This window comes from Tauraco erythrolophus, chromosome 23 (assembly GCF_009769465.1).
Source record: "Tauraco erythrolophus isolate bTauEry1 chromosome 23, bTauEry1.pri, whole genome shotgun sequence".
In the NCBI taxonomy this organism is placed as follows: domain Eukaryota; kingdom Metazoa; phylum Chordata; class Aves; order Musophagiformes; family Musophagidae; genus Tauraco; species Tauraco erythrolophus.
In genome coordinates, this window is record NC_141487.1 from 8654396 (window position 1) to 9207744 (window position 553349).

The window sequence follows — 553349 nt, forward strand, 5'->3', positions numbered from 1 at the left end:
CACCAGGCTCCCTGGGGAATTCACGGGAGTTTATACAGAGCAGTGGTTTTCCCTGGTGTTGCTGTTGCACAGCCTTGGCCAGCCGGTCACCACAGGCTCTGGCAGCACCACCAGCCATGCCCGGCACCGGAGCAGAGACCATACACCAAAAATTCATAGTGTAACCATCCCTCCATGTGTTGTTGGTTAATTGATAATGAAATTACATTCCAGGACATAATTACCCAGCAGAGTGCCAGGCCGCACAACAGGCTGGCACAGTTGGCACCGGGTTTTCGCCAGCCTCGAGGCCGCGTGATGGGCTGGTGGCACCCACGCAGCCCCACGCTCCAAGCGCTCAGCCAAGGGGCTCGTGTAGGAGCCTTCCTTCACCCTGCAATTCGGCACCACAAGTTAATCAGCTTCAGTAACAGCCAGAGTGGCAGGTCTGCCTCTCCTGGAAAAGTTGTCTTCAACTTTCCTCCAACAGCCTCACCAGTTCTGCAGACTGGGCAGAGCCGCACGCCTCGGTGCCCACCGGCTGCTCGCAGCCGGGTGCATTGCACGCGCATCAGCGAGCGAGAGCCGTGTGCCGCGGCGGCCGGCAGCGTTCAATGGCAGCGCAGCTGCCGAGCCACTGGCTCAGCTCCAGCCCCCACGTCGGCGTCCCCTGCCCGCCGGCACACCGCTTACCAAGAGCTTCCACCTCCCACGGGAAAAACCACCACCACACTCTGCCAGTTCTGTGCAGCAAGTTTAATTGATCTGGGATGAGTAAAAAGTATTAAAAAACCCAGAAAACTGGTTCAATGTGTGCAAAACTCAGCGTAGAATATAAAATACTTTAAAAATATTCTGCAGAATCGGCTCTGCAAACTTTTTGAGTTAAAAAAAGATTACAACACACCTAAAATATAGTATCGCTTAACAAAAATAAAGACATCCTGCGTGGTAGCAAACACATTCGCCCTCCCTGATTTGAGCAGACGGAGCTGTGCGGCACCACCGGCGCTCATGGCAAGGCCAGGGATCCTGGCAGCCAGTGAGACCTCCCGGCTTGGTGAGGTGACTACGAGGGGACCGTGCTCACCACCCCCCCATCCGCAAACAACACGGCCAAGAAGGATCCAGAGAAAACATGGAGACGAGAGACACGGCATCCCCAAGGTGGCACTGCCGGATGGCGCCCAGACCGGCTGCTTTGCCATGGCGGGCGGGCAGCCTCACTGGTAGAGCACCTTCACGCAGAAGGTCTCCTCGTTCTTGTCCTCGTGATCGTTGATGTGAATCAGGATCTCCTCCTCTCCCGCGCCCTGGCCGGGAGCGAAGCGCAAGCCGATGGTGTACACCTCCCCGCCGGCGACCTGCGCGAGAACGGGCCGGAGGAGAGGCGGTAGGATCCGGCAAAGGACCCCCGACGCGCCCACCCTTCCCAGGCTCACACGGCCCCCCCGCAGCACCCCACACGCAGAACACCGTGGCGCAGCCGGGCGAGGGCAGGGGTCTGGTGAGGGGGAGCGGCGGCGGGCGGGCGTACCTCGAAGGAGTCCTCCTTGAACTGGAGGAGGTCAGGCCGGTTGGTGCCCAGAAAGTAGAGCCTGGGCGAGGGGTAGGGGTTGGTGTAGGTGATGCGCTTGTTGCAGCCCCTCCCACCTCCGATGGGCAGCGAGATCTCGAACGCCTGCGGGCCAAGCATGAGCCGTGGCAGCGGCGGCACGGACCGCGGGGTGGGCAGAGGGAGCGACGGGCACTCCCCCAGACCAACTGCTGCGTTTTTCCATACCTTGGAGATGAGGGGCTGCCGGCAGGCCAGGCAGAGCAGCCACGAGGACACCAGCTGATGGGACTCCACATCCACCAGGTTGAGGTACATGAACCTGCTGCCGGCCCGCCGAGGCCTCACGCCCACGCGCAGCTCCTGGAGGCCGTTGGCCGGGAGAAGGAAGGCACCGCTTGGGTCCACCTGCGGAAACCAACAGTGGGAGCTGTGGCCACCGCGCCGACCAGCTTTGGGCATGAGCCAGACCCAACTGCTCTTTGAGACCTGTGCCGCTCCACCACCGCTACCAAATCCTGCATACATGGACACGCCGGGACCGGCTCCACATCCGGAAAGCCAAGAGCCGCGCGGGGAGAGGCTGCTCCTCCCAGCCCGGGGATCCCTCCCTCGCAGGCTTCCCCCGGGAGACCTCCGCTTTTGTTCAGGGGACAGCGGCGGAGTTTTTGTGCCTTTCATTCTCCGCACTCGCAATTAGGGCCGAACGAATTCTAAAGGAATTGTTAGTCTTCAGACGGTCTCATTAACGCGGATAATTTGCCCTCCGGGGTTTCGTGCCGACGATCCTACACATGACAGCTCTAATCAAAAGATAATTATCGCGAACGCTTTACGGCAGTAAATCGTTCATAATTCCGCGCGGGCTGCCTTCGTCTTTCCCTTTCCGGAAGGGATCACACCGGGCCAGCCCCAGCCCACCGCGGGGGGTTACCTCCAGCTCCTGGGGGTGGGAGGTGAAGGCCCGCACCCTCCGCGGGGCCGGGGTGCCGCGCAGCAGCAGGGAGAGGCGGGCGCGCTGCCCGGCCGTGCAGCTGACATCCAGGCGCTGCAGCGAGTGCAGGTAGAACTGCCAGATCTGGACGGGCGCCGCCAGCCACGCATCCCTGCGGCACGGACAGACGCACGGGGCTCGCCGGCGGCACCGTGGGCTCAGAGCGAGCTGCCGAGCGCCAGGTGGGGAGCCCAAACCACAGGTGAGCATCTTCTAAGGAACCCGCGTCAGTCCCACCCATTCCTAAAGCACCCTTGGATGCCGAGACGGCCCAGCTGGCACAGAACGTGCCCGCTCGCGGGCCAGGGACACTCCAGCCAGGGGTTATTTGGAGGAAAAGTGAGCGATGGGGAAGCAAACACTTTGGGATGCCTCCCGCCTGGCTTTGTGCTGCTCAGCGAAGCCGGCCGGGCGCGGGGGGCTGCAAGCTCGAGGTCCTGCTACTCACATATAGATAGCGACAAAAAACTTTTTGATCTGCGGGCTCGGTCCTCCGGCTACTTTCAGGAAGATGTCCTGCGGCTCCCCGGGCCCCTGCGTGCAGAAATCAGAGCGTGGTCCCAACAGTGAACCTCAGGATCCAACCGGCTAACGAGGGCTCCAGGGTTTCCTTCCCATTAAGGGAAAAACCCGCCACCGAAAGCAGATGCTTTCAGCATCTCGTTAAACTACGTTATTAAGTTATTATAGAGCTTGGCTGAGCTCTTCCAGTATTTTTAATTACAAAAGAGGACACAAACGACTATCGCATTCCAGGTCTGCATCTGTAATCAAATTTTGGCAAATTTTCCCCAAGTTTTCTAACAAGCCCTAATCCAATTACCATGTTAACGCGTTTCCGCAGCGGCAATTAGCACCTACCCTTCGCCGCCATCTGCACGGACGCGCCTGAGATCGTTTTCCCTTTCTACCTCCCGCGTTGGCAGAGCGAGGCCAGGAAACCTCTGCCCAGTGCCACGGAGCGAGGGCCACGCTCGGGGCGGGACACAGCCTGGCATGGCCCTCCTGCCACCCAGCAGCACCCGGTGGAGACGCCGTGCCGTGTGCTTGCAGGACACACCACCATCCCCCTGCCGGCACGGCTCTGGCGGCTGCAGGTACCCCAACCCAGGGAAAGGTCCATCTCAGCCCTCAGCCTTTCCCTGGCACCTTAATCGGTGGGTGTTCGCCCAAAGGAACGATGAGTACAGGCTGCTGTGCCGCACGCTACGGTGCGACGTTCAGCTCCGACCGCAAAAACCACGCAGCACCTTTTCATCGGGAATAAAGGGCAATTCTGGCTCCGCCACTGCCAGCGCTCCGCCATCGCGGGCGACAAACGGGGCCGCTCTGTGGGCACGGGGCGTTTCTCTGCCAACGGAACCCACCCACAGCAGAAGGACGCGAAGGACAGACCGACGCCGAAGCGGAACCGTTACCATATTTTTGGTTTCGCAGATGATGTCAGGGTCGCTGCAGCGAACAAACATCTCAGGCTCCCCCCCCGGCATCCCCACCGGCGCGCCTGCGGAGAGAGACCGAGGTGGAACTGCGTTCAGCGTTTTCTCCATCTGTGCTTGCTACCCCGCACCCCTCACAGCTGCAGACCAGAACCCCCTACCCCGGGCTACTGGCGAACCACCGGGCACACCGGTGCGGGGAATTAAGCAGAAAATTAAGGCAGGCAGGCGGACGAGGAGCAAGCGGGAGCCCAAGGCTTTGAAGGGGCGAGGAGGCAGAGGTGCGCTCTGGATGGGACCTGCTCCTCCAGGAACGCCCCTACGAACCGCAGATGCTGACTAATGAGGAAGACCCCGAGCCCCCGCCGGGCGTGCCATGGGCTCACCAGGGAGGGTGTGCCAGGGGGGCAGCCGGATGGTCTTCTTCAGGAAGGTGAGCTCCGGGTGGTAGAAGCGGAAGGTCTGGTCCACCACATGGGGCTGCGGCTCCACCTTCACACGCAGCAGCGCAATGGGCTTCCCCCCGCTCACCCGGAACAAGACCTGTCCCGGCACACCAGCGGGAGAGGGACGGCGTTTTGCAGGAGAGGGGCTTCTCCTCCCGCCCAGCCCCTCCAGTGGCACACGCACCTGGCTCCCTCACCTCGATGTGCTGTGCCCGCCCAGACCCGCTCTTCCCCAGGGAGAAGGAGGACGCGTCGGCACTGGTGCCCAGCCCCATCGGCCCCTACGGGGTGCAAGAGCAGGTTGCCCAGGGACATGGTACCACGACGGCTGCACGGTGCTCCTCACGGCCATCCCACACTGTCCCACGCCGGGAAACATGGCCAAAGGCAACGCTTCCTACCAGGAATAGCTCCAAACGGAGGCCCGGGCGTACCTGCACCGCGACGACTGCGGGGTCCGCAGAGAAGGTCTGGTATTTGAAGGGGATGCGGATGGTCTCGTTGGGGCGCAGGTAAACCTGAGGCCTGAGGTCATCGCAGAGGTGGAACATCTCCTCCTCCACCGGCGTAACGCTCTCGGTCAGCTCCTTGAAGTGCCGCCACTCCCTCACGTCCAGTATGACGCTGCAGCAGGGAGCGACAGAGCAAGCGGTGGAGATGCTGGTGAGGACCAGTGGGGAGACGATGCCTCTCCCCATCTGCCCCACCCCTGTGAGCCCACGCGCGCCAGGGAGATCCTGCTGTAGCCCCCACCTGAGCTCGGGGTGGTCAACCTCGATGGTCACAGTGTGCTGGACGCCGTAGGGGTTCTTCAGGGCGAACTCAAAGAACTCGGCCGTCCCCAGCACAGCATGCACGGTGCGGGTGGCGGTGATGGCCTGGCCCAGCATCCGGGAGATGCTCTCGCCCTTGGTGTGCTCCCGGTAGGTGTCGACGACCTGCAGGTCCCGCATGTGCTCCTGCCAGCCCTGCCAGGAGGGAGGGCACCGTAAACCCGGAGCCACCGTGGCATCCCCGGCCCCCAGAGCCCCTCTCCTCACCGAGAGCTGGGGCGTCCTCCCGCCGCCAGCATCCTCCTGCTGCCGCACCAGTGCCATGCGCCGCAGCTTGCGCCGGTGGGCATCTGCGGCCTCACCGGGGACGGCCGGCGGGGTCAGCCTCGGCTCCGGCCGGCGGCTGCACAGCGCAGCTGCCAGCTCCCCGTCCACCTCGGCCAGCCTCCGCACCCGCGACACCCGCCCGCCTGTGGGGAGAGCGCACCGTGGCACCCACGAGGGACCCCCATTAGCGACACTGCGGGGCCGGGGAGCACTGGAGGGGGCAGCTTCCCCGTGGCCGGGGCAAAGCACCGGCGCTGCGGCAGCGGAAAGCAGCAGTGACCCTGCCAACCCGAACCCATTCCAGGGGACGGGCCGAGCCCCAGCCCAGCAGGACTCACCGCCAGCAGCGTGCAGGGAGAACCAGGCGCCAGCTGGGACGCTGCCAGCGCCGTCCGGTGCGGGCACAACACAGGAGCAGGACGGCAGCGGGGCCGGTGGCTGCCCTGGGGTCTCCTCACACAGGTGGCCTGCCGGGAGCAGAGACAGGGGGTGAGTGGAAACCATCCAGTTTCATCGCTATAAAATCTACTGCGGGTTTTTATCCTCGCCACAGCTCTTTACAGACTGTTTAAAGGAGCAGAAGCCATCCACGATCCTGCAAAGGTTGTGCCAAGCGGAGCCGGACGGGGCTCTAAACCCTCCAGCTATTTCCCCAGCCCTTTTCCCATCTGTCCTTCGTGCAGGGGCACCAAGCTGTTCAACACTGTTTTTAGCAATGGCATTTTGAAATATTATTTTTTTTTTTAAAAAAAAAGAGGACAGGGAAAAAAAGGCCATGCAAGGGCAGCTGCTGTCCTGGTGCAGTCTCTGCCTCCCCTCTGCCTCTTCTCCTCCAGGGTGGGAGTTAAACCTCTCCCCGGGTTGTGAATCTCAGATTCTCCTTCCCAGGAGCTTATCGTCCCTTCGCAGGCAGCGTACGGAAAGGACCATTTAAGATATCCCATAACGGAGCTAATCTCGCTTGGGAAGATAAGATTTTAAAACCTGGAGTCACCACACGTTTATAGGACAGGGAATTAAACACAGAAAATAAAAGCAGCCGGCAGGTTCTGGGGAGAATAATGTTCTGCCAAGCGTGGTTTTCTTGGGGTACAGCCCCTGTGTGCCACCCCTTCCTGCAGCAGCCCCGTGCTGTTTGCCAGCACCTAACGGCACGCGCTGGCCCCGCACCGCCGGCCTCCCCACCACCCCGCGCCGGCACTTCCAGCAGGAGGGACCGCGAGCGCGACCCGGGAGCCGTGCGCCTCTGCCCATGGCTGCTCTTACCGACGTTGGCCAGGCAGAGGTGGAGGCGGCCCCGCACCGCCACGCGCACGCCGAGAGGCTGCAGGGCGCCATGCCGCAGCGCTTCCTGGCCCAGCACCGTCGCCTCCGGCTCGTACTCGATCGTGGCCACCTCCAGCTCGTGGTGGGTCCTGACGGCCGCCCGGCCCTGGCGCAGCAGGGGCTGGGGACAAGGTGACAGGTGACCAGGGAAGTCCGGCCAGGGGATTCAGGGTCAGGGTAAGGAGGTCTCTGGCTGTCCGAGGGCTGGGGGGATTCACCCTTGGATATGCAGCAGTTCCAAGGAAGCAGAAGAAAGTTAACATTTTGCCAATGCTTCCAAGGAGAAGAGGACAAGTGCCACAATCAGGGGGCCGTCGGGCCAACCTCGGTCCCAGTTACCCAGAGGGGTTGACAGCGAGTCGGATGCTCAAGGCATGAAGGTGACGCGACAGCGTCTCAACAGGGACCAACAGAAGAGTCAGGCCCTTCCTTAGCGCTCCTGCACGCTAAGCCGGGTGTCTGCTCCGCCATCAGCCGTCCCAACGGCTCAGGAGAAGGGACCTCACCATAACCAATACCTCCAGTTTGACAGCAGTGGAGCCAACGAGGAGCAGGGAGTCTCCATCCCAGACGTCGATGTGGAGGCTATGCTCGGCCAGGTACTGCACAAACCAGCGCGGCTCCCTGGGGCGTAGGAACGCCGGATCCACCATGTACTTCAGCTGCCAGCCCGGCGGTCCTGCGAGACACAGGGCATCGCCGCGGAAAATGGAGCTTCCACAGGCACCGACACAGCAGCCAGGATGCTCCTCTGCTCCAGAGGAACCTGCCTGTCTGCATGCCCACACTCCGCCGCTTAACGAGCCCACAGGTCAATTAGTGAGGTCCAAGTTCCCCTGGGATCAGCACCCTCCTACTGAAATGCTCGCTCTGTACGAACCCCTCTCTCGTTTCCATTAACAGCTCCGCACGGAGAAGGGGCTTTATCAGCCCAGAGCACTTGGTGTCTCTTGGGATCAGAATTTAATAAGACACCAAAAGAAATAAAGAAAAGCCCTGAGCCAGGAGGGCCAGAGTCACTTGCGCCGAGCACGGCGCAAGTCGGCAGCCTCCACATCCGAATCCCATCACCGGCACCTACTGGTGTTTCACTCCGAACGTTGGACATTTTGAATGTTTTTCACAAAGCGAAAGGTGGGCGAGCAAAGCAGACACCGGCCCAGCCCTCGGCCCGGAGGCGAGCCCAAGTCTGACCGACGGAAGAGGAGCGGGTGCACAAGGATGCACACCCGGAGCTTACCGGTGCCAAGGGTCCCGTCCTTGTTCACCCGGACGAGTAGCTGCGTCGGCACTGCCGGCCCCCCAGCCATGCTGACCAGCTGCAGCCGTGGCGTGGTGACTGGCGGGAAGCGGTAGAACTGGAAGGTGAGGAAGATGGTCCTTGGCCACGTGCCCTCTGTGCCGTCCCCGGCATCCCTTGAAGGGAGAGCGAGGGGTTTGGGTGAGCTGTTGGCATGGTGCTGCCTCCCTGTCATGAGCTCCTTGTGTGGTTGGCACATGTCAAGAGGCAGGAGAAAAAGAGAAGACCGGCAGCATCGGAAGCATTTGGACTTCGTGGAAGACAGCGGCATACGGTTTGCCTCAGCTTCCCAAAAAGCTTCGTGATTCCCACCGCCTCCCGCCACACGCTGTGCCGGAGGAGCCCAGTAAAGGGCATTTCACTGTCACGCAGCACACCGCTCGTCCCAGAAAAAACACCAGTGGGGCCTTATCCAGCCACAGCTGCCGCTCCCCCGGGAGCCAACTGCCTCAAATCCCCATGCGTCTATGGAGAAATTCCGCAGTAACCAGCTTTTACATCACACTGCAGCTAATGGCTACAATAAAAAAAAAAAATTGGGAGTGTGACGTAAGAGTGCCCAGAAGGACGAGAGCATCATCGTAAAATTTGCCTGCACGGCAGGTGCTGAAGGAAGCGGCACCTTTGTGAGGACTTGTCCTCTCCCACTCAGGCAGGGAAGCGGGTTGGGGGGGATTTGGGGAGAGGATTCACCCCCGGAGGCCCCTGGGACCTGCCCGCAGAAGGCACCACGAGGGGCTGCCGTCCCACCTGCCGAAAGCCAGGAACTGCAGGATTATCTCATTGCCTTGCAGAGGGTCGGCTTCCTCCAGCCGCGCACTGAAACTCCCCGGGTCCGCCGGCTCTGAGATTTCCACCGGCTCCTGGTTGCGGTCCAGGATCTCCGGGAAGCCAGCAGCATGCAGGCGCGCCAGGGAGGCACGGGAGAGCGGCACGTGGGAACTGACGGAGAAACGGGGGTGAGCCGCACGGCAGCGGCCACGGGGGACCCTGGTGTGCCGGGTGAGGGGCTGCGGGGCGCAGGAGCGCGGGGAAGGGCAGCCGAGCATCACCTGCCTGCTGGCAGCCCCACGGCCGCCACGGGCACCTGCAGCGGGGCGAAGGGCAGCGTCCGCAGCTGGTCGCCAGCGCGGGGCTCCGGGTCTGGTGAGCCAAGGTCAGCCTCCAGGTGAGTGATCCCCCCGTCCTGCCGAGAGCCGCGGCCATGGGGCGCCGGAACCGACAACTGGGACACCGACAGCTGGTGGGAGGGCAGCGAATGTGAGCGCCAGCGAGCAGCACCCCGAGGCAGCCCGTCCTGCCAGAAATCCTCGCGGCGAGGGGGGCGGCGGCCACTCCGTGCCGCAGCAGCTCAGCCGCCGTGCGCTCCGGCATCGCCGCTCCGCCGAGGAACGGCACCGCTCAGCCGCTCGAGGGTTCGCGCCTCTGCTTCCGATTTAGCTGCTGCGCTTTCCCTGGCGAGGGGAGGGATGAGAAAGCGCAGCAAGAAGATCAAACCGCTTACTGCGGCCTTACGATGCGTTTCATTTCAGCAAGAAAATATTTGCGTGCATCGATCCCTGCATCAAGATATAAAAAAGCCAAAAGACGGATCTCGGTATTCATCGCTCTCCCTAAATCCCAGTAGCTCCGCACGAGGGAACTGTGCATCACTGTCGGCACGTACCGGGGACAATAGCACCCCGCAAATCTGGGCTGTCAAAAACCAGAACTGCCCTTAAAAATACATCTGGGGTGTGAAAAAAGCCCAGGGAACCTTGCCTGGCACGTTACAGGCAGAATCCATTTTGCTCTCCCAGAGGAGGTGGTTTTGAGTGAGACACTCGGTGCCTCTTGGCCGCAGCAGCCAGGAAAAACAGACAGGACCGGGAGCACATCCTCAGCGCACGGGCCATGCCCGGAACGATGCTCCCCACCACCCGCATCCGCTGGCGCGCGGCACTTACCGCCGGTCCCCGTGGGGAGCCTGCTGTTCGCAGCGGGGCCGGCGGACCTGTGGAGAGGGACGGGAGATGCTGCAGCGGAACCGTTGCCCCAGGCCCTGCCACCGCAGCTGCGCCCTCCGCCACCGAGCCCCCACCTGCCCTATTCAATTTGGGGGTGATGCCCGCTCAGCGAGGCGGCTCACTGCCACTCAGCCGCTTATCTGACTTACTCTTCCAATAAGAGCATTGCCTGGGGGCAGGGAACGTAGTGCAGCTCCACACGCATCCGTTATTTTGCCGGGAATTAGGCTAACTCTGCTGCAAAAGGCAGCTCCTGCGTCCCCAGACAGCACCACAGTTCCCTACGGCCACGCGGCGCTGCCGAAGTGGGATGCTTAATGAGACGTGAAAGTTTTAGGATACTTAAGGTTTTCGTCGCTGCTCCGTTATTTCTTGTCGCTCCCTTCGTCTGTTTGTGCATTCGTGCCCCGAAACCACAGGAGCTTTATCGTGTTTATATTTGGCTGCTCGGCTCGCATGCCAGCACGGCTGAGCTCACCGCGCTGCTGAGCCGCAGCTCCTTCGGAGAGACCAGGGGCACGGATGCTCTATCTTCTCATCCACGTGATGCCAAGACCTTATTTTGCTTTCCCCACCGCCTATGTTCCAGCTGTTCCATGCCAACTGCTCCCAAGGAAAGCGCCCCGTCTCCCTTACACCTAAAGCACCATTTTCTGTCAGGAGGGCTCCGGCCGGTGGCCAAGGGACCATGGGCAGGGCCACCAGCACCACCAGCAGCTGAGCCGACAGAAGACGCACTCAGCCTCCCCTGGCCAAAGGGACCAGACAGCGGCACGTTTTCCAACAGAGCACCACAGAAAGTTAACCAAACGCCGGCTGAACTGCCACCATGCCTCCTGAGCTCTCCCTGGTGCCACCAGCCCCCCAAATCAGGGAAACACCTCGCAGCTCAGCCCCCAGAGTTGCCCTGCTCACCAGGGGGTCATTCCAGTGTGCTCCCCCCAAGCCGGTGCCGGGCCGGAAGCCCACCGTCACTGCATGCCCGCTTCCCCCTTCACTGCGCTGCAACTCCCTCAACGCCCCGGCTGCCGCCAGCTGAAAACCAGGAAAACCTCCCAAGCAGCACCAGGAAGGTACAAGCAGTGATGCCAGGCAGAGCCAAATGCACCACACCCCCCACACCGTCAGACCTCTCCATTTTGCCCCTGAAGATCTCTGCTCTGAAGCCCCTCACATCCGCCAATCCGGCTGCTCACTGGCAGAAAGCCAGGACCTGCCGCGGCAAAGCCGCGGTGCCACTGCCATCTCATCACGGTGCCACTGCCATCTCGTGGAAGGCACAGCGGTGCCAAAGCCAGCACCAGAACGGGCATCCACTGCTCAGGCATCACTGCGACCCGCCAGCAGGCAGCTATCGGCTCGCCGGAGGAGCTGGGTAAGCTCATAAAATGTATTTAAAGGCCATCGGGTATCGGGAGCACCGCACCAACACCTGCTCGGGATCTGGAGCAGAGGAAAGGGCAGCGTGTGCCCCACCACTGACGAAAGCGGAGAGGATCTCCCAGAGCCCGGGGCAGTGACTCAGCTCCGCACCCAAACCCAGGCCAGCAGTCGTTGCCTTTCCGCCTCCGACACACGCAGCAGACGGGCGCTGAAAGCCCAACCACCTGCCGCCCCTGCACGACGGATGGACAGACGGACGGACGCGTACGTGCACACACGCAGCCTGGCGCTCTCTGGCTACGCACTGGCACAGCCCGCGCACGCCGACCAAACACATGCAACTCCCTGGGCAGCAGTGCAGCGAGACATTATTTTTTTTCCTCAGCCTATAATTGACACCTCTCCTGTCCTCACGTCTGGAGGGATTCAGCATCCATGGAGACAAGCAGCAGCAGGGGCAGGGAGCACTGTGCCGCCGGTGAGCCCGTCCGGCTGCGCCGGGTGTCAAGCATGAGAGCCCAAATGTCATCAGAGCGACCCGAAACGGGAGCGGGCTGATGCCGTGCTGGAAATCCCTGGGGGTTTTGCACGTGGCTCAGCGCTACTATCACCAGGAGAATTGTGCAAGTTAAGAAGTAAGAGCTGAATTCAGCTCGATGGGAACTCGGTTCACTCCGGTAATTCATAAACCGGCGCATTGCAACTCGGCAAAGTCGTGTTTTCTCTCCCGAGCAGACACCAGTGCCACACTCTATATTTTAAATGTCAGCGATCTGGAAAACACTCACTCAGCGCCGGCGTGGGAGGCTTCTCCGACTCGTCCCTGTCTTTACGTGGGATCTCTGCTGCTGTTACAAGATGTTCTTCCGAATGGGTGGAAACACGGAATTGGACGGTCCCAGACTCCACGTGCTTCCCCTGAAGTCGGACAGGAACGGCTCTCAGACAGTGTGCCACACGAGGCCTCCCTCCGACCTCCCAGCCCGAGCCCTCGCCCTGCCGCCGCAGGAACGGTGCTGCGAGCGCGGGCAGAGCTCACAAGGGCTGGGGCTTTAATAACGCGATAAATCCCTCTGTCCTTGGGGGGACACACGCAGGCACCGGCCAACTCCACCACCGCCCGGTGTGCAGTTTGACCGAGCAAGTTCTGCAGGCACCCGCCCCTCTCTCCATCCCTCCCGCCCTCCCCGTGGCGGGGAGCAAGCCGTGCAGCTCAGCCCCACGGCTTATTTTGGCCGCAGCTCTTTCGGGTGATAAATAACGTTGGAGTGAGGGCTTTATCTTCCGCGTGCACATCGCTCGGAAGGAGCCAGCTCAGGTCACGGTGGCCTCCGAGGAGCACCACGATGACCAACTACACGACGGCTCAGCCCGCACGTTTGCGGCGACCAAAGCCGAGTGGCGGCGGCCACCGAGCGCGCTGTCAGTGGAGACGCTGGCGGGCAGGGGCTGGGGGCTGTCGCCCTCCTCTCCCCACGCTTCTTCCTTCGCCCATGGGTTTGCAGAGAGCTTTGCCAACGCCTGGGCACTTCCAAAGGCTTTGGCAAAGAGCCCCCCAACAGCAAGCCTGTTCAAGCACCGGCAGCATCCCCGTGTATCACAGCGCAGGAGCAAGCCCTTACCTGGTGGCAGCTCCTGCCGCTCGGTGGGGTCTGGTAGACCAAGGCTTGGCAGGGGCCGCGGTGGGCGCCGCCGCGCAGGGGCAGGACCACCTCCGCCTCGCCGGCGTCCAGGACGGGGCTCCAGACAGCCCAGCGCACCGAGCGCATGTCGGCCGCCTCGCCGCAGGCGCTGCCAGACAGGGCCTGGGGGGGAGCAGGGGGGAGCGTGGTGAGCAGTAGGCACCCCCCCTCACCACCGGGACAGGGGAGCGGGCACCGCCGGACAGACACCAGCTCTGATCTCCTGCCACATCTTCCCACGCCTGGCTCCGGCAGCACAGAAACCGCTCCCCTCCGACCCGTTCCAGAGACGTTCTGCTTTCCAGCACCTTATTTCTTATTTTGCACCCGTTATCCCCCCACCCCACTGCACCTTTCTGCTCCCACCCCTTTGCAGGCTCTGAGGAGCACCAGAACGCTGCTCTGACTGAGAGGGACACATCGGTCCCAGGGAGGGGACCCAGAGACCCCGCAGTGAAAGGGCACTGAGTCGGCCTGCGCGGTTCCGAGGTCCATACGATGGATCAGCACAACATAACGCTGATATAAACGCCAAGCACGATGTAACAAGAGGGTTTTCACCCCGTGTATACATTTAGCACACGCAGCCACGGGGCTGCGGAACCCCCTCCCTCGAGCATTAAGGGATCCATGTCTGATCCCCACCCGGCAGACGGGAAAGGCAGCGGAAAGGCTTCCACTTACCGGGCGCATCCACAGCCTCGGACCGAAGGAGAGGCGCAGAAGCAAACCCAGAGGTCCCTACCGGCGCCGCCACCGCCCTCGCAGCCTGCTAATTATGGCACCGCGGGCGCAGCGATCAGCTCACCGAGCGGCTTTGGGATTAACGCTCCGTCCGAGGGCTGTGCTGCAGGAACCAGCTCCGCTGCCGCCCCAGCCAGCGCTCCCCGCACCCAGCACTGCCCAACAAACTGATCTGCGTCCAGAGCCCCGCAGCTCCACGGGTCCTTGGGTTTCAGCTTTTCCAAGGAGTTGAATCCAACGCCTAGTTTCCGACAGCACGGCTCAGCTTCTCCTCCCCCTGTCAGTACAAAGCCCCTTTGCCCAGCACGCGTGTCTCACTTGAAATACAAACACCCCTTTTCCCCCAGTTTTGCCCTGGACAGCTCTAAGGCGAGGGGACACTGGCTGCATCTTTCAACCACGTGTAATCCAAACGATTCCATAAGCCCACGTGCAGGATGTTTCACGCAGCGCTGCGGAAAGCGCCTGGACGCCATGCAATGAGGAGCCACTGCGGGACAGCGGAACAGGGGCGGAGGACGGAGACACGCGGCAGCGCTCACTCCGCCAGCGGAGATGAGGGGCCCGCCCAGCCCTACCTTCCCACCGGCTCTCTCCGACGCGCAGAAGACGTACTCCAGCTGGAAGCAGACCCCGAACGCGGGGTGAGGGACCATTTCGCTCAGGTGGATGCGGCTCCTCAGCACCAGGGCTTGACCCGCATCCCTGCGCCGGGATGGAGAAGTGGCTGTGGGCAGCGCCCAAGGCAGGAGGGAAGCAGTGCCGGTGGCACCGGAGGGTCTCCCCCTTACCTGGCTTTGGAGCTGGGCACCCCTGGGCAGCCACCCCGCGCTGCCTCCGCCTCCGGCACCAGCACAGCCACCTGTGGCGCCTGGACGAAGCGCAGGCCGTTGTGGACGCCAATGTGCAGCCGCCGCTCCCGCACCGCCACCCCGGCACCGTCTGGTGCGGCATTAGCCTGTGACAGGCAAGTTTTCCATCTCAGGCAGCGAGGCGGCACGGGGTGGCTCAGCATCCCTCCCTGTGCCGCCCGCAGCCAGGAAAATTCAGGCGATCTATCAGAAACTCAAAAAAAAAAAAGTGGGATCTACTCCCCAGCAGCTGATGGATATTAAAATCTTTCATCTTTATGGCAGAGTTGGTGCAAATCTGGCAAACGAAGAAGGACTTGGCCAGCAGTCCTTACTGCGCACCGAGCGCTGCCGCTGCTAAAGAGACGCGCTACGACGAGCGCTGTGTCTTATGTTTGCGTGTTCCATAGCAGAGCAAACCCAAACCCTGCTTATTAGCGTCTGGATGTTTGAAACAAACCCAACGCGGAGCAGCCCTGTGCTAATCCAGCAGTATCGCCAAAGGCTTCCACAGCCGAAAAATAAAAATCAGGGACTCCAAGCAAAACAAATACACGAGGGCCATTTATCCAAACCTTTGCGCTCTGCCCGAAAACAAAGTGCTGGCATCACCGTCCACGCACCGCGCTTTCCCGGAACTGCGTCGGCACTACCTTAAGTAAGCGATCGCTGTTCAGCAAGTCCAGCAGTTCTTCCTCGAACTCCTCCAAGGACGGGTACAGGCGGACGGACAGCCTCTCCAGATAGCAGGTGACCGGCTTCATCAGCCGGGGCTTCTGCAAGCAGTCACCTGAAAGGACAAGGTGGTGGCCACAGGTCACGCTGCAGCCAGGGGGGATGTCGCCGGGACTGCAGGGGCACCCACAGCCACACCTGAGCTGAAAGCAGCACTGGGGAGAGGTCGTGGTTGTGCATGAAACCCCCAGCTTCCCCGGCACATACAGCCCTCTACCCAACACCTTCAGTGCCCGTGGATGCCAGCGGCACTGTGGTGCCGAGATGCCCAGCGGTGCAAGGCGCCAACTCTCCCCAGCTCTGCTTTTGCGCAGTGGTCTCAGCAGCACCGAGGACTCGGCTGCTCTGGAGACCTCGCTCGGCATTAACGCTAACAGTTACGACCCCAAAAACTGTTAGCAGTAGGGTTCTCCAGGCAAACTGGGTTCTCCAGGGTTCTTCAGCAAACTGAAGAATTCAGCTGCAGAACCAAGGGTGCTTTTTACCCTCTGAACCTGCAGATCACCCAACTTTAGTCGCAGCAGCTCCAACAGCAAGGCTGCTATCCGCAGGGAAAGATTACCGAGGGCTGAGCATGCAAGAGCTTGTCGCCCCAAACCTGCCAGACCCCAGCAATCCCAACCCCACCACCAAGGAGGACGGCTTTAAACAAGCTCCAAGGGCTTCCAAGGCTCCACTGAACAACTGTAATTAAACCAACCATCATTTATCCCTAGCAGCTTCCCAGGAGCGAAGCAATTAACGGAAGGAGAACAGACAAAGCCGTTTTGACATCTTTCAGGATGAGCTATGCATGCAGGGGCTGCGGCCCCACCAGCCCGTGCAGGGTAGAGGCTTTTGCCAAGGGGCAGCGAGAACCATCAGAGCGCCCAGAAACCCCAGGCCAGCACCCTGCCCGCAGCCTCTCCGGGACCTGCTGCCTTCAGCAGGAGCGGTGCAGGCAGCAGGGGAAGGGAAGGAGCCCTTACTCGCATCTCCGCGCGCCGGCAGCAAGCCGGGAACGTTCTGCAGTCCAGACATCAGCAGGTTTTCAGGAAGGAGGTGAAATATTGTCTCCAGGGGCTGGTGGGGCTTCAGGGTGTACTGCAGGCAGCTCTTCTCCATCACCGTCAGGTATTTGTTCTCTGAGAAGCAAAAACATCCCGAAATGACCAAAACTGGGGAGACAGCCACATGGCGCACGTGTTGGGAACAAAGCAAAACGTGGGTTTGCCTGGTCAGGCCCTTCCCGGCTGGCAGTAGGTACGAGGGCGCGGACCACCTATCACATCAGACACACACGATACTCGTTGGATAAGAAAGGTTGCCGAGAGAGGCGTGAGACACGATGTCTCGCCACTGCTTACTTTCCACGGGGTCCTGGAAGCGTGGATGCAGCAGGGCACGCGGCGTCCCATGGTACAGCTTCAGCCTGAAAGCAAAGAGCACACCTGAGCACTCAGAAAATCCACCCTGAAGCACGTCTTCATCTCCCACAACGCCTCTGCTCAACAGCAAGAGACCACCTTCCTACTCTGTACCCACCATAAATGTGCTGTCCTTTAGGGAAAGGATGGGCATTCCTTACAAACCCATTGCAGACTCCCCTGCAGTGCAGAATTCCAGGTTTCTAAAGGCTGGCTTTGTTTCTGCAGCCCCAAGACCGCTTCCCCCAACCCCAGCAGCCGTGCATGCTGCCAGTCCAATTCCTGGCATGCCCCATCCTGCAGCGGTGGGGACCTACGTTCTGTCCTCGGCAGCTGAGTCCATCGCCTCCGACGCGCTGCCAAAGAGGGGGATGAGCCCAAAGCCGCAGGAGAGATGCTGAGAGCCCCCATCCCCTTTCCCAGCCGTCACCACCACTTCCACGACGGCGGCGATGGCGGGGTGGTTCAGGGAGGTGTGGAAGTACACAGTCTGTGATGGGAAAGGAGAGAGAAAGGGCATTTCAGAGCTGGTGGTGGCAGCTGCCAGGAGAGCAATACCAGTTGCATCTGGACGGCCAGCAGCACAATCACGACATCCATCAAAACTTCCAGGCAGCAGCTCATGACAAATGACCTCCAGCACCGCTCGGAAGTCTCGACCTCCTTAAATTTCGAACATCATTAAGTGTTTGCTTTTTTGTTGTTGTTAACACCCATTTTCCAGAGTAACTCACAGGCTGCAGACCTAGTAAGAGCAGGGCTTCAACGTGTCCCCAACCTACAGAATCGCAGTGAGCCCCGCATCGGGAAAGCCAAAGGAGCTGGAAACCCCGGTGCTGCAGAGAGGTGAGCTGGGGGCGGCCCAGACCTGTGCACCAGAGGGGATAGGACACAGGTCACCTCCCCAGGACAGGATTTAAAGCTAGGTTAATCTTTCTATTAAAAACTCATTACCACAGCATCACAGGGAAAACGTTTGCTGTAATCACAGGCTGTCAGGAAGGGATAACGGAGAGAGACATTACCGCGTCAGCCCAGGGAAATAAATCGTTATTCTATTATCTTTTATTGCAGAACATTGAAATAACGACCGCTGGCTGCAGACCGATGCCTCGCCTTGCAAAGACACAGAGCCCTTACAGGGATCCCTCCTACAACCCGGCTCGCCGTTCCCTCCCCCAGCACCGACAGCGGGTTGCGACAGCGTCCTCCTCTCCCCTAAACCCGGTGAGGGCGACACGGGGCGAATCCTGATGGCGGGATCACCGTGACTCGCCACACGCAGACCCCGTCCCTGTGCCTTCCTCCTCTGGCACTAAACCAGCAGCTCCTCCCGCACGAGCAGCGGTGCCTTTCCATCACGTCTGTATCTGAACCCTTTGCCACTAAACCGTGGAACAGCACGAAGTTAAAAGATCCCAGTGCTCAGCTGCCACGTGCTACGCTGCATCCGTGGCACAGAGCACTGGAGGAGGTGGAAACAAAAGTTTAATGAGAAAACGTGACGTCTCAACTGTCACCCACACTACAGGGCAGCGGGATCTCCCAGTAAGAGGGCACTCCGGTTTGCCGGTATCAGCAGCGGACAGACCCAGAGACGGACTGGGAGAGCTTGGCTCCCAGTAAGGAGAGAAGAGTGCTGAGCCGGAGGGCAGGTGGCTGCTCCCTCCCTTCCTTCCCACTTGTGAAGGAACACTGCTCTCTGCCGCCGGCTCGCAATACAGCAGATGGCACACCGCTGCCCACGCCATCACCCAGCGCCGGGGGCAACCCAAACCCCTAATTTCCCCATTCCAACAAACTGCACATAAAAGCTTAATAATTGCGCGGTGTCCGGGATGCAGCCTGGGCGAAGACTCGGGAAGTACCTGGAGGGAAAAGGGTTTGCTGGTGCTGTCTGCCGGCGTGCGGGAGAACGCACCGCCGCACAGGAGGCTCAGCAGCACGGACCGACCACGGGCCGGAGCCCACGCACGCGTAGGGCTCGCTGCTTCAAAGAGCTCATGGCTACAGCGCGCTGGTCCCGGGCCCCAGAGCTCTCTGAGCATCACTCCCACCAGACAGACAGAAAAAACTGGCACCAAAGAAGAGCGGCTCCAGGCCAGACTCGAGCAATGACAGCTTTTCCCTTCGTGCATTAAAACCCTCCCTCCTCAGACTCGGCTCCTGCAGCTCCAGCCGTCTCCCCGCGGGATCACTGCCCCATCCCACGGCTGCTCCCCTGCCCACCCACAGCCCCAGCACCCTACCTCGTTGAAAGCCACCCTGGCCGGGCGCGGCGGGGCGGCGCGGGCAGCTCGCCGGCTGCTCCTCCACGTCCTCCCGAAGAAGTGGTGGTAAGTGGCATCAAAAAGGGAGAGGCGCAGCTGGTACTCGGCTCCCTGCAAGGCACGACAGGACAGGAGGTGCCGGCACTGTGGTCCGCTCTGGGACACACCAGCCAAGTGGCCCCCAAAGCTGCAGAAAACACGCTTCAGTAAGAGAGGACAGGTAATTCCTGTTTTTTAAGTGATGCCCAAATCGGGCACGTGGCCACGCACAGCTTCGCATGCTGCTGGAGAACCTGCCCAAAAGCCAGAGGTTGGCCAAGGGAAGCAAAGGTGGGAAAACTGCACATGAAGCACCTAACGAAGGGCTGGCAGACTTGTAAAGCGCTACCCGGAGATCTTAATTTTAAAATGCTTACCTGAATTAAAAATGAATTAAATGCTAACTCAGATTTGCGAGCAAAAACGCAGGGGATTGAGACGTGGCTCCCATTTCGCTTTCCAGGAGGTTTACAGTTCGTTCCCCCAAAACAAGTAACCCGGCTTCCAAAACCGCCGCCTCTGCGAGCTCCGGCCCGCGAACACGGCGCAGCCCGGCGGCACCGCGGAGCGGCGGCGAGCAGCCGGCGAGGGCTCAGCAAGGCAACGCCGCTGGCTCTGCCCCGCCGAGCCCCGCGCCCCTACCTGGGTCAGGGCGGCCCCTTCCAGGTGCTTCAGGACGCAGCGGAAAGCGGCGGAGGGCAGCGGGCGAGCCCGTCGCCGCTGGCAGTGCGGCGGCAGGGCCCGGTTCTGCAGGAACACCCGCTCCCACTCGCTCATCGCGCTGCTCCGAGGGCCGCCTCTCCCTCCCGGCACCGGCTAGGGCGAGCGCTCGGCTGGGAGACAGCGGGAAAAGCTCCGGGAACACGCTCCGAGCCGCGGGGCCGCGTCCGACGGGGCTCCCGCGCCTTGCGGGGCGGCCCGGAGGGCCCTCGGGCCACGGAGCGCCGGGGGCACGGACCCCCGGACGGCCGGCCCTGCCGTGGGACGGGGCCCACGTACACACGGGCACACGTGCGCGGAGCCCCACGCGGACACACCGGGGCCGCCCGCCCGCCCCGGTACCCCCCGGCACGGAGGCGCGGTAAAGCCCCGGAGCCGCGTGGCGGAGCGCGCGGGCCCCACCGCCCGCCCGCTCCGAGCCCCCCCCCGCGCACTCACCGCGCCCAGACGCCATCTTCTCGGGCCCGACCAACCTCGCGCCGGGCCGGGGGGGTGACACACACGGACGCGCCGCCGCGGCTCACCGCCGCACCGCCCGCGCTCCACATCACCCCGCCGGCAGACAGCGGTGAGGGGCGGCGGCGGCGAGATGCCGGAGCGGGGCGGGGCGCGGCGCAGGCGGCGGAAGCGGCGGCGGCGGCGGCGGTCGTCCCCCCCCGCGCGGGTGGTCGCGCCCGGCTCAGCATCGGGTTACTAGGGCGATGGTGCCGCACCGCGGGGGGCGGTGCCGCGCCGGTGGGCCCGACCGGCGCTGCAGCCAATGGGGGCGGCGCGGGGCGCGCGTCATTGGCAGGCGGCGGGAGAGGCGGGCGGCGCGGCCAATGGGCGGCGGGCGGGGCGGGGCGGGGCCTGCCCCCCACGAGGGCGCCGCGGCGGAGCGGCGGGGAGCGGCGGACGCCGGGCAGGTGCGGGGACCGCGGGGACGCGGGGGGATGATGGCGATGGGGGCGGTGATGGGGGCGGTGGAGCCGGGAATCGGCCGCGGGCAGAGCTGCGGTAAGGCCGTGCCGCCGCGCGCCCGTGCCCGGCGCCGGGCGGGCGCTCCGGTAACATCTGGCCCGTAGCCCGGGAGCGTCGGGGTGCGGGGGTGCGGGGGGAACTGCGCGAGGCGGCCGGTGCCCCTTCCCGCCGAGGGTCGGCTGCGATCGCCGGTTGCGCCCCGGGCACCGTCGCAGCGGTGCCGGGATTCTCGGGGGGCGGCCGGCGCAGGCGCGCTCTCGGCGGCGCTCCGCGGGAACGGAGGAAGATGCTCGGGGCGCCGGACCCCGCGCGCAGCCCCGGCCCGGCCCCGGGGACAGCCGGCCGCCCCTGGCCGCCCGCTGCCCGGGCCCCGCTTCTCCCGGAAAGCCGTGGGTTTGTCCTGGGGCTCGGATTTTCTCCTTGTCCCGGTTGCCGGTGGCCCCTCGGCATCGCACCGGGGCGAGGCAGGCGCCGGGACCCCGCTGACGCGACGTGCTGCCCGACCCGCGGGACAACGTCAGCGCTGGTTGGTTTTTCCCAAAACGTCTTCCCCGGTTTTGTCATCAGAGCCGCTTTGCGCGCAGCGGAGACAGGCGCGTGGCGCTCGCTGCAGAAGATGGTGGCTTCGCTCACCGGAGTGACGCGTGGGGTCGTCGGAAAGCCGGACCCCGCTCCGGCCTCCACCCTTTCAGGCTGTTTTCCTTGTGGCGGGGCAGCCCTGTTGGCCCCGTGCCTGCTCGCCCAGCAGCTGGGACACCGCGCCGCTGTGGTTAACGTGGGCACCCCGAGCTCTCGTCCCGGTGAGAGCGTCTCGGTGGAAGAGCAGAGCCGCGCTCCATGACACTGGCAGGCGAGACCGGGTCGCCGCTGGCTTCATGCAGGCAGGGCGTCAAGCCAGCTTTCCAAAAACCGCAGGTTTCTTCCAAAAGTGTCACCGGGAGCCATGGTGCCGTGTCGTGGGTGAGTGCTGGAGCAGGCAGGCTGGGCAATACATCTCCACTATATATGGCACATACGTACGCTTCGCACGTACGCGGTGGTTCTGCTGCCGGCCAACAAGAAACGCCTCTGCCCGCAGCCGCCAAGGGAGGATACGCGAGAGCTGCTTTTCTAATTATTTCTTATTATTGTTTTTATGAGAAGGGCAGTGGGGCCGGCCGGTGCCTCCCTGCTCTTGGCATGCAGGTCTGTGGGTCGGATGCGTGGCGGAGCGAGGGCAGAAAACCTCAGCGTGCTGTTTCCAGCGTCGGCTGGAGAAACAAAGCCGCTGCCGGGCCGGCGCTGGGGAGCGCTCCCCGAACGGGACAGGGCTTATGGCCTTCCCGGCCGCTAGCGGAGCGGCCGCACGGGGAAGGCGGGCAGCCTGCTGGCAGTGCCGAGTGGGTCCCAACCGGTGCTGGGGCAGTTCAGAGTGGGCAGTGTGCTTGCTGGTCCCGTCAGTGGCAGGACCACACTGGGAGGGCAGAGGAAGCAGCAGGCTGCTGCAGTGAAGCTAAGCGGGACTCAGCTGATGGAGAGGGACTGCTTTTTCCTAATTTATACATTAAAAAAGCACTGCTGTGTGCTTCCAAAACTCCGACCCCTTTTTACTGGCTTGACATCCAGTTTTCACATTAAATCCAGCCACTGGCCAGACCAGTGCTGTTACCGCCCCAGCATTACGATGCCATGCTGCCACCAGGGACCAGTGTGCTCCCATTACTGGGGTGTCTCCGAACCGTGCGCCCTGGGGTGGATTTTTTTGCCCAAGGTGGCCAAAAAGCAAAAGCCACTGGGAAGGCGCAGTTGGCGCGTGCCGAGGAGGACGAGTGGTTGCCTGGCAGGACGTGGCGAGTGGGCCAGCCCTGTGGCTGCCCTTCCTTGAAAAACACCTGGCATGACTTAAATGCATCCGGTGATGGAAACATCCGGCTCCAGACTCCCTGCAGCCGCTGGATGAGCCTCCTCTCGCCTGAACTGCTCGGGGTGGCCGGCAGCAGGCGGCAGCTGCTCGCTCGCCCACACGTGCTGCCGGTGCCGGGCTGCGGCGCCGACATGGTTAAGGCACCGTCAGGATCGAGGAGCGGGGCTGCACGCCACGCCACGGCTGCACGCCACGGCTGCACGCCACCGGGAGCCAAAGTTGCCGAGTCAGGATGTGAGAGTGGCAGGGACGGCTCTGCAGCATCGCGGGGTGCTGCTGCGTCCCGGGGTGCCGGGAGCTCGGCATCCCCACCTCGGCCAGACCCCTTTCCCAGGAACAGAGCGGGCATGGGGTAGGAACCGGCACCTGCCGTGTTTGCCTCTGGCTGTCACGGCTGCTCAGCACCGGCACTGCTTCCCAAGACCCGCAGAGCCGCCAGCTCTGCGCCAGCAGCTGGGGGGGGTATTTCATTTTTTTTTGCTTCCTGACCGCGCATCTCCATTAGAGCACCAGAGCCAGGTAGGTGCCGTGCTGGGGTGGTGCCGTGGTGGTTGCTCGGCCATGCCCGGCCAGCAGCCGCAGCGCGTCGGGGCTGGCTCACTGGGGAAGGGGCGGCACGCTGACGGACCCCGTTTGCTTTTGTGCCGGTGCACACAAAGGCCAAGCAGGGTTAATCCTGTCTGATGCGTCGCTGGTGGTTTTGGGCTGTGTCATTGACTCAGGTGCCGGATGCTTGTGCTTCGGCGTGCGCAGCGCCAGCACGGGCACCTTCACGTGCCGCGGCTAAATCCCCAGCGCTTGCCGCCTTCCTTGTCTCATTGACTGGCTGGTAAACATGCCGGAGCCCCGGCCCCGCTCGGTGGGAGCCCGCGCTGCGCTGCAGCAGAGGCTCCCTGGGCAGGGGGAAGGGGCAGGGCTGCCGCTCTGCGGATCCCTGCAGCGCCGGGGCTGCAGGCGGGGGGTTGCACGGGCCCCAGCACCGGCGTGAACAGGGGGGTGCCGGCAGGAGCTGCCAGCTCGGAGGCCGTTTGCAAGCCAGAGCAGGGCAGCGTCAGTAATTGTGCTAAAGTCACCTTTCCCGCAGCATGCTGGGGGGGGGCATTTGCCAAGGGGGCTGTTTGCAGCCTTGAGCAGCGGGAAGGATGCTGGGGTGCCGGGACGGGGGTCCTGCAGCTCCCCCTGCCCCAGTGCCTCACCCACGGGGCTCAGGCCCCAGCGGGTTGGAGGCTTCGTCCCCATACTCAAATTAATGCCGTGCGCAGTTTCACCTCCTCTTGCTCCGACGGCAGCGTGTTTGAGAGGCTGCGCTCCGCAGAGCATCCCCCAGGCTGGACATGGCTCCCGGGGGCTTCCTGGCCATAAGTCCTCCCAGTGCCTGTGGTCTCGTGCCCCGTCGTGCCAGCCAGGGATGGGGATAGAGGCCAGTGGGAGCAGGCACTTTCGGGGCACCCTTGCACCCATGTCCTGGAGGCATCCCGCAGAAGAAAACACTTTTCTTTCCTTCCCGTGCGTCACCCTGCAGAAACTCCCGCAAATGCGGCTGCACAGATGAGTTTTGCCGTGAGGAAGCTGAAGGTGCAGAGGGGTTCTCAGGGAAGCACCAAACTGCTGGCGTGGAGGGGACCGGGCTCTTGGCTCAGAGGACCCGGAGGGGCAGGTTGGCCCCAGGGGCTGGGATGTTCCGGCTCCTCAGGACGCGGAGTCCTGCCCGGTATGCCGGCGATCCAGCCGCGCTTCTCGGCAAAGTCCCTCCAACGCCACTGGAGACTTGCCGGCCGCTGCGCTCGCTCCCCCCAGCATTGCCACCAGGTAACGGACAAGGGGTGTTGGGTCAGGCTGAAAATCGCAGAGCCGAGCTCGTTGCACCGCAGATCCCCGGGATGCGTAACCAGAGCCAGTCCCACACCCTGGTTTGCGGCAACGCAGGCAAGGAAGCCCCATGGCTGCCCTCACCGCGGCCAGGACAGGGGGTCTGGCCAACCCTGCTGCCGGCATCTCGCCAGCTTGCTGCGGCTTCGTTATACTGCCGCTAATTAGGTGACGCTGAGCGGGCACGAAGCGGGTGGCAGGAGCATGCGAGGCAGTGCCCAAGCCAGTGGCAGCTGCCAGCTGCCAGGCGAGGGCTGCCGGGAGCAGCAGAGGTGCCGCGAGCAGCCCCCCGGGAGAAGCTGGAGGGTCGTGATGGCTTTAGGGGCTCAACAGGGCCCCGGCTGCAGGGGAGCAGCTCCCTCCTGCCCTCTCGAAAATAAACCCGGCTTTACCGAGCTGCCTCATCGCCAGCCCCGGCGCGGCTGCGGCCAAAGGGAGCCGCGTCTCTGCAGCGCTTGGGGAGGGGGAAGACGGGGGGCTGCACCGGGGGAGCACCGGGGCTGCAGCGGGGCTGGGGGCTGCGGTGGGCGGGCAGGCGGCTCCGGGGGACGGGCTCGGCTGCCGCAGCCGCTGCCATTGGGCCGCGTGGGCTGCAGGGGCTGCGCCGGGATGCAGCGTGCAGGGCCGGGATGCGGGAGGGATGCAGGATGCGGGAGGGATGCGGGATGCAGGCACACCGTGCCAGGATGCAGGCAGGATGCAAGCCAGGACACAGGCACGCTGTGCCCGGGGCAGCTGGCGATGGAGCCCGGGAATCTCTCAGTCCCCATCCAGGGGGAAAAGCAGCCCCTGACCTTTGGCGTAAGGACGGCATTTCACGGGCCTGACGAGCCGGGTTATGCCTCCGAATGAGCCCCGGCTTGACAGGCGAGCATTGTGGTTTTTGGCTCCCCAGCGAGTCACGCTGGATGCCCCCCCGGCATGAGGCGGGTCAGGAAAGGTCGGAGTGCCAGGGGGGTGAGCCCCCCTTTCCCTCAGAGTTCCCGCAGCCCCGCGCACACACTCACGTGCTGGAAAAGCCGAGGCGTTCTCCGTTCCTTGGTTCGACCCGCGCAGAGGGACCCTCTGGGGGCTGCGTCACTGGGAAACACCAGCAAAATGGCCAATTCTTCAGGCCCCGTTTTTCTTCACCGTAGGACCTTTGCAGCAGCTGGGTTGGCCCATGGTGTGCCCTGCTCACCTCCAGCGGGCAGCGCGGTGGGCATCACGGCGGGCAGCATCCAGCCCTGCTCTGCCCTCCCCAGGAGCCCCAGAAGCTGGGGGAGAGCAACGGAGTTGGAGAGCCATCGGCTCAGGGCAGGGGCCGGGTGGGTTTGGGCTCAGCAGCGGGTCAGGGTGGGGGATCTGGGCTGGCAGGGCTGCCATGCCCGTCCTGCCACTGCCCGCACCGCTGCCCGCACCGCACGCCCATCCGGCTCGCGGGCTCCTGCCACAGGAAGCGTCGTCATGCGCGTGCCCCAAAAACGCCCATTTCTTCCTCTTTTTCTCTTCCCCTGCGGCAGGGGTGAGGCAGCGAGCGGCTCCGGGGAGCCCAGGCTGGCTCCATGTATCCCGAATCCACCACTGACTCCCCAGCGCGACTCTCGCTGCGGCAGACGGGCTCCCCAGGGATGATTTACAGGTAAGGGCACGGGGCGGTGCCAGGGGGGCTTCAAACCCACAGCCACGGCACCCCAAAACTGCCCTGGCATGCTTCATGCAAAAACTTCCAGGACTGCAAAAAGCCAAGCAGCAGTTTTGGGTCCTGACGCCCGTTGCGGGAAGAGCGGGGACTTTCGGGGAGCGCGCCGGTGCCCGCTGCACGGCGTCCCCCACGGCCGCCGGCTCTGCCGCTCGGTCCCCCTCCACCTGTCTAACGGGGTTTGTGGCATCTTTCTTCTCTCTCCCCTTTGCTGTCGGAAGCGCGAGGTACGGGAGCCCCAAGCGCCAGCTCCAGTTCTACAGGTAACCCAGCCCTTCCCCCTCCCCAAACCCCTCCGGTGAGCAGACACGGCCGAAGACGTGCCCAGGGCACTGCTGGCACGGGTGCTGCCAGCGCAGCGCTGTCCTGCCGCGGGCAGGGGTCCCTCCGTGTGGGGTGGGCATCACCGGCGTGGCGCCATGTCTTTGCCTACTCGTGGGTTTGGCAGCGCAACGCGGGAACCCCGCGCATGAGGCTGGGTAGGTGGGGGCTGCCCTCACCGAGTGTCCCGAGCAGCAGAGCGTGGCCGGAGTGTGGCCAGATTGTAGCCAGAGGGCTACTGGGGGCAGCCTCCACGGGGGCGCGGCACTGGCCTCGGCGCGGCTCTGGGGGAGCATCCTGCGCCGATGCTGCGCCGGGAAGAGCCCGCTGGCTTCTCCCAAGGGCAGCCCCAGGAACGCAGCCAGGCGCTCCACGGCTCCTTCCATTAAGAGAAGCGTCATTAAGTGGTACCGGAGGCCACACTTCCCCCCATCCTTTTACCGTCTGAAACGAAGGTGGCACTTTTCCCCGCACGCCGTGCCAGCAGCCGCTTTGGTGCTGCACCAGGTCCGGCCCAGCTGCGATGGGTTGGGGGACAGGGGGCTGTCCCCAAAAGCGCCATGGCCTCCCTGCTCCGTCCCCGCACGCGGTGGGAGGAGGAGAGGGTAGCCGGCACCAGGGTGGCTCGGCGGCACTGCAAGTGTGCCTGTCCCGGTGGTGTGCCGCTGCCAGCACTGCTGAGCCCGCGTGGCGGGTGGGTTCTGGCTACCAAACAGGCTGGGCGCAGCGTGCACCTGAACCGCTGGACACATCAGGTGCGAGAGGCCACACGGTGATGGCGCGGGCCTTGTCGCGGCAGGGCGGTGGTCGGCCGCGGGCGGAGGCGGCAATGCCAGCGTTGGTAAAGCAGCGGCACATCCCTGGGCTTTTAGCGAAGCAGCCATGAATAATTTAGCCGCCCTTCGCGAGGAAGAAAATCCCCTAATAGGGCTAATGGAGCGCGGTGAGAGCGCCGGGCGCTGGGGGGGCCGCCGCCGCCGCCAAGTGCTGCAGCCGCCAAGTGCCGACACTCCCCTCAAGCAAAAAATCCCGGCGGCCGCGCGTCTCTTATAGCTGCCGGGGCAGCCCGGCCGCCCAGAGCTTTGCTGCCCGGCAGCGGCGTCCCCGGCGCGCGGGTGAGTTGGGGCCGGTGGCGCGGGCGGTGAGCGGGGACGGGTGCAGGCGGTGGCAGCCGGCCGCCCGCCACAGGGAGGGTTTGCTGTGCGGGTGACTCAGGATTTGGTGGCTCGTGGGGGGTCTCCTCTGGGGTTTGGGGTCCTTTCAGCTTTAGGCAGGCTGTTGGTCACCAGTGGGTTCCCAGCTTGGCATGCCAGGCCAGCCGGATGCCTTCCTGAGCGGCCACCCCACACCCCCAGCTGCCGCCCACTTGTTGTGCCCATCGCACGCTAACTGCTGCCGTCACCCCGCAGAGCCTACGCCCCGTCCCCATCCCCATTCCCGCAAAACAGCCTCTCCCGCTTGGGCAGGGCACCGCCCCGGCTGCGGCAGCTCCTGCTGCAGCCGTGGAGAAGGGCCGGTGCCAGCGGCACCAGCTCCGTTCTCCGGCTTCGAGGTGCGGCAGAAGGGGAGGCTGGTGGCCAGGGTTCCGTTCAGCTTCGCCGCAGGAGAGGGGTCCCCTCCCCACATCTCCCCGCGCTCCGAGCCCTCGCTGCGGCACAGGAGGATCCCCGGCGGCGCTGGGTGTCCCTTACGGCTGCTGCTCGCCGTCCTCTGCGTTTGCTCCTTCTCTTTTCTCGAGGTCTCACCTCAACGGGGAAGTGCACTTTGCTTTTGGCTCCGTAAATTTGAGCTTCGCAAGGAAAGAAAAACACACCGGTGGGAGCCCGGCTGGAGCCTGATGCCGGCACAGCTCCGGCACAGGGCACTCCCAGCGGCTGCTTCGGCACCAGTGCCGCGGTTTTGGCTCGGGTCCCCGCTCCTTCTCTCAGATGTGGAGCACGAGGGACGCTGTGGAGAGTGGCAGGGAAATCGAGATCCCAGCCGTAGGGGTGGTGGGCACCACCGGCGCCCGAGGAGCCCACTCTGCGGCAGGCTGTTTTCGGCAGCCCACGCCGGCTGGCAGGTCGCTGCCGCAGCTGCGGGGAAGGCATTGGCTGGCGGCACGGTTGCGGCAGCCTGCTGCAGGCACGGCAGCCCCCAGCCAGCACCTGGCACCCATGGCCCCTCTGCCATGCCCACCCTCCCTGGGGAGCCCCATGGCGCTGCCTTTCCCGTCCTGACCTTTCCCGCGTGCCAGATCCTCACCGCTCACCCCACCCGGCTCATGGGGCCACCACGTCCCTCAGGTGGAGGCATACCGGTGGCAGCCCAGCTGGCGCGAGCTGGGAGGCAGCACAGCCATGCCGGGCACCTGCTGCGGCCCCGGCTGCCCGTTGTCATCGAGCTGTGAGCAACGCCATGTGCCTTCCCTGCCGCTGCCGCCCTCTCCTTTGTGCTTTGGCATCCCCACCAAGGCTGTGCTCTGCTGAAGCGACTGGCTTGGCCAGGGTCCCTGCTCTGCCCTCCCCATGCCACAGACCCGCTGTAGGGCCTCGCAGGGGTGGGTGCTGCCGGGGCCGCAGCGGCGCGGGCACGGCTCTCCCGTGAGCGGCGGCAGAGCCCAGCGTCGTGGCGGGGCGCTTTCCCAGCTCTCTCCGTAGCATCACTGAGCGGGCAGCAGTGGGGCCGGGCTGCAGAGCCCACGCCGGGGCGGCAGGATGCTCTCCATGACGTACAGCGAGAGCCTGCGCAGCGTGGCCAGCCGGCACCCCCCTGAGTGGGGGCTGCCGCCGGCCCCCCGGCCGGCCGACGGGCTGGAGCTGCGGCGGCTGCGGGACGTGCGGGCGGCAGCGCGAGCGAAGACGCTGGAGGAGTTCCTGCGGACGCACGGGCTCTCGCTGGCCGACAGCACCGCCCGCGTCACTGGCATGAAGTACAGGTAAGGCCACACCGGTGCCCGCCGGGGCGGCGAATGCGGCGAGGGCCGAGCGCGCCTGGCCCGAGGTGCAGGGACGGAGCAGGGGATGCCACTTAGCGCTGGTTTCACCCCTCACCGGGGAGGGCCAGGCCTGCAGGCTCTCACCGGTCCGTCTCTGTGCCGTGCCGAGGTCGGGAGGAGCCGGTGTCCTTGGCATGGAAGGCGGTTTCGCGGAGCAGCGCCGCTGCCTCTCGCTTGGTTCTCCGTTTTGCCGTCGGGAAGTTGGCGCGAACATGCTCGGCGCGTTCAAAGATGAGGAGCGAGAGCCAAGAGCTGCAGGAACGCTGTGTCCATCCATGGACCCATCACCGCAGAGCTGCTGCTCCGTTAACGGCGCGCGCAGGGCCGGGGCGCAGCACCAGGCGTCCCAGGGCTCCGGCCAACTTTTGTCCTTCCCGTGTCCGGGCAGCCGGAGCCGTGGGCTGCGGCTCCTCCGAGGGCATGTGGCTGGTTTTCCCAGCACGGTGGCCCTTCCCGTTCTCCCCCGGCATCGCAGGTGGGGCGATGGGCCGGCGGCACCGATAACCTCAGTGGGGTCTGGGCCAGGGGCACCGGGGCTGGGGCCAGCGGCTGTTCCCTGCTGTGAAAACAAAGTGCCCCTGCTGCGGCGAAGCCCCCGGGCGACGGCAGCTCTGCCGGCTCCTGCTGTGCCATGCCACACTGTGCCGCGCCGTGGGTCAGGTTCCCCTCTGCTCACCATGACAGAGGTAACATTTACACGGCGGCGAGAGCCCATCTAATATTCATGGGGCGGTTATTAATTGATGGGCAGAGGCTGGCGCAGCCCCCCTCGGTGCTCCTCCGGGCGCGTGCCCGCTGCGGGCTGGGGGCCATGGGGACAAACCCCCAAAAGCTCTGGAGTTTCTCCTCCTGAGCTCCCCAATTGCTGCCAGGTCCCCTCTCCCCGGTGCCAGCAGCAGGGCTGGCAGGATTACCCAGCTAAGGAGCTTTGCGGCCGAGGGGAGCGGAGGGGATTACAGGATCTCTTGTTCGGTTGGGGCCCAACGTGTGGGATTCCCCCCGCTCCCTGCTCCTCTCCCGGGGGAGCACAGCCGGGGTGGCCAAGGGGGGCAACCGGCCCCGCTTCAGCAAAGTGCCAGCGGCATTGCCGTCGCCTGCGCTCTCGCCCCAGAATTGTGTTTGGTGACGTGCCAGGAGATTTTTGTTTCCGACTCGCGTCCACCCGAGCGGACGGACGGGGGGAAGCCGCCCCTTCGCCCCCGCAGCCTCAGCCCCCCCGCTGCGCCCCGAACCGCGGCCAGTGGGGCGCGGGGGTGCCGGCGGGGGCCCCTGCCCGCCCAAGTGCCGCTCGCTCGCTCGGCGAGCTCATCAAATATTGAGGGCAGGAGGGCTGACGGGAGCCGCCGCGCGCCTGCCGCCTCGCAGCCCCCCGCCGTCACGTTGGCGGAGCGGCGGTGCGCGGGCGCGCGGGAGGAGCTCCCGCCTCGCCCGGGGCACCGGCTAAATTTAGGCAGCCGGGGCGGCCGCCCGCCGGAGCAGCATGCAGGTCTCCTTTGTGTGCTCCGAGCACAGCATCAAGAGCCGGAGCGCCGAGGACCGGCTGAACCGCCAGAATGCTGGCAGCCCCAGCCTCGGCACCCGCGGCAAGTTCCGGGCGGTGGCCATGGTGGCCCGCAGCCTGGGCCAGCTCTCGGTGCAGAACGCGCCCTCCTCCAGCGAGTCCAGCGTCAAGCAGCCGGGGATGAAGTACCGGTAGGAGACGGGTGCTGCTCAGCTGCTCCCCCTGGTCCTCAGCGGCGGGGGGGGGCTGGGGGGGCCGGGGGTGCTCCCTCCCCTAACCGCACTCGGGTCCCGCGCCGTAGGGTTCTGGGTGCTAAAAGTGCTGACCGTGCACCTCTGTCGCCTGCCGCACCGTTTGCGCCGCTCCCCTCTTGGCGTGGCTTTGATCCGGCCTCACCTAAAACCGGGATGGGGGTGGGAAGGGACCCCATAATCCGGGCAAAGATCAGCGGGATCCCCAATCTGTGACTGCCGAGCTGGGGGGGTCCGAGAGCCACGGCGCACGCTAATCCCCCAGCTGCCATGGCTTCCTTACGGCGCTGCCGGAGACTCACTGCCCTGCGAAGCGTGCGCGGAGCCGTAAGCCGGGATTCAGCCTCCGGCTGCCCGCGGTGGGCTGGAAACGAGGGGTGGTGGGAGTGTGCGGTGCCCCCAGCCAGACCCCGCCACGTCCTTGGCACCGTGGCAGTGCCAAGACTTCCCCCTTCCCCCAGGGAGGAGCGGGCACGCCGTGGTCTGGCTGACAGCTGCTGCGTGCCCAGATGCGAGTGGCATGGGGCCGCGGCGCGCGCCAGGCCAGCAGAGTGCCGGGCTGAGTCCAGCCGTCACCCACCGTCGCTGTCCAGATCAGCCGAGTCCCCTCACCCGGGTGCTGGGGAGGGATCCGGGGAGCTCCGTCCAGTTCTCCAACACCGAACCCCCGCAGTGGCGGTGCTGGGGCCACCCCCAAGCTCTGCTGGCACCCCCAGGCGACCAGGCAAGAGGCTTCGGGGCAGGAAAGCCCCGCGGCCGCCGAACGCTCTAAAAATAACGCGGGGCCGGGGGGAGCGCCCGCGCCTCCAGATGTTGGGCAATAACGCAGCGGCGCGGAAGGAAGATGCTCCAACTGGGCTCAGCCCGCGATCCACCGCCGCCATCGGACCACAGCTGCTCCGTGCCCGGCTCCCTGTGCCCGTGCCGGCGATGCCGGCGCCTCCCGGTTGCTACGCGACACCGGCGCTGGCGGGCGGCGAGCTGCCACGGCTCACCTACACTTTATTTATTTTAACACCCGTCGCTCGAGCCTTTGTCATTTTCAACGAGAAAGCGGCTCCGTCACCGCGGCGAAGGCGTCTGCCAGCCCGGCCCCCCCTTCCCGACAGCTGTTCTCCGGCTCCTTGCACCGGGCGAGTTTTCAGGGGTGCTCCGTTGCTCCGGGACCCCGCCGCTCGCTGCCCGTGCGAGCCCCGCGCTCCCTTCTGCCACGCCGCAGAGAACGGGCACAGCTCGTGCCACGTGTGGCACGCTCCGCTCCTGACCACTGGTGTGCCACCTCCCCCTCCTCCTGCCCCATCCCCCCGCACCAGCAGTGCTGTTGGCAGAGCCGGACACCCCGGCCTCGTCACGGGGAGCCACTTTAACCAGGTCACTGCCCGCTGCCGCTCTCGATTACCTCGCCGGGCACAGCAATTATTTTGCGTGCGGGAAACAGCATCGCGGCAGCAGTGCTGGCCGTGCCGCCGGCGAGCCACGGCTTGCCTGGCCTGGCCTGGCTTTTTCGTCGGTCGCTGGCGACCATTCCAGACGGGGATGGGGACGGGGATGGGGACTGGCACGGGGGACTGCGACTCACTGGCACGCGGATGCACGAGACAGCGTTGTGGGGCTTTCCGGCGGCTTTCCTAACGGCGCTCTGTCTTCCAGGAACCTCGGGAAGTCAGGGCTGCGTGTGTCCTGCCTGGGCCTGGGTAAGTGCCGGGGTTCTCCGTGGCCCCTTGCCAGCTCCTCCGTCCCGCGGCTCCTGCCGGTGCTCCCCGGCGAGGGTGGCACTCACCTGCTCCGGTGACGCTTCACGGAGGGAAGGAAAGGGTTTTCCTCTGGCCCGGTGGCTGTTTTGAGACACAGCCCAGAAGTTGTCAAATTATTTTCTCTTTTTCTCCTCGGACGTGATTGGAAGCGACCGGGCCATGCTGGGAGCACCGTGCCACACGCCGCAGGGCCAACCGCAGCCGCCATGTGACGGGGCTGTGCCAGGGGAGCCGGGGCGGGTGGCCAGAGGCTCGGGGCAGTGGCGGGCGGTGCTCACCGCGCTCACCGTGCGTGCCCCCTCTCTCCTCCGCAGGGACATGGGTGACTTTCGGAGGGCAGATCACAGATGAGGTGAGGATGGTGCTGGTCTCGGTGCACGCGGTGTGCCAGAGCTCGCCAGCGCACACCTCCGCGCTCCGGCTCTCGGCCACCCCCGTTGCCGACCCACCCTGCTCTCCCCTCGCAGATGGCGGAGCAGCTGATGACTTTAGCCTACGACAACGGCATCAATCTCTTCGACACGGCAGAAGTCTACGCCGCCGGCAAGTAGGTACCTGCTGCAGCGGCAGCGCGAGGGGCCTCATCCTGCACCCCGGCTGCTGGCACCTCCGAGCGGCAGCGGCACCGGGAGTCTCCCGGGCTTGCCGGCTGCACATAGTGAGCTCGTGCGTCAGGGAGCCGCTCGGCTCGGGGCGCTGCAGCCGGAGGGGGAAACGGCGTCCCCGCGGCCACCACGTCTGCCTCTGGGTCGCCGGGGCGCTGGTGGCTGACGGCTCCTTCTCTCGCAGGGCCGAGGTGGTGTTGGGGAACATCATCAAGAAGAAAGGGTGGAGGTAAGGTGGGCTTCATTCCTGCACGACAAATCCGGTCACCGCGGTGCCGATGGCTGGGGAGAGGTGGCGGAGCCACCCAGGCGTGAACGTGAGCAGGAAGGGAGCAGGCAGGGCATGGGCAGGGAGCGGGCAGGGCGCGTGGGGCTTCGCGGGTGCCACCACCAGTGACTCTCTTTCTCCCTGCAGACGGTCCAGCCTGGTGATCACCACCAAAATCTTCTGGGGAGGAAAGTAGGTAACACACCCGCCCCGCGGCAGAGCGGCTGGAGCACGCCGGGCTCTCACCCACCTTTCCTTTTCCAGGGCCGAGACGGAGAGGGGCCTGTCCCGAAAGCACATCATAGAAGGTAGGGACGCTCGCCGGGCACTGCTGGCCTCGGCGCCAGGCTGTGCCTGCACCGGCTGCCTTGTGGGTGGTGCCTGACGGTCCCGCCGGTGTGGCAGGTCTGAAGGCGTCGCTGGAGCGGCTGCAGCTGGAGTACGTGGACGTGGTGTTTGCCAACCGGCCCGACCCCAACACGCCGATGGAAGGTGGGTGCCATGCTGCGGTGCCATGCTCCTCCCCACTGCCTTCTGTTGCCATCGCGGTTCGTTTGCGCCAGGCTTTTATCCAAAGAGCGTTTTCCCTTCCCGAGCAGAAACCGCTTCACCGCTGCCACGGTCAGCCCATGCCGCGGTTAAGCCTCTGCCACCCCCAGCCCGGCACCGGGACCCACCTCGGGCCGTGGCGGGGTGGGTTGGCAGCGCAGCGGAGGGTCCCGGTGAGCCGCTCGCCCTGCTCTGCCGGCAGCGGCCGACTCCACTCTCTCTAAATCTCTCTTTTATCACCAGGGGACCCATTTAGTTCCTCCAAGTCCAGGACTTTCATCGTAGAAGGTACTCCCTGCCCGCACTGCCCGCCGGCCGCTGCCTGCGTCCCGGCGGTGCTTCCCAGGGCAGAACCCCCCCCTCCTCCGTGATTTCCATCCCCGGCCCCCTGCCGCAAGCAGACCCTGCCACGAATCGCACGGGCAGCGGCTGCACAACAACCCCCCTGCCCCCTCCCACCGCCGAGCGGCACCCGGGGACAGCGGCAGGGTCCCTCCTTGCCGGGGCAGCTCCGAGCATGCCGGGGCCCATGCTCCGGCACTGGCGAGGCGAGCTTCGTGCCCACCGCTCTCCCCGCCACCCGCCTTTGGCTGCAGGAGCGCCTTGGCTTGGCCCCGGCCCGCATGGCTCAGGGCCGGCTCCCCCCGAGACCCCCGTGCCCCTCGCCCGGGGTCTGGGGTCCCCTCCCTCCCTCCCTCCCCTGGGTCTCGGCATGCGGGCCATGCTTCGGGTCTCTCCCCCAGCAGCAGTGCCAAGTGCACCACCGGCGCTGGTACCCCATGGGGCATGGGGCCAGTGCCAGGAGCTGAGCAGCTGCTCTCTGTGCCAGGAGAGCCCCAGCATCGCCAGCAGCATGTCAGGGTCGGCCATGGTCCCCGGCATGTCCCAAGCAGCTGCTCCCTCGGTCCCCATCCTGCTCCTTCTCCGAAAGCGTCCTCCGGACACAACCTGGCTCCCGCCTCTGTGTTGGGCAGGGAGACACTCGCCAGCCGTTGGCACAAGCCCCCTCCTGCCGGCACAGCACCATGCTAACCCCCACCTGCCGCTCTCCCCTTCCATCCTGGCAGAGACGGTGCGAGCCATGACCCACGTCATCAACCAGGGGATGGCCATGTACTGGGGCACCTCGCGCTGGAGCTCCATGGAGATCATGGTAGGGGTGCGGGGGGGCCGCGGCGGAGCAGCCCCGGCGCTGCCGGTGACGCTGATTTAATTAGACAGCAGCTGTCGGGCCAAGTGCTCCAGATGCGCTTGAGCCTTAATTATTTTCCAGGGCAGCTCTCAGCGCTCGGCTGGGGGGATTGGCGGGAGGCTCGAGGAGGGCGGTGGGCACTGAGGGTCCGGCTCTTCGGCAGGAGGCGTACTCCGTGGCCCGGCAGTTCAACCTGATCCCGCCGATCTGCGAGCAGGCTGAGTACCACATGTTCCAGCGGGAGAAGGTGGAGGTGCAGCTCCCCGAGCTCTTCCACAAGATCGGTATGGCGGCAGGGGTCCCACTGCGGGCAGCCCCTGCACAGTGCTCCCCAAAGCCCGGCGCTGCCACGGGCTGGCACAGCACAGCACATGTCCCCGGGGCCAACCAGCCCCCATGCCGTGGTCCCTGGGGGAGCTGGGGGGCAGCAGCATCACCCCCTGCTCTCTGTGCCCCCAGGCGTCGGAGCCATGACCTGGTCCCCGCTGGCCTGCGGCATCGTCTCGGGGAAGTACGACGGGGGGATCCCCCCCTACTCCCGCGCCTCGCTGAAGGTGAGCCCGGATGGGGCCAGGGGGAGCGTGGTGGCACAGGCAGAGACACCCCCTGTGCCCCGGGGAGCCTGGGGACACCGCGCCCATGCAAGGTCCCGGTACGCCCCGATCCCACCACGACACCCCCTCCCACCCTCCAGGGATACCAGTGGCTGAAGGACAAGATCCTGAGCGAGGAGGGCCGGCGGCAGCAGGCGAAGCTGAAGGAGCTGCAGGCCATCGCTGAGCGCCTGGGCTGCACCCTGCCCCAGCTCGCCATCGGTAAGGGGCTGGGGGGACGCCGGGGGGACGCCGGGGGCGGCTGAGCTGCGCTCAGGCTCCGCTCTTCCTCCTGCTCCAGCCTGGTGCCTGCGCAACGAGGGCGTCAGCTCTGTCTTGCTGGGCGCCTCCAACGCCGACCAGCTGATGGAGAACATCGGAGCAATACAGGTCAGTGCTTGCTGGCACACTGGCACGCCGGCACTGCGCCAGGGAGAACTGTGCAGCAGAGAGGCGGCTCTGCTGGGCTGAGGCGGCGGGGGACGAGCCTGACCTAGGCTTGCCATAACTGGGTCACAGCCGGCGAGCCGGGGCTCGCAGCGTCAAGGTGGCGGGGAGGAGGCGGTGAGCATGGCACGGCCGTGTGCTGCCAGCACCCACTTCCTCCCACATGCCCCAGCGGCACGATCCTGACCCCCAACGGCATCCTCTGTCCCCCGCAGGTCCTTCCAAAGCTGTCGTCTTCCATTGTCCACGAGATCGATAGCATCCTGGGCAACAAACCCTACAGCAAGAAGGACTACAGATCCTAAGCACGCGCCCAAGCGCGCCACCCGCCGCGCAGCCCTCACCGCCCGTTCGCTTGCTTACGCTTCGTTGGAGCAAAGTGGAGAGTGTGGTTTGCACCGCAAGCCCGAGGCGCCACAAGCGCCAAGAGCCAGCGCTCCCGCCTGCGCCGCAGCCCTGGACCGTCATACCACTCCCGCTCGGTGCAGCTCCGGAGCACAGGGATGGCTGCCGGCGGGGAGTGTGCCAGGGACAGCCACAAGCTGCCCGGCCGCCCTGCCCGCAGCCGAAGTCGCCAGGGTGCCGCTGGTGCGGCGCAGGGACCCGTTGCATGCGTCGCTCCCGCCTCCTGCGTTGCCGGAGGCAGCGGGCACGAAGGCGGGGGGCGCGGGGGCGCGAGCGGGTGCTGTACGCCCAACGAGGCCAACAACACGAAGCTGTTCCCCAGCCTGCGCCCAGCCCCTCGCCTCTGCCCTGCCTGCGTCGTGGTGGCGCCGGCGCCACGGGGGCTGCAGTCCTGCGGGTGTACCCGCTCCCGGGGCAGGGTGGGGATGGGGGTACCCAGGGTGTCCCCGCCTGGGCTGAGCAGGGGCCTGGGCTCTGCTGCGGGAGGGGCTGGGGGGCGAGAGTGTGCGTGTGTGAGTGTGTGTGTGCCCAGACGCGCACGTATACACGTATGGATACAGACGCAGCTCCACAGGCACACACGTGTACATGCACCCATACACCTCCAGCTCCATATGTAGCTGCAGATCTATCTCTGGCTGTAGCCATATAGATAAACTGATCTTCCTGCAGATATCAACACCCATTTTGACATATAGATGTATGTATGTAGCTGTATGTGCACACGTCTATAAAAATTACATATATAATATGTATACAAATGCAGAAATGTAGACATGTGTATTTGTGACATACATATATATCTATGTAGCTACAGGCATATATCCATATATGTAGATGTATAGACGTGTACATATCCATGTAAATATATTGATACAGCTACATATATATTTGTATGTATATATGCACATGAACATTACACAGATATATACATAAATGTCTGTATGTACAGATATATGTGCAGATACATCTATATCAATACCTAGCTGTGTAACTATATACTCATACCTATAGAAACATATGCCTATATATACAGACATATACGTCTTTGTACGTTTGTACACGTACAGATGTGGATAGGTTATGCGGGTGCACGTATGTACGTGTCTGTGTACATGCAACCATATCAAAAGAACTGTATGTATCTACCTACATACACACACAGTCTGTGCATGTCCGTGTCCGTGTGTGTCCATGTGTGCACAAACCAGGAATGCGTGCAAGAGCTGGGGCTGGGGGGACAGCTCCATGGCCACCAGCCAGGGATGGGCCCTGTGTGTGCGTGCACGTGTGGGTGCGTGTACACACGTGTGCGTGCGCAGGACAGTACGGGGGCCGTGCCCACAGCCAGGACACCCCCCAGGGTCACACCATCACCGCCGGCACAGCCACCTTCACCCCCCGCAGCAGGACCCCCGCCCTCGCGCCCCCAGCTGCCAGGCTCCCGCTCCATCCTTCCCAAAGGATTTATTAAAACACAGAGAACAGAAACCGGGACACACGGAGCACAACATGAATGCGGGGGTGTTGCTTACAGCTGCCGTCAGCCTCCGGCCAGAAGCCGCCACTGCGGTGCAGCCGGTGTCACCACGCTCGCGGGTGGTCCTGTCCCGGCTCCGGCCATCCCCTCCCTCCCACCCACATTGCTTCCACCCGCGTACCCCAAGACCAGCACGCCTGGATCCCCAGCCTTGCCACGGCCCCACTGCCGGGACAGTGCCGGGGACTGCCCGCTGCGGTGCTGGCACACACCGAGGGTCCCGCCGGGGCTGGGCAGGCAGGCCCTGGCAGCGGGGCTGGCGGCAGCTGTGCATTTGCTCAAACACCACAAGGACGCAAAAATGGACCATACAGGGAAGCGCGGGAGCCGGCTCAGCCCTGGACAGGCACCCCGGAGCCACCGGCTGGGCAGCAGGGCACCTGCTGGCTGCCCTTGCGCCCACCCGTGCCAATAAAACCAGACATGAACACCGGGACGCCCTCCGGAACGCCCTCTGCTCTCAGCTCAGCCCACCGCGCCCACACAAACTCTTCAAGTCTTCAATAAGAAAGTGCAAAAAATGTACACGGAAACGAACCCCCCGGCCCGGCCGCTCCGGCGCCGGCAGGGGGCTGCGTCGGTCGAAGCACACTCGAAGCGGGAGCAGGAAAGTCCGGCAGCGCCGGCGGCAGCTCATCTTCCACACGGGCAACGCCGCCACGCTTCCCCTGCCTTTCCTCCGGCGACGGGGCGGCTGTCGGCCGGGGCCAGCGCTGCTGCGAGGAGAGGGGCGAGAGCCGCCTGTCAGCCGCGCTCTGTACCCTCCCGGCGCCGTGCCAGGGGTGAGGGCACAGATCCTGCCCCTGCTCCCACCACCGCGGCCGGCATCCACTGCGGTCACTCGCGCCAGAGCGGAGCCCTGGTGCAGCCTCCCGTCCCCGTGCCCGTGTTCCCACGAGCCCCCTGCAAACGGGACGCGGAGCGCGGCACGCTCAGCCTTACCTCGGCTGGGAACGGGAGCTGCGGAGGCAAACGGCGGGAAGGGCTAAATATCTGTGCGGAGAGAGGAAACACCTTGCTTGCCCGCCGGCCTTCGCCGCGGCTCCCGGCCCCTCACATCCACCCCTCGGAATTTCTCTGCCCTGGAGCGCCCGCTCGACGCCCCGACCTACCGGTCACGTACGGTCCCAGAGGCATCTGGCTGTAGTTGACGATCCCGCCCGGCCCGGGACCGCGGAAATTGGGCCCGAAGTTGTTGCTGTAGATCTGGGAAGTGCCGAAGGAGCCCTGCGGAGACACGGAGGGCGAAGAGGCGCTGAGCCGCAGCGCCGGCCCCGCCGGCACGCCCCGGTGAGCGTCCCCGGCCCTGCTGACCTGCTGGGCAGTGGGCTCCCCGCCGCGGGTGGCCAGGCGGCTCAGGATGCTCCGCTCCGACATCTGCAGCCGGGCGGCCACGGGTGGGATGCGGGACAGCATGGAGGGCAGGCGCGTCACGTCGGCCTTCATGTCGCTCAGCAGCTCCTCGAGCTGGTTCAGCACTGCAGGCACAGCCAGGCGGCACTCAGGATGGGGGCACACCCGCCGGACCCTCGGCAGAGGCGGGAGCACCCCCGGGGAGCGGTGAGCTCCGGCAGCCAGGAGCTGACGGCAAAGAACACCACGGACCCACGCCACCGCTGGCTGCAGCCACGGCGTGCCACTTCCCGGTGCCGTCGGCGGCAAAGCGAGCCGGGGAGAAGCAGGCAGCTCCTGGCCGAGGGAACGCGAGACAGGAGCAACCTCCTGGCTGGATTTCCCCACGGTCAGGGTGGCAAACCCACCCCGGCCCCCCGGCAAAGGCTCCCACCCACTGTCTGCCAGCACGCACCTTTGTGCAGGACGGCGTTCGCGGGCTTGTTCCCAGCAAGGGACTCTTTGGAGAGATGCTGGTGGCTCTCGGCAAGGCACTCCACCTCTGCCAGCCGGGCGTTCAGCGCCATGGCCGGGTGATTGGGGTCTTGGGTCATGTTGAGGTACGCAGCCCTCCGCAGCTGCTCCTCGATCACCAGCGCCTGCTCCAGCAACTGGGAGGTACAGGAGGGGAAGAATTCAGGACCAGAGTCTGCATCGCTCTGCAGGCTCCAGCTGGCCACACGGTTCGCACCAGCAGAGCCTCTGCCCTGCCGTGCCCCTGCCAGCCTCACCCCAAAAGCTCCCAGGGGGACAGGCGCAGCCCTCGTGTTCTCTTATCCCAAACGTGGGCCCGTTCGGATGCTGAGCATCCCAGAAAGGGACCCGGGTAGCGCTTCCGTGGCGTCGCACACAGCAGGAGCGGGCAGAGCACCGCGCCAGCCCACTCACAGGGAGGAGCCCAGGGCAGCCAGCCCGGTCCCGCGCACCGCACCGCCTGCGAGCTCCCCGCAACCGAGCCCCGGCTGCCAGGTGCCTGCTCTCCTCCGGCAACCACGAGCCCCTCGCAAAGCTCGCCACTGCTCCCTGCTCCACTCTGCTCCCAGAAGGCGCCGGTGGGCTCCCCCTGGCTTTGGGGCACCGCTCCGCTCCCCCCGCCAGTAAGAACTCACCAGCCCTGGACCTGCAACTCGCCTTGAAGCGCCGGGCAAGGAACTTGTTCTTCATCTCAAGGTAGTTCCCCTTGTGTATCTCCGACTTGAACGGCTCGTTCAGGATGACGTAGCGCGGGTCGTTCTGGATGTCCTGCCAGCGGGCGTAGCCGTGGCTGCGGTGGCAGGAGCGTCAAGGGAAGAACCAGCCAGCCAACGGCACGCCCACCGCCCCGCAGCGACACCACGTCGCCAAACCCCTGCCCTGCTCGTCACCGCACGTGGCCCCAGCTCCCACGCCCCAATGGCGGGAGGCAGGCTCCCACCGCAGCAAAGGGTACGTGACAATTCCTGCCAAGAGCCAGTAGTCGTGCCGGCGGTGCCAGATGTCGTAGATCTTGCCGGAGGAGACGGCAGCCCTTTCCTCGTTCTGCCACAGCGTGTGCAGCTCTGCAAAAGCCAAAGTGAGACAGCCCGGTCAGGCCACGGGGCTGCCGAGGACACCACGCAGCGCAGCAGATCGGGCGAGTGGCGGCGTTTCCCGCGTGGCCATGGGCACACGGCAAAACCGAGTCCCCTTGCTGCTTCGTAAACGGTTCACGTTTCTCGTGCAGGAGTGGCCAATGGCTCATCTCCTGCTCCTACCCGTGAAGCCACCGTCAGCGATGTTGAACATGAATCGGAAGTTGATGTTTCTGTCCTCCTTCTTTCCATCCTCCTCCTCCTCTTTGTCCCCGTTCTGCTGAGCCTCACTCTGCTCCTTCTCCTCCGCCTTGGCGTCCTCTGCTTGGCAAACACCAGAAACGGCGCCTGCCTGACCCCACTCCACCCAAAGACCGACTGCTGTCATCCTCGCTCTGCCAGAGCCCCTGCTGGAGAAGTCACCAGCCCACTCTCCTCTCCCCAGCAGCTGACCAGCTGCCTCCTCCAGCACATCCTTCTGATGCCAACGGCTGTCCTTGCCACCGCCCCGCGCCCTCGCCTCTGCCCAGGCACCCACCTGGCTTCGGAGACCCTTGGCACCACTGCTTGCCCCAAAGCCTCCTCATGCCTCACCTGCTTTGACTTCTTTGTCCTCCCCTTTGCTGGGGCTGCTGTTCAGCTCTGGCTTCTCCAAAAGCTTCTCTTTCTCTGGAACCCCCTCATCTGCAGAAGGAAACGGGACTATGAGAAAAGCTTGGGGTGAAAAACGCTCTTCAGGGAACAGCAACTTATTGTCCGGACGGACTTTCCCTAGTAGAGTAAAGCGTTCCTGTTGTACACACCTTCGAGGGATTCAAAAAACTTCTCACAGAATATGCTGCATTTTATCAAGGAAACATTACTGTTTTCCCTCTTTCTCGAGACATATGGAGGAACATACATAGGAAAAGAAAACGCCCCCAAAGTGAGCACTTTCATAACATGCACCTGGAATTGTTTTGTTGGGTTTTTTTCCAGGAATTGCTACAGGACCATGTGACATTCAGGTTTCCCACTGTGATATGGAGAAGAGAAAGACCCAAGCAAGGTGCAGGTGCCTGAGCCTCCCACCGGAGAGAAAGACGGTGCATCAGGAGCACCAGCACATCCATGGCTGCGAGGGCGCGTGCCCTGCTCCCCACACGACTTCGGCCGTAGAACTCCTCCAGCACCAGTCGGTGTCACCGCTGGGTGCCACAGCCCCATGGACGTCCCAGCCACGGCTGAGAGGGGAGCCAGCACACGGGGATCATCTTCATCCAAGCCACGAAGACTCACCTTTCGCCACGGGCTCGGGAGAAGACTCGGCCCTTTCGCTCTCCTCTTGCTTCTCTTCCCTCGGTTTCTCCTTGCTCTCACAGCTTTCTGGGTGCTCTTCACCTTCCACCTTCTCGGCGCTCACAGACACCTTAACGTAAGTGCCAACGCCAGATCAGCCATCTCGCCACTCCCTCAGGGAGCGCTCCGAGTTGTGGGGCAGGCCACAAGAAGGCTTCCTGGAGGAGATGCCAAAAGAAGCCACCCTACCTGGCTCTCAGACACCTTCCTGGACTTCTGCTCCACTTGGTCCTTTTCCTCCTGGAACCCAAGCTGTGTTTCTGTTTTGTCTGCAGCAACAGCAAAGCAAGGGAGCTACAGAACTATGGAACTCTATATATGGAACTATGGGCTCTATAAGGGTCTGTAGGGCTGCTATAAGGGCCTGTAAGAAGGAAGGGTCTGTCAGAGGAGAGAAGAAAGGGTGGGTCTCTAAGAGGTGAGAAGGAAGGGTGGGTCTCTAAGAGGTGAGAAGGAAGGGTGGGTCTCTAAGAGGTGAGAAGGAAGGGTGGGTCTCTAAGAGGTGAGAAGGATGGGTGGGTCTAAGAGGTGAGAAGGAAGGGTGGGTCTCTAAGAGGTGAGAAGGATGGGTGGGTCTAAGAGGTGAGAAGGAAGGGTGGGTGTGTAAGAAGAGAAGGAAGGGTAGAGTTCTATGCCTCTATGGAACTCTATAGGGCTCTATAGGGCTCAGGGCCCGCGAGGGCCGTGTGCACTGCCGCAGCAGGCAGGCATCTGCAAGACCTTCCGGTGTCTTGGCCCAACTCCCTTGCCGAGGCAGCCGGAAGCCGCGGTGCCCCGCAGCCCGCAGGCACACCCACCTGCCAGTGCCACCGCTCCCGCGTGCACGTGTGCTGGGCTGGCTGGGACAGGCGTGGTGGGATCCGACGACACGACCTCGCTGGGCTTCTTGCTCTCCGCGCCCTCGAGAATCAGATCCGGGGTGCTGTACTTCCCGTTGACGTGCTCGAACTCCTGCACCTGGGGCAGACGCGCACCGAGTCAAAAGCAGCAGAGCCGCTTCCAGCCGGTGCTGTGGAGCCGGCGCGCTCAGATCCACGCCGTGGCAGGATCGCTGCCCGCCCTGCCAGGGACGGCCGACACTACGGCTCCGAGAGCCAGTCGGTTTCTCTTTTTTGCCAGCCGGGCTATGGAATACCCGCCCGTCCTACGCCCCTCCCAGGGAAAGACGCGGCAGGTTCGAAAGGCAGTTCGCACTACGGCCACCCACGCGGTTACGGCACAAACGGCCGCGCGCTGACCCGGGAGGCTCGGCGAGAGGCATTCAGCAGCCAGAAACCCACAGCCCCCAGAACGCCCCTGACACGGCACATCTCCAATTTTACTCACCCACCTTCTTCCTCACGAGTGACATGACTCCTATCCGAGTCAGCACATGCTGGCGGGACAGCCCTTCCCGGGGAACGCCGTCCGCAAAGGTTTCGGCACCGTCCGCTCCAGGCTCGCACAAATGTCTCATGAAGAGAGAGACGTACGCCCTGCGGGAGGCACGGCAGCCCCGGTCAGCTCGGCCCATAGACCCCCGCTGAGCCACGCACCCTCTTTCGCCCACGGGCACAGGCAGAGCCATAAAGAGAAGCACAGCAGCCCTCCCAAACGAGAACAGGTGCTGCCTCCCCAAAAATAAACCACGGTGGGGCTGTGCTGCCCAGCTGGCATTGTCACGGCGCAGCATCTGCCTTGCCCTGGGGGAGTGCGGCAGAAACAGGGTGATCAGTTCGTCCCCAGCGCGTGAGCGAAGGGCTCACCGCAGCCACCCGGAGCCCAGGACGGAGCTCGCCCCGCCTGCCCGGCACCCCCCGTACCTGAACTCCTTCTCGCTCTTCCCGCGCAGGTCCCGCACCAGCCAGTGGGAGTTGAAGGCGTCCTGGGGCGGCATGCCCCAGCGCATGATGGCGTTGAGGAAAGCCTTGCGCTGGCGGGCGTTGAAGCCCAGAACCTGCAGCGAGCAGAAGCACTGCTGTGATCACGACGCAGCCTCGGAAGCACGCGGCATGTCGGAGCCTCGCAGCCGAGCTGCACCAGGACTGATGCGCGGGCGACCAGCCCACGAGCCCAGGGCAGCCCCAGCACAACCGCACCGGCTCTGGCTGAGGCTCACCTCGATGTTCCCCCCAACTCTTGCCAGCAAAGGAGGAGAGGCTTGTCCCGGTCACTCTTCAGCTGCCTGCGGGATTGTCTTCTGCACCTGGAGCCAAGCAGCCTCAGTGACGGACGGGCCCAGGCAGCAAGGAAGGATGGCCAACACGCTTGCGTGCCCCAAGCTTCCCTCACCCCTTTCCGACAGGAGCGGAACCCAGGCAGAGCGGCAGCCCGGGCTGCAGAGCCCCTTCCGCCCACCCCACCGGCCTCCCCGAGCCGGGGCACCCTCCTGCCCCTCCAGGCAAGGGGGTCCCGGCTCTGCTCCTCCTGCGGTCCCCCCAGCCTTCCACCACGAGGACCAGAACAAGGTCCCACAGCAGCCAGTGAAGGAAAGAGCCGGCTGCCATCCCTGCCCCAGGAATCTCCTCACCTGGCAGGCCAGTGAAGACACCTGCCCCCGAACGGAGGCCCAGAAGCACATCAGTCCCTCCAACCCAGATGTTTCCACTGCGCCTGAGTGCCAGGGCCTCCCGCAGAGCCAAATCCCATGGAGCATCAAACACATTAACTCACTCTGACCTTCTGGCCGCTCTTCAAAGTCTTCATCCTCGTCCTCGGAGCCAATGGAGTACTCCGACTGGTTGTCAGAGAGCTCGTCCTGCCACTCTGCAGACCACAGGAGAGGCGGGTTAGCAGAGTGCCGGAGCAGCGGGACCTGCCCCAGGGGGCCAGGCAGGACAGGCAAGAGTCTGCCTGCAGCTGCCATGGGCATCACCACGGGCAGTGAAGGAGAACAGGACAAGCAGGAAATCACATTCCGAGGTTATCCAAGATTAGCATTCTCCTATATAGAAACAACTCAGTTCCGAGGTATTTTGCCCACAGACATGTTTTTCCTAAATTCTTCTGGCAAAACTAGAGTTTACAGACCAAAAAAGAAAAAGAAAAATATCTATGAAGAATTTCTACCCTGGCAAGTTTAGGAATGCGGGAAGCACAGAGCCATGCAGCGGAAGGCCAAGCAACCCATGCCACAGCCGGTATGTCCGCCAGAGAACCTGCCTGTGCCGTGTCCAGAGCCCGCCCGCAGGAGCTGCCGCCCACCCCCGCCCGGCCAGGGGCCGAGCGGCCGCAGCCGTACCTTGGTCCTCCTGCGAGGTGTCGTTGTAGTTGACCTGCTTGCGGATTCTCTTCCCTTTCCCCAAGTTCCTGGCCAGATCTTCCTGCTGCTGCTCGTAGTGGTGCCGCAGCAGCTTCTCCCAGTAGTCGGGGTCCACATTCTCCTCTTGCTTGATGATCTCACGTTCCACCTCCTCCTGCAAAGCAAGAGACCGGAGGCTCGAGACAGGGCAGCCACCAACCTTGCCCGCATCGCCCTGCTGCCTGCCCTCCACAGCACCCAGGAAAGTGGGAGGTGGAACACCCAGCCACTGGCTGGAATCTGGCTCCCGGGTCTTTGCCCAAACGCACTGACCTTGGCGTAAGGTTGTCAAAGGGCCGAGGAACCTCCCACCCAGAAGGAGCTCCTCCGAACACGGCCACCCATCCCACCCTGCAGCGCCCACGCCCGTCGAGGGAAAAACTCCAGATCTGCAGAGCTCCCCCAGAACAGCAGCCTGCCATCAGCTTCATCGACTCGGGACCCGGGTCTGGAACAAGCCGTAGGCAGGGAGGAGCCCGGCCCCACACCGAAACACCGCAAGAAGAGGAGAGGGAGGGGAAGAAGCACAAACAGCGGGAGGTACGACGAGGTGCGACTGTAAGACATGATACTGATCACATTACCACACCGTCCTCTTCTCTCACAACATACTGGGCCACTTTAAAGGAGCTGAGATACTCGTTCATGTTCTGCAGCTCCGTGTCATCGGTCGCGTCCTGGTTGCGGTCCAGAAGCTTCGAGATGGCAGCGTCGTCGTAGTGGATCACGCTGCTGTCATCCACGTCCTTATTGTCACCTGGAGGGTGAAGCGAGGGGAACGGAAGCACGAACCGCCGTGTCGGGACGGCCCGCTCCCAGAGCCAGGGGGACTCAGGCCGGGCACAGGGCCAGGCAGGGGGACAGGCGGCCCCTACAAGGGGGGCTACACACCTGGCGGGGTCCCACCATGCTTTTTTTTCACACCGGGAGTCACTGCACCCCCTTTGGTGGACAGCGTGTCAGAGAAAGGGGTGACGGCATCCGGCATGGCGATCCGCTGTCCCTGAGACACCATGCCTGCAGGTGTAGGAAGAGGAGAACAAGCCCAGCTGCTGAGACAGGGCCCCACCTTGATCGGAGCAGCCCCAGCACCTTCCCAGCCTCACCTTCCACATCATCCTTGAAGAGCTCCTCTGTCCCAAACTTGAGGATGTCGTCCAGCTCTTGCTTGGTCATGGAGCCAGACTTGGAGCCGAGCCCCGGGCGGACGACCAGATGGGTGAGCATCATCTTCCTCTTGGCCACCTGGGTGATGCGCTCTTCAACGGAGGCTCTGGTCACAAAGCGGTAGATCATCACCTTCTTGTTCTGCCCGATGCGGTGAGCTCTGCTGAATGCCTGCGGGCAGAGGACGAAGCTGCCGAGGGCAGTACTGTGCTGCGCCAGCCAGGGCTCCGGGTCCTTCATCCCTCCGAGGGTGCACGAAGGCACCGCGAGGGCTGCTACGGGGCGGTGGAGCAAGAGGGGCTCCTCAGAGACAACCAGAATGCACCCGGCCCCACCGTGCTGACTGCGGACAAGCCGGCTTCCCGACACGGGTCACCGGCGGGAAGGGGCTGTGGGCTGCGGCGAGGACGCGCTCCCCAGGAACCCTGCTGCAGGTTCACCAGCCCACGCTGCTCCTCCACCACCCTGCGCCGGCACAGCCGCCCTCCTGGGACCCAGGGAAAGGAAACGCTGCCACAAACGGATGGCAACGGTGGATGTGGCTTTGGAGAGGACCTCCTCCTGGCTGGAGAACATGGGAGGGATACATGTTTCCCTTCTCTTCCCATTATTTTCAGAGGCATTGGCTACTCGCCCACTCCAGCTGCCATTTCCCGTTGGTGCTCAGTCCTTAGCTCGGGTCTGCCCCGGGCTTTTGGAAACGCAAGTGGAAGCTCCCCAAAAATAAGGGGGCACCCGGTTGCAAACAAGCAGCAGGAGAAAGTGAGAAGCCCACAGAAGAGAGCTGGTTTTATGTGCCAGGCCTCTCCCGTGCCACAGACGGGCCAGGGCAGGCCAGTGGACACAGGAAGGGGGCTGCGGCGCAGAAACGCACCCCACAAATACAGCAGAAAGTGTTGGGAGCTCTCGAGAGAAGAGACCGACGTCCCTGTGCAGGGCGTGCGAACAGAGGGCAGAGCCACGGAGGTACTTACTAAACAGGAAGGAAAAGGAAAAGCAAGAAACCTGGATGTCATTGTGGGGGTTCCAGTCAGAATCATAAATAATGACTGTGTCGGCCGTTGCAAGGTTTATGCCCAGACCGCCGGCGCGGGTAGAGAGGAGAAAGCAGAACTGCTGAGCACCAGGAGCTGGGAAAGACAAAGCCACAGTGGCAAAGGGTGAGACAGAAAGCAGCGTGGCCCACGCGGGAAGGTGCAGCGCCGCGCTCTGGGGATGAAACGGCAGGAACCGTGGGTGTGAGCCAACAAGCACGGGGCAAACAAGCCAACTTCCCAACGGGGAAAGCAAGGAGCGAAAACACATCGCTCCTGGGAACCAGTCAGCAGAGAAATGCAGCTCCAGAGCCAAAGGGGAAGCTCTGTCGCCTACCAAGACCTCGAAGGGAAAGCAGGAGTCCCCCAGCCCAACTGGCCGGCCGCCAGCACGCTCAGGGGTCACCGCGGGATGCAACTCGAGGGCTCGACGACACGGTGCAAGCAGCCCACGCCGTGCCTCGGGATGCGGGACCTTCAAGCACGGCACAAACCGATGCGCAGGCGGCCCTCCGCCGCCTGCTCCATGCCGGCCCTCCGCCGCCTGCTCCATGCCGGCCCTCCGCCGCCTGCTCCATGCCGGCCCCGCTGCCAGCTGCGTGCTGCAATTCCCCCCGCGCCCCCTCCGCGGCGAGGCAGGCAGGCGCGTACCGTTAAACCTGTCGATGGCCTCCTGGCGCAGGCCACCGGTGATGCCCCCGTCTATCCGCTCGTACTTGTAGCCTTCGTACTCCAGGAAATCCTCCAGCAAGTCCAGCATCTTCGTCATCTGTGGAGCAAGGCAACCCTGGCACCAGCAGTCTGCACAGCCTGGCTCCCTGCCACCCCCAGGGACCTGCCTGCAGCCCAGAGGCCACGGTGGTGGCAGTACCATCAATGGCAGAGTACAGCTGACTGGCAGCTGCCAGAGGAGTGACACTCACATCTCATCTTCTACAGGCAGCTTTGCCAGCACGAGGGAACCGTGCCTGAACTGCCCTCCCAGAAGAGGAGCACTATTACTGTTATCTCCTCTTTATCCGTAGATAAAAGAGGTTTTAAACAGTACAGGCGCTCCCTCGGGAGAGAGCTGGGAGGCAGACCATCCATCGTGACTGCACAGTGCCACGCTATCTAGGGGATAAGCTGTCACCAGCTCTTCCGCCTATCTCTACAAAATTCTCATACGGAATAAAAAGAATCCTTTAAAATATATTTATTATTAATCCTTCCCTACACTCACCTGAGAGAAGATCAGAACTCTGTGACCCCCATCCCGTAACTTCTTCAGCATCTTTTGGAGCAGCATCAGTTTCCCAGAAGATTTCACCAAAGAATTCCCATCGTAGGATCCGTTGGGCAGAACCGGGGCCTCCTGTGAAGGCACCCTGGTTAGCCTCTCCCAGGACACCACGCGTTAGCTTTGCGGAGAAATTCACACGCGTTTCAAAGACAAAATTCTTGTACAAAGCCACTCACATGGAAACCCACACCATTAACCGAAGCAAGGTCACAGAAACGGCCCCACCGACAGCCCACCACGGAGCAAACACAGCTGACGTACCACGGCGGCCACTGGGAAGAGGTACGGGTGATTACAGCACTTCTTCAGGTCCATCATGATGTTGAGCAGCGAGACCTGGTTCCCACCACCTTTCGAATTCAGGGCTTCGAAATTCCTCGTCAGTATGAATTTGTAGTACTTCCTGCAGCAACGGGGAAGGGACAGATGCCCTCGTTAATTCGGTCGGAGGCGGGACCGGCGCAAGCAGGACAGCACCCAATTAAACGCCACTCGCGGCACTTCCGAAGGGACATTTGGATGTTTTCAAACGCGCTGGTTCGGCACCCTCAGCCTGGGGACGGGTTTATTCCATTGCTCCACAGACACCACAGCCCCTGTAAGCGGGATGGCCTCGGGAGCACAGCAGCCAGGAACGCCCCCCGCCCCTGGGCACAAACTGCGCCTCACCCCACCGTGCCAGGAAGAAGCAACATGCCCTTCCCTTCGAGTCAGCCCAAAACCAAGGGAGCTGAGCAAGCATCCACCACGGCAGCAGTTGTGCTCGGACTGATGCCAGGCGAGCTGGCGCCCCAGTGCAGAGACCAGGAGAAGGAGGAGGGGGTTCAGGTTCTGCACTCTCAGAACCAGCAGCACCACGCCGACAGGCTGCCACCATCCAACGCTTCCCACAGAGCAGCCAGCACTGCACGGAGCCCAAACTAACTGGGCTGAACGCGCTCCCCGGTGAGCCAGAGCGTGCCCTGGGCTCTCCCCACAGCAGGCCTGAGCACAGCAGGGTCTCTCCGGCTGCTGAACCCCAGGATGCCCCGCTGAGCTGCGGATGGGGCGGGCGAGGGAAGCCAGCCGCCCCGGGGAGTCACGCTGGAACGACTCACTTCTGCATCTGGCTCAGCTCCACTCTCACGATCAGCTCCGTCTTGGCCGGCATGTTCTTGAACACGTCCGCCTTGAGTCGCCGCAGCATGTGGGGACCCAGCAGATCGTGGAGCTTTTTGATCTGGTCCTCCTTGGAGATGTCTGCAAACTCCTCCAGGAACCCCTCCAGGTTACTGTGAAAGCAGCCGGAACCACACAGCGCTGAGCAATAACGGGACACGCGAGAGCAAAGATACCCGTTTCTTTCTGACTTCAGAACGGGCAGAGCTCTCGGGGCACGTGATGCGGAAACGCTCCCGTGGCTGCATCCCAGCAGAGCAACAGCTGGACCGAGGAGCCGCACTGACGGCTGAGGAAAGTTGCACTAAATGTGCTAAGGAGACGTCTGAACAAGCTCCCCAAAGTACCTCTGTCTCCTCGGAGAGAGGGAGGAGAAGGCAGGTTTCAGCCCCTCACTCCTCAACCTGAGCGACAGCGAGGCAACAGCTACACCCAGGACCCAAAAAGCAGCAGCCCACGGGAATAATCAGGGGTTACACAAGACGTGCGTGTGGCTGCTGTGACAAACCACGGGGGCGACGCGTTTTGCCATCTGCCGGCCGGCACACACTGGTGGCACTGGCACAGCGGTAACCGGAGCCAGGCACCCCCGCACAGACAGGAGCCCCAGAAGCCGGAAAAACTCTGCTGAGCCACCTCGCCGGCCGGCAAGAGCCCAGGTCCCGGCTGCTTCTCCCGTTTCAGGGGCCGGGGGAACTGACGCGACTTACTTAAACCTCTCGGGGGTGAGGAAATTGAGGAGGTGGAAGAGCTCTTCCAAGTTGTTCTGGAGCGGAGTCCCAGTGAGCAGCAGCTTGTAATCGATCTTGTAGCTATTAACACTCTGAAGAACTGGGAAAAGAAAAGAGGTTGGGTTCAGAGCTCAGGGGAGCCCATGAGTCTCTGGGGGCCCTGCAGACTGCGCACGCGGAGACTCGGCAGCGACCTCCCGCCGCGCCAGCATGCGGAGCAGACCACAGCTTGCGTGTCCCGCTCCGGGCCATCCCCATGGAGCGCAGGGAGCATCCTGAACGGCCTCGGGTCACCAGACCCTCCTCCTGCGCTGGGGATGTGTGAGGTCCCAGGGGCCAGAGACCGCGTTTAGCCTCAGGTAAAGAGGAGAAGAAGGAGAGGGATCGGTTCCCTTGGCGACAGCCCATCGGAAGCCTGTCGGGCCGCCAGGCAGCAGCCAGGCCGCCGCCTCCTCCCCTGCTGAAGGATTTTTAATGCCAGAGGACGTTAAAGAGAGCAAATCCACCAAAACGCAGGTCCCAGGCAGAGCCCACGCAAGGTGAGGACATCTTTCTCCTCCCAGGGAGGAAAGCACAGGGCAGCAGACCACCACTGCTGGGGTGATGTATTATGTGGCACTGGCTGCACCGCAAAAATCGCTCCCTAACGTCTGCTACCTACTTTGGACTGGTTGTTCTTCAGCCTGTGTGCTTCATCCACCACCAGACAGGCCCACTCGATGGAGCCCAGCACCGCCTGGTCAATAGTGATCAGCTCGTAGGAGGTGAGCAGGACATGGAACTTGATCTGGGCTTCCTTCTGGAGGAGCAAAGGGAGAGAAAAGCCAGGATAAGAGAGCAGGGAATAGGACAGCCTCAACCTTCGCTGCTGCTGTAAGGGACCCAAGGAGAAAAGGAGGCGCTGCCTGCACCACACTGCACCGTGCCTGCAGCAGGGCCGAGGCACGAGTCGGGCCGGCAGAAAATCCATACCCGTCTGAACATGAGAACTGAGTAGGGGACTACAGAAACAGAAAAGAGTCTGGCAGAAAACCTTCAAAGCTTATCACAAATCTCCTGCATTTGCAAACAGTGCCAGCTTCCCTCTTTGGGAAACCAGCCTCCCTCTCCAGGTCCAATTCTGCTCTCTCCCCTTCTCACTGATGGTTAAAGGACTGGGTAGGGCACAGACCCAGCTCCCACCTTCATCCGGAAGACCTTCTTTCCACTCCGGATGGCGTTGTCTTCAAAAGAAAACTCATTTTCCCGGATGACCGACCGGCTTTCTTTGTCCCCTGTGTAGGTGACGACGTAGAAGTCAGGAGCCCACATCTCAAACTCGCGCTCCCAGTTGATGATGGTGGAGAGAGGGGCGCTGACCAGGTACGGCCCTTTCGAGTGGCCCTGCTCGGGGAGACAAAGCCCAAGCTGTTCGCCCCGTACCAAGCCGCGCTCAGCCACCTCGGGGACTGCTGGATCCTCCACTCACCTCCTTGTACAGGGAATACAAGAACACAATAGTCTGCACGGTCTTCCCCAGCCCCATCTCGTCGGCCAGGATCGTATCCGTCCTTGGGCCCAGGAAAATCTCAGCCAGTTCAGTCCTTCCAGCTGGTAAGGATGGAGCGTGCCTCCCGTGGCGTCGATGTACCACGGCTGCTTGTCAAACTTCACCGTAGGCTGAAAAGAGAGAGAGGCGATGCGAAGCAGTAAGAACCAACTCCCCTTCCTTTCCCTGCGGCTGAGCCTGTCCCTCTTCAGCCTCGTGACACGGAACAGCCCCAAAAGAGAGGGAGACACGGCCCCCAGCACAGACCAGCCCCCAGGCTCCTCACCGCAACGCCACCCCGGAGCTCTGAATGCGAAAACCAGAGGGGCCAGACCTCCCTCCCTACTCACATCCACGAGAGGTGTTTCCGGAGGCTTTTCCAGCTTCTCCTCTTTCAGCTTTTTCCCCTTCTTGTTCAGCTTCTTCAGAGGGCGTGTGTCCTCCCCCAGCATCAGCTCCCTGCAACAGCCAGCGTGCATTGGGAAAAGGCAGGTGGGCATTCCTCGCCCGGTCCCCAAGCCGAGGGACAAAAACGCCTCTCCATCTCCACTACCTCTCGCCCCACGGGAGCGTTCCTGGCCCCGTTAGCACAGGCACCCACGGAGTGTTAATCTTCCCCTCCCAACATCATCCAGAATGAAGAATAGCAATCTCATCAGAACATGGGTGGTTTCCCCAAGCAGACAGGCAGCAGCACCACGGAGCTGCCCTGAAGTGCAGTGAGACCGTGAATATCTCGGCAGTGTAAACACGGAGGAGGGGGAACACAGGCTGGAAAACAACAGGCAGGGAGGAATTCCCAGCCATTTCAGGAGGCTCAGCTTTCCTGAAGTGCTCAGCCACCACTATCAAGAGAGGTCCCTGCGAGCGGTGCCAATGTGTTCAGAAGGGGGACACCCACGAGTCCCTGGTCACGCCAAACGCCTGCGCAGGGTGCCCGGCTCTGCCTGGCTCCCCCCGGCTGTGGCGGCCTGGCCGTGGTCCCACTGTCCAGCTGGCTCCTACCTGTGGTTCCAGTAGAGGTGTTTGAGGTTCTCGTAGTACGGGATGTCTATCTCGTCAATCTCCCAGGTGCATTGGTCATACGGCAAGTCCTTCCACTTGATCAGGTAATGGATGTCTCCCTTTTTATCAAAGCTGTAATGCAGGGCACGAAAGCCCAAAAAGCCCATCAGTGGGATGGCACTCGGCCCCCAGGAAGCAGCTAGCCATGACCCGCTTCCACAAACTGGGATGCTTCACTCTCTGCTTTCACCTACAGACCACGACAACCGAGCAGAGGTAGAAGAACGCACAGAAAGCATCAGTGCTCACTGGCAGAAACGTGTTAAATCATTCAGCCTCAAAGGCTGCTCTTCCGTTCCACTGAACAGCCTCGCTCCCCTGTTTTACCAGGACTGGATGAACACCAGAGCTCACCCTCTTTCTCCCTTGCAGCATTCACTGCTCTGTGAATTGCTTTTTGCTTATGCTGAAAAATGAACAAACACACTACTGAGTCTGATTACACGCCTACGAGGAAAAACCCGGCCCTATTAGCAGACAACGTAAAGCTCGCACGAAAATTAGCCGGGCAGCTTTGTTTATTTTCTGCCAAGCAGCCTTCAAGCAGAGTTGCCACTTGAAATTTCAAGTTGCCACTTTGACGTGAGCGCAGAGGGGCCACGTGGCTTCGGAGAGGAACAAATGACCTACACGGAACGGGGCTGCTGTTCCGAAGCAGCTCAGGTGAGTGGCCACACGGCACAATCGATGGCTGCAGTAGCAATTTACGGAATGACTAAGAGGGACCCAAACAATACGCCTGGGAAGACTGGCACAACTCTCTCCATCTGCCTTCGGGAAGATTTACCACCTCTGTTTTCACATGCAACGTAGCTGAATGACAAAAGGGCATCAATTCACTTCTGATTTGGCTTCACTGCTGGAGCAAGCCTCCAAGGTGACAGAGCCCTCGAAACAAGCCAGCAGCTGAAATTCCATCAGCTGAAATTTTGGGCAAGTCCCAGGAGCGCGGCAGGGCTCACCCTTGCCGTTTCCCTCCCTGAGAAAGCAACGGCATCGCTCAGCGCCAGCGCTACCAGGGCTCAGGCACCCCGGCAACGCGTCTTTCTCCTTCCGCAGCCCATTTGTGCGCCCACCCGCATGCGGCTCCTCACCTGTGGTTCAGGATGCGGTGGATCATCATCCACTCGGGCTTGATGCCGTAGCGGTAGAACCGCTCCTCCATCTTGGCGTACTGCGGGTCCTTGTTCTTCCGCTTCTCCCTCTGGCTGTCCTCGTCCCCAGAGCCATAGTCAAAGGCCGGTGGCTCGTCCATGTCATTCTTCCGTTGGTAGTTGCGGTACATTACGGTGTGGTACAGCTCCAGCTGCGGCAGGAGGAGCCACGGTCAGCCCTTGGGCCAAGCAAGGGCAGGGACAGGACAATGCCGCCGCACTGGCTCACCTGCAGCTCCTTGACCCAGGAGCAGTGCCAGTAGGAGAGGCCGGCCCACTTCACGAAGAACTCGCGCTCCGGGATCCCCTCCAGCACCTTCGGTGGGGGGAGAGCCAGCTCTGCGTCCGGGGCGGGCAGCACAGGCGGGAGCGGGGCGGCTGGCGGCTCTCTCCAGGCCCAGTGCAGGATGCGTTGGACTTTGCCCTTCAAGGGAGGACACTGGGGACAGAAGAGCAGACAGGCAAGAGCACGGAGGTTACGGTGAGCCCTGTCCGGGGCTGCAGGGAGGAGGGTGGACACAGGGGCAGAAAGGATCACACGAAGCCGAGCAGTCGGCAGCTGTCCTGGTGTGGCGGGGAGAGCACGGCCAGGGCTCCGGGGAGCATGCCGGCACAGCCTGCGCCAAAAGCTGCTGCCAGAGGGAAAGCCCAGGGCAGAAAGCGCCTGGGAATTCGCCTCCGGCCACAGGGAGCCAGGCGTGGCAAACCTGAATCATCCCAGACCCTGGCTGCATCCATCTCACCCCGCAAACACCACCGCCGCCCCGGGCACGAGCGAAGCGCTGCCCAGGGCAGAGCGGCTCCTCCGCTGTTTCTGACGGGGCGGACGGAGAGGCGGCGGTGAGGGTGCGCGGGGCAGGCGGAGGCTGGTGGCACAGGTGTGCCGTAGAAGCGTCCATGACACTGCTGCATCCCCCGTGGGGACGGGTCTTGCCACCAGGCAGGAAAGGCCCCTCTGCACTGGCCGTGCATCAAGCGGGGGCTCAACATCCCACCTAAAAGCCGGCAGAGAAGCCACCAGGCAGCAATCCCCGGAGGGAAGGCACGCAGCTGGCAGAGCCACCCAGGGCCACCCAGGGCCCTTGGATACGTGCAACCGGCAGCGATGCTCCTGCAGGGAGGGGGTGTGCGGCAGCGGGCAGGACGCCAGCGCTGCAGCGGGGCATGGGGAGAGCACACGGGGGCAGCAGTGGCTGGGAGACCTGCTCCCAGGCCGGGCGGGTGCAGGATCTGGGATGGGGTGAGGAATGCTGGTAACACTCACTGTACAGCGAGGGCAGAGCCATTCACCGTTTGGTATTTCTGGCAGCGGCGGGTTCAGGCAGTGGAGGTGGTAGGAGGACGGGCAGGTGTCGCAGCACAGCAGCTCCCCTCCGTCCTTACAGACCCGGCAGAACTCCATGTGGTCATCCTCCTCCTCCTCGCCGCCCTCCTCTTCCTCTTCATCCTCCTCCTTCGGCTCCCACTGGATGCCCTCCTTTTCCTGGGGAGGCACAGCCAGTGTAACACCGAGGGCTCCCCGCCGGCCACCTGCCCACCCCCGCGGGTCCCCGACCCCACTCACGCAGTGGGGGCAGCTCCACTTGCCCTCGGGGGCCTTCTCCAGCTCGGGGTCCAGGCAGACAAGGTGGTAGGCACGGGGACAGGTGTCGCAGAGGATGATCTCCCCTCCCTGCTGGCACACCTCACAGTAGTCCTGGTGGTCTGTCTCGTACCCATCCCCTTCTTCAACTGCAAGCAAGGGACAGGCGTCCGGTCAGAGGGATGGCAGAGCCGCCGGCTCTCCCGGGAGGGAACGGGACGCGTGCTCCTCTATGACACGGTTAAGGACAGAAGGAAAGTGTTTCGCCTCGGACCCCTCCTGCCACGTCCCCCTACCTCTCTGTCCCTCAGCACCACAGTCCGCCTCTGCACACAGCATCATCTCACCTCTGTCTCTCTTTCTCTCTCCACACTGTATCATCCTTTGGTTCCTTCAGGCTCTCAATGGAGAATGCCAGAACCTGGAGAGGTTGCAAGGGAGGCCAGTCAGAGAAACCTCCCCAGGTACCGCCACCACCAGCTGCAAACGTGCCATGCAAGGGCGACACGGCCGAGGAGGACGACTCCTCTCCTGGGACTACTCTGCTCGCCCTGGGTGCTCGCTGGCACAGAGGCAGGATCTCCCACAGCTCAGCGCGGATGCAAAGGGGACAGGAGGGACAACGCCTTGCAAGCACCGGAACGGCTCATCTCGATTCCCAGCTCTGCCACAAGCTCCCAACTCAGACCACCGACCTTCCGCTCCTCCAGCACGTGGCAGGAGCTGCCCAGCTCCGGCACAAGGACCCTCATGCGGCAACCAGCCACGAGGAGAAGCGATTCCCTTCACACGGGAGCCGTGAAGCCAGCCGGCCAGCCCTGCCTCCTCGACCGATGGGAGGCTGGCGGGCATCACGCCCTGACCATCTCCCAGCCCAGAAGCCGCCCTTCCATTCCTCGGAAGCAAAAGCCCATCGGCAAAGCTAAGAAGCCAAAGGATGCGCCTGGATGTGAAGATCTCAGCCTGAAGGAGGACGCGAGGCAGAACGGCACGGGAGGCAGAGACGGTGCGGGCAGCTGGGCAGGGCGGCACTGAGCCCTGAGGGTCCCTGCCGGCGCCTGGAGCCGGAGCAGGGCTTGGGAAGCTCAGCTCTCAACAGCAGCACGGCGACGGAGGTGCCGTCGCGCAGAATCCACCCGCAGCTCTCCGCAAGGGAAGGGACGCAGGAATACACGCACAGACCATGGCCACGCAGCCGCTGGGAGACCCCGACAGTCGCCTTCCACCGCTGTCCGCGTGCCTCCCTCTTCCTGCGTCACCACCACAGACCTACTGCCCGCTGCTGCCCCACTGCACGCCTCTCGCAGACAAAGTCCCTCGTCTTAACGCGTTCTCGCCCGCAGCTTGCCCTGCTCCGTCGCAGCCTGCCACAAGCCATGTCTCTCCAGGGGCTGCTCCTCCGAAAATCACTTCCCTGGAAGTCCCACAAATTCTGGAACTTTGCTGCTAGAGGGTAAATCCTGGCAGGATCACAGGTGCAGGCAGGGTGCCAGCGGCCCACACTGCCCATGACACACGCTGGTGCCCAAGTGGAGCACCAGAGCACCGCAACCACGCTCTCCTGAAGCCTCTCCGAGTGGTGAAAAGGAGCTGGCTCGGGGGCAGACGAGCCCCAGGTGGTGGCTGACGGCGGGAGAGAGGCCCGAGGGACAGCTGACCGCAGACTGGCAGAAAAGCCCTGCCACCAGGCTGCTCTGCTGCCACCGGCACCACGGGGCTGAGCCGCTGCCCGCAGCAGGGTCCGCTCTTTGCCTTCTTGCGGACAGGAGCCCAGATGCCAGGAAAGCCCCTTGCACCCCCCACACACAGACAGGCACGAGCACGTCTGCTCACACCGAGCCGGTGCCGGACACGGCCTGGAGCTGCCAAGGCCAGGAAAGCACCACCTGAAAAGAGAAATCCCACCAGAACAGGAACAGAGTACAAAGGAATGGCCTACTCCGCTTTTTCTTTCTCCTCCTCTTCCCTCGCTTCCCAGGCCGGCCGAGCACTCGGAGCGCACTGAGGAGCTGTTGATGCTGGCACTGTCAAAGTCGGATTCCTCCGTTCCTCCTCTTCGCTCTGCAGAAGGGAAAACCAAAGCACACAGTCCGAAGGCTGGCACCCCCGCGGTCGCTGCCAGAGCGCACCGCTCCGCCGTGCGACAGACCTCCAAAGACCCACGGAAACCCCGGGGGATCATCGACCAGCGGCCGAGCTCCCTGGGGCACCGTCCTCCCCGCAGGGATCACCCAGCCGGAGCAGCAGGGACGGCGGCAGGGCGAGCGCGCTCCTGGCACCGACGGACGGGCTCCGCAGGAGCGCGGCATGAGGTGGGCTGGGGTCTCCCCTGCAGCCCGCCGTCCCCGGTTCGCACCCGATCACCCGGCTGCCCAGCGCTCCAGCTGCGGGAGCGAGGCCGAGCTCTCTGTAACTCCGAGAAAGGCGAGCGCGCAGATCCGGCGCACCCGCAGACAGGACGGAATTGTCGTGACGCGCGGCTGGACAAAGCGCGGCAGCGAGCGGCTGCCCCGCACCGCTCCTTCGCTTCAGCCCCTGCCGCACCGGGGCACGAACACGCGGGCCGCGTTCTGCGGGCGAGAGCTGCAGAGTCAGCGAGCTCCAGGAAGGGTGAACTAACAGGATCTCCATCAGCAATATGATCAGGATCTACAAGAGTTCTGTCCCTACTCACTAGTTATTTTAAGAGATTTATTCTTTAAAACGCTCTGCTACTCTTCAAAAGGTGCCTGATGCTCGTGTGCCAGCCAGAGCACAGCGCACCAGCTGCCCAGAGCCCTGCTGCTGCGCTCGTGCTGGGAAGCTGTGGCACCCCTGGGCTACGCTTCGGGATCCCGGGTGCCCGGAGGCAGGCTATGCCAACGTAACTAAAGCATTCCACAATTCTCTTCGACGAATGGTTCAGCTGAAGGATTCCTTTGCAAACGAAATCGGAAACGATGGTGTTGCCAACCTCACCACTGAAAGCAAATGTGGCCGTAGGATTTTAGCAGAAATGGTGCCCAGACACGACGTCTTTACAAACCCGAGCCCGGACACAGCTCCCTACCAAAGGGATGTGGGAACGTGCCGATCGGAGCCTGGCCCCTTGCAGAGGGGCACAAACGAGGCTGTGACACCCCCACGTGAGGGAGGGCTTGTCCTGGCATTTCCCTGCCGCGCCCCCCGGCACCCAAGGCCCCGCGCAGGAGGCGGCGGTGCGCACTTACAGAGGAGCCCTTTTTCCTTTTGCTGGGGATTCCTCCAAACCGGAATTTCAAGCCCGCCATCTTTTTCCCTTTCCCCTTTTTCTTCCCGTCTTTGGAGCCCTTGATTTTCTTCCGCACACCTGGACCTGGAGAAACAGAAGGCTTGTTTGGTACTCTGTGCAAACAGCTGTCCCCCAGGTCGCCCCCACCCCAACCCCAGGATTTACAGGAAGATGAGAGAGCACCAGGGACCACTGGGAGCAGGGCAGCAGTCCACGTGGTCGCACCGCCCACGGAGTGCGTCCTTTGGGGCACAAGGCTGCGCGCCCAGACCCAGCGCTTGCCAGGAACCAGGGGAGGAAAGCATCCACCCTGGGATGCAGGAGAGGGAAAGCATCTGCCCTGGGATGCAGGCGAAGGACCACGGCCCACGGAGCACAGGGCTGCGAATATCGACCAGGGCCTCGGGGCTCTGCCAGGCACGGAGCACACGGACACGGCGCCGGCGAGGCAGGAACGCTGCGCGGAGCCCACCGCGCGGGAAGGCTGCTGCAAGCTGCACCCTCGGTCAGCCGCCAGCTCTGAGCTGCTTGTCCAAAACCTCTGGAGGCATCGAGAACTGACAATGGCACCAGCAGAACAGCAACCTTCCCGAGGAGGAACACGGCGCAAACAGAGGGAGATCCCTCCCTTCCCCACCACCGCCCAGCTTCGATCCGCACAGCCCTCCCCGAGCGTGGGGAAAGCAGCACCAACCCGCGGTCAGGAACAGGGAAACACGTACTGCAAGAGGCCCCTTTCCACACAAACCAGACCACTTCCAGAGGAGCTACTGCAGGTTCCTACGGCTGGCTCTCTCCTTGCAAGTGGGCTTAGAAGACAGTCCCTCCCACCCAGCTGCCAGGAGAATACACCTTCCACGCCGAGAACGGGCTGCAGCCTTACTGCCAGCGCCCTTCAGGCACTGAACCTCTCGCCATCGCAGACACAAACCGTTCAGCTCAACCACCGAGTGGTGCCCGCTCATCTGCCGGACCACACCTGCTCGGCCAACGCACCTCTGCCCGGCCTTGCTAACCTACAAACCCTCTTCGGCCTCATCGGACTCTGAGCATACTGCTGGTTCCTGGAGGGCTTTACAACCCTGCAGAATCCCTCGTGATAGAAGACGGCAGAGAAATAAGTGCAATCGCTTATTTAAGTCGTAAGAACGAAGTTGAGTATTAACTGCCCCCATCTGCCAAAAGCCCAGCAGGTCCCGAGGCTGCCAGGGTGATCTGCCGTGGGTCACAAAGCACGGTGCCCTCCAGGACTTCTGCCCGGGACACGGGAGCTGCGACACACCTCTGGCACTCCCTTTGCCTTCCCGCTTTGCTGAAGCGTGACTCCTGCCTGGAGATGCTTTCCCAGCTTTGCCAGCCTGACAATGCGGCTGACTAGCTCGGCAGGCAGGCTGCACGCCACCGGTGAGAGCGGCCCCTCCGCTCGGCCCACCACAGCTGGCACCTACCCTTGCCCTCCTTGGTCTTTGCCTTCCTGATGACGGTGGGCAAGGAGGGCTGCTGGGGGCTGGCGGCGAGCGGCGGGGCGACGGTGACGGTCTCCACAGCTGCAGCAACCGCTGCTGCCGCCGCCGCTGCCGAGCTGCCCTTGAACGGGTTGTTGGCACTGAACTCTCGCCACTTGGCACCGAGCACGGTCATCATCTTGGACATGGGGATCTTGGGGTTCTTCTTGGCGATCAGAGGCCTGCAGGGCAGGGGAGAGGGAAAACCACGTGTCAACGGGAACGCTTCACGGCACATCTGCTCCTGCTCGCGGTGTGCTGGTACTTCAGCCCAAGAAAGACACCAGCAGCACGTGCCTCGCAGCGGCAGGCTGCTGTGCCCGCGGGTACCAGCTCTGCTGGAAAGGCAGCGGCAGCCAGAGCTTTCTTGAACAAGTACATACGCATAAAGGAGCACATGGCCTTCCCCAGAGACCACCTTTCCCTGAAACACCTGTCGGGTTTTGAACAGCTCACAGTATGAACGAAAATTTGTTATTGTTACTCAATTTTTCTCATCAAACTTCCCAAATAAGCACGCACAAAAAATGGGATTTTGGAGAGAGGGAGAAGTTAGAGAAACACTTCAGCTGTTTTCCAGGCAGTCCTGCGATTAAAACGGAGCCCCGAGGACCACTCCGAGGCAGGCAGGAGAAGCAACGAGGAGCTCACAATGCGGAATTTGCTTCACAACTTCACCCGCTTGACCGAGCAATGCCCAAATCTCAACCACCCCACGAGGCCCCGTCCAGACCCCCAGGTTCCTACCTGAGGAACTGGCTGAAAGCCTTGTAATTAGTCAGAGTATGATAGTCTTCTTCAGAGAAAACATAATCTACGTCATCGAGGCCCCACTCCTCCATCAGCTGGGCTGAGCTCTTGGGCTCCTGCAGATGTACAGACAGACATCAGGAACGTAAACGGCCTCCGACCTCCAAGTAAAACACACTGGCTTCGTCGCCACAAACGGCACCGTGAGGACTTGTGATGGCACATCGCCACGTGGCTCATCCCCCCGCCGGGGAGGGCTCTGCTTATGCTGCCGTAACACCGAGGGAACTCCTCCACCAGCACCAGGGCACGGCCAGAACACACGGCTTGACTCCCAGCGAGTAACTCGCAGGGATCTGGCCACACCCCGAGCTCTCATGCTCCAGCATCAGTGCAGGGTAAGGGAATCTTTGGTACCTTTAGACCTCCGTCGTCATTGTCATCCTCCTCTTCATCCTTCTTCTTCCGTTTTGGCTTTTTCTCCTTCTTGTCTTTCAGTTTTTTCTTCTTCTTTTTGTTGGGGGAATAGTCGCTCCCTTCACTCTCAGATTTCTCCTCGATCTCCTCTTCGTTGTCTGACATTTCATCATTGCTCCCCTAAAACAGAGAGTGACAGTGGAGAAAGAGCAGGGCCTGCACCCTCTGCTCTGCCCCAACAAACCCTCCCAGCCAGCACGAAGCAACTGCTGCCTCCAGCCAAAGCCAATCCTCCCTCCAAGAATCTGCCCCATCCCTGGCAGTGTTCAAGGCCAGGCTGGATGAGGCGTTGAGCAACCTGGTGTAGTGGAAGGTGTCCCTGCCCATGGAAGGGGGGATGGAACTGGATGATCTTTGAGGCCCCTTCCAACCCAAACCATTCCATGATTCTATGATTCAAAGTCACATTCTTCTACCACAGTGCAAACGACTATGAAACCCAAGGAAAGGAAGAGAAGATTTCTTCAGTCACGTGCAATCCTTGAGCTCACCGGACAGACAGACACCGTGCCCGGGTTTTGCTTTGCTGCCGTGTTCTTTTCCTGCCCAGCTGTGTTCTATGTGCCGCAGCGGCGCTGCGTGACTGCAGGAGGATCTCAGCTGCCCCTGGACAGAACCGCCCTGGTGGGTGCACAGTCGTGAACGGGGCACGAGAGCAGCGTGCAGTGAGCCCCGGGAACCGCTGCACTCCCACACAAACCCTCCCATCTCCAGCGGAGCCCTGGGCACACGCGGCTTCGGCAGCGAGACGAGCCAGCCACTCCAGCAAGGCCAGGGCCGCCGGACAGCTGGCGGCCGCGTTCTGCTCCCCCCCAGGCTCCAACGGCTACGCTGGGCTGGGAGAGCTACAGCGGGCACCGCTCAGGCAGGATTCTGGTTTCCTTCTGGGAGGGAGACCGTGACCCACCGCGCCGCTCCGACGGCAGCCACATTACCGCCCTAACGGACACCGGCGGAGCGCTCGCGCCCCAGGGGAGCCCGCGAGAGGATGCGAGCACAGGGCGTCCCTCCATCCCTGCTGGAGCCCCATGGCTGAGCCCCTGTCGGTTACGAACAACGCGAGCCTTTCCTCCAGCAGGGTTATAAACAGCTGTAATTTGGCAGGGAATAATTGGTTGCCATGGTAACTGCTGCAGTACAGGTTGAAATCCCCCCCTTCCACTCCCTCCTCTGACAAGGACCTTCATCTCCATGCGCTGAGGTTCCAGCCGCAGCCCGGGTATTTTATGCAGATTTTTCCAGGGGTTTGCAGCGTCGATCGCTGCACCGGGGCTTCCGTCGCGTCGCCGCAGAGCGAGTCCCGCTCCCGTGCGAGCACAGCGCGGCCGCGCTCCTGCCCCGCGCCATGGGGCCAAAACCCCGGGGCGCAACACGGGGTCCATCGCTCACGGTTTATGCGCCGGCCCCGCGCACGCCATGGGCTCGCACCACGCTCCCACCTTCCCCTAGCCGGGGGGAAAGTCCGCTTACCCCACAAAACTCTGGAGGAGGAGTTCAGGAGAAGGAAGCCCTGCTTGAGGCCTCCCTATCTTTTATCTCCTCATCCCAAAATGTGGCGTTAACCAAAAAAACCACACGTGCTCATGGCTCAGCCCGTTATCCTCTCCCCACCCCAGCGAGGCAGCGGTCGGACTCGGCACAAGCCGCGCACATCACTGCCGGGCACAGGGAGGACAGCGTTGACAGAGAATGAAAATACCAGGGGGTTTCATTTCATTCCCCACCCGCCCCCCACAAAAAGCAGCACAGGAAAATAATGCATCTACTGATGGAAGAGGCACAGGGGGGCAGAGGGCCCAGGCCAGCTCTGGGTGGCATCTGCAGCATGAGGAGAACATCGCCCTGGCCATGAATCAGGAGAAAACCTCCTCGGGGCTGCGACTTCTGCAAAGGCTGGCAGGCAGCGCCGCGCCGCGCAGGACGGAACCAGCTTGCTTTAAATCAGCAGCTCGCCGGGCTCCCATCGGCAGCAGCAGCGCTCGAACGCGCCGCCTCGTCCAGCCGATCTGTTTTCACGAATCCCACGGGGAGCGGCTGGAGGAGATCAGCACCGTCTGGCGCCGGTTCGGCAAGGGAAGGGGTGGGGATGCGTCTGGTCGTGCCAGGTGAGGGCTTCATCCCAGCATCACTGGGGAGGGACGGGGACCGCAGAACCCTCCCTTCCCAGCAGCTATCTGCGTTCAGGCACCGAAAGCGCTGGCACACGAGATGCCTGCTCCTGTCCTCGCGTCCAGCGCTGCCCAGGGACGGGAGAGCGAGCGGCGAAGCCCGCACGGCGCAACGCAGCGGTGTGCCCTGCTCTGGGACCAGACCGTGCCCAAGCCGCGTGCCCCGGCAGAGCGCAGACAGTGCCCGTCAGCCTTCCCGACCAGAGCGCAGACCCCAGCGCAGCCCTGGGAAGGTCTGATCCTCGGGGACACGCCGCCTCATCTTTGTTTTCCTACGGAAGGCCCAACAGCCCTTCCACGTGCCACATCCCAGAACCCCCACGCTGCCTCACTTGCAAAACGCCCTGGACGAGCGCGGCCGACACCGACGGCTGCAGGAACCTCCAAGCCCTGCCCTGCACACCCCCAGCGCGGTGGTTTGCCTCTCCCTCCTCAGAGCCACGAGCCCCAGACACCGCGGTGGTACAGGACATGCCAGAAAGATTTACTGTCTGCCCCCAGAGACAACGGCGAGGAGGTGCCGCACAGGCAGGAGGGCTTCGGCAAACGGAGACGGACAGTGGCATCGCACGTGCCAACGTACGCACCGCAGCCGAGTCCCTCCCGAGGGGTGGGCAGCTGCATCGCTGCTGGAAGGCGTGGTGGCCACTTCCACCCCCAGCCACTCTCCAGAGACCACTCGCAGGGCAGATTTGCACCCGAGCTCATGGGCTGCTCTCGCCCTGGCTCTGGGTCACCTCCCAGGGATAGGAGGGTGCTGCTCAGCGAGGGAACACCCTGATAACGCCCCCCCTTTCCATCCACAGACACCTGAGCAGTGCTTGCTAGCAGTGCCCTGAGCAGCCTGTCTGCACCAGCCTGGCATGAGAGCATGCAGCGTTACCTCCTTCTTCCTCCTCTTGATTTTGGCAGCCTTGCCGTCTTTCAGCTTTTTAGATTTCTTTTTTTTCTGCACGGCCACTTGCTCTTCTGCAAAAAACTCATCCAGTCCTTCCAGCATCCCATCATCTTCTTCTGGGGACAAAAGGGACAGCTCATGCAGACGGATCGCGCGGGCATGCAGGACACCACGTTCATGTTTACCCTCTCAGAGGAGCACACCCGAGCGGTGGCATCAAGCCGCACGACACGGAGCTCCGTGGCCTCTCCCGCAGACCCCCACACTGATCTGCCGCTGCCCCTCGAGGGAGCCCTGGCAGAGTCCTGCCCAGGAGCGCCAGCACAGGCACTTCCCGTGCCCAGCTCCGCGCTGCCGCTCGCACACAAACACCCCAGGTTCTGCTCTTGGGAGACAGGAGCACGGGGACGGCCCTGCGTGCTGCCTGCTCGCACCGACCTGGGGCCGCAGGTCATTAGGCAGCATTAATTAGGCTTTCACCTTTTGGATCTCCAAGTAGAGCCCAGTAAAACAGATTCAACGGTACGCAAACGAGGAAGAGGAAGGCCTCACATGGAAGATGCATGCCACGGCTGCAGGGAGGTCAGTCCACCTGCCACAGCTCCACGCTCCGGGCACGCCACGGGTGCCAGCCAGGCTGCGTGTGCCAGCCCAGGGACCCCAGCACTGGTCCCAACACGTGCTCTCACCTTCCGTCACCACCGCCTCCCCAGACCCAGCACCACCAGCGAGTCCCAGCGCCCCGTCTAGTCTTTGCATTTCTTTAAAGCCCACGTCAGTGTTTTTATTGTTAATTCCTGAACTCGTACAGCAATAACGCTCCGGAGTCGTCGGACGGATTCTGGTTTGACTTCGAGCCGCGCAGCTTTAGGCTCCGGCACGGCACGTGCCTGAGCTCCACCGAATCCGGCGGGAAGGGCGGGAGCCGGGCAGTGCCCGAGCCCGGCGGTACCGGGAGCCCGGCCCCGGTGGGACCTGCCCACCTGCTCCCCGCGCACCGCACGGAGCCCCCGGCGAAGCGGGGCTGGAAGAGCCCTTCGGCCGGGCCGGGCCCTGTCGTCCGCTGCGGGCGTCTCCCGGGGCTGCGGGGGGCTGGCACCCGCGGAAGGACGGACGGCAGCCCGACGCTCCGGCCGGAGCCAGAGCCGCCCTCGGGCGGTCCCGGCGCGGGGACGAGCCCAGGCCCCGGAGAGCGGCCAGCTCCGGCGCCGCGCCCGGGCACACCCCTCGCGGGGGCGGCCGCGAAGGCACCGCCGCCGTTCGCGATGCGCAGCGACACCGGGGCTGAGCCGGCGGAGCGGCGCCCACCGGAGACCGCCCCGGGCCGGGCGGGCGGGGCCGGCTGCCCCCGGCCGGGCCCCGCCTCGGCGGACACCGGCCCCCCCCCCCCCCGCCCGCCCCCGCTCCCGCCGCCTACCCGAGAGCTCCTCCTCGTTCTCCGCGTCGTCCAGCAGCTCCCGGCCGCCCGCCGGGCCCCGCATGCCGGGCGGCGGCAGCGGCCCCGCCGAGCGCCGGGGCCGAGCGGCGGGCGCGGCCGCTCCGCGCCAAGATGGCAGCTGCCGCGCCCCGCCCCCCGTGACGCGCTTCGGCCCCGCCCCCCCGCCCAGGCCCCGCCCCCTGGTCCCGCCCCCCGGCCCCGCCGCTCCCCGAGAAGCCCCGGACCCCCCGGCGCCCCCCCGGGACGCGGAGCGCAGCGCGGGGTATCAACAACTCTCCCGCCGTTTATTCCAGGAAAGCAAAACTGTACAAAATGGCTGCCGGGCGGCGGGCCGGCTCAGTCTTCCTCCTCCTCCTCCTCCTCGTCCTGGTTGATCTGGAAGTAGCGCAGCTCGTAGCTCTCCTTGCTGTTGGCCACCACGCGCAGCCAGTCGCGCAGGTTGTTCTTCTTCAGGTACTTCTTGGTCAGGTACTTCAGGTACCTGCGGGAGAAGCGCGGCTCACAGCGGCTCTGCGCCCCGGCCCGGCGGCATTCCGCCCGCAGCTCCTCCGCGCCCCTTCCCGTGGGCTTCCACCAGCACGCCTCCCGGCAAAGGCTCCATGGGGAAACACCACCACCCGGGCAATCGCACCAGCACCCCCGCGACACAGGGCCTGGGACCCCCCTCCGCCCCTGGTTTCTATGCCACGGCTCCCACACACCACAGCAATCTCTGCTCCGGTGGCAGCTGACCGTGCCGGCTCCCGCAGTGGCTGCTGGGACGTGCCAGATGCGGCACCAACACGGAGAAACTGCATCGGCTGAGAAGCGGATGCTGACAGAGCCGGGCGCTGCCCCACCACCACATGTGATTTTCCTCTTCCCGCCGTTTTACGCCTCCAGCTGCCTCACCGTGCCATCTCCACCATGGCAAGAACTACGTATTCCCAAGTCAGACCAAGTGCCAGGCAGCGGGCAGAGCCCGGCAGGACAAGCAGAAGAGCCTGGCTGCCAATCAAGCCCTGAACTCCACACCTGGCACCCTTTTGGCTGCACATCCTCCTCGGCCACCCACCCGCCCTCACCCACCTTCCCAGCAGGAACATCGACCGCAAAACTCTCTCAAAGATCATTTGGGAATGGGCAGCCACCACACTGAGTGTCACGCGGCATCTTGGCACGGCTCCTGCACCAAGACACCTCCTCACTCCCGCACCCTCCTGCCAGCCAGGCTCCCATCTGAACACCGGCAACGCCTCACCGAGGGCCGACCACTGCCGGCAGTGACCGACTGCAGCTCCGGGCACCAGCAGCAGCCGCGTGACAGTGACCAGCGCCGCCGGGACGTGGGGCTGCCCCACCGCCTCACCTCTTGGAGAATGGGACCTCTGACGTGACTGTTATCTTGCTCTTGCTCCTCTCGATAGTCACCACGCCCCCGCCCAGGTTTCCTGCTTTGCCATTCACCTTGATCCTCTCCTGTAGGAACTGCTCCTGCAAGAGAGGAACGCTGCCGCTCAGCCAGGTCGCCAGCTCCCACCGGCCAAGGCCTCCGCAGCTCGCCTGCGCCCAGCACTCCAGCTTTTTGGTGGGGATGGGGAAGAGCGAGACGAGCCGTCATGCCCAAGGGAAGCAGAGGAAAAGCCGCCTTCCCGCAGGCTGAGGCTCCGAGCCTGCCAGCGACTTCCGGGACTAATCCGAGCACCCAATTCAGACCTGCGTGTGAATGAGCTTCTCACGCCCAAACGCATCGGATCGTGAGACAGGGACGTGTTTCCTGCCTCCCGAGCGGGAAGCCAGCGGAGTGATGGCTGGGTTCGGATTCTCCGAGGACACCTCGGACACAGCCTGTGCTTCGAGCCCGTCCTCGAGCAGAGTTTGAACGAAAACGGGTTCCTCAGGCAGCGCTGGGATGCTGCACTCCCTGCGCTTGCCGTTCCTCACGGCGCCATGGGAAACGCACCCCCGAGGGATGAGCAGGAACAGCGTTCCGCAGGCAGGGAAAGCGCGTGCACTGTAGCTACAAAGCGTTTAAAACCAGCGCACGCCTCGGCCTCCAGCACCACCCAGGCTTCCTTTGTCTGCGGGTGCTGCCCAGCACTACGCCACAGTGAGGAGCGGGAACAGAGTGCGGGGCGGCGGGGGCTGCCGGGGCTGCGCTGCCAGCTCGCCGCTGGGCAGGGATCCGGCAGCCCCCCGGAAAGGCCCGGGGGGGCAGCGGGGAGGCCCCGCACTCACAAAGTTGGCGGCGTCCATGATGCCATCCTCCACGGGGTGGGTGCAATCCAGGGTGAACTTCAACACCTGCTTCTTTTTTTTGCCACCTTTCGCTGCGGGCTTCTTCTACGAGGGCAGATTTAGGTTAGATATAAGAAAGAAATTCTTTACATTGAGGGTGGTGAGGCACTGGAACAGGTTGCCCAGAGAAGTTGTGGCTGCCCCATCCCTGGCAGTGTTCCAGGCCAGGCTGGATGGGGCTTTGGGCAACCTGGTGTAGGGGAGGGTGTCCCTGCCCATGGCCGGGGGGTTGGAACTAGACGATCTTTGAGGTCCCTTCCAACCCAAACCATTCCATGATTCTATGGTTCTACAGCGTGGGGAGAGAGACCCATGAGGGATCGGCCGCGGGCAACGGGCCCGGGGCGGCGGGAGGGGGCCGGGCCGAGCTGGGGGCTGCAGGGGAGGGGAGCGGGCCGGGCTGCAGGCTGAGGGGAGAGGGAATGGCGGGGCTCCGGGCCAGGATCCGGGACGAGAGCACCAGGGAGAGGGACGGGCCTCCCATGCCGCACGCCCGGCGGGCCGCGCCCCGCAGAGGCCCGGGCCCGGGCGCAGCCCCGCGCCCCGGAGGAACGGGCCGGAGCAGACGGCCCGGGGGAACAAGGGCCGCGCAGGCCGGGGGAACAAGGGCCGGCAGCCCGGGGCCACCGGCAGAGACTCACCACGGGCGCCATGGCGGCTGCAGCGAACGGGCAAAAAGGGAGCGCCGCGCCGCGCGCACGCGCGGAAACACCCTCGGGCGGCCACGGCGCATGCGCCGTCCGCCGCGCCGCTTGCGCCCACGCCGCCGCCAGGCCGCGCGCAGGCCGCCGCGCGCCGTGCGCCGCGCGCAGGCCGCCCCAGCCGAACGACGAGAGCGTCGATGGCTTCCGGCCCCTCCCGCGCGCGCCTCCGACTGCCCCGCGAGCGCATAGTGCTGCCTGGCTGGGCGGGGCCCGGTGGATGAGGGCGGGGCTTCAAGCTGTGGGCGGGGAGGTGGGCGTGGCTTGAGTCTGGGGGCGTGTCCGGGAGAAGTGGGCGGGGCGGGCGGCAGCGTCCGGCGGGGGCACCGGGCACCGGGCACCGGGGCGGCGGGCACCGGGCACCGGGCGCGGGGCCGGTCTGGAGCGCAGGGCGCGCCCCGGGCTGCCCCGCTGCCCCACGGTCGCTGCCCGCGGGCCGCCCCCCGCCCGTCCCGGGCCACCCGGGCGCCCACGTCCCCACGCCCCGGGGGCCGTCCGTGCCGCACGGGGCTATTTTTGGGCCGCGGCGCGGCAGCCGCCCGGTCGTGCCAGGGGCCCCGCGTCACGGGGGCAGCCCGGCCCCGCCGCCGGCAGCGCACTCATTCCAGCCGGCGCACCGGGAGCGGCGGCGCGGCGCGGCTCGGCTCGGTTCGGCACGGCCGATCCCCCCCGGCTTACAGATAGGGAGAGGTAAAGCCTTCGCCCGGCCACCGTGCCCCCCCGGGACGGGGACGGGGGCTCCCCGGTGCGCGGGGCAGCTGGCTGCCATCGTAGGGGCCATCCCAGGGCAGGGGACGCCCCATCACGAGGATGCTCCCCCTGGGGGACACCCAGTCCTGGGGCGTCCCCCACCCCTGTTCCGGGGGACCCTGCTGCAGGGGACACCCTACCCCGGGGTGACACCCCCTCCCAAGGGATGTGCCTGCTCTGGGGATGCCCACCCTGGGGGACACCCTGCTGAGGGGGGTTACCCCACCCAGCCCTGCTGCCCCCAGCCCTGGCTGCTGGGGGGGAAGGGGCGCATTTGGGGCAGCCTCGTGCCATGCTGCTCATAACCTAAAAATAGGTGGCAGCTCACAGGGCCTGGGGGACAGCGTTTGGCCTTTCCGCGGTGGCCACAGCACTCGCTCAAAGCAGTGCCGCGTGGAGCCCCCTGGGCACAGAGGGCAAAGCGGGGCGCGGAGGGGGCCGCTCTCTGCCCCACAGATGGCCGGCGGCATCTTCTCCCCACTGGGGAGCTGCTCGGAGCTGGAGAAGGCCAACTGCCACCCGCTGGTCTGCCTGCTCTGCCACGAGCCCTACCAGCACCCCTGCCTGCTCGACTGCTACCACAACTTCTGTGCCAGCTGCCTGCGGGGCCGCGCCAGCGACGGCCGCCTGCACTGCCCGCTCTGCGGGTAAGGGACCAACCCTGCCCAGGGGGACGCAGGGACTGGGGCAGGATGCACAGCACGTGGCTGGCAGCCTCTCATGGCACTGCTCCCACAGTTCCCGAAGCTGCCCTGGGCACGTGTCCCCCTCCCCATCCTCATCCCCATCCCGTCCCATCGCCATCCCTGCAGGCACCCCTCGGTGGTGAGGGGGGGCACGGGCCTGCCCCCCGTGGACCGGCTCCTGCAGTTCCTGGTGGACAGCTCGGCCGATGGCGAGGAGGACGTGCAGTGCGCCAACTGCGACCGGCGCTGCACCAAGGCGGTGAGGGCGGTGGGATGGGCAGGCAGGGGACCCCACACCGGGCCCGTGCCCACCACCATCCACCCCCTGCCCATGCAGGAGCTGGACACCATGTACTTCTGCAACACCTGCGGGCAGCCACTCTGTGCCCCGTGCCGCGAGGAGACCCACCGCGCCAAGATGTTCGCCCGCCACGAGATCGTCTCCCTCTCCAAGCGCACCAAGGACATCCACAAGAAGTGCCGTGAGTGTTGTGCCATGCTGCACTGTGCCACGACGCACCGTGCCAGGCTGCCCGACACCCCCGTCCCTTGCAGCGCTGCACGAGGAGCCCTACATCATGTTCTCCACTGAGAAGAAGTCCATGCTCTGCATCAACTGCTTCAGGGACATGCAGGGGTGAGCAGCCACAGCCCCACGCCTGCCCCGTGCCCCGTCCCATCCCGTGCCCTGACACCCGTGCCCGCAGGGAGAGCCGGGCGCACTGCATCGACATCGAGACAGCATACATGCAGGGCTGCCAGCGGCTGGACCAGGCGGTGATGGTGGGCAGGCGCCGGCGGGTCTTGGGGGGGGGTGTAGGGCTGCGGTGCTGCCGCAGCACCCGCAGCCGCCCCACCGCCCCGGGCAGGCTGTGAAGGAGCTGCAGACCTCGACGCGCGAGGCCATCGTCCTCCTGAAGGCCATGATCGAGGAGGTGCACAACAGTGCCAGCGAGGAGGAAGCGGCCATCAACTCCCTCTTCGGTCGCATGCAGGTGCAGGGCAACCACCCGCACGGCATTGCCCTGATGCACGGGCACGGCCGAGCCGGGGTGGCCATGGGACACGGGGTGGCAGCCGCGGGACTCAAGGCAGCCATGCCATTCGCAGGAGCAGCTCTCCGAGAGGAAGAAGACACTCCTGAAAGCCGTGCAGAGGTGAGGGGCCACGGGCTGAGCCCTCTCCCAGGGGCGTCCCCCCCCATCCCAGGGTGCGTTGGAGCACCCGGGCACCAGCCGGCTCCCTGGCACCCGCAAAGGCTGTGCCTTGCCCCGCTCCACTGCAGCCAGCATGAGGAGAAGGAGAAGGCGTTCAAGGAGCAGCTCGCCCACCTCGCCTCCCTGCTGCCCACCCTGCAGGTAGGGCCCCAGCTGGGCAAGGGCCAGGCTGCTGTGGCCCCAAGGGGCACCGGCGGTGACACCCCCCCGTGCACGTAGGTCCATCTGGTGACCTGCTCAGCCTTCCTGAGCTCCGCCAACAAAGCCGAGTTCCTGGACCTGGGCTACGTGAGTGATGCCAGAGCTGCAGGGCAGCCAGAGCATCCCACGGCGGTGCCGTGGGGTGGCGGTGCCGGGCTCATGGGCAGGGTGCCGGTAACTGCTCACCGCTGCCTTTCAGCAACTGATGGAGAGGCTGCAGAGGATCGTCAAGCTGCCGCACCGCCTGCGGCCAGCCCAGACCAGCAAGGTAGAGCCCTGTCGCCCACCCAGCTGCCCAGGGCCAAGCCCCTGCCCGCAGCACCCAGCGGGCAGCTCCGGCGGCCAGCTCAGCCCCAGCCACGTTCAGCCCCGGCCCCAGCCCCACTCGTCCTCATCTTGCCCCCCAGATCAACAGCGAGTACCGGGCAGAGTTTGCCCGCTGCCTGGAGCCCCTGCTGATGCTGAGCCCCCGCCGCTCCGTAGTGGGCAGTGCCGGCGGCATCGGTCCCAGCATTGCCGGCGCGAACATGTGAGGTGCTGGGATGGCACACAGGGTCGGGGCACATGGTGCTGCACATCCCCCTTGGCACCCCGCCCTGCCGAGTTTGCCCCCGCTGCTGCCCTTGAGCCCGTCACCTCGGCAGTGGCATGGGCACAGCACGGGGCACAGCTGCGCTGGCAAACGTCAGGCACAAGGGCTTCAAGTGACACTTCTGGGAAGCGGGCAGGAGAGTGCCCGGGTGAGCCGGCACCCCGCTCCCCAGCCTGGCCTCACCACGGTCCCTGACGGCTGCGCCAGGGCCAGCGCCTGCTCGCCCGCACACCGGCGGCACCGCAGCCTCTTCGCCCGCCACTATTTTTAACAGAATTTCAGGGAAGTGCCCGGCCGTTCCTCACCCGGGATATATTTAGGCCCATTGATGTCACGGCAGCGCTGGCCCTGCCAGGCGCTCCCGGCCAGAGAGGACAAACAGGCACTGCCGCCCCATGGGGACCGCTCCTCGTCAGCAGCACGGCTGAGCTCCCCGGGGCTGCCAGCCCCAGCGTGGGCAGGGGGATCGCGGCGCTGCACGGTAGGACCTATGGCGGCGGGGCAGCATTGCCGGGGCAGTGGGCGGCGTGATGGGGGGAGACACAGGGGCAGCGGTGCCCACCAAGGCACCAGGGCATGCCGGCGGCGAGGGAGCGAGCTGCATCCTTCCCTTTTGAAACTGGAGCATGCCAAGCTCAGCTCCTGCCATCTCCCTGCTGCAGCCAGTCGCAAAGCCACGGGCATCGGGAGAGCAGCCGTCAGAAATCTGAGTTTCAGGGCAGCGTAAGGCGCCTCCAGCTGACCCTGTGTTCTCGGGCAAGGGAAGGGATGCACAGGCTGGCACGTCCCAGGCACCGCAGGGGCAAGGGGTGGTGGGGCTGAGCCGGCAGCATTGCCCCTGGCACCTCGCCCCTGCCGCCGCTCGCCTGCAGCACACCACTGTTGCCCTCTCTGCACAGGCTCCCTGGTGGCCAATGCTCCAAGACCCTGATGGTGCCCGGCTGCCCCGCTGCCGGTGATAAAATGTCTGCCGGCCCCATGGTGCGGAAGCCGACGATGCACCGGTACATCAGCACCAAGGTCCTGCTGGCCGAGGGGCGCGAGACCCCCTTCGCCGAGCACTGCCGCAACTACGAGAACACCTACCGGGTAGGGCGCGCAGGCGGGAAGGGGCGGGACGGCACCGGGCAGGAGGGTGCTGCTCACGCGGCGGCTGCCCCCGGCACCCGCAGATGCTGCAGACGGAGATCCAGGGCCTGAAGGACCAGGTGCAGGAGCTGCACCGCGACCTCACCAAGCACCACTCGCTCATCAAGACGGAGATCATGAGCGAGATCCTGCAGAAGTCCCTGCAGATGGACGTGCAGATCGCGGCTCACTACTCCGCCGTGGAGATGATGCGCAGCGTCTTCGAGGAGGTACGGATGGCACATCCTGGCAGCGCAGCATCCCACCATGCCACGCCATGGCATGAGGTCCCTCTGTGCCGCACCACAGAGCGCTGCCTGGCTTCCTCTCCCCCTTCCAGGTCTGGGAGGAGACGTACCAGCGGGTAGCAAACGAGCAGGAGATCTATGAAGGTACGGGTGACCCTGCTCCCCTGGCCCCAAACCCCCTGTGCCCACTCCAGGCGGGCAGCTGTGGCCCCAGCCTGCCCCTCTCGCCCCCAGCCCAGCTCCACGACCTGCTGCAGCTGCGGCAGGAGAACAGCTGCCTGACCACCATCACCAAGCAGATTGCGCCCTATGTCCGCTCCATCGCCAAGGTGAAGGAGCGGCTGGAGCCCAGGTGAGGGGTGCGGGGGGCACTTTCGGGACCGGGGGGGCCTGTCCATGGCTCACACCCTTCCCGCCACAGGCTGCAGGAGCCCCGGGAGCTCAAGGAGGAACCGGCGCAGATGCTGCTCAAGATCTGCAATGACAGTGAAGCAGCACCAAGGTAGGCGACAGCGACAATCCGGATGCTGAATCCCCCCAGTGCTTTTCCCAGACGCTGACCCTGCCCAGGCACCTTCCCCTCCCCAGGGACGCCTCACCCGGCGGCGAGGAGGGGGCTCTGGCCAGCCCTGGGGAGGGCTGCGTGCCCGGCAGCATCCCTGGAGACCCCTCCCCGAAAAGCAAAGACTGCTGCAAGGGACAGCAGAAAAGTGGGGCTGAGAGCGCTGCCCGGAAAGAGCTTGCACCGTAGAGCCTGACGCCGAGCGGGTACGGAGCCGCTTGGCATTTGCTGCATGAAAGCCGTGTCCCGGCTGTCAACCGGCTCCTCTCACCTTGTGCCATGAGCGAAGGAAGGAAAACGCAGCCCGGGCACATGGTGTCTGCCACCAAACACCTGCCTGGGGGCGACTTTGTTCGTCTGAAAAACCAGTTGTCTTTATGCTTTCCCTCTCGTGTGTTAGGAGTGAAATAAAAGGGCGGAAGCGTACGTGTCCGCGTGGTTCTGTGGCTCTGGACAAGAGGGGCCTGCCAGCTCGGGCGTCCAGCTGCTCTGAAAACCAAAGTTTGCAAACACGGGGAAAAAAAACCCAAAAGCCCCTGGTGCAGGGTGGAGCCAGGAGCTCACCGTGGGGGCTGAGCGTCCTGCGAAGCGCCAACCGGCAGCGGATGCAAATGTGCAGGCAGGGTGCCAGAGAGGCACTCTGCCCCTGGCACACCAAAAAGCTTGCCGGCTGCTCCGGCGCAGGAGGGCAGGTGTGACGGCTCGCTCCAGCTCTTCGCTAAAGACTCAGACACCTTCCCTGCACCTGTTGAGCTCCTTCGCCGAGCTGCCAGTCACAGGATTTGGGAAAATAAAAGGTTAAGAGCAGCTGCTGGCCTCAAAAGCACCGAGAGGCTCCAAAGAGTTTGCCTTGGGTGAAGTTTATCCCTTTCTTTCGGTGCCAAAGCATCCCGCCTTGGACAGGCCCGGCAGCACACAGCTAGGACCAGGGTCGGGGCTGGCACTGGCCCTGGCACACTCCCGCAAATTGGGATCGAGGTGCATTTGCTACAAAAAACAACTCAGGAATAAAACTTGGTTTCCGTCACATCAAACCCAAGTGACAATTGCGTTGTGGTTTGTTTCAAAGCGCACTTGTGCCAGTGCACCCTAGAAACGTTAATGCCTGAAATAAAACCAGTTTAAAATTAGCCTGCCCGAGGCATGCTGGCTACCCCAGCAGGCTGCAGCTTCGTGGGGACGCGCGTCGGAAGCACGGAAAAGCCAGAGCAGGTGCCAACGAGTGGCCACGCAGAGAAATCCGTGCTGCCCAGCTGGTGGATTTTCACCTTTGCTCTGTTCTCCAAAGCTCGCTAAAAGACGAGTTACCAGCAGAGGCTGCTGCTGCGTGCAGACACGCTCTGGAGGACACGGCAAACCTGGCAGAGGACGGACTCTGCATTGGATAAGCGAGGTGAGACGGAGAATTTGCCCTGGCTCTGCAGCCGCACAGCCCCCGAGTTACCACGAGCCGTGATGGTGCTCCAGCGCAGCACCGGAGTGCTCAGAAAACCCACCGGGAACAGTCCGAGCAAGGATTCCAGTTTGGGAGATGGGACCGACACCTCAAGAGATCTCCAAATAACCACCAGACAGAAGTCAGAAATATTTTTTCTTGTTTTTTTTATAAAAGAAAACCAAAAACCCAAAGCAGTTTCCATCAGCGCCCCCTTTCCTGAGCCGCAGCACGGCACCTTCGCCGAGGAACACCGCAGGCCCAAAGCGCGACGAGCAACTCGCTTCCGTCCCAGCGAGGAAGACGAATACAGAACTCAAGAAAACGGTGCACCTCTTTGGTATGTAACGACAGAATAAGTTCTACCACAAAGCTCAAGTAGGAACCATTTCCAAAATGGTAATGTGTAAAATAGCGTTAGCTAGCCAAACTTTTTCCCCGTTTGGAGAATATCCCTAGAAGCACCTCCCAGTCCTGCCGACATCCCAGGCTTCGCTCAAAAGAGCGGGGAAGGCTCTGGAGCGCTAAGGCCCTCAGCAAGCCCGGCAGCTGCCGTTCCTTCCCAACCCAGAACCCTGGGATCTCGGCAGGACGGAGGCGGCCTGGCAGGATAGGAAGCAGCGTGATTTGGAAGCAGAAGAGGGAACAGAGGTGGCGGCAGGGAGGCTCGGGAAGGCGGCGGCTCCCGAATTCAAGGCAGCAGCCGAGGGAGGAGGGAGTGGAAAAGGCTCCCTGTGAACGTTAACGCTGGGAGGAGAAGGGACCGGTGCCACGCTGCTGGCTCTCTGGCAGGCAGCCCCTCTGCCCGAAGGGAGGCGAGCCGGGAGCTGCTCCCGGAGCCGCCCCGGTGCCAGCCGGCAGAGTCAGCCCTGAGGAGATCCAAGCCGCTCTGCCTGGCTCGCTAGGTCAAGAGCTTTAAAATCAAGTTAATTAGGCCACAGGAACGATCCGCCAACCCGCGCCTTTCCTGTGTGGGGGCGGGAGTGCAGAGCTGTTCTCCGGGAGAATCGCTCCGGAGGCGCTTCAGTCCAGTTCAGCTGCGGCAGGCAGGAGGGGGTGATTCTCTTTAGGGTCGCTACAGGCTAAGTAATCTGGAAGATCCCTGAATGTGCAGCGAAGGACTTATCTCAAGGAGGACAAACGAGCTTCTGATCTGCTAGTGACCCGGCCAGCCGTCCAGCTCCGCAGCCCTTCGCCAGCTCCTCCTCGGCAGCTGGGAAATACCAGCAGGCTCCTCCCAGCACCGGCACCATGCGTCGTCCCTCGCCCCGCGGCGCCTGGAGCTGGGCATTCGCTCAGCCAGTCCAGTTTCCACCCGCGTTACAGTTCCACTTTGACTCCTTTAATAAAAGGGAGACCCGACGGCACCTTCCTTTTGTACTCCAGGTACTCTTCTCCAAAGAAGTGAATGAGCGTGATCTCCTCCTCCTCGATGCGCTCCCTGAAGAAGCGCCAGGATGCCAGCGCGTAGCCCACCACGCAGATGGGATTGCAGAGCATCACCTGCGAACAGACACGGGCGGTGAGCGGCCCCTCGCCTCCCCAGGAAACCCAGGCTGCCCCCCGCCCTCTGTTCAGTTCACCAAGGGATCTGAACGCTCCCCAAAGAAAATAAGAGATCCCGGCGCCTCTTGTGGCGTTTCATTCCAGGGGGAAGTTAGTGCTTGGGAAGGAGGTGGCCCGCAGGCAGCCGCGTCCTGCCGGGCCAGCCCTAGAGAGCCCACGCGTGGCTGCGCTGCTCCGCGTGCGATCTTTACCAGCAGAGAAATAAAACCCACCGCCAGCCACACGAAGAGCACGACTAAGGCAGCGCTGAGCCACAGCTCCACCGCATCCAGTGTACCCTCTGGCTGGGGCCCTGGGCACTCTGAGAGGGAGCACTTTTTGCCACCGGCACAGGACTGGTATTTGGCAGGAGTGAGGTTGAATCCAACTGCTTATGGAGGACGTTTGGACGTAGGGATACAAGGAAGTTCTGGATGCCAGCTTTAGGCTAGCAGCAGCTGGCACCCTGAGGCTCTGAGGGTGTTCCAGCTCAAACCCCGGCCCTGCCGCCCCTGCTTATTCCACACAGAAAATTAAGGTGATGGGGAACTTCTCAAAGATCAGGCAAGGGAGAGCACTCAGGGTTTCCTGACCCACCATATGCCCGTGGGAGGCAGGAGGCATCAAAATCCGCACCCAGGCCACCCCTGCCGCTGACTGCCAGTGGCTGGCATCCCGTTACAGTGCGGGGCAGCGTTAAGAAAGACCCAGGTTATAAGATGAAAGTATCCGAGCGCGTTGTATACGGTACCTGTGTTCCAATACTCCAGTAAAACCATCCCACGTACGACGGGTGCCGGAACCACCCATACACCCCACTTGTCACCAAAGTATGAGTATCCGATTTCTCGTTCTGAACAATATGGTTGAAGTTGGAGCCAGCTGTGAGCATGGCCGCTTTCCTCAGGCAGTCCCCAAAGATCACCATCACCAACCCTACGGTACTCAGCCAGGTGATCTGCTTCAGCTCTGCAAGTGAAGAAGGACGGGTCACAACAGGTCCTACCGGCATGCTCGCGGCGTGGTGCGGGGACTGGGGGGCTTTTCCCCTCCGTCTCAAATGGGTAAAACACAGCCAGCATTCCACGCGGCGCCATCCCACCACCAAAACAAACAAAAGCGCGTGCCCTGCCGCAGAGGCAGCCCCGACACGGAGTCTGCTCAGCCCTGTGGCAGGTCGCCCCACGGGGAACCGGCACGGAGGCAGAGCAAAGCCGACGGAACGCACAGCCCTCTGGGGTGAGATGCAGGTTGCTCCGCAGCCTGTGCTGTCTTACGGAACAGGGAAGGAGAACCTCTCCCCTCTCCCAAAAAAAAAGCAGCACCCCAGACTGGGCAACAGTTTTTTGCTTATTTGGTTTTACTCCAGGTCAAAAGATGACACCCAGCCAAAACCAGCATCGTTCTTTGTGCCACCAGAGCGGCTTCAGGGGTGCAGCCAGACAAGGGCTGATACCCGCTGTGTGGCAGGAGAGCCTGGCACGTCAGAGCAAGGGGAGCCCAAACCGAGGGGCTCTGAGCACAGAGGGACTACGGCCGTGGCAAAGCCGCCGCCGGCACAGGCCAGCCGAGTGGGGCTCACGGCGCTTTGCTACCGGGCAGGTGGGCCCGCGCAAGCCCCGTGCGGCCGGGCAGAGCGGGGCCGGTGGGCAGCAGGGAGGGGCAGAGCGGCCGACCTGGGAAGAGGAGCTTCTCCAGCGTGAACTCCACCCAGGAGGAGAGGGCGGCCAGGTTGTACTCGAAGCTGTGGTTGAGCAGGAAGGAGTCCAGCGAGAGGCTGCGCGGGTTGTTGATGGCCGTCACCAGGTACTCCGAGTAGTGGAAGAGGGAGAGGGAGCACATGTACCTGCGGCGGGAGGAACGGGACGCTCGGCAGCACCGGGGGCCGCCGCACCCGCCCGGCCCCCCCGGCCCCGCCCTTACCAGCCGAAATGGCGCCAGGCGGAGCGGCCGGTGCTGAGCAGCAGCCCGCAGCCGAAGGCGAAGCCCAGGAAGCACGCCCGGACGGCGATCTGCGGGCACAGGAGGGGAGAGAGCGCTGCCGCCGCCGCCGCCCCCCGGGCCCGCGCCCTGCCGGGGCCTTCCCCCGGGCCCGGCGTCTCCGGACCGACGGCCCCCCCCGCCCCGCAGCCCCCCGGGCCCCCCTTGCACCCCGCTACCGCGGGGACGCCCCCCCCCGTCCCCGCACCTTGTAGAGCGGCCGCGGGTAGAGCAGCAGCAGCGCCGCGTTGACGGCCGCCACGTGCAGGGCGAGCGCCAGGCGGCCGCGCAGGCCGGGGGCGGCCAGCAGGGCGGAGGGGGAGCCCAGCGCCACCGGCAGCGCCGCCACCGAGGCGCCCAGCAGGAAGGCGGCCAGGCTGGCGCGCGCCTCCCGGCCCAGCCGCCCCCGCCGCGGATCCGCCGCCGCCGCCATTATGGCGGCGCCCGCCCCGCCCGCGTCGCCCGGGAAACCGCCGCGCCGCTCTCGCGAGAGCTCCGCCCCGCGCAGGCGCGGTAGCCCCGGGAGCGGCGCCGCTCTCGCGAGAGTTGCGCCGCGCAGGCGCACTGGCTGCCGCCGGTGGGACCGGGGGCGGTCCCGGCGCCCGGCCCGGCCCCGCGCGTCAGCCCGGCCCGGGGCCGGCGTTGCCCCTGGCTGTTGTTTCAGATCGCGAACTGGAACGCTGAGCGGCCCCGCCGGGCCGCCGTCCCCTCCCCACCCGGTCCCCGGGCTCTCTCCGGCGCCCGCCCCGCGCCTGGGAGGGCGCGAGAAACGCGGGGTACCCCGAGCGAGGGCGCCGGGGGGGTGTCGTGATCCAGCGGGTGGCTGCCGAGGTGCGGGAGCTGCTCTGGGATTCCCGTTAAAAGAGGCAGGCTGCCTTAAACACAAGAGCGGGAGCCCCTTGCGCAGCACCGGGACACCGGGGAAGGGAAGGAGGGGGGAATAAAGCTCCTGAGCCACAATCGCTGCTGCTCGGGACCAAAACCAAAAAGCGACACCCGTTTTATTTCAGTCAACAACAACAGACTTTAATTATGCCACAGGATTCCTTAAATAACTTAGATGTGCACAGAGAAACTACCTACAGATGTCAACGAAATGGCCCAAGACATTCGGCATGACACCGGGCCGTTTCTCACGGCGAGTGTCACACGTAAGCTTTGGTGTGCAGTTTTAGGACATACCGGCCACTTTTAACACAGCATCACAAAGACTTGTGGCCTCACGCGTCCCTCGTGCCGCCACGCGCCGCTGCCCTGCTCCGGCACGGCAGGGAGCTTCGCTTATGGGATTAAACGGTGAAAGCGGGGCTCGGGGGGTGAATGGCGAGCGACCGGGATGGCTCCCGGAGGCTTTCAGGGCGCCTAAGCCACCTAAAGCACAAGGTCTATGGCTCTAAACCGATCAGCAGCGAAGCAACCGCACCGCCGTGGCAGCTCTGGCAGCAGGCTGGGGCGGGCGAAGGCGCGAGGCCTGGCACGGACCGGACACGACACTAACTGGAACCTGGACGTTGGCGGGCGAAGGCTGTGGGAGCGCGGGGGGGTCACTGCTGGGCAGCCTGCTGCATCTGTGCCTGCCGCTTGGCTTTGGTCTGGAGGTACCGGCCCTTCCCCTCCTCAAAGCGCCGCTTCTCATCCTCTGTCTCTGTCTGCCGGCGACAGGAAGAGAGCGAAGCCGCCGGCGTTAGCCACCACAGGGCAACGCGGCGCTCCCATGCTGCACGCATGGCGGGAGGGAAACACCTCCCCGTGTAGGAAACGTAAAGCGGAACGTGTGCTCCATGAAACACCTGTTTTGACAGCTGATGTCTGACTAGCCAACAAAACACTGGGAAACAGGGGGAGACCCACGCGGGATAAGATATGGATCGAGAAACAGCCCTCGGTCAGCGGCACTGCGCTTTGTGTCAGCAAAGCCATGCCGGGATCAGGAGAGCTAAAAACAGGCAGAAGGGCTGGAGTGGGGATGCGGCGGGGAGCAGGGGTGGGGAAAACAGGGGCCTCCGTCACCGCTCAGGGTCCCCCCTCGTGCGTCTCCAGCGCGGGCAGGAGGGGAAGCTGCGGAGCCCACACGCAGCTGGTCCTGAGCCACCAGAAAGGAAAAAACCCCAATCTCCACATTGGAGATTTTCAGAAGATATTTGAAAAAAAAAAAAACCCTAAAGCCTGCTACGGAAAGGCTCGTTCATGCTCCTATTTTTCTGCAGAATAATTCAACGGAAGAGGATTTGTTGGACAAACCCAAAGCCAGATGGGGTCTGCCCGGGGAGGAGCAGGAGAGGGGCTGGCTCAGCAGGGAGCGCACTCACCAGCAGCTGCGGGACAGGCAGGGGCTTCCCCTCCTTGCTCAGGGAGACGTAGGTGAAGAAGGCGCTGACGGCACGGTACCGCTCCCGGGGCTCGTCCACGAATGGGTCGGCATCCACAAAGACTTCGATTTCCATGGATTTATTGCTCGTGAAGGTCATGCGCCCCGAAACGGTGATGACGCTGCCTGCGAAGCAGCGAGGGGCCGGGTAAGCGGGTGGCCCCTGCTTCTGTGCAGAGGAGGGGAGCGCGGGGTCCCGCGTGCTTTGTGCTTAAGCCGTGTCTTAAGCAGAGCTGCTCGGCACAGGACGAGCCTAACAGGGACTCGATTTCTCTGCCAGGTTCTGAGCACACCCCCAAGGGAGCCAGGACGTGGCACCACGGGAGAGTGAGGTGCCCGCCACCACCCCCGGTACCTTTTTTGATCTTCTCGTGGAAGTTGATGGCGTCCACCGAGGCAGTGACGATGTTGGTCTTGCAGTGGCGGGCAGCCACAATCCCAGCAACCTCGTCCATGAGCTTCATGGTGACACCTGGGGGGAGGAAGCAGAGGGTCCCGTCTCAGGGAAGCCAGTGGGATTTGGGAAAAAAACATGTGTAGCTTGTTAAGGCCTTTGAACAAACAAAGCTATGCTGAGGAGTTGTACTGGAGAGTGAATCCCAACAGCAGGAAACCCCAGTACCAGCACAAAGACTCCTGTCGAGAGCACCATCGGGGCAACATCCTCGCAGACCTGGGCTTAGGATTCAGGCCAGCTCTGCGTTTGCTGAATTTCTCTGGGCAAACCTCAGCCTTGCAAGGCAAGATCAGTCCCACAGTCCTCCTGCCTGGAAAATGCTGAGTCACATTGGTTTGGGGTTTTTTACGGATGCAATTAGATGAAGAGCAGCATCCAGCGTTGTCCCAGCCCTCGGCAAATGCGCCTTTCCCCGGGCTCACGTCGCGCATGACCACCCTGGCCTGGCCTGCCCTGTCCTGCCCTGCCTGCCCAGCAGGTGACGGGCACTGCCAGCCAAGAGGACTTTACACCAGCAAACTGCAGTCATTGTACGCTGCAGGTATTTAATCCAAGATTTGGGAGTTGAGAGACAATGGCAAAACTGTAGGATTTACAGTTTGAGTATGTCAGTTTTCAGGGCCTTTTCTGAGCATAGAAAAAAGACGAAGCTTTTCTCTCAGCTGAAGCAACGCTGAACCTTACGGATGGTGGAAATGGGCCTCTGCGCCTTCAGAGGCAGAGCCCACCTCCCAAAACCACCGAGACGTGCGAGTCGCTCTCAAATCACGCTTCTGCTCGGGGGAAGAACCAAGGCAGCCGTCGCCCAAGGCAGCGCTCGCTCACCTCCATGCACGAAGCCCAGCAGTGTGCAGTCTGATGGTCCCACCAGGTGGATCAGGCTGGACTGGCTGTAGCCAACAGTGTGCGGCTCTGGTTAGAGGGAGAGGGCAAAGCGGCGGTCAGAGCTGCCCGGCCAGCACCCGCATGCCGCTGTACACCCCTGTGTTAGACCATCGGAAGGAAGAAACCGTGGGGCTGGGTTGTGCACAGCTGAGTGTGCTCAAACCAGCGTTTAAATCAGCCCCAAGAAGTCCTGAGAGCAGAGGCTCCTCGCCGCCTGACAGGCCGCCACCTCCCCCTGATGCTCACCCATCAGTTTTATTGCAGCTCAGCTTATTTCTTCTCTTAAAGCTTTCAAAAAGCCTGGAAGCAAACAGGAGTGAACCGGACGCACGTGTGGCCGTATGCCTTCCCTCCTCAGGCCACCAGCCGCAGCCACATCTCCCCGAAACTGCCGCTTAGCGGCGTCTCCAAAGAGCCACGCTTCCCCCTCGGCCCCGTGTCCCCCAGCCCCGGCACACGCTGCTGACATCTGACTCGCCACGAAATCCAGGCGACAGAAATCGCACGCTCCGACTGCCGGCACAGGAAAACCGCGCTCGGGGAGCTGCGTTTTCCGTCTAACGAGAGATGCTAAAGTCGCTCAGCGCAGGGAAAACCGGCCGAGCCCCGTCCGCTCGGCATCGCCCCCTCGGGAGGACGGCAGCGCCCGGAGAGCCTTACCTTTCGTCTGCCTGTCTGTGAGCAGGGAGAACAGAGGGGAAAAAAAGCATTTGAGCAACTTGCATCCCACATCTCCCCTGCAACGATCCCGTGCACCACCTCTCCGCCTCTGCCCGCGGCCCACAGCTGGTCCTGGAGGCCACCGGCCGCTCATGCCTTTGGCTCTCCATCAGCACCACCACCGGGTGTGTTTCCAGAAGCCAGGGGAACACTTTTGGTAGGAAAGGGATTCCCAGCGATCCCCCAGGGAGTGGTGACCCCCAGCTCCTCCCCATAGCTCATCCTCCCCTTCAAACACCGGCCGATGAGCTTGCTAAAAACTGACTTCCAGAGAGGAGCTGTGTCAGGGTTTCACGCGCTCTGCAGCTGGAACACCTCCGTTTACCCAACGCTGAGCAGAACTACCTCCCGCTGCCCAGGAGCGCACGAGGGGTGCAAGCAGTGGTGGCAGGAACCTTGTTTGGGCAGAGGGCATCCCACCCACCAGCCCCAGTGCACGATAACGAGTGCTGAGCCAGCTCCCCCTCCGCTCACACACCGTGGCTCTAAAATCCTATCCCCAGCGCAGTGTTTCGGAGCGTGTGCTCGCAGCCACAGGTGCCCGGGAACGGCCGGAGTTGCCTCGGGGACCGGTTTGGCCTCGCAGCGCCGCCAGGACGTTTCCATGTGCCACCCGCGTTACCTGGGTTGATGACAGGGAAGATCATGTCGCCGTTTCTCTGCTTGGTTTCCAGCCGATCCAGCTTTTGCTCCTCGTAACGCTTCCTCCCCTCGTCCTCCTGCTCCTTTCTCGCATACTGAAGGAAAGGCAGTAACAACGGGATCGGCAAAGCCTCCGGCGCAGCCGGGGGTGCCGACAGGGCCAGGTTAGCACCTTTTCCCTGGAGAGGGTGTGAGCTCTGGTTTTTGGGGAGCGAAGCGAGCCATCCTACCTCGATGGGGGGAACCTCAAGGACCTTGTTCACATTCTTCAGGGACAGCGGCACATACCACAGCGTCGCCTTGTTCGTCACCTTCTTTGCCCCTGGAGGAGTGGGGGGCAGAGGGTGACCGCGCCGATGCCAGCAGCATTTCACCTGCCACCGGCACCGCGGCGGCCCGGGGCTGGCTGTGTGTGGGCAATGCTGCTGGCACCAGACATCCCCATGCCCTGTGGGCTCCTGGTGGGCTTTGGCTGGAGCAGATGTGACAACGAGCTTTTGGGAAGGCGTCCCGGCAAGCGGAGCTGGTTGCCACAGCAACAGCAGGAAAAGGGCCTTTTTCAGGCAGAAGGCAGCCGCAGGCAGCAAATTAGGCAGGAGGAGCTAAGGGCGGATTTTTCCATTCTTCACTAAAAACGATCAATGGAGCCGTAATCCCCAGGGAGCCGGCTTGGTTCCCTTCCCAGCACCGCCCCGCCCCCCCAGCACTCTCAACGAAAAGACACGGTCTCCCCTCTGCCCGATGCTGCTGGTGACGGCGGACAGAGGACAAAGTCACCACCGCAAGCTCTCGGCTCGTCACGGTTCTTCCTGGAGTTTTGGGACAGAACCGCCAGCAGCGACCCACCTGTTAAAATGTTTTCGGACATGACGTTGACCTGGACCTCCACGGAGTGCCGGGAGGTGTAGGTGATCTCAGCGCTGACGTTGGCCACCTCGCCGATGCACACCGGGGAGAGGAAGTCCGTCCGCTCCACCCGCGCCAGCGCGGCCACGCAGGGCTCCTGGGGGCGGCAAGACAGCAAGGGTGGCAGCCCCAGCCACGCCGTGCGGCACCACGGCTGGCGGCTCCCCGGGGCTGGCCCATGCTGCTCGTGGCTCTGGCACTTCAACCTCCACCTTATCAGCCAGTGGCTGCGCTTCCTTCCCCACCCATAACCGACGCCGGGGCCACCTCTGACTCCCCCTTCACGGGAGTGAAAACGTTAACAGCAGCATAGTAACGTTTCCGCTCGTAAAACACAATTTCAGCAGGATGCTTCTGGCTACCGGAGCCATGCTCTGGCGGCAGCTGGAGCCACCGGTGGTTTGCACACAGGTGCAGGTGCTTCCGGTGCGGGGGGACAACCACGCAGGGCCCTAGGGATGCCCCGCGGTGCCAGGGGACCCCCTGCTCCCAGCAGTCCCCTGAGGCGCAGCGGGGCGGTTGGAGAGTTGCCGAGCCACAGCCCAGTGGGCCCTCCAGCTCCTACTGACCCCGGCCTGGGAGTTGCAGTGGCGGGTGCTGATGATGGCTCCCGCCTCCTCGATCATCTTCAGGATGGTTCCCCCGTGGACATTTCCTGCGACGTTCGCGTCATCCGGGCGCATAATCCTGTTGGGGAAAGGACACAGAAGCTTCCACCCCACTGCCGTGCCCTCAGCTTGTGGTCCTGGTGCAGCCGCCCAGAGGCACCACCATCTCCCTACCGGATGAGCTGCTGGGCCATCTCGCCACACCAATGCCAGCAACGTCACTGGCGCTGCCTGCACGCGGCTTCCTGCGAGCGGTAGCGGCAACCGCCCTAAATTACCAATGGGAGTGGAAGGAGGCATCGCTCCGTGCCGGGGCGGCCGGGACGACATCTCACCCGCACCCCACCGCGGCACCGAGCACGTGCCACTGCTTGACCCAGCTTCACGGCAGCAGCGGTGGCTTTCGCTGCAGCGGCAAATAACCGGCCAGAGGAGGGAAGGCGAGGCACGGTGGTGATGGGGCAACGGGCGTGTGCTGGCCCGGAGAGGAGCTGCGCTTCGGCAAGGCGGCCACGCCGCGGAGCTGCGGCGGGCACCAGCAGGAAAACCGGGCCGTGCCTTGCTCGCTCACACCCACCGGAGCCAGGTGCGGGCAGCGTCACCAGCGCAGGCAGCGTCGCTGGTGCCGGCAGCGTGTGCGGTGCAGGCGGCGCTGCCAGTGCCAGCAGCAGTGCAGGCAGCACCGCCGGTAGCATCCCGGTCGCAGGCCGGTCCCGGCGCCCGCCCGCAGTCCCGCACCCCGCCTGCCCGGCCGTGCCCTCGCCTGCCCGGCCGTGCCCTCCCCTGCCCAGCCCTCTCCCGGCTCCCCGGCAGCGGGCGGCGCGGCGGGGCCGTACCTGGAGACCTGGATAGCGGCCGGCCCCGGGCCCGCTGCCCCCCGCTCCGACATGGCGGCACCGGCGCCCCGCCCGCAACGGCGCTGCGGCACCGGCACGCCTCGTCACGCCACGCCCCCCGCCGGCGGGCACGCCCCCCGCTCCGCCCCATTGGCGGGCAGCGCCTCGCCACGCCCCCCGCGCCGGCAAGGGGGCGGGGCCGGCGCTCGGCCGGCCGGCGCCGCGCGAGGGCGCGGCGGGGAGCTGGTGCCCCGATGCCCGGGGGGCGGAGCTCCGGTGGTGCCCGGGGGGCGGAGCTCCGGTGGTGCCCGGGAGGCGGAGCTCCGGTGGTGCCCGGGGGGCGGAGCTCCGGTGCTGCCCGCGGGGCTGTGCGTGCCCCACCGGAACAGGGGCCTCTGCGCACGCCGGTGCCTCCACACCCGCTGCTCCGTGCCATGAGGTGCCAAAACTGCCCCCGTGGCACAGCAAGGTGCTATGGGCACGGGGTCATGCCCAGGCCCACGCCCAGGACCCACCGTGGCCGGAGGATGCCCGTGACGGCGTTTTCCTGGCGGGAGGTTTCTGGCACACCCCTGTTTTCCTGGCCGTGCTTTCTTTCCCACGCTTAGGTGACGTGGCACTGCCAGCCTGCAGTGCCACGAGCTGCATCTGGCACCCGGCAAGTGCCAAATTAAAGTGTTTCTGCACCGGCAGCCCCTGTGGGTGGTCGTGCCGGTGTATGGTGTGCCTGGGCAGCTCTCCCGGCCCTGCCGCCCTGCACATGCCAGCAGCACCGCAGCGAGTGGCCGGGAAAGGTCACGGCTCCCTCTTCCCCGGTGCTGACAGCTTTCTCCAGTTGGTGAAGGGCTCCGTAGGGTGCCCGGGGTTTGTGGGGCAGGTGGCGGCGGCAGCCTCGAGCAGGCGGTGATGGATCGCTGCCGAGCATAGGCAGGGGTCGGGATGGGGACAGGGATGGACGGAGGGAATGGGGTGGTACGGGCCAGGACCGGGCGGACAGGGATGGCCAGGGTGGGCCAGGATGACTGGAGGGGCGCGGGCCAGGGCTGGGGGAGCCAAGGCCGGAGGGGGCCGCGGCACTCACGTCCTTACCGAACAACGGCAGGAGCGTTTGGAGCTGGTCGAGGCTCTCTCTGCCGGGAGCCGGGTCAGTGAGCGCGGGGGTCCGGCGGGACCGGGGTGCCGGGGCTCCCACCTGGCACAGCTCGATGGCGGGAGGGGGGCGCGGGGGCTGCGGAGAGCTGCGGTGCGGTGCCCGGCGGGGACATGGCGCTCCGGTACCGGTACCGGTACCGCCGCCTTTCCGGCGGTGCGAGCGGGGCGGCCGAGCCGCTGTCCGCGGTGCTGAACACGCGCCGCCGCCGCTGTCCGCGGTGCTGACGGCGCGGCTGCCCCGGCCCGCCCGCCCCGCCCGTGCCCGTGCCCGGGGCCACCGCCGCCGCCGCCGCCCGCGCTGCCCACGGGTCCCGCCGTCGGTTCCCGCGGTGCCGCCCCCCCGCGCTGCCCGTCCCGCCCGTCCCGCGGCAGGAGGAGACAGGGCAGCCAGCCCAGCATCCCCCCCACCGGCTGCTGCCGGGACCGACAGGCGCACGTCGGGGCTGCCGGAGGAGCCCGTCGCCGCCGCGCCTCTCGCGCTGGCGAGCGGCGTGCGGGGGAACGGGACAGCCGTGGGGCAGGCGGGGGGGCAGCCGTCCAGGGCCGCGGATGGCAGCGCCGGCAACCGGGCGCGGGCCGCTCCGGGGGTCCCCCGCGCCCGCCCCGGGCCGGCCGCAGCCCGGCAAAGCCCGGCTGTCCAGGCGCGGTCCGGGAGGAGCGACGCGGGGGTCTCGGCAGCGGCCGCGGGCAGCGGGCAGCCGCCGCGCCGTCGGGCGGGGCGGGCGGAGGGGCGGCCCCGGGGGAGGAGGAGGAGGAGCCGGCGGAGCCGGGGGGCAGCGGGGCGGGAGCGCCACGCAGTGCCAAGCGGCGGCCGGGGCCGCCGCCGGGGCCGCCGCCGGGGCCGGGATGGCGCTGGAGCGGGCGCTGCTGGCGGCGCGGCAGGGCGACGTGGAGGCGCTGCGGGGGCTGCGGGCAGCCGGGCTGCTGCGGCCGGGGCTGCGGGACGCCCTGGGCGCCTCCCCCGCGCACCACGCCGCCCGCGCCGGCCGCCTCGCCTGCCTCCGCTACCTGGCGGCCGAGGCCGCGCTCCGCGGGGACGCGCGGGCGCGCAACGGGGCCACACCGGCCCACGACGCCGCCGCCACCGGCAACCTCGCCTGTCTCCAGTGGCTGCTCACGCAGGGGGGCTGCGGCGTGCAGGTGCGAGCGAGGGCGCGGAGGGGCGGGGGGAGGGCAAGACCCCCGTGGGCTTTGCCCGGCCCCGCGTGGGTGGCGGCGGCCGCGGGGGAGCAGGTCGCGCACGGACCCTCCGGCTCTGGCGCCGGCGAGCCGCGGTCCCGGCCAGCCCGGGCAGGACGCCACCGTGCAGAGCGGGAGGCAGCCGGGGGCAGCCGGGCATCCCGGCGGGGCTCTGCCCCGAGGGGCGCACACACCCTCCGGGGCCGTGCCCGGGGCTGCCGGCCCCTCCCGGGGTTACACAACGGCAGAGCGGGGCGGTAAGCGGCTTGCCCGGGGCCGGCCGAGGGCTAACGACATGTGACGGGCCGGAGGAAGAGGAGGCGGCGGAGGGGCTGGGAGCGGGGATTAAGCGGGAAGGACGGGGTCAGCACGCTTCGGTGCCCTCCTGGCCGGGGGCCAGCTCTGCCCGCGCCCCGGCACAGCAGGACTCCACGGCGAGCCCCACGGGCAGGGACTGCCTGCTGCCGGCGGGACAAGGGGGGCTTTGTGCAGCCCTCGCAGGGTGCCGACCAGGCCCCACCGGAGAGCAGCCGCGCTTGTCCCATGGCCCCTCCGACGGCCCGTCCCTTGCTTCCGGCCATGCACTGCGCAGACGGGACCCCCGCCCTGGCCAGCCCACCCTCCCCGGGGCCAGCTCTTGGATGGGGGGTGCCCCGTGGCAACCCGCGGTCCCCAGCTCCACACATGCTCCCCGGTGCCGACAGCCACCCCGCTTCCTCTCGCAGGACACAGACAACTCCGGTGCCACCATCCTACACCTGGCAGCCCGCTTCGGTCACCACGAGGTGATCGACTGGCTCCTCCGCTTCGGGGGCAGCGACCCCACGGCAGCCACCGACACGGGAGCACTGCCTGTCCACTATGCCGCGGCCAAAGGGGATTTTCCGTCCCTGCGACTCCTCTTGGGACACTGCCCAAGGTAACGGCTCCTGCTGCCGGCGGGCGAGACGGGCTCCGTGCCGGGGGCTCACCACCTGCCAGCGGGAGAGGGGCTGGCAGGGGAGCAGTGCCACCCCCCATCCCTCTCTTCAGCCACCGGGCAAGGCGCCAGCGCTGGGGACAGATGCCGCAGCCACCCTCATCCCCCAGCTCCAAGGGCAACGCGGCCGCGTTATCAGGCCGTGCAGCCAGCCGCACCTTCTTTATGGCCCGGAGAGAAAGGGCGAGGAGGAGACCGGCGAGCACTGGCAGAAATATTGCCACCGGGCGCCGGGTTGGCTCCCTGGGCTCCTGGTGTGGGGCGATAACACAGCCGCCTTTGTCTGCCCGCCGTTACGTAAATGGATTAGGCTGCCCGCCGAGGAGAGGCTGCTCTCCGCACTGGAGGCCACATTTCTGCCCGCCCAGGGCCGCGGCCATCGCTGGACACTGCAGCCCCGCGTGGCCGGCACCGTCCTCTCTTCATCTCCTGAGCAGTACCGGGGCCCGGCTGGGTACGCGGCACGGCAGGCCCCCCAGGCACACGGTGCCAAGCCTCGCCACAGGGCTGTGGTGGGTGATTAGGCAGCCCCTAATCTGATTTCCCGCGGTGGGCAGAGGCCGCTAGAAATAACCCACGGCCCTGGCCGAGGTGGAGGCCGGGGGGAGCACCATTGCCCCACGCTGTGCCCAGTGGGCTCAGGGGCTGTGATGTGAGGGGGCGCACAGCTGCCCTGCGTCCAGGAGCGTCCCGAGGCAGTGGAGGTGACCCAAGGCTCAGCACCCCTCTGTCCCTGGGTGCCATTGCCCCACACCACCCCCCAGCCTTCCTGCAGGCCACAGCCCCGGCCCTTTATCCCCTCGCTCCAGGTGTGCTGGCTCAGCCCCGGGCACCTGTGGGCATTGACCCTCCACGGCCCAGAGCCCAGCCCCGGCCCAGCCCTGGCTCCCGCTTGGTGCCTGCGGTGTCGGTCCTGGTGTGGCGCGGCGCTGGCAGCAGCTCTCCCGCGTGGGCTTTCACACTTTTTGCCGGGGTTGTGCTGCTGCTGTCGCCGCCTTCCCCCTGAATTATTTAGGGCTGGCCTCGCTCCCGGCCCCGCGCCCATCCGGAGGCTCCGTTACAGCCACGAAATCCAATCCCCGGCTGCCGCCGCGGGACGCTGGTGCTCCCGACCCACCTTCGCACCAGCCTGTGGGGTCCCTGGCAGCCGGTGGCCTGGCGTGGGCTTGCGGCCATCTGGCAAAGCAGTTTACCGACACTTGCCCAAGTGGCTTAACCCCTTCCCAACTAGTGGGAAACAGCAATTGGGGCAGACCGTGTCCCCGTGCCCACACCACCCCCCTGCACCCCAGCCCAGCCCCAGCCCCTGCTCCGGCATACCGGCCCGGTGCTGCGGCACCACGGGGCAGGCACCCTGCGGCATGGCGCGGCGGGAAGCCAGCACTGGCTGTGGCCCGTCTCACAGTTACAGGGATCAATTATTAAGGGCCCGCGATCGCTGCGATAACAGAGCAGAGTATTTGTTGCTCTTCCTTTTTGAAATATTCAACAGAGGTTTTTATGGAGCCCTTAATAAAACAGCTTCCTGCGCAGCAGGGATGCGGGATGCGGGACGTGGGGCTGCACGATGCAAGATGCAGGGATACGGATTTGGGATGCGGGATGTGTGATTCAGGACAAGGGATGTGGGGGTGCCAGGGCCTGCCGTGGCAGCAGAGGGATGCCTGTGCCCAGCAGCGGGCCTGGCAGGGGGAACAGTGGGGCTGGGCTGCGCCATGGGGTGGGTGGGCCTTTCCCTGCCGGCTCCCCCGGCCGGTGCTGCCTAAGCTGCTTATTTAAAAATGCTGCTAAATTGCAGTGTCCAAAAACAGCCGGAGGAAGGAGCTTAGCCTAAGCAGGCTGATTAACTTAGTGACCGCCCGCCACAGCCACCGCCCCGGCGAGGAGCCGCGGGGCACACGGGTCCCAGCCCCCACTGCCCACGCTGCCCATGCTGCCCACGCTGCCCATGCTGCCCACACTGCCCCCAGCCAGCCTGTCCCCTGTGCCCCTGCACCCTGTACTCCCCGTCCTGGCATGCTGCCGGTGGCAGTGGCTGTGGGTGACGGGCACGGTGCCCCGTTTGCAGCACGCTGAGTGCCCAGACGAAGACAGGGGCCACCCCGCTGTACCTCGCCTGCCAGGAGGGCCACCTGGAGATCATCCAGTACCTGGTGCAGGACTGCGGAGCCGACCCCCACGCGCGCGCTCACGATGGCATGACGCCGCTGCACGCCGCCGCCCAGATGGGCCACAACACCGTCATCGTCTGGCTGGTGAGTGCCGGATGGGCATGGCCCGCAGTGAGCTGGCCCGGCGTGGCAGCCCAGCGTGGGGCTGGTGGCATCGGCACTCAGCCCACCCGCCTGCCTGCCCGCCGGCACAGATGAGCTTCACCACGGTGAGCCTGTCAGAGCGGGACGCTGAGGGGGCGACGGCCATGCACTTCGCCGCCAGCCGCGGCCACTCCAAGGTGCTGAGCTGGCTGCTGCTGCACGGCGGGGAGATCACTGCCGACGGCTGGGGCGGCACGCCACTGCACGACGCTGCCGAGAACGGCGAGCTGGAGGTGGGCACCGCAGCTGGCGGGGCGCTGGGGTCGGGGCTTGGCTGCCCTCCAGCCCTGCCACACACCCCCTTCTCCCCAGTGCTGCCAGATCCTGGTGGTGAATGGTGCCGACCTCAGTGTCCGCGACCAGGACGGCTACACGGCGGCCGACCTTGCCGACTACAATGGCCACGGCCACTGCGCCCAGTACCTGCGCACTGTGGAGAACATGGTACGGCAGCGCCCCGGGGCTGACAGCATGTGGGGCCCACTGCTCCTGCCCCATTGCCTGACCGCGCGGCTGTGCCGGCAGAGCGTGGAGCACCGTGTGCTGTCGCGAGACCCCTCAGCAGACGGAGAGTGCCGGCAGCCCGACTCGGGCATGTCATCGCCCAACACCACGGCATCGGCGCCGCAAGCGCGCTTTGAGGTGGGCTCCCCTGCCAGCACCCTCTCCAACTACGACTCCTGCCACTCCAGCCAGTCCAGCACCGGGGAGAAGAGGGGCGGCCCCCCGGGGACTCCTGCCGCCCGTGAGTGCAGGGCTGGGGGGCACGGGGCAGAGGGCACAGCACCAGCCCCCCCTGACCCGCTTTCTTGCACAGGGGTGCCCGAGCCGGCACTGGCGGACATGCAAGCCTACATGGACATGCTGGATCCTGAGACGCGGCCGCGGGGCCGGGGGCCAGTGGGAGAGAGCCCCCCTCCACCGCCGCCCCCCGCCTTCCCCCCGCCACCACCCCCGCCGCCCGCCACCCGGCCGCCCCCACCACCCCCCGGCTACCCAGCGCCCGCGCCCCCCACCGCCCCCCACACTGCCGACATCTACGTGCGGGCCAAGAACAACCTGCGGCACGTAGAGAGCCGGGCGCTGCACCGAGAGGTACGGCCCGGGTGCCGCACCCAGCACCCTGTGCCCTATGCACCCTGTGCCGCACGCGCCGTTCCCCGTGCCCCCTGCACACCTGCTCCTGGCCACACGGCTCAGGGGACATGCCACCCAGGGGGGATGTGCCGCCGGGCACCGATCCTCCACGGTGGATCTTGACAGCACCAGGGTGGGACAGCCCTGGCTCGAGGCTGCGTGCCCATGGCACCAGCATGCACCGTGGGGCCGGGATGCAACCGGTGGCAGGGGCACAGCACGCCAGGGCCAGCAATGCTCTGATGGCCCCGTGGCATTGGGGACCCTCCTCCACCACCGCACTGGCTGGGGCCCCCGTGGCACCGTGCAGGCTGGTGTGCGTGACCCGCCATCACAGCCATGCCCATATGGCGCCAGCAGTGCCAACAGCACCACGCCGAGCTGGGCGTGGGCAGCTGCGCAGGCTGTAACCCGAGCGCCCGGCTCCAGTGTCACCTGCGCCACGGGTGTCGGGTGGCACAGCCGGTGCTGCCAGGAGCTGAGAGGGCTCAGCCAGGCGCCCACAGGTAAGAGGGGTGCAGCCCCCTGAGGGGGTGGGGGGCACGGGGACGCAGTGGGCACCTGCCATGGCTCTCACCACCCCACGGGGGACGGGAGCCTGGTGCACGGCTGTGGCTGGAGCACTGGCAGAGCCCAGTGCCATGGGGGACAGAGGCACGGGGGACGAGGATCTCGGCAGAGCAGTGAGCGCCAGGCTGGTGCGGGGCTCAGGACCCCATTGTGGTCGTTGGGCCCAGCCTTGGCTCATTGGCGCTTACCGGGGTAATGGGTGGCCCTGCCCAGGGCTGCAGAGCCAGGCTGCCTTGGGGAGGTAGAGACACGTGCCAGCCAGGTGCGGGAACGCTGCAGACCCCCGTGCCACGGGGCTGAGTGGCATGGACTCTTGTGCTGGGCTGGGGCTGGGTCTGCAGAGCTGGAGCCGGGCTTGGCACAGCGCCCGTAGCAGCTGGAGCAGGAAGTACTGCGCCAGTGCGTGTTGACTCAGCTGGGGCTGGTGGCGGGCGGCGAGCACCGGGCTCGTTGTGCCAACGCCGTGGGCAGAGGTGGTGCACAGGGAAATGCAAATACGGGAGCCCCTGGCATGGGGAGCGGGGACGTGCCACCACGGCACCCCACGCCTGGGGAGTGGGCATGGCCCTGTGCAGTGCTGGCGCTTGGCAGCACGACCCACAAAGCCGCTGTGGTATGTGCCGGGGTGAGCCGAGGCTGCGCTGCCTGAGAGCCCCGTTCAGAGGGAGGTTTGGAGCTGGGCTCCAGCCCCGCGGGGGATAAGCTCCCGGTAATCCGCGGGGCTGGGGCTCGGCACTCCTGTTCCCAGGGGGTTATCCCAGGGGAGGCTCGGCCGGGTTCCTGGGCACGGGCTACGGGGTCACAGCACCAGGCGCCGATGGCATGTGCCGCCACCTCGGCACGCGGGCTCGGGTGCAGCTTCGTGCCAAGCAGACCCCTGGGGCACCCGCCTGCCGCCCCCCAGCTGGGCATCTGCCCCACGGCTGCTGCTGGCCTGGTTGGAGCCGGGCACGGCCACGCTGAGCTGCTCTCCCCGTTGCAGCTGGCATCGCGTGAGAGCAGCCCCGAGGGCCTGCGCCGGGCCGACTCCACCAGGCGCTCGAGGAACTTCGGCAAGCAGCCGAGTACCGGCGACTACTACAAGCACCTGGGCCACGGCGCAGCCGAGCAGCCTGGCCCACGGCGGATGGCGCACAGCGAGGAGGTGAGCCCCTGGCCCCATGCCGCCAGCCTGCACCCGGCTTGGTGCCACCAGTGACGCTTGCCATGCCCTCTTTCCAGGCATCGCCTATCTCAGCGGACACCATGCGCAACGGGGAGAGCAAGAGCGATGCCGAGCTGCCGCCACCACCGCCGCCCCCACCGCTGCCTGATGCCACCTGCCCGCCACCTCCGCCACCACCCCCACTGGCTGAGACGCCCACCGGCCCCCGCCGCTCCTCCTCCTCCACGGGAAGTAAGTGGCGGGGTGCCAGGCGGGCGCGGGGAGCGATCCCTGGCACCGTCGCGTTGGCTGCGCCGCGGCGCGTCTCCTCCTGCGTCGCTGTGGCCGCGCGGCTCCTGACGGCCTCTCTGTCCTTCTCTCCTCCGGTGTCGGCGCGGGGGCCCCCACGCCCGCCCGCCCCCGCCTGCTCTCACTGCTGGCCGCTTCTCTTCTCTCTTGTCTCGCGGTGGCCAAATCCTTCCTCTGCCGCGCGCCCTGCGCCGCCTCTCTGCTTCTCCCCCTAGGAGGAAAGGCGCTGAGGCAGATGAAGAGTAAGTACCGCGGTGCCGCGCTCCTCCCTGCTCAGGGGCTGCCCCGGTGCAGGGCACAGCCAGGGGGAACCGACCCGGAGCCGCGAGGCGTCCCGCGCGAGCCACTGTCCCGCGCCGGAGCCGCGAGGCGTCAATGGCCACTGGGGCCGGCGGCCGCCCGCAGCCCTCCTGCCCACCCAGCCCTCGCTGCCTCGTCGCTGGGCCGGTGTGCCACGTGGGCGCCCCACGCGCCGGCACGGGGCTGCCGATGCCACCAGGCAAGGCCGGGCAGGCAGCGGGGCCCCCCGCCCCCCGTGGCCTCCCCGGCCCCGCCGCCGGCGCAGTGCACAGAGAGCCTTTGTTCGGGCTCAGCCGGCTGGCGTGACCCCGCCACGTGAGCGCACCGGCCGCTCCCCCACCGCGGATTGCAGCCGACGGGCTTGGCTGCCGCTCGGCACCCGCTTTATTAGCGCCAGCTCCCGGGGCTGAGGAGTCTCAGCCGGCGCTGGATGGCAGCGCGTGCGCCCCGCTGGGCCCTCTGCACCCGCAGCCCTCCAGCCCCGGCGCGGCGCGGCCGAGCGGGGCGCACTGCAGGCGCCGGCGGCAGGGAGGGGGCTCTGCCTTGGCACGGCACCATGGGCCATTAGGGACGCGCACATGGCTGGCATGGACGGTGGGTGCTCGCGGGGCAGGTGGTATGAGCAGCGGCACGGGCATCCCCGGGGACATGGCTGTGCCCTGGTGCCGGTGCCGTGCGGCCCTCGGGGCTCAGGGCAGGTGGTGGGGCTGGCTCAGGCTGCCGGTGCGCCACTGCTGGGTGCGGCGGGGACGTGTAGGAGGGCTGGGCACGGGGCTGTCCTGCTGTGCTGGGGCTGCCAGCAGCTGTGGAGCCGTCCTTCCACAGGCAGGTCGGTGCTGCCGCAGCACGATGCCATGGGGTGGGTGGCACTCGGAGCTGGGGCTGTGCTGGGACCCCAGGAGCTGGGTGCTGGGGTGCTGCTCCAGAGGGGTCCCATGGACCTGGGCGCTGCGGTGCTGTTCCTATGGACCTGGTGAGCTGGGTGCCGCGGCGCTGATCTGGCAGGGTCCGGTGGAGCCAGGGGACTGGGTGCCAGGGTGCTGGTCCCATGGACCCGGGGAGCTGGGTGCTGCAGTGCCGGGATGCTGCTTCGATGGAGGAGCAGGGGCTCCCAGGCGTGGGGGACAGTCAGGTGGCCACCCTGCCACCCCTGCACTCCGCGAGCTGGCAGGGGAGCTGGGGTGGGGGGCTGCCGGCGGCAGGGCCCTTACTGCCCGCCCTGCTTCCCCAGGCACCAAGTCCTTCAACATGATGTCCCCCACCGGTGACAACTCGGAGCTGCTGGCCGAGATCAAGGCCGGGAAGAGCCTCAAGCCGACACCGCAGAGCAAAGGCTTCACCACCGTCTTCTCCGGCAGCGGCCAGGCAGGGGCCAACGTAGGTGGTGGCAGGGGGACGTGGGAGCCGGTGGCGCGGCGCAGCATGGCGGATGTCTACCCACCCTCCCTTCCTCATTCCTTTCTCCGCAGGCAGAGTCACCGGCATCCTCCCCGTCGCCCACGAGGACGCCCACCCCGCCGGCCACCCCTGAGGCTGTCGGGCCACCGCGCTGCCTGGTGGGGGTCCCCCCAGAGCTGGTGCTGAACGGGAGCTCGCCAGTGCCAGCGGCGGGTGCCGGGGCAGCGGTGGAGGCGGAGGTACTGGTGCCGAGCCACGACGAGCAGGGCCGGCCCATCCCCGAGTGGAAGCGGCAGGTGATGGTGCGCAAGCTGCAGCTCCGCATGCAGGAGGAAGAGGAGCAGCGGCGCAAGGTAGGGGGGTCCGGTGCGCTGCGGCAGCGAGCGTGGTGCAGGTGCAGCTCAGCGGCTCAGGACTCGGCAAGACGGCACGCATGGCGTCGCCTCTGGCTCCCGGCCGCACCGGGAGGCCACCGCACCTGCACGCGGGGGCGTCACGCCCCGGGGGTGTCGCAGGCGGTGGTGGCACGAGGTGCGCGCAGCGCAGCCTCAGGAGCCCCTTTGCCCTCTTTCCCGCTGCAGCCCGGGAGCCGCTCACCACCTCCGTGCCAGCGTGGGCTGCCCACCCGCGAGGGCACGCTGGGACCTGCCGGGCAGCCGGTGCGGGAGGAGGACGTGTGTCCCCTGGAGAGGCAGCTGGGGAGCCTGCGGGTGACCCACGAGGCGCAGCTGGCACCAAGGCTGCCGGAGGAGGAGCTGCTGCCGCTCCCACTGCTGCCCACTGCCCCGGTGCCCTGGTGCTGCGCCCCTGACCGCGAGGACCCATCTGTCTGCGGCAGCCAGACCCCTGCGCTGCCAGAGAGCGCGGCTGTGCCACCGGCCACCCTGGGAGGCTGGGAGGGCCACGGGGTGCAGGAGGCAGGGGGTGGCCCCGGCGCCCAGCACGATGCCCGGCGCGAGATCCTGGGCTGCGGTGTCTCCGTCCGCAGCCTCAAAGCCAACTACGAGGGGCCGGGGGGGGGCTCCGCACCCCTCCCCAGGGTCACCGAGTGCAAGCGGGTGCAGCCCCCCGGCAGTGCCCGCCGGCCCGTCCTGGAGGAGGAATACGGGGACGGGGCGCCGCAGCAGAGCCGGCAGGCAGCGCCGGAACCGAGCGGCCAGTGGGAGCGCGCCGAGGCGCACAAGGAACGTGCCGTCTTCCTCTTCCTGGAGCACTGGAAGAAGCGGGCGCTGGTGGTGGCAGCCGGGGAGGAGCGGCCACAGCGGCTGGGGAGGCGGCGACTGGCGGCCGGGCGGCTGCTGGCCCGCTGGAGGAGCATCGCCAGCCGGGTGCCGAGGCGGCAGATCCGTCGGCTGAGCCGTGCCACATTGCTGTACTGGCCCCAGCACTTCCTGCCCCACGTTGGTGGCGCGCCCGTGCCCCACGACAGCCTCCCACTCGACCTCTTCATGCTGGGCTACTTCCAGCTGCTGGAGATGCCGCTCAGCCCCGAGGAGCGTCGCTTCCGCCACCTCCTCTGCTACGAGATGTTTGACCGCCTGGGCAGCCACAGCTGGCACCGCGTCCGCCGCTTCCACCGCGCCGCGCTGGAGCGGGTCGAGGCCGGCCACCGCCACTGGCTTGATGGCTTTGAGGACCTGGTGCAGGAGTTTTTTGGAGACAGCCCCACTGCGGTGGCAGAGAGTCCACCAGAGCCCCTCACCGCAGCCCCAGGAGGGGAGGGTGCGGTGGTGCCAGTGCCAGTGCCAGTGCTGGAGCTGGGCGAGTTCAGCGAGGAGGATGTCTGCCGCTTCATCGACCGCAGCTTCTCCTTCTGGAAGGAGAAGGAGGCAGAAATGTCTGACACCTGAGCCCGGCAGCAGTGCGGCACGGGGCTGGCAAGGAGCAGGTGCCAGGGGCGGCCGGGGACAGCAGGACCCGGTGCCCGTGCGCTCTGCGGCTGCGGCAGTGCCGGGGCTTGGCTCGGCAGAGGGCCGCGTGTGTGTCGGTCGGCGCGGCCCGGGGCCGAGGTTGCGGTGTGCTGCTTGCCGTGGCTGTGTGTTGTGCGGGGAGCGTGGCGCTGGGGCCGCGCTCCCCTCTGGCGTGGCGTTTGCGGTGCCGGGGCGGCGTGGGCCCCCGCGTGTCGGTGCAATAAAGCTGTGGTGTGCTGCGAAGGGCTGGCCACGCCGCGCACTCCTTCCTCCTCCCCGCGCCGGCAGAAGGCGGGCGGCAAGGGGCGACGCCGGCGAGCCACGTGCCGGGAGCGCGGCTTAGCCTGGCCGCTGGCGGGACGCGGTGCCACGCGGTGCCACTGCCCTGCGGTGCCGGTAACACAGCTGTCTGTTGCAGGAGAAGGAGGAGGAGGCCCGCCTGGCCAGCATGCCGGCCTGGAGGAGGGACATCCTGCGCAAGAAGCTGGAGGAGGAGAGGTGAGCCAGGGCCGGGGCTGCCGCGCCGGCCGGCCGCCCCTACCGCTGCGCTAACCCCGCTCTCCCCTTTGCCTTCGCAGGGAGCAGAAACGGTGAGTGCCGCGGGCCCCTTCCCCGGGCGGGCGGGCGGGCACGGCGGCTCCGGCAGCTCCGGTGACCGCGGCGCCCCGTGCCCTCCGCTGCCGAGCAGGAAAGAGCAGGAGAAGCTGAAGCGGGAGGAGGAGGAGAAGGAGAAGGAGCAGTCGGAAAAGCTAAGGACTCTCGGGTACGATGAGACAAAGCTGGCGCCCTGGCAGCGGCAGATCATCCTCAAGAAGGGGGACATAGCCAAGCACTAGCCATGCCACGCCGCGTCCCGGCTCTTCGCAGCGGGAGGAGGCCAGCAGGTCCCACCGCAGACCAGGACACCCTCCTCTCGCCGCGGACGGCCCGTAGCCCACCCCGGAGGAGCCTCCTCCGCTGCCCTGGGCACCCGTAGCCCCCATCCCACTGCGCCGGCCCGCTGCCACCCCGCGCTGCCCTTTACGAAGGAAGCTGCCACGGCGCGGGGCACCCGGCTCCTCGCGCGCCGCCCGGCTCCACTGCTGCGGCTGGGCTGGGCTGGCCACAGCGCCCGGCTGCCCGGGCTCCCCGCTGGCACCACTCACTGTTGTGGCTGTGGCGCGCTCACCTCTGCCCCTGCCCCTCCCGCCTCCGGAGCTGCTCGAGGCCGGCTCCCGGCTTGCCGCCGCCCCGGACCACCCGCCTTTCCAGCCATTAAAACGATAAACCCCGCCAGCAGTGCCCCGCGCCTTCCTGGGGCTGCCCACGCCACCCCCCTGCCCACACCGCGCTGCACCCGCTGCAGTGCCCCATCGCCTGTACCAACTCCAGCACCACTGTGACCTGCATCGCCGCCATCGCCTCCATCACCTGCGGCGGCCGCATCACCGGGGACAATCCTGGTGCCAGTGGTGCCCCGGTGCCCGGCAGGGCCAGTTGAGCCCTGGGAAGAAGGGTCGGGGGCTGTCAGATGGAGAACGTGCCACTTTATTGGGGTGGGGGACAGCGCACCCGGCAGCGGGCGGCCTCGAGAACTATCCCATGGGTTCAGGGTGGGCTTGGCACCTGCTCGTCCTGCGAGCGGCCAGGCAGCTGGGGTGCAGGGGCACGGGGTGCCCCCAGCCCTGGGAGCAGGGGGCATAAATAGGGGGACGGGGGGGACGTAAAACTGACATAAAATGTCTACACGGCGTAAGTAACAATACTTAGGGGTACAGCTTGGCCCGGGCACCCGTCGAGGTGCCGGGAATCCCCTCTGCTGGCGCGGCAGTGCCAGGGGTCAGGGGCCTGCCAGCAGGCTGCGGCGCAGTGCCTCGGCGCAGCCGGCCAGCTCCATGCGCTCCAGGGCAGCGAGAACGCGGTCAAGTGTGGCGCTGGTCTGCTGGCACCAGCGCTTCAGCATCTCATACTGCTGGTCACGGATGTGTGCCACCTCCAGCTCCACCAGCTCGATCTCCGCCTCCCGCAGCTCCAGCACCCGCATGAACTCCTTCCAGCGCCGCACTGGCACCGCGTCGATGACGGCGTAGAGCTGGCTGCCCTGCAGCAGGGTGCCACGGGGCTCCACAGGGGTGGGGGGCTCCGCCTCGCCGCCCGGCTGTGCCACGCCACCAGGCTGCTCCCGCAGCAGGGCCCGGTGCTCGGGGCTCCACCTTGCTGTGCCCGCGGCATGTGTCACCACCTTGGGGGAGCACAGCCCGGTCCTACACAGGCTGTCGCACCCCTGGGCACTGACTTGCCACCACGGTGCAGCCACAGCCCCGGCCGCAGGGGTGGCTGCCCGTGCCACAGGGACAGGGCTGCCTGCTGAGGCTTCGTGCTGGAGTCGCTTCCTCTTGTGGTAGATGGCGAGGGCTCCCAGGAAGAGGGGCCCGGTGAGCGCCAGCAGGACATACTCCAGCCCTGAGCCTGCAAGGAGGCGTGGGAGCGTCGCGTCAGCCGGCTGGCACGGCATCCCCCATGCCCCCGCCCCAGCTGCGCCGCCCCCGCACCTCGGCCACCACCGCAGACCCGCTGGCACTCCTGGCCGCATGTCTCCGGGGTGCTCCTGCAAGGAGATGGGAGCCGTGGGCGCCGTGCCGCACCATGCCACGGGCCCTACACATGCCCCTGGCCAGGGCACAGGGAGGGTCAGTGCTTACATGTGGCACGGCTGGCACTCGCTGCCCTCGGCATAGAAGTCGGGCTTACAGCTGCCGCAGAGCGTGTCCTGCGCCTCCGAGCCTGGGGAGAGGGTGAGCGTCAGGCCGGGTGGCACAGCTGGCAGCACAGCCGGTGGGACACGGCCGGCAGGACACAGCCGGCAGCACTCACAGGGCCGCTGGATGAGCCGCCCGGCACAGGGCTGGCACTGTCGGCAGACGAAGTCGCTGCAGCGGTCATCAAGGCACTCGCGGAAGTGGCCAGGCTCGCAGCCGCAGGCGACGTTGCGGGTGGCCGAGCAGTTGCTCAGCACGCTCTGGGACGCTGCGGGGGACAGGCGGTGAGCGGCGTGGCACAGCGCCGCGCGGCATGGCACGGCCCGGTTTGGCACACTGCCAGCTCACCATGGCGGTCGCACTCGTAGCAAGCCTGGCACTCGGGGAAGGTGTTGGGCTGGGCGCGGAAGGTGCCAGCGGGACAGTCGGCGCAGACGCTGTCGTTGCCGTGGCTCGAGCAGGCGTTGAACAAGAAGGTCCCTGGGGGGACAGGGGGGTGACGGAGAGGGCGGCCACCCAGGGTGACGCACCCAGTGTGCCGCAGTGTGCTGTGCCGCACTGTGCCGTGCTGGCCAGGTGGCTCTCACCTGCGGGACACCAAGCACAGCACCGGTGAGCCTTCTCAATCCAGTTCATGCCAGCAGGGCAGGGGTGTCTGGTGATGTGCCTCCCCAGGCGGGTGCGCGGCCGCACCAGCACCTGCTGCCCCTGCGGCGTGGTGCAGTCCTGGCACCCCGGGGACTGTGATTCCCTTGCTGCCAGGCACAGTGCTGCCAGGATCACCTGTGGGCAGGGAGAGGACAGGGATGTGGGCAGCCATGGCACTCCGGGAGCCGTGCACCCATGGGGGCAGCCCTCGTGCTGGGCTCCCCACCCTCTCAGCTGCACATGCTGGGCTACTGGAGCTGAGCCTGGCCCAGCGCCACATGGGCACCAGTGCCTGTACTGGGCAGGATGACTGGAGCCGCAGCCTCATGCCCTGGCACAAGTGTGGGGCCTCAGGACCGGGAATGCCCCCCCTTTCCCTGCTGTACCCACACAAGCAGCTCCCTGCTGTTGCTGCAGGGCACACAGGCCGTGGGTGCCACTGTGCCACTCCCGTGCCCGGGGCCCTCCATCGTGAGCAGTGCTGCCAGCCTGGTGGGGGGTGCTGGGCCACCTGCCCTCACCGCGTCAGGGCACTCAGGGTGCCGGTGGTGCCAGTGCTCCTGCCCACGGGATCGCCAGCCCAGGAAGGTGCTGGCAGCCGGGTGCGGGAGGGTTAACGGTGCCGGCGTTGACTTTCCGGGGGTTTATCTGCCTCGAAGAGGAGGCGATTTCCTCCCCGAGAGGAAGCCGGGCGGCTCACGCTCCCCCCGATGCTATCGTGCCGCGTACGTCCCAAACTGGGTCACCGCTCCCCACCCTGGGGCGCCAGGCACTGCACCCGGGGGAGCCCCGCTGCCGGATGGCCCCAGCGGGGGCGGTAAGGGGGTGCCCGCACCAGTACCCTCCGCCCCGGGGAGGGCCGCGGCACCGGCGGTGCGGGCAGGGAGCCAGGGGATTCCTTGTCGGGGGCTGGATTTCCCAGCCGCGATGGCCCCGATTGCAGCAGCTGAATCATTTCTATTAAAACCGCCGCCGCCGGCGGACTGGAAACTGCGCACGGAGCACCGACGGCAGAGCGGGGCAGCCGCTCGGCCCTGGCAGCGAGCGGCACGTCTGACTCACTGCCCAGGCACGACCTTCCCGTGGCGACTCCGCGTGCCCGCCCTGCCTGCCACCACATGGCTGCCCCTCCACCAGCACGTGCAGCAGGTGCCCCCGGGAGCCACTAGCACAGGTGCCGTCCCACTAACGGCTATGTGGTGGGAGAGCCACCGCTTCCTGTGCCGCGCAAGGGCCACCCCTGCCCGTAACGCTGCCCTAGTGCAGCCTCCACTCCCCATGCCAGGACACCCACCCACCCGGTGCCGAGATGGCCCCTAGCAGCTGCCGCCACTGGCAGCCCTGACTTGTGCCCACAGGCTGTTGGCACAGCTGGCACACGGGGGACCGTGCTCTGCCTGCAGCCCCACAGCTCAGCCCATGCTTCCCCCAGCTGCTTCGTGGCTGTGCCTGCAGTTGTCGTGGCCGTGCCAAGCCTGTCATCCCTGTGCCCGCTGTTCCCACGGCCACGCTGCAGGCGCTTTGGCAAGGCAGACCCTGGTCCCAGCTGTTCAGCCGGGGTGGGGGTGGCATTTTTGGCTCCCTTGGCACTGGTCTTACCCCCCACCCCTGCTCCAGACCCTCCGTGTCCACAGGGGCAACCTGCAATGGGTGCCAGCAGCTGCAGGACCCAGGACCCCGGTGCTGCCACACTCACCCAAGCTGCCCCCAGGCAGCAGCGCTTCATCCTTGTGGCCAGAGCGGCTGGGTCATGCCGGGGCGGTGAGGGGACCAGGGCGGTGGGCGCGGAGGGGTGTCGGGGCAGTTCAGTGCCCAGGCAGGGCGCCCCGGCACCCCATCGCCACCGGCAGCGTGTGACGCGTGGTGAAGTGAGCGCCCGCCCTCCCCACGCCAGCTTTTACGCTCGCCTGTGGCAGGAGGAAATGCTTTTTTGGAAATGAGTCCAAGGGGTGCGAAATGACATAACGGGAGTGCCAGGCGTGGGAGGGACCTGCACCGCCTCGCCGCAGGCCACCGCCCTCCTGGTCCTGCTGGCACAGATGCACCGTGGCCAGAGGGACTGGGGAGCACAGGGAGAAGCACTGACCCCCCCCACTCCCCAGGGCTCCATCCCCACCCCAAGCCCCAGGGCACGAGGATGGAGCTGTCGCAGTCTCGCCACGGTGTCTGCCCTGGCAAGGCTCCCTTCGCTGTGCTGCGTGCCCACCCTCGCGCTGCCCACCGTTGCGTGCTGCCGCGGCAGAAGGAGAGGCGAGGCGGGTGCGAGTGTGCACCAGCGGGGTTTATTGCTTGGCCGGGACGCGGAGCACAGCCCGGCACGGGATGGCAGCCAGTGCTCCGGCCACTGCCACGTCCCCCGGCGGCTCTCATGCTCCAGCCCCAGGCACTGCTGGCCCCTGCAGCCCATCCTACCCCACCCCATGGGGCAAACCCTGTCCAGCCCGACCCCTGGGCACCATCTGCCCCAGCCTGGCACCATGCAATTCTGCAACCCACCCCAGCCTCCTGCCCGCGCTGCCTGCAGCACCCTGCCGCTGGTGCCGCGCCCCTCTCACCACCTTCCCCGCTCACCACCACCAACGTCACCATCCCTTCCTCACTCACTGGAGCTGCCCCGTGGTCCCCGCAGCCCCCTGGCCACCTGCCCAACGCACTGTAGGATGGCTGTGCCCCAACCGACAACCCTCGTCTCCGCAGACAAGGGTTTGGCATGAGCCACGTCTACATCCACCTCTGCTCTGGGGAGAAGCAGGCAGCCCCATGCCACATCCTCGCCAAGGGCACCGGCCCGCAACCCCAACCCCACCAGCGCGGCCTCCCAGCGCCCACTCTGCCTGGCCCCGGCATTACGCTACGGTTAGAAGCAGGAGCGGCTCCTTGGTGCGGCCACGCGTCCATCCTTACTGCCGCGGCAGCTCTCAGACCTCCCTGCAGGGCACAGAGCGGGGAGAGATGCCCTCAGCGCCGGGCCCCGGCGAGCGGCGTCCGGGAGCACGAGGGCAGGAGAAGCACAAGGGCAGGAGTGGCGCTTACGAGGCGGTCAGCGTGGAGTTGAGCAGCAGCGTGGTCCGGATGCGGTAGAGTTGCGTCAGCGTCAGCTTGCGGTGCTGTGCCGACTGCGGGTCCGAGAGCGTCCGGCGGGCAGCAGGTGGGGGGTCGCGGCTGAGCTCCCCCCTCGGGAGGGACGCCGGGCTCTCTGCCGGCTCCTCCGGCTCTGAGAGCTCAGAGGTGGAGCTGCCGCTGCTGCCGGGGGCGGCTGGCGGGCCGGGGGCTCGGCTAGTCCGGGGGGGACCAGTGTAGAGGTCGGAGAGGCTGCGGCTCTGGCTGCGGGGGGCCGGGGGGCCAGGGGGGCAGCAGCTGGGGCAGGCTGGCCTCCGACTTGGACTTGAGCACCCTGGCTGGGCAGGGCAGGAGCTGCACGGGCGTCCGGCGGCGCAGCCGGGGCGAGGGGGGCCGCGGGGCTGGGGGGGGCTCCTGCCCCTCCTCAGCTGCCCCCTCCGGCTGCCGCCCGAAGTCCCGCAGGGAGGCGGGGGGAGAGCGTGCCGTAGGCGCTGTCGATGGAGGACGAGCGGCAGCTGCCGGCCGGGGCAACCACACCGTGGGGCAGGGGCACGGGCAGGGTGCCCATGGGCAGCGCCTGGGTAGGGGTCTCGGCAGAGGTGGGGGTGTCGGCAGAGGTGCCGGTGTCGATGGAGGAGCCGTCCGACGTTGAGCCGAAGGGCCCCGCATCCCAGTCCGGCGAGGAGAGCTCGTCGCCGCCATCTTCCACCACCACAGCGAGGGTCTCGGTGGAGCCGTCGGAGGGGCTGTGGGGGCAGCGGGGTGAGGGGGGGCTGCGCCAGCCCAGGGCTGAGTGGGGCCCCCCCCCCTGCTCCGTACCGCCGCTGCGAGTCGGGGCTGGCGCTGCTGCGGCTCAGCACGGTGGGCGAGCTGGCAGCCGAGGTGCCGCTCTCGCCGTCCTCCTCCTCCAGGCACCGGTGCTGCCGCAGCTGCTGCAGCTGGTTCTGGGGAGGGGGAGGCATCGGGGAGGTGTGGGAGAGGCCCAGAATGCCCGCGGGACCCCCGCCCACCCCCCTGCCCCTCACCTGGGCGTTGCGCACCGCCTCGACCCAGCTGCGGCACAGCGACTGCCCGCCCGCCTGGAAGGTGTAGGCGGCCACGGCGCTGCCCAGCTCATTCAGGTAGATGAGGAGGAAGGAGCCTGTGGGCAGTGGCCGTCAGTAGTGCCCAGGACCCCCCTGTGCCCCCCGGCCCCCTGTGCCGCTCACCCGGGTCCCTGAGCTCGCGGCAGACGACCTTGTCCATCAGCAGGGGCTGCCGCACCACCTTGGTGCGCTCGGCCCTCTTGAGGGGTTTGGTGATGAGGAAGAGGTCAGTGAAGAGGAAGCAGTAGACATCCATCTGGGGCGAGAGCGGGGCCGTGGGCACCAGCCGAGGTGGCGTGCGGGCAGGGGCTCCCCACCCCCCGCGCTCCTCACCCCCCGCGCTCCTCACCTTGCTGTCTTTACCTTCCCGCATCCGCAGGCTGCCCTCGAGGAGCAGCTGCCGCGTGTCCTCCGGGGAGGTGCCAGGGATGGGCGCTGTCAGGTCCAGCCGCAGGAACTCCTTCAGCAGCTGCCGGGAGCCCCTGGCATCAGTGCTGGGCACGGCACGGGGTGGCAAGGTGTGGCATATGGTGCATGGGTAGCGTGGCACGGGGTAGCATAGCATGGGTTGGCTTTGCTTGGCATGACATGACAGGGGGTGGCATAGCACGGTATGGCATAGGGCGGTACGTCACGGCACAAGGTAGCATGGCATAGGGTAGCATCGGGTGGCATGGCATGGCATGGCAAGACATAGGGCAGCACATCATGGCAGCTCCGCCAAGCCCAGCCTACCTTATCTACCTCGTCCGTGCTGCCCTCCACCACCTCGTAGGCGTCGATGCGGCTGAGGATGGCAGCCAGGCGCTGCCGCTCCTGCCGCTGGCGCATCCGCGAGTTGACGTGGTTGATGAAGCGCTCCACCGAGCCAATCTGTGGCCGGGGCAGTGGGTGCGAGGGGCCAAGGGTGACCACCTCGCCTCACATCCCGCCAGCCCATGCCCCTGGCTCCTTACCATGGTGGTGACGGCGTCACGGGCACGCGGGTCGTCCGTCTTCTTCAGCACGGACTTGAGGAGCAGTGGGTACTTGGTGAGGCGCTGGTGGGGCTTCACCAGCATGTCGCTCAGCTTCAGGCGGCTGCACTGCTCGTGCTTCTCAGCCCACTGTGGCACCCAGGTGTCAGCCACGCCACCGGCCCTGGCACCGGCCCCAGCACCAGTCCTCTCCCCTTACCGTCACGTAGGCGCGGAAAAGCTCGCTGTCCCGCAGCAGTGCCCGCATGTACTCCATGCAGCCCTCCTCCTCCATGCAGTACCGCACGTAGGGCTTGAAGAGGAGGCCAAACTGGGGGGCGCAGGGGGGTCACCACAGGGTGCGGCACGGGACGGCCCCCCGCCACGGCATGGGGTCCCCACTCACCATCTTGAAGCCGTCGAGGAAGTCGACGGGGTCGAGCAGCGCCCCGGTCCGGCGCGCCTTGGCCAGCACTGGGGCCATGACGCTGTGCCACAGCTCGCGGTGCAGCCGGATGATCTCCCCGATGTTGCTGAAGAGCCGCTCAGCGTCCACCTGCGGGGACGAGGCAGGCGGCTGCACGGGGACGGCACCCTCGTCCTGCCGGCGCGGCTCGACTGAGGTGCTGTCGCCGCCCCCAGGGGTCCTGGCGCCGCAGCCCCCGCGCTCACCTCGCAGAGCAGCCCCGACTCCTGCAGGTTCAGCAGGCAGCAGAGGAAGAGCTGTGGGGACAGAGCGGGAGCCGGTGGGGTGCAGCTGTGGCCCCCGGCCCCCTGCCACGGCGCGGCACAGCGCGGCACGGCTGCTGCCAGCACTCACGTCTGTGATGACTTTGAGCTTGCGGATGTAGGTGGCCTCGGTGTGCAGCAGCTCCCAGATGGCTTCCTGCTGGTGGCACTGCCGGCGCGACAGGGCCTGCCAGGCAGAGCGTCAGCACCGCGCCACCGCCCGCGCCGAGCTGCCACGGTCCCCTGGCCCCTGACCGTACCTCCGCGCCCCGGATGATCTGCTGCCAGCTGTCCTCCAGCACTAGCCCGGCCTCGTCCCCGTCCTCCTCCCAGGAGTCGCGGTCGAAGCGGAGCTGGGGCGGCAGCTTGGGCAGCCCGAAGGTGCCGTAGGCGTGCAGCCGGCCCGCCAGCTGCTCCAGCTTCTCCGTCTCCTGGCCAAAAGCGGGGAGCAGAGTGGCCGGGCAGGGGTCCGGCGGGGACATGCCGTGGACCCTCTTGCCCTGTCCACAGAGCTGCTGGGGCTGGAGCCCCGGGGAGCCCAGCCCAGCCGCCCTGCACTGCCACCAGCAGCTCCCGCACCCCCTCCCTGTGCACGCGTCCCACCTACCCGCCCAAAGGAGCCGGTGCCAGAGCTGGAGCCGAAGAAGCCGCTAAAACGGCTGGCAGCGCGGTTCTTCCAGGTGTCGGTGCCATTGGTGGGCACAGAGCCACCGCCATGGGGGGCTGCCTCGGGGCCCGGGATGCTGCTATCCCCCAGGAACTCCGTCATGTTTTTCCTCCGCCGGCCCGGAGCCTGCAGCAGGGACAGCCGGTGCCCCCTGGGTCAGCACCCAGCACCGTGTGCCTGGTGCAGCCGTGCCACCGTCACGGGGACAGCGGCACGGCACAGTGCGGCACTGCAGCAGGGCTGACCACAAGCACCCGTGGGATGGACAGACACCCAGCTGGCACCTCGGGGCTGCGGGGTGCCCCTGGCCATGCTCCCCTGCCCACACTGACCTGCCTACCTGCATCCCACGGCCCCAGGTGCTGCCCAGCTGAGCCCGGCCAGTCACGGACAAGTGGCCCCGGTGGCACAGGGGCTCAGGGCATCCCGTGGGGTGCAGCACCCCAGCCAAGCTGCCTGCCCAGGCACACTCCCAGCTCGGACGGCAGAGCCAGCGCTGGGCAGGCTGTGGCCGGGCTCCTCCGAAACAAAAGGAGGTGGGGCCAGCGCCGAAAACCCAATTTCCCTCCTCACCAGAGAAGCTGACCGGAGCCCAACAATCCTCCAGCGGAGATCAAAGGCCGCCGGCCGGCCACAGGAGCTGGGTCACGGCCAAGCGGCTCCTGCTGGCCCAGCCACTGCTGCACCAGCTGCCTCCCCGCGTATCCCCAGGCCATGCCGGGACGCGGCTCCTACCATCTCCTTGCCCCGGCACAAAGGGCAGCAGGGCCAAGGCTCCCCGCCTGCCACTGAGTCACGGCACGTGGCAAGCTGCTGCCACTGCACAGCCCCGTGCCCTGCAATGTCCTCGGCCCCAGGTGGGGAGGGGCGCCGCGGGCCCCGTCCCCATTGCTCACAGTGCCACCACGTCCCCAGGCGCCCTGGTGCAGCTCGGCTCCTGCCTGCCCCCAGGAAGGCAGTCGGGACCGAGACCCCCACGGGGGCGGCTGGGTGCCCACTGGCCCCCATCCCTCCGGGACCGTGCCAGTCCCACAGCCAGGTGTCGTAGCACTGGGCACAGGCGGCCACCAGCCCTAGCCACGTGGCCAGCTTGCCACCTTTGAGGGCCACCGGTGTGGGGCTGAGCACCGCGTCCCCCTTGCCAGCCCCTCCGGAGCTGCTCCCCCTGAGCGCTGAGCGCGGCAGCCAGTCCAGCCCCATGCCTTATCTGGGGCCAGGGACACGGGCAGGACCAAGCTGTGCTCAGCAGCTGCCAGGCACTGCAGCGAGACCAGGGCCAGCGCCAGGGTGAGCCTTGGAGCCGGAGTGGCACCAACAGGGCCCCTGGGGATCCTGTTTGCATTTGCACTGGTGCCAGCCCGTACACCAGTGCCATTGGCTGAGCTGTCACACCTGGCACAGGGTGCTGCCTAGGCATCGCCACCATGGCACAGCTAGCATAGCACAGCCAGGAGCTGGACTGGCTCGGTGACTCCACACCATACAAGGCCATCCCGGAGACACTGTGCCACTGCCCCGTGTCCCCAGCTTCCTAGCAAGGACAGCTACAGGGGGACTCCACACCGCGCCACCCCCTCCCCAGCTTACCCCAGGGCTGGCACCATCACTCACCAGGCTGTCGGTGCCCTCCCGGTATCCTGGCTCCGGCGCTGGCCCGAGGAGTGTGGCGGTGCTGGCAGGGTGCAGGATAGGCAGGCTGGCCGACCTGGCATCCCGCACCGCCTGCTCCACCTTCAGCTCGTCCCCAGGCTTGGCTGCGGGAACACGGGGCAGTCAGAGCCTCCCGGGAGCGCGGGGTGGCTGAGCCTCCCCCTGGGCCCCCACCGCACCTTTCACCCGCAAGTAGTGCCCCCCGAAGCGGTACGCCTCAAACTGGAGGGACAGTGGCGTGTGGGACTGGTCCAGGTAGACGTCCACCCTGCCCGGCTCGATCGCTTTCCTCTCGAAGACCGGCAGCAGCACCTCCCTGCGGGGACACGCACCCCACGTCCATCTCTGTGCCCGTCCCTGCGCCCCCGCGCCCGTCCCTGGCACGCTCACCCCAAGGACTTCTTCTTCGCTGCCGGCACGATCTCTGCCTCGATGTCAACGCTGAGGTCGAACTTCAGGGTGAAGCACTCCTTGCTGGGGTCCTGGGGGGAGGCGGCAGCCGCTTGCCCAGGGGTCCCTCTTGCCCTCCGGGGCCACGCCGTGGCCCCGCCGCGCGCCCCGGGGAGGGGTTGGTGCCTTACGTCCGTGTGCCTGCGCCGAGCCTTCTTCTTGGGCAGCTTCAGCGCCGAGCTCCTCCGCTCCCTGCGGCACAGGGTGGGCAGGGTGACGGGGACGCCGCGGGCTGGGGACATGGGGGACATGCATGGGGCTGGGAGCTCACCCTCTGCCATCCACCGCTCCCTCCTCCTCCTCCTCCACATCGGAGATGGAGCTGGTGCGCGGGGGGCACGAGCGTGTCGACATGTTGCGGGCCAGGATGGAGCCTGCAAACGAGCACCGAGCTGGGCTGCGCTGGACCTCCAGCCCCACGCTGGCTCCGGTAGCATCCCGTTCCCAACCCCCGGCACACCAGCACCGAGCTCCTGCCACCGCCGAGCCGCCAGGAGCAGTGGTGCTGGCCGTGTCCAGCCTGGCTCACCTGGTGGGGGCAGGTCAAAGCGGATGTGGCTGTCAAAGTGCATGGTGCCATGGAGGTGCCCGTCGCAGAGCTCACACAAGCTGAGGGGGCCGCTGTGGTTCAGCTGCCGGCACTCCGCGTGGTGGCATACCTGCAGGCACGCGTGTCAGCCTGGCACGGGATGACTGGGGGCTGCTGGCCACGGTGTGCCAGTGAGAGGGACGGGCAGCACCAGGAGCAGTGGGGAATCCCCTTCCCGTGCCAAACTGGTGCTGGTGTACTGCTCGTGGGCAACATCGAGGCCAGAGCAGGTAGAGGGAAAGCAGAGTGAGAAGGACACGTGCCCGAGGAACGTTCTGCACTGCAGAGTCCCCTCCCCGCTCTGCTGCACGTGCCTGGGCACAGACGGGGAGCTGGGGCACAGCCACCTGTGCCCACGCCACCCACACCTCGCCGGGCGCTGGGGAGGCTGTGCTCCCGCACCACAGCCCCTTCGTGCTGGTGAGCGCAGCGCCCGCGCAGCGGGACGGAGGAAGCGAGTGTCTGCAGCGAAACAATGCTCCAAGCCGGCGCGTTTCCTCCGATTGTGCACCGGCCGCGGCCGCGGCCCCGGCCCCACCGGGCATTCACAGCGAGTTATTTTTAACCCCCCGGCTGGGCCCCCGGTGCAGCGCACAGCCTCTGACTGGCACCCGCCTTGCCAGGGCTCCAGCTGGCCCGTGAACCCTGCCGCACCACCGGCACGTCCCCGTCCCTGTCCCCGCAGAGGACCCCCACGGCCGCCCCACACGCAGAGGGGTGCGAGGAGCTGCCGAGGGGTGAGCCCTGCCCGGGCTTGCCGGCAGCGCTCTGTGCTGCTGCGGGGAGGGAAGCGCCCCTGCGGCTCCCGCCACCCCCGCTTCCTGCCCTCCTTCCTCCCGGCACTGCTGAGGTCAGAGCTGACGTGCTCCCACCACCCGCGCAATCCCCGCGGGGCCGCCAGCCCTTCCGCGGCACCCACTGCTGTCCTGCCCCAGGCCGAGGCAGCCCCAGCCCTGCCCAGGATGCCCCGTGGCCCTGGCCCCGGCCCTCCTCTTCTCCCACCGTGAGTCCCAGCCCAACACCGTTGTGGCCATCGTGGCACCTGAGACGGAGAGCACGGCCACAGGCTCCAGGCAGCAACCGCAGCCAGTGCTCGCTCAGTGGGCACCTCTGGGACCCTTGGCAGGGCTCCCTGCCCACCCTGTACCAGCAGCTCAGCCCCAAGCTCGTCCCCGCAGCAGAGCCCAGGCAAGATGCCCAAACCCGTCTGCCCACCCCAGGGATCGGCTCCTGGCCCCAGCGCCCTCCTGACACGTGGCGGTTTCACCCTCAGCAGCTGCCCCACGAAGTGAGAGGGGACACGATGCAGCTCCGTGCCATGGCAGGACGAGCCTCCCACCTGGCCAGGACCCCCTGCCCCACGCTACCTCCTGGGTGCTGTCGGGGGTCTCTGGTGACAGCAGCAGGGCAGCCTGGTGGGTTCCTCCCGGTGCACCCGGCTGCGCCCTGGGGCAGCTGCAGCCCAGCGCCACGTGTGTCCCTGCTGGCACCCGCCCTGCCACCCCAGCCGTGCAAACAAAGCGCGGCGGCACACCTCCCGGTGCAGCCGGGCTGCCGTCCTACCTGCCATGCCACAAAGACACCACCCGCGTCCCAGCGTGGGAGCCCCAGGGACTCACCGGGAGCCAGTGCGCAGAACCAGCCAGCTCTGCGTCCGGCTGGTCGGTGGGAGAGAAGGGACCCCAAATCCACTCTGGTGTCACGTTAGCAAGTGAGGGGACAGATGGGCCAGAGCGGATTAGCCCAGATCACACCAGTTACGGGAAACTGGCAAGCCGCCACCACCGCACCACTAAACGCTGGCAGGACCACGACACCACCAGGGAACGCGCGCCCAGCGTGGGCTGGGGGCACATAGCTGATGGGGGCTGCTGGCTATGCCAGGGGGGCTTTGGGGAGCCACAGATCGGGCAGAGCCGCCCGCTGCCCCTTCTCACCCATGAGACCGACGCCAGGCACCGGCAGAGGGCAGCTGCCCAGTGCTGCCCACCACCCTGCAGGACCCACCTTGGCCGCCCTTCTCTCGTCGGTGCAGTCAGGGTTCTGGCAGCGCAGCACCGTCTCCTCTGGCGGGCACGGCTCGGCTGCGGGAGAGAGAGAGAAGCAGTGCTGGGGTGCTGCGGTGAGCCCCCTCCCCGGCCCCCTCTCAGCCCTGCTCGTGCAGGGGTGCTGCGCCGAGGCTCCGGCACTGCAAACCACCCAGGGGGTGAGACCCCGTGCCCGAGGGCCACCGCTGCATCCCCACTGGGAAAAGGCACCGTGCATCCCGCAGCATCAGGATCTGGCACCCCAAGCTGCAGGATGAGGGCACAGACCTGCCCCAGCTCCCCGGGGCCGGCGCGGAGCGGGGCTGCTGCAGGAACGCCAAGTCTGCCGCTTGCCGGCCCCCAAAGGGGCTTAGGAGCCACTTTAAGCTTTGACAGTTAAATCGGCCTTGGGGACAAATCCTATTTCGAGGCTTTTGTGATGTGTCGGGTCTAATCGCGTAAAAATAACAGACTCCCGGTGGCTTGCGGCAAGCGAGCGGCAAGAACACGCACCGGCATGGCAGCCCTGCCGCGGGGCAGGGACGCTCCGATGGGAAGCTGCCCTGCTGGGCACAGAGCCAGCACAGGGAATGTGGAGAGGCCGGCCGGCACGGCCGCACCGGCCCCAGCAGCGGGACAGCTGGCACAGGAGCTTCCCCCACCATGCTGCTCCCCTCCCGTATCCCTCCTGCCAACAAAAACAGCGCCCGCACCGGCCCAAGCAGGACCACGGCCAGGGCCGGGGTTAGACTCAGGCTGCAGCAAAAACTGTCTTTTGGGGCAGCGCTGGAAGAGCTGCTGCTTCTGCCCGGAGAAGACGATGCAATCCGGAGTGGCGCTGGCTGCCCCAGCTCCCGGCCCGGCAGCGATGCCGGGCACCGGTAGGGGCTGCGGTGGGTGCCGCCGGACGACGGCGCAGGAGCAGCTGGCCAGGGCCTGGCTCGCCATCCCTGGGAGAGGGCTGGGAGCCGGGGCTGCCGCGCTGCCCCCGCGGCGGAGGACAATGAGGGCTCTGTCCCCGCGGCCGCCCCGCAGCGCCCGCCGGCTGCGCCGGCCCCCCGCCCCCCGCCGCTGCCGTTTCACTTGACCTATCGGGAATAATAACGGAAACAAATAAGAAATTCTTTCACGCACCCAAGGGAAAGTTTTCCAAACTCACCGAAAACTCGAGGCAGCCAGAGCGGCCAGTGGCGTCGGGGACCAGCCGCACGCCGCAGCCACTGGCACAGCCAAAGCCGCACGGCTTTTCCCAAGCGCTGACCCCGGCAGTGGGTCACGCGCGCTCTAGGGCCTTACACGTGCCAGGTGGGAGCTCCTCGGCGCGGGGCGCGCAGAGGGACCCCCGGTTTCTGGTGGAGGCAGGAGGGTGTCCGGGTCCCCACCAGACACGTCGGGGGCCAGAGGAGGGATCCTGTCCCCCACCAGCTCCTCTCCCCAGCCAGCCGCCTCCTCCCGCTGCTGCCGGCTGCGTTATCCCGCCCAGCGCTCCCGGTGACGGCAAACGAGTTTGAAACCGGACCGTGCATGCACCAGCGCGCGCCACGGCAGCTGGCTGCTTCCAACACCGTCTGAGCTGGGAGGGAGCGCTGCCAGAGGCACGGGGTGGTTTACTTGGTGCTCCCCAGCTGCACCTGCAGCATCCGCATCGTGTTCCCCGGCGCGTTCCCGCTGCGGCCAGAGCTTCTCCCAGCCCCTTGCCCTCGTTGCCAGAGCTGGAGGTTTCTGGCCAAGCAATGCTGCCTGCAGCCTGCAGGTCCCCCGCACACCCCCAGCCACCTACCCCCAAGCTCCTCGCTGATGTCCAGGCTGGAGCTCCAGGAGAAGCGCTCCACTGCCCCGTACTCCAGCCCGGCCAGCCCGGCAGGCAAAGCCTCCAGCTCATAGGCGCCCCGCTTCCTCCAGTACAGAAACATCCTGGGGTCGCAGCCGGGGCCCCCCGGAGCCGTGCCGACCCCACTGGGGCCACTGGTAGGACTAGCCGGTGGAGCCTGGCTCCAGTTTTAAGAGCAGGTCCCGGTCTCCGGACAAGCGGCGCATTCACACCGGCAGCCGGGAGCCGCGGGGCGGCAGAGGGTGCCGCTGGAGGCTGCCCAGCGCCCGCGCGGGGGGCACACAAAGGGCCTTTCTTCAGCCTCCTACAGACATTGCACAAATTTCACTTTCCGCCGTCTATGAAAGACATTCGGCTGCGGAGACAAGACGCGCTTGTGATTAAAATAATCGGCATGAAGAGGGGGCTGTGCGGCGGCTCTGCCGTCGGACGGGCTTTGGGGGGGCAGGAATGCGCCGCCTCGAGCGCCGGCTGCGCCCCTGCACCCGTGGGCACGCCGAGGGCCCCAGCCCACGCGGGGAAAGCCAAGGTTCTTCAGGGGGTTTTTCCCCCCTGCTAATTCCGAGTAAAAGGGAAAGCACCAGATAGGGCTTAAAACCTGCAACGGCAGCAAAGGGCAGCGCTGCTGTCCCGCCTCAGGAAACTCTCCCTGCAACGGGGGGAAAAGCAAAACTCCCCCTGAAACGGGGGGAAAAGCAAAACACGGCACGGGCCGCTCTGCCGGGCTTAGACCATCCCGGCCCCCAAACCCATCGGCATCAACAGCATCTTCTCCCAAAGGCACCACACCCCCCCCACAGTTCTACGTGCCCTTTGCCAGAAATCAAAAGTAAAAAGAAAAAATCATTGCTGCAAAGGTGAGAGATGCCAACCTATTACAAAACCCACGTCCTGGCGTTTTAAGCACCAAATAACTGATTTCCTACCGATCACGGCACCGAGTGCCCCCACCCTCGCTGGCAGGACGCTGCGCCAAGGCTCACGCTCCGAAGCCCCCGGCCACCCAGTTGCCGCTCTCCCCCTCAGGGCAGACCCACGGCAAGTGCCAGGAGCCAGTGTGGTCCCCCCATCCGAGGCTGCAGCATTCACCTCCAGGCCCTGGCAGGCACCGGCAGCTCAGTGTTACCCCCCGGCCCCGAAAGGTCTGAATCCAGACACCTGAGGCTCAGCATAGGTACATGGGTGCACCCGCTCCGAGGGGGAGACCCCCAGCCCAGCTGGCGCAGGGTCTGTCCCCCTCCGCTGGGCCAGGCGGGTGCTGGGGCCAGCGACAGCGCCGAGGGGGTGCTCAGCGCCAAGGGTTTCACTGCTCACCATTCTCGGTGCCGTTCCCACCTGCTCCCCCATGCCCTCAGCCCCCGCCTCGCCTGGGATTCTCCCCCGGCTGCACGACAGCTCCCATATTTATTTTAGCCACTGTTCAGGCCAGGTTGCCGGCCAAGTCCTTGCCTCCATGCCAGACCCAGCCAGATGGGGACAATTAGGCCAGGATTAGGATAAAGCTTTAACTCTTTAAAGGCAGCGCTGCCGCACGGTCCCTCGCAGCTCCTCTCCTGCCCCGTCCCCCCCAGCAGTTGTCCCGTTTCATCAGTTCATTTACAGGTACGCTTTGGGAGCGCTAGGAAATCCCGCAAAGTGGATAAAAACATTTTTTGCAGATTTTTGCTCATGCCCACAGGAGCTGCCAGATCCTGCACAGAGCGATGCAGGAGAGACCCACCTGGCCCCAGGGGAACAGGACAGGAACCTGCCACAGGGGGCTGCGGACCCCAGGGCCAGACTGTCTCCCTGCTCCAGGACATGGGCAGAGCCGTGCCACATTAGCGGGAACCCTGGTTAGAAGCCAGGTTGTCTTTGCAGTCAAGGATCTGTTAAACGCCCAACGCACCAGTATTACCCATTCCGCAGTGGTTTTCCCAAAAAGGTCCTCAACTCAGCCTGCCGCTCGCTCACCTCTTGCGACTCCCACCAACCTCATCTTCTCTCAGGAGCAAATCGCTGCATCAGTGAAGAGCTGAAAAAAAACAAATAAATAAATAAACAGCCCGTCCCAGTGGGGCAAGAGACAGCAAGGAGAGTCGGGTGCAACCAAGGCCCCGGTGCACCATCCTCCCCGTTGCTCCCAGCTCAGCCTCTGCGCCTGTCCCACCACCTGTTCCGACAGAGCCGGGTGACGCGTTCCAGTGAGACCCAGAGCTCTTCCTAGAGCCGCGCTCACGGCACGGAGCTCAAACCACAGCAGCCGGGTGCGCGGCCAGAGCCGGCCGCCAAGAGGAACGAGCGGCGAGTGGCTGCCTCCCTCCAGCGGCCGCATCCACCGTCACCCAGGAGAGGAGGAGGACTTTCCAACTTGCTCCTTCCTCCCGTCTCCTCGACACGTGGAACAGCCGAAGACACAAGCCAGTCGCAGTGCCCAGGAGCAAACTACTGGCACGAGCTCTTCCCCAAACCGCCAGCAGCCCGGGGTTACAGCTACCGTGAAGTTATGCTCACGCCACCACGGATCGCTCCCCGAAACTCAGAGCTAAGCGGAAGCCAGGCTTCAAACGGAGAACCGCTCCCGATCCACGGCAGCGCTCTCGATAACGACCCCCAGCTTTTATCGGCCGTGTCCGAGTCAACGCAGGCTGAGAAAAAAATTCAAGCCAAACCATCATTTTTCAGATATTTATTACAAATACAAACTGAAAATATAAAACATTATCAAAAACCAGATATGCTGTAGTATCTACACCGACAGCTGCCCAGGGTCTCCAAGAGCTCTGGGAGCACATCTGGCTCCCACCAGTCTCCATATAAAACACATCCCACGGTCCCAGGCCCCAAAGGCTTTAGGCATAATCGCACTCGAACGCGTATTCCCTCCTCTTGAAATGCTTCTTCTTTTTCAGCTTCCCAGACCCCAAGATGCTGTAGTTATAGTCGGATGTGACATAGGGGATCTCTCCCTCGACTCCCTGCTGAAAAGAGTAAAAAAAAAACAGAAAGAACTCCTGTCTTCAACGGAACAGGAAGCACTTTCCTCCACAGACTGACAGAGCTGACTGGTGGAGAGGAGCAAGCTGTCACTGAACAAACCCCACTCTGGTATCTGGAACACTGGAATAATGTTCTCCTCTCCCTCGTTTCTACACGTTCAGGACAATCTCCTCGTGAGATAACCATCTGCAAAGGCCCAGACATCTCTGGGCACGCATAAGCCTCAGAAATAAGAAAACGGAAAACCTGCCAGCCCGCCTAAGCTCTGTCAGCTTCCACCCTCTTCCCGTGCCACTCCTACCTGGCCCACAAGAACACAGTTTGGGATAGCAATGTTTCCAAGGAGCAGACAATTCACTAGTCTCAGGTTCTCTGGAGGCACCGGCGTCAGAATGTGGTAAAGCTTCTTCTCCATCTCAACTCCTCGGACAATTCCTGAAAAACAAGTCCAGTCTTTGCTCCACCCGACCATTTCGGGCTGTGTAATTAGATGCAGCCGAAGCTCTTTTCAGTAAATGACTTTTCTAGAACCACGAGAAGGATTTGAGACATGTCTTGAGAAAAACCTGCCTGGCTGTATCCCACTTCTCCTGTGTCTCAGGACACACACGAACAGCTGACCTCCCAAACTGTTGATCCCTGTTCACTGGCATGTTCCTACAGAAACTCCAGGAGCTCAGTATCAAACTCCAAGTCAGAACTGCAATATTAAATGGAGCTGGAGGAGGAAACTGACAGGAAGCTGAAGGAATTTTGCGCAAGCCAGGTGTTTCAGAACACAAATCCAGAACCAAGTTATTTGTCAAGCTACAAAAGCTATAGAAGAGTGAAACAAGCTACAAAAGGTGCCACTCACGGACATTCCCCACAGCTGTTAGCACAAGTTAACAAAAACCAAGGGACCTGAGGCACAGCTTGTAACAGAAGAGAATACATGATGTTTTTTTTTTAATCTCATCCCACTTTTTCAGCTGTTTTTGAAAGAGCAGGCAATTCTGCCACTCTGCACCCTGTCACAGCACGACAGGTGAGAGCGCAGCTCAAGGCCTCCCGGGCCGGCTCACCGAAGCCGAGGCAATCGCAGACCGGTGTCTGCGTCAGCAAGACCGGCCCGTCGGTCTGGCATCTGACTTCATCGGGTATCCTGCAGAGCCCGACCCAGCTGGCGTTCACTGCATACATGATGTTGGTTGGAGCAACGTCGGTGTGAACAACCCTGAGCGCGACAGCGTTGAAAGGTACCTGAGGGGGTAAAAAAAGAGGGAAAAAAAAAAAACGTATCATCAGCTCAACATCAACTGAGTTTGCGTTCAGAGATAACGCTGTGTACACAAAACCCTGAGAGCTCCCAGCTCGGACAGACGTTATCTCTGTGGCAAACACAACAGTTTCAATGACTGAACACACAGAAAACACGTGTCACACCAACACCTCAACAAAGACCTCACTTCTAGATACACCGAACAAAGTCGTTATCTTTTTGCAGATTGGAGCAGTTTCCCCTCTTCCGAAAAGCGTCTGCAGCACAAGCAGCACTGCCAGTTACTATGACCTGGGCTCTCTGCAACATCTCCGCTCGTTTACCTGATACGGCACCAGACTGTGCAGCGGAAGCACTGTGCCCACGTCGGGAGACTGCAGCTGGCCCAGGTAGCCCAGTATGGACATGTCACGCAGGATGCCACTGTGCACTCGCCTGCAAAAACAACGGCAGCACATCAAGGTGAGGCAGCACGCCCGCGCGCAGCGGCTCACACCCGACACCCCACGAGTGCACCACGCAGTGCTAGCCAGTGTTTCACACGTTTAGCTTTTAAAACTTCCACCACTGAAGAACATGCAGAGCTATGCTTTTGTTATCTCTTAGGGATCGCACGATTTAGGGCATCGTTTGAACTTTAAAAGGCATTAATTAGCAAGGGTGGTGTTTAGCTTATTTATTTTTTTTTTAACAAAGTCTGTTATTAAACAATGGGCAAGGAAACTTCCAATTAGGGAAAAAAGCAGACGTAATATTCCAAGTGGACGAATGCCCAGTGTAAAAGTAAGTAACTGACAGTAGTCACTGGAAGCAGAGTAGGGAGGAACCACTCCCACCCCAACCTGAAAAAAAACAGCCCTTCACAAACCTCCCTCCAAACACCACTACCTCCCCAAACAAAACAGCCACAAAACCCAAACAAACACTATCCAAACATAATCCCCTAGTAAGTACAGCAGTAAGTTCTGACCAATTTGACGGAGCTCTTGAGGCCGCAGCAAAGCAAGAACCTTTGCTGTCAGGACTACACACGATTTTGTTACGCCCACTAACCACCACGTAGCATTAAACCTTCCACTTACGCTTCACCCGCAATCCCTGCTCGAGGGAACTCTGGATGGACATAGAGCAACTTGTACTCAGGAGTCGATGCACCTCCCGCCCCTTCGGAGGACCTCCAGTCATCTGCTCCACTCGTACTCATCTTCTTGCGCTTGGCTTGCTGTTTGTCTCTGGTGTACAGGCCAGGAGTGACATGAACGTACTCCGGGGTGAGTGGAGCCATGGCTTTCCAGTCGTACACATCCATCTGAACGATGTGACTGGGTGACAGCAGTCGAATGATATCCATCAGAAGCAGCAAGCCCTCACCTTTAGAGAGCAGAGAAAACACAACTGCTGCCGCTGCACCAACAGGATGGAACACTGTTATGGAAGACCAGTACTAGCTCGAGGCGGGGTACGCTGCGCTTTCTGGTTCCGGTCCGCCTAGAAAGCGTGGTGGCGTACTGCTACAATTACCACCTCTGCTCCACACCACCTCCTGAGATCAGATTTATCCTGCCTACCTTTCACCCAGCCCATGGTGTTGATGATTAAAGGCACCTCCTTCTTGTAGGAGCTGAACACGTACTTCACGACATCAAGGTATCTTTCTGTGTCCTGCTCACAACTCGTCTGTCCATAATACACCATCTTACGTGGCGTTTGTTGATGAGTGAACGGTGGACCTGAAAAAGCAAGCAGCAAACCTCCAGTGGTTTCAGCAAGTCACATCAAAAAACTCCCATCCCTGCAGCACCTACATGCAATCCCTTCCAAAATAATCCGTCCTCTCCTCACATGCTAACAACCTTTTCTGTCGCTTGCAAGACTCCACGCTAGGAGTTTTGTTTGTTTGGGGTTTTTCCTTGTTTGTTTGTTTCAAATCACTGGTTACACACTTGTGAATTGTAACCCCACAGTTTCTATGACAGGCTATCCAAAAAGTCAATTAGTCTGACCGGACCCTTTTTAGTCAGTGACCCAAATTCACGAGCCCACAAATACCAGCAATTTCTCTGGCTCTAGTGTTTTTATGCTCCTAACAACAGCCCCCAAGCTATGTGAATCCACTTTCTATGCCTCAAGCTAGTTCTATCCATGGCTACTGAAAACTGGGAAAGATTTTCCCAAAGAGACCTTTCCAATCTGAAAGGCTGAAAACACACCTTTGAGATGGCACAGCTTGTACCACCCCCTTATAAACAACTACGTTCTCTCTTTAAAAACAGAAAAAGCAAGAAATAGCAGAAATACCTCCTGTTGCTTACTGAGATTTTCACATGGAGCTTAGATGCCCCCTAGCAAGAAAACTTTTAACAGCCTTTGTTTTATTTTCTATATGCACCTCCGACAGATGTGGCAGCTTCACCTAAAGTACAGCCTCTACTCAGAGAGCACCTTCTGGAAACGAAAGGGGTTTCCAGCAACTGTAGAAAACGTCAAAACACATACCAAGAATGGGCTCCGTTATGGTACTTAAAGATACACATCCAGGCGGTGTGAATTCGGTCTGACCTATGTCACATTCCATGTACTCGACCAAGGGAAGGCTGCAGCGAGAGAAGCCTGTATATTAGCGTCCGCTAAAAAAAAAAACAGGACACGGCCTGGAACACATCAGAAGCACAATCTGGTTTTGTTCCAGGTTGTCAAAATCAAATTCTTGTATACAACCAAAAGGCTTCTATACAAGCCTCTCCTTCCCTTGAGAATCAAGCGAGAACGTTAAAGGCTCACCTACAGTTAAACACTGTAGCACGATAGCTCCGTATCCACCCAGCGCTGAGAGAAGCAGCTAGAACAATAATCGGAGGTGGCACTGATGAGTGCACCGCCTCTCCCACATTAACTGGTCACCCTGAGAGCAGCCGTTTGAGATTTACAGACTTTATAATCTCCAACTTAAGCATGCAGCGCTCAGGAGAGTAAGCTTCTACACTGCTCTCTGCCAAGAATCTTCAAAGACACTAACAGACTATAACTATTGCACGTTTTTAAACGTTGTAACTCCACTTCCTTACTGAACCCTAATTGCTGGTGCCCAATTAGTTCACATACTCCAAGACATCAATTTAGTAGTATCTCAATAGAAATGTCAACTCTTCTGAAAGGAACGCAAGACAAGAATGCCTGTTTTTCTGAATTTTACTTTCTTTTGTTTTTAAAAGATATCCATCTTCCGGTTCTAACTGCTTTCCTGAGAATCTTGGCAGGTAGCATTTTTCCTTCTCCTAAATCCCATGCAGTACTTAAAAACTTACAGACCATGAAAAGACTCACCGATTCAGTAACAGATTGATTAGGTATCTGTTAAACGTCGATTTACCAGTGTTTTTTGGGCCACACACCAGAACCACAGGGACACCTTCATCTTCCGCTGGAAAAACAAACATACGCTGAAAGGGACCAGCGCTGTCAGTTATTCTGATGTGCTCTGTCTACGTAAATTTGTTTTTTTAAAAAAAAAAGCCCGAAAAAACCTACAGACTCTGTGGTCTGATTAGGATATACTTTAATTAAATGGGAAAAAATCCGTTGAAGAGAAGCATGTAGAATACCAGTGTAAAGGGAAAAGGCTCCTGAAGCGAGAAGCAAGCCCTGGCACTACAACTCACGGTATTTTACATGTTGCTGGATAAGCAATGGGGCATGTTTTCTACCTGCTACAAAAGAGAGCAAAGCCAGAGTTTTGACGTCAGACTGGGCAGTGCCCTTGCAGCAGCGAGCTGCCTGTCTGTCAGGAGGGGCACAAACCGGCTCGAGGGGATGCATGAGCTCAAGATTCCCACTACTGCGGAGCGAAACACTGCCCTCACTCAGGGCACACTCTGCCCACTTCAGCTCACGAGAAGCCTCACGAAATTTCCCTTCTTCGGGCTGCTGAAGCCCCTGACGTGCCCGAGCGTGCACCACTCACCACAGCATGCTTGGATCAGCTCCTCCAGAGCCAGGAGCATGCTCTCGGACATCAGCAGCCCGCGGTCAGGGCTGCACTTCACGATGCCAACAGATGCCAGAACTGCATCTTCCGCCGTGAAACTGGATTCTTCCTTTTTCTATGGAAGAGGGAAAACACTCGGAGAGGTGCGCGTAAGGACACGGACAGGCACGCTGAGCAGGGTGGCTGCCCTCGCGCTGCGCCAGGCTTCTCTGGGGAGCTGCAGCACGGGCACCGCCGCCCAGGGCACGGCGGGCACCGCACCGCGCTCGGGGCCTCACCTGCGGCTCGAAGAGCTGCGACAGCGGCGGGTGGCTCAGCAGGAACCGCGTCACCGCCGTGTCCAGGTGCTCCAGCAGCACCACGGCGCACTCGGGCGAGAACCGCGCCATCACCTTCACCCGGGCCTCTGCAACGGCGAGAGAGCGCCGCCCTCAGCCCGCGCCACCGGGCGGCGGCAGCACCGCACGCGAAATGGCGGCCGCCCCGCACCGCGCCGCACGCGAAATGGCGGCCGTCCCGCACCGCGCCGCACGCGAAATGGCGGCCGCGACCGGCGGCTCCCCGCTCCCCCGGCCGGCACTCACGGCGGCGGACGCTGTGCGCCCGCATGGCGGCGCGGGCGGCGGCGCGGAGCTGTCGCAGGTCGGCGGCGGGCGGGCGGTCGGCGGGCAGCGCCTCCAGGGTGAGCGCGCAGTGCGTGGCCGGCGAGAAGACCGGCAGCCCCGGCTGGTGCGAGCCGATGGCGAAGCCCAGGAGGCGGACGGCGCCGTAGAGGCAGCGCAGGCGGCATTTGCCGGTGAAGGTCAGCGCCTGGAAGCGAGAGGGCGGTGAGGCGGCGGAGGGCAGGGGAAGGCGCGGCGGGGCCGGGCGCTGCTCACCTGCCGCGGCGCCAGCAGCAGGACGGCGGCGCCCTCCGCCGCCTCCACGGCCGCCAGCCCCGCCTCGGCCGGCGGCACCGTGCCGGTGCGGGAGACGGAAGCGGCGAGCTCCCTCCATGTCGCCTCCGCCCGGCTGCCGCGGGACGGGCCCCGGCGCGGCCGGCGGGCCGGCGTTGCGCGCCGCGCGGGCATGGCGGCCTCAGCCTCCCCCCGCCTCCGCCGGGGCCGCCCCCCGGCCGAGCGCCGCCCGCCCCGTTAAGAGGCGCCGCCCGCGGCCCGGCGCCGCCCCGCCATGCCGCTGCCCGCCCTGCTCTGCCTCTGCGCGGCCGCCGCCGCCTCCTTCAGCGGCCACGGGGACTACCGCCTGGCCGGGCTCTTCCCGCTGCACGCCGCGGGGCCGCTGGTGCGCGTCTGCGACGAGTGAGTCCCGCTCCCCCGCGCCGCCCCGCTCCCCACGAACCGGCGGGGCTTTTCCCCCCGAACCGGTGGGGTATTTCCTCCCGAAAACCACTTTTGCGTTCACGCAGCGCCGCTGCCTTCAAAAGCCACGGCTACTGCCTGTCGCAAGCCCTGCGCTTCACCGTGGAGGAGATCAACAACTCCAGCGCGCTGCTGCCCAACGTCACGCTGGGCTACGACCTGTACGACACCTGCTCGGAGCCCGCTGGGCTCCTCGCTGCGCTGCACGCCATGGCCCGCACCGGCACGCGCATGGTGGAGGCGCTGCCCGCCTATGGCCGCTACGAGCCCGCGGCGGTGGCCGTTGTCGGGCCCGACAGCAGCCAGCTGGCCCTCACCACGGCTGCCCTCCTTGGCGTCTTCCTCGTACCACAGGTAAGCGCGGCTCCCCTGGCATGCCAAGGAAAGGGATCCCGAGGAAGGGGCTGAGGGAGGAGCCAGGCTGTGCTGGAAGCGCAGCCCTTCCACGCACGCATTGGCGCGGGGCCCCTTCCCAGGCACTGTGGGCTGGCAGGCAGGAATCGCGGCTGGCTCGCTGTCCTTCCAAAGTTTCTCCCGCAGCAGCACGCTGGGCTCCCGGTCTGCTGCCAGCCCAGCCCTGCCTCTTCAGGAGACGGGCTGCCGGTGCCGTTAGCTCGTAGGGTGCTGCTGTCTCCTGGCTCCCTTTGCAGATCAGCTACGAAGCCTCCCTGGCGACGCTGAGCCTGAAGCGGTTCTACCCCTCGTTCCTGCGCACCATTCCCAGCGACAGACAGCAAGTGAGGGCCATATTCCTGCTGCTGCAGCAGTTTGGGTGGACTTGGGTCGCTCTGCTGGGCAGCGACAACACCTACGGGAGGGACGGCATGGATGCCCTCTACAAGCTGCTGACCGCAAGCGACGTGTGCGTTGCCTACCGAGGCATCATCCCTACCAACAAGGACGCCAGCAGCCCGGAGCTCCACAGCCTGGCCAGAATCCTCACGGATGTCAGGGTGAACGTCACCATCGTCTTCTCCAACAGGCGAAGCGCCCGCCCTTTTTTTGAAGTGATGGTCCAGAAGAACGTCACGGGCATGGTGTGGGTGGGCTCCGAAGACTGGTCGTTAGCCCAGACAATCTGGCAGGTGCCCGGCATCCAGAGAATCGGCTCGGTGATCGGGATGTCAGTTGAGAAGACCGCATCTGCGATGCTGGAACGCTTTGAATCCTGGAAGAGGGCAGACGAAAGTGCTACGGCAGAACGTGCCAGCAGCACGGGGGCAGGCGAGGGAACCAGAGGGAATGCCCGGCTGGACTGTGTCCAGTGCTGCACTGACTGCCACTCGCTTGCCACTGCCCCAGACATGTATGATGCTCAAGGCTCCTTCAACGTATACTCAGCTGTGTATGCTGTAGCCCATGGCCTCCACGACCTGCTGGGCTGCGCCTCGGGCGTGTGCAGCAAAGGCACGGTCTATCCCTGGCAGGTAAGAGCAACACGAGGAAGGATCTTCCTTCTGGAAGAGGATCCATGAGGATCCTTCCTCACGGGGCCAGATTTACCCCTTGTGTCCAGGGGTCTTCTGTCCCTCTGAAAGGCTCGTGTCCCAGCTGAAGAGCCTCGTGGGCTTCAGCCACCTGTCAGTCAAAGCAGCCTGGACCTCAACTCAGACTCCTGCCCTAGATCACTTCTGTTCCTTCACCCCCAGCCCCGCGCAGAAACCTGGAAGGGACTTTCTGCAGCTGGGCACACGCTAGCTGTCGGGGAGCTGGAGAGAGGAGCCAGAGCAGAGAAGGGGCCCTCTAGCATATCGCGCTCCGGAGACAAGGCGCTCCTCAGCGGGAGCCTCCTCATTGGGAACGGCCCTTCTCTTCCTCTCGTTTTGCAGCTCCTACAAAAAATCAGGCAAGTCAACTTCACCCTGTACAGGAGCCGCATCTCTTTCGACGCCAACGGGGACATTCATAAAGGCTACGACATCGTCATGTGGAACTGGAGTGGCCTGAGCTGGGCTTTCGATGTGATAGGAACCTTCAGCACGAATCCCGACAGGCTGAGCATTGACCGGAGCAAAATCCTGTGGCACACAAAAGATCACCAGGTACTGGTCTGCACCCGGATCTTATTTATTGCTTACTGCCAAGCCCGCTGCATCCCCAGCACCACCAGCTCTGGGGGACTTACTCCCAGCAGGACAAAAACGAGGGCAGACAGAGGTGGTATGGGGGGTAATCCGCATTCTGAGTATCGCCTTTTGTTCTTCTGACAAACAAGCAGGACACATGAACAAAACAGGCTCCCAGGTCCTACTTTTATCTTTAACAGGTCTCATTTTTTCCCCACCTCCATAAGAAACAGAACGTGGCGAGCTGTCGGCTCCTGCCTCATCTGTCTGGAAAGCCGGCAGCGAGCTGCCCGAGTGCTGCCAGGCCCAGGCCTGGTGCTCGGTGAGGTGTCCCGTTGCCTGACCCTCGCCGTGCTCCCGACAGGCTCCTACCTCGGTGTGCTCCGAGGCCTGCCATCCTGGGGAGAGGCGGCTGCAGCAGAGCCGCCACCGATGCTGCTTCAGCTGCGTGGCCTGTCCAGCAGGAACCTTCCTGAACAGATCTGGTCAGTACACCCCCGGGGGCTGCTCCCTGCCCTTCCTTCTCGCCTGGCTCCGCGCCCGCACCCTGCCTCCTCCTCCCTTCAGCCCCTTGCTTCTGCCTCGCGGTTCTCCCAGCCTCTTCCCTGCTGCTCCCGCTTCCTCCCTGTGGTCAGTAAACACCTCCGCGCTGCCCTGAACGCGGTCATTCCGACTCCCGTTTGCTCACCCGTGGGTATGCAAAGCCCCTGCCCTGTGCGTTCCGGGGAGTGCTGCCCACAGCCGGGCCCACGCCAGCGGAGACGGCACCGGCACAGCCCCTTCTCCCGCAGCCAGAGGACAAGGGACGTCCGGCCCGACAGCTGCTTCCTGCACCACATCCTCTGGGAGGGAAATTCAATCCAGTGGTTGCCTTTGTGCCTGAGATGGCGCTCGGGGCTTCCGCACTACGCAGTCACCAGCAGCTGGCATATGGAAATGTCCCTTGCCTGGGACAGGTGGCAGGAATCTGCTGTCTCAGAGCTACTAGCCACAATGACAAACCCCTTGGTGGCAGCTGGTCACTCGGCAGCCTCGGCCCACACTCGGGCTAAGGGGCTGGGAACGGCCAGCTCCAGTAACGGCGGAGCAGGGAGCCACCAAACACTGCTCTCCCACAGCCCCGCCTGTGGAAGGGGGCTGCCACAGACCCTTCCCAGCCTTGGCAGGTTACTGCTGCGTGCCCAAGCCCCTTCCCGCTCACAGCCCATGCGCTCCTGAGCCTCGACTCACGCCGCTGAGCTCCCGGGGGCCTCACACCTCCCAGCACAAGCAGTGGACTTTTGGGAAGTCCACTGGGAGGACTTTTTGGAAAAGAGCCGCCTCTGGTCCCCAAGGCTTGGAAGCACCCAAGGGGAAGCAGCAGGGTGGGAGTGGGAAGCTCTCACCGAGCACCCAGGGGGCTGTGAGGGCGCTCCGCTGGGGCAGATCTCTTACCGGGGTCCGTGGTGTGCGAGGTGCCCGTCACCGCCTGGGCTCGTGTCCTCCGCAGATGTCTACAGCTGCCAGTCCTGCGGGGCGGACGAGTGGGCCCCGGCGGGCAGCGAAGCTTGCTTCAACCGGACCGTCGAGTTTCTGTCCTGGTCCGAGCCCGTCTCCTGGGCGCTGCTAACCCCCGCCGTGCTTCTCCTGCTGCTCATGGCGGGGCTGGCCGTCCTCTTCGCCCTGAACGCCTCCACGCCGGTGGTCAAGGCCGCAGGCGGGAAGATGTGCTTCCTGATGCTGGGCTCCCTGGCCTGCGCCTGCAGCAGCGTCTTCTGCTACTTCGGCGAGCCCACGCGGCAGGCGTGCCTGCTGCGCCTCCCGCTCTACGCCATCGGCTTCACCCTCTTCCTCTCGTGTGTCGCGACCCGCTGCTGCCAGCTTCTCTGCATCTTCAGGCTGAACGCGCGCTGGCCGGCGCTCCCCGGGGCCTGGCTGCGGCGCGGGGGGCCGCCGCTCTTCATCGCCGCCAGCACGGCGGCGCAGGCGGCGCTGTGCCTGGCCTCGGAGGCCGCCAGCCCCTCGGTGCCGCGGCGGGACTACGGCGTGTCGGCCGAGCGGGTGGTGCTGGAGTGCGGTGTGGCGGGCGGGGCGGCCGCCGCCGCCTACCCCGCGCTGCTCAGCCTGGGCTGCTTCGCGCTCAGCTACGCGGGGAGGGACCTGCCCGCCGCCTACACCGAGGCCAAGTGCCTGGCCTGCGGGCTGCTGCTGCACCTGGCCGCCACCGCCGCCGCGCTCTGCACGCGGGGCGCCTTCCGCGGCCGGGCGGCGGCGGCGGCGCAGGTGCTGGGCGCGCTCGGCACGCTCGGGGCGCTGCTGGGCGGCTACTTCCTCCCGCGGGCCTTCGTCATCCTGCTGCGGCCGCGCCGCAACACGCCCGAGCACTTCCAGGCCGCGATCCAGCGCTACACGCGGCGCCTGGCGGCCGCCTGACCCACCGCCGCCGCCGCGCCGGGCCCCGGGGACGCGCGTCACTTCCGGCGCGCCGGCAGCCGCCGCGTCCTGGCGCTGCCGAGATGGCGGCGGCGCGCGGGGCCCGGTAGCGGCGCGGCCATGGCGGCGGCGGCGGCGCACAGCGTGCGCGTGCTGCGGGAGCTGAACCGGCAGCGCGCGGCGGGGCAGTTCTGCGACGCGACGCTGGGCGTGGGCGGGCGGGAGTTCCGCGCGCACTGGCCGGTGCTGGCCAGCTGCTCCCGCTTCTTCCGCGCCCGCGGCCCCGGCGGGCCGGTGGCGCTGCCCGAGGGCCTGGCCGACACCTTCCAGCTCCTCCTCGACTTCTTCTACACCGGCCGCCTGGCGCTCACGGCGCACAACCGCGCCCGCCTGCTGGCCGCCGCGCAGCAGCTCGGCGTGCCCGACGCCGTGGCGCTCTGCCGCGCCTTCCGCCCCGCCGCGCCCCGACAGCGGCCCGCCGCGCCGCCGCCCCGAGCCGCCCGGCAGAGCCGGACCCCGCGGCCCGCGCTGCCCCCGCAACCCGGCGGCCCCGCGGTGCGTGAGGGGGACGGGAGCGGGGCGGGGAGGGGGGAACCGGGAAGGGGTCGCCGTCCGGCGCGGGAGCACGGTGACGGGCGCCTGTTCCCTCGCAGGCCACCCCCCCGGGCCCGGAGGAGGCGGCGGCGGGCGACGCCGATTCCCTTCCCGAGAAAAAGGCCCCGCGGAGCAACAAGACCCCCTCCCCGGGGAAGGCGCCCGGCAGCGCGGGGGCGGCGGGGCCGCCGGGCGGCGGCAAAGGGACAGCGGGGCCGGCCGAGTGCCCCACGTGTCACAAAACCTTCCTCAGCAAATACTACCTGAAAGTGCACAACAGGTAACGGCTCCGGCGTCTCCTTCCCCGTGCGGCCGCGCCCGGGCCAGAACCGGAGGTTTGTGCCGCCCGCGGCAGCGCTGCTGGGAGCCGGGGCGGTTCGTACCTCCAAAACGCTTCCGAGAGCCACAACTGTCCCGGGTTCCGCTCTCAGGGCTGGGAGCCAGACTGGCTCAAAAAGGCACCATCGAGGGGCTTTTCCAGGGAACGTGCCGGCCAGAGGCCGACAACGGCAAATAGTCCCGGGCTGTCAAAATCAGCATGAGCTGCAGCGTCGTGGGGAGCGTGCCGGCACAGCCGGGCACTGCAAGGAGCTTCGGGGCTGGAAACTGGGAGCAAAGCGGGCACCTGCGGAGAGGGCACGAGCTCCAGCTTCGCTCTTCCCAAGGGGTGAACCTTGGCCCTGGGAAATAGAGGTTTTGCGGAGCACAGCGGGCCCTGACAGCTTGGCTGCGCTCCGGTGGGATCGGCAGAGCTGGCGTCAAAGGCGGCTTTTGGGCGACTGTGATGTGGGTGCTGGGGGGCATAAAGCTGCCCGGGCCTTCCCCCTCCCTTCCCAGTGCCCTGGCCGGGTCTGTTCGTGCGTCTCTACCGTTGGACTGGCAGTGACGGATGCTCTCCGTTTGCGTTCCCCCTAGGAAACACACTGGAGAAAAGCCATTTGAATGTTCCAAATGCGGCAAATGTTATTTTAGAAAAGAGAATCTCCTGGAACACGAAGCCAGAAACTGCATGAACCGATCCGAGCAGGTACGCCTGGGAAGCTGCCACCGGCGGTTGGGAAAGCAGATGCCGTTTTGCAGGAGCGGGATTAGAGCCTGTTTCCAGCCACAGCCCGCATCACCCTCACCTGCCGACCAAAAACCCCTCATCACCACTGCGCGGCACGCAACTAACGAGTCAGTTACCAGACAACTCTCGTTTTGCCTGTTTTTTCAAGCACACGAGGATGATCTTTGTACCATAAAAGATCCAGATCGCCGTGGGCGCGGGTGAAACATCACACTGGGTCCCAGCACCCGCGTGCCACGCACCGGTCTGAGCTGCAGGCTTCGCGCTGGACTCTTGTTCCGCGGAAGCCGATGCCTCCCCCTCTGTTGCAGGTTTTCACGTGCTCGGTCTGCCAGGAGGTGTTCAAGAGGCGAATGGAGCTGCGGCTGCACATGGTGTCGCACACGGGGGAGATGCCGTACAAGGTCAGCAGCGTCCGCCACCGCCGTCCCTGCAGACCGCAGCTGGGTGCTGGCATGAAGGAGGAGGGGGAGAGCCTTTCTGTGCTGGGGCAGCCTGGGCCGCTCCCTTCCCGGTCTGCGGCAGCGCGCTGAGGGTCGTTCCCCATCTCTGAGCCCAAACGTGCTCCAGGGAGGCACCAAAGCCAGGCACTTCCTGCGGCCTTACCAGGGATCCGTGTTCCATGTCCGAACAGTGCTCCCCGGCGCCGCCAGTCCTCTCCTTGTGCCAAAACCAGTTTGGGGGGCGGCTGGAAGCTGACCCTCCTCTCCTGTCTTCCAGTGCTCCTCCTGCGCCCAGCAGTTCATGCAGAAGAAGGACCTGCAGAGCCACATGATAAAGCTGCACGGCGCGCCGAAGCCCCACGCGGTACGGGGAGTGGGCGGGCAGCAGTGGGCTCTTGGGAGGGAGAGAGACCTGCGCTCAGGCCCTGCCTGCAGAGCAGCGCCCACCGTCCCGCCTGGCGCTGTTGAGCGAGGCAGGTTTGTTGGGTACGGAGCAGCCCTTGCCATCTTGGCTTACAGAGCCAAGTACCAACCAGCGTTTTGCTCTTGTCAGGCTGTCTTGTCCCGTAAGGTGCCTTGGGGCTGGGGGTGCTGCCACGGGGAGCCCCAGCGCAGCCGCGAGGGTGGAGGGGTGGGTCTGGGGCGGCAAGCGGGTCTGCCGCGAACCGCGCCGGGCGAGCCGCCTAACCCCGCGCTCTCCTGTGGCCTTGCAGTGCTCCACCTGCTCCAAGTGCTTTCTGTCTCGGACAGAGCTGCGCCTGCACGAGGCCTTCAAGCACCGGGGAGAGAAGCTGTTTGTCTGCGAGGAGTGCGGGCACCGGGCCTCCAGTCGCAACGGCCTGCAGATGCACATCAAGGCCAAGCACAGGTACGAGGTGACTGGCGTCCTCCCCTGCCTCCGCTTCCCCCGCTGAGGGCCCGGCTGGGTGGTGCTGGGGGAGCAGCTGGCTGGAGGGCAGCAAGCACCCCCTGTAGCAGAGGTGCTGGGCTGAAACTTCTGCCAGAAATCAGGTGAGGGGCCGATGGCATTCTGCTTTCTTCCCTTCCAAAGGAAGCGCAGACTGTCAGCACTCCCTCTGAGTGTGCCACCGTAGTAGTGCCAGCGATGACCGAAGCTCATCAGCTCGGCTAATCCGTGTTACTGAAGCGGCGAGTGTGCGGCAGCTCACCGTGTTCATCCTTAGCATTCTGTTTCCCGGGCTGGTTATAGCTCCCTCGGGGCTGAAAGCTCCACAGCTCAGGAGCCCGTGGCTGCAGAATAGCATTCGTGGGCCTCCAAAATACTTTACTTTGAGAGGGGATGAAGTCAGATCTAATTACAATAAGTTTGGGTGAGGAGCAGCAGCTAACTCGAGGGGCTGAAGCTGGCGAAGGCAGAGATGGAGGTAACGTTCCACCTGCCCGCAGGAATGAGCGGCCCTATGTTTGCGAGTTCTGCCACCACGCCTTCACGCAGAAAGCCAACCTCAACATGCACCTGCGCACGCACACTGGCGAGAAGCCCTTCCAGTGCCACCTCTGCGGCAAGACCTTCAGGACACAAGGTATCTGCCTGGGCACGCAGCTGGGGCTGGTGCTGCCGAGCGCAGCGCTCGGGTATCCAGGACCTCCCGAAAGCAGCCGTGCTGCAAAGCCTGCCTTCTGCCGGCTTTCCCCGGGGAGCGAAGCCTCGCTTTGTGAGCGTGTGGTAACCCCGAGGAAGGCACGTTCCCGGTGTCTCCGTTACCCTCACAGCACAAAAGAGGAAGAAATCAATGATTTTTTCCCCAGTAGCGGACAGCCTGGAGCAGCAGGCCGTGGCTTGTACCGCTTCTAAGGCTCTTAACGAGCCTGGCACAGACTAACCACACCACACACACACGGTCTTCTCTGCGGCGTGGCACGTACCTGAGCCCCAGGACGGGGGCTCGTGCCACACCGCTGACCCGCGGCTCTCTCCCCCTGCAAACGGCAGCGAGCCTGGACAAGCACAACCGGACCCACACCGGGGAGCGCCCCTTCAGCTGCGAGTTCTGCGACCAGCGCTTCACGGAGAAGGGGCCGCTGCTGAGGCACATCGCCAGCCGGCACCAGGAGGGGCGGCCCCACTTCTGCCAGATCTGCGGGAAAACGTTCAAAGGTAATGGCCGGGGCATCTTCCCGAGCTGTCCTCCTCTCTGCGGGGCGGGTTAGCGTCCCTGCGAGCGTGCGCAGCGCGGTGCCGCCGCCAACGGGCTCCGGCTTCCCTTCCCAGCTGTCGAACAGCTGCGCGTCCACGTCCGCCGGCACAAGGGCGTCAGGAAGTTTGAGTGCACCGAGTGCGGCTACAAGTTCACACGGCAGGTGAGGCGTTCCCTACTGCTGGGACCACTGCGGAGCGCGCTGTGCCGGGGAGCCGGCCCTCACCACGCCCCTGGTCGAGCCTCTTCCTTTTGCAGGCTCACCTGAGGCGCCACATGGAGATTCACGATCGAGTGGAGAATTACAACCCCCGGCAGCGGAAGCTGCGGAACCTGATCATCGAGGACGAGAAGGCCGTGGTGGTGGCGCTGCAGCCGCCCCCGGAGCTGGAGGTGGGCTCGGCCGAGGTGATCGTGGAGTCCCTGGCCCGCGGCTCGCTGTCCGAGGAGCTCCCTGTACAGAGACTCTGCTCAAACGAGAACTTCCCAACGGCGGATGCGATGGAGCAATCCCTGATTATAACGACCATCCCTGAAGACTGTGAAACATAGCGCGGCCGCCGGCACGCGTCCTTCCTGCCAAAACACAATAAAGCGTTAGGCTGGAGCCGCTCCCTGCTGCGCTCGTTCTTTCCGAGTCGTGCAGCTGCCCCTTCCCCTCCCTCCCGCAAAGCTCCCAGCCCAGGCTGCAGGGAAACGACGTTGTGAGTAAGTTGTAACGGGGTCTCAAGCGAAGGTACTGGGAACGGCTGCTGAAATAAATGTGCGCTGCATGGGGCAGAGTGGGACTGACGGCTCCGTGCATGTCGTGCTGCGAGTTGCTTTTGTACGAGCTGGCTTTTTGCAGCCGGCGCTGCGCTCGCCTCCCCTTCCTGCCTCCCGTTCCCTCCGGCGCGCTCGCCCTGCGCCAGCCGTTCTGCCGTTGAGTCGGAGAGTGCCGGACTACAGCCCACCTTCCTCCAGGGAGCGCAGCTCTGCCCCTTCACTTAAACGTTTGCTGAAAGGATCGTCTCCTGTTAAGTTGGTGCCTTTTTCTGCTTTCTCCTGTCGAGCTGCTGCTAATTGCTGTTTCTTTACCGCGTTACAGGTGGAGCATGACCCGCATCTTCTCACTGCGCAACTAATTTAACTGTTACTTAAACACGGTATCTCAGGGAGCTGGACAATGCTCCGAGCTCCTCTTTGCAGGTGTGGTGCTTTACATTTGTCTGAAATAACACGACCCAGAGCTGCCGTGACACTGAGAACCATTTCCTGAGCGTTCCCAGGGTGGGGGAAGATCACCAAGTGTACCCACATGCCCCGAAACCGCAGCCGCGCTCTCTCCCCTTGCCCTCTCTCTTACTCACCGAGACGGGGGAAAGTTTCCGGTTTAAAGGCACCTCAGGCCTAGAATGAGGAACGCCGCGGTAAAAACCTGCTCCGTTCATCTCCCCCAGACACGACTGAGAGATTTACGTAACGTGTTTTATTTAACTTGACTGCTGCAAGTAAATTGAAAACAAACTACGAGAATAAAAATACATTATCTGTAAATGTAAAATGCCTTTGTTTCAAAGGATGGTATTTCGACTGTACTCAAAGATCCGGACACAATGAATTTTACAAAAAATAAATACAGATCCTTAACTGTTCAGCCCGCTGGGGAGTTTGGGGGGGCGGGTCCAGCAGCACTACGGCATGAGACACGGCGTGCGTTCTATTTATAGCTCAGCATAAATACTTCAGTCTGCAGCGCGAGTTCGGCTGCGCGGCGCGCACCGTCTCTCCCCGGGCACGACACGGCGCCACGGGGATGGGCTGCCTCGGCCTCACGGGCCGGCGCGGCAGGATGCGCCGTTACGCCCAGAGACCAAGGAGCCGCCCCGAACCACGGGCCCCGTGACCCCCCCGCGCCCCAGCCCGCGGCAGCGCCGGGGAGGGTTCGCACCGCGAGGCTGCCGATGCTCCGCCGGCGCGCGGCGTTTCAAGGCACTGTCAAAGTTCAGACTTGGAGAACAGCCCAGATTTCACGAGCAGCTTTCCCAGTCCCACAGCTGAGGAGCGTGGCATGGAACAGCATTCAAGGCAAAACAGAGCTTTTTTAAAGCTGTGAAGACGCTGATGTCGCGGAGATGGGGCTCGGACACTGTTCACAGGCGAGCCAGAAGGCGCACAGTCAAGTACCCGGGCTTCCCATCTCTGCACTGAGTTTAAATTCAACTTTTTTTCTATTGGTTAAAAATGAAAGGCAGAAAAAGTGAACGCATCCAGCCAGCACTCCGGCCGTTGACACTTTACAGTTTTCCCAAAGGTGCGACACTCGTTTTCCGAGAGCCGTACTGCGGTTTTAGCTGTTCGCTTGTTCAAGAGACATTCCACGAGTAAACGGCACGCAGCTCCTCTCCAGCTACGGTACATCGGGGATGCACAGCCCAAGCGAGCGCTCACCTGGGTGAGTATAAAGGCAAATCTTCTCACAGGCCAAAAAACCCAGCAAACCCCAAACAAAAAGAAGCAAAAAAACCCTAAAATAACTACCTTTCAATCCGCAACACTCTGGCTAACACCTACACCTTGGCCAAAACACCTCAGAGGCATTTTCCGATTGCCCAAATCCCGAGAGCTCCTGCAAAGCAGAGGCGTGACGGGCACGAGACCCCTCCGAAGGTCCGGTGGGTTCCTTCGCACGAGGTGGTGCGTTTGAAAGTCATCCTGCATCACGGGGCCTTAGCTCTGCGGCGCACCTCCCAAGGAAGCTGCGCTCACCTTTCCCAGTAAGTTGTTTTTTCCCTAAAACAGTACAATGCCGACTTAGCTCCTCCGAAACGATGAAGAAATAAAAACTCGCCCTCGCTGCACGGGGCCTGTGTGCCCCACCCAGCGCACCGTCCGAGAGCTCGGCACAGGAGAACCGACAGCAAACAGCCCTGCCACCAGCAGCGGCTTCTCCTGCCCGGTCCAGCCCCGCGGAGCGGGAAGGGAGAACGGTTCCCCCGAGGGCGGCAGCGGCAGCCCCAGGAGCCGCTCCGCGGGGCAGCAAGAGGGGTACTCGCCTCTCCCCTTCCCCCTGCAGGAGGGCGCAGCCGCAGGGATCAGAAATGAAAAGAACCTGGCTGTGGGAACGTGATTAGAAGACAAATAAGGGCATTTCTTCTTAGGAGGAAAAAGTGCTTTTCTGGGAAGGAGTGGAACACGAGTAAATGCAAAAGTTGAAATGCTGCAACTTAATAAAACCCCACCAAAATACAGGAACAACTGAAGTTCTGACAAAGGGAAAGGTGAAGCTTCATAACGCAGCCTCGGTGAGATCCCTGCTACAGGACGCCGGTTCCTTCTGAAGGCACGGACGGGAATCGGGGGCCACGTTCCTGTATGAACCTCTCACCCCTAAGAGACCTCCAGCTCCTGCAAGAAGGCCTGTCCCCCCTCTAACCACGCAGAGGAAGACGTGCACAGGAGGTCCATCATCCTCTGTGGCACAGGACAGAGGCGGGGGTCTAGACCACCATCCTGCCACAGACCCCTCCCAAAAAAGGAACCGAAGGAAGGAGCCTGGAGGCAAACTAAGCGTTACGGGCACAGGAGCTCCCAGCGAAAGGTGGCCGACCAAAAGCTGTAAGCTGCGGCGCTGCAGTGACGCTCAACGCAATGGCTTTCCTCAGAGTTCACCTCCTGGGTCTCCCCTGGGCAGCACGGCGCCTGCTCCCACCCCGGAGAAGGGCCGAGGGATGCCGCAGCGGAGCCCTTACTGTCCGCCAGCTGCGGTTCCGCAGCAGCGAGTCAAACATTCGGAGTTTTCACTCCCTCTATGATCAGTACGTTTTTGTTTCCAAGCGCTGGTTTGCCTCTGCCTTCTCTTGAAGCCACACCAGTTCTGGATAACCAACTCCCATCCAGGCAGGGGGACAGCGCCTGCCCCTGCTAACGAAGCTCGTTAAGGTTCTGGTTGTGAAGGTTTTGGTGCTGCCTATTCAAGTTGATAGTGTTGTCCAGCGTGATGCTGTCATCCTCCTGCATGGTTTCCGGCATGAACTGCCGGAATATGCTGACGCTACCGTGCCAGAAGATGGGCTCGGGGAGTTGGCCCACCACGCTCCATGTCCGCGTCTCCGGGTCGTAGGCTTCCAGGACATCCGAGAGTTCAAAGGTGTTGTCGTAGCCACCGGAGACGTAGAGCTTCCCGCCCAGCACGGCCACACTGCCCCCAACGTGAACCTGCAATTTAAGAATAAATACGATTAGAAAGGAGGGTTCTGCCCAGTCAGGCAGACAACAAAGGGCTCGGGTGCTGTCCTGCAACTGCTCGCTCAGACGGGGCTCTGTGCCCACCAGCGGCTCTGAACCAAACACTGGGAACAGACAGTTTTCCAGCTTCGCCCAGCTCTCGCCTGCTGGGCCCACACTCGGCTTCACAATCACGGACCGAGCTCTTTTCCAGGTGGCTGTGATACACCCAAGTGCACTCCATCTGCAAGGGCTTGTAGCCTAAAGAGCAGCTGGTTCACCAAAGGTAATTGAAGCCGATTTTTAACCCCGATGGGCACCTCGTGGGTCGTAAGCACCCTACCTGGAGCATGGCAGGGATTTTATCCCATTCATTCTTCACTGGATTGTAAACGTCCACTTCAGCCGAGTCGTCTCTGTGGGAGATAACACAAAATTGCTCTTCTGCATTCTAAAAGCCTCCTGCCCTGCAAAGCCCGAAGTTCAACAGCCTGAAATGCCACCATGGGCACTTCTGCCCCAATCCCACCACATATATCGGAGACCAAAGCGTTCCTGTACAAAGATGCAGGTCTCAGTGCAAACCCAGCCTGCGGCGTGGGCTTCTCCGGGCCAGCAGTGACACCCAACCCCAGAAAACCTCTCTGCTGCACCCCTTCCCGCGAAGGCGGCTGGCACAGACACTGTGCACGTTCCATGTATTAGGGCAGGAGCTCTGCCCTCATTCCCAGTGCCAGTGCCAGACATCAAGGAGCCCAAATGCCCCTTGTGAGCTTCTCTCCAGGCAGAGCTACGCACTCTGCACTTCCAGGCGTGCGCCGAGCTGCAGGACGCTGCCTGGGAGGGCAGGCAGACAAGGCGACTGAGACGGAGCAAGCTGACCCCACGTGCTGTTTTCCAGCCCCTCCAGTTGGTCACTCCACCAGAGATGGTGGGACCAGCTGCTCCGCACTGTGAGCCCCACTTGGAGTCCAGCATGTGGCCACCCCACAGCTGGGGCGGAACTCGCTGTGCGACCCCAAGGGCTTTCTCAAATCTGGTCTTTTTTTTACATCTGCACCTATGATGGGAGCGTTCACAGACTCGCCTTCTGCACGTCTGCGTTTCACAGACCGATCTGGCTGCGGTGCCAAGTGCTTCAGGGCCTGGAATTAAAATTACTGCTGTTCTGGAGAGGCTTAAACCTCCAGGCACTTGGAGGCAGCGACATCCCTACTGCTCGAGATCTTCACCAACACCAAATTTAGACGGGCCGAAGGGCTGTGAGCGAGGAGCTGGCGGGGGCAGCGCAATCCCCGCGATGGGAGGGCGACAGCGACAGGTGAGGGATGTTTGCGGCGCAGGAACGCACGCTGCTGACACAAGAATGCAAGAGGACAAGGTCAGGGCAGCTGGAGAAGTGGTGTCAGTCACTCCAAGACAGTCAGTCCTGTTACAGACAGATTCCAAAGGCTGCAAGGAATATTTTACTCTCTTTGTATCTATGTCCCGACTCAAGGTTGGCTCTGGGCAGGATGCAGCTGAAGGCCGAAGCCTCGCTGCTGTGCCACTGTCCTGGTTTTGGCTGGGACAGTTAGTTTTAATTTTCAGCAGCTACAAGAGCTCTGTGTTTGGGATTTAGTCTGGGACTCGTTACGAGAAGAACGCTGACAGCGCACTGATGTTCACAGCTGGTGCTGAGACATCCAGGACCTTTCAGCTTCCCGTGTTTTTGCCAGTGTGCAGGAGCGCAACAGGCTGGGAGGAGCACGGCTGGGACAGAGGGTCCACAACTCCCCTTAGGATCTGAACTTAGACCTGGGATTGAGGGCCAAATTGGCCAACGGAGTATTCCCTCTCATGCAACATCACATCCAGCAAATAGATGAGGGTGGACCGGGAAATTGGGTTCTCTCTCTTCTGAGGGGATTCTCTCGGACTCTCGGAGTTCTCTCTCTCTCTCCCTCTCTTTCTGTTCAAGCCTCCCACTTTTCTGGGATTGCAGTGTTGGGACTTATCTGTTTTGGGATCACTTGTCAGGACAGGACAGGTGCTGGTCACTGGGTGGTTAGCAATTACACTGTGTCTCACTTGTCTGTATATATTATTATCATTATATATAGTCATATATTATTATTACTTTTATATTATTATTAAATTGTTCTTATCTCAACCCACAAGCCTCCTTTCCTTTTCCCCTTTAATTCTCCTCCCCATTCCCCAGGGGCGAGGGAGGGCGAGCAAGCGGCTGTGTGGTGTTTCGTTGCCGGCCAGGTTAAACCACGACAGCAGCTGTATTTATAGTTACAAAACGAGTCCCACTAGAGGGGATCACCAGTCAGGAGCTTTAATCTGAGCTACTAAAACTAACCAAAAAATGAGTTTGAGACTTTTATTTGTAACCTATTCCTCTGCCCTCCAAAGATGATCTTACAGCTTCATAGAGTGCAGCAGCCCACGTGCATGCAGCACGGGAAGCAAGGGGAGAAAAACCTGACCCTGATAATCTCATTAATGAAGCAAATAAAAGGTCTTGGGTAGAAGTTGCTGCTTTACACCAAGCCAGGAGGAGATTAAAAAAAGAGCAGTGTCTGGAGGCCATCAGAGAAGTCTATGTTTGCTCAAAGCCAACACGACAAGATGAAACGCTTCAGCCCTAGCATGCCTCTGAGTGTATTTTTAATTAAGTGGATAACCGAAGCGTTTGCACCACCAGGACAGCTTCAGATGGGTAATTAAGTCCCAGTTTGGAAAGGCACTTAAAAATAGTGACCAATGGTTTCATTTTCAGTCCTCTTATCGCTGCTGAGAGTGGAGGGTGTCCTCTCCTGCGCTACGGTTTAACGTTTTCTTGGAGCTTATGTGCTTATTTATAGCAGCACGGGGGGTGGAGCCAGAAGCCAAGAAAACCGAGCAGTCTATTTCCAAGCAGCGCTGCTGACTTCAGTGACATTTATACCTGGCTGTTCCCCGGCTCCCGGGTTTGGGTTCACGCGTTTTTTTGCAACTCTAAGTGCAGCTCTTTGAGGTCTGGCTACCGCAGACGTGAAGGGAAGTCATGGTGGTTCACAGACCCACCTGCACCATCAGAGGAAGCACTGCTGCAGCACAGCGCTCTCCCACGGCCGCCTGCACAATCCGCACACCTTCCCGGGGAATCCCTGGGCTTGCCCCATGGGGAGGGGGCGCATGGCTCCCGCTGCTCACCTTATGAAGTACATGAGGCCGTTGAGAGTGACGGTCTTCGGGGCGAAGGACCAGGGAGGCAGGTGGCCGCAGTTCACGAGGGACCAGAGGTCGCTGTCGGGGTCGTAGCACTGCATGACCATGGACTCCTTGCCGGCCAGGGAGCCGATGGCAAAGAGCTTGCCACGGCACGAGGTGGTGGAGCAGTTGTCCATGGGATACAGCATGGGCTGCAGGGCCTCCCAGCTGTCCACCGAGTGGTCGTAGCGCTCCGTGCTGTCGGAGGCGATCACGTACAGCAGCCCGTCAAGGACCGTGGAGCTGTGGTATTCTCTGGCTTTCAGCATGGGAGACACCTCCGTCCACTCGTTCACGCTGGAGTTGTACCTCCAGACGCAGTCGTACAGCCGCGACCCGTCCGATCCCCCTGCGGCACAGCACACCGGGTTACAAAGTGTGGATTTACAAAGGGAAGAACTATGGGGCAACGGAGGAGAGGGATCAGGACCGGGAATCTTTGTCACATCTTCCAGCACCACCTTCCCAATACCCACATGCACTTCTCTGCTTCCCGAGGCCGTACGTTATGAAAACGTTTCAGTACTGGGGACCACAGCAGTGCACACCGCCAGGATTTTAACAGAAGTTTTGCACTATTTCTTTCCCAGCAAGCCAGGAAGGATTTCTTCCATATCGTTCCTAGTCTGTACTTAGCCATGACTCAAAACAAGTCTCCCAGGTTTGACCACGTTCACCCTTCCAAATAACTGTTTTCTTCCCCGTTTTGCAACCTCCACTCTGTCACTATTCAGAAGCTGCTGGGATGAAGAGGAGATTCACACTCACCCGCGCCAGGCTGCCGAGGCGGCGTTACCGCTGGCAGCACGGAAACCTCCCAACCGTCCCTGCTGCCCAGCTATGACACTGACACTAAGCAGAACGACCAAAGATCACTGCCAGCAGCAGCCTCGCCGAAGCACGGGGCTTACGGCAGTATCGGCGCCCCCAGACCCGCCTGGGATCGCTCTGGAAAGCTCCCACGGGACGTAAGGGCATTCACACAAACCAGCTGTGCGGGAGCCCATCAGTTTGACAACTTTGCCCCTAAAGCAGACCCTGGTTTTTTGCTGGTGACTAGAGAACAAACAGTTTTCTGTTCACCTGCGTTTGACCTGCCCTTCAAACCTGTCAGCGCATCCCGCATGCCCGGAGCAAGCTCTCGTACAGCGCCCGGTTTCTCAGCCCTCGGTTCCTTACAGCTGCCGCAGGGCTGCTGCTCCAGCTATGGGATGCAGTTCAAAGGAGACATCTACATGCAGATTAACAGGCAAATTTACACATCCATGTCACCTTGACAGAAGTAGTTACAGCCCCAAGGGACCGTGGGGAGGCAGGATGCGTGCTGGGGAAGGTACCGTGACTCACGGGCACCGGCTGGCCGAAGCACCCGGGGCTCTCTGACACACCTCTGCCTCGAGCACGCGCTTGGCCTGTGACTGACGGGGCCCTGAACCCAAACGCCACCTTCGCAGCCAGAAATTCAAAACCCTCTTGAGTCACTCCTGTCCCCCAGTGAGCGATTAGAAAGTTCCACCAGTGCAAGATTTGTGACTTTGGCTCACGTGCTCAGCAGCATTAGTCATGACAAAATATTTCCCAGATTGAGACCAGCTGCTAAATCCAGCACCGACTCCAGGAGTCTCCTCGCCTGTCGTCAGGCAGGAGCCCGAGCAGTTTCTGACTGTGCTACCCCGAGAAAAGCCAAGTCTCGCTGCTAGAACCCGCGTGTTTTCCACGGAAATCTCAACACTGGTGCTTCTGTGTCCCGCACGCCTTACCGGTGACGTAGATGTCATTGCCCAGCGCGGCGACGCTGTAGCCCCCACCCAGGTGCTCGGGGAACTCAGCCAGGTAGCGCCAGTGGCCGGTGCGCGGGTTGTAGCAGTCGACGGTGACGAGCTCGTCGCAGTCGCGGTCGCAGCCGCCGACGAGAACGAGGATCTCGGCCAGGCCGGTGGAGGGCCGGGGCCGCATGCGGGCGCAGGGCCCTCGGTCGTGGCGGTCAAGGCGGGCGGCCTGGAAGTCGCGGGCCTCGCGCAGGAGGCGCAGGCAGGGCGGGCAGCGGGCCACCAGCGGCTCGCCCTCCACGTGGGCCAGCAGGTAGAAGCGGCGCACGAAGGGCAGGCGGACGTGGGCCAGGAGCTGGGGCAGCAGCGGGGCGCGGGCGGCGGGGTCGGCGCGCACCCAGCGCAGCGCCAGCTGGAAGGCGGCCTCCTCCTTGGGGACGCAGAGCCCGTCGTCCCGCAGGTAGGAGAGGAGCCGCGGCAGCGGCAGCCGCTCCAGCTGGGCGCCCAGCTCGCCCACGTGCCGCAGGACGAAGCGGTGGGCGGCAGCCGCCAGTGCCGGGCAGGCGAAGGCCTCGGCGAAGTCCTGCATGTCCAGGGCGTTGGCGGGCTCCAGCTGGCGCGCCAGCCAGGCGCCGCAGGCCTCCTTGACGGCGGGGAACTGCAGCAGGTCGGCGGCGCGCAGCAGGCGCTCCGCGATGTCGGGGCCCAGCCCGCCCACCCGGCCGGTGTAGGCGAAGTCGAGGAGGCGCGCCAGGCACTCGGGCTCCACGCCGTGCAGCCGCACCCGCTCCGCCCGCGACTCCCGCAGCGCCCCGCCAAACATGGCGCGGAAGTAGCCGGAGGCGGCGGCCAGGACGGCGCGGTGCGCCCCGAATTCCCGGCCGCCCGCCACCACCGTCACATCCAGCAGGCTCCGCTCCGCTCGCAGCGCGCTCAGCCCCCGCAGCAGCGACACCGCGTGCGCTGGCTCCCCCGTCGCCGCCGCCGTCCCACCGCTGCCGCTGCCTGTGCTCGCTGCCATGCCGCGCCTGTGGGAGAGCACACGCTGTGTCAACCCTGAGAACAACTTGCAGGAGAGAATGAAGGAAAGGGAGAAAAAGAAAAAAAAAAAAAAAAGAGAAAAAAAAAAAAGAGGAAAGAAAACAGCGGGTTAGGACAGGGAAAAACGTCCTCTGGCCGGGCGGCAGGATAAACTAAACAGCCCTTGAGAACATCCTTCTTCCCCGGTCACAGAGGAGCGGCAGTTGCATAACGCGCTGGCTGCCAGCAGCCTTCCCTGCTTACTCGAGTTACGTTTTTAAGGAGCCCGTGCTGAAGTTTCCCAGGATGAGGGCAGCCTCAGAAGAGCCGGGCAGAGCCCTGTAAGCCCAACACCCCCGGGAGCCCCGTCTCTGCAGGGGGGCACGGCAGGCGCAGCCCCCGCCGCCGTTCGAGGAGGACAGCGAGGTGCTGAGGGGCGTTCGCAGGGCGGCCCCTCCGACCCCCCCGGCCCCGGGGCCGAGGTGCTGCGGTGCCCGTCACCCACGGCGAGGCTTGGCCACGGCTGCGAAACCCAGAGCCCCCCGGAGTCCCGCCAGGCCCCCAGTGCCCAGCAGCCGGCTGCCCCGCCGAGCGCCCCCAGCCCAACAAACACCGAAGGGGCAAAATAAACTCTCCCGAGCTAAACCCGCGGCGTTTTCGGCCTTTCGGGATGCGGCGGTCCCGCGTAATCCCCGTCGTACCCAGCACAGTTCGTGCGGGCGTGGAACGGATCCTCCGCGCAGGAACGACCGGCGCCGATCGCCAGCGAACCGACACGGGCAGCAGCGGGGCGGGAGGTGCCCCCGAACGCGCCCGCTCCGGGCTCTTTGTGCCGAGCGGCACTCGGGGGCCCGGGCCCGCGGGGAGGCCGCGGCGGGGCGGAGCGAGACCGGAGCCGGGCGGCGCGGGCGGGCTGCGCTCCCACGGACGGCGCGGAGGGAAGCGGCCGTCCCCGCCAGGAACGGGGAGCGCTCAGCCGCTGCCGGGAAGGCGCCGGTGCCCGCGCGGCGGCAGGACGGCTCTCGGCGGAGCGCAGGGACCGGGGCTCGCCAGCGGCCGCGCGGCTCACCGCTCCCGCTGCCCGCCACCGCCGCAGCCTACCACAACCCTGCGGCAGGGGCAGCGCTCCGCACCCACAGCCCCTCCCGGTGCCCTCCCGGCCTGGCCCGGCTCACCCCTCCGCTCCGCTCCGCGCCGCCGCCCCGGCCCGTCCCTCCAGCGGCCGCGCACGCACTGCCGCTCCCGGCGGCCCCCGCGGCCTCACCGCGCACGCCCGGACTACGGCTCCCGGCGGCCCCCGCGCGGGCAGACTACCGTTCCCAGCAGCCCCCGCGCGGGCGGCCGCCCCTTCGCCGCCTCCCGCCGGTACCGAGCGGTTCGCGGGTGTCGGCGCTGCCCGGTTGCCGCCGCCGCTCCGGTCCCGCCTCCGCTTTCCGTGCCGGGACATGGACTCCGACTCCTGCGCCTCCCCGTTCGCCCCGGAGGTGAGTCGGGGTCCCGGGCGGGATCGGAGGGGGGGGGCGTCTCCCGCCGCCTGGTTTGGCCCGGCCCGGCCGCCGCTGCCCGCTCCCGCCGGTGCCCGCTCCCGCCGGTGCCCCGCCGCGGGGCCGTGGGGATCTCGTGCCGCCCGAGCGCCGGGGCGAGGAATGGCGGCGGCGCGCCCCGCCGTGTCCTGCCGCGGGAGGCGGCCCGCTGGCGGGCCCGGTACCGAGACAAGCGGGGGGGGGGGGTGTGGGGGGGGTGTGGGGGGGGGGAACGTGGCGGGGGGAGGGGTACGGCGGCGCTGCTCGGCCGCCGCCGCCGCGGGGGGTGGGGGTGGGGCGGCGCGGGGAGCGGCGGCGGGCGGGGCCCGGCTGCGAGGAGCGGCGGCGGCGGCGGCGCTTCCCTCCCGGCCGTGCCCGGCCCCGCCGCCGCTGACCCCCGTCCCTTCCCGCAGGACTTCTCCCCCGCCTCCCGGCGGCACCGGACCGTGGAAGACTTCAACAAGTTCTGCACCTTCGTGCTGGCCTACGCCGGCTACATCCCGTACCCGCAGGAGGTGAGGGGCCGCGGGGGCACCGGCACCGGCCGCGCTCCATCGGGGCGGCCCGGCCGCCCTCCCCGGGCCCGCGGCCGCGGCGCCTCCGGCTCAGCAGCGCCCGCGGGGCGTTTTTCTCAAATCGGCGGCGCCTCCGCGCCGCGTCCCTGAAACAAAAGGGGAACCGCGGCCGCGGGGAGGGCTGTGAGCGGCGGGGCGGGGGGTGCGTGTGGGCGGCGTGAACGGGTCCCGGTCCCGGTCCCGGCATCGCTCCCTCGGCCGCGGCGGCGCAGGTTACGGGGCGGGGGTGTGGGCGGGAGCTTGAACTTGGCGAGATGGGCCGCGGGAGGCAGCGCCGCGGGGGAGGGGTGCGGTGCCCCAGTGCCGCACGCGTCGGCTCCCAGTTAACGCTTTTATCGGCTTTCTCGGCGTTTTCCAGGAAACGCCGCTGAGGAACAGCCCCAGCCCTCCCAACAGCACCGGAGGCACGATTGACAGCGATAGCTGGGACCCCCGCTTCAACGATGTCCCCTCCTCCGTCTCGCTGCCCGCCAAGAACAGAAAGAGCTTCAGTCAGCTTAAGCGAGCAAAACCCTACGGTTCCCTCTTCCAGCGGGCAAAACCTGGCAACTTCCTGCCGGAGCGAAAGCAAATTGATAAGATCAGGAAGAAGAGAAAACTGAAGAGGAGGGAAACGGAGGTGTCTGCAGAAGAGGACTATGAGGAGAAGCTGCTGGAGCTGGAGGCGGAGGACTCTTTTGTAGAGACGCCCATGAGCCCCTCGTCTGAGGGCGACCCTCAGTCCGCGGCCGAGCACGGCTCGGTGTGGGACTCTGACACGCCGTCCAGCGTCTCCTACCCTGCTGTGACGGCCGAGCAGACAGTGGAGATCCAGAGCGTGGGCAAACGAACGGTCATCCGGCAGGGCAAGCAGGTGGTCTTTCGGGATGAGGACGGCACCGGCGATGACGAGGACATCATGGTGGATTCGGGTAGGTGGCCTGGCTGTCGGGAGAGGGTTAGCCCGGTGGCAGCGGTGGTGGCGTTGCTGATTCTTTGGTGCTTTGCTTGTAGCACGAGGATAATGCCAAGGTGCGCTGCCTGGGCAGAATTAAGTAGTGGTTGGCTTTGCCAGGGGGGAAGGGGAGGTTGGTTGGCTGCTTTTGCAATAAACTGAGGGAGAAGCTGCAGCTTTATAGAAGCAGCTGGTTCTGCTCTCCTGGATTATGACCTCTTGTGTACGGCTGAGAGTGTCTTTCCACGCAAGAGACTAGTTTCTCTTAAGACGTGGAAAACTCAGCAAAACGCCCACCTTTGAAACCCAGGTAGTTAATTTAGTATGAAAGGAGAGAGTAAATTCCCAGTGCAGGCGAGAGGCGTTGGCAGTTAGAAACGTAGCTTGCTGCTTCTCCTTGCAGATGACGATTCGTGGGACCTGGTCACTTGCTTCTGCATGAAGCCTTTTGCCGGGCGGCCGATGATCGAGTGTAACGAGTGCCACACCTGGATCCACCTCTCCTGCGCCAAAATCCGCAAGTCCAACGTGCCAGAGGTCTACATATGCCAGAAGTGCCGGGACTCCAAGTTTGACATTCGCCGTTCGAACCGCTCCCGGACGGGCTCGCGCAGGCGCTTTCTGGACTAGGGGAGGGAGGTGCGTGCTGGTGCGCTGCTTGGGCAGGCGGGCGAGCTGCGGACGCCGGCCGGGAGGCCGGGGAGGGCTCCCCCGAACTGCTGCTGCTCGGGCTGAAGGGCTGCCCGGCTGCCCTGCGGCAACAGGGACGAGGAATCGCCGGGCTGTGGGCAGCCGGGGCTGGGAGAGGCCGACTGGGCAAAACTGCTGTTGGGTACCGATGAGCTCAAGGGGCAGCCTAAGCTCTCCGCGTTCGGCGGGGTTTTGTCCGGTTACAACTATGAACTGGGTGATGTCTGGGGAATGTATAATACCTTTGCCATGTATGTTTTCTCATCCCATCGGGAAACTGCAAACCTTCTCTGTGCTAGGAAACTCCTCTTCCTCCAAAGAGGGAGGAGGAGGAGGAGGAGGAGGAGGAGGGAATCTGTGTGAAGAGTCAATGGCCATGTGTTTTAATTTCCATGTAATATTATACCTGCCCATTTGTCCGTATATATCCACCTTAGATATTCTAAGGCTCCGTAGGAGGGAGCGTCAACGCGTACCGACCTCTGCGCCATCGGCCTCCACTTCGGCGGGCCCGGGCACTAGAGGAGTTCTGTGACTTGGCGTCGTTCAAGTGAAAACGGGACTTCTTCACGTGCCGAGGGACCGGGGCGTTTAACAGGGAGAGAGCAGCCCTTTTTCTGGACAGGCAGCGCTGGGGATTAGTGACACCGGATTTCTTCCTAGAAGGTCTTTTCTTACGGTGACTTTTCGTGACTTTGTTTTGCATGATTGGCTCAAATGTGTGTACGGGGAGATACCGTTTGCTCCGTCTCCTGGCCCTTCGTTAAGCTCTAAGGTGCTGTTTTAAGACGACGACTCTTCCTTTTCTCAGCCCAGAATTCAAACATGGACTGTAAAAGGGGCCATAGAAACTTAGAACCTGGCGGTCTGGTTTTCGATTTGATAATTTCCATCTGAGTACTACGGCTGAGTTGACTTTTGTTTTCCCTGTTTGTTTTTGGAGACTGGATTTGTAATCAAAAAACTGGAATCTTTAATGTATTGGTTGCAAATTACACAGATAAAAGCAAAAGCAGGCCATGCAGCTGGTGAGATGAAGTGCAATGGAGAGCCATTCGGTGCGGGGGAGGACAGGAGAGCCCCGAGGCCCCCGGCACTGCTGCGGTCCCTCGACGGGACTTCCTGGGGCCTCAGCCCGAGCGAAATCCGTTCGGACACGTGACAGGGGTTCGAGGTTCGAACGCAAGGCCAAGACGGTTCCTCGACGACCAGCCAGCGCGATCTGTACGTATCGCACAAATCCAGATTACGTTCCAAGGTATTTCTCTGAAGTTCCGCCCAATGGACAATGTGTGCTCTGTCCGGTGAGACCTCGAGGCAAGGAGGCACTTGCTGGTGCCACAGCTGAAGCGAGACTGGCCGTACTGGGAACACATCCACGCTCGTCCTGCAGATCCACCGCGTCAGACCACCACCTTACCCAAGTAGTGGCTTGTCAGGAGATGGACCCTAGGGATGACCAAGGATCTTCCCAGTCCACAGTCAGGTACCCTCCTTCAGAGGTCTGCCAGCGCTTCAGGCAGACGGAGCAGCACTGCAGTGCCCTGGGGCTCTGCTGCGTGGGACGCAGGGCTGCGAAAGCTCTGCCGGCCTGGGCCAGGACAATGGAGCTGCACAACGTGCAACTGTTCTGTCCTGCTTCTTTATGAAAACCCTGTTCCAAGCTGCAACAACTGACTCTGGGTTCTGAAAAACCAGCTCCAGCCTCTGTAGAACCTTAAGGCCATGACCGTGGTGTGCTGCCTTCCAGAAGCTACGTGAAACCACCGAGGAGTTTGCCAAAGACTTGTCCCCAACGGCTGCCTGACTGTTCTTTGCAGCCAGAAAAATAACCAAAGTTCTCAAATGCTGCCATTTCACTCTGCAAACAGAGGCTCTGGAAGACCCCAGTCACAGGCTGCGTAAGGGTTGGACCTGCTCTGAAAATCGGTATCTCTGTGTTTACAGCGTGTCCGCAATTCAACTGGACCTCTGTGGAACTCGTTCCTGAAGCTTTTATGGGAGAAATGGCGACCTGCCAAGTGAACTGGCTCTTCTTCACAGAGGTTCGATACTAATCAATGTGACTGACTCTTGTTCTGTTACCTTTTCAGATTTATCCCAATAGATGGTGTCTGACAAGTCCAGCACGTTACAATATCGGCAGAGAGAAAAAAAAAAAAGGAACATCTCCATTCTTTAGTTCATCACTTTCAGCCATGTATAATTATAGTTTAATTCAGAACTTTATTTTTTCATTAAAACTGTTTTAATGAACCATGTTTTTTTTCTTGAATGTGAAACAAGTGAACAATGATTCTGTCTTATTGCAAACTCAGGAGTCTGCTGTTATGATTTACGGGTGTGTAAAGCAGTTGTGCCAGATGGCAGCAAGACTTGATGCTTCAAGTGCTCTTCCCTAAACGATCCGCAGTCACACAGGGATAGGAAGTGCTGCGAGCGTATCCTTCATGTGCTGACAGGAGAGTGCCTGAAGGCAGGCTTGGTGTGTAGAACCCGGGCACGGGGCAGGGCACATCACACCAGGTGAGACTGCTGGCCAAGGTGGCGCCGTGCCTGTCCCACCTGCCCGAGAGCCGCGTCCCTGCAGCCTCAGAAACACCTGGCGCTGTGCTGCGTCGGCCTCGCAAAGACGCCTGCTCAGCCAGACCCAACCCCAAACCCCTGTAAACCCTTGGAGAGCTGTGCTGAAGGAGAGCTCCTTCCCTCCCACCCCTGTCCCACCGCAGGGCAGCACTGAGGTCCCCAAACCACCAAAGGGGTGCTGGTGCCTTGGTGCCACCCCTCAGCTCCTGTACGCGCCACGACCCCAAAGGCACTGCTGCTCAGCCAGCCGCGTTCAAAGCAGCAGCCTTAACGCCCTGGCGAACTTAACGGAGGGCCTGGCTCTTTGGGAACGGCACTGGGTCATACCAGAAGCCAGGCATTGCTTATAGCTTCTGGTTTAATTCTATTTGTGATTTTGTGTTATGGAGAATGATAAACGGAAGCCCCAGAGGAGTTGTAGCTGTCAAATGGCTGTTCTCAGCCTCTTTCAAAACTTTGCAGTGACTGAAAATAAGGAAGAGAGCAGGAGGTGGGCTGGAGTAAGTATTCAACAGGAGATACCGACCCAATACCTTGCTCCAAGCGAGCAAAGGGACAGCACAGGCAGCGGCTCTGCTGCGTCGGACACAATTCAGCAACGCTTGACGGTTATGGATGCTGCAGGGAAGCAAACACGGAGCTCATGTATCAACTACCCAGAGAAGAACCTGCTGCAGCAGCCTCAGGGATGGGGAAGGGCACTCGCAGTACTGGAAAGGAGGGGAAAGCAGAGCCTGGATCCCGGGTGGGCTGATGTGGCAGGAAAGCACAAACTATAGACCTTTTACAGTGTTTAACCAGGGAGCGGGGCACGGCCCGTCAGCGTGAATCGTGAGGGATTTTACTTTAACGAGAGTCACAGATTCAAATGTTCAAAGTACAAAGTTAAAGTTCATCTGTCCCTTGCAAAACTTCTTTGCAATTAGAAAGCTAATTCCGAGGTGCTGGGGGAAGATGGCAGAGAGGGGGAAGGCAGGAGAACCGAGTCAGTTCTCCGACGAGAACAGAGCTGTTGTTAAGAGGAAAGCACCTGCTCGACTCCAAGCACGGGAGGAGGTTTAGGTAGTTTTCCAGCAGAACTGGCGCCTGGAGCTCTGGCTCCTTGTAGCCTTGCGCAGGCCGAGCCGCTCGAGGACAGGGCTGTCAAAGACGAGAGCGCGCACAGGGAGACAAGGAACGACTGTAAAAGTGAATCCTCATCCTGCATTCCACCTTGGGCATTTCCAGCTTAAAGGCTCCGGCCGAACAGACTAGCGTGTTCCCAGACCCTCATGAAGATATTCCAATCACCTGCTAGGTCAGGCAGAGACAGGTGTGCCTCCTGCTTTCAGCTGGGATAGAGCCTGGCACCTGACGCTTCCGTGGCATTTTACAGCTCGCGCTCAGGGAAGCTGCCCTGTTACAGGTCTAACTGCTGCAGTGGGAGCAACGCTCGGAAACGTTTGTGAGGTGCAGCAGTACCATGGGGCATCTCGAAGCACGGAGCAGTTCTTAGAATCACATCGCTACTTCTCTACGTTTTACCGTAGACAATATGCAAGAAAACACCTTCATGACAGCAGAAACTGTATCTCGGAAGTTGTCAGAAATGAGAATTGCTTTATTGTGCAAACCTTTTTCAGGAAGACATTCCTCAGTGTCACTGCTCGACGTAGGGCTACGCTAAGATTCCTCTTTGTAATTAGCAGTAAATGTGTTGTATTTTGCACTTGTTTATGCCAAACTTAATTCTCAGTACTCCTCTCAGGAGTATCCTGCCACATCCTACTCACTACAGACTGGCTCTTACTCTTGACTACACACTTCGTGCCCTGACAAGGCATGAAAAAGGAATTTCTGGTGGCGATTTCTGCCCAGTTCAACTAGTTACACATACAAGCGATCAAAAGAGGTCAATAAGCAGGATGTGACGAGAGGGTGCAGTTACATTTACAAAACGTGCAACCCTTGCTTTTCAGGAGTTTATTTTCAAGAGTGTCCTACAGATGCAAAGGGAATGTGGGCTACTTTTCAGCTGAATATAATTTATTGCACATTTTACATTTAATTTCAGATCAACAGAACACTGGTCATCAGTGAAATAAAATCCTGCACCAGGAGCTGATGACATCTGAAGAGTTTTGTTTTGCTTTTAATAAAAACAAGTGAACACTCCTTAATTGTATGAACTTGTTTTATCAGACAGGGAAAGCATCTCTTTCCGACTGGCTTAAGTAAGTCTGCTTTTGGGAATGTAATTCTCATGTTACAATGACCTGAGCAGAGAACCACAGCTGCACAAAGAGGGGCCAGGTACATCCAGGACACGATCTATGGCAGTGGTTGTGAAGAACCACACGCACTGCCGACGTGGCCCTTTCTTCCCCTCTCTCTCATGTGTCAGCCATGAAGGCTGCTCTAGGACTCGCCAAGAGCAGAACTGTGACGGAGGAACAGCCACCATCATTCCCTTTCTCTACAAAAAAGCCTCAGGAGAGTCGATGTACGCAGCATGTAGTACGTACTACAAGGCTGCCGTTCCCATCTGCTGTGTCACCAGAACAGGACTGCCCTTTTTGCTGGTAAGTTACTGGCATGGCTTCTATGCAAGATAAAGCCCATGAATTTATGTCAGAACTGATGCTTTTTAGAAAGGGCAGCTGAATTTTACGTTTTCAGCTCTTTACCCATTTGAAATCTCTCCTCGCTTTGGTCTGGTTTACTATAAACTACATTCCACTTTTTCCTAGAAACAAATTACATGGGAAGAGATAGCTGCAGCATCAGAATCAAATGAAATGAATTTCTGTCCTCCCCTGCTTGCTTTCCTCCTTTCTTGAAAACCTTGATAGTACACGATTCTAGGTGGCAGAAGAATGAATAAGACAATTATTATACCCCGGGTCCTTGTCTGGAACAGCAGTGTTTGAAATGAGCAGCTGGAGAGATTCATGCTGAAGAGGTCCATGTTACTACAAAAGGCAAAGAACTTCATTTCAAACATACTTGTTCTTAACAAGTACATTTCGAATACAGATTTGAGACGGAAAACAATCTCTGTCCTCTTTCCAACCAAAGGATTTACACAGAGGCCTTCCAGGAGGTGGCCAGAGAACTTCACTTCCTCTCAGGAGCACAAAAAGGTATGTTACCTACCCCAGGAGAGGCGAGAACAACAGGTCTTCCCTGCTCAGCACAGGGAGATACACTCAAGACCGCGCAAACGGACTGTGGCCAAACGGCAGCAGGAAGGACAGGGCTGCGTGACGGGCGGTGCGCAGTGCCCGCTCGCTCGACCTCAGCAGAAAGCACTGCACGTTCAGAGTCACGTTGCTTTATTGGTTACTGAGCCACAATTCAGAGCAGTATTGCCTTGGAGCCACCCGTAGAAGCAGGTTCTCTCATTTTGTCTCCTAACGTATCTGGTAGGACACCGCCTGCTATACGGACAGCAAAAATAAAAATGTCTCTGTTCAAACTCGTAGCATCTGGGGGAAGGTTTTGCAGTTTCCGTTGACCCAGGTACTGTAACGGACGCGCACGCTCTCACCAGATTAGCCATCTGCATCGATTCTGTGAGCTGTCGGATGAGAACAATAAATGGATACATGCCACTTCTGTCGGAAGAGACACATCCTGGCTTGAACTTACCACTGTACCAGAAAGAGACAGGAACATTTCTGGCTGCTAACTGAACACGATTCATCTACACCTCCAATGCACTTACGGAAGCTTTGCAAGTTGGATGTGCTTCTTAAATTGGGCCAGGCAGCTGGTCTAGAGCACAACGTGCCCTTTACCAACTCCCCAGACCTACGGGGGTACCAGTAAAACTTATCACTAGCAGATATCGGTTTCACAAAATTACTCTGGCAGGGAAAATGTTCTGGCACATAGATAAATGGGAATGAGGAAGAAATCTGGCTCTTGGCATCCACTTCGCCTTCACATACTCGATTCGGTCCTCAAAGGGCAACGCAATGGGGTGAACTGCCCGGCAGGGACACCGGCAGCTGCAGGAGGCCTCTGTTCTACCTCCAGTTAGATCCATAAGGTTAGATGGTACAAACAGCCGCAGCAGTGCGCTGAGCTCTTTCAGGTCGTACTCCAGAGGCACATCATAGTTCAGTTCAGTAACCCCAGTTCTCAACCCCACAACCCCAGTTGCCTGTGCTTCGCCACACAGAGCTGAAGCAATCCCTTACTGGTTCCTGAGCGAAGGAGCGGCGCGGTCCTTGCTACTTACATTGCTTTGGTATCCTAAGGGCCTCATTGTCAGCTGACATCACTTGGTGCAGAACTCCTCGGAACTGATAAAGCACTTTCAAACTCTTCTCCTCACCCACGCAGGGGTCATAGAAACCCGGCAGCCCAGCCTGGAAACAGAGAAGGATGGATGAGCATCAGGGAACGGACTTTCATAGCTCTTCGCCTGACCCAAAACATTTCTTAGTGTCAGAGCGAGGCGTCACTCAAAAAAAAAAAAGGTATTTTGTTGCCAATGAGATGAGACAAGAAGCAAAGGAATTGCCTCCTCAGTGGCAAGTTTTAAACGCAGAAAAAAGCAAATCAGGGAGGTGGGAAGTTTCTGATGTACGGGCCCCAGACTCTGTAACACGACTGTCCTACACTGCAAATAGAGAGATGCTGTTTCTGTGGCACTGGAAATGCCCAGAGAAACAGAAGTTCTTAGAGGCTCCTAACACTTGGCATGTAAACGGCTTCTGTAAATTGATCCAGAGTCACTAGCTTCAAGCACGCTGCAGAAATCCCCTGGTAGGACAGCACAGGGGTCAGTCAAAACTCTGAGTCACACATCTGAGCCCGGCCTTCGACAGAACAGCTACGTACCTTGGATGCCTCTGTAAGGATGAGTTTGGAGTCTTTCACCAAGCACTGCAGGGGCACAGTCACATCTATTACTTTCACCTTCTCATTCTTCCTGCTGTTGTCATTAACAAACTTCCCATACCAGGCGTTCACTACAATCAAACCTGCAATTCACAGGAAATCGCAGCTGTGATGAAAGGCTTTCCACCGACAGCCAGGCAGGCACTCCTGAACAGACCATCCTGGCATCTTCTCTTGCTCTCAATAATATTTAAATTTTCCCTGCCTGGACCTATACTTCTCAAGACAGAAGACCATTTCTACCTTGATAGTCTGTTAGCAATCTTCAGCACTAGGACAGAGTGATATGACTTCCGTGTCACACTGATGTCACAGTCCAAGTGGATGTCAGTCCACTTTGGAACATTCTCTTGGAAACTGCTAGCAAACATCAGAATTATGATTTCCACTACAATTCACGAACAAACTGTGTAAGCTAGAGACCAGTGAAACCTAAACTTCAGACTATAACTTTTGCACATATTTATACACACACTCCTCTTTTGTGAAGAGGTGGATCCAGACTATTGTCTTCAGCCTGTTGATCCACCTCACAGCACATCCCAAGATAATATTCAGCAGATCCCTACTAAGCTTACGCACCAGAAGCCGAATGATAATGGAACTTCCCCACTACATGAACAATAGCAACTATGCTGTGCTTCATTAGGGGCAAAACCAAGAAACCATACCTTGCATTTCTCCCCCTCAACCACCCAGCCTTTGTATTGTTCCTTTCTCTCTTCAAATTTATGGAGTAAGCAAACAGTGTTGTAATCTTTACCCATTCTGGCTTCCTCTGCTTCAATTATCCTCCGGACAGACTCTTGCATTAACCGGACCTGTCACAAGGGGCAGAGCAAAAATCAAGCAGTGCCAGACACTGTGTCCAAAAGAGAAAAGCCCAGGGTGAAAACAGCTTCCTTTAACTAAGGGGCATTAGTTACCAGAAAGACTTACTGCAGCTTCAGCCTCCTGCTTCTTCTGCAGGATATCGCTGGCCGTGCTCTCCCTTTGCTTCTCCAGCTCTCTGCCATAAGGAAGTCAACATCACGTCAGCTCTACGCAGTGGATGAGATTCAGCCGCGAAGTGGCAGACGTCTGCGTACCCACCCCAACTACAACTGACCCACAACCTCACAGAAATGAGCTCAGTTTTAAGGTTCTTCCCACCTTTCAGGATATTTTTGTAGGCTTCCAGAATGCAGCAGTATCGCTGACGCAGTGAGCCTCAGTGCCTCAGCTGGATATCCCGGCCTGTGCACTGGGCTCCCGGAGGCACTCAAGGGGACTTCCCAGCTCTGAACTTAAAACACAGTCTTGCGAGCTCACCTCTCCTTTTGTGCCCGGAGGTAGGGTTTGATGATTAGCCTATGCATGGCGAAGTAGATAACGAGAGGTCCCACAGTGGCATAAAATACAGCACTGGGAAGCAGCTGATCCGTTAGGTGGATGGGGAAGAAGTAGGTCTGGCTAGCCCTATTCAACCTGAAACAAAAAAGAACAGAGTGACAGGTCAGAGGAAACGCAGAATTTAACCTGTTTGATTAAGGACACTTAGCAGGAGTGTACGCTGCTGAACCACCGCCGAACCGAAGGAGAGACGAACGATGAGCTCAGAAAGGTGAAAATCTGATAAACTGAAACAAGACAACAGCAGACAGACAGCTGACGCCACCCAGAGCCACACTTTTATGTAGCAGACATCTCTTGTGATGGTACCTGGTCATTCTAAAGTGGTTTTTTAATCTTAGGAGAATTTATTTGGTCATTAATTTCACCAGAGAAAGGGACCAACATCATCATCAAAAGAAAACGTGTATAGAGAAGGTCTATGTTCACAACACTGGCATGTGCCTTCAAGGAAGGAGCACATGAGTGTTTTTCTGATGCTTATAATAACATTTATTTTGGAAAACACCCGTTGTCTCAGGAGGGCGGGCGTCACATCCCTGTGGTTCCCGTGCCCTGGCACACCTCTGCCGGCACCGGTGAAAAATGGCCCATGGCACGGGAACCCTGAGGGAGCTCTGCCCCACCTCGAAACTGCAGCTTATTGATAGCACGATCACCTACGTTAGTTAATGGTAATTCAGTAATTCACACGTATACTTGTGTACAGAGCTACAAAAATGGAACACAATTAAATCCATTTCTACTAATATCATTCTCAGAAATCTGCCATCCACTCACCGTAACGCTCCAAACCTTATTTCAGGCTGTATTTTCAGACTAGTTTGATGCAGGTACACGCACTAGCCCTGGAAGAGGTGGCTCAGGCCCAGAGTAACACCAGCAGAAACACACATTGCTGCCCATGGGCACTGCCTGTCTCAGAGGCGAGGGCAGCTGCACCCTTTCCCAGTGATATATCAATGTACCTGTATTGCCCTACGACTGGGACCTTCCCACCTGAATATCGGAAACAGAATAACGCAGGTTATGGTCAGACTCTGCAATTTAGAGTTTTAATTTTGAACTGACTTGATTTTCAAGGATACTCCTTGGGGAACACCAACACTGACAGTGGCTCCTAAAACGCTGTGTCTGGAAATCTTCCTCTCTGCTCCGTACTCCACTATGGTCCCAAAGAAACCCGCCCTAGAATGACAGAACCAAAAACTGGTAAGACAGGAAAGATTCCTGAATTTCTCTTTACTGAATCCCATAATTCTCCCATAAGTAAAACATGCAAATACATCTGTGTGCAGCAAATGTTGGCTACTGGAAGAATCGCAGTGTATTTACAAGGTGAGATTAGTCTTTTCAGCTTGCAAAGAAGTAAATAGATTACAAGAACTTCTGGATTTCTTGTTGGTGATGACACAGAGATACCACACACGAGTATTTTCAATTCCGCTAAGCTTCCACAATATCCATTTCAGTGGTTACTAGACTTAATTAATGAAAAGCAGATGTCCAGAGAAGCATTTGATTTGTGTGCAACGTGGAGGCCTACAACAGCAGGAGAGGACTGATTCTTCAGGCTGTGAGCAATGTGAGTTTCCTGTTGCACACTTACTTGAGAGAACCTTTCACTCGTGTCTGATCCTCGTCCTGAAACTTATGCTGATAACTGACCATCATGAAAGAATGGGGGATTCCCAGCTGAAACACAAGAGGCATAAATGTATGTGAACGTACCCTCAGCCACCACTGAATGTTTCCCCCAATTTCCTCCTTATCCTAAGTGGCACACAAGACACAGCAATGCCTACCACGTACTTGTCACAGCCTGCAATCTCTGCAGGCTGTGTTGTGCACCCTGACCCTCATCTGCGCTGATCCACATTAGATATGACAACGTTGGGTGCAAAACGTTGGGCTCTGCCAAATGCAGCTGGTTACCTACATCAGACGTTCATACGAGACAGTACCAACTGCTCCATTATCCTCTGGTCCCAAGCCAAAACACTGGTGGGACGGAAAAGTCAAGGCACTTCTGTTCCACAGAGCAGTATCAGCCCCCTGCGTAGAGCAACAGGACTCTCACCTGTAACGCCACGGTGAAATGGCTGGTTTTTGTATCCCGGACAATACTGGTGTTCATGGCTGACTGGATGCCCCACCGCCACTGCAAGTACCCCATCGTGTTCTTGTCGAGGTTGCGGGCTAGGACCGTGGTGAGGCCTGGGCGGATCCCACGGGATGAAAACTGCAGGGCGCAGTTTGTAGTGATGAAACTAGGAGAAACAAGGAAAGCCTCATCAGTGACGAAACACAGGCTCCCAGATGGACATTCTTTCTTTCCCAGAAACCTTGCTGACTGTGCAGAGACCATCCTGCAAAGAGCACGATGCCTGAGGGTTTCAGGAAAAACTCAGAACTAATTCAGTACTGTACCAACCACAGCACTGCCCAGAAGAGCAGGCTCATGCCCTAGTTTATTGGTCCGTGCCATGACACCGCAGCCAACGCAGCAGGCTACCCTCCAGCCTTGCGCTTCTCGCCCAAGGCAGACAAAGCCCTGGTCTTCTGTAGAGGCAGCACGCTTGGCTGCTAGAAGATAGCAGCCCTGCTATTTAATAATTCTCCAGCATCAGCTCCAAAAAACAGCATTAAAGCATTCTACAGGGAACAAGATCCTTGTATAAGCTCCGAGGAATGGCATATTTACTAAGTTAGAGAATACAAAAAGAAGCAAGCCTACACCATTAGACCATTTTTATAATATTTACCATCTTGGCGTAAGATTACGGAACATCTTCAGACCGAAGAGAGGTCCCTGAAGGTCTCCTGCTCCAAGCTCCAACTGTTTAAACGCACAATGTCCAATCGTTACAAGAAAACATCTTTTACAACAGTGACAAAGTACTTCACGAGCATCATTTACTTGCAGACGTTTTACAAATATGAGTAACATTTACCATGTATTTCAGCATCCTCTCTTGTCTGCTAGCTTTGCATTCAGAATAAGAGGTGTCTCACTGAGTAGGGTCCTCATGAGTGAAACAAAGCGAGTTTCACAGTCCTGCAGGCTACTACTAGTAGTACCTGCTCCGGGTGCTCCAGTGAAAAAGAAGAAAACACCTCCATGCCAGCGCCACAATGGCAAACAAGGCTTGGCTCTGAGGATGAGTCCTCAGGACAGGCTCACAGTAACGTTGTCAGCAGTTCTGCTGCTGCACCATCTCAGTGTCTGCAAAATACTCCTGCTGCTTCATCCACTGCTCTGGGTGACGTCCAGGGCTGCTACTCAACGTTTATTTGGTGCTGTTCAGTCTCATTAATGGAAGCAGCTCTTAGACCCAACGCTTTTCTTGACAAAATCTGCAAAAGCAGTTCCTACTACATCTGTATCTCCCAAGTAAGTTTATTACATGGGTTTTTTAAAACTTTTTTAGTCAACTGACTCATGACAAGGTCCTGCATTACCAATATTACAAAATCCTGATGCAAATCAAATGCCTCCAGTCTATGAATTCCCAAACGAGAGGAAAACTCCCATTTCTCACAAGAAACAGGTTAGGAGGAGCTAGTGTGCAAAAAGGAAGGTGCAGAAAGCAGAGCCACCTGCCAGCCATAGCAGCAACGCCACGAGCGTCTCAAAGTCCTTTGTCTAGCAAGGCTGTCCTGGTTTCACTGGGGTAGAAACACAGAATTTCTAAAGTAAGCTGCATTTTTAAGAAGACTGCAGCACCGGATTTGGTGAGAACAAAGCTGATAAGACACTTTGTTTTAGTCTGTAGCCAGCTGGGGTATGCAGGTATCCATAGCAATCAAGGACTTTTCAACTTGTTTTTGCTAATGACCCAGGGTCTCACCCATCATTCCGCTCCCGAGGCTTACTCCCTCTCTTCCAGGATTGCAGTTCCAGGATTTTCCTGCTCCGGGATCACTACCCAGGAATGGACTGGACATTGGTCAAGGAATGGTGAGCAATTGCACCGTACATCACTTGTCTGTATGTACTGTTATTATTATCATTATTATTTTCCATTTTATTTTATTTCAATTATTAAATAGTTCTTATCTCAACCCCCGGGTCCTCCTTCCTTTTCCTGACTCCCCTGCTCAAGTGGGGAGGGGTCACTTGGTAATACAAAACGAAGCAGAGCTAAAGGTCCCTAACACAAGGTAACTGATCCACACAGTCTGAAACACGCGGATACAAAAACGCGTAACTGCCAGTACTCTTACCTCTCCCCATCCCTTGGCAGATGTCACTCGTCTCAGAGCAAGATTAATCGATCCACCTCCGTTCCCGTTCTGGGTGGAAAGGTTACCAGACAGTATTGCTGTGTCCGTGGCAGTCAGTGGTGCCTGAAAAACGAATATATTGTTACCAATTACTCTGATGGCAATTCACACGTTTGATGCGTATTCTGCAAGGACATAATCGTGACTGCAGAGAGAATAATCCCCCAGAGACAGGTAACACTCCAGTTGACTTCTTGTCATCCAACCAGCCATGGCCACACTTGCTCTAAATTTTGTAGTCAAAGATCAAGCATGGCAAAAAGTGAGCTAATTCTTACCGTACCAGGCATTTGTGACACCTTTACTGTGCCACTTGTATTCCTGACCCTGAGCTGCAAACCCCTCCACTCTCACTAGCAGACTAGATTTCTTCAATTCTTTGCAACAGAGGAAACACTTCCCCCTGCCTTCCTCACCCACATCCTCGAAGCTGGGCGCCGTTTCTTTTCATGCACAAAACACTCTGTGTTCAGTGAGAACAGGTACCTGTTTTCCATCACGACTGAGCCTCCCCGCTAGCGGGAGGGCAGGGCTGCTGTAGCCTACAAACCAGTCAAACGTGTGCCGTACAGCCAAGGCGCAGTCCTGCTGGAACCGAGCCTCCTCTTCCCACCCACACTGGTAACCGTGTCCTTCCACAAATCACGATGAGAAACCCCCCGAGCAGGGTTTCGGTTTCTGTTGCTTGGCACTGCAGTGCCTCGTCAGCTCAGGCTGCCCCACACCAGCAGCGGGGTCTGCCCTCCTTACCTCGATGGACTGGGATATGTGCATTTTGTTTATCTCGATCTGGGGAAAGCTGCTCCCAGGCACGTCTTCATATTCTTCGTCGTAACGATCAAAGAGGTCAGTGGCATCTATTCCGACACTAATTGTTCCCTAAGGAATGACAAGCGAAACGAGTACGTAGCGTTAACAAACACCCAGGGCATACAGGCCAAACGGCTAAAGCATCCTTACATACGAGTAAAGTTTTTGGCAGTTTTTGACTTGTCCTGCAATTACCTTTACTGCTCTAAAATGCATTTCTTACACATTCAAGACAAACAAAAATGAACAATTACAATATTCTAAAACAGCAATATAAGCCATAAAATAAACCGGATAAAAGAGTTTTTCAGCAGGAAGACAACTTATACCAGTAGGCAATTTTTCTATTGTGACACATAACAGAAGTAGGTAGAACACTTTCATGAAGCAGGTTTCTTCTTCCCCCACCACTGACTCTGCTCCGTCAGTACTTTGAGGTTGAAATAGTAAATTTTAGAAATTGATTTTCTTCAATGGAACTTGTCCAGAAATCCTTTAAATGCTTTCTTCTTATGAATTATCTGAAACAACGTAGTTTTAAGCTGCATCATTCACTTGGAATCGACCTCGTTAGTCAAAAACTTTGTTTTCTTTTTCCTGTCTATATATGGTAATCAGAATAAAAGTTTGACGAAGATAGACTTTTAGCAAGTGGAAAATATTTCCTTTCTCAGACCACAGAAGTAGTGCCTAAAGCTTATTCCTACAAAAAACTAGGCCACGGCTAAATAGTCTGGCTACCTGCTGCTGTGCTCACTCAGCCTAACTGCAAGAGTGGGTTTGTTTGAAAAGGGCACGATTAGAACCCTGTCTAGGTCACATAACTTGAAGAGGCGTTGGAAACCTTCCCTATAGACCTATTAAACAGCATTCCAGCTCATATAAAATGTACCAGTTGCAATAAAAAAACCCCCAAACTCTGCACACAAGCACAGAATGAACTCTGAGCAATTGGTATAAAGAAACTCAACAGCTGAGCTGTGCTCAATAGCACAAAAACCACTCACACAGAGTCCAAGGATGGATGGAATAAATTCCTGTTTCCATCTGAGTGAGCATTTTTCCTTGCTCACGCCACTCTAATCAAACCCTGAACCATAAATATAGGAAAAATTGCAGGGTTTGACAGGACTTGAAACTTCTTGCCACTTTGGCTCCCAATTATTTATTTGCCATGGAGAATCTCGAACTCCTCTCAATGTTTATCTCCTGATTTCTTATGCAGCAAAAATCAGACACGTATTTTAACACAAGGTGGTGTGATTATTTCCAGGAGAACTCTGGAACAGGGTCTGTGCCCCAACTGTTATGAATTACTCTTGGCAGGCTGGCGAATTTCAAAGCAATTGTGCTCATCGTTCTGTTCGCGGCAGCACAAACGATCAGCTCCTGCCCTTGCTGCAGAAGGCAACTTTTCAGGAAACATCTGCAAAGTCACCTTCCAGGGATCTGCTCTCCAGATGCTACAACTTCTTCAGTTTCAGCCCTCTCCTACGTTGTGCTTCTCCTTGAAATGAGGCCAACACAAGAGTGAAGCACAGCAAAACCACCAGCTGCCAGGGAAGTGGCGCAGCCCTGTGCTGCTGCGCCAGCCCACTGGAAAGGCACGGAGTAGAACCACCAAAGAGAAACAGAAAGTGCCAACTCCACTCCCTGAAATTCCAGCAAACACACTCCAGAGTGGCCGATCATGCACGTCTAAATACAGGTGAGCATTTATTTTAACAAAAGAGAGAACTATTTCTACTTTTCTCTGATGCTCTTCAATTCAAGGAAGTCTAATATCCAAGATCTTTCGTAACAGAAGTAGGATAGAAAGAAAGATTTTCCCTGTGCAGTCCCACATTCGGTGCAGAACCTTTGACAGACGGCAACTTTAAATTCCAAGTGAGATGTTTTTAAACAAGGGATATCAAGCTAAGTATAGTAAGCATGCTGAAATTGAATGGCAAAAAGACAGAAAATAGCGTATTTTCAACTCAGACCGGAATATAAGCAGCAGTAAAGCTTTCCCAAGAATTTGCACTAAAAAAAAAAATACTGAAAACCATCTTACTGTACCATGTTTATTCATACCGCAACACTCGTACTCGTTGTAAAGATGCACTGAGGTCCACACACATTCCTGAAATTCATTGCACCTCCTTTCTTTCAATCTTACTCAAAATCTTATGATTTCCTTTTTCACACCTTTGAATTTTAAAACAACTATCCCTCCCAATGAAAAAAGGAAAACACTTGAACCCATCCACAGAAATTCACAAGACCCATTCAGAGGAAAGGAGCGTCTCCGTTCCCTCCCTGGCTCTCCAGCGGATCTTCTGCTCAGCTGCTTTCGCCGAAGCGAGTGGCGGGCTCCGCGCAGACACGTTACCTCCCACCGAGCAGGTGAAGTCACCCTCAGAGGTCTATAGATCCTGGCAAGGAAACTGGCTCAGGCACAAGGACAGGAAAAGCAGCAGATGGTAAAGTTAAAAATATTCCCAGAGAACGACAGCATCCCCTATGCCACCGGATAATAGAGAGGGGACCGCTGCTGCTCGCAGCTCCCCATCAGCCACCTGCTCAGCCCGTTGGAAATGAAAAAGCCGTCCCCAAAGAAGGAGCAGCAGGAAAAAAGCTGTAAAGCTCTGCTCAAAGTCGGCGGTGCACGCACGCAACATGCTGCGAAGCGCCCCGGCTCAGCAGGGCACAAAGTTGGGGAACGGCACTACGGGACCGTCGGAGCCGTTATCCCGTATCATCTTTTACAATCGCCGCTGTTTGCCATCCTGCGAGTACGAAACAGACTTTCCTGATGGAATTAAGAGGTGTGCCAGAGAAGAATATACTCCCTCCTTGCCTTTTTTCTTAGAGATTTACCTTCTGGAAGGTGCCATATGGAAGCTGTGCCAGACTAAGCCTTCAGCGACCTGCACTTCTTAGATGCTGACCTTCTGCAGCAGCAAAAAAAAGGGATTTAATTTCTCCTAGCAGGAAGTGGTTCTTCTCAAATCAAGTAATGAACTTTTCAACCCCTCTGCACATCTTTGAAAGCAAAAACAAAGCTCTAAAAGCAAATAATAGACTCAATTTGAAACCTGCCAAATTGCCTACATCTGGTTATTGCTCAACATTTCTGGTTAAAATGCTTTATTTTGCTGGAATCGTTTTATAGAACTGACAAAACGTTGGAAATTTTAAAATAACTTGCGCTCGTGTATGAAATGATCACAGCTGCGCCACCTCATTCCGCAGGAACACTGCCTGGAGAGGCATTTCTACGGGCCGCCAATCAGCAATTGCTGTAAACACCCAGATGGCCAATTTTGTCGCAGGACACGAGGCTGAGCCTCGCGGTGCAGCTCTGCTTTTTACTGCTCACAGCCCCAACGAGGCGCCCAGATGAAACGTTAATTCCTGAAGTCTCAGAGAAGCACGAGGCGGAGATAACCAGGCCCCTCTCTGAGAAGACCCTTCTGACCTCAACCACCCTCCTCTCCAGCGCAGGCAGTTCGACTTGCCTGTTCTGTGGCACCCAGAAATCCCTTACCGCCTGGAATACCGTGTTCAGCAGATATTCTCGCAGCCCCTTACGCTTATTCACCCTTCCAGCACAAACAAGTTGTTAGTATCCGTGCACTATCCACAGCAGCCTGCTGATCTGTACTAATCGATTTGCTTTGCCAAGACCAGCGCAGATCCAAAGTGCGTGCCAAGGTGAACATCTCAAAACATTGCAGGTCTTCTCAGATGCATATTGTTCTGATACGGTCCTAAGCATTACTGTACTCACACTCCTGTCCACTCCGAAAACACTGTGATGATTTTTAACTGCTGGCCACGAGAACACCAGCAACCTTCCAAACCAACAGTAACAGTAATCGACTGGTAGCTTGTTTCTTGGGTTATGCAAGTTACGCTGTGACACTTTAGAAGCCCATGCATGAGCACAATGACACACGGGACCTCCTCCTTCAAAGCCACCGTAAGAGTACAGCCACATGTGCTTCTGTGCTTCAGGATGCAGAATCCAGTTTGACTGCAAGTCTCCAGTGAGAGCTCTGGGGATATGCAGTTTTCCACCAAGAATAGAAGCATTTATAAATAAAACAAAAACTGATGTCTCATTACAGTTTATTTTACTACATAAGTATCTGCACAGTTACCTTGGAGTAGATGGAGGCAATTTAAGGCTCCCCACCACGGACCATTCCTACACTGCACAGGAGAAATGGATTTCCAACACATTTAAAAAAATAAGTACAAAATGCTTTCTGATAGTTTAAGAAAAAAAAAAAAAGAGACAAAAAAAAAGATAGAGGTAAACTAAAGCATGAATACATTTAGTGAGTGCAGATGTAGCTCTTGGATAATGTTGTTCACTGCACGAAAACTGAGACTTTTGTGGTTCAACAAGCCTCAGTCAGTGACAATCCTGACAAACCCTGGGTTTGCCCAGCGCACTTACCAGCCCCAGAGCCAGGAAGGCCATTAGTGTTCTAGTGGCAGCAGGTGACAGAGGAGGCAGCGATCCATCATCGTTTCCACCTCTCCCCGCCATCCCAACACTACCAGGAGAACGTCATCCTCAACACAGTGTTCTTGATCACCTCCGAACAGCCGAGATTCGGCTGCAAGGTGGGTCATTCACTGCCAGTTTACGGCTGCTCGAACAGACCAGAGAGGGAACTCCCGACGACTCTCATCCTGAGATAAGATCAAGCTTCCCTACAACAGGCACTAACCGTGAAGCTGGCCAGACCGCAATCCTGTCCAGGTTGATTTTGCTCACTGTGCTGCAGCCACAAGAGTTCTGCTGCCCAGCTGGCTGGTAGCTGCCTTGCATTTTTCTTTGGTTTCAAAGCTGTGTTTGAGTATCTCCCTGCATTGCTGTGACACTACAGCAGTGCAGACGGGAAAACCAGTAACTGCAGGGAGTTTCATTGTATTTGGCACACTTGGAAAGAAATCATAAACATTTCAGCGTTCGGTCTGTATTTTCGAAATTGCTGAAAGAGATATTTTGCTTCTACATGTTCCAATGAAAAAAAGAAAAAGAATTTTCTATAGAGGATGACTGTTCAAAGAATTAGCTGTTTTCCCTACACTGTCCACAGAAACTGCATATTCAAAAAAGGAAAAGTAACTCACTAGGTGTAGATATCTAAGGGGCTGTTTATTGTAGCCCCTCACCCAGGCTCATCACACCCTGCATATTTGTAATAATTTACGGATTCACTCTGGAGACTAGGATGAAGCCTTTGCCTACCTTTGGATTAGTTCGCTGCTGCAGTCGTCTTTCTTCCCTCTCTCTCTGCAAACGCTCAAATTCTTCTCTGATTTCAGCTGGAGTTCTCTTCCTTTCCACGACCTGCTCAAAAAGAAATCAAACCCAAAAGCTTACCAGAAAGAGGATGCTCAGGGTATCGCATTGCTGACAGGACGGAGGTCCACTGACCCGGTATGCTCTAACACGTTGTCCCTGCTGTTGCTGTAAGCCACTCTGCACCAATTTCAATACTCAAAGTTTGGAAGCAAACACCTGGGCCAGATCAAATGGGAGGCATGAGAAAAACCCCATGCTTTGAGAAAGGGAAACTGGTCTCGTTGTTTCTAATCCCTTGACGAAACCAAACCGCAAGTACAAGATACTGCGGCGCAGCCGTGACCAACAGCTACCCACTAGCTTCTCTACCAGGTGTAGAGACAGAAGTGAGAAGGACTGAAAGTTTCTGGCCTGATTAAGCAAGAGTCCTGTGATTTTTAGACTACGCTGATTCACAAATGTTTACGTGGCTCAGGGACTGCGGGTTTCAAACGGGTATGGCTCCAAGCATGGACAGAAAGAGTACTGGATTTGGCTTTTCAAAGTAAGATCGAGTCCACCACATGCAATTCCAAAATGTCTCTTACACGCTGCTATTGCTCCACATTTCTTGCTACTAACTCCAAATTTGACCTTGGTCCTGGCCTGACCCAATACAGTATGATTCTGCAACAAGCAGAGTAGTGCAATTGACTAAGACCAGCCCAGGCTAGCAAGGGGACTTAGCAACCAGAGAGCCAAACGGACAAGTTATCTTTCAAACCATAAGAACCAACCAAACAGAAAAAAACAAACAAAACCAAAATGCCCAGAAAGAAAAAGTAATTTCCAACTCAGAGGCTAGCTGATGCTGGGAAAAAAGTTTCAGATGAAAAAGATGAGACTAGATGGACAATAATGACACATTTGTCTCAAAGATGTTACCTGTCATGGTAATATCCTATTAGGAAACTCTGAATGTCAGGTTTATTATTCCCTTGTCAAGTGAAAAACCTAAGTATTCTTTGAAAATCCATCACGGTGCCTCAGCAGAGACAGAAATAACTAAACAAGGATGCCTTCAAACAAACAGGCATTTGTCACTATCACGGTGTCAGTGCAGCTCGAGATAACAAGAACGTCAGATAAAGGCGGGTTTAGTCAATTCCACCGGCCATAAGGTGCTAAATTTCTCTCACCTCCCATCCTTCCATTTCCAGTCCTCTCCTCCCATATATGTCATAGATGGCTCTGGTCTGTGGATCGCTAAGCACTGCAAGTTAAAAACCAAGAGAGGAGAGAACTCAGTTTTTGGTCTTCTCGTTGAACTTCAGACCAACCCACTAGTGTCATTCGGAATTCAAGCGCAGATCCCGGAAACATGCTGTTCTACAGTTGCCCTCAACTTTTACATTAACTCCCCTTAACGTTTTCACATGCTGTATTAACAGGACACACTGACTTCTCCCCCCAGTAAATTCCTGGTTTTTTTTTCTTACTTCTAAAGTCAAAAAGTGAAGAGAACACAAAAGACATGCAGACTAACCGAATACGCAGCGGGTTTTTAATGCTGCTGTCTTTGGCTGAAGGGTGACGTAAGCCCCCTAATAATCAATGGAATTAGTAGCAATTCATCAATAGAAGCCCCTGGAAACCTTCTGAGGACAAATGACTTCTATCTCTGCCTAGCTTTCAGAGCTCACTGGTGCCTCGCTCCCTGGTTCCGATCTTCCCTACCATCCCTGTCGACTGACCCTTCCACTCAGTCCAAACATGTGGCACGTGCCAAGCACCAACAAAGCAACCTCCATGGGGCAGTTCAGCCAAACATCAAATACAGGGTAACTGAAAAAACGCATGTAGAATTTGAATATCCCAAAAAGCCACTTGATGCAACGGAGAAAATAAAATGCACCAGGAGACTGCAGAACAGTTACTTTGGAAAAAGACTGCACATAGAATTAAGAAGAATCTCTGAAATGTAAGGCATATTTAAATGAGTAATCTCTCATCCCACACCTTTCCTTAAAAAAAAAAATAAATAAAAAATCACCAGTATGCTTCCTACAGAGTTCCAAGACCAGCTTTCTCGTTATCATGTATTTATTTCCACTGAGGGGCAACTGATGAGTCTGCAGGGAGCTGGGCGTGTACACGACGGCAAAAAGAGGCTGCTGCCAGTAACTGAGCTTTGAGTCGAACTGCCTGAAGCTTATTGACCTTGCTAAATGTCACAGGCAGATACCATTTTTCAAAAATTCTGATAAAATAAACCTTTTGTTGTGTGATATTAAGAGATGGAAGAGGAGGGGGATAAAACAGGCAGGAGGTGGGGAGGCTTATTTTCAAGATGTCAAAATTTTTGCTTGTAAAATATTACGCTCACGTTTGGTACTAAATGAGTAACAATTTACATCCACATCACAACGCAGAGCCAAGCCAAGCCACGGAATTCAAAGGGAATGCTGACTCCAATGCAAGACCTACTCACCACATTAAAATGAAATTACTAAAGCATCCTGAGTTTTTATTCCCCATGTCGTCAGTGTTAAGACCTTCACTGTTCTCCCCAGCAAAAGCTCCCATGTGTCCTAACGCCCAGCTAGGGACAATGGAAAAGACTCCACCCACGTTCAAGTCCAACTGGAAGAAACAAATGCTTATCACTAAGAAAACATGAGAGGAAAAAAAACGCACCCTTAGGTCATCTTTGAGGTTTAATAGAGGAATATTTATTCATCATTTTGCTTTAGTTTCTCTTCAGGCTACAGGACCAGCCATGTAGTTTGGCACACCAGTTTTTTTAAAGCAGAAGAGTCCTGTAATTCTAATCCACTGGCATTCCACACTTGCAAAACCCTGCAAGCTAATTCTAACGAACCACCTCCTTGTGCCTCAGTTACACCACCTATGGTGACGTCAGGATTTCAGTAAACGTCAGCTTAATTCAGAATAATTTTAAAGGGCTTTGGCATCTTTGGATGAGGAAAAACCCCTACCCACTATGAATCCATTGTCCTTATCTCAGTCTTAGCACATGGAAGAACTTTCTGAGAAACAATGGAGACCACAGCCAGGTGACAGAGAACAAACTCAGGATGCATCATTCAAAAGTAAAATATGAAATTATCTTTCTGTTTGAAGCTTTTCAGCCCTCAGTCTCTTATGGAAGAGTCTTTCCAGAAGTAAGGGAAGTGGTGAAAAGATTATTTACAACACACAAGAAATAAGGCAGACTCCACATCTTGTTCAGTGCAGAATGTGCAGCGCATTGCTCCTCTGACTCGCAGGAGAGAAGCAGGAAACAAAGCACAGCTACGTATCAGCAAATTTAATGACTGCCTTGTAACAACACATCTTCTCCGAAAGGCACAGACACAGCCCTCCTCCTGGGAAAGCCCTGGAAGCAGTTCCTGCAAACTGCAGATCTGCACTGACCTTCATAAGCTTGGTGAACGAGGTTGAAGAGCCGCTCGGCTTGCGTTTTGAGCTCGGGGTCCCTGTGCTTGTCCGGGTGGTACAGCATGCACAGCCGGCGGTAGGCAGCTTTCAGCTCCTCCTGAGAGGCCTGCGAAAAGCAGTGAGAATGAGTTAAAGCACAACCAATGCTGTATAAAAAAGACCATTCCCAAGATCAGCCCTAACAGAGAACTCCATCAGCTATTACATTACACTGCTTTTACTTACACAAAATCAAGAACGGACTTTTGTTTCGTTACATAAGTTAAAGAATGTTCAATTATGCCCACCAGTGTTTTCCACACTGTTCAGAGTGCAACAGTTCCTCAGTGCACACCTACGTACAAAAGGTTTACTAAAACCCACCCACCCAATCTGTGTTCATACATTGCTTTTGTTAGGCAACTACTGTCTCCTCCATTCCCTGTAGAAGAGCAAAGTCAGGATAACACCACTTAAATCCAGAGATGTACATCGAATTCTACTCATATTTCAATCTTGAACCCTCAAGTAGATAGTGTAACTATCAAAGAGCACTGACTTGTCACAGCAGTAAAGGGAGGAAATGTAAACCTACAGTGTTATACCCGTCCCTGGACTCCCCAGCACTCCTTTCCTCTCCAGTGAGGACTCTGCTGTGCTACGAGGAAGGCAGGCACGTCACCTGTCCGCAAATACACACTCACGGGCAGCAGGTGGACAACCAGAACAGTGTGTCACTAAATGCATCAAGAAAAAAAAGAAAGAAGAAAAGCTCTCCTCTTTACCACAACCACTCTGGAATTTCAGATGGCACCGGGCCTCGTGCCAAAGACACATCGTGGAAACAGCTTTCGGGTGGCTCTTTTGGAATCAATGGAATAAAACCCCTCACTCCTTCCATTAGCATCTCTCAGGAGACAGTCTCACAGCAGGATTATTTTTGACTCTAGAGAGTCCTGGTAACTTCCCCTTTCTCCTCTCATTCCTGCAACAGTCCTCACATTTCAGCAGCTGTCTACTCCTGGGAGCCTGGTTAACACCTATTTGGAAATGCAGCTGCCAAAATCAACCAGAACGTCCCCAAGAGGCGCAGGCAGTGCCCACAGCTACCAGCTGGCCCCTGACACAACTGTCCAGGCAAGCAGCACCTCCTGGGGCGTGGGAAGCCACGTCTCTGCACCAGAGAAACACGCAGAGTGAAATAACCGCAACAGCGCGGTGGGTACTCGCCGGCTGCCTCCGCGCAAGCCTCGTCCCTCGTATGGCAGCCAGGGGTTGCCAGGGGCAGGAACACACCGTCGGCAGGCGAGAAGGGGGCATCCAGGAAAGGACTTTTGATAACAGAATTTAGAGACACAAATTCCATTTACTCTGCATGCTCTTCAGTGACTGAAGCTTTCACAGTTTCGGCTGAGAAGGCAGGGGAGCGTATGGGTCTAAAATGGCACTCTTTAATCTAATTAATGATAAATGGTTTAATGTGCTATTGATTCTACAATAGAAACGAGCAGCTTCATTTTTCATAAATGCCACATTCGATAAAACGTTAGATCAGGCCCTTCATCATCACGGAGCAGCTCGGGTCAGCGGTTCAATATTTCATGAGCAATGGCCTCTCGGAAACCGCTAAAGAAACACTGACGCCGTTTCAAACAGCAATGAAACACTTTAGTCAGTAATAATCACGTGCAAGTTACATTTTCATTACCAAAATCCCAGGCAAAATTAAAAGGTGTCCCATCTCCCTGCCTGGGCTTTGAACGGCTTCACTGAATGTCTCAAACATGCCAGCACATTTCTGCTGGACTGAAGTCCATAAAAGATCAAACCCTTTTGCACACACGTACAAAATCGCGGCTCGGCTCGCTCTGCTCATCGGCTGCCAAGTCCAGGTTAGCCATCGTTTCGAGTTCGGTTGCTGCATCAGCCGAGCTGGCTCAGCGCACAGAAACGCACGTTCTCCGCGTTCCACTGGACACTTCTACCGAATTTAATTAGCCAGGGGTAATTAGCAAAGCAGCCACGACTAGGTTAGAATTACTCCCTCAAAGACCATTCCAACTTGCTTTCCAGCTCCCTGCTGTTCCAGACTGAGTTTCCTGGTCTCTAGCAAAGAACTGAAGGCCTGGCTATGTTACCTATTAACCCTTTGCTATCAGTCTCCCAAGCAGCCGCAACCCTTGTGCAGTTCCCACCTCTTTCTTTTAGCTTCTGCACCTGCACGCTGCTGACATGGGGAAGGGCCAGTTTCGATCGCTGCTGAGTGATCTAAAAGCACAGCCCGCTGGCTTTAACGAGACTCGGGCTCGGGTCACCCAGAAAATTGTCTAAAAAGAGCACGCTTTACTGCACAGCGTTAGGAAGATCTGCAAAGAGAGTTATTGTCGCACATTCTTCCTTCAGAAGCACAGAAGATTTCCATAAATGAGACACAGGAGACTGCCACCAAGGCCACCAGGCTGACATTAACTGCAAAGACAGTTTTTTCAAAGCCATCAGACCAAATTGCTACTCCTTGAACTCCCATTACACGCAGTAGTAGCCATTCAGTAAAAGCCTTTCTCAGTCCCAACCGTTAACGCCTTGGCTGACGTGCCTGAACTCTGTTTCTATCTACACACACACGTGCATACAGCGTAACGTGTACTGCTGGGGCGTTTGATGGGACAAGCCACAGCACAGTTTACACAACTGCCTAATTATTAGCATAAAAAAGCAGCTACCTCCCGCGAAGTTCCACACTGTGGTAGTGTAACAAAGCTCAACCAGTTAATACCAATCTATCCTTAAAAACGAAACCGAGGGCTATGGATCCTCCTTATTTCGAAGAGAGGTGTTCTGCAGAAACCGCAGGTGTTTCCAACCTGGAAACGCCGGGCAGGTGCCCCGGCACTGCCTGCCCCGGGAACAGGCAGCCGAGAGACGAGCACATCACACGCGTCTCAGCCCAAGGCCGAGCCACCGCGTGCGCTGGGACAAACCGACCCAGAGCTCACCGCAAACCGACCGCCTCGCGTCCCGCCCCGCACAACGCGTGGGACTTCCCCAGCCCCGCTCCCGGCCAGCCGCTGCCACAGCCCCGGCCCGCCCGCCGGGCCCCGCACCGGCCCGCCCAGGCGGGCACCGGGGTCACGGCCCGCCCGGCCCGGCCCGGCCCCGCCCCGCCCCGCGGCGGCCCCCCGCCGCCCGGCCCGCCGCCCGCCGCCGCCGCCGGGCCCACCTCCCGCCGCACGTTGAGCAGCGAGTAGTAGTCCTCGTTGTCCGGCACCTCCTCGCCCAAGGCCGCCGCCATCTTCCCGACCTCTCACCCCGCGCGGCGGGGCGGGGCAGCGGCGAGAGCGCGGGCGCGAGGCGCGTGCCGCTCTGTGCCGCGCCCCCCAGCGGCCCGGCGGTCCGAGCGCCTGCGCATGCGCCCTGGTGCGCTCCCCGCCCCATGTGCGCATGCGCGGGCAGGCCCCGCCCCCAGAGAGCCGGGCGGCGCGGCGGGCGGCGGCGGTGCGGGATGCGCGGTGAGTGCTCGGCCCGGCCCGCGCCGCTCCGCTCCGCGCGGGTGGGCGGGAGCGGCCCGGCGCCCCGAGGCGTCTCTCCCGCCGCGGTCGCTCTCGGCCGGGAGGGGCTGAGCGGCGGCTGTGGCAGCGGCGGCAGCCAGCGGGCCGGGCCCGGGCCGGGGCAGCCGCGGGCGGTCAGGGTGGCTGCCCGCTCCGCTCCGCGGGGCAGCGCCGGTCCCGCCTGGCCAGCGCCTTGGCAGCGGAGCGCCGCGCCGAGCGGTTCCGCGCGGTTCCGCGCTCCCGCTGGCTGCAGCGTGCCCGCCAGACGCGCCGGGAAGGGCGGTCCCTTCGGCGTGTCGTCGGTGGGACCGGGAGCCGCGCCTCGCCCTGAGGCTCCTTGCCCGGCGAAGCCAGAGGGTCGTTCCCGCAGCGCGCTGTGGCCGCAGGGGCTTTGTTTGGCGGGTGCCTCCTGCTGTGCCAGGGCCGGCGCGCAGCGGGTGCCAGGGAGCGGGGCAGCCTGTCTCAGCGCGGCACGGCGAGGGCAGAGCGCCCTTGCGCAGAACGCGGAGGCGAGCGAACCGCGGCCAGCCCTTGTTCGCCCCTGTCCCCAGTACAGACCAGGAGCGGCTTTCTCCGGGTCGGTGGAGCTGCTTTAGCGTTCCACCCCCGAGCAGGGAATGTGGCCCAGAGCCCGTGCGGTGTCCCCCTCCAGAGCGCGTCTTGGGGGGGGGGGGGGTAACCACCAGAGGGCACTCACCGAGCCTCGCCCGGCGGCGGAACGGAAGGAAGTGCCCCAAAGGTGCGGGGAGCAGGCAGAATTTTTAGCAGACGGGTGTTCTGGTCTGTGCTTTAACCTGTGCCGCGTTGTAAAGCTTGCTGGCAGACAGGCTGGGGGTTTGGCTTTATTGCTGTGATAAGGTGGCCAGGAAGAAAAAAACGGCCTTTCCTGCCGTGGTTGGGTGTTCCCCAGTGACTGTTGTTTGTGTAGGGGATACTGGGGTGATTTTGGAGTACTGCTGTCCTCATAGAGGAGCTTTTGGAAGATAACGTTAACACCAGTACAGTCCAGCCTGAAGCTGTTTTCTCATTCCAAAGCCCAGCTATCCTGTTTTGGATATTATCTTCATATAACTTTTGTTTGAAAACAGGAATGCTTTAATAATTAAAGACTTTTTTTCTGATCCAGGGGTAGTTAACAAGGAAGTATTGATTGTGTTATAGAAGTTCCTCTGCACCTGTAGTAAGTGAGGTCTACAAAGGCTTGCTTCGTGAGAAACCACATAGAAACGGGTCTGTTTTACAGGGACTCACCTGGCAGCTTGCTGTTCCTGAATGAACCCACCTGCTAGACTTGTGTGTTTCCACGTGGTTTAGGAGACATTGAGTCTCTTCAGAAATGCAAAGAGCACTCAAGTTCTGAGGATGTCAGTTGTCATGGCATTGTGATCTCCCATGGATTTCTGCCCTGGCATAATTGTCCTCTTTTTCTAACGTGATTTGGGAGTTGTGTGGTCCTCAGGGATGTTAGTGGCAGAGCAACTGGGAATCCTTCCCCTAACCAGATTGATCTAACACTTTCCTAAAAGACACAGCTGCTGGTTGCCAGCTCTGGCCGCTGTTCCGCATGCATCACAGATGATTCAGGGGAATTTTTTGGGAACAGTCCACAGATATCACATCTTGGCAGAGAAATACAGGAAGACAGAAATACGACTTTAGGGAGCTAAATATGAACTGTGCTTTCTAAGCATGCAGAGATAGCTTTTTAAAACTCCAAATTATAACAGAAGAAATGTAACATCTATGACAAAAAGCAAGGGGGGGGGGGAGAAGAAAAACAACAAAAAAAGAAAAGTAGTTGTTTGTGCTTTACTGACTTGCTCAGTTTTGGTTCAGGGTGCAGTGCTCCTCCTGCCCACGCTGCTACTCGCAGATTCCCGACACCACTCAGGAAAGCCCCGTGGTGCCGTGTGGCACGTGGTCTTTGCGATGAGAGAAGCAGACCCAGAGACCAGACCCTGGGTTCAGCTGGCCCATGTGCTGTCAGGCGTGTCACGCTGCAGCTTCTGCTCCACTGTGTGTAGCATGCTCGTTTTGCAAACTGTGAGTAGCCTTACTAGTGTCCTGATACAGCTCTGGTGTTTTCCCGAGGCCACAGTCTAGCGGTACCGCTCCTCCTCAGGTGTAGTTGGTTGAGTTCCTCCTTAGAGTGGACTGTGTGATCCATGGAAATACAAGAAACACTCATTGTTACTTGTTTTTTTTTCCCCTAAGCTTTAAAGACCCAGATTTCTTACAGTCAGAAAAGAAACTGTGCGCTCTGTTGGAAAGATGTTGAGCCTGCAGCCAGGGAGTTGGGTGGGATGATCCTGAGCGTCACCGTTCTGAGCTCAGTGTCAGGTTCATAAACGCGGGTCGAGTGCTCGTTCTGGGTGAGCAGTGGGGAGCAGAATGTGTTGGAAAGGGTTTTCGGGGCGGGGGGGGGGGGGGGGTCCTTCAGGAGGGGCTGCACAGTCTGTCTGGATGTTGGAAGGGTGTGTCCGAAGTGCCAGCGTTTCGGAGCTTAGGCACCAGTGACCAGTGCTGCCTGGTGGAAACGGGGGCCACAAACTGTGAACGTCCCTGACTGGAAAACTGGCTTTGGAGCTAAAATGTTTTGTTTTATTTTATTTTATTTTTAAGCTGAGGGAAACATTTGTGCTTGTGTTTCTCTGGAGTGCTAGTGACTCCTGTACAGGTGCAGAGGTGTTCCGCAGTTGATTCACTTCTGCTTTAGAGCCAGAGATACCTTCCATCTACCGGATCTTTTGTCTCAGCTAGCGGGCTGGATGAGGAGCCGTCTTCCCGAGCCTGGTGCGAGTGGCGAGGGACTGCGAGGAGGCCTTGTTTAGCAGATTTTCTTAGTAACTGGAATCGTGTAGTCATCGCTGGAAAATTGCCCCCGCACAAAGTGTTTTTGCTAATATTAACTTTAGTTCCATCTCAGCTCAATGGAGGGAAAAACTAGAAAGTGCCATAAATTCAGCCGAGCTTGTCAAAGCTGTCAAATTACCACCTGATAAAGCTCCTGCCTCCTAATGATCGAGCCATCAGCCGAGAGGAAATGTATGCCGGCGGGGCCGGCGAGCGACAGCGCAGGGTTCAACATTGTTAGACTTGTAATGTAGTGTCATCGGGGGGCTCTTTGACTTCAGCGGAGGGTGAAGCTTTCAGCAGAGTTATTTCTTTTTTAAAAAAAAAAATAATCCAAGGATGTAGACTGGCATGCTACCCCTCTCTTATCAGCCAGATGAATGCTGACTACTGAATTTTAGCAAAGGTCTTGGTTGGTCCTGTTTGTTAGTGTTAGGAGTCCGTGGAGATAATGTCTTTGCGCCTATAAAAGATGCTATTGATTTTCTGTTACCGTTGTCCTGAAATGTGCACAGTGTGTCTGTGGAGCAGTGACAATCCTCCATCACTAGCTTTATGGGAAAAGAATGGTTATTGAATCTCTTCCCATAAAATATAATCTCCTTCTCTCTTCCAGAATTTGCCAGCCCCCGTGGGAGTCCCTCATGTTATCTCTTTGAGAAAATGGATTTTTTTTTTTGTCTCTGCTTTGTGCACTTGTGTTTAGTTTTATTTTTAATTTGGCTCATGTGGTATGAGATGAAGGCTTCCCTGACATTAAGCGTGCTTTGTCAGTGTTGTATTGCTGCTTTTTCATACAGATTAACACTTTCAGAATGTTTTAAAATAAAATAAAGATATTTGCTCTGCACAAGTCTCTCTTGTTGTTGCTGGGAGTTTTTTCACTCTGGGTGAGTCATTGCCCTGCTCTTTCTTTCCAGGCAGGTCTGAGATTCTGACAGCTTTTCAGCTTCTTACAGGTGAATTTGGGGTAAGTTTCTAGAATCAACACAGGCTGATTGATTTCAGATGAATGACACTGTAGCAGAGAATGCAACTTGCAGTACTGTCTGCTCAAGGAGCATTGGTCTTTGAACTTGAACAGTGGCAAAAATACTGTCAAATTTGTCCTTTCCTCTGTGTAGCAAATGACTGACTATGGGACTTTTTCCTTTCAGGGAGGAAACGGCAACATGAATTCATAGATGATGAGTAGGATGCCAAAGCCAGAGATGACAGTGCTCTTGAAGAAATGCTGGGTAGAACAAAAAGGTAAAAGGAACAGCTAATTGAGTGCATTTTGGAGCCTGTGGAACTTCATGGTGGTACCTTCCCTCGTGAGGCAAATGGCACACCCCCTTAAAACCGTAGCTGAGCTTTCTGAATTCCCTCCTCCCCGGTTTTGCATGAAGTCCCAGTGACACCTCTGACTCCTGACATATTATTTCTGTGCTTAGGTCTTCCCCAAAGCTGCATCGTTCCGTACCTAGAGCCCCCGCAAGGCTCGTACTTTGGAATATGTTGTTGCATGCACATGCTTGCAGGCTTGGCAGCCATCTCGTCCTGCCCTGCAGCTCACGCTGCCAAATGAGCCCAGCAATCATACCAGGGTGTCTGCTGCCACGTTTTGGGATGAGAACAAAAGGAGAGATGAGAGATCAACTGAACCAGTTAATTGGCAGCCAGTGCCATTCTTCTGAGGTGGCGGAGAAGGACAGCCATTGCCTCTACTGCCTTCTGACCTAAACCCGGGCAGATACACGCCGCTAAAATGTTGGGAATGTGTTGCAAACAGGTTGCCTCCACGAGGACTAGATTGCTTTCTGTTACTCTGATGCTTTTCACTGCATTTTGTGTTAATGCTGTTGAGATGCCCACAGGAGTCGCTTCTTACTGGCTCTTTCATTCTGAGAAATTTTCTCTGTAACTGAGGCATGATAGTCCACTTGGGGACTTTGGGAAGTGAGAGGCAGATTTAATCACACGTGCAGAGCGCCATGCAGTAGAAGGGCCTTCATTGCACTCATCCAGATGTAAATCTCGGATGTAAATCTGTTATGCTCCTTGAGTTTCGAATTCATCACTGTTGACCTGGAAAGCTTTAAGTTGGCTGAAATGGGAGTACAGTCAGTGTTGGCCAGGAGCTGTGTCCTTATGGCTCTGCCTGTTCCCCAGAGCCAGGGCTTGTAGCCGTTGCCTGTTCCTCCCACTCGCCATTGGGGGCCCTGGGACTCCTGGGGAGAACGGGGAGCTGTGTTTTGGTATTTGCTGTGGTTTTGACAGAGAGCACTATATACGTGTTATTTTACTGTTCATGCCACTAAGCGTTAGCTCCAGGAAGACGCCTGGTGCTATTGCTTTAAGGTGGCCAGTGGCCACTAGCTGTGCTCAGCATCGCCTCTGCCAGCTCCTGCATCGTGGCACGTGCTGTCAACTCAGCAGTGGCTGGAAAGCTCAGATAGGACCAGATTTGGCATCAGCACAGTCACTTCTGTGGGCGTTGTGCTTCGGATGTTGCCAGCTCCTTGCTGTTTCTTCCTTCTTCCAGCACGTGGGATTTTTATATGAGCCTGAGGATAGACAGTTGCCTACTAGACTAGTGTGTGGTGTTTTTTTAATTTTTTTTTTAATTGTTTTTTCCCCCCTCAGCATTCAGGTTTTTGATTGCAGGGGAGCACTGGGAAGTACGTTTTCTGTTTTGCTTGCTGTCCTGCTGACGCTGTAGCTGGCTGGAGTCGATGAGAGGCGGCAGCCGTGGGAATCAGTGTGTTGTTAGTCGTTCAGGTGACATGGGCTGATAGGCAAAGCTCTCGAGCTAGTAAAGGAGGATGCTTTTCTAAGAACAAGTTACATCCAGTGGCTCAGGGTTGTGTAGCCTCACCTTACCCCTCGATGCAAATTCTGTTACTCAAACGCGGGGGGAGCTTTTCAAAGCACCCGGTGACTGTGTTTGTGTTTAGCCTGTGTCTTGCAAGCATACAAGAAATGAAGGTGAGTCACTCACTTGCATACTTTGATCTTAAAGTTCAGTGTTATTCCTTTTTTGTAAGTGGTTTGTCAGACAACATTTCTTAGTCATTGCATTTGAAGATCTTGCCCTCAATGTCAGAGGCAAGGCAGTTGGAGGAGATGCAGTTAGAATTCCTCAATCTTTGAAATACTTGATTTGGCATAGAATATTTCACAAAGCCATCAGTGCATTTTAGGAAAACCATATTGCGTATTAGTGGCTGTTACTACAGTTGTTACTAGAAGGTAGAGCTCCAAGGTTTTCTGGCTTTGTTTCTGGAGGTTTGGTTTGTTTTTTCCCCCCCACAAAATTGTGGTTGTTTTTGACTAATACAGATTTGTTCCTCTGATGAGCCACGGACAACCTTTCACTGCAACTTTGGGTGTTTTAATCCAGATACTTTCGACAAACTTGCTATGAACCATTCAAGCACCTCTTGTGCAGCTAAGTTTTCAGTATCACTACTGAGAACGCAAGTTGAAACGTTGATTCTTGGGAAATTATGATGAGTATATTAATATCTGCCACAGGATTTGTCTGTTTCCAACTGTACTCTTCTTAAGTAAAAATTCATCCTTTTTGAATAAAAGCTGGCAACTGACTGGCGTAAAACAAGTGAGGTATTTTTAGAGACTGACAGTGTAGCGTTTCCCATAGTAGACAGTGGACACCTACCACTAAAGCAGCGCTTGCTTTATGGGATTAGTGTGGCTAATGAGTTGTTTATGATACTTTAGTAAATAAGGGCTTTTGTAGAGTCCGTGCGCAAGGAGGAAAATGCTCAGAAGTCCCTGTTGTGATCTGGGATGTTTTTCTTCGAATGCCATCACACCAGTTATTCCTGGTGAAGGATGAACAGTCTTTTCAGCATTTCTTAATAATCATTGCCCATAGAAAACTGAATTTTACTGGAAGTACATAGCTGGCCACTGGGAACAAAAGTCCCTCAAAGAGAAAAACTGTCCGTGCTGGAGGTACAGTGGCTCTAAGAGTCCAGGTCAGTAAGCACCAGGTTGTCCTGGGCCTTATTTTCCCAAAGAAGTGAACGCTTTGGGATTAAACTCTCTTCAGTCAGTACGGCAGCAGAACCTTTCTTTTATGTGTTTTAGGGCTTGCACCACGTAAAGAGCCCAGCGTGCTGTCTGCGTGATTCCAGGGCAAAGGCTTGGAGTGCAGTTACGTGCGTTCCAGAGATGAGAGAGACTGCGGTGCTTGTCGGCGCGTGGCCGGCAGCGCTGGCAGAGCTCAGGCGCGGAGGTGCTCTTCATCTGCAGCTCCTCGGCCCTCTTCTGTCTTCCTCAGTCCACCTCGCAGTCTTTGGTGGTGAGGTGGTTTTCACCTGGTGCTCTCAACAGCCCTTCTGCTGCGTGCGGTTTGCCTCGGTCGTTTCCAGATAACCGTGACACGCAGGTGGCACCGCCGTGGTTGCGTCGTTCACGCCTCAGCAAGCCACGCAGCCAGCGTGTGCCACTCGTGGCTGCTGTCGTTAAAGGAGCAGGGTAGCCGATGTGGCTTGCCTTGTCTTCTGGGAGCGGCCGGTCCGGCGTGCATACCGCTCCCAGCGGGTCGAGGATCCCGCGCTGCGCGGTCCGTGCCGGAGAGGAGCGACTGCGCGCAGAGGGGAGCGGCAGTTGGAGCCGGGCGTCGGAGAACCCTGGAGTTCAAAACGCACCTGCGGGGCAGGCCGTGTTTCAGGAAGGTGCCCCGGCGTGCCCAGCGTGTGCCTCGGAGCGTCACCCTCCTGCTCGCCGTGACTGCCGTCTGGCCGCCTTGGGCTTGAAGCAGGTGCTTCTTGCTCTGTGCTTTCCTCCGCTGGGTGTCCAGTCCGCTGGCTAATGATACTGGGTGTAAACTTGCCAGGTGTGAGAGGCTCAAACCTCCATGTGAAGCGTGTGTGAACCACACGTTCGTGTGTTGCTGGCGTGAAGACCCTCAGCGTTCCAGCACCTCCCGTAACGAGAGGAGCGTGCCCCGTGTGCGGAGGGCAGCGGGGCAGGGCCGTGCCGGGTGCCACGGGCCAGGAGCCTCCCAGTGACGGCAACGCGTGCTCAGAGACCTTTTGCCTCTTGCCTCTTAAATGGCACCAGAAAGGAAGCAATGTTTTCTGAGCAAACGACTGGCCAAATGAGGTGGGAAATACCAGATTTCCCAAATTCCGGTATTGTTACAGACAGCAAGCCGTTTGTTAAAAGCAAGCCTTTCCATTCTTTCTGATTTCACAGCTGAAACTTTGTGGCCATTGTGTGTAACGAGAAGTCTCCGTGCTGACACGGTGTGTCACGTAACGCTGGCCGTCGCAGTGAGCCGATTCCGGGGCTGGCACTTAGGTGTTTGTGCTGTTCGTGCAGAGCATCATTGTTTGTGTTGTGGTGGGTGCTCGAGGTGAGGGACCCAACGTCATCCCGCAGACTTTCACCATAAGGGTAGGGGCTTAATGCCGACTACAGCAGAAGTGAGCGCAGTCCTTCAATTATACTCCTAATTAGCACTTACATTCATAAGCAGACCTTGCAGATCCGTTTCTGACATGGGCTTTTCAGGCTTGTCGTCCGTTGACTGCTCATTTCTGTTGATCCCATACTGATTTCTGCAACTGAGTTCTCTTTACTTTTTATACTTCTAGTTGATTTTGATCAATCAGTAATCCTGTAGAAGGATTAACTTCTAGCTTTAATATTATTATAAATCTACCTATTTTTTTAGAGAAGGAAGAGGTGTTATAAAAATTGACACTGTGCAACACTTGGTCACAGGTTTTACTGTTTAATCAGAGATGGAAGCTGAAAGACATCGTTCCAAGGATAAAAGCTAATTCCAATGTTAATAGTTCTCCTACCAGCTAAAAAGAAGCAATTTTATGCATAATTCTTTTCTTTAGGAGCGCTCGCTAATTTTGACTGCATCTCCCACTCTAAGGAGTCAGTGGAAGTTATTTTAAGCCACGTTTTGTGGTTACTAGAGGTGAGTTGGTAGTACGTATCTAGTCCTTGGCTGGTGCTCGGCGTTGCACGGCGAGGTTTTTCCAGCACCACAAGAGTGGCAAGGATGTGGTCGTTTGGAACAAATTTTAAAACGTGTGTGACGGGCTCTTCACAGCCATCAGTGTGGGTAGAGAGAAGGTCGTGGGCTTCATGTAAATATTCAGATGAGGTCATGCTAACTTATGTTCTTGGGAGATATTGTGTATTGTTTCCGTGGCAGAAATAGCCCTTTAGATGAACGTTAAATACAGACTGATGCTGTCAGAAAAGGAGACTGCGTATCACTTAACAGCAAAAGCGACACTGCGTAAGGACCTTTTTCAATTCATGGTTGAATAAAAAGGGTAATCCATGTAGGTGTATTCTGTCCTTGCCTACAGTTCTGACAGGATCACGTTTCTGGTTTTACCTTCGTGCTGTCCCAGGCTGAAATACTTCATGTTTAACGCTCTGGGTTCTATAAATAATTGACGTGCCTGTCTTAGCAACTGAAGATCAGCAGCAAATTGTATTGTTGTTGAATAATAGGGTGGTTCTGCATTCTTTACGCCTTTACATCTTAATTTTTTACTCTGCTACAGCGAGCATAAGAATTGATTTACTCCACTTAAGGGAAAAAAAAGTATTGCTGTTCCAGTCCTTCAGAGGAGGAAGTTTAGGGGGAAAGTCAAGAACTCGCAAATGAAACCACCTAGGTAAAGACTGGCTCTTTCTGCATATTTTCTGCATATACTGTTTGTAGATATTTCTCATTCCATGCAGCTCTCATGGGCCATATGGGAAAGAATTGTTTTAATGATTAGGCAAGATTTAGCCAAGTCTAGAAAGAAAACTCTGCTCTGTAGCTAAAACTAATGGGAAAATATTAAACGAATCATTTTTGTTTATAAGAACTCCTGCCTGTCCTTGGTGCCAGAGAAGAAAGGTTTTGTGTAATAAGGCACCGGACAGGCACCGAGAGATCATTTGAGTAGCTGCACTGCCATAGTGCCACTGTAAGCGAATCACGATTGATTCTAGTTTGTAATACTGGAATTATACTTCCAGTTGCTTCATCTATTAATAAATAACGATGAAAAAAGTCAGGGAAGTTCCTTCTCATTGGGAATTTATAGCATGGCAGAACCAAGTCGTGGTGAAGTCCCTTAAAGGTTTGAGATAATGATTTCAACGATGATGCTTTTTAATTGAAAGCATGAGTGCTCTATTGTTTGTTAATGATGCTTCCACATGACGCATGTGCAGAATAAATCGCAGGAGTGTACGATTGGAGACTTGGTTTGGTAATTCTGGGCCAGGTTTGTGGGCACAGGGCAGAGCCTGGCTGGTGGTGTCGTCAGAAGTTCCCCGGGAGCAGATTGACTCACTTAAATCTGACTTTGCCTCTGGCTTCCAGTCCCTGAGTCTGTGTGGCTTTGAACACTTCCTGCCTCTGTTACCATCATCAATTGCTCTTCCTTTGGTTCTCCTGTCATTCTTCTCTCGTCGTCTTCCATTACTCACTCTTCTGTTTTCAGTGCCTGAGGCTGACGTTTCATACCGTAGTGACTAAAGTTTGGCTCCTAGATCTGTATTTATTCAGTTAATGTAGACAGCAGTCCAATTTCAGAGGAGTTAAGTATCCTGGAAAAGATATTTGTTTAAAAGTAGGAACAGAAATTTAGGAGCGTACCTTTAGGGATCTTGGAGTTAACCACACTTTCCCGTTACGATTTGCGTCAAGTGTCGCTAGAGATCTGATGCCAAACTCACCTGAAGAGTACGCTCTCTTGCAGACGTGGAGGGAAGGTGACGGTTATGGAGAACGGCCTTTCCCAAGCAGTACTGGTCCCGTGTGGGTTTCTGTGCTGCCGGCTGGGACTCAGTGAGCTGGCGCTGCTGCTTTTGTGGAGCAGCGTTTCCTTACCGGTCCGGAGCTGGGAGCGGTTCATCCGGTGCCCAGAACAGAGCCAGTTGCTCCACGTTGTGTACGAGAGCTTCGCGTTACTGATTGTTGGTAGGATTTACGCTTCCTTTTTGCTGCTTGGGTGGTAAGTGCAGTTTTGCATACGATCAGGGGACAGGGGTTAGGATGTGGGGGGGAAAACATTCCCAGAGGGCAGCAGCCAGGCTGTGCAGCTTGTTACAGGGTGAGGACAGCTTAAAAAAAAAAAAAAAAAAAAAAAATCCTTCCATGTATCTCGTTGAATACTGCACTAAAATTATAACTAAGGCTACCATGGCTGACAATCATATTACCTCCTTAAACTAAGTTACTTGATTGTCTTATTGTAACAGAAAGCAAAGAGAAACGTCCTGAATATACTGTAGGAAATTGTCTTTACTAAATCTAGCCCAGCATTTATGAGCATTGTATATATTATTTGATTTTGCCAGAATTACATAAATGGGGGGAAAAATTGTTAATGTAAGTTGACTACCAAAGTAAATCACAGCCTAATTATTCTTTTTTCCTGGCTAAAATTAGAGTTTGATATAATGGTCAATAGACATTTTCTTTAATTTTTGAGATGTAATTTGTAATAGCTGATCCAAACGAATTGGAGAAAGTTGCTGCACAATTGAAAAAATAAATTATCTGAATTTTATGGTGACTTACTGGTAAATCCCCTTAGTTGGAAGCTTTAATTTACCTCATATTTCAGTTTTTTCCTCCTCTGACTGGCTTATGGGTGTATATTAGGGCAAAATAATTGTTATTTTGTTAGTGCCACCAGGGTGCTTGGAGCATGAACAGTGCACCAAAGTGAAGACAGAACCTGGCCTGTTCTCGTAGGGAGATAAAGGACTGAGACCGCTGAGGGAGGAACGCCGGGCCGTGCGGCAGAGGCAGCGTGCCGCAGTGTGCGGCGTGGCAACCGTTCTCCCCTGGCATCGCTGGCTGCAGCAGGATGCTGGAGCTTGGCACCCGTGTAAGTCAGTCCTGACGCCGCTGGACGTTGTACCGGGATAAAGGGGGCTCCGGCATTGCAGCCCCTCCAGGCAGCCACTTGTTTCCTGTCTGGACGCGGTGCCGGTGTAGAGGAGCCATTGCCCTTGCTCTCGGTTAGACAGGTAAATACTGTGTTTAGTGTTGAGGCCACCGGCTTAAATACCTACAAAACTTTCTGAAGCTTTGCACAGCAAACCATCTTTCCTCCAGTGCCCGTTAAAATGGCTTAGGCTCTGGAGTTACGTTTCGGTTCAGTCTGGGGTGAATTCCCTATAGCCAGCAGTTTTACTAAAGATTATTTGGATGTAGTGTTTGTATTTTTGAGGGAGTTAAATGGGCCCAGGACCGCAGAGGGAACGGGGAGAAGAAGGTATCCAAACCCCAGGATGTGGAAGATGACGAGTTCAGCCTCCTGCTGGGGTGCTGTGCAGCTTCAGCCGTTTCGAGTGTAGCCCAGGGTCTGTAGTTTCTGGCAGTGTATATTCTCCTTCAGCTCCCACACATCATTTGGGGCCACTTATGGGATGGCAGAGCTCTGAGCAGAGTGTACTTCTCCAGAGAACCTTTCTGAAGTAGTGCCTGTTTTGGGATATCTAACTGGTTTTGGTGAACTTGGGAACTGGCAATTGTACTTCACAAATGCAGTGAAGTAACAGTGAATTTCTACATACACATTGACTTGGGTTTATTCCTGGAAGAAGCAGCTTTTGGTTCTGTAAGTGGAGAGAGGAAAGGGCAAAACCATTTCATTTCTGTCATTGTGAGGGTTTTTTTAAGCATCTCTATTCACACTTTTAAGAGTATTTTTGTATAAACACTTGGCATTCCTTGCTTATAAATCACGGAGTGACTTTGTGCAAACAATTCAAAAGAAATGGGGTTCCAACATTGTCAGTGTAGCTATTAAAACTGTCTGAATTGTTTTGCTTTTTGATGCTTGCCATAGCAACGGTGGATGTATAATTTGCTGAACATCCATAACAGGATATTTGAATATATTCTTTATAGTTTTACTTCTGCATATAACTAAGCATGCCAAATCATCACATTAACCCAATTAACCAAGCCAGACCCACATTTGCCATGGAATGACAATGAAGATTTTTTTTTTTTTAAAGAACTCTGTATTTCACCCCCCTCTTAACAAAAAAAAAACAACCAAGCACCGTATGTCAGAATAGCAGGAGCTTTTATCAGTATGCTGTTAAAAATTATTCATGATTCAGACTGCAAAAACTCCTGGCACATCTGCTTTCTCACGGCTTATCAGCTGGAGGTGGCTCTGTGTTTGTGCCCCTGGAAAGGTAAGACCGAGCCAGTTTATCCTGTGCCGTGCACGCACAGAGTCTTTCTGTGCCTTAATAGCGATTAGACCTTTGATTTTTAAACAGTGGGGAGCTGGGAAACTTGAAAGTTACCAGCAGCACTTCAACTCAAATGGCTTCTTTCTTATCATTTTATTGCACGAGGAATTAAATGAAAATATTTGGGACTTTGCTGGCATGTTTGATGAAAAATCCACGTTGAAATGGCATCTGCAATGTTACATAGATCATACTGCTGTAATAACCTGTGTGCTACTGTTAAAATTATGTATGATTTCAGGTATTTAAGGTTCAGTTTATTAGCTTTTTTTCCTCCTGGTAGAAAAGCATATATTGAGGGAGAGAATGAGTTCATTAGGCACATGTAGCAGAGTTCATACGCCGCTTCGATAACTCCTTACAAGTGCCTTGTTCATCCTCCCCCACACAGACTCTCATTGTCTGTATGCACCAGGAAGGATCTAGAAAGCCACACTGCATAGAGCAGGTTGCAGGCTACTCTAGAGCCAGGGGAGGTTGTGCTAGTTCTGGACGTGGAGCCTTACCAAGCAGTTGAGTGGAAGTGCCTCCTTCCCCAAACTGTAACGGCTGAGGGAGGGCAGCTGGTGTCCCAAACAACCTTGGCAATCAGACCACATGGACCTCATTACTCTAATGAGCCACTGAAGCACATAAGGAACTACTTGAGCTTTGGAGAGAAGAGAGAGATGGACACTCTTGTGCACACGTGTAGCTGATTTTGCATTTAATTATGTTTCTGGGTGATCTCAAGGTCTAACCCCATGTGAAGTACCTCATGGTTATTTGTTCTCAAGAGTGTGGAAGTGGATAATGCAGCGAGCGCTATGACCAAAATAAACGTGCTGCAGAGAATGGAAAGAGTGTTTGTGGCAACAGTTGCTGTCCACGTGCTTGGGAGCGGCCTGGGTTCCTGCTGGCGCTTCAGCCGCAGGCACCGGTGTGTGCCAAACCAAATCCGAATCGCGCTCCGACGTGACTGCGTTGGGTACAGAGTGAGAGTCTTTGGAACTCGGAGGAGCTGCGTTGGCTCCACTGTTTCTCTCATCTCCTTTCTGTTACGTAGTCTTGCTGAACATCCAAGTGGAGCTCGAGCCCTTTCTGAGAGCCAGCCTGACGTTACTCTTGGGTGGGAGACGGCCGCGCCGGGAGATAAGCTGGTTCCGAGGTGAGAGGCAGTGGATAGGACTGGCGCTCTGAAGGCACTGCAGACAGTGCTGCTTGGATAATCCAGGGGTAGACACTGGCACCTGTCACTCCGTGTGGAGCACTGGGGATGAGGTCAGTGTGGGCCAGCCCTCCGTGTCTTAGTAAGGTGCCATCTAAACATCTGATGCTTGCATTAGGAAACTGACTTCCTTCTGTCTCTTAAGTGTAGAGGGGTGCCTATTTGAATCTAGTTCTGGTTTTGCCATAATGCCAACTATGAGGAGCACCAACTGCATGGCTACCTCACGTCTCTGCTAAGTGTACGGAGCATCTTGGAAGAATATCCAAGGAGAGACCTAAATTCCGTAGAACTCATCAAGAAAATGATAGTTCTTTGCCAGTGTGCCAACTAGAAGAGCTTCCAGTGTATCTTGAACAGTAGAAGGAAACAATTATTGTGGCTGATTCTGTAGCTGCATTACTATCTGCCTGTATTTATAGGACAGAGTATACCAGATTAGCTTTGTGACCGTTGGGAGTGAGCCTGTCATTCTAGAGCCTCTTCATCAATGTGCCTTTCACGCTCCATGGGATTAGCAGCCGCTGAAAATAGGAAAAAGGAATTTTCCTTTCTTCTGTCTTAGAAGAGACCCATCACACTGTACTCTTTCGTCTTGCCTTGGAAGTGGCTTTGGTCTGTGGCAAAACCAGAGAGCCAACAGGTCTCTTTAAAGATGTTCCACTCTCAGGAGGATCTAAGGGAAAATATCCTTTCTGTGCGTTTAGTCACGCACATCAAAGGAAACAACCGTTTCCATCTTCATTTGCATTGTGCAGGCATTAGACGTGGTCCAGTTACACGGAGCTCTGCTCAAGAAGGCACCAGTGCCAGTAGTCTTCCAGCCCTGATGGGGATGGGGAGAAAACTTGGCCAGGCAAAGCCTCTATCAGTCTTCCGAGGCACTTCCCATTTTTAAAAGGACAGAGCAATTTGCTTGGTTTCTTAGGAGGCTCTTACAGCAAAAGCTCTGCGACATCCCGATCCGGAGGCGGCGTGCCGCAGGCCCGGTGCTGCGTACTGTCAGGGATGCCACCGTCACCCCTTTCCTAGCAGAGCGTGCGTGTGCTTGTCACAAACGCGTTCCCGTGTCATCCGCGGGACTCCCCCAGACTTCCTGCGTCTCGTGGGCAACGGGAACGGGTTCTCCTTGCGGATCACAGACCCTCACCTCAGCGGCTGGGTGCTGCGCCAAGAAGGGCTGTTTCTCCCCGCGCATCGTGCTGGCCGCCCCAGAGTACTCGTTGGGGAAAAAACGGGGGAAATGACCTGTGCAGCCCCGCTGCTGGTGGGGCCGGTTCGAAGGTGGGTAGAGCAGCTCTGGGACCCGCAGAGCCGGGTAGTGTCTGATGGGAGCACGCGGGGAAACGCAGGCTCAGCACTAACGTTATAAGAAGATGGTAAAAAAAAAAAGTTCTTTCCAGATGCCCCTTTTGTTTTTAAAAAACGATTATTGGAAATCTCTCATCTCGAGGCTTTTTCCCTCGCGTAAGGAAAAGTCGCAGCTTTTCTGTTTCCGTTCCCACACGGTCTCCCCTCAGTCCCTGCCGAGGGGGCCCGGGGACTGCGGAGCCGCGGGGGGACGGGCAGTGCCAGGCGTGCCACGGGCCCCGGCCGGCTGGGTGCAGCGGGCCCGCCTTCCCGCCGAAGCTGTCGGTTACCGCGGGGCCAGCTCGGGAGCGGCGGAACTTCATTTATAGAGGAAAGGCGGCTGCCCGGCCGCCCCGTTAAGCGCCCGGCTAACGGGGCCGACGGGGCGCCCCGCGCGAGCGGCCTCGGGCCCGCCGTTCGCCCGGGTCCCGGTGGGCGAGGCCGGGAGGGGCGGGGCCGCGGGGCGGCGCGGGGATTGGCGGGCGGGCCGCCCGCCGCGCCAATCGGCGGCTTTGTTTAGGGTTACGGGGCTCGGAGGGGGCGTGCGCCCGCCGGGGCCGCCCGCAGCCAATGGACAGGGCTGGGGGCGGTGGCGCCGGCGGCCGCGCGGCGCGCTCGCCCCATTGGCCCCGCGCGCGGTCACTCTGGCGGAGGGCGCTCCTCGTTGGCTGCCGGCGCCGGCGGCGCCGTGCGTCAATCGGCGCGTCTCGCTTCCTCCGCGGCGCGGTTGGCTCTGGCGGCCGTCAGTCGCGAGGCACCGCTTCCTGAGTGGCCCTTGCGGCCGTCAGTAAAGCTCTCCGCCCCGCCTTCCTCGCCTTACCGGCACAACCGCTGAGTGGCTGCGGCTCATGTCACTGAAGCGCTGCCGCGCTCCGATTGGTGGGGCGCGTTGTCCATCGCGCCCATCCCCTCCGGGCGCCCGCCCTTCGCCCGCCGCGATTGGCCGCCGCGGGTGTCAGTGCGGCGGCTCCCCCAATGGGCGGCGCGGGGTGTGCGCCGTGCGCGCGGGGTGGCCGGCCCGGCGGCGGCGGCGGCAGCGGGAGGAGGCGGCGCGCGCCTGGGTCCCGGTCGCGAGGAGGCGGAGGAGGATGTGGCGCGCGGAGGGGAAATGGCTGCCGAAAACAAGCCGGAAGGTGAGAGCGCGGCCGGGCCGACTCCCGCTCGGCGCCGCCGGGCCGCGCCGGGCCTGCCCGCCGCTACCGCCGCCGCGGGGCTGCCGGCGCGCCGGGCCTCCCGTGCTGCCCCGCGCCCCTGCCCCCGCCGCGGGGCGGCGGCGGCAGAGGCCCCCGCCGGGCTACGCCGCGCGAAGTTTGGCGGCGGCGGGCGCCCCCGCGGGGCCAGGCCGGGGTGGGGGGCGGCGGGCAGGCCATGTGCGGCGGGCAGGCCGCGTGGCGCCGGGGCCGCGGCGGCCGGGCCGAGCCGGGCCGGGACACGGGCACGCCTCCCGCCGCCTGCCGGCACGTGCCCGCCCGCCGCCAACATGGAGGCTGCGGCGGCACGGCCGGCGCGGGGCGGCGCAGGGCGCGGCGCGGGGCTCCGGGCCGCCGCTCGCCGCTGACGGCCTGGGCCCGCCGCCGCCGCCGCCCGGGGGTCACGCCACACCGGGCCGGGCCTGGCCGCGCCGCCCCCGCTGCCCCCCCCCCGCCGCCTCTCCTCTCCCCTCCCTCCCCGCCTCCCCCTCGGCGGCGGCCGCGGCGCACGTGCCTCGCGGGCGCGCGCCCGTCACGAGCCGGGCGGCCTCGTCCGCGGCCCCGCCGCACCGGGGCCTCCGCGCCGCCGGGCAGCGGGCGGGCCGGGGGTGGGCGCTGCTGGGGCGGGCGGAGCGGCGCCGTCCGGCGAGCGGCGGGCGCGGAGGTGAGCGAGAGGAGGGCCCCGCCCGCCCCCGGTGGCGCGGGGGGGGGAGCCGGGGCGCCCAACTCCGGCCGAAAGTTACCGGCGCGGCGGGGAGCCGGGGCGCGGCGTGTCCGCAAGGGGGTAGCGCTGCTCCGCCCGTGCGCGGCCCCGCGGCGGCCGCCTCCCCCTCCGCGCCCGGCGGGGCCGTCCGGCGGGAGCACGGCGCCGAGCGCGGGAAGGGGCGCGGGGCCGGCGGGGGCGGGAGGCGCGCGGGCGGTTTCCCGGGGCCCGTTCGCGTCGCGTTTAACGTTCGCTGTTATTTCAGCCCGGTTTGTCCGCGCAGGCTGCGGGAAGCGCTCGCGGCGAGCCCCGACCCCGCCGTCGTCTGCCGCGCCGGCCCCGGCCCCCGCCGGCCCGCACGGACGGGGCGGCGCGCCGGGACGGCCGTCGCCCCAACTCTGCCGTTATTCCGAGGCAGCGCGGGGGCCGCGGCCGCTCGGGCACAGCCCGGCGAGGCGCCACGGCCGGTGCCCGGGTCGGGGCCTCCATTTCACAGGGCAGGGAGGGGGCAGTTGGTGTCCCGCAACTGGCCGCTCCCGTAACCGAAATTGGCGTTTCTTGCCAGTGCCTCAGGGATTGTCCGGTGGTGGCTGGCACCTCAGATAACTGCGTCTAATCTGCCTGGTTCGGATCTTTTCCTTATTCGCCACCGCAGACGTGCTTCCTCGCTTTTAACCCGTTGGCACTCTCGACCGGGACAGCCCTTCTTAGGGTACGGGGTGGTTATCCCACTTCTGCGTCTGGATTTTCGCTCAAAGCGCTTTGGAAAGGTCTTTTTTTTTTGGTTGTTTCTTCTAATTCAGCAGTCGCAGAGCCTCTGTAGGCACGGCCCCCTCTGGTTTGCGCTGTGCCTGCGCCTTGTCCGGCGCGAGGACGGCCGAGTGCTCTACGAAAACCTACATTTTAAGTCGTAGCGGTGATGGCGAGTGGTGTCAGCTTCATCTTTTATTAATGTCTCTGTTGCTCCTAAATTCATTAGTTTCATCTTTCCTGTGGTCTGGAAAACACTGAGCTTCATTCTTTTCTCATTTGCGTTGAAGTAAGTGATTAACTCTGCCAAGGTATAGATTGCCAGCTGGTTAACGGGGTGTGAGGAGACATCGGCCTCTGTCTGGACTTCGTAGCTCAAATGGTCAAGTTTTGGTTCTTTGGTGGATGAAAGCATCACCAAAGCATGCTCGGGCTTGATGCTCTTCTCGGGCTTCCTGCGCTGACGTACGATGATGGTTTTTTACGTGAAGCGCGGGTTTCGGTATGCTCATTCCGAGGAGGCCGCGGCTTTACAGAGCCATGCAGACGGTAATTTGGCCGTTACGCTTGTTATTTAATGCAACTTCTGTCATGTTTCATGTCGGTAACTAATTTTTGTGGGCTGTTGAGGTGTGTTCCTGGGAAGGAGATGAGTCCATGTGCTCTCGCGTGGCAGCGCTGAGCGCGAGCTGCTGCAGACACGACTTTTGTGCCCAGCGTTGGTGCTGGAGCTGAGTGTTTCGCTCGGTGGGTCGGTAGTGGGTTCGCCGCGCTGTGCCCGTGTCGAGCGTGGGAGAGGAGAACCTTCGGCGGTTTGCTCAGCACCAGCGCCGCGGTGTTCTCGTAGTAAGCGCGCAGAGCAGCTCCCCGCGCTGACCTACTTCCGTGGTATATTTCCAAGGAGGCGAGATATAAACCATTCATTCCTTGAACTTAAACCCCGCCTGTCAGAAATTTAACTGGGCATCGCTTTAAGGCGTGATTCCGGACAAGTGCTTCGCCGGTAGTACGGAGGCCGGAGGAGAGAACTCCGGTCGCTTGAGGTTCTGGTTACTCGAATATTTAAAAAACCAAGGTAGAAGGCAACCAGCAGGCTAGCTGCGTGGGGAAACACCGCTTTTATCTGGGAGCAGTCTGCTCCGTCTGCCCAAAGAGCTGCCGCAGGAACGAGCCTCGTGAAGAGCAGCAAACAGCTCTGCAGACCTGCCTGGTCTTTGAGCTTCCCTGTCGAGCTTCGGTCGGGGCTTCTTGTGCCCAGCTGGCAGCAGGAGCACGCACCTCCGTGGTAGGTAAGCGAGGGTTTGAAATGAGGCTGGCGTCTCCGTTCCCTGGCTGCAGGAGAATTGTCCACGTCTTGGAGAGCTTGGGTGAGTTCCCTCTTTCCTGGTTTCCTGAAAAAAATGTTTTCATCCAGGCAGAGATGGAGTTGGGCTTGATGACCATCCCTGCCATAGAGAGTTTGTGGCTTTTGCAGTTTCCGCTGCATTCTGTGTGAACTGAAACAGGAGGGCCGACCGCTGGAGGTGCCATCTTGGCAGCTGTCGTGGGCTCTGGACCTGACCAGTGGGGGATCTTCTCCAAATCAAAGAAAGAAAGTGTTGTTGAAAGTGGGAAATAAAAAGAACGTGTGTAGAGAAGGTTTCTCTGTTTCGGTGTGTTCTCGCAGGCAGGTACCTTTAGAGCAGAGCAGTGCCGCGTGTTTTGGTGGTGCCGCTGGCGCAGGAGCTGAGCGCTTGATTCGTCGTGCCCGCGGAGTTCGGCTGTACACCGCTGTTGAATTTTCCGCCCGTTAATGCGGACAGGGTCAGGTGGGAAAGGCAGGAGGTGGAATCTGTCCCTGTACCTCCCACGTGAGCCGAGGTGACCTGGGAGGATGGCGGTGGGGTTTTGGCAGCACCTCTGGGCTTGTGGATACTGACCAGGAAGGAAGTTGGGACTTCAAATATTAGGGAATGCGAGAGATTGTTTGGGAAACACACCTTTTGTTTCCAAAACATTCTTGAGTCGGTTGTTAAACAGCAAATATTTACTTCCCTCTGCGGAAGTGTTGCATAACGTTTTATTACTTAAACAAACCTGAGCTTATTGTGAGCATGATGGATCGGATTTTGTGCCGCGCTCTCCGTGCTGCCGTCCTTCCTGGCAAAATCGGACTGTCACGGTGAGGAGGCAGGGCTCCGCACCCGCCTCAGTCCGCTCCTTGCCCCAGAATTTTTGCGGAGTTTCAGCAGTTGGGATTTTCCCACAGTTCCTGTTGTGGGAGGTGGGAGTGACCTGCCGCAGTCTCTGGCCCCGCTCCGGGGGCTGTACGTCGGCACGGCGCTTTGAGAGCCCACTCTGCCTTTTCCAAACCGCAGGAACGGCGCGTGTGCGTGTGTGAGGTCAGTCGTCTTGAGTACTTTTGGTAGTGTAACCGTTCCCTGCACCAGATTCCTGATGTCAGGCGTGGGGCTCGATAAAAGCTCTAGTTTTTTACCAATTCCCCATTTCTTGTTTGTTCTTAATGGTTTTCCCAAACACTTTCCCTCAAAGGTTTTTTCGGTTTCCTTGAGGGAGTTTTTAAAGCTACTTCTGTAGGAAGGTTTCCTACAGATGTTGTAACCGAGATTTCATTCCCTGTATTGGGAAACAGTACAAGCAAGGTTAAAACAAATGCTTTAATCTTTAAAATTTAATCTTTCAAGACTTGGTGTTAACTTTACCTTACTGGTATTTTTAAATGGTTCTTCTCAAACATGCAGTCTTTTAAAGACCTGCTTAGCAAGGTGTACGCCATCAGAGGAAGGGGAAATAGCTGTCCTACCTCTCTGTCCAGGCAGCCTCGGAAAAAGAGAGAGCTGGAATGTGACCTTCCTTTTTTAGTGTCCCTTCTGTCTCTGCTTCAATAAACCAAATATATCTGCAGGGGAAAAATCCAACCCCCAAACCCAAACCTTTCCATGGAGCGCAATGAGGCTGGTAGAGTGTGTTGTGGAATGCAGCGCCGGTTAATTAAAATGCAGTGCTTCCAGCAGCTTCTTGCATCCTCAGTGTTTCCTGGCTTCCTCTTCCACACCTTGCGGAGTTTTTTCTTTTTAGTTTTTTCCCCTCACGTCGTGTCCTGTTTTCACCTTCCGTGGCTTCCTGCGTCCCTTCAGCCTCGTGTTGCCTTTACCCAGTTTGAACGCTGTGGGCTGTGGAAGGGGAGCCTCCCTGCGGGTGCCCGCGTCTGTCTGAACTCCCGTGTTTTGGGGTGCAGCACCAGCCCTTCCCTGGGGCGATGCTGAGTGTGCGGCTTTGTACAGAGGAGTGTTTACGGCACTGGGTGAGCAAAAGCAAATTCCTGTTGTCGCTGGGAACGGAGAGCTCGGTGTCCTTCTCCTGCTCTTGTTGCGTCTTCTGTTCAAAGGGTTTGGTTTTGTTTTGTTTTTTTCCTGCCAGCTCTCCAGATAGGTTTCCAAACTAAAACTGTTTGTAGTTTAGAAGAAAATTAAGTAAAACTGTCTGTGGCTGGTGGATGCCAGTGTACAGACTCAGAGTAAGTAATTTCACTGGCTGTAGCCGATGCTTTACGACTTGGGGAAAATTTGTGGTAGTGTTGAGAACATTTGTAGTATTAAAACCGGTATAAATAGGGGGTTTGTTTTTGCCAGGCTTGACTAATAATATCCATCTCTCCTTATTTTCATTGCAATTGTAATGGCTTATTTGTACCAGGCTGGACTAGGAATGTCTGTCTCTCCTTAGTTTCCTTGCAGTCGAATTTGGTGTCACTTCAGTGCAAACCAAGGGACAAAGGAACTGGTGACAGGTCTAAACCAAACGAATTGTTGGTGGCGGTGAGCAATGGTCTGATCGTTCTGTGGCACCTGCTGTGCCACATGGGGAAAGCCATGTGTGAGCACACCGAACGAGCTGCAGCGACTGCCTTGTTTAAACGCTCCTAAAGATTGCTTTTAAAATAGTTACTTGGGTGCACCCCTGAATTTAACCAGATTCTCCTCTCTTGCAGGGTTAGCAGGGTGCTTGAAAGCGCCTGCTAGGGTGGGAGAGGAGAAGAGAGGAGCCTGGGAAGTAGAGCAGCCAGCTTTGTGGGTTGGGAAGGTTGGCTCCCAGGAGCTGTGCGCGGTGATAAACGTACAGCGTAGGGAATAAATAGGTAATTGTGTAAAGCAGACCTCAGCCAGCGCGTGGGCTTTCATTAAGAGGAGTTGTGCTAGCAACTTTTCCCCAAAACGCTCCATTTGCAGTTTTACGTAACTGTGGTGTTTAAATTGAATTCAGTTACAAAACGTCAAGAAACTTTCTGCGACGTGAAAAGGATAAAATAACTTAGAGGCAGCGCGTTTCCGGCGGGGAGAACCGGGACGATGATACGCAGCAGCAGAGTTTTAGCTGTGTTTGTGTTTCTGGTGGTTTGAGATTGGTTTGTAGAGCTTGTCATAGCAACGAAGTATTTATCAAAAATATTCCAAGAAACTAGGCTAGATTCAGTGACTTACTGGAGGAAAATTATTTCTTGGATTGTCCTTCATACTGCTACGATTCTCATGATTTCCTCCTCATCTTTTGGTTTTCCTTCTTCCTTCCTTTTTTCCCCGCAGACGGCAGTCGCAGCGGCACACGTGCTGGTTTGGGTGCCATCCTCTCTTCCTCCCATTTCCTGTTCTTTACCTTTCCCCAAACTGTTTACTCTTCCCTCGTGTCCTCCCCTTGGCCCGGGGCTGCCCACGGCCTTCGGAGCGGAGGATCGGGACCGCCTGTGCTCGGCCGGCGCCTGAGCTGAGTGCTGGCATCCAGCGGAGCCTTGCTGGGAAAGCCGCGCTGGAGAGCTGGACCTGGTTATCTTGTCTGAGCCACCCTCTATTGATATTTAGAAATCTGCTCCTGTTGCCAAGAGATTTACCACTGTCACCATCCAAATATTTCTAGAAAACAGACCGAAAGCTGTTGGTTTTGCTTGTGTTGCTACTTGTTTACTGATTGAAAACTGCCAGGAAAAGTTTAGCTGGGAGAAATATCACGCCAGTCCCTCAGATGTTTGGGTCGAGCATAATTCTTTGCATTTAATTCTGCCAGACTGAATTGACTGGTGTTGTCTGTGTCCGGAGGTCAGCAAGTGAAAGAAGAAGACAGGACTTCAAGGAGACTTTGTGCCCCCACCCACAGCCCAGGACCTGGCAGGGCCAAACCAATAGATGGGAAAAACAAATAACTAAATCTTTTAACTAAATCTGGCTATCTTGACTTTCATTTTTGTCTGTCTTTGTATAAGTTCTTCAGAAAAGTGAGTTATTGGAAGAGTGGCTCTTCACAGAGGGGATGAGTTTCTGAACAGCCAGCGGGGCTGCGAAGCACAGCGGCAGAGGAGGGACAGAGGAGCTGGTGCCCTCGCGTTGGGTGTTGGCGTGATCTCCACCAGGCTCTCCCAAACGGGGCACGTGTTGTGAGGAGGGCGGTGTGGGGGTTGCACCGCATCGCGCCAAAGGTGGGATGGCTTTGGGTGGCCTGGGCTTGCTGCGGCCCCTCTGAGCCGTGGTCACGGGGTTGTGCCGTTGTGGTGAGCCTGGTGCCTTCCCGAGCTGGTAATGACACCGGGATTTCGGCGGTCGGTTTTGTACGGAAGGGCCTGTCCGTAACGCTTAAACACCTTTTACCTCTCTCGTGAGGTGGTTAGGAATATGGCCAACCCGAAGTTATTACTTCGTAATAATGGGTTTATAAAACTTGTGTTTGTGATTTTATAGGCTTATTCTTTATATTTATTTCCCATATAGAGCTGTCTGCAAATCAGCAGTTGATCAACACCCGCTCAGCCGTTTCTGTGTTCTCCAATTATACGTTATATTGATAAACTGTGGTACTTAAACGGTCTGTGGAGCTAAATTCACCTCCTGGACCACAGAAGATTTAAGAACCAGTTATAGGAAAAAAAAAAAAGGGGAGAGGGGGGATTGTTTGAAGAGCGGGAGTAGAGCGTAGACTCACTTTGTGATTTGCTGTTGTGCGCTTTAAAGTTTTATGGCCCATGTTGCATCCCCTGGGAGGATAAAGCGCAAGGAGCATGAAGAAACCCGTAAAATTACAAAGAGTTTATGTGGTATAATTAATATGGAACTTTCCATGAACTTTATAATAGTTGTACTTTCTTAATTTTACACAAGTTTCTGGTTTGCTAGTAAGTAATCTTGAAGATGGCTAGTGGAACTTAAATTTTGGATTTTGGTGCTGAATTATATAACAAGACACTTTGTAGGCCGCCGTGTTGTATGTCGCTTCCTTGTCGTAGGAATTGCATTGTATTTCAGGATTGGCCGTGCGTGCCTTGGGAGGCGTTTTTGAGCTGTGGCCAGCTTTGCACTAAAAAACCCCCGTGTCGATACAGCTTTACTGGCAAATCCTCCTTGTGCAAGTGCAGCTTTGCTTGCAAAAGCACTTTTTGTTGACACTGGGTGGGTTTGCAGATGACAATGCCGTAAGTCGCACCCATAGCAAAAGTAATACGAGGAGGAAAGTTCAAGTATGGATCTGGCCTGGATTTGCACAGTAGAATCAAATAAGGATTGTGAAATTGCAGCTCCTTTTTTTAACTGCAGAGGAAATGTTAGTTCTAAATACATGTAAAATATTCCCTCTAGTTGCTGTGAAGTTGGGCCTGGATGCTGAGCAGCGTTGATTCATATTCCTCGGGCTTTATCAGAAGAGTGTGTGGTAGGTGAGTGGGTACGTCAGGTCGACTAGAAGTGATGGATTTGGTTCAAACCAAAGGACAACCACTTTTTTTTTTTCCTCTCCACCTCCCTAAAGACTTAGGTATTTTAGTTGGAAGGATGTGATGTTCTTTGTGCGGATCACGAGTAGCAAAGCAATGGTTCGTTTGGAGGAACGTGAGCTCTTGGTGGCCGGTCTGTAGGTGGGGATGACGGATCCCGCGTGGTGCTCAGGGATCTGCTGACGGCAATCGCCTTACAAAGGACGCTGAGCCACGGAGCGGCGGGCTGGGGGTGACTGAGGTCTGTGGCTGGGAGAGCCCTCCTCCCCGTGCCCGCCTTCCCCGTTGTATCTGCATGGACCTTCCTCCAGCGGGGAACACATCACGCTCCGTTCCGGCGTGCAGAGACGCAAGTTTGCAAGTGAGCTTGTTTGTGTTGTGTGGAGCGAGGCACCTTCTTCTTAATCCTTGTAGCTGCTTGGCCACCTTGGTCCTTTGCCAAGGTCAAGCCTGTTTCAGAGGCCCCTGAAATTGGGATTCCCTTCCTGTGGCATGATTATTGTGTGTCATTCTGACCACGCGGCGAGAGGATTCTCTACTGGAAAGCCTGTCGGACGGAGGCAGATGGCAGTTGTTTTCCATGTTGGGGATGTTTCGGAATGAAGAAATGGTGGGAAAGAGAAGTGTACGTGAGGTGTCATCACGTTACAGGGTGATGAAAACGGCCCTCCGTTGCTCTGATAACACAGAGGTACGAGATGGTAACAAGTGGAGCTGGAAGGTTTAGAGTCAGCAAGTTCTGATAACTTCTACCAAAACATTTTTAAGGGATCTATTATCCATAGGCACTTTCTGGATTAGTAATACTGATAATTGATGACAGTGGAAGAAAGTTAATAAAATGAGCTGAATAATTAGAGGTCTGCCAGCCCTGCAAAATAATGGAATGAAGGATAGAGGACTTGACTGATACGGAGGTAAGGGGAAGTAATACAATTAATGTCAATTAAAATGTGCCCATGGAAAATAAGCTGATGAGATGTAACTGGGGATGTAGTTTGGCTGATAAAAGCAATAATGTGTGCTGTAAAATACTTTGCTGCCTTAATGAATTGAATGTAGTGCAATGCCATATTTTGAATGGGAAATGGAAACGGTTTGAAATTAACGTGGGGAATGTTAAGTAGGTACCGGCTAAACGGGATGACGGGTCTGAAATCGCTGGGGGCTGCCATTGCGCTGGGACCCTGCCCGGCTCCGTTCTTGGCCCCGAGCAAGTTGGTGTCTTCGCGGATAACCTCAGGCGTCACGCCGTGCGTGTTTGTGAAGCTTTCGGCAGCCAGAGGCGGTGGGAAATAACGAAGGTGACGGTCACACCAGCAGAACGTTGGCTGGGAGAAAGGTGTGGCCAAAAGGCCCCGTAGAGTAACGGTCTGAGACATTCCATGTCCACCTACAAATCCTGGAGCGGTGCACGAAACAATAATGGAGAGAACCTTCCTCCGGCTGCATCCGTTCGGCAGAGATCAATACTGCCGACTGCCCGCTCGCCCGGGAAGAAGCACGGAACTGGCAAAGCTCTTGATGGAGCCTCACGCAGAATTCCCAGCAGCTCGGGGCTCACAAATTACAGAGCAGCTCACGTTTATCATACACATCGCTGCTTATCTTGTAAACTCATCTGCTGTGCTTGCATGAGTAGTTGATTTAACAGCATGTATGTTGTTGAACTTGACACATCCAAGAGTATAATCAAGCTTTAAAAGTAGCAGGGATGTCTGGCTGCTGGTGCGCGCTCCGCGCTCGCGTTCCGAAACGATCGCGGGACGAGTTCGCTCTGGTTTGCTGCAGGTCATGGGAAATTTCTGTATCGTGCGTAATTGCAGAGGAGTTTTGTCATGATGCTGGCATCTGTTTAATGACAGAAAATGATTAGATGTGTAAAAGGAAAAAGTTAATATCCTTTTTCTGTACACTTCCAAATGGGAAATGACTATAAATTAATTTTGTAGAGTAGAATGCTGGTGAGTAAGTGTGCTTCTCGTATACCGCTGCCCACTGTCTGTCACGCCAAGCGTGAGGATAGTGAAGCAGGTGGAGATATGGTGGGGTTTAGGAGAACGAGTAAAACTCCTGTGCAGAAGCTGGGATGTCTTATCCTGCTGCTCCGGTTCCCTTGGCTGCAGGGACTGATTTGGTCCATAAACATGCAGTTGGTGGGTGCCTTGGTTCTTCAGGTGGCGTCAGAGGGGTGACAGAGGCATAACCGAGTTAACGCTCGTGGGATTTCTGCGGGCTGTTGTTGGACTTAAGGGGGTTTTGGGTCTCTTTTGTTTTTTAAGGGGAATCGAGGCACCTTCTACATTTTTAGCAACAAAAAAGAACAATTTTGTGTTCTTCAGTATTTCTGCTTTTGAGACCCCCTGGGTATGCCAAGGTAGGAAGATTTCCATCCCTCACTCTCCTGTTGAGGAACTGCGTCCGCTTTGTGAGCTGTCCGCGGAAAGAAAGTTACCTGGTTTTAATCAGGTACAGCGTGTTTTAGTTTTAAATGAACTAGTAGACCTTGAGTTGCATTTCTGCTGCATCTTGACAAAATTATAGCAGGTACTGGGGCGCTCTGCTTATTTACTTGCAAATCCTGTCGAGTGTGAACTTCATTTATGACTTTCCTGGCAGGTCATACCGCTGTGGTCGTGGCTTCTATAACGTTTTGTCGCTATTGCTTGTAAAATTTGTCGCTGAGGGAAATAATAAGCTAAAATAGGCACAGATAAGCACAGGCTCCTCGTGCACATATCCATCAGAGGTCTTCTCAAACTTCGCAACCACAAGGAATTAAACTGTATTTATATTTCTGAAATAAAGGTGCCATTTCAAATGCCATGATGTTCTTTGCCATGACGAATTGCCTGCCCTGTGAGAAGGGAGCTGGTGGGTTGCCAAGGCTCGTCGTAGCTGGGGTCTCCTGGTGGAAACCACCCGTTCTCCTGTGTATACATCATGTGTCTCCTCTTCTTTCTAGATGATCATGGGAACAGCAATGGCAGTCATGTAAAAATCTTTTTACCGAAGAAGCTGCTTGAATGTCTACCAAAATGTTCAAGTTTACCGAAAGAGAGGCACCGCTGGAACACTAATGAGGTAGTTAAATCTCTTATTTATTCTTAAACGTACCAGCTTACTTGATGCTTATGGATTATTTTTGCAGAGCGTGCCATGTAAGTTACGGAATACGAGTTCCCTGGCTCTGGAACCTGTTGTTTAAATAATACAGTCCTGTTACATGTCGAAAGTGAGCTTTAAACTAGACTTGAAGGCAAACGTGGCAGCTGACTAGTAGTGCAGTAGGAGTCTTGCTGGTGTGTGTGTATGACGCTTGTCTGAAAGAGTCAAATCTTGCATCATCTTATTGACGTTTTTCAAAATTGTCTACGAGTAGATAGGTGTTTGGGTACCGTGTTAAACAAAATCTTATCCTACTCTGTGTAAAGACTTCCCAACAAAAAACCCCTGCATGTTCTTCCCTGCCAAGCAGAGTCCTGAGAAATAACTAGATTACTCATGTCTGAGAAAATCCTATTAAGAACAGGGAACACAAAGAATGGGGTGTTTTGTACTGGAATCCAGTTACTCTGAATGTACCAGTTTGCATATCTCCTGTTAAGGCGTCACGGATGGGTTCATTGACATGAAACAGAAGTATTTAAAATTCAGGTGTCTGGTGGGCCAAGGTGATGCTGAAGAACTATCCAAATAGGTCTACGATCCCTGGCCTGCATTCTCTCCGGGCAGCATGGCTGGCAGTTACACGGCAACATGCGCAGGATAGTCTTAGTCTTACGGTACCTTTGCCATTTTTGTGGGAATCCTTTCATAATAGAAGCGATAGACTTAGAGAAATTACTGTAAAACTCCAGGTAGTGTCTGCCTCTTGCAGACTGACTGTTCTCGTCCCTCCCGTCGATCATCTGTGACATCTAAAGGTGTTAACAAAAACGGTACTCGGAGTTTAAGGCCTGCAAGTGGCAAGCTGAGCGCAGTTGGGTATGGATCAGTCCGCGTGTGTGTTTCGAAGTTGGAGTCCTTCACCTCCCCCTTCTTTTGTCTGAAAGTTAAAATCAAGTATCTATTTTTAACATACTAAGTACTGTGACAGAATTAATCGGGTCTTTCGGGGAGTTGCTGACATTGGCTCTTTTGTGTAGATGTTTTTGTCTTGGGTCATTTGAATTGAAATGTAAATTGTACAAAATGTGGGTTGCAATTTATTCTGTGATAGCCTTTGTACTGATGGGAACAGGCGATGGAGTAATAGCAATTCCAGGGGCTCTAAAAGATGGTATTTTGACAAAGACAGTTGGGAAAGCTCTCTGCACAGGTCTGTCGTGGAATGATGCTCCTTCTTGTTGTTGAAAACAGCGTGTTGGGTTCTAGTGACTTTTCTCTAGTAAATCACTTGTCCCTAGCTCAGAGCCTCGTGTGTGCGTTGGCACACGCAGGCGTTCGGCTTTTCTTTTTGAGCGGTGTTTGGTGTGTGCTCAGCCTCCCAGGGCACAGAACGTGGCGGAGTTGATCGTACAGCTGAAAATCTTTATTCATCAACGTGATTGGAACGGGAAGGTGTAGGTGTTTGCGAGGTCTGTTAAGCTAGAAGAAAAACTGGGAGCCTAGCCTTCCTTCTGACGGACGTGTCGGCGTTCTGGAGAGGGGGAGGCCAACGGTTTTGGTGGCGCTTGCCAGCGCAGCGCTGGTGTAGGTTTGTCTCGTGCCTTAATTCTCGATGGATTGCTTGCTAATAACCACCATCACCAGATAGTACGTTGAAAACCAGACCCGCTTCTGCCTTTTGGAGTGTCGAGTTCATCGCGCTCGTTTGTGTCTCTCCTTCCACCCAGATCCGCAGCTGGTTCTGGTTCTGTTTGTGGGTCCTCACTGGTGCTGTCTCTGCCGGCGTGTCGTGTGTCACCTGCAGTTTCCTTATTGCCTTATTTAAAAGGAAGAGCTTTTCCTGTGGCTGGAGGGGTTTTTGGCCTCGTTAGCTCAGAGGCAAGAAGAAAAAAATAAAAAGGAAAAGGCAGAATCTTATGCCTAGATGAAGCCTTGGAAAATTTGTGTTAATTACGGGGGAGGAGGGAGCTCGGCTTACAGATTTCATTTCCCTCCCCACCCCCAACCTGGAAGTTTAATTCTGTTCAGTGTTATAAAACTTGAATCTTTCTTAGGGTATAATTGAATAATAATGTTGGACTACATTTCAGAGTCATTCCGAAGGGAATATATTTTTTCATCTGAGTACACAGGTGTTCTGCCTGTGCTGGTGAAGGCACGAGTTGTAAAATATAGAAGAAAAAGATACATTTTCTACAGCGGTGCTTCCAGAATCTTTGTGTTAATTTCAGAATCAGTGGTGCTGCTTGCGAGATGTCGCACCCATAGGCAGGTTTATTAAAAGAGAGAAAAGAAGTAAAATATGTGAGCGTGTCTGTGACATTGGTGTCCCAGCCCAGCTTTGACTGCTCCTTCGCACAGGGTGATTTCAAGGAAACCTCAATGTGGCCCTTGGGAGCATCTGCAGGTCCTTGAAATGTGGTGCAGACGTGTTTCCAGCCGCAGATGGCACGGGGGGCTGGTGCCGGCGGGCGGCACCGGGGGGCTGGCACCAGGCACCGGCGGGCGGCACGGGGGGCTGGCGTTGGGCACTGGGGGGCGGGTGGCACGGGGGCTGGTGCCGGGCACCAGCGGGTGGCATGAAGGGCTGGCACTGTGTGCTGGTGGGTGGGCTTGGTCCACCCGTGAGTCCCTTCCGTCTGCAAACGAGATGCTGAACACAGGTCAGGGAGCAGCTGGGGTTTTTCTTTCTTCTACCAGGGCATCACCATGGGAACGCCGCAGATAACTTTTTCGGAGCGCTTTCATCTGCAGAGTGAGGATAAATGGTCATGCGTTGCTCTGGATCGGGTAATTGGGATGGAGAAAGGATGTCCTCAGAGCTGGAGAGGTCATGGTTGACTTTACACTTAGCAAAATCATGCAGCGAGCAGCAAGAGGAACGGAGCATTTAAAAATGCTTAGAACACGTTGTCGGGATGTTTGCTTTCTGTCAGATTATGCAGTTGTAACTGAAGTGTTTGAAGGAAATATATTTCCATATCAAGATGTCATCTCGTCTTAAATCAAGTTTATAGTGGCTTTATATTTCCTAGCGAAGGAAGTGTTCCTTCTAATTTAGTTGTTTTTTTTTTCCAGAGATACAAAATCATAAGTTTAGCCAAGCAATTTAATTACAGATTTACATTTCTTGAGGTGCCTGTGAAAGTGCGTGTGCGCTTATTTCTCTCACTCTGGGGGAGGATGGATAGAAAGGGGATTTTCATACGATTTCTCACGTTAGGACAAACCAGTTAATTGCCAGAAAATTCTGCAGCGCTCCGTGCGTGTGAGGGAGTTCCTTGCGCTCGGTTTCAGTTGTCCTTCGTTTTGGGCTGTTGTGGTGTTTGTGCAGTGCAGATCTGGGGCTGGTTTTAGCGAGCGGATGGAGCGAAGGCTCCCCATGGCACGGCGCGCACCGAGCGCGGGTTTCGGGAGCGCCGGCTCTTGGGCCCTTCCTGCAGGGAGCACCAACGCGCAGAGCGGGCGTCCGCGGCTCCTCCGGCGCTCGGCTCAGCTCCCGCTGTGCCCGGCGGCACTCCTTGCGGCCCCGGCCCCGTACAGAGGTGCCAAAAGCTGCTGGCTCGTTAACCGCCCATGGCTTCGAGCAGCAAGGGCTGTTTCCTGCAGCTTTCCTTCCAGTGACTGGGTTACCTGGGAAGTGGGAGTTTCCCCAGGTGCCGTGCTGGCAGCCGTACGGTGGGCGCAGGGGCTCAAGGGTGCCGGAGTAACCTTGTGTCGGCACGGCGCCTGCCAAAAGCGGGATTGCAGCTTCGAGCAGAGACGCCTTTCATTACCGGAGTTGGCAGCCGCAGTCATTAATCATCCTTGTAAACACTTAATGACACAGTAAGAGAAAGAAGAAAAAGTTAAACACCCGAAGTGTAAAGTGCTACCTGAGGCTTTGGTTTCTGACAGCCGTCTCGATTTACGTTCTCTGTCGGGAAAAGCCCAGAATTCCCACGGTAGAGAAAACCAGCAGTAATTGCTCCGTGTGCGCAGGCTTTTCTCGAGGGGCAAGGCAGAAATGCCCCGTGTTCCAACGTGATGTCTGGTGTCAACTGCTTAAAAATTTCAGGCTTAGGTATTGCTTGTAGAGTGCAAGTAAGTGCAGTTACAGCAGTCTGTATTTGAGCGTTATGTACTGTAGGAAGAAATCCTTTGCCGTTGGGACGTCGGGCCGTGCGCTCACCGACATCCCTGATGTGCTCTGCGCTTGGGCTGTGCTGGCACGACGGAGACGTTCTCCCCTTCCGCTCGACATCGGGTTATTTCCCGTCTTCTCTCTAAAGCGTAGGGGAGACCTTGAAGGTTTGGAGAACTGCCTGAGGGATGTAAGGGACCCAGACTGATCCGGGAAGCGAGTTGGGAGCGTTTGGACTGGCTATTGCGCAGCGAGACGCTAGCGAGGAGGAGGTGAAAGCCATACATCGTCTGTCACCGGCTCTTCCAGCTTCCCCCGGCAGGGAAGTGTCAGGCAGCCGGATACCGGCTCCTGTCAACGCAGGTTTGCTCATTGGAGCACCGCTCCGGGTACGGAGCCACGTTACTGTACTGTTACGTGTTGTAAATTCACGGGGTTGAGCGAGCGTGTGGGATCAGCTTTTGCCATCGCCAGGCGGAGCGAGGAAGGGGCCTGTCCCGGACACAGCCTCCCCTCCGCGATACGCTGTCACGGTGGCAAAACGCCCTGGAAAAGCAGCAGCACTAGTGACAGTTTCCAGAGGGCTGTGAAGTTGTTCGGTGTGTTTTGTTTAATGCTCCCATTAAGCTCAAATTAATTCAGACGTGTTTTGCTTGAGCGCAGAATGTCCCGGAGCCAGAGGCTGGCCGTTGTCGGGACAGCTCGGCAGCCACGGAGCACTCACAAAGCTGGAGCGACCTCGCGGTCTGCGTGGGCTCTGTCATCTCTCCAGAGCAATGACGATACTTAATTTTGACTAATTGCCTGCTGCCCGTGTGATCACGGAGTATAAAATACTGCGGTGGTATCGGCGAATGCTGTTCTTAGAAGTTGCGCTGCTCTCTGTTCCGCCTGATGATCCTCTGCTGGAGGAGCAGCGGGGAAGCGGTCCCAGTCCAGCATGTGCGCGCTTCCTACGTAGTGTCTCCTCCTGCCACCCTTGGTCTGGCACGCGGGGTTGCCCTTGGGTTTGCGTAGAGTTGGGAGTTGGAATGAGTTAAGGTAAGGTTTTGTGAGTGAAAGGAGGTGCCATGTTGAGGGCCGAGTGCCGTAACAGCCGGAGCACCTGTCAAATCAACCAAGAACGTCGGTGGCGATTCACGTCCCCCGTTTCAGTGGTGGTGGTCTCCTGCCCTTGTAGCTGGGGAAGGCACATCCCAGCCGAGTTTGCCGTCGGCTGGTTGGATGCTCTGCCAGCCGTTGGTACCGTGCTGTCCGGTGCGTGTCCATCCTCTCGGCCAACAACAGCAATGTAAGAAAAGCGCTTATGCAAAAGGAGAAAAAGCTCTGAAAGGGAAATCAAAAGGAAGTAACGTTTACGCCCTGAGCAGAGCAGAGGCAGGAGTAAGCTGTGTGTACACCTGACGGGTGCCGTCTGGCACGTGTGGGCGGCTTTTCTCGCTGCGTGTGTGATTGTGATTTAAGGCTGATCAGTGAACGAGATGGAAATTTCTCTTTAACAGAAGCACTTCATTATGGGTTTATTTTGTGAAATTAATGAAATTCTGCGCTTTGCTTAATGTACAGAGCAGAAAATCTGCTACTGGCTTCGCTTTTGCAGTTTCTCAGTCATGTTTACATAATTAGTAGTTGTTGTGAGTGGGCTCGGTGGTTTAGCAGAACAGAAAGGTGACTGTTCCTGGCAATTTTAAACAAAAGCAGTAATACCTGCGCTGTTGTTCGTGCTCTGATGGAGAGAGGTGCTTCATCTTCCTCTAGGAAAACCTGACTCTCTCCCCTTTCGTTAACGTTGGGAATGGCGTTGTGATGGTCTAATGATAAGTCTTTAAAAAGGCTGATTTTGCAGTTCTGTGCAGTTCATGTGTCGGAGTCCTGAGACCAGGCTGAACCTATAAAGCATGGCGAACAGATGAAATGCGTTGTTTTGGGTAATGTACTGCCCTCCTGGTTTTTGTTTTTGTTTTTCCCAAGTGAATTCCATTGAGTGAATTAAATTAACTTTTTTACACATAAAGATAGCTAAAGAAAAACAGTATTTCATAATTGGTTTTAGAGTATTATACATAAAGTATAGAATGCTGATGGCATCTGACTGGCTTTTTGACGTCAGTAACCTCGTGAAATACCTCGGAATATTCTTACAAATTTTGACAGTTTCTAGCAATGAGTTTGGAGTGGAATTGTTCCCGTTTGTTTTGAGCGCTCGCGTGGCTGTGCCTTACGTACAGGCTTCGCGGTGAACACCCTCCTCCCCGCGCTCCGAGGGGCGGCTGCTGGTGCTGGCGGTGTCCGGGAGGTGGATGTGCCGGTCCGTGTGCCGCGGTGGAGCAAGTGAGAACGGTTCCTGGGCACAGGGGCCAAACCTTAAGGGGCTGGTTCAGATGGGAGGGACTTTTCTGTTTTTTTTTGCCATGTTGGGCACCTCCAGGTTCCTCTAGTGGAAGCATGTCGTGTAGGCAGCAACAAACGCGTGTTCAGGTGTCTGCGCTTCTCTGTAAGCGCGGGCTCTGAATCCTTTGCCTGTTGTGTACTTGTGTATAACACACACACACAAATAGGTGTCTTAGATTGCTCTAGGAATGCAGGGAAAACTAGGTGGCATACTGCTTCCTCTGATTGATTGACCCGGTGTGCTTTTCCCAGCCTGCATCATCAGCTGGGGCTCCTCGTTTCTAATGGCACACAGTTGCTCTGAAGTGTAGTATCAAAAGAGAACGTGGAATCTGGTGTAGGGGGAATAAAGAGTCGGAGTTACAAGTTGTATGAACCTTCCTTCAAGCGTGAGGGAGTCAGCAGAGTGCGTTAATTTAATTAGTATTCAGCAGTTTATCTACAGGAAGACCACCCGTAGTGGTGGGTGCCACGGCATCACGTGTTCGGGTCTCCGGCTTGCCCAGCACTGGGTAAAATACTGGTGTGTTGTGCGAGTTGTACTTTGTGCCGCATTTTACAAGGAAAACGTTACAACAAAGTCAATTTACAAAGTCAATTTAAATGTGTCTCTGCCAGGGACTGGCGTATATAAACACAAATGAATTGGTTCACTTGTCAAATGAATGGAAACTGAGGATATTACATTTTGCAAGTGATTGAAATCCTGTCTTCTCAGTCTCATGTTCGCCGCTTCCAAGGGCAGCTCTTTCATTTTGAAGAGAAAAATCAGGGGATTTAGATGAAGAAGAAAAACTAGATATGAAAGAAAAATTAGTGCCAATAAAAGCACAGATTTTATGCAGGGGTAGTACTTAAGAAAAAGGACTGAGAGTGAAACCGGTTTGTTTTCTGCAAAAGGAGCGATCACTGGGGTGTGGGGGGAGCACAGCGTCCCCGTGGGAGAGGGGAGGGATCTGCTGCAAGAGGGGAGAAATTCAAAAAGAGAGTCTGTCTTCATTCCTTTGGGATTGGCATCGGTGCCCAGTTGTTTGCAAACACGGCTGCAGATCCCGGAACTGGGAGCAGGGAGCTGTTTGGCCATCAGACCGTGGAGCAGAGCGAGTAGTTCCCTTCCCACCGGTAAAACGGTCCTGGAGTTACGTAAAACTCATCTGTGAAACTTTGTGTGACCCACGAAATGGGGAGGGAGCCGCGGGCTGGTGTTGGGGAGCACGGCGCCCACGGCACGGATGCGTACCGGGGCTGATGGCGTGGGGTGGCCGCGTTCACCGCCCCGTCGCTCCCCTTCCAGGCGTTCCTGAGCTGCAGGGTCTTCCTGATGATCCGGTCGTGTGAACACCTCTGGTCTTAATTAGCTGCTGAGTCACTGCGAATCGGTGTCTCTGTTGTTGGGTTATTGCTAAGTCACTTGGCTTCCAAATCGCTTTCCTCCAAAATGAGGTCATTTTACAAATCCGTGGTGTAAATCGTGATTGAAGGACCCGGCCTCAGCGCACGGTGACACAACAGCAGAAAGGCTGACAAAAAATGGGATTGATAAATGTTGGAAATACTGGTGAGAACGTAGTTTTAACTCCAACGTATGGCACTCAGTTTGGCAGGAGAGTTTGCCAGAGGCTGCTGCCTAGGGGGATGTTGAAGATACCGACCTTCCTGCCTTCTCCAGCGGGTTCTTGACTGCGGTGCACATAAAGCAGGAGCGGTGTGGAAAGGTGCTGTGTGTTTCCTGGGAAAACGTACGGGCAAATTAGATCATTGCGCTACGCTTCAGCTTTGAGCGTGGTGATTTTCTGTCCTCGGTGGCTTCTTTGCCTTAGGAAGATGGGTTTGTTTCTTGGCTTCAGGCCTGAGTGAAGCTGGTTGGGTCCAGATGAAAGAGTCCCAAACGGAACACCGTGCCTGGCACGGGAGGGACGCTGGAATGAGAGGGGTGTAATGCCCTTGGTGGGTGTCTTTCTCCTGAAGTTATCTGATGCAAATGTTATGCTCTCTGCATAAATTTAGTATAGATAATTGACTGCATCTTGCTTGGAAACGGGTACCAAAGGGTTTTTTTATAGCTTCTGTGTAATTGAAATTCCAGGAGGAGAGGCCTTTGTCTTGGTAACCACATTGGAATTACTCTTTTATTGTAGCGCTAAACTGGTGTTAGGATGTGCGTGTGTCAGTCGCTGCCGTATTCCCAAGTCACAGTGGATAAAGCAAACTCTTGAAAAAGAGCGTTTGACGTTTGTCCCGGCCCAGGTGGTGAGAGGTGGCTCTGGAGCCGGGTGTCCCTCCCCGAGGAAGGTGGCCTGCCCGTGCCGCAGCAGGACCGCCGGCGTTGTGCATCGCAGCTCCAGCGCCTGAGCCTGGAGTTCCGAGCTCTTCCTGAGCTCCGCAAACACCTTCCGTGCAATAAGAACCCAGTGCAGCAGTACGGAAACGGGAGGACTTTGTAGGAGCCGTTCTGCAGGGAGGTTTAAAAAATAATAACAGCTAGAAAACCAGCCGCTAGCCACAGGAGCTGACCCGGGTGGCCGGGGCGGCGCGTGCCCGGGGGGGGCAGGGGCGGCCGGTGGCACTGCCGCGGGCGAGTGGCGAGAGCTTTGGCGGGTGCCGGGGGAGGTACTAGTTTTACTCACTGAAGCTCCTTTGTTTTGCAGAGATCTTGATGCAGACGCCCTTTTGGATTTCTTTTTAATAATGTGTGACCCTTCACCTTTGATCCCTTGACCTGCATTACTTTGGTAACCATTTCATTTTTTTAATTTCATTTCATTTTTAATTTTGGTGTGCAAGCTGTAACATTTCATCGTTTTAAACTGTAGCGTTCTTTGACCTCCCCAAATGTCTTTTTTTCCTAAAGATATGTAATGTTGGCTTTTCTTGAATAAAAATTATTTCAGTTGCTAAGAGAAAAAAATAAAGTACCTAATTTTCTTGGGGTTTTGCTTCTTTTAAGTTTAACTGTGTGTATGTTTCTCACATAGTACATTACTTTTTTTTGACCTGTGTTCTCCCAGTACTTAATCTAATTTATTTTGATATTTCTGTACATCTTTTGGTTTTAATTTTCATTTCTCTACGTTTTTTTTGTTCAGTCAAACATAACGCTGTTCATGTCCCACTCCCCCGCACCGCAGTCACGTTTTGATAGCTCATAGTAATCCTGGGAGCATCTAAGATACTCTTACGAATAAGAAGTATTCTTTATTGTTAAAATTTTGTTCCCTGTCCTGAAGATAACTTTTCGTAACCATCAGCTTAAAACTGATAGCTGTTTTAATAAAAGATTAGGCTTTAGACCAATGGAAAATCTCCATCGAAACTCGATTTACACTTATTTTGACACTGTCATTGAAGGCAGAAGGAAGCTCTCGGTGCTTGGAGATGTGCTCTAGGCACGGATGTGCTTGAAGCAGCAGTGTTGTGTGTACAGAGGTGGTAAAGCCCCCAGAGTTCAGTAGCTGTTTCTTTCCATTTTTTCTGTTGAAAGGGTGCTGGCGTACAAGACAGATTTTGGCCAGATTCTGGTTTTTTATCTTGTAAACGATCGTATGAAATCTACTGAGCACAGCCCACTGAAGCACAGATTATTTTTTAAGTGTCTCATTATTTTATTCTCTAGCATTTAATGCTGAAGTTTTAATTGCACACAGATGAAGCTGCTAAATGAGCGCTGAAATGGATTTAGGTCTTCTCTGAGCCTTGTTGATGCTTATAAAACTTTATACCGTTCATTAGAACCGCAGATTGCAGTTGTAGTCAGCGCCTTGCGTGCAGCACGTCGGCTCTGCCGACCTCGCCTGGCCGCTCCTTTTGGAGGAGCCTGGAGCCCATCCGAAACCCCCTCCTGCCGATGTTTTCCCCGGAGCAGCAGGGGCTGCAGCCAGCTCCGCCGCAGCGTTTGCCGCGGGTGCTGCTGACGTGGGGCCAAGCCCTCTGCCAGGCTGGGCGGGCTGAGCCCCAGCGGGTTCACCCCGGAGCCCTGGGGATGCGCCGGCATCGCCGCAGGCTGTCTCAGGAGGCGTCTTCTATTTTTAATGAGTGTCCAGGCTCGAGAAAATGGTATTTCCAGCACTGATCTGTGCTCGAAGAGCACGATCTGGTTTTAAACTGCCCATCACTGTCTTTGCAGAGTCACCTGTTGCCATAACACGGCAGTCACAAAGAGCGTTCACCAAATTCTGCTGACCGGTGCCTCCTCCGTCTTGGTGTACGTGTTTCTCTCGACGCGGTGGTAGCAGCCAAGAGAGACAATCACAGCCTACATCAGTGGCTTTTGCCTTTCCCCCTCCTGTTCCAAATTTTAGCTGTAATACTTTCTGTAGGCCTGGAGTCATCGATCCTGGTGTACGAGGCTGCCGCTTTCACATCGAGCGTGTGTTGGATAGCTGGGATTTGGCTTTTGCTCTGGCTTTGCTGCTGCCTGTCAGCCTGAGAAGTATGATCCTCCAAAAGCATCCCGAGCTATTTTCTAGACTTCAGAACAGGGTTTTTAAAACTCGGTGGAAAAAAATATTTATTTTGCCCAAGAAAACTCTGTGAAGACTATTTTTCTTGTCCTTGTAACACATATTTTATGTTGGCAGCAGTTAGATGTGAATGCCTTGACTTTCTGGGAAAGCAGTTTTAAAAACCCCTTTATTTAGACGTCTGGAAACCAAAGGGAATCTCCCTTCTCTGCACCAGAGGGCTGGCTTTCAGCTGCCTCCTGATAGAACAAATAGTGAGGAAAAAAAAAGTGACAGAATGAAAATGCCTGATGTTGGGAATCGGAGTCAATAATACCAAAACATGCGAGGTGAAAAGGTGGCTAGAATTTCTTGTTTCAGGAGATATTTTGTCGTGTCCATCCTGCCTCCTTTTCATAAGGTAAGCGCTCCTAGTGATGGAAATACTTGGGTGTATCTCGCAGGCTGCTGGGGTGACACGGGATGGTGCATGCTGCCTTTTCCATGAGCTTTCCAAGTGCTCTGTTAGATGCAGATGGTTATTCGCAGAAATCGGTGTAATGACTATGGCTTATGCCTGTTTAGCTATTGCATGGGCTTCCAGGGCGCTAGAGCTGCTGAGGAAGGAGGAGGTAGAGTCCTTGGAAAGGGAGGAGGGAATTGTTCTCAGTTTCCTGTATAAACAGCAGTAAATATTAGTAAGAAAAGCTGCTTCATTAACACGGCAATAGCATTACTGTTTGCCTGAGCTTAAAGTCTGTCTTTGATTTTCCACTGCAGTTACTGGGTGCGGTAGGTAATACCAGCAACAACTGTCCGTTTATGGCCAGAGATGGCGGAACTTAATTCTCTTTACTGAGCTTGTTTTTTTACTGAACAGGAACTAAAATACATGTTTTCTTCAAACACTTAATCAAAGAACTACACAAACGCTGCAAAATGTTGGCAAAGCAAAACATTTGTCTATTTAAATATTAAGAGAGCGCTCTGTTGAGAGATTTGTTCCTGCTTACGAGATTTTTCTGTTATTCAAAGCCAGAATATCGATAACATCCACTCCTGAAACAAGTCTTAATTTTGAAATTCATGCAATATCTTCTACTGCTGGGTGCTTTTATACGCTACCCTTAACAAGGCTAAACGGCTGCCATGAAACACCTGGCACGTTGGTAGATTCAGGGTGTCGCATGTCGCAGCCCAGGTGCTGCGGCAGGGGCAGGACTGACCTAATGGGCTGTTCGACGTGGTGGCCGTACGCGGGTACCACTCACCGCGTGTGCTGCTGCTGCAGTAAGATAGACACGGGCAGCAGACCCATCGCTCACTGCAGTCCGCTTTGAGAAGCAGATGTGTCGGTCAACACAAGCAAACCTCGTGGTTTTGCTGTTAATAACAAAACTCATCCAAACACGCAGGATGAAGAAGCGTACGGGACAGGTTTCCCCCCGCCCAGAGTCCGTGGCTGAGGACGCGGATTTCTGTACGGAATCTGTATGCAGGAGACTCCCCAAACGGGCAGCCACTCCCCACTAACATGTTTTAGGGCTGGTCGCTTCCGGGTGGGAATCCTATTGCTTTCGTGCTTGGAAGGGAGGGGAATTGGCATTTTTTGGAGGCAAGCTGCGTGCCGCTCCAGCCTTGCAGGCGGTTGTGCCCAGCTGTCGGAGTGGCGGCCCTGGGAGGACTGGTGCCCCGGCACTTGGCATCTGTGGGAGCTGCTGCTCTGGGGTCGGGGGTTGATTTCCCAGGCTTCTCGCCCCGCTTGCTGCTCTGCGTAGATACTGTTTTGCAAAGTCCGCAGATAATTTAATCATCGCTATCGCGCTCATCTTTGAATTCTCAAAATGCATTAAGGTCTTTGGTGGCTGAAGGGTTAAGCTGGTGCCGTTGGGTGGCCTTCATGACTCGGTCTGGTGCTTCTGCTTTGACTCTGCTTACAGAAGTAGAACTCCTATAGCAATGGAAACCCTGCACTTGGCTTTCTGTCCGTGCTGGAGCTAGGGTCCTCTGCCTTTCTTGCGCACTTAGCTGCAGACCTCGGGTGAGAGAATGTGCAGTGATAAAAATGTGTTTTTTATTTCTCCTTCAGGTTTGACTTGTCTGCTTTTCAGCTCTTCTAGACATTGGAAATTCCAGTTTGTGTTTATTTTCTCTGGATTCCTTCCCACAAGACAGAAGTGAATTCAGCATGGATTACTGGGGAGAGCCTTGCCTGGGAATAATGATAATTGCACTCTCTGGCTGTGCCGCAGATTTACTGATGGTTTCTTTTAAGTCATTCACCTGCACTGTATCTGTTTCCTCAGCTGTAAAATATGGGTAATTACCTCCATTGTAAAATGTTATGGGGTCTGCTGGTAATTATATGAATGAAGTGCTAATTACAGTGATTATTACTTGGACCTAGTCTAGATCGGGGTGATGTTCCTGTTGTGATGAACGTATGAAACAAATACCACAACTTGCCTTTCTCTGTTCTTTGCGAGGGGCCTGGAAGGGAAGGTGCCACGGCACTCGAATGTCGATTCCTGGTGAGAAGAACTGCCACTTTTTCATCTGAGTCAGTCTGTTCACGTCCCATCTCTCTTGGTCTTCATGCATTAGCAGGGCAGTAGGCTGGTGAGAGGCTCTGAAATTACTAATTCAGTAGCTGGATCCACGTGTAACTTGATAACAAGAGTTGATGCTTTGGCACTGGCTTTTGCTCTTGGAGATGTGTAGAAGAAAGCAGATGGAATGGTGCTCTTTGGGATGGCAATTGGGTTGGGGCCGGTCTGCCTGTCACTCTGTGGCCTCAGTTCCATTAGAAGATCTGACCTGCATGCGAGGAAAGGTGTCCTTCCAGCTGTTGAGATTATCTCCCTCCTGTAAAAGACTACAGCTTGCAAGACTCTATTATCAAACATTTTATTTGCCTTTCTCTTCTCTGTTTATTTAGGACACGTTTTCTTTGTAGCTGGGAATATCTCTACTATCCGCTAAGCCAGGCTGGGTAGCGAAGGAAGAACTGATGTTCTTTAAGGTAGAAATGGAGTGTTCTCATCCAGAGAATGCTGCTGCCACTGCCCAGATGATGCTGTAGTTTCTGAAGGTAGTAATGATAATGTCCTACATCCGTTAGTGATGAGAGGCTCCTACCCAGTACCAGCCTTCTCCGGACACACGTTTCACGGCACAGCAACAGCAAAACTCATGTTCTGGGTTCGTCTTGCTGTCGTTCCTGCCCGCTCCGTTCTGCCACATCTGCTCGCTCTGCCTTGCTGGGTTCTGCTGGATGGACTTCAGCCATCGCCTCCACACGTGCGTGCCATCAACCTCGGCCTTTCTTTGCCCTGGAAGAGCAGCCGTAGATGTCAGTAATGTCTTCAGAATTTGATAGCAAGCTAGAGGTGATACGCTGAGCAGCTCTTATGTTCTCATAGTTTTATGACTGCAGAGAGTTTTTAACTTTCAAGAGGAGGGTTTAGTTACCATCCAGTATGACAGCATGAAAAGGCTTTCCGGCCATGGAAAGGCAATTTTTAATGGCAGGTTTTCTGGTCGCAGGGTGGGAGATGGCCCGTGCAGCCACAGGGCACGCAAAGGGAAAAACCAGCACAGAACATGGGAGTCGGGAATGTTGCGGGAAGCGCCGCTGCCCGCGTGCCGTTGCCATCGGCACGCTGATGTCGGTCCCGGTGCAAAGCGTTCGTTTCCAGACAGAACCGCAGCTTGTGTCAGCGTAGGTGTAGACGTCAGTGTAGGTGCACGCACATCTAGAGAGCGCTGAAGAAATACGAGTATTCGGTGGATTTTCAGTTCCGATTTAAGATGTTTTAAACCTAGAAGCCTTGGGAAATAAACTGTACTTGGAACCATCCCTCTCTCTTGATTCATTGAATCATAGAATGGTTTGGGTTGGAAGGGACCTGAAATCATCTAGTTCCAACCCCCCTGCCATGGGCAGGGACACCCTCCACTACACCAGGTTGTCCTCAAACAGAGCAATAATCCGGCAGGCTGCATTAGATGAACTTTGCGTTGCCAACAACCGAAATACTCCGAGGACATGATACGCTCCAGATTGATTTCAACATGTAGAATCAATCAGAAATAAGCTGTCAGGAATGAGCATCTAGTTTGGAAAATTCGAGTGTAGAGCTGCTGGGACAGGACCAGCAGCTCGGTGCTCCTGGAGCCCTCCATCCTCCCCCATCTGCCCTGGCCACCCTCAGCCACGGCGAACAGGCGCTGAGCGCTGCTGTAGTTTTACTCTTGACTTCATGAATGACTTGTTTTTTTCATGACGGAGTATTCGTGTGCTCCAGCGACAGGCGGCGGTACGTGATTCTGGGAAAGTGAAACCAGTCACTGCCAAATGGTGAGTGTATGGAGCGAACTGGCCTTGTTAGGTGGAGGAAAAAGTAAATGAGGGACTATCGTCCCTCCTGCCATCGCTCTTGCCTCACTTTAAATCGTCTAAAATATCAGATTGTTGTCTGTTTGTGTGTCTGTGCACTTTACTTGACACTCATTTGTTACATTTTTGGTGTGTTTTTTTTTTTAATCCTGTTGATTTGGGAAGCAAAAAACTTGGTTTGTTCCTACAGAAGCATCATCTGTTAAGATTAATTAATTTGGTGTGAGGTGCTTCAACAGTGAGTAGTGCTGTACGGTGAATCGGTCTGTGCGCGCTCTACAGACCCTGCATGGTGAGGCACGTTAAATCTCTACATAACCTAAAGGGTAATCAATAATGCAGATTCGAGGTTCAATCCGCTCTGATTTTACAGCGTTCTTGCAGAAAGCGGAAGGGGGTCTGATATCTGTGGGATTTCTATATGTCAGTACCGCTCCGAGTGCTGTGCATCAACAGTGTGAGTAACCTGTGAACTTTTCTTTTATACTCAAATGTTTAGTACCGTACTAATCATAAACTCTCTCCAGTTGTCCTCCTCTTAGAAATCAGTGAACTGTCTGGTTTCGTCAACGGTGGCAAGGTGTTGATGTAAAACCACGGTAGCTTATGATGAAAATGCTTTCAGCTCTCCGAATTAAAACGTAGCGTCACCATGAAGACGAAAGTATTAAAGCATGAGTGATGCCAAACTAAGGTGCTGCTAGGTGGAGTCTCTCTGGTTTTGAGAGCAGGTTTTCAAACACGAGCGTACCGGGGTTGGGAGCAATCGCAGGAGGCGGTGTGGTGGTTTTCTTTGTCTGTGGTCACAACAGGAAAATCTGCTTTAACCTTTATTTTACTTTTTTTTTTTTTATAATGACCTGTCATTACTTGGCTTTGTGAGTCAGTTCACCGCGTTGGGTGGTTTCAGGCCGTGCACGCTGAGCGGACGAGCGCGGCGGTGCCGGGAGTGCCGCTGGCCGCAGCCCCGCGTTCGCCCTGTCCTGGCCGTGGCTCCTCAGCCTGGGCTGGTGGCCATGGTGCGTTTGGTGTCGCCTCGTAACCCCGGCCCCGCTCAGCAGCCGGACACGTGGCATGTGGTGTGCTGGCAGGACAGCCCAGCAAAGGCAGCCGGTGCCACCGGTGCCGCCTGCTGCTGTCACCGGAGGATGAGGAAGAGGATTTCCTTCGCTCGCCCCATTTCTAGCTGCCCCCGTCTCTGTACGGACGCGGAATCCCCACAGGAGGGTGCTGTGAAGGCATTTAATGTGCAGATTTTACAGGGAAGATCAGAGTTTTGAGGAAATGACGATTCGAGGGAAGCCAGAGCTGCGTCGTTGCGGCAAGGACAGTGCAGGAATCGTGCCCAGGGAGGGGTCCCGCGTTGGCGCCGGCTCTGCAGCCTCCCTGCTGCCCACGCAGGTGGGCTCCGGCGGGCGGCGATGGGGCCGCGAGCGATGCCGGCGAGAGCCAACGCTCTTGAGCGAGCGGTCACCGGCAGAACGTCCTGGGGCTGCTGCCGCGCCTCCGGCTCGCAGCGGGCACTGGGGTCCTTCACCGCGAGCGTCGTCTGTGGCCAACGGGTCGTGTGGCATCTCGCCGACGAGCCTGGGAGCCACTTGGCTCCTTTTCCGTCTGTATATAGAACATTTAACCTGCATCAGCTGTGAAACCCCTTTGGTTGCAGGTAGAACCTCCAACTTCTGTCCCAAAGCACTTCGTACATCAGACCGTTTCATTCCGTGTGATCAGAAAGGCTGTGAGAACTAACGGAGAAGGCGCTCTGTAGTTCTCAGCCGTAAAACTTTTGTTTCGAATACTTCAGATAAAATGGTTATTCCTTCCATACAGAATATACTCGTGCCACAGGGCTTCCGTTGGACACGGCCAGTGAAACGGTGTTTCCCACGTGCTGCCGCCGGGGCGCCGCTTCGAGCAGCAATTCAGTAGGATGGAAGAAGCACAGAACGCCCCGGCGCTGGGGGGCTGCGCTGTCGCCTCGTGCTGCCGCTCGCCCCCACCCTGCCGCCTTCTCATGCTTTTCACTTTTTTAAAATAAACTTCTTAAACCGAGGATTATAACTAAAATAGAGACTTATCCTTGGGCTGACCTCTAAAAGGCAGAGGGGGATTAAATCTAATTCTGTTCTGCAGAACACGGGTGCTCTGGTTCCTTCTCTTAACGGCAGAGACACAAACTGACGGGGCTGTGCTGCTGTGGGGTTTTTAAATCCACCAGTCATTAAATGAGAGCACATCGCTCTCCAAGCTGGCGGCTGGGATCCGCGTGCGCTCTGCCCCAGTCCCTGGGGGGGTTCCCTACGCTTTTAGATGTCGGGTGTTTGGATGGAGACTGCATCCGGCAGGGAGGGTGCTCCGCGCCGTCCTGCGCTTTTGGCACTCGTCTTAAATTGCATCACCTGAGGCTTTTGACGGGATGGATCATCACGAAGCTTCCCTAATAAACGCTGCGGAAGGACGGTGCCTGGCAGCAGTGTTGGAGCTTTGCCTCGTTACTGGCATGATGACACTGAGCCCTTCTCATGTCCGGACGCGTGTGAAATTGGCCGCGGGTTCTTGCAAATAGACTCGGATTTTGGCTTTGTAAAGCGAGACTTTCTCCTTCCCAGGGGGATTTTGGCTTAGCGGTACCCAGCCGTAGTTTTTGGTTACCAAGCAGAGTCTGTTTGGATATTACAAAACGGGAGCATAAATTCCTACGCCGATCAGCTGCGTCATTGGTGTCTCCTCCGTGACCTCCGACGGCTGCTCCTTCAAACTGTTCCCGTTACAGTCGGTAACACCCTGATGTGCTCTATAGGATCTTTTCCTCCTGCCATCTCCGATGAAAAATAAACTAAAGAGCTTAAGTGTGCAATGTGCTAAATAGACTAATCAGCTGTGAGAATATTTTACGGGGAAATCTGGGGCGAGGGCTGTCTGCCGAAGTGAGCCTATGAGGCTTGGCAGCCGAAGGGCTTTGGGAGGCCTTCTTCGGGAGAGAGAATTGAAAGGTTTTTTCAAATGTACGTGTATTATTTTTTTTCCCCCCTTTCTGAGTAGTTTGAGAAATCCCTCTCTCCTTAAATTGATTACGTCTCCGCATCGGAATGCCTTGGCTTTAAGTACCCGCTAAGCTGCTCCGGTGCTGATTTGACTTTGCCTTTCTGTGAAATGTAAAACAGGTTTTAATCTTCTCATTTAGGTGTTTTAAAAGAAAGTAAATGTTTGACTTGCTTTGCTGTGGCATCCAAAATCTCTAATCCGTGGGAACGTTACAACAAAAGGAAAAGGTGCTTTTGTTTCACCCGGGTATTCTCGGCCATCCCAGCGATGGTTGGAGTAGTGGCGCGTTCTCGGTGGGAACAGCACGCGTGGGTCCGTTCCGTGCGGCTGTGGCGGAGCACGGATGGGTGTGCTGCGCCGCAGCCCCGGCTGGAGGAAGCCGAAGGCTGTGGCACGGCTTCCAAGAGGCGAAAAGAGGCTGGTTTGCCTCTCTGAGAGACGGGGAGGTGGAGGGTGATTCCCGTTTGGGAATGCCCAGTGCTCACCCACCCTGAGCTAGAGCTGCTGCCGAGATGCCCGTGTCAGGAAGAGCAAATGATCGTCCGTGACCTGACTGACAGGTGATGGGCTCGTAGCAGCGTGGTGGGGAGAGCGGCCAGAACGCCGTCTCAGGGCGGGTTCTGACTCCGGGGAATGGGGAAGGTCTGTAAACGTCCTGTAAATTGTTGATGATTGATTACTGCCCCTGAGTTCAATGACAGCTTTTTCTGGAGGTTTGCCTTCAGACATCATATCCGTGTTGCGATGGCGTAACGAGAGCCGGAGCCGTGCGCGCGCTGGAAGCTCTGAGAAGTGGGCTGACGTCGGATTCGCTTCCTGTTACGCTAAAGGGGGTTTCCACTCTTCTGTAGCCGCTTGGTTGACTTGTTTATGCTTAAATTTAATTTTATTTTTAAAATTTTATTTTTAAAAAAGGCATTCGCCACACCAGGACACAAATACTGTGTGTTATTAACAGGCCAAATTCAAAATTTATCAAGGGAGTGAAACACGGAGTGAATACAGATGGACACCATCTCGGGTGCAAAGCAGCCGCTCCTGCCCGCTTCGGTGGCGAGGGCAGAACAGCGACTGCTTATCCCTTCGCATGCGTTACCCACCTCGGGTAAAAATGGGGAATTTTTAAGGCTGAAGGCGCAGGGAGTCCTGGAAGACCGAGAGCGCTGCTGGAGCTTTTACCTGCGCGTGTCCCACCAGCCCGTGCTGTCAGGAGGGAGATGCCCCTCAGGGCGGCGGGACTCGGGCACCTACAAACGCTCCATAAACACAATTTCTGCCATTTTAACGATCCCTCCGTTAAGGCAGGTGTGGCCGGATAAATAAAGCGCTCTAATTTTCAGACTTAGAAATTTTCAGACTCTGATTTTCAGACTTGCAGTGTAAGTCGACGAGCTCCAATTAGGTAAGTGTCAGCGTTATAAATAGCCGGGTGCACCTGGCAAGCCTCAGCCATCGGCACGCCGAGCCACCCTGCGTGCGGTAGTGACACGGGAGGAGGATTCTCCGCCGGTGCTGTGGCGTCTCCTCTCGTGCTCCCACCAGCCCGAGCTCCTCATGGATGGTCCCCGTCCCCGCAGAGCCCAGTGCCAGGAGCGAGCTTGGGTGCAGGAGCATCCCATGGCACCGGAATTTGTACCCGATTTGTCCGCCAGCTGCGCTGCCTGTGGAAGGCCAAGAGAAGAGAGCTTTCAGTAAAATAAAAAATCTACTTCAAAACAAAATAGCTTACTCCGCGTGAGAGCAAATATTGGGATCAACGTGAACTCAGTGTTTCAGCTTTTCTAACGGGTTTCTGCACGAGAGCTTGCCGGGTTTGACGTTATTTCACAAGCAGTATCGCGCTTTTCTTCCTGGGGGAACAGGGAGCTCGTTCCTGCCCCGGGCAGGGCTCGTGTGGAGCCGTTGCCTCTGCGGTGTCCGCGTTTCAGGGTTAACGTCGCCTTTCCCGTGGATGGACCGGCTGCAGAAGCGGCTCTCCCGGGGCACCGCGGCTGCCTGCTGCCCAGCCCGGGCTCCTTGTGCTGCCCTCGAAGTGATGCTGATGAGCCGCCTTCTTTTTAGTATCCGTGAAAAGTCCTGGCTACATCTGGGAAAAAAAGCTGGAGAGGAAGCAATAAACCAGACATTCTGTCCCGGCAGAGTTCCCCATAGATTTGTCCACGGTGTTTTTGCCATTAATGGGAAAAAGAAAGTCCCTGTTCCCTCAGGGACGGGATGCGTCAGGAGGGTCACTGAGGCTTCGACTTGCTGCGCTTGACATTTCAGTGCTCTGGAAAAAAATGAAACCTCGAAATAGCAAATAGCCCATCGGGGTGGCGTTAGCACGTGAGGGGCTGGAGCATCGGGGCCGGTTTCGTTTCCCACATCGGTCCGCACAGACGCAAATCTCTACTTTTGTTATCCATGCGAATTTAATTTTCTGTCTTAAAGGGAACTGTGGGAAAGGTCTGGAAATGTCTTTTTTTGCCAGGTTTTTGTTACAAGGCAGAAATCCCGTGTTGACCTTGAAGGAAATGACGGGTCGCTGCAGGCTGCAGCACATGGAGCAAAATAAACCAGTTGGTGTGGGACTTGCCCCCGCTCCCCGCGGACCCGGGGACGAGGTGGGGCCGCGGTTCCAGCGCAGCGCCGGCTCCTCGCCCGCGAGCCTTCTCCGGCCAGTTACCGGGTCAGGCGGCTTTAGCTGACGCGCCCGGTGAAGGCAGGTGAGACAAGACTGTCGGGTAAAACGGAGGAGCCCGGCAAAGGCCACGGGAGGTTTTTCTCCGTGTTTCTCGGGTTTGTGCTGGGGGCCTGAAAAGCTTCGTTTTCAAATCGGTAGGAAATGGCAGCGTTTCAAGGGATCCCTTCTGCCGGGCGTCCAGCTCCGCTCGCTCCACCCCGGCCGCGGCAGGGCCGGCCGTGCCGTATCTCATTGCCACCGGGGATTCGGACCGAGGTCTGCAGCGTCCGCACGCTCCTGTCTGGCCTTGCATCGCAGGCAGCTCCCCATGGAAAATGACGTCATGCCGGGTGTCCCGGCAGTGTCTCCAAGGAAGAACTTGCTGTTCCCCACGAGGGGAAGGATGAGTGGTTCCTCCAGCTGCAGGGAAGCGGAGCTGCTCCTTCTCTGGGTGCTGGATTTACCGATTGGGTTGGCAGCATATTGACCCGAATGTTTAATTTTCTGAGTTGCGTTTTTTCCAATTAAATTTCCGTTTGCAAATTCTGCCTGTTTGCCTTTTTCCCTTGACTTTGTTCTCTCTTTGACCAAAATCCTAATATCCCTAATCAGTCACTGGTGCACTGAGATGCTAGAAAAGCACGGGGCGTCGAGGAGAGCGGAGCCGGCGTGGCGCGGGGAGGGCTGTGGTGCGGTTGGGAATGTCGGTGGAGGATTTGCGTTCCCCATATCCCGCAGGAGTGGGCTGAAACGCTGCGCCGGACACACACGTATCACCAAAGTAATAAAAGTCTTACAAAAGCGACCAGGTCTGAGTTACCCGCTTGGCACGTTGGAGGCAGCTCCTCCCACGCGCGGGGCCGAGCGACTCCGAATTCATCCCGTGGGATCCGACGTTAAAATGTGTTCGCTGCCAGCTGACAAAAGAGTCAAGCTCGGATTTATTACACCGGCACCTGCAGTAAAAAATGACAGATGATGAAAATGTATTTAATTATCATTCAGCACCACATCTCTGTCTGCTCCGGTCTCAGCGCTGCAGCTGTTGGCACACACTTTATTTTAAAGTCAATGTGCTTATCTGGAGAAGAGCCCGATCTCCGCCGGTAAATCGGCCGGGGGGAGCGGGGAATGGGCGAGCTCTGCCGCGGCGCAGCCGAGCGAACGCGGGTTTAGCGTTGCCTCATCCGCAGGGCTTCCTGGCAGCTTCCCGCTCCGTAGGGAAGTGTGCCCTCTCCGAGCCTGAGGTCCCACTTCCACAGCGGCGTCAGGCGGGCTCCAAGCGGGACACGCTGCCCACGCTGGCTGGCCATGCCAGCCTCGGCCTGTCTGTCTCCCTGAGTGATGGGGCACCGGCAGTGGCCACCGTTATGGTGCTTGGGCAAGTGCCATGAAACACCCGCGTGGCAGTAATTGGCTGCGGTCGTTAAGGGGGGAGATGCATCTCAAAGGCTGTGGTTTGCAGCAAGGTCGGGGGAGATGGAACGCTGTTACCGCAGCAGAGGCACCACCGGGAACCGTCTCATTTCCACTGTTGGCTTCTCCTGTCGTGACACCGAGCTGTGCGCGGCACTGGGCAGCGTCGGTGTGTAACACGTGTGCAGTTACAGATTCACGTGCACACACAGGTGTACATATGTACCCGTGCCCTTGGCCCCGGTGGTGGGAGGGGGCCCAGGTGCTGCCCAGCTGATCCCCATCCCGGCACGTGGCAGCCTCTCCCAGCTGCGCTCAATGGGAGCTGACGAGGCACCGGGACAAGCCCAGCACCTGCCCAGGCTGAGCTCACTTTGCCGGAGTGTCCCTGCGGTGCAGAGCCCGGCGTTGCTGTGCACCCCTTGCTCCCCACCGTTGCCCTGCAGCTCCCTGGGTGCAGGTGAGTGCTTCTGCTCGGGATGCCCTTGGTCCTGGCTGGTTTGGGACAAAAAAAGGCAATTTGGAGAGTGAGCTGGGCTGTGTGTTGGTTGCTGTCGGGGCTGTGGGCTCTGCGGGGATGCTGGTGGCCATCGCCTGCATCGGGAGCGCCGGTGTGCGGGCATCGATGCCGTGCTCTGAAACTCCCAGGTTTTAATCAGGGCACGTGTTGTTTCAAGGGGAGCTGGTGGGTAAGGAAGGGACCCCCGTCCTCCACCTTCCTCCTCCTCGTCTTTGTGTCTCCGTGGCTCGGCTGGGGCAGGGGCTTCAGGGTCTGGGGTGGCTGAGGAGCGGTGGCCTTTGTGCTTCGTAGGAGGAAAAGTTGCTCTTAGGGCTCTGTCTCTCTGTCTCGTCTGTGCTCACCAAGCTGCTCGGGGAAAGAGGTTTTTTGGGAGAATTAAAACATTTGGTTCTTGATGACTTCTGAGTAATGGCTGTGGCTCTTTAGCCGTGAACTCCCAGAGCTTTGCCCCACGTGGGGGAATTGGTAACTGGTGAGCAGAGGCCGTCAAAGGCATCGGCTGGGAACCATCGGAAAAATCTGAAAGGGGAAACGCTGAAGTGTTTTCATCTTGCCAGAACGCTTTGGACACTGGAGCGCTTTCTTTGCTTTTAATAATGATTTTAAAAAATAGCAAGTTGAAAGCAAAGGCCAGGAGTGCTCTGGAAGGGGGAGGGTTCTTCAGTGCCCTTTCACAGGGGGGCCTCTGCGCGTTTGTGCACGGAACAGGGGGCCGTTTGCTTTTGGGGCAGGTTTTGCCTGACAGGAGCATCTCGGGCACCAAAACTCGTACTCTTTCGGTGAATGCAGAGGTTTCCCCCCGGGGTCTTGGCCAGAGGGGACCGGGCGGTCACAGGGGGCTGTGCTGGGTGGGCGCTGCTCTGTTAGCCACAATAAAGCCCAAATTCAAAAGTGTAGCAATTGGAGAAAAAACAGGGGCTTTTAAGAAGCCTTCAAAGCTTGTGGCGTTGATGTTCCGGCTTCTTCCAAGTTCGGGGGCTGCGGGAGGGCTGGTGTGGGCACCACTCTCCTGGAGCCCCTACCCAGGAGCGGGGAGCCGGGCTGGGGAGGTCTCGGAGCGGGGGGTGAAACGAAGCGGTTTTTAGTATTCATGAAAAATGCTCGTGACAGCCCTGCCCCCAGTAATGAGAAGCCACCTGCGGTTCGGAGCTGTACTTGATAATGCCGTAATTAGATTGGAGATGCAAAAAAGCTCATTAAAATTAAATAACGTATTTGTCACTGTTTTAAGAGGTGCAGATTGCCTCGAACCATGCTGGTCTCTTGACCTTGAGTGTTTTGGCGTAGTTCTCGCTGTCGAGAGCGCGGAAGCAACGCCGGAGCGTCCCGCGGGGGTTTCGGCACAAGGTCGCAGGCGCTTGCCTTCCCCTGGTCGCATCGTTTGGCACTGGCTCGTTTGCGCCATTGCCGAATGGGGCCGCGCTCCTGGCACCTGGATGTGGTGCGGGGGCACCACCCACCTTCTTGGGAGCAGATGCTGCCTTTTGCTGTCAAATATGCAAAGAGCTTCCAGGGTTTCCTGGAGTTTGGGGGAACTTTTCCAGCCGTTGCCTGGTACGGTGTTTGGGCAGGCGGCCATGAACTTCCCTCACCCCTCCCACGCCGTGTTGGCGCTGGAGACCCCCCGGTGCCAGACCCTGACTCCCCAGAAATCCCGATGCGTACCAGGGAGTGATGTCGGAGCGCGCTGAGGCGCCGGAGGGATGGGGAGGCAGCTCGCGAGGAGGTGGGAGAACCACTCAACGCGATGGCGTTTCCTCCTTGCGAGTGCAGATTGCCAGTGGGAATACCCGGGTTGCGGATGTGTGCCATGCAGAAACGCGCGATTCTGTCTGTCTCTATCTCTTCAGTTTTTGATGAAACACAATAAAGTGTGTTTTAAATCCCCTTCCTCCCTCCTGCCTGAAAAGGAATGTGCAAAGCCATAACGGCATCTATTAACAAGACTGTAATTTTCCAAAATTAATTTTTAATGACTAATTTGTCTTGTTTTCAGATGTTTCATACAACACCTATTGTTTAAACCCCATTTGTTTCTGCACAATGTCACTGTGAAGGAGATGGGTGTTAGTTGAGGATCCCCAGCTGTCGCATCCGTGGCCGGCTCTGCTCTCGCCCGGCGGGGGCTGCTCCCCAAAAAGGGCTGCACCTGCCGAGAAAGGGGGGCTCTGGGGAAAGGCAGGGGTCACCCTTTTCAGAAGGGATTTCCCTTTTTTTCCACCCTGAAGTGGGGCTGCTGCCAAACAGACTGTTCCCTCCGCCCGGGGTCCCTCCCTTCCTGCTGCAGCGGCCACATGCTGCCCTTCCCTCTGGAAAATTCAATGTCAGCCAGCCAGGGGCTTCTCTTGCAATAGCTTTTGTGCAGAGAGAAGGGCATTAAAACCAAAAAGTGGGTTTTTCTTCCTCCTCCTCACTCGTTGTGAGTAGCTCCATGTAGGTGTCTTGGAGTGAGAGTGTTTACAGCTACTCTGTGTTTTCGGAGTGTGGGCGTTTTCCCTTTTGGCACCCGCGTTGCGGATGGCACCGAGGACGCGTCTGCTGGCCTGGAGCCTCAGTCCTTGTCTCGGGCTGTGGGCTCACACAGCATAAGGTCCAGGTGGACGAGTTGGATATCGGGGAACTTCTGTAGGGGAATTTCCTCTGCAAAGCCTCGCCGGTGGCAGACCCCACTTGGGCTGAGCGGTGAGACCTGCACAAACCTTGGGTTTGGAAACACCATTCCCTGTGTTGCAGCTGCCCAGGGTGGCCCCGAGGACTGCCCAGCCACTGGCCACCAGCCAGCTCCACCGGGTGGTGGATGCATGGAGGGAGCCCCCGAAACCACTATGAGAGCCCACGGTGGGCAGAGCTGAACCTTAAAAATAGTAAAATAAAAAAGTGTTTTCTCAGACACAGGTTGAGATCGGACTGATCTGCCTTCCCTTCTCAGGTGGGTACTTGATTATTAGCAGAATAATCCCTGGCCATCACCCAGGCAGGGGAGATGCGGGCGAAGGGGTCTCGCCGTCGATGACGGGTGTTTCCAGGCAAGGTGGAAAGCGTGATTCCCGTTGCGCTCGGAGCCGAGCAAAGGGTCGTTGCTCTGCCTGGCCGGGGCTCTCGGTGGGAGCTGTGTGGGTCCTTTAAGCAAGACTCCGGCAGCTTCGGAGGAGAAGAAACCCCCCCAAAACGCTTAGCCTGCGTGGTTATACTGAGGAATCTGCTGGCAGAGTAAACCCCGGGTAAACATCCTCAATTTGCTGCCTCCTGAAATGGAGCAGCTTTTACAGTTTGAAGCCACAATTTGTATTCAAATGAAGGTCATTTGAAAGGTGTAACATAGTAAACAGCCATTATTTCATTTTGATAGTGGTACTAAAATTATAGTGTTGGTTGAATTATTTTAGTATAGGACCATTACCATCTCCCTAAAACACTTATAGGGATTTTTATATCAGTGCTGCAGTCCTGAAATTAGAGGAAAATTAAAAATCACGCGGCTGTGGTAGGGAAGTAATTTTTTTGTGAGCACGCCTTCGTTTTATCGCGCATTCTCTTTCCCCTCACTTCTCTGCCAAAAGAGATGCACGTCTGCTGTCGGGGCTGCCGCTGACAGATTGCTGCTGCCACCAGTCCTCTCCCGTCCGCTGCTGTGGACTCGGAAACAAATCTCCAAGAACAAATTTCCGTGTGAGGAGCCGGAGGGATGGCGCCTGCGTCCCCATAAAAACGCAACCGTGCCGTGCTGAGCCCCAGTAAACATGCTGACCGCTTCCAGGTGACCACTGACAGGTCTGGGATGTTTGGTGGATGGAAGAGCATCAAGATAATCTTGGTGAGGAGCTGAAGGCTTTAGAAAAACGGGTGCTTCTCCAATTGGAGAGTTGACCTGTGTGGTTTGACCCCATGGCACGCTGCTCTGCAGCAGGAGCTCGTTGTCCCCCTCGGTTGGGCGCCCGGTGCTCTCGACACCCGGACAAGCTTTAAAGGCTCGTCCTGCCGAACGACGGGAAGACACCAGCTTCCCAGGAGTCAGGGGTTTCGTGAGCCACCTGTAAAATTTAGAGTTTTTTTTTCCAATGAAAGAAGGTGCGATAGTATCGCCTTTGCAGTGTGCTGTATTCGAAAAATAGTCGTGTAGGGGAGCGGGTACACACTTAAAACCTCTCTGCATTTATTTTTCTTTTAGGAATACAGGTAATAAAAGTTCGAGTTAATGGAATGACAGTAATTTCCCCCATCAGGGCCGCGGGGTGCGGGTGGCTGGACGGAGCGCGGCAATTACGGCTGCGATTAGGTGGAAGGGCTGATGCGCAACGGGCTGCGCGTGAGCAGGGGCTGTGGGACGTGAACGAAATCTTAATCGCCAAATTCCCGTAGACTATTATAGCTGCCTTCATTAACATTTTCACACTCGGCTGGCTAACAAATGAGGAGAAGGGCTTTCTATGCCGCTGGATTTATAATGCTCTGAGTCCGCTCCGTGCCTCGGTGTGTGCCAGAGGTCTGCACCCTCGCCCCGATGTGCTCGTGTTTAAGCAGAAGGGATTGTGTGCTTTTTATTGGAGAGAGAGCAAAAAACCAGATGTTCTGTGAGTACTTTTAGTGAAAATCTTCATCGGCAATAAGCTGGTTCTCAATAACACAAAGGAATACCGTGCAAATAAAATTCCCCGTAATTTACAATTCCTCCAGGAATTTAAGATGTGAAATTTCTATTTTCTGGCTGCGTCTTTGACAAAGTTCAGATTGGGTTTTGATCTGGTTTTTTATGGGGTTTTTTTGATATGTTACTGCTTAAACTCCAGGGCTTCTTAGTTGCATGAGGAGGATACCAGTGTATATCCACTGGGAAAGAGCATTAAACTCTTAAACCTTGGAATTTTTGCTGCTTTAACGGTCCTGAAGCTGAAACAAACCATACCAGCCATGGAAGGCATTGTCCATGGAAGGCCACCACGTTACGTCGCAGGTCAAGGATGTGTCTCGTCTCTTCCCCAGCTTCACCATGCCCCGGCTTGCTCCTGCTCACAGTTTTGCTGCTGGAGCACTTCACGGTGGCAGCGTGAAAATATCTTTTCATGATGAAATTGTGGGGCTCTCGAGCACAGGTGATGTCGGGGTGGACAATCCCCATTCTTGGGTGAAGGACACTCTTGTAGAGCAGCTGCCTGAGAGGTTTCAAATGGGGGGAAAGCCTGCAGCTGGCTTGGGATGCCCTCGGAGATGAGCATAGCAACCCGTTCCATATTTATTATGGGCAACAATTTGACTAAGGGAGAATTTAGATTAATAACATTCAGCCCGGAGAAGTAATTTCCTTTGAGAAAGCGATTTACATGCACTCTGCCAAAAAGAGCCGTCACCGTGCGCTCTCGTCGTGTCAGCTCCAATAATGAAGTTGGAAATAACATGGGAGGTTAATAGGTCCTACTTATCTCCTTAGCGCCGGAACGGAAGATTTACAGTGCGGAGCTGGTTTGCATATTTCCATTGGAGATGGGAAGGTTTTTCCCAGCCGAGATTGATGAGACGTTGCAGTTACAGCGTGTCTGCTCCGCGGCCGCTCGCGGCTGAGGCTGTGTGCCGCCATCCTGGCGGACACGCTCGTGCCGGAGGGAGCTGCTACTCTGGGGTCGCTGGCAGGGGACGTGTTTAGATGCCCATGCCGCCGTTCCGGTGATAACTATTTTTAACCAGCTGTATCTCCTCTGAGCCCGGCAGTGCGTACGGACACGGCTGCCGCGCCGTGGTTCAAGGACGGGTTGGAGCCGGGCGGGTTTTCCCCGGGAGCCGCCCGTGGTGTGTGAATGGAAAAGTTGCCTGGAGACGCGGTGGGACGAGGCACCGGTGTGGAGGACGCCTGCGTGGCCTCGTGTGCCGCCGCTTGCGCGATGCCGTCCTCCGGGCGCCCGTTAGAGCGTGTTTTGTCTGACGCTGGCCCCGGGGAAGGCGATCCGCATGATGGCCCGTAGGGCCGGGAGCTGCCGGCCTCTGCCCGCGTGTTAGCCGGGACCCGCTCCCTTAACGAGGAGGAGGAATGACCTTGTCGCTGGCGAGGACGCCACTGCCGTGGCTTTTGGTGAGGCTGGAAATAGCTGGAGCCGCCCCTGGAATTGCACCTTCCCCCCTGCCTCGCTGATGCCCGGACGCAGTGGCGGGCGCCGGAGCGCTGTCACTTCGAGTTACTCGTACGGAGCTCCCGCAGGACTCGTGGCACGGCATGGGCTGCTGCGGGAGCCCTTCCGTTTCAAGCAGCAGGGCTGTTGGCGAGTTCGGGAGCGCGGAAGAGCTCTCGGATTCCGCTGCTGCTCCCCTGCCCTCCCTCCGCCTTTCAGAAAATAGTTTCTGACTGCTGCTCTGCCCCCAGGGCCATGGTCGGGCCCGCGGCGGGTTGTTGTGCTCTTCCGCACTGGGAGTGAAACGAACTTCTAAAAAAACAATCAGAAAGTCATTCCCTCTCGGTGATTTAAGTCACGGCGCGTGCTGGAGCCTGAAAGAGTCGCTCTGAAAGGGACAGAATTCCTAATAAATGTTCCGTCTAGCACAAACTGTAAAATATTCATTTGAGGCTGTTATTTCACATTACCCAGTGAGTGCGAGAAGAATTAACTTTCTGAACAGCTTAAGGTACAATTTGGTAATAACCTGAGCTATTTAATGAATGAAATATTTAACATAATTTGCATACATTAAGTGATGGGGTACGAAGTATAACAAATGTAACTCCAAGCTGGAGAGGAAAACTGGGAGGAGCAAACAGGGGTTCCTGCGGGTGAGCCCGGACAGGTTCCCTGTGCAACAGCCGCAGGATGGGCACGGAGCGAGGCCAACACCTTGGGCAACCCTTGGAGGCGGAGGAGAACAGAGCAGATCTGACACCCTCCCGGCATCAAAACCCTCCTTGGTGGGCGAGGAGGAGAAACCTCCGGGCATTTGACTTCCTTGAAGGGCGTTTTTCTACTTCTGCCTGCTTCTCGTATATCCGCCAACGTCGCCGCCTTGCCTCGCCAGCCCTTCTGGCGGTGCCCGGCCACGGCTGGTGCGAACCCCGCAAAGCCCGTCCTCGGGGCCGGGCTGCCGGGCTCTCCCTCGCCCGGAGGTGGTGCCGCGAACGCGGACCCCCACAGCCCGGACAAATAATGTGTCTTTCTCTTCCGATCCCCGTTGCTTTGCTTTGTTTTTTATCCCCCTCCAAGCAGGCGCTGCGTTCCATCGCGCCGACGTCTCCGCAGGCTGTTCGGGTCTCTCGGCTGGTTGTCCAGCCTGTCTGCTCCTCGCTCGTCAGCGCCCCGTGTCCCGTTCAGACGCTGCCTTCTCGCCGCTCACTTTCCAGGTCGTTGCTAAATGTTGAGCAATAAAGGGCTGAAGGCTCCGTATGGAAGGAGTTAGGGAGGGAATCTCCATCCAGCTGGGAGCACCAGGCTCCTCGGTGTCAAAACTGACTCTTGAGAACTTTAAATGCTTGAGTATAGAGAAGAACAGGAATTCTGTAACGTGGCCCTTTCTTTGTTAAGCAAGATTTATTTTTTTTTAAAGGTATTTATTTTTAAATAGATTATGAAATGAGCCCACTGTTGGGGGCATGAAACACAGACCTGGATGCGTACTCGAGGTCCCCTCTCGGCGGCTGGATTTGCACTACCTTGAGACAGGGAAGGTGCTTTTCATCCCTGCTGTCCGTTTGCCTTGACAGCGCGTTAAAGTCAATATTGCCCAAAAACTGTTCTGCTTTCATAACAGAGAGTTTTGTTTGTGTTGGAAGCGCTTTGTTTGATTGCTGGAGCCCTTCCTTACAGGATCAAGGCTTCGGATTGGAGCCAATTAGGTCTAAGAGTTGCTTTTAAAAAGCTTTTTGCGAACGCCAAGAGTGCGAAGGTTAAAACGCTGCGAGCTGAGCATCCGGCCCCGCACGCGGGGATTCTGCTGGGGCGCTCCCGGGTCCCAGCCGGGGCTGGCATCCCCCTCGCTGGGGCTGCATCCCCGGCGGGCGCTGGTGGCTGCAGTCACGCCACGTACGGTGCCTCACCCTTTGTCTATATTTAGTAAGAAATGCATCAGCATCCCTTTTCCTCTCTGAATTCCCTCTGGGAACGGAGCTAGTAAATAGCTGTTGCGCTAAAAATAGTACCTGCGCCAGCCCCTGGCAGCCTCCTTCCCTTCCCTGGCTGAACACGGACCCGGAGGGCTCCTACCCCCAGCCCGGGAGCAGATGTTTGGATTTATGATTATTTTTATTAAAAAAAAAAAAAAAAAGAAAAAAGGCAGAAACCAACCACTTAAACGTGTGAAGAGCATGAAACCTCCTGTAATGCTCAGCCTTTGGAAAACATTATTGGTGCTCTCAGCTGTCTCCTTTCTGTGTAATGAAACACGAGGCAGCCCCGGTGCAGCCCGCGGTGATTTTCCAGCTGTTGCCAGCAGCTGGGAGGTGACCCCGGACTCCGCAGGCAACCGCGCCGGGCAGAGCGGCCGGATGGCTCTGGGAGCCCACGTCCCTCCCGCTCTCCCCTGGGCAGTGCGGGCATCATCCCTGCCTTTGCACCAGCCTTCTGGTCAGCTCCTTTCCGAGGAGAAACGTGAGAAATCCGTGAGTGTAACGAGTTGCGCAGGAGCCGATCTCATCCGTTAGCAGCGTCCGTGAGCTGCTTCCAGAAACTTGGCCTTGGAGGTTCTTAATTGGTGTGTAATGGGATCATTTATAATGTTTTAGGTAAAAATACCAACGATTTCAAAAGGTCATCTTTATCCCGTTGACACCGCAGGTTTTGTCCGAGGTTTGTTCGGGTTAATTGGGCGGATGTTTGGGGAAGAGGACAAAACCTGCCGGTGTCTGGTTTTGCTCACGCAGCTGCGTGATGAAGAGAAATGACAGCAGAAGACCTTGAACTCCGTTGTGTTGTCTCTGGGAAGATTTCTGGGGAATAGCTGGGTCTGAGGAATAGGATGTTGGAGCCTCATCACCACAGCGGACCGCAGTGTTTTTGGGTCTGACTGTCGGGGTGACCCAAAACGGCTTTAACGCGCGAAGGGGCACCGCGTTCGGCCTCTCCGCGCGGCGGGAGCTCTCGGTTTCTGCTAACAGCTCCGTGGCCCGCGAGTAACGAGCAATTAATTGTATGAATATTTGAACAACGTTTTTTTCTGGCCGCCTCCACGTGTTTACTCCTATGTTTGATATCGGTCCTTATTCCATTGGGATTTTTTTATTTTAATGGAGCAATACGAGATTATGGACTCTGGGAACAGGTCGGTGTCCGGCGGCGTAGCGGCTGCGCCTCCGGGCGGGACGACTGAAAGCCGTTAGTCTCTCGTAGGCCCCTGTTCTTTTGGGATCTCGAACACTTAATGAAACGCTTGGGAGTTGTACCAGTGCACTGCACGGCTTCGCTTCAGACGCTTTTCAGAAAATTTCAAACGCTTTTTGTAAACTTCCATGGGCCCCACTGTGCGGGAACGCCGCGGTGCGCAGGACTTGGTCCGTACTGTTTTCTTTGGTCACAGGTACAAAACAGGAAAAATTATGACAGGAATGATAATAATGAGTAGCACTGGTAATTCATTTAAAGATTAAATGTCATTTTCACAATGATTTGGGGGTGCTTGTACGGTATTTACTGAGGAGCTGGGAGAGTCTTCCATGTGAAAAATGCAAAAGGAATAAAACCATTGACGAATCACTTCAGGCAAAGCAACTCCTTTGCGTAGCCAGATCTTCGGGAGGAGAGAGATCCCGGCGCTGGGAGGGCGGAGGGGGGTGTGCAGAGCACGGAAGCCGCAGCATCCGGGACTCCGTTTCACGCTAACAAAGATACGAGGGACCGAGTTCGTCGCAGGACGGTGCCGCTGCAGCCGAGAAAGTAAAACGAGCCGGTGACTGCCCGTTCCGGGCTTGTGTGCTTGGTGGCTCCCGGCCTGACCAGCATCACCGTTCGAACACAGCTTCTGTCGTGATTTAATATGTGTATTTTAAGAAGGATTTTAATTCCCTGTTTGAAATAAGAAAACGCCATAAATCAGAGACAGAATCTTTTAACATTTACAGTTTTAAATGAATTCCTGTTGAGAGTCTCTTAAGCCAGATTTATATCTGATTCTGCAGTGAACTGTGTCGTTATGTGGGACTGAAAAACTCTTACAAAATTAGGCATAATGCAAAAACATGCTGAAAAGACAGTTCTGCAGGAACGTGGAACGTTATTACATTAGAGAATATTGGAGTGAGGAATATGCAGAAGGGGACAATTACCGTGGATATTTTCCTTTTAATGAACCTTGCGCAGTTCTTTGGTGGAAGGGTTTGCTGCCAGGTCCTTGCAGGAAAAAGCAAATTGAGAAAGCGCCAATGTTTTCACCTTATCTGGCGTTTTGGCATAGCTGCCTTTTTGCCAAGAGCAGGACCTCCTGTGCCACCTGCGTAGCGGGAAGGAGGACGAGCCAGGCTGGAGGAGGATGCTTGTGGCCAGAGCGGGTCAGCTGCTGCCCGGGCTGGAAGCGAAGGGCGCCTGGGTTTGGGGACCGCAGGCGCGAGCTTGTTAGTGAGGCCACCGTGTCCCGCATCCGTGGGGGGACATGCCGTGGGTTTCTGGTCTCAACTCAGAACGAGCACTGGGGCAGCCGGGGCTTCGGCTCCGGACAGAGATCTCCTCCCGGGTGGGCGCGCGGGCGGTATCCGCACAGCGTCCTTGTAGCCGGCGCCACCGACTGCGACTGAAGACCGTGCGTTTGGTGTGTGGGAAGAGAGTAGTTCTGAGCACAGCGTCCTGCTCGGACTGGTGCTGTTCATTTCGTGTCTGTGTTTTACCCTTTGAAACCCAAAAGGAGGAATTCTCCGTAGGCTCCCAGCCCAATGATCTTAGTAGCAGGTTGTGATTAAGCAAAACCCAACGTTGTTCCCCCAAAGTGTGTTCCTGAGGCCAACAGTCCAGATTCTTACAGCTTAAAATCCACCAGCACCCTTCAAACCCTGTTTAACGAGGCTGGAGATGTTGGACTCGGCCAGTCTTCATCGGAGATATGGAATTGCCCCTCGTGGGAGAGCGTGCCTAGGGGCGTTGATGGAAGGTGATGGGAACTGCTCCGGGGGTTTTCCTCTCCGCGGATCTCCGGCGTCTGCCGTGGGATTGCCGCCTTGATGGGGGTTCAGCTTTAGGTGCTTCCTCGCCTGCGACGAGCTCTTGCTTTCCCTTAAAAAATGGAACTTGAGCGGGTTTGAGCTCTGCCATTGTGGAAAGAAAATAAAAAGTTGAACTTAGTGTGTTTGCTGATGATGTGGTACTTAAAGCTGAATAAAGTAGGAAAAAAAGATTAATAACACAGATATGCCTGAAGTACTGCTTCAGCCACTGTTCTTCCCGCTGAAATTAACTTGGCTGTTTTATTGAAACAAGCCAAAAGAGCTAAATATTCTAGATTTGTCATTCTTGATTGGAGAAGACAATAAAAATATGAGGTTCTGTCTGGAAGATGTTTAATGCTGTAACCCCCACGCCTGCTGGGGCAGGATTGGAGAGGCGAGGGGGAGCAGGAAGCCTACGCGCAGCATCGCAGTGGTATGTTTTGTGCAGAGAATCCCGTGCGTTTCTCCCTCGCGTGCGATGCCTTGGCTGGGCTTGGTGGGAGACTGCCAGAATAAACACGGAGCAGTTCAATGGCAAAGTCATTTGGAGCCTTTTTTGTCCCAAATCTGTATTTTTTAGGTAAAGAGCACCCTTTGGTTTTGTGTTCAGCAGGGCTCGAGGTCTCGCCTTGCCCACCGAGGCACGTTAGTGGAAGCTGATCTGGTCTGTCCCGGCGCAATGCGCCGGAGCGCGGTCGGAGTTTGCCGGTCGATGGAGGGGACCTGCAGGAAATCCGATGTTCCTCTCCGTTTCTGCGGGAGTCGAGAGCAGGGCGGCATCTCCGCGGGGACGCTCGTCAGCATCTTCAAACCGTGTGACTGTGTGAATTACATAAAATAATTGAGGCTTTTACTATTACGCTGTAATTAATGGATCGTGGGTACGTGTATCTCACTGAATTTTGTTTTTTTATCCCAGCACACGTTCGCCTCTTCCAGGCTGTGGAAGAGAAGCCCGGTTGGCGGTACTGAAGCCGACAGCGACTGCGAGGCGACAGTTCACGTGTTTCTTTAAATCACAGGGTTTAGTCCAAGGTCATTTAAAGGAAAGAAGAAGAATAATAAAATAATTGTGCGATGATCTGTGGGTATTTTCCAGTAACTAAAGGTTGGGCATTGTTTAATATCGCTCTCTTTTACTGACTGTGCCTCGGCTTGGGACGTAAATGGAAGAGAAAATCTATCCTAATCCCATTAGGCGCCGGCTGATGCAAGGGCTGGCTTGGCTGGTACTCGCGGCCGACGGTACCGCTGAGCCGAGCGGTTCAGCAGCCGTTGCTAAGGGCGTTTGGGCGGAATTACGGCCTCGCTGTTCTGGAGACCCGCTGCATGTTTAAGTTCCCTGTTCTCCGGGTGTGCCTGGCAGGTGGAATCGCTGAGCAGACCTCGTTTGACTCCTGTGTCTGTTCACCACTGCCTGTTCACAGGGTTGGGGTTTTTTTTTCCTTCTCCATTTCATGTGTTTTAGAGAAAAATGATTTCTCACCTTAATCCGGTTTCTTTGTAACAGGTTTATCCTTGAAAGTAAAGCGTTTAAGTGTCCACTTGCCACTTTGTAGGAGTTTAGGAGTGCCAAGGGCTGGCCGTGTCGGGCTCTGGTCGGGCTGACCTGGAAGGAACGCCTGGGTTTAACTGAGCTGAGCCTTACAGATCCGCACAGCTTCATCGGCGATTTCCTTCCAGTAATAAACAATCTCCAGCAACTTCTCAAATTAAAATTTTAATGAAAAGTAAAGCAGAGTGGGCTGAAGACTTACATTGTGCTGGAAAAAGATGTATGAATGCGGTCTAAATGAGATTGTGTAAAGTAATCATCAATTATTAATTATCAGTGGAGAGCGTCTGAGTTTGCTGGGATGCAGGAAAGGGGCTGTTCAGCGGGGGTGCTATGGGGCACCTTTGGCTGGATAGATCATGCTCCCTGTTCCCCTGAAACCTCCCTGGAAGTGTTTAGACATAGGTGTAAAACCTGTTGTGGTGCAGGTTTAGATGATGTTGGCTACATGGCTACGTTTTTTTTATTTTTATTTTTTGTCTTGTGCACTCCTGCCTCTCTCTGTAAGTTTTCGTCGGGAACGTGCCCAAGCCTGGTTGAAGCTGGATTTTCTGCTGTGCCGAGGCGGCCGTGGGTTCCGCCCGGGGTGCATGCTGCCCTGGCACTGCCACCCAACGCCTTCGCAGTCAGATGACTTGATCGGTTGTCGGAGCTCGGGATTCCTAAATGTCATCCTATAATGTCTAATTAAGGCTGCAGTTTGAAGACATCGTGTACTTTAATTGAAAACTGTAAGAGTAATCTATTCCATTTTTTTTTCCGTTAAATTAATAGTGTGGACCTTTAGCAGATGGTTAGCGAGACGCTGTTATTAACGAGCACATCCCACCGCCCGCGATCCCACCGCCCGTCGCCGTGCGCGGCACGGGGAACCGAGGCGTACGTCTCCCCGACCCAGCGCGTGTTCCGCTCCGTGGCTTTATTCTCCTGCGGTGCCAATTAGTGGTCCCGGGGCTGCCGTTGCGCCTCTTTTCCAAGATTTAAACCCTGCAGAGGTGGTTTGTGCCGGGCGGAGGAGCCGGCAGCAGCCGGCGGGCTGCAGCTCATCTCCTGCTCTCTGGCAAAGCAAGGGAAGGTGAGAAACGCCTTGGGCCCCCAGAATCATGGTTTTTTCACCCATTAGGGTAACGGACTGAGTGGTCTGGCTTAAGCTATTTCGTGAGATTTTCACGGTGTAAATAAGTGTCTGCGCATGCACGGCGTTAACAGGGTGAGCTCTGTCCCACCGTCCCCGCGGCCGCGGGCGTCAACGCTGGGGCATGTTCACCGGCCCCAGGTTTTGGTAGCGAAATTTTTGTTCCCCCCTTTACGCTTCCTCTCTCCTTCTCCCCTCTCCTCTTGTTTTGCTGCTTCCCAGGGGGACAAGCGGCAGCGGCGGAGACTGAGGAAAGCCGGAATATTTATCGCGCTCTCCTACGCAGAGGCTCTAAAACGGCTTCTGCAAAATAAATCTCCTTTAAGACCTTTCTGGAGCGGGGTTTGGCTTATTGCTCCAGGAATAAAGAAAAGCCTTTTCTTCCCCAGGCGAGTAGCCGGGAGCACCAGCAGTGATGGCTCGGGAAGATGCCATGTCCTGGCAACGGGGGGTTTTCTGTCCGCCAGAAAATGGGCGGTTCAAACCCGTTGTTTGCTGGGGAAGCCACGGTGGTGGTGCCAGGGGCGAAGCAGAGCGTCCCCACGTAGGTGCCATCAGGGCATCCCCAGTGCGAGAGCATCGCTCTGCAGTGGAGGATGCTGGGAGGGAGGAGCGTCAGGGATGCAGGATCCACGTTTCCCAGCGGCCTCATCGTTGCGGAGGCGGAATTCACATGGGCTCTGCGGAGATGGAGTTTGAGTCCCAACGAGGCAGAGACCTCGTTACGGAGCAGATCTCCCCCCGTCGAGGAAACAGGGACTGAGGCTGGTTTTCCACGTGGGGGACATGGGTGTCGTGGGGGCTTTGTGCACGGCAGCCCCCGGTACTACCCCCCACCCTGGGGCCGGGAGCCCCTCGGCACAGCGGGGACTGAAAGGGATTCAATTAGTCGGCTGCAGGTACCGGCAATAAACCCTGGCTGCCATCTCATTAGGTAGAACGTTGGTTGGTGTGCCCTCACTCGATTAGAAAAATACATTTTAAATGCAGTTTTAGTTTATTTGTGTCTTCAGTTCTCTCGCGATGGAAGAGGCAGTGCAGTAATGGGAGAGCTTTCGGGTACTCCACATCAGATGCCAAACGAGGTGACGCCACACCGCATCTCCCTGCTGCGTTTTTGGGGACAATTGGAGTGAGTCCTGCCAAAGCGCGGCCGCTGCTGCGAGGCCGGGTGGGTTTTTCAAAGAAAATTCGTGGCACGCTTTGGGCAACCAAAGCCGGGCGAGTCCAGCCCGACGGCCTGCGCTGCCTTCTCGGCAAAACGCGGCACGGGGAAACCTCCGTCCTGTCGGCCGGTGAGGTTTGGGCTCAGCGTCAGAGGGTGCAGAGCAACGTTTTTGCTTTAGGAAGTTGCAGACAGGTAACGTGTCGAGTCCGGGGGGAAAGAAAAAAGCGCTGCCTGCGAAAGGAAATAAACCCCTTTGGTTTAAAAGGTTTTTCGTTGCTGACAGGTGTTTGCCGTCCCGCCGGCAGCGGCGTGCGTCTCTGCTGCTTACTCAAAAGCTGTGTTTGCTTTCCCTCGGCTCCGATTCCTGCCCGGCTCACCCCGCGACGTCCCTTTCGACGCCGTGGTGCTGTTTTGGGCCAGACCACCGGTCGGCTGAGGCGGTTTTCCATCTTTGTTCCAGGGATGCTGAGCACGGTGGTGCGAAGTCGCTCTGTGTGGCTTTCGCATCAGTTTGCACTTGTGATATTCAGAATATTAATGGCTTTGAGAGCGGGGACAGCTGGAAAATGAAAACGGCTCCATCCCAGCTGAGGCGATGCTACATAATCAAGAAGAATTTGTATTTTCATTTCAGAGTGGAAGGACGATAAGGAAGCTGTGGGCTGGAGTTTGTCTTTATAGCAGCGAGGACATGGAGATTTCCTAAGAGAATAAATGTGCTTGCTTAAGAGATTGCAACTTTATTAGCTCTGTGGTATAAATCCAGAGATGTGTACAAACTCTCCTGCTTTCTCTTAAAACATGCATATATTTCAAGCTTATTAATTTGGATGCGTATAATTCATACAAAGTAATAACTTGAAATTCAGACATTTCTTTTTTTTAAAAAAACTAATAATTTATTACCTTGAGACGAGAGGCAGCCTAAGCTGCCTGGCATGGGAATTCTCTTTGAGTTCCAGTTTCTCTTTTCCTTTCGAGAGGTCAGGTGGGAGTCACCGATGCCCTCGCAACGACGCAGAGATGACCCGGAGGCGGTCGAGCTGGGAGGGGAGCGCTGGGCCAGGCAGGGCATTCCATCCAAATTTCAGAGCTTTTTATAACTTTTCCTTTTTCTTCTGAATGATGCGTGTGTTCTGCTGCAAGTCCTTCAGCTCGGAGCAGAACCAAGTCTGCAGCCTTCCTGCGCCTGGGATGGCTCACGGGCCTCTCCGACACCGCTGCTGTGCCGGATCCCCTTTGGTCCGTTCCCCGCTCAGCGGCGATGTCCTCTCTTGTTCCTGTGCATGGCACAGCGCGGGTGGGACACGCGGTGCTGGCTCTGCTGCCGCCGCTGCCCCTTGGTGCGGGCGCATGGCACAGCACCTGTTACAGCCGCTGGCGCTTCGATGCGGTTGAACTAATGATCTTAAACAGGGCAACGCTAAATGAGAATAAATGTTTGTTTATCCAAAATACTTCCAGCCCGAGCAATAAAATATAAATGAAACCGCAGAGTTGTATGACCAAGTTTAGGATAAAACAGGTCGGAGCCCTGCCACGCGTGTCCTTTCCTTCCCTCCGCTCGCTCTGTAACTGCCCGGCGGAGCTGAGGACGGGGCGCCGGGGTTCCAGAGCCGGGCTCTGTCCCGCCTGACCTTGCTGGTGCCATGCGGCCTTTTGTTTGTGATCTCGGGCAAGAAGCAGCCCAGAAGGGGTTTGGTAGGAGACAAAAGCAAACAATAGCCTCGCTCCAAAGACAGGATGAATGGGATGTAATTGAATTTTTTGGCAAAGACATTGATTTGACCCTGGAAGACACAGAGTGAATCGTTAGGGGAATTAACGCACATTAAAACGCAGGGTGTGTTTTTTTTTTTATCAGAGGGCTTTTATTGTGCCTATAGTGGGTTTTTTTTAGTATTTTATGACTTTTTGTCTTCTAGCGATGAATCTATTTGTTTCCCCTGCAGAGCGTCGGCATGACGAAGGGGTGCGTGGCGCATGCCCCGCGCGGCTGACGAGCACCCGCCCTTGGTCAGCAGCCCCAAAGTGCAAACGGGCGCTTTCGGGCAGTGCCCCTTCCGCACCCCTGATGCAACACCAGCGTTGGCCTCACCGCTGCCTTCCAGGCCTTTCAGGTTTATTTTTTTCCAATCTGTGTATGGCAAAAACTTTATAGGAATGAATTCCTTGCAAGAAGCTGGGTGTGAGGTGGTGTTTGGGAGGAAAACTTCCAAACTTGGGCTGCGTGGGGCAGGTTTTGGCAGCAGATTTTTGGGGTGCTGGCCACTCCCAGCTGTGGCTTGTACGCTGCCTGCGGCTCATGAAATCCTCATCCTCGTGTTTGGCATCTCACAGGTGGTGCTTTCCTCACCACGCTGATGGATCAGGGAAAAAAAAGCCTTTTTTATGACTCGAGGTGCTTGGGCTCGCCCTGGCTTCGCTTGGCGGAGTGGCTTGGCTGTGGATCCGTGCGTGCCACCTGTGTCCTCTCCTTCCACAAAAAGCGGCTCCTTTCGAAGCTGCTGCCTCCAGCTTCAGATCAGCCACTGCCACACGTGTGGTGCCACGCGGCTGCTGAGCGCTGCCAGCCCCGGTTCTGCAGTTTGCCGGGACTTTCCTGGGCGGCGGACGCAAAGGCACAGAGTTGCAGAAAGCAGATGATGTGAAGGATGGGATGTCAAGGGGGTGGTTTTCCGCTGGCAGCAGAGGAGCCTTCACCAGTGCATCCTCCCCACCCCAGTCTGGTGCACCCCATCCCCAGGACGGGCTCCATCCATCCAGGCTGCAGGTGCCAGCCCAAGGCATCTCGCTGCTGAGCTCCTCTGCTCCATGTGCCGGGTGCGGCAGCTCTTCCATCTCTCTCCTTTACAAAATGAGGATTTTTCTTTGTGGCACCGGTTCAGGGTTTGCCCCGGTGCCCAGGATGTGCCTTTCACCAAAAACTCACCTTTTTGCCTGGCTTTGTGTCCGTGTGCGTGAGCACTGGCTGCGAGCATCCCTGAGCATCTCCAGGGTGTCTGTTTGTCGCGGTTCTGCTCCGGTTCGAGGTGGCAGACGAGGGATTGTTCTCCCGATGGCGCTTATGGCGCGACAGAAGTTGGTGCAGAGGTGTCAGACTCTGCGTGCCCAGTTTCGGCTCCTCCTGTACCGGTGGCTGCGTGAACCGGATCAAGGAGCCAACATGTGATAGCTCGTCATGCTGGTGATGCCGAGACGTCACGGTGAGGGACGTGGTGCTCTGGGCGATGGGGCTGCGGGCAGCACGGGCAGCGTGAGTAGCCGGGGCTACAGGCAGGGGAGCAGATGATGCAGAAGGGCTTTTTGAGGGCTTTTTGGCTTTTTTTGCCCCGTTTGCTCGCCAGTTCTTGTAATTCTGAGTACTCGGGGCACGGAAGGCAGCGTGCAGGATTGGCTGTCCCCGTGCTGTATGTGTTAATTTATAGCACTGCTGTGAGCCAGATTTTCCTTGTTATCCAAGGTATTTCCTCTGGAGGAGGGAAATCAGGCGGTAATGTATCATTAAGCAGAAAGCCTGGGGGAGCCCCTATCCGAGTTGATACGGATCCTTCTTTTATCCTGTTAGAGGAATTGAATTACACTTTTGGAGTTGTCTGAAGATCCGACTCGGAGCCTGGCTGGAGCTCTGGCGTTCCATACTACCACAGCAGGCGCGGGAGCTGCCGGGACGCCTCGGGAATACGCGCCTGCGTGACAGCGAGTCGCCTGCGTCACATGTCCGCGGCGTCGATCCGCAGCTTGTTCTTCGGTCTGCACGAGTTCGCTGAGCAGGCCTGGGCCAGCGGCGTGGCAACTGGCGTTCTGCCTCCGAACAGGAGCCTCTCGTGGCCACGGCTCCTCCCGTCGACAAGGGTTTGGGGGTGAAGATTTCGAGGGTGCAGGGTATAGGCTGGCGAGGAGTAAAGTGCGTAAGGCCGACGTTCGTTTACCTGAAATACTTTGGTTTTCTGTGCCACTAAAGTTATAAGTGGCTTTGTTCTCCTTAGGCGGGTTGATTTTTAGTAGGAATAGGCAAAATCCCATGCTAATGCGAAAACCCCCCAAACCTGCCGATTTTTCCAGGATTTTGAGGGTGAATCAGCCGAATCCGTCTCTGCGTCAAAGGGATTTGTTTCTGTAGGTGCCTGCTGGTGCAGAACGTCTGCCGTGAGCGTCCGAGAACTGGGCCGTTAGGATGTACGGAGAGCTCCCTCTTCGGCATCACCGGTGCCTGTTCCGCGGCGTCTCCAGCGCCCGTCTCGCTGTGACGTGTGCGACGGCGCGGGTTTGTAACGCAGCGAGTCAAGGACGTAGCGCGGGACGGGTTGGGAATAAAGTCCTGCAGACTGCAGCATGTTTGGTGGAAATACTGTACTGACTTTGAAAGATCTTGTTTCATGTTTTCCGAAGAATTTTAGTTGCAGAGTATTTCTCTTTCTAATATATATTCATAAAATCCGCAGTTGGCTCCTTCACCTCGCGCCACGTGTCGAAGCCGTGAGTTGACGCTGCGCCGGTGGCCCTCGCGGGGGGCGACGGGCCGTGCCTCTTCCGAGCCCGATGGAAACCCGAGCCCGGGCGGTTCCGGCCGTGCGGCGTCGGAATTTTAGCACTTACGTCTGATTCGCTGCGGCCGCTGAAAAAGCGCGAGGCTCGGCGCGTTCTCTGGGAAGGTCGGGAGCGTAGGTGCTGTGCCAGCGACCGGCGTCCTGCCGGAGGGCTGCGCGGCTGCTTTCGGTGCTGAATTTTCCGCGGCGATTAGTCAGACATGAAAAAGAGGAGCTTTCGGAGCTCCGCGTCGCCGCTCCTCCTCCCGGCTCCCGTGGAAGCAGCGCTGCTGCCATCGCCTGCTGCCGCGGGCGTCGTTCAGAAAGGCCGAGTCGGGCTCGGGAAGGGAGGGGTGCGGCGGTGGATTCTGGGAGAATTTATTTGCAGTGTAAACATGTTGGTTAGGAGTCATTAATATGACATTCACACAACTCTAATAAAGTACATAACACGGAGATCTGGCACCGCTGCAATACCCAGAGGACATTAAGTATGAGTCTTAAAACCAAGAGTATTGGAAACAAGATATTTTTACGTCTCTTTTGGGAGTAATATAATTGCGTTTTGTGGCTCTAGCAGATGCTTGGGCCAGCTGGTTGGAGACCATTGTGGATTTTTTTAGCTTTGGTACCATACAACTACAACCCTTACATAGAACTATCTTTTGAAAAAAAGGAAAGTAAAAAATCATCTCCCGGTCGAAAGACCACTTTCTCGTCCGTGCGGTTCTTCCATGATGGCGCAGCCCGTAGGTGCTGCTGCTGCAACGGCTCTGGAGATGAAACCGCACGATGTTTTGGGGTCTAATTTGAGGCAATTGAACATTCAAGGCAGCTTCATGGACCCTTCTGCATAGCTTTTGCTGTTGTGGGTCTCTTTGAGAAGGGAGGCTCCAGACCCGGCTGGGAGGTGATTTTTGGAAGAAAACTGTCAAAAAACTACATATGTCTTCATGAGTGGGGGAAAAAACTTGTTTCCAGCATCCTGTGGACTGCACCCTGAGGGGTCTGTGGTCATCTGTAGGTGTTGGGATGTTGCTGGTGTGGCGACAGCAGCCGGTGTGGTGAGGAACGGTCACTGGTCCTGCGTCTCCTCCGGCGCGGATCGTCCCGGTCTCTCCCGTGCTGCCAAGGACGCTCCGCCTGTCTGCGGTGTGGTCGCTCCACAACCGCTCCGGCATTGTACCGAGGAAATGGATGGGTGGCCCTCCTATGTTCGTCAGGCGTACGCACAAGTGCTGTCGTGAATTATCTCGCCGGCGCCGATAATTTCCCGCGAACAAATCGGTTCTGATCTGGAAGTAATCGCCCGTATCATTCCTGCAAGTGGGAGCAATGACTTATGTTGATGTCACCCGCTGGCTTTTTATGGCAACGATTAATAATTCAGTAATTCTCTCTGCAGTGATGCTGATCTATGTATAAATATTTAATTTAGCTTCCTGTGTCCGTGTTGTCGCTGCCCTCCCCTTTGCCTCCTGACGTAACGCCGGGCTCTTGGCAGCGCCGTGACCACCAAAGTTACCAGTAAAACGTCCGTGCTGGAAGACGCTAACGCCTTTCCTCGTTTGCATCTCTTCGTTAGGTTGTCGCAGTCTGGCTTCGGTGGCGTGAACACGGACGTTGAGCGAGCGCGCCGGGTCAGCCAGAACCTGCTTTAAGCCGCGGACCTAACCCGGGGCTGGCGGCTCCTTGTCTCTGTTGTAGAACTTCTCTGTTATAAAAGTTGCTGCTCTCTAACACAGCCATGCAAATAACTCTTTTTTCTTTCTGCGTTTCTCTTGCAGGAAATCGCAGCTTATTTAATAACGTTTGAAAAGCACGAAGAATGGCTAACAACTTCCCCTAAAACAAGGTAACGTTGCTCACGCTTCAGCACATTGACTCGTTCTCGCCCATGACTCGGCTCGCTAATCAATGTGTTGGCCACCGAGCGAAAACTCCCAGCCGTGCCTGATGGCTTGTGACACCCGACTCCCATTAATTGCCTTAATGAGCATTTTATTGAATGAAATCCGATTGATTGAAAATGGAACAGCTGCAGTCTTGACAGGTTAAAGTTTTAACCCGATTGCTCAGGATTTAATTGTATCCCGTCAGACGAGCGGGTTTGGAAGCCGCCGAGCGAGGTCGCAGGCTGTTTGTCGTGCCGGGGCTCCCTGCAGCCTCCAGCTTTCAGTAACTAAAAAGGCGAAAGCCCTGCCCTGTGCGGCGCCTGTCCCACATGCCGGCGCGGGGAGGGTTTGCGTTGGGTGTGTTTCTTGCTGGGGTTAAGTGTTTGGTGGCGAGGAGATCCCAAAAAGCCGCATTAACAGACATGTTTGCAGTTGATTATTCAGTAAATGTCGTGTCTTCTTCACGCTGCTGTAAATGTTTAACTCCGCCGCTCCCCTGGGAACCGATATGCGAAGTTTCGGCTGCGGATGTTTTCCTGCCGTTCCTGCCGTGTTCAGGCTCCCAAAGTTTCCGTACGTCTTGCTAACGCAAAACCCGATTCTCCCTTTCTGATGTTGTGGGCTCTTTTCTTTTTTTCTTTTTCCCGATCCACCTCTCTCCTGTTGAAAAGGGCGGGTTTAGTGGAGGCAGCGGGCAGGACCGTGCCCCATCGCCATCCGCTGCAGAGACCCGGTGCCAGAGGTGTCCGGAGCAGCTTGTTGCTGGGTTTGGCATCGCCTCCCTCTGTAATTAGCAGGGGCAGAAATTATAGTGAGACACAAGGACCAGGATTGACCCTAACGAACAGCACGGATTAGTTCCCCGGGTGTTTCAGAGCTCCCAGCCGAGGAGAGGACGGAGGTGGAGGAGGGCAGCGCAGCAGCAGTTGGGGCAGAGGGGACCTACTTTCCATGAAATACGGGGAAACAAGAGCTGTGCAATTTTAGGATTTATTTCTCACCCCCTGCCAGTCACTTCTGTAGTTTTTGTGGCATCTTTAAGTCGTGCATTTGCTTGTCGTGTTAAAGTATGTCTGTAACACCTGGAACGGGAGACGTTTGAAACCCGGTGCTTTCTCAGAGGGTTCTCCAAGACCCAGAGCTGCCGTGGTGGCTGAGGGGCCCTTAGATGGCCCTTTCCCTCTGGCGGCAGCTGAGTCTCACCTCGGCGAGCACGTCAGGGCTTTGTTTCACTCCCCTTCTTGGCTGCAGGACAGCAGGTAACACGGTAACGTTAGAGAAGGCTTTTTTCTGACCCAGCAATCCGAGTTTCAGAATTAACGCAAAATAATTTCTTGCTGAATCTTTGCCAGATAAGCCTGTTGAGTGGTTAGAAAACATTAACTGGCCTGGGTATATGTGGCGTCGTTGAAGATACAATACACTATAAATGTTTTTGTAGCTGAATCTTACGATTTTAAGAGTTTGATTTTTCTAAAAGCAATGTATAAAAATAATTTCTGTTGAATATTAGAGTACCTTCCTCCTGTGTGTTTACACTTGAAAGAAATAATGTCCCAGGAGAAGGAAAGTTGTGATGGCTGTTAAAGGACCTTCTTAAATTGTTGAGTTAGTTTTTCTTTCTTTCTTTTTTTTTTTTAATACAAAAATTAATTGGAAGAGTTAAATGCCGGGTTCGTACAATCCGGGCTATCGGTATTACAGAATTAATGACATCGATCTGTTGCTGAACTGGAACACTCCCCGTGCTTTGTTTGCTGCTGTGAGCGCTGCTAATTTCATCTCAGAAAATTAATCATAGAATCTCTGAATACCAGGTTGGAAGGAACCTCAAGGATCATCTGGTCCAGCCTTTCTTGGCAAAAGCACGGTCTAGACAAGATGGCCCAGCACCCTGTCCAGCTGAATCTTAAAAGGGTCCAATGTTGAGGAATCCACCACTTCCCTGGAGAGATTAATGTAATGACTGATTGTTCTTATGGTGAAAAATTTTCCTCTTATGTCCAGTTGGAATCTCCCCAGGACTAACTTGTACCCAGGACCCCTTGTCTTTTCCCTTTTTTCTTTGTAGCCACCTTTTAAGTACTGGAAGATGGTGATAAGGTCTCCCTTAAACCACCTTTTCTCAAGGCAGAATAAACCCAGGTCTCTTAGCCTTTCCCCATATGACAGGCTTCCCAGTCCTTGGATCATCTTTGTGGCCCTTCTCTGGATCCTCTCCAGCCTGTCCACATCTTTTCTATGTAGTGGGGACCAAACCTGAGCACAGCGTTCCAGATGTGGCCTGACAAGCACAGAGTAGAGTGGGATAATGACTTCCCTATCTCTGCTGGTGATGCCCTCGTTGATGCAAGCCAGGATCCCGTTGGCTTTCTTTGCTGCAGCGGCACGCTGTTCGCTCGCGTTGAGCAGCCGGTCAGCCAGTTCCCCGCCCACCGCACAGACCGCTCGTCTGGACCGTAACGCACCAGTTTCTCTAGGAGGAGACTGTGGGAAACCGTATCGAAAGCCTTGGAGAAATCCAGGTAGACAATGTCCACCGCTCACCCCACATCAGCCGAGCAGGTTACTTTTTCATAGAAGGCAATCAGGTTTGTCAAGCACGATTTGCCCTCGGTGAATCCATGCTGGCCTTTCCCAATGACGAGCTTCGTTTGCCTTGTGATGTTGGTGACTAAATCAACAGGGGACCAGTGTTTTCCTTCTGTTTCTGCTGCTTGTCTACGTACCTGAAGAGCCCTTTCTTGGAGTTTTTTATGTCTGTGGCCAATTTCAATTCGAGCTGAGCTTTTGCTTTTCTGACTGCGTCTCTGCGCGTCCTGGCAACGCCCACGTAGTTCTCAATGGGTATTTGTCCGCTTTTCCATCGCTGGCACCCTTCTCTTTCGGTTTTGAGCAGACTCAGAAGCTCTCAGTTAAGCCACAGGGGCAATAAAAATGAACGGCACCGCTGACACGTGTGGAGTTGTCTTAATGAGGTGATGTACGGTGTGATTGGCGGAAGCGCTGGTGGATGGATCGCTGCAGTGGACGCTGAGAGCGGTTGGACATCACGCTTCGGGAGCTGGCGGTTGTCGGAGCTGTTGGCTGGTGGTAGATACTGGTGACAGGGTTTCATTGCGATCCAGTTCAGCTTGTGGCCAGGGGAGCTGCGCAGAGCTGGCGCAGTGTGGTGCGACCTGCTGGGCCATGGGTTTTAGAGATTATCAGCCTCCTAAGGTGGCAAAAAGGTGGAAGAGTTTGTTTCGAGCCATGCCTGACGTTTCTGAATGTCTTCATCTCTTTCTCATGAAGAAATTCCCGTGTTTCTGGTGCCGTACTGGTCAGATGCTGCTTTGGTCACAGATGGAGGAGGAGCCCTCTTACGATACCATTGTGTTGGCATTAGAGGAGCTATGAGAAAGCTTTTAAAGGTCTCTAAAATTGCCTTTTTTTTTAAACTTCTGTGTTGAATGACCCTAGTTGATAAAATGCATTAGACACTAGAATGTTATTACAACAGTCTTTTGAGCGCTCCAGTTTATCAACATAAATTAACAAGTACACCTTGCAAGGCATCGACCTTGATGTTTCCTTGAAATGGTGTTTGGTTACTTGATAACGTGCCAGATAATCCGCAACGGGTGTTGCAGTCCGCAGGGCGAGCGGGGGAAGCTCTCCGCTAATGCAGCAGGGCTGAAGTCTCTGACATTTCCAAGTTTAAATGCAAATCATGACGACAAAAAAAAAATCACTTGACATTTGTATACGAAGTAGAACTTAATTGTTATTTACATTGGAATTTCAATGACAAAGCCGACTTTCTTAGTCCAAAATCGTTCCGACGGATGAAGATACTTTGCTTATCTGTTTCCAAGTGCCTTCTGTAATTATAATTTTCAGAGTATTTTGAAAATACGCTTGAGCACCCAGCGTAGCTTCACTGGTGTTTCACACGTGAGGCTCAGGCAATCGCAAAGACTTGGCTGTGCCCAGAAGCTGCAAGGTCAGTTTTCCAGCTGGGAATGCAATTGGGATGTGTTTGTTCACGGCACCCAAACGCACTCAGATCTCGTGCCCTGAAAAAGGAGTTTACTGCAGGACTGGGCGTTCCGTTGTTGGTTATTGAGGATGAAGCCGTATTTTCCCTTCCGATGGGTGGTCACTGTCTCCGCGATCCCCATGCGGGAACGCTTCCCTGCCCCTTACTGCCCTGCATGTACGTTTCTGCTGCACGTACAGCAAAACCCGGGATTTTTGGGGCGGGCGTGCAGCAAGTGCCAGGTGCTTGTTTTATTCCTCGCAAAGCCCCGAAGATAAACGCTTCTCGGGAAATGTTTCAGGAAGGTGACACCGTGGTGAGCCGTCACTCGTACCGGTACGTGAAGTGGCTGGGGGAATTCCCAGATGTGGGTTTTTCAGCCCGGAAAGAGCCCAAGCGCTGTTTTTTAGGCAGTGACACTTGGCAGTGATTAATATTCCTGCAACTAAGGAAAGTTGGGCGGCCGCCGGCTCCTACGAATCGATAGCGATTTACATACGCCGTCAGTATCCATTTGGGGTAATTCCATTCTACTTGCGCTGCCTTCTGGGTTATTTTTAGCATTTTAATTCCTCTCTCCTGGCTTCAAGAGAACAAGCGTCGCGTTTGGAACAGGCAGGGACAGTCGGCAGGGCGGCCTTTCCCGCTGATAGATCCCAGCCTGATAAGCGATGGAGTTGTTGGGACTCGGTCTGTAACAGCGGCCGAGCTCCGTTCGCGGGTCCGGGTGGGAGCGGGAAGGGCTCGTCCCGCACGGCGGAGCTCTCCCTTCAGGGGGCTGCGGAGGGGCGATGCGTCGCAGCCCCCCCGGTGGGCCCTCATGGCAGGAGGCCAGACCCAGCTCAAGTCCTAAGGACACGCCAAGGTAGCAAAAAGTGGAGAAAAATGAGAGTAGCTCGGCTTTCTGCCTTGGAGAGGACCGTGTGTGTTCACCTCAGCTGTGCTGGTTGCGAAAACAGGAGATGCAGATTACATTAGGCCAGTTAGAAATCGCTCTTCCCGACTGAAAACCCGCTCACAACAACCGCCGTTCTCCTCTGATAGTTTCTGAGCAATTTTGGCTGGCCCCAGAGTTCTGAAAGTTCCTGAGAAATCCGATTTGTTATGTTAAACGCGGGCTGGTGCCCAGGCCGGAGCGGAGCGTACCAGTCCGCAATGCGATTTAGCGGGAGCGCGGCAGGAAAACCTGACGCAATTATCGTTCCAGCAGAACGCCTGGGGGGATGTAAAGCCGAGCAGAAAGGCGCCCGCCTGCCCTGCAGAGTGTCGCCGCGCGCGGCGAGCCCAGCTCTGTGCCGCGGCCGGCCTGGCCCTCCCTGCTGCCAGAGCCGGGGATGGGGTTGGCATCGGCCAACCCCTCTGACATAGGGGGGCATTGCTGGGGGACGCCGACCCTGCTCCGCACAGAGAGGCGGGATGAGTCCTGCCCCTGGAGCCCGGCTGCCTCCGCATCCCGCTGCCCATCGCCCAAGGAGCGGAGCACGCCCCGTTCCTCACCAGTCCGGCGGTCCAGCTTAATGAACGTATTTTATCTTGGATACCTTTATCAGGGGCTTCTTAAAGATAAGTTAGGCTCTTGTAGTGTGTTAATTTTGTATTAAATAATTAATAGTAAAATTAATTGAATTACTCAATTTTCAGGTAAAAAAAATAGGGTAATAAATATTCATAACTTATCTTATTAAGGGAATTTCCATTTCCTGCGTCATTAAAGTGAGATTAACTAAGGTTGGGTTTAAATGAAGACTGAAAACAGTTGTGGTTTGGAATTAACTTACTGCATTAGGTCATCACCTTGCGCGGCAGCTCGCCAAGCCGGCGCGCTCTGTCCTGCTGTGTTGGGTGGGTGCCGCTGCCGGGATGTCCTGGCACTTGGGGAACGAGCTGGAGGCCTCGTGTTGAGGAGAAGCTCATGCGAGCTGGAGGTTGAGAAAAGGCAACGGCCCAGAGCTTGTCATTGATGGCAAAAGTTCCGTCCGTCTCCTCCTGCTTGTTGAAAATAAAAACATTCTCACAACCTTGTTTAGACTCTCAAGGCACGTAGTAAAGGGCCTCGCTTTCTCACGTGCTCGTCCCCTCCACAGAATCCAGGACCATCAGCCTCACCAGTGCTGAAACGGCGGCTTTTCTGCTTGTGCTGCTGGAAACTCTTGTTTACGTGGTTGGGGTCTCGTATGACCTATTTTTCCTTTGTCGGAGGCACCGTGTGTGCTGTCAGCTCTTCCTTGGGACGTTGCTTGACATAATCCCTGCTAAATGTGGCACATCTCTCTTTACACTTTACAGATTTCATGACTCTCAACGCTTTCTTGCTGCTCTCAGTATTTCCTCTTTTTTTTTTTTTCCCCCCGAAGAGGATAAACAGCACAGAGATGGTTTTAAGAGGCATCGATTCATATAGATTTTTAGCCGCCGTGGTCCACGGGTGTTGAGACGCCAATAATTAATTCCTTTAACAGCTCACCCCGTTCATTTTAATGTGACCCAACGGCAGAAGCGCTGGGACATCAGGTCATGCTGGCCCAGATCAGTTGATGGTCTTAAAGGATTTCGTGCAAACCCTTCCCATGACTGATCCAGCCTGGGCAGCAGGTGCAGCCTGGTGCTCCTGGAGAGCTGGTTTCCCTTCATATTATCCATTGGCTCAGGAGAGCCGCGTCACTGGAAGACAGCACCAGCCAACTTGGGCAACCCAGGTGAGATGTCCATATATCCACTACAGACGGGATTCGCCTGGCACGGATGCCAACACTTGGCTCCTCCAGCCTGCTGATCTCTCTGCAGCCACCACACGTGGGGACCAGGCTCCGACTTTGCCGCACATCAGCTGAATACAGTTTCAAAGATGTTGGCTCCGTAGCTGGTCCACGTGCACGGACGTCTTCTCCGGTCCCTGCTGCCCGGCTTTGTGGGGCATGGTGGTGCTGGGGTGCGAAGGCTCCTGCTCCTCTTCACGCAGAGTTGGGGGAGAGTCCTGCAGCGTCGCCCTTGGGAGAGGCAGAGAACCCTAGAAGACATGGAATTGTTGGAAAAAGCAGTTATCTGATAATAAAACGATTGAACTATTGAGCAAGATACTGCCTGCCCTCAGTGAGGCTTGGCGAGCCGCTCCCGTCGGTAGATGCGGCCGAGGAGAAGACGTGGCATCTGCTTTTGGGCAAAACTGGCGTTCCCAGTTTGGGCAGCTCTGGCTGTTTCTGGATCAAACGTTACGGGGGTGGGCGGATGCTCAGGGTTTCGGAGGCTGCTCGGAGAGTCCCCCCGCGTCGACCGCGCGGTCGGGGTTCACCGGGCTGCGAGGAGCTGCCTCTGTCCCGGTCAGGGCAGACGAAAGGCAAAACGTTCAAGGAGAGATTTTGGGTTGGGGCTCCTGATGGCCGGAACCAGACCTGCCAGACCATCCAGTATGTTCGTGCGCTTACGCTTCCAGCCGAAGGGTGCCGAGCGGGATGGAGGCTTTAATTGCTGTTGCAGCACTGCTGTGGAGATGCCCTTTTCTACGTAATGCGTAGAGGCTGCAGAAGGGCTGGGAATACTGGGATTTGTTCACACTCCTTTAAACAGCAGCAAAATTAGAGTCTTTGTCGCGTTCTAAAGGCCTTGCAACTTAATTTGTATTCCGGTATGGTAATGAAGAAGCATCTTTTGTCCAGAAGGTGAGATATGCAAAAATAACCTTTAAGTTGCTCATAATTAACCTTTAATGATATTCTCTCATTTTTTCCAATACATTCTCTGCATCAAAAACAACGTACGGAAAGAGTGCCTGAGACTGCTCGTTGCATCTTAATGGTCTGCAAATGCCACCTGATTAAAAATAAACTATTTATCAGGATTATTTATTGACAAAGTTCTTTCCCTCCAGGGAATCTGGGACTGAAGGTGGAGTGTGGGGCTGGAGCGGGGCATCGCTCCTTGGCCAGCAGAGATTGGGACGCCCAAGGTCCAGTGGGAATGGGTGTGTTGTGTCTAGAGGGTGGACACTGCGCTTTCCAGACAGGACCATGTAATATTTATGGCAATTTTAGCATGATAAATTATGCCAATAAATGGCACATCGGTGCGTTAGCGAGCGTGTGCTGGAAATCTGGAATTGGGAGGAGGACTTTTGCGCCTCGTATGTGTGAAAAGCAGCCAGGAGGAATATAAATTGATTTGTGTAACAAACCACATTTGTCGGAAGATGAGGAGCTGAGTACAGAGGCTGGGGTTTTTGGGTTTGTTTTTTTTTTAGGGATTTTTTTTTTTTTTTGCTGCCGAATATCAGTATTGGTAGGTAATGAGCAGGCTGTTGTCTTGATGTGGCACGAGGAAGGATTTGCTGACCTGCTCGCTGGCACGCTTGGCAGGCGCACGTGCTGCTCGCACGCATGCTGCTCAGCCCGTAGTGCCCTTGGATTTCTCTAAAGGGATTGTCGTTCTCCTGGATGTGCACAGAACTGGGAAATTGCTCCTTTGTTTCCCGTCCCGAAGGGCTCCATCCTTTGCACAAGGAGTTTCTACTTTTGTTTCTTGTGTACCTACACAGCAAAAGGCTTCCTTCCCCCACTGCCAGCGTTGGCTCCCCCTTCTTCCCCTTCCCCGAGCGCAGCTCCGGCTTCCTGCGCCTGGTTGTCTGCGCCGAGGCCCCGGTGAGAACGCGCTGCTGTCGCACCCGCCCGCTGCTCCGGCGGTGGTGAGAAACGCTGGAGAAGTGCAGGAACCTGCTCGCTCCAAACGTGGAGGAGTTGGTGGGTGAACAACAAGTACAAACGCTGAGAGCACAGATACAGGGGCTAAAATTTGTTGTTAGTTGTTGTTTTTTTCTTCCTAGTTCTGAGAAACACAGATTTACAAAAATCTGGCAAAGATTCTCCTGGAGTTACACTTGGTTGGCGTTCTTACTCCGCGCACTGTAACAATACTTTAATATAATTAAATTTTAAATTCCGTGTAGAATCTGGTGGGTCGGCAGATGTACCGGTGTGTTAAACTTTATGTCACTTAAAACCAGTTTTCATGTACATCAGAGGGAGAGCATCCAGCTGTAAAATCATCTGCTTTATGACGCTGCATCGCAGCTTTGGTCTTTTTGTTTTAATTAAAAAAACGTACCTTAAATCTCACACCCTCGGATGATTTCCACTGTGCCTTTTTGTTTCCTGTAATTTACCGACGGAATGTAGGATGACACGCTGCTTCTGCCAGTTTTTGGTACAGTTTACGGGGGGGAAAGTTTGTTCCTTAGCAGAAACACTTTCCCGTTTTCCTTAGCGGATTCGGTGCTGGATTTCCTCCTGGCCGGCCGGCGCGGAGCGCGGCTTCCCGGGGCGCGTGAGGCTGGAACGAGCTCTGCGTGCGTTTGCTCCGCCAACGGGCCTTCGCCGTGGCCGTGCTCAGCGCGGGATGGAGATCTCCAGCGCTGCGAAACGGGAGTCGGCGAAATCGTTAATGGTGCCGTTTCTGCAGTTAAATAAAAGGCCCGGTCCCGAGGCGTCCCGCGCGGCGGCTCGCCGGGGTCTGCCAGGTGATTTATGTTTGGCCGTAGGATTATTGTTTTCTATTGATTCTGAGGGACATAAACCAGCAGTAAAAGCCCATCACGGGCCGCCCAGTGGAACACGAGGACTGGAAGCTTTGCTACCAGGAATCCTGTTGTCTCCTTGGTGGTGGCTCTTAAATGGCCAGGATTCTTTTTAATTCGGAGAAATTAAGTTTTCCTTAAAAACAACTGCGCTTAGCCGGAAGGCACTGCTTGTGCTCAGGGATCCGCTGGCACCATCCGCCCCTCTCTTGGCGGTCAGGCAGCCGCGTCCCTCCCTGGGCTTTGTCGGCACGCATGCGGCTCCTGCCGCTGCCAGCAAGAGCGGATTGTGCCCATAGTGTTATTTCTGTCTTTATTTTATAAATGTCAACGAGGAACTAAATTAAGATAAATAAGGCTGTTCCCTCTCGCTGTTTAATTTACAAAATTTTAATGAGACTAATAACATCTGTACTTGTTCCATCTTTCGGCTGGCTGGAAGTCGGTTAGCGGGTCTGACAGCGCTCCGCTCGCTTCTTTTCCAGTAGCGTTCAAAACTGGAGGATTGTGCAAAGGTGGTGGTAAGCCCTTTGGGTTTTGTCTGTGCTTCATCTCGCACCAGTGAGAAGTTGAGAGAGTGACGCAGGTGACAGAAGAACACCCTGTTTTAAGGGAAGTTGTTGCGTTGTTCTAAGCGCTGTTGTAAAATGCAAGCGATGGGTGAACGCATCGCTCTGAGTTGCTGCGATGGAGTCAGGCAGAGGCAGGAGTAAAACCTTGCATCTGGTGTCTCATCTGCGGCCTTCTCTTCTCCATCTTCATGGAGATGCTTGTCCTGGAAAGGGGAGCTGTGGTCTGTGGTTTCCTCCAGAAAAGCAGGGGGCCAGCCCTCCCACTGCCTGCGAGACTCCAGCATGTTGTCATAGAATCATGGAATGGTTGGGTTGGAAGTGACCTTAAAGATCATCCAGTTCCAACCCCCCTGCATGGGCAGGGACACCTTCCCCTACACCAGGTTGCCCAAAGCCCCATCCAACCTGGCCTTGAACACTGCCAGGGATGGGGCAGCCACAGCTTCTCTGGGCAACCTGTGCCAGTGCCTCAGCACCCTCAGAGGGAAGAATTTCTTCCTTAGATCTAAATGAAATCTCCCCTTTCCGTTTCAAGCTGTTGTCGTTATTGGCTCTTTCCTCTCTCTCCGTAGCCTGCGTGGTTGGTCTGTGGGTTTGAGGACCACCGCGGCGTACGGCACCTCCGATGCCCTCAGGAAGGTGACCGTTTGTTTCCCATCATTGAGCCTCTCGCGCAGCAAACGGGTCACGCAGGGGAGATCTTCTTGCTGGATAAGCAATTAGCTAAAATAAACTACTCAGAGGACAAATTACGCAGGACTCGGGCTCTGCAACAAATGACTCGATTGACTTTGGTGTTCGTGGGATGTTCCCTCTGTTTTACTGAGCTCTCTCTGGCTGAAGGCTCCCGCATTTCCCCCCGCTCTGCTGCCGCTGATTTACACGATTACGAGTAAAGGAAGTGAAGTGATGACTGGGACAACCTTTGCGTGTTTTCTTGGGAGAGGAGAAATTCCTTTCCTGCTGTGTTACGGCATTCGTGAGCCGCTCAGAAAGGCTGAAACTGTCGGACCAGTTACCGGGAGAATATTTTGCGCGTAAGGGAGCGCTGTGGTGTAACCCCCCGGCACTGGTGGGGCCGCGGGGCCGTGCCGGCAGCCGTGCGCAGCCTTTCCCACTGGCCGGAGCTTCCTTCGTTTCGCGTCTCAACCTTTCCGCCTCGTTGCCCCGACCTTGCTGCTGCTCCTGGGAAGGGAACAAACAAGGAATACGGATGCGGGCGCCAGCTGCAGCTGCCCGGCGATGCGCGTGCGGGGACACTTCTCCCTGCTCCGTGCCGTTTGCAATCCCAGCTGGTGTTAGATCTAACCGACTCCACATTGTTGGGCAAAGGGTTTTTCGATAAATTGTGCCCTTCGATAACAGTGCCAGTGAGCAGCGGCGCGCGTTGTGCTCCACTTTAAATTTAGGACGTAAACGATTTGGAGGATTTCACGATCACCGCTCTGCTCGCTCGCCCTGCCTCCTCCTCTCCCTCCGGTTTTACTCCCAGGCTTTTCTGAACGCTGCTCTGTTCATTTTCTTCTTCTCCTCAATCCTCCCTCTCATCTCCTTTACTCCTGAAATTTAAAAAAAATCGCTCCTGAAGCCTGCCGTGCCGTTGCGCAGATCCCGGGTCTGAAGGGACCGTTATCTCTAACACGACATCCTTTATTCTGTCCACCTGCCTCTCCCGAAATCCCCAGTATCGGATGAGATTCCGGCCGAGGGCTGGGGGATCGTGCTGGTGCTGGAGGGCTTGCTCCTCGCCCCCGAAGCCGGTGACTGTTTCAAGCACCAGCAGAACCGTTGGCGCTTTGGGGACCCAGAGCGAAAGCTGGCGGGAGCGGCCGGCGATGGGCCTGGAACCTCGCGGCGCTTTGCAGCCGGCTCACGGCGCAGAGCAGTGCCCTGCCCCTCCTCTGACTCGTTTGGGGTTTTTAAATGTTTTTCCTTCGATCCTCATATTTGCCCCTTGCAAGAAGGTGTTTGCAGAGAGGGCAGTCTGGTGGGGAGGAGGGTTTGCGGCGTTCCCTGGGAGCTCCGGCGGGTTGGAGGAGCGGTCGTTGCTTTGGTCGTGCAGCTTCCCTGGTACGTTCCTGCTTGAGTGGCCTCATGACATTCAAACTAACAAGCAAATGGTGCATTTTGGGGTTTTTTTTAATCTGTTTTTAGTGATTAATTCTGCTTTCTGCTGTTGAGGAGCCACTAACGGCAACATAGCCCTTCGACAACTTCAGGAGAATTCTCAGCTGCAGTAGAAGCGTTAGCAGCGTTTCTGGTGCCGGTGTGTAGGGGACGGTCACTGCCTGACTCCCCTCTGTCGGCCTGGGCTCGGAAAATAACGGGGGAAAGAGCAAAACAGGAGGGCTTTCATCGACAGAAATTGGGCAAACATTTACCCGTCGATGCCCGACGTGCTGTACTGGATTTGGAGGCGGTGAGTGCCCCCGGCTTTACCGGGGTGGTGACACGAGGTTTAAACGAGTGCTTCATGCTGGCTGAGATGGTCGCAAATTAGGGCATGGTAGAAAAAGGGGGTTCTGTTATCAAAAGTTAGTTCAGGCTAAATTAATCTGAAAGTGTGTAATTTCATCTCAACTAAAATTACTGTAATGTAATTAAATTCAAAAGTAGGATGAGCTGAGAGGGTATAAGAAAAGATAAGCATCGGAATAAGACAATAATTGAGTTTGTATTGTAAACACGTTCCTACAGGAATTTGGGATTTTTTTTAAGCTGCTTCATTATAAATTTTAAGTCGAGAGTGCTTAACAGCTTTGGCGCATTTTGCAGAAGTGGTTGACTACCTTTATATTTGTTTGTGTTCTTTGTTTGCAGGATTTTCTATATTTGGGTTTAATTCCCTCTTATCTAGTAGTTTATTAATAAGTTTGAAGGCGAATCAGGCTTAAAATTGGAAAATGTGTGTTTCCATGTGAAACTGGTTGTTTCATGGATTTGTGCAAGCTTTTAATCTAATTTTTCTAATAATCGGATCTTTAATATATAAAATCGATAGATGGGTGTCGTTAAAATACTCAACGTGTTAATTCTGGAGTGCGTCACGTTAAATATCGGAGCAAATAAGTCATCTGTTGTCGGTGCACAAGTGGTTGGCTCGGCTCTGCAAGCCGGCGGCGTGGGAAAGGAGCGTCGTGGTCGCGCAGGGGGTCGGGTCGCGCCGCGGCATCCTTCCCTCGGGATGGGGCTGAGCCGTGCCGGACGGAGAGCTGTTGGCGAGGATGAGCGTCGTGTTAACTCGTCAGTCGAGTAAAGTTGCAGGACACGGATTGGTACGCTTTCAGCCCCGAAAACGTTTGAGGAGCACCACGGTTCGCAGTTTGAGGCTCGTTTTGCTGGTGCTGAGGTCTGTGTCTTTGCGCAGCGAGTGTTGGGCGAGGCGTGGAGAACACCAGCGCTGTCGTCGTGCTCTTGGCTCGACGCGGAGACCGAGCAGCGTGCGGAAGGGAGGTGCTCGAGAAGCTGCCTCGCGCCTCGTGGTGCTAGCGGCTACGTTAATGCCTCTTCTGTGGCACCGCACGATCTGCTCGGTACCGGTGCACCACGTGACGGCAATCCTTCGCTTTTTGCGGAGGTTTGCAGGAAAAAGGCAAAAATGTTTCCTTTCCGTTCACTAAAAGTACTTTACCCTTAATTCTGAAAAATTACTTTGTGGATCTTCATATTTCACAGACCATAACTAGATTACTACCTTTTACTGGAATGCTTTGTGTTAATGAAGACCAATTGGGATTGCATAATAGATTTCCTCTAAAGAAGGCATTATGTGGTTATTTTTTACTGTCTGGCATTCTAGTTAATTGCCTTGTCATCATTAATTGATGGGACTAAATTGATATAAATAAATAGATTATATTCCTGAGGTTCGTTTGAAAGAGAAGAGGGGCTTCAAACAGGTTGCTGCGGGGGGGCTGAGCACGTGCCTGGAACGCGACGTGCAGCCCGCCGCCGTCAGAGGCCTCTCGTGCCGACGGTCGCGTTGGGGCTCGGTCGGTGTCACCGCCCGTAAATCCGCTTGGAAGATGGCTGCCGCTGAGCTCTGCCCTTCGAGGGAGGGCCCGAGAGGGAGCGCCCGCTCTTCCCGGCTGGGGTCGCTTGCAGTGCCCCATCTTCCCAAAACCAGCCCCGGCCATTGGCTCGGCACCGTCCCGAGCGTCAGCCCCGCAGTCGGCCGATGGCCCTGGCTGGGCACTGGGGACAGCCATCCCCACCGGCCCTGCTTTTCCGACAGTTTGAGCTCCTCCGCTTTCCAGGTTAGTCCGGATTTATGTATAGAATTACTATTAATTGGCAATCAACCGAGTCCAAGGGTAAATCGACTTTTATTTTTTTTAATTAGATCACAGCATCCCATAAAATGCTTCTGCCTGGAAAGGGAGGGCTGGCAGTGGCCGATGAGCAGCGCGGTGTCTCCCCTCCAGCCCTTCCCTTATCGCTCGGCATGTCTCGTGCCGTGCCCTCGCCATGCTGACGGGGGACTGGTCTCTGCATTTACATCTTGATGCCTCTCCCAGTCTGGGACTTAAGTGCTGCGTCAGTCCCCGCTCTGGAAGAGCGTTCCTGGGGACTCTGCGAGAGCCTTCCTCCCACTCCCTCGCGCATCCCTTGTGAGCGTGCCAAGAAGAAGAAAAAAAACAACCCCCGGTCTCTCCCAGGTGCCGCGAGGATCGAGGCTTCGTGCCCTCCTGGCTTGGCGTGACAGGGAAGCTGCGTCGGCGCTGCCGGGGAGAGGAAGCCCCGATGGCTCCTTCCTCCTCTCCCAGGCACCGTCACACCAAACATCTTTGTTTCTCTTCTGGCACCTGCTGCACCGTTCTGCCCACGGCGCGTGCCGGATGCGGCACTAGTCCGCAGTGTTGCCATTGGTGCAGGATGTTGGCCTGCCATTGGTGCTGCTGCATGTCCCGAGGTCTCTCCGCGTGCCCGGAGGACACGGGTGTGCCATCACCGTTCTGCCAGCCGGTTCACTGGCTGCAGCATTGGAAGTTCATCGACTGTTGAACTGCAATTCCTTTTTGAAGTGGTTCTCAATTCAAATTTATGACTAACGAGTTATTTTCCATTTTCAAATATTTACGGAGTTCTGTAGTGTCTCAGGTCACGAGCCAAGCTCCATGCCGCTGGTGAGGAGAGAACCAGGAACCTTTTCCCTTCCTCTCGGCGCTTCCTGACCATGGCACAGAGCTCCTCTCTCCTCCCGCCCCCTCCGAGGCTCTCCCGGTCCCCAGCAAACCCCGCGCAGCTCCCACTGGCAGCGCCTGCCAGAGTCCAAGGGAATGGGCATCCTGGCAACTCCTCCCGGAATGTGGTATTTTGGACAAAGCTGAGGTAGGGCCCTGCTTGGTTGGGGAAAACCTTGTCAGCCTTGAGCCGATGGTTGCAACGAGCAGGGAAGTTGAACTGGAAGTAAATTAACTAAATAAACAGAATTTTTTTCCCTTTGTCTCCCTCCCCACTAAGAACACGGCAGCCGGTGCGGGTGCCACTGCTGCGCTGGGAATGACCTTGCTTTCAGGCTGACATCTGCCTTCGATAGAGCCGTAACCGGAATAATGCCAGCGGAACGAGGCCATCTCAAGAGAAGTTTTTTAAAAGTTAATTGGAGCCCCAGGTCCTTGCCATAACGACCCGTTTCCATGGAGAGCGCAATCGATAACGCAAAACGGCTGCCGGCACACGGCGGGCTGGGAGCCCTGCAGGTGTGTGTGAACGTATGGATCGAACGGGGCTCTCCTCGGTACGCCGGCAGATATTGGGATGATTAATCTGAAAACAGTTTAAAGCATTCATGAGTTGTAAGAACTAATTCCCAATAAATCAAACGGCATCCCCGTGGGAGTAAGGAAGAGAAATAAATGAGGGCTAAAGAAATTGGTAAAGATCCTTGAGCAATAAAGAGATGAACGGCAGTTCTTTTAAAATTATATTTAAATGAACAAAGTTGATTTAACTGTCTTTTTTCGTGCCTCGTACCAAGATTTAGGTCTATAGCATGTCATTATATCAAGAAATAATTTGCCAAAAGACTTTTTAGCATTTCGTGTGCATTCCACTTAATGACAATTTTAATATTCTAGCTTTGGTCCTGTATCGTTACGAGTTCGTCAATTGCTCGGCATTCCGAGGAGTTCATAAAGATTGTTTCCAATTTCTTTTTCAAACCCCGTGTGGAGTTCAGAGCCATCAGCACGTGAGTTACCGTGTTAGTCGCTAAAAGCGTTGGGAATGCTGTTGTTGGCTGCTGGAACTCGATACACAGCTTTGGGACAGCGTGGCTTCCAGGAGGATATTCCTGCTTAGCGAGCCTCCGGACGAGGGACTGAACCAAGTTCTGACTGCGTGATTGCTGGAAAGAGAAGGGCTAACCCGTCTGGTCCTGTTGGGAAAACTGTGAATGTGAGTTAGAGCCGACTTCCCAGTCTGGACAGAAATACCGGGCCTGATCCTACCCGTAAGCGTGTGAAAGTGATGCTTCAGAAAAGCTGAGATTCTCTTGGTGATCAGAGAGCGTGAGAAGCTGTCTGCTGGCTGAACCGGCATTATTTCCCTGACAGATTATTCTGCCATAAGCACCTCTCCAAGCGTGAATGTCCAGCTCTAGGACCTTGGAGGCTTTTGCCTTGTGTTTTCTTACTCTCCTCTGCCTCCAAAAAGAGAAGGGTTGGGTTTAACATTTCTTTTTCCCTTGGTCAAATAACTCCTTCTTGCCGCGTTATCCGCAGGTCAGAGGAACAGGGGTGGCTGCTCCTGGGCAGCGCCTAACAGCGTCCGAACGGGTCCGGGGAGCGCTCGGGGCCGAGGGCTCTGCTTGCTCTCCGGACCCCCCAAAGCTCATGGAAGTTCTTCCCTGACATCAGGGGGTTGCAGCGAGGTTGCTCTCCTCAAGAGCTAATTTGGAAGGCACAGCCCTGTGCTCCCAAATCAACGTGGCATATTTTTATGCCAGTGAAGTGCATCAAGCTGCCCGGTGCACAGAAGTGATTTAAAATAACGCGTAACCTATAAACTCCCTGGAAATCCCTCCGACCTTGGCAATGAAATGTTTCTTCAGCAGATGTTAATTTTCTTTTTGTAGATATGTTTATGGTCTCGAGATACAGATAGTTGAGTCGAGAAGCAGATCTGATAAATGGAGGCACAGGAAGCAGTCGGGGTGCTCCGGGATGCTTTGTGGCTTTGCCGATGCCAGGTCTGGCAGTGGAGCTGCCTGGCTTTTCCATTTCCCTCCTTTGGGAGGTTTTTAATATCCAGTGTTTTGGGCCGGTCAAAATCATCATGGCACATAGAAATTATTTCCTGAAAAAAAAAAAACCAAAACCACTCTGACTCGGAGTTTGGCTGTTGGTACTTTCACAAGACTGTGGTTTCTAACCCTGATGTGCCCAAAGAGGTAAAGTGCGGAAGGACAGCGTCTGGGCGATGCTGTGGAGGGAGACGCGGTGATGAGAACTCCAGAAACCAAAGCAGGGATGAGGGGAAGGTGGGAGGATGGTCGTCTCTTGCGTCAAAAGCACTGATAATACAGATACTTTTTTTCCTCTGATTTTTTTTTTTTTGATTGCCTGTAAGAATAAGAGAATTGTTAATGGTCGAGTAACCACAATGTGCAAAGATGCCGGGTGCATCTTTCCTAGAGTTCAGTCTTTGGCAACAAAGCGCGATACCGTTGGGCGTAAATGGCAGCAGAGTAAATGTTTACTGAGGAGTCAAATCCTATTATTAGTTGTATTACTGTTATTAGTGCAGTTATCGCTGTTCCCTATTTTCTAGTTGTGTCGAGAACAAGTACAGAGAGCACGAGCGTACGGGCTTTTCCAGCGCCTTCGGAAAAACAGGTCTCAGCGCGGGAAGAGTGGAATCAGTCGGAGTTGTTGAATGGAGATTGTGGCTTGTATTCCAGCCTCCAGAATTTATCCTCATCTTAGAAAAACTCTTCACTGGGCAGCGCACGGACGGTGCTGTGATGCGGTACAAAAGCCAACTCCGCGCTGGGACGCGCTCGTGCAGTGCCGTGTGTTGGAGCCGTAGGAAATTGCTCCCGTACGTGATGAATAGCGTTCCTTTCGCTGATGCACACGGAGGCGCCATGCTGGAAAGAGGAGGCAGGGATTAAGTTTTATGGCCTACTGCTGCTATGAAAAGGAGCGTCCAGACACCAGTTAATGTCCCCTTGATGGGATTAGCCGTTGCGTTGACTGCGACTCTGGATAAAATTGCCAAGTCTGTTATTTTAGACTTTAACTTCTTAAATATTGTAGATACAAAACAAATTCACTTTCGTTTTAAATGCAAATGACGTTTAATTCTAGAGGCAGAAAAAATCCGGTGTTATTTATGCTTTTTTGTGATTTATACCTCTTCCTACACGGGTAAGAAGACTTCTTCTGAAGTCTTTATTCCGTCTCTGCAAAGTTCAAAGATCGGGTGAATTTCAGCGTCGGGGTGAGGCGTCCCGGTCTGCGGCTGCTCGAGGTTCCTCTTTCGGCTTTTCCATTTGGGCTTTAACCTTCCAATAAGCCATTGGTACGGCCGAGGGGAAGCGTCAAGGTAAATGAAGAGTTAGAGAGCAGCACTTCTCAGGGGGGAAATAACTTCTGTCATCAGGTTATTTTTTTTCCTTTGAAAACAAGGAATAAGAGAGGAGATGTTTCGGAAATCTCCATGTCAGTCAGGAGCAGTCCTGACCGGCAGTCCCTGCGCGTCCCTCCTTGCCCTGCCACGCTCGGGCTTCAGAGCAAAACGAAAAGGAGAGAAATTAGCAGTCGGTGACTTGAAATCCATCACCCGGAACGTTGGATAGCCCCGGATGGAGCAGAGCTCTCCAGGATGAAACCGTGCCCGCCCGGGCTGCTGCGTGGCGCAGCGTTGCCTTGGGTGGAGGCGCCTGGTAGCGCCACTCCTGCCGTGTCTCCCCCTTCCCAAACCCAGCCAGCGCTTCGGCGTGGGTTTTCTCTCCTGGCGCTGCGTGCTCCGTCCCTCTTCGGACAAACGGGCAGGAAGGGGATGTCGTAGGGGACGGGGCTTTGCTGCCGATGAGATCCAGAAGAGACCGATGCTGTCAGGTGCGGCCAGGAGCCGACTGAACGTGATTTCCAGGGAAGCAAAGCCAGTCAGTGGTGTCGACTGAATAGATGATGCTTTCAAGCAAATTGTCCGAGGATCGGGTGAGGGAATTACGGGCCCGCGTCGTCTCTTCGGATGATGTTACATACCCTCTGTGTTGTGGTAAAGTGCCCCGTGTCGGCCACACGTGATTTTTCTTGGTGCATTCAAAGAAGTACGTGAGTTCCTGTGAGTATCGTATTCTCAGTCCTCTCTCTTTAGTTTAATCAACTTTTGAGAAGAATATTTTGAGATGTGATTTTTTTCCCAGTGTTTGCAGACTATTTCTTACGACAATAACCCTTTCTGGGCCACTTTCCTCTTCCACCTTGCCCCATGCTTGTATTGCAGCCATCTTCTTGATAGAGCTGTGACCATATGCGTCGTGGTCGGTGGAGCTCACCGGTGGGCTTTCACCCGTCTCTCTGCTTCATGAGCTTCATGACTTCTCTGCTAAGGTGTCTGATGGGGGAGGGCTGCCTCCACTTCTTTGTAGAATGGAATTCTTCATTATAATCATCTCGATACAGTTTCTATTCCTTGTCAGTAGCATGAGACAACTCCCAACAAGAGGGCGTGTGTTTTGTGAGTTTGGTGGCTAAAAAGTAGAAGTACCTCATAGCGTGTAGCAGCACTGGCTCCTGACATAGTAATGCTGTGTTGAATGTTGAAGGACACAAGCGTTGTTAACCATGGCCCCTGCTTTAGCGCTTGCTTGGATTAGCTGGGATGCAGGTATGGGATGGGCGATGTCAGCATGTCGGACCACGGCATCATCGGTCGGTCCTGCCATACTCTGGGATGCAAACGCGGTGCAGTCTGTGAGTTCTTACGTGGCTTTGGTTTCCATCAAGACGGCTGCTTGGAGAAGGGTGTCCTCCTCCTTGTTGCTGGCTGGTTTTACACCATGGGAGGAGTGAGGATTCTTGGGATGAAGGCACGTTCATGGGCTTCGTCCTCCTTGTGTTCACGGGGGAACAAGGGCAAGGATTTGGTGCGATGATTTATTACAAGGCTTTGTCTCTTTTCCAGGGCTTCCTCTAAGCCTCTCGCTTCTCCCAGCCTGTTTCTGCATCAGTAGGTTGCTCCTTGGGGAGAGCAGAAGTTAATTTCTCATTATTATCGTGCACAGATTCAGAAGATGGAAGATAGTCCCCTCTTGCTGTCCCTTGACTCCCTGATAACTTCATAGCCAGAGAAAATAAAGGCAACAGTTACGCTGGATAAAAAATAGCATAATCAGGAGTGTTAGCAGGAGCCATTTCTCAGTGCAGCGTGTGCCAGGGAGGGAGGGAAGGGGCTTCATCACCGATGTGTCGGGGGCGGCTGCTGCGCACGGACGGGTATGGTGTGGAAGGTGCCTGGTGCACGGTACCCTCCGCTTGATCACTTGCTGCTGCAGCGGCCATTGCCCTCCAGCTCCGAGGGCCGGCGTGTGCAGGCAGCTGCCCAACCGTCCCGTTGGGATCAGCCGGGAGAGGATGTCTCCAGCTGTGCCGAGGCAGACCTTTCCCCCTGCTCCTGCGACCCGTGGCTCACCAGAACTGGGCTCGTGTCGCCGCCGCGGTGCGGTTCGCTCGCGCTCTCCGGGCTGGGAGGAAGGTCTGAGCTGCGGGCGCCGCTGGCTCTGGCAGGGCTCCCGGGAGCAGCTTCGCACCCACTTCTGTGTTTTTATTGTAGAGAACTGAGCTGCTTTAAATATCTGCCTTGGCAGGGAATTTAAATAAGATGATAAAATAAAAAAAATCAATTTTAGAGCCATGGACCTTCTCGAGGAAGGTTCTGGCTGATCTTACTCCGTTTTCCTGGCAAAAGAGTCGCTTTTGGCTTTGCGATATTTACAATTCCCTTTCGGCGGCCCGAGCTCCCGAGGCAGTAAAACATAGTTTTCATTAAATGATACATCTGACATTTGCCAAATCTTGATGCGACAATTCAGAGGGAACTCGTTGCGTCGAGCGTTGAGCAGCCTTATTAATATTGAGGTAACGTGTTGAGGGGAACGTCTGGTCGTTTAGGCCAAAGGGACTTAATTTATGAGCACAATGGAAAGGCCGATATGAAGCGCCAGTTGACGGAAATATCCTAATCTTGTTTTGTGTTTACTCCCTCCTTGTATCTGGTTCGTGCTCATGATAAGATAAGTAGGTTTAGATTCTTATTGTCCAAGGAAGGGACTTGACATAAAAGAAACAAAGACCCCTCGGAATGGGACTTGGAGCTGGAGGTAGGTACATGCAGCGGAATTGGGTGCCAAATCCAAAATTACGTTTCTGGAAAATCTTTTCTGAAAATCTGCTCCGTTTCCTGCCAGTCCAAGCACTCCGCTACTGCCTCTCCCCCTGTTACTGAGAGAAATGCCAGTTTGTCTGGTGGCCTGGACCGGCACTGGGTTGGAGGTGAGCATCCTCCGGAGCCGCTGGAGGTGGCCATCCTCTGGAGCCCCAGGTAACCCCAAACGACCCAGCAGGTCCCAAGACCCATCAACTGCAGGATGTGATTGTTTGCTTTAAAAATAAGACCGAAAATGGAATTTAGCGTCATCTTTGTGGCTGTAGCAGGAACAATTTGGGCAAAAGTAGCTCTTATGCTGTTGTGGCAATTTATGTGAGAGCCATGGTGGTAAATAACGGGGAGAGGGAGGGAAGCATCTCAAATCTCATCAATACTTAAGACAAAAGGCTTTCTGCTCGGCAATTACTCTTCCTGTCCTTTCCCCTCCTTCCCCCGGGCTGCAAGCAAGAAACCTAAATAGAGATCAGGCAGCTTTTAAATGCCACAGGCTCATAAAAGAGAGGAAATTCAGAGCTGTAACTTTGCTGTGCGCTATTTGGGGCCGTGAGCGAGTAGACCATCCTGCAAGCTCCACACAGTGGGACCGGGAATAATTGCACCGTCTCTGCGCAGCGCCCGGCTGCCCCTGCGTCGGGGCTCGGGCGTTCGCTCCCGCGCGGCTGTTTGGGACACGGACGAGCGAGGTCCCCGGGGGTTTCGGGGGTTTGTGTGTCGGAGGACGGGGTGCACGTCTCTGCTGGCGGAGCGAGGTGGCGAAGGTTCGCGTGTTGGTGTTCGCAGCCTCGATTGAATACAGCAATCTGTGGTGCAGGAGCAAGGCTGGCAAAGCACTCGTCTCCTCTGCTGCAGGGACACACGCACGGATGGTTTTAGGCTTTTTAGGATGGTTCCCCTGTTCCCAGCCCCTTCCCTTTTGTCGGTTGCCTTTTCATGTGAGAGCAACAGTCTTCCTCGTCTCACTGCACGCAGGTTCGTGCTGGGCGGAGGGGGAAACGCTGTTGACCTTCCCACCTTATCCCGGGGAATCGGCCGGAGCGAGCGAGCGGAGCGGCCGGTGTTCGCTGCAGAGCAGACGCGGGCGAGGTGACCCGCTGACATCCCGCCGCCCTTCCACCGCCGCGGGTCTGGCGTTGCCAAACGCGATGCAGAACTTGCAAACCCGGCTGCGGCCGTCCCCGTGCGGCAGCCGCGGTCCGCGGGGGCCCGACGCCTCGTGCTGCAGCACAGACAGGCTCCTCGGTGGGTTTAGAACACCCGGCTCACGCGCTTTCAGCTGTACCGTAATATTAAAGTTCTATTTTATTATTTTCCATTTAGTCCTGCATTAATGAAAAGAGCACTGTGTGGCTGCAAAGTAGCAGCTAATCAAATCAAGCAAATTGCCGTTAGCGTTCCAGCACTTGTTGTTATTGCCGTGGTTCCAGGTGGAGTTCAATGCAGAGGAGGACAATTGCGTTTCGTGCCTGCGGGTGCGCAGCAGCCAGGCTGGCCTTGCCGCGGCCGCAGGCGTCCCGGGCTCATGCCCGCGGGAGCCGGTCGGGAACGGCCGTCCCGGCATAGCCCGTGCTCGCGTGCAGTTTCGTCCCCCTCCTCTGCAAAGGTGCGAATGAAATCCCCAAGTTCAGGTCGAGCAGCAAAACCTCCAGAGGAGATCCAGGATGGAGTCGCACTCATGGCGTGTCCTGGGAACCTTGTCGGCCGGGTCTTCCTGCAGCCATTGGTTCGGTGCTCTTGGCTGTGTTCGTGTGCCGGAGCGATGAGCGCAGGAGATCTTCCCGCTCTGCTCTTTCCCACAGCAAGAGGCATACAGCAGCAACGTCTGTCGGGTTAAAATTGCCTCTCGTTTTATGAAGATGTCTTTGAAAACCGGTCACTTTCGATGAGCCTAGAAGCGACTCGCTACGCTCTTATCAAAATCGACAACTGCTCCAGAGATCCTTAAGAGATTTAGTTCCATTGTGCTTTATTTTATTTTGTATAAATCTTGTTAACTGTTTTCCAGTGACCTTTGCCATGTTCTTTCTTCGCCGCAGAAACACACCAACAAAAAGCTGCTTCCAGCCTCGCAGAGCAGCAGCGAGGTCGCAGAGCTCGGCTCCGCGGTCCCTTCGCCTGCACGCTCCCTCCTGGCACGCAACGCGGCAAAAGCGGCGTTTTGCTCGCATCAAAAAAAAGTCAGGTCCTTCGAGTGCACGTTTTCCGAAAAGCCGCGTGCATGAGTGCCGAGACGCCGGGCAGGAGAGCCGTTCCCGCGCCGTCTTCATGGCTCGCCCTGAACACGGAGGTAACTCGTCATAAGCCGCGGGGCACGGCCCCGCCACGGCGACAAGAGCAGACCCTTGGTGTTCTGAGAAGGGTTTGAGCTGACACGTGCGGTGACTGGAGGTTTATAGAATAAACACTAAAACGAGATGGGCAATACCTCCGCGGAATTAATCCCGTGCTGTCTGCAGTGCTGCCAAATAGACACCGTGGTTGCGCTGACACCCAAGAGTTTATTTTCAGGGTGCTGCAGAGGAGCGGAGAGGAGGAGCACCACACTGAGCCCTCAGGTCTGGGGTTTCTGGTCACAGGGAATAAATATTTGTCTGTATGTGGGGGGGGGGAAAAAAAAAAAAAATCTGTAATTTCTGATTTAGTAAAAAAATGTGCTATTTGTCACTTAGATCAAAGATTGTTTTGGTCTTGCAAACCTACATGGAAGCAAAAAGTTTGTTTTCATCCTAAAAGAGACATTGTGTGGTTTCCCATCCCCGTTCATGATGAGGATGTGCGTTCCGGAGGGCGAGCGCTGAGCGCCCCTTCGCCCGTCCGTCCGTGCGGAGGCGAGGGAAGCGGATGGGGTTTGGGTGGCAGATCCCGCGGCTACTGGTGGTGCTGGTTCTGAGGGAGGGAGGGCGTTGCGTTGGTGGTTGGAGGTAATTTCAGCGGGCCGACGGCGGTAGAAAACCGCCACGAGCTTGTTTTCCTCAGCAGCGAGGTGCCTTTATGCACTTAATGGAGCATTGGGATGAGTTACCCTATAATTAACAGCTTTTACATCGACGTTACTGCCCTGTTATTACATGATAAACACGGGCAAAGGCAGCTGTCTTCGAATGGAGTGTTTCGTTAGAGAAGAACGAGAGGAGGGTACCTGCAGAAGCTTCTTCTTGCCCTTATTTCGTGGCGGCGTGCCGTTCGAAACCCGGGAGCGGAAGGGCAGAGGATGCTTTTCCAGCCAGGCCGGGCACTGGTCTCTGCACCTTTGGCACGGCTCCGAAATCACAACCCGCTGTCGCCCGAACACAAACCGCTTAATTCGGCCATTTACTTAGAGAGCTCCCTTGCGCCAGCTGCCCTTGAAAATACACAGTGGGGTTTGGTTTTTTGCAATTCCAGGAATCGCTCTGCTCTGTCTGAAACCCCTGGCTGCAAATGTCCAAAAAGCGGAGGGGTGCCGGGAGCGATGTGGAGCGCGGGTGGTTGCGGGGGCCGGGACACGCTCTCGCTCTCTCCCGAAAGGCTTCTCTCTGTTAACTTGGCTCGTTTATACGGGTTTAGGCGCTTTCTTTATCAAAGGGCTCCAGCCAAAGCTTTCCTTGGAAAAGTTGTTTATTGCTGCTGCTGCTAATGTCGTCGTTTTTCTTTCTCTTCTTGGTGTCCTAAAGCCAAATTACTGTGACTAATGCACCACTGTAAATGTCTGCAGCACCCACAGCTCTGCTGCCTGCGCCGGCCGTGTGCTGCCTGTGCAGGCAGGTGTTGGTTTGCTTTTGGGGTTTTTCTTGATTTTTCAGTGTTACAGCAGAAATGCCCCTTTTGTGTATTGGCTTAGCAGGTAGCAAAACCTTGCTGTGAAACATGGTCGTACTCCGAGAAGACGTTGACTCCTGTCAGTTGGGCGAGGGTCAACGTGCCTTTATTGATATTCTAAAGCATCAACGTGGCTCCTAAGCAGAAAACATTTTCCTGTGCCTTTGAAGTCAAGGAGGTCCTCAAAAGAGAGAGTTATTCCACATCTAGCACTGATCTGAGCAGGAACAGCAAAACCGATGTATGAGCTAATGCTTTTTTTCTTCCGTCCTTTTTTTTGCTTCTTTATTGCCTTTTTAAGCCAACGTCCATGTTCTGCTGCTGCCTTGGAGGTGGTTGTTATCTAATCCTGCTGATGCATTAAAAAGAGAGAGATTGTCTGTAATAAAATAACAACGATCCTTTACAAGATTCTCAAGTAAAATTTTGCAGATTACGAAACATCAGTTAATCCCGTTACCGGTGACAAAAGGTGAAAATTTCTATTACAGTAAATAGAGAATGCTGCTCGTCTGTAGTACATCGCTTCATAAACTCTCTCAGGGTGGTTTTATTTTTCCTTTATGTAACCCAAAACTGTTTCTTGTTTTCAGACCACAGAATGGTTCTATGATCCTGTACAATAGGAAGAAGGTGAAATACAGGAAAGATGGATATTGCTGGAAAAAAAGGAAAGATGGGAAAACCACCAGAGAGGATCACATGAAACTGAAAGTCCAAGGAGTGGAGGTAGGAGAGTGGAGGGGGGCAGGTTTGGGTGGCAGCTGGGTGGGGACAACAGCTCCCCAGAACACGTTCGACATGAAGTTGTCCATGCGTTCAGAAAAATACTTATTTGCTGAATTCCAGCTTTTTTCCCTCCCACCCCAAAAAGTAGACGCGTGTTCTTTGTTAGTGCTTTGAGCGAAATCTGAGTACAGCTTCGCCGCCTGATTGCGTCGCTGCTCTCTGGCTGCCGTGAGCTCGTACAGCGGCCGTGCCGGAGGAGGACACTGGAGTGTCTTCACTCCGAGCGTCTGCTGGTAGAGCAGGAGCTTTTTGCAACAGGTACGTGACGAGGGCGACCAAACATCTCGGGTGGGTTGCTAAGCAGGTTTTTTACCACCTAAGCTTTGTATGCACACGGCTTGATTCTCACAAAACACCAGCAAGGTTTGGTAGCAATTGCCATGGTTTTCCGTAGGCTTCTGAAGCGTTGGTCTTACAGCGCGCAGAAGGGGAATTTCTGTTGAATTCAGACCAGAACCAGCCTCTGCTTCAAGGTGTGTTTGGAAGGAGACTGTTGCTCTGCTGATGGTGTTTGGCCATTCAAAGAAACTCGGATGGGTGATTTCACCGGACATAGTATTTCTGGAATAAGCCTGTTTGCTCTAAAATCCGTTGTTGTTTGACACAACTTCTCTGTCTTAAACTCCATCTGTGAGGCAGGAGCTGTTTCACCGCAGCGATCACTTCTGATCACAGACGTGGATAAGAAGTAGGTTTAAGTTTTGCTTTTGTGTTTTGTTAAAGGGAAATGACTGTTTCTGATAGCAGAAGTCCAACTGCAGAGCTTTGCCCGGCTCAGTTCCTGAGACAACAGGGCTGTGTTCCCTGCGTTTGGTACCGCACTCGGGGCCAAAATGGTAAAATGGTGTTAAAAGGTGTAATTGCAGCACTTAGCTGTGTCTTCAAGAAACGCTCTGATTTCGGCAAACGGATAGCGAAGCCGTGAGGGTTGATGTTTGTGTAAGCTGTATTGATTTCTGCAGCTAATGGACTGCATCGCTGTGGACAGGAAGCTGCAGCGTTACGTGGGCGTAACGCAGCAGAGCGTGCAGCGGCGCGCGGAATAATTGCCGCTGTTGGATGGCAGGTGAAGCTTAACCTGGTACTCGAGGCGTGTGCCATGGCTGTTGGGCTGGACCTTGGGCTCAGCGCCCGGCCTCACCCCCGCCCCTCTGGGCAGAGGTTTGCATGGAATTAACCCTTCTCGCGTGCGGGTGAGGAGCACCCCGCGCTCCCCAGCCATACTGGGGGATTTCGAATGCCCGCCGGGCATCGCCAAGCTCAGCGCAGGGGATGCGAGGCAGCCAAGTGCCTGGAATCCATCTCGTGCTCCTTCTGGGCCGTTTGTCATTCTTACATTCTGTCTGCTTTAATGAGGTTTTGGGTTTTAAAATAGTATTAAATGGATTGCATTATATTACACCAGAGAGGCATAACTTTGTTCCATAATTTTTACATCCAATAACAATGTTTTATTATGACAAGCCTCGCAAAAAAAAAAAGTCAGCATAATAGAAATTGTGCATTGTTTTTGTTTCGGGTTCGCAGAGCGTGGTTTAATTAACTTCTGTGAACTTTAACGATGCGGGATACCAAAACCTGCGCTGCAAAACTTAACCTGTAGGAAGGTGATGGTGACCACTGGCCATCGCACTGACGCAGGATTAAATAAATGTTTTCTGACATGTTTTTTCCAAGATGGAGCCATCAACCCCCGAGCGCCGACTGCGGATGCGCGCGGTGATGGCAGGTGGCTCGAGTAGCCCTGCGCCGAGCCCAGTGCCTTCTGTTTTATTGAAGTGCATCTTCTGGAAAGTAACAAATCTGACATGGAACGTTTGGGGAGCAGGAGAACGTGCAGCTTTCAGGGCTCCTTCCTGTGGCTGATCACGTTCAGCACTTAAGGAAGCGAGTGTCCAAGCACTTGCTTTGCGATTTGGGCGTACCGGGGTTTGGCCGTTCGTTCCTACCTCTTTCTCCAGCTCAGGAGTCCTTTAGTACCTGATGTTTTATCTCCCAGGAGGGTACTTACACCCTCGCATCAAGTCGTCCCTCAGTCTTCTCACTGCAAAGCCCAACAGACCCGGCTCTGAGCCTGCTGGCTTTGGCAGGCGTGGGCCGACGCCGGCGTCGCCGTCGGTAGGTCGTGCCGCAGGTAGAGCCATAGCTGAGCTCAGGCCGGGCTCCGGAGCCAGCACTGCGAGCGATCAACGGCGGTTTTCACTGGGGCTCAAAACTGGAGGAACTTCTGCATAAACCTCTGTGTTAAGTAGCACTAAGGGTGTCTCAAAATCCAGACTGATCAGCTAAGTGTTGAAAAGAAATGCATATTTTTTTCCCCCGGGTGTCAGAGCGTGCAAAGGAACCCACGATTCAAGTTGCAGCCACTTCTGTATGGAAACACAGAAGAAAAGAAACCAACGGAGACAGGCAGATGGAGGTTTGGGTCTGAAATGTGGCTCCCACATAAATCTATGTCTGGAAGAGTCGGGTCCGCTGTAGAAACCTCTCCTGTACCGAGCGTGTCTGGAGGCCTGTTGGCGGCTGCCCACGGCTGGAGGAAACCCCTCCGTGCGGTGCCGTGCCGTCACCACGCTGCCAGTTTCCATTCTGAACAACACAGAAACGGTTCATTTTCCTGTCCTCTAAGGGTTGCTTGGGCAGAATTATGTATTTTTAACCTTGTTAGTTAATTACTTGATCAGCACACGGTGCTACTTCAGGGGTGGCGTTACAGGTTTGATGGCTGTCCTAATGGGAAGCGATGTTCTTTACTTGGACACATAGGCAACAGATTTAAAATAATAAAAAAAGGGTTTTTTTCAAAGTTGGAGTGATGCTGTAGTTAACCACATTAGGGTTTAACAGGGCATGAAATAACTGTCTGCCTTGTGGCACTGCCAGATCATCGCAGCGGCTCTTGCAGCCAGAAGATAAATAGGTATCGTCGTCGCGCTGATGGAAAAATCCTCGCGAAGCGACAGCCAAGAGCATCGATGGCATCCAAACAGAGCCTGGGAAATGCCGCTCGTAGGCAAGGAGGAGGAACACGTTGGCCCGTGAAACTACTGACCAGCCAATTCTGACAAGGGATTTGTATCCGTAGATTTAATAATTAATTACTTCCCAAGTGTCGTCAGTGTGACGGCTCCTGCATCTTTCCAAGTTTTGGGTACGGAAGAAAACGTGTTTTGGAGCAAAAAGTTTACGCCAGGTGCTTGGGGATGTTGGTGTCTGTCAGTACGGTACGGAAGGATTTGATGAGCACGGGCAACGCAGCTAAAGCAGATTTAGGACATAAATAAGGAATAAAGTAATTTAAATAGGAGTGCACTAATTTAAATAAATGAGGAATAAGAGGAATAAACTAATTAACGGAGTGGATGTTAAGTGATAAGTGCCTGAGATCCTCAAGCTGTTGGCTTGGGTTAGTACCGCAGCGCGTGAGGGTTTGGGGTATTACTTGGTTAATCTGATGCACAATCCTATCAGAAAATGCTGGATAAACCAGAAAGGAGAAGTTAACTTGGCCTTTCCCGTAATACACCGCTTTGTGCAATTCTTTGTGGAATCGATTAAAAATCTCCACTCCGTGATCCTTTTTAAAATTCTAATTAATTAGGATCTCTGGTGATGTGTTCCTAATCAATTCACATAATTAAAAATTTACCTAATAAATAATAGTAAGGGGAGTGTTGAAATAGCTTTAGCATCATTGCAGACTGGGGCTGCTCTGACTTCCCAGGCAGTCGGCTCAGCTGATGCGTTTGCCTCTTCTTCTGCAGGAGCCTTTCCAGGTGCCCGTGAGCGGCACCTTCACGTGAGTTCCTAGTAAACTGCTGCTCAAATTAAAACGAGGTCGTATTTTTGTAGCAAATTTCCCTCTTGTCCTCTGCGCTTCGGAAGGTCAGCGCCGATTCTGTTGCTCTTGATCCTGTATTGAGGATGTTTTGGTCTCTCCAGTTCCCGAGCAGACGCTAGAGAAAAGGGAGCCCGGGGCCAAGCCGTGCCCCCAGCATCCCCCACCGAGCACGAGCGACGTCAGCCGCAATGTGACTTTGCCGGATGACGTGCAGGAGCCTGATGCTCTACTGAAACCCGACGGCTGCAGCAGCAGCAGCGCCACGTCCAGCGGTGGAGACGCTCCCATCCCCGTGCCGGGGTGGCCGAGGGAGCAGCACTGCAGCTGCACGGGGACGGCCACCGCCAGCAGCCCCTGCTCGCCAGGGAGGGCTGTTCGTCAGCCTCTGCTCAGTCTGACACCGCTCGTTTCAGATCAGAGAGATCAGAGGGCAGGATGAGCGCGCCGGAGCTCGTGTATTTGAAGTAGCTTGTTCTCTCATATAGAGACGTATGTTATCTCAGCACAATATGATAATCTTTATGAATTACTTAAAAAAAGAAAAAAAAAGTAAAACTTGATTTAAGTCTTATTAAGAGAGAAACTCCCTTGTGGAGATGGAGATGCAGAGTATCAATTTTGTATGCAGGACTTGTATTTAATTAATATCATAACAGTCCCTTAATGCTATTACAGATTAGTCCACGAGGACAGGGATGGAAATTTTAGATTATTCAATTACTGCATAAATGCTGGGACGTCACTGTCAAAACTTTGCAAAAGGTTTCTTTGGCATTTGGGCCTGAAGATGCGGCGCACCTAAACTCGGCGTTGGGCAGCTTTTCCCTTTAGCCAATGACCAAACGGGCTCTTCTGCGTCCCGTGAAATAACCCGTCGTGGAATATCGAACCAAAAAACGTTTGTACGTCTCTCAGTTCCCTGCTGTTGTTGGTGAAATTTACTCGTAAGCTACTACTGGAAGGTGAGAGCAGCATGTGAGATCGCACTCTGGAGCAGCACTAATCTGCAGAATATTCCTAGGACAGTCTGATCCAATTCGCTTTCGTTTACACGGGCTCCGCTCGCCCTCAGAGCTGAGCCGTGTGCTTTGCAGGCTAATGAGGATTGCATCGTTCAGTCGGGCTGCTTAACGCATTCCGGAGAAGTACTGCAGAATGGCTCTGGAGGAGAAATGAGAGTTTAATGTGAAAGGCTTTCGGAAAATACGACGCACACACATGTGCATTCATTAACGCAAACAAGCGCAGCCCTGAAAGCAAAGGAGAAAAACCGCTCATGGAGGAGTGGTGGGATTTGTGCAGATCTGTCCTCCACCGTCGCTGCTAACGCTGTTTTCCTTACATCTCTCCCAGCATTTGACTTTTGCCATTTACCAGCTGCTCCCTTCATCTCCCCGACTCGTTAGAGGGCGCGGGGTCCAACAGCATCTCCCATCTTTGCCATGCGCATCTCCGTGGCCGGTGCTCGTACAGAAACGCGGATGGTGGTGACTCCGCGTGAGCTGTGGCTGGATTTTATTCCGTTACCTGTTCTTGGTGGTGTTTACGGCATCCCAAACAGAGAGTTGTGACGGCGTCTTAATGATGCATGCGTCTGCGGCAGTCCTGGGGAAATCAGAGAGCTGGTTCACCGTTTCTGAAGGGGAATATGGATTATCATTAAATCTGGAATGGGTCTCCCGAGAGTCTCTTCTGAAGGGAACGTACATATCAATAATGCGTTTTCTATATCAGGATCCTAATGTATTCGCTTGCAGTAACATAAATTCACAGCAAATGGTTGTGGGTTTTGGCATCTTCTCCTAACGCCCTATACGTGGCGAGGAGGTTTTATTCTTCAGCAGACCCGTAACACGTACCTTCCACTGTCGTAGCTTGTTTTACGGCACGTAACTTCAGCAATAACAGCTTTCTTAATGTCTGGGTGTCTCAGAATGAAGGTTCAGCTGGGATCAGGGCCACTGGTTTGTGCGTGGTGTTGGAGACGCTGTGCCTGGATCTGGCGCAGCCGGGACGGCGTCCACGTGGCGCCTCCTCCCTCGGCGAGAAAACGGACGCACCGGTCGGTGTTTTAGCCGGCGGGTGCGCGCAGGAGCTGTTTATCCAGAGATGTGCTGTAAAATATTTGGCTTTATTTCCTGCGCGGACTAACTCGCACCAGGCCACTGGTGCGTTGCTGTGCAACGCTCCAGGAAAATTCATCGTTGGGAGAGGGCTTGTAGAGCTGAAATGCTCCGAACCCGCCGCTCACGAAGCAGGTCAGCAACGTCAGTGCTCCTGGGCAGCGCAGCATCGGGGACAATAGGTGACGGGTGGCACAAAACATCGGCAGAGCACAGTGGCTGTCCTCGGGATGCCGTTGGTCCCATGGAATTGACTGACTTGTGCGTGGGGCTGATGGGACGAGGGCGGCTCTTCCTGGCGGAGATCAGGGGACCGCTGGCTCGGTGCGGTCCCACGGGCGATGCCGGCCTGGTTGGGGGAAGAAAGAGAGTCTGCGTTATTTCTCGTTACCCCGGCACACGCAAAACCGTCCTCATCGCAGCTCTTGCCACGCAACTCGAGCCCACGCCTGAGTTCACGTGCCGTGCGCTGGTGTTTCTGTTTGGTCCAAAGTCTGAAGGACTTTCTCGATTTAGCAGGAGGTGAATGGGTGTAAGTGCAGCTGCAGGTCGCTTTTGCTCCCGTGCTCTTCCCTTTTCTTGAGCAAAGCTCATGCGTAAGGGCCGTGCTGGGCAGGATGCCTCCCCGTTGGGGAATCCCCGTCCCAGCCTCGTTCCTTAGCGGGTGCCGTGCAGCGAGCTCCGGAGAAAGGGTTTGCTGTAACAGATGAGCGAAGGTTTCTGGGAAAATCATTAAATCTTAGAGGATGTAATACAGCTTTTATGCTGCATTTTCTTCACTCTCTCAGCCCAGCAGCATCAGTCCAGAACAACTCAACGCTGTCTACCAGATGAAAGGTTTTTGCTTACAGATCGTCGCTTCGCCTATAAAGTTGGGTTACTGGGAGACTTCCAGATGGAGATGCCTGGCGAGCAGGGGGAGACTTAGATGGAAAGGAATGGAAATAAATTCACAAAGAAATACAGAGTCTGTTTCTGGTTCCTGCTTTTGCAAATCATCTTTCCAGTGACATATTGGGAATGGACTGAATTACCGCAGAAGCAGGAACGGGGAGAGCTGCGGGGTGGGAAGAGCAAACGTTACGTTCACTTTAACTGATGTAATGCCAAACGACTGTTTTTACACTCAATTAGTTCACACGTCGTTTTGGACACTAACCAGAATGGAAGACTGGTTCTGGTTTTGGTTTTGTATGATTAAGGGGGAGAAGGTGGAATGAAAGGATTAAATGGCTTTCTTGGACTTTTTGCCCTTTGTATTTGATTCCTTCCACCGTTAGTTTTGTGTAATTTCCGTGATCCTGACCCTTCCCAATCTGCTTTTCACAAAAGACAACTTTTAAAACCTAACAGATTGAACTTTCGTTTTGGAAAACAATTCGCCTCATGGCAACGACTGAGGGTTTTGCATGAACGGTACGGAGCAAAGCTAAAAGCAAGAGCTTGTTGGGATTGTGGCACAGCGTGAGCGCGTTTGTGCCGAATTCCAGTGGCAGATAGACGGTGCGGTGGGTTCGGCGTTCGCAAGCGCCGAAGCAGCAGAGGGTACCTGTAGGGCAGCCTTGGCTCGTTTGCCTTAATTATCCTCGTGGTTTAAACGCTGTTACGGTAATGGGGAGCCTTCTGCAGAGTTCCTGCTCCTGACAGTGTATTTTGAACACAGTGGGAAAAAGAATCTGTGGGCTTTTTGGTACAGTTTAGCAAACAAAAATCTTTGTTGCAGTAGATTAGAAAATTTGGTGATCTCTTGACTTCATGAGTCGTCTTAAAAATACATGGGAGAAACACAGCAAAGGCGTTTGGAGCAGTTATGTGGTTTGTGAAGTTTCTGAAACGAGATGCCAAACAGCTGCTCCCAGTTATAGCACCTGGTATCGCTTTGTCCAGTAACCGAAGGTTGGTGAAAATAGCAGAAGGGCTGAGAAATGGGGCTGAATGGTGTCAGATGTGGATGCGTGTAGTGCCGGGAGAGGAGCCTTTGCAGCCAGCCAGAAACAATGGGGGGTGTGTGTGTGGGGGGGATTCCTTTGGATGTACGTGGGGCTCAGGACCCCGTTTTGGGTGGCGGCAGGTCCTGCCCCAGTCGAGGGTGACCGTCCCTTGAGCGCGGCAGCGGGTGTGCAGTGGCGGTTCCGGGAATTGCGGTGGAATCGGCTGCGTTGCCTTTTCCCCTGTTTAACAAATAGAGCGAATATATATACTTTTTTGTTATTTAGCCATCCTTCTGAAATCAAACGTTAGAACAAGTGTGCAGACGTAACACAAGGCAACGGGCACCCCTGTACCCCCCTCTGAAACGTGAGGTTTGTGTCACCGCGAAGGCTGTACAGCGCAAATCCGCACTGATGTTTATATTGACCATTTCAGTTTAGAAAAATGGGAAATTAAATATATTTTCTGCCAGCTCTGTGGGAAAATCCGTTTACAAAACCAAAATCCAATAGGAGATCTACAGATTGGTGGCCAGAAATGAAACATCTTGAGAACAAAATACACAGAGCCTGGATCGCTGGATCTGTGGTCTCGGTGTAACGTGGTGGAGACCGGAGACGGGAGCGGAGGTTTGTTGGTCCGAACTTGATCCCAGCGTTTCCAGTTGAGATGGGACAGTTCACAGCAAAACCAAGTAACGTAAGTGCTCTGTGGGCCGGAGGCCGGGGTCTGCCTTTACTTTTTCGGCCGTGTCGCTGCCTTTCTGCGCGCGGAGGGGAGGGCTGAAGCCTCGAGCCGCGGGTCGCCCATCCCACGGCTCCTGCAGCGTTTTAAACGCGTCACAGCGCGGCACGGCGCGATCGCTGCCGTTCCTCGCAAGGCGAAGAGATTTCCTGTTCCTGTAGGGACCCCCGTGGCTGCACGGAGGATCCAGGTGCTGGAGCAGTGTGTGCCGTGTGATCTCGTCATTACGTCGTGGGCTGCGACGGAGATAAGGGCTTCTGCTGGAAACGCGGAGCCTCAGTGTCTCTGCGTTACGCACCCGGGTTTAATGTGTTTATATTTATTTATTTACGTCACGGCGCATGGGGAAGGAAAGCAAATCTCGTTTGTCGTTTTGCTGCTAATTCCATACGCATCAGAGATGCGTTACATGTTTTAATTTCCAGGGTTCCTGTTGGAAGGGCGGATGTCGCTTCCTGAAGCGTGTGTGGGGAAGGGGAGCAGTGGGAGCAGAGTCGTGTCCAGGGTCTGAAGGTGTTGGAGCCCCTACACAAACTCTGGTGTTCTCCCCAAAACGCAGCACAGACCCGGACGCTGGTGGAACAGGGTGTCGGAGCGTGATCGTGTCCTGCACGCCGCTTTGCAGGGTGTTATTTACTCGCCCTTTTGACAGGCGAGAGATAATTAATGAGCCAGAGTTTGTACAACTCTTTGGAAATACAAAGCATTAATTGCACACTAACACCCCGTTGTCAGAAGGGAAAGGGAACGTGATGCAGAGGAACGGCCGTGACGGCCTGGGAGCACCGTGGGCATGGGCTGCGCCTGCCCTGCCCGGTCGGGGTCTCCACCCTGTGCGGAACCCCGTTCCCCTGGCAGGGCCGGGCGCAGCGGGCACAGGCTGCCGGCCACGGGCACGGCGGTGCGCTCGCTCACGCGTCTCAGCTGCAGTCACAGTCCCCGGGAAACGCGTCCACCCGCCTCTGACGAGCTGCGCTTGGTTTAACACTTCGCTGAGTTCTCAAAATAAGGCAAAGCAACCCTCAACTGATACAAGATGACTGGGTTTCACGTGCTTGAAGATCTCCAAATTAATTAACAAATTACATTACGATTCAGATCTCCAGGTGCAAAGTCCGCGGGCTGATGATGGTGCGTCCCGGCGTGCTGCGGCTGCCCCGGTGAGGCTGCGCGTGGCGGAGGTGGTGGTCGGTGTGGCTGCGCCCGGGCGTCCGTCCCACAGCTCTGCAGCCCCCACCGGCCGTCGCCGACCCGCCACGGTCCCTGCGGTGCTGATCCCGCCCCGCGCCTCTCCGGGATGGCCTTTCTCTGTCTGCGTGTGGCTGCTGCGTGTCACTTGGTGCGACAAATATGTTGTGTTTTTCCATGAAAAGGCCCCGTGCTACGGAGGGCTGCAGTGTTTTAGAGCACTATAAATAAATTTTGAAGATTATGTCTTCTGCCTGACCTCAGTGCGTGCCGTAGCACTGCGCGGGCGTCGCTGCTGATGGTTGCACTCTGCCTGCAGCTTTTGCGTGCCTGTTGCCATAAGCAAATGTTGAATAAGATGAGAACAAGGAAACGTTTTTATGCTCAGGCGCTGGAAGGTGGTTATGCGAATGCTGTTGGTTCTGCCGCGCTGGCTGATACTCCCGCTGCTTCAACTCGTTAGCGTGCGCGATGTAGGCAGCAGCTCTGCCCCGTCCTGGTCCTGTTGTCGGTCGGGCTCACCGTTGTCCCTGGGGACAGGTTCCCATTCAGTACGTGATGTCTCAACTGCCGTGGCCAAGATGATTTATTTTAGCTTTCTCCTGCTAAAGTGAAGCGTGTTTTGGGGCACAAAAAGATGAAATACCTTTATCTTTCATGCCTCCCGCCTACCTCCCGTCCCGCCCACCCTCTCTCAGCCGGAGGCTGTCCAGCACCTGGATATAATTCTGAGCATGAGGCTTTCCCTTTGCCGAGGTCTTCGCAGGCTGTTCGTCGCTCTCCGAAGGCAGAGCCGCAGACTCTCCGGGAAACAAGTCAGTAGTGTCAAACATGACAAAACTTCTGCAAACTGGCTGCAGTCTGGGAAACAGCATTCATCTCCGCCCTGACACCGCGTGGGACAACACTTCTGCTGAGCTGCCTGTGTGCTGCACCGAGCAACGCCCCGTGGCCGTTGTGCACAACGCAGACTGGTTGGGAGAATCGGCTAATGGTTAAAATAGCCGTTTATGACGTACCTGTGAGGTTTTGGCATCTGTCTGTCTTGACGTTCAGCCTGTTCCTTTGGGCTTTGGAACTCAGCTTGTGTTTTTTCCGGGTGAGCCTGAGATGCTGGCAGACGAGCTCTGTGTGTGGTGACCTTGCGTACGGAGGGACCAGCATCTGGAGGCCGGGGGAACGGCTCAGGTTTTGGTCAGTAATGACGATGCTTTTTTGGTTCATTGCTTCGTTATCCATTTATCGTAACCAAGAGTTTCGTGCGGCTAAATACGTGAGAAGCGGTTGTCGTACGTTGTGTGAGTTCCTGGCGCGGCACCACAGCCCCGGCAGTGGCTGTCATGACAGATGTCATGACATGAGCGAGAGCCTGGCAAAACCGCCCCATGCATGCTTTTGGTAGAAGTTTGGGGATAAGGTATGTGGTGGATAAAAATAAATTCTGAGCATTGACAATAGTATATTAAGTTGAAGTGTCTGAGAAGTAAATTTTGAGCGTTGACAGCGGTATATTAACTTCAAGTATCTGAGAAACATGCATCTATAAACGGTCTGTTTCTTTTCCCTCTTTCTTTCATATTAGACATGTTTAGACTTCAGCGTCTTTTTAATCTCTCTGTGTTGGAACAATAAAAAACACGTTTATAGTTACAAAACCACAATCCATTTTTGTGTGCTAAAGCATGAACTTTCTCTGAATGCTTGCTAAGATTCCTGCCCCTGGCTCCGGGCCTGGCGGTCCAGACCCGTCATCCTGCCCGTCCCCATCCGTAGGGCGGCAGAGTGGGCAGGGAAGGTTCCCAGACCCCAGAGGCCTTTCAGCATCGGGTTTGTCACACTTCTGAATTAACACTTTTTGCACTGCGGTAAAACACATGTATAAAATATACGGAAGGGTTTCTATTACGAGTCCGAAAGGGGAAGGTTTATTAATGGCTGGAGGGCACTGGAATTTAATACTCGTGTGTTGTCTTGTCAATTCACAGCATTTAGAAAACCAGCGGCGGTTGAGATGCTTCTATATATAGCAACTTTATTTGGATAGCCTGCATAGCTTTCAGAGTAAATATTAATTCCATTATGCTGTAAACTGTTATTTATCATGGCAGAAAGCCATGAAGTTATTTTACTAGAATATGGCCAGTAAATTACATATCCTAGCTGAGATACAGCACACCCTGAATTCCAGCAGCAATTACCCAACATCCTTTATCCGTGTCGGTATTAAACAGCCTTAAACACGCGTCGCGGCCGAAGCCGATGTGGAACGCCCCCTTTAGCCGTCGCCCGGCCGAGGCGATGCGCCGGCAGAGGACGGCACTCGCGCCGCAGCGCGCGCTGGCCGGGGTCGGAGAGCGAAGTGCCACGGAGCAGTAACTCACTGATATGGCTTCTTGCGTATTAAATGTTTGACTTCTTTAATTACCTAAATTACTTATTAAAAGTGCCTCCTAATTGCCTGACTCTGAGGTATTGCAGGAAGTCTAGGTTTTAATTATGGGGTTTTTTTCTTTCTAAGATGTGGTGCCTTTAGACTTGTACAATGCGATTCTTTAAAAAGCTGGATTTTCCCTAATTGTGGTTCTCAGTGAAGGCTGGTGTCCTTCCCAGAGGCGTGGGCTGCTGGTGAAGGCGGTCAGGACCTGATCCTTCTTCATAAACTGTGCCTGGGCTTAAACCGGCTGTGCCGGCAGCTTCCACGGGCTCCGCTTTGATCCAGGGATCAATTCTTTCTCGTGCTCAAGCAGCCGTGCAGGAGGAGAGGTACTTCCAGCTCTGCAGCGTCCTGGGTAGAGGACGTATGGATGGAGCTGTCGTGGTGGCAGCCCAGAGGATGCTGCACAATATGACGAATTTCAGTTGGTTTGGTGAATGCTGTCGCTGATTGCAGCTGTCGGTGTGGACTGACCTTCAGCGCAGATTAGATCTTCCATTTTATAGCAGAAAACAATATCAGGGAAACATTAAGGTTCATCAGCAGTTGGATGCGCTTGTGCTAGCAGAACAGTGAAGGCTATCTGCCAAAAATTATTGACTTGCTGTTGACTTTTATCTGCAAAAAATAACTCTTTTTATATATAACCTGTGAAAGCTGTGCAGTGACTGGTGCTGGAGGAAAACCACCATAGAGTGTTGAATAAAATAATTAGGTTTAAAAAATGTTAGGTTTAGTTTCTCTTTCTTTAATGACTAATAAATATCAGTGACCTGGGTCACAAAGCATTGCCCTAAGCAGAAGAAGAACATAAAGTTCATTGTATCATAATTGTAAATATTTTATATATTCATGTGAAAACTGGGGAGAGAAAAAGGCTCATTTCATCAGAAGTATCTGTAAGATCAACTAGATTGCCTTCGGTACCAGGAAGATTAAAATTGGAGATTCTTACTGGAGGATCGTTCATATATCAAAGGATCTTCTCAGCATGCAAGCATCTGGTATTTGAATGGTAAAAAACCTTTGAAATTGCTCAACTCTTCATTAAACAAACAAAATCTGAAATGGATTGAGGATAGTTCATGATTTTAGCGTGAGATTATTAAAATAAAAGAAAAATATGTAGCGATTGTTGGAAGTCTGTTTTAGGAGGAGAAACCCCCAGCGTAAGATCGTTAGCTGTAATGTTCCTTGATATCCTCTAACCGGGAGGGTACGTTAATTAAAACACAGATTGCAAGGTCAAGAGGAGCGACTGTGATCATCTGACCTGTGCAGCACACGTTGGAAGGTTCCACCTACCGATGCCTGGATTCAGTTGGTGACGTCTCGCCGAGCCTTTGTCTTTCAGAAAGATGCTGGTCGTGATGTAAAGGCAGGAAAAGACAGAGGATTTGCTGCACGTTTGGGAACGACGCTTCAAGGGGCACGTACTGCCCAAGTTCTGCTCCTTGTCCCCTGCTCATCCCTTGTCTCTGGGGTTCCTGGCTTCCATGAAAAGTTTTCCCCCTTATTCCCAAGATCCACCTCCCTCGTTGCCGGACCGCGTGGGGCTCTGGCTGCGTCGCAAGGCGTATTGTTCAGAGGGGCACGTTTTCTCAAGGAAAAGCAAAGTTCTGGTCTTGTTCTTGTTACAGTAGGCTGTGAAAACACCATGGTGGAAAATCTGCAAGGTAGGGCCGGGATCGGTGGAGCTGACGGAGCCGCCCGCCAAAAGCCTGGCCCGTGGGTTTGCGTGGGAGAGGCAGAGTGATTGGGAAGTCGTCGATGCGGGTGAGCAGAGCCCGGGACGGGCGGCTCGTCCCTCTCTGCCGGCTGGGAGAGGGCTGGGCGGCGCATACATCCCAGCCGGCCGCGAACGAGGCGGGAGGGACGCACGGTCACGCGGCCAAGCCGATTCCCAGCCGGATGGCAGGGAGCAGCGCTCGACAGGCTGCGCATCAGCACCAGCGCGGTCAGTACAAACAAGCCCAGAGGCCCTGGGCATCGGGACAAGGCAAGAGGGACGGTTCGGGTGTCAAAGGCCGCTGACAGATCGCCGTCGTCAGGCGCGTGTATCCAAGTCGGTGTGGCCAGGGACCGCGGTGCTGGCCAGGAGATGAGTCAAGGCCATGCCCTCTGCAGCCCCTTGGCGAGAGGCACAAAACCGACCCGGGAGAGGAGCTCGGAAACAGAACCTGAATTTTAAAGCGGGTTTATAAAACGCTTCTGGTGGCGCCACGTGGCAGGTGGGTCAGTTCCCCGCTTTCCACTGTGCCATGGTGCTGCTTTCATGCATTGTTTCTGATCCGAGCAGTCCCGCGAGTTGTTTTAACACACTTCTGTTGCTCTTTCGAGATAGGTGCTCCTCGTGTTTCCCCATTCCCTCCAGCCGCTCCTGCTAAAAGCCTTCCCGCACGCTCCGATAACCTCCTTGTCCTTCCAGCATCTCCCCTCGAACCAGTGACATCTGGTCATTGTGGTCCTTGCCTGCCCTCTGAAATCTGTCACCTTTTCTTTGAATCCCATTGGTGGCATCCTGGCTCTTTCTGCCCCTGTGCCAAGGTTCCCTTCGTCACCTTTAATGGTTTTGGAGTTTTGCCTTATCGACGTGTTCTTGTCCCAATTTCCCACTTGGTTCTGTGATTCCCTTCACCCCTTCTGATTCTGTCCCCTTGTCCACCATCTCTTACCTCTCCAGTCCTTTCCATCTGAGTTGTACCCAAAGCCTTTTCCTCCTCTGCCCTTGTTTGCCTTCCCTGCAGTGCACTGTGTGTTCAGTGCAATGTGCCTTCATCTTTTTCGGAGAGTGGTGCGTGCATCTGCAGGGCTGTATAAATGATTCACCGCGCTGACGATGAAATGTAGGGCATGGTGTGTTTTTGGATAGGAACTTCATCGCCATTGAGGATACGCTTTGCTTCGAGCGATGTAAATGTCTTTCACCAAGCAAAAGGAGCATCTAGGACCTTCCCGAAACTCCTGTTTTTATTGCGTGAGGCTCAGGGTAACGAGCAAGACCTTGAAATGTTTAATCTGTACGAGCGAAGAGTTTTGTTATTGTACACAAATAGAAGTAGCTCCAGGTCTGGATTTCGGGTTTTTCCTCCCCAAGAGCCTTGAGGAACACGCTGAAGAAATGTGCTCTCGGGAGCGTACAGACCTCCTCTCATCTTTGCTTTTTGGGAGTTGCCGTTGGAACTGTTGATCAGATAACCGTGTTTTTTATGACGGAGGAGTTTCACCAGTGGCTTGCTCTTTCACTGAACGTATCAAGTTTCAAGATGTACGGCTTTTCCACACCAGACTGTGGCTTTCTGTGCTCGACCAGAGAGGGCAGGGGAGGGCACGGCCGGGAAGCGGCGAGAAGCAGCAGGTGAGCTCGGCTGCTGGCAGTGCCCCATATAATGTGGGGAAGAATGGAAGCTCCTCTCGGACAAGCTGGTGAGAAGCTGCAGGTCGAGGTGTGCACCGAACGCGGGGCAGCAAAAGGGTTCGGTGCTTCTCCTGCCCCTGAGGCGCATCCGGCGAGATGCTGCCCGGCAGGTCCGAAGGTCGTACCTGGCAGATGTGGGAAATCAAAGCAGACCGCCTCGCCGCTTCCCTGCGCCTTCCCCACCTAATTAATCAGCAGTTACGGCCTGTCAATTAGCCGAAGCGGGGAACAAGGTGTTTCTGTCATTTCAGCAACTTCAGCTGAAACGCGTTCCCGCAGGTTGGGCTGGCGAGTGGGATCTGGTTTTGTTCCCTCTTCATAGTTTCTGCCACTGGTTGGCGAGCACGGGAATCGGGTGAAACGGCCCAAAATGGCACACGCCGTGGGCGGGCAGGAGCGACCCTCTGCTCTCGGGGCTGCTGGAGTTCTGGGGAAGCGCTGGGAAGTGCCTTAAAGGAAGTCACGAGTATCCGGGTGGTTCAAGTTAAGCTTAACAAGGTTAAGATAAATTTTTTGCCATCCTGCCAACAACATCGCCAAAGCACTGCGTGTCTCCATCAGAAAGCACAAGAGCTTTGGCCCCGTTTTCACACAACTTGCAGCTTCCGTACCAGAGAAGCGGGGTGTCGGATGCACCGGCGTGACCCTGCCATGCTGGGACACCGTCCTCCCGTAAGGTGGTTCCACACCGGCACCGGTGTCGCTTTGCAGTACGTGGGAGCGGGACCCCCTGCGGGATCGTGCGATGGGTCCGCGTTGACTTTGGGTGGTTTATGGTCGTTTTTTGAGCCTGGTCAAATCGTCCTGAAAAACATGGAGGTGTCCAAGAGAGAGGAGTAGTAAAAACCCCTCTGTCCCTCCTCTGGTGCCCTGATAAAGTGTTTTCTACCCAGGATCTTGGAGGAACATCCTGATTTTATGAATGACTTTAGGGACAGGAGCAGTCCCCACCAGAAAGCCATCGGAGAGAGTGGATTTTATTATATTCTGCCAGTAAACAAAAATTGGTACATTTAATACTTGCCCAAGTCCTGTGGGATCTCTCTGAGTAATGCGAAATGACAGTTGTCACAATATTCCGTATAAATACCCATCTATTTGCAGGTACCTGTTCTATTTTTAATGCGATCCCACCTTTCCCGCTGCGAGGGAGAAAGGGATGAGCCATGAACTCTGCGCTGGTGCCTATCGTTTGTCTCGGTTTGCTGCTCATAAGAATTCCAGGATTTTGGTACACTTGCGAGCGTAACGCGGTGATTGTTATTCGTGTAATTTAGCTGCGGGTTGACGAGGTGACGTCGAGCCGATCGCGCGGTAGCTCCGTGCAGTGACGCCAACGGCGGGTGGCTGCACGACAGCGACCCGCGCTCCTGCTCCGCAGCGGAGCCGTCGGATGGGGCCAGGCCGAGGTGCGGGAGGTTGGGTTCAGTGAGAGCAAGACACGGAGTGGGGGAAAAACGCGTTTTGAAAAATCAGGATTCATAGTGTCACAAGCGCGCGTGGTGTGACGACCGCTCTGCGCCGTGTTTTGGGGAATTTACGGGCTGGTTCTTCAGTGGGGGTTTTACGTGTGTGATCCGATATTAAGCCACCGTTCTTATGCGGCTGGTGTTTTTCCTCGAGGATGACTTGAGCCCTTAATGTATTAATTTGCATATATACCTATCTATTTATACACACATATATATTTACATTGCTATAATTTACTTGCGCGCATTCAGTGAATTATTCATGAGGGACATTTTGCATTTTAATTCGTCAGCATCTTGCTTGACGCCAACTATAAAAGTGCTTCTGACCTCGGAGACGGGAATATTCGCCGCGCTATCGGACCGCTGCCAGGAGGGCTTCGCTCCAGCCTGGGCGAGGGGGAAAAGCGTCCCAACGCGACCACTCTCGCCCCGGCCCGGCAGCGGGCAGGTGGCCGCTGACCCGTCAGGCTGCTCGTTCCAGGAGCCCAAACGGGAAGAGCCGCCCGGTTTAGCGCCCGCAGAACCACCACGCTGACCTCTGGCAGGACGCGCAAGCCGGTGTATTTACGTACGGTGCCGGCTTTACGCAGCCTCGCGCTTTGACTATTGAATAAAGCATTTTTGTAGCCTGCTCAAAATCTCCTCGCTGTGTTTACATTTTAATAGGCACTGCTGTAGAACGGAACATGTTTTTATGGCTCACATTCATCAGTAAGAGCAAAAACCAAGTGTGTGGTTGCAGCTTTGCAGAGAATACGCTCTTCTGAGTAATCAATACATGAAACTATTTAGGGGGAAATACTGTAGAATTTTTAACTTTTCAGATAACGGTGCTGTGCCTGCGTTTGATTGCTGATATACGTTATTGAAAAGAAATTATGTTTAAAAATAAAATTTTCAGCAATGTCAGCATGGAATAAAATGAGGAGGAAGCAGAAAGTCGCATCTCTGTTTCATGCCGAAAGGGAGACCTCTATGACCTTCATTTAAAAAAAAAAAAAAAAGTAAAATTCAGGAACGTATGTAGGCTTTTGAAATTCCTTGCTGGAAACGCGTTGCCGTTGAGGGAAGGTTTGCCTTCGCAATAACGCGTGAGGTGTTCTGTCCGGTACTGCAGGAAGACTGGCAGGGACGGCAGAGGTGGTTTTTGGTGCGAAGGAGGGAGCGGTTTGCGGTCCGTGGGTGATTCCCATGCAACGTCCACACAGTGGTGTCGTTTGAAAAAGTTCTTTAAATGCTTTAAAAAGTTCAAGCAAAGTTTTAGGGTTGAGTATTGAATCATTATTCAGACCTTGTTTTCCATTGGAAAAAATGGGTGTTGATGAATCGAATTTTCTCAAATCAATTTCTTTTAAAGCGAATTAACTTTGCGTTTTGCTCAGCGTGACAGTTTGGAGGCAGCGAACACCTATCGGCACGCTCACCAAAGAAGAAGTATGGATTAAATCATAGTTAAAATGGAAGCTAGTTCTCAACAGATAGGGATTTCAGACTATTTTGGTAGCCAGTGCCGGGCAGCTTTCAGTGTACGCTCCAGTGCAGCGTTGGCTCGTCACGCGGTGCCTCTTTTGAGCCGGTCTTGGACACGTGGAGCTGCTCTGGGTCTTGAGTTGAGATGTGTCCTTCACCCCGGGGAAACAGGCAAATTAGGGCATCGGGAGCAAATTATTGCCTCTTTTTAATAAGAAAAGAGTTTAGATTTGAGAAGTCGCCCGGATCCCTTCGGATACACGAAGCGGTGCAGTGGCAGTGCCAGCCCACGAGAGTGATGGTGGAGGAGGAGCGGCAGGAACCCCTTCCCTGTCACCGCCCGGGGACCCTCTCGTCCCCACGCGTCTCCATCTTGTTCCGTCTCTGCGGTCGTGCTGGGTGCAGCCGATGCCGGCTACGTGTCGGGAAGGGCCGACGCAGCTTTTCAGCTGAACGACCTTGAGATAAGCCGTTCCCCTCCTGCAGACGTGGTGATGTTTTCGAGGCTGCAGAGCGTTAAAGAGGAGGAGGTGGGTTTGGTTTTGTTTTGTTTGTTTGAAAAACAAGGGCATGACATCAAGCGGGTTTCCGTGTCGTGACGGCCGTGGGTCGCTCGCCGCGCGCTGCCCAGGAGCGGCCGCTGCTGCCCTCGCCTTCTCCCAGCAGCTGGCTTCCAGGCTGGCCAAGGGCTTCCTCGCTCCGGTGCCTTCTCCTTCGGCGTTGTTCCACAGCCGCTGCCGGAGGGCGGCCGTGGGAGCTGTGGCTGCGGAGGCGGCTGCCCGTCGGCCTTAGTCGAGCGCGCTGACCCGGTCTGGCTGACCAGGAGCGGCACGGCACGGGACAGACTCGGCACGACCGCGTGATCGTTCTCCCCACGAGCATCGTCTGCGGGCATTTCCCACCGGCAGCTTGGTCAGCGTCCGGCAGCTCCTCCGCTGAGCGCTCCATCGCGGCTGCCTCTGAGTGTCCTTCCCTCTCCGGGGAGTAAATAAGGCTCCAAAAGGAACAGATGGTTTTGTGGTGGCTCACGCAGCAAAATAAAGTTAAAACGCAGTAATAGTAATAGAAGTGCTTATTTTATAAAGGGAGCGCTCTACGAAATGGGAAGGGGCGTTTGATTGTTGAGGTTAAGAAGTCTCTATGTCGACCGCGAACAAACGTGGCACCACAGGGGTTCCTTCTTACTTCTTGCTCTAACTTTTTGAACGTTACTTTCTTTTTTTTGTCAGCATTTCTGAGCGCTTTTCATGTGCTCCATCTGCTTCGCAGCCTTCTGAGTGGTATTTTCCCACCTTGGTAGGGATAATCCATCAAATCCCGGTGTGCTGCATTATTGAGGCTACGTGGCGACCCTCTGAGCCCAGTGGTGCCGGCCAAGCTGCCTAAAACATGCATCACATGGCAAGAGCCCTCTGGATCTTTTTCTTCCAACCTCTCTCTCCACTAAAATATGGTCCTGTGGATTTCAAATGAAAAGGGTACAACCTTATTTCTTCAAAGATCAGCTGATCTAGCCCAGAGGCATAATAAAATTCCAAACTTTGCTTTTAGGAATCATCTTTTATAAGTAATATTTTTCAGAGTTAAGTGGTAGGTACACAGTTGAGAAATAAAATACCAAGGCTCAGTGCCTTGGAGCTGTGTAGGGTTTTTTGTAGTGGTGATGGCTCAGTTTCGTTAGGAGAGTTACATGATGTAAAGATGGTCCCTTTTTCTGGGGAAGGTGCTTCGATTCTGACTTAGTCCGCTCTCGCTGCTGGTCATCTTGTAATAAGAAGTGGTGTGTGAGTCTGCACTGGTCCTGCCTAGAAGAACCTTCAAACGTTTGGTCCGAAGCTCTCTGTCTCAGGGTGGAGAAGCTTTAAGTCGCTCACGTTAATCTCCAGAACTGTAAATACCTGGATTTGTTGTTAGAGCTGAAGCAAGGGCAGCGGCGTTGGGAAGTCCCCGCTCAGCAGGACCCCAGCCTGATCGTGCAGACCCCGGTCCACGAGCATCCCAATCTGCAAGCTTCCTGGTCCACGAGCATCCCAGTCCACACTGGCTGTGTGAACTTCTGCGGCATGGGCAGGGGAGGTATGGCTGCTGGATGGGAGCCGGAGTCTGGTGAGGATGGTCTGTGCTCTGGCCGTTGTTGGGTAAGCAGAGAAAGCCTTATATCAGTCTGTGGCAGCAAGAGCTGCTGTTTTTCATGTGCAAAATGGGTTGTCTGTTGCCAAAACAGACTCTTGCCGTCTGCCTGTGAGTCTTGTGCCATCGGCAGCTGCGTTCCTGGGGAGGTTTTATGGCCACGTGGTGTCAGACAACAAATCCGGATGCCGTGCAAACGTGGTCATTAGGATTCTGTGCTTTTGCCTGTTAATGGTACCACAGAATAGCGATAATTATACAAAGCACCATTTAGCATCATTGCCAGTGTGCTCCACGTTTATTTATACGCGTTTTCATTCACAGTCAGCAGAACCCAGCTTCTAAAAAGCACCCGATAAGTAAAATATCCCGTGGCTCTTGCTCCATTCCTAGGCTGCAAGTGTTGAAATTCAGTCCCTTGTGCCATAGGCCATTTTCTGGGTTGTCCAAGGGAGCACTCCACTTCTTTTTATTTCTTGATTCACCCTTGTGACACTGGAGGACCAGTTCCCAAAGATAACATCTGCCGCTGCTCACGTCTTCTCAGGAATCCATTAAAAGTTCCTTGTACTCTTTACAGACATAAATTCAAAGTGCGGAAAATTGCTGGAGCTTAGAAAACGTGGGGAGAACATGAAGGGCTTTTCCATTTCTTGTCCAGTGATCTTGCTTTGGTGCTGTAAAACACGGTGTGTGGCCAAACCGTGGCTCCTCTCCGTGGGGCACTTGTTTGGAAAACATCCGTTGGCTTCCAGCTGCGTACCGTGGTTCTGCAGATGGGTGTATCGCGTCGCGGAGGCGGTGCCGGGGTTAATCCTGTATTTGCAGTGGAAACATACCTTATTTTGTTTGGCTGTAAAGGACCTACAGTATAAAAGTTAAATCAACGTTTTGAAGTTGTCGGCCTATGGAAGTTGGGTAAAGACTCACTGGTATTTTTGCCTGAACCTTTGTTTCCAAGTTCCACGTTGAACTGAAAGTGAGGATTCTGTGTGTGGTGGGTTGCGGGTCCTGGCAGCAGGATCTCGGCTCTGTGCCCTGTGCTACCTGGGCACTGCACCTTCAGGAAAAGGCACAGAGCATTTAGTACTTCTGGGAGCTTTTTTTGGTAGTGATGGGTCAATCCCAGCATTGTGGGATAAAATACAACTGTTATACCTTACTTTGGCTTGATGTTTATGGCAAGTACAAACCCAGGGTATCCTAAATGTTTTGGGACTTTATGAATCCTGGGGATCTATAGGTAGAACTTGGCCTGTCTCTAAAATGAACTTTAATTTCTACTTACTGGTAACCACTTATTAAGGAGGAAGGCGAACCCCAGTCATGCTCTCGCACGTTCCTTTCGGTTCTGTGGGAAGCAGGAGCCTTTGGTGATGTCCCTGCATGTGGTTAAAGCTCTTGACGTGTTAAACGAGAGATGACCTTGGAAGTAGACTTGCCTACTATCTGGAAGTCATGGAAGCAGATATTAAAAATGGACTTCACTTTATTTTACAAGGAGTCAGGGCATGTCACGCTGCTCGTAATTAGTAATAAACTTATCTCTGCCTGACTACTTTTTATGATGTTTTTATTTTTTATCGATATAATCACTCGTGTGCTGATCGTTCCTCGGAGGCAATGGTGGGCTCACTGTAACAGAAACGTCTCTTATTTTGTCAGTGGGATCTTCCAGATTGTCTTTTGGTCTGGCAGCCTTTAGCCGTGACGTCTCTGTTGCTTAAGCTCATCTTTCTGATTACTCACACCTGAAGCTGGAAAAAACAGATTGTGCTTTGTTTCCTTCAGTGAAGAGGATGGACTCGTAATGCTCAAGCAGAGTGCATCTGCCTTTTCAGACTTTTAACTTACACAAACTGAGATCTGCTGTGCTCGTGTTTCTTTTTATAAAAAGAATGAAAAGAAATAGCCTTGAAATGAAAAAAGAAAAGAAGTGAACAAATGCCGATTTTACTCCATGAGCTTCTGCCCCAGTGCTACGTGTGGCGATGCGGATCTCCCCAGCCACAGTGCTGTCACCAGGCCTGGAAGTGCCACCGCGGTGTTGGCCACCGGTGCCTAACGCCGTGCACAGGTGCCGAACGACGTATTTGACTGTTATTTTTGGCAAGATCTGGAGATACTGCAGACACGCGGATTCCCATCTGCTTTTTGGCTTCTTGTCGCCATCCTGTATCTCACCCGGGTTTATGGAGGTACCTTCCCGAAGACTCCTGGCCTGGAGGTGAGGGGCTCCCGTGCGTAGGCACCCTGGTGCATGGCATGGCGGCTGTGCAGCTGGAATCTTGCTCTTTGTCTCCTTTCACGCTTGAATTCGGCCTTTGGAGATGAGCCTGTCGCTGCTTTTCCATCCTGCATGCCGAAAAAAGGGAGCACAGAGAGATTTTCCTGCTGCAACAGCACCCAAGGTCGCTGCCCTCTCCTCCTGCCAGCTGCCTTCCCAGAGGGGAGCTGCTTCCCTGGATTCGAGGTGTCCCCTCTCCCGGCTCAGTACGGCCGGACGTCGGCCCCGTGACAGAGGAGCCGCGCGACAGGAACGATCCCGCGGTTACCGGACAGGAGCGGGTTTCTCCTGCTTTGCTGCAGCACCGTGGTCACCGAGTCCCGCTCCTGCCGCGCTCGTTGCTGCTTTGGGAGGAGCGGTGCAGTCTCCGTGCTTGAAATGCCTCGAAGGGAAGGACAGAGGGAGGCGTGTTCCAGGGCTCTGGCGGATGTAACGCACGAGCCGGCAGAGCCGGTGGAGGCTGTGGCAGAGGTGACCTTGGCTGTCTCGTTGGGGGCGAGAAGCGTGGGTAAGCGGGGTCCGGGCGCGTGAGCCGCGGAGCTTCTCCGTGTCACCTGCACGTTGCGAGCTGTCCGCGCGCCTGCTGGCTCGCACATCCTCAGAAGCGCCGCGCAACGTGTCGGGATCGCTCTGCAAACTTTTTGCTGTACCTGCAGGAGTCCTTGAACTACAAAATAGCATTTTATTATCTGCATAATGCTGGACTCTTGCTGTACTGCCAATGTCAGAAAGATTGTTAATAAATAATGAACAGCAGAATGAGCCAAGGGCTGACCTTTAGTAGAGCACCATCTGTCACCGGAGCTGCACTTGATCTTTGCTTCCAGTGTTGATTTCTTTTCCCATTCCCCTTTGGGATACGGCAGGTTTCACTCTTATTAATGGCTTTTGTCTGACTTGTAAAAACTCCAATGAAATTGAGAGGTTCCCAGCTTTCGTGGGAGACAAATATTTGGGGAACTAAATCAAGAATGTTTGTGGAACTGCCAGTGACTATAAACGATCCTCCTCAGACCAAATCCAAATCCAGGTGGCAGAGGGAAGCTGTTTGGAAAGCTGTCCGGGCCCCGGGAGTTAGGGAGGGGGCCTGAGAGCATCCCTGGGACACTGGATCATCACCTGGATATACAGCTGCTGGGTTTTCCACTCTCTGTACCGTCTGGCAATGGTAAGGTAAGAAAGGAGGCAAAATTTCACCAGTGAAGCAGGGCCGCAGGGTCCCGTCGGCTGAGCCGCGGGTCTCCGACCTCGACCTGCACGTTCCCTTCCCTGCCCATGCGCATCCGGCATCTCGACCTGTGCCGGGGTCGGTATCTCCAGGAGTTAGTGTTGGACCCGTCCACGTGTCATTACCCTCCCATTTATGTAAAAAGCGCCCTTTGCCTGCTTTTCCCCGTGCTCCCGTTCTCCCTTCACATCCTCTCTCTCCTCAGGAGTGCTGCCGGGAGCTCTCCTCCTGCCCTGTTGATCCGGGGATCGCCAGCGGGCCCTGCGGAGAGGTGACCTCCGTCAGGAGAGCGTGGCTGGCGCTGGCCGCAGCCCAAGCCGGAGCCCTCCTCTGCTGGGCAAGGTGACATTGCGCCTCGCGGCAGCGCTCACGGCGGCTCCCTCTCCGCGGAGAGGAATTGTTTCTTTCGGAGCAAAAGGTCCCACGTAACAGGGAAGGAGCGTGGCCCCGAGCTCCCGGCCCCGAGAGGAGCACACAGCCCGACCCCGCGTCACAGTAGCTGTTCAGCTTGATTTGCTACGGCCGTTTGCACCGTCCTTCCGTCAGGTGCCGTTGGGGCGTCGATGCTCTGGTTCGGCACGCGAAGGTGCTCGATGGCACGCGCCGCCGTCGCTGCTGTCCTGACCCGTGCCGCTGGTGATGCCTCTGGCGTGACGCCCCTGCCTTTCCGTACGGATTGCCAGGGGTTCGTTGCTCTGAACTGCTCCTTGGCCGAACGTAGCCGTCCCACCGCAGCGCGCTCGTGAGCCCCGCGAGCTGCTGGGGCTGCAGAGGGGGCCGCGAGCGCCATGCACGAGGTCGGGCTCCGTCCTCTGCACGCGTGACCGGCACAGGGACATCCCTCAAACAACACGCACCTCATGTCCGAGGTGGGAGCTGGGTGTCGGGAGCCGAAGGGTGAGGGGCTCTGCGGGGCCAGGTGCTCCCCGGCGAGCCCCGAGCACGCTCCTGCGCGGCACCTCGCTGTCTGCTCACGGCAGTGTTTTGTATTCAATGGTTTTGCCCTTTTTTTTCTTTTTTTTTTAACTAACCGTAGGTGGAAAAGACAGAAAATTTTAGAACTTTCCTATTGTGTCTCCGGTGGCCACTGGCACTTTTAATTGAATATCTGGACTTTTGCTCATGGGGCTGCTGCTCATTGGAATGAGACGCTCCGCAGGATCTTCCTCCTGAACTGCGGAAGAGGCTTTATTTGACTCAAAATACATGGAAAGATAAAACTTGAAAGTCAATTGACTTAAATGTGGAAAAATTGCAGCTTGGTTATTATGGCGTATGCTAAATTTTAATAGCATGTAGGAAATGTTTTGTGGGGTAGAAAGGAGAAGCAAACCCATCAAACCTCAGCTGTGTTCGAGTTTATAGCGCAGAACACTTTGCTGCTGCCGTCCAAAGCCTTTAAAATGTAATAAGGCACAGTTGAAGCCGGGGGTTTCGAGATATATGTCAAAAGTGTGCGTGTAAAGGAGCGGGATAAAAGGTTCCGCTGAGCAGGCAGGATTTAGGCAGAGATGCTTTTAGTGGAAAAGCCTCTTGGACTCGTTCTGTTTGGTAGATAATTATTTACTAACGTGTGTGACTACTTGAAGAGCAACACGTCGAAAAGTTTGGAAGCCTTGGAGTGTCTCTAATGTATTATGGTTCTTCTGTTGACAAAAAAAACCCCACAATTGTGATAATTTACTAATCTGTGTTTTTAAATACATTGAAAAAGTCAACAGGAGCAGCTGCTGTTCTTTGGGTAAAAAAGTGAACCTGAGAGTGGTATATTTGACCAGTTTGAAGCGTTGGTTGTTGTTTCTGACTCGAGGAAGTGCTGTCACAGCTGACGCCTGGTTTTCCTCTGTAATTTGATTTTCCATTGTATTTCTTTTTTAAAGATGCTGTGCTTTCTTGCACAAATCTGTAGGCCTTTCATCTTTATACGCTAATAAATACGTCGTTGGGTGTTTTTTGCAAACTACTGCAAAGAATTAAGCCCGTAAGTCTTCCCCTGGTATTAGTTCAGGTGTCTGTCCTGCTCCTGAGTGCGTTGCTTGTTAGTCATGCCACTGGGGAAAAAAAAAAACAACCAAAAACAAACTGAAAAGAAAATTAGAATCCAGACTGAACTGGATTTTGCTCTTTCTGGTAGTGATGTAGCCAACGCTGGAATGGCTTTCCCTGTTCTCTCAGGTGGGTTATCCAAAATCGTTATTTGCAAAGTGGGAGCCATGAATTTGCTCAGTTACTTGGTGTTTAAAAACCCGATTGCTGAGCGTTTCTGCACAGACGCAGGCGAGTCGCGCGGCGGAGGCGCCGTGGCCCCATCAAAAACACGGCGATGACTGAGGAGAGACACAGGCAGGAGCTGCTTCTCTTGGGCTTCTCTTGGGTCTTGCTGGGGAAGCCTGTGCGTGGTCTGGGGAGCCGCGTTAATCCGCAGCTCTGAACAGAGACACTGCCTGTCATGGAGCCACCGTGTGAAACGTCACTCCTGGAGTTGTACAAATACCCCATCGGTGGTGCAGCGGCTCATTGCGTTGTCCCCGGCGCGTGCGATCTTCATTACTTGCACTGCTGGTGGAAGGCGGCGTTCCCAGCAGATCCGCACTACTCCATTTAGCCCAGAACAATGATTTATTCCCCCCTCGCCGTCGGACACCCTCCGTTTCCCCGGCTAATAACGAACTCTGGCTGCCAGGGAGGGGACGGGGAAGGATGGCTCTGCTGCGCGGAGAGGTGGCAAACCAGGCGCTGGGAAGGAAAGCTCCCGCTCCCTGTCCGATGACGTCAAAACACGTATACGTTGGTTAAAGCCGTAAGTTACTCACTGGTGTAGAGGTTACGGAAGCAAAATTTGGTGCTGAGTAGTCTGGCACCCTGAACAGGGCTGCAAGTGTTGCAGGTGTTGGGAAGAAGTGAATTCCGGGGGCCTCTAACTGCCGGGTGTTTCTGCCTTTTTGATGTCCCACCAGCGCGCTCACGTGCGGGATGATGGATCGAGCACCTGCGTACGGTCGGTGGGTATGGGCAGAGGGTGCTGCGAGCCTGGCATGGCTGGACTGCACCATCCGCTGCAGTTCCACAGCTCGTGCGTGCCGGGTGGGCGCAAAGAGCATCTGTGTCCCAGGAAAAGGACGAGGAAGGGCATCCTCGCTGCGCCGCTCAAGGCATTTCCCTTCTTTAAAACCGTCCTCACGGGGTGAGCTGGTACGGGCGAGCCCACGGTGGTCGCTCGGGCAGAGGAATTGGTCTGCTGGTATCTCTGTCCGGCTGTCGCGCAGGAGCCTCCACCAGCCGCTTTTCTCCGCTGTAAGTGCCAATCGCGACAGCAATTCGGTGTCACGGTTGCATGTCCATGTGGACCGAGTCGTTTGTCCACTCCAAAGCCTTAATTCTTCCAGAGGCGTTGCTTCCCAGGGTACAGCCTCCTCTCCTAAAGCTCACTGTTCAGCTATGATTCCCAGTTGACCACCGCTCTCGTGATCCGCCAGCTAGCCAGCTTTTAACCCAGGAAATGTGTGCATTACAGATAATGTGCAGCGCTATTTTTTTGTATCAGAAATGCTGTTTTGGTACCAAGTCAAATGCCATACAAAATGTGAAGTGCCTCACAAACACGTTCCCTTCATCAAGCAGACTTTGAACCACCTCAAAGAATGACATCAGGTTTGCTCGACGAGAGCCATTTCCCATGAAACCAGGTTGGCGTTCGTTATATTCACATCCTTTAAGTCCTTGTTAGTTGAATCCTGTATCAATTTTTCCACTGCTTTGCCTGGGACTGGCGTTAGAGCAGTCAGCCCGACGTGGAAGAACGGGAGGTTCGTTCTACTTGACCTTTTTGGATGTTGATAGGAGAGGAACTATACGGAACATAGGAGTTACATGAGACTAAAAGTCAGTAGCTCTTCCCGTGTTACACGTGGCGAATGTGACTGTCCGTTCCCTTCATCCCATTACGTACTTCTATGTGTTGCAAACGGATACTCAATACTTAACAGCTCGGGTTGTTAATTAATACCAGCCAAAAACGAGTGTTTGTGGTTAATGCCGTGGCATTAAGAACAGCAAAATCTCTCAATGTTCCTGCGGATGTTCAACGCGTCCATCGTTACCTCTGCGCCTGAGACAAAAGCCCGTAGAATCGGGTGGGCGGCAAAACGAGGGCACGAGCGAGTGCACGGTGAGAGCCGGCGTTCAGGGTGCTCGGTCCTTGGGTGGCACAGGGGAGGTCAGAGGGACGAGCAGTGAAAGAGCATCTGGGTCGTACGTAGCGGGAGACGCGTGGCACGAACTGTACCAGGTGCATCAAGGCGGGTGACACCGATGCGGTTTCGTCCTGGGTTCATTAGGGAAACAAAAAGAGCAGTGACTAGGTTAAATTTTTGGCTTTATCCAGTAACATACTAAAACAAGCCAGCAGAGAAGCCTGCAAGTTCGCTTAATCCTAGGAAAAAAAGTGATTTTTTTTTTTTAATTTAAACGTTCTTGCTTCAAGCTTCAGAGTGTTCTTATTTGGGAGCGTGTTTCCAGTTATTTGCAATGTGCTAATTACCCGGTGGCAGAACCTAAGTGGGTGTAAATTGTCGTATCTCTGCTGACTGCAGTGGAACTGTGGCAATTTGCGCTCCAGGAGGATCTGTCACCTCGATTCCTGCCAAATCTGAAATCCCAAGCTCCAGCTTGGCCGGGGAGCCGCAGGAGCGCGGGAGGAAGCGAGCGTTCCACGGGGCTTGAAATTGTGCGCGTCCCATTGATTTGTTAGCGGGGTGTTTGTTATTCAGCGCGCCACAGCCGTGTGTGATGGATCCTTGAGCCGTCTCGCTGACGAGGAAGGAATCCTGCTTCAGATCGCGCCGTTGCCATGGAAACCGCTGCGGTGGTACCCGCGCGGGCTCCCCGCGAGCTGGAGGAGGGCACCTGCCGTAACTCAATGCCAGGGAGGCAGCGATGTGCGCAGCCTTCGAACGCCCCGTGAAGTCAAAGAGGCGTTAAGGCCTTTGCGCCTTCCCGTGCCTCTTCGGACATGAGTGTGGATCGGGCCGGGACCTCCGCACGCCCGTGTAGCGGCGGGAAAGCCCTCCCTCCCCACGTGCCTGGTGTTCTACGAGCAGCTGAGCCGTCCTTTTCGGAGCAGACTAAACGAGAGATGACTCAGGGTGATGGTAAATAGCGAGTGGGGAATTCCAGGCAGAAGGGCATAAATACAGATTTGTTTGGCCATCCAGCATCCCGACATTTCCTGCCGTAATGGCCTTTTAATTGATTAATCCAAATATAAAAGATTCATGTTGTCAGCTCCCTCCACAGCTTTTTCAGTTCAGTGTCGTCTCGGAAGCCGACAGAAGCAGCTCTCGCCATGATGGGAGCCACGGAGAAAACAGTGATGATGGCAGAGCCTTACCCAAGCGCCAAATGCCATCCATGTGCCGGCTGGAGCCGACCGAAGTGGTTCTGCGAGGTGAGCACGCTGGCGATGGAGACCAGGAAGGACACCGTGGTGCAGCTGGCAGCTGGCGCTGCCCAGCCTATGTCCCTTCCTTCAGGGCAGGTTCTCCCATTCGGCTGAGCTGTCAATGGGGCTCCTCGTAGCTGCTCATCTCACCCTGGCATGTTGGTCGTGAGCTCTACCCTGTAAATCCCGCAGTGCCTACCAACCTCTGGAGGGGTTTTCATGTACGTCTTGGAAGGTCTCGTACATGACACAATGGAGTCCTGTCCCCATCCGCTGCGTCTCACGTCCGCAGCAGTACTGTAACGTTATTTGTGACCTCAGCAAAGGGCCTGGGGCCACCTTGCTTTCCTTGAAGAAAGGTGGGGTAAATACTGGGTTTCTCACTCCCCTTGTGTTTTTTAACTCCTGGCGGTGTTAAATACTGTCCTTGTTCTTTCACCTTGCCCGATGCCAGCTGTATTTATCACGTTACGTACAGCCTCGAAGGTGCCGGTGTTTGGCACGAGTCAGGGGCTGAAACGACGCAGCCCCTTCTGCGATTCTCCTGCTGCCTGCAGGTACGTGGAGGTGAGCAGAACAGCCCTCTAGCGAGTTGGGCACGCTTCCTTAAGGAAGATAAATCCACAGGCAGTGAGAGGTTTTTCCAGAATCGTATTTATCGGCCATCTGCTCATACGTCTCATCCCTTTCTCCTTCAGGGGAATTTAAAGGCTGTTAGACCCTGTTTCCAGGTGAAACAAGGGGAAAATATTGGGGTGGGAGAGCAGGACGGTCTGCACGGGTGGCTGGTTGCCATCATCTTCGAATGTACCATATCTGCCTGTCCCTCGCGTGTGAATTACTAAATGTTAAAGTAAATGTATGCATTGACTTCATAAACAGGTATAATGTACCAGGTAGCAGATTTTTATCTACTTTGTGCCCAATTCATTAACATTTTGCTTGTACAGGCATATCGTTATCTTTATGTGGCTGCTCTGGTTGGCCATATGGGTTCATTGGCTGCATGGTATTTTGCAGCAAGGATGCAGCACACTTGCCATCTGGGTGATGTTTGCCTGACTTCTTGAAATAGTGGGGGTTTTGGTAAAATATGGGCATGAGAAGTTTCTGTTATCCCATTTTACCATGGCTGGTGCCTGTTTTGCTTTCCTCAGCATTGAAGCACGGGGCGGTGGTGGCCGGCGTGTAGCAGTCTGCGGCGTGGGGATGTAATCGACCTTCCGTGCCATGCGGCAGACGTCTCTGCAGTGCTGTGTGCGAGGGTCTGCGGGGCTGAGGAGGCTGCATTGGGAGCGGAGAGAAAAAACTGTGGAACAAATGTTGATATTCCAATAACAAGGGTGTATTTTATTGCACCATTCTCGCGCTGGTACGTGACGTAAAGTTGATTTATGGATGCAGAAACGACGGCAAGTGAACTGCAGGAGCTGTTGGTACAGGGGACATGAATGTGCTGGAACCCGCCTCAGGGGTGGGCACTGGGAGGATGCTCCTCGTGCCGGGGAATTGCCGGCTGGGAGCTCAGTTCCTTCCCTGGGGAACGCTGCGCCCACTCTCAGTGACGGGACGACGGCCGGCACCGCCAGGCAGTGGGTGAGATTGGCAGCTCTGGTCTGTATTGCTCACCCCACGTAGCTCTGTAGAAGAGGGAGCGCACGATGCCATGTTGCTAAGCAGCATCTGGAAAATTGCCCTTAGGTCTCACACTCGTGTTTGTAACCTTTGTAAAAATATGATTTCCCATTGCTGCCTGGTTTTTATAATGTCAATATACTGAGCTCTACCTCCCAGTGTTACGTCTTACACACGGCGCTGCCTTCTTTATACCCTAGAGCACATCTGGTTTCTAGGCTGACTTTCAAAATCAGCCAGTTTCCAAACAAAAAAGAATTCACGTGGGACTTCACTGTTGGAAGGAAAGAAGTTTTTATCATGGTCTGGAGTGCAACGCGCAGCAGATCTTTAATTGAAGTTCACCTGTAAGGAAGGGAGTTTAAGGAAATTAATACAAATCGTGGATAGCACTCCTGGTAAGAATACCAAACCCCAGCATCTTGTGTTTTGACATGTCTGTTATTCATATGCAAATTCAGTCTTTTCTGCAGAATTTCCTTGGAGATAAACATTTTATTAGGAAGTCGAGGAAGAGGACACAATACGTTAACAGAAGATAATCAACACGTAGCTTGTGACTGGGAATAGAACGATGAGAAAGAGGGAGATAAGATTTTACATCGTTTTTTTCTTGAGCTGCATTCTCGTTTCCCTCTGCACGGGGCTCGTGCCGGATGGAGCCGGGCAGGAGCCGAGGTCTGAGGTCACCAGCGGCGTTTGCACGTGGGAGCGCTGGGCTCCGCGGCCAGAGATCATGAGTGCTGGGGAAAGCTGCAGCGTTGGCTGCTTTGGGTGGGAAGGTTCTTTTTTCCTTCTTTTTTATTGCTTTTTTTTTCTTTCTGCAGAATATAGGTAGATTTTTGGTGTGCGTCAGGACGTGCCGAAATGTTATTTGGTGGTTAGATTCATGGTAAAACATTGGAAAAGCCACACCTTTCTGGGTGGCACCATCAGGACTTAGAAGGCTCCAAAAACGGCGATTATCGCCGTACTTTAAAAACACCTGACTGCATTATTCTCCAAACGGCTCCATTTCACGTGCCGCTGCTGTCGTCGTGATGAATCACTTCACGTACGACTCTGAGATGATGACTTCTAAATTTAGGGCTTGGCTTCGCGAAACCTCCCGGAACGTCTGGAGACAGTAAACAGCAATTCTGCTGGTAGGTGCCAGCGGCTGAGCCGGACGGCTGAGCACTTCCGTGTGCTCGTCCCGCTCTCACAGTTGAGGTTTGGCTTTTTTTGATAAATAAATAGGGTGTCGTCCTATAAACCAGCGGCCAGTATGTACTTTGTGAGCAAACCCGATCTTGCTAAGTCAGCGCCTTCTGCAGCTAAAAATGCCTCTTTTTATACATTAGAAGACAACAAGGTGAAGAGGATGGTCACGACGAAACAGGTGTGCGCTACCTGCAGGAAAACTATTTGTGTAAAACCGCCTGTGCGGTTGCGCGGGTGCTTCTGTGTGCTGGTTGCGTGGTGCTTTGAGAGGTTCGGTGGTCTGGTGATCCTCCTGAACTGTTTCTCGTTCTGGCCTGTGAGTCGCCTGAGGGGAGTTCCACCTTAAAAACTGGATTTGTGCCCTTGGCAGTGATAGTAAAAGAATTAATTATTACATTTCTGTAGAATTAATAATTACATTTTTATGGAATTTTCATTTGCAAACTGCATTACAACTGGTCTGTAATTAATGGCGTACCTGTAACGACACGGAACCGCAGCAGAGACTCTCCAGCAGGAGGATTACAGAAGCACGTCCATTTGCGAGGGGCGGCTTTCCTTCTGTTCTCGCGGGGGCAGCTGGTTTTGGTGCAGACCCGGCGTTGGGGTGCTGAGTTGGGTCAGATGACTGCCATCAGCTGTTACCTGCGGGTCTGGGGGCGGATAGAAGCTCATATTCCACATCACCCAACGAATCACAACGTGCAAATGCTGAGAAAACCCGGAACTGGCTTTCCGGTCTCCCAGCAGTGAGGGACTGGGGGCCACCTGGGCCGCGACGGCTCTCTGGAGCAGCTGATGGATGGCTGTTACTGTGTGGTTTATGTCCTGACGATGCCCGTGGAGCCCTGATCCTCGTTTGCTCGCTGCACACAGCAGCGCATGCTGCCCCCAGCCCCCGGCACGCCACGTGTGCTCCGTGTGCCGAGGAGCGGCACTGCCTGCCGGAGCCGGTGCTCTCTACCCCTCCAGGCAGACCACCACTCAGCCCTGCTCCTCGTTTGACACGTGTTCGGCTTTCTTGCCTGTACTGATGATGCTGATAACGCATCCTTTCCAGAAGAGGGGGGGTGTTTGGTCCTGGGACTGATAAAAGCATCCCTGAGTCCCTGTTGCCATCGTCGCCGCATCCATATCACCCTGGCTCATTCCTTTTGTTTGTTGACTGTTAATAGAGCATTTAATCTTAGCTGGGCGACAGCAGCCAATGTTTTTTTGGATAAATAAGTCTGCAAAGATATTTGCTTTAGGCTTTTAACTTTCAGCTTGAATATATTTATTTCAACTTTCTTGTTTCGGCATCGTCCTCTCTGTGGGGATAGTTCGAATGTTTAGTTTCCTCATCACGAGCAGCGGCTGTTACGTGAGGCGAGACAGACATCTCGGGGAACCGTTCATGAAGTCCATCTTCCCCAAACGTCAGAGGGTCAAAACCAGCCGACCCCAAAGAAAAGATGGGCGCTCAGCAGAAACGTTCGCAAACTGGAAAGGAGAAGGATCTTTTCTACTCCACGAGTAACGCTGTAATGACACTGACAACATAAATTGAGGTGTGTTATTTAAGGTTGGTTTGTCATTCCTAACAGCAAACCCTGACACCCGGGAAGATGTTTTTAGTGGAGGTAACTAAGGGGTGCCGGATCCCGGAGGCGGGCGCAGCCGCAGAGGGGTGCTCAGCCCCCTGCCCGTACTGGGGTCTGGGGACACATTCCCCCTCCCCGTTCGCACGCTGTGTTGGTGCTCCTCCGGCTTGCCAGTTTCGCTCAGTGCTTGTCCTGCTGCACCAGTGTTCCCCTTGGTTCCATCTCCTGTCCGCTCACTGAGCGTGTGCCTTACACTGAGGATGGTTCTCCTGAGCATGTTAGTTTATTAGGCTTTGAACTGTTCCTTGTAGATATATTTGCTTAACAAGGTAAACAACGAAGTAATGAAGCTCTAGCTGAGCGTACCTCTGTTTGGTTTAAGTATTAGAACCTGAAGAAGATGATGTAAGTGGCAGAAAACAAGGCTGTGGTCCAGGGAAGGCAGCGTGGGACTGTGCCGAGCACCGGGGGCTGCGGTACCTCCCGTGGGGCGCAGGGAGGCCAGTGCCGCACAGCCGGAACGCCGAGGCTGCCGACAACCCTGGGACTGGTCGGGGTTTAAAGGCTGCGAGTCGTTAAACCCCCGCGCGCCGCCTGTAGCGAGGGAGGGCAGGAAGCCTCGAGATGCTTTTCAGCTTCAGCTCGGACGTTTGGGAAATAGGGCCAAAAAATCCCGAAAACATTTTCAAAAGGTTTGGAAAAGAGTGACCGATGCTGCACTGAGCCCCTCTGCTCGCCAAAGCCTGCAGTCCAGCACTGAGACTCTCTGCCTCAGGAAAATCCACATCCCAATAAATGCGTCGCTCGGAGTTGCTTTGAGCAAAGGGTTCACAACCAGTTTTGGAATTCTGCAGAGATCAAGTTTTATCAAGGAAAGAAGAGTTACTTTATGTACGGTAACACAAAGACAGAAACAGGGTCGTGTCCAATAGAAATACGTGAAGGAACACAGAAAACAGATTTCTAGATATTTCTAGATACTGAGATACTATCAAAGACTGTGCATGGACATGCAGGGGGCTACAAATGAAACAAGATTTAAAAAATATTGCTGTGAGTTTTCCAGAAAGATTCGCGTTCGACTGAATCCTTTGGAGCACCTACTTTTTAGGAAATTTGGTCAGGTTAATTGATTTTTGCTCTCGTGTCTTCATATATTTAAAACATAACAGCCAGAAAGCTATCGAAGCTTTCACTGGGGCCGTCCTGCCGTGCCTTGCTGGGAGGGAGTGCGGCGCCCCTGCCCTTGGCGTAGCCACCTCCGCACGGACGCCCCAGGGGTTTTAAGCCTTCAGGCGTGTTGGTGCCGTTCCACATGTTCTCATCCTTGGTGTGACCGACGCTCCCCGGCCCCTTGGCCTGAGATATCAGCATCTCCCTTCCGTGGGAGAGCATTTCTCCTTACCCTGCAGCACTTGCGCTGTTATTCACATAGTGAAGAGCATTATTCTCGTTAAATAAATAGCTATAATTGATGAATAATGGGCATAGCTTGGGTTTCTGATTTACCCTTGACTAGTCCCCCAGAAATAGATGCCAGCAGCTCCCAGGCAGCGCAGGCTCTGGGACGGATCTGCTCGGCCACGTGGCGTCAGGGTAATTTGTCTTGGTTATTAGAAGTGCTGCGGATGGAGAGCGAACGTGCCCGGCGGTACGAGCGGCTGCCGCCCCGTCGCCTCGCAGCGCCTCGGGTCCTGCCAGCACCTTCGACTCAGCGTCTGAGTCCTGAACAATTCGAGTGATTTCTCCTCGAGGGAGAGGGAGGATGAAGCGGGCAGGGCCGTGATTTCCCCTTTCATCCAGCCTCCCTCGGTTTGTTTCTGAGGCAGTTTATCTGTGCGCTGTACAAGCCCAGAATTATCAAATTCTCACCTATGAAGGTGAGATTGATCAGGCTGAGCAGGTAAAATGATCTGATGGGTGCTGCTGCCCCGCAGGTTAAGGCGGTCAGCCGGGCACCGCCGGTACCATCGCTCCGACTCCTGCCCGAGCTGACGCTTCGAATGTTTGATGAGTACCCGTATAAAGAGGAAAACAAGCCAGCACCCGGCTCTGCGCTCAGCCCAGCCCCGGCTTTGCCAGCCGTCCTCTCGGTGCCGCAGGCGGAGCGGTGCGTCACGCGGTGCCAGCACCGGCGCAGGCGTCCTGGTCGTGGTCTCTCGTAAACCGGCTCCCGCAGGCGACAGGCGCACGTTGCGCGGTTGCCTCTGCTCATGGCGTCCTCCGCGCCAGCAGGCCAACGGCACGGGCGGCAACCGCGGTCCAGGGATCCCTTCTCACCCATGACTCGGCCATTTTCTCCTTCTCCAGAGTCACAAAACAGTGTCAGTGTTTTATGAGAAGTCTGTCTGCTTAGAGTGAGGTAATTGATACAAGCAATTTCAGTTCCCTTTAATATAACAGATCTCAAGTGTGAAACCTCCTTAGTTAATGATCAGCATAAAATAAAAGTCTCTTTTTAGTGTAAGTTCTCAGTTAATTTTACAGTTCGGTTGAAGTGAAAATATCATTAAACAGGGTAGCATTAAACTTTATACTTATTGGACCTCCCCTACTCTGCAAGGGAGAGATAAGTCGGCGCCTCGGCAATCGCCGTTGCGAATCGCCGTTCTCCGATCCCTGTTTCCTGCACACATCTGACTCCGCCGGCGTCGTGAGCAAGACGCGGCAGGACGACGAGGAGGTCTGGGATGTGACTGTCCCTCCTGCCGGGGTGAGCCCCCCGCACACTGCCCGGGACATGCAAGCGGGATGGGTCTGGTTCGTCGATCCGCAGGGAGGAGGGTGATAAAACAGCTCTTTCTCGGTGCCAGATCCCCCTCTCACCTGCTGCACGTGTCACGGCAGGGCAGGACTCAGACCTGAGAGACGCTTTGTGCTGCGGGTGCATCGAAGGGAAGGGCAGCTGGCGGTGAACAGGATGGGATCTCCGTACCAGCGCAGCATCCGATTGCTTTCGCTGGTGGAGGTGACCATGACTGCTCCGTGCCGATCTCTGCTGTAGGGGTGTTTCTCACCATCTCCCCTCCAGCTGATGGCTCTGGTTTCGGTGCAGTGGTCCGAGGCGGGAGCCGTTCGCAGAGCTGCAGCTGAGCGAAGTACTCACCAAGGAGCAGCCTGGGCGCCGGGGCGGAGCTGAAGCAGGATAAATCCCGGCTTTCCCACATTTCTGCCTTTTGGAAATTGAGGATGACGCTGGCTGGGCAGTATGGCGAAGGTTGCAGGTGTGGGCACTTGTGTGCCTGGAGCCCTTGGAGCACCACGCTCACCTGTGCTGTGCAGCTTATTTTGTCAAATAGCCGAAGATGCCCAAAATCGACCAGAAATGGTGACAGAGCAAGGTGACTGCTGCTCTAGCCGGGGTTTTGGTAGGGTGCCCGATATCGGCTCCGAGAGAGCGCTGGGAAAGCGGTACGGTTCAGAAGAATCTCCAAGGGTATAACATCCCTCCTGAAGCCTGCAGGGACGCGCAGCTCATCGTCATGGTCAGGTCCACGAGCCAGTCCCTCTCTTTTCCTTGGTATGATCCAAATGGAATTTGCAAGCGAGCCTTAAAATAAAGCAGCGATACTCACGTGTTACAAAGCGAGCGCTGGCGTCGTGGGGCGGCATCCTTACTGTTACAAAGGCAGCGCCTAATTTATTAAGAGTGCATACTGAGTTTAAAAAAAAAAAACAGGTTTGAAGGTAACCTTTGTTACTGTTACTTTCAGCTGTGAGTCCCTTTTAGCTCAGCCCAGGACCGAAGGAAGCCCTCGGCGCGGATGCGAAGGCTGTGACGTGCGGCCGGATGAATTGCCGGGGAGGTGGGAGCGCGCGCAGGAGCTCTGCGATCGTTCGGCATCCGCAGCAGCGAGCAAGGAGCTTTGAAGGGTACGGGAGCAGCAGGGCTCTGTGCTGCTGACAAAGGCAGAGGATGTGGTTTCGGCTTTTCATCCCGCTGCTTTCCTTTCCTCCAAGGAGAGCGTTAAGTGCCCGTTGTGAGTGATTTTGCAGTGAGCTGGGTGAGAGCAGGCGTCCTTCCTTAGGCGGGGGGGGTAAATGGCCACGTCTGCCGTTTTTAAAACCAAACCAGGCTGTGAGCTAGGCCGTATCGAACTGCAGCGTTGCAGCCGGTGAGCTTGGAAAAATATGGGCAAATAAGAGTTTCCAATTTAAAAGAGAGTTCAGCGCTGCAAAGGAAAAGATAACGAGGAAACGAACTGCGGTTTGCTTGGACCACTGCAGGAGACACTGTTGTCAGAGACAGAAACATGAAAGACGTGCTGTTAATTTGAGGCAAAAAAGGCGTTTGGGGAGTCAGAAGGTCCCACTTGTCGACGGCGGGTGCACTCGATGCCCTTTACGGAGCTGCGGTGGGCTCTGCAGGGGCCGTGGGCTCCTCGCAGCTGTGGGTTTGCTCTGCGGGAGCTCCGTGGTGTTTGTTTCAAATTCTTCATCTAATTCTGTTAAACGTCTCGTTGAGGTTTGTACGTGGCAAAGAAAAGTTCTCTGGAAAAGGAGCCTCCTCAGGTCCTGAGGGTAAACTCAGCAGAAGTAAAATAGCCTCTGCTGTTGATAGATTTGGGGGGACCGGAGGTTTTTAAGTGTATTTGTGTGAGCTCCTGTTGGGGGTCTTGGAACCCCTCAGCTCCAGGGGTTCATGACAGGCTGCGGATTCCTTGGGCAGCTCCACTTCAAGGTGGGAATTGGTGCACGGGGAGGACTCGTTCAGCACTTTTGGGCAACTGCTCAGGCCCCGATTAATTTCTCTTTTGGGGTTCGCCTGAAACAAACAAACAAACGCTAAAGAAGCAAGGGGCGAGTTTGTAAGGAATGATGCCCCTTGTTTCCCAACAAAGGAATGTTCTGTAGCATTATGTCCTCTAAATTAAATTAAATATGCAGTGGGGCCTCGCAGGGGCTGCGGATTCACACTGTGGTTCTTGGATCTAAAGTTTCGCTCTTCTCACCTGTGGCTCTAAACCTGAATAAATCTGGGGCAAAGCGGTGTCCTGGGGGGTGGCGGTGACACGGCTGTCCCCGTCGGAGCCGCCGCTCGCGGCGCCCGGGAGAGCGTCCCCGTCCTCCTCCCCGTCCGCTTTCACCTTAACGATGTAACGTCTTCATTAGCCGCCCTGCTGGTAATCTGCTGCTGATGGAGATTAATAGAGAAAATATTTTCTAAACGCTTCTGGATGCGTTTTCATTAATCTGTGCTCGGAAAATTAATCTTGTGGGGTGACCTGCAAAAGGTGTTAATTGCAGTCTCAGAGGAGAATTTATCAAAAGTTTGCGGAGGTGCAGCAAGAACCGCTCAGCGTTCCGGAGGGAACGTCCCCGTCCCGCGGACCCTCGCGCTTAGTGCACGTAGAAACATTTCTTTCTAAAAGCTCGTTGAAGCCGAGCACAGCCTTGGCTCGGGGGGGGGGGCGGCGTTCCTGCCCCCTCGGGTTCAGCGTGGGTCTGGAGAAGAAAGGGCAGGTGAATAATCGAGTTAGTATCCATTCTTAATACTGCACCGATACTTCTGAAGGCCCCTCAGACGGGGGTTTGTGCTGGTTTGGTTTTTCTCACAGTTGCCCATAACGATATTTGACATGAAAATGGAACGGGGTGTGTTACGTGAGTGGCTTCGGTGTGACGATGATTTATCGTCTGCTTTTGTTTATGAAAGCACACTCGGTAAATTCCGTGTGATTTGTAAACCCACCGGCAAGGCGCTGGATAAAAATGATGAATTGGACGGCGGAGGGAGCAGGTTTGTCTGCACTCGTGGGACTCGTTTTTAATGACACTTCTTGCGGAGTTAGCATGCGGTTTGGGGAAGCGAGCGACCCAGAATTTTCTCTGTTTTCTTCTGCTTTTCCTTGAATCTTGGACGTGAGTTGGTTTCAGTGCCGGCAAAAACTCTGCTTTTCGGTGTCGTGCTGTCGCTCAGCGCGGTCGGTCTCAATGAACCGTTTGATCGTGGCAGTAAACAGGTATCTGAGCGCGTGCGGATTCACGCCTTTTTTCCCAAATGCTGAAAAACTTCTGTTTACAAAAAGGAAACGAGCAGTGTTTACATTCACACATGTCACCGTCAATATTCCCGTGATCCGTGTGACACCACGAGTGTCTGGACACTCTGAATTACACGTGTGAGTATTGATTTTTGAGCTCCATTTAGCCAGGGAAAATTTGAGAAAGTGTTTGAAGTTTCTCCGTACGGATCCCGGTTTTGTAAGGGAGGGCTGCACTCGAGGGATGGCATCTCTCAACTTCTTCAGTCTTGAGAAAAAGCTGGAATAGGAAGCAATTTCATGTTCAGTTAACATTTCAGTTCTTGCTCAGCTGCCATCCTTAATTAGATCGGTGCGTCTCACCGTCGGGGAGCTGAGCGAAGAGCAGCGCCCGGAAGCAGAGGAGTCAGCCTGTAGAGCCGGGAGAGACACAGACCTCAGAGTGTCTCCTGCAGGAATGAAGCTGTTTGTCGTCCTGGAAGCGGAAAGAACAGGAATAACGTGGACACGCTGTTCGCCGGCAGTTTTGTTTCCTGGGTTGGCTGTGTCCGTCCCTGCAGGAGGATGGAGGTTTTTCGGCACACCTTGTCTGCGGGAGCCGGGAGCCAGGCTCCGAGCGGCGGTGCAGCGCGCCAGACCTGCCGCTGCTGCTCCATCGGGAGAACATGTTTTCTGCTCACGCTAGCGAAGGTCTGCTTTGCACTCGCGTTCAAAGAAGAAGTCGTTTGGGTTGAGGAAAACGCTGATCTGCCGTACTCAGTGAAACGCTCTGAGAAGCAGCGGGAAGAAAAGAACAGACCTAATGGCATAAAGCTTGAAAGTTTATTTTCTGAAGTCTCGTGGTCTTTTCCAGTCACTGTCAGCCTAGGAGAAATGTTTCGAGTGTTTTAGCTGGCTGTGATGGGGAAGACGGAAGATTCCCTCTGCCTGAGAAATACTAAAAATGATTCAGCATTCTGTTTTGCCAAGTACCTCGTCAGCGCTGTCTTGCCTTCACTGAGGAGATACGCAGGAAGCACTTCAGAAGCAGAGCTGTTGGAACCGCCAGCCAGTCACTTGACTTTCGTTTGTCAGTGCCCTGTGGTCACCTGAGTCTCCTTCCCCGCACGCATGGCAGGACCCCGCAGCCCAGGGAGGAGTGGGGAGGTGTGCTGCACCCGGAGCCAGGCAGTGCCCGGCTGCTGCCGTCACCGCCAAGCCCCGAGGTGGGCTCTGGGTGACCTCCAGTGATGCGGAAGGCGCAGACACGGGGGGCTTGGCATCCCTCATTACCTGCAGAATAGCCTGCGGGCTCCGTTGGCGCTGTGCGCTGGTGTTTTCAGCTTCTTGGTTAAAAAGTACAAAAGGTCGAAGAGGGATGTGTAAGATCTCATCTGTGTGAGCGGAGTTTATAAGATTAATTTGTGCGAAGGCTCTTGTCTAGTGAGTCCATAATTAATCAGCAGAGCCCACCAGTTCTATAATTGGATGCTAGTGACAAGTTAGTCAAAGCAAAATTCAATCCCTTCGTGTCACGTTTGCGTATGGGAGATGTTGCAGGTTACAGACTTCATCGATGCGCCTTTGCCGCGGGTGTCCGGTTGTTGCCGTTGTGGCTGAGCGGCCGGGGAAGCGCGGGAGCATCCTTACCAAGTGGCAGGTACGCCGTCCCGGCAGGGTGGAGTCAAAGGTCTCGGGGCCACGCAGCAGCTGGTGCCACATGGGCGATACGTGGCAGGGCTCTCCGAGCATCTCTTCAAGGAGAATAGTCTGTGCAGAAGAGCACGGGGACGGCTCTTGGCGGTGCAGCACCACACCTTTCCTGCCTCCCAGCTGAGCAGCCCAAAGGGCAGGAGGAGAGGGACAGTCCAGACCTAAGGTCCAAGATACCTCCACCTTGAAGCCCCATTCCACCTGAAAGAACGCAAATAAACTTTTTGTTGGCAACATCCAGACGAATCCTCTTTAGACATCCATACTTCGAACGCCTGCAATAGAAATCACTATTGTTTTACAAATGAGAAGATTTGCTCTTGGCTTGCAATTTTTGCTTGTGTTCTCCGTAACATCTCAGGACATATGGAAGATTCTTGCTTTTGAGTTTAGAGTTGTGTTTTCTGTCCTCAACAGTCCAAGTGTCATAACTGTTAGAGAGTCCTGAAGAACTCTCCAGAAGGCCGAGCAGTAACCTGCAAAATCTCAGAGGTAATGTCACCTCAGGAAGACACGAGGAAGGGCTCTGAAATTCTGCCGTTTCGTACAGAGGGTACGCTGGTCTTGTGTATCTTGCCGTAGCAGATCTCTTCCAACATTCATTATCTGTCACGAAAACGAGCTTTCCATTCCCTGATAAAAAATTAACACAAGTGAAATGTTGACCTTTTTGCTGCTTATCGAATGTTGGAACCACTCAGCTGTTTGCTGGTGATGAACTTCAGCAAATTTAGGCACCCTGATCTTGAGAAATCAGCGCTTTGCTGTTTGGGCTTTTTGGACAGGAACAAAATATTTGTAAGTCGGTTGCAAGCAATATAAACTTGGTATTTCTACAGCAGCTTGTCCAGAAAGACATTCTTAAATGCTTACTGTAGCTCCTGCCATTGCTGGTGAGCGATAGTGAAGCTCTAAGGATTTTAAATTGGAACGGGAAGATTTAGTATTGGCATAGGCAATAATTTGTTTTAGGTTGTGTAAATGCTTTTTAATTAAGGGATTTATTGGAAGGAGGTTTGAAGGTCAGGTCTTTCCAAGTTTTCCATGCGCTTAGATTCGATTTTCAGAATTCAGGAGCTGCTGAACACCTTAGAGGACTCCCTGAAATGGGGAAGGGAACATCAGCTTCTGGAGCTCTCTCGATGGAGCGCAGGTCACCCTGCCACAACCGTGCTCTTTCACCCCACGTTTTTGGTGCTATAAGGTGAATTTTGCCACCTTTGCGTGGAATTCGAAGCAGCCAGACGGGGAAGACTGCATGTTGATCATTGGAACACTGACTTGGGTGGCGTCTGGTCTCCAATGGAAGTAAGTGGTGTAAAGAGAACAGCACCGCGGAGGTGGGTGCTTCGCAAACCAGCTGAACGCGTCGCTTCGTAGGCACAGTGTAGTATCTCTGCAGAGAACTCCACAGCTGATTTTGCACAAGAGAGGCTGCCAAAAAAGATGTCGGCTAAGGCTTGTGTTCCAGCACAAAATTAATCCAGGATAAAACTGCGTGTATAATTAATAGCTCCCAAAAGTTCAAAATTATTCAGCCCTTTGTGATCTGTCTCTGATGTCAAACTCCCTCTTTTCCACAGTGCTGACTTCCAACGCCTGGATATCCCCTGAAAAAAAGGGTATTTCCTCTCTATTAATTTTGAGTTCATCAGACATTAATTTAATCAAGAAACCCTTTGTTCTTTTCTTACAGCAGATGTTAAAATGGAAGGACTAATCACTTTCTAAATACTTTTTATAATTGTGTATTTGCTACCTCGGTCGAGTCTCTGCTAAGACCAGCTCAATAATCCTTTTTTTGTGCAACTCTTCCTCGGATGCAGACGTGTTTAGACCTCTACCTGTCTTCATTAACCTCTGCCGAATCTCGGCGGGCTCGGCCTCCCTAACAGCTGAGACGACCAACACAGATGTTAATGGTTCGTACAGCTTTGTGTCTGATTTTCCATTTATGTTGTAGCAGATATGATTAAAGCCTTCGAGTAAAATCGCAGCTAAATCCTGTCATAGCCGAGCCCGTTATTTTTTTGTTCTCCTATTAGGATTTTAGGCATTTCTTTGACATATTTTTATTGCCAGATTAGGAGGGAAACACTTGACTTGTTTGCAACGTTCTCATTATATTGTCTTTATAATGTTTCTAAAAGAGAATAAATATAAAATACTTCTGTGTATTGTAGTGATATTTCAGTCTGACATTAATATGCTCCATGATTTTCCAGCTCACAATTCTTCTAACCTTGTGGTGACAGTCAAGAAGCCCTCAAACCTGGGGAAACGTGCGGCTGCACAGGCTGCTGGAGCCGAGATGATGTGCGGGGACCCGCGTAATGTCTCTGTCCCGTAGGTTTTATGTGTCCCACTTGAGTAACTGCTGAGAGATCAGGTTAGAACACCATCTCGTGGAGCCGAAGCTGCCTTTTGTACCACTTTTTCCCCAATTAATCACTCGCTGATGTCAGGGTCCTCGGGCTGCTTTCCTCCTAGCCGAGAATACGGCAGTCTGGGCTTCGCGTTAAGCTGTTGTCACCCAGATCTGCTCTTAATAATCACTTGCAAACTCAGATTTGTACTCAGTCTTGCTCTTACCAGTTGTCTGAAACATCTCCCAGGTCTTCCCGAAAACCCTGGGGATTATTCTAGAGCATTGAAGCTGGCGGCCGCCAAGCTGTGGGGGTCTTTGTGGTACGGGCAAGCGATGGGCAGGAAGCGGTTCGGAGCGGGATGCTGCGCAGGACGCCCGGTGGGGCTGTCAGTGGATTCAGAGCAGCCCAGTGGCCTCCAGGACACCCGGTTGGGTTATCACAGTCATCCTCCGGGGGCTTCTGTTGTGGTTTACGGCTTCGGAGTTTGATGGTGAGCGACGTGGGTAGCAGGGCATGAGGTGGGTAGCGTGGAGCTTTGCGTGTCGGATCAGGAGGTGGTTTGAAAAGGATATTTTGTGACTAATTGGCCGTGACCGCTGCCCCTAAGGAAACTTTTCAGCTCCTGGAAAGCTCGTAATCCCATCGAGGATCCTGTGCACACTCCCCGCTTGAACCGTTCCCAAGGGAAAGCTGCGATGTTTTCCTCCCGCCTCTCACCACTTTGTCCCTATCCAGGCAGTTTCCCTCCCGTACGGTTCTCACTGAGGCCGGGGTGATTAAGCACTTAAATTGATTAATCAAATTTCTTGTGATGAGAACTACTGTCATTCATTAATCTGAATGGGATTATAAATAAGAGTTGGCAGATAGGGGAGACAAACATGTTGACAGATAGACCTGCTGCTTTGAATACAAATTACACCGCTGCATCTGGAAGGTTTTCGCGCCTGACAGCCTCGGGATGCAGCTTCCCTAAAGGTAAAATTAGACTGAGATTAAAGTATCCCCATATTAATAAAGAAATACGCGTTTATGATCAGGCAGCTACTGCAGGTGGGTGTGCGGGGCGGCATTCCAATGGTCCTACAGCAGGACCGGGCTGGGGATTTTGCTTCTTGCGTAATTCATGAAAGATTTGATGAGGTTGGTTGTAGTCAAAACTCAAGGATAACCCAGTCTTGAGCGTGTGGCCAAGATGGCTTTGAGGATTAAAGTCGCGGGCTCGCGCGGGCGGTTCCCGTGGGATCCGCTGGCAGCCGACAGCGTCACAAGTAACAGCCGGTTCGTACCAACCGTTGCGCTCGTGGAGACGCTGTCGAGCGTTCGCTTTCAGAGCAGTGGTGCCACGTGCTTTTCATCGACGACTTAGTGCGGGACGCGGTCTGGGCGGCTTAGGAGACCTGTGGGAACGCTCGCGGCATTGCAGCCGGTGTCGGAATTCCCGCCGGCCGCGGCAGGGCTGCAGCGTCGCTGCCGGGGGACACGGTGTCCCTGCAAAGTGTCTCTGCTTTCCCGAGCAAGCGCAGAGCAGCGGCGGGACGGCCGCGGAGCGCACCGAGATTAAAGCCATCGCTTCTTGTTGCACTGGCCTCGCGCGTGGCTTTCCATAAATATTTAAAGAATTCTTATTAAAAGAATTACCAGTATAAAAATTACAGAGTGTGATAGCTGGCACGCAGCGTGCTGTGGTGGTGTTTCGGTCTGCAATGGAGCGTCAGGAACCGAACCTGCTTCTCGCTGTTGGAGGAGGGTGAATTTCTCTGGGCTGATGCTGCCGGCGCCTGCCCGGCCTCTCCAGGGACCGCGGGGGGTCGGCGGCGGGGTCCGTCTCCGGGCTCCCGCAGCCGGAGGGAGGCGGTGGCTCGCATGGGACGTGACCGCGCTGCCGAAAGGCTCGACCTTGGGCGGTGATTTGCTGTTGAGCTGCAGGTAGGAGATCAGTGGGTGGGTGCTGAAGGATTCAGTAGCCCATGGACAGTAAATGCTCTTACGGAAAACACAGGCTACCAGTGTAAAGACCAGATATAGACAAGAGAGTTTTGGGGAGGCTGGAAAACGCCGTTACAGACTCTTTTATTGTTATAATTTAACCCACTGCGTGATGGCCCCACTGGATTCGGAAAAACATTTCTATGTAACTTTCCCTTTGTGACAAGTCTGATGGAAAGAATACATAGTGAGTCTAAAGAGTAGACCTAAAGGAGATAGCGTTCACTGGAAAAATCAAGGCAAGATGCTAAAATCCATCACTTTCTAGGGACTGCTTTCCTTCCTGCACGTGAGGAAGACGCAGCAAAGTGTGCCGAAGACAGGAGTGGTTCACAGGGACCTGAGCGAGAAGCCTTCGGGTGAAGAGCTGTAGTCTGTGCAGTGGGACTATGGTAAAGAAAGGCATGAGGATCAGATTGGGAGGGTGGAGGGACATCTGTCAGGCATACAGCACAGGATTGCAGGCAGAAAAATTACATTTTAGAATTTGGGGCACCCAAGTTTGGTACCTGTATACGCAGATTTCTGTCAATTAGCCGATGTCGTTGGAAGAACCATTTCTAACAGTAAGAAAGTTAAAACCCACAATCCCAGTGGGGACTTCAGAGATCCACAGAGGGAAAACAGGGTTTGGAAAAGAACTCATTAAACATTTAAATATTTCATTAAATATTTAACATTTCAAAAATTGGTTTATAACAACTCCCGAGGTAAACAGAACAATATTTGATCACAAAAGCTGCCAGAAGTGGTGAGGTCCTGCAACGGCTAGAGCTTGGCTCTGGGTTTGGAGGCTGCGGTAACCTCCTCCCTCGATCAGCCGTCAGACGAGATCCCTGAGCTCAGTCCAGAAACCCTTATCTGGGTACAACTGCTGGTGGCATCGAGGGCGTCAGGAGGGTTGGCAGCACCTCAGGAACAGAGCCAATAGGATTAGAACCAAAATCTTGCACCAGGCTCAAGGCCTGAGCGGCGGCCAATGCCCCAGTGCTGCTCACAGCTACGCTGGGATGCTCCAGCTGTGCCAGCTGTGGCCCAAAGAGGAAGAGCCACATTCTCTGGGGTTTTGCAACCGCGTTGAAATTTTAAGGTATTTTTGTGATGAGTATGTAGAGACTCCTTGCCCAAACCAGCAGCCTATGGGCGACTGCTCAAGTTCAGTTGACGTCGGTAAGAGGCCACCCTCACCAGCAGCGCAGATCGCTCTGGCGCTGCGAGCTGAGCACGTTTCCTGCGCCTCGCTGGATCAAAGCTGCTGTCTTACAAACGCTGGAGGAAAATCCGAACTTGCCTGACATCTGTCTTTCACTGAGATCAGGAGTGAGGAAACACGTTGAGCAGCGGTTTAGTCGAAGCTTTGCTGCAGTAACGGGAACTTTTGGATGCCTCTCCATGCTATGACGCTTTTTTCCCTTTTTAGATCAAAACAAGGCCTCCGGGCGCAGCCCACCTGCCCCCCAGGGGATTCCGTGGTGCTGCAGGGCTCAGCCACGGTTACCTCTCCCTCTTTTAAAAGACTGCGCCGGGGCCGAACCGTACGGAGAAGCGTTGAGGTCGGTTTCTCGTTGCGTCCGTGCCAGCTCGGTGTCACCGTCATCGCTTCGCGATGGGTTGTCAAAAAGCTGCTTCTACGCTCACGTTGGCCGAGCCCCGACCGTTGCTCCTCCCTCCCCAGCCGTGTCTCACTGCCGGGGAGGAGAAGTAAGATTGATGGCAATAGGTTCCCCGTGCGTGGTGTTGGCATCCAGGCAGGGGTTTTATAGCAGCACGTTGGCTTTTCTCGCTGAATTTTGATTAATGGAGCTGGCGGGAGCCGCCGCTGTCTCACGGCTCCGGCAGCTGACAGGGGTGAGCCTAATCTGATGTTTAAATGGATTTGGAACGTGTCGGCGGCTTTAGCATCCCTGTCCTGGAGGAAGGACCATCTGGTAGCAGATAACCTGATCTCGGAGGGCGCTTACTTCAGGTCACACACACAAAATCCGAGGGGTTTCCCCAGTGTGTGCTGATTTGGCAGCCGAGAGGCAGCTCACGTTAGAGACTCAAGGTTTTCCGTAGCTGTGCTTTTCCAGCCACGCTCTGCCCTGTCGGAGAAGGTCGGTAGAGAGTTTTGTGGGTACTTGTTACAGACGCAGGTGGAAAACGGCTCCTACCTGTAAACCAAATGTATTACTACAAACAGCTGACAAATGTCTCTGATGGGGATTTGTATGAAATCCAGAGAATTAGGGTTCAGGAAGATTTGATAGCATCTCTGCTGAGATATTAAAAAGTCGGTGGAAAGAACAGGATGACAGTGGTATCTACGTGAACAGATACCGGAAACGTCTGTGACAGGCACGGGAGAGCGGGTTTTGTTGTGGCATTTGGGCTGCTGTCTCCCAAGCACGGGTTACTGCGTTGAAGGGTGCCGATGTGAGAGCTTCCCAGCTGCTTTTCCGTTTTCCCCGCTACGGCTGAGCAATCCGTACCGGATTGACCCCGGGTTGTGCCTTCCGTGGCGCGGTGCACGGCTGCGCGGCGGTGGCTTCCGTCCTCCTGCGCTACCGATGTCACCGGCCATCAGAGCGGTTCCTGTCCCGGTGCCTGGTTTGTTAAACGTCAGCATCACGTTCCGACTGGGGCTTTCGACATCCTGCTGTGGCCGTGGGAAACGTGGTGTTCGATTTTAGGGCAGTTGGCAGCAGAACCGGCTGCCGGAGGCGCGCCTGCCTTTGCCCGTCCCACCGCCGCAGAGCAAAGCCGGCACCGGCGGAGCGCGTGTCCCGGCAGCCCTCGGGGCCGAGGCTTCCCCCGCGTTGGGCTCCTCGGGGTGTTTGGTGGCCGTTTCTCTGGGCTGCGAGCCCCGCCGTGCCTTGGGTGGCTGCGGGCAGCAGCCTCCTCTCCTGCGGGTGTGTTTGCTTCGTTCAGGAGCTGTTTCGTAAGGAATTTCACATCCCCTATTTTGATGATTTCAAGCTTCTTTTTTTTTTTTTTTCTTTTTAAACCGTGCTTTGGATTTCACTGTCTGGCAGTCAGATTCCATGATCTAGGGTGCTTTTTGCTCCTGTTGCCTTGAGCATATTCCTTCGAAAAGACTGTTTGTTTCGGGATTTCAGCGCAAATCCTGAGCTGTCCGGGTTCCTGCAGGGAATGCCTGCCCTTTGCTGCCGAGCTCATTCCTCCCTCTCTTCTTTCCTCTCCGAAAGAAAGAAGGAGGATCTCAAAACCTGGCAGGGAGAGAGGGACGCTGACACGGCTGCCCCCTGGGAGGAGGAGGCCGTCTCCGGTGCCCGGCACCCCGGAGTTTGTTCAGGAATGGCACCATGGCACGAGCATGTACCGGTGGTCCCACGCAGGGGGCCGGGGCCACCCCTGCCTCTGGTAAATCCCAGGCAGAGGGCACGGTCCTTTTTCCCAAATGACCCCTACGGATCCTGCTTGTGATGTCTGCAGGCTGCGGGGGGTTTGGAAGTCGAAGCCTTACACTGTAAAATTACTTGAGTATATTTTAATAATTTAGAGCCACAGGTCTTGCGTGGTTTGCTCTCTAAAGATTGATTTAGCTTCTTATTAAGGGAATTGGGAATTCGATGTGAAAATCTGAACAAAATCTAGGAGGTTTTTATTTTTTTTTAAATATCCACTGGTGTAACTCTTCAGGGAGAAGAATTTCAAAGCCTGTCCAACCCTGTCTTGAATTTTTGATTCTCTTGCTTTCCTATTTCCGTTCCCAAGGTGGTCTTGTTAAGGAAGAACACCTCGGCATTATTGTATTTTTAAATAAGCCACGATCATTTTAAGGAGCTCGGGATAAAAAAATCCACTACAACTTTGATTTTTCCAACCCCCCACCTCTGGTTTTCAGAAGTTTGGTGATGCAAGACGTGGTCTGCATACGAACAGAGGGGTGGGCAGCTGTAATTGCACAGCTCTCCCCCTCTCCCAGAGAAGGCCCTTTTCTCCTTAATTATCCATCAATTTCAAAAAGGTGGGAGACGACGCGGCACTGGCACGGCACGGCTCCCCGGGGGCGGCGGGAGGCTGCGGAGAAGGTGCTGGTAGCTGCAGCCTTCCAGAGGCGGGTCTGGATTTCGCATCCGCAGGGCCATGGCGCGGGTCGCGGCTCTCGGCCAGTTCGTCAGCGCAGAGGGGCATCCCCCACCCGTCCCTGAAAGGCGACGGCGGGAGCTGCCGGCACCGCCGTGGGCGTCCCCGTGCCGCCGCGGCTGCGGGGACGAAGCGATGCCGCTGCCGCGCTGCGCGGCTCCCGCGGGAGGTAACGGCCGCGCACGGCTCGGCTCTGCTCTCCGAACAGGGATCGATGAGCTGCTGAAGCGGCGTTTCTCCTCAGACGGCTCAGAAATGCCATTTCTTTTCTCCAGGAGATTTTGTAAACTTAAAAGAGCATCATGAAAAAAAAAAAATGTTCTCCCCTGTCCAGCCCATTAATTCAGGCGGCTCAGGACAGAATTAACCTTGGCAAGCCTTCCAGAGGAGAGAGTCGTTCTAACCTTAAAAATCTGCTGATTAAAGCTGGTTTCAGGAATTCGATTTCACTTAATGCGTTGGCTGAGAGCCCGGCCTGCCATTAACACAGCCACAGCCGCACAGCCCTGCGCCTCTTCTACCTCCCCAGTAAAATAAAAAAAAAAAAAGATAAAAAAAAAAGAAAAAAGCATCCCCTGCTAATGAAACCCCAGGTTTTGCCTGTTTTGAGCAAGAATTCCTTTTAAAGACTCCTTTAGCTGAAGGCACTGAGCACACCCCGGCCACCTGCCTCCCAAGGCAGCCGGGGAGGTAATTCCCTTCTCTTAATTAGTTGTGGCATCGCGTGTCGCGCCCTCCGCTGCTGACGGGCGCGCGGCGGCCGTGCCACGGCATGAGGCGGGGGGTCCATCGCTGCCCCGCAGCAGAGGCGGGGGTCTGCGCCAAGCCGAGCGCGGGAGCATCGGCTCCGTGCCCCCTCTCCCTGTGAAGCCACTCGTACTCTGCTGTCAGACTTTCCATTTGATGTCATCTAATGGCACTTAACTTATTAACCTTGAAAATCCTCCAAAACAACGACGCTCAGATTTCTAAGGTTTCTATTTATATCCTAAACATTTTTTAATGCCTTTTTATCCAAAAATTAATGTCATTTTTATTGCCGCCATCCCTCGTTTTGTCCTTATTCCAAGCACTGGGTTTCCAGGCTGCGTGTCTCCCACTGCAGTGCGTTTCTCCGCAGCCCTCTGTCTCTCGGTGCAGGCGGACGGTGCCCGTGGAGGAGAGCTCCAGCTCCCCGCGGTCTCTCTGAGGCCGGGGGATGTGCTGACCCGTGGGTCTGCTTCGTCCCTGCCACCCGAGGCAGAACATCCCTCCAGACCTGATGCCTGCATCATGCCATGTGGGGGGAAAAAGGGAAACTTAAAAAAGCACTTCTGTGTTCTGGATGCGTCGTAAATTCTATGAACTGACAGGGTTTTCCTAATGATTTGCTGAAGTGTTGAAAAAAAACCAGTTCCGTGGAGGTGGGATGCTTTTATGTAATCCGTTATCGACACCTCTAGAATTACACGCAAGAGGGATCTGGAGACGGAGCAGCTTTCCCACCTGTGGAGCGCCGCGAGCTCACGGGGCTCGGCGTTAGCGCTCGGCGTTATTTTTCGTTTCAATCCCAGTGAAGTTTCGATCGGCTTCACAGCAAACGGGGGCTGTGATCCGAGCGGGGTGTGCCGACACGCGCTCGTATCTGTGGACATATGTCGGGTGATCCTCACGGTCACGAGGGCTCCTGCAGCCCGGCTCTCCTGTCCCGTCCTGGCTGGGCAGCCGGGCGGCTGGGAGGTGCTGTGCCTGCCATGCTGCTTCCCGGCACGGGGGACTGGCCCTGAGTCAGTGGGACGAAACATTAAAGACCTTTTAATGCGGCCCCTGGAGTGGTGTGGCTGGGAGTCACTGTCAGGGATTATCTTAAACAAACGGTGGCCGCCTTTCCCTGGGCTGAGTGGTGGGATTTAAATCCCAAAGCTTTTCTTTGGATTATTTTCTGCAGGTTTTTTTTTCCCCCATTCTGTTTTTCCTCCCTGATTTTTTTGTGTGTGGAATGTACCCTTGACACATTTAAAAACATTTTTAATCTCTCTCGTTTGTGTTTTAAAAATAACTTGGTGATAGCAGCCAGCGGTCTTTAAATCCCTACTTCGGGCCGACCTCGCGCGCGGCGATCCCGGGGCGGAGGCGCTGCCGCCAGCCTGCCATGCGCTCGCCGACGTGATACGTTTTTCCCGTACCCGTCCACTCAGGTCTCACCGAACGCGGCTCAAAGTCTTGCTGAAGTTCAGCCGGAGCAGGGACGGCCTTGTCCTGCAGCCGCTGGTGCCGGGAGGGGCTCGGTGACAATCGCCGCACCCCAGGCTGATCTGCACCCCCCAGCAGGACATGGGCACGGCTTGCACGTGGGCAAGGAGCACGTTAATCGTGAGAGGCGTCGCGATTGATGCCGTCACTGAAGTGAAACAGACCTTAAAAACCCCTGTGGTTGGATTTCTTTATTTTTTCCTTCTGTAATGGCAGAATACTGGTGTGCCCAAAATACCTGGGGCCCGTGATCTTCCCGGGGAAATATCTGAATAAAGCTGCAACAGATTGCTGAGCTGTAGCAGTCTCACATTTAAGGAAAACTAATCACCTTTGGTGTGGGAGAATATATCGTTACATGCACACCCATCCCCTGTGTGCGCTATATTAAGAGCCAGCAGAGTCAGAAAATAATATTACTTTCTTAATAATAAACAAATCTTGCGGACAGGAATTGTACTGGGATCTTTTAAATTAAAAATTGGTCCGTGTGTTTGGTTTGCACTGGGTTTAGCTTCCAACCGACAGTGGTGTCAAAAAGTTTTAACGTACTGGAAATTTGATTTTTCCCTGCAGAAAGAATTCCTTAGCCTGACTGATTTCAGTTGCTCAGAGAAGCAGAGTTCACGTAAAAAATGAAGGCAGTAAAAAAGCGACTGTGTTCTGGCACTGTGCTGTGTAACGTAGCCGGCGGCAAGCTTCTCAGTTTGCAAACCCTGAATTTCCAGTCTACATACCCAGGTGTACGGGAGAACCACGGAAAAGAGATGTTCGTGTTGTGTTTTTTAAAAAATAAAAGTATGTTGAAGCAAAGATGAAGACGCGGCTGACCAACCCCCCTCTGTGCCGTGTGGGGATGCAGAGCGCCGGGGTGCGGAGCCGCGGGTGAGCGCCGCGCGCCGGCGCAGGGGGCTGCCGGGGGAGCAAGACTGTGACCTGTAGCAATGCTTAAAAAAAACATCGGGGCGCTGCGCTCCGGTGTGTGCCACCGGCCCCGGACCCGCTTCGGAAACAACGTCCTCCGGTAGCGGATGCCGCGCCGTCCCCGGCGCTGCCTCCTCGGGCGATGGTTTCCTTCGCTAACCCGACTCTACTTTCTCTCTTTTTGTCTCCCCAGTGCTTGTACGGCTGCTACGTCCACTCCTCCATCATCCCCACGTTTCACAGAAGGTGCTACTGGCTTCTGCAGGTAGGACGGCGACAAGCTCCTCTGTCCCGGGGTGACGCGGTTGAGCCCATACAGCCGTGTCGGGTGCTGCTGGGGGGTTGCGGCCCCTGTCTCGTTCTTGGGGGGGATTTTGTTTGTCTGAAGGTGAGACGGATTTTCTTAGTTGCGCGTCTCTGTTCAGAGGTACGAATAACGTATTTTCTCTGGCAAACGTGGAGCTGCTCAGACGTCCCCTAAACAGAGTCCACTCGCGTGAGGCTTTTTAAGGTTTCCAGTTGGGTTTTCCCGTTCCGAAGTGGGGCCAGCACAGGAGCTCAGGAAGCCAGCGGCTGTACTGGCACACGATGGCATGGGAGAGGCATCGGCCCTGCGGCTGTGTTTGAGTTCGAGGCGAAGCTCAGGGCAGCCCTGGGGAGGAGCTGCTCTCACAGGGGTTTTCTGGGGACACTCAGTGGTTTTTCTTCTGACTTTTGTGTGCACAGTGAAGCTGCTGGAGGAGTTGAGCAGAGTTTTCCTCTTATTTCTGCAGGGTTTGAGTAGTGGCTTGATATCCCTGGCGGCTCCTTGAGCTGCTGTGGGTGTGCCTGGGTACGCGTGCGGGAGCGTGCCCGGGGCAGGCGTGCGCTGGACTGGGATGCTGACCCTGCACTTTCAGAGCCGTTCGTGTTATGGACTGGTTGCTCTTGCTTACAAGTGTGAGCGATTTGTTTTCTTTTGTTAGAAAACAGCATTTGACACATATAGTAATAATATTATTTTAAACATCAAACCCTCGCAGTCCTGAAAACAAACAGGTCTGAGGAAGGTGACATCTATTTCAAGAAGCAAATGGACAGTAATCCCTCCCCCCCACCCCGTTTTGCAATTGCCCTTCCGTATTGACAAATACGCCGCCGCCGCGTGGCAGATGCCGCACGACCTGGGGGGACGGTGCCCAAATCGAAGGGAACGTGCACCAAACGCCGCTGGGCGCGTTCGTGCGTCTCGGCCCCGTTTGCATCCTCTGCGCGTAAACGCCGTGTGGGAGTGAAGGGGAAGGTGCTTCGCCGCGGCGGCGGGAGCACTATTTCCCCTCCACGGGGGAAAGCTGTGGCTCCACTGAAAATGCAGCGCGGCCGCGTCGATCCTGCCGACATTCAGCGTGTTTCCCTGCGGCCTCTTGAGGTCCCAACCTGGCGGGATGCGGCATCCGCCACCTCGGGAGCTCAGGGAGGGACCGGCGCTGCACGGGGCTGAAAGGTGCCACAGGTCCCCCGTCAGCAGCAGCCCTCAGCCCTGGCACTGGCGCCAGGAGGTCTCCGGCGTCCCTGAAGGGCAGCTCAGCTCAGGAAGCGTATTCCCTTAAACCAAAAATGTTGAGGGAGGCCCCTGTTTCTGAAGAAATTCACAGGGCAGACGCACAGTCCTTCGATTCGATCCCACGAGGAACGGATGACGCACAATCAAACTGCAGAACTCCAATCTAAAATTGGGCTGTGACCTTTAAGGATGCTCGCTCCCAAACCGCAGAGCTTTTTCCGTTACCTCTCAGAGAGCGTTTTCCAGCTTTGCCCATCTTTCCATCAGGAAATTTCCCATGATTTCGACCCATTATCCAGCAGCCTGAGTGCCGTTCACGTAGCCCCAGTGCTCCCCGACCGCGGGCACTCCCAGCATCCTGCTCCGTCGCGGGCTGGCCAGTCTGTGTGTGTCCTCCCACGTGTCCTCCCCTCGTAGGTCACCCCTCTTATTTCTAATGTATTTTGTATTTCTTCTTATTTTTGTTGTGTGCTGCCTCAAAGCACTGCTGGAATTTGGGGTGAGTGAGAACAGGAGAGAGGGAGGAGGGATTTTGTGCGTCTGCTTCGGAATCTTCCACTCCAACACCACCCGATAAGTGACTTCCGTACTCTAGAAGGGGTACGGACAGGGCAATGTCTGACATTAACCTCCAGCAAAAGTTTGGGCTTTTTGGTTCGCAGAGGCAAATGGGCGATTTTTGCTTTTTTTAGAGGGTCGTGTAGTGCCTTCCCGGGATATGGAGCTCTCTGCCTGCTCAAGAGGAAGTAGATACGATTAATCTGCAATGCCGCCTGTGTTTATGGGATGATCTTCCTCCAAATCCTATTGTCAGGTTAGGTATTGATTAAAAACCCCTGTGTGATTGTTCTTCATCTTTCCGACCGGCTTTTCCAGCATAAACTCAGAGAAGCCCCGAGACCAGCAGGCTGCCCTGAGCGCCGGTGCTGCGCCCTCGCTGCTGATGATACGGCGGTGTCCGATTTCCTACTGAAACAACTTGGCGTTGTCGTTCATGATTGACACGATGTCCTTCTCCCCGAAGACTGGTCAAAGGGTTGAGAAGTGAAAACCCGTCTGCTCGAACCGTCCGCGCGCAAACTGCAGCCTTCTGGGACAGGGCTGTGGATGCGGATGACCTCTTCGGGGGGTGCTGGGGAGGTCACTTCTGTAGCACTTTGGGACTTTAATTTTTGGCATTACCTCCTGGCTTCCTAAAAGCAGCGGTGCCCTCGCTGTTGGCAGTTAGTCAGGCACACAACGATGCTGCTGAAGCCTTTTTTTAGGTGTGAGTGACGGTGGGTCCCCAGGCGCCTGGAAAGGCTTTGGCACACACGCAGCCGCGGCTCGGTGGGCTTCCCTGCCGGTGGGACACACGTGTACAAGCACCCACGCGGCGTGTGTTTAGACCTTTGAAATGGCACCAGATTTTCTGTCAATGGAAAAAGAAGAAAAAAAAAACCACCCTGTTTGTACTCGTCATGGCTAATGCAGGGAAAATGTGGAGTCTCAGATACAGACGATTTTCAAACATTGGCACAGCTGAGCAGCAAAACGCAGCGCTCCCTTCTGCGGATTGCTAATTGGCACCCCAGGAATTTAAAATTAATCTCGCTGCCAGGCTCCCGGGGCGGGCTGCTGTTTGCAAAGGTTATTGGAGGCGGGCTTCGTCTGTGCCCGTTAATAGCGATGCGTCTCTTGCTCTCTTCCACGCTTGTGCCATGCGGCGGGAGACTCCAAGTTTGTTGGACAGTCATCGTTTTCCATCCTGCCTTGAGCAGATTCCGATATCTTTGCTAGTGCGGGTGCTGCGGTTATGGGAAGCAATACGTTAAAAACGTGTTGCCCTTTTTCTTAATTAGGAAGTGCATAAACTGTGCTATAGGACCATGCTAAAAACTTTTTGTGGATTTAGCCAGTGGCTAAATATTAGTTCTTCATGATATAGGACAGAACTTCTCATATTGCTTCCTTTTCTGTGATCGTTTGCCTAAATATGGGGAAAATGTGGGTTTTAGGCACTCCAGTTTCATTAATTTTATTGTTTGTCTGTTTTTTTGAATGACTCCCCGCTTCCTGCAGAAATTTAAAAACAGCAAGAGTCACAGCGAGGCGAGATCAGGCGTCGTTGACAGAGTGCTGCCCACAGGATAGGGCATTCTCCCGCTCAGCTATAGAAAAATCGGACTAAAATAAAATGGATTATGATCATAGATTCAAATAAGGCCCCCGCGCTTGTTCGCAGAACGTGCGTTAGCTTATTCGTTTGCCAGGTGAGGTTTTCTTGATCGAGATGCCTGTGGCAACGGGAGGCGCGGGGAATTCGGATACGAGTGGATGGGGACGTTCCGCCTGTGGGTGTTTACCCGTTCATCTCGGGCAACCAGACTCATTAAGGCGGACGAACGTTGGAGAGCGATACGTAGGCAGATCCCTGTTTCCCACGGTCTGCGCATTAACTGCTCGCTGAATAACGCAAAATTGGTGAAAAAGTGTGTCAGTGGCACTGTCCTCGCAGGTGAGCCGCAGAAGCACAGTGGGCGCAGGTGGAGCTGCGCCGGGCACGGGGAGACGTCTGATCCCCCCCGAGCCCTCCTAAATTGGGCTGTGGCAGTAACTGCTGAAACGTGGTGATCCAATTCTGTAGGAGCTGGGGGGGGAAATCTGCATTGCATCTGTGTCGCTCGTGCGCTCGCAGGGGGCTCCCAGCAGCCACAGGAGTCCCTGGGATGCTTCACCGCTGGGTAGATAACGGCAGGGGAAGGTCCGGGCACATCAGCAGTCGTACCGCTGGTGACGTCCAGACAGGACATCTGTCCTGGAAGGAGCAAGTGGGAGATGCTGAAGGGGACGCTGTGATCGGGCACTATTCCGTTAGCAGTCTTTAATTATCCTTCCTGCGGTTCTGCGTGCTCCAGCTGTGCCTTGCAGAGAATCCATAAGCACTGATTTAATCTCAGAGGCTTATGCAGTATTTTCTCTTTAAGCTGTTTTTTCCTGGATTCTTCCTTCTGATACACTTGAATATTCAGCTGTTTATTACTATTAATGTCTACGCTCATGCTTGATGTTCCCTGAGTGTTCCCTTTCTAAAACACGGCCCGACTGAAAGCTGTGGGCAGAAAGTATTAAGGCCTGAAAATCAGTTAAAACAGTTAACGTGACGTCTGCAGCTGTCCTGTGGAAATTTGGTGTTCCTTCTGTGTTTTTTTTGCCTCAAATTTTTCGCTATGTCCTAAGCCAGAGGAAAACCTTCCCGTTTCTCTTTGATGGCGCCCCGGCAGAGCAGCATTGCCCTGTCTGATGGCTTGTGCTGCGCTGCATCAGCAGCATCTTCCCCATCCGTGGCTGGGGGAGCAATAGACAGCTTGAGGATTTTGGTCTTTTTCAACATAAATTGGAAGCATTACAATCTCATAAAAATTCCTGAGACTTTTGCTTAGTAAAGAGTTTTTATTTTCCATTTGGGTAAAATAGAAATGGCTGGGCAATAAAGCATGGAAGATCGTGCGCTGTGCGTGGGCATCTTAGATCGGTCCCATATTGTTGGGGAGCAAAGGCATGAGTATGGCTCTCGGCATAACGAGCCTTTGTGTTTTCCTAATGGGAATATAAACCGTTGCCACTATGCTGGCCCGTTTTCCCAAAGTGGGTTTTAGCCTATAGGATGAAATTGCTTGTGGAAGTATAGCAGAGCATGGCACGGGGTGCCTCACCGGCGCTGGTGTGGCTCAGCATCCTGAGCGTGCCACTGCGACCACCCACGGCATCATGGTGCGGGTGGGCTGAGTGGCCTTGGGACAGCGACCGAATGGCCTGAGGGCCAGGATCCCATCCTGGAGTGACAGTAGCGATGGCACTCATGACCTGTGGTGGTGGCCTTTGTGTCTCGCTCTGCTGTGCTCCAGTGTTTTAGGGACATAAAGATGAAGCAAAAGCCATGATACTGTGCGCAGCGCTGCTGGAAGACCTCCTCTCCTTCGCCATCAGCATCAGGAGCCCAAGAGGAACTGTTTCTCTCTGAGAGGAGCCAGCTGCTGTGGCTCCGCTCTTCCTCGTCTCCCTCCCGACCGTGCCTGCGTCTCCCAGGGCGTCTGGGGCTGCTGTCGCTGCCAGCTCTCGTGATGGGCACCGAAAGTCACGCGTGGTGACAGCCGCTCTCTGCTCGCCGACGCTCGCACCCGCCGCTGCCTTTGAAATGTCTCCTGCGTTCTGCAGCCGCGCGGCGGGAGCTGCGGCACCCAGTGAGTCGCGCAGCTCCTCTTGCTCGAGACGCTCGCCCGAAGGTGCCTGGTTGACTTTGCGGGATTTCTGGCAGGCAGAGCTCGGCGCTGGCAGCGCGCGGTGGGCCCGGGGAAGGGACAGGCGCAGCGGCACTGAGCCCTGCCCGGGCTGCGGAGATAGCTGGGGGGAGCAGCCCTGGCGACGGCACTCCGGTACCTGCAGCGGTTTGCCTTGGGGCCATCCCGTTGAATAGCATTCCGATTTCCACTTCTCATCCCCTGACTTGCTTCCAGAGCAGCTGCATCCATTGAAAACCACCTCCAGTCTTACAGTCCTTTTTTAATACGAACACAGGCAGGAGCTATTCCAGTTGGGGGCTATTTTTGCTTGATTTTTCCTCCTTCAAGTTTTACTTGCTTGCTAATGTTCACATCTCACAGAGTCTTCACCTTCACTAAAGGTAAATTCCATCTGGCAGAGCTCTTCACAAGCTGTCTTCCTCCCAACCGTCGCCATCCTCTTCCTGAGAAGGAGGCCATCCTGTGCACCGTGCTCCAAAATCACCCTGTGTTGTTTCAGGGGGAGCACATCCCTTTGCTGTTAGGGGAAGGACATTGGCCTATTCGGGACAGGACACGGGGCAATGGCTTTGAACTGAAAGAGGGGAGATTTCGATGAGATCTAAGGAAGAAATTCTTCCCTCTGAGGGTGGTGAGGCACTGGAACATGTTGCCCGGAGAAGCTGTGGCTGCCCCATCCCTGGCAGTGTTCAAGGCCAGGTTGGATGAGGCTTTGGGCAACCTGGTGTAGTGGAGGGTGTCCCTGCCCATGGCAGGGGGCTTGGAACTGGATGATCTTTGAGGTCCCTTCCAACTCAAACCATTCCGTGGTTCAGTGATTCTAAAACACTGGAGGGAACAGCTTCTACAAGCGCTCTCTTTTTCGGGAGATCCAGTGACACGTCTGCACTTTACATCCACCCTTGCGTGCCAGACCACGGAAATAAATCAGGATGTTGCTTTCCTGAAAAACGTTTTTTGTGACAAAAGTCTGTAGCAGATAAAACCGAGCTGACGACTCGGGCTGGGCCGTGCCCTGTTATCAGTCCGGGTGGCTCCAAAGCAGAGATGCGCTTTGACACCTGCAGGATGAGTGAGACGGGGCTGCGGAGAAAGCGGCAATAACCCTCTGCCGACATTCCAGCGACGGGGAGGCGGAGAGGATTACAAATGAACTGGTATCTCAGAGGCTGGAAACATTTTAGCAGGAGTGCTTTATCTTTTGTAATGTTTTTATAAATTATTTATTAACACACTCGCTGCATTTTCCTGAGAAACTGAATAGAAAGGCGAAACATAGAGCCGGCAGATTATATGCCAGAAGAAAGACGCCAGTGATTAAAAAACAATTTCCAGCCCTTTCGAACACATAACTTTATTGTAGACGAGTAGTCTGCTATTTTTGTATTGCTCTCCACCATTTTAGAGAAAATCCCGGATTCGTTCCCCAGATATATGAGGAGACTGACGTTAATGTGAGCAAACTAAAAAGCAGTCAGAGTGCTTTAGCTGTTGCTTAAATAATCTGTTGTCATTTATAGAAGAGATGCATTTCCCAAACTGCTGTGGGACGTGCCTGGGCTGCTGATCGAGAGGAGTTATTACAGGGGCAAGGTGAAAAAGTCCAAACCGTGGCCGGCTCCCACGAAAACGGAGAGCAGATTCCATGCCTTTGGCTCTCGGTGGAAATGACGCGCCGTTCGCGCGGTGCGCTGAGCTTGGGGGTTGGAGAGCAGCGTCTCCATCGCTTTGCAGTCACTGCCGTGCTGCCGTCGGTGCGGTGGCCGGGGCAGGGCTGGTCCGGGGGCTCTGCCAGCACCCCGCCAGCGCTGGGGAGCAGCAGTGTCCTGACGGCAGTGCCCGGGAGCAACACGGCTGGAAACCGGATTGCTTTTGCTGGAGCGTACGCCCGCGCATTCGCCTAGGAAGCCCCCGGAAAGCGGGACCGTGCGTCGTGCCAGCTTCGGCGCCGGTTTGGGCCGGCGATGCTGTTGCCGAGATACCCTCGCGGCAGGGATGGCAGTGATGTGACAGCACAGCTCAGCTGGAAATTAAATCAAACCACAGGCTCCGAGTCGCTTATTAATATGCTCTGTATACTGAGGATTAGGCTTTTGGTGACACTTAAATTGAATTCTAATGCTATTTTGAAATCTATAATACACTGAATTTACTTCACCTCAGGTTTGAGTTAATGGTTTATTAAATTATGCACCTTGCAGTAGCAAAGCTGCTTCCTGGCGTAGGACGCAGGAGCAATGCAGCAGTTTTGCTGATCTCATCCACATCCTCCCTGGTCAATTATTAGGTCTGCAGGTGTCCAGGAATGTATTACACCAGCAGCGGAGTTTCACCCTCACCGGAGAGGCGTAACTGGGAATTGAGTCGGAAGTTTTGTCGCGAAGCAAATTACGGTTTGAGCTCAGCGATCTGGAGTCGGTTCTGGTGTGGGCAGGGGAGGGCTCATAGCAGATGCTGCCAGGGCTGGAGTCTCTCCCTCTGACGCAGGGTATTTCTTCCTCTTAATGTGCCATGTTTTGGCCTGCAGCGAGTTACCCCCTTTCATGTTTTACCTGCTAAGGCAGATATCTGCTTTTGTAAGTGTTTTGCATAAATCTCTGCCCGGGTGCCTGCAGCTTTCAATGCTTGGTGTCCTTCTGCCTGCGTGAACGTCTCACTTATTCCCCCAATTACTTTTATTCTCAAAATCATCCTTTATTTCTGAAGGAGTGTCTGTCTGTTCCCTTTCTGTGGACCGGCCACCTTCAGCTGTCGCTGATGCCGTGTGTTGCTGCCGCCTGCCCCTGGTTAACAAAGCTGCGATGCCTCTTCTGTCCCACTCTGGAGGACTCTCTGTCCCAGTCACCTCCCGCGGCCGCCGCCTTTATCGCTGCATCCCTCTCGCCGATCCGCGCCTGTGGTGACATCTCACATCAGACCAGTGGATGGGCAAGTGGCCGTCACATAGGTGAACATGTATAAGGTGCACTACCCGTTGTGAAGGTCAGTAAAGGTGATTAGAAACGGCCTCACGTTCACAGTCTGTGCTGTAAAACAATGCGCCGACCTCCGAAGCTGCGCGAACGGTGCGTGCAGACACCTCAGTTCTCTGCGAGATCATTCGGTGCTTTTCTTTGCCGTGTTAGCGAAGAGGCAAAAGCTGGAGGAGAACGACCTAAATGGCTTTCCCTCCTCATCAGGCATCGTCCCTCGGGGCGTCGTTTTCTGTGTCAAGGAAGAAGTGCAAGATTTCTCTTACCGTGCATTGGTTTAAATGTCAGCCGGTTGCATCTGCTCCTCGTGCCACCGCAAGACATATGTTGCATGACGGCCCACTAGCTCGCACCAGAGCCGTTGGCCATCAGCAGTAACGAAAGCACATTTAGACAGAGAGTGCAATAGGGGTTGAGGTTTTTATCAGTTTAGTCTCTGTAAAATGGGACAGCCACTTCCCGGGAAATTAGATTTCCCAATAACATAACCAGCACAAAACAAGCCTGTTGAATCGGCTGTGTCTTCATATTGTCCTCCTTTTACAAGCAAATATTGCAAAAGGTTCCTGAGAAAGGTTGAAGGTGTTCCTGATCTCCTCACAGCGAGTGAAAATGGACGGGTGGTGGGAGGACAGCGCTGGTGACGCTCAACCCGCCGCAATCCAGTGCCGCACGCACAGCACGAGCACGTGGCACCTCCATCGTGCGCGTGCCGAGTGCCGCAATCGTGCGTGATGCTGCTAATTGTGTGCTGCAAGTGTGCACGAGCCACGCGCTGCGGTCGTCAGCAGTGTTCGGTGTGGAACGTCCTGGTGCCTGTTAAAGAACCGGTATTTTTCTTAGGTCAGAAGCACTCGCTCTGACAAGAGAAGGCCATTCCAGACCTTTCAAGATGCAGTATCAAGTTTTGGGTTTAACGGCAGTGTCATGGTTTAACCCCAGACGGCAACGGAGCCCCACGCAGCTGCTCGCTGCGTCCCCGCCGATGGGATGGGGGAGAGAATCGGAGGGTAAAAGTGAGAAAATTCATGAGTCGGGATAAAGGCAGTTTAACAGGTAAAGCAAAAGCTTCGCACACAAGGAAGGCGAACCAAAGAATCCATTCACCCTTCCATGGGCAGGCCAGTGCTCAGCCATCTCCAGGCAAGCCGGGCTTCATCACGCGTAACCAGGACTTGGGAAGACGAACGCCATTGCTCTGAATGTCCTCCCTTTCCTTCTTCTTCCCCCAGCTTTAAAGCAACATCAGTGGCTTTAAAACATCGGCTTCTTCACAGCTTTACTACAGGTGAAGCCGAGTGAGGCACCGTCGGGGGGCATGGCCGGGGCAGCCGCTCCGTCCCCGTCGCCGTGACCATCCGGCGGAGGGTCCCTCTCGCACGGGCGTCCAGCAGCCGCGGCTGCGTTGGGGCTGGGGGATGTGTGGGCTCCGGTTTCCAGACTGCCGCTGCCGGCGCAGCGGAAGGGCAGGCGAGGATGTGGTGTGGGCTTCATTAAAAAGGGCTTTTACTTTTTCTCTTGAAGGATATTTGCAGTGAAAACCATACGTGAAATTTATACTCCTCTCGTAGGAGTTTGACTGGTTTTAGTGCAAAAATCCTCAGTAGGAAATGCATTCAATAAAAATTTGATGTGGAACTATAGCTCAGCAGAATCTTTTTTAAGAAATCCAGCTCTGGAATATTTATTTTGTATCTAGTTTCAGTTTTAGTGCCTGTTCCTTCTGCAGATGCCCTCGTTAGCCCGCTAACAGTTTACGGAGAGCTCAGATCCTCTCATGCCTGGATCTCAACATCCCGGCACTGCCCGGTGCCGGCCGGCGAAGTTTTCTGGGGAAAGCGCAGCTGCACGGAGCGCTGCTCAGGGCTGCTACTGTTGGCTGTTTCTGCAAGTGCATCCGTGCTTCTCGTCAACGAAGAGACCAGGGGGCTTGGGGCACGCTCGAGGAGCGGGGGCTGAGGCCGTGGTAGGTGAAGCGTTACCGCACCGGCGGACAGTGGAGCAGCCGACAGGAATACGGTGCGCTTGATTTGTAGCAAGTCTGCTGGGAAATAGTTTTAGCAGGAAAAGTGCGACAGGCCTAGATTATTCTCCTTTGATGCTCAGCCTGCGAAAGGAGACCACTCAGGGGAAGTAGGAAAGGAATCCGGGATGGCCACATGAAAATTTCAGGGCAAACCCGGCAGATGCGAGCCCCTAAAGTGCCGTTTCCTGCTGTGGAATAACGTCCCTTCGGCGCGAGCGAGTGGGATAATCCAGTATCTGGGGTGAGTTAGCTCCGGTGCGGAGGGGAGGAGGGACGTTCTTCCAGGTTTGAAGCATCGGCGGCGATGAATGAATTCCTCACTTACCTCCCTGATTTCCGACCGTTGCGCCAAAAGGTCTCCGGTCATTTCCCAAAATCGCAAGCAAGCATCACTGTTGGACGGCCATTTACCCGGCTCCCTCCTCCCGCTCTGCGCCGGGACGGGCATCCTGGGACAGCGATGGGCAGAGAGGCACAAAGTGAGTCTGCAAACCCAAATCCCGAGGTTGAAACCTCTGCTTGGTGTGCCAGGGTCACCGTAAGGGTCTCTGGCAGGTTTCTGGTCTGGTGTATTGCGGAAAAACAGATCCTGAGCAGTGAGACGGAGCGCTGCCCCCGTGAATTGCCGACTCCTCAACGTGTTTTAACGCAGAGCTGGAGGCTCACGGCACCAAGAGCTTTTTCCTCATGTTTAGTGATAAACTTTTGTCTCCTGTGAGTAGACAATCTGCTTGCTTCGCTGCTTTTTTTCGATTTAAACGGGAGTACACTGAAGCCCTCTTGCAAAAACATTTATTATGTCAAGCAAAACTGGAGGATTTGGGTTGTGTTTCTCTGGTCTTTTTTTTTTCTTTACTTCTAGTGTTCTCATATCAAATTTTTACTTGAAAAATACTGCCCAGAGGCATGGGAAATGGCACATGGCTTTATGAAATATGTCCCCGTCGTAGGATACGCCGTGTTTTTATTTTGTGACAGTCCAGGATTCAGTGCATGGCCTAAATATTGTGGCATCCTATTTGATTTTTGAGTTGTTGGATGGACTAGACACTATAGCTCACGGACAACACGACCATTTTTCCTCGTGGTTTACCCTTTTTCTGGATTACTGTCTGTAAGTTTCAAAATGGAACAGGATTCCTTGGTGGTTTATAATTAGGGCCATATTACAGCAGCACCCAATAGTGCTGCTATATTTTAGATGGTGTCTGGGTTTCTATTATAAACCTCATTTTTCAGAGGTTTATAGCTCAGCCATAAAAGTTCACTGTACGCTGGAACTCGGGACGTAACGGCTGCACTTCCACCATGCAGGGGACGCGTGTGCGTGTGTTTCTCACAAGTAAAACAAAGCGTGTTTGGTGCGTACGTTTACACAGAGAGGTCTATATAATTCTATTCAAAATCAGTGTAAATTTATCCTGACTTTTGATTTCAAAGTGAATCTCTTGGGAGTCAGGAGAGACCCCTCTTTGCAGCCTGTGCAGCTTTAATTCTTCCTGTTTGTGTGCACAGACAGGGTCCTGTTCAAGGAATAGCAGATCCGGGTGTAATTAAGGACTGTCTGGGATTGCTTGTGCCCGGAGAGCCAGGGCAGGGCAGCTGCCCTTGAGGAGGGAGCGCTCAAAACGCCAGCTGAGCCGGCGGCGGCAAAGGGCCCCATCCCCGAGGAGGAGGTGGCAGAGGGTGCTCCTGCAGCCCATCCCCACTCCCTCCCTCCATCCCCGTGGGAAGGGTGCGGGCAGCCGACGTGGAGGTGCCGGGCGTGCAGGAGCGTCCTGAAAATGTATTTGTGACACCGGCTGTGCCTCCAATATTACCTGTGTGCTTCAGTGCCTTTGAATATACGTAATCGACAGGTGTGTTACGTTGGCACGCGAACGCGATACAGCAGCCTCCTTTGAATAGCCCTGCGTAACGCTTACGCCTGCGCGGCTCTAACTTGCTGCATTTCAACACGTAGCTCAGAGGAATGGAGGATCTCTTTCCAGAGTGCTGCAGCGCTGGTCTCAAAAGAAAACAGAAAGGGGCTGTTGGTGTCCCTGCACAGCCATCACACGACTGCGAATACGTCTTTATACGCGCAATTCGGACAGTCGTCAAGGCAGAAGCAGTTTCATGTGCACAAACAGCCAAATAGTGAAGGAAGGACACAGATACGGGCTGAATGTGGAAAAAAAAAAAGAAAAAACGTACAATCTGGAAGTTGACATTTAACCTATCTGCAGCTAAATGCGTCTTTTGTGACATTTTGGCTCTCGTTGGCTTTCCGTCTGTGAGTTTCAGTGTCGATGTCAAATAGGCCTGTCTTGAAACTTGTGGCTTTCTGTACGTGAAGGCGTTGTGACCTCAGCGCCGTTGGTTGCCTTAATTCTCTCTCCGCAGTTCTGCCTGGTAGGAGGCGCCCGGTCGGGTCTCTGTTCAGGTGCTGTATGGTGAGAACACGCTGGGGCTGCCTGGGGTCTAGAAGTCGTACTGGATCGCTGCGTGGAGCACGTTTCTGCCGTCTGCCCCTGGGTGCTCCTCAGCCTTTCTCATCTGAACGCAAACCCAAGTGACAAGACACTGTCACGCGTGTGGTACGTAACGACAGGACGCTTCGCACTGCACAGTGATGGGGCGTTACGCCGCAGGTGACCCTCGATCCGGCTGCCTTCGGTGCACACAGAGCTGGCCCGGTTTTGTGAACACACCTGCAACAGCCTCATTAATTAATACCATGTTTTACATTTCGTTTTAATAAAGCCTTTCATTACGGAGCTCGCTCCCAGGGTAGGCAGAATGGAAATTCTTTGCGAGAGCGTTATAATTAAGCTGTAGTGCAGTGGGGAGGACGGTGGCTTGCTCGAGGAGCGCGGCTGTCTAAGCCATCTTGTTGCAAGGGCGTTCCCAGCGCGCTGGGGCAGTGCTCCTTTGGCTCGTGCTTCCGAAGATCCCTGTCCAAGAGATGCCGTCTGCCCGGAGCGTTGCACCTTTACTTGCCACAGGTTTCAGTCCAGGTCGTGTTTCGCAGGCTGGAGAGACGGGAAACGACCTCTCTAAGGCGGTAGTTCCCAAATTTTTGGCTCGCTGGACCATTGTGGCTCTCAGACACGCTCGCGGCCAGCTGCGGCAGCAACAGGAAAGCCGGTTTTATGGCTGTGTTTGGTGCCACAGGTTATTTATTTACTGTAGGCTGCAGTCCGGAGCTGTTCCCAGCCAACACCGCGGCGGAATGATGGGGCGAGAGGTGTGCTGTATGGAGCTGGCTTGGGGTGCTCCTTCAGTTCAGTATGGAATACCAAGAGTGGCAATAGAGGAGGTAAAATACTGTGTTATTTTAGGTCTGTCGTGTCTTGTTCCTGTCGTTTAAAAGTCGATACACTCTGTGTATGAGCTGTTGGTAACATGGAGATCTGTTTCATTGAGCGTAAGGAAACTGGGATTCAACACGAGGTCAGAGCATCGCTGTCCAAGAGAGGCAGCTCAGCAAGAGGAGTTAATGAGGTTGTGTCAGAATTACTTGTGAATTTGGAAGGAGATTTTTATTTTCTCTTTGACAAAAAGTAGGGTTTATGAAACGAGGCAGAGCCTGCCCAGGAGGAGTGGCTGTGTTCTGCCACTGACCTCGGGGATGCTTATTGATGGCAAGAAGATGGAAACGCTTCGTTAGCAGGGAACATCACGTGTTATCTGGAGAAGTTCCTAATGGAGTAAATTAGGAGGGAAACATCTGTTGCTTTCTGTCTCGATTTTAGTGGTCAATCTGGTGCTAATTCTGGCCTTTCATGACCTTTTTAAATGTCCCTTTGTCCTAAATACGAGACGTGTTTTGTTCATTAACTGTGGGTGTGCGCTGGAGCCTTTGAACCGAATTGCTTCAGAGTTCATCTCTACGCTTTGGGAGAGATTCGTTCCCTTCTTGTTTTCCTTCGTTCCTGAGACCTTATGGACAAAACATTAGAGGTGGAGGTGGAGGGAAAGGAGGCTGAGAGGCAGTGGGTTCCTGAGCCAGGCAGAGCAAGAGATGTCTGTATATACACACGCAGGCATATGTAGGATGCAGCATTCTGCCTTCTTCCCCCTTTTGTATAATGATTTTACCCTAAAAAAATAGCTACAGCTTATAGCAGAAAACCAAAGTCTTGTTTTACACGAAATCGATGGCACATTAGGAAAAAATGTTTCTCACAGCTTCATGTCTAAATATCCAGGTTTGGTGCAAAGAGAGGTGGCATGCAGGAACGCTCTCCCTAAATCATACTTTTTTCTCCGGCCAACGCGGCACTGGCGGCTGCGGAGCCTCTCGGCTGCTCGGACCGACTCAGCACAAGGTGCTGCCGCTGCTGCTGCTGCTGCCGCTGCTGCTGCTGCTGCTGCCACTGCTTTTGCCGCTGCCACCGCTGCTGCTGCTGCCACTGCTGCTGGTGCTGCCGCTGCTGCTGCTGCTGCTGCTGCCGCTGCTGCTGGTGCTGCCGCTGCTGCGGCCACTGCTGCTGGGCCCAGCCCAGCGCACAGAGGCTCCCCTCGTGTGCGGGCCGAGGGGCGGCGTCGGTGGGTGCTCTCCATCCGACACGGGTGGGTGACGGTGCCGTCAGTCTGCGCCGCTCAGCACCGCGTCGCAGTCGCAGCCGCAGAGTTTTGTTCAAGGCTTAGAACACTTGCTCAAATTAATGACCAAAAATGTCAAATGTGTCCACAGCTAATTATTCATTAGATGCGTAATTAGTGTGAGACGATCGTGACATTTTACTGTTATTAATTTTTATACTCCAGTAGGAATTAGTGCAGTCTGGGATCCCAGCACACCAGTGTGAGCTCCGTGCTGGAGGTGCCTGTTCCTGGCTGGGGAGGCTGCTCCTGGGAGCCCTGGCTCCAAAGGTTGTGCATTAAAGCCCAGACGGTGTCGTTCTGCCCCGTCCGACAGCTGGGATGCAAACGGAGAGCATCACCTTGCAGGAATTTGGGGAGAGGCCATGGGCATCACGCCAGGGGAGAGGTTTGCGGGCAGATTGCGAAAAGGAGACGAAGTTACAGTGAAAGAGCTGGGGTTTGGTTCGGGTTCCTTCTGAACGGGGTGGAAAGAACTGGCTTTGGTGAAATCCTCCCGTCACCGGGTCAATTGTTACTTTTAGGTCGTTTAAGGAGGAGTATCCTTAAGCTTATTGCAAACAGCGAACAAAATATTTTGTGTTGTAACACACCTTGTCCCTAGACAGCGTATTCTGAACAAACACCTTCTGCCTCTTCTGACCGGATCAGATTTTCACTTGGCAGTGGTTTCCCTAATTGCATCTTCTTTCGGTCCTTGCTGGGAAACATGCCTTGCAAATTCAGTATGGTGATTAATTTATATGAAGGATGCGGTGTGGAGTTTCACAGCTTCTTCTCCCTTGCAAATATATTCATTCCTCAAAGGACATTTAGAGCTTTTACACCAGCAAAAATTCGAGATTCTCTATCAAGTATCAAAACAAGTAAGCCTGAGATCATAGAATCGTTTAGATTGGAAGAGATCTTTAAGATCATCGAGTTCAACCGTTAACATAGCGCTGCCAAGCCCTCCACCAGACCTGTCCCTAGGCACCACATCTACACATCTTTTAAATACTCCAGGGATAGTGACTCAACTCCTTCCCCGGGCGGCCTGTTCCAATGCTCGACAACCCTTTCGGTGAAGAAATTTGTCCTGATATCCCATCTGAACCTCCCCTGGCGCAACTTGAGGCCGTTTCCTCTAAATGCAGCGTTTCTGTTAAAAGTGCTTGTTCATGCTGCGCTGTGCCACCCGTCAGCGCTGAGGCACTTCTAGGGAAACGTGCTGATGGCTGTCCATATTCCATCTCCCTGTTTCCCATCAGAGGAACGTAGGAGATACCAAGTTGGGAACCTGGGCACCTTTCTGATTGGATCAACCCAGCAATCTTAGCAGAGAGCGTGTGGAGGCCAGCTGCTGTTCAGCAAGGATGACTGGCAAGGAAACCTTCCATCCCTTATACATGGGCTCCACTTCTCACTCTGCACTGGGTGTCCTCCATGTCTCTCATGGGTGCCTGATCAGACCTGTTCCGCAGGTTCTGATGAATCTTTCCAGCAAGTGTTGTCTGATGAGGAGAGCAAACTGAGCTACACGTGACCGTGGCAATGAAAATGTCATGATGAAGGGACAGGTGTCAAAAAAGAAACATTTGTGAAGGTGTCCTTAGCTGATAGAAGTAAAGTTGCTGCAAAATTAGGTAATAAAAGTTTGAGAATATAAGAATTTAAGAATATAAGCCCCCTTAAAATAAAATACAGGATTTCCTAAGTGTGAGGCTTTCTTCATAAGCTTGGCAAGTTCTCCTGCTAAAGATTTGTGCTTCTGGGGAACACATGAAAAGACACATCTCTCCAAATGGTAAGGAATTTGCTTGCATGGATATCTCCGTTGGTGTGGGGAGCGACACGAACAAGCGAGCAGTAAGTGGCGTTTCCAGCGTAGCTCGATGCATTAACTGCAAACAAGAAATTATTTCTGCACGTGTTGATTTTTAAGGTGTTTTGTTCCGAGAGAGGGTTGATGCTGTTGGGTTTCTTGAGATCAGTTTTAACTTCCTGGTGTACCTCTGCTCTAAATAGAGAGTTGTGGGACGCAGGTAGACAGGCTGAGCCTCCTTAATACCAAGCCTAGTTGTCTTCATTAAAGCAATGATAAGCTCCAAAAGAGCAAAGCCAAACGTCCCAGGTTCTGTTCATTAAGAGACTGGTGGGTTTCTGGCTTTGTTGTCTTTTAATACCCCAAGAACAGATGCAGGTTGACAAGTGGCATCAGCCAAGGGACACAGCTCTATGAGGTTGTGTTGAAGCGGGGCTTGGAAATAGCCAGCTGAAATCTAATTTGTAGCCAAGTGGAATAAATTGGAACTGATAGTTATTCAATTAATGGCATGGGCAGTGAGGTGAGGTCTCCTCTCAAAACAGCAGAATAAGGTTCCTTGACAGGGAGGTTTGGGAAAATGGGGCACGGCACCAGGTTTTCAATCAAATCCAGCCATTAATCATCTGAGTAGCAGAAGGGAGATGTGATTATTATAGAGAGGCTCAGCAGAACAGTTTGAGTGAGCACTTCCCAAAAGCGTGATGGAGTCCAAGCCCAGGCCAGCAGACATGCCCTGGAGCCCGCCTGGAGCCGGGGGTTTCCTGGGCAGCGCTGCGTGAGCCGGCAGCCTCTGTCCTGGCGCAGGTGGCAGTCAAGACCGATGGCACCATCCTCTCCTCCCGGCGTTCTTCTGACGATGTCCCTGGGTGGAGGGGCCAGACCTCTTCTCTCATTCACCTGCTAAATTAGAAGCTTCTTTTGCATCTGAAAACGTTGTGTTTGCCTGCCGAGGTGTTCACTAAGAAGGGACTACTTTGGTGTCTTTGTAGTGCTTTTTGTGCGTCCAGCGGGGCAGAGTAGGTGGTTTGCTAATGTGTTCACCAGATTTCTTGCAGATTCCCGTTGTGGGGTGTTTCAGGTCTTTGGATAATTGCATAGTTCTCTCAACCACAAGCAGACCAAGAAATATAGAAAGGCTTTTTCTTTCAAAAGAAAAATTTCTTCCTATGCAAATGGCCTCTGTAATAATATTATCAATGTTGCCTCAGGCTTGCACAAGCTGAATGGAAGAGAAGCTGAGTTTATGGTTTTCAGCAGAATGGTTTTAAGCTTTATCAGTTCAGTAAGTAAGTAGGAAAGGAAGACTCATTTTACCTGGAATAATGGGATTCTTTGGTTGCGTTTAAGGGTGAGCCAAACAAATAATTTAACAGGGGAGTTCGTGTCGGTGGCTGGAAGCCCAGCTCACACTGCCTGCCGTGACCCGCGCAGTGCCAAAGCCCACGCGCTGGGATGCTGATGAAGTCTCGGCACCCGCTGGGGGGGGATCAGGCTTTGGCTTGCAGCGCAGAGAGCCTGAAGCTTGTCGGCAGCAAAGGGCCCGCTCGCTGCATACGTGTGAACCACGGGCATCTGGGTGGGTGTGCGGGACACGGGCCGGGGCTGAGCAGCCTAAAGCAGCAGCAGGGAGCAAAAGCTTGGTCAAGAACATGGTCGGTCCCCTCAGTCTGGCTCTGCAGTCACCGGACTGCCAAAGTGTGAGAGCAGGACTTTCCTCCTTTGGCAAATCCCAGCAGTGCCACGTGTGCACGTGTCGCGGTCACGCGTGGTCGGATGTCCTGCTTTATGGTTGGGAACTGCAGCACGTGCTGGCACGCATGAGATATAGCAAAGTGAAGGACACCAAGGCTTCTTCCAAGGCCTAAAAGTTCTCCTGACATGAGCTTTTGGTGGTGTTGAGGTTGGGATTTGGCGGTGGGGGCCTGGCTTGACTTGGTCTCGGTGCAGTGCAGCGCCCTGTGCCTCAGGCTCCCTTTGTACCCCGCGAGCTGTTCTCCGCAGAAGCCCAGGACAGCAGGTCCGAGGCTCTCTGGTTTGTGCTGATGCTTTGCTTCCAGTACGATTATTAAAGAAGTCATGAGAAATGCTTCGGCAGCCAACAAGGGGGCTGTTGTGGGCCATCCCTGTGGAGGGTAGACGGTCGTATTGGGGTTTTGGCACAGAGACTCTCTTGGCCACTGCGAACGAGTACAGTGAAAATTTGTGCAGATTAGCTCAGATATTGAGGTCATCGTAAATGAACCGCATAGATGAAGTCTCAACTAGGAAACGTTTCTCAGGTTGTAATATAAATATAGTCCAACATCTGTGGCCTTTCATTAAAAGTCAAGAGTGAGATTTCACTCAGCGCCACTGATTTGGTGCCCGCGAAATCATTAAGAATTTGATATCGCAGCTTTCTCATTATAAACTTCTGCAGGAAAGGGGAATTAATTTTTCTGTGCAGTCAGAAGTTGTCAGAGGAGATCCCTCCCTTCCTGCATAACCGGATCAGAAATTCCCCGCGTACGCGCCCTGACCCCTTCTCTCTGGGGAACGCGTTAGTTGAAGTTGCACTTCTAATTAAACTTGTGCTGCGGAAGAGGAGTGTAAAAATAATGCAGAATAACAGTGGCAGGCCTGAAGGAATTTGTAGGAGTATTAAGCAAGGCAGAGGGTAATGCATCAGGCGGCTTTCAGATCAGAACGCCGAAGAGGAGGCTGCTCCCGGCAAATCTTTTCTGCTTGTACGTAGGAGATTTTTCTGTAAGCGAGAATGTAGGGAAAGTCATAGGATCTTCTTACTGCGGCAACATCCCGAGCTGTCTCTTGATGTGCAAGCACTTCATCATCTCGCTGGAAAGCAGAAGCCGTACCGGGATGAAAAGTGGTTCTCCTCCATCTTTGGACTCTCCGGTTCCTTTGGAGGAGAGGGTGTGCCGTCCCCTGCTCCCCTTTTCACCCAGAGCACACTGGATGGCAGAACCAGAGGCAGGTGGAACGCAGACCTGCCCCTGTTTCCCCGTTGGATGGCAATCTGTTATCTTCCTGACTTAGATTACTGTTTGCCGAGAGAGGTGTACATTCGGCTTACCAGACCCCTCCGGCAAACCCATCGCATTTCTGGCCACCAGCTGGTCCTGGTTTTGCCCATGAAGGCTGCTCCCCTCTTTCCTTACATGGCACCCAAAGCTGGTGCCTCGGATGTAGCTCCTCTGCTGTGCCTTGGCAAGGGAAGAAGCTGATAGCACAGGGAGGGCCGGGGGTTTTGGCACCGCCTGACTGAGAGTGTGTCCCCTGGACCTTGACCCCCATTGTGAGCAGAGACAGACACAACTGGCTCGGGCAGCCTGCACGCCTCTTCTCCAAACCCTTTGTCCTTAGTTTAGGGTAGATGCCCCGTTAGCGTGCCTGTAAACAAAGTATGTGTAATTCCATTGGGAAGAAAGCAACTTGACTAAACGGGGAAAATGAGAAAAGGTGTGGGCGGTCTTACCCAGTGCTGATATCCAATTTACCAGACAGACATGACCTGCGTTCCCAACTGCGCTCCATCTTACCAAGTTGAAGTAGTAATGATGAATATTTCCCTTTGGCAGTGCGGTATCGACGGGGGGATTCGCTTTGCCACAGCTGTGCTCTCCTAAAGGCTCGGGGGGGCTCCAGGTGTTCTCTCTTTAATATCACATCGGCAGCCTGATGGCTCCTTGCTGACAGAACTTCCACAGTTCTCAATATCAGCCTGTCTGCGCTCATCAGCCGCAAAGGCTCTCCCTCCCACCGGATGCGTTAGACAGAAGATGGAGAAAGCGTAGGAAGCCAATAGGATCATTTTTCAGGCTAACCCCCCGATACCAGGGAGTTGTTTGTGCTGCGATGGCTGGAAGTTGTGATGCAAAGCGGAGAAATACGAGATGTCATTTTAGTGAGGCGTGGGGAAACACGTTTTTCAGTATTCTGCTTGTGTCCAGCTGCAGCACTGAAAAAAAAACCTAAAAAAAAATGCTGACGGCCTGTGCAGCACTTCCGTAAGGGTCCTGTACGGAGCCCATGGGGAGCAGCGTGCTTTAGGAACATGGAGTGGTGCTTGGGAGGAGCTGCGAGTCCCGATCAGCAATCCGCGTGGATTCAAAGGCAAGGAATATCCACGCCTCGCTCGGCATCCCTTAGGAGTTACCGTCTTCGAGAGCAGCCATGGCTCCTTTTACAGGCCGTTCCCTCATCTGTCAAGGAGATATTGCGCAATACTGCCCAAGTTCAGACTCGATGTGCCTGTGGTCTGTTCCATGTCCTCTGGATATTCCAGAGGTCTGTTCCTGCTGGGCGGCACAGCAGCACTCACAAAACTTCAGGTGGGGAAGGAATAGGCATTTGGCTTTTCACTGCAGTCGTCTGTGGCATGAACGTTAACGCCGTGCGCGAGGGTTGTCAGGCGGGTACGTGCCCCGCGGGCGGCACCAGCCAGTGGAAATGGGAAATCTGTCAGCGTGTCATGGCGCATCTGGGAGCATCCCTTTGAGACGGCTTTTGAGCCCAGTAGTATTCAATATTTTATCAACCGTCTGAAAGAAATTATAAAATCGTTGCCTGCGAGTTTTATCACCGCTCCCATTCGTGACGTTTTGCGGGGTAATGAATATTGATGACGATCGATCACAGAAATTAATCTCATTGTGGTTATTAGAGATGGGTGGAGCTACCAACACGTGTTTGAGCTGAAAAGCAAGCTTTTGCATCAAGAAGAAGGTGAGAGCAGGCCGGCGGCGTAGCAGCAACCAGCGATGTCTGAAAACGGCGTCTGGCCCGTAAATGTCCAGATCCGCGGAAGCCGGGACTCGGTCCGGCTCCGCGATGGGCGAGGGCCTGCGCAGAGAAGGGGAACCGCTGGCACTGCGTGGGAGGGATGCCTGTGGCGGGGTCTGGAGGCGGTGGTGCCGGTGAGGCTGCCCGGCAGTCCCTGCGTGCCACCGCTCAGGCCGCAGAGAGGCCGCGAGATGCTGACGCTCTGCCTACTGCAAAAAAAAAGGCAAAAATCCCTTTCCCGGCCAAATGGAAGCCTCTCTCCGGAGGACACTGCCAGGGCGGAGGCGTCAGCAGTGTGTCGGGGCTCTGCGCGGTGCGTGCCAGGTGGGGAGCGCAGCCTGCGAGACCCCGTGCTGGCGGGCAGGGCACCGGCCCCGCTCCCGTGCCATGCTGCCCAGCCACGGCCCTGGTGCAGCAGGAGCCGACGTGGGCTGCCTGCGGAGCAGGGAGAGAGCCGGCGAGCAGGGAAGCAGGGCTGGAAGGATATTTATGCGTGAAAGACTGTCAGGGCTGGAGAGATGAAAATCTGTTCTGCTCTCCCAGGGCTCCTAACTTTCTCCCCTCCAGGCAGCTGGCAGGATTTTTCTAAATATTTGAGATGGTAAAGGGCTTAAACTGGATTACTCCTGGACAGGAGCAATTATAATTGTAAATGCACTATTATCCGAGCGCTCTCCTGATGCTGTTTTGGCACTGACGCGTGAGACGGTGACAAGGAGGGTGCGAGGGTCAAGCGCGGTGTAAGGAGAGCCCTTCCCTGGCGCCGTGCCGGTGCTCTGCGGCAGACCGGACCCGCTGGGAGCCGTCCCTCGCGGAGCATCCCTGTCCCATCCTCCCAGAGCTGCGGGAACGGCTCCCGGGTGCCTCAGGCTTCAACGATCGTGTTGTGTTGCAACTGTATTTAGTAAATGGATAAATACCAATTAGGAACAAGTATAAACCCGGCACATTTTGCTGTGTTTCAGTTTCTGTTGGAGTTTTCTGATGTGAGTGTTCTTTTAAGAGGGCTTGCATGGTGTTTTGGAACAAAACACAGCCTCCTGTTTTTGTCTAAAGTACCATATTTAGATATATTTACACATATTAAAAGTGATGTGTAGTGGTTTCACCCGGCGGCAGCTAAACACCACCTAGCCGCTCGCTCAGCCTCCCACAGCCTCAAGGGATGCGGAAGAGAATTAAATGGGAGAAGAGAAGGAGACTTGTGGGTCAAGGTAAGAACAATTTACTGATAATAATAATATAAAATTTAAAGTAATACTGATAAAATAATATATATATGAATATATATAAGAATATACACAAGCAAGTGATGCACAGTGTAATTGCTAACCACCCAGTGACCAACGTTTGTCACATCCCAGCAAATGATCCCAAAACAGGTGAGTCCTGACACCACAATCCCGGATGAGTGAGAGGCTGGGGGGGGGTGAGGAGAGAGAGAGAGAGAGGGAGAGGGAGAGAGAGATAAAACTCCAAGAGAGCCCTCAGAAGAAGAGTTCCAGACTTCCCGGTCCACCCTCATCTATTTGCTGGATGTGATGTTGCATGAGAGGGAATACTCCGTTGGCCAATTTGGCCCTCAATCCCAGGTCTAAGTTGAGATCCTAAGGGGAGTTGTGGACCCTCTGTCCCAGCCGTGCTCCTCCCAGCCTGTTGCGCTCCTGCACACTGGCAAAAACACGGGAAGCTGAAAGGTCCTGGATGTCTCAGCACCAACTACGAACATCAGTGCGCTGTCAGCGTTCTTCTCGTAACGAGTCCCAGACTAAATCCCAAACACAGAGCTCTTGTAGCTGCTGAAAATTAAAACTAACTGTCCCAGCCAAAACCAGGACACTACGCCACTCAACTGATACTAACACGAAGGGGTAAAATCCGTGTTCAGAGAACAAAAATACTGATGACTGAAAGGATGGAAACATCCATGTCAATACACACGTAAACCAGTGAGATTTCCCCAGTGTTTGCTGGGATGGAGGGTGGCTGGGGGAGGAAGGTGGCTGTCCCGGCTAGAGGCTGGCTGGACTGTGAGCTCCACGTTTTAACGTGAGATTGGTCTCTGCCTCTTTCCTGCCTGTCCATCTTGAACTTGAGGGGAGTTCGAAGGGGATGTGGTGTTACAAGAACCTGACGTTTTTAAATGCGTTTGGATTCCGGTGTTGAATCTAACTGATCCGAGTGATTGGCAGTTATTAGTAAATAGGAAATCAATGTCGGGCACAAATTGAGGTCCCCGTTCCTGGCAGCAAAGGGTGTGTAGGGAGGAAACACACCACACAAAATGTGGCATTTTCTACAGCCTGAAGTCATTCCTGTTCCCAGAGCCAAGAGGTCGGGAATTTACCTCCTGCCTGGTTTCCAGAGAGGTCCCCATGTTTCTGTCACATGGAGGAGGACAGATCAGAGGACGTTCAGCGGGAGCTCGGGAGACTGGTGATATATGAGCCTTTTAAATGAAGTGTCTGCACACAGTGACGTTGGAAGCAGGTAGCCGGCAATTCGCTCGCACGCACGCCCACGCTCCCAGCATCTCTCCAGCCTCTGGGAGAGCAGCTGCCTTCCGTTTCCAGCAGTACAAGCCATGCAACTTCCATGTTCCCCCCCAGCATGGAAAGCAAGATAATGCACATGAGCATCCTGCACGATAGGAGGGACCGTGACGTCCCATCTACTTGTCTAGAAAAATCATCCGATACAATTTTTTCTCTGGCTCCTGTTGGGAAAGCGAGGTAGGGGTTTAGCTTGGTGATGAAACAGCTTTCAGGACCGTGAAAGGCTCAGCTGCAGCTCTGTCATTAGCTGTCTGGCACGGCTCGTCCTGCCGCAGAAGGGTGTCACCAGCAGTGGGCTGCACCCCAGGAGAGACGTGCCGTGGTGCCGCCGGGATTTGGGCTGAAGCCTGGCATGTGTGCCACACAGTTTCCTTCACGAGAAGGTCGATGGGAGTGAAGATAAGATGCCTTCAGCATGTCCCTCGGATATCTGCTGATCTCTGGTGTCTCGTGTGGTGTTCGAAAACGTTTTGAAGTCGAGGTGCCGATAAAAGGAAAGCTTCATAAAACAATGCCAGCAAAAATAAACGAAATCCTTTTATCTGATTCCTCACTGGTCCCCCGAGGTTCCTGAGACGGGAGGGGGGGTGGGGGGGAGACGACGGGACCGCAAGGTCGTCTGCAAAGAGTGAGCTGGAAAGGCTTTTTTTATATCTGCATGAGTAGTTAACTGGAGCATGCCGCAGAGTGTTTACGGCAGGATTTTGGCTTCACAATGGATTAAAAGATTTTTAAATCCATCTGCAGAATATCTTGAACTTTAGCGTTGTGTGCTCAAAATAACGTTAGTCTTTTAATGTTTGATGCACTGGGAGCCTCAAGGGGCATCAAAGGGTTTGGAAACGGCAGGAGAAGGGGAGGATGGCTCTTGGCATGACGGGGTCCTTTCTGAATCGGTGACATGGGACCTCCTGCCCGCTGCCCGGCAGAAACACCACTGCAGGCTCGGAGACCATCTGTGCGGGGCAGCGCATGAGGACGGCGTGGGAGCTGTTGGGCTCAGCTCGAGTGTCTGAGTCGCTCCTCGGCCAGTGTGGTGCAGCCTGCCTGGTACGGGCTGGGGGCTGGGCTGCAGAGCCTGGGCAGACCCCCTGTCCCGCTCCCACCGCCGCTGCCAGCTGTGCTTCTGCCACAGCTGAAGCTCTCAGCGACTTGGTTTTATCCGGAGAAGCCGCTCTGTAAGGGAGGTGTTGAGGCTGGGTTTGCGTTACGTTCGGTGGTTGTCTGGTGCCCGAAGCCCCTTTGCATGCAGGTGCCCCTTCCTTTGCTTTGTTGTCCCTCTCGCAGAAGGCATTGCTGCCTGTACCTGTAGATAGAGGAGTCAAAGTTTGCTCTCTCCCTGGATAGAGCTCTTGCTCCATCTTTTTGGGGGCTCGTGTCAGTTTGGGAAGCCTCTTTTTATATCCACATTAAGCCGATGTTCAGAATTACTCAGAAATATTGTCAGAATTAGTTCCACAGTCCCACAACGCGTGTCCGCCGGAAAAGTTCAGCAGTCGATAAGGGTACGAGTCGGCAGCCGTCGAAGGCTCGAGGTCCTGCTGCCGTTGGTACCCCCTGCTGCGGGTACATGGGGCGCTGGGACGGGGAGATGCCTGATGCTGCTCCCACACCTGCTCCTGGTGCCCCGGGACAGGCCGGCTTCCGCCGTCAGCTCCTGGTGCCCTTTGCTCTCGCCGGCGGGGGAGCGCGGAGGAGTCCCTGCTGGTACAGAGCCGTGCGTCTTGGCCTGTGACAAATCACTTTTTAATTGCCTCAAGGAAGAAATCCATTAGTCTTCCCTTTACGTGAGAATCATAGCAAAGTCCTGCTGAGCACGAGCAGGTGATGCACTCCCAGTGATGTGCTCCCGGTGATGCAGGCGATGCTGCTGTTCCCAGTTTACATCACCATCCAGTTTGCAGCATTAATTTTCAATCCAACAAAATTGAACTGTCGGAGCCCCCTCCTGCCCCGTTCAAGCAGATGCTGGAGAAAGCTCTGCTGGCACAGGGAATGGCATTATGGTGATGCATCGGTTGTCAAAGAAATTTATCTTCTCTTAAGCCCCAGTTCCCTTTTTTGCTGATGTTGGGGTTTGGTAGGGTTCGTTTTTTTTAAAAAAAAGCAAATGGCAGTTCTTTCTTTTTTTAGAAGTGCAACCGATAGGACCTGGAAGGCTTCAACCCTTCTGGCAGCAGCGTCCCTCAGCTTTCCCACCTCTCACACTTGCAGCGAATGGGCAGAAACCTCAGAACATGTTGCTACACGAATTATTGCCCTGCCATCTTAATTGAAGCCTCGTTGCTGCAAAAAAAGGGTTCAGAAGCACCTCTGAGCTGTTGCCAGCTGTGGCAGTCACAGACTGCGTTCGCCGTGCCTGGTGGCCGTTTGAGCCGGGTTTGTCGCTATTTTTAGGTATCTTTTATAGGAAGAAATCCAGTTAATGGCAGAATCTGAATCTTACCAGTCCACGATAGTTTTTTCTCTCTGGGCTTTTCCCTTTGTGTGAGGATTCAGGGCACGCTGGCACGAGTTCAGAGCAAGACAGCAAGAACATCCAGGATGTGGGACCGCCTGTAAAACCAGTGTCTCTGTCTGCTTTTCTCGCGATAGGAGGTGACGCAGCGACAGACGTTCCCTCCATCGCACTTCGACCTTACAGCACCTGTTGCGGGTGAGAGGCCGGGCAGGCGGGTGCCAGTCGCGGGCACCCAACCTGCTGCCGGTGCTCCCACCGGGGTCGGAGCAGAAAGCAGCCTGCTCCGGAGCAGAGCGCAGCTCCGTGCTGCTGGCTGTCCCCAGCACTCCCGCGGCACAGGTTGAAAGATGCAAAAAGGATGAAGAATCTGGCTGGGGCGCGTACAAAGCTGGAAGGAGGGGGTGGGGAGCCCTGGGCACTGAGCAGCGTGATCTCGCTGCGTTCAAGTGGTTGCCTAATCTCAGGTAGAACAGCAGCAATAAATACCGCTTCACGCCGTGCAGTCGGGACAGGAGGTGCAGGGAGGACCATTTTCCCAGACAAGGAATACCGTTGGCGCATGTTTCACGGTAAAAACCGAGACCAGAAAAGGTGACCATAATTGAAATTTGCTGTGTAGAAAAGGGTCGGTGCTACAAGGAGGAATCCAGGGCCAATGCAGGTGGATCGCTGACCCTCTGCAAATTCGGCTCTGTTGACTCTGTTACTGAACTTCATTTCTAAGTTATTCTGTAGAAACAAATCTGTTGATGTTTGCGCATTTGCTCTGCTGTTATAAGGAATATGTGCCTTTAAAACTGCAGATTAACCTTATGTTAAAATTCATTGTTATAAAGTGCACAGGGAAATTATACTAATATAAACATTTACGATAGAATGTAATTGTTGAAATTTCAGCAAGTATTCCCACTTTAGTGCCTGACCCGTAACACGAAACACTTCTCTGGTCACAGCTCTTTCTTGCTTATGGGACCGATAAATGAATTCGCATTTGCAAGTTAGATAAATCCTTTGAATGTATTATTGATGCAAACAAATGAGGATTGGGGCTCTAGACAATACCTAATGAAGCTGACTCGACACAGGCTGTTCCTGCTGAAGGGTGCCAGGTTTCAGTGCGGGAAGATTGATGCCTGTTTCATCCCATAATTATCCCGTGGCTTACGCTTGCTTTATACGTTCCTTGGCTAGGCACAAAGCTAAGGGCACCTCACTAAGTAATTAATTACTGGGGATCCACGGGCAGTTGGTAGTTTGTGACTGTATCTGTGCTTTGATCTCCTCGTAGGCTCAGGGTGTTGACTCTCCCAATTATTTTTTCTGGTAAATATTGCTGATCAGCAGGTCTTTTAGCAGAGATTTGTACCTTTTCTGAAGATGGTTGCTTTCTTCTGCTGCAGACCCCAACTGGTGCTAAATAAACTCAAAGAGCCCTACTCCGTACATGTGAACTGTAAACGGGGTGCGCAGGGCTGCACGGAGCGCCCGCGGAAGGGCCGCGGCAGCGCGCGGCGGAGGGCACCTTCCGCCTGCCGGAGGTCGGGACGTCTCCTCCCCTGACATGGGAACCACCGGAGGGCTGCGGGTTGCTCTCCTCTCCTGCTGCTCAGGAAGGCGTTCCCAGCTTCAGGACCTAGTCCAGAGAACAAATCCGGCACTTTACGCTGTGGAGTGGGGCGGAGCTGCTACACGTGCTTCAAAACGGCGTACGCGGCTGCGACAGCCAACAATTTCCACACCGAAAACAAACGCTCGCGATAGTGCGAAATGGATTCAGACGAGTTAACGGGGTCCTGTTTTCTCTCCAGGCATTTATGGTCTCAGTCGGCTCTCCGGGCTGCATGTTCCTTCTTGCGTGTGGGATCTGCGGGACGCAGCGCACGGTGGCCCTCCGCCACCCCTTGGGATGAGCCACTTCGCCTCCTGGGCACTTGTGTCCCAGGGCCAGAAGAGGAAAATAGAAGTTGGCTTTGAACACCTCAATCTAGCAGTGGCAGCTGGAATTTGCCTGTTTCTTGGCTTTAGTTCTCACTGGCAGCAAGTTGAATTCACAGACCTAATCGGTGGTTCTTGCTTCTGTGCAGGTGGCTACCAACTGGCCGGTTGGCAATGAGTAATGCGTTGGGTTAAAGGCTGCAGAGGGACAGTTTCGTGGTCAGAGAGGTCACAGAAACTATTGTCATGGCCTAAGCACCGACCAGAGCTATAGCAACTTGATTAATTGGTTAAATTAGAGAGGCTTTGACCTACCTCACAGAAGTTTAATGAATTAGTTGATTAGTTACAGAAAGTTGTTTCACCACAGCAGAGCAGGGAAGATCATGACCATGAGGAAAATGACCTCCACTGGAAACTGCCGGAACGATGCTTTTGGGCAAACTGTTTTTCTCACTCTGGTGGAGGGAATGAGGTTTCCAGACCCTGTGCTAAGCCTGACAGAAAAGAGCGTATTAAAGCTCTGCAAATTCTGCAGTGCACGGGCCCTTACGTTATTTTTCAGCATCATGACACTGGTCAGACTGGCTTGCTTGCTCATGGCTTGTGCCTTTTCCACCCTTCTCCCCTTCTTTTTACCTCTTCGCTTGCTGTGTTGATGTGTTAAAGAACTTGCTGCCCTCCCTCCTGCTCTGCGCCAGCGCTGCGTTATATTCAGCTGGAAAGCTTGTTCTCCAGATGCTGCTTGGAAACGACCTAGACAGACAGTTTTTGACCATGAATTAAAATCTGGTTGTATCTCCACAATTACCTTTATCAATAGCAGCCTGTTTTTAAAAGAAAAATGTCATCCTTTTCATGGTCCTTGTTGTCGGGCAGGAATTTGTGAGTTGGTGTGGGCGGGAGGGTTGGTATCATGGCCCTCGAACCTGATTTAATCGATGAAGCAAACTGCCTTAAGTGAAAGTAGAACAGCAATTGTAAGTGTGTTAGGCAAATAAAGTAATTGCAGTCTGTTGTACATGAAATGAAAATCCCAGTTTCCTTATGAGTTATTAGAATATATTATTGATTATACAAAAAGCACAGATATTATTCATTTGTGTTTTATTAATTTATAATATCTTTAAGACCTGCTCTGTTGTCTGTAGGGAAAATAAAAGAGTAGGTAGAGACTTGGTAGAGTGCCTTGGTGATGCAGTTACAGTTTTCGTTCAGAAGCGCCCCGTAACGCGTTCCTGCCCGGGTGTCAAAGGTTGGTACCAGTATGCGCCGCGGAGCGATGCTGCAGATCCGCTTTTGGTTTGGTGTGCTGCAGGGCGGTGGTAGCAGTTTGAGGTTAACCGTGCCTACGATATCAGAGCTTTATGCGGGGACACTAAAGCGCAGTAGTGTGAGCTTGGGCGTCTGCCCGCGTTCAGAATTCCGGGGAAAACGCGCAGATAAAATTGGTCACAGAACGTCTGCTGCAGATTCGAGGCGGGTTGCGTCCCTGTCGTTGGAGGGTAGAAGACGGGATGGAGACGGAGCAGGAGGACGCTCCTGTGTAGGGCTGCTCAGCCCCCGAGCTGGGGGGGTTCCCAAGCCCTGTCCCGCTCCTCGGGAGAGCTGCAGGTGACACGGCGGCACCAGGGGAGCCGTGGGACTGGAGATGCTTCAGTCGGTCCCTCTCCTTTCAGGCTGATCTCAGACCCTTCCAGGGATGCAGTGGGACCATTCACGGAGCTGTCAAACCCTTTGGTACACCCGAGCACGGGAACGTGTTTTCTCTTCCCTTGGACACACCCCGGGACAGTTGATCATTCGGCGCTGAGTAAAAAGGGGCTGCTAGGGTTGGCATGTCGGAACTTGCTCATTACAAGTCATTGCACTTTTTAAATGAGTTTCCGTTGACATTTTTCGAAATGTAAAAAGCTGGGAAAAAGCCCTTGGACTAAACTGTCTCCTTAGGGGGTAAAGCTATCTCCAGTATGTTTTAATGGATTCTTGTCAAATGACTGATCAGAGTAAATCCAAGTGCTCTCGCAGACTGAATGTTTCTTGTTAAACTCTCCAAAAAAGAATAGGATTGATTTGGAAATGTCACTTGTGATTTAAAAGCTTAAAGGTGAGGATGTTGGGATATAATTAGCAGCTGCTGATTTTTCTTTTATTTATTCCTTGTTGTCTGCATGAAAATGTGATGCCCCCAAGTGACTTTCTTGGCCAGCCCAAACTGATGGCCAGCAAAGGTGGCACCTGAAGGTACAGAGGTGGGTCAGAGATCCCAGTTGCCTCCCACAGGTCAGGAAAACCAAGCAAATTCATGTGACCGCAATGCGAGACGGATGCCTCGCATTGCCTTCTTCTGCGCCACTTTTTGATTAAGTATTTTAAGTATTAAAGTTATCACACGCTGCCAAAGTCAGTATGATAAAGTGCTGCATCCTCCTCCTTGGGTTTGCTTTCCTGTTGACCTTCAGCCTTCACAGGCTCCTGTACGGGGTGAGCACACACAACATCATTTCCTGCTATATTAGCATCTGCAAGCGTAGTTGATGCTTTCTGAAATGAGATGTGCTACAATAAAATGTCCAGAGTCGTCACCCTGATTCGAAGAGACTTTGTAAAGAGATCTTCTGCCATCGGAAGGCAGTCTTGCAGCAATTAATTGTAAAATTACATGTCAGGTGAACAGCGTTTTAGAGATTAATTCTTCTGGAAATATGATCTTTCATCACTCTAGGTATTACTTTTGAAAGAAACTCCTTTACTTCTCAAAAACAGAATGTGAGCCTAGAAATAGGAATCATATTGTGAATTCAGATTTTAACTGAAATCACCGATATAAAGTGTTCAAGATACAGTCTTTGAAAGCGTCTGATTGTGAGAATCCCACAGCGTTAGAATTACATTGTGCCGCCAAAGGTATGAAAAGACCTGGTCTGTCTTTTTTTCAAAGACGGTAAGTGTAGCCGTTGATCGGGATCACCCGGCCCATTCTCCATCCCAGCTTTGCCTTGATGACGTGCGTTTCTTCTGCTCCTATTACCTTTGTTGAATTTGAATAAGATTCAATTTCCTGATATCTAAGGCTCTTTGCACTTTGCAGATCGTTATCCTGAGTTATGGACCTGGACACGTTCGTTCTGCCCTCCAGTAACTGCAGACAAAGAAACGTGCTGAGGGTGCGACCCTGTCGTTAGCGTCAGGCGGATGCGGTGCCCTGCGCGCTCCGCGGGTACCCTGCCCGCACCCGGCTGTGACTGCTCCTGGGACAGCTGAAACAGTGGCTGGAGTGTCTGGGCTTACTTGAGGGGAGCAGGCAAAGAAAATGCATCAGGGCTTAAATTTGGAGCGTGCTAGAGGAGTTTGCGGAGGTCGTGGAGGGCGGGAGGGGATGGCTGAGCGCAGCATCCGGCACAGCTCAGGTTTCGCTTTGAGCAGTCTGAGAAGAACCTGCACCAGGAAATCCGTTGATGTGGAGCAGGAGAGCAGAAACCATTCCCGGTGTCCCAAGTAAGAGATCCCTCAGTGATTTCACCTACATTTCCATTTCCCTCGGGATACTGTAAATGTATGTGAATCCCACACTAAACGTTTACGGTAGCGGAGGTCAAGGGAGTATTGGATGCTGTGCCTGGAGCAGAAGGGAGAAACTTCTCTTTTGCTGCTGCTGCCAGAGCAAGCAAATCCCATTCCCGGCCATTTTCGGGGATCCATCACTCTGCAGCTGCCCGCGTACTCCAGAAGAAATGGAATATGAGACAGGAAGAATTGTGCATCCCTACCAGGTCTTTGCCAGGTGATTATGCGGGCACGGTGGGTCACCCTCCCCAGCGCTGCCTCCGCACTCATGTGTCCGACCAAAGACGTGGGGCTGAAACCACCTCCTGCCCAGGTGCTGGAAAACGGACCCGTTTCCTACATGTGCGTTTTTACCCAGTGAGCTTGTGCTGACAAACGGAGCCAGGTACAGAGAGGCCAAGGGAAAACAGCGGCGAAGCCGGTGACCCTGGGGCTGAGTGCCGCAGCACGGTGGCTGGGGCATCGCCAGCATCCGGAACCGGGGGAATGCGGCGTGACGCACGCTCCTGCTCGCTTGAACTGTGAGCCTTTGGCTTCAGCCCTTCGTGGAGCGTGCATCTTCCAGTGCCAAATTGGAGTGATTCCTAGAAACCACATCCCAGTTAGATTATTATTTTTTTTTTAGGAAAAAAGGGAAAACCCCGTCTTTGAAACAAGTAAGAATGACTGCGAGGAACAGAGGGAGAGCGTTGATGTTTCTCTGATGGAAGTAACGCAGCATATGGATAGCGCGAGGCTCACGGCGCCCGCGGGGAGCGGACAGCCGTATTAATGCCTCTGACGTCTGCTGAGGCAATCGCTGGAAAAATCCTTCCATGAGTCCTTGCCTGTTGGCAGGGCGAGGAGGATTTTTGGAGCAGGAGGGTGCTGTGCTTGGCGGCGTGCCCGACCCGTGCGTCGGCAGGTGCTGCCGTCACTGGGCAGAAGCGTCTGCGCTCGGCCGCCGGTATCGGCTCTGCGGCACTCAAGACAGAGGTGGGGACAGCGTAGCCCCGTGCGACGGCAGGTGTGAGGAACCAGGCTTCAGTCTGCTCGCCCCAGCCCTCCTGCAGGGCCCTGCGTCCCCTTTTCCCTGCGGGGCCGCACAAGAGTCAAGGATACATCCTTGTTGCAACCAGCTGCTCTTCTTTTTATGCGGCGAAGCTGCAGATGGCACAGCAGAGTCCCTGGGCCAGGCGTGATCTGCTCGGCTCTGGTACAGCAGTCCCTGCATCCCTCTGTCCTTGTAGCACGTTACTCTGCCGTCTCCTTCCCGGGCCTGGCAGCATCCTGTACAGGCTCTGGCAGTGTCCTTGCTGAGTCCTTCATCCGTCAGTGTTTTTCTGGTGCTGCTCCGGTGACATAATGAGCCTGTGTCGAGGAGTAAATGAGTTCAGAGGAGGAATGACCTGACCCAGTGCTTCGCAAGCGATTAGCAGTGAGCGATGCTGCCTGGGACGGAGCAGGACGAGCCGCAGGTGCTGAGCAGAGCTGGCTTTTCCGGGTGGTAGCACCGCAGCCCGTCCTCTGCGGTGGCCGGGAGCGAGCATCCCGTGCAGACAGAGGGTGGGAAGGCGGGAACTGCTGCGGTCCTTCCCTTGCTAAACACAGGCTGAAGTGGTGAACAGGGAGAAGCACCTTCAGTCTCCCGGGATAAAAGCCAGGCTTTCTGTGTCCCACGTGCTGACATCTGGGTTCCCGGGAGTGTCCCTGCAGCCACGGTGATCCCAGGAAAAGGCTGCAGAGGTGACGTCGAGGAGAGGGACGGGGTCTGCCTCTGTCGTAGCTGCAGAGGATGTGAACTCTCAGTGCTCGCCTGCGTAGCTTCTGCTGCCTTAGCCATTTTTAAGAAAGAAATCTACATTTGGCAACTGTTACTCAGCATATTTTATGGTGTTTTGCCCTGGTTTGAGTGTGTAAAGTTACTAAGATGTTTAATTCAGCATTTTTCCTGCATAGTTGGATGACATAACTCAGGTTGAGTTCAGTTTCGGAAAAGGGGCCTCAGTTTGGGGCAACGTGATCTTTGATTGCTACCCACAAAACTCCTGCCATGACATCGCTGTCCCTTCAGCAGCTCTGCTCAGCCACTCTGGCGTGCCACGCTGCGGCGAACCTGCAACTTGGCCTTTGTCCAGCTCCTCTCTGGTACTCAACCGTACTCACCTGAAGTGCGGCTTGGGGTTCGCTTTGATTATCCCTCTGGTCTGTTCCCTGCTGGCTCAACGGCTCCAGCTAATTTATTTATTTTTTAAAATTCTCCCAGTGAACAAGGGGCGTAGCCACGATGCCAGCCAGCAGGTTATGAAAGTCACCTCCAGGTTCGCTTGCCCATAGTCTCCAAGCGGATCTGACTGTGCTGCATCTACCGTGTTGTGCCAGTGTTCCGTGTGTCCTATTTAGCAAGGAGGAAAGGGTTTCTTACGTGCCCATCTCTATTCTCACGTATGTTTCCAGCCCTCGGGATAAGGGCACAAATGCATGCAAACGTATGCATGCTGCTCTGGCTTATCCCTGAGCAACTCGCGGAGCTGATGCCTCCCACCTGAGAAGGCATTGCCAATGGGGAAGTTTCCTGGGCTGTGTGGAGGTGACAAAGTCTCAAGTGTTGGCAAAATCTGTCCTATTTACAGCTCAGAGTTCAAGCTTACAGCAAAAGCCCTTGCTTGTATTGCTCAAAGCAGAAAATAATTTCCATCGGTTCCTGTAAAGACACCATGGGAAACACCACCTTTTGCACGGGATTCCCTGCGACGAGGGGGCGGCAGGTTGATGAAGCGGGAGGGTGTCGGAGTGACGCCAGTGCCACATCTCCCGGCAGCAGCCCGTCTCCTCCGGGCCCGGTGGGCACGGTGACAACGGTGCTTGCTTTGGGAAGGGTCTTCCTGAGGCGTTCCCCTGCCCTGCCAGAGGCTCCCCGCCGCTGCACCTCCTCCCTCGCAAAGTCTGGGTGTTTGAAGAGTGAGCGCGAGGCTGCCCTGATGAAAATTTAATGAGGCTTGGTGTTATGGAGGGCCCTTTAGTGTCAGTTCTGCACTCATCAGTAAATAAATACGTCGGCCGGTGGTGCGGGGGCGAGCCCCGTCTCTGCCAGCAGCCCCGGCAGCCACGGGGTCGGCTTCCGCCGGAGGCAATCAGTGGGGAGAGCATGGCGCGGGGCAGGGTGGGCAGCTGCGCAGCCCTTCGTTTTCTCTCTGGCAGCTGCTGGAGCAGGGGTTCCCTTTTATTTGTTATTTGCATACTTTAGCCATTGGAATTGAATTTGCGCCCATTAAAACTAAATTAGCACTGCCTGGAATTTTAAATAGGCTCTGGCGGAGCCCGTTAACTCTGTCGGAGCAGTTTCTGCAGATCCCTCCTGCACAGGCGCGTGATGCGCACTGGAAACCACCGCAAAGCGTTATTATTTGCGCGTTCCCCAGGATAGCTGGATACTAGAGACAACGTATGACGGTTCTGAAAGCCATCAGCACGGCTCAGAGCTGCATTTCACTTCCGCTACTTCAAGGTGTGGTGTAACAGTCTCACCAAATCGGATGGCGATTTCATGATGTAATGCTACGTTGATGCCGTGACGTCTGGGTCCCTCCACCCCGTCCCTCGCACCAGGCTCTGGCTCTGCTCTGATGAGCCCGTTGCTGCCTCTCAAGGTCGCCCTGCCCCATCTCTGGCAGGTCCACTGGCACTCCATGACCTCAGCCTTTTTCCTCATCCCCCCGACAGCCTTTCTGTTCTTCTGGGGCCCCTGTTGATGGCATGCCAGGATGTTTGCAACTCTGACTTCAGCTTTGGAGCCCCGTTGGCTGGGAACCCCGGAGCGACCCTGACCCCTTGCATTCGGAAGGGATGCTCTGTGCCTTCCTCCCAGCTCCATCCCCATCTCCGGCGTGGGGGTCCCATGCTGGGTTGTTCACAGCCCTTTCCCAAAAGGCGTTCAGGACTCAGGTAGCTGTGCCGGGTCCGGCAGCGCAACTTGCCCGGCAGCTCTGGGTGTAAATGGACGCTACATGTTGGACCCGCTGCTAGAACAATCTCTTTTGTTCAGTAGTCTCTAATGAGGAAAGAAAAAACACACCTGAGCGAAACAGTGCGTCTTGTTTACAAAGAGTGGAATTTAATTTAAAGCTCATTCTTTGCAGAAAAAAAACATGTTCAATTGGCCAGAGATACTACAGCAGAGTTTATGAGACAAGGCTTGGCTGGCTCTTCCTGGTACCAGCCAGGATCTTCAAATTCTGTTGGATTATGTATTGGATATCTTTCATAATTATGAAATAAGTGAATGGAGCATCACACTGATGTTCTTCCAACGTTACGCACTTCTCAGCAGTCCCTGCTCCAGACATTTCCCAGGCACGCTTCCATCAGGCCCTTGTGTTGGCTTTATTTCGCTTGGCTGCCCGCGTGTGTCTGCACGTCAGGAAGCAACCAAGGAACTTTCTCGTTTGAGCCCAGAGAAATGGGTCAGCACTATACAGAGACAGACATCCCTTTTGATTTTTTTTTTTTTTTTTCTTCCGGAGCCAAGTCTGTTCCTGGAACATCCAAAAGTGCTTTGTGGCTTTCCAGGCTGCGGAGATCATGCAAACATGGGATGCATTGTCCCCAAGCGCAGCGCAGCGCGATGCACGTCCTTTATTGCCGCTGCGGCTCCTCCGTCTTGGGGCAGGTGCTGCACGGAGACGGGACCACCCATGTGTCTCCTCGGATCATGAGTCTCCAGCTCGTGGTCCTTCCTGACGTGATAATAACAGATACGCTATAGGCATCGATCTACAGTCAGTAAATTCAGCTCCTTTGCTTCTGCGGAGCCAAAGCACAACCTGCCTTGAGGAAGGGAAGGGCTGGGAATCGGCGCTGCGGCTCAGAGCAGCACAAAGCAAAATTTCTTCTAGAATTTGGTATAAAGTGGCCAACATGACTCCTGTGTAATTGCTTTGAATCCAATTAACGCTGCCTGAGTAGATGTTAGGAATCATAAAGAGGAATACGAGTCTGAGCTTGTCACCTAAACTATGATAATATTCCTTCAAAGGAGACACATTTGCAAACATTATTAATTACCTGGGGAACAGCTCAGGGTTTAAACTGAATTAAGGGGGGAATGTGTTTTTGTGATTTTGGGTTTGATTGAGAGAGAGATTACTGTATTCTCAAACAGTGGAGCATTTATTTGTTACAGACCTGGCAGCAAAATACAGGGAGTGAGTCTGCACCAAGTCCCCCGCCCCCCAAAACCAATTTACTGGCAAGGATATTATGCCAGGAATTACCTGGGGCCAAAAGAGCTTTTAAAAGTCTTTAGCACAGGCTCCTCTAATCAGAAAAACCCAGGAGTGCATAGCTAAAATTTGGCTTTTTTGTTTTCCGTGAAGGGTCGGTTGGCTTCAGGGTGTGTCGGAGTTCCTTCGGGTTTGGTTGTTCTTGGGGTGGGCTGGGGGTACCTTTGTGGGGTCCTGAAAAAAAAAAAAAAGCCTTCGGATGGCAGCAGAAGTACCCAACCAGGTTCCCTGACCACTTCTGGCAGGCGGAAAGGACGACACAACCCGGAGCGCGTGGGTGCGAGGTCAGACGGGCTCGAGGCTTGCGTGGGGCCAGCAGCAAACCTTGATGTGGTGCAGGCAATAAAAACCAAAGGACCCAGTAAATTAGCTGCAGCACAGGCTGGGGGCAATTGGGTACAAAGCCAGTGTGAAAGCAAGGCTGCTTAGACGCTGTTAGCCAGGGAAATACCCAGGATCTCTCTTATTTTTATTTTTTTAATCTTTTTTTTCCTGCCCTTGATGTAAAGAAATCATCAGCTTGTCCGAAATGACTCCATCCTAAGCCAAAACTACCAGGCAGATCTCACCTTCATCAGAGGGCTGCTGGTCTGAGAAGGCACCTGGAGCTGGTTTCAGCCCCCAGTGTTACCAGCATTGCTGCATCTGAAAGGACTTGGAGCGTTCAAGAGACGTAATTACTGCAATATAGAGCAAAGCTGTGTGAGTCCTTGGTTGGGGACCCAGATAGTTCTGGTAGGGAGGTGAGTGAGGGTGATGTGTCCTTCTTTGTCCAGACCTGTGTGGCTGCAGAGTCTCTATGCTGATACCGATGACTTTTCCTGCAACCCACAGAAGCCTGATGCTTCCTTACTTGCAACATGCAAGCTGTCTTTGAAAATGCTCTCAGAAGGTGTTTTCTGCTTGGCTCAGCCATGAGCTGAGGATTTCAGGGAGTTTCATGTGGAAATAGCATGTTCCTTTGGCCCTTGAGTTGCTGCTGTCACCAGAAGTTAAGTTTTATTTTACTCCTGGGGTGGTAGAGACCCCAGCACCTGTGGCAGCGTCCTAGGCAGGCGAGGAGCCTGCAGCCACGTCCCTTCAGTCGCTGAGCAACCGCGGCCCCTTTGCTCTCCTGGAGCAAATTGAACATTGATTTATCTATTTGTTTTGCAACCAACACCAGGGCTTTGTTACGCTGTTCCCTAGGGGTGTCATCCCACATGCTCGGGCTGGAAATTAACTCCTCTTAGCAAAAAGCGTGCACGGCTTGGCTTTTAGTTTTGAAGGAAAGTCCAGAAGCATGACACCTGCCTCGCTGGGTGTTTCCACGTGGCCGTGGGCTGTTTTGGGAAGAAAACACGGAGCCTCCCCTCCCTGGGCTGCTGGGTGCTGGTTTCACATCCAGGTCTGATCCAGGATGTCATTTGAGCCTCATATGCCGTCTGTAGGTCTGTGATGTCTGCGGCTCGTCGCTGCGCCGCAGCCGCTCGAGGAGAGCGTTGGCTGACAGCGGGATTCGGCAGCTGCACGGACAGAAGTCCAAGATGTCTGTCCAGCCTGAGTGACAAAGGGCAGCAGCGTTTCCCAAAACGGGCACGGAGCAGGTGAGAAGAGGAACGTAGGTGCTGGTGCAGGGCAGGAATGTGTTCAGGAAGTGCCAGACTTTCTGCGTGAATGTTTTACAGGGAATGTTTTAACAGAAATTATCTGCCCACACGAATGTGCAAATTTGCATGTCATGTAGGCAAAACACAGCAGTCTTAGCTCTACAAAAGCGTGTAAAAGCTCGGTAGCGGCAGCCTGCGGCTTCCCAATGCTCTGCTTGCCCAGCACCCCTAAGCCTGGCTTTGGGAAGTGGCCCTGATTTTAAGGGACAGGCAAGCATGGTCCCTGGCCAAACAACTCGGAGCCTTTGCTGAGTCTGCTGGTCATTTTGCAGCTTGTTGGAGGAGCAAAGGTCTGAGAGTTGGATTGTGATGTGCTGCAGGTGGGAACCACCAGACGTCCCCAGTTGGGATCAGTGTTTAACCCCTGTTGAGCCAACACGTGTTCCCACTGCAGTAACCACTCTTCAGTAGTGCTCATGGGCATCCCCCAACCCAAACATTAGCATCTACTTAAACTTTATTGAAAGAGTGGGAAAATGGGAACATACGCATACAAAACTGGATGATCGGTTCCCTTGTGCTGAACGTTAAAATACATAATAACATGATATAATGCTTAATTAAATGAGTGAGTATTTTGTTACATGGTTGGTTGTGTTTCCGTATGGAGCATAAGGTTCAAACGTGGGACTTTAGGATTCTCTTGAGCTAATGAGGTACCTGATGGCAAAACCAGGCTGCCTCCTTCCGTGCGGACTGGAGCCCGCGGGGCAGCACAGCGTGGTCCGTATGTGCGGTGCGTCGTCTGTAAGTCGGCAGTCGGGAGCTGCAGGGCCCTGGGTCGAGGTGCGGGTTCCAAGGAGCAGCGGTGGCTGGGATGGGTGCGGTCTGGCGCAGGCTGTCCTGCGCCGCGGTCTCACTGCTGGCGCTGCGCGATCGTCTCTTGCAGGCGTTTCTTTACTGGTGGAGCTGCCGAATCGCACCGTTTTACAGGTGGAGCGCACGCGTAGCGGACCTGCTCCGTTTTCCTGCGCACGCTTTGTGCCATCGGAGCCTCGTCCGCTGTGCCCATCCACCCACGTGCCTGTTCTGCTGGGGCACGCTAGGTTTCTCCAGCGCTCCTGTGCGCACGGTGCTCTTTTCTCTTGTATCACCCCCCAGTCATCCAGGTGGTCTTAACGTGGGGATCTGCTGCCCTACTGCCATTTGCTTTCCATAGAAACTCTTTGGGTCGGTTTCTCCCCCGGAATCTGGATACTTCCTTTCTTGGCCGATGTTTCCATAAGCAAACAGAAAATAGATGACGGCAAATCTGTAATCAAGCAGACTTAGCTTGATGAACTGAAGCAAACCGTACAGGTTGTGGCAGCTGCAGTGTACCCTTCTCATAGGAACCAAAACCAGAGGCTGTCTCACAGCTGCTCCAAATGTCATCTTACTGCGCAAGGATATTTTTAATCAGCATCTGGACTTGGATTGTAGCTCCAAAAATACTTGTGGCAAACTAATTAACTTTTTTTTCCTTCCCCTTCTAGAAACATAACAGCTAAACTCTTACCTCTCTGTGGTGTTTCATGGTCTGGTCCACAAAGCACGTTTGCTCATCGAGCCCAAATCATGTTCACGATTATTTTTCAAAGCATTTTCAGGAAAGTAACAGTAATTAATTATCTTTAAAGTCAGTGCAAATGCCGCTCATCCTGAGATTTCCTTTCAGACTAGCCGTGCGTTCCAGCTCCCTGGCTGCGCCTCGGCTCGCCGTTCCGTACATGCAGAATGCATTATTAAAATGCACTTAAGCAAAACACAGCAAATGGCTTCCCTTCTCAGATGGAGCGGAGCTGGCTGCCGCTGCTTCTACCAAGGACAGTTGGCTGCTGAAAGAAGAGAAATGATGAAGTATGAGGTTATTTAAGGCTCAGTCTGCCTTGGCGGAATGTGCTTCAGATGAAGATGTTGCTGATGAATAGAAAAAGAAAAGACAGAAGAGTAGAAGGCCCTGGGCCAAGGGGGCTTGGCAACATGGAGGTATTATTTGAAGAACTCTTTAGCTGGTGACTAAATGGTGTCTGGCACCTCATTCGAAGGTTTCAGGGTTGGAGAGGGCAGGACGTTGTAGTAACGTAAGACGGAGCGGGGTGTCATGCCGTGCGTTTTGTGACCAAGGCATCAATCGTAAACATACAGGAAATTACTGCTCGGGGTTATTTAAGTAAAATGGGGCTGTTCTCTGGGTTTGCTGCCAGTCTTGTCATCGCAAGAGGAGGTTTTGGCAAAAATGTTGCTATCTTAGGGGTACGCCCCGCATTCAGCTGCAATCCTAAGGAATTCCCTAACAGTGAAAATAAGGCTTCAGCACCGTCCGTGTGTGGCCTGGCACCCAGCAGGAAAGGTGAGCTTGCTTTTCATTTTTTTTCCTCACCCCATCCACTATCAAGTAAATATAAAGAAACATCAGTTATTCCATAATGGAAATTAATAAGCCATACTTTGTTTGATTTTGCGTCCTGTTAGTACACGAGTATTGCACGCACGGCGTGTGCCAGGGCAGCTCCTGGGAGCTGGTAAGCCGTGAGGAATTCCTGTTCGCTTTCCTTTCCCGCGGGGATGCCGTGGTGCCGGTGGAGATGCTCTAACCCCGCTGTGCTTCGGTCGCAGCACCCAGGATCTCAGCTGCCCCAAGGGCGCTTCTCCGAGCCACGCAGCGAAGCGCGCACCGCCCGGCTCCAACGCGCCCTCTCCCTGCTCCAGAAAAAGAAACAGCGGAGGCAGGCAGGCAGGCAGACAGACTGGTTCTCCTGCGCTTGGAGTTCGTTATATGTTTTAATTCCAGCTGAGAAACCAGGGCAAGGAATATACATCAGCACCATACAGGCACTTTCTAAATCACCACGATCAAGCTTAAATTCTTTTTATTCTTCACTGCGAACCTGTCCTAAAGTAGGTTAGTGGATCAGAGCAGATCTGCTCTATATTATTTATAGGTTGTTTCCTTTTGGTTCTTGCTGCTTGGCTGGGCGCTGCTGAAGAGGACTCCATGTTCCAGCCGTCCTTCTCTGTGCTGCAGCTTTAAAACTTTCTATTTTTGTCTGTAGGAATCCCATCTCCCCAGCTCCCTTCTCTGCTAAAATCAGCACGCTGGCAACGCTGAAAGTCTTTCATCGCGTGCTGTGCCAAGATCTGACTACGATGACAAGCACCGTTTCGTTAGCGGGTGAGCACAGGTAGCGCAGGCAGCGCCCGGCCCCAGCACAGGTATTCGCCTGCCCGGCTCCCGGGGCCAGCATCCTTCAGGGAATGTTTTCAGGGAAAGCTGCTTTCCCCTACCAAAAGGATGCTTTGGCCAGGGTATTGCTGCGCAAGCGCTGTTACCCATTTGAGCCAGATGTGCTGCGTCCAGGAGCGTTTGCAGCAAAAGCAATAGTCATCTCTGGCTACGAGGACGTTTGAATTCTGCAGGCTCCAGCGACCCGGTGCAGGGCTGCCCTCTCCGCAGCGCGAGGCAGGAGCCTTCATAATTTTCAAGGAGCCCTCGTAATTTAAAACCGCTGTCAGGTGAAGAGGCTCTGCGCAGCAGCCCAATGCGATAGGCAGGGTAGGGCTGCATAATTTATGAAACTGCATTTCTTTTTGATGAGATTTTGAGTCTAAAAGCCCTGGGAAGGGTGTGCTATTTTTCATTGCATCTCTGAACTCAAATTATGCCAGATTCTGGGCACAGTCTGGCTTTAAAAAAAAATAAATAAAATAAAAAATAAAAAAGCGCAGCCTGAGGTGGCTCTGGCTGCGTGAGCACTCCTGGTCCAGCTCAACGCAAAGTAAAGCGGCTCCTGGCAAATCTCTGCCGAGCGCTCCCAGGATTAACCTCTCCGTACCCAAGGGAGCGTGGGCATCAGCGACGTGCCAGGCACGACCTGCGCATCCTCAGCGCTGGCTGCGGGTCCCGCTCAGCTGCGGGACGTCTCGGGGCAGGGGGACGGTTTGTGCCCTGGTGCTCTCTGCTGTATCGGGAATTACATGGTCCGACTGTGTGCTCTGGAGTTGGCTTGGATCAGCCTGTGTTTGGTATCTCTGTCCCAGGCCCCATGACTGTGTCGCATGGTCTGGCTGGACTGGGGGTCCAGCGCTGCTCTGTAGCAGCCGCCTGAAGCCTCAGCTGGAATCTCCCTTCCAGGCATTTCATGGTCGTGGTTTGTCTGGCAGCATGGAATGTCCTTCACAAGTTAATTCCCAGTTGCACCGTAACCTCTGAAAGGGTGGGAATTTGGGGTCACTCTCCGCTCTTCTGCATGTCGAAGGTCATCATGTGAAAGGCACGTGGACAGTCATTGCTTCGAGTGAGTATCAGCACGTCAGCCCAGCAAATTCCGGTTTTCACTGCCAAGACGAGTGCCTGATGTTCAGCCTGTTGGAGGTAGACTGCTTTTGGTACGAGGGTTCCCTTTTTGAGCAGTTTATTCTGAGTAAATTATTGCAGTACTGTTTGAGGTCGGAGAGGCTGATATCACCAGCTGTACTAATGTGTAAGGATTTGGAAGACATATTGATATTTGCTGGAGATAAACTGCTAGAAATTGGGAAAAATGTTATAAAACTGCAGCCCAAGTTCCCGTTCCCTTATCTCTGCATGAGTGTTATCAAGAGTTTAAAATATGTGTGTGATAAAGCACTTCTCAGAGCAGTTGCAGTGATCATGCATCCTGAAAATCATCTCCTCCTTCCTCAGGGACGGGCAAGCCCCGCAGAGCTGTGCCACCACTTCTTTCGGTCAGATCGGTCCAGGAGCACGGGATGCTCTGGATACTGGGCCGTCAAGAATCAAGATCTTTTATAATTGTATTTTTTAATGGCGTGCTGGGAAAGGGAGAAAATCGGAAAGCTGTTTCCTAGTCCTGTAGGTGCTTGGGTTTTGATGTGGGTGGGGGTTTTCTAAGATACCATTAGAGGCAGTCACGGGTTGTCAGTGTTCCTCTTAATGTGCAACTGAGGTCAAGAAGCAAAGATGTTTGCATAAAAACAAAAAGCAGAAGGGCTGGATAAACCAAAGCCTATTGTAATACTGTGTCCTATCTCAGCGGTGCAGCCTTGTCTGGTACACCATGGGTGGTGCTAAACGGTCCCATCTGGGATGGAGATTTAAGAGGGCAGCAGAGATCACGCCCTGGAAAGGTTCTGTGCAAAGAGAATTGAAAAGATTAATATTAACTGACTAAGAAAAGAGAAGAGAAGGTGTTGTACAAATACCGTGCAAGAGGAGGAATTGTTCAAAAAACTGTAGAGAAGACACTTCTGTCCTTCTTATCTTATAGCATTGAGTAAGGGGACAATGAATTTTACTGAAGAGCAACAAAAGTCAAATCTGATGTAAGGAAAGGAAATATGTGAAGCTGCCGCGAGATGTTGTTCAGTTCTCACGTGATAAGTTCAAAAATGGAATGAAAATGTGTGAATGGTGAGACCATACAGAGAAATAAGCAACGTTTCTGGGGGTCTGCCAGCAGGGACATCAAACCTCGGACCTTGCTGGGACTGCCCACGCCTTTGGGGCCACTCGGGCCTTTTTGTCTGTGTCCCCCTACGTGACCTCCCTCCCTCCCACACTACAGCACTTTCTCGGCTCCGTGGAGGAATTTCCTCCCGGTCTTAGGTCTGGCCTGCTCCGCAGGCACCGTCACAAGCCCATACAGGGGGACTCCGCTGCACCATCTCCTCCTTGGTGTCTCAGTGGTGCGGGTTTGCTTTGTGGTGGGTGTCCCAGAGGCGTCCCCGCTCGGTGCTCGCCTTGCTGGGCGCTCTTCAAATTCATCCTGTTAACGAACGCATCTCTGATCATCAAAATATTTTTCATAGGAGCTCTGGTGATGGCATGGGTGGTATCAGAAGTCATTAATTCTGAAATGTGGACTCTAGGGGACACTTACAGCAAGTTCAACGAGCAAAAACACCCTTTCCTTGTTAGTGCTTCCCCCGTGTAGGCAGGTGCTGGACCAACAGTCACCCGTGTACCACCCTCCCCAAAAAGCAGCCGGACCATCCCTCTTTGGCACCATCCCTCCGAAGCAGAAAGGGCAGAAAACTCCCTAAGCCCCAGCAAAGCTCTTTTTTTCCCCGAGATGAATATTTTTTGAAAGAAATATGGTACCTCACCATGGTGTGGTGGCCGTTGCTTATACTTTTATCCCAAAATAATATCGTCTGATGTGTTATGTCAGCTGTGATTTTTTAAAAATTTTTTTTTAATTATTATTTCTTATTTGTAGTGATGCATCCTCTGAGGTCTTTCTAATGTAATCTGGGATTATTTGTGACTTCCAAGGTGCGGGTTCAAACTGCCTGGTTGAGGCTGCCTGTTAGACTGAGCAGCAGCTGGAGGAAAAGGGCTTTCTGATCTGATGGCTTTGGATTATCAAGCAAGGAGGTAATACCTAATGCTCAATAAAAAGCCTCAACCTGGCCTATGAAAAGGAATGAGTTCTTTCTGAAGTGCTTCAGTGTTGAGACACATCTAAATCAAATTATTGGGCAAGGGGTGGGTTTCTGCCACAGGGCTAGCAGCTTCCCTTGAACACTAACTGCGTGCGATGCCTGAGCTGCATGCCCTTCAGAGCTGCTTAGGAGCTTCTCTTTTCTATTTTGGTGATATCTTTCTAAATTATACATTAAACTTACCAGGGTGAGTAATGCATCACAGCTTCCCCATGTCAGACTTAATGTTACTTACTCAGCTCTAGCTTCATGTTTGCCTTTCCCTTCTGTTTATCTTCAGGCTCTGTGCTAGGACCGAGCAAACCTCCTTACCGACAGCTTCTCTGCTGCGGAGATGCTCTGTAGGAAACCAGGATGTGACCCCGGTCCGAGCACCGTGGGGAGGTGGAGAGCTGCCCATGCCCCGGCAATGCCATTCCCTGAGAGCAAAAAGGACCACGCTGTCCATTCTGGAAAACGCCGTCCGTATTCAATCAAACCCATCCTGCCGTTCTGTGGGACGCAGGGCCTTTCTGTAGATGGGCTTTGTGCTTGTGAGTGAACAAGCCAAACCACCCAAAGAATTCCAGCTGCCGCCCCACACGGCAGTGCGCGGGAAGAACAGTCACAGCTGTCGGTCAGGTCTGCGCACGTTGATTTTGGGTGACAGGGGACCGATAAGATAGCAGTTGTAATTTTTGATGCTACAGGAAAACAAGTAATTTGCTGCTTTTTCTTGCCAATATGTCTGAAGACAGATACCATTTGTTTAAGTGCAGCTTTAAAAATGAAACCCAAGCAATTTTCTTCCAGTGGCTTTTCAGAACGTTGTGTAGAGAGATGCATTTCTTCTTAGCTGCATCTTGCGAAGTGCTATGTATTAGCACTGATTTCTTTTGTGAAATTACTAGGCTTTATTGCTGAAATCCTGCGCCCGTTCGCCCCTCGTAGAAATCGTATCTGGTCTTTAGGCGCTGGCGACAAGCGTGTTTCTAGAGCTGCTACAACGTCCTCTGAGATACTGATGTTGCACAGGGATGACAAAGGAGGAATTCCTAATTTTCGGGTTTGTTTTTTTTTTTCCTCTTGCAACCTGCTTATATTGCCTTGCCTTTTATGTTTCTTCCACCAGCTGTTCCATAACGCACGCCCGGGAAAGCGACAGGAGTTGCCTCTTTCCATATATGTATATATACTGCCCCTCTTGAGCTCCCTTTGCCAAGACTCCCCTACTTGAACTACCTGTTTCTTTGGCCACATTGGGCACTTCGATATGCACATGGTCAGCAGGACTGGTGCTGTTTCAAGCAGCCCTTTTATCACTTATTTGGATGTATATATAAATAATTGGATGCCTTTAGTAGGTTGCAACTATACTCCTGAGTCACATATCTACCAGTTTTCCTCTGCCTTTTTTTTTCCCCAGAGATCAGTAGGCAGATGTGGGAGTCAACATTGCTCTCTTAATAAATGCAGTCACTGAAATGCCTTTAGCACCTGAGTGGGTTTTTTTCTGCACAGCAGTCAGCTTTTGCTATTTGTACCACCCTTTCACCTTATGATGTTTACGTTTCTATAGCAAAACACTGTATGTTTTCAGCAAAATTAATCAGTATAATTATATGTGATTTCCAATGTCAGGTTCAGCTGAAACACTGATTTAGAGTGGTGATTAGCTCTCCATCCTTGTTCCTTCTGATAGGGCTAATCTGTGCCTAATACTCGTATTTTGAAAGATGCCGTTTATACTCTATTCATAAATCGAGTATTTCCTCTGAACCCCCCCAACCAATTTGACTAGAAAATGTTTTTCTAGTAGATGGTGGCACACCTTGTTTGTTTTAGATGGCTGCTCTGCTGTTGTTGGCAGAGGCTGCCATCATTCAGACAGAAAGGGATTGAGCTGGGTGTGGGTATTTACTAACAGAACCTCTGCGCCTTTGCGTTCGGCTGAGGTTATGCCAAATGAAATCTTGAAATTATTTAAATCTACATAGTCTTCATCCCTAAAAAAAAAAAAAATCAATAGTAAGAAGTCCTGTGACAGGTTCTTTATGAATAGTGCAGCAAGAGTAGGCATGGAAGTGGAATGAAGCTGACTCAGGGGGAGTTCAGATTGGATTTAGGAAAAGATGCTTCACTGAGAGGATGATTGGTCACTGGAACAGGCTCCCCAGGGAAGTCGTCATGGCACTGAGCCTGTCAGGGTTCAAGGAGAGTCTGGACAGGGCTCTTAGTCGTATGGTTTAGTGTTTCAGTAGTCCTGTGAGGAGCAGGGAGTTGGACTCTGATCCTTGTGGGTCCCTTCCAACTTGAGATAGTCTATGATTTTATGTTTGGAAATACTTCTCCCACGTGTGGCTCGCTGTCTCCATGCATGCCTTGACATAGAAAAGTCCTTGAACCCTAACGAGGTTCATGAGATGGGTTCAAGGTTCTTACAAACACAGACATGAAAGAGTCATGGAAGAGTGGGTTTATGCTTCGTTTCAACCATGTAGCCTTTCAGAATAAGGAGCATTTTAAAGATTGCAAGCTCCAAGAGTGATTAATTTGCTATTTTAGTCCTTTAGAAAGTGCAATTATATAGAAATGGAATTCCTGCATTGAAAAAAAAGTTCAGATCAATTAAAACAATTTACTTTGTTGCTAATGATTTTAGACGGTTGTAATTTATTGGCAAATAAGTGACTTCAAAAGCGCATTTGTTCGGCGAGCGCACAGAGGAACCGTTATCAGGAGGAAGTACGATGCAAATGGGCAACGCGCAGCCTGGGTGGGTTTGGCTCCTTCGGAGCTGCGGATGGACCTGAGCCCATCTCGTCAATGCCCGCGGGGAACGTACGAGCGCCGGACCTCAGCCCCAGCAATGGCTCAGGGCTTAACTTCCCTCCAGTGGCCACAACAAAACAGTGTTTGTTTTGAAAAGCTACTTAGTTTGGTCTTCCCTCATTATTTCAGTTACAAATGAAAACTCAGGGTTTTTCGATACGTGGACAAGCAGTATTAACGAGGCGAGGTGCATCCCGTTAGCTGCCGTGACAAATTACTGGTGTTAGAGAACAGGCTGGGTCCGTGCTCTGATGTTCAGCAGAGGCAAGAAGTTAAACAGCCCTTACTGAGCAGCTGTTGTATCACCTGTAAGTATGTTCTGAGAGATCTTCTCAACAGTCTTTCAAAATGGACCTTTTTTTAGTAGAACTGAACAGCGTTAAAAAAACTGGGAGTCGGTGCCGGTTTTGTCAGGGTCGCACTTATCCTGTGGACAAGTCTGCTGCAGCCTCGATTTGCCTGCTTGGTGAAATGGGCTGTCACGCGCCGGGGACAGCCAGATCCGTCAAGCTCCACGTGGTTTTCCTTTGTTAGTTCTATTGGGTTTATTGCCTTTCCTATGCTCTGAGGGATGATGGTTGTTTAGTGACAAGAACCTGGAAAATCATTCAAGTTGACAAGGCTTTTTAGATTTCATTTTTTCCTTGTGTCTCTATCCATAAAAAAGAATGACTTGACGACACAGCGAACTTAGCAGGCAGTTTGCGGTGTTGCTGAGAGCTCGCCGTCGAGTTCTGGGGTCTGCTTTTGTTGCCATCTGCGCATCACCAAACAAACCATTCTACGATTTTAGGTACCGATTTTCACCTGTCGTGCTGGAAACCCTGGTGGGTACCTTACAGCTCTGGGTGTGGCAGGGATGTGCTCTGGTTTTGGCAAACAGTGGCAATCTGGCTTTAATTTCCTTCAGTGTGGCAGTTGTCCTGGTCGTTTCCAAATTGCGTGTATGAGTCAGGAGGGAAGATTTTTGTGACTTTTTCCAGGTTCTTGCAATAGTGAGCCAGTTGAAACGTTTCTGACGTAACACCGAAACATCAGGAAACCTGGAGAAGATGGAATTCAAACTAGCTGTGACGGAGGGTCTCCTCTGGCTGCGCACGGGTTTCCATCATTAAGTATTCCCTGCCCAAAGAGAGGGATGCCATGTTCCTCAGGGAGCGCTCTCCTAATTCTGAGCCAAAAGGAGACTCCGCAGGGAATCCGTGCGTTCGCCCGCGCTGGTTCTGCCGCTCGCGCTCTCATTACGGGTTCCTCGGCGGGTTCTGTAAGGCTCCGCGATGTGTCGGGCAGGCAGCGCGTGTCGCACAACACATCTGCCCTCGGCTGGCGGGGCGAGACGTGCGCTCCCTCCTGCTTCAGTGTCACGGCGTCTTCAGTAGCCCTGGGATGGGCAGTGCCGCTTCTCCCGTCCCGGAGTTTAGGAATAACATGATCAGCTTTTGCATATGTGACGGGAACAGAATCTCCTTTGCTCTTCTGCCATTGTGTGTCTGTCACCGTGAGCACATGGCAGAGGCACAAGGATGGCGGTGTCGGCGTAACCACTTCAACAGGCGGTGGGCACCAGCTGCGCTGGCGTCACGGTCCTGGCAGGCAGAGTGTGAACGGCGGCTCCCGCGCAGGGCAGCTGCTGCCTCGGATGTGTGTTTTTCTGAGGATGAGTAGGCAATGACACGGGGAATCCCGGTGACTTGAGCTCCTGCTGTAGCTGACGTTTCTGCTGGTTCTGGAGCTCTGCAGCTGTGGCAGGCGGCAGAAATGCTCCTGGTGGCGATAGAAATGCTCTTGGTGATCAAGAGAAAGCAGCCACAGCTGCTGTGTCTCTGCCAAGATGAAAGCCTTCCCTGTTGAGCTGTTGGTGACGAGGCACGACCGCAGTCACCCCACATCACACTGTGCTGAGTCAGCACCGAGTCTCTGTCCCAGCAATATTAGGGAGTAATGATCTGTGGCCGGATGAGTGAAGATGCTCGTATCTAGCAATGAACAGGAGGCATCTGGGCAGGGTCTCTGGCTCAAAAAGGAGGTCTTTGCTGGCAAAAGACAAATGTTCCCAGCTGGAAAACCTGTGCAGGATATGTGCAAGTGCTAAAATGCTAAATATTGGCGTTTTCTGGCAAAGCACAGTGCTGTACACTTGCTCAAGGTAGATCAAGTTATGAAGGTAACTTTGCAAAAAGCCTTTTGATTAATTCTGTCCTTTAACGGAAGGGATGTACTTTTGCCTCTAAACTAGAGAGTAGTGGAGTTGAACTGGTACAAGGGGCCAAGAATTTTTTCCCAGTGAAAGGGAATGGGAAGTGGAGCAAAAGAAAAATATGCTCTGCCGTGGGCATCCAGTAACAGCCAGGAGGGCAGGCGTGTCGGAACGTCAGCGCTCCCCTCCCAAATCACCTTATCTGCAGCGATGTGTGGCACGCTTAACAATAGGTGCTCAGATCAATTCTCTTGCTTTTATCTCTTCTTGAGGCGCTGCGTGATGAAAAGTGACCGATACACGTGGCTGAAATAGCCAGAAGCCTGCGGTAGCCGCTCTCACCTGGTGCTCTCCAGCAGTTAGCGCTGGTGCACAGCCGTGGTGGGAGCCGCGACGGGGCCGGCACAGCCGTGGTGGGAGCCGCGACGGGGCCGGGGGGCTTCGCGGACCAGCCCTGGGGTCGTGCCGCCCATGGCAGCGAACATCCTTCACCGCAGAGGTGGAAGCAGCAGCTTTCCTCACTGCAGCACCAAATCGTGTTCTTCTTCGCTCGTTCTCCTCCGTGTCCCACGCCTGCAGGGGAGGCATTTCTAGCTATTAATACAAATTAATAGTACTACTAATAATATTCTATTCTAATACTTCTTTGTAGTATTGAAAGGGTTGTGACTCCATGTGAGAAACGCTGTCTGATGATGAAGGTCAAGGGCTGAGGTGTGCAAGCTGAAGAAGTAAAACTGGTCTATTGTTTTTCAAAGGACAGTAAGACAACGGTCTCCATTCCTCATCCATGTTCTGTGCAGCCAGGAAAAAAAATGAAAAAGCAGTAGATTTGGAAATGCACGGAGCACGCTGAGTCTGGATAGTGGGGAACATTGCCGTTTCTGGGATTTCAAGGACTCTTTCATAAGCTGTTTGTTCCTTGGAGTTACCTGTTTCTTAGATGCCACTTTAGATGCTCCAATGCCTAAGCTGAAAAAAGGCCCACACCCTTTGATCTGCACTCACTTTCCCTAGCATTTACAAAGTTGAAAGTGCTCGTGTTAAACTTTAATTATTCTCATGTCTGGCACTGGATGTTCTGACTACTGCTGCTTTTTTGGGATGTCTCAGAAGATACCAGTGAATGTAGCTGGGTCAAGCAGCTGATGGGTAAAATGAGTAACGGCATGCTGTGTGTAATAGTCTGCATCCGTTACTGAAGCTGAGCAGCTTCCCTGCCTTTTCATATTTTGTAAACTGTCCAATGTTGTTGGCAGTGTATGTTCTTTTCTTTTACTAGCGTGAGTGCACACCACAGGCAGCAGCACTCAATTTATAAAATATCTCTAGTTCATAGGCACTTTTGATGAGTAAATTTAAAAAAAAAAAAAAGAAAATAATTTCTGCATGTAACAGCAAATACATTGCTATTTGTCGTATTCTTCAGGAGACATTGCCAAAACTTCGCTCTTGTTATTAGAGCATCCTGTGAAATAAAAAGACCGGGAAAAGTCTCCGAAGGAACAAAGCAAGATGCTGCCATGGAGTTGCCAAAGAAGTTTGTAACTCTCATGTGCCCCATCTCCTAACACTCACCTGATAAATTTGCTCTCACTACTTCAAATTCTAATTGGTCATAGTGTTGGCATCCGTCATCTGCTCAGCCTGAGCCAAGGGCTAAACAAAGCTCACCGTCTGCTTAAGTAACAGCTTCGAGGTCACCAGCGCCCTGTCATCTGCCAGGAGATGACTGGGCTGCGCCCGTGCAGTGGGTTCGGGACCGAGGGGTTGGGCTGAAGGGCAGTTTGCTCTGCCCTAGCCAGGTGGTAGTACCCTCCTGTTTGTCACTAGTAATAATAACAACGTGTCTAGTTAGCAGCCAGGTTGGTAGTTCTGCCTGGGCAGTCCGAGGCAGGACTGGGCTCGCTCCCCAGGTTCCCCTCCTTTTCTCCCAGGATATGAAAGATGTCTCTGGGAAGGAGAGACTGGTTTGGGGCCAGGAGGAGCCGGGAGGAACGCGTGCTCCTCCTTTGAGTGCAGAGTTGCATCGGCTGTCTGTCCCACCCAGGAGTGGTTCTGTGTGTGCTCTCTCGTGAAATGGAGAAACAAAATCTGATTGTCAGACGATATCAGAGCATCCCCCTAAAAAAACAGATAACGCCTACATGGCTGGAAAGGACTCGGAGTCCTTGGAGAGGTCTGCTAAGGAAAGAGCTCCGCACTCCTCAGCAGGTCAGCGCAGCCCCTCCGAGCTGCACGGCGGCACTGAGGGGTTCACGTTCCCTTTCAAGATTTCAAGGCATCCGCTGGGGAGTCTGGAATTATGTATACAGGAGGCCTGGAGAGCTGGGCTCAGTCTGACAGCCTACAGCAGGAGCTCTCGGATGCTAATCTCTGTTTGTTAATCTTCTCTGTCTGGGGAAGCTCGTGGCTTCTGAGCGATAGTGAAGAAGAAAGAGGGTGTCTAATAATCCTTTTCTTGCAATTCAGAAGAAATTCAAGTCTGGTACTTGTTTTTTTTTGCCTTAGAGTTTGATGTTTCCAGTCTGAAGTGCTGTGTCAGTTCTCAGCTGGCGGCTGTGAGTCCTTTTTAGAATGCTGTGCCTAACAAGGAAAATCCAGCAACCGTGGTGAGAACGGGAGTCCTGCGTGTCTTTGACATGGCGGTTTGACATGTCCCAGGTATCTGCCCATCTCTGCCCAGGAGAAAGCCCCCATCTTCCTGACCTCCCCATGCGTCTTTTATTTGGACTCTCGTGTCTCTATGAGTCGTGTCCAATGCAAAGTAAACTTGGAGTCTGTCTCAAACATGTACCACGGGAGCAGAACTTTGAATTTCCTGGCACCAGTGGTACTCCTGTCTGGAAAGGTTATCCAGGCACAACAAAACCTTCAATGAAGAACCTATATGCTATATAGCAGTGTCATAAGGGCTGTGCCATAGGAACAAAAAACGTTGCAAGACTATCAAAGCCAACATTACAAAAGTGTTTTGAAGGTTATTGATGTTCTTCCTCCAGGAATTGTATTACCAGTCACCAATACCAAAAGTAACAAATTTAAAGCAGCTATAAATGACAAAGCCCTCAGAGCAAGAGCAAAGAGTGAAAATAAAAAGAACTCGTCAGCTTACCATGTACCACATAGGCTGCGTGGAACATTAAATAGCGTTTATCTCCTGTTCCTCCAGGCAGGCACCAAGGTCGTGCTTGTGTCCTTTCCAGGCAGGAGCCTGTCCTCTGCGCTGGCTGTGCCGTGTGGATCCGTGGGAAGGGGCCGGGGCTGGTGCACGCCGTGTCCCGGTCAGGGGAAGGTGTGACACGTGCTGCAAGGGGGAGCACAGCCCCGTCAGGCTTATCGGAGCCGTTCCCCCAGTCCGGATGCCAGCCAGAAATAACAGGTAGTCGCGTTATAGCAGAGGGCGTCGTGCCTGACGCGAGGTGGGGCTGGGTCCCGCAGCCGCGTGGCTGCTGGCCACAGGAAGCCACAGCAGAAGCGGGCCGAGCCGGACACTCAGCACAGCGCTGGCTCCAGGACGCCGTGGGAGCTGCTGTCAGCCCGCAGCACCCCGGCAGGGGCCAAGCTGCTGCTCTTCTCCATCTCCCGCGGACCCCGAGGTGCGTCCGTAGTCCGACACCCTCCACTCTGGCGTCCTGACGCCAGCATGCTGCTGATGCAGGGAGTACACACGGGTTTCGAGGGGCAATCGGCTTGCAAGTGATTTTGCCGCATTTGCATACATATCAAAATAACTTAGTGCTTGACAAAGCTTCAGGAGCCGTGCCGAGGAACAGCGCGTCTCGGGGAGGAGCGCTGATGGCGAGCTCTGGGTACGTCTCCTGGGGTTTTCTCGTGTGGAATTCGGGAACGTCAGCTTCCTGTTACTTGGTCCACCTACAACAAAAAACTGAGGTATCTCCAGGTACACGTTGGACTGTTTTTAATTCACAGAAATGCATTAATATTGAAGAGTTAATAGTGCCGTTGAGGCAAACCGCCATCAACACATGAGGGCACCAACTTGCACCATCTGCATGCAGACCAGAGCTTGCAGCAGTGCGTTCCGTTGGGGCAAACTTTGAAAGCGCTTGGCGAATGTCAGCGGAGCTTTGAAATTAAAATTTCTTCTTCTTTCAGACCAGCTATTGCTGCGTCTCTGACTTGGGTGAGCTGGAAGAGGATAGAAGCCACTTGGGGCACGCTTTATAATGCTGGCATTTCTGGAAGGTGATGAGGATGGAAGTGTTTTTTGCTTAGCTCTGTCTGAGCCCCTTTGAAATGCAACGACAGAATTCCCGTGTAAAGGTTGCAACAAAAATGGAAAGAGGGAGAAGAGTTTCTGTACTTCAGGATTAAGAAAATAAAAATGTCAGCTGAGGGATCTCTGGCGCACGCGTGTTGGGGAAGAACAGCCTGAATGCAGTCGCGGATCTTTTGCAGGGTGACGGTCGGCGCAGAGGCTGGCACCGTCACGTCATACCCGATAGCCGGGTGTTTACGTTTGCACGTGCCGATTTGGCACGGCCGGGTTCGTGTTGGCACGGATAGCGTGGCATAACGCACCTGCGGGGCAGAGCTCCGCGCTGCCTGCGGCGTCAGTGGCCGCAAGGTTCCCTGCCGACACATTCCCGCGCTCTCCAGCGTTTGCTGTGTTTCACCCGAGGAAGAGCTGTGTTTTGCCATCAAGTCAAGTAATCTCAGTGCAACTTTGGCCGTATCGTTCAGCAAATTCTTTGAGATGTTCTGGAAATGAAAAGCACCATTCAAGTGTAGGACACTTTGAAATGTAAGATGGCTTTGATTGTCTCCTCTGCACTGCTTTACGTGCAGAAGAAATTATACTAGTCTGGAAACGGTTGCAATATGCAGGTTTAACATAACAAAACACGGAGACACTGCTTAAGCGTCGGTCTTCAGAGGTGGCGCGTTGGTGTAGCAATCTATCTGCAGTAGGGCAAGAAATTTTTATGTCTGTAATAAGCCTCGTTTCTCGGGAAGAGTGCCTCGTAGGAGTTCAAACCCAAGGAAACCTTGCCCTCAGAGTTATCATTTGAAGAACCTCAAGACTTTTGTGGAATGAGTTGTAAAACCTTGGACAGCTGGAGAGGGCAAGTGACAGAAGGGAGGAGGAGAAGGTGCTTTGATTTCCATGGCAAATTTGTCTCCCCTAAAAAGCGATCGATAACCAGATGCAGCAGCTGGGTTAAACGCGTCCATCGCCATTATCGCATGATTTTCGTGGGCAGGGTATGTATTAAGGAAGGATATCTCTAAGCAAGCTGAAGTAGGGCAAGTTGCTGTCCTTGGATTTTTTCTGCACGCTTTTATCGTGGTTACGTTTTTGTACGTGAGCGACAGCTCAGCTGTAGAAGGCTGTTAAGCTGAGTCAGCTGCCCAGGCACCTCCTGTGGCTGACTGTTCAACAGCCACCGAAGTCTCAGGCTGGTCTTTCAAGAATCCTGCTGTGCTGTCAGAAAGGACAGAGTGGAAAACAGTAGAAACCACGGGTTTGAAAGAGGTAAGAGCAGCTTTTGCTCCTCCAGCTCCTCTGCCTTGCCCTGTGGCTGGAAGCCTGAAGCCCGCCGCCGTTCTCCAGGAGACCCCTTCGCAGGTTCCTCTGTGGGACAGCACGGAGCAGTGCCACGGTGGCCGGTCCTGCAGCAGAGGGATGTGCTGCTGTGCGATGTCCTCCGTGCAGGGCACTGCCAACGCCATCAGCGTTCAGGTACTGGACACTTGGGGCTCTTCAGCCCTTCCCGGGCTCTCGTGGTCTCTGGTGGGCTTGTTGCTCCAGAGCAATAGGCAGGACAGGAGATTTTCCTGCCACGCTTCTGTCCCCAAGCACCAGGACATAGGACTTCTGCGTCAGCACCACTGGCTCCGCTGGGTTTTTCTAGATAAACAAAAGCAGTCCCAGCTCATGGCAGAATTATCTTGTCCCTGTCAGCCGCCCGTGTAAGTTAAAGCTTCCAGCTGGGAGCAGCGACACAGATGAAAAGAAATTTCCATTGTCCGGAAGAATAATACCTGCGTGAGAAAGAGAAGTGCCTTTTGTTTTATTCTGCTGCAGGCTTCTAGTCGTGCGGTACCATCCTTCTGTTAGACCTTTTACCAGCGTGAGACACGTTGCCGTGAAAGATAATAAGCAACTTGGAAATCAATTTCTTTCTGGAACTTTGGAGGCCAGAAATTACAGCGCTGTATTTTTCTGTGTCTTTCAAAGCACATATAAAATAAACGTGATCCCCAGGAGTATTCAGAGGCAGCTCTTTGTATACAAAATACCTTCAAATAGATCACATTTGATGATGTATTAGTAAGTATTTGGTATTTGTTCTATATCAGGACTCTTACTTTGCTGCCTGCACTGTTTGAATACTGCCCGGTGATGACCGGGCTGATCCGTGTGCTGTTCGTAACCCCACCGGATTACTGCCAGGCTCACACACAAGGAAAAGCTTATTCAGAGATCTCCTAGCTTTCCCTGGATGGGACCTTGCTCATTTCTGGGATTGTCTTGGGGCAATTCAAACAAAACCACCTGTACCACTAAATCCTGAACACCCCCTGGACCTTTCTTTTAAGGGTGAGAAAAGGGCTCCAGGAATGTTTCTGCTCCCCTGCTGCCTTCTCCCAAGACCATCTGGCAGCATCCTCTGCATGCGGCTCTGCTGGAGATCAGCCACGGGCGATGCTTCTGCGGGGCTAGAGGAGAAGGTGCTCGGGACGGGGCTCACTCCTGTCTGCATTCAGGTGTCACCGGTAGCACGTGGAGAACGGGTCAGCGTTTCCGCCGAGGCCGCTCGCTGCGAGCTGGTGCAGCGCCCCAGGAGCAGTGCTCCCGAGCAGCCGCGGGGATCCGCCTGGCGTCTGTTATCGGGAGAAATGTACGGGTTATCGAGGGACACCAGGAGCCGCAGGAGGAAGAAGAAAGATAAGGAAGGAATAAAACAGAAAGCAACAAGAGGAAAACCTGTATTTTTTTAATCCAAACCCCGTCCTGCTGTGGCTCCGTACCCCCTCATCGTTCTTTTGAGACGTGAAACATAGAACAGAGTACAATTACTTTCGTGATTATGCTTTATCTTCCCTTACCGAGGTATTGAAGAGGAACTGGGGAGCATGTTATAAAGCCTTATTAAATCTTGATTCCCTTTAAAACAATTGCAGGAAATCTCGTTCTTATAATTACACGAGGGTCAAAATCATTTTTTAGCTTGCGAGCCCTTCACAATTTGTTGTTCCCTTGTTCGCAGTATGTGGAGCTGTATCAGCCTGTCACCAGTCTCTTGTCTCAAAAATCAGTGGATTTAAACAAACAAAAAAATCTCAGAGGGCTTTGCGCTGAAAAAAAAAATGGGAAAATGACTCTGGTTTGGAGTTGTGGATTGATAGGGTGTAAATCCTGCGACTGCAGACACGGCCAGGACGTGGCGATGGAGGAAATGGAGAGGACGGCCACCGCTCCAGAGGGACCTGCCGCTCCTGCGCCTGGACAAGGACAATGACGCTGAGAACTGCTCTGGAGCCGGCACATATCAGGTTTAAAACCATATATGCACTGACGTCTCTGTCTGCCTGGCTGACCCTGGGTGTTCTCTCCTTCTGAGGAAGCTTTTGAAGGGAAATAAGTTCCACCAGGTCTTTCGTGCCGCTGGAGGCATAGGATGAGAAATTAATTGGGAGAGCTCTACAGGCTAAAATGGATTTCCCAGCACAACGGGGTCCAGCTCCACAGCACGAGTTCGGCTTTTGCCGTGGGCTCAGGGGTGCCCCTCTCTGCCAGGTGCTCCAGTGCTGCAACTCTCGGGTGCCAGGGCTGTGCTGCGTGTTTGTTAATTGCCTCATTCTCCTTAATTAAACATGCCCACCTTGAGCCAACTTAAGGCATTGGGTTGTGCATTTAAAATCAATGTTAGATTTTTTTGGTCTTTGCTGTTGCTGTGAAAGATTAATATATTCCAACGTGTCAGCCGCCAGGTTGAGTTCTGAGGCATGACCTCAATTAGAAATTAGTTCAAAGATAAAGGAATTGCTGGGATTCAAACCAGTAATCTCGTCCACAGCTAGCGTTTAGTCTCCAGAAAGGAAAAAATCCCACTACTTCTGTGTCCATGTTGTGTATCTGTGCCTGGTGCTTGAGGTGTCGCAGGCTCCACTCTCAGACTGTTAAAAATCTGGAGGAAACTCTGCAGATAGGCACCGCTATAAATAGCAAGAGAATCTGTCATCTGCACCTCCGTGTGTTTGGGAGTGATTTTTATTCCTTGGTTGGTTTTTAGGTAATACGTAGATGATGCAAGAACGCTCCCAGTACATGTCTCCAAGTTACCTGTGGGTACTGAGGCATTGCGTAACCACAGAAACCTGCTCGTATTATCTTTTTCTGGGTGATAATCTGTTAGGTATTAATCCAGCCACCCCACAGCGACGGATGCAAATTACGTTCCCAGAAAGCTGAGATTCCTTTTCAACCTTTTGGATGGTTTGAAGAGTACAAGGTAAATCTTGTGAATTAATAGCTGTCAGAAAAGAAAAAACCTTGTATAATTTTGGGGGTGAAAGCAGAGGGAGCGGGGGCACAGGAGCCACCTCTCATCCCCCTGCCACGCTCCTCTGCTCCTTCTGCCCTTTTGCTTTGTGGTTTAGCCATTAGGGCCAGAAGAGGCTGGTTTCACCTTCCACGTTTTCAATAATGCATGGTACTTTGCAAGTTCGACAGAACAGAAATAACACGGGTATGCAGCGAAAGCCCGGGCGGCCGGCTGCACCGCGCAGCAGCACCGGTGGCTGTGGCTCCCGGGGCTGTATTTGGGGATCATTTCCTTGCAGGGGGCTGGGATTAAATTCACTGATGCTCATTGTCCCTGAGGATGACGGCTGACTCCCTTTCATCCGTCCAGCAGGGAGTGCAAATGCAAAACTTGCAGCTCAGAGGTATTTTTCCAAATAAAATATCTTCAGCCGTGGTCATGGGTGATTTGGAAGCCCCCGCCACTGAGGTTTAGCCTTGAGCTGACACTGTTGCTGAGCAGCCGAAAGCTGGCCAGAAATGGATTTGATTTTTTGCTTTAAAAAACAAAACAAAACAAAACAAAACAACCACACAGCAACAACAGAACAAAAAAGCTTTGGGATGGGGACGGCAAGAAGGGAGAGGTCTCTTGGGATCATCCTTCTCTGCCCAAGAAGGGAGAGGTCCCTGTCGGTGGGGGGGCGGCCGCAGTCCGCAGTGAGCGCGCAGCACGCGGTTGCTGGGACAAGACGACGGTTTCCCCCGTGGCCGCGCCGGCTCGTCGTGCCGGCGGTCCCTGCCGCCCCTTCGTCCGAGCGCCCATCAGCCCCTTGCGGGCCGCCTTCCCGCCCGCCGCAGCTGGGAGCTGGAGCAGCGCGGCTTGTTTCAGCTTCGTGTTTCTGCTCATGGCAAATACCAGCGTGGAGTGGGCTGGTGGAACAAACAATGCCTGATTTACGTGGCGAGTTGAAGTGGGGTGCAGTGGGTAGCACGGGGAGGCTGCGTCGCGGCTCCGCGTCGTGCCGGGAGGGAGGTCTGCCGTGCCATTATGTGCTATTATTACTTTCTGGATAATGTATACACTTTCACTATCACATAGGTTTTTTCTCCTTCATTTTTCATGGGAACTGGCACTAGATTAATGGTTAAGCCACGGAAGAAACGTAACACCATGCCAGTCTGATTTATTGACCACTTAGTGCTGATGAAGCTGCAAACAAGAGTCAGACAGATGTTGCAGCTGCATTTTTTTCTTTATCAAAACTAACAGCTTTTTGTGGGTTTTTTTAACCACTTCTTGCGCCGTCTGCTGCTTACCCTATGGCATCAGGGATAGTGCAACAAATGGCTCCACCGACCGAAGGAGACTCTGCCCGTGGAGCAGTGTGCCAAGGAGGCTCGCCCGGGTCAGGGAGGGACGGCGGTGACGTTGACTGGGGAGCGCGGGAAGCAGAGCGGCTCTGCAGAGGCTCCGGACGTCGAAATTACGGGCAGCTTTCCGACGGGCACGTTTCCAGAGCCGTCTGCGGCCCAGCCCGGGGTTGCCTGTAGGACCTCCCTGCCACCCAGAGAAGGGCTTGTGCCGTGGCACGTTTCCCACATGGAAGTTACAGTGGTGGTTTTTCTTTTAGTCTTTCACATCTCTCTTGTTCCACTGTGCGGTCTCCACAAAGAAATCGGGATTCTCTACTGATTCAGAGTTTTCCAAAACATACGTATTCTCTTAATTTGTGTCAAAACATTTCAGTTTGCTAAGGTAGATTGGCATTGATGAGACTTGCCCATCTGAGGTCAACTTTTAGACATAGACATAAGGAACAAACCCACTGGTTTTGTCTTTATTTTATATGCTTTTATTTGTGAAAAGCGTGGATTCCAGTGCCAGCTCACTGCTGAGGTTCCACTTGCTCCTGCTGCAATGAAGCTGGGAAGCTGTGTCGTCCCGACGTGCCTGGCGACCAACAGGCATGAGTGGGCTGTGAAAAATACAGTTTATCCAAAACGAAGGAAGAAGCATCTGCAGAACTGCCGAGTCGCCCAGTGCTGTCGCGGCAGCGCGTCCTTGCTCTCTTCTTTGAAGCTTCTCTGAGAGCGAGAGGTGTCTTTACACAAAATCTCTGAAGCATATTACTTTTTATTACTTCATCATCTAAACCACTAATTACAGTAAATTAGCTGATGGACGCTCTTTGGGTGTATAGGTAATAATTTTTATTATCTGAATCTTTTCTGAGTTACACAGGAGGACCATGATATTTCAGATCTCCCCTTCGTCCCCTCCCCGGTGCCAAGCAGCACCATCGCCTGTGTTGGAAGCCACTCGGCCACCCAGCCACCCGGCTAACTCCCCTCCCCGGGAGCCCAGCTGTCACCTCCGTCGCCTTTAAAGGCTGAAAGGAAAACACGGCTCCCTTTTCCCTGGCGACCTGGGGATTTGCAGCGTGGTGTGGAGAGGATACGGTGTTTTAACGTGTCGTCCTCTGGCTGCCTCTTGTCTGGGGCAGATGTGCCCTCTGAAGCGGAAAGTTTTGAACGTGGAAAAATTGAACATAAAAGGTCCGATCGTTTGTCTCCAGGAGAACCTCGGGAATAGAAGAGCCGGTGGTTTTCTGTGCTCTAGTACTTTTCAAAACTGCTCCAAAATAAGTTGTTAGCGATTCCTTATTAGGTTTCCTTGCCTCTTCCCTGTGCAATGCAACCCTTTTTAACACAGGCTGCAAGAATTTGATGCTGCAATCTAGCAGAATCTTCACTGAAAATCTTCCACTTGCAGTTTTCGTCGATAGAGGGGAAAAAATGCAAGTTCCTGCTTGCATGGCTTTCTAACTTGAGAGAGCTTCTCCTCCGCACAGAGGGATGCATCAGGATACTGCAGCCCTGCTGAGTACCAGCGTGCTGGGGATGGGGACGGAGGGAGGGCATGCTCTGCGGGCTGCTCTGCTCGTCACGCTGCTGTACGCGGGCACCACGTGAAGCGGTGGCCCTTTCAGCTGCCAGTGCCATGCCAGCAAGCCTTGAGGAGCTGGGAGATGTGACCAGCTGCCCTCTCATCTCGGGGACGCGCAGGATGCTCCCCGCACAGGCACTGCCCTGCCCCTGCCCTGGGCTGGCTCAGGGGCAGCTGCCCAGCCTGCCGTGCCTCAGCACTGCGTTTTGGCTGGCAGAAGTTACCTTCCGCAGGTCGTTCCTCGGTGCGGGTGTCCACGTGCTGCTCCAGCCCTCTGCGGGTTTTGTAAGCAAGTGCTCGCATTAGCACAACCTTTGCAAACGAGTGGTGGCTTGTGTTCCTTCTCCACCTCAGAACAGGGCTCTAACAGCATTAATGAAACATTAGAGTTTTAATTACACCATTATCCTATTTATTTGTATAAATAATTCCTAAGCAGTCATTAAAGTTTGTGAACTTAGGAGTAAAGACATAATAACAAGATTGAGAAGCTGATTTCTTTCCCCTATCTATTGTACGATCTGCCTGGGATGCTGTTGGGAAACGAGCAGAGTTGTTTCTGTTGCTGCTGTTGAGAGGATTCATTTGCTGGCGGGGCGGTAACATGCCGCTCAGCTCCTACTCGAAGCGTCGGTCAGGGGGACGGTGCTGCAGTGCGTGGCGGCGGTGTGGCACCCCCTCTCGCAGCCCCCGCGCAAAGGTGCTCGGGGAGGGAGCGCAGCGTCGCGCAGCCCTGCGGGAGCAAGCGCCTCGCGGTTGTTCTGCAAAGGATGTGGTCTCTTCGGTCCCAACCTTCTGCAGCTCGCTGTGGCTGTCACAAAGCTGCAGGGTCTCCAAAAGACAAGAAATTCTGGGCTTGTCTGAAAAGAGCCTGTCCTTGGGGCTCTCCATCGTACTGTTCAGGAGCTTCCTCAGCTCTTCCTTCCCTCTTTCCGCCGCCGTATACACAAAGCGTGGCTGTTGCTGATGTTCTTGGGTGAATTTCCGTGTGTTCGAAACAGCCCAGACCAGAACTGATGAAAGCATTGGCCCAGACAGAGCGCAGGTCCCTTAAACCAAAGCACGTTGCCTGGCATTGGTTACGATGGGCGTTTGCAGGACTCTTGTGTGGATTTGGTGTTGCGTGGGTCGGGAGAAAGGGTCAGCCCGAGCACCCCGGGGAGCAGGAGAGCTGCAGGCGAAGGGCACTCGAGATGGGGGGAAGCTGCCTGCAAACTCCGTCATGCCTCACCTTTTGCCACCTCTTTTAAAGAACAGCTCTGATCTCGGGGAAATGTGGTGCATACTGGGATCTAATTACGATGCTTTCTGTTGTGGTTTTAATTGGGAAGATAAAAGCAGAGAGCCCTGAGCAGGGGAGAGGCCCAATGACATAACTTCTACCCTGCTCTCCCCGCAGAACCCAGACATCGTGTTGGTGCACTACCTGAACGTCCCTGCCATCGAGGACTGCGGGAAACCGTGTGGCCCCATCTTGTGCTCAATTAACACAGACAAGAAGGAATGGGCAAAGTGGACAAAAGAGGAGCTCATCGGACAGCTCAAACCGATGTGTGAGTATCTGGAGGCTCTTTCTCTTTTGCTTTACGAAGGGTTAATTTAGAGTATGATGTCTGGCACTACCACTAGCCACCCCTGTGAAGGAGTCATTTGTCGCCGTCAAACTCAACTTGCTATCTGCATGTACTTTCTTTCTTCTCAGCATTCAACGCTTCTGGGATGTGTGGTGTGAGCGCCGCCCAGGCCGTCCCAAAAAAGGTCATGTCCCCAAAAAGGTCCCTCCACACACTGGGAAAAGATTGTACCTATGGTCTTGCATTTTCAGGCGCTGTTTATAGGCGCCTGCTCACTGCAAAGAGCCTTTGTGGTACCAGCAGGTAGGTTTCCCCCCGTGTTTGTGTGGTTCAGTGTCAGGTTGGAACAGGATGCTCTTGCTTACAGACGGACTCCATGGCACTCAGTGTTTCAGGGTGGGTGTCGTTTACTACTGTCCTAAGCTTTGCAGTCTAAAGAGAAGGCTGCTGAGGTGTGCAGAGCGATCGGGAAGTTTGCTCTGCAAACAGGCAGTTCTTTGGACCTCTCGGCATCCACCTTGGAGCGTGGAATTTTCTTTCACGTCCACGTCAGTTATACTGTATGTCTTCCCCTGGAGGATATGTCCCGATGTGCACGCAAACATCTTTCTGCAATGAAAGAAAGATTAGACACAACACGTATTCCTTTTCCACACAAAGTTGGAGGACAGAAGAGGAGCAGAAGAGAAGAGAGAAAATGACACATTTGCTAAAACAGAATATTGCCTCTGGGACCGATAACCTTAGGCAGAAATCCAGGATGTTGAAGGTGTAGCTGAGACTGGACAAGTACCTTAGCATTAAACAGGAGAGGAAGTGGCAGCCTGTTAAAAAATCTGCAGTGCATCAAGAAAATTATGTGAAAACTACAACGAACTCGCCGTAAATTTAATAACACTTGGCTCTTTTATGTCTCAGGAGGGAAGAGTGGAATTCTGCATGATTATTCAGAGTATGTATGCATGTACGCATCTCTGTTTATGGGTATGTATCCTGAGAAACGCATCCTTAGAAACATAGCTAAAATAAAAGCTTTAGATTCTAAAAGCTTTAGATTCTGATCAGACCTAGAAAACAAAGAGGACACGGATAACCGTGTTTGGGGAGCACAGAGGGGCACTGCTCGCCAAGAAACGATCAGATTTGGTTCCAGTATTGGGTGTGCCATGAAATTCTGGAGCCAAGCACATTAGTTTCATCACATTTTTGCATTAATCACATTCTTTCACAGACTTAACAGTTTTCCTGATGTTTCCAAATTTCTCTGCCCTAAAGGAGACTTGTCGATGACTTAATCAAAGTGTCATGCATGGTGTCGTTGGTGAAGTGACCGTCTCACCCTTTTACTGTTCACTGTTGCGGTTCAGCTAGTTTTATTCCTCTGGACTTGGAAGCTGTGTGAGATTTTTGTTGATTCTTTTGTTTTCTTGGTTGCCGTTTTTCATGAGAATTTCACGTTTAAGACGAGTTAGCGATGACACAGCCAGGGCATGCGTGGAGGTCCGAGGCCAGATGCTGTACCTGCAGGGAGGTTTTTGCATCCTGTTTTGGACCAGTGATGTCATTCAGAATTAGGAGGAGAAGCTGATACTGGCTCTGCCTGTGGGGAAAACGCCTCTTTTGGTCAAAGGCCAGTGACAGCGTCCAGTTCTTGACGTGCTGTTTGTTCAAGTCCTGCTCAGCCTGGACTGGAATTGGGTATTAAAGCTTTTGATCTCTGTCAGGTATTAAAGCTTTTATATCAGAATCTGGGAGAGCAGAGTCAGCGGTGTGGCAGCCAAAGGCTGGGAGCATGTTCTCTTGGCCGCGTGTGCCTGGAGAACCAAAAGTGATGTGGCAGATGGCTGGCAGGGAGAGAGGCATCGCCCGGGAGTCTGAGCCAGACAGATACATCAAACTGCTTTTCCTGAAATGCAGAGAGACCCTGACTGGGACGGGCAGGGAGTTTGCTCACATTTCTTGCATCCATAATTCACTCACCTCCCTCTTCCTTCCCTGCTGCCCCATCCCAAAGTCAGTCCAGGCTTCAGCAAGCGTTCAGCAGGTGTCCAGGACTGTGGCATCCAATTATTATTACCCAGCTGGCTTGAATTGAAACTGAATGTAATTAACTAATTAACTAAGGTTGAGACCCTGCCTACAAAAGGCGGGCCATTTCCTCCTGGCTGTGGAAGATGCAATGGCATCCTTGGAGCTGCAGCCCAGGCTGGTGAGCAACATCTGGTGACCCCGATGTGATATGTCTGAGAGACCCTGAGGACTGTGACTCCCTCACTGAAGCCAGAGCTGGAGCGAGAGTCTTTTGGTAAAGAAGGTAAAGCTGCAAGCCCCAATGTGATATTCATGGGAGGGAAGTGTGCTGGAGTTGGAATGAAGGGACTGGGTCTCTGCTCACTGTAAAGCCTTTACTTTCCTCTAAAAACAAAAAACTGGTAAAACAAAAAGGAGGAATTGTGGCATCCAATTATTATTACCCAGCTGGCTTGAATTGAAACTGAATGTAATTAACTAATTAACTAAGGTTGAGACCCTGCCTACAAAAGGCAGGCCATTTCCTCCTGGCTGTGGAAGATGCAATGGCATCCTTGGAGCTGCAGCCCAGGTTGGTGAGCAACACAGGATAAGCACAGGCTGCTGGACTGTGTCACCTCTGAGAGCAGAGCAGCACTGAGGTCTGGGCTGCTGAGAGGTGGCTCCTCCTGTCCTGGTCTTGCAGTAGACTTCTGTGAACCCAGAGCTTCTCAACTGCCTTCAGCGATGGTTTTCCCTAATGTGATGACTGGTGGTTACAGATGAAAAAATACCTTCTCGGGCTGGCTGTACAGCTCTGAGAGCGTTATGGAAACATCATTATCTTGTTCTAACATAGCTGGTCTCTGAACTAATTAGGAGACTGAAATTAACCCATCTGGACATCCATGAAAGGTAAAATACTCACTGCAGATGCTCTGAGGATTTGGGATTTTTTCAACATCTCCAACTGAGTCGAGACTGTAAATAATTAATTAATCAACCAGCCTGACTTCAGTTTTCCTGGCTTTGGGTTTTTGGTTTAGTTCTGATATATTTGTCACCTGCCTTCACCTTGGGACATCCTTGACCTCCCGATCGTCCTGTCCGGACTAGCACTGTTGGCTTGTTGGACCTCAGTTTGGCGGTCCTTGAGACTGAAGCGGATGAGCCTGGAAGGGCCTGGATATGCTCTTAGTGACCTCCAGCATGATGATCCCTCTCTCCTTCCAGGCTAGGAGATGGGGCACCTTGTCTTAGAGGTGTAAGAGTGGCCAGGGAGCATAGGGAGTGCTGTAAAGCCTCCACTGAAACATCCTGCTGCTGACGGTAGGCCCGCAATAATCTGGCTGTCGTAGGCATCCTAACTAGTTGTCTGAATTGGGAAGGTCATCACGTGTGTTGCTTCTGGATGAACGCAACCTTTTGGGGCATTTGTGGAAAATGAATAGTGACAATACGTGAAAATTCTGCAGGGAATGTTGTCTGAGACACCTGTAAGTCATTTCAGGATGCCTGGTGTGAAGAATGGGCCTCAGTTTGGCATTGCTTTCAACTTTTCCCCCCTCTTGTGCCCCATTAGAGTCTTGCTTTGAGATTTCTCTGAACAGATTAGCAGATGTCCTTAGAGGCATCTGGTGGTAAAAGCAAAATGCAGTGGCAGAATCCAGCACAGCAGAATTCTGTATATAAACTCCATATGATCAGCAAATTGTGGGCCAGCTCATGTTGGGGGTTTCTCCAAATCATCCCCTTTTGGCTTTCTCTTCCCTCATCTGGCAAAGTGTGAGTTACAAGCTCACAGCTGGTGCTATGTTGCAATCCTTGTTTCAGGTCCACTATAATTACGAGCTATCTTTCTTCAGAAAAAAAGCTTTTTTCATTCCTCTGCTGCTTGGAAACTGATTGCTCCTGCTCGTGCTGCCTGCACGCAGCTGCAGCTGGGCAAACCGGAGGTTTCATGTGGCACCTGTCAGACTTGGTACCTCGTATTACAGGCGTAGGTACGGGCAGCTCGTGCCTTTCCTGGAGTCACGGGTTCCCTCTGTTCGGTCCGTCTAAATGAAACGATCTGGGACTCTTGGAGGTGACCTGAAACTGCATCCCTGCATTGTCGCGACCGGAGAGGCGTTAAACGCTTGTAGTGCAGAACAAAGTTTAAATAGCAGTAACCGGCATTAGTACAGTTTGAAGAATTGGGTTGTTGGGTGTTTTTATCTTGACTTAAATTTATATTCAGTTTCAGTGATTGTGTTTAAGGGTCTTTATATTTAGTCTCGTACAGACTACAAAGTGACCCTCATGGAAAGTGAAGCTTGCCAGCTTGGTTCCAACTGCCCTCCATGTAAAAAGTCACTTAGATTCTTTAGAAGAGTTTGGTTTTAGTAATGCAGATGTCCAGTTTTGCTGGAATAGTGCTTACATGTTACTCTAACCGGCTGTGGTTTTTTATTAAAAAGAGAATTCAATAGTAGGTGCTAGGTAGGTTCTTATATACCACTGGCTGCTCAGGCTTTGAGTACCTCCCGTTCTCATCATAGCTGCATAGCCAGTATCGGCCACCTGCACAGTTTCTCATCTTCTCACCAACCCTTTTGTCCCTTAACCCTTTCATCACTGCAGATGCACTGCTCTAAACATGGGTCACGTGCAAGAAATGCATCTTTCCTCTCCCTCTTGATCTATGTTGGCCTTTATGTGCCCAGAGGAGCTTGTGTCGCATGCCCGTGTGGGCCACTCCTTAGGAAACATGATTTCCCTCATTGGGTGAGTTTTGCCTACTGTAGAATAAAGTTCCACTTAGTGACTGTGTTTCTCCTGGCTCTTTGGGCAGTCTTTCAGCTGCATTATGATAGATGACAATGAAATCATCCCACTAGCTGAAACTGCTTTGATAGTAATCCAGTATGAACCACACTGTTAGCAGTCCTGGAAATTAACTTGAGGAAAGCTAAACCAGTTTCCTGTCCCTCTAGTTGAATATGAAACCAGATGCAGCAACTATAGAACCTCTCTGAGGACTCCATGGGCACACCAGCCTTTGCCTTCTGCTCTTCCTTAGTATTTTGTCTCCCCTGTTAGTGTTCAGCTGTAGTAACTGTCAAGATGCAGTACTAGAGCATCTGCTAAGGTGGCTGTCCTCTTCTGGGTGGCTCCACCAAGACGTTAAACAATGATTGTCTGTGTGGTGAGGATGGCTCCTGACCACGCAACGAGACCTGACTATGGCGAAGCCATGGAGACGACTCCAAGGCCGTGCCACTGGAAGAGCTGGAGGCCCGACAGAAGTGCTGGAAGCGCCGTGCTTCCTCACCTGCTGTGCTGACGAAGAATTTTTTTTTCCCAAATAATCGCCCAGCAAGATTTTTGCTAAAAAAAAAAAATGGAGGGGGGGAAAAAAAAACCAACGGAGCTAGGCTTGCAGGAGCCCCGTGTGTGCGCGCCGGCGGGCAGCGGCCCCCCCGTCCCCCCCCGTCCCGTCCGTCGCCGCCCGGGACGCCGCCGCCGCCGCCCGTTCCTTATCCGCTGGCGCCACCTGGCGGCGCGGGGCAGGATGGCGGGTGCCCTTGAGCGGGCGGCGGAGGGCGCCCGGGCGGCACCGGCGGGCCGGGCGAGCGGCCGCAGCTGCGCTCGCCCCTCTGGGCTGCCCCAGGCGTGGGACGGCTCCGCCCGACCTGACGTACCGACTACAGCGGAGCTCGGCCGGAGACGGGCACCTTCGCGCTTTGGTTATGCCACACGCGCCCGCGGAACTCAGCGGCGGAGCCACGTAGCAAATCAGATCGGAGAGAACTGAAGGCGAGAACTCCCAGCACGATTTCCTGCGTGTTACAGGTGAGCTCGTGTACAGGCTTGTGAGAGCGTTGGCTTCTGCACGGCTCTTTCATGTGTGAGCAGCCTTGAACTTCAGGTGGCTGCGGGTAAAAATTGCTTTAGCTGTAAATAGAAGTCACAGAAGCCTCGTCGCTCGCGGCTTCAGAAGAGTCGCATCCCACTGGTCCTCTCCAAGGGTAACTGAACCGCGTGTGCTTCCTACTCACTGTTAAGCATCCCATCGCATCTGAGCAAACCTTCAAGGAAAGGTCTCCTTTTGGAAGAAAGACTTCTCTTTGAAGAATGGCTGAGAGTGAAACATCTTTACAAGTCCTTACATTAAAACTCAGGAAGTGTCACGAACAAGCATCGAATGTGCCAGGTCCTCTTCCCCTCTGCATCCCCAGAAGCGAGACTCAGCAAGCTTTCCTTCGTAACCAGTAAGGAGTGGAAGTGGAGGGCTGGAAAATCAAAGCTGAATTGCGTGAGGGCGTATGAATTTCTCCTCCAGCCAACCTGAGAAATCGGAGCAAGGCCCTTACTTCTGTCAACACCAGCACGGTGAAAATTGAAGGGACAAAGCCACCATTTCCAATTGACCATTGCCATGGAAACAGCCTCCCAGTGTCAACAGTTGGTGGAGCGGGATGTAGGAAGTCAGCAGGGCGGTAGGACAAAAGACCCGCTCCTGCTGCGGTCAGTGCTCGTAGGCTTTTTAAAGCGCTTTGTGTTGGTCAGAGCGGCCAAGGGCAGGACTCTGACACAAGGGTTTGCAGTGGGCTGTCTGAGATACGTCAAGAGGGAGAGGCAAACAGAAACCTGATCTTGATTATTCCGAATATTCCAGCTATGTCAATCTGTCAACTTACCTGTTCCATGGAGGAGATGTTGTCGTTGTTACTGAAAAAACAAAAGACGAGCCCTTAGTTGTCAAAATGGGGTGAAGGAGCAGCCTGCAGGGTCTAGGCAATGGCTTCATTATGTAGTGTATGGATACATATGTTTAAGCTGTGTCATACCCATGCAATACAGAAGAGCAAGAGCTTTGGAGTAGAAACAGGAAGCGTAAAGTGGATGAAGTGGCAACGAGGAACGTCTAAGAGCATTCAGAAAGGGCGAAACAATCACATTTAAATAGATTCAGTCTACAGTGAAGGTGAGACAACAAGGCAGGCTTGGGGCGATGGGGAGGAGGAGGAGGATACCTATCTGCAAGACTGCAGACCTGTTAGTTGCGGAGGACTGAGTACCACCAGCAGCAGAGGAAGGCAGAAATAGCCAGGGTGTTGTAATAAACCTGGGAAAATCATATTTTTCTGCGTGCAAGTTTCCTTTGGCTTCTGAGCTGCCCTTTTGCTGGTAATCTGGATCGTTTATCATTTCTTTGCTCATGATGGTCAGACAAAGTGCTGACAGCGCTAATGAACACAGAGCTGCTGGGCCAGTACTGGGAGGTCATTTTGATTGTCTCTTCTTCACACGGAAAGAAAGAGAAGAAAGGTGTCAGCCCATTCTCACAAAAAGAGGTCGGAGGTGTTTCTGCTGGGAGCAGCATTAGCACTCCGAATTGCGAACCTTCCTCCAGCCTCACTTCTCTTCAAGGAACCAGTGAAATACCAGTAATTCCCTGCAGCCCCGCTGCCTCGGTGCTACAGGCGCTGTGCGTGGCAAGGAATACGCAGCTGCTGTGATGCAGCAGCTTTTAGACCGTTTGTGGTACCGCTGGAAAGGAAAGTTTTGGAGCAGTTCACAGCTTTTGTTACAAATTATAAGGAAATGCAGGAGGAGTCTGAACAGAAATCCAGATTAACATACTTCCCAGAATTTCTGTTAAGCTTCTATCTTTTTTCCTTGGTTTTTTTTTGTGTTCTTATGTTATGACTATGTTTAATCAAACATAGTTCTACAGTGGTTTCACTTTTTGAACCACTCAGAAACAAGAAGACCAATGTGTGTGTATATGCTTTTTATTAACCTTCCTTTCATAATGCACTTTGTTCCGTATAGAAACCTCCTTTCATGCTGATTCATTACATGTCAGGAAGCCAAGCGTGACATGTTAAAAGCCATCTTGATAGTATTTGGTATTCAGTACTAACAACTCACCAGCTCACAGGAGGTTTTTCTTTAAAAGGGGAAGGGAGAAAATCTGTGTATTGGATGTGCCAAGATAGTGGGTAATTTGCATTAGACATCCAGACACTCTTTTTTTGCAACTGTCACCCTTCACTGGCTTTTTATTTTATAACCTTCATAACACATGGGGAGCATAAGTGCTAAAAAAAGTCACACCACGTGGGCAGAAGCTGAAGCTGGAGCCGAAGCCCTTTAGGATCAGCTGGAGCAAGACTGGAGAAGGACCCTTCCTCAGCAGCAACAGATCCACGATGGGACTTTGTTATACTAAGGACCTGGAAATAATAGACATGGTACTATTTGTATCCAGTTATAAAGCTGTCCGTTATTTCTTAGCCTCCAGCTCACAGCTTGATTCAGACTTAAGAACTATCATCATGAATACACAAACCATGAGACATGATTCACTTACCAGACTTGCCCCCTGTAATATGCTGCTCATCACAGGATTTAGCAGCAGTAGGGAGCAAACTGACATACTGCTGTAAAACCGACATCCTACACCTAGCAGCACGTATCTGAGCTCACCGCTTTAGCTAAGTGCTTCTGAAGTAACTGGAAATAACTTAGTGCAAAGTTTCTCAGTAATAATTACAGTTCAGTAACTTTATATAGTATAGCTGAAAGCATTCCAAATATGGTACTGCATTTTAATCTCCCTGTCAATGGATTTCTTACAAAACTGCTGTTTGAACATCGCTTATTAGGCATAACATCACATGTGACAGAGTAACGTACCTAGAATAATAAAATGAATGTGAGTGGAGGTGCTGAAGCGGTAAGTGTATATAAACTTAAACTTAGACATAATAACACATGCTGAGTGTTACAAGGAAATTCAAAATTGTGAACGTACTAGAAAGCAAAATCTGTTGGGTACGATAACAATAAACGTGGTTGTCAAGCAAGCATAGAGGGACTCATTACTAAACTAACTGCAGCACTTTAAATAGTGAGGTGAGGCAAAATACTTGTAAACCTTATTTACAATATTTCTGCAAGTTATCCAGCCCAGGCAATATAAATACAAATTCTGTAATATAAAACTTGACTGAGGTGAGAGATGCTGTTAGGCAAAGAAACATCAGTGGGTGATGAGGCAATGGAGCAACAGGTGATTAAAAAAACAAGCAATAAAACTGCTTCACAGAGCAGATCCAGGAACTCTGTTCCACCGGCTGCTTATGACATACTAAATGAGCAGCATCAAAGAGGAGAACAGGAGATTCACGCCATATCCCGCCTCTTTGACAACAGTCATTAGCTGTCATGACTGTGCCCTCGTTTCCTTCCGATCTTCTCGCACGAAGCAGCTTACAGCTTGTTGCTCCCGAGCCTGCGGATCCTTCTGGCTGTACGGTGATTATCGGCCCCATGCGCTCTTGCCAGCATTTCGCGGCCTCACGTCAAGAACCTTCACCACGCAGGGGTCTGTGTATTTAGAGCTAAATCCTACAAAGTTGAAGCCCATGGAACTTTTACCTTTGATTTGGTGTATTCTGGTTAAGGATTTTGGAATTCAACATGCTTTGCTAGAGTGTGACAAAGACACTCCGGGAAAGCAGCAGCTCTTTGGACCTGAGCTGCCAGGCATGGGGACATCTTGGAAATGATGTTGCTGCCAACTAGCACTCTGCAAAATCTGCAAGTGAGCTCTAGTGCACACAAAGGATAAATAAATAATATGCATGTATAAATCGCTTAGAGAGAGACATTAAAGGAGCCAGAAAATGCTTTGAGTCAGTTACTATAGACAAAATATTTCATAAATGGTATTTCCTTTGTAAGTCAGGTTGAGAATATCGCTGTTATGTGCAATTCTGCATCTAAAAAATTCTGAGAGGAAACCTTTATTCAAATAATTTATGTGCATGCAGTTTAGCATTCTTATTTAAATTTATATTTCCCCAAGGAAAGAGTTTTCAGTTTGCAAATCAGTTTGCAAAGTTTTCAGCAATTCAGTTTGCAACATGTTGTGCAACATCACCCTCCTGTCCCTTTTCCCAAATTACTAAAAAGTTGTCTAAGTCTGAGGAGGAACTCTTGCAGTGTCTGCTAGTGACTCCCAAAAAATGAGTCAGTCTTCAGAGCTTCCAGACAGGATCTGACTATGAAGACCTGGCAAAAGGTTTGTATTTGCTGTTATACTGGCGTATTTTTTGCTGCTGGTTTTGTTATAAAACTAACTAATTTTGGTTTCATATTGGACAGAAGAAGATTCTAAAATGCTCCTTGGAATTGTACTGTTTTACTTGAATGCAACACAAGTGGTTTGTAGCTTTTAGGTTTTTAATGAGGGTTACGTGCGCTATTCACGTAGTCCCTACAATCTCTCGGCTTGCTTAGAGAGCCACCGTTAACAGCAAACTGAAATAGAGAAAGGTGCTCTACTGAGGTTTTTTTCCTCTGTATGTATCTAAGCCAGGAATTGCTTTTGGAAGCCTATGGATACCAAGGAGCACAGAATAGCAACAGTAAAACCAAATTGTTTTACTTTTTATAGGTCTCCTTCAGTTCTGACAAAAGGCAGCAGGAATGGGTTTCTGCTGTTCTTTTTAGGCAGATTTTGATGATTTCTGTGTTTTTGAGGTTTCTGATGGGAAGTTTTACTCTTCACAGTTCATGGCATTAAGTGGACATGCAGCAATGGAAACAGCAGTTCAGGGTTCTCGGTGGAACAGCTCGTGCAGCAGATCCTTGATAGTCACCAGACCAAACCGCAGCCTCGGACACACAACTGTCTCTGCACTGGTACCTTGGGTGAGTACCCTGGGAGGGCACAAAGCTGATGGCAGCTTAATCTGGGCTTGGAGTGGCATTTGTAGTTCTGAAGTTGTAAAAACACCATATCGTGAGACGTTGAGACACAACGAATTCAGAGGTGACAGAAGAAGTCTTGAGCCTAAAAAGATGCAGCTGGAACTTCTGGAAAAAACATCAATACTTTGTAATGTGCAAGTTCTAATACACGGTCTCCATATGTGACCTGTCCAAAAAGGCATATCTCTTCTACGCGCTCAAATTTTGTAACGGAAGCCTCAAAATCTAATATTCTTCCAACTTCACCCTCTGAACTCCTTGCCCTGTGGCCCACTTTGCTCAAGAAAATGGGCTTAGGTGGTTAATTACAAGGTATCACCAAGATAAGACAGGTTTTATTTAGGTATAATGAAAATACAGGAGATTTCTTTCCTGTTAAGTAAGATGGCTTTGTTTTGAGCGAGGCTACAACAGCAAGAAACAGCATCCTTGGTGTTAGTGTTTTATATAGGGAGCGAGAAGCTGAGTGATTCACTTCTCCAACTCATCTGCTTTATAGCCCTTCCCGTCCTAGTACTTCGGTCAAGTAAAATATGACACGTTAATTAGTCTTTAGCCAAATTTATAAAGGAAAGCTGACAGTGCTTCAAAGGGCTTAGTTTTTCTTCTTTCTTGGGGGGCAGTGGCATTATACAATCAAGACTTAAGTGAGAATGATGACCTCTGGAATACCTGAGTTTGGATTAAAATTCAACCCCTAAGGCTCAGCATTTGATCCAGGCTTGCAGATCTGAACATGAATCCTTTTATTCTTCCCTTTGATGTTTTGTCTCATGCTAAGTCTGCTGCATGCTTTTTAACATAACACTGTCGCTTTGTTTTGTAACGGCTTGCACACTGACACATACCTTCCCAATTCCTTACTGTCATCTGCCAAGACAGCAGCATGAAAGCCTCTCCCTTGTTCCTGTTCATCTCTATACCTAAGAGAATAGAGAGATTTAATATTGCATTTAGTCTCAAAAGCACTGTCGTGAACTACTTTGAGTGACCTGATTCAAATCTTGAGCACACAATAGAGAAGTTCCCCTTCAAGGGCAAGGAACAAAAGAGTTAGCAAATTGCAGCAGCTACATGGACGCTTTATGTTACCCAGAAGATGGCATTTATAATTGTAGCCATTAGCTATAAGGAGGAGGTTTCTTTTCCCCCTTTAGTCATTATACAGTACCATAATTAATGTTCTTACCTCATTCTAGGGAAAATGAATCAATTAAGGAAAGAAACATCAAAAATTCATGGGCTGTTCTTGAAACAACAAAAGCAGTCCCTGCACCAGAGTTTGTGGCTAAGATGCCTTTGCAGACAGAATCGTTTACTTCATCCTACCTGATCTTCAAGCTCCCAGGGACTCGGGTGATGCTCATTTTTCTGTGGGGCCAGTAAAAGCACCGGCTGGCTCAACTCTGCGGAGGGCTGTCTTCTGGTGACCTTTGCTTGAGCATTCTTCAGCCGCTCCGACACAAACCGTGCGCTCTGCGTGCGACCTCTCCAAGTACAAGATGTTTATCTGTCAGCATACGAACGGCTTAGAACAAGAGAAGCGCATCGCCATCCTTATGGGAGGGAAAGCCTCCGTTGTGCTGGCTAATGTGGTACTTCTTTAGTAATTTGGTTGGCAGCTGTAACAGACACAATGAAAACAAGAAGATCAGGTTTGCCATCTAGGCAGCAGGGTGGTGCCAGGGCCAGGAGCACGATACGGCGTCTGTCACCCCCAGATTGCCAGTCAGCATCCAGCCCACGAGAGCGGCTGGTCACAGCACCCGCCGTCAGCCAGCGCAGCGCAGAGCGTCTGTGTCGCAGGGGGCTGAGGTCTTGCCCATGGTGCAGGTGAAACGAGGCAGGAACCCTCTGCCACAGCTGGCAGCAGCAGCCCTCGCACTGAGATCGGTTGTGTTCACATAACGCCGAAACTTGTCACAGACACCGATTCCTCTCCTCCTAATGTGTTGTCTGATCGGGGCGGGGAGGGAGGGGGTAGGTGCTACGTGGGATGAGGGGAAGGTTGCACAAGTGCCTCCTTGGAGGTTGCTGTTGTTGCATGCAGCGAATCTGTGTGTTAGACAGAAAGGAGCTATAAATCTGGCACTGGTGAGAAATTACTTTTTATTTTGAAGGTCTCTCTTGCTCTCCCGTACGTGTGCGTGCACGCTCGCGTGGAAGCATGGCCGCCCTTTGCTACAGCCGTAAGATACACAACTAGCATGTCTTAATGACGTGTTTACTGAACGGCAAATGTTGTTGTTTTCTGGCACAGGGGCAGGAAGCAGTGTGCATCACAAGTGTAACAGTGCCAAACATCGCATCATATCACCAAAGGTCGAACCAAGGACAGGTGGGTACAGCGCTCATTCAGAGGTACAAAATAACGATGTCTCTGAAGGCAAGAACGAGCACAGTCATGGCAAGGCCTCCAGCCGAGAGAAGAGGAACGGCAAAGTGGCGAAACCGGTGTTGCTCCATCAAAACAGCACTGAGGTTTCATCCACCAACCAGGTGGAGGTCCCTGACACAACCCAGAATTCTCCCGTGTCCATCAGCAGTGGATTAAATAGTGACCCGGATATGGCAGATAGCCCGGCTGTCACTGGCGTGTCCAGTATGGCTGTAGCATCAGTTATGGGGAGCTTGTCACAAAGTGCCACTGTGTTTATGTCGGAAGTCACCAGTGAAGCTGTGTATACCATGTCACCCACCTCTGGCCCAAATCAACACCTTCTGTCCTCAGACGCAGCTGCGCAAGGACTGGTACTTGCTGTGAGTTCAGATGGACACAAATTTGCGTTTCCAACAACCGGCAGTTCAGAGAGCTTGTCGATGCTACCCAGCACTGTCTCCGAGGAACTTGTGCTCTCCACAACTTTAGATGGAAATAGAAAAATTCCAGAAACCACCATGAATTTTGACCCAGACTGTTTTCTTAACAATCCCAAGCAAGGGCAGACTTATGGTGGAGGAGGTATGAAAAGTGACAGCATCAGTACCAACATAAGGCAGTCACCCACAACGGAACGTAGCTTCAACTTCAATACAACCCTCACAAAAGAAATTAAAACTGAGGACACATCTTTCGAACAACAGATGTCCAAAGAAGCATTTTCCTCCACTTCTGCATCTAACACTCTCACCCTCACTACTGGTTCAGGTTTGCTTCCGTCTGGAGGAGGTCTGAGCCCGAGTACCACCCTGGAGCAGATGGACTTCAGTGCTATTGACTCCAACAAGGACTATTCTTCCAGCTTCAATCAGACTGTCCAGAGCCCTCATGTTCATCAGACCCCTTCCCCCAGCTTCTTTCTGCAGGATGCCAGCAAACCTCTTCCCCTCGAGCAAAACACTCACAACAATTTGAATGACACAAGTGGCTCATTTGTGAACACATTAGGAATCCCCAGTGTGAAAACAGAGTCCTCCTCCCAAACCACTTCCAACTGTAACGGCACAGTGGAAACCAGAATAGAGTCCACCTCTTCTCTCCAGCTCATGCAGTTCCAAGCAAACTTCCAGGCTATGACTGCAGAAGCTGAAGTTCCCATGGAGACCTCCCAACAGGCAGAAGGGAACGAAAATCTTCTTAAATCAGGGGATCTTCAAGCCTGCAGCACAGAACACTACTTGCAGCCTGAGGCCAACGGGAGTATCAGGAATGGGAACAACCTCCCTGTTCTCCAAGGAAACATGGTACAAGGACTCTATCCTGTGGCCCACCCCAGCTTAAATAACTCCTCCAACATGGAGCTTAACTTGGACCACTTTGACATCTCCTTCAGCAACCAGTTTTCTGATCTAATTAACGATTTCATATCAGTAGAAGGTGGGAGCAATGCTCTCTACGGACACCAGCTGGTGTCAGGTGACAGTGCCGGACTGTCTCAGCCTGAAGACAGTAACAGACCAACCTACAACCAGGCTGAAATGTGCATTCCTTGCTGCAGCCCTCAGCAAACCAACATGCAGCTCAGCAGCACGGAGAACGGAGCCAGCACGATGGCGTACATGCATGTGGCTGAGGTGGTCTCGGCAGCTGCGGCACAAGGCACTTTGGGGTTGCTACAGCAGAGTGGGCGCTTGTTCATGGTGACAGATTATTCACCAGAATGGTCTTACCCTGAGGTAAGTCCAGGGCTTTTACTCATTAACATTTACTGCTTTGCCTTTCGTTGCTTTCTTAATAAGGGCTCCCAAGAACTGGTTTGTTAAAGCTTTGACAAGGCTCTTAAAATATTTCTCTTAGAAGGCAGAGCATCCAAGGCCATTTGCATGTCTGAGTGTAATTTTAATTAAGCACTTCATTACTCTGACAGGGCCCTTTCCTCATTTAGGAACCAGGGAACAGAAATGTTTTGTTTCATTGAAAAGCAAAGTGTTTCCCATGTGGTGGCTTCATGGTGGTACCTAGCCATGTTAGAGCAGCAGAGTTTGCAAACTGGAGCTGATCCTTCAGTCTGTCTCTGATGTTCTTACTAGAATGATCCCTGACCTGCATTGCCTTAACGAGTTCAGCATTTACCTCCATCCCACAGACTATCCAAAAGCAGTCTCAGGCACCACAAGTTAATGTCAGCAGCACAGACTTTTCTGATGTGAAGGAATGCTGGAGGGAAGAGGCTGTTTTGGGCCAGTAATGGAGAAGCAGGTTGTTTTGAATAAAAAAAAAAAATCATAAAATTATAGAATCATAGAATTGCTTAGGTTGGAAAAGACCTTTAAGGTCGTCAAGTCCAACCGTTAACAGCGCTGCCAAACCCACCACTAAACCATGTCCCTAAGTGCCACATCTACACATCTTTTAAGTACCTCCAGGGATGGTGACTCAACCACTTCCCTGGGCAGCCAGTTCCAATGGTTGACAGCCCTTTTGGTGAAGAAGTTTTTCCTAATATCAGTATAAACCTCCCCTGGCGCAACTTGAGGACGTTTTCTCTCGTCTTGTTACTCGGGAGAAGAGACTGACCTCCACCTCACTACAGCCTCCTTTCAGGCAGTTGTGGAGAGCGATGAGGTCTCCCCTGAGCCGCCTTTTCTCCAGGCTGGGCACGCTGCCGGCTCACGTTCAGCCGGCTGTCTGCCCGCGCCCCCAGGTCCTTCTCTGTTGTATCTGTTGCCTTACAGAGGTGTGTAACAGCTGCTGAGGAAAAGATCTCCCTGTTCTTGTCGATTAGTGCTGTCTGATTATCAGTCCTGTGATGCCACCCCCAGTAGGCGTCCATCTGAAACCAGTGGATGGCAAGTTTGCTAGTGGGCCAGGCAGCAGAAACGTGATAATAAGCAGATGAGGTGGCTTAACCTTCAGCTGAATGACCACAGCGTTACCGGAGCGGACGATGAGTTGGTATTGCGTGGCTCTGCGAGTTCACATCCTCTGCAATATAGGATCATAGAATGGTTTGGGTTGGAAGGGACCTTAAAGATCATCTAGCTCCAACTCCCGTGCCACAGGCAGGGACGCCTTCCACTAGACAATATGGGACTTGGTGTGGAAAACATGGGTGTTCACTCTGCAGATGGAAAGGAACTGAGCTTGCCAGCATGCGGGCATGGCCAGTGGGCTCTGATGAAGAGCCTCCTTCAGGAGTTTCTGCCCTCCGTTTAGTTGCTCTCTCCGGAGAAATCCATCATGGCCAGAGAGGTGGTGGTGCAGGCTCAGGCATGGTGGAAAGCTGAAGGCACCCCAGCCCTCATCCCACGCTCACCCCCTGTTCATGCGGTCTGCAGCTGACAGGGACATCTGGAACTATCTAGGGCAGGAGATGCTGGGGGGCGTCACCTCTGCCAGCTGCCGAATCCAGAGTCCTCTCTAAGAGACAAGGTGGTCGCTGATCATCTGCTCACCACCAGCTGGAGTGTACCTTCTCTTGGTCTTGGTGGAAAACTGGGTCTGAATGTGCCAGTCTTGCTTCTCTGGAGTGTAATACGAGCTGAAGGTCAGCACTGTGGTGGTCACCACTGGTGTTACCTACCTGACCGTTTAATGTGGAACAATACGAATTCTGGCCTGTTGGCAACTGAACCCAGTTAGGCTTCGTTTGCACGCAGCAGTGTTTCAGGGGCGTTTGGCTGTGTTGGGCTACAGGTGCTGTTTCTCTGCACAGTCTGACCCTTTCTTGCTTGCGTAGATAGAAGGTTCCAAAAATCAACAGGGAAAGAAAAACAGCAGCAGCAAACCTCCAGCCTTTCTGGTGCAAGTCTCTTTTTTGCTGCTACCATGGAAACCTTTTTTTTTGTTACCCATTGCTGCACTAATGAATTGTTCGACTCCTGCTGGCAGAGCTTGTTTTATTTCTGTTTTACACAGATCACAAGGCCTAATCCATCTGCACAGACTCCCCAGAACGTTTTTCAAAACCAACACAAGGCCAGGGTTGCTTTCTGCTCCTGGGGATTCATACCGGGAGCTCCGGGGTTTGTTTGGAGGCGGCTCAGAGCAGCACCCCGCTAACCCTTTGTTTGCTGAGCTCAGGATCAGACAGACAGCCGTCCGGAGCCAGTTCTGCCGCAGATGAAGGGGGTTCTCGGGGCTCGGCACCGAGGTGCCCGGGGCATCCCGGCCGCCAGCCGGCCCCGGCGGATCCGCCTCCCGGGGGCGGGCGGGCCGCGCTCCCGCCGGCGGCCGCCCGAGGGCAGCACGGCCGCGGGGACGGGACGGGACGGGACGGGGCGGGGACGCGGCGCCCCCCGGCTCGCCCCGCTGCGGCGGAGCGTGACCTGCAGGCCCGAGCGCGAGTGGAGCCGGTGCGCTCCTGCCGCGGCAGGACGGGCGGGCGCGAAGGGCGTCCCGCGGGTCGTGCGTGTCTTCGGCACAGGAGCCCGGGCGGGGGACGGGCTGGGACGGGCGCCCTGCGGCGGGCAAGGAACCTCTCTGCACAGGCAGCCCCGTTCTGGGTCACTCGGCTGTTGTCATGCGTCGTCGTTTGACCCAAGTTCCCAGTACCTGGAAAAGCCAAGTTGTGGGACTGGCGTTTTTAGCTGAGATCTTCCATCGCCGCAGGCTGCCGGGCTCGCGGTCCAGCTCCTCTCGTGCTTCCAGTCGTGACTTTGGAGGCGGTGTGTGGCCTCTTGTGCCCTGTACTCAATCTTCAATCCATATCAGCAAGGTCAGGGTGGTGATGGCAAGCACATGACACGCTCGCTGTGGTTGACCCATGGCACTTTTCAGTGGCAAGGAGACACACCTGGAGCGTGTGCAGGCAGCAGCAAGGAGGTGGTGGTGGGTTTGAGGTGGGGACGGAGTGCCCAGAAGTTACCAGGAGCTGCCTGGTGGGAGGGATGTCTGGCCTGCAGCATTGGTGAGGTTTGCCATTGCTGGTCTCGGAGCTGGCAAGTGACCAAAAGAAAGGCAGGTGGTCTGCAGCGAGGGTCACACTGGCAAAGCACGGGATTTGAGTATGTGGGCAGGAGTGGGGAACAGAGCGAGTGAAGAGAAAGAAAAATGCTCTACCATGGAATGCTCTTTTTGTTTTTCCCACAGCAGTGGGAAACTCAGGCATCGGTGTTGACTGTTGCCAAGTTTCAGTGTTAGCTTGGCACTTCTGTTAGCTCTTGTGGTGCTGGTTGCCATTCAGCCATTTCAGTGCATGGTCCTCTCTGGGAATGGCCTCTTCTGTAATGCTTTTTTTCCCCCCTCTCTCTTTTCTTCACAGGGAGGAGTGAAAGTCCTAATTACTGGTCCATGGCAGGAAGCCAGCAATAATTACAGCTGTCTGTTTGATCAGATCTCAGTGCCTGCATCTTTAATTCAGCCAGGGGTACTGCGCTGCTACTGCCCAGGTGAGAAAAGCTGGTGGTTTCAGAACAATTTCTTAGCCTAATAGTGTTGTGTACATGTCTTGACTAAATTCATGTGTCCATTGTGAAACGTGGTGCATAAACATCAAAAAGCTTTTCCTTTTTCTTTGACCTGTTTAGTGTGAGAACAGCAATTTAGGATGTTGATCTATCACACCAGATCACAACAAATACCATTTAGAAGCTCTGAATTAGCTTTAAAATAATTTGAAATACTTTAATTCTAAGCATTTCTTGAGTTTTAAAATAGCAGATTAAAGAGCAACTGTTGTTCAGAGGTGCACTCACTGCTCTACTGACTCTTAATTTGCCTATATTCTGCACTTTGTCCTTGGTACTTACAGGATGAGAAGACCTCTAACCTCCCTGCAGAGATTTTCCATAGCACTGGCCCTCAGTATAAGACTTTAAGTGTATGCAGAATAACTTAGCTTCATTGTTAGGCCCCAGCTTCCTGCTGGAAACGCAGGGAGGCTGGTTAACCTTTAGGAACACGTGTTTCTGCCTCCTGAGTCATCAACCCGTTAGATGACTCGTAAGCTTACAACCTTTGTGTTTGAAAATACAGATTTGCGTTTTGGACTCTTCAGTTGCATAGTCACAAAAATATTGACAAACGTCCCCTCTCCTCTCGCTGCATCTGCTCTCAGCCTTCTGCTTAGCACATGGGGAGATCAACAGGGTAATACTTAGCTGTGCATTTGTGAGGGGAACTCTCTGTCTTACCACACATGTTTTTCTTTTAGCTCATGACACTGGGCTCGTGACTTTGCAAGTTGCCTTCAACAATCAGATCATCTCCAATTCTGTGGTGTTTGAATATAAAGCCAGAGCTCTGCCAACCCTGCCTTCCTCCCAGCATGACTGGCTGTCCTTGGATGGTAAGAAGCACATGATATTCTTTAACCAAGCTCACCGAATGGTAGGACTGCGAATTAAAGGAGCAGCTCCTGGCATGGGGGAGGGATGTAGAGGGGCAAGTTTGTGCTGTGGGGAAGGTCTGTTGCACAATTAGTCAAAGATCTCGTCCTGAAATTTCCTGCTTGTTCTTTTGATGCGGACAAAACATGGCAGGATTTGATGAGAAGGAGACAAAGGGGTGTTTTCTTTGTCTGAATAGAAAGCTGATTGTTTCTCTAAAACAGGTACTATCCAGTCCCTAGCAGGAGAGGAGCATCCACCCTGCAGTTGTCTTCCCTAAGAACTCTGAAACTTGAGCTTGTCTGAAAAAAAAAGGGTGTTAACATACGCAGAAAGTACAAAAACGGTGAGACAATTTAAGGAATGAGGGGACTTTAGTCAGCCACTGCTGTGATGACCACATCCCACCTCGTTCCCTAGGAGTTACCAAATGGGGCAAATGCAGATTCTGTCAAACGCTTCAGAGTCTCAGTGCCAGAGCAGTCTGTGCTAATGGCAAGTCAGGCACGCTCTGGCACATAGGAGCTGCAATCAGCCTTTCTAGACTGGTAAGAGCGTCCCTTGTGCCTTGCAGGGATGAGAAGGACACGTTAATAGCGTTAGCTCTTAGCCAGGCAGTTGGCAGAAGGATCCATGATTGATCAGATCAGATCTCTGGTACCTAAAGGTCACACTGAGAGATGGGAACACAGGCTCTGGATTTGTATGGCAACTCTGTGCATGCCAGTTTTAGGTTCAGGTTTACCTGGTAACCCTATACCCCCAAAACACATTTTAGAAGGACTGCAGGGAACTTAGGAGCCTGAAATGTTTGTTTCCCTTCCAGAGTGCAATTGCTAGAGACACACAGCTTCCAACTCAGACCAAGGAGATGCAGGGGAAGAGCTGGTTTGTATGACAGACTGGGAAATGACCAGTAATACTGCTTTTGTCTTTCTTCATTGGAGTCAGGTGCTCGGGCACTGCGTCTTAGCAAAGTCCCAACACTCCTGCTTGGTGACCCATTTGCTAAGTGTCTGTTTTCTCTGCCAAACACAGTGGACAAGTACAGTAGGGTCAGATCCTTAGTCTTCAGAGATATCATAGCTGAGAAACTGATACTACTGTTAGAAAACGTTACACAAAAGAAGTCATAGGCTTTGTTGTTTGCACAGGGCCCTGCTGAAGGCAAGACAGGTAATGAGCTAATATACTGATGCAGTTTGTTCCTCAATTAACCTCATCCTGTTTCGTCTGTCAGCTGCGAACATAGTACCTGTAATACAACGCATGCTTTGGGAAATCTACTGTGGGTATTACTTTTGATACAAATTTAATGCCTTTACAATATTGCTGTCATTACAAAGGTTTGAAGCATATGTTACTGTGATGTCATTGCTATTTTATATATTTGATGGACATGGCAAATGCTTACAACTGTTTTACTGGAGAAATATTGCACAGTTTTGAGCTTAATTCAGGCCACCTACATGTCAGTGTAAGCAGGTGGTGTTCGAAAGGTTTTTGGTGAGCTCTCTTGGTCTGTTTGGGAAGCCTTGACAGAAAAAGTTTTCTTCATTAAAGCATTCATTAGAAGCTTTCTGCATACCCTTAGCAGCTGTGAACCTAGGGACTAGTCAGGTGAGTCAAATCTGAGCACCCTGACACTGCTGGTTAGAGCATCCGCAGTTCATCTGTAAAACGTGAGTGCCAGGGGCAGGTGAGGAGGAGCCATTTCTGGCCAGATTCTGGCAGAGCTGGTGTGTACGTGTGCAGAGTCTGAACTGATGCTTTTGGAGACAGTTGGCAGGAAGAGGGACGATAAGAAAATAGAATTTCCTTCAAAGTAGCATCAGGCATGATTTCAGTGGCACAGTACATGTATCTTCAGCTGTTCAAGGTTATCCATTAATATTAGCAGCAGAGTGACGCATCCTTCCGTGGCTCTCCCCCTCCCTGCAACACGCAAATGTTTAGTTTGTCTCTGCTTCCTCACCTGTAGCTGCTGTGTTTCTCCTGCCACGTACAAGAGGGACATTTCAAGGAAGTCGGGGTGGCATTGCATCTGTAGATGTGAGCAGAACAGAGACATCACTGTGGTTATTGCAGGAGTAAAGAGAGGTTTGTGACATGGCTGTAGAGGCATACTTGCAAACAGAAATGGAAACAGCTCTTAAAGGGGAATGTTCAGCATCAGTATTGAGTTTGCTTGACTTCTGACTATGAGAAGACTCTGCAGGTGCTTTTCATCAGCTACTGAGGCAGCATGTTGCTCATGACACACAGCCAATACTGATGAGATGGAGATGGATACTCAGCTGTTAGCAGACTCTCCAGTGTGGCAAGCAATGTGGATAGGTTTTAAAACCCTCGGTGCTGGTGAATTTGGAGGAGCTGCAGAATGTGGCTGTGAGTGCTGTCTCTGGTATTCCTGCAGTTTGTCTGGGAGCTCCTGGTTAGTGGGCAAGCTCTCAATTAGAGATTGTTATGATGTGGTGATGGTGGAAGGGAGGGGGACTGCAGCAGTGAACAAACTAGGGCATTGCTAACAGGGAGGGAAAAAAAAAGTAAAAGGACCGCTGCATTGCAGAGGCCCTTCAGGGAAAAAGACTGAATAATTATACTAACCATGACTTATCAGAAGCCTCTGCCTTGATGCACAGTGCTCCAAAGGGAGAAAATTACGCTCTTATTTAAAGAACCAGCAACATCTTCCAGTTTATTCTTGGAGAACAAATGTTAGCTTAGCTAGCTAAGGTATAATGTAATGTGAGTTGGTCCTATCAATAGAACAAATACACAAATCTCTGTCTTCTTTGTTTACTTTAATTGTCCTGCTTCAAATCCTTGCCCTGCTGTCTGTTATGTGGTCTTGAGGGAAGGTTTTCAAGGAATATTTGTAGTCCCAAAATATTGACTAGAATTTTAACATTCTTTTTAATTAACTCAGTGGAACACTTCGAGTTCCTTTGCTCTGCGCTGCTACAACACAATTAATGATTCCAGCTGGTATGACCACTGTGAGAGCGGCGGGGTTAACAGCCATATCCCAGGAACAGCATAGTAAAAGGATAAACAATTTCCATTTTACATAAGTTTAGATAAACAATTGTCTTCCACAAATCTCTTTAAAATAGAGACAAAGACATCCTATATATGAACTGTATATTCTCCATTATATTAAGACAGAAATTAATCTGCCTTCCTTGTTCAATTCTGCAGATACCTGGAAACCTTTAGCCTGTTTCTCTCTTGAGGAGGCAAGTCTTTCGCTGCCTGACCATGCCCAGCTCGCAGCGTAGTGGCTTCAGTTTCTCTGCAAGCTCCTCTTGAGAATTTACTGTCCAGTTATAGGATTTGAGTAGTTGTTGTATGCCGTTGCAGTAATAGGCTGTGCTGCACAGGCTGTAGTACACAGCTCTAGACATAAAAGGGCAGACAGTAGTAGCTCCATCATGAAAGGATCCAGTGTAAACAAAGCCAATAAATAAAATAGGTATGTACATAAAATTGCCGCTCTTGGGTACGGGTGGCTCCCAGTTATTGCTAAGGGAGTAGGCACACTTGGAATCTCACCTCTGTAGAAGTTTCCAGATTTTGGCAAAGATGGGTTAGCAAAAAAGCATCTGAAACCAAGTGTGCAAAAACCAGAGTTCCACGGTGACCAGCAGGAAAAAGTGAGCACAACCTTTTTTGCCTGCTAAGCAGCCCTCGGTGCAGGCCCGGAGCAGAGATGCGGGGCGCTGGGGGACATTGCTGTACCTTTGCCACAGAGGAGTGCCCTGAGATCCACTCGGGCGTCTGTGCAGCATCGCAGCAGGATTTGCTTCCACCTGGCTACTGTGCTAGCAGAGAGCCACAGGGGTATGACGTATCGAGCTTCCTTCTTATAAGCACTTACAGCAACTTTTGGGTTAAGTGTTTTTTAAAGGTAGGCGATTCTTACAATTATTCAGGGACCATTTTACCAGTGCCTGCAGGGCGCAGGGTCTGGGAGAGATATGATGAACAGGAGGATGTTTTGAGTGAAACAGTGGGAATTGTGTTTCTCAGAGAAAAACATTTCATTAAATAATCTCCCGGTTTATAGTGACTCCTACTCTTGGAAGTAGTGAGCTTGGGGCAAGGATAAAACCCCACCTGTTTGAGCACAGAACAAGTATTGGCCGTTGGGATCAGGGAGCGGTACTGCAAATGACTGGAAAATAGTGTGAGACGGTATCCCTGCATGCCTCCTGTTCCTAGGACTGCATCAAGCCAAGTGAAGGAGCGTGCAGAGAAGGAGTGTTAAGGGGCAGCACGTTAGGTGGCCGTTCTCTGAAGGGCTTCTTCCTTTTTCAGTGTCTATGCTGTGCCATAAAGGATAGTGCAGCCTTTTCTGAACTACACACATCCATGCCTGTTTTATTCTGAGTTTTCCTTATTTTACCCCACAGATTACTTAGATCTTTTACAAATGGACAGTGGTCACCAGCTGCTGATGTTCTTGCATTTTTTTTTCTAGTTCATTAGAATAGTGGTGTTCTTTCTTTTCAAAGAAAGCCTTTCTTCTTCTCATAAAGGAAGCACTCCCATGTGATCCTGACCTTCTCTGATAAACTTAGCAGCCTCTCCTTTTTTCTCTATAAAACTGACAGTTTTCAGAAGGCAGTGTGCTTCTCTAGCCTTTTGACCTCACTTTTCATTCACTTTCTGTAGAGAGACTTAAGAAAAAAGAAAAAAAAACAAACAAACAAACAAGACCCCTTCTGAACTGAAGGACAGAGATTGTCGAGTGGCAGATGTGTGGCAAATTAGAAGGGCTTTTTACTACAGATTTCCAGTGGAAAGCACGTATGTTTGCCCTCCACTGAAGCCTTTGCTGCTTTCAAAAAGTGTCTGCAGAGGTGACGTTTCCTTGGCAAGGGATGTGATTCGAAATTCCAGGGAGACTGTTACAAGTGCTCCTTGGCATTATGCTTAAGCATCTGCAGGAAAGAGGTTGGGGAGGATTAAGTGCTGCCATAGGGAGCCCCAAAAGAACTTAAAAATATGGGCAGGCAACGTGTGAACTGATGAGTCAAGCGTGTATGGGATGGACAAGGGCGTGACTGGTACTGAATGTAAATGGTGCTGACGCAAGAGAGCGTAACAGGCAGCCTTTCAGCTACTGTTGGATTCTCGGTTTGGCTGTCTTTCCCAGCTGGAGAACGTAAAAAAGACTGGGGGGTTTGGTGGCTCACGCACGTTAGCATGACGTGGCCATACCTGTGGCACCCAAACTCTTGTTTTGGCCCAGAGGAGGTGGATGGGATCACATGTGTTCGAGGTATCTGTGACAGCACAGCGTGTGCGCGCTGCCTGTGGCACTTCACGGTTTGACAGGTATGTGATCGCTGTAACGCGGCGGTAAGCGCGCGAGATGGTAGATCACCAAAATCCACGGAGGATGTCTGTTTGCCGGGACCAGATGCCCTTTCTAGGACACAGATGTGGTGAGATGCAGACAACACAGTCTTGTAGGAGGGATGTGTTCAGTATCAGTGAGGCCCTTAGAAAATTTGGTAGGAAACAATCCGTGTCCGTAAACAGTAGCACTGTTTATGACTTCTCTTTCCACCTGGGTAGAGTCGACTGTTGTTTAACTTCACATGTTGGATTTTACTGTAAAAGGTGATATATTTGGCTTCTCTTTAAGAAGAGGGATGAACATTTTGTACTGTGTTACGGAGCTGTGGAGCAGCGCACCAGGACACCTAAGCGTTGGAATGGGACACAGATACCTTGTTCCTTACTAGGAACTACACCGTGAACTTCAGATGTTTCTATTCATCCTCCTCACTTCTTTGCTGACTCCCAGTCTCTGTGGAGGCTTTGTCTGGTTTGTTTATATTCCTGTTAAGATCCGTTTGGGTTGGTTTTTTTTTCCTTTCACCTCTGATCTTTCGGGACAGGCTGCTCTGCTACAGCTGTTGCAGGAAGCGTGTCTTCGGTCGCATTGCCTGCCTGTCCCGGGCTATCCTTTTCTATGGAAAAGTGACGTGGTTGGATTGAGGTGAGCAGTATTTCATTTGCTGCTCTGGATGTCGTCTGTGAGCCAGCCTGCCCTCGCGGTAAGGCGTCGGATTCCTCTGGGAAGCGTGTTTGTTCCCGGGCGACAACTGAACCCGCCGCGCTGCTCGGGAGCCTGCCCGGGAGTTCGCAGCCCGTTAGGATCGGTGACTGCACAGACGCCCTCCGGAATTGCGTGTCGGTGCTAACGCTTTGCGAATTTGCCCCGTTAGAGCACCGAGCAGAAGTACCGTTACTTTGCGTGCGGCGAGATGAGAACGGCACGAAGAGCCCGGTCGCGTGAAGGTGAGGCGGGTCTTCCCCGCCTCGGCCCTGAGCCGCCCCCGCCGCCGGAGCACGCCGTGTCGGCGCCGTTTCCCTCGGCGGGCCCCGCAGCCGCGCTGCCGGCCGGGGACTCCGGGCGCCCCGGGGCTGGCGCGGGGCCGGGCCGGGGGCGCGGGGCGCGCGGAGGACGCGCGCGCTGTAAACACGGCGGCGGCCTCCAATGGGGGCCGGTGACGTCACCGCCCGGGGCGGGCGGGGCGGGGCGCGGGGCCGCCGGCGGCGGGGAGCGGAGCGGAGCGGGGCAGGGCCGCCCGCCCGCCCGGCCGCGCCGGCACAGACAATGGAAGGCGGCGGCCGCGGCCGCCTCCCGCCGCCTGCGGCCGTACCGGGCCGCCGCTGAGCGCGGGACGGGGAGGCCGTCGGACGGGGCTGGTATCCCGCTATGGCGGCGTCGGTGGGCCCCGGCGTGGGCAGAGGGCGGCGGCGGCGGCGGGACTCGGCGCCCCCGCTCCCCGCCGAGGCGGCCTGAGCCGAAGCGCCCGGCGGCGGGGGTCTCGGGGCTGCCCCCGCGCTTCAGGCGCCCCGCGCCCGGCGAACTGCCGCTGCCCGGGCGCCCCGGGGCAATTACCGACGCTGCCGGTGCCTGCGGGCGCGAGAGGGTGTCGGGGCGGTGGGCCCTTGGGCGCGCTGGAGATAACCGAGGCCACCGCCCCGCCGGCTTCCAGCCCTTCGCCTGACCCGCCGCCCGGGACACCGGTGCCGTCGTTGGCTCCTGGCCGCGCGGGGCTCGTCTACAGGCTCCAACGCGCGGCGCGCCGGTAGTGCGGGCGGCAGCCACGGAGCCGTCCGGGAGCCGTCCGGAGCTCTGAGGCGGTGCTCGCCCCGGTGCGGGCGAGCTACGGCAGCCGCTTCCCCGCAGCGGGAGAGGTGTGGCCCGTCTCCGCGCAGAAAGACTCGCACGTCTCCCGAATGCCGGGCCGTGCCGCCCCGCCGCTGACCGGAGCCCTTCAGCCCCGCGGCGCTGCCCCTCGGCTCCAGCGCTCGGGCGGGTGTGTGCGGCGCCATGCCGCCGGCCGCTGAACACCGCTGAGCATCCCCCGACGGCGGGACTCCCTCCTTCCCGAAGCATGCCGGCGAGCCCTAGCCCGTGCGCCACGGTCGCGGAGGTGCGGAGGGGACACAGCTGAGGCTCCCGCCAGCGCCGCGGTGAGACGGGAGCTCCAGCGGGCTGCGAGGATGCGAAAGCCGACAGCCGGGTCTGCCGGGGAGCCTGCTCTGCCCGCCCCTGCTGCGGGGGCCGCGCCGCATGCTGGCTGGAGCCTCCAGTGATGCCTTTGTAGACTCCCAGGTCAGTCCTCTGGTGTCAGATGCTGTCGGGTTATTTACCTGGAAGCAGGTGGAGGTAGTACGGAGAGGTCCGAGACTCCCACCCTTTGCAGGTGGATGTGCAGATGTGACAAAGTACTGCCTGCAGTAAGTATTACAGGATGATGTGTCATGCAGTGTTTGTTTGGGTTTAAATCTGCATGCTTCTGTGTTGTCCGTCACTCTGCTGTGCCTACGATGTGAACGAATACCTTTTTAAGCTTGCTCTTCCTCCTCTTCTCCCTGTGCCCCCAGCTGCAGGACACAGTCGCGTTTGCATCTGCTTGCCCTCCCGTGTTGATCCCCGGCCCTTCCAGGGTGATGTTATGATCCAGGCTCAGAGTTGTGACAGCACTTTGTTGTAGCATCACACATGCAGAAGGATGGATTGCATCCTAACACCCCTAGATCACAATCTCGTATTCTGAGTTGGTGCCGTGTAGGACGAGGTCAGTAGCCCAGACCTTCCCTGTGGAGCTTAGGGATGCTTGAAGCACACACCTGCTCCCTGCCAGGTTATTGCAAAAACTTGTTTTGCAGGGCACTTCATTGAAAAGAGTAGGACTAGGAAGGGGACTTCAGAAGACTGTATAGGCCACTCCCAGTTGAGAAATGGGGTAACGTGACTGATGTCTGACTTTTTGAAAGCTTCCAGGGAAGGAGATCTCAGCCTCTCTTGGTGGCTTATTCTAGTGTTTCACAGTTCTGTAGCTTGCTGCAGTTCCTATTGATCTAATTTTGCAGCAAATTGAGGCCATTTTATATCATTCTGCTCATCAGTCTGGTGATTCCTGAGTGAATATTTTGATTCTCAAGTTGGCAATTTTTGAAGCAAAACTTGGGTCAGAATTTTTACTGTACTTGAAATACAGCACACTGATACTGCCTAGTGCCCCGTGAGGTGCTTTTTTGCTGTTCGTAGCTCCGTTAGCTGTAACCCTTGGAGGAGGGAGTCTCCATGAGCGGTGGGTAGAACTGTGCAGGTGAGCAGCAGCACAGCATGTCCTCCTAGGCTGTTGCTCTTTGCATACATACAAACACACAGCATCTTTCATAGTGTTGGCACCTCTGGAAAAGCACAGCAAATTTCTGACCTGAGATGCAGAGAGTGACCTTAGGCAGCCAACTGTTTTTATATAAATGACTAAATAGTGCAAGAAGTGGAATCTTTAACAGTCTGCCCTACCTCTAAAATACATCAAGTTCATATGGCATGTCTAAAACCTTCCCTGGTTTGCTGAAGTAGCTGTTCCTGGATGGCATGAAAATCTCACCATCCCTAAGCTCTGGGGGAGAGAATCCTGAAAAAAAAAAAAAGGCAGCAAGTGCTTTATCGCTGTTGGTATAGATACTGCCACTTGAGGGGGAAAAGTCAGCCTAAGCCACCCCCCTTCTCCTCTTCTCTAGAAATGGCATGATAAAGAAAAGTGGGGGAAGGTACCATCTTTTGAGGGAGCACTGGCTGCTGGGCACGATAGAAAGGAACAGAGTAGTTCCAGAGGGCATTGGGAGTCATAGCTGAAGTCCTACAGCATTGGAAGAACTATGGGAAAAGTGTTGCCAGTAAGAAGTCTCGCCCTGGTAGGTGGATTAATGGCTTAAAATCGATAACAATGCCTGTATGTGCAGGCCTGGATTGCTTCGTTATTCCTGCCCCTGCCCAGTAGTGTTTATTTCTTCTGTGAAAGCACCGACTTTCTCCAACTGTCGCTTAGGCTCAGAGTGTAAATACGTTTTTTTCCTCGTCTTACGTCTCGGTAGTTGTGACATTTCTTGCTGATCAAAATGCCTGGAAGTGACCTGCCTCTCTACCACAGATAAGCGTTTGTCTTAGCATAGTAAGTAAAAATTTTAAGTGCTTTCATTTGCTGGTAGAGACCATGACCTGTAATAACTTGCTACTAAACAGAGCTCTTTGTAAGCTGCATTGAGGATGCTACTGCAGTTTCATTTCAGAAATACGTGTTCCTGCAATGATGACACCTCAGAAATAAGTACTAAACCAGATCAGATTGATACTGCGACATGGAAGGTGTTCAGGATTTTTACTGTATAGCAGAGTTGAGCAGGATTTCATAGGCAAGTGACAGATGATTTGTAAAACAGGAACAGAGCAGTGGCGCTAAGAGAAGTGATGTGTCCTTAGACTGCTTCCATCCCCACCCACAGCTTGCCTTGGATGAGAGAGTACGACGTGTCTGACATGCTCTGCAAAACAGAAGAAAAAGTCTGTGTGCGGCACGTGTTTTTTTCCACAGAGCTCAGCTATCACACTCATTAAATTCAATCTGTGTGAGTTCGTACAGCGAATGTTGTAACACAGAAACTGCTGTTAAAGAAACTGCACGTGCTGAGAAGCCGATGCCCTCGGAGTGGCTTCTTACCTCCTGGCTATTGAAGCACAGTACGTGGGAACATGTGCAGATGCAGATCTCGCACAGCATCATTAGTTCAGCGGTTAGAAGTCTGTGGGAAATAAATATATCCTGGAGGAGATCATGCACCCTCATCCTTTAGTCTTTCCAGTCAAATACTGTCTGTTGTTCAGGTTGTGCGGCATGGCAGAAAAAAAAACCCAGACGTCCAGGGAAGAGTACAAAAAAGAGCAAGTGGTATAGACACCGCTCGCTGCTAAGAGCTGCTGGTTTATTTTTCACTGGAGTAAGGCAGTGTTTCCTCTGTAATAGTTCTGGCTGCACTGCCATGTCATGGGTGGTGCAGACAGTTTCTTGCTGGTTGAAGCTTGCTTGACAGAAGGATGAAAGAGGAGATCCTAGTTGTCCAGTAGAGCATTGTGCAGAGATTAGAAAAGTAGTTCTCTATGCTAATTTATTAAACTTGACTTGTCAAGCACAGGAGGTCTTGTCACTCACTGCTGTATGTTGGCGTTGGCATCCTCTTAGCTCCCTGCCCGGACCTGCCACCATGGTGGTGGTTCAGGTACCACACAAAGAAGGTGCAGGATCTGGGACTTGATGTCTGCTAGCATGTGGCTTTACTGTGTTTTGTAATAATACGTCAACATGAGATGATGGTTTGACCTGGTGCCCACCCATCAGGAACGCTGCTTGTATAGCTCAGAAAGATAAATAATACAGTGTCTTTGAAGAGATCTTCTGGTTAGAAGATGGGGAGGGTCGTGCAGAGGAGTGGGCTATTGCAGTGGGGGCAGGTGAAGCACTGTGGTTATAGCTACACTCTTCAGCACAGGTGTTTCCTCCAGACTCGGTCCCTGTTTTTCCATACCGTTTTGGGTGGGGACACTACCCTTATTTGTGTTGAAATCTCAAGTGTCATGTCTCCCACTGGCAGGCGGATCGTCAGAGTGGTTTAGTGTCTTTAGGTAGTTCTGCAGGAACCGTCCCAGTCGGTGTATAATCATGTGTGTTTCTGGTAGCAGCCTTGTTGCCCCCTGGCATGCAAAAAACCTGTCGGGGTTGGCCAGTGCTGTGTTTCACCTGCCCTTTTAACGTGGGGTGCCGGCAGCCAGGAGCTGTCACGCCGTTCGCAGGTGCTTCTGCAGTCCCTGGTGAAAACGTGTGTGAGATAACAGGCTAGCATCTGTTTAGATTCTGACTGAGGAATTCACTCAAATTGGAAATTGGAGGACGCTAAGGGAGAAGATGGAGGTGTGGCTTCCGGAGTCCAGGAGCTGGGTTAACTCCTCTGCTCATTGCCTTTTCCGTTCGCTGTGCCAGCTGCGATGGCTCACAGAGCTGTTGGTACAGAGCTGCTTTAAATTCACTGGTGAAGGGATCTGGGCTAAGAAAGCACCACTGGTTTAAACCAACCCTGCCAAACACCATCTACGTTGTCTGGGCGTAACTGTGCAAGGAGATGCTGTAGCTCTGTCAAATGCTGACTGATGTGAATAATCACGCATCCTTAAAAGACTTGTGCCAGAATAATTTTGCATTTCTATAAATGTTTTGTCCGTAACTTGCTATTGTTACTGTAATCAGTAGCTCCCTCTGAGCACAAATTAAAAAGCAGCTCCTTCTGCACTCACATGATGGCTACACCACGACAATGTTTTAGGGAAATGAGTATGAGATTCAAACCATTTCTTTGCACGGGTCAAAATCTGACCAAGGAGCAATTCCCAGTCCCTGCCTGCTGGGACAGGCGGCTCCCCCGGGGCTGCCGGCGCTGCGGAGCAGCCCAGGCCCTGACGTGATGCTGAAACAACTGGTTTTCTCAGGGAGACCGGACCCTGCAGGTAAATACCACCATGAATAGTTTTGCTGCGTTTCCTAGGCTTGGTTTTGAATCCCTGGGATAGCTGCTCACTCCGCTATGAAGAGCAGAGGACAACAGAAGTGAAAATGGCTTTGTGTGTGATGGAGCAGATCCCTAAATCCTGAGATCTGGCCCGGGGGTGCGCTCGGGACTTGCAGAGTTTCGCAGGAGGTGCAAGGCGAGAGGGCCGGGCACGGGGGTCTGCTTGGCTTCGTCAGATCCCGAAAGCCGTAGGCTCGCCGGGCTCGCTCTGCTCATGGAACAGGCACCAAGAGCCTGATGCTACCAGCTCTTCCTGTTGTACTAAGAAATAACCATGAGAAGTAATTTTGATGTTACATTTTTGTCGTTAAATTTGAAGAATAATGATTTCCAGAAAAGATACAGTGTTTAGGATGTTTTCTGTAAATTTATGAAGTGTCTTAGAGATACAGAAATGCAGTTGTGTTCATCACCTTCAGCAGAGGCAGCCTTGAAGAACAACTTCAGAAACCCTCTTTGAGGTTTCTTAAAGAATATCATAACATTTCTTCAGATTTATATGTAATGGAAAAACTCAAGAAATGGAAAAATTTGCATGTCTAATTTTTTGACTCACAAAAAAATCTGGCATTTTCTCATCAAAAGCAGAGTCCTTGGGTAACACCTTAAGTGCGTGAATATGTTTGTATCCGCGTGCATCTTCGCTGGTTTTGGAAAGAGTTAGGGTGCTTCCAGTACAAGAAATCTCCTTGTGCTGGGCTGGAGCTGTTTCGATTTCGTGCATAACATTGCAGGAGAAAAGCTGATTTTGACAACGATTTGTATGCTCTTGAGCCCTTGTACTGCAGTGAACTGCGAGGCAGATACTTGTCAGGAGATCCTCTGTTGAATATAAAAGACAAGAATGTGGAAACTCTGTTCCTGCAACTTCATGGCCTGCTAAGCAGGCGACTCTACAGAGACCCCTGAAGCGAGCAAGACAGAAAAGAGTGTGACTAGCAAAATAAAAAATGATAAGGGATAACGGGTCTTGAACTCAGAGTGATACCTGTAACGTTCAGCCCTATGGCTCTTATAGCACGTCTCTTTTAATTTTTGCGAGGTAAATTGCATACGTTTGCATTTCATTTTCATCCTGATTGTGGCGTTTGGGCTTTGACTGTGCCTTTTTGGCAGTTAGGGTTTTCACAGGAAAATATGTTAGAGAGTCAGCAGGACTGGGTCAGGTTTTGTTATATTTTCTTTACCAGGAAACATGGGTTTTCTTTTGTGATGGACCATAATACTTTGCTTAAAGAACATGTCATGGCATCATCTGATACCTTTATTGTTGAGTTGGAGGATCTCGTTTCAGACCTCAGTTGTGTCCGGTACATAACACACACACAAAGCAACTCTTTGCTTCTCAAAATGTGACAGACTTTCTGTCCAATTCCTCTAAGTTTTACACAGCCGTAGCACTCATCTTACATGTAGGTTGCTAACGTGGGTACAGATACTTAGTTTTAAAGATAAAACAGGTGTATAGCATACAGCTCATGGGCTTTGTAAAGCTGACTTCCGTTTTGACCCTGTTGAACCCAGGACTGTATAAAGGAAAGATGTTTTCGTGCCAGTTTCTGTGGCATAAGTTGCACTTTGATTTTCAACATTATGCCGTTCTCCTTAGGGGTGAAGCTGGCCAAGTCCTGTTACTGAGAATACTGAAGTGATAAAGTTTTGGTACAAACTGGCAAACTTGGGACTTACAGAGTGTTGATTCCAAGGAGGTCACTTAAAGACTTACCCTTTAATTAGGCCAATGCAAATGCTAAGTTTTCAAGTACAAGACCTTTCTTCGTTGTAACTTAATTTTGATGGTGTAGGACTAGCACAGCCTGGTAAAACAGATCGGAAGTTCACCCGCCTGCGGACAGTTGCTGCATCTCTCAGGATCATTTTATAAATCAAGAGTGCGCCAAGGGGAGAGCATGTAGAAAGCGATCTTTGCATGTGGTTTGCTTTCGGGACCGTAACTGAAAGCAAGCAGGTTTCCTGGCCCTGCTCCAAGCAAGCAAGGAAGGAAACGTTCTGTTCAGGGGGACGGATGACGTGGGGATCTTCCACGCCGACAGTGACGCGTGGTGTTCTCGCTGCAGGCTGGTCAGGGCTGCTGTTGGCTCGTTAGCGGAGTGTGACCCGCGCGGGCTGTGGTCCCTGTGCCGTTAACCCAGTGCATGTCCGGGCCTGACGTTCGTCTCGTTGCTGAGTGCAGGGGAACCTCCGGGAAGGCGTCTTTCCCTTTGGCTGTTCCTCTGTGCTTAGATGTCCTTGTTCAGTTTTGTTAAGAACGCACTGACTCTTGCAGTGTAGCTGTCTTCTCTTTCCTGCTCTCACTCACTCTTTCCCTCCACCCCCTTTTTTTTTTTTTTTTTTGGCAGACTGGTGCTGTGCACTTCAAGCAACCAGTCGCTTTTGAAGGGGACACCTTGGTGTACTCGATATCATGGAATTTATTATGGAAACATTATACGTAAATAATTGGAAATTGCTGTCAGTTGTGGCCGTGTTCTAGCTGCTTAGGTAGCAAGTGTAATCACCTGGAAAACAGGCAGTGTAGAGATGCTTTCCATGCCCTGCTGTCCCGCTCACCTTACTTGCTGGCTGGAGCTCTGATCCGAGGGTGCGCCCTGCTGCGGGGCAAACGCCAGCAGTCTCTGTTGGACGTGGGAAGGGCTCCCTTCACTCTCTGCTGGTGCTCCGAAATATTTGTTTCTGCTTCCCGTTTTACTTAATAGTGGCATGTTTCTGACCTGCCTAAAGACTGAGCAGCAATTTACAACCATCTATGGAAAGAAACCAGTTGTCTTGGTAAGATGCTGAAGGTTTCAGGTTTAAGGCTGTGATGAGTTCGTAAGGTCTGTCCTTCAGACTCCCATTAAGTCAAACAGATACTCTCTGCTACCTAATATTGGATAGTGTTGCCCTGAATACTTCCTGGGAGCACTGTCGAGGTGTCTGAATAGGAATACATGGGAGCACTAGAGGCTGTTTCAAATTCTGTTTCCTAAGAAAAATTCCCTGCTTTTCTTTCCTTGTTTTAGTGTTCCCATCTGGGGACAGTGGTCGTGACAGATATACCTTTAGGAATTTCAGTCCTCCAATGAAAAGTGCCAGGAAGTGGAGGCTTTGATTGTTAGAGATCACAGAGCCTCAAGAGAAGAGCCTGGAAAACGGACACAAACGTGGGGCCCTCCATTTCTGTTTCACAATGATTTCAACTTGGAAAAAAAAAAAAGGGGGAAAAAATAGTAATCTGCACAGTGTACTTCTGCATCTCACCAGAATAATTTTCTCCTGCTGTTTCTGGCTGCACAGAATAATTATTCTCTTTTGACAGCTAAATGCGTAGGAGCAAATCCCTGGTATCTGGCAGCCCTGGGTTGCTTGTTCTGCAATGCCTCTTCTTTTGAAAAGATGCTGCTTTTGCCCATATGAGGTTAAAGGCTCAGATATGATACCTGGTGTGTGTCACTACTCCTAGCTCTAATAAAACTCAAGTGCTGGCCTCCCAGCTAGAGAGAGTGGCATTAAATGTGCAGAACGGAGTCGTTGACCTGCATGGCAAACGTGACTGCTTTTCCCAGTGTCCGAGTTGCAGCGGCTCTGTTTGGCACAGGCCTGCAGCGAGAGGGAATGGGCAGTGGTGCCAGGTCTCTGTCAGTCTCTGCAGCCTACGTGCTCCGCCTGGCAATGGGGAAGGAGGAGACAGCGAGATGGACTGCACTGCAGCACACTGCAGCACTCCCGAACAAAGACTCGCTGGGAAAACACGGCTCGTGCTGCTGCCGTGTGCTGACCGCAGCTGAGACAGGGCCCTGAGACTGCATCTGCCTTGGGAGCATTTCCTCCTGTAACTGCCAGTCACTTTCCCAGAGGCTTTGCAATTAACAGGACAAATGAATTATTAATAAGGCACCAGTAATGAGTAATAGTGTTTTGGACCAGGTGAGAAAAGACCACAGTGAGCTCCCCTCTGAAACGAGGGGGCGGGGAAGGTGCTGGCTGCACTCCTTTGTCCCTGGCTCTGGAGCAACCAGGGTGGGATGCTGCAGTACATCCCTTGGAGCTGGCCAGAAGGGACCAGAGCTCTTGTCTACTGTTGAATCACGGCAGCCTCTTAAGGAGAGGGGGATGTCTTTAGCCAGTGGACCTGAGCTGTCTCTTACCACCAATCTGCAGTACAGTCTTCAGTCCGGTCCAGCAGAGAGATCCGTATCTCTCTGGTACACTCTGGTGAGAGTTGTGCTTTGCAGAGTGTAACGTACAAGTACTCCTGCAGCCTTCCAGGGAGGACTCTGCATGTAGCCGGGTCACTTGGAGAAGACTTTGTCTTGTAAAACCTGATCAGAGCTTGTTCATTTTGATGGACAGATCCCTATCACTGTCAGTGGGCTTCGTTCTGGGATTACCAGTGCTCTGCACCACCACCTCATCACTGTGGATGCAGGAAACCTAAGAGAAAGAGGGTTGTCTTTTCCCCACAGTTTATTACGTACACTGTTAGCATGATAGCAAGATTCATTAAATATTCCCTATCCACAAAATTATCCTGCCCAGCTTCACATGAGGTGCATGAAGCTTCTGCCATAAGGATCAAAAGACAGAAGGAGCCCTCTGTTTGCAGCCACTTGAGCTGCAGTGGCTGGCCAGCAACACAAAAAGATTGCTGGAGTTGATCTCTGCAGCATCAGGTTTAGCAGTGTCCTGCTAACCTGTCTAAATCTCCCTGCTCCGCTGTTCCAGTGTTAGTATCTCTGTTGTAGTGCCAGGGCACAGTGCAAGGAGGAGAAAACAGCTGATAGAGCCTTTAGGCTTCTGCAGAGACCAGAAGGCTCAAGAGTTGCACTGCTTTTCAGAATGATGTTACTGAATTACCAGTGCCCATACTCTGTGATTTCTGGTAGTTCTGGTTCCGGCACCTGGCTGAAGCTGTTTTCCAAGAACAGGAGCCTGTCAGGAAAGGAGCAAGTGCCATTTTAAAGGCTCCTTTTTCTAAGCACAGAAGGAAGCAGAGGCATCTTTTTCCTCCAGGTACCATTATTGCACGGTTTAAGGAGGCAAGCTGAGCTGAATTTAGGACTCCTGTGAAGTAGGGAAATTGACTCTAAAATGAAGAGTATTTTGACAGATATGATCCTACTGAAATGCTCTCTGAATCGTTATGTTTGCTTAGGGTTTAGTTGTGTTTTCAAAGAAGTTGTGTTACCCCAGTCCTTTATTGTGTGGATACAGCTAGAATCACAAAGGAAGGGGTCCGTCTTCCGCCTGTGCTTTTCATTTTTCTGTCTGTTTTCTTTAAGCAAATTCTCTGGAATTGCAGTCAAAGGGCTGCTGCAGGAACTTGAGGAGCTAGGATGCTGCAGGGCAAGTGTCCCCGTGCGTTGCCAAGCAGAGCAAATCTCCTGCGTGACTTCCAGGATAGCTGTTTGTGGCTTCCTGCAGTAGGCAGCCGAAACGTGAGCTTTCTTTCTGTGGAGGTATCCTTATTCTGGCTTTTTCCAACCTAGATAACCAGTTCAGGATGTCAATATTGGAGCGCCTTGAGCAGATGGAGAGAAGAATGGCTGAAATGACAGGCTCCCAGCAGCACAAGCAAGGAGTAGGAGGCGGGAGCAATGGGAATGGGAACGGAGGAACGCAGGTGCAGGTATGAACCCTGCCGTGTCCAGACATGGCAGCTTTATGCTTCCTTACCAGAGTTTGGTTGTGTGGGGGTTGGAAAGGATTATAGTTTTTCCTAAGCAAGAAGTCTGGTTTGTGGGTCTTTAACAGCAGTTGCCTTTTCGCTCGTGTTTGCCACTGTCTTGGTACTTCTGGAAGGGAAAGGCTGCCTGCTCCGGGCAGGATGCAACTCCTTCCGTGGTTAAACTGGGATGTGTGTGGTGTTTCAGTGCGTTTCTGGGACTGGGACACTGGGCAGCTGCTTTGAGAGCCGCGTGGTGGTGGTGTGCGAGAAGATGATGAGTCGTGCTTGCTGGGCAAAGTCCAAACACTTGATCCATTCAAAGACTTTCCGAGGAATGACACTGCTCCACCTAGCCGCTGCCCAGGGCTATGCTACACTGATCCAGACCCTCATCAAATGGCGGTAAGACCCAGCCCGTTGGACTCTTGGGTGTCAGTGCACGCATGGCAGAAGCGTACGGCAGCTCTGCTTGGTCCACATCTCTGGTGGTCCCTTACAAACAGCCAAGTCCCTACACTCGTTCCTGTCCCCTGATCTGATGGGACCTGTCTCTTAAGAGAGCAAGTCCAGTCACTGATGTATCGTGCTCTTTGATGTATCAAAGTCTCTGGTGGGGGCACCCTCTGTAGTAAATACGTGTGTCGTGGACCTGTGCATAGCCACTTCTTTGTGGTACGGTGCGTTGAATAAAGCTGTGCATTAAGGCAGTGATCCTGATATGGCTACAGAGCATCATCTGTTCTCTTGTTTCTTCTGCAGCACCAAACATGCAGACAGCATCGATCTGGAGCTGGAAGTTGATCCTTTGAATGTGGATCATTTCTCCTGCACTCCTCTGGTAAGAGCAGAGACTGAAACTTCTGAGAGCGTCTGAGGACCCTCTGGAGTTCTTACTGATGTGTTTCTTTCCTGATGTGTTTCATGCTCTGAAGAGTAGATGTTTCTTGTGTGTCCTTGCTGTGTAAACAGTAAGACACAGCACTATGGGCTTCCTGCATTTTGTTGAGAGAGACTACGCAGAAAAAAACCTTGTCATTGAGTAATATGAGGAAAGGGGACAGACGGGTGGTTCTGGTTTGTGTTTTACCCAAAATCTAGTCTCTATTGTCGTGCTGAGGAAAGGACTTTACATGGCTTTTTTCAAGTTGTTCTACTTGACTGATTGACTGTAGAGGTTGTAAAGTCATTACAATATCTTAGTCATTGGAATCACAAATTATGAGCGAGAACTTAGACAAGCGAAAAGCCAAAGCAGGTGGAACCAGAAGTGCCAGTTTACAACAGCAGAGTGTTGATTTTATTATTCCGAACTTTTAGTCCTGTCTGTGTGTTTCTGATCTCAGAGATTCCTTTGCATATGAGGCTGTTCTGTCTCTGCAGTGATGCCAGTGTTAAAAAAAAAAAACACAAAAAAAAAGCCAAAACCAAAAATTGTTAAAATGTTTATTACTAAATAAGAAACTGTCAAACTGTCAGCTTCATTTGTCAGATGGAGGTTTCTCTGTTATAGGAGAGAATAGCATGCATCTAATCTTCTGTAATGGCCTTTTTTTGGGGATAGGACATTTATAAAAGGCAGTTGCTGGGGTTCAGGCACGTTACGGTTTTGCTTATCAGAGTGGTTTTCGCATGAGCTGAGGACCGGTCTCCACTGCATTAGCAAGAAAGGAAGGAGAAGGTGGATGGCCCAATGGGTCAGTTTTCTCTTCTTTTTCAGATGTGGGCATGTGCCCTGGGCCACATGGATGCAGCCGTTGTGCTGTACAAGTGGGACCGTCGAGCCATCTCTATTCCTGACTCCCTTGGGAGACTGCCACTGGCCATTGCCCGCTCTCGGGGCCACGTGAAGTTGGCAGAGTGTTTGGAGCAGCTGCAGCGAGATGAGCAAACTCAGCTTGGGCAAAACCCCAGGATACAGTGCCCCTCAAGTACAGACTCCAACACAGAGAACTGGGTGTCCCAGTGGCACAGTGAGCTTATGGCCTCTCAGGAGCCTCAGAAGGGAGTCACAGTGATTTCCAGTACAAACACAGGTAAAACAATCCTGAGGGCATGCACTGCATTGCTGATATTCGACATGCGAAAACCTGGGGGCAAGCGGCTCACCTGGGCAGCAAATGCTACCTGTAGCCCTGCTGTCCATGCCTAATTCTTTTCTTGTGGGCTCTCTGTCGTGTGCTCCATGCCCTTGTGTAAGTGTCAGGAAGAGGAGCGAATGCCTGCTTTAGAAAGGTGTGTGTATCTTAAGAGTGGTTGAGGTAGTATCCTCCCTGGTGATAGTTACTCCCGTTGCACATACCTGCAGGTGTCCTAGGGCATGGCATAAGCTTCCACTCGCAGCTCTGTGGCAGAAGCTGTTGTAGGTCCTGCAGTAATCATGGGTTGCATCTTTCATTTTGACCACTGATCTGTTTGTTTCCAGAGCTGAGACGACCAAGATCAGAACCTTCCAGTTACTACAGTAGCGAGACTCAGAAAGATTACCCTGCACCCAAAAAACATAAGCTGAGCCCTGAGTATTTTCAAGCCCAGCAAGAGAAGCTTCTTTCCACTGCGCTGAGCCTGGAACAGCCGAGCATCAGGAAGCAGAACTCCAGCTCCAAGCAATCCGCCACTGAGACAATCAGCCCCAGTGAAGGGATAAGGGACTATGGCCGGGAGCTCTCCCAGCACATCCCAGAAGTTACTGGGTACCGGGGCTCTGGCAGCCAAGCAGGCATCAAATGGAACCCAAAAGACATTTACATTGGTGTGTCTGCAGTGCAGGTGGTGGGGAGCCAGAAGGGGTCTGCGCTGGGGAAGGACACTGTAGCCCATCGGCTACGCCAGCGAGAGCAGATGAACGTGCTGATGATGACTGACAGGGACATGGTGGATGCAGAGCTCCTGTCCTACAGGGACAACGCAGGGGATGAGGATTGCTTACACCACATGGATGACTTGCAGGTAAACGTACCTGTAGCACCACGATCAGCAGTCTTAGAGAGTGTGGTGGCTGCACAGAGGAGCCTAACTGTGAGAAACTTCTGTGGAGGCCTCTAGAGACTGAGTTGTGCTTTGTGAAAGGAGGTGGTCATACAGTCCGTGTCTGCTTTCTTCCGGTTTCAAAGGGTATCCTTTCAACCCAGACACAAAGGCTAACGGTTAGCGTTTAGGGTCACACTGATGTGCGCTTCAACAGCGTACAGAATACGTGAAGCTGTTGGCAGTTTTGCAAGGAAAAAGGAAAAAGCAGAGTCTCCTGGTCACATCAGTAAATGAGACTCAGGTGGCCCCATAGTCCTTAGGGAACTGGAAGGCAGTCCATACAAAGACGAGGTGACCCGGGAAAGGCAGTGCTGTGGTTGCAGGCCAAGCCGCTGTGCTTCAAGGGGCAAGGAGATAAGAGCAGAGAAGGGGAGAGAAGATGTGCTTGGGGAAGGAAAAGGTGGGCTTGGGGAAGGAAAAATCCCACCAGCTATGGAATAGAAGAAATAAAACCACAGTAGAAGCAGGACAGACAGATGAGAAGTAGTCACTGGGGGAAAGATACTTTGTTTGGTCTTCTGAGCGAGAAGAATAGCAGGAACACAGCCTACAGGCACTGCCTTGGCATCTCTAAATAGTCTCGTCTTGCTGGCGTGACACAGATGGAGCAGATCTTGGCAGAACAACTGTTTTCTGTATTAAAAACTCTTGTGAACCTTGGCAGGTGGAGGGATATAGTTCAGAAGGATTCCTGACAAAGCTGTAGTCTCAAGAGTTTCAGCTTCTCTTGATGTGTCTGTCTTGTCCTGTCATGCTCTACTGCACATCCTGGCGAAAGAGTGGCAAGATCAGTTTTCTTCTGGAAACAAGATAGTAGTGACAGCTGTCAGTAGCGTACTGCAAAGGTCCGATGACATAAAACTCTCACCGGATCTCTTAGGCTCCCCGTGTACTCAATGAAAAACAGATCTGGGGAATATGAAACCTTGCAGTGCTTTGTCAGAAGAGGCAAATGAGCTTTGGTTAATGAATTTCTCTCCAGTGCTGAGACAAACAGTAGACTCCAGCTACCACAAGTCTGGGGAAAATGGAGCGATCTGTCTAAAGCTGGGCTGTAGCGTGCCAGCACAAGGCTCTTGCTGCCAGGCAGCAAAAGTTTGCTCTCCTCTCCCCCCTCCCAGGTGAACATGATGACGCTTGCGGAGCACATTATCGAAGCTACGCCTGACAGGATCAAGCGGGAGAATTTTGTGCCAATGGAGTCACCACAGGTGGAGAGAACGGACAGTGCTGCCATGAGCACCACCATGAGCTGGCTGGCCAGTTACCTTGCCGATGTCGATCATCTGCCGAGTGCTGCACAGATAAGGTCAGTAAAAGCTGTGACGTTGCTCTGGGTTTTGGAGCGGTCTGAGCGCTGGGCAGCACGCACTGATTGTTTAGTCTATGGATGCTGTTTCTCAGTGGGACTCAAGGCTGGTGTTGCAAGCCCAGCCACACTCTCGTGGTCAAACGAATTGTTGCCAGCACAGCTACAGATTGGTGGAAGAAGGAGAGTGCATGCAGCAGGAGGCAGGAGGGGAAAGTGGCCACAAAGTCTGACCTGTGACTACTCTTGCAGTGCCACGTCTGGGCAGTGCAGTACAGGCAGGCTCAGGAATGCAGGATGTTGCTTGCAGAGAGGGAGGGGAGCATGAGTTTCTGCCTTGAACTCAAAAACGTTGTAGTCCTTACCTGTGATGCCAGCCCAGGTGCTTTGTGAGCCAATAATTCCTACTGTGATTGGTATTTCAGAAGTCTGTATAGTGAACCCTTGACCCCTTCTTCGAACACCAGCTTGAGCCCTGCAGGCTCACCGATCAGTGAAATAGCTTTTGAGAAACCCAGCCTTCCCTCGGCAGCAGACTGGTCTGAATTTCTGAGTGCATCCACCAGCGAGAAGGTAGAAAATGAGTTTGCTCAGTTAACTCTGTCTGATCATGAGCAGAGAGAACTCTATGAAGCTGCCAAACTCGTCCAGACAGTGTTCAGGAAATACAAGGTACGTGGCTAAAACATCCCATGTCTTCCTTGTTAGGTGTGAGAGAGTTTCATTTATTACAAACCAAAATATGGGTAATACCCACTCCTGGGACAAAAATTCAGATTCTGTCATAACCTTTCCAATGCTCCTAGCATTTGCTTGTTGATATTTACCCAGCAGCTACCATTGTGGAGAAAGCACGCCGAGCCATAGCGTGCCTTCTGTGACAGAACAGCACACACAAAGTATATCCTCAAAATATACCCTAGAGGTTCTGAATAGTTGCCTGCTTGGTGTAAAGATCATTTTGGAGGTGTTTGTCCCTTAACATGAATTGACAGTAGAGATATCTCCAGTTATCTGAATCAGACCAGTTAGCACTGATAGGAGAGATGTAGAAGTAGGTGCCCTGCAAGCTGCTGTGAGCCACTGAACATCATCTGTGCTGTTTTTTGGTGTAATCTGACTATTTATTGCTTCTTTCCTTCTCCACATAGGGTCGTCCTCTCCGGGAACAGCAAGAGGTGGCTGCCGCTGTTATTCAGCGTTGCTACCGAAAATACAAACAGGTAATCAAGGAAGTGAAATTTCATGCGAACGCAGCCCTTTGCAATGAGAGTTATCCCACTGTTCCTCTCGTATGCTTTTCAGCATGCAGTAATGAAATACCCTGCTCAGGCACAGTTGAAAAGGGAAGAAAATTCATGTCTGGAATCTTAATTTTGGAGGGAATCCTTGAAAGGATTTTGTTTGTGACGATACCTGCGTTTTTGCTCCGAGATAGAGGGCAGTGGTGTATTCCATATTGGCCTTTGTGCATGCTATAGCCTGGTGAGGCTATTCTCTGACTAGTTGCTTGCCAAATTTCATTGTGAAATTGAAGTTGGTTTTGCCTTTGATAAATATGAGGATGAAAAATAGGTTGTTTTATTTTGCACATACTAAACTTTTAAACTGTGGGAGGTCACATGTTTTAGCTTGATGCGAGTTTTTCCAGGACTGAGACTGTTGTACAGACTCTAGTTGGAGAGACACTTTTAGGCTGAGTTCTCAACCCCAGAAAAAGAAGATACTTTTTATTTTTCATTTTTGGTTGGGTTTTTTGTTGGGTTTTTTGGGGGGGCGAGGGAGGAGGTGGGCAGGGGAGGCCAGAGCCCCCATCCCTCTTTTCACTATACGCTGCTAGACTCAAACTGTCTGATGCCTGGCAGCATGTTATGTAAAGTGAAAGGCAGATACCTGTGCTCTTCTACAACCTTCAAAAACATTTTTTTGGGAAGGCTTTCTAGTATTAGGCAACTGCATCATGATTCGCATTCAACCTGTCAAATGGCTGTCATTCTGGAGTCATGCTTCCTGTCACTGGGAAGCTTAATTCCTTTCAAAAACTGCTTGACAAACTGCTTTGTCTTGGATCCTGGAATCACTTCTTTTTGAAAGAAGATGGTTTGATTTTTTATTTTTTCATTCTTTATTTGTAGAACTAACATTAACTGTGTATTTTTCTGTTTCTCCCTAAGCTTACTTGGATAGCCTTGAAGGTAATACAAATACAAACACTATTTTGGAAACAATTCCCTGTGGGTCACTAGCTTTCACGTTCACTATAAACCAGAAGAACCTGGCATTTAGAGAAATGTTTTAATAGCATCCATGAATAAATACCTGTGGCTGAGAAATCACTGACAAACCAAACCTTATGGGAGATACATAGGGGCTGCCATGCCACAGCATATCAATGTGGTAGGACAACTTTTTAAAAAAAAAGTCTCCTGCTTCTACAGGTACTCATATAAGCAGTGATGGGCTGAGATGCGGGGAAGGTTTGAAGCCCCTTTCCGGAGGACAAGCTTCCTTTTGATGCTGCTGATTAGCCATCACTCAGTAATCTTTGCCTTGGCATTCAGGGAGCACAGACATTTATCCCACCCATAACGTCTTCTGTATTCTGCCTGCTTGCCAAAGTGGTTTGAACATTCGTCTTTGAAATACCTGAATTCATAAGACCACTACCTCATGTACATTGCTGCTCATACTGGAGACATGACTGTTGATGCCTCCAAACCTAAATTGTTCACAGCCAATAATTTTCTGCTGTAAAGATGGGTTTCCCAGCTGTGCACCGTCTTGCTCTCATCAGATACTAGAATCAGCTGAGCTTCTCTCAGAGCTACCCGGGAGGCAAGGCATGCTCTTCCTGGGGAGAATGTGTCCTCAGGGTAGTGTTCCATCCACAGCTTCCTCCTGCACCGTGGCTTTGTATCAGTCAAAGTCCTATTCTGTCAGCACGAGTGAGCTGAGCTTTCCAGGACCACTGTCCTACCTGAGGCTTAAACCACTTCACAGAGGTTAGGCGACTTCTCCATTTTTCCTCTTCCCAGCTGGAGGGAAAAGGAGGAGGAGAGCAAGCAGCTAATCAGCTAAGTGGGTCTTAGAGTTGAATGCAAAGATGTTGGGCTCTAGCCTAGCCGGTGACTGCTGTTTTCTCTTTCACATGCCTTATTCCTCTGGTGTGGTACTGTGTTGCTGAGATGGGCGCAGGCTCCGGACTAGGTTTGAACAGTCATAGCTCACGTCGCGGTTTCGTATTTGAACCCTTCTGTTCAGGGGTTTGTAACTCAGCCACAGAAGTCCCATCTGGGCTAAAAAATTGAAAGAAAACCATGACCAGCCTGTGAGTGGACTTACTTAAAATAGCTAATTTAAAACCACAGTCTGATCCATTTAATTAAAAATGTTAAAAAGAAAAAAGAAAACAAACAAAAAAACCCAATGGAAATGAATAATGGCAAAATATAACTGCACCTAATGACTGCTTCAATTCCAAAAAGTGAAATTTGGTAAATGGTGGTCTGTGATGATATTGGAGGAATTTTTGCTTTGGGGCGATGTTGGGGGGAGGTGTTGGTTTTTTGCTTTTTGTTTTTTTTTTTCCCAATAGACAGGAAAATTCCATATGTTAGGATGTTACTCTATACAGGGCAGTGGCTGCTGTTTCTGTGTCTCATTAAAGTGAGCAGAAGTCATAGCTGATAAAAAATCCAGGAACAGCAGACATGTAAGTTTTGAAAGTGTTAAAACTTTCAAAATAAGATCAGTAAACACTGAAAGCCGCAGTGTTAGTTCAGAGGTAGAAGTGCAACTTCTATACATTATTCTACCTCTCTGTCTTAAAAAGGACTTTTACACATATGCATGAACGCATATGGTTTCTGTTAAGTGGCCATCTACTCGCGTGCTTTAAAAGAAAAAGGATGTAGAATAAAGAAGATTTTCTTCAAGAGTTTGTGCTTGCTTTATTTGGAATCGTGGGGCTAGAAGTAATACAGTGCTAGAGGGAATTTTGGATGTGTGTGCTCATGCGGCTTTGCAAGTTCAGTGGATGCTTGTTACAGACTGATAATGAGATTTAGTTTTGCCTATGACTTAGACTCAATATTAGACTTGCTTAATTAACTGTTGTGGTTTTGAGGTTTTGTTTGGTTTTGGTTTTGTGTTTTTAAAGTTAGAATCGTATGTTATTCCACTTGAAGTGCTCGGGTTTAAAGGGATATATGAGCGATCAAAACTTGTGCAGTATTGTGCTATGGCATAGAAACAAGAAGTGACCTGTTTAAAAATCAATTGTCCTAGGAAAGTGGAACGTACTTGTGAACAGCAAACTCAATTCTTACAAAAGTAATGTGTTTAAAGGATGTTTTTAAATGAAGACACAAAAAAACGTATTTTGGTTTTAGTTAATTTGTTAGCATTTTGGAATAGTCATTCTCGCTGCTTTATCCTTATAATCACTTGAGCATATTTTGCTGCTATTGTTTTGAGTCTTTACAAACAATGGCTGCATAGAAACGAGCATCCTGTACTTCATAATAAGCTTTCTGTGTGCAGGGGAAGCAAGCAATTCCTTTAAACGTAGTCAATTATTTTATCTCTAGCGCAGACCCACTGCGGTACAAATAGGAAGCAGTGTAAACACAGCTCAGGATCAGCTCCGATTGTTCCAAAGTTGTTCATAGCTATAGTACAGCTGGATCTGGTCATTAGCACGTGCACATGGAGCCTCTGCTAGCCAGGTATCAAATAAAACCAAGCCTGGCAAACTATTCCAGGGGCAGCAAAACAGGTGGTTGCTTTCTTGCTGCAGGCTGGGTCTGCACCTGATCTCACAGTTGTTCTGGTTTGCTGTCACCCTTTTCTCATACAGTTCCAATTCAGCGAGTAGATACTCGTTTGCTTCTCATCGTGTCTTAGTGGCACAAGAGTCTTTCACCGTAGGAGACTGTTTCCTGTTTGGTTTTTTGGAACGCTTCATCTTCTCTTTGTTTCTCTTGTAGTATGCACTTTATAAAAAGATGACGCAAGCTGCCATTCTTATCCAGAGCAAATTCCGAAGTTACTATGAGCAGAAAAAATTCCAGCAGAGCCGACGAGCCGCGATGCTGATCCAGCAGTACTATCGCAGCTACAAAGAATGTGGGAAGAGGAGGCAAAACCGTCGGGCAGCCACCATTGTACAACAGAAACTCAGGTGAGCTGTTGGGATGTTGGATGTGGCAGGATCTTTGTGTTGCTTTTACACTCATCAGGGCAGTGCTGTAATTTACAAAGGGCAGTGGTTTGTAGGATAATTATTCTTGTGTTTAGTAGTATTCTCCCCAGTTTTGCCTACACTTCATTGTTGTGGGGTTGTTTTTGTGTTTAGAAGCAGTCTGCTTACCAAGAAGCAGGATCAAGCTGCTCGCAAGATTATGCGGTTTTTACGACGCTGCCGCCACAGGTATGACACTATCTTTTGGTATCTGGCCTTCAGCAGAGCGACGTGATAATATTTGAGTGTGTCAGCAATGAGTGCAATGTAAAGGATCATAGAGTCGGCTCACTACAGATCTTTTAATCAAATAACGAAGCCCAGCTGCTTCCAAGGTAGACTGACAAAAATGCAATCTCTTAGGGCTGTTGCTGAGAGTCATATTCAGCTCCATTGCTGATCTAGTAAAGCAGCCCAGGTTGTGTTCAAGAGGCACAGAATAAGGAAACTTTGAGCAAAGCAAGGCACATGACTTTAAAGCTGGACTTGAGGAAGTCTGAAAGAAAGCTTACTGAATCATAGCTGCAGCTCCTAAGTGCTGCACAAAGCATTGATGGTATGTGGGAAAGTGCAAAACATGACAATGTCTGGTGTACACTGGCAATGCCGTTAGTTTGGTCATAGGGTCATTTGATAAACTCTCATCAAACATGGGTGGTTCTTAATGTGGATAGGTGGAACGTGCCAACAGAGCAGCAGGCAACCTAGTTGGCATCAGCCACTCCGCACATACTCAGTAAGCTGGGAGTGCAGACACAGACATGAAAATGAATCGTCTCCTGCCAGTGTGGGAACCTGGCCAGCCTTGTCAGAGTGCTGACGTGTGGCAGCTATCGCCATCACACCGGTACTCTGCTAGGTGCAGGGCGTGCATTTTGACTTTTCAGTGAAAAGATCCTGCAGATGATCCTAGACAAAAGGGAATTCAGCTGTTTCTGACTCTGCTCCCTCCATTCTCACCACACATGCATTTCATCCGCTCAGGAGCCCAGTGCGTTTTGAAGCAGACCTAGTTCAGCCCAGTGGTGCTTGAATAAGGAGAGCTCTGAAAGGCAGAGAAGAGGCATGTGATAAACCTGATTTTAGAAACGGGCTCAGTCCTTTTTGTAGGATTTCAGAGCTGCAGTTTGCAGGAGGTCAGTGTGGCTCTTGTGTGGAAGGACATCTTACCTGCAGATTCTGTGCAAAGTAACGTGTGGACAAGAAAGAGGGCTTTATCGTTTCCAGGCCAATTCCAAATGCGCTTGAAACAGACACAGTTGTTCATGATGAAGCACAAGTGACTTCTTGCTCTCAGCAGGGTGTGTGGAAGAGACTCAAAGGTTTGTTTTGTTGTATTTGTTGGGCAGCATGTCCCTGAGGAAGCAGCTGGAGACTAAGAACTTCTGTATCCTCTCACATCTGCTTGAGATGCAGGCAGCCCCTGGAGAAGCCATGTGCCCGTTTCCGTCCGTGGAGGCTCTGGGGTCAACCTGCCAGAGGCTCTTACAGCCAACTTCCACACACCAGTACCTTACGACTAGCTGCATCGCTGGGTTTCACACCAGTATCCAGGATGTGCCGTGCACTTCAGCTGTGCTCTGTTCAGTCTCCAGCTATTGAGTAACCTAGACTCTCCAGGCCTTAAATTGCCCATGATTACAGCAATTTTTCTTGCCTTCAGCTCATTCCCTTCCTCTTTCTCAGCATCTTCTGTTCCCTTTGTAGGCCGAGACCCTACTGGTTTGCATCAATGAAGTTTGCAGACTTGCAAACTTCCCTTTGCCTGTCGTCAGTCTCCTCTCCCTCAGCAGCGTGGTCGCTGCCATTGTGTGTCTCTGGGAGACAAGTTTAGGTCTTGGGTGTTTATAGACAGGAAGTCAAAAGAAGCAGCAGCAGCCGCCGGGGGGATCCATGGTCAGTAGGTGCTCTCTGGTTTATGTCACACCGCGCAATACTTGAGTTTCTGCAACAGTGCAGTCCTGTCTGTGTCCGTAGGTGCTTTGCTAGCAGTTGTGTTTACTTGGGAATTTTTCCAAGGTTCTTGGCTAGGATTCAACAAAAGGAAGAAAGTAACTTATTTCCACTGAAGATGTTCACTGTGTTTCAAAACTACCTTACCTTTCCTTCTGAACACAGTGAAGAACAACATGCAAATCAGGTTCTTAGAGCTTAATACCACGCAGGATTTTGAAGACAAACAAATTGAAGTCTTTTGCTTGTGTGTAAAAAGAAAAAAAAAAAGTATAATACTGGAAATGATACAGATCTAGTTATTAAAACAGAGCTTCATTTGCTTCAGCATCTCAGCTGACTCAGATTGACCCGTTCGCTTCCTCACCGCCTGCCCCAAGGGAAGAGCCACGTGCTTTCTCCATCACAGCCATATCCCGGCGAGACCACCCACGTGTTCCTTGCCAAGCTTGGCTCTGCACCCCCCTGTCGGAGGTGCCCTGTTGTGGTGCATGTACACTGGGTACCAGGTGGAAGATGGGGGAATTGCTTCCTTCTCGTCTGCTCTTCAAGCTTTCTGAATTTTCTTTTCTGTGTCTTAACAATTAGATCTATTCCTCACTGCTTGATTTTTCTTGCTTACCTCTTCCTAAGGATAGAGCAATCAAACTTAAGATGTTAAGTAAGTTTAAAACCACCTCTGTGTAAGCCTCCTAATTATATCCGTTCAGAATGCGGCGCATCCTGTGTGACACTCACAGGATGCAGCTGATGGTGATGTGACTGGTACTTAGGCTAACAGCCCCACAGTGTTGCAGGAGTACTGCTTGTTGGAATCCCATCACGGACTCCTCATGAAGTGCTCAAAATTAGCACAGTGCTGCTGTAAACAAGAAATTAAGAAAGCACCAGGCTCCATAAAGAAATACTTCAGCCATCCAAGCGTCCAGGGGCAAGCCATGACAACTAACATCTAATGTTATTTTACACTCTGTAGTGTCAAAATGGCACTATGGAGCCACTCGTTAAACCACAGTGTCTTGCCAGTACAAGGAACAGGAATAACAGATATTTCCGGAAAATACGGGGGAGTGAGAGAAAAGAGAGCGTGCACAGGATCATCAAAGAAACAGGGTCTCGTGGCAGATTTTAGTCAGCTGATAGAGGTTGGGGAGGAGGCTGTAAAAGCCACGTGCAGCCTGTCGTAGGATAGTGAGCTATGTGCAAAGGCAGTAAATTCTTAAAAGTTCAGAATCATAGAATCATCTGGTTGGAAGAGACTCTCAAGATCATTGAATCCAACCATTCACCCTGCACTGTCAGTGTCCCTAAACCATGTTCCTCAACACCAAATCCACACGGTTTTTAAACACCTCCAGGGATGGGGACTCCACCACCTCCCTGGGCAGCCTGTTCCAATACTTCACAGCCCTCTCTGTAAAGAAATTTTTCCTGATATCTAACCTAAATTTCCCCTGGCGTAAATGCAACCTTAAAAAAAATGAAACTGTTTAACCTAGGATTTTGTCCACGAGCGGATTCTGTTGCTAGGCCAGCAAATGACTCCTTATTAAGAGCTTATTCCGTAGCCTTTAGGCAAGATTTACTCAGGCTTTCCCCTGGCTACGATCTGGTTAGTTGTTTTTTTCCTATTTTAAATTGATCAAAGTCTACTTTTGGCCAAGATGAGAACTCTTTCTCTGCTAGCATTCAGAACCGTTTAAACGGTCGTCTTGTCCTATTTGGCTTATTAGCTTTTTGGTGCAAAGGCTCAGGAGCGCAAACGTGATTCCTATCAGCTCGAGGATCCGGGGTGCGTAGGCATGCTGGTCTGGTGTTTTCTCATCTCCTGAACTTAACGCTTGTTGCCTTATCGGACGGCGTTTCAGGTGTTTCGAGAGAGGTTCTGCGGTTGGAGCTCTCTCAACAACAGGTGTGTAGACATTGATGAAAATCAGAAAAGAAATGTAAGTTTTGGTTGAATGTATTCTTAGAGAAGATACTGGAGCTCTAGTAGCTGAATATTATCAGGTTTCATGAAGACAAAAGTGGTCATTCTTCAGCAGCAGTCATTCTGACAGTCAGACGTATGTTGTTTCCTTTTGACTTAAAAAAACCCAACCAAACCCAAAACTTTATTTATCCATCTATTGTCATACTCAAAAATCTGGTGAAAAACATTCATCAGCCATAACATGGTATCAACACAACTTGTCACAGAAGTGTTTTCAAATCAGAAACAGAAACTTCCTGGCTTCCCAGGAGAGCTTCACCCGTCTTCCCATGGTGCCTGGAGCTGTCAGCTGGCACTTGAATAAAACTGACTTTCAACTCACTTTCAACCCAAAACTGACCATTACACCTTCTGTGAGTTGAGCTGTCTCCTGGCACGCTGTCCTGTGTGAGGCAGAATCAAGGGTTTGCGTATTTAGTGATTTTGGAAAGACTCCACCTACTTAGTGATCCCCAGATATGACACAGCAAGAGCTCTGCAAGGAAGTCCAAGAACTCTGAAGTGAGTTTGAGTTGGCTGAGCCAAATCCATATGTGGTCCATACAGTCAGCTTTCACTGGGAAGGTGACCTCCTATTTCCTATTCTTTCTCCGATTCTTGGGAAAATTTTACTCTTGTGAGAGGTATCTACACCACTGCTAGGCTGGGATTGTGATCTGCAGTGGTTTTTATGGAGTAGCATTTGGAATGGGACAGAAAAGAGATGATCACTGCCAGAGAAGGCAGGAGGCGGCTAGAAATGCCACAGGGATGCCAATATTGAGTTTATTTGACGTGCTTATTACTTCCTGCCCTAAAACACCTGAACCCAGGACTGCTCTTCCCTGGTAAAGAGGAGGAGTTCGGTAGGCAGGAGTGGGAAGGGTTCTTTCTCTCCAGGCAAGCAGAAGTGTTGTCACGTCCTCCCTGGAGTGAAGCTCTTGGTAAGGTATGGTTATTGCCATGTGTGTGCTAATAGCTCTTTGGTATTGTTTTGCAATCTGAAGCCCACTGGTGGACCATAGGCTGTACAAAAGGGTGAGTGTAGCTGCCTGCTAGCCAGTTCCTCTCTTCCATTTTAAATATTTTTGCTTTCTGCTTGCTTGCATGGGGCTGCAGCCGAGATATGCCAGTAAGTTTCACCTCCATTAATTATATAAAATGGAATCCTGTATCAACTAACCCTACTGCAATGACTAACACTGCTGCTTTATAACAGGAGAGAGCTCTGCAGTAGATGTTACCAATGCATGAATGTGTGAAAAAGGACATGTATATTTTATCATGGGCATGCTTAGGTGGCCTTGTCAGTGGGATATTTCTTCAGTATCCAAAATAGCTGTCAGTAGATTTTGGAACTTGACGGGTCTGCGCTCACACGCACTCAATGAGTAATGATGTCCATTGTCATGGGACCACAGTAGTGTCCAGGCTAGATCATAGGGCAGCACAGATGCAGCCTACTCTAGATGGGTATTTGCTTTTGCCCGAGCCAGAGAGAAGCAGAAGAGCTCTTCACACTGCTTTTTACTCCCTGAGGTGGTTAAGCACCAATGCTTATCTTCTAGAAGTTAGTCTTCGGTAAGTTACAGGTCTGGTTGCCCTACTAGGGCCAGCTTTTTGACAACTGCTTCTCTCAGCTGTTAATTTGTGTAGTGGGAAGGAAAACAAAGAACTTGAAGATGAAGATGTTGTAACTGTGTTATAGCGAGTGCCAAGCGAGTTTCTGTCGGGAGTCTCATTCTCAGCACGAGGAGGTCCGCTCGCCTTTGTGCTCGGTCACGCTAGCAGGCTGGTTTGCTACCCAGCAGCAGCGTGGGGGTACACTGCAGCATTCCCATGGCAGGTCACAGTCCTTCTATGAGGAGGGAATGCCACGGCTTTCAAGGCACGTGCCTGAGTTGCCATCAGGGCTGCTCAGTACCATCTCGAATTTGAGAGGCTGTAGGACAGGAGGGTTTCTGTCAAAACTGCGGTTGGAAGTAACACCATTTGTGTGCTTATTACTACTGTTTCAACAAGGGAGGAGAGGCAGAGGGAGGGATGACCTGGACTCCTGCTTCCACGTAATACTCAGAAAAGAAACCGAATTGTTGATCATGGAGTTTTGCTGACTTTGAATTGCAGAGATGATTTTTGTCACTTAGGAGTGAAAGTATTGAATCGAGCTTAAGCCTGCTGGAGGCATTGTGACTTGTTAAACTGTTCAGCCTAACAAAAAAGCAATAACTAATGATGTTTCTTTCCAAACCACAACTTTTGTGCTACCATTTTTTGTTGCTTATCCTCAGTTTTTTACAAGTAGCAATTTGGGTTCTCTACTAATGACAAATGAAGTGAGAGGTGGATGAAATGGGGACAAAGACCCAGATGCGCCTTAAGTGCTACTTGCATGGATCTTGCCCTGATGAAGAGAAGCGTTACTCCTGATTGCAGAGATACCAACACTGTGAAATTGCTAGCTGGGAAACTGTAGCTCCAGATGTTAACACATATGGTAATGTGCTTTACAACTAACACAGGTTAATTCAGAAACTGTGTGAAAAGCGCTTGTATTCTTTTAATGGTGGACAGACTGGCTGACTTGTTTTTACTAACCTGATGCTTTCTGTATAATAGCTAAGGCTGGTAATTATTGGTCTACAGTTGAGTGTCTGGTTTCAAAAGCCTCTTGAAGAAAAAACTCTTTGTTCTTGAGAATAAAAATTCACTGTAAGTAACTCCAAAAAAAAAAAGTCATTCTGATTGGGTGAGTCAGCCTTCCTCTGTTGCAAGGACATAAGCGTCTACTTTTAGATGAAAAAACATTAGCAAGTTTAAGCGTCTTTAATCTTGGGGTCAGTTGCTGTACCCACGGAACAGTAACAAACGCTGCAGACAAATGATGACGTTTTATTTAGCAGCCAGCAGAGCAGCAGGGCCAGCTCAAGGGCAAGCTTTCCTGCCCCACAGACCGTGCCCCGACCTCCCTCCTCCCGGCCTGAGCCAAGGCGCTGCAGCTCTCACCCCAAGGTGCAGCACGCGCCTGTCGCAGCAGGAACCGTGAGCCCCAGGGTGTGCGAGGGCAGAGCCAACCATGCAGCCGCCCAACGCGCTGCGGGTCGTGGGACGGAGAAGGCTGAGCGGTGGGGCCCGTGCGTGGCCCATGCCAACCAGAACGGCGGGTGAAACCGCTGTCTTTTCTCTGTGCAAAAGCCAAATGCTACAGTCCTGTCGAGAGTGTGAAGCCCTTTCAAAAGCAGCAGAGTTGGAAGAAAGTGGCACAAGACAGGAGTTGGAGGAAGAGACACAGCACATGTCTTTCTCCCTGCACTGCCTCAGACTCATCCCGCAGCAGGGTGCCTTCCTGGTGAGACCTGTTCTGTAACACTATCTGGAGATAACTGAGGTTTTGTCTGCCTAGCCATGGACCACGTCCCACAGCGTGTAAGAAAAGGCACTGGCGTGCGTGTCTGCAACTAGATGCTGGTATGCTCAAAATATATTCCTGCCTCCAGCTACTCCTGTTTTTGCAGTTTTAGTTCTCTCTTCTTAGCCTTCCTTCTCTCCAGAGAATTCCTACCTCTGATTTGGCTGGCTGATGCCAGCACAGTTCCTGCTGCGCCTTGCTCTCAGGCAGGTCCATCTGCCCTGGTGTCCGCGGGCTTGGGCTGCCCACGGAACAGCCCCGCTCAGTGCGCTCCGCAGCCCTGGGAATGGCACAGACTGGAAGTTGTGCCGCGTTCTCCGCAGGCAGCACTGTCTGTGACCTTTGCATGCCAGACAAGAGAGGATGCGTTTTAAGACCTTTGTTCTATGAATAGGAGAAATAATTTGAACTTTAAATGCTCATACCAAAGTGCACTAGTTGGATTCAAAACTGAAAAGAACATGCAACATACGACTTGAACATGGAAGAACAAAGCAATTGTGCTAGTATGCCTTTCCAGTCAAAGCTGATTCCTACTAGGAGAGCAGTTGCATGCTGCCGTCTCAAGATACTCCAGACCAGACCTGTGTCGTGTGGTCGGTGCACTGGTAGAGGGGGCTGTAAAGAGGAGCAAGCGCAGGGTCGGGGCTCGCAGCCAGCACACGGCTCCCTGCACGAAGCCGCCTCGCACGCTCTGTGGGTACTGCGTGGTGATTCTGCTCTGAGGGCAGCCGACAGGCCGGTCAGCAGTGCTGGGGGAGAAAAGTTGTTGCACTTTAAGGCTTTATGTATGTAACAGCATGTGAGAAATTAGCAGGAGCCAGATTCTGGAAATTTAATAGCATTTGCAGGTTTTGCCCTGAATGGCAAGTGGTGTAGGATCGATGAGGAAATTAGGGAGTTCTTGGCTGATCTGGAAAAAGTAAGCTGTGAACTGTAACAAAATGTATTCGCTGCTGTTCTGCTCGAATAAGTCTGGTTACAGCAAATTATTCTTCGTGGCTTTGCATTCTGATAGCAACCTACATGTGTACGCTCCTGGCGTGCATGCACGTAAGAAAAGTATTTCTGGCCCTTCTGATGCACACAAGCTGACATGTCCATATGCGCTGACGGAATGCATGCAAACATACGGCTGTCGTATTCTGTACACTGACACCGTGCTTATGTGGTCTGCGTGGGCAGATAAATGATCACAGCATTTGCCTCCACGTTTCAGTTTGAAAACCCTCTCCTCAAATTGGTTTCATTAATTTTTCAGGATTTATTTGGGTTACATTACACTAGGATCAGTAAAGAGGGCGGGGTGGGAGATTTCACTGACGAATTTACATGAGACAAAACTTGCTATCTTTCCGCGGTAGAAATTAAAAGACCTTCTAGATAAAGAAATATATCCAATTGCTATTGCCTTGAAGTAATAGCTTTCTTCTCAGGGGACCCCACTTCACTGGGCAGATTTCAGCTAGTCAAGGTGCCTGCTACTCAAACGCTTTCCTGCTCATCGGTTAAACCATCCGCTGTAGCCTCCTGTGAAGGAGAGCTTTGCTCAAAGTCCAGATGTAGGACATGAACACAAATTACACGGCCGCCTGAACGGTGACCCTCTCTGCCATCCTCTCGACAGGCAGGTGATCTGGAGCAGATCACGAGGAGCAATTCTCTTCACACCACTAGGCTAGCCGATGGCTTTCTGCCTGCAGTGACCCTTCTGTCCTCTCTGGGGTAGAACGAGTGCACTTGTTATTTGTGACCATGAGTAATAAAGAATGTATTCATTCACGTCATCTTTCGTTTAAAAATAGATCCCCTTACCCTCACCCCATTTCTTACGGTTTGATTAAATGCTGCTCTCTGGTTTGGGGAGTGTACATGTAACACCTGAAGCCAGTTCTTCTGGTAAGTACGAGTTTATTTCATGCCTGAATAAACGATATCTACTATATTTTGTTGTTCTCTGCATACCCTTCCCTCTCTTGGCATTTCAGCCACAAACCCTTTCTGGGACTTGTATTTTTTGTGTGTTTTAGGTATGTGTGCTATGCAGCAGCCATTGCATTTAAGTACCCGGTTTCTTACATCTTTTAGTAAGATTGAGAATGGGGGAAAATTTTAAGAGATTGAAAAGTCCCTTTTATTCGAGTTCAGGAAGACGCGAGAAAACGTCATGTTGGGATGTGCCTCACTGTACCTGCAACAAAAGTTTTCAAAGTAATTTCTTTTTTCATTTACCTCTTGCAGGGGCTGAATGTATTTGGAGCTCACATGTGTGTGTTAAATCGCAGACCGCGTGCTCTGGGGTGTCATTCTTATTGGGCCTTTCTGTCTTTTTTGTTTTGCTGCCCAAATGAGATATCTGGAAAAAGGCAAGAGCTCCCTTTTCTTAAATGTCCCACAGGCCATTTCAGCTCTCAGAGCAACAGGTAACTCGCCAGACAGCCTTCTCTGGCTCCCGCACTCTGTTCTTTGTACTGATCTTCAGCATTCAGATTCATTAAACATTTCCCTGGCTGGGCATTACGGAGTAAATTTGACGAAGCAGTTTTGTGTTACGCTTTACCCATGAAGCCATCGTTTGCTGTAAGTTTTTCCCAGTAGGCCTAATCCATTCGCTGACACACGCCCATACAGACTGGGGAGGGCGCGTGGGGAGAGAAGCTGCTGCTGCTGGGGCTGTTGCTTTCTACATCGCTTCAGCACGTAATGATGCAACCTCCTGTCTGGTGTCCGAGTAAGTAACACAGTTCGAAGGGCAGAAGCTTTGTCTGGCTGGAGCCATCTGGGAACTGGGACATAGCTCCCGAGTGTCAGGATTCAAAGCTCGTAGCTGAAATCATCTTCTTTTCTCTTTCTGTCCGTCAGCACCACGGCTGCGATTCAGACACCTTATCAGCGGTCATCTCTTGCACGTGCTTTTTCCGTCCATCTGCTCTTCAGCAATTGCTGAGGGAATGGCTCTGTACCTTCAGAGAGGCACTTACTGTCTAGAGGAAATGTTATTTGAGGTGGTTTTTGTTGAAGTGCAAAACCAAATTCTCAGTCGTTGCAGTTCTGTGCGTGGTTTCAGTAGCCGCTGGAGTAGGACGGTACTTCTTGTTTGGAGTCTTGCAACAGCCAGAGTCTGTTCCTCTTTCTGGTGCACTCTGGCTCCCAGCTGTGCATCACTTGAGCTGTCCTCACCTCTGATCCCCATGCAGCTGGAGGCACTTCCAGAAGTGATCCAAACCAGCATATCGGTGCCTGTAGACCTCTGAAGAGGTTTGCACACTATCCATCGACACGCGGCCTGCTGGTATTACTTGCTGTCAGCACTCAAGTTTTTTCTGTGCTGGGTTTTGTTTGGGGTTTTGGGGGTTTTTTTTAATCTTACTGTAAGTCTACCAAACTGGATTGAAACCATCTTCTCTAAGAACTTCCTTTCCGCTGTAGCACTCTATAAATTCCAGTAGTGTTCTTTTTCTTAGAGCAGTTTATTAACGGCTTGTAACTGCAAATGCTGCACTTTGGCCCTTTTCCCCTGCCTAAATGTTAGAGTGGAAACGTATGAACCAAAGAAGATTGCCTTCCAGCATGAAGGCAATGCTGTGTTGTTCACTTAAAAGCTCCGCTGGCAGCACTTACTCAGTGGATTTCTATTTTCAAGGGTCCTAATTGGTCCAAAATTGTTCCCTGGTCAAACTGTATTTTTAACTGCATTTGAAGATGCAGAGGGCTTATTACACCAAGCATTAATGAAGAGGAAATACCAGCCCCACACTTACGATGACACTCTGTGTTGTTGTAACAAAATCAAATCAAAGTACCACTGAGTACTCAAAAAGAAAAGAAGTGTTAAGTGAGGACTAAAAGGACTTTTAAGACACAGGAAAGGCTGCAGTACAGACTATCCAATAAGGAATTACTTGGTTGAAAACAATTAGGTTTAGGTTCTCTTGATAAAGCAATACAGAGGCTTGTTTCAGAATGGATTACCTCGGTCTGGTGTCTTGCTCCTTGCATACACTGGTTCTGGCACTCCGTGTTTAGCCCTGGTTTGAGGAAGTAGCAGGGCATCCACAACACCATTAAGTGCTTCCCACGTGCTGGTCTGGCCATGGATGTGCTCGGTTACTCTTGGTGGCAGTTAGAGGTACTTCAGTTCCACTCTGGCTGTGCTGCGCTCGCAGACCCCACAGCTGAGCGGGGCTGCCTCGTGCCTCCTGCCAGGAGACGGGACAACTGCTCTGGTCTCTCAGTGCCAGCTCTTCTGAGCAGGGAGGAGAGATTGTCAGCTGCTGGCTGCAGGTCTTCACACCTACCAGGCAGTGTATTATACAACTAAAGGACTCGTAGTACCTACCTGCACTCCTGTTTCTAATGTGACACATGCACTATTATGTATACTGAACATAGAGATTAGTTTAATAAAAAAAAAAAAGTGGTAGCTTAATAAATTTGGATGATCTTCATCTTGAAGCTGAAGTTCATGAATGCTGTGGAATGCAGGGTTTGTTTTAAGCCATTACATACTAAACAGCATCTTTCAGCAACGTACCCATGGCAGATTTCAAAGTCTTGTCACTTTGCTGTAGGGAAATTCTTTACTAGTATGTGCTTGTGTTTTTAAGCATAACTATCATTGCACTTGCAACATTTTATAAGGCTGAAAGCCTGTAAACCAATGTAGAGCACACCTGACCAAGGAAAGCGCTGCATATTTCTGAATAGGATCTGTACTAGTGCAAATGTTGAGTGCTGTAGTAATTAACTTCCATTGGCATGTGTGTTCCAGTTAAACAGATCCAATAGGTCTGCACCAGTACAGATACTGCATGCTGTAGGTTGAAGTTTGCAGCAAAGCATGTCTTGCATTCTTCCAGCAGAAGTGCTTTGTTAGTGTAGTCCTTGCATGTTGAAGTGCTAAACTAAGGTATAGCATGTCTCAGTGAAAGAGCCACCAGCTTATCTAACGTGCATGTTCTCGGTAAGAGATCTGTAATAACAGGTTAATTTTACGTTAACAGTGCTGAAGTGCAACAAGAAACACTTGGAAGTTGCACTGCAAATCAAGCATTGATTGATGGTATCTTGTACATAGTTAATCCAAGCCTTAAAAATTGCCTAGTGCACAGAGGCACGCCATGTTTTTTTTAGCACAGCAGTGATCTTGGCTCACCTTCCGCTTGGAAGCCGTGCAGTAGTAGAAATATTAGCAATAATTTCAAGGGACTTAGCCAGCAGGTAGCACCATAATACGCCATCACCCACTGGGAGCGAGCACAGGCTTGCCGCTGCTTCCGGTGCGGTGCCGAAGCCCCTGCTCCCCTGATGTCAGCAGCATCTTTTAGACACCAGCTTGTGTAGAGCCAAAACTTCCCTGGAGAAAATTTCTCTGTAAAGTTGTAGCAAGCATTTAGGTTCAGCACAGCACTACCCAGGTAGTTCAGAACCAGTGGTGCTGCTTGCTGCCTTGCCCCTTCCTCAGCCTGGGGATCAAAGCACCTCTTGGCATTTGGGAGAGCTGTGTTGAGGAGCCCCTCTGCCGGACTCGGATTTCGGAGGCGTGCCGTGGCGACTTGGGTGTAGGCCTTCAGGCTCCAAAAACGGCATGTGTGTTTGGTCTTCCCAGACATGATGCTCTCGGTCAGTCAGTGGAATTCAGGTAACTAGCAAAGGTCTGAACTGCATAGTGGTTAGTGTGATTTATTCATTGATGCCTGTTTCCCCTCATTTCATAAATAGGACGCCTTTGAGCGCTAGAACTTTGAGCTAGCTAAAACAAAGAGTTAAAAGCAGCCACCTCCCTTTTGGCTGTGATTCTGAGTACATGCAGAGAAATGATTAAAGAAAACAGTGAAACAGAGGTGTATTTATAGAGGTTGGCCTTATATTAGCAGGCTGGTGCAAGAGCCAAAGAGGATGTGCGAGTGGAAGCCTACGTGCAGAAACTGCAAACTGGCACTGCTGCCGCTTAGCTCTCCTGGCATCTTTCACTATCTGTATTTACTCAGGCTTTGTTAAATTTATTCACTCTTAGTTGGATTCTGTTACAGAGACTTGCAGCTTTGATGCAATTCTTTCTACCGTACCTTCGTTACTTGTCCTTTCAAGTTTTCAGTGCATCAGTTGGGCATGTATGTGCTTTGCTAAATCACCTTCTTTTAGGCTGTTTTACTCCTTTTGGGGAGGGTCTTCCCCTTGCCGTAGCAGAGGGGAGACGTGGCAAAGGGATCGCGCTGCAGAAAGGAGCTCCCTGCAAAAGGAGGCAGAGCCAAGCTGCCCCCAGCTCAGCTGGGCACCTGCCTTCAGGTTTAGAGGCAGCACGGGCAGTGGCATTCCCCATGGATTCGTTTTGGCTCGTTTGCAGGGAGCCCTCACTGACACGCAGCCAGTTTGTCAGCCTGAGCAGAGGACTGCTGCTACTCCAGCACCGATGCAGAATTCTGCTTCATTTGATGGGATTGAAATGGTTCCCTTCTCTTCATCCTTTTAATTTAATTTTTAATTATTTCAGCTTTCAGTGGTGATTTAGTTCTTACGCTGATGAGTGCTAGAGGAAGTAATGTATTGCATGCATTTTAAGAGTTGGGAACTGAAGCATCAGGCCACAGGTAGGGAGAGTGGCTCTTCCACTGTGTAGGTTCATCTCCTGTGGCACGCAGTGTCCTCCACTGCTGGCCGGGAAAAAACATGAATCTACTGCCAAGAACATGCTGGAAAATATGGCTGCTAGCAGCTGGAGTAAGTGTGAAGTAAATTATCTTTCTTCACACCCATACAGGTTCTCCTACTCACATATAAACACTTTCCTGTAAGATTCTGTATCAACATCAGGCTTCCCCTGTAAGCACGGCTGTCGGATCTTCCCCTGCTGTGCTGGCACGACACCAAATTGTCCCCACTTGAGCAACGTATGGAGGAAAGAGGTCAACGCTGAAAAGCCCCTTTGCCTCAACAGCTGCAATAGCAGGAAGCTGCAAAATCAGCTAATGAACTGATCCAGAAAAGCCCAAGCGATTAAGTAGGGCAACACCAGAATGAAGTCTAGCTGTAGTTACAAATCCCAGGAAAAAAACAGTAGCTGGAGATAAGTATATCTTTCCAAACGTCTTTTGTCTCGGACTTCTAGCGGCCCTATCTTGCGCTTCCAACTGTTTATGGTGTCAGGAACGTGTTACCTCCTGTCGGTTCTCTGGGAGCTGGCTCTTCTGCACCGGAGTGAGGAATTACTTTGATTTTTCTGTCTTGAAAGAGAGTTGCAATAGAAGTGTTATATAGCTCCTCTTTGTTTTTTCAGAGTGAAAGAATTGAAAAAGGCCAAGGAACTTGAAGATACGCAGCAGCATCCCGTAGCAATGTGACATTGCTTTTCAGACTGTTTTCATTTTCTGTTTTTAGCAGAGACATGCAACAACAACAACAAAAATACCCACTGCAGTTCTGGAAATACCAGCTGCAGGATTTTAACAGTAATGTTTTGGTCATTGCATTTGCACTTTCATGGACAACTTTTAATTTGTTCAGCAAGACATCTTGGAACTCAAATCTTCTGTTGGATCATGGGGAAAACAAAAGACACCAGGAGGAAATTGTGAGTTGCTTCATTCTCCGAGAAGGAAGAAGCGATTAATTATCCTTTTCATATAGGGCTGTATTAAACAACATGTGGAACTGTACAAATATTATACCAAAAATATTGTTAAGAAAAGGTGGGAATGCACAAGCAACGCAAGAATGCTGTTCCTGCACCTGTCGGTCATCTCCAAGAAACTGAAGCTTTGAGAGTCTCAGTGGAGGGGCTTAGATCAGTACATCTTTATTGGGTCCATGCATCCTCATTTCCTTCGCACTTCTGTCCTTTGTGTTTTATTTAAATCTCTACAGCACACTTAATGCAACTTTTTAAATCTGCAGGTTTTTAATACATCCTGTGGGAACTTACAGAAGGGATTGGTGTGTGAGATAAATGGGTAATGCGTGAGGAATGGAGAGCAGCTTAAGCAAGTTTTAAAAAGTTTTTTTGGTATTTTTACTAGAACCTGCAAACATATCAATTGTCATGTACTTTCTCTCATGTTCAGCACTTTATTTTCTAGCCTTACTTTCATGTACTATTATTTTAACTAAGTTCTTAAAATAATTTGTAAAACATGTAGCTTTTTATCTTAAGTACTTGTCAAACCTCTTGTCGTTTTGCAGAGTCACATACGTATGTTGCCTGGACATTTATACCACCTAAAGATCAGAGTGGTGCTGCATTCTGGCCAGTAAATTTCTTATTTTGGCTACTTCATTGAAATCTGGGCAGTTTCTGTATATATAGAAGGTAGAAATGGAAAACGAGAAAAAATATTTGAAAGGGAATATATTGATTAATTACTAAATATTTTATTCACAAAGGGTCAATAACTTGGCGAGATAAAATTATTATTTGTATAGTTTTGTCTGAATGAACGAGAAGAGTGTGGATGTATTGTTTGTACATATTGTATATAGTAAAACAAAGAGATATGTGCATGAACTCAAGAAAAAGAAATGAACAAAGCAAAGCATTAGTGGCTATGGTCTGTAAAATGAAACAAAAACTTTATTTCACTATAAGAAACTTTATTTTAAATGTTCTTTAGAAGAACATTTTTGCTAAAGCATGACTAAATGGCAAAAAAGAGCTACTGTATTTAGACTTAGGAAAAAAAGGCAGAGCAACATTACTTTAAAAAAAAAAAAAAGAAAAAAAAAGAAAAAAAAAGATATGTTTACATTTGATTTTGGCTACCAGGAGTTTGGTTTAGTTGGATTTAATTTATTTATTCCTTCCTTCTTTTTTTTTTTCCCCTTTTTTCTTTTTTTTTTTTTGCCAATGGTGCCAAGTAATGTGAATGCTAATATTGCTTAAGAAAATTAAGTTACTTTTGCAAAGCAGATAATCATAAGAGTACAAAAACCGTATCTAGCTTAACACCATAGACTCACTCCAATAAAGAACACTTAGAATGAACATAAAATGAAAAAAAAAAAAAAAAGAAATAGTACGAAAGTAGAAAATACGTTTCACATTTTCATATCTCCTGCTGGAAGTCAGAAAATGTAATAAAAATTGCACAAAAAATTTTAAAAAATGAAGTAAAACTTAAAAAAGATGCAAACTGATCTTGTAGGGGTGTCATGGTATATTGCTATTTCCACATAGTGAGGAGCCAAAGAAATTAGATTTTTAAAAATTGAACTACTAATTTAAAACTGTCACAAATTCTCCACTACGGGAACCAGGTTCTGATCTTTATTACACAGGAATGTAAGGGAAGAAACTCCTGAAGTCCGTGTCTTTGCTGCGGGTTACGTACACGTGTCTGAGATCAGAAACTGCTCCTCTGTTTGTTTTGCTCGTGGCAGTTTAAAATTTCTGAATGGACTGGTGTAAATTTGAGATTGTTAGTTTTGGAGTAGTTGTTCTTGCTTGATCCCGGCCACCAACTGCAACGTTTAAACGCAAGGCTCGTTGTGAAGCCTAAAAATATTCACACATAAGAAGCTTTTAAACTGGTGTCTTTAAAAGAAGAGTGAAAACAAAGATTGTGGCAAAAAAACTGGGGTCAGTGCTCTTGGTGCCTTTTCTATAATTGTACCTGTTTTTAATTACTTCTTTTCACTGCCAGCATTGAATTACAGTAGATGTGCTATAGCTCATTATCAGAATCCTCTTGTACATTTCTGAACTGCTGCTTTATGACCTGATTCAATTTTAAAAAGGGAAAAAAGAAAAACGAACGCCCTGGCACTCACACTGTGCTTGTGGGCAGCCTCGTAGCCTCAATTTGCTGTATGGAATTGGGACCTTAACCATTAAATTTTCCTCTCACACAAAAGCAGAACAGGGGACGCCGAAGAATCTCCTTTGGAACGAATTGGAAATGCTCTGTATTAATACTGGAAGAACTCCAACATTTTGAAACTGAAATGTTGCTTCCATTAACCAATACGTGACAATATAGAATCGACCTTTTCCTAACAAGAGTAGTGACCTCAGTGGAAATGTTTAAACTCCCTGTCTTGGCAGAAAATGATTCAGTAACATACAGAGCTATTTCAAATTACTCTTCCAGATCCATGGGCCTGGTGGTGTATCTACTAATCTAGATCCTGCTTCAGCCAAACGTTTAAGCATGTACTTGCGGTTAAACATGCAAGCAATTCCATGGGCGCAACAGAACTACTTGCATGCTTGAAGCTAAGTACAGCTCCTGAGCGCTTCGCTGTGTCGGGCCATAACCCTTCAGTGTGTCACTGGGGAGTTAGAAAGACTTCCCCGCAGTGAAGTGATTCTGCTCACCCTTTTCTTGGTTGTGGAACTTACATTTTCACGGAAGATAAGTAAGCGCAGCTTTCCGGGAAAATTCAAATTCCCAAGTGCCAGGAGCCAGATCTTCTGCCTTCTGATAATGGAATTGCTCCTTTGTGAAACACATTCGACAGCAGTAATACTGTGTGAAAGAAATACAGAATATAACATGAACCCCCTCTCTGGTTGCACGCTTATGGCAGTTCCACACAATAGCTGGTGCCCAATGGGGGGTCCCCAAGACTTGCATGTAAAACTAGTATAGATGTCTTCTCTTTTGTAAGTTTTATTTTTGTAACTGTGCATGTAAAGCATCACTGAATCAATGGATCTGTTGAAGAACTCAGCTGCTGGAACCATGCAAAATGTTTTGAATTGCCCTTAAAATATGGAAAATGTTTTCTGAATGCTTTATATTCTTTCTGCTGTAAATTAAAAACAAAAGAAAATTTCCCCATACAAAGTGTGCACCTTTTTTAAACACGTCTCTTCCATCCCAGTCTTTTAAAAGAGTGTAGTCCTTTAGTCGCTGTAAATAACCATGAAAAAAATCGTGGTTCTTCCACTACATGACCTGCTTGTAAGTAGCATCTAATTTCTTAGGGTTTATAATCTGAACAGTCTACAGCCCACCTGTGAGCGGGTGTGCAGCCCCTGGAGCGTGGTGGGATTGACTAAAGACAAGACAGTCCCTGGATCTGCAGCCCTTTCTGCTGCTGTATTCCAGTGGGTAACCTTCGTCTGGTGTGTAAAGCAGCACGTTTTAGAGGAACTCCTTATTTCTCGGGCAGCAAACTCCTCCGGGTCTCCTGCTGAAAAGTGCTGCTGCCCAGTGGTGCTTTGCAGCTCCCCTGCAGGGCATTGCCATCCTGCTCCTTCTCCAGTTCAGAGGCCAGCCCGGAGCTCCGTGGTGCTGCTCTGTGCTACCGGCTTGGATCGAGGCCCTGCCGGCAGCTCCCACGCTGGCAGCTGCTAGACAAAACCAGTACAACGCCAGCCACCCTCTGTTTCTTCCCCCAAAGCCCTCACCCCAAGCAGAAACTTTCTGAGTGTTGCCCATGCTCTTGCAGCAGAAAGGAAAACACTTTTAAAACCACAAATGCTGGGTACCTATCTACCTGTAACATCCAAGCTTCATATTACAGGTTTTGCCAAGATGACTACAACTCCACAAAAGCGTTAAAAATCCATTTGGCCTTAAAATACAAGTTCTGTCCAGCTGCAGCCAGCAGCCTGGTTTGGTGGAAATTAGTTTTCAAGGCCCTGTGCTGTAGTTTTTCAAATTTAGAAACATTCTGTGAAATAACGTAAGGTACATAAGGTGACATAATACTACATATTTGTAAATATTTCACCAGCCCTTAGATGGCCCCAATTCTGATCAGGCTTTCTAACAGAACTTAAAGCAGTTCTATAGAATGGTATAAACATGGCAGATACTTACTCCTATATGGACCACTAGCTTTTCTGATTCCAAATTATTTTCAGTTCTTCTTCAGCAGACAATCACTTTCAGGGCAGGGTGTCTGGCCTTTTCATGAGAAACTACGCACACCTAGTAGAAGAACACTAAATCCTACATTGTGCACAAAGCAGAGGCAAATCTTAGTAGAATTCAAGAGGGCTGCAGATGCAGAAACGTTAAGACGGGACGCTTAATAACACAGTAATACTAAGACTTAATAGCTAACTACTGCACTGAACAGATATGTTAAGTTACATGAACCCACCTTCAGTAACACCAGTTTTTACGTGACTGCAAGGCTAGCCTAGCAGGGAAAAACAGCTTTCATAAATTAGTCATCTGGTCTGTGAAAGACTATGTTAGTACTATAATAACTGAGTTCTTCCAAAACCCAGGACCATAATAGAAGATGAGATTTCATGAAGAGTTTCTTCTGGACTACAGAGAAACAAGTTAATTAGGTTTCTCTTTAAGAATAAATCAGCATTTTGCTGTGAGCTGATTTATGCACAGATACTTTCCCAATTTTCCATTTCACGTGCCTGTTAATTCCTGGGTTCTCCTCTAGCATCCTGGCAGGTTGATCCTGGCCAGAAAGTAAGCACCTACCAGCTGCTTTCTCAGTTCCCCCACCTCAGCCCCCTTCTTCCCAGCAGTATGGGGGACGAGAATTTGAAGAGCAAACAAGAAAAAAATGCCTGCAGTGAGATAAAGACAGTTTAATAAGTGAAGGAAAATAACAAAAATATAAGAGCAAGTGATGAAAAGGCAGTCACTCACTACCTCCCACCAGCCTCCTGACACCTTGGAAAGACCACCACCTCCTCACTCAGCTTTACTGCTGAGGATAATGTTATCTGGTATGGAATAACCCTTCCATCTGTTTGGCACAACTGTCCTGGCCGTGTCCCCTTCCAGTCTCTCACCCACCCCCAGCCGACTCACTGTGGGGGCAGCATGAGAAACACAGGCGGCCTCGATGCCATGCAAGCACTGTTCAGCAGCAGCCAAAACATCAGCGTGTTATCAACACTGTTTTGGTCACAAATCGAAAAGATGGCACCAAACAGCTGTGACAAAGAACATCAACTCCATCCCAGCCAGGGCCAGGATAGCATGACCCTGCTGGGTCTCTGAGAAATGAGTCCAGGTGTACTTCTGGGCTCAGGTCGCACCGAGAGCCCTCCACAACCAGCAAGAGGGACAGGAACCAGCCTGTCTACCTTGGCAAGGCCTTCGCCCTGCAGCATCTTCCACTTGTCCTCAGGTGGAAGGATTAGGGGAAAAAAAGAAAAAAAAGCAAGCATGCACACTTTTCCCACGGCATAAGCAGGGATAGGCCAGCATCAGCACACGGACACAGCCGTCCGGGCCGAGGGCTCGCGAACAGCCGATGCAATCGCCTGAACGATGGGGGTGCTGCCGCAGAGAGCTGCCGTCACACACACACACGCGCACGCACACACGCACGCACACACACGCACCCACGCACGCACACGGGCAGCACCCCCGAAGCGCACCCCGGGACGCATTACAGCACAAACGACGGCCGGAGGAGGCGGCCACGTCCCGCCCAGAAACCGGCTGAGGGCGAGTCGGGGTGCGGGGTGCCGGGGAGGGGGTGCGCGCGCGTGCGCACCCACGCACGACACACGCGCGCCGCTGTCAGCCGTACCGGCCCGTCCCGCGCGCACGGGCCGCCGTTTACGGGCACCGTGCGGCGCAGCAGCGCGGCGGGCCGGCTCCCGGCACCACCCCCCGGGAAGGGGCGGCACCACCAAGCCACGGCAGCGGAGGAGGGCGGGCGAGGGGCGGAGCGGGAGGCGGAGGTGTGCCCTCTCCCCAGTTCCCGCCCGGCCCGCCGCGTCCCGCCACCGCCGGGGTCCCTCCCGCAGCCCTGGCCGGGCGGCCCGGCCCCCCTCCCTCCCGTGTGCTGACACCGGCCTGCGCGGGCCGGCTCCCCGCAGGGCGGTTCTGCGGGACAGAAGCGGGCACGGAGGGCGCGGCGAGTGACGGCCTCCCGCCTTCCTGCCGCCCTCCTGCCGCCTGGCGCGGCGGAGCGAGCCCCGCCCCCCGCCGGCTGCACGGCGCCTTCTGTGTCCGCGCCCCGCCCCGGCGCGTGCCTTCTAGCACCGCCCTGCTGGGGGCGTGGTCTCCTGGCAACGCCCTTTCGGGGGCGGGGTGTCTCCATGCCCCGCCCTCGTGGGGGCGCGGTCCCCAGGCCCCGCCCCAGGACGCCCAGGCTCCGCCCGGGTGTGTCGTCACATCCTGGGCGCTGCCGGGGCTGTGCGCTCTTCCTGCTGACAGCGCGCGGCGGCCCGACCCCACCGGCAGGATGTGAGTGCGGGCCGCGGAGCGCCGGGCGGGCGGCGGGTACCCGCCGCCGGGGAGCCGGGCCGGAGGTGGCGGCGGGAGCAAGGGCAGGCCAGGCCGGCTGCGCAGCGCGGGCTGGTATCGGCTGGGTGCCTCCGGCGCGGAGCCGCCCGCGGGCAGGGCCTTCGGGAGCGGCCGGTGGCGGGAGGCCAGGCCGAGCCGTCAGCGGGGCCGCACGCCCTGAGCCGCTGCGCGGGCCGGTACCGGGGAGTTGGGCTCTGGGCAGGCGCGCTGTCCCGTCGCGGCCCCTCTGGCGATCTCGGCGGGGCGCCGCCAGCACAGCCCGCTCCGGAAGGCGCTGGCCGCGCAGCGAGAGCGCGCTGTGTGGTGGCTGGTGTGTTGTTGTGTTTGGAACCTCCGCGCTCAGGAAGAGGCTCATTTCCGATACTCTTCAGGCTGGGACCAGCAGTGAAACAGCCTGAAAGGGTGACTGAAGCGCCGGAACAGAGCAGCGGTTATATTGTATTATATACGGGCTGCTCTTGAGCCTTGTCATAGGCTTCCTGGTTTGCTTGCTGTGCCTGTATCTTTTCCTCTGGCTAAATGTAAATTAGAAGTCAAAGCGCAAACGTGTAAATATAGCCAATACTCAGATTCAGCTCTTTGAGTGTCAGGATGTGCTAAACGGTACGTGTTTCTGATGCAAAAGAAATGAGAACATGGAAATGCAAATTGAGTACAGATAGTTCTAGAGATAGGCAATAAAAAGTTGGGAAAGCAGCGAAAAGGATATCAGAAGTATGTACAGAGGCTTTTGCATCCACTACAAAGATGCAGGGGGTTGCAGCTGGTGAAAAGAACTCAATTGCCTAAGGTTATGAATTCAAAGGAGACCAGAAGTAAATTGTTGCATACACTGAATGCTTTTTCCTTTTTGTGCCTTATCTTGCTCCATGTCAACTGTTTCAAAAGAGTAGAGAGAGAAGCAACCACTGATAGAGCACATAGTTAGAATAACTATTAAGCTTCTGTATTTTTTTTTGTGTAAACTATTATAGCTTGAAGCTTAGTATTTGTGTTCATACTGGAAAACAAGAACACCCCTGAGCCCAAACTCTTGAATGTTTAAGTCCTGTGAAGCATTGTAGGAGTTGTCATATGCCTCATTGCAAACCATAGTATTAGCAAGCCCGTGCTGTCTTTTAGCACACCAAGCAATTCATCGGCAAGAATTTTGGGACACAGTTTTATACCTATTGTCAGCTGTTAAAACATCACTTCTCCAGTAGGATAAAAGTTCCCTGTTTTCAGGAATGTCAGATAGCTTGTGTACTCTAAGCATATTCACTTAAACCAAAAACCACAACCTATCACAAGCTGAACAGAATAATGATTACTTTCTTTACTGCAGGTCAGCCAGTATCCCTGGAAGCTCAAATGTGGCTGCTGGCAGTAATCGTCGTCTTCAGCAGACTCAGCACCAAGTAGATGAGGTAAAAGTCTCATCTGATAGCAGTGTAATCGTTTTCCATCGGGGAACCTGTGTGACTAAAAGGGATATTTTGGCCAAAGCATTTTCCTCTTTGTTACATGAAGGAGAAGCCTAGTATCATTCAGCTTGCTTTATTATACTTGTGTCATCTTAACTCTTGCAAAGGTTAAAAAGAAAATAAATTTAAAATCTACTCGGCTGGAGTGGGGAAGTAGAGAAAAGTTACCAGTGTCCAGACATTAGTGGCAAACTCAGTGCTTGAGGATTTGGCATAAGTAAAGATAAAAACCTTTGTTCTTGCAGAGAACAAGCTTTTCTTTCATCAGTAGCAATGAAGACTGACTGCCGAATATGACGTGTCCAGATTACTGGGGAGTCCAAAAGCTGCACTGGCTACCAATGGTGGTTTTTGATAGGTGGTTGACTATCATGTTTATGTGCCTCAACTTCTTCTTAAGCGAGTCAGGAATTATTTCCCAGGCTTAAGGGAATACCAGCGCAACTGGCACTACTGGTGTTTTAAAGTAGGTATCAGAGGCTTCCAGCTACAGGTGAATCTCATAGTTTTGTTGAATCTTATGACTGGCTACACTAAAAGGCAATAGCTTCTACTTCTGCAAAGAAAACACTGAGTACCATGTGCTGATAACTGTTGACTGCAGTTAAGTTTCGTATTAAGTGATAGAACTCATAACTTACTATAAGCATTAAACTGATGTAGGTTGTCGACATCATGAGAGTGAATGTGGACAAGGTATTGGAGCGAGATCAGAAGCTGTCAGAGTTGGATGACCGTGCTGATGCACTGCAAGCAGGAGCTTCTCAGTTTGAGACCAGTGCAGCCAAGCTGAAAAGAAAGTACTGGTGGAAGAACTGTAAGGTAACCATGGCTTGTATATTTACGCTATGCGGTACTGCAATCAACATTATTGAAATCGGCATCTCCAAAGGCAGAAGTAAAAGTGAATTTAGCCAATGCTATTTAATTTATAGCATCTATTTTTAAAACATGGCATAGCGGTTTAGTGAAGTAACTAACAGCTGGATGACTAGCCGTGCTGCTTGATACAAGACCCTGTCTAAGATGGTAATGAGCAGAGGGGAAACACCTCAGTAATCTGAGGCTTTGAGAAACAGGAAGAAAAAGGCCAAAACTGCATGAGTTGAGTTAATATGCAACCTGTTGCCAAAGGTTGGAATCTTCTTTGGTGAGCAACAGAGACAGTGAAAGATGTGGTATAGGGTAAGAGTAAAAATGATGTTTAATAGTTCTTTATTCCTGCTTCTGTAGTCTGAGACAAGCTTTGCGTGGTGGGACAATGGAAAAGAACCTGCTGGTCTGCTTTGCCTGTGCACCCAGCCTACCATCTCTGAGTGGTAATGGTGAATCAAGCTGGCTTACTGAAGGAGTTTTACTTGCCATGTTAGGTCTAGCATGTGGTGCGGAACTACCTTGCGGGGGCTGCTTTCCTGTACCCTAAAGGCTGGTTAATGCTGCTGCATGGTTTGTAGTAAGTGTTGTGTGGCTTTTTTCACAGATGTGGGCAATATTGATAGCTGTTGTTCTCATTATCATCATCATCATTATTATTGGTAAGTTTCACGAAAACGGGGATTTCTTATAGAGTTGGAATAGATGGTGTTAATTCACTGACTGGTACAGTTTAAATAAAGCCAGGGGTAGTCAAATGAAAGTACATACAACATTAATTTGAAACAGCAGTGACTGCTTTAATAACAGCTGCCTGCAATGAGTGGTAAACTGTGACCACCATGGTCACCACTAGTAGCTGAATCTCACACACCTGCACAGAGTGAAACAGGTGAAAGTGAAAATAGCAAGGATTTAGGAGCAACCTTGTTTTTACAGCTGCATGTTGGAGATGTAGAAATACCATATGCATCCCTTGTCTGAGAACTGTTTTTCATCTGCCCCAGCTTCTTGCTAGATGAATCCTTTTCAGTGTGGCAGTTCAAGTGTGCTGCTGTAGTAGGAAGGCTTTTTTCAAGTAGGGACTTTGCTGCTGGGTGAAATGATACTAACACTGGATCAGGATAGCAAGCCAGGAACATATAGGTCAGTCTTTGGTTTCAATTCTCATGTAATCCCCAAGTGTTTCATGGGAGGACAAAATTTAAGCTTGTGCTGTAATACAGTAACAAACACTGCAGTAACCATTGGCAACAGCTCCCAGGATGCTGGAGCTGGATGAGAAGTATCAGTGTGCAAACACAAAGGAAAACTAAAACTAGGAAAGCCAACATGGGAAACTCTTAAATCCTAACTTTACCTATCTCTAGTATCTTAAATTCTTAAAGTATCTTAAATTCTTAAAATGCAGGATTGTTATGGTGTTATTGTAAGAGACTGTCGTTTGTCCAACTTTTTTCTTCTTTTTGTAGTCTGCAGTCGATCTTAAGTTACAGGAAGAGACTCAGATCAACTGAAGATGTCCATCTTCAGCCTCTCCACTTCAAACCTGCTGTATTTTCAGCCCATTTACTGCTGTTTAGAGCAAAACTATTTTGATTACCGAGATGTTCACTAACTTTACCTGGTTGCCTTAAGACGCTCTTGTCATAAATTACTAACAAGCACAGCCCACCACTTGCACAGTGCCTTGATAAACTGGGGCGCAGAGCTGGCGAGGAGGATTTGGCGCTGGAATTCCCACTGCCGGTGCTGTAATGGGTCACAGGCTCTGTAGATGGTGTTGGGGTTTACCCCTCCATCCTCCTCGCCCGCCTGCCCCTTGGTGCCGCTGCGGGGGTGCCGGCTCTGCGCGCTGATCTGTGCCTTGCCGGGAGCGCCTGCGCCCCCGCCGCGGGCTGCCATGCCCAGCCTTAATGAAGCGGTAGTGCCTGGCAGCGGAAGAACCGGGCACCGATGCCTTCGCTAACGCTGAACGCGCACAGGCGCCGCGCCCCGCCGTGCCCTCCCCGCCGAGTCGGGCCGCGGCGCGCCGCTCGGCTGCGCCGGGAACAGGCGCGGCAGAGCGCCGGTCCCGCCCGTCCGCGGGCGCGGGCTGCCGCGCGCCGCTCTCCGCCCAGGGGCGGGGCCGCTGCCGCACGTGGCGGCGGGGCAGGCGCGCGCACGGGGGCCGCGTGCGGCGGCGCGTGAGGGGCGGGGCGATGCTGCCGTGCCCGCCCCGCCGCGCGCCTCCCCTCCAATAAAGCGGCTGTGACCCTCCTCCGCCTCCGCCTCTCTGTCCGGGGCGGGCGGGGCGCGGCGCACGTGGCCGAGGTGTGTGGGAGCGGGGCCGCCGCGTGCGGGCCGCCGTTACGTAACGGCGGGGCGGGGGCACGGCGCCTCTCGGCGGCCTGCGGCGGCCCGCTCGGCAACCAGGACAGGTAGGGCCCGGGGTCGGCGGGAGGGGCGCGGCCTCTAGGGGGCTGCGGGGGGCGGCGGAGGCCTCGGAGGGGCGGGAAGGGGAAGCGGCGGCCGCCCGGGAGCCGCGGGGGTCCGTGACTGGGATCCGTGCTGGCGGCGGCCCGGCCGCGGGAAGGGGGGCGCGCGTGGGGGAACGGCCGGTCGGCTCGGCAGCGGGGGTGCGCTCGCTGCTCCCGCGTTCCCTTGAGGCGGCGGTTGTTCTTCCCGCAGAAGGCTGGCGAGGGTCCGAAGGTGCCGAGGAGCCAGGCCGTGGCGGCCCATGCCCCTGCGTTGAGCCTCCTGCGGATCCGAGATGGACGTGGGCAAACTCCTGCGCGGCAGCTCGGACCGCGGCGCGAGCTGGTCACCGGCGGCGGCTGCTGGGGACGAGCGCGAGGCGGCGTTCGGCCCCGCCGACTCGGGGGGGGCGGGAGGGGGAGCACCGGGGAGCCGCCGCCTTACGTTGCACGGTGTGTGCGGGAACCGATCCTAGCGGGAAGCAGCTTAACGGGCCGAACTGCAGCGGAGGTGACTTGTGCGGCCGTGAGGCCAGCGGCTGTCCGGCTGGAAGTTTGCGAGGCACAGCAAAGCCAACAGGTAACTCGAGAGCGTGCGCAGCCGGTTGGCCTGCGGTTGAACCGGTGCGCTTAGCTGAGCCCAGGGCCAGGGCCAAGGACGCGGCCCGGCCGTGGTGCTGAGCGCTCCTGCGGCTCGCGGGTCCCCGCACGCCGAGGGGGCTCGCCCGCATCAGACCGGCCTGTTTCCGACGGCCCCGCGTGTCCGCTCGGTCACTGCCGCGTAAGTTCCTCGTAAGCTGTTGGCCTCGTGCTTGGATTGCCTGATCCTCGTACGTCATCGGCCCTTTTGTGGCTTCTAGATGTACTTAATCTGAAGACTGCATTTAGCAGTGGTAAAGCAGAAATTACTTAAATAATATTTTTTCCCGGAAGCTCAGAAATTCAGTGAGGTGCTAATTTATTTTTAATTAATAATATTTTATGGTTAAACAAATGTAATTGTTACAATATTTAGTTATTATATGATAATATATGAATATTTAATAATTTGATTGTCGTTTAAGGTATCTTACTGAGTTATTAATTCGTGGTTTTTATTTTTTTAATTCAAAAAATCAGTTCAAGAGCTGTAATTTATGCAACATTGAACTGGCATGTAAAGTTAACATGCAGTACTTGAGCTTATTTAGTGATTTATATAGTAAGAGTATGATACTAATAAAAATGCCAAATGAACAAAAGTTACTTAAAATGACAGTGTTCGTAGCTCATTAGATCGATTAGAATCGATCTATGTTTGGAGGATATTGACTGCTTATTTTTCAGTCAGTGAAATAAGCAAAAGTAAGAAGAGGAAAATAACCTTGCAGCTGTTGAGGCCAACAACTCTGTTAAAAGTATTAATAAGGACTCCCACATCTTGCGAGGAATGAAATCTTTGCATCAGGTGTATTTTGAAGACCTCATGTTTCCCCAAGTGCCTATAATTAGATGCAGATTTCAAGGCTAGAAAAACTTGTGTACATAAAGAGTCAGCATCTGTTCATGATTGAATACCAGTGAGATTTAGAAAATCATCTTGTTTTTAGTTACCAAGCATCTTAGCAAGCAGATTGGTTATGATGTGACTTTGCCGTCCATGACATGTTGTAGTTGGAAAGGAGGAAGGTAGAGGAGAAAAGATTAAGTAGCAAAGAAGTGAGAAAGATACAACAGGAAACGAGCATTAGGACATGTCTGGATATTCTGTGACTCTGCAGCCAAGCCCATCAAATGTTAATTTAGTGAATAACTGTAATTAATTGACAGAAAAGAAGCTCCTATCCGAGAAGCCTCGGTTAAGTTTAATCTCTATTTTACAGTGAGCAGCTGAATTGGAGCCAGTCTCACAGAGATCTGATTATGATGATCCAAGAAATGAAAAGGTGTTTGCCTGAAGAGAAAAGGAGTTCCAGCAAGCCTAGTACCGTCAGTGCTCTCAACTATGCTCTGCAGTGTGTCCAACAGGTCCAAGGTATGCGTGGAAAAAATCTGGAAGCATGGAAGCTATACAGCAGCTTAGTTTGAATAGACATGTCTGGCAACAAATAACATTAAACAAATGACAGCATTCCAGTTATTCTGCAAACACTGTGGGTTGTTCATTTGGGTTTTTTTGAATAATCATGTTATCTTTTCTATTGAAATGTCCACCTACAGCTTCTCTTCCCTTCAGAATCCTATAGCTAATAGGTGCCTGCTAATAACTTTCTGTGTACATTGAAAAAACAGCATTCGAGTCCTACTTTGAAAAATTGTTAGATAGTCTGTGGTTTCCAACAGAACTAAGTAGCGAAAATTGTTCTTTTGCCATCGTGTTCTGTCCTTTCTGCTTCCTCATTCTCATTTTCTGTAACATAAATAGATCATTCCAATAGGATAATCAGTATTCCTTTTTCCTTTGTCACTACACAGACCTTCCTCATCTCACCTTGGACTTCACCAAAAAGATGACAAAAGTACAAGGGCTGTAAGAAATACTTTTAAAATAGTCTCCTTACTGACTTCCTTGTGTTTGTTTTGCTCCTCCTGTTTTTTTTTTCAATTAGCAAACAATGACTTTTTCCAGGCTCTGAGTGACCGAAGAGTGTTTCAGACAGAAGTGATGACATACAGCGTGGAAGAGTTGGTGACAGTTGCATCCGAACACACTCCAAAAAACACTGTAAGGAATTCAGGCACACTCAAGGAGTTCATCACTTGCTGTTTCACTCTGTATTTTGTCTCCTTATATCATTTTGTGGAAACAGAACGTGTAAAATTGAAAAGCCTGTAAGTTTTAGCCAGACAGGCCTTTGTGTTTTTAAAGGTAAATCAAGACTACTGCTTATCTGTGCTGACTCAGGGTACCCAACAGTAGTGAGTGAAGAAATACCTATTTTCCTTTTTTTTTGCGGGAAACAACATATATCTCTTCAAGAATCTTATTTGAGAATTCATTTACAGCATACTAATCTCTTGAAACAGACTTAGCAGAATGTTTTCAAAGCTGATCAAGTTGTGAGGGACTTTGGTTTCTATTTGTACTCCTGGATTTTTTTTTTTTTCTTCACTGGTAGTATGTGTCGTACTTTCTGGCACTGCTTCCAAGAAAAGAGTGTTTGTTGAGAATCAGTGCTGTTAGATGCCATATATCAGAAATACTGAAAATGCCTTCTAGTGAAAAGTTCTCAGAATATTTTTGTATGTGGAATTGTGGTGAATACGCTGAAATTTGGGGAGAAGTGTGTGGAGTGATAACCAGTCATTCTGGACAATGATAAGCATCACTGTGATGTTTCAGTTTTGATATTGCAGTCTTAATAGCATTTGTAAATCGCAAGTAAGCTTCTATAGTGTTGGAGATTGTAGTAGCTCACGCATAACTTCAGTTGGATGCTAACTTACGAACACATTTTTGAACTTCTGTCTTAGGTTGTGGTGTGTAGTGGTTGGCTTTTGTTTGGGGGTTGGTTTTGTTTTTTTATCCTTACAATATTGCTACCATGTGTTGGGGGAGGGTTGCCTTTAACAATGTTTGTTTTCCAGGACACGTTTGTGGCTGTGTTTCCTTGCTTTCTGGACGCATAGTGCATATTTCTGAGCAGGCAGCATCCATTCTAAACTATAAGAAGAAAGTGTTGGACTCCTCCCGATTTGTAGAGCTGCTTGTCCCTCAGGATGTGAGTGTGTTCTACACACACACCGATCAGTCCCACTTGCCGCTTTGGAACATGGAAAGTCAAACAGGTGGGACTTGGCAATGCTCTTAAATGCTTTATGTGTCTTTCCGTTTTTGCAGAATGAGGATAGAATAGTTGTTCATTTTAAATGGTTATGCTGGCAATACACATAAGCCACGCTTGTTCCCTTTCCACTTTGAGAGCTTGAGTAGCTACGCAGCTAGTCCTAGCAAGTCTCCTAGAGGCTTAACTCTTACTTGGGATGAGTAAAAGGCAGATACTTCATTGGTTTGTGTACCATCTTACTCATTCCAAATACCGCTGCTTTTTAAATAGAAACTAAAGGTCTAATTGTGAGTTTAAAGCTGTTTAATCTGCATCTTGTGGTTGCTTAGGTGCCTTGTCTTTATGGTCTGCTTGCAGCCTGCTGTGAACCTAGCTCATCAAACTGAAGTTTTGAGCTGACGTGCTGTTTAGTGCTTGCTGTACCTAAATGATGACTTTTGGGTCCTACATTGTGAGCAATTCCAGAGCAGCTCGTGTCCCGAGGCCATGTCTTGTGCCCACCTAGCCCTGGGCTGTTCTGGCATCAGAGCTGGGAAGTCAAAATCCTTACTACCGAAGCATGTGAGACGTCAGAGGCTGCTAACACGAAGGTGCCAGGGATTCCACAACTTGGAAGCCAGTCGTGTGCCTACCTAGCACAGCAGTGGCACCCCTATGGAGTTGTTGTTATTTTCTTGCTGTGAACTGTTGCTGAATTGTCCTCTCCCCGTAACTCTTGGCTATATATATAGGTTTCAGTACGTCGCTCATAAAGTCGGGAATTTTCATCTTTCCTTTCCACGGTGATGCCTGGAGAAAGGAGTTTTTTAGATCATACGTGTTTCCTCTGAGTTTAGTTCCAGGTCAGCCACTTCTTCAAGAGTGAGTGGGCTGGAGAAGAGAGATAACATTTGAGGTGGGAGCAGACTGTTGAGCAGCTAATTCACTAGCTAATAAAGAGCAGGTTGTGAGACTTCAGTCTTGCTTGGAAAGTCTGGAGAATGCAGAGTTTAAAATAATTCTGATAGGTGCGACCTTTTTGAGGATATTAATTGATACTTTCAATGTGTGTTTTTCTTACTAGCTTCTCTGTATGAATATGCCCAGGTGAAATCCTTTTTCTGCAGGATCAGGCAAGTACATTATTGTAGTTTTAAGTTTGTAAAGGCTGGGAAAAGGGTACAGTACTGGACAGAAAGAGTTGTTACAATTGACCAGCATGACCTTGGGGAATTCCGTTACAAAATTGGCTTATTGTGTTTAATATTGGCATCCAGTAGGACACTTTGGATGTCTTTCCCATAGTGATGCTTAAACTTGCACTGGGATAGAAGGAAAACTCTTCATATGTGTTTTCTTGGACCTATCAGTTTCCTTCAGTACTATTGTGCAGGAGAAGAACGATCTTGTGAAAAAACTGCTGCTTCCCCTTTTACGGTTTGAGAGTGGAGGCAGGGGTGTTTTGCTTAAGATTACTCAAGAGTTTGTGACAAAGGCAGTAGCAGAAACTCAGCCACCAGAGTCTCAGTATGAGACCAGAATAATGATATACTACTTGCTGTCACTGTGGATGCAGTTTGTTGCTTTGTGCCTGGCTAATCTTAGTGCTAAAATAAGGAAAAAAAAAAAAAAAGAGATTGGCCTGTAATCTTCAGTGCAGTTCTGTTCCAGACTCGGATGGTCTGTAGTGACAGGACAAGGGGCAATGGATTTAAACTGAAGGAGGGCAGGTTTAGGTTAGACATAAGGAAGAAATTTTTTACTTTGAGGGTGGTGAGGCACTGGAACAGGTTACTCAGAGAAGTTGTAGATGCCCATCCCTGGAAGTGTTCAAGGCCAGGTTGGATGAGCCTTTGGGCAACTGGTGTAGTGGAGGGTGTCCCTGCCTGTGGCAGGGGGGTTGGAACTAGACGATCTTTGAGGTCCCTTCCAACCCAAACCATTCTATGATTCTATGGTCTCTTGATTTTAGTAAGATCTGGTTGCTTCTGAGCAGATAAAATAGTTTTGCCGTCTTTCAGTCGATCATCAATTCATTGATCTGTGTTTCAGAAACCCGAGCTCTGGCGTCACCTTTGTCTCTCCAGTTGTGTAAGGGCTCTTAGATTAGATGTAGCAGGACAGATATCTATTTTAAGTTGGCGGAACTGTTTGTAGGATACATAAACATTTTGCAATAGTTTTTCTTCGGATTTTCGTACAACATCTTCCTTTATATAACAGATCCTTTTGATTATGTGAGCTTCATGAGTAAAAATATTTTTTTACAAGCACACACCAGGATAAGCATGAAAGTGTTTTTTTTTGTGGGGGTTAAACTTCTGGGGAGCTGTCAGTAGTAAACACTTGACTTCTCTCTAGAAACATTTTATAAAACTAAGTGTGGAATAAGAAAGCAACTTTCAGTGTAAGTTAATAGTGTCCAAAAATTAATCTCAATTCTTTCTGTCTGAGCTTGTTAAGATGCAATTATAACAGGTGAAAAAGCACTTGCAATAGAAACAGGCAGTTGCTATTGCAGTTGTTACAAAGCCCCAGTTAGGATCTCATCTAGAATGTTGTGTGCTGCTACTGCTCATACATGTTCTAGGAAGACAAATTCTCACGGGAGGAGGACAATCAAAACAACTATTTGTGAACCGAGGCTGGAGAAGTCTTGCTTATGTAGGTCAGTGAAACAAAACTTGAGAGAGACCAATTTTAATGTTTGAGGGATTTTTTTTTTTCCTAAAAATGATACAGAATAAGCAACAAACAAAAAAAGAACTGTTTAACTTGAAGGAGAGCACAAGACCAAATGAGTGGTTCTCATGAATACGTTTGGACTGAGAGTTAGAAGGTGGTCTTTAACCGGTAAAGTAGAGGCATTTCTAGAACAGCCTCTGAATGCAGGTATTGGAGGCAAAACTCCTGCTTGCTTTTAAGGGAGGCCAGATCAGTATTGCCGAATGTGGTGGCCTTGGATCGCAAGGACCTCGGGAGATTCTGATTGACTGGGTCTGTGTGCTCAGCATAACTTCTCTATGCAGGGCGCTCAGCCCTGGTGTAAAGTATCTGAGTCTTGAAACCAGTGTGTTAATCCCTTTTACTCTTTCTCAGGGGTGGTAAAGATCAAGAACAAGAAACGCGTTGTTACCCCTTCCGAATCACCCCGTACTTGGTTCGTGTGTGTACTTCTGTCCACGTGGATGCAGAATCCTGCTGCTTAGCTTTGGCTGAGAAAATTCACTCTGGATATGAAGGCAAGTCAGGAGACTCCAGTGAAAAAAACTAGCCAATAGGAAAATGCAGTATATGAAAGTCTGCTTCCATTGTTTAGAACTTGTGCTCGAGTAGTCTCACCTGTGTAATTTGCAGTTTGTCTGTGTGCGCCTGCATGTGAATCCAGAGCATCTGCGCCTTCTTTGCAAGGCCCTGAAGCATTGATCTCTTCTCAGTGTTTAGGAGAGAAGTCTGTAGCACCTAACAATTTGCAATGTTTCTGTGTTACTGGTCAGAAAGCAGTGAACAATGAAAGTTCAGGAGCCCATAACTCTCCATCATGAGTGAAAGTAACGGTTATATTTTTCTGTCTCGTGCGTATTTTGTTTCAGTAAATATTTCTTTTCCTGTTAGCTCCTCGAATTCCTATGGATAAAAGAATCTTCACCACCACTCACACCCCTGGCTGTGTTTTTCTTGAGATAGATGACAGGTGAGGTTTGAATCTTAAGACCTCTTAAGAGAGGTAGCAAAAATCCTTTCGTGATGCAGCTGGATATCCAAGTAAAGTAATTGAACTGTGCAGTTGGCCATAGTTAATTAAACAAAATTGTTTTGTGTTAGTTCGCTCATGAGGAAAACATCTAGAACTCCACAGATGTCATTTCCTTTGTTGACTTGAAATGTGAATTAAACAGAACTGCAGTCAGTTTTTGTTATCCAGGGCGATAGGGACCTGTGGTAACACAGTCGGTGGAAAACCCAAATAATGCAAAGCTCTGGGGATCACAGTGTGGCGATACAGCTGAGCTGGGTCAAATAAATTTGGCCAGACTAAAGCTGTCCCCTGCAAAGCCACAAGAGTGTTTTTACAACACACTTTGCAGCATCCACGTCAGATTTCTTACTGATGTTTCACCTGTGACCTGTTTCTTCAAGATCCCTTTTTCTTTCCTTTTTTTTTTTTTTTCCTTTGCATATAGACAAGCACAAAACTGCCTGTAAATGTGAAAATCTCTTAGCTCTCCAGGCACAGAAATGTTTGTCTTTGGTATTCACGTGTCTGCATGGCACTGGAGGATTATTAGAAGGGCTGGGAAATGTTCTGTAGCCTTAGTTCATACCATGTAGATCGTGCAAAGGGACTTCACTGAAAAGCAAAGGGTTAAGGATGTAAATAGTCAAAACTACGTTATAATCAGTAATAACGTGTTCGGGTTTCAGAGCAGTGCCTTTGTTGGGTTACTTACCTCAAGATTTAATTGGAACGTCCATACTGATGTATTTGCACCCCGAAGATCGTCCTTTGATGATAGCTATTCACCGGAAAAGTAAGTACAGTTGCTTAAGAGGAATTTCTACTGGTTTTAACATTCTTTCCTTATCAAATTGCTTGACGTGACTGATTTGCAGTCTAAACAAAAATAAATTAATTAATGAATTAAAGCAACCAGTTTGAGGTCAAAGCAAATTCAAACCCAAAGTTTTAAAGGACCACAGTCATTAGTGTTTGTGCTTGCCCTACCGTGTCATAATGTAAACTAAACCTTGTTTCTTGAATTTTTCTATTTATTTTTTTTTTCCCAGTCCTGAAATTTGCTGGCCAACCCCCTTTTGAACATCTGCCTATTAGGTTTTGTACTCAAAATGGGGATTATGTTATACTGGATACCAGCTGGTCCAGTTTTGTGAATCCTTGGAGCAGGAAAGTAGTGTTCATCATTGGCCGACACAAAGTCCGGACGTAAGTCAGTTTTTGAACTGATCTATTAAAGTGCTTTTCATAGCATACTCTGCAAAACAAAATAGTCTCAGTGCTGAACTAGAGACATAAATGTTGCTTCTGCAGTCTGTGACAACTTCCTACCATCTGTCTTGCAGCCCATTCCTTCAGAACAGCATTAGTCTTGTTTATTAAGTATGAAAATAATTAAATTACTTTGAAGTAAAAGGCAAAGCCAACTTTTTTTAGCATGTTTTTGCACGATTGATGTCCAAATACCATGACAACAGACATGTCTAAATAAAACCAGCAGTTTTTATTTTATTTAAAAACAGCTGAGTAAAAGCTCAAAGTAACATAAAAAGTAGATCACTTCAACAAATAATTAGATGACATTCACTCATGATTGGCTCACAAAAAAAACGCTTAATTGACAGACATGTAGCCAAAAATTACTCCTGGCTTGTTTTCTTCTGGAACATTCACTTAAGATTCAGGATCTAAATATTTACCAAGGTAACATCTTTTAAAAATGTGGTTAGTATTGAATGTGCAAGTTATTTTTTCAGATTTTTTTTTTTCCTTTAGTTTCCAAGAGCTTTGGAAATATGACTGTCTGCCTTCCTCTTACCTGATTTCTTTTCTAGGAACTGGCTTTTTGGGATGACCTTTTGACTTTTCAAAGTGATCTTTTATTCACTATTTAGGGATGTGAATTTGTCTTCTGAGTGAAGGAGGCAGAGGGATAAATGCTTGTCAGCCTTAACTCGTGTCACTGTGCTGGTATACTGCCTTCCCTGGGGCCTTGCATGAAGTACTGCTCTCGTAGCACTGCCCCACTACCCTAGCAGAGCTGGGACAGATGGGCAGTGAACAGATGGCATCTTTTTGTACTGACTCAGCAAAGCAGTCAAAATAAAATGATAAAAAAAAAAAAAATCTGTTCTAACTCTGTTAACTCTGTTTATCTAACTCTATCTTTCTTCATCAATTAAAATTAATAGTGACATTTTGTTGGCTCTCTCCAGAAGCCCTTTAAATGAAGATGTCTTTGCTGCAAGAAGTAAAGAAATGAGCAGTGTTGAGAAAGAGATAAGAGAATTGCAAGGACAAATTTACAAGCTGCTTCTGCAGGTAAAGAAGGTGAAAGAAGTTCAAAACACTGGCTGGCCTTCTGAATGAGAGGCTACTGCAAACTATTTTGGTGATGATCTTCTAAAAAGTCTGAAGGAAAGTTCTAAATGGAGAGAAGCTTGTGTGACAGCATTAAAAATATGGTTCTGGGTAGCCCACCTGATTAGAAAAAAGTATTTGTTTGACGTATTTGCCAAGTCTTTATATTGAACAATAAGTCTGCATCCCAAAACAGCTTTAAGCACAGTAGAGAATTTTTCCCAAGCAAGTGGGAGAGCCCAGAGCAATACTGACTTTTCATTTAATTTTCTTCAAAGTTCTGTGTTGCAAAGTATGTTGTTCCCTTTTTGTTCTCTAAGAGGATGATTCTTTTAATTGCCTTTTTTTGCCTGTCATACAGCCAGTTCACAGCAATGTTTCCAGTGGTTATGGAAGCCTTGGGAGCAATGGCTCTTATGAACAATATATCAGCATAGCATCTTCAAGTGACTCCAATGGGAATTGTGCAGAGGAAATACAGGAACCAGTAAGTCTATAAATGTGTCACTGCCTGCAGAGTAGTCAAAATACAGTTTTAAAAATGAAAATTTTTACTGTGTACGTATGCACTGCTTGTCATGAATTTTACTGAAGTGGACAGATACAGCTATGTTCAAGTTAAATGTACTTAAATTTGTCAATTACAGAATGCCGGCTTTATTTTTTGCTCTTAACTTTGCTGACAAAAATAAGCAGATAACTACTGCAGTAGTCCAGTAAAGTAAATTGAAGACTCGCTTCAGATCGGCCTTCTCAAAGAACCAGTGGACTCAGAGAAAACAAATGGAAGAACCATGCAACCAGAAAGAGGATTGATGCATGTGGAGGGTTTTCTGTTTGCTTGGGATTTTCTGTTTTGTTTTAAAAAGGGCATTAGAGGTACAGTGTAGACTGCTATAGAAGAAAGTGGAAACAGTGCTGTCCTAAAACAAGCATTGCAATTACCTAATTTCCTTGTGAGGCTCCTGGGTAAGTCATCAGCTTATTCCTCCTCTGAAGGCTTGCAGCAGTATTAAAACATTCAAATGCTGAGGCTGTTTGAGTTTTATTGTAGTTAATTTAATTAAATTAACCATCATAATTAGATTCATTAAATGTACAAATACCAATAGATACCAGGCTTAGGATGACAGTCTACTCCCTTTCAGTTTGGAGAATACGAGAACCCAAGCCCATCTTAGTGGTCTCCTGTGGCCTCTTTTTATTAATTTTGTGCTGACTTCACATTTTCACGTATCTCAAGATGACATTGCAACAAGTTTGTGCAGATGTCAACCGAATAAAGAATCTGGGACAGCAGCTGTATATTGCGTCGAGGAGCAAGCTGCAGAATGGAAGTGAACAGGCTATGAGCTCAGAAGTGCTAGGGGTAAGTTTATGTAATTATGATCCTTAGGGTAACATGAACTTTTGTACATCTGTAGCTGTGAGTTTGGCTAGCTGGGCTTAACACCGAAGAACTTAAGCCATGCTAAAACGCTATCTTAAATATGGGAGGTGTTTTGTTGTTTTCTTCGTTTTTTTGTTATGTTTTTGTTGTGGTGGTGGTGGTTTTGAAAACAAACAAACAAAAAAAACACCCCGAAAAACCCTCAGCAAATGCAATCACTTTTTAACTGCTCCCAGGGCTATGGAGGAACATACCTGTCTCTTTCTAGGTTAATAGACTTTTATTTTAACGTTTTTGAGTACAAATGCACTTGCTTGTAGCAAGCATGTCTGCTATGGAAGCTTCCCTTAGTTACTTTATGTGGACTCTCAGAAGCGATCCATAGGTTGGAAAACATTGCCCCATTTCCCACTGAAGTAGTGGTTTAGTTAGTGAGTGCTTAATATTATGCTAATGCATGTTATTTGCAGCTAGCACCTGGCACAAATATACGGAGAAAACTGGATGCTTCCTCAAATATCACAGGAATTTGGCTTAAAACATTTTGGATTGATACTCTACAAAAGTTGTAATTAACTCCTGGTCTTGTTAATCAGAGGACTGCACTGTAAATGTTGATACTACTCTGACCGGTGTAAATTACTCTTAAATAGCAGGTTGGATTCTGTGATGTATAAATTGAGAGAAAAGTAATATTAATTGCAGCTTTGTTTACAATTTAAATATTTTTTTTTCTATGCTGTTTTCTTTGTGTTCACTACTTGTTCTGAGTGGATGTTTGGGGGGTGGGGGGCTTCTTTCTTTTTAGACATTCTTTTCCCTTCCCCCTCCCCTGCCTTGAAACATGTGAATTGAGATGAAAGTGCAGAATAACTTAGTAATGAGAACTGTGTTGTCATAGGCCATATATCCCTGCATGATATATAAGTATATATGTCTTGGAGGGGGTAGTGTTTTGATGCCTTTGGGAGGAGTCTTTGAAGATTTCCTCTTTTCCAGGGAAGAGGCACGCTGCTTCCTGTTTTCTTCAGACATTGAGAAGCGATAGCACAGAAGAGCCAGGCAACACATTTTACGATGATTCAAAGAAGACTCCGCATGTTCCTTCCTATCAGCAAATCAATTGTGTTGACAGTATCATCAGGTAATAAACTATGAAGCAATTTCAGTAATATTAATTGATGGAAGGTAAATATTCAGACATTTTGCATTGGTCTAAAGTGTCTGGATTTCGAGTTGTGAGATAAAGTCAGGGTCGTTTTGTAAAGTTTTCTGCCTGTCTGAGCAATCCATCCCAATGCTCAGTCAATCTGATTTACACAGTAATGAAGAAGTTAGGCTCTAAGATTCTGTTTGCAGCTATTTACATTTGTCTACTGCTAGTTTCACCATTGGTGCAATAGGAGTTTAAGAGAATTTCAACAGGCATAATATGTCAATGTTTTCTCATTATACACTTTGAGAACATCCGTATAAAACAGAAAGTTGGTATAATTTATAAAATGTTGGTATTTTTTAACTCAGTGGATAATGTCGTCCTTGATCTTCTTTTTTTCCTACTGTCTTTCTACTGTCTGTCTTTTTTTTTACTATTTAAAATACTTCTTGCAAAGCAGATATGTATCCAGAGCTTCCTGCAGTGAATTTAAAATACTACTTAACAATCTCTGGCTCTCCAGTTTGGATTGTTCAAATGTTTGTCTCTCAAAAAGGAGAAAAAACAGAAAGTAGGGAGAGCTTCTTGTAATACACTTTTATTTCAGATATCTAGAGAGCTGCAGTATTCCAGCATTGAAAAGGAAGTGTAAATCTTCTGCAAATACATCATCGTCATCTTCAGAAGATGACAAGCAAGTCCAGCAAAGTCAGCAGGAAGTCCAGGCATTAGAAGGTAACACAAAGTATACTGGCAAGAATAACAGAACCACAATAACTGATTTATTTTTTTATGAGCCACTGTTGTACGTTCCAAGGTTTATGTCCACTTCTTGAATTGTTGTCACACTAACAGCACAAATATTTTGGTTATATGGTAAATATTTGCTTACCTTGTCCAGATCTCACAATTAAGCATAAGCTACAATATTAAGTCTTTGAACACAGAATGCATCAAAAGAACTATTGTTTGTTGTTGCTAAATGAGCCTTCTGTTGCTCACTCATTTTATGCCATGTTTAGTATGTGCTGACATTGCACTGACATATGAATGTTACATTTATTTGTATATAAGACTCTCTTATTTAATAGTCTGCATAGTTACTGGTTGTTTCTGAACCAGTCAGACTTGATGAATTTGGGAGCATAGTGCTTGGAATGAAATTCTACGTAGAAGCTTTGTCATTTACCAATAGATACTGCTATCCTTTCAGCAGTAAATTCCCAAACTCCAGTATCTGCTGATCGGGAAGAGATGCTGAAAGACCAGACAACTGCAGGCGTGGTGGGAGCTCCTCTGGCAGATCTGACCCTGTCCAACAAGGCTCCAAGCGTGGTGTCTGTCACAAGCCAGTGCAGTTACAGCAGCACTATAGTGCATGTCCCACACCCTGAATCAGGTACTGATCATACTCACAAAACATTGACTTGACACACTGATTTTAAATTTATACCGTGTTTCCAGACTGAAGTACACAGTGAGAAGGTTTTGTCCATTCGAGATACGTTCTCATGAATATGAAATCTGAAATATAATTAAGGTGCTTCTAGGGACACTCTGAAGAAAACTTGAGCCCGGAAACCTTTGCAGTATTTTAATAAAACCTGGTTTTAACAGAGTGCACTGTTTCCTTTCCCCTTCAACGTCATCACATGTATCTCAAACACAACAACGTGCTTTTGGCTGTGGAGGATTAAAATAAAAATGACTAATGGGCCAATGTTTCTTCATTTTAATGCAGAAAGAAGCATAAAAATGAATACTTAACTGCTGTTGTACTAAGAAAGTATGAATAAACAAGCTGTAACTTCAAAGTGAATTTGAAGTTTTCCAGACCATGCAAAGTAATTTGCTCAGTTGATGTTGGCATAACTATATTTGAGTGTAAAGGGTGTTTTCTCCCCACCTCTGCAGCCTTTATCTGCTCAGTAGTTCAGATGAGATTGTTTTCTGTGTAACCCTCTGGGTGTTGTGGGATTTCACACGAGAAGGCCAGAGCAAAGAGTTAGTGATTTGTTTTCTTCCTTCTTCAAAGAAGTGACTACGATGGAAGATACTGCTGTTGGAAGTGAACTAGTTGAGCTGCCTCCTGTGAACACTCAGAGTCTCACTGTGGTACCTGAGGACTTAAAGCCGGTTGGGCTAACAAAGGAAACGTTGTCAGCCCACACTCAAAAGGAGGAGCAAAACTACGTTGACAAGTTCCGCCAGAGGATCCTGCTCTCTCCGTTTAGGTCTTACCTTCAACAGGGGAGCAGAAGTAACAACGGACATTCCGGTGGCCAAGGTAGGCAGCAGCTTTGAGAAATAAAGACTTGTTAGATGACTTACAAAGACCAACCTAGCAATGGAGTCTGGTTCTCCTTTGTGTGATTTAGCGAGTATCTTACTATGGCTGCAAACTGAGTATTTCGTTTGAAGTGCCAAGGCTTGACAACAGCATTGTGCACAAAAAAGTTCTGCTCCATCTTGAATGTTGCTATCTTAGACTTTTCACAAAGCGGATAATTATTGCAATAATCCCTGCAAATTCGAAGTAGTTTATTGCCTCCTCTTGAAGAAATGTAAACGATCTGACTGGGATAAGCCAAAATGGTCGATAAGAAAATTGATGACGTGAAGGAAAATATTGTAGATATGTCAGCAAATCCATCACTGTAGTGTATGGAAGAAATATCCAGAGGAAGGTCAGCTCTCTGAATAAGCCACACTCAATTATCTGGATGTTTTTTCTCTTCTTTTTTTCCCCCCCCCTAGGTCTGTCATTTCAGTGAATGTGTCTATTTTTCTTCTTCCTTAGGAGATTCCTCTTCAAAGCAAATGAGCCCAGCTAGCTGTAAAAAAAGCAAACATGGAAAATTCAAGCGCCAGAAACCTCAGAGGCAGTCCTCAGATAGCCACTCTTCTAGTAAAAATAGAAATAGTCTTCCATGTGAGAAGAGAACACTTCAGAAACAGTCATTTTCTCCCTCAGAAGTGTCCTGTCTGAGCTCCTCCAGTATGAATGTCCTTCCTCCTATGGGATTTCCTGTCTATTCAGATCCACTATCTAGTTTTCCAGCCTCTTCTGTAGGAGAGGAGCTTGCCCGTCACTCATTAAAACCTGAGTCCATGTCATTGTCACAACTACGCTGTGAAGCACAGTCGTGCCCAGTGCTTTATCCCCCAAACATAGGCTCGTTTATGGCTGTATTTTTGCAGAGTTTCCCGGTGTATGCTCAGACGCCTCAATACGTCTTTCTTCCTAGTCCTCAGTGTGTTTATCCCCCCTCTTCATATCCATGCACTACACTACCTCCAGTCCCAGCTCCTTCTGCTCCATCACCAGTACTACCGCATTCTGTGGATCAGCCCTTTCCGGCCTCTTCTGCCATATCCATGGATGAACAGCAAGAGGGCCAGCATGACCAGGCCCTGCTGCTGAGTAGCTCACGGAGCAGCTCCCCGCTTCAGCTGAATTTGCTTCAAGAAGAGCTGCCAAAACCTATGGAGCTTTCAATGAGTACTGGTGTTAAAGCACATGCAGAAGCTAAGTGTGTAAGTAACACAGATTTTTAATGTAAAACTGACTTTCGCAGTGTTCAGTCACCAAAGACAGTGGTGATGATCTGTGTTTCAGGGTCACCAGATTTTGTTAGTTGCTTTTTCCAGTGGCTGTGCTATGTAGACTGCAGGGCACAAATAGCACAGGAGGTGGAGAAAGCTATTTGTTTATACTTGCACCCGTGGGAACCTGTAACAGTACAGTGTTGGCACTTAGCAAACAACAGAAATGTGAGATGTTCTGGTCTCGGCTGCTGCAAGCCACTTCTGCAGCAGCCTTTTCAATTAAATTGTCAGCAGGAATTTTGGGTTTGGGGCTTTTATGCATGTGGAACTTGGTGAGTGCTGCACAATTCGCATCCTTTTTCACCCAATCCCACAGTCTCTGTGGAGAACCAAAACAAAGGGAAGATACACTTCTAATTACTCCCTCTGTCTCCCAGGGATGCAGCTAATGAACGAAGAACAGGGATCCGTGTGGGTCGGTTTCCATACATGGGCATAGAAAAGGCCTCTCCAACTTCCGCGGTAAACTCAGAGGCAGGAATCTGAGCTCTGCAGGCAAGGAAAAATATGTTGGCTCCTGAATCCAGGTTGGGCTGGAAAGGCTGGATCAGCTGAAACTGCAGGGTAGGGTCCTGAAAGGGGAGTTGGTGTACCTGTAGCTGCTGAAGCAGTGAGCTTCACATAGTGAATCAGGGGAAGGCGCTCTCATTTTCCCTGTAGTGCCCCGTTGCTTGATGTGTGTGGCTGCTTCGTGCTATCTAACAGGATGTGAAAGGAACTGACTCCTGCTCTCTTATCACCAGAAAATATTAACTTAATGCAACAGTGCAATATCTTGACCCAGTGGGGAAGGATTTACAGCAGAAACCAGTAAACTAGAGTGCAGATGCTTGATGATTTCACCCATGAATAGTGTTATCCTGAGTTCTAGACCACCATTCATTTTCAGAGCTAGAAACTCCAAACCTGTTGAATTGATATGAGAACTTAGTCAACATGTGGCAAATTCAGTAAATGCATGAATGTCCTTTTTCAAACTTTAAAAGTAACTTCTGTGGATGTATGTGTTTTGATTTTTTTTGTCTCCAGGGCAATGACCCAGAAGATAGTGGTAACAGTGCTAGCCATTGTGCATCCAGTGAATTTACTGACCACTCGCTGTACGAGGACTCTCATTCGGGTACAGGTTCAGCAGCATCAGGCAGTGGATCAGCTTTATCTGGTTCTTTAGGCTCTGGCTCCAATGAAACTTCTGGTTGTGGCACAGGTAGGGTAGCTCAAAATTTGGATGTTTGGTGCTAGATGGCTTGCTTAGCGTGTTGGTAGTGGTAGTTCATAACAAGATACTGTACTGGGAATGGTCCCAGTAAGACCTTGAAACACAGAGGCAGGGAAGTTGAGCCAGTTATTTTGAGAAGAGTAAATAGAGCTTTGGAGGTCTTGAGTAACTTAAAAGAATGCACTTTATCTTTGAATTCTCAATAGGTAATAATCACTTGCTAGTGCAAGCATCTGGGAGTACCTGCAATCATATTACAGAACTAGATCGTGGAATATGCTGGTCTTTTACTTTTCGTGCTGAAGTACTAGGATTTCTCAGGCATCTGCATTCACTTTTTTCATGGTAATTCTCAGCAGGTAGTGGCAAAAGCAGCAAGTATTTTGCTAGTAATGATTCTTCTGAAGCTTCCAAAGAAGAGAAGAATCAGGAAGCAGAAGAAAACGAGACGGCTCGTAAATCCAAACATGAGTCAGCCTGGGTCATGATGGATCACACGCCTGACCGAGTTCTAATGACTTACCAAATGCCTAACAGGTTGGGAACCATCAACAATTTCTGACATGTGGTTTGGAATTGTGCATAGAACTGTAGAATTTAAAATGAGACCATGGAAACAGTGCACATACCAATGAAACTCCAAGAAGGTGTATTAATTCACTGTTTGCGCGTTTTATGTCCTGGTTATTTCCTTTCATCTATTTTTTCCCCCATTTTCCCCATCAGTTAAAATACGGTAACAGGTAACCTTTTTGCTGAAGTGTTAAGGGGATTGGTTGTTGTCCTGTACTTGAAACACATAAAGGGGTAAAAATACTTACATGCTATTTGCAAATTGCTTGCAATGAGCTTATATATGTTGTACTGAGATTCCACATTAAAAAAAAACAAAAAACAAAACAATAAAACAAAACACAAAGCCCCTGCACCAAACACTCACAAAACCCCAACAAAAAAACAACAAAAAAAACCCCTAACTGTTAGACCAGGGTGAAAGAAGCCTTACAAAGCAAATAGGTATAACAAAGTGTAGTTACTTTTCAGTGGCTGGTGCTGCCTAGCCTTCAGCCACAGATGCTGGTGGAGAGACTCTCCCAATGTGATTATAATCAGTGCGTGCCTTGCTTCATTTAGTACAGCTGTGGTCACAGGTGTCTCTCCCCTGCAGAATTAAAGAGGAAGTTTTAAAGGAGGATCTGGAGAAGCTGACAGTGATGCGAAAGCAGCAGCCTTGGTTTACGGATGGGCAAAAGAAGGAGCTTGCAGAGGTGCATACATGGATCCGGACCCAGACTGTGCCACTGCAAATCAGCACTCAAGTAAGGAGTTTTGAAAGGAATCAGCTTATTCGTGCCTTGGCTAGCCAGAGGCAGTGCCGCTTTCTAACCACTGCGATCTTGCAGTGCTGGGGTCATTGATGGTTATTACTTGTCAATATAAGGAGGAAAATGAGCCTGAGTATGCTGGTCTGACGAGAATGCCAAAATCCAGGTCTTGCCATTGTATTTTTTTGCAAGATGTGTAAATTCTGTGTAGCAACCACTTGTAGCAAAAGTTCCTTCAGTCACACTGTTGGGTGAATGGGAACAGTGTCATGCTTTCACATGAGTCCATATCTAGTGGTATTTTTTGTTGGTGTTAGCTCTTTTGCTTATAAAGTTGATTGCTACTATGATTGAATAGCATGTGACACTGGAATGTTAGTGAAGATTAGAGCAAGTGTTGAGCAAGCTGAAAAATGCTCGTAATCACAGAGGAGGTTGAAGTGTAGAGTAAGAAACAAAAATAGCTGGCTTTTGGTAGGTGGATTCGTTCTTCAACAATTCTGGTATCCTATGCCTGATTATTTTATCTGGTATAACTCCTGGGCACTCTGGTAAGCACTTCTCATTTGTATTAGTATGTGTTAGAGAATCCTAATCAGTTCAACGTGCTTCCAGGTGCTGTGGAGAAGAAAAGAGCAAGGTAGAACTAGTCCCCCAAAGATCTAGAGCTCCAGTGATGAGTTGTACAGGAAATTTTAAGGCAGAGTGGACTGTACTCATGCATGAGAAAAATCTCATGTCTGTTAGAGCACTGTGCTAGTATTTTCCAATGTGGCATTCTGAGCTGCGATATTTATTCTTAGAGCAGAAAACTTGAGAAATCTTATCTCCTTGGCCCTGGAACAAAACAAGAAAATTAGTCTCCGTTTTCCTAATAGCTTGTTGATAAAAACGTTGTGGGACCTATTGTGGTTAGGACCATGTGTTTGATTCAGTTAGCAAAATTATGTCCAGTGGTCTTGCAGAAAATTCTGTTGAATGTTTACATCTCAAACATTATGAGATGTATTGGTGTGCAAATATAAATATTTCAAATCTAAGGTGCTAAAGCTAGACTGTAGATCACATTTCAAATATAGATTGTCATTTCACGAATGCAGACGGGCTTCTGACAGTAGAAAGAAATGCAGGATTTCTCTTTCAATACTTTATTTCAATATCATACCATTTCTCGAGAACAAGAAAAATCTGTCTGTCAATACACTGGCAAGCACTGCAGCCTTTTTTTGGTAGCCAGTACCATTGCTGTTTGCAGTCCAGATCCTTAATGAGCAGCTTGCTTATAAAGATGAAAGATAAGGCCTTCAAATTCAAGGAAGTCACATGCCTTTTGATCTCAAAGCTAAAACCGTATGTTCCACTAACCAAAGAATTCATTTTTCAGACAAGATAAGTTGGAGGTGTAAGTACCTGCTTCTGAAAATATATCTGTATAATCTCTGCTTTTAAAGAGATTTCAGCCAGTTGGTGAGAGGTTTCAAGAGATTGCAACGTATGCTATCAGGATTTAACTCTTTGAAATATAATCATAAAAAGGAGAATTCAAATTACTATGTTCTTGTTCCTTTTTAAAGGGCTGTGTTACATGTGACATCAGGGAAGCGAGTTGTGAGGCTGCAATGGCTGATGATAATATGGAAAACAAGGGAAAATCGCCTCCGCTCCTGCAACACTGAAGACATCAGCACTTGTGTCAGTAAAACTGTTTGGTGTAATTCCCATTCTCTTTTTCCTCTGGCTTTGCTGCATACTAGAGGTGAATCTGTCTGGCTGTCTCTTCTCAACATGGGCAGTTGCACATGTGAAACTAAATCTTCCTCCGTTACCCCTGCGCTCCTGGCATGACTTTGAAGAGAATCTTTCACTGGGAGGCTGTTTCTTTTCCTGACCTCACAGACTTGACGCAGAACGGGTTATGTGACTGACTTTTATTGCTCAATGATGAGCTAAATACAAAGTTTTTTTCATTTTGGATTTGTTTGTTTGAACTTGGCAAGTAAGAGTCTGAAAAGATGCAGTGATTAAGCACCTACAGTGATGAACCGAACAGAGATAGAGCGTGTTTACTCTGCAGGTACGGTAGACATGTTGAAACCAGCATTGAAACCAAACTACAACGGAGTGCTCTCAGTGTTGTTTGCTCAATATTTAAAGATCTAACTGAAATTCCTAATATTCTGAGACTCTAAAATCACCATAGCTGGTTCAGGAATCCAATAGGCCTTTTTAATGAGCAGCTGAAAACTGGCAAAGCTATTCTGCATCTAAATGCCTTTCACCAGCTTGTGCCCATCAAAAAAAATAAACTGAAGTGAAAAGAAACAAAGCTATTCCCTATGTTTTTTGTGACAAGTGTTTTGGAACCAAGTTGTTTTACAGCTTTTACTTTTAAAGCTGTTTCTCAAGATAGGCGTTTAAAATTAATTGAGGGTAACTGATTTGCAAATCCTTAGAGATTAAATTATAAATAGCAATCAAAAAAAATAGAATTAACAATTCAGGAGTTATTTCCTTATACAGGATTTGCTTTTTAATAAAAGGCACATGGAAAATCTTCTCTATCGAGGCACTATGGCCTAGTTATCAATTCAAATAGCTACATGTAATCTCTTATGTTGCTGGCTCTCTGGAAGGTGGATTTGTATCAATTTTTTTTGTTGTTGTATTACAGTAGTTGCAGATGAGTTGAATCCAAACATAGCAAACAAGAAATTTTGAGCCATTTCTCTGTTTTTGTGGTGGTGATGCCAAAAACAAAAAGAGGCTGAGCTTCAATTCTGCTGTCTTGAAAAGTCACATGTTGTGGAGCCAAACTTGAACATCAAACCACATATTCATTATTTCTTACCACTGTTAACTTCCTGTACAAGTTTTAACCTCTTTATTCATCATGGAGTCTCTAGCTGTTGAAATCCGTGGACAAAAACTGAGTTTGTGCATAGTGTGCGTTTGTTCAGAAAGTGGTAACCACTTTCAGTATGTAAAAGGACTTGTTCTTATGTTAATAATTCTAGCTTAAAGCTGAATGTCGCAAAGTGCTCTTCAAACAGGACGTGTTTCACAAAAACCTAGCAAATTTTGTCTGATTTCCATTTTGTTTATTGAAAGCTGGATGTAATCAGATTTTCCTCCTGGTGTTATTAATCACCTTAGCCTTCTCAACAAAGAGTTTCAGAATGTGCCACATTATTCACCCTTTTGTTCTGTGTAACTCTTCTGCTGTGTGAAGGATTTTCACTTTTTCAGCTTCATTTTCTAGTAAGCTTCAAATTGTTGAGTAAGTTAGAAATCTGCAGATCGTTGAAGGAAAGCTAGATTTATCCGAAGAATTTTGTTACTTCTTAAAATCAATTCAGTGACAGTCTTTGTCATTAAAGCTTATTTCAAGGAAAGTTACTTTTACAGAATTTTAAGTTTTCAAGGCTAATTTGACTCAGGCAGTGTTCTTTTTGTTTGTTTGTTTTTTGTTTGTTTATATTTTCATTGTTTTGGAGTTTTTTACACTATGCTTGCCTGCTCTGTTTATATTGCTTTCTATTTATTCTTAAGCTGCATTCCTTTGTTTGTCTTTAAGTTTTTTCAGCTTGAACTTGTTTTTTCTTAGGTATTGTAAATCAGCAGAGGTCCACACTTCCTCAGTAATTTTTGTGTTTGAAATTTAAACACTTCTTAAAATAAGAGACTTCAGTAGGTGTTTACACCTAGCAAGTTATGTACTTAGGTAGGAAAACGTGGGCAATAACTTATACCTGTCCTAGTGTTTTGCCAGTGCTTTTCAAATATGGTATTCTGATTTATAACCACACAGCCTAAAATATTTGCTCTAAAACATAATAAGATGCTTTGTGTATAGATTCTTTTCTTAATTGGAAAGCTTCTTAACTAACTGAACTGTCAAATTAGACTGATGCACTAGAATCCATTCTAGTTAGCTGTGCTTAAATTAAAATGACTGCTTTAGTGTATTTTGAGACTAAGTGAAATAGATTAATTTTAATACTCCAGGTAAGGACGGCAGTCTCCTTCAAAGTAGTTTAAAAGTGTAAGCCAGAAGGAAAGTTTAGATAATCAACTCTTTTGCTATACATTATTTCCACTGTTTATTTCCTAAGTATGAAAATGAGATGATTTGTGATGTCTTAGCAGGCATACATGTCATCCATTTTATAAAACAATGGGACTTGGTTGAAGAGAATGGTAATATATACCTTAATATATACTTAACACTTGAATAATGCTTTTCATTCATAGGTCTGGAAACATGTCAAAAAGATGACTAACGTTACCCCAGTTGCATAAAAAGAGGCAGAGATACAAAGAACTTGCACAGATGCATGCCCCCAGTTCATACCAAATCCAGGAGTATAATTTGGGGATCTTCACTTACTGGATCCTGTGCTGTCTGTGCTACAAGGGGTCAAGGTTCTGACCTGTACGTAGAAACTTAATCGTATTAAACGTGTTTCTTGTTTGGAGATGTTAACTCTTCGTGTACCACCTACCACTATGAATTTGTGCGCAGTAGAATCATACAGCAACAAAAACCCAGACAGTTTCTGTAGCGCTGTGAACACCGTGCCCTATGACTGCAAATAATGGAGGTGCACATGCTTAGCAGTTGGAATTCGAAGTTTGTAATCGTGGCTAAATCTTAGGTGCAAGATTCCTTGTCTGGGGCACTACTAGTCCTGGCTACAGAAAAAATTATATTATGGGAGAAGAATATAAGAGGAATGAAGAGGTGAATCAGTGCCACGTGTGACAATGAAACCAAATTATTTGCCCAAAACCGCAAACAGTCTTGGCTGCAAAACCAGATTTAGGACAAAAAAAAAAAAAAAGTTTCCCAAGCTACTCTCTACCCCACTAGAACCACAACATCTTGCGATCAAATGCCTTATCAGTCCTATTGGGAACTACCACATTTCCCTAAGCTTTCAGGAATTGATAGTTTTTACTTCAGCTTATATTAATTTTTCGGTGTTTGTAATTTGCTGGAGTAGTTGAAGTGAGATCCAGTTCTGATCCAGAAGTCCAATGGAGTAAATATTACAGCCAGATTTGCACACGCTGTTTTGCCTGACACAATTAAAACTTTGCAGACAGTTTAGAGCTGCTTGGAAGGTCACTTTTTTGGTGATCAAAGGGAAAACATGCAAGTACAGTAATGTTGCAGTTACTACCCCCTGTGGGGGTGTCAGCAGTTTGGATACCCTTGGTGGATTTCACTGGCAATTTTTTTTGTTGTACTCGTAAATACAGAATTATGTTTTTTTAAAATGAGTTCATGTGCAAGTATTTTCATGCCATTGCTATGAACAGGAGGGACCCCAGTGTATTTTTACAGTGTGCAATAAATATTCGCTGAATGACTAGCGTGTTGGTAAGTTTATCTTCCAGCCGAATCGAGTTTTAAATCACAATCAAATGAATTTTTACATCAGTTGATAGGACTGTTTTATTGAAATAATATTCAGCTGTGGTTGAATTTACAGTTGTGATTTTAACCATACACTTCAAAGGAGCTTCTGTTTTTATAAATAAAACTGAAAAATACGCTGCAAAGAACTGTTTCAAGTGTGTGTTTACTTTTGTGGTTTGGTAATGTCTAGAAAATAGACTTTAAGAAATATTCATTTTTCTGATTGTACATAGGTGTTGAGGTGTTTGGTACAGTGAAAATGGTCATGCAGTAGCCATTCATCCTGTTTTGGGGGGGATTTTGTGTTGGTGTTTTTTTAATCTCAGTCTACCTAGTTCAGGACATGTTATTTCCTTTCTAATTGCATCACACAAAGAAGGGCAAGCACCTTTTGAATGTAAGGGATAATATTTAGATGTGTAAGCTGTTGGGGTTTGGCATGCAGGATTTAGAGCTGCTGTCTGTGCTGATTTTCTTAGAAAAGGTAAATAATACCTGGGAGCACTTTGGCCCCACCATGCTAAAATTTCTATTCTAGAGGAAGTACGAAGAAACAATTCATAGGTTTAACTCGCAGGCATGTCTCATAGAACAATAAAGTTCTGAACTAATTGCAGAGAAGTAATTTGCTCATCTTTTTCTGCTTTAAGGGACTTTAGAGGGAAGTGTGGTTGACGGTGCTTAAAGAAGTCTGCAGGAGAAAGGCAAGGTCACTGGAGGGAGTACAAGGTACAGAACAAAAGATGTATCACCTTATTAAAATTGGAAAAGAAAGACGTAATCTTAGATAAGTATGTAACTGAAGGTGCTTCTGGCAAGGTAACTGACACAGTTCCTTGAAATACAGACATCTCAAAGGTAACATTAGATATGTTTTTGCTGTTGGTTTATTAATTTTTAAAAGGGTGATTCGATCATTCTCAACATATTTACAAATGTGAGCCAAATTATCTAGGTATTTTTGGTCCAAAAATTAGGAGGACAGATACACTTGTGAAATTAAAAAGTTGCAGGCAGTGCTATGTTTTTATTCAGAGATCTAGGCAGTGTCAGTCCAGCTACATTACTGGTTTTGTCAATAGCAGTCACCTCCTCACAGTTAAAAACCTGTATCTTTCACCTCTGAGTGGATGTCAAAGGTGAGCTGTATTTCTGGCAGATGGTGAGAGATGAGTATCGGATCTGTGATTCTTACCTCAATCTCCAAAGTAATGGGACGGAAGCGTTCCTCTGGTAGGTTTGCTCCACAGTTGCATTAACTTTCAGGGTATGTATTACATACTGCTCCTGTGCAGCTCTAACAGGTGTCTGTCCGCTCGGCTCCTGTCTGATGCTCCTGTTTGTGGCCTGAAGCTGCTGCAGACAGGCTCAGGCTGGCGCAGACAGGACTCTTGCAGCTCACTTCCCCAGCCACGGTTGCACCTTTCTGCCTGCTCTGAGAGCTCCCACCTGTGCAGTGGAAGGGCCATCAGCCTGGCCTCTGGAGCTCTTCCTACAATCTCTTTAGTTTTCTGTGACAGCTACAACCTTGTCTCTGGCCTGCAGAAGTGAGGGAAAGCTCAGAGCTGAAAGCGGGCAGGAGCAATAGGTTATAGCAGGATGGGGGAGAAGCAGAGTTTGCCCTTCTCTCTCGCAAGCTGGCCAGGCTCTCTGCTCTTGGGCCTTGGAACTGAGTTTATCTGGCATCTGCCATGAATCTTTCCTTCAGGAGGGAGGCAGGTGGCTGTACTACAGGGTCTCAAACGGAGGTCTTTTTCATAACTACTGGTCATTCGCCCATGCAAACCTCATGAAGTTCAACGAGGCCAAGGGCAGTGTCCTGCGCATAGGTCAGGGCAATCCCAAGCACAAGCACAGGCCGGGCGGAGAATGGATGAAGAGCAGCCCAGGGGAGAAGGACTTGAGAGTGATGGTTGATGAGAAGCTCAACATGAGCCGGCCATGTGCGCTGGCAGCCCAGAAAGCCAACTGTATCCTGGGCTGCATCCAAAGGAGTGTGGCCATCAGGTCGAGGGAGGGGATTCCTTCTGCTCTGCTCTCATGAGACCCCACCTGCAGTGCTGCGTTCAGCTCTGGAGTCCCCCACATCAGAAGGACATGGAGCTGTTGGAGTGAGTCTGGAGAAGGGCCACGAACATGAACCGAGGGCTGGAGCACCTCTGCTATGAAGACAGGCTGAGAGAGTTGGGGCTGTTGAGCCTGGAGAAGAGAAGGCTCAAGGCATGCCTTCCAGCAGCCTTCTAGTACCTAAAGAGGCTACAAGAAAGTTGAAGAGGGGCTTTTTACAAGGGTATGTATTGATAGGACAAGGGGCAACGGCTTTAAACTGAAAGAGGGCAGATTTCAATTAGATCTAAGGAAGAAATTTTTCACTCAGAGGGTGGTGAGGCACTTGGAACAGGTTGCCCAGAGAAGTTGTGGCTGCCCCATCCCTGGAAGTGTTCAAGGCCAGGTTGGATGAGGCTTTGGGCAGCCTGATCTAGTGAAAGGTATTGGTGCCCATGGCAGGGGAGTTGGAACTAGATAATTTTTCAGGTCCCTTCCAGCCCAAACCATTCTGTGATTCTGTGTCCAAAGATGCAGTCTGAACTCCTTCCTACTACAGGCAAGGACTGAATGACTGGAATTTTCAAACTCTGCTGAAATTCTGCTACATTAGAATTAGCTGAATTGCCCACAGCCCCTGCTGCTGTGCTCTGGCCTGGCTCGAACACAGTAAGTTGTTGGAGTACTGCTGCTTTAGATGCCATAACTGCTAGTAAGTATTTTTGCAATATTGAAAGCTGAAACAGTTTGAGGGTTTATAGTGCGATTACTTTGTCTTGAATCCATCCTCACGACCTCACAGCTCTCTTCATTCCTTTATTCTCTTATGTAGATGGTTAGTGAAGTTTTTAATAACTTGTAACATTTTTATTATTAGTCATTGTGAGTTTATTATTTTGCTTTATGTTTGCAATTTTTGAAGTGGGATTGAATGGATTTTATTTTTTTTTCCCAGTCTTTGTAGGTTCTACACCTTTCCCTGTCTATGAAATAAATCTATCTTGGATGGTTATTCATTTAGATAAATTTGAAGTCTTTTCTTAGAAGTTTTTATTGACTGATGAAGTGGCAGGAAAGGAGTAATTTCCAGACAGGCACTGACTTGCTCCATTGTATAAGAGAAGGATGAATGTTCAGAAGATTTCAAATAGCTGCACAGTGCATCCAGCTGCTCTGCATTTGTAAGGACATTTTTCTTTGTTACAGCTGGCTTCATCTGTCTTACCGTTTGTGCAGTGAACAAGCCGTATCAAGCCTGTAGGCCTTGTTTAAACAGCACAGTCAGAGATTTATGATGTCTATTATTGAGATCAATGTAGCATGTGTATCACTGTTAGGTGGCGTTTACTTTGGACGTTCTGTGAGCCTTGATTAGCATGAGGTTTATGTGAAGTATGTATTGAACAAGGTAGGGCTTCACAGCTCAGACTGTTTGTGGATATTACTGAGATTGCAATCCTAGAGAGACAATTCCTGACTCTCTAGCTCTGTTCATTGCAGATACTATCAGGAAGTGCCTGGGTTTGAGAAAGCGTGCTGGTACTCCTCATTCAGCGGAGTCAGACTAGAACCCTTTTGCAGTTGCTCTTTTGTCTTCTCCCTCATTTGCTTTAGATGCCAAGATACAACAACATTATAAAAACTATGTGGTGGCTCAGGGGAACAAATCTCACTGCCCTTCAGTGCCCAGGCAGGAGGTGGCTTGTCATAGCAACACTTCTGATCTGTGTCCGTACATCACCTTCCTGCACCTGATTGTGCAGCCATGTAAGTGCAGGTCACAGTCATAGAATCTCTTAAGTCGTGTCATCCCTGTCTTCACCGCATGTCTGCAATCTGGGTGTAAAGCCTTGACATCATTGACAACCATTAATGTTAACCACCTGTGCTGTGCTTGGTGATAATCAGATAAAATTCTTAAAGCCTGTGCTATGCATAGGCAACCCTGTTGTCGTGGGCAGCTGGGTACTAGGTGAGGTGCTGCAAAGAAATAGATTTGTGGATCTTTCTTTAGGACTAGTGACCAAGACAAACAGCTCTCTCCCTCCAGTGGTAATGGGAGGAAATGCTTGATCCTGACACATGCTTATTGTTTTTATGGTGCCTTGGGGATGGCATGAAAGGACTGGGCACTGTTAAACTGCCATCCCTCACCGGCTCAGCATCATCAGGAAACGAAGCAATGACCCATTCTTCCTGGTACCCCAATCTACATCACGTGACCAAGTGACAGCGGAGAAAGTTCTCTTGCCTCTGGACTTAGATGCAATTGAGGCATCGCTCTTCTGGGAGGTTTCACGGGATGCCATGGGAATCGTGCTTCCCCTTCGTGTTGCATATTTATCTTTGTCCCATCACTTTCTTCCTATTGTGCTGAACTCTAAGAAAATACTACACTGCTCACAGCATAATTGCAAAACATCAAGAATTTTATTAATTTCCAAGTAGCATAGAGTCTATAGTTAGGAGCTGTCTTCCTGTTTCTTCATTCTCATCTTAAATCAAGCAAATCTTTTTACATCTTTTCAGACGTCTGTATAAATTATGCAGCCAAAGTCAGGGAGGGTTTCTTCTCCTGTTTACACACAATACTTCCAGAAGCACTCGGAAAGATTCCCACGTTTCTTGTACTGTTTCCTGTCCTTGCTCAAGAAGCGGCCCAGCAAAGCAATTCGAGGATGATTTCCATAGAAAGTCTGAAGTCAAAAAGCATTACAGAGGTTACTGTTGGATGGTAAATGCTCCCAGTGGGAAAGTACACTCTTCATTGCCCCAACTGGCCACCCAGCCCTGTGTTCCGACTGGCAGAAGGAGAAGTGGTTGCCCAGTGTGCTCTCTGATTTAAATGATGCACTAAAACTAGTCCCTGTCTTCTACCTCTGCATTTAATTCAGCAGGCAAGTGAACAGGAATGATGTTCTCCATTTACCTAATGGTTCATAACAAATCCGATAATACTGCGTAGCCTATGTTGTAGCAGGGGAAAAAAAAAATACATGCAGCTAATACTGGTTAATGTACTGGCCTGGCACTGTCAGAAATTTAGAAAGCTGTTTTTCTGGGGGAAGAAAAGGGTGAGGGATTTAGAATGAAATGCTCTGGATTACTCACTGTCTTTTCTTATTTCTTTTTTTTCTTCTTTTTTTTTTCCTCCCCTGCTTATCTAACTGCTAAGCAATTCTAGCTTCCAGAACACTGTGGCATGCTTTAGTCTATACTGTTTATGAAGTCTGTGGATCTTAAATGATGTCTTGGTAAGAATTCCATGTAGTTAAAAATGTGGAGTCTTTTTTTTCTTGTTTCAGTGACAGATGGTCATTTACTTACCTCTTTGATATTTTCCCTTGGGTTGTAGCTGCTGGGGCTAAGACCTGGGAGAGTGGAGACATAATGAAAGGTTATACCATTTAGAAGTTGTGAACCTACACAAGTCATTTTTGTGTGCCGTAATGCTATAGCCAGCAGAAGTCTTGAACAGGAATGTTCAGAGCACCAGACAGAAAACTCTTTTGCTGCAGCACAGCCAGCTCTTCTTGTGACACGCAGTTCCAGCAGGATCTGGGACCCTGAAGATGCAAACTGTAGTGCTCTCTTAAGCAGACATCTCTTATGTCTGCTGTCCCCCAAACCATCTATTGCTGTTGATTGTGCACTCTCTGCAAGTACCGGTGTTTTTTAAGACACTGCACTATTTTGTTTCGTCTGCTAGCTCCTTCTAGGCCAATCTTTGCCTTGCCTCAGTTTTACCATATGGAGATCTTGCTAAACTAATTTAGAGACTTTTCCAGCTCATATTGAACTGCAGGTATGGCTGCTCAGCGGGTCTCCCCAAGATCCCAGTAAACTAAATGACAGCTGTCGGTTGCCTACACATAATGTTGTATTTCAGTAAATACGCAGGAGTTGGGGCACAGTATCTGTGGGAAGCTGGACATGCAAACCATGGGCACTGTCCCGTAAATTGCTGTGGTAAATCCTCACCTGCTTTGTTGTCTTCAGTCAGTGTGCCCAAGAGCTCTGGCAGAAACTGAAGCAGGGAAGTGCTTTCTAGGCTGCCCAACCGCTCCAGATTTAATCTCGAATCTTCATCAGCTGCAAATCGAAGAGGACAGAATCAGGTATACGGTAAGAATCTTTTGCCTTGAATCTCTATTTCAATCTGTCTTGGATGATTTCTGATCAGGTCTGCTGGCCCCACCTGTTGAAGAGTATCATGAAATCACCTATCATTCATGCTCATTTAATGAATATAATAAGGGATAGCTGTGGTGTTTTTTTCCTTCCAAAGCTTTGAGAGAAAATACCTTCCTGATGGTAATCTCAGATTCTCATTTATCTGGCAGATCTTTCTTTAAGAAAGTTTTTTGACCAACAGCAGCCCCTCCCATTGCTTAGGGAACTCACAAGCTAATCCTTCTGGTACCCAGCTGTAGGCAGCCTAGACTTGTATATTATTTATTTATTTTATCAACTAGTTCCTATGCTGGAGCTTTTCTATGAATAAAGACAAAACTTCCGGTTCTTAACCTGCTCAGTTTCCCAACTATTAAATGCAGTAAAATGGGAGGAAGGGCAGGAATGCAGGTAGGAACTCTTAAAACGTATTTTGGCAGCTATGCTTCTCAGTGCATTTCAATCATCTCTCTCATTTAATGTACGTACTAACTAGTACAGATGATATTACTTTTTCTGAAACAACCGATTGCTGATACCTGATGGAATTAATTTGTATGCACATAGAGAATTTAGAATTCTGTAACTAGCCTGTGCCCTGAAGCAGATTGCCAACAGGAGCCCTTAGCAGCGTTATGCTTGAGGTAAATAAGGCTTTTGTAACCTGAGCAGTAACTTTCCAGACATTCAAAATTGTGGGCAATGAGAGGGTGCTATTATCAAACTCTAGTTGTGCAGATGAATATCAATTTGTAGTTGCACTTTTAGTTGATGCTATGGAGCTTTAATTGCTCTTACATTACAGGGATGGGTGAAACTGTACAGCTTCTCCATAGGGAATATATAAGAAAATAAACTGCTGAAAATCCCCCAACATTTCAAAACCTTGGACCAAGATCAAGAACTTGAAGGCCTTGAACATCCATGTTGTTAGTTTCTTCACTCTACAAAAGGACCTTTTCAAAGGCCAGTGGGGATTTCAGTGTAAGACTCTGAATAAGTGCTGTAACTTCCTTGTGCTACGTGAAGACAATTCCTATCTCTAGCCTTGTATTATTTTTTAATTCAGAGCAGTGTTAGCAGGTAAATTTGCTTTGAGATTTAAAAAAAAAGAAAAAAATCAAACCAACCCTCTTTAATACAGAGTTCTACTTCTATCTTACCCAGCCTACAGACTCTATATTAGCAAGGAAGATTTAATAAGCTTAATGGATGTCTTCAAACAAATGCAGTAATTGTTAAAGCCAGCTCGTTCACCCTATGATGTGATAGATATTATCCATACTGAGTCATGATTGCCTGTAAATACATAGTGGAAGTCTTGAGAAGATGGTGGCTTAGTGAGTTCAAGATTCTCAAAGCAAACTAGGGACCAGCACAACAGCTGTCGCACCTGCAAAGCAGGTAAGAACAGCCACTTTTTAATAGTCAGCTTTATGCAGTAACTTCGGGTTTGATTTGCCTGTGCTTTCAGAACTCATTTCAGAAACTCTTCCAGCACGGGTCAGGTCCGATGACAGTAACCTTCCAGACTCTGTTGTGCATTTTTACTGAGCTATTTCAGTCCTGACTTAGAGTATAATTTCAAACTTTGAGGACAGCTTTTTCAAGCGAAGATTCAATCAATGCATTGCTATTTTTGTAGTGTAAGACAGACCTACCTGTTCTTGATCTAAGTAAGACTGCATTAATCTTTGCAGTAGGTTTAAATACAACTTCAGTTAAACATAGCTTATTTTAAAGTGTAGCAAGAGGAGATACCGTACAGCCAAGTTTCTTTAAATTACCCAATGCCTACTAATGCTGCTTCAAAGACAAACGCTGTATATGCCAGCTCTCATTCAGTGCTAGAAGGCTCAGATACCTTTGTCTCCTGGATCTCAAAGCAGCAAGAAGAAATATTAGGGCACCCAACCTCCTACTTTACAAGACTAGCACCCAGTGATGATGTCACTTGTGCTGCCAGTGTTCTGAAGACATTCCTGCGTTTTCTACAGCTGATTGGCACAGATGAAGGCCCCTGGGAAAGCATACCTGCTTCTCTTCTGGTTTTACTGCTCCAGTCTCTGCTTTATGACCTTTAAAATCAAAAAACTCTTACCTGACAGTTGAGAAGACATCTCGCTGGCATTGATGATGGGGAGAGTCGAAAGAGGACAGGAGAAGCTGAAAATAATGAGACAGCAAAATACCAGCTTATGCATCGTTGCTGTGTTGAATGTTATTTCGTCTTTGTCTACCGCTGTAACTCAGAACTCCTATCTGACTGTTGCCTCTGCTCCCAGTTTCACCCTTTATATAGCTGCTTATGACCTCATAAATACCATCATGTTCTCTCCCCCTCCTTCAAAAAAAAAAAAAATCCAATGAATTTATTGCCCATTGATTCTAAATGGAAACCACTTTGCATTGATGTAATTTTTCAAGGTAACAGTTCATAGACAATAAATTTACTGTCTTACAGCTTGGTGTACAAAATGGATATTATATCAAACCAAGCACAGTAAAGTTTATAAATCTGGCATTAAAAAAAAAGGTAACTTCCAGTTATAAATCATGAGTTAACAAAAGGGTCGGACGTTGGTTGAAATGACCAGGGCAATAAGACAGCTGATTTATGAGCCTTAGCAGGCTTGACGCAAAGCATCTGATATGAAATGCACTTTTTTTTTTTCTCTTTTGTGAGATGGATGGATGCGTTGTATTTGGGCTTCTTGTGCCAGAAAAAGTAAAAGAGAAGGGGAGTTAACACATCTAGTTAATTTACAAAGAGAATGTTAGGGGAGTTCAATTACTTATTTTTATTTTTTATTTTTTCCTTGTAGCATTTCACATCTATTTATTTGACAAGACCTCATCCAATGTTGCCCTAGAGAATTGTCTTGGCAGAGAAAGTACAACTTCCATCTGGAGACTTGCTTGGTATATATGAACTACTTTCGTTGATATTAAACACAGGTCCCTCACTAGACTGGGAGACCCTTTTCCATTTCACTTATCTTCTCTTTCCCTCAATTGGAACTAACTACTTAATTCTGTGTGTGCTAGATAGTTTTTTTTCATGTTTGCCTTTTGCTTCTATTTAATGCTAACACAGTAGTTGCCATATCTAGTCTCATAACTTTATTCTTTATTTCCCTCCATCTAGCATATCTTGTCTTCGATATGAAAAATGAAATTTTAAGTAGCAAAGAGCAAGGACTGACTGGACTGGTCCCTCATCTTTGTTCTCTATGAAGTGTCATACCCAACTGTACGGAGCCTTGAAAATAAAAAAAAAAGTAAGTTTATGACAATTTTCTTTCCTTTAGGTGATGAGAAGATTAAGTCTGTTCAGGTTTGTAATAAAATTAGGTCCGGTAATTTTCTTTCCCGCCTCTCTAATAAAATGTTTGTGCCTTCAAATGCTCTTCAAAATACAATGAAATCGTACTAACGTTACTAAAGTTCTTTCCCTATGCTGAATTGTGTGATATTGTAAGTTGCAAAAGGAGTGAACTGATCTGCTTCCTTTTTCCTTTATTAACATTTCCTGTTGAAGATTAATTTTTATATTATAAATTCTGTGGCTCCTAGGACTAATACTAAATTAGCTACATTGGTCATATAGAACAGATGTATTTTTGCTGCAGATGTAATTCAAAGAGAGCATACCCAACACATGCACGGTTAACAGATTGTCCAGAAAAGCTGTGGATTCTGTGAATCACAGAATGGTTGAGGTCAGAAGGCAGCTCTGGAAATCATCTAGTCTAACTGCCTCTCCCCAGAGCAGGGTCAGCCAGAGCAGTTTGTCCAGGAGTGTGTCCAGTCAGGTTTGAATAGCTTCAAGGATGGAATGGGACAGAACTTCAAAGCTAAGGTTGACAAGGCCCTGAGCTTGTTCAAACATATAAGTCGACATATCAGTTGGACATATAAGTTCAAATGCTCTGGTTTGAGTGCAGAGATGGGGAGTGGGAGACGTGAGAGAGGACTTTCAGAGGTTCTTCCAAGCTAAACTTTTCTATCATTCTGTATGCACAGAGAGGTCTGGTATTGACTTACAGAACTCAGCTGCTGGTGTCAGAACCACAAATCCTGTTTCTCTGGACTGCTCTTGCTGAAGTGAGTGGATATGACAACAGAATTTCTCTACAGAATTAACCTAATATGTTTTATGTGCCTCTTCCCCTGTGCTTCCCTACAAGAGAAATAAGTAGCTAGAGAGGAATTCTCTCTCATCTGAGTCATGCAACTCTTCGTTCCAAAACTGCAGACAGTAATTAGGTCTGATTTGATGCATGATCTCACTGTTGGTGCTGGATGCTCTGTACAAATGCTTCTCCTTCAGTGAACTGTCAATGACAATGGTATTATCAATATTCACTCTGAGCATCCTCCAAGGAAAGCTAATGAAGCACTCTTCACGAGCAACTTGTGTCCTTCGTCTTCTCTCAAGGAAGACTCAGCCTCTTAGAGCCATCATGAAGTGCGTCATGTGGTCGTTGGGCAACTTGCCCACAGCTTATTGCCTTTACTTAGGGTTGAAGTTGTCACTTAGACACTCTTTCCCCTACCATAATGTCAAAGGTGTTTTTCTCAGGGGACAGTGCACACGTCATCACGCAAAGCAAAGAAACAGCTCATCCTAAACAAAAGTACAAAACCCTGAATACATGGGTGAGGGAGTAAACGTGAATTGCACTTCAAAAATTTGGAAATTGATTTGCAATAAACTGTTTTAATTTTTCTCAAAACTATTTTGTGGGAAAACTTTTTTAAGTACCCATTTATACTAATAGACTTTATTTCAAGCACTTCAATTTAAAATAATGGGTCAGTAGTAGTCCAGATAAATTACTGAGCAAACTCTGAATAGTAAGTATACATTACCCTACCATAAAAGATTATCCTTAATTATCAGAAGAAGCAATTGTTCTTCATTTAAAATGATGGCTCGTGAAGAATAAGTTGCTAATAAAGTCAAGAAAACTTAAAAAAAAAAAGGGGGCAACCAAAAACACCCCGCAAAATTATCCACCTTCTGAGTAGAATAGTAAGGATGAAATCTAATCTATAATGCAAAAGTTCTTATTATATAAATGTCCAGCTCTTCCTTTAATTTTACTAGGATTTTTAACTTGTTTCAATGAGTTATACACGTTGGCTGGTGTGGGAGAAAAATATTTGTAGTGTTACTTACTTCCCTGCTAGGGTCTAGCATATCATTTAAGGATTTTGGGTTTTTGCTTTGCTGTCGCTGCCAGTTTAGCAGATAGCTGTCCTCATTAACCCCTAAGAATTTAACTTTAACTTAAAATTTCTCTTTTTAGCTAATTATTCAGCTTAATAATATGATTAGATTTATTTTGCATACCAAAATAGCTGCCTTCTGAGATCATATGCTCCATAAGGGTTTTTTCCTGCCACTAGCTTGCATTGCCTTATGTGTACTCTGCATTTTAGAGTGTACTGAAAATAACCTGTTGGGACACTCATCAGATCAAAGGAAAAAACTAACAATAACTTTAGCACTTGCTGTTAACTTCCTTTTTTGAAGATGCTGCTTCTTCCCACTGTGTGCTCACTGTTATGTAGCGTGTGTGGTGTGTGTTCTCTGTAACCAAATAGCACTACATGGTGTATTTGGGTACGCACAGTAGTATTTCTATATCTTCTGAATTTCTCTCAAAGTTGTGTAAGATCTCTGAGAGGTTCTGACCTAGGTTTTCTTGTTCTGCGGTGGGCTGAAGGTGCGTGAGTGAGTATGTGTGCTTAACTGAACGCATACCTCTGTGTAAGCAAAGATGGCAGGTCTGTAGGCCTTTCTGAAGATACTTTATTTTGCTACAGAATTGGCAAGTGGTCTAAAAATTCCCTAGTACAGGATCACAGCTGCCAAAACATTGCTCCTTTGCAGTGTAGTTTCCACCAGTTTGGGGGAAAAAACCCTCTTGATTTTTGGCCCTGCTGGGCTGACACACTGTAGTCTGGGTATATTCTCCAAGTGAAGCTTGACAAACTGTTCCTTAATTCCCCTGTCCTCTCAGCACTGCAGAATTAGCAAACCAAAGCTTCACACTATTTGACATGAAGGAAAGTAAGTCTGGCATGACTGGAGCTTGGAAATACAGCACATTGATGTCTTAAGGGAATCAGATTCTGGATAATGCAGCCACAAACAGAGGAGCAGAGACCAGATCTTGAAATGAGGTTTCTTCCACAGAAAATGTAATGGAACTAACTATGCAATTACAGTTTATTTTTAAAACTGAAATTATGAGAGCAAATGGTATAAGGAAAGAGGGGAACGTTTCTGCAGCAAGAATGGAACTCTACCTTTCTCCTGCTCTCCCAAGGTATCCCAAATAATCTGTTCAACCCTAGTGAGAAACTATGATCTGGACAAAAGCAGAATAAAAACTTATTTATCTCATTTTTCTGGTCAGCGCACTGCACAAAAGGGGAGTACAAAGCAGCCTTGTTGAAAGGCACAGTGACATAGTCAGTGGCTGTCCATACTTAGGCTTGTTTCATCAGTCCCAGCTATAAAGCAAGCTGGAGACTTGGGCTTGTTTTCTTCAGAGGTGCATGTTTGCAACACTGCTGCACTTGGAACCCGTGGAAGTTTCCAATTTGGTCGTCTTTGTTGCAGAGGGGTCTGTTATGAGGCATATTCAAGGGAAAGTACTGGATTTTTAGAGACCTTCCAATAATCCAGCGTAGTCCAGATCAGCTCTGATCCTAGGCGCAGTGCACCAATCCTTTCCTTCCTGGTGCGGGGAGCGGGAAGGGGAGGCAGCTGTTGAGACAGAACTGGGGTAGGTGATTTGGTTTCCTGAATAGGGCTGAATTAACTCTTGGCGGCTGCATGTTTTAGCAGGCACCTCGCTTTTTCAGACTACACTTCAAAGAAAAGGAACCTCGTCTCCGCTCGCGCTGGCTTCGCGGCTGCTTTGTGGCCTCGGCGGGCTCCGGGAGCCGGTCGGGAGCTGCTGCCCCGGAAGGTGGCGCTGAGAAACCTGCGGAAAACGGCCGGAGCGCCGGGAGGGGCGGGAGGGGCGGGGGGTGCGGGCTCGGCGCTCGCGAAAGGTGGCCGCGTTGGGCAACCGTTAGCCGCGTGGTCTTGGGTTTGAGGGTTTTCCCCACCCATTTTTCTCTTCTGGAAAAGGTTTTATTTCTCTTCCCTTCTTGCATATGTATACCTTTCTCAGCTAAAGAGCTCTCTTCCCTTTTTTTTTGAAGCATAATTAAATAAGATCAGGGGACTTTTACTCTGGAGGAAGTATCCCTATGATGTATTCCTTAGACATTAGTTTTTCCTGAGCAGCTTCACTGATAGGAGTCAGCATTACTACTACTATTGGAACCACATTGGAAGCTTGGTCTACTAAAGAGCACCACAACGATTATGTGGATCAAAGTAAAGCAATCAGTTCAGGACCGAGTCTTTGCTCTTGAATGGTTCTTGCATGAAAAGTAGTATGGTCTGCTTCCTCCTTCACTACAACCATCTTTTCCTTCTCCTAATGCCTTCGCTATCTTGGCATTTCTAGAAGCAGTCAAGGCTTCTTCAGCTTGGAAGCTGCACCTTTGTTGTCTGGTTTAACTCTGAAAACAAACGTGGGGCATTTTGTGCAGGATTTTGACCTTCACGGGGCTTTTATGTAGCAGCCTCTTTGTTAGTCCTTTCTTACACCTTGTTCCATTCCATACACTAGTTTACCTTTCTTCTCCCTTCCTGCTTGTGCTCCTGTTACATTCCTGGCATTGGTCTTCTGTCTGCAGTGCTCAGCCTTGTCTGTCTGTTTGCTATACGTGGGACTGTAGGTAATGGAAAGGAAGAAGGAGCTTCTAAAGGGAGGGTTCGGGAAGGTGCTGCCAGGACTGCGTCCTTGGGTCGGCCTCGGCACAGGAGCACGGACAGGGGACGGAGGGTGACGGTCGGTGCTGCTGCTGGAGACCTGTGGCTGCGCAGTCGCTTGTTGTGTTTACGGTGTCTGAATTAATGGATGTACCAAATAAAGTTATCCAGTAATGTTGCTGTATTTGTTCTCAGGATGATTAGCTTGGATGATTCCTATCAGCTATGGTCCTTTGGAACTGAAACTATACTATATCATGTGGATAGATGTTTTTCTGAAAATGTTTCAGAAAAAATAACTGTTAGGAACCAAATACTACTTTTTTTTGTAACAGCAGAATTATTCAGAAATCAGTTATAATTTGTATAGGCATTGAAATGGAACCCTTGCTCATGTTAGAGCTGAAGAGCATGAAGGAATATATTGTGACATTGCAGAGGGTTCATATAAAACTGCTAGATCATTTTTTATACTACTGTCCATCGCTATAGTATCTCAGCACAGATCATACATAAATTTTATTATTTATTATGATTTCATTAAATCTGTCTGCCAGAGCAAAAGCACAGGCTAGCGGCCTTGAGCATGGCATGAAGGTGCATAGGTGGTCTAGGGGACGTATCAGGGAGCAATACTCACTGAGATAGTTGTGGGATTGTCTCAGAAAGAAGGAATCACATTTTGTGCATGCTGTGTGTCTATAGCAGTTTTTGCTACAAATGATGGGAACAGCCATGCTTGAGTCTTCTGTCAGAGGCAATTGATTCGCTGCAAAACAAAGCTCACAAACGTGCAAGCTTATGTTCACTGTGGATGAATGGTAGCGTGATCCTTTAGAAAAACAGCCAAACAAAGGCAGGCTTAACAGTACTCTTCTATCTGTATATATTATAGTACAGACATGCAGACCTTACTAAACATAATTGAATTATTACCTTTGTTTATTTGGTTTTATTTATAGTACTACGTAATAACCTGCCTTTTTCCGCAACTGTGGATTGCGCGTACCTTATATTCCTGTGTATTCACAGTAGTTTTTCTATGCTAGGGTATCTTTGTTTCTTTGGACTTTTGTGTAATACTGTTGTTATATATGTATATTCATAGTTTTATCAGCAGTTGATGTTATATTTTCTCTTTTTAAAACAATAGCACAGTCTTCCTGAGGTTTAATTTAGGTTGTAATAAGAAGTTACCAAGCTAATCCTGCTGCAGAGCCAGGTGACTGCTTCATACTATGACATTTTCACTCTCGTTCTGTTCTTAAACTTAGACTATTCGTCATTTTTTAAGTAGATTATTGAGAGTTTTCCCATACAAATTATTGTCCTGGAGCCTGCCCACACAGGCATCTATACAGCTGAGGATTTAAAGACATGAACTTCAGCTTTAATATTTCTGTCTCCTAAGACTTCAAATACAACTTTTAGAAAGATGGTACTGCTAATGCCAAAAAGGGGAAGCAGCAAAACCGTGCTGATTATTTTCTTAGTAGTTTGGATGATGGAGTGGGCAGGCCAGGCTGTGGTCTTGCACTTTTTCTGGCTCAAAGTGAAGAAGTGCAGAAATACTAAAACAGCAAATTGCAAGAGATTGGTGGGACATAAGAGTTGTCTTCCAGATTTCCCTGCTTGAGACTACTTCATACTCTGGTAATTGCACAGTGCTCTGCCTCGTTAGTTTCTTGTTACAAACCATTTTATTGGAAACTTATTAAGATTTTGCTGTCTTTGAAGATGGTGCACTGTTTCAGTTGTCTAAAAGAGCAGAGGATAAGGGCTTGCATCTGCAGTGGGGATGGAACAAAGGCAATTTTGTCAAATGTGTCCTTATGCTTTTCTTCATTATTCTGACCAGATTTTCACATTTGGTGTACACGTATTCTTCCTGTTTTTGCCACAGAGGCTTGGGATCACTTATCACTCTAATATCCACAACTGATATTAGAGGACAAATGTCAGGTAGTTCTGTAAAAGTGCAGTGTGTGGGCAGGAGCCACTGACTAATTAAAGAGGTATCCTAATAATCATTAGCATTTAGCTGTCCTACTTAGCGTAGACAGTAAATGAATGGCTCACAAAAGCAGACTTTAATTTTTCCACTTTGCTTTCCAAGTGCATAATCCCTTTAATCCTTCACTACTTGGAGGTTTTTTGTTAATTAAATGGAATCTCTGCAGGCTCAGTGATTCACATTTCAGGACAAATACGTGTACTTAACAGGGGGAAAGTTGGCATAGGTCTCCCTGGGCAACTTGAGGTTTAAAGGGGTTCTTTCAAGGTTATTCTGTAAATGAATGCGTGTTTCTTAGCATAGAAATCGTCCCTTCACTATTTAAGAGATGGATTCCAGTTTATGAAATAATTCCTCCTGCAAGTGTTAACTGATTTTTCTCTGGAATGACTGACTGACTTTGATGTGGACTAGAGTGGAAGGCTGTTCCTGGGCATAGGAGTGATCCAACAGGAGTAGGAATTAACACAGGTGAAGGAAGCAGACGTCAGATCTTCGTCTTCTGATGTTGCTACACTGGAACTAAGTAATGGGAGCAAAATCCTCTTTCCAGTCAGAATTCCTAAGGCAGATTTACGATGTAAGAGAGTTCTGAAAAGCAGTCAGCATTTAGCCTGTTACTCTTTTTCCTTTGCTACGTATGCATTTTTTATGAGTAAGGCTTGTAACAGACAGGACCGACTGGTTACTCCTGAGCAGAGTCTGCAAAAGAGGTATGGAAATAAGAAAAATCCACCTGTGCATGGCAGCGTATAGTTTCCATACTTGGAAGAGTGAGATCAGGACTGGTATCACAAGGAAAGGATATGTATCTGATTTGCTAATTCTAGCACAGTCTAGTCTTTTCTCTTTACGGTCTTACTGACAGCTGTGTAGCTCCTTTCTTCTACTGTGCAGAAGAACCCTCATATAGCAGAAAGCAAAGGATACTTAAGATCAGGAGAGGAAATGCTGCAGATCTTTGCAAAGAAAAACACTTGAACTAGCTTTTAGATGCTCTTTATGTTCCTGCTGTCTTTCCATGTGTTTCTCCACTAGTCCTTGTGACAATCCTCCTTCCTTAAGCTGGAGAGGGTCGTGGGGAGGTATTTCTGGCTGTTTGTAACTGCTTAGCTGCATTCTTGGCCTTCTCAGCTGAGGAAGTGGGTTGCTTTACAAAGCCTAAAGCATGCATGTAGAATCCATGCACATGGAGAGGTGGGCCTGTGAGAACCTCATGAAGTTCAACAAGGCCAAGTGCAAGGTCCTGCATGTGGGTTGGGGCAATTCCAAGCACAAGTACAGGCTGGGCAGGGAATGGATTGAGAGCAGCCCTGAGGAAAAGGACTTGGGAATGCTGGTAGATGAGAAGCTCAACATGAGCCAGCAATGTGTGCTGGCCAAAGCCAACCATGTCCTGGGCTGTATCAAAAGTGTGGCCAGCAGGTCGAGGGAGGGGATTCTGCCCCCTCTACTGTGCTCTGATGAGACCCCACCTGGAATACTGCATTCAGCTCTGGAGTCCCCAACACAAGGAGGACATGGAGCTGTTGGAGCAGGTCCAGAGGAGGCCACGAAGATGATCTCAGTGCTGGAGGAGGAAGATGATCTTCAGTGCTATGAAGACAGGCTGAGAGAGTTGAATCTGTTCAGCCTGGAGAAGAGAAGGCTCCGGGGTGATCTTATAGCAGCCTTCCAGTACTTTAAAGGGGCTACAGAAAAGCTGGAGAGGGACGTTTTACAAGGGTGTGTAGTGATAGGACAAGGGACAATGGATTTAAACTGAAAGAGGGGAGATTTAGATTGGATATAAGGAAGAAATTTTTCAATCAGAGGGTGGTGAGGCACTGGAACAGGTTGCCCAGAGAAGCTGTGGCTGCCCCATCCCTGGAAGTGTTCAAGGCCAGGTTGGATATGAGGCTTTGGGCAACCTGGTGTAGTGGAGGGTGTCCCTGCCCATGGCAGGGGCGTTGGAACTAGATGATCTCTCAGGTCCCTTCCAACCCAAACCATTCTATGAGTCTGTGAATCCCATCCCATCACCTGTGTAGCTTTTCTAAAAACGTTCTACAAGACAAGCAGGAGTTATGCTTAGAAGGAAATAATCCATTGCCAACCACCATCTGTGGAAATAGGATAGTGTGAGAAGCCTCCAAAGTCACCTTCGTTTAATACTTGTTTCTGCCACCGTACTAATGTTTTATTTACGTGATGATCTCTTTCTGCGTCATCAGGAATGACTGGAATAAGGTGCAGAAACAGTTATATAAGGTAGGATAACTAGTACTGCCACGGCACAGTAAATCCTTTTTTCTGTTCTGTAATTCCCTGAGACATATTTAATCACTCTTGAAAAGCACAGAAATGTTACGTTTCAGCCTCACTGTTCTGTGTAAGAAGTATTTTGCTCATAGCCTACCCTGCTGATGAGTGCAGACGTAGTGAGATGCAACGACAAGAGAATATGTTGCTGTCAGATCTACTGGATTCCTGAGCAGAGTGCCTGTTCAGATTTCTAAATCCTTTAACTCTCAAGTTAAAGAAAACAACAGCAGCTTCCTTTTCTCTTATTAGTACTCATAAATTTGAGGGAACCATCAAGCATTTCCTGTGGTTACACCTCTACTTCAATAAGGTAATACACTTACTGAGGTGTGCCACAGCAAGTAAAAAAAGATGCATTATTAACAAACGCTGATAATGTAAATCAGGAGGAAAAAGTTCTTTTTGGCCTTTTGATGAGATTGTAGCTTGAGGAGACAACCGTGGTGCTGAACTGCAATGTTGCAGCTCCTCTGGAGTCAATAATGTTTTGTCCCACCACTGCTTTCGTATACCTTGTTCACTGTATTTTCCATTCTAGTTTAAGGAAAATGTATTATGTTTTACATACTTCAGTAAATTTTGTTTAGGCATGTATGTACATTTTCTTTAAATTGTGTTCTACTCTTGCGAAGTTGCTCTAAATTTTGTATAAAGGTGCACTGAGTGAAAATAGTGTTACCTATTTTTTCCTTTTTTTTTTGCCTGCTTACAGGCCCATATCTGTTCTCTTCAGGTTAAATGGTTTATACTTGTTCTAAATGGAAAGTATAAAATATCAATGCTGTGAATATTAGAAAGATTTTTATTTTTTTAATATAAACATTTCTCAAGTCTACAGTGTTGTAGCTAAAGGCAAATTGTATCTTTCATATTTCCATCCACCTTCCTCTGTTTTTCCAGAATTGCATTTGTTCTAAACCTGCTGAAATGCTTGTGTACAGGAGAAAAGTGAGCTAATGTAAACTAAAATTTGGTTTAAAACTGACTTAAATGGGTAACTCGGTCATTTTATTTCAGTTTTGAAATGGCTTGTTTCAGTTTGGATTATGTAAACTGAGAGTAGATTTAACAAGTTTAAGATACACTATGATAAGTTGTCCTTAAGTTGATGTATGTGTCCTTGTATGGGGTTTTCCACTTAGTAAATCAAATAAAACCTGAATTATTTTCTTAATGCAAACAGGTTAGACAATCAGGAGAGATTTTCCCTGTTTTCAGTGGGTGTTAAGATGGTGGTTTTTTCATTAAAATGTAATCCTGTTTGCTCCAGAGTATCGCAGGAAGAGTCTGCAGCTTTAACTGGCAGGCACCCAGGATCTAAAAGGTGAAAGGAAACATAGCAGGTGATATCATAACAAACTCTTGCCAAATTGAGGTTAGAGGGAATTTCCATTTTCTTTGTAGATGATATTAAAAGTTCTTATTTTACAGGGAAGGCAGTGATGGTATTCAACAGCCTTTTTCATGCCCGTTCCAGGGATAGAAGGATGCTCAGCCATCTGTTCCTGATGCACAGCTAACACAAAACCTGTGGGATGGAGAACCTCCTTTAACAGACCCTGAAGAAAGCACCGTGTCAGGGAAGGCTTGTTCATAGCTGAGAGAGGAACTGAGGTAACACTTGGTGATAGAGCACCAAGACTTTGTATAATTTTAATAGCGAAACTTTCCTTGTGACTTTTTATCAGCTGTTTAAAATGCAAGCAGAGTGGTACATGTTGCCTGTTTAATACTATTTCCTATGTGTTAAGGCTCTTCAGAAAGGACCATCTCCCGTGGAGGTTTTCACATCATTATTGTTAGGATCAGAATGACCGTCAGAGAAGACTATGGTTCTATCCTGTGAAGGATCTGATGGACCGAAAATAAGAAATCGTATTCTGCTTTTTAAAAATGATATGATGTGTATATGTTTGAGAGGACCTATTACCGTTTTAGAGTCTCTGACAACCAGAAGTGTCAGGCACAGAAACACACAAGCGTGCCTGTAGAAGAGAGAGAAGTGAGAGACAGAAAACCTTTTGCTGCATAGCAAAAGCAAATATGCTTTCCTTAGCCACACGAGTCTTGCAAGAAATTACAAAGCCAAGACATGTGACAAACACGGTTTTAATTCCTGACACCAGTAACTGTGCCAGGAAGTGGTGCTGGTTCTGGAAGCAATAAAAAAGCAGCAGGTTCCCCTGCGTAAACTTATCTTTAAAGAGGATTTGTCTCCTTTTTCCATGCCTTCAGAACTCTGCCTGACATCACCTGGGCCTCCACACACAGTCTGGCTAAGAGGACACTTTCCAACTTCCAAGAAAAACAAATGGAAATACAAAAAGCTTGCATCTGGCCTGTGACCTCATCCTCAGCCACCTGGGCTGCTTGAGAGTTGTCATGGCATCCCTGGTTCCTTTTTGCTTGCTACATAATAAATTAAAAAGACTAGTGAGAAAAGAGACATTCACAGAAAGCAGACAACACTTAGAGCACCAAGAGTTAGGAAGGACTGATCTACATTATTTCTGCATGAACTGGTAAGTGTCTTCAGGTGTTAAAGAACCTATATGTTCAATACAGATTGCTCCCTGTGAAGCCAAGATGCACATGATCTCAATTATTTGTCATCACCAAAAAAATACTACTTTTCCACAGCCCTGGTTCTGAATTACAAATAGTTAGGCTTTACTGCTTCCTTCTGCCTTAATTACCAAAGACACACAGCACAGTTTCTTCCCCTTTGCCCTTGCTGGATGAAGGATTTTACCGCGCTCAGCATGCATGCAGGCAGGCTGTCATCCTCTGTGTTGAGAGACACAAATTCAGCTACAAATTCTGTAGAGGAAAGCTAGTAGAAGCTTAATTCTGACAACAGTGTTTCTTTTAATCTAGTCATTGATGATCCCTAAATCCTACCATGCAATGTTTTTACAAAACCTTGAGAGAAGAAAACATTCAAAAACTTACATGTGACATCCTGAATGATTTAGATGCCTACACCATTTCTGCCTTTGTGACTTGCCATAGTAGTCCCTTGTCAACTACCAAGCTACACATTATCTAGCTTTGACTGAAGTTCTATTAGCTGCCATGGATTTTTTCAGAAGACAAAAGAATAATTTACAAAGGAAAAAAGGAGGTTACAAGGATGTGGCTTTTTTGCAGATGCAAACTTCTGAACAAACTTAATCAATGAGTCTGCCTATCGCATTCCCATAGCATACTGCCAGAAGTGGTTTTACGGCTGTGTCTGCTACATGCATAATGATAAGCAAGATTTAAGCAAGTTCTTTAGTACTTTTAAATAAAAATATATACTTCAGTGCTGTCTAGAACAGGAACAAGCTTCTAATACGTTTGTTGTATGGGATCACAGTGAAGGGAAATTACACAACAATAAATTATGTTCAGGGAAACACATGATTCTATGGCTATAATTTGAGTTCCTTATAGAAAGCCACAATTCAGAGAACTTGAATGTTGTATAAATCTGAAAACTGCTAAACACTCCAACTGTCTTAGTATTTACAGTGTCACTTTTGTTATGAACTGTAATGTCCTACTCTGGTGCTTAGCGGCAAAACAGATTAACTCACCTGTATTTATTTTCTGTTCTGTGATGACCACATAAAATAGCACTGCTGCCAAGGCATTCTGGTAGCAAGGAAATACTGCAGCCTGTAGTGTAATGTGCCCCAGTCTGCCATTTGCATTTGCACCATGATTTATTTCACTTTTGCCAATAAGGTGTCTTTCAGTCTTTGCTTTCAGGGCTGCTTGGTTATTTATAAACATGCCTGCTTTGCAGATGTAAATGAAGTATTTCACAGAAGTAGTACAAACGTGGCCCATCGCTTACTCTGCTTCTGCAGCCAGGTGATGTGCGTTAGTGTGAAATGCAGGCATACCTGCGTACAGCTGATGACAGATTCTTGTGCCAACAGACTGTTTTATCATTAATTCAGGCTTCTGCACTCCTAGATGACAGAAGTCACAGGTAGAATTATCCACATAATCCTTTGATTGTGTACATTAAAGTCTCATACCTTATGTGTGGATTAGAAACTAATCACAAGCAGAACTATTTTATCTTGTTCTAAGATATCGTCCACTGGTGCAAAGGTTGCTCTTTGATTTATAAACAGATTGGTGGCTTTTCATGTCCTGTTCATGTCTTTAAGTTTGGGAACTTGATGTAATAGTCACTTAGTTCTCATGCTTGAAAGTACTAAGAGGAGAGGAGACTTGGGCTAGGGATAAAAGGAAAGATTTATTTAAATATACTTCACAGTTTAGGCTTTGGTATGACATTTATTTTCTCACATACTGTTTTATATTTACTTGTATACAAGTTTATCAAAATGTGTAAGCATGGTTTGGTGAAAATAATCTACTATCGTAATCTGCTGAATGGAGAGGTGGGCTGTCTTTCTTCAAACACAAGAATAGCGTTCTCCAAGTTGAAATCACATAGAGGGGAAAATCACCCTTTACATGACATAATGGTGGGTTTTCATTCTATATTTTAATAACATTTACTGAAGAAATAAAATGAAATATTTGGTTTTGTAAAAGGTTAAAAATTATGTTGCGAATGCCATGACTCAAACATGCATTTTCTTTTTTCTCTTTAAGACCAAAGTAACAGTAATTGATGAGGCAGATACAGCGTCTGATGTTAAAATCTTTCCAACCTCAGAGTTACAAAAATAGTACCAGAAATGTATCACATCTACATATCCCACATCTGCAATGTACATAATATGTTTGCATCACCTAAAAGATCAAAGTTGAATGATGTAGGACTGAAGGTGGTGGAGTCCAGCTGCACAGTAACATCTATTTCTAAGATCAAGTCAACCACAGCTTTTCTCAGTGTTTCCACTGCCTCTCTTAAACCCATCAGTGTGATACAACAGCAGATGCAAGCTATTATGAAACACTTTTGCAGCTCTAGATTTTTATGGCTTCCTCTCTCCTATGTATAAGGAGGTGTGCAGTGGTCAGGCCAGGTATTTATTTCTAGGGCTGATGGGATCTGAAACGAGGTCTATCTCTATTTGCACACAAAACCCAGGACTGTTGGGTTTGAGCCAAACTTTAGGAGGAGATGAACCTCTAGATTCAAGAGGATGGCTGGTAATGGTAATAGACCATGAGTAGCACATGTGGCTTACTGTGTGCTACAGATCTCCTTTTTAGCATCAAATGCGTACAGACTGCATGTAAATTATGGCTCAGGCACCATTCATAAGAGACCAGAAAGCCATTCTGCCCTTCTATTACTGCTTTAAGTGCAGTATTTCTTTCTGTATGTAGATCAAGTACCACTTCTAAGAAATGTGATTGCTAGTCCTAAAGGAAGAAAGTTAGCAAACTAGATCTTTTTATTTATTTATTTTTATTTTTTTAAGAGATTGAAAAGATGCACTTTTTCCTCAGTGGCTGGGCTATTTAGAACTCTGAAATTCACAGATTCTGACACCCTCTCTTTTTATGTAAATGCGTTCTTCTTTTGTGTTCCAAAAGGAAATTGAAATGTGGTTGACCTGGATAGTCCAATTCCTAGTTCCCCAAAAGATCTCTGAATTCTGTGGATTTGCCACGGTCCTGATATTCACCTTGTTCTTCCTCAGGAAAGCGGCAGCTGCAGGCATCATCTTCCTGAATTGACTGTTCAGGTGTGATATGCACTAAAGAAAAAGATGTTCACTTTCTGTTGTATTTATTCAGCCATCGTATTTCACCCTTCCTCAGTCACAAGTGCAGGAAGAAAAATTCTTCCAAATGATTCGATAATCTGAAATTATTCCTCCGCAGCATGTACATCTGATAAAACTCATTTATCATACTCTGTTTTCCCTAATGCAACAGGGGCTGCTAGTGCTCTGTTTGTCATAGGAATTAAAGGAATACCAACATGGAGTTGTTAAGATTTTTGGAGTAATGCTGTTGTCTCCTGTATTCAGAATTACACTAGAAGATCAAGCCCTTATCTCTAGGAAAGCAGAGAGGAAGAGAGAGAGAGAAGGGTAAAAAAGACCAACCAAACAAAAATCCCAACTATAAACTATGTTGCATGCAATTCCACCTCATTTTTGTGCTGAAATCTTGAGCTTGCCTGGGGCTTATTAGCTCTTGGAGGGCAGTGCTGGATTCAAGCTGACTCTGCATCTGTGTAGCAGTACGTCCTGACTGTTATGCCCTCTTCTACTGCAGCCAAAGTTCAAAGGCGCTCACTCCAGGCCATGCATACTGTTTCTGAGCAGACCGAACTGGAAAGTGCTATTGCCACACATGCCGAGGACGGTACTTGGAAGTAATTAACAAAATGATCCTTAACCAGATCAGTAAGGCTCAGCTGAGCTTTTTTACCTCTCATGAATACTTCACTTCTATGGATATGCATGCAGTTAACCTGCAATGTTGGTAGAACACCAACAGCTAATTAAATGCTTTCTGCAATAAAATTCCAAAAGTCTTTTCCTTTCAGTTGTTATTTCTGACTTAAAAGGCTAAAAAATGAAGTTATCTGCAACTGTTTTTGAAAGATACTTAAAAACCTAGGCTCCTGATTTCTGCATAGTTTCAAAAAGAAAAACTGAATTAAGAATGTTATCTTACTTTTCTTGAAGACGGCCTGTAGTCTCTTTTTCTGCCAGATACTGAAGCATATGCACGAAGGCAGCAGAAACACTATGCACAACAACCCAGCTACAGTAAGAGAAATTCTGATAATGTCCATCTGGAGGTCCTTCCCTAAGAAGCAAACAACATTCTTTGAGAAGCGTTACAGAGCAAAGTCCTACTGCCCCTGAATTAGCTGACAACTTTGTCTCCATCTCTGCTTCTGGATAAGTCTGCAACACTGGAAATTAATAAAAGAAAGGACGCTTTCAATAGGTCATAATTCTTTAGCTCTATAACCAATATTATACAATGACTCACCTGGCACAGTGATAGAAAATGGAATTGTGGGAGACGTGGTAGGTAGTGTAGTGACTAAAGTGGGATTATCTGAAGCATGTTTGCAAATGACATCTTTTGCTGCAGTTCCAGGCTCCAGGACCTGGTTTGCAGAGCATCTGAAAGACATTTAAAGCAAAACAGGAGGGGGGAGGAAGGGGGGAAGAAAAGAAAAAAAAAAAAGGGGGGGGAAAATCCAGTCTAGTGTAATAGCTGTAGCATTTATTTTTAGATTACTTACTTTGTCCAGTTTTTACAGGAGCCATTGGGTTGATCATTAAAAGTTCCGTAGCGGCAAGTTTGGCAACCTTCAACAGACAAGGACAGGTAAATTTGTGCAAGATAAGTATTTAAAACAACATGTGAAACGCTATTTTTGCCTGCCTGTACAATGACTGTGATCCACGTTCACAGAATTAGTATTTCATAAGCTTATCTGAGTATGCAAGGCAAGTCTTTCCCTGTGAACTATGGACCAGTACAGTACTCAGCTACTTAGCCAGTTTATTTGGCACAAGATGCGACAAATCACATCTAACTCCAGAGATCTTAGCTCAGTTTCCCGCATGCTGGTGACAAAAGAGCTGTCAAAGGGAACTAACTGGTGCACGATTTGAGCCGCAGTAGGGCTCAGAGTTTGGTGGGTTTGTCTGCTGCTGTGCTCGCTCCACATAACACGCAAACTGTTTAGCAGCACCAGCAGCTTTTATCTTGCAAGGTCCTCACTCTAGTTGTTTCCGCGCTGTACATGAGGCAGTGGTGCGTCCGGTGCAGTGAGGGCCGGAGGTTTAAGCCTGCAGAGAAAGGCTACCTTACCGCTCCCGATGTTCTCCTGGCCCACACCGCAGCTTCGGTCGCAGCGAGAGCAGCCGTCACCACTGCAGCGATACCCCTCCTTGCAGGTGCATTCAGCATCGCTTTTTGAGGAACACTCTTTTAAATACCTGAATCTTCCTGGAAGGTGGAAACGAGTCTTAGGTTGTGTACGCGCTCAGGCACATCCTACGCGGCGCAGCAAAGGTTCGGGACCTTTGCGCTCAGAAAAATTGGGCTGGTGGCTTCAGCAAGAAGCCCTGCGGACACATCCCGTTATTTTGCCAGTGCCGTTTTCACTCGCAGCGACGTGACGAGCTAACGCGCGGTCTTACCCCAGGGCGGTAAGAGAAGCCGCTGCGAGGAACCGCGGCCACCCAGCCCGAGCCCCGCCGCCGCCCGGTACCTTCGCACTTCCGGCAGAGGGTGCAGCCGCTGAGTCCCGCCGCGCTGGAGAAGGTGTCGGGCGGGCACTGTCGACAGGTCGCGCCCGCGCCGCGCCCGCACCTCACGCTCGCCACGAAGGTACCTGCGGGCCGAGACAGACGGTGGCTGTCGCGGGGCTGCGCGCGGTGCCCCGCTCCCCGGCCCCGGCCCTGCCCTCACCCGCCGGGCAGTCGGCGCCGCACGGCAGGGCGGTCGCGGGCCCCGGGCTCAGCGCCAGCGCCAAGAGCGCTGCCGGCAAGAGCGCCCGCGCTGCCGCCGCTCCCATGAGGTCGGTGCGTCGCGGCGCGGCCCGCTGGTGTGCGCGCGGCGCGGCGGGCACCGGCCCTTAGGGGCCGCCCCCGGAGGGCCCGGCTGCGTCAGTCTGGGGGCGGCGGGGAAACCCCGACCCAGCGGGGCTTTCCGGCCCCCCCCCGGCGCGACCCCCAGCTTTGCCGGGCAGCGCCCGCAGCCTTCTCAGCGCTGCCGAGCAGCGCCCGCCGCTCCCCACCGGGGCTTCCCGGTGAGTCCCGCGCGGAATCCCCGCGGTGGCCTGGACTGTCCGCGCCGCGGGTAGCTGACCGCTGCCTGGCCGCGCCCCGGAAGGTGAAGGGGAGAGTCTGGGTGGCGAGCCCCGTGCGGCGCGGGCGGACAGAGCGGGTACACCGCACCCGCACGTTACAAACGCCGCCGCCGCGCACGGAGACGCTGCGTCTGAAACCGCCTCGGCACGAGGCGAACCCCGCAGGGCAGAGACAACCGAGCGCCGCAGCATGACGGCGGGTCCCGCCGCGCTCAGCGCCTCCGCGCGTGGATCAGGCCGGGAGGCCGCCGGCTCGGGCCGGGGTGACTGAGGCGGGTGGGAGGGAAACCGCGACCCACGCGAGCGACGGGGCGTACCGGGCCTGCCGGCACGAGGCCGCGTGACGCTCGTGACGCTCGCTGCCCACGCGCGGGGGCGGTGCCCTTCCGCGCAGCCCCGCCTCCTGCGTGTCCGCGCGGCCGGTCCCCGCCGCTCGTGCAGGGGCGTGTGGCCGCGGGCGGTGTCGGCGCGGGCTCGTGTCCTGTGGCGCGTGCGCAGACGAGAACCGGCGGGACAACATGGAAGGGCGTTCTCCAGAGTACAGTGCAACTGACAGACGAGCGCACCTGCCAGCTTGCGTGTGCCTGGCGCGCAGGCCGCGAGTGCCAGGAGCGGGCTGTCGAGGGTTCTGGGTGACGTCCAGCGTCGGTAGCACAGAAAGGCAGCAGCCTGCACCACTTCCAGGGGAGCCCCCAGCGAAGCCTTCCCCTGTGACTTGCTCTCCTGGACCCGAGCTGCTCTGCCAGAGCTCTCGTGAGCCCGTCACCAGGCCACCAGACCGTGGCTACCGGCACCTGCCAGCGTCCGTTTTACACGACAGGGCTGTTTGCCGTCCTAAAGGGCCCCTTCCACAGCGCCGTCTTTCAGAATAATGACACTTCTCCTTAGGGCCAGGGAAAACTCTGGTCCTTGAGCTGTGGGCATTGTCTGTTGGTTGCGAGTCCGGGAAACAGGGATGTCGATTAGACGTGGTGGGCAGAACTTGAAGAAGAATGGTGACGTGTTCCGCACTCCGTAGGAGCGAGGGCTGCCTGAGGAAAGGCAGCAGCGGCTGGCCGTGGAGGTACGCACCTTGCCATGGCGCTGCTGCAGGACGGGGACTCCCAGCGGCGGCTCCGGAGCGCGCTCTAAAGCCGCGTTCTGGGTGAGCGTGAGGAGAACGGACTGTCTCGCAAACGGAAAAGGGCAGAGGAGAACAGAGACGCGAGTGTGACCGGAGCGTAGGCACTGCGCGGAGCGGGGGCGGCGGCGGAGGGCGGGCCGCCGGCCGGGCGCATCGAGCGGGAGGCGGGGGCAGCCCGGGGCAGCGGCGGCCTCGCCGCAGCGGGGAGGGCGGGGCCGGGGCGGGACTGCCCAGAGTCGCCCGCGCCGCGGTGGAGGTGAGTAGTCGCCGCTGCCGCCGCCGCTTTCGCCGCCCGCCGGCGCCTCGATCCGCCGTTCTGGCTGGAGGAGCCCCGCAGGGAGCGGCGGGCGGGGGGCTGGCCGGGCGGAGCGCCGCCAGCGGAGGGCGGGGGTTGCAGGGGGCTGCGCGGGGCCCGGAGGCCGGCCGGGGTTGCGCCGCCTCTGCAGTCGCCGCGGTGGCTCCGCCGAGCGCGGCGGGAAGGCCGCTCGCTGCCTTCCGGGGACCGATCCGCCCCGTGTCTTTACGCCGTGCGGTTGCCGGCGCCGCGGCCTCGCGCTGTGCCGCTGCTCGCGGTCTTCTCAAGTCCTCGCTGTGTCGGACGGCCCCATGTCTTAAAATAAACGCATGAACGTGTGGGAGCGTGGCCTCTCGTCCGGCCCGGCGCGGCGGGCGGCCCCCGAAGCTTCCCTTCCCTCTGGAAGCTGCTCGGTCGGGGCGCTGAGGAGGGGGGGGGTTTCAAAGCCAGCCTTTAATCTGAGCGTTTCTGGTTCAGCCATCTGCCAGAAGTCACCGTCGTGAGAAACGTGCGTGGACTCACGTAGGGGAATTACACTCAACTTAAAGGTTCGAGATAGCCAGTGCATACGCTGGCACTGAGAAGCAAACGGAAGACGCATATTTACAACACCTAGATAGCTTATTAAATGAAGCAGCTGTGTAACAGTTCTGCGTTCTCGGAAAACGGGTCTTGCCCTGTTAGCAGTTACAGCGTGAGAGCTATTTACGTATGCACCGACGTAAAGAACCGTACTAATGCCTAAGAATTTGTCAGTGTATTACGATAAACGTCTAAGGACAGTAGGGAGAGGCCGCATTTTGCTAGATGGAAAGAGAAAAGCTTTCAGGATCAGGTGCCTATTTGCATCTAAAGAACTAAGGAAAGAGAGGGACACAAACTATGATCTAGAGTATTTATCTACAATAAGAAGCAAGTGCAGTATTTCTGCATCGTGACTATGGAGGTAGTCCATTGCTAGTTAGTCCAATTCATACGAAAATTAGTTTTGCAGAATCAGCATATGCCTTCAAGATGAATTATTAAGAAGCTCCAGGTTGTCGTGAAGTTACTGTTAATACCTATGATTTGAGTGTACTTGTTCAGTTGGCCTTGTGTTTGACAGTGCATAGAGCTGCCCTAAAAGTAGGATTTGACACGCTCAATTTGTCTGCTTGGGCTGGTTCTGCATGCTGCAGGACGTTCTATTGTATGTTACTGCATTCTAGAAATAGCATCTTTCGAAATGAGTCTCACAGTAGGGAGTGAACCTGAAAATAGATCAAATTGAAGCAGGATGAAGGGATGGTTTTCTTTTGTGTAGGCAACTAAACGTGGATCTCATTTTATGAAGAGCTCCTGGGTGCTGCGTGCATTTCTGGATGGAAAGTCCCTACATAGGAAAAATCCCTGTCTCAGAGAGTGGATGAGCTGTGAAATGCCTTCTCACATCACAGATGCTTACTTCTGTCAGACCAGTATGAGTTAGTATTTTACATAATGTAGTTAAAGTTACTTTAACTTAACCTTCAAATGGAAATTTGGCCATTCACCTGAACTTGAATTTAGGAGCTAAAAAAATAAGTCGTAAGCTTAGTTTGTTCCATTTGCTAAATTCTGTGGTCTGCTCCCCCATCACACATGTGCACACACGTTTCTCCCCCACAAAATTGTGAAATACTGAGAAAATCTATTGCTCAGGTTTTGCAGGGGCACTGGTCGAGTCATTATAAGTCACAGGAAACTCTTCATGAAGCGTGCTGTGTGGAAACTAAATACCAGACATGAGGTCAAAGCTCCTGCAAGCCCTTTTTATAAATGCTGACCTGTGTAGGAGTCAGTAGTCTGGGTATGAGTGAGGGTGTGCAAGTTGAAAACAACTCTGCCACCCACCTTGAACCCTTCTCTCTGGCAGACTCCAGTCAGGTAAAGTCTTGATTAGGCCAAGCTGCTTCCTGTTCTGGTGCTGATGTGCTGTGCCTCCCGCTGCACAAATGTCTTAATCCCTTAATATCATAATGCATTCTTTGTAAAAAGCTCTGTAGTTAAATGGGATTGCTATGAATATTAATTAAAGCTAGCAACCCATTTTGAGGTGGCTTAAATTAAAGATAATGCAAAAACACAAATTATTCAATGTTGTTAAACTTCACCATTAGGAAGGATTTGTACTAGGAGATTTGCCTTCTAACTGCATTGTCCTTTTCTACCCCTCTCAGCCCCTCCCTTCACAGCCATCTCGCCTAATAGCAACCCTTCAAGATATGGCCTCGAAAAGAGCATTGGTGATTCTAGCAAAAGGGGCAGAGGAAATGGAAACTGTAATCCCCACTGATGTTATGAGAAGAGCTGGGGTGAGTATGCAGACAACGAACTATCTTTTTGTGAGCCCTTGATCAAGGGAAAAATCTTTGCCTCAAGTTCATGTTCATTGCTAGGAGTTCAAGGTGTAGTCTGTTGTAGGAGGTGAAAGTTTACCTGTGCCCTCTTACTGGTTAGCAAGTGTTTGTGCCAGGCTCCAAATAAGCATGCATAACAACTGACATTTGTGCAAAAGATAAACTTTTAAAACAAGAGCTTAATGTAGGCTAAAGTGAATGTTTCTGATAAACCTTACCCTGTCAGAAAACGTGGCTATGCCCATGCATAGTAACAGGAAGTGCTTTTTTTTTGTAGCAGTCTGAACAGCTTAGTACAATACAGCTCATGACATTATGTAGCTTTTCTTGAGCTACTTTTAAAATTTTGTTATTAACTAGAATTCTTTCTGGTGGTATTCCTCATGCTGTTTGTTACTTTTATAGTGGTACACAGTGTCATCGTCTCAGTAGGTATGAAAATAAGATTTTTAAATAAATATACTTACTTCACTTGTATAGAAATAACTGAAATAAAAATTACCTTCTCCCACTGCCTTCGTCATTCCATTAATGTACTCCCCATTTTGGCTGCCATGAGAAGCACAAGCTTGTCTGCTTATTTAGTGAATGTGAGCTGTGCCATGCATATCTATGATATCATGACCAGGCATCTAAAAGTCAAGGGAGAAGACTGAACACACCATAAGTGTGTTTGAAAATGGCATGAGCCTGCAGAGAGATTTTAAGTCATCATCTGTTCTACTTAGTCTAGCTCTCCTGGGTTGTATTGTTTTGTTTTGTTTCAAACCTGTGGGGTCAGATATTGTCTAAATGTCCCATTTGAAAAATTGAGCTTTTAGAGGTGTTTGTTAATCTCTAGCTGAATGTCACTGCTTACCTTGTGTGTTTGGCGTTCAACATGGTTTGGGGAAGCTTAAACATTGCCTTGTTCTTGATAGCTTTCAGTAGTGCTTCACTCTTTCTGTGCACTACTTAAGAACAAACATATAAGAAAACCACCCTAAATTCTTGAATTGTAACAGTACATATATTCTTCATTTAGATTAAGGTGACTGTTGCAGGCCTAACAGGAAAAGAACCAGTGCAGTGCAGTCGAGATGTCTTCATTTGTCCTGATGCCAGTCTTGAAGATGCCAGAAAAGAGGTTGGTCATCACCCTGACCTGGTATAATGGCCAACATAGCCTTTCTCACAGTTTCAGAGGTGAATTTGGCCCAGCAAAATACCATGATTCGGAACAGCCGAAAAGTTGTGATGGGAAGCTAAACAATGCTATAATGTACAGTAAGGCTGGAGCAAAACCACTTGTCCTTAATGATGCAAGAGCTGCCATTTACTTGTTGAAGCTCTTAAACACACTAGACTTAAAATTTAGTTCTGTGACAGACTTTTTCGGTAATGGGCTCTTCCTGAATAGGAAACAGTATTTTGTTCCATAATTGGAACTGGTTCTCTGATCATAAAGTATTGTTCAATGGAAGAAAAGGTAGATCCTTTTGCTTCTCACTCAACTCAGCTGTAATGGCCTTAAAACAGTGTAATGCGTGTACCAGCCTCTGCTCAACAGAGCAATTTTTTTGTTTGTTTGTTTAGGGGCCTTACGATGTCGTGGTCCTGCCTGGAGGTAACCTTGGAGCTCAAAACTTGTCAGAGGTAAAGTTCTGGTATCTTAAAGATTCATGGGTATCCTCATGAGTAGTGAGTGGTCTACACTTGCTTAGTAATCCTACAAATTTAGTTCAGCATCTGAAAATTCTCTTCAGAATGACTCAGTAAACTAGATGTTTATTGTCTTAAGCCTTCTTGTGAATATATAGGTAGGACAACTGGGTAAATTCTTGGACTTGAGTACCTAGGTAAGCAGAATAAAAATGGAAGATTGCTCTGTATGGTGGGAAAATCTCTGTTCATAATCATATGAAGATGAGGGAGTTGCAAATGAAGATTTAATTCCATGAAATACAAAACAGGTTGAACCCACAGGACTCTGTTCCTTTGCTCAAGAGTTCTTTCTCTGGTGCAGAACTGTTGTAGTGGTGGTATAAATGCCTTGTGAAAGGCAAGCAGACAAACAAGTCGGTTTATCAGGTAGGATTTAGATGGTATCACACAATTTGTAAGCCCTGGAATATGAGACAGATATCCTGTATAAATCTTAATGATAGAGACTGTCTGGAGGGATTTCATGAATACTGTTTCCTACATGTCTTGTGAAGTTTTCAAACAGACTTTCTATGGACATTGATTAACCGGCTTTTATGTGAGCCAAGTACTTCCTCGCAGTTCCTTCTGATTTCCTTGCTCTTTCCTTGTGGGGCAAGTATTTATTGTTTTCAGTTTTTCTCCTTCTTAGTGTTTTCATTGCCCTCTGTCCTGAGAGAGGATGGAGTGTTGTCAGCTGTTTTTCTTTGTAAAACTTGTTTATGAATTTGCAGGGGAAAATATTTCAACCATGCTTCAAATAATCGACCCCAAACAATGACTTGTGATATGGTTTCTTCGTACAGTCTCCTGCTGTGAAAGATATTTTGAAGGACCAGGAAAGCAGAAAAGGCCTGATTGCTGCCATATGTGCAGGTGGGTCACCAAGATGTCTTGCTTTGTAAAGCAGTTGGATATTTTGAAGGGGCATGCAGACAGTTTACTGTCTTAGAACTCTATATTGCTGTAATTTAGTACCAGGGATTTGTACTATACATGCACCCATCAGCATTTGAATTTTTTGTAAATTTAGTAGCAGAGGAATCTCTAAAATACTGTGAACGCTTACCTGCAAGTTCTGCTTGGTACCCAGTTCTTTTCAATCAGTTGTGTGACTGTCTTTAAAATAAAAAGTGAAAGGTAATGTGCTAGGATGTTTTACAAAATACTTGCTTATTCCGGTGATCTTTCTGCGAGGACACAGTGCTGGCAGAACATCATTGCTGTAAATTTATCTCACATCTCCTCTCCTGCCCTTTAGCTTCAGAAGGAAGGCTGTAAATATAGAATTACAGGCTCACCCTTCCTCATCTGAGTGGTAGCAAAAGATGGAATTACTCTGAGGAGAGAGTTGTCTGCTTACATATTCTGCACAGCTAGGTGTCCAGTTCATTCCTTTGTAAAATTTGTATGTGATAAAGCAAGATGAACAATTGCCAGTACTCTTACGTGGACTGAGAGTCTGGACTGGGTACCCGTGGCTGAGAACGAGGAGAGTCATGATGAGTGTGTAAAAGACGGTCTAACAGTGTGTTTGTGGAGCGTATTTTCACTTTTGTTTTCTGGTACATTGCTGGGCTTTTTTGCTTTCAGTCTTCAGTTAGGTGATACACATACAGAGTTGTGAACATTCTTGAACTTGGCAGTGGTAGCCTTCTACTTCTCTGTCTGTATCTCTTGCAGAACAATCGCAAATTCACGGTTGCCCAGTAAAGGCCTTTGCCTGCAATGAGGACAGTTAATTTATTTAGGTATAATGCTTCCTGGAGCTGATTCCAACTGAACACAAAGAAGGTTATTTCCTGGGTTATATCTGAAATGAATCAAATGTATAGAAATGAAACTCACATTAGGCAAATCCTGCCTTTAGTTTCTTTTGGAATTCCCATAAGGATTTTCTGTCAGATGACCTAAGACTTCTTGACACAAACTTCTTCCTCTATTTAGGCCAAGGAGGAAGTACGAAAAGAAAAGAGAAAGACTGTGAAACCCAAAAACTTAGCAGATAGTCCACGATCTGTCCGAAATACTGCTTCGCACACAATTCCAACATGTAAGGGCTTGCTCAAGTGAAGTTTTATCTGTTAAGCCTCTGAACTCAAGCCTTGCCAAGATCGTAAAGTTATTAGACCTAGTTAATGTTCAGATTGAAATGAAGACTTTTTGTTACTTAGTTTCAAGCAGTTTTAAATGTATTACCTGGAAATAAAATGACCATTGTTCTCAACTTCTTCAAAGGCAGCAGAGTCATTGGTAGGACAGCTGCACGAACTGGGTGTTCTCTAAACCTTCTCTTCATCAGTTTCGCTGCACAGGGTGTTTTGTGTAATCGAATGGGAGAGATTATACAGCTGTCTTCTTTTTGATGTCGTTTGCTTCAGTGATAGGGCTGGCATCAGTTTTATCAAAAGCAGTCTGTCCACAGTGAGCTTTGGCCACTTGAGGGCCCAGTGCCTGAATGTGTTTGTAGCAGAAAACAGTTTCTCACCGATTCAACTTTGTGTCCCTACAGGTCCTACTGCTCTTCTGGCACATGGGATTGGGTTTGGAAGCAAAGTCACAACACATCCTTTGGCCAAAGATAAAATGATGAATGGAGGTATGTAACAACTTCTGTAGGTTTCTCTTTAACCTCTTCTCAGAACTTTTTTTTTAGTTGAACCCTTGATTTAAAGAAAAGAAAATAGCTTTTGTATGTTATTTCATATCTCTGGATTTCCTTAATGCTTTCCTGAATGTAATCAAAATTCAACTGAATATGCTAAGACTGTATTTCTAAGTCTATTTAACCTGAAAATACAGGGCTCTATTAACATTCTCATTCTTGGGGAAAATAAGCATCATGCTAGGAGCACTTTTTCCCTTATCCTCTGAGGCTGAGCCATCTTTTGCCCTTTTGGTTCTTTGCCTCAGTGGTCCCAACAGCAAACCCCAGAAGCACCTTTCCTGCTCTCCCATGAGTAGTGTTTTGGTGCTATGAGCAGCTGTTGGCTTCACCCTTCTTTCTCATACCTAAAGGAGGTGGTCCTGAAGCTCTATTAAGAAGTCATTCTGTGAATATTAACGAGTCTGAAGGTGAGCAGGAGATGGCAGGGTTCCTACAGTTTCCTCTACGTGGATTTGGAAAAAAAAACACATTGTGAACAGCTACACAAAAGCAGTCTGACTTCCGAAAGTAACCTCATGGGAACTAACAGGCAAGCTCTTGATGAGCTTGTAGAATCAGAGGTGCATTCCCATACCATGTGAATAAGCTGCCAGAGCTCCCTGAAGGCCCCTTTCCTCCCTGAGGACTGCAGGCAGTGATGAGCTACTTGGTTCCAGAGGGGCAAGGGTACAGAGCTTGAGGCTTGCTGAGCCCACACGGGTGGCTGAGGTGCCTTCTGCGGAGTGTGAACACTGTGGGTGAGGAGCTGCTGCAGTGCCCTGCAGCAGGCAGGTCTGTGCTCTGCAGCAGCTGTGGGCAATGTGCTGAAGACTGATGCTCTTTCTGTTGTGTGTTCCCCCCAAGCACACTACTGCTACTCTGAGAGCCGCGTGGAGAAAGATGGGAACATCCTCACCAGCCGCGGTCCTGGTACCAGCTTTGAATTTGGGCTGGCCATTGTTGAAACGCTGATGGGGAAGGACGTGGCTGAACAGGTGAAGGCACCCCTAATACTGAAAGAGTGAAATCCTGGTGTGGGACTGGGAGTAGGACAATTTCAGATGGAGAATCTTGTCCTTTCTAGAGTAACTGTAAGAGCACTGTTGTAAATGCCATTTAATTCTGGGTCAAATTAGCAACTGTACTTAGCTAAATTGGAATATCTTAACAAAGCAATGGTCTTTATTTCTGGAAAAAGATCCTGTTAGCAAAAAGCTTCATCACAAAAAAGCAGACAGCCTTTAATAATCTTAGTTAGGTCTTGGATGGTATTTAAAAATTGCAAGGGAAGATGTTTGCTGAGTAAATAAAAATGAAGCGACTCTGCTTGTGTGTTGTTTCTTTTTGTGTTTTCTCCCAACCCAGACCTATGAAACCGTTTTACCACTATGACTAGCAATGGACTATTGAAAACAACTTCTGTCTATAATCTCACACAGTTCTTCTGAAGCATGAGCTGAATGAGAAGGTGGTCAGGCACTGGTATAAGCAGCCTGTCGGTGTTCATAAGCATTTGGACAACGCTCTTGAGATACATGGTTTAACTTTTAGGTTGTCCTGTGCGGAGTGAGGAGTTGGACTTGATGGTCCTCATGTGTCTCTTTCAACTCAGGATATTCTGTGATTCTGTGAAATCAATTAAGTTGTACCTTTGATTTTGTTAAAACAATATTTAGTTCCCTGTATACAAATGAGGCCAAAACCTAGTATTATTTCTAAGACATCATGGAACTAAATTAAAAGTGGCAGTATTCTTACCTTGTCAAGCACCCTAAAGTTTGTATAGCTAGCAGGTTGTCCATGATACTGTTGGAATTTGTCTTCTATGTTAAATGGCTGCAGATCCATTGGACTATTTAGGCAGCTAATAATCAGCATAAAGCAGGAAGTTTGGACTTACTAGCTTACCACCAACACCAGCGCTTGTTTCTGCTTACTGCAAATCAGAACCTGCTACAAGCCTGGCTTAAGTGAGCATATGTCAGTTTCGAGGAGTTGCTGGACAGGTCTCTGGAGGAAGTAGTGGAGCTGTATCCCCATAAGAATTAAGAATTTGGGATCAATTTTTGTCTTTGCTACCTTTCTTTTACCAAATAATTCTGCTGTTTTCTGGCTCTCAGCAGTCATGCTTGCAAGATGGCACCTCACTGGAATCTGACATTACCACAGCATCTGGAGACCTGGTTCTGCATGCATCTGAAGTGTACAGTCTAAACTTTAGAAAATGACTGCATAGGTGCATTTATGATTGCTTATTTTGATGGGAAACAAGTTCATTCTCAGTGACTCTGTATTGGTAATGAAATACAGGTACTTTTGCAAATTTAGAGATAAGAAATGCCTCTACATTGTTAGTATCTACTGGAAGAACTGCTTTAGCTGTATGCTCTGCCTCCAGTTTGTTTAGGAAATCTTTTATATATTTCTCTAGCTTTGAAATTTGCTCAAGGTGTGCAAAAAGTTGTAATCTCTGTAAGACTGGACATGTTTGTTCGTTAAATCTGCACGTCCCAGTGGTATTGCCATGCAAACATAAACCAAATGATGGAGAGAATCTTTGTCCTAGAATGTGGAATAATCACTTGGTTTGTAAGTGGGCGTGATCAGAATACAGGAAAAGCTGTGCATTCCTGGGCTGTAGTATTGCTTTATAGCATTAGAAGGAAAATACTTCCATGCTTGTGTTATATTTAGGCTTCCACAAATCTTTTAATATAAGGCATTAACAAAGCAGCCAAAAATTTGATTATACATTTTTATTTTTTACTCTAAGGCTGAGAGAGTTCAGTTTACAGAAATGCAGGTTTTCAACACATACATTTGGTCTTTGCCACTCCTATTAAAGTAGTAATAGGAAAAGCACTCAGTAAAATGAGCTTAGAGCCAATTAATCTGGTATCTGGTTAACTTGCAGATTCTTTCATTGCATTCAGCTGAAAGGACTTGGTTAATGAAATGTGGTAATGCTGCTTGCACGACAGTTTCCTTCATAGAGCTGACCCTGTTCTCAACCTTTTACATTGCAGATGTCCAGCAAACCTGAATTTACATGGGTTCTCTGTTTCTGCCAAGGTGTCATTAACTCAGTCTTTAAGTTAGGGGAGGTGTATGAACTAAGATTAGGCTAATTTTCCTCTTAGGAGAAGTGTTAAGAAGGGAGTTGATGATTAGAGAAAAAAAAAATTACTTTCAATTTGTGAAACACTTTTTTACCCTCTCCTTATCCACTTCATACTGAGATTCCCTAGCTGTTACATCTCTTTGCCTAAAATCCCCTTTATCTGCTGCTGAAAGATGAGATACTTTTCTGCTCAGTGTTTCATGAACACTATAAACTACGCCCTTCTGTTATTAGCAAGCTTTAGTTTTAGAGCCTATGGTAATTGGGTATTTGCTGCCACAGAACTTGGCTTAAAATGAAGAAGAGTGCATCCACTCTTCTCTAGCTAGCATTTTGTTTGTTCTTTCAACAAAAAGGTGCATTGTGATGCAAGATATAAGCAACGATCCCAAAATGATGAGAGATGGCTGGCTGTCTTCCAGCAGCCTGGATGACACATGACTTTGTTGGAAAGATGAACATGTAACAGAGTAGGAAGATGCCAACTACAGAAAAAATCATGAGCACTGCATCCATATTGTTATTCATGTTCACATACTGTACCTCCAAAAAAAAGGATGCATTGCTGTTACATGGAGACTACATTTTAGTAGGATACGAGATGCAATGTTTGAAAAATAAGCAACAAAACACTGAATGAATGAATAAATTGTTGTGTAAAATTTTAAATAATAGTTTAGCCTGTTTAGAATGTGGGCTTGTGTGTGATATGTCTGTGTGATGCAGTGCAGAAAGAAAGCAAAATAGGTGAAATGAGAGCCAAGCAGGTTTTGTGCTTTCTACAAAACTGTTCTGTGTTCTAGGAGGTGTCACTGATTGAGACGCAAAGCTTTATACATGGGCTTGTTCTTTTGCTTAACTTTATTCAACAGCTTCAAGTTAAACCCTTTGTACAACCTTAAATAATTCCTCTCTACATAGTGTTCACGATCTTTCGAGTCTTGTAGATACTTATGTACCTTTAACAATTTAATTCAAGGCCATTCCACTAATGGTGGATGAAGGAAGAAGCGAAGCTGTCCGAGGATCTCATACAAGCACTCGTTTTCTAAAGAGCAGACATGTTTAGAGAGACTTGTGTAACAGTAGTGGCACTAAAGTTTTCCTCAGCTTCTGAAGTTTCCCAGCAGGACTAGGAATGTAATGATTGGCTGAGCAAGTCGTTCTGATTTCTAAATAGCAGTGGTGTAACTATTTTTACAGTTTACACTGGTGACAACTCTGAGCCACAGCCAGAACGTGCCTGTAGTTCAGGTGCATACTCAGTTCAGTAACAGCACTAAAGCCTGCAACCATCCTCTCCCCATTGATGGTTACGGTAGAATTTCCTTTGGGATTCTCAGTGTTCCTTGCAATGTTATGGAGCTGCTATGCTCAATCAAAGGAATGTCCTGAATGCAAACAGGTGGGTTTCTTCTGCAGGTGCTTCTCCAATTAAAAATTTGTCTGCTGTGTTTTGCAAAGGAGTTACTTTCCCTTCCTTTTGGTTGTGCAGAAGGGAAATGAGTGCTTGTAGTGGGAAACTCTGGTAAGAATGTGATCCTAGGGTTTTGCATGGGCTTACAAAGATGTAGGCTTTGCCATCAGCTTTCAAATAAATCCTTTGAAGCAAAAATAAGAGGTGGGAGATTTTTTTATTCCTTCCTCTTTGGAGAGCTAAAGAGCATTAACACCCTTAACGTAATTCAAAAAAGAAAAAAAAAATAGAAAAAAGGAAAAGTTATTGCCAAGCCCCGAGGGTGACACCCGGCAGGCTGTACCCGGTAACAGCTCTGTTCCGGTTGCTTAAGGAGAAAAGCCCCCGGTCGGAGCGGGCCGGCGGCGCCAGCGCGCCCCCGTGCGGGGCCCGCGCGCCCCCGCCTCTGCCCTTCGCCCTCCCGCCGCCCCGCCTCCCTCCTCCGCCCCCGCCCCGCCTCCCTCCGCCCCCGCCCCGCCTCCCTCCGCCCCCGCCCCGCCTCCCTCCGCCTCCGCCCCGCCTCCCTCCGCCTCCGCCCCGCCTCCCTCCGCCCCCGCCCCGCCTCCCTCCGCCCCCGCCCCGCCTCCCCCCGCCTCCGCCCTCCGTCCCCGCCTCCGCCCCCGCCTCCGCTCTCCGGTGCCGCCCCCGCCCCGCCTCCCTCCGCCTCCGTCCCGCCGCCCCCGCCTCCGCCCCTCCGGCCCGGCCCCCCCTCCCGCCCTCTGGCCCCGGGCGCCGCGGAGGCCGAGCAACGCGGCGGGAGTTTCCGTAGGCCGCTTAAAGGAGCCGTCGGGCTTTGGCCTCTCGCTTTAGGTGGGTGGTCGCGGCCGCCGATGCGTTACTTTACCCAAAGCCTGTCTGGGGGCAGCGTTCGGCCTCGCTGCGTTCTTCGGGGCTGTGGCCAGTGAGACTCCGCGTCCTGTCTCTGCTCGGGACAGCGGGGCTCTGTGCTTGTGCCGCCCTTGTGCGTGACTGAACGTCTCCGTGTAAAGCTCGGGTGTCAAACTGTAAACTGGACTGCTTGTAAAACAGCCGTCTTCTCACTGCGCTGCTCCAGGGCATGCAGTAGCATCCTGTCTTATCACTGCTTTTGGTCAAGCTGGTCTGATTAAGCTCAGATGACAGGAGAAGCGTGGCCTGGGCGAGGCAGCAGTGTCCGGAGCACCCCGCAATGGCCAGTTGGGTTATTAGCAGCCCGAGAGGCTGAGCGATCCTGAGCTCGCTCCTCTGCATCACGTTGTGTTACCTAAACGTACGGTTGGACCGCTGCCTGTGCCTCCCGTCTCTCTCAGGGGAGCGGAAGTCTGCTTTTCCAGTGGAAAGGCTGATTGGGGAGTGATGGGGTCCTCGGCTGTTCCCATGGAACAATACTATTGTGGATTGCATCCGGCACAGGGCGTCATATGACTGATAAAACCTGCAGAAGAAAATAGCCTAACGTGGTCTCCTTGCCCCTAAAAACATGTACATTTAGACTGTCGGTCTTCAACAAAACACCAGCATTAAACCATTTTACTTGAAGCTAGGAGCTAAAGAGTTCATCCTTCCTTCAGAGCTCCATGCTACCTCACTGCCATCCGTTTTTAAAAGAGTGTGTCTTGGACAGGGCTGTCTGTCCCTGTGGCTTTTAATTAAGTGACCAGTTCAGTTCATTTGATTTTTTCAGCGTGATGAGAAGATGTGGCATCCAGCTGTCTTGAATTTAACTAATTAACTAAGGTTGAGACCCTGCCTACAAAAGGCGGGCCATTTCCTCCTGGCTGTGGAAGATGCAATGGTATCCTTAGAGCTGCAGCTCAGGCTGGTGAGCAACATCTGGTGACCCCGATGTGATATGTCTGAGAGACCCTGAGGACTGTGACTCCCTCACCAGAGCCAGAGTAACCGGAGCCAGAGCTGGAGCGAGAGTCTTTTGGTAAAGAAGGTAAAGCTGCAAGCCCCAATGTGATATTCATGGGAGGGAAGTGTGCTGGAGTTGGAATGAAGGGACTGGGTCTCTGCTCACTGTGAAGCCTTTACTTTCCTCTAAAAACAAAAAAATGGTAAAACAAAAAGGGGGAATTGTGGCATTAACTAAGGTTGAGACCCTGCCTACAAAAGGCAGGCCATTTCCTCCTGGCTGTGGAAGATGCAATGGCATCCTTGGAGCTGCAGCCCAGGCTGGTGAGCAACAAGAAGATACTTGGTGAAAAGACAGCCTGCCCTCCCCCCAGCAAAACAGCCTATTTTAATCCCATGAGCAACAAAATGGTGTCAGGGTGTGTGCCGTAATCTCATCTCCACCCTGAGTTGTTAGAGGCCTCTGTGTTGCCACGTGTGTATCACTGTGCTGGAGTGATGGAGATTCTGCATCATAAGAGCACAATCCCAATTCAAATTGCTTAAGCTCTAAGTGCAGGGGTGTGCAATCAGGATGTAGGAAGACTTTTCTTGAATAACTTGCCAACATGATAGATGACAAATGAAATCACCAAGTGCAAGCTAATATGGTTGGAGTCTTGGGTTTCCTCTGGACCTTGCTTAACAGCCAGGAAAATGACAACACAGGGATTGCAAGGCAATGAGTAACCTTGCAAAGGTCCACTTGCTGTTCATTTGTGTCTCCCTTGCACCTTGCCATGCAGCAGTTGGACTCAACGTGGCATGAGCTGACGTGGTCCTTAACATGAACTTCCCTGAAGCTGCTAAGTTCCCCCAGAGTGGGAGAGACTGCGAAGTGTATAGTGCTGGTTGTATGTTCCAGTTGCATTCCAGAAGGGCAGTCAGTAGTGCTGACCCTGCCTGTGAAGTCGTTGTGAGCATAGTAAATGTATTAACAAAGCTAAAACAAATATTTTAGGTAACAGGAACCTGTCTCTCTGTCACCTGGATAGATGGTGGGCAGGAGATCATTCTTCTGGGTCAGGCCTGATGATCCTATGCTTGATCTAGAGGCTTTGTGTGTGAGGTCCTCTTAGTATTTTATCACAATGGCTCAATGTGCAGTGGTTAGCATCCTCGAGCAGAATCATGGTGGTGATGGTGCATCATCTGCAATCTGGCATGGTTTTTTTCTTTGATGTTTCATGGCAGTATATTTGCACTCTTCTTTCTTTGTGGCTTTCACGTGCTAAGAATTTGTGGGTAGCAGTTTTAATCTGCAGCAAGAAGCTGCAGGTTTTAAACATAGAAGCATCTCTTCCTCTGAATCACTTTGTAAGGAAATGAATAGCAGTAATGGTTCCCATGTTTCCGTGGCATGCCACTTAAAATTTGGAATACCTACCACCTTTTCCAAAATTAACCGCAACTGGGATCAAGGTGCACACCAATATATAAATAATATAGCAACAGTCTATGAGGAATCATGGGTGTGGCTTCCAAATATGATTCAGAAAAAATAATGAGCTGTGTGGATGAAAATAGGCATTTGGGTGGGGATTATGCAAGGCCTGAATTACAATGCAGGATGGGTGGGGGTAACACCTCTTTCAGCTTACAAATGCTAATCACAAGCTCAGCAGCCAGAAATCTTTGCAGTGCTATTTAACAAATATTAATAAGTATAATTAAACTTCGTGTGCTAGGTTTTTAGTGCCAAGGAGCTATGAGAAATAGAAAACTTACTATATGTTTTCAGTTTTAAATTAATATAACCTGCTTTAGAAAGGAATCTATCAAGAAAAGAAAAGATTAAGCTACTTAGACAAAAGTTTACCCAGGAACACTACACCCACACCCCCCCCTACCTGCACCCCCCCCCCCCCCCCCATCTGCAGGATGCATTTTGTTACCCGCATCTCAAATTTCCTTATTGACAGTAATCTAGAGAGTATGTATTTAACAGACAGCTTGTAATACTATTAAAAGTGTTTATAAAGGCTGCAGTCTGTAATCATGCACTTGAAGGGTGGGAATTCCACCATGACTGATCTGGTCATCATCTTTACCCTGAATTCTTGACAAGACTCAGTTTGAATAGCATCAGCAACTACTCCCTGCTGTAGTAACTGCCCTTGCAAAATTGATGTCTTTGTGCTGGACTAGATGGATGCTTTCCTTTATCATGTCCCACCTACCACTTCACTCAGACTGCTTAAAAACAAAACCAAGGCTGCAGCAGGAGGAAATGCAGTCTTAGTGAGAGCTCTTCCGCAATTTCAGTACAGTAGAAATTGTGCCTATTGCAGTCTGGGAGTGAATGGAAAACTAATAGTGAAACTAATAGTGACAGCAACAACAGCGACAATCAGTAATTTTAAATGACTGCAGAATTTAATTATGTTGTCAATCAGCATGCTTCCAAATCAGGTTTGTTTTCTGTTTTGATTTATCTCTTATGATGCACGAGAAACCGATGATCAAGAGGTTTTTTAAATGACCTCCCACTACAGCTGTGTGTTATTTCCTGACATCTGTTTAAGAGCAAGTTAACATGGTGGAGAAGTTAAGCTAATGGCTTTTTCAAGTCACCAGGTACTAACACAGCCCCTTCCTTTTAGGAAAAGGTATATTGAGGCAAACATCATATCCTTTAGTTACCAGCTAGACTCAGCTTCTCCGGGTTGATTTGCTAGTCTGAAGCTCACCAAGTGGGGGTGAGCACTGTCAGAGCAGCCAAGCAGCACTAGACAACCCTGACCCTTACACAGGGTAGTTATGACAGATACTTCTTGTTGCCACTGGTTACTCTGGAGTCCGCTTTTGCTTGTGGTATCAACAGGTTTGAGCCTGGGGAAGAGGTCACACCACATCCTGTCCCCCTGCCATGCACCCCTTACCACTAATTTTGCTGCCAGCCACATCTCACTGAGGTCTGCTCGATGATCATGGGTTCGGTGTAGAGCCACTCTGGATCCAGCCCTCTGTACTTTTTTGTGGTACAACCCCTTTTGTCTTGGCACAGCTGCCTCCTGGGACCCATGTGTCTTCACTAGCATGGCTGGGTAGTCCCAACAGCACTGCTGAGGCAAGACGGAGACTGCTGGGGGCAGAACGTGCGTGTGAGCAGTCTGCGTAGCCCACTTCTTGAATCAGGAGGCTGTGGAAAGCATTGCTTTCCTTAGATGCACATCTTTCTTCCTTGCTTTGACACAAATTCTGACTCTTCAAACTTCAGTGGATCAAGTCACAACTGCTTTGATTATTCCAGTAAAATCTATCTGGCGAGGGGCTTTCTCCTCAGAGGCAGGCTGTCAGGCCTTGCCCAGGTGAGCCCAAGCTCTAAATATTCAAACATGTGATCAGGCTGTTGCAAAAGCATGTTGTGTCCTAACAAGTCTTATCATGTGTCAGGGGATGAGCAGAGAAACATCTTCTGGCCAGAACTTGCAAAGCTTCCCCAACAGCTCTACAACCTTAATTACTCACTTGGAAAACGGAATACAATTTTCAGATCGTGCAAACTTTGTCCCCCAAAGCACAGGAATCTGGTCTTTAAGAATAGAGGCTTCCACCTGCCTTTGTCAGTGACCCCTCATCATCACCCAGAGAGATCCACTGAACTGTGGATCAAGTCCCCAGTGAAGCCTTATTACTTTGGATTTTTAAAGGGAAAATGGCCAAGTTACTTAAATACTGTAAAACTTGCCTATAAATTACTTTCCTTATACTGAAGAGGCATGTGAGCTCTGTAACCTGCTTGGATGTCTTGCTCATAGCCAAATAGTTCCAGTCCTTATTTTCCATTCAGGTTCAGTCTGTTTTACTTTAGTTACAGCTTAAGACTTCTGGAATGAGACTTAACATTGTGCTGTTATTCAGCTGACACACGGTAGGAAAGATAGTGTCACCACAGAGTATTTTTTTTGTTTTGTTTTTTTTTAATACTCAGGACTGAGTAGACAATACCAATACTTTCAGGAAAAGGGGTATGCAATTCTCGTTTTTTTTTCTAGGAGAAAAACTGTAATGGAAGTTAGGTTAAGTCTTACACTTTCTTGGAATTTCAGAAAAGGTTATGTAAGACCATTCAAAAGCACTAGTTTTAGAAGGCTTTTAAACTTTTCAGTGCTATAAATATGAAAATAGCTTGTACTCAGAAGTAGATCTTATTCTGAGGAAGTAAAAAATGTCTTCCTGCTACATTAGCAGAAAAGGTTTTAGCCCAATGACAAGGGAACTTCCACTGCTAACAGAAGTGAAAATAAGTGCTCGGGTGCAGGGTTGGGGAAATTTTAACAAATACCCCATTTTATGCCAAAGACGCGTTCAGCTGTTAGTCCCTTTAGAAGTCTCCTCAGCTTGCCTTGTGCAAATACTAAGCAATAGCATCAGGCTGGCATGAAGCGCAATGAGTTAGGACAGAAAGCTTATCCCATCACTGTATTCACAAAAAGAACAGTGAATGAGACCTGGGAGCAAGTGCGATGGCTCAGACTCAGTTTTACTTCATCCAAATGCAATGCCTTATATAGCCAGTAATACAAGGCGCCTGGGCTGGCCTCTCTGTCAAAAGGGGTTCGTTTCTCAGTGTGCATGTTAGCCATGTGGCTTTTTCCTAAATGCTTTAAGCCAAAACAACCTCACTGAAAGGAGGGGAGATGCTTACTATGAGATATCTGGATGGGGACACTTTCTTTTCCCCATCTGAGAGTGGCTTTGCTGCTAATTTGAGAGTAAATGCTATTAAGGGCAGAACTGAGACTTGAGGCCTTTAGGAATTCAAGTGCTTCCAAGTAAGGGGGAAAAGAGCAGTTTGTTCAAGCACAGGAACCTAGGCTAGAAAGGGAGGGGTTCCAAGTATCAGGAATGGAGTGGGACCCAGAGGTAAAAGCTAGAAGAGATTTGCAGGGCAGTTGCTTGGTTTTAGACTGAGTTCTACTGAAATGACAACTACCGAGTCTGTGCCAAGTCTCACAACGGACAAGGAATGAGTTGCAGCTTAGGGGTGTTGATCTGTTTGCTGCAGCAGTGATCATGTAACTGAGGAGGTATGTTATTTTGGGGTCCTAGGTTTAAAGTTGCTCACATTTAAGGGGAAGGTTACAAGTCCCTTCCAAAATTTGACTTTTTCCACCTTAGAAAAATCCAGGGAGTAGAGGGGAAGCAGAGCTTTCAGTAGGATGAATGTTACATTCAACAGCCTTGCACAGGATTAGATAACTTATGTTTTGGAGGCCAAGCTGCATGGGTTCTTAGCAGCGTTATGGCACAGCAGTAGGTTTTTAAGCACTTAGATAAATGAAGCTTAGCAATCTCCCCAGCTATAAAAGCCAAGTAATTAGGCATTACTGAAAAACTATTACTGAAAAACATCGAGTATATTTCCAAGGATGGTAACTGCTTTATTCTGAAATAAGCTCATTCACAGAAAATGTGAAGACTTCAGGCTGCCAGATCAAGACAAGTGTTAACCTGCAGACACAGCTAAAAGATCAGTGTTGGGTGATGCTTTGTATCTTCAGTAACCTTATCCATGACTTGCATACTACAGTTAAATATACTTGCTTTGTGATGAGTATTTGCAATTGCTTTCTCCCCTCAAGAAGAAAAAAAATTACCATTCTATGCTCAAGCTTTTTTCATCCTCAGAATACAAGTAGCTCCTCTTCAGTCACCCTCAGTGTACAATTTAGTTCTTTTTTTAACAAGTGAGAAACTGAAGACAAGAATGCTACTGTCCTCTCTTTTCTGTCCAATGATGCCTAACATGCTGTGGGTGACTCTAGAAATAACAAAGGTTGTTAATAATGATAGGCTGAATAACTTAATCTTACATGATGTTTTATTGCCAACACAAAATTATAGATACCATGCTACCAGGTAGTAAGGAGGAATTAAAATTGATGGTGTGCAATGTGAATTATTGAACATTTCTGCAGAAATCTTAATTTTCATTAAATGCAAGCTGAATTCAGCATTTGTTGCATATTTAACATTATTCACCTTGAACTTTCCAGCAAATGCAGACCTCAAATGCACAACTGCATACACTATTCAATAAAGCAAAAACCAAAATGTATCATAAATATTTTATAACTTTATTAAACTCAAGACATTACAATATTCAAAATACAAAGTGAATTCTTTTTTATTCAATACTGTACACGATGCAGAAATATCAGTGCATTTCTAGAGCATGTATTTTACCTTCATTTAGTTTGTACTAAAACAAATAAGTAAGCTTTAAAATAGCTCAAACATCTCATTCAGCAGTTTAAACTGTAAACAGCTTGTTTATTTCTGTTAGGAGGAACACATTCATCTTCTGCACCTCCATTAATGAGCACCCTTTCTCTTGTGCTTATCTGTAAGAGGATAAATGTAATCAAAATGAGCATCAACAACTGCTAATGCACAAATGTGGCACCTCAGTGAACTTTAGTGGATCACTGAGGCACAATGAGGAAAAATCAAACAGCAAGAAGCAGCATCTGAAGCAGCGAGAGATGGGACTGACACTGTTCATAAATGGAATCATGTTTTTTCCTCATATCTTCCTCCTCCCCCAAATACTGAATAGAAACCAAAACACAAGACCAGCTTGTGCTGTGTTTCTCTATTTAATACAGTCACAATTTCAGACTCTAGGTCAGCATGTAGTCATTACTGCCTACTTAATAGCAACCATGTAGCTGCTCAAATCCTCTGCCACTTTAAGCATGCCTTCACACATTTCTAGGATCCAGCAAGAAAGAGCAGCAGCAGAGGCTTAGCAATAGCTGGTCCAAGTCTCTCCTACGAAAAACTGCAAAATTGAGCAAAATGTGTCTATCAACTGAAAGAATCCACAAATCCTAACTCACTTTAAAAGTCTATTAGTGTCAATTTAAGTTGTAAAATAGATTCATCTTTCAAAATGCACTTCCAATATGCTTGCCAAGTCTTGAAGTGGATATCAGATCTTACAGTTACCAGGTTGGCATATCCTAGTCAAAGAGGACAGAGTCTGTTCTGAGCAGAGTTTCTGTGTGAAAGAAATTTTGGAAATGCCTGATACAAAATCTATACTGTATTAAGCTGCTCTGTTGTCAGCTTTATAAGTGAGTTGTAAGCAAAGCTAGATTTTTTTTTTGATAATGTGACTACCAAATACGTTCATCTAGGTAGCATATAACTGGCCAACTGTGACTACTATCCCTCCATATGTTTCTATGGAATCTTTGTAGGTTTTCAGCTATACATATCAAGACAAAAAACAGTCTTAAGAAACATATCGGAGATATGCAGCATAAGAGGACTTTACCATCCACTTTCCAGTTCTCATAGGATGAACTGGTCCTACTTCATTATCTGAGAACCTTAAGAACTTTGTAACGTGATAAAGTTCAGCTCCATCCTGAACAATTGAGCTTGAGACTGGGCTCTCAGAGACTACGGGGAAACCACGTAAGACAGGTGTTTTCGTTTCACGTGACCAGCTATGTCCATTCTAGGTTTTGAGTCCAGTTTTGTTGGGGCTGAAGTGGCTGTGCAGTCACCAGACCAGGACTGAACCTCTGTGTTAGAGCTACTTTCTTCTGCTTCTCTGAAGAATTTCTCATATTTGTCCAAATACGGAGGCCTTTCAGGCAGCAGATAGTAGTGCGTTGAACTGGCCTTCTTACCATTTTCAATAATTGGAAGAATGCAAGGGACTCTGTTGGAAGATCCTTCACTATTTTGTCTTTGTAGAGCTTTGCTGCTGACATACTTAGGATCAGGTGCAAAACTCTGAGTGGGGGGCATAACCCCATTGAGGTATGATGGCAGGCTTTTGGGACTTGGTGTACGGGAATTGCTGCGTGACAAAGGTTCTCTTGGAGGCACTTTTGGAGGCCTGTCTTCATCACTGTACGCACTAGAAGCAACTTCTGCTGACCACCTTCTGTAATCTGGTTTGAGAGCCCTTGGAGGTATGGGAACCCTTGGTGGAATCTCTGGTTTCTCTTCATCAGAGTTTGGAGAAGACCTGTTTAAGTTTCCAGATAGTCTTACTACTGGTTTATTAAGAGACCCAGCTGGCCCAGAATGGGACCTTCGCAAACGTCGATGCAGCTGCTGTGGAGGAGGATAAATACTGGATATGTATCCATTTAGGCTTTGTGTAGGGTTGGCATCTTCTGGTTTTGGTGCTGTTGGAGTATCGAAGTATGCATAGTTGATTTGTCCACAGCCTCTAAAGCTTCGCCGGGTTGGAGCACTGGACTTAAAAGGAGGAAGTTCATAATCTTCTAACAAAAAGTCAGTATCTGAGCTAGTCAGGAATTCTACCTCTTTGTCAACCTCATCTGGAGTAAGGTCTTCAGAAATAGGCAGAGGAGGTAGTGGCCTGGAGCTACGGTCATTGGAAGATGTAGACGGAAATTGAATTGGCCCATTTTTTATTGGCATGTGAGGAGGTGTTTCTTCAGAAACATAGCCTGTGGTTAATGACAGTTTACTAAAGCCGGGAACGAGGTGGTCTTCATATCTTGAAATTGGCTGTTCATTTTTGGGACTAACAGGAGGTGGACTGGATTTCTGAGATGGGACTCGGATGCTACTTTCAGCAAAGCTGTGGTCGTTCATGGAAGCCGAGTTGGAAGAGTGCCCTAAAAAGGTGGGAAAGTCTTAGAAACACTTTTCTAGGTAACGCTCTAGCGTGTGACTTTGCCACTGAATATTTAACTATTTAATTCCTTCTAATGCAGCAACAATAAGTAATGTCTGCCTAATAACTCCAGTAGCAAAACTTAGCTATTATAGATCTTTTCTGGTTGTCAGTTTATGTGTTGAGAGACCCGCTGATTACAGAAACACAGAATGTTAGGGATTGGAAGGGACCTCAAAGGATCATCTTGTCCAATCCCCCTGCCTGAGCAGGACCACCTAGATTAGATCACACAAGAACGCATCCAGGTGGGTTTTGAACATCTCCATAAAAGGAGACTCCACAACCTCTCTGGGCAGCCTGTTCCAGTGTTCTGTTACCCTTACTGTGAAGAAGTTCTTCCTCATGTTTAAGCAGAACCTCCTATGTTCCAGCTTATATCCATTTCCCCTTGTCCTGTCATTGGATGCCAGTGAGAAGAGCCTGGCTCCATCCTTATGACAGTCACCCTTTACATATTGATAAACATTAATGAGGTCCCCCCTCAGTCTCCTCTTCTCCAAGCTAAGAGACCCAGCTCCATCAGCCTTTCCTCATAAGGGAGATGCTCCACTCCCTTCATCTTTGTGGCCCTGCACTGGACTCTCTCCAGCAGTTCCTTGTCCTTGAACTGAGGGGCCCAGAACTGGACACAATATTCCAGATGCAGCTTCACCAGGGCAGAGTAGAGGGGGAGGAGAACCTCTCTTGGCCTACTGACCACACCCCTTCTAATACAGCCCAGGATGCCATTGGCCTTGTTGGCCACAAGGGCACATTGCTGGCTCATGGTCATCCTGCTGTCCACCAGGACCCCCAGGTCCCTTTCCTCTGTGCTGCTCCCCAACAGTTCAGTCCCCAACTTGTACCGGTACATGGGGTTGTTCTTACCCAGATGCAAGATTCTACACTTGCCCTTGCATTTCATTAAATTTCTCCCTGCCCAACTCTCCAGCCTGTCCAGGTCTCTCTGAATGGCAGCACAGCCTTCAGGTGTGTCAGTCACTCCTCCCAGTTTAGTGTCATCAGCAAACTTGCTGACCATGCACTCTATTCCCTCATCCAAGTCATTGATGAATATGTTGAACAATACAGGTCCCAGTACCGACCCTTGAGGGACTCCACTGGATACAGGCCTCCAACTGGACTCTGTCCCATTGACCACTACTCTCTGGCTTCTATCCTTCAGCCAATTCACAATCCACCTCACTATCTGATCATCCAGACCACACCTCCTCAGTTTAGCTGTGAGGATGCTGTGGGAGACTGTGTCAAATGCTTTACTGAAGTCAAGATAGACCATCCACTGCTCTACCATCATCCACCCACTGGGTGATGTCCTCATAAAAGGCTATCGGGTTTGTCAAGCATGACTTCCCCTTAGTGAAGCCATGTTGACTGCCCCTAATGACCCTCTTATCCTTGATATGCCTAGAGACAGCACCAAGGATAAGTTGTTCCATTATCTTTCTCAGGATGGAGGTGAGGCTGACCGGTCTATAGTTACCTGGGTCTTCCTTCTTGCCCTTTTTGAAGACTGGAGTGATATTTGCTTTTCTCCAGTCCTCACGTACCTCTGCCGTTCCCCACGATTTAGCAAAGATGATGATGGCAAGTGGTCTGGCAATGACATCCACCAGCTCCCTCAGCACCCGCGGGTGCATCCCATCAGGACCCATGGACTTATGGATGGCCAGGTTGCTTAACTGGTCCCTAACTAAGTCCTCATCAACCAGGGTAGACTCCTCCTCTATCCTGACTTCCTCAGGAGCCTCAGGGTTCCGGGGCTCATCAGGATAGCCTCCAGCAGTATAGACTGAGGCAAAGAAGGCATTCAGTAACTCTGCCTTCTTCTTATCCTCTGTCACCAGGGCACCCTCCTCATTCACCAGTGGGCCTACATTGCCTCTAGTGTTAGTTTTATCTGCAATGTATTTGAAGAAGCCCTTTCTGTTGTCCTTGACCTTTCTTGCAAGGTTTAATTCCAAGGAGGTCTTAGCTTTCCTAGTTGCCTCCCTACATCCTCTGACAGCAGACCTATATTCCTCCCAAGTGGCCTGCCCCTCCTTCCATGATCTGTACACTCTCTTTTTCCACTCGAGTTTGCCCAACAGTTCCCCATTTAACCATGCAGGTCTCTTGGTGCCCTTTCTTGACTTCCTACCTGTTGGGATGCACTGGTCTTGAGCTCAGAAGAAGAGGTCCTTGAAGGCTAACCAACTATCTTAGGCCCCTTTACCTTCCAGTACTCTGTCCCATGGGATTTCTCCCAGCAATTGTTTGAAAAGATCAAAGTTGTCCCTACTGAAGTCCAGGGTTCTAGTTCTGCTAGGTATTCTCTTCCTGCCACATGAGATTCTGAACTCCACCATTTCATGGTCACTACAACTAAGGCTACCCTCGACCTTCAGCGCTTCAACCAGACCCTCCTTATTAGTGAGAATGAGATCCAGCAGCGCTCCTCTCCTAGTAGGTTTGTCCACCATTTGCATCAGGAAGCTATCATCAATGCACTGAAGGAACCTCCTGGACTGTGGATGGCTGGCTGAGTAGGCCTTCCAGCAGATATCAGGATAGTTACCTTATTGTTTTAGGCCAGTGCTCCAGTTAAATGAGGTAGTTCAAGAGACCCCAAGCATAAGGAACAGAACAGAGCTACAGCTACAAAGATCCCAGGAAAGGACTACAATGGAACAAGTGCTTTTACTAAATGGCTTTTCTGTCAGAAGTGTAATGGCAACTCAGAGGCCTCTAAGTACAAGGAAAAGTTTTGTCTGTTTTAACTTGATCACATTATTTAAAATCTTAGGATTTTTTTGTTGGGCTTGGAATAGTAGTATTTTCTTGAAATGCTTGCATTCTGTCACCAGAGGGCAGCCTTATATGCAGAATGAGAAAGCATTTAGTGTCTTAGTGAAGACTTGAGGATTTTTTTTTTTCCAAGACAAATCTCTATTACGCTACCTAAATACATGTGTTAGTCTTTATACTTACCGATGGATGGTAAATGTTGCTCTGCTGATGGATTCAAATTATATGCCACTGCTATAGGGTCCACATTAAAGAAAGTACTAAAAAAAACATAAAAATAAAAAGCCTTTGCTGTAAGTAAACCATAGGGCAATACTAGTACAAGTATTCTTAACACTCATCTTGTATACTTTAAGATGCAATAGATCAAATTTTAGCCTCACTCACTTTTCAAATCCACTGTGGCTACCCCAGCAGGTTTTCAGACTCCCCATGCCTTGACTAGTGTGAAGAAATCCGGTTTTTAATGGGACTCTCATCTCCTGAGCAGCAACTCCTGCAGTTGACATTGTGCACTGCTCTCTGGTGATGTCTCACGACCCTAGAAATTCACAGTCCTTGACAGGTTTCTTGCAGTTTTCATTCCCTTCAAAAAAGAGGAGGACATAAATACCAGAAATACAAACTTGATGAGTTCATCTCTCATCTGAAATTTCAGTATTTTAAGGAATTAGAAAGCTCTGTAGAAAGGCCTTCTGTCGTAGTACTTGCCAATAGGAAAATGTTACCAAACTTGCTATTTTGTGTCTGACTGCAAAACTAAAGTACAAAACAGGCAATTTCTCTTAGAGAATTAAAACTGTATAGAAAAAAGAAAAATATATTCAGTAAAGCTATTGATATATGGCAACTGTGCATCAACAACTTCAGTTTTTGTATATAAACTGCCAGTTATTCAGGCAAAAGAAGTCTTCCAGAACATCTCTGTAACTTTCTAGTAGCCATCTATCTTTTTGCTGATGAGTTACGGTTTCCAGTGTAGCCAACATGTAACAGCCTAGTCTGTTTTTAAGTATTACCTTCAATAGCCTAACCAATGGCCTTTGCTGCAATAAACAGAATTACTGACTACTTAAATAAGAATTCAAAAACTTCATTTATATAAAGCAGTCACTATTATTAACAAACTTAAGCATTCAGATGCTTTTAAATCAGCCTCGAGTATTCTGGCTATTTCAAACAAATTGGAAATTTAGTGATTTGAAATAATCTCAGTTTAAACTGTCCTACTGTATTCAGACTTATTTTGAATGTGTGAACAATGCTGTATCTGGCCCATTTACAACAGAAAAAAAAAATGTGTTGCTAATTGCTTTATATTGAATAAGTAATCATAGTGTCAGGAACAGGCTGACTCACAGGACTTTGTTTAGGATTACCAAGGGGGTACAGTGTAAAAGTAGTCAACATTCTGAAGGCAGGAGAAATTAAGTCCAAAGCTATAAGCAAAGATGTTCTCTGAGTCTGTGCTTCATCTACACAAATATCCTAAATTCAGTAAGTACAATATGGTGTTATATGACTGTTTAAAACCAAAACAAAGCCCAAACTAACCCACTCAAAACAATTTAATTTCTATCTCTCTTGAGAATCAAGAATATGACCAGTTTCTTAGCACGAACTTCCTTCCTCCTCCCTCCAAAAGGAAAAATTCCACCTAAACGAAAGTCAACCAACAGCTGAGGGCCAGCTACATCAGTGTAGTATACATGTCAAGAATACTCCTTCACGGTGTGTAAGAAAATGGAGTTCAGAAATAAGTAATAGCTTATGCTTATGGTAAATCTGTTCAAAAACTGGCATTCTATGCAAATGTGTAATCTTCCTTTTCCTTTAAGAGAAAAGATCCGTTATACTTATTTGCAACATGAGGGATGGGCAGACTCCTAAGCAGGACTGTGAACCAGGTGTCCCAGGATTAATTTTCAATCTAACACCATTTGCCTTCTATAAACAATTGTTTGAGAAAGAACTACTCTGCTATGCTTTTCCAAATTTGAATCAGGTCCAGTATTAATCGTCCAAGCAAAGAGTATATGCAATATAGCTTCTGACTGTATGTATATTTATCATGTGTAAGACCTAATCACACTCTCTTAAAGGAGGGTGATGGTTTTCTTGATCATGACTACCAGTGTTAACAAAAGTGGGAATTTTGTTTTATTCACTACCAGATACCCAGTGTATTTTAGCCAGGCATTTGAGAAGAACTCTAGACAGGAGGTGATTAGCTTTAACAGAAGTGAATGAGGGCCAAAGCAGTGTTCTGTCTGCTGCAGCAGAGCATGAGAGTCTTAGTCCTACTCACTTCAGCCCTCCTGATTTTAGTGAAGACTATACTCTTCCTTTTCAGACAATCTCCTTAAAAGCTAGCTTAACCTTGGAAACTTTAGCATTACGCAGCCAAGTTGGACCCTTCCCAGTAATGGGAATTGCAGCGTTTCACAGTAAAATTAAACACAAACATACAGCCCCAGGAAGCAATAATGTAGTTCTGATTAGCAAATGAGTTCAAAATCTCTAACAGTCCTGTAACAGCACTTCTTCCTTCCAGTTCTGTAAGTGCGAGCAGAACCATTGCCTATGGAGGCGCAGAAGACTGGAGAAATCAATTTCTCAAAAAGACTTTAAGCAGCACAATACAAGTCTAGCACCAATCCTAAAATTACTTCCTATCATGTTAACACAATTTCCAAATAAAACATTGGTCACATCAGCTCACACTGTATTGAGCAGTGATTTTTTTTTTCATGCCTCATAGAGCCTGTCCTATTAGCAATGAATCTGCAAAAGAAAGGAAGGAGAATGAATTGGTGAACTTAAGGCTAACACCTGTGAAGGAGTTTGCACTTCCATTTAAGTATTTTTTGAAGTCAAACTCAAGCCACAAGTTGAAAAATCACTGATATAGAACACTGATTAGTCAGCAAATGATAGTGCTCTGCCTCAGCGCACATACAAGATCCAACAAGACCATGAACGAGACATTGATTATGATAGAAAAAATGAGACAGGAAGGGGGGAGGTGGCACTGCTGTAGTTCAGAAGCACATGTAATGTGCTTGCTATGATAACATACAACCCTTACAGGGCTTGTTAAGAAGCCCAACCTCCATCAGATCCCATGCCAAAACCACTGCTAGTAATTACTGTGTCAGCTTTCTGAATGCTGTCTAAATCTCAGCTCTCAAGACTGATAGTTGCACAATCGTCTCTGTGAAATCCCTCTGGAATGCTAAGCTCAACTTCTGAAATGGACTTAAATATTCACATACTCTAGAAGAAGGTAATTTTCACTTGTTTCAATTAACTCTTTATTTTTTAAAAATAAAGCACAGATGAATTTTGCAACCATAAAACTTGCTTGCTTTTAACAATAACCTCTTTGTGAATTCACAGAAGGTGACTTGCCTTGACATTTCAGTGGGGAGTTGTGAATGGACAGTTACGAAACTGTCCTCCGTGCCTTAAGCTAAGAGTAACAAGAGAGGTAAGGCATGTGCTCTTTCACTCAATCACCTAGTTACCTTTTCAGTGGAGTCTAGAGAGTTGGTGCTTGTATTTTAAAACATGCATTAGCTTGTTTGAAGGAGTATCTTAAAGAGAGAGCCATGAGGACATGTAATTGAGGAGTACAAACTGTGTTCTATATTGCTAAAGAGGAGGGACACTATGCAGTAATGAAGCATTCTGGATCTCACCCTTGTTTGCCGCCCATTTGTACAGAATGGGTTTCCAGTACTCTGCTTGTCTGGCCCAGTTCTGCATAGATTATGGCATTTAGAAAGACTGAAGCACTTTGAGCACTTTTGAAAATGTTACCGTTTCAGCGTTATTCAAAAGAAACTGAGTTAGTTCAAACTAAAACTACAGCGTGTAATCACTACAGGGCAGATAAAAGTCAAAGCAATTCAAAGATTTGTCAGTGCATTAGGGAGCTATGGATACCATCCACTGTAAGGCAAGGTAACTGTGCAAAGGAGATACTTTGTAGTCATTCATGCCTGCTCACATTAACAAAGACAAATTATTCTAAATATCAGAGATGAGATTGACCTCTTTTTTTTTTTTAACAAGGTCACATATACCTTCAGACTTGAACTGATGAGTGATGAATAATAGGATGGATATGTGTTAACCTGACAATTGTCAAATGCATCCATAAACAGTAGGGTATCTACACAGTGAGGAATGTATATCGGAATATGTCAGAAAATTTTTGTGAGACGAAGTTGAGTTACATAAAGCATCTCAAATGTACAGTTTTCATACTGATACATATTACTAAATACTTGTGTTATAGCAACAGTAATCCTCTATTTAGACTCTAAGAAGCCTTTGCATATATTTTAGCTCAACACCTATTATTGATCACACAGAGAATCTTGTTACTCTGTCCCCTGCTCTCCCAGCCCTAATGGAACCAAACATCTAAGGTGAGTCAGGTTCATAATAAAGAAAACCTTTCTGGTATGCGCAGTAGACCAAAGCATGCTCTAGAATGTATCAAATACAGCAATTTGCTGTACATATTTTTTTGAATGCCCACACAAATTTGGGGCAGATTTTGATTTTGGGCAGATTTTGGGCTTGCTCTTGACAAGCAGCTTATATACTACTTGTAAGAAATGGGAACAGGAAGGGGGGGAAATAAGACGTACTTACCACTTTTGGGAGGGGAAGAAATGTGGCTACCTTAAATCCACAACCTATTTTTGCTCACCTGGCCACCACATATCTTTAACAAATCTCAGGAGCAATTCACAGGAGGAGGGGCACATTTTTGCACTACAAGTCATCTGCTCCAGCTAGCTGTTCCTTATTTGACAATGTGATGTAATTTCCTTTTTTCCTTTGACTTTCCATTTAACGTAAGTACCTGAGATAGAGCCACCCCTTTTAGTATTTAAGTATTTCAGGCTTCTAATTAGACTTTAAAAAGCCTAAGAGCCATTAGTATACTTTCTGGAACTCCATATACTTATAAAAAAAAAAATAAAAATCCTGGTTCTCTAGTGGTCATTATCATCCCTTAAGTGCTTTTGTCTTTGCAACTAGATGAATGCTTAGTAACTGACACCTAGCAGAAACAGCCTCACGAGAAAGTTGGTTTAAATCTATTAATTTAATAAACAGTTAGACCTTATTTATTATGCACCGAAGCTCTACTGTGTAGTTCAGTAATCCTTCGAGTCAGAAGCCAAATCATGCTCAGATACAGGCCTCAGAAAATTTTTCCATTTATAGGAATTATATTCTTTACAGTTATTATATAAATGAGGCATATTCTTAGCTTTGAGAGATTTTTCTACACATTCTGCCAACCAGAAATAGACCATTCTGTGGTAGAAAATTTAAGACTATAATTCACTTAGTGAAGATGGATAAAAATGCTACTTGAATCATAGAAGGTTGCAGATAAAATTAATTCTACAGATATACCCCAGATGATGATGATGGGCATAAATTTAAAGAGACAAATCAACTGAACAGCAGACAAACAATGTATTTAGATTATAATAGTCAGCTATTTTGAAATATATTCAAAGAACTGCAGTTCATCAAGGAGTTTAAGTTCAGTTAAAATTTGGACTACCATTTCACAGTCCTACACAGCAACTGGGAGGAACCTGTAAATTGGCAGTAGAAAACTAATAATTAAATAGCAAGACAATTGCTTTGCCTCTGCTTGTCAGATTTCAGATGCATGCTTAAGGTATGGTACTTCACCCTCCTGAAAATTTTAATGTGAATGTAGCCAGCTTACATTCAGGAAATAAAAATTCCTTTATAGCTGACTCAGAGTCATAACCATAGTGTTAGACATGCTGTGATAAATTTTAATTCTGTTTTCCACTACAGAGAAGTGGAACTGTTTTCCTCTGAAATAATTCCTGTACTGTAGAGGATGGCAGACAAAGAGCTTCACCAAGAACATATTCCCCCTTAAAAGATAGGTTTCTATTTAAAAAACAAACAAACAAGACAAAAAAAAACCTGTCCCATGTAGGTAAATTGCTAAGAAAAGAAAACTGGGTTTGTGCATAAAGTAACATGGGTAAGTTGAGCAGTTTGGTTTCCTCTTTAAGTTTTACTAGCTTGTAAATACAATTCACAAATGTGTTTCTGATGCAGGGGTATCGTTCACCTGTCATGCCAGTATGGCAAAGATTCAAGTATCCCCAAACTGACCAGAGAGACCTTGCCTCAGAGCTTTTCCCATCCCGTTTATCAATATATAATTAAATAGTTATCTTTAGATCAAGCATAACAAGTTTTTTGCTGATTGCTTCAGCAATGCCGCACAGGGTCCTTAGCCTGTGCACTAGTGACAGGGGCCCACCGCAGTCTCAGCGTCACTCCGGGCTGCTCGCTTTGCGCAACAGTGCGCGTCCGCAGCAGGCACACATGCTCGGGAGATGCGCTGTAAATACTTGAAGGGTACCGTCGCGTCTCCAGATTTAAACACCACAGACAGGCTATTTTAGAAAATCGAGGGTAAGTGTGTACTGGCGTACTAAGCCACGAAGAAATGTTTATTCTAAATTAAGCCATCCTAAACTAGAGTGCAAAGCACAGAGCCTGAGCCCACAATGCGGTCTCCTTTTACTCACAGGAGCGAGAGGAGCAGCTCGGAGGCGAGTGAGAGGACAGCGATACTGTTTCGGGTCAGGAAGAAAACGCATGGCATACCACGTTGATTTCCAAGAACGTGGCTACGGGCACCGCTGACCCCGGGCGAGTCGCACCCAGAGGGGCTTGTGCCGCGTGAGCGCTTCCGATCCCCGTGAAGGCGCGCTCCCCGCCGCAGACCCCGCTGTGGCCAGCAGAGCGGGTACCGCCCCCGAGACGCCTCCTCGCCAGACCCCGCAGGTGAGCGGTGCAGGGGCGGCTCTAGGTCCCCGCTGCCTGCACAAGGGCAGAAAACGCGCTCCCGCTCGTCCCCGGCGCGCCTCCCGGGCCGCGGCCCGCCGCCTCCCCCCGTGCCCGCTGGCGTGGGCCGCGCTGCGACCGCGGCTCCGTGCCAGGGGCCCGGCCAGCCCTGGCGCCGCGGCCCGGCCGAACCCGGGCAACCCGCAGGTGCCGCCGGTGGTCGCCCGCTCCGCCAGCTCCGGCCCCCGCTCCTCTCTCCGGCGGCGGGGCCCGGCGCGGCAGGTACGGGGCGGCCCCGGGCCGCGGCCGAGCCCCGCCGGGCGCCTCAGGTGCGCGGAGGGCGGGAGCACCCTCGGCAGGCCGCGGCAGCGGGGGGCGCCCCGCCGCCATAGCAACGAGCGGCGCGAGCGCGGGGCGGCGGGAGGTGCCGCCGCGGGGGCCATCACTCACCCCGAAAACGCCGCGCAGCTTCGCATGTCCCCGCCGGCGCGACACGCATGCGCCGAGCCGCGGCAGCGCCAGATCACTGCTGTGCCACGCGCCGACGGCCGCTCTTATACTGGGGGGCGGAGCCGCGAGAGAGCCACGCCCCGTCCGCCCGCGCCCGTCCTCACGTTGCGCTCTCGTCGGGAAACGCCTTAAAGGGGCGATGGCCGCGCAGGGGCTGGTAAAGGTGCTGCAGTGGTTTCCAGGCGGGTGGGTGCTGCTGGGATGGTGCGGACCTCCCCACTGACGGGCGTGCAGGGGGGACTGTAGCGGGCCCCGGCAGCGCTGTGTGGTCTTCCGGGTCCGTCCACGAGAACGGCCGCCGGTGCACCCCCCGGGCAGCCCTGGCAGCGCGGCGCCGTTCCTGCCTCGGCGTCCCCCCACCTCGCCCGGGCCTGTAGGGCCGACTGCCTCGGGCTGAGCGAGCGGCGCATTCGCCGAGCGAGCTCTCTGGGCGAGGGTGACTGGGGCGCGGGGCCGGCCGGGGAGCTGCCGCCGTAGCTTGGCCCGGCGGCTCGAGCGAACCGCGCAGAGGCGGCGCGGCGCCGCGGGAGCTCGCGCTCTTGCTGGTGGCGCGGGGAGCAGCGGGTGCTGCCCGATGCCGCGGCGGAGGTGCTGGCGCCGAGCTTTCCCCGCGGCAGCTGGCTTCACCGAGCAGACACCCGGTTCGCCCGCGCTCGGCGTCCTTTCCTGCCCCGGCCGTCTGCTTGGCTTTCCCTGGCCAGCGCACTAATCCTTCAGGGGAGCTGCCCGTCGCCATCCCCTTCAGTGTTCTTCCTTGCGCCACCGGGTCCCCGTTTCCCAGGGAATGGCTGCGGTTCCTCGCTCCGCTGTCCCTTGGCCTCTCTGGGTCCCGTTCCCAGCACTGCCAGGGCCGGTCGCTCCGCTCTGCTGCCGCGCAGGGCCCGCCCGCCGTTCTCCCGCTCTGCGAGGAAACCTGCGCGCCTCGCTGCACCGGCCGGGCTGGGGGCGGGAGGCCCCTTCCCTGTGCTCAGGAGCCGCCCCGCTGCCACCAGGGGGCGCTCGCTCTCCCGCCCTGAGCCGGCCGCCCGCCCCGGGGGCGCCGGGGTCCCGCGCCAACTGTCCGTTTCGGCGGGTGAGGAACGTGGGGGCTTTGGCTCTGCGCTCTTCTCTCTCTTGACGCGTGCTGCAGCTTCTTCTGCGGTAACAGCTGCTTCTCCCGAGCAGTGAGGTGGAGGTAGTCCTTGCGTCGTGCGTTTGGCATCCCAGTGTTTTGCAGTCACCGGGAACACTTGTCCTTCACCGTTCTAGAAATTGCTACTATGAATGCCTGTTTTCCTGAACTTTGTGTTGAAATGAGGCCGTCTTCATGTGTAATGATGTATTGGGCACCTTGAGTAATCATACGTGGGTTATCATAGATTTGACAGTGTGTTTTGTGTCTAGGCTTAGCATTTGTGATGGTAAAATGCAGTGTTTAGAGCAGTGGGATTCTCAGTGGAAGATTCTGTGTAAAGACTTTTGTGAGCATTTGCAGGTAATTCTGTTTATTACAGCACAAACAACGTGAGCCTGTTTTTTAATCAGTTTTACTGTACAGTGCCATCATTTTGTTGGACAAAGAAATGTCAATGTGGGACTCTCAGACTCCCAGCACTGATAGTTGCTGACAACAGGATTAACAAAACGTGTCTGCTATACTCTTTGAGCTGGAAAATATTGCTAAGATGGAAGAATGCTTGATTTCATTGCATGATGTACGTCTGCAGTTGATGACTTCTCCTTTTACTTTTAGGGTTTCTGCTGACCTCTGGTGGAAGTCCCTCATCTACCCTTGTTCTTAGGGACAGTAAGCTCTCCTACTGCAGAGTTGTATCATAAGAACTGCTGTAATGCTGTACAAATGAAGGTGATGTGGAAGGAAAGGAAGGGATATAAACTAGGAGAGATTTTTGTTTTTTTTTCCTTGGGTGTGAGAAGTGATGAAGAGGTCCTCTAAAGTTGGCTGGACACGTTATGCAGATGAGAGAAAGTGAAAAAAACATAAGGGGGTGGTAGAAGCTGTCAAAAGAAAGGAGGAAAGTGAGGTTTTGTGGTTTTGATGAATTAGGGCACACTGTTAACAGTGAGACTGCACTACATTGTGTTCTGGACACATGCTTAGAGGGGGCAGCAACTAGTGATGATGGCTTGTGCACAACTGTACGTACTCAAAGACTTCTTCCATATGCTTTTCTGTACTTCTCTTGCTTTGGACTTGAAGACTGTGACTAATTGTTTCTGTGGATGAACTGCACATGCAACACGAGTAATCTTAAGTTGAAATTGTCCTGGTTGCATGTATGTGTTGAGGAGAAAGTAATCTTGTTGTTGTTTGGTTGGTTGGTTTTTTCAATATTCTGGTATGTTGATGTGCATACTCACTGATGGTGTAAATAGCCCTAAATGTTTTTATGAACGGATACAAAGAACAAACTTTTTTAAAAAATGTATTTCAGAGTGTTGACATGACTTCAGTAGGACAAACTCCTGCAGTGCCCCCATAGTGGAACATAAGGAGTAGTAGATGTTTAGATTTTTAACTTGTTTGTGCCTGAAAATCTTTGGTCCAGGAAAAGGTCATTTCTGGCTTTCTCTGTGGCCTCTGCACTTTCATCCGCAGGCCTAGTTTTACTCTGTTACATAATTTAGGAATTAGTTCATGTGCATGTAATAGTATGGCATTTTTGTCTCTTTCTGTGAAATGACTTTGCCTATGGCCTTTGTTTGCTAAAAGCCCAGTGTCTTAAATTTCTGATTATTCTACTGAATAAAAATGTTTAGTAATGGTGTCACTTATAATAGTTTCTGTGCTGGCTTGTGCACAGAGGAAATTGAATTCTCTACTAACAGAGAACATTTCTCTCCCTTCTTTGCAATATGAAATTATTTCAGGAGTCTTGAACCATCTCACAGTTCTGTAGGCATGTGTAAACCACTCTTTGCAATTTGCTAATTGCCCTAAAGACTAACTCCTAAGTAATCTTGGACATCCTGGTTGGCTAATACTAGTTAATAATAAGTCTGCTAAAAAAAACAGCTCAGGCAGTATTACAAAAAGCTTTAAACCTCTTTTGTACCCTGTTTTGGAGATGCATAGCAGACTTGCCTATATTTAATAAATGAAATGTCTGAAATCTGTGAAAAAAAGTTGATCATGGACTTTCATTCATGATATTCCCTTTCATTCAAGGATTCCCTATGCAGAGGGAATCCCTGTGATACTGGATGTCCTTTGATCAGAGTTGTCCTATTTCTAGCTTGCTTTGCGGCATATGCCTTTTCAATTATCTCAGTTCCCTTGACGTTTTCGGTTTTCAAAACTTAAAATTTTCAGTTGCTATTTCTGTTTCATTTGAGAGGAGAGAAGCATAAATGTAAGCAGCAGCTTGAGAAGCAAAAGGCATCTTTTTAGGAAGCTAAAATGATGAAAGTAGAATTTCATACTGAAAGACTAACATGGGAAGTAATAGATATATATTTTTAATATAAAACATCAGATATAGCTCTCGTATGGTCATTCTGTAGATTGTTGTGCTTTTTGCGGTAAGCCAACTTCTATAAACAATAACTTTGTTTTACAGTAGCTGCTGCTGTATTATTGCTTAATCCTACTTACTCGTGGCAGCTGCTCTTGAGCAGGAATCTTGTTTTTTTTTTTCCATGTTTTCTGGTAAGCGTGCCTCCGGTCTGGTTACCTGAAAGGGAATGAGTAGCTTAGACACTCTTCTTTTCTGTGTTGTTAATGACTAGAAAAGGTAATTGTGGTAAGTCATCAGAGAGGAAGAGCTTTTCTGAAGAGAGGTAAACAAAGTGTGAGTTGGATGCTGTGGTGCTAGTTTTTGCATGACTAGCTATGTGAATGAGGGCAGTGTAGATACACTTCTACAACACCTCCAGAGGTGCTTCTGCAGAGCCGAGACCATCTTTCACTAGTTATTTCAGAAGTAGCCTTTATGAACCCTTTAGTAAGGGATTGCTTGGGAAAAGCAATTCTAGCAAAAAGCAATGCAAAAGGTTGTCTGTGAATAAGTCTTCCCGTCATGAGAAGTGCTGAATTCTATCGTTATTCAGTCCATTAAAATTCAACACATTGGCCTTAGCTTGGATACTGACTTCCAGAATGAATCGAGTTGTTGTGTCCCTCTTATCTCTTTCTTTAAAATCACAGGCTTTGTCTCAAGCAGAATCAAGATGTGCACAGTAGAAGTTAAACTGTGTGTGATTGTT

General features: G+C 52.8%; 23 protein-coding genes and 1 long non-coding RNA gene across 43 annotated transcripts; 11 read left to right on the plus strand and 13 right to left on the minus strand.

Moving 5' to 3' along the window:
• Positions 1-1202: 1202 nt before the first annotated feature.
• On the minus strand, positions 1203-20032 carry NPHP4 (nephrocystin 4). Of its 4 annotated transcripts, none has more exons than XM_086625772.1 (28): positions 19898-20032; positions 19196-19327; positions 17264-17436; positions 16887-16951; positions 16509-16664; positions 15459-15595; positions 14746-14912; positions 14533-14659; positions 13151-13333; positions 12317-12446; positions 10086-10132; positions 9192-9379; positions 8890-9081; positions 8080-8255; positions 7358-7518; positions 6780-6960; positions 5855-5980; positions 5454-5656; positions 5167-5381; positions 4848-5037; positions 4611-4694; positions 4354-4510; positions 3947-4032; positions 2977-3062; positions 2469-2640; positions 1763-1942; positions 1517-1660; positions 1203-1343 (listed from the first exon to the last, which is right to left on the minus strand). In XM_086625772.1, the coding sequence occupies exons 1-28, from the start codon at positions 20030-20032 to the stop codon at positions 1203-1205; spliced, it is 4134 nt and encodes a 1377-aa protein (XP_086481898.1). The 4 variants fall into 4 exon arrangements, with proteins under 4 accessions (XP_086481898.1, XP_086481899.1, XP_086481897.1 ...); XM_086625773.1 differs by having other exon boundaries at positions 5556-5656; positions 5852-5980; XM_086625771.1 differs by having other exon boundaries at positions 5852-5980.
• Positions 20033-26251: 6219 nt separating this feature from the next.
• KCNAB2 (potassium voltage-gated channel subfamily A regulatory beta subunit 2) lies at positions 26252-37151 on the plus strand. 6 transcript variants are annotated; one of them, XM_086625802.1, is made up of 15 exons: positions 26252-26328; positions 26610-26651; positions 33089-33132; positions 33507-33544; positions 33660-33739; positions 33982-34026; positions 34213-34257; positions 34330-34373; positions 34471-34557; positions 35682-35767; positions 35970-36090; positions 36266-36360; positions 36501-36621; positions 36701-36789; positions 37062-37151. In XM_086625802.1, exons 1-15 carry the CDS (start codon positions 26252-26254, stop codon positions 37149-37151), a joined length of 1104 nt encoding a protein of 367 aa, XP_086481928.1. The 6 variants fall into 6 exon arrangements, with proteins under 6 accessions (XP_086481928.1, XP_086481929.1, XP_086481924.1 ...); XM_086625798.1 differs by lacking the exons at positions 26252-26328; positions 26610-26651 and adding exons at positions 29406-29626; positions 34858-34902; XM_086625799.1 differs by lacking the exons at positions 26252-26328; positions 26610-26651 and adding exons at positions 31167-31378; positions 34858-34902.
• A 2595-nt stretch (positions 37152-39746) lies between these two features.
• CHD5 (chromodomain helicase DNA binding protein 5) lies at positions 39747-67581 on the minus strand. The gene is given in 46 exon segments (XM_086625769.1): positions 39747-39784; positions 39904-40018; positions 40106-40269; positions 40599-40794; positions 41315-41447; positions 41613-41721; positions 41917-42054; positions 42328-42435; positions 43012-43141; positions 43261-43340; positions 43869-44028; positions 44402-44546; positions 44874-45007; positions 45170-45207; positions 45210-45256; positions 45720-45816; positions 46292-46466; positions 46936-47108; positions 47243-47368; positions 47458-47689; positions 48524-48648; positions 49204-49321; positions 49775-49906; positions 50096-50237; positions 50932-51105; positions 51703-51811; positions 51814-51823; positions 52385-52522; positions 52906-53106; positions 53192-53271; positions 53274-53382; positions 53602-53710; positions 54257-54388; positions 55411-55622; positions 55700-55909; positions 56735-56953; positions 57035-57201; positions 58992-59030; positions 59033-59098; positions 59101-59113; positions 60262-60386; positions 61751-61989; positions 62555-62673; positions 62975-63154; positions 66086-66216; positions 67518-67581. Coding segments are annotated over 46 exon segments (5871 nt in total). The 3' UTR covers positions 39747-39776.
• A 220-nt stretch (positions 67582-67801) lies between these two features.
• On the minus strand, positions 67802-70504 carry RPL22 (ribosomal protein L22). The gene is made up of 4 exons (XM_086625813.1): positions 70457-70504; positions 69756-69860; positions 68887-69011; positions 67802-68019 (listed from the first exon to the last, which is right to left on the minus strand). Exons 1-4 carry the CDS (start codon positions 70466-70468, stop codon positions 67875-67877), a joined length of 387 nt encoding a protein of 128 aa, XP_086481939.1. The 5' UTR covers positions 70469-70504; the 3' UTR covers positions 67802-67874.
• A 1218-nt stretch (positions 70505-71722) lies between these two features.
• On the plus strand, positions 71723-76089 carry RNF207 (ring finger protein 207). The gene is made up of 17 exons (XM_086625795.1): positions 71723-71913; positions 72079-72211; positions 72290-72434; positions 72508-72589; positions 72660-72735; positions 72822-72947; positions 73063-73109; positions 73238-73310; positions 73389-73457; positions 73570-73638; positions 73778-73899; positions 74862-75051; positions 75135-75320; positions 75431-75482; positions 75573-75690; positions 75760-75840; positions 75927-76089. Exons 1-17 carry the CDS (start codon positions 71723-71725, stop codon positions 76087-76089), a joined length of 1923 nt encoding a protein of 640 aa, XP_086481921.1.
• Positions 76090-78536: 2447 nt separating this feature from the next.
• Positions 78537-81293, minus strand: ICMT (isoprenylcysteine carboxyl methyltransferase). Its single transcript, XM_086625807.1, has 5 exons — positions 81069-81293; positions 80804-80892; positions 80557-80726; positions 79632-79849; positions 78537-78838 (listed from the first exon to the last, which is right to left on the minus strand). Exons 1-5 carry the CDS (start codon positions 81291-81293, stop codon positions 78656-78658), a joined length of 885 nt encoding a protein of 294 aa, XP_086481933.1. The 3' UTR covers positions 78537-78655.
• A 953-nt stretch (positions 81294-82246) lies between these two features.
• Positions 82247-88335, minus strand: ACOT7 (acyl-CoA thioesterase 7). 2 transcript variants are annotated; one of them, XM_086625804.1, is made up of 10 exons: positions 88283-88335; positions 87408-87525; positions 86779-86935; positions 86163-86254; positions 85913-86027; positions 85231-85245; positions 84511-84597; positions 83584-83700; positions 83170-83354; positions 82247-82509 (listed from the first exon to the last, which is right to left on the minus strand). In XM_086625804.1, exons 1-10 carry the CDS (start codon positions 88333-88335, stop codon positions 82405-82407), a joined length of 1044 nt encoding a protein of 347 aa, XP_086481930.1. In that variant the 3' UTR covers positions 82247-82404. The 2 variants fall into 2 exon arrangements, with proteins under 2 accessions (XP_086481930.1, XP_086481931.1); XM_086625805.1 differs by lacking the exons at positions 85231-85245; positions 88283-88335 and adding an exon at positions 87621-87645.
• Positions 88336-90280: 1945 nt separating this feature from the next.
• ESPN (espin) lies at positions 90281-101511 on the plus strand. 3 transcript variants are annotated; one of them, XM_086625775.1, is made up of 15 exons: positions 90281-90574; positions 91339-91532; positions 93661-93847; positions 93958-94140; positions 94220-94351; positions 94433-94652; positions 94725-95002; positions 96597-96758; positions 96836-97010; positions 97283-97309; positions 98599-98744; positions 98837-99118; positions 101094-101173; positions 101254-101265; positions 101364-101511. In XM_086625775.1, exons 1-15 carry the CDS (start codon positions 90281-90283, stop codon positions 101509-101511), a joined length of 2520 nt encoding a protein of 839 aa, XP_086481901.1. The 3 variants fall into 3 exon arrangements, with proteins under 3 accessions (XP_086481901.1, XP_086481902.1, XP_086481900.1); XM_086625776.1 differs by lacking the exon at positions 97283-97309; XM_086625774.1 differs by lacking the exons at positions 101094-101173; positions 101254-101265; positions 101364-101511 and adding an exon at positions 99347-100615.
• Positions 101512-102494: 983 nt separating this feature from the next.
• TNFRSF25 (TNF receptor superfamily member 25) lies at positions 102495-105793 on the minus strand. The gene is made up of 7 exons (XM_086625812.1): positions 105758-105793; positions 104001-104196; positions 103762-103893; positions 103529-103681; positions 103357-103438; positions 103207-103262; positions 102495-103123 (listed from the first exon to the last, which is right to left on the minus strand). Exons 1-7 carry the CDS (start codon positions 105785-105787, stop codon positions 102495-102497), a joined length of 1278 nt encoding a protein of 425 aa, XP_086481938.1. The 5' UTR covers positions 105788-105793.
• Positions 105794-107090: 1297 nt separating this feature from the next.
• On the minus strand, positions 107091-113230 carry PLEKHG5 (pleckstrin homology and RhoGEF domain containing G5). Its single transcript, XM_086625780.1, is given in 20 exon segments — positions 107091-107393; positions 107395-107592; positions 107594-107867; positions 107941-108262; positions 108330-108462; positions 108556-108675; positions 108942-109079; positions 109163-109312; positions 109383-109493; positions 109569-109718; positions 109835-109885; positions 109983-110078; positions 110152-110322; positions 110499-110684; positions 112170-112312; positions 112388-112524; positions 112599-112690; positions 112790-112850; positions 112930-113032; positions 113188-113230. Coding segments are annotated over 20 exon segments (2982 nt in total).
• A 6528-nt stretch (positions 113231-119758) lies between these two features.
• NOL9 (nucleolar protein 9) lies at positions 119759-126400 on the minus strand. Its single transcript, XM_086625783.1, has 12 exons — positions 126209-126400; positions 125915-126140; positions 125609-125736; positions 125307-125445; positions 124670-124766; positions 123842-123939; positions 122914-123075; positions 122428-122716; positions 121669-121780; positions 121149-121326; positions 120386-120519; positions 119759-120065 (listed from the first exon to the last, which is right to left on the minus strand). The coding sequence occupies exons 1-12, from the start codon at positions 126398-126400 to the stop codon at positions 119937-119939; spliced, it is 1884 nt and encodes a 627-aa protein (XP_086481909.1). The 3' UTR covers positions 119759-119936.
• Positions 126401-126500: 100 nt separating this feature from the next.
• TAS1R1 (taste 1 receptor member 1) lies at positions 126501-131166 on the plus strand. The gene is made up of 6 exons (XM_086625781.1): positions 126501-126628; positions 126736-127042; positions 127339-128115; positions 128518-128730; positions 129119-129239; positions 130244-131166. Exons 1-6 carry the CDS (start codon positions 126501-126503, stop codon positions 131164-131166), a joined length of 2469 nt encoding a protein of 822 aa, XP_086481907.1.
• Positions 131167-131286: 120 nt separating this feature from the next.
• Positions 131287-136258, plus strand: ZBTB48 (zinc finger and BTB domain containing 48). Its single transcript, XM_086625784.1, has 10 exons — positions 131287-131721; positions 131820-132040; positions 132676-132787; positions 133141-133233; positions 133550-133636; positions 133986-134140; positions 134680-134816; positions 135227-135391; positions 135506-135594; positions 135690-136258. Exons 1-10 carry the CDS (start codon positions 131287-131289, stop codon positions 135981-135983), a joined length of 1788 nt encoding a protein of 595 aa, XP_086481910.1. The 3' UTR covers positions 135984-136258.
• Positions 136259-137343: 1085 nt separating this feature from the next.
• KLHL21 (kelch like family member 21) lies at positions 137344-145670 on the minus strand. Its single transcript, XM_086625656.1, has 4 exons — positions 144641-145670; positions 142824-143229; positions 139981-140053; positions 137344-139628 (listed from the first exon to the last, which is right to left on the minus strand). The coding sequence occupies exons 1-4, from the start codon at positions 145668-145670 to the stop codon at positions 139335-139337; spliced, it is 1803 nt and encodes a 600-aa protein (XP_086481782.1). The 3' UTR covers positions 137344-139334.
• Positions 145671-147099: 1429 nt separating this feature from the next.
• Positions 147100-149366, plus strand: PHF13 (PHD finger protein 13). Of its 2 annotated transcripts, none has more exons than XM_086625658.1 (4): positions 147100-147153; positions 147606-147707; positions 148126-148678; positions 149105-149366. In XM_086625658.1, exons 1-4 carry the CDS (start codon positions 147115-147117, stop codon positions 149329-149331), a joined length of 921 nt encoding a protein of 306 aa, XP_086481784.1. In that variant the 5' UTR covers positions 147100-147114; the 3' UTR covers positions 149332-149366. The 2 variants fall into 2 exon arrangements, with proteins under 2 accessions (XP_086481784.1, XP_086481783.1); XM_086625657.1 differs by lacking the exon at positions 147100-147153 and adding an exon at positions 147316-147365 and having other exon boundaries at positions 147587-147707.
• Positions 149367-155276: 5910 nt separating this feature from the next.
• Positions 155277-175386, minus strand: DNAJC11 (DnaJ heat shock protein family (Hsp40) member C11). The gene is made up of 16 exons (XM_086625650.1): positions 175305-175386; positions 172082-172211; positions 169843-169916; positions 168608-168709; positions 163297-163425; positions 162487-162609; positions 161025-161098; positions 160340-160529; positions 159869-159954; positions 159331-159447; positions 158179-158334; positions 157807-157876; positions 157631-157688; positions 156808-156950; positions 156203-156332; positions 155277-155536 (listed from the first exon to the last, which is right to left on the minus strand). Exons 1-16 carry the CDS (start codon positions 175374-175376, stop codon positions 155511-155513), a joined length of 1680 nt encoding a protein of 559 aa, XP_086481776.1. The 5' UTR covers positions 175377-175386; the 3' UTR covers positions 155277-155510.
• A 173-nt stretch (positions 175387-175559) lies between these two features.
• Positions 175560-454488, plus strand: CAMTA1 (calmodulin binding transcription activator 1). 5 transcript variants are annotated; one of them, XM_086625663.1, is made up of 24 exons: positions 195258-195318; positions 203668-203786; positions 248081-248148; positions 274133-274268; positions 327929-328000; positions 391444-391597; positions 402197-402337; positions 404658-406513; positions 410041-410167; positions 410932-411066; positions 428536-428675; positions 428920-429116; positions 429474-429552; positions 430432-430747; positions 431137-431660; positions 432863-433050; positions 433476-433722; positions 434202-434273; positions 435225-435245; positions 438039-438232; positions 438407-438481; positions 443225-443255; positions 447868-448049; positions 452903-454488. In XM_086625663.1, the coding sequence occupies exons 1-24, from the start codon at positions 195258-195260 to the stop codon at positions 452964-452966; spliced, it is 5199 nt and encodes a 1732-aa protein (XP_086481789.1). In that variant the 3' UTR covers positions 452967-454488. The 5 variants fall into 5 exon arrangements, with proteins under 5 accessions (XP_086481790.1, XP_086481789.1, XP_086481791.1 ...); XM_086625664.1 differs by lacking the exons at positions 195258-195318; positions 435225-435245; positions 443225-443255; positions 447868-448049 and adding exons at positions 175560-175593; positions 179643-179736; XM_086625665.1 differs by lacking the exons at positions 195258-195318; positions 203668-203786; positions 248081-248148; ... (2 more) ...; positions 443225-443255; positions 447868-448049 and adding an exon at positions 311113-311240.
• On the plus strand, positions 212980-218586 carry LOC147527185 (uncharacterized). Its single transcript, XR_015222826.1, has 3 exons — positions 212980-213059; positions 214451-215187; positions 216856-218586. It is a non-coding gene; the product is annotated as an uncharacterized LOC147527185 (long non-coding RNA).
• Positions 454489-459687: 5199 nt separating the features above from the next.
• VAMP3 (vesicle associated membrane protein 3) lies at positions 459688-463669 on the plus strand. The gene is made up of 5 exons (XM_009982261.2): positions 459688-459746; positions 461134-461215; positions 461936-462094; positions 462753-462807; positions 463618-463669. Coding segments are annotated over exons 1-5 (315 nt in total). The 5' UTR covers positions 459688-459744; the 3' UTR covers positions 463635-463669.
• Positions 463670-468168: 4499 nt separating this feature from the next.
• Positions 468169-485111, plus strand: PER3 (period circadian regulator 3). The gene is made up of 18 exons (XM_086625848.1): positions 468169-468369; positions 469432-469480; positions 471447-471589; positions 471963-472041; positions 472773-472879; positions 473136-473292; positions 474300-474405; positions 474806-474931; positions 475688-475813; positions 476818-476978; positions 477598-477725; positions 478225-478389; positions 479026-479277; positions 479791-480527; positions 481629-481794; positions 482235-482355; positions 482987-483137; positions 484718-485111. The coding sequence occupies exons 1-18, from the start codon at positions 468354-468356 to the stop codon at positions 484817-484819; spliced, it is 2892 nt and encodes a 963-aa protein (XP_086481974.1). The 5' UTR covers positions 468169-468353; the 3' UTR covers positions 484820-485111.
• An 8079-nt stretch (positions 485112-493190) lies between these two features.
• Positions 493191-496988, minus strand: UTS2 (urotensin 2). The gene is made up of 4 exons (XM_009983411.1): positions 496886-496988; positions 494593-494703; positions 493939-493982; positions 493191-493307 (listed from the first exon to the last, which is right to left on the minus strand). The coding sequence occupies exons 1-4, from the start codon at positions 496986-496988 to the stop codon at positions 493191-493193; spliced, it is 375 nt and encodes a 124-aa protein (XP_009981713.1).
• Positions 496989-512487: 15499 nt separating this feature from the next.
• On the minus strand, positions 512488-515424 carry TNFRSF9 (TNF receptor superfamily member 9). The gene is made up of 7 exons (XM_086625733.1): positions 515319-515424; positions 515119-515241; positions 514716-514853; positions 514141-514207; positions 513882-514018; positions 513558-513692; positions 512488-512626 (listed from the first exon to the last, which is right to left on the minus strand). Exons 1-7 carry the CDS (start codon positions 515422-515424, stop codon positions 512499-512501), a joined length of 834 nt encoding a protein of 277 aa, XP_086481859.1. The 3' UTR covers positions 512488-512498.
• Positions 515425-517068: 1644 nt separating this feature from the next.
• PARK7 (Parkinsonism associated deglycase) lies at positions 517069-525170 on the plus strand. Of its 3 annotated transcripts, none has more exons than XM_086625591.1 (7): positions 517069-517097; positions 519335-519469; positions 520539-520640; positions 521090-521149; positions 522004-522073; positions 523710-523796; positions 524709-525170. In XM_086625591.1, exons 2-7 carry the CDS (start codon positions 519380-519382, stop codon positions 524867-524869), a joined length of 570 nt encoding a protein of 189 aa, XP_086481717.1. In that variant the 5' UTR covers positions 517069-517097; positions 519335-519379; the 3' UTR covers positions 524870-525170. The 3 variants fall into 3 exon arrangements, with proteins under 3 accessions (XP_086481717.1, XP_086481719.1, XP_086481718.1); XM_086625593.1 differs by lacking the exon at positions 524709-525170 and adding an exon at positions 524216-524699; XM_086625592.1 differs by lacking the exon at positions 517069-517097 and adding an exon at positions 518579-518599.
• An 11234-nt stretch (positions 525171-536404) lies between these two features.
• On the minus strand, positions 536405-549134 carry ERRFI1 (ERBB receptor feedback inhibitor 1). 2 transcript variants are annotated; one of them, XM_086625579.1, is made up of 4 exons: positions 549084-549134; positions 542148-542346; positions 541944-542020; positions 536405-538911 (listed from the first exon to the last, which is right to left on the minus strand). In XM_086625579.1, exons 2-4 carry the CDS (start codon positions 542267-542269, stop codon positions 537713-537715), a joined length of 1398 nt encoding a protein of 465 aa, XP_086481705.1. In that variant the 5' UTR covers positions 542270-542346; positions 549084-549134; the 3' UTR covers positions 536405-537712. The 2 variants fall into 2 exon arrangements, with proteins under 2 accessions (XP_086481705.1, XP_086481706.1); XM_086625580.1 differs by lacking the exon at positions 549084-549134 and adding an exon at positions 548375-548519.
• Positions 549135-553349: the final 4215 nt, after the last annotated feature.

Excerpts from the sequence above, each read along its gene's own strand:
- RPL22 (XM_086625813.1), bottom strand. Across the intron at positions 69,012-69,755 it reads TCATGGACGCCGCCAACTTT|GAGCAGTTCCTACAGGAGAG; the intron begins GTGAGTGCGGGG and ends CCTCTCTTGCAG. Across the intron at positions 68,020-68,886 it reads GAGGTCCCATTCTCCAAGAG|GTACCTGAAGTACCTGACCA; the intron begins GTGAGGCGGTGG and ends CTTCTCCCGCAG.
- PHF13 (XM_086625657.1), top strand. The coding sequence starts at position 147,316 with ATGGCGGCGGCGCGCCCCGCCGTGTCCTGCCGCGGGAGGCGGCCCGCT. Across the intron at positions 147,366-147,586 it reads CGCGGGAGGCGGCCCGCTGG|CCCCCGTCCCTTCCCGCAGG; the intron begins CGGGCCCGGTAC and ends CGCCGCCGCTGA. Across the intron at positions 147,708-148,125 it reads ACATCCCGTACCCGCAGGAG|GAAACGCCGCTGAGGAACAG; the intron begins GTGAGGGGCCGC and ends GGCGTTTTCCAG.
- NOL9 (XM_086625783.1), bottom strand. The coding sequence starts at position 126,400 with ATGCCCGCGCGGCGCGCAACGCCGGCCCGCCGGCCGCGCCGGGGCCCG. Across the intron at positions 123,076-123,841 it reads CATAACGGAGCCCATTCTTG|GTCCACCGTTCACTCATCAA; the intron begins GTATGTGTTTTG and ends TTGCTTTTTCAG. Across the intron at positions 121,327-121,668 it reads ACAGTCTGGTGCCGTATCAG|GTACCTTTCAACGCTGTCGC; the intron begins GTAAACGAGCGG and ends TTACCCCCTCAG.
- ERRFI1 (XM_086625579.1), bottom strand. The coding sequence starts at position 542,269 with ATGTCAACTGCAGGAGTTGCTGCTCAGGAGATGAGAGTCCCATTAAAA. Across the intron at positions 542,021-542,147 it reads AGCCACAGTGGATTTGAAAA|TACTTTCTTTAATGTGGACC; the intron begins GTGAGTGAGGCT and ends TGTTTTTTTTAG. Across the intron at positions 538,912-541,943 it reads GCAACATTTACCATCCATCG|GGCACTCTTCCAACTCGGCT; the intron begins GTAAGTATAAAG and ends CCACCTTTTTAG.
- ZBTB48 (XM_086625784.1), top strand. The coding sequence starts at position 131,287 with ATGGCGGCGGCGGCGGCGCACAGCGTGCGCGTGCTGCGGGAGCTGAAC. Across the intron at positions 131,722-131,819 it reads CGCAACCCGGCGGCCCCGCG|GCCACCCCCCCGGGCCCGGA; the intron begins GTGCGTGAGGGG and ends GTTCCCTCGCAG. Across the intron at positions 134,141-134,679 it reads CACATCAAGGCCAAGCACAG|GAATGAGCGGCCCTATGTTT; the intron begins GTACGAGGTGAC and ends ACCTGCCCGCAG.
- ACOT7 (XM_086625804.1), bottom strand. The coding sequence starts at position 88,335 with ATGTCGGAGCGGGGGGCAGCGGGCCCGGGGCCGGCCGCTATCCAGGTC. Across the intron at positions 86,255-86,778 it reads GTCCGAAAACATTTTAACAG|GGGCAAAGAAGGTGACGAAC; the intron begins GTGGGTCGCTGC and ends CCACTCCTCCAG. Across the intron at positions 86,028-86,162 it reads TTGAGGTTCCCCCCATCGAG|TATGCGAGAAAGGAGCAGGA; the intron begins GTAGGATGGCTC and ends CCTTTCCTTCAG.
- CAMTA1 (XM_086625663.1), top strand. The coding sequence starts at position 195,258 with ATGAGGCTGGCGTCTCCGTTCCCTGGCTGCAGGAGAATTGTCCACGTC. Across the intron at positions 410,168-410,931 it reads ACTGCGCTGCTACTGCCCAG|CTCATGACACTGGGCTCGTG; the intron begins GTGAGAAAAGCT and ends TTTTTCTTTTAG. Across the intron at positions 433,051-433,475 it reads CCGAGTGCTGCACAGATAAG|AAGTCTGTATAGTGAACCCT; the intron begins GTCAGTAAAAGC and ends TTGGTATTTCAG.
- NPHP4 (XM_086625770.1), bottom strand. The coding sequence starts at position 20,032 with ATGAGCGAGTGGGAGCGGGTGTTCCTGCAGAACCGGGCCCTGCCGCCG. Across the intron at positions 2,641-2,976 it reads TTTTTTGTCGCTATCTATAT|GGATGCGTGGCTGGCGGCGC; the intron begins GTGAGTAGCAGG and ends TCCGTGCCGCAG. Across the intron at positions 1,943-2,468 it reads CCCACCCCCAGGAGCTGGAG|GTGGACCCAAGCGGTGCCTT; the intron begins GTAACCCCCCGC and ends TGGTTTCCGCAG.
- TAS1R1 (XM_086625781.1), top strand. The coding sequence starts at position 126,501 with ATGCCGCTGCCCGCCCTGCTCTGCCTCTGCGCGGCCGCCGCCGCCTCC. Across the intron at positions 126,629-126,735 it reads CTGGTGCGCGTCTGCGACGA|CGCCGCTGCCTTCAAAAGCC; the intron begins GTGAGTCCCGCT and ends GCGTTCACGCAG. Across the intron at positions 127,043-127,338 it reads GCGTCTTCCTCGTACCACAG|ATCAGCTACGAAGCCTCCCT; the intron begins GTAAGCGCGGCT and ends CTCCCTTTGCAG.
- KLHL21 (XM_086625656.1), bottom strand. The coding sequence starts at position 145,670 with ATGGCAGCGAGCACAGGCAGCGGCAGCGGTGGGACGGCGGCGGCGACG. Across the intron at positions 143,230-144,640 it reads CAATGACATCTACGTCACCG|GGGGATCGGACGGGTCGCGG; the intron begins GTAAGGCGTGCG and ends GCTGTGCCGCAG. Across the intron at positions 139,629-139,980 it reads AAATCCCTGCCATGCTCCAG|GTTCACGTTGGGGGCAGTGT; the intron begins GTAGGGTGCTTA and ends CTTAAATTGCAG.
- PARK7 (XM_086625591.1), top strand. The coding sequence starts at position 519,380 with ATGGCCTCGAAAAGAGCATTGGTGATTCTAGCAAAAGGGGCAGAGGAA. Across the intron at positions 519,470-520,538 it reads ATGTTATGAGAAGAGCTGGG|ATTAAGGTGACTGTTGCAGG; the intron begins GTGAGTATGCAG and ends TTCTTCATTTAG. Across the intron at positions 523,797-524,708 it reads AGATAAAATGATGAATGGAG|CACACTACTGCTACTCTGAG; the intron begins GTATGTAACAAC and ends GTTCCCCCCAAG.
- TNFRSF9 (XM_086625733.1), bottom strand. The coding sequence starts at position 515,424 with ATGGGAGCGGCGGCAGCGCGGGCGCTCTTGCCGGCAGCGCTCTTGGCG. Across the intron at positions 514,208-514,715 it reads CCAGGAGAACATCGGGAGCG|GTTGCCAAACTTGCCGCTAC; the intron begins GTAAGGTAGCCT and ends TGTCTGTTGAAG. Across the intron at positions 512,627-513,557 it reads ACAGGCCGTCTTCAAGAAAA|TGCATATCACACCTGAACAG; the intron begins GTAAGATAACAT and ends CTTTTTCTTTAG.
- DNAJC11 (XM_086625650.1), bottom strand. The coding sequence starts at position 175,376 with ATGGCGGCGGCCTTGGGCGAGGAGGTGCCGGACAACGAGGACTACTAC. Across the intron at positions 159,448-159,868 it reads CGAGTGAAAGGTTCTCTCAA|GGCGGGTTTCTTTGGGACCA; the intron begins GTAAGTGTGCAA and ends CTGTCATTCTAG. Across the intron at positions 156,951-157,630 it reads AGCAGAGGAAGCCAGAATGG|GTTTGATTGTAGTGAACGCC; the intron begins GTAAAGATTACA and ends TGTGAATTGCAG.
- ESPN (XM_086625774.1), top strand. The coding sequence starts at position 90,281 with ATGGCGCTGGAGCGGGCGCTGCTGGCGGCGCGGCAGGGCGACGTGGAG. Across the intron at positions 94,352-94,432 it reads TGCGCACTGTGGAGAACATG|AGCGTGGAGCACCGTGTGCT; the intron begins GTACGGCAGCGC and ends CTGTGCCGGCAG. Across the intron at positions 97,011-97,282 it reads CTCCTCCTCCTCCACGGGAA|GAGGAAAGGCGCTGAGGCAG; the intron begins GTAAGTGGCGGG and ends TTCTCCCCCTAG.
- RNF207 (XM_086625795.1), top strand. The coding sequence starts at position 71,723 with ATGGCCGGCGGCATCTTCTCCCCACTGGGGAGCTGCTCGGAGCTGGAG. Across the intron at positions 73,110-73,237 it reads CTCCTGAAAGCCGTGCAGAG|CCAGCATGAGGAGAAGGAGA; the intron begins GTGAGGGGCCAC and ends GCTCCACTGCAG. Across the intron at positions 73,900-74,861 it reads AGCATTGCCGGCGCGAACAT|GCTCCCTGGTGGCCAATGCT; the intron begins GTGAGGTGCTGG and ends CTCTCTGCACAG.
- VAMP3 (XM_009982261.2), top strand. Across the intron at positions 461,216-461,935 it reads CTCAGCACCAAGTAGATGAG|GTTGTCGACATCATGAGAGT; the intron begins GTAAAAGTCTCA and ends AAACTGATGTAG. Across the intron at positions 462,095-462,752 it reads ACTGGTGGAAGAACTGTAAG|ATGTGGGCAATATTGATAGC; the intron begins GTAACCATGGCT and ends CTTTTTTCACAG.
- TNFRSF25 (XM_086625812.1), bottom strand. The coding sequence starts at position 105,787 with ATGAAGCGCTGCTGCCTGGGGGCAGCTTGG. Across the intron at positions 104,197-105,757 it reads GCTGCCTGGGGGCAGCTTGG|GTGATCCTGGCAGCACTGTG; the intron begins GTGAGTGTGGCA and ends CCCTGCCCACAG. Across the intron at positions 103,439-103,528 it reads GCGGCTCATCCAGCGGCCCT|GCTCGGAGGCGCAGGACACG; the intron begins GTGAGTGCTGCC and ends CCCTCTCCCCAG.
- KCNAB2 (XM_086625798.1), top strand. The coding sequence starts at position 29,406 with ATGCTCTCCATGACGTACAGCGAGAGCCTGCGCAGCGTGGCCAGCCGG. Across the intron at positions 33,740-33,981 it reads GAAGTCTACGCCGCCGGCAA|GGCCGAGGTGGTGTTGGGGA; the intron begins GTAGGTACCTGC and ends CTTCTCTCGCAG. Across the intron at positions 35,768-35,969 it reads GGAGCTCCATGGAGATCATG|GAGGCGTACTCCGTGGCCCG; the intron begins GTAGGGGTGCGG and ends GCTCTTCGGCAG.
- ICMT (XM_086625807.1), bottom strand. The coding sequence starts at position 81,293 with ATGGCGGCGGCGGCGGATCCGCGGCGGGGGCGGCTGGGCCGGGAGGCG. Across the intron at positions 79,850-80,556 it reads GGAGAAGCTCCTCTTCCCAG|AGCTGAAGCAGATCACCTGG; the intron begins GTCGGCCGCTCT and ends CTTCACTTGCAG. Across the intron at positions 78,839-79,631 it reads ACTGGAGTATTGGAACACAG|GTGATGCTCTGCAATCCCAT; the intron begins GTACCGTATACA and ends GTCTGTTCGCAG.
- PER3 (XM_086625848.1), top strand. Across the intron at positions 472,880-473,135 it reads GATAGCTATTCACCGGAAAA|TCCTGAAATTTGCTGGCCAA; the intron begins GTAAGTACAGTT and ends TTTTTTTCCCAG. Across the intron at positions 480,528-481,628 it reads CACATGCAGAAGCTAAGTGT|GGCAATGACCCAGAAGATAG; the intron begins GTAAGTAACACA and ends TTTTGTCTCCAG.
- UTS2 (XM_009983411.1), bottom strand. The coding sequence starts at position 496,988 with ATGCATAAGCTGGTATTTTGCTGTCTCATTATTTTCAGCTTCTCCTGT. Across the intron at positions 494,704-496,885 it reads GATGTCTTCTCAACTGTCAG|CTGATGAAGATTCGAGATTA; the intron begins GTAAGAGTTTTT and ends TTCGATTTGCAG. Across the intron at positions 493,308-493,938 it reads CAAGGGAAAATATCAAAGAG|ACTTTCTATGGAAATCATCC; the intron begins GTAAGTAAATGA and ends TTTTGACTTCAG.